Consider the following 420,657-nt stretch of genomic DNA (forward strand, 5'->3'; position numbering starts at 1 on the left):
CTCTGTGAGTTCCAACACAGACTGGACTACATAGCAAGTCCAGGCCAGCCAGAGCTACATAGTGAGACCCTGTCTCAAAACCAATGACAAAAGGCAAACAAAGAAACCCTCACCATCACCGACCACAAAATGTATGAATCCAGTGCAGTGGTGCATTCCTAAAATCCTACTGTTTAGGAGGCTGAGGCAGGGAGGTTGGAGAGTTGAGGCTGCCTGGACTATGCAGCAAGGCCTTATTGAAACAAAAGAGAAAGCAAGCAAGCAAGCAAGCAAGCAAGCAAGCAAGCAAGCAAGAAAGAAAGAAAGAAAGAAAGAAAGAAAGAAAGAAAGAAAGAAAGAAAGAAAGAAAGAAAGAAAGAGGGGGAAGTATGTATAAATGTAATCTTCATCATACATATCCTACTTCCTGTGTGTCAGGCCCCTAATGTGAAGAACCCAACAGAAAGGGAATAAATGAGGTGGAGCTTGTCTTATGGCCTCTCTCACCAATGTGACTCCTCTGTGCCCCTTGGTTATTTCTGTCACATCAGGAACATTTTTTTTTTCTGGCAGGGTCTCACTCCACAGGCCCAGCTCTTCTGAAACTGACTCTATAGCTCTTAAACTCTCAGCAATCCTACTGCTTCAGCCTCCTGAGTTCTAGAATTACAGGCACGAGTCACCTGCCTCAGTGTATTTTTAATTGTAGGAACATGGTGTTGTCTGTCTTTCTCATCCAAGACTCAATGTTGAGACTGAGTGTTGATGCTGAGCAGAAGCTTTGGCGAAAGATGGCAACAAGACGGCCTGGATGTTGGCTACCCTAGACCTTTGCTCCTGCTTAGAAATGGTGGTCAATGTTTTCATTCATTCAAAATTATCCATTGATCACATACAACATGCTCTGCCTGTCGGCTGTTTGGAGTACATCAGTGGATGAGACAAGATTCATCAACAGAGGTGAAAACTCACGTCACTTAAAGCCCAGCTATGGAAACTAAGGAGGTTTGCACAACATCTGAACCAACAGGCAAGCCGATAGATAGGGCAGACTTTGCTGTTCAGGTCCTGGCACTGAATTCCTACCTCCCACGACTCCCAGGATGGTTGACCTATGTATGAACAAAGCAAACTTACTAAAGGCCTCCAGTGTGCGTGTCTTTTAGGAAAGCATTGTGGTCTCTGCCCTAAGGGTGCATTTGTTCTAGAGGAGGTTAGATCTAGAAGAGATAGCATCTCCTTCAAGACACTATTTGAGTGCCAAGCCATAGAGTGGTATAGCCACCTGCCAGGTGCCCATGACCCTGGAAGTAACCCCAATTAAACTGACCGGTTTACTACCTTAAACTTTCATGAAATCATTTCTTCATTCTCATATTACCCTCTCTATCTGGGATGCATAGAAATCAAGTTCCCAGGAAAAGTCACAAGCGGGGAGAATCAAGGGTAAAAACGAAACCCCGAACCTCATGATAGTGGTAAATATTGTCGAGACAATAGTAGACACAGAAGAGGTGTTTAGAATCCATAGCTCCCAGGTGAGTAGGAGAGGGAAGGTTCTGGAACCCAAAGAAGAGGTGGTTCAGGAACCCGGGGGACACTATTCTACACTTTGCAGGTGGCAGGAGGGGAGCCTGTGAGGGGATCTAGAGTTGTATTCTAGAAAAACCACATTGTTGGCAATGTAGAGGAGGAACTGATTACACAGAGCAAAGTGGGACCCAGGAGACCAGAAGAAAAGGCGTGGGAAACTGTGTCTGCTCCCAAGATACGGAAGTAAGATATATATATCACAAAATACATGAGATGACTTGATGGTTTACCGGATGTGCACAGGGGTTGGGAACAGATAGGAAAGGATGACCCCCAGGTGTCTAGATTGAGTGGATGCGATTGGGTTTGGGGTGGTGACATATGGCTGGACACTTTAAATCTGTAAGACATGTAGTAAGTAGTTGGACAGTGAAGTCTGGGTGGAAAGAGACCTAGGCTGGAGGCAGAGGCTTGGGAGAGGACACAGACTAAATGGAGCACAGAGGGCACCACTTACTGTCCTGGGCAGAGAGTCGGAGTATGTGGACTGAGAAGGGAGAGAGTGAGGAAGCTGCCGGGGTGGCCAGGTTTGCAGCAGACACTAGGAGATACCTGATTACAGCGTCGATCTTAGACTTGACCTGAGATCAGCGAGGAGGAGCTGAAGAATATTTGGTGGAAGGTGCCAGGTCAGAAGCAGTGTTTTCAGAACAGCAGGTAGGGGAAGTAGAAGCCAAAGGAATCGGTTGGAGGTGATTGCAATGTGTCCATGAAGCAAGGGCTGGACTGAGTGGTGCTGAGCAGTGTGTACATGTGCAGCCATAGGGTTTTTCATGCTATCATCCCTAGCTCCCCAGAAGCAGCTAAAATCATAAGGTAGAAGAGGCAAACTGTGTTTTGGAAAGATAATAACTCTCCCAACTCAACCCTTTCCCCAATTCCTAAGTGATGAGTGTAAGCTAAACTTGGCTTTGAGAATCGATAGATGTTGGAGGCTGCAACCAAAGAAATGCTAGAAAGTTCTGATTAAAGAAGGGATTTGAGGGCCAGGCCTATAGACCAGTGGTAGACCACTTGCCAAGCATGTGCAAGGCCCGGATTCAATAGCACCACGACCAACCAAAAAACCCAAATCAAGACAAACAGTAAGTTCAAAGGTCAGCTTGGTAAGAGCTTGAGTAACAAAGGGCCAGGGATGTAGCTGAGCTGTAGAGTGCTAGGCCAGCATGTGTACGTATGGATAAGATAATGGGCTTAGTGTGTGTACACACACACACACACACACACACACACACACACACACACACACGCTAGGTCTGTAGGGCTGGGAACTATCAAATCAGAAGAATTACAAATGATGCCAAGGTTTTGAACAGTAATCAAGTGAATCGGACCCTTTACCAAAAGGGCAGAAGCTGAGCCAGTTCTGTTTCGGGGGGAAGGAGGGATGTCAGAGGGGGAAGAGAAAGGAAGCAAAGTGGAGTCCATGGTTAGCTGTGTTGAGTTAACGGTTTTTAAGGGCATTGGAGCTGGCGGACTGGACTTTACTTTTAAAGGGAGGTGATGACATGTATATTAAATTGGGGAAAGAAGATGACTGGACCAGGCTGACAGGCCAGAGCAAAGGAGAAAATTATACTAATACAAGCTTCTTTCTCTTTCAGGAAAAAAATCATGACAGAAGCAAAGTGTATGGCCTCTCATGTGCCTTGGGGTTCTTGGGTGACTGAGTGCTCAGTAGAACTGTGTGGAGGGGACCCTAAAGCCCATGACAACCCCCGATACCTCCTGTGCCAGTGGGCTGAAAGTCAGGAATAAGATAGCATACACCCTTCACAGGCCAAGAGCCACTGTGGACATACCATATGTACACAAGTGTGTGTCCACGACACAACGCATACTCTGTCATCTGCCTTGTGTTTATCCCCAACCACCTTCCACTTGGAACTATGAAAGGCTTCACAATGCCTCTACAGAGCGAGTACAATGTCTTACCTGCCCATCGAACACTGTCTTCCAGTTTCAGGCAAAGCTGTGTAAAATCAAACAGCTTCCCAGAGTCTTGATTAGCTACGCCCTTGTCCCAGGACCTTGTCTTACTCTCGCACACTGAATTACAGCAATTGTCTTTCTCAGCTTCTCCGGGTCAAGGATGCAGGATGAAGAGGAGCATGGCCTTAAGCTCGTGCAAGGTGCAATTCTCTTCTGTGCCCAGGCTGAACTCCATATCTCAACATGAATTGTTTGAGTCTGGTGCTCTGAGGAGGGGAAGTGCTACATCAATTCAAAGATCTCAGACAGCTCTGTTTCCTCCTGTTTCTTCCTTAGGAGGAGCAAAGGGGAGGAGGAAACAGCTCATTGTCGGAGAGTTTACCTTTTCATGGGGTTGGGAAAGGCAAGCACAGAGGGTCACAGGGACGCACACAAATTCGGTCAGGGCTGGAAGACCAAGAGGAATATTCTGACTGAAGGTCGAAAAGCGAGTGATAGAGAAAGCCTGGCCAGTCTGTGGGATGTCAATGGGTAAGCAGATGTCAACGGGTGAGCAGATGTGAACAGCAAGAGGAAGAGCAGGAGCAGGCAGCTGAGACGGGGTGTGAGCAGCTGGCTGGGGTTTGAGAGAGTAGGCAATAAAGCCAGGTTTATTAAAGGAGTGGAAAGGAACTTGGGGTGCCAAGGTGAGGACTTTTTACATAGCTGTTTGGGCACAGAGGAACTAGTGAAGAATTTGGAGCAGGGCAGTCCCAGATTACCCCCTGGATCTAAGAGGCTTGCACTGTGAATTCTTGTCACCTTGACACAACCTTCTTGGGTCATCTGGGAAGAGGGGACTTGGGTTGAGAAAATGCCTTCATTGACTAGGCCTATGGGTATGTCTGTGGGGCATATTCTTGGTTAATGATTGGGGGTAGGGAGACAACCCACCATGGGCAGTGATATCCCTGGGCTGGTGGTCCTGGGTTATATAAGAAGCAGGCTGAGCAAGCCATGGGGAGCAAGCCATGGTCTCTGCTTCAGTTCCTGCCTCCAGGTTCCTGACCTGCTTAAGTTCCTGATTTGATTCCTTCAATGATGGACAGTGATCTGGATGCGTAAGCCAAATAAACCCTTTCCTTCCCAGGTTGCTTTAGGTCATGGTCTTTCTTACAGTGATTGGAAGTAAACTAAAACAAGGTTTAAGTCTGCAGCTGTTCACTGGGAAGAATTCAGAGTGAGGAGAACAAAGAAAGAGAGAAATTTTGTACATGCTGGGCTTAACATGTCGGCACTCACTAAGACTGGGAAGAGGGTCTGGCCTTCAGGAGGAAGATACAGTTATAGTCTATGAAACCCCAGCTTCTCTATCTCAAGGGCAGGGACAAGCACACTTACCTCAGATTGTTTTGGGAACCAGACACAATGCTTTAGAAAACACTAGGCACAGGGTCTGACTCAAGATGGGCACGTAATCTTGAGGTTCAGTAATGATGCTGTGGTTACATCAGAGGCAGTTACACTGTTCCTTCTTCCATGTAGCCCTTCTATTCCTCCAGAATAGAAGGACTACATAGAATGGCCAGGAAACAAAAACACGTGGCAAACACGTGCTGCAGCGGCAGCCACAGCTGCTTTTCCCTGCAAAGACCAAGGCTAAACATTGAAACAACAGTGAACTGCCTCTGTTTTCCTCACACAGCCACACTCCAGATACTTAGCCTCTGGGAAATGAATTCTGATGAATGTCTGTGTGTGTGTGTGTGTGTGTGTGTGTGTGTGTGTGTGTGTGTGTGTGTGTGTTCTTTCTCCAGGCACAGGGCTTCATAAAAGTGATAATCCTGGATTCATTAATGAATGGAGTTAAAATATGTAAAGAATTATGTATTGTTTATGAATACATGGAAACTCTAAGTATATATGTGTGTGTGTGTGTATATATATATATATACAAACTCATACACAGAAAACCTTATATTCCATGTCCCCAAACTGTAAACACAACACACACACACACATACACACACACACACACACACACACACACACACACACACACACTCTTTATGAGAACTCATATCTAATGAAATGGTTCAGTGGGTAAGTAAGGTGCTTGTTACACACAGCTTGAGCTTGATCCCTGGGGCCGGAGTAAAGGTGGAGGAGAGAACTGAACTCCACAGGCTCGTCCTCTGACACATACACACTAATGACAGCAATAAGTAACACTTAAAACACACTGACGTCAATAAACTGGTCACTACCTGTGAGAAAAGTAGGAAGGGAAATAAACGCAGTAATGCTTCACATGGTTTTCTATCCGGGTGCTGAGTGGATGGGTATTATTCTACTGTTTACATAGTTTGTGTGTAGGGAATAATAATAATAATAATTATATATATATATGTATATATATATATATATATATATATATATATATATATGCAATTTTAGATTTTGGAGAGAAAAAAGTCAGGTCCTCTATTTTTGAAATGGTGAGCTCGAATTGGCATCTGGGTTCTGTCAAAGAGGGAAACCAGAGAGGGAAGGATCCTTTGCCGCCTACATCTGATCCAGACAGAAGACAGACTGCCAACCCTCAGAGGAGGAATCCCCACAAGAAAAGAGTGGGATACCGGAAGACAGTCTCCAGTGCCTCCCTGGAGGAAACGCACCACAGAAAATGTGCAGAGGAAGTGGCAGGCGCAGAGGAAAGGCTGGAGGGACAGATGGGTCGCTAAACAAAGACAAGGGAAGTTCGGTTCTGTGGACTTCTGGGGAGAAAAAAAGCACAGACTAGGAAGGGAGAGACATTTGTGGGGGCAGGGAAGAGAGTAAGGTGTCAGCAGAGCGTCTGTGTTGACTCCGTTTGAGCAGTGCAGACAGTGACCGCTATGGAGACTTCCAGATGCAAACGCTCACCAGTAAACAACGACCTGGGGAAAACACAGGGACCAGTCATTTTCATTGGGCAACACACAGCACAGGGACAGAAGTGAGGGACCCGTCCAGTACCCTGGCGCTCTGCCTGGACGTACTTTTCAGACCACAGGGGAAATCCAGGTGGACATAATAGGCTTGCTGAAATTAAGAGGAAAACATCAGCATTTGGAAGGCACAGCGCCGTCACAACCTGTGACCCAAATCAGATCAGTCAACTGTTCCCAATAAGACAGTTAAGAGAGCCAGATTCAAAGTGAGAAGCAAAAGGGGGTATTTATTCAATGTGGCTACATTGACAAGAGGAACAGAAAGATCCAGTAACCCCCCCCCCCCATACCCACCCCCCAGTCCATCTTCTGGTCCTAAGTGAGACCAAGGTATGGCTCCGCCCACCACGGACCCATCATTGTCTGGGCTTCATCTTATCCTGTAAGGTGGGCTGACAAGTTAGAACTCTCTCTGGGAGACAGGTTCCCACTCAGGCTGGTACCGGCTTCTTTTCCCAGCATGAGATTCCTGGGGAAGTTCCCATTTCTCTGGGGTCGATTGTTTTAACAATCTTGTAGTCCGACTGAGAAACCAAGTGTCTCTTTAGAATCTCCCATTCCCGTCAGGCCTGCTCCAGAGGCACTTGTGAGGCAGAGTATGTACTAGAGAAGGGGGAGTGTACTAAGAAGAGCTGCCTTGTGACTAAACAAAGCTTCTCAACGTGCAATCTAGGCGATTGGGCAAAGATACCCCTGGAAGCTGGAAGCGGAACAGTTTCCTGAGCTTGGAAGGCTGCGCAACATTTTAGTTCCAACAAGACAGAATGGGCAGACTTTGCTGGTCTTTGAGAGAACAGAACCCTGTGGCCTTAGGAGAGGCTCTGGAGCAGCCTGCTTACCACATTCTTCTGCAGAGGCGCTAAAGTAACTATGAAGTAAAGGGTGTGGGTACACTTTCTATCCTCGCCCTGTAGTTCTCTGAACCCCAGTCTCGAGGCCTTAAACCCAGAGGGCCATGGAAATGTCTCCTAGAATCCAAGGCTCCTTTCCTGAGACCCAGCAGGAGCTGAGGAAGACATTCTGGACTTGGGAACTGGATTTGAATCATGGCTCTGAGTCTGCTGCTGAGAGACAGTCTAGGCTTGCGTTGTCTGTTGCCTAAGTAAGTAGCCTCCAACCAAACGTGGCCACTGAGCATGTGAAATGTAATTAGCCCAAGTGAATCTTCAATTTAATTAATCAATTAATTTTGATACAGAGATTTTTTTTTCTTTTCTTTGTGTTTCTCTGTGTAGCCCTGGCTGCCCTGGAACTCCCTCTGTAGACCAGGCTGCCCTGGAACTCACAGAGATCTGCCTGCCTCTGCCTCCTGAGTGCTGGGATTAAAGGTGTGCACTACCACTGCCTGGTGATACAGAGATTTTTCTGTATCTTAGATTGTCTTGGAACTCATTACATCACCCAGGGTAGCTTTAAACTCTTTTTTGCTTGTTTGTTTATTTTTGTTTTTCTTTTTTTGTTTTTTGAGACAGGGTTTCTCTGTGTAGTTTGGTTCCTGTCCTGGATCTCGCTCTGTAGACCAGGCTGGCCTCGAACTCATAGAGATCTGCCTGGCTCTGCCTCCTGAGGGCTGGAATCAAAGGCGTGCGCCACCACCGCCACCACCGCCCTGCAGCTTTAAACTCTTGCTTCAACCTTCAAGTACAAGTGTGTATCACCATGCCTGCCTGTAAATTTTATTAAATTTTAGTTATAATTTTTATTATTTATTAATTTGGGATTGGGTGGGGCATGCACATGCCACGTGCACATGTGAAGGCCAGAGGACAGCTTTTAGGAGTGAGTTCTCTCTTGAATTATGGATTTCGGGGGTTGAACTCACAGTGGTGGGATTGGTGCCGAGCTCCTTCACATGCTGAGCCATCTTGCCGACCCTTAAACTCAAATCATTTTCTCATTCATCAGACTGTGGAAAGTGTTAGAAATGGCAGCATGTGCTAGGTACCTGGATAGACTTGGTGTTACATATAAACACACTTTAACTGTCATTAATGACTTGAGTAATGTTTTTACACGTCAGCATAACACTTTAGTATGTTTATCTGAATATTTGATGCAGTATTGCAAGTTATAGGTATATCTGCATAACTCAATTGGTTTAAAAAACTGAAGTATTTTAATTTAAAATATGATATAATAAGTTATGGTACTAGTTAAAAGTAATCATGAAAAATTATAATGTTTAAAATGAAGGACGACTACCTACACAGAAATCAATATGGATGCAAAAGCTAGTAGTGTGTGGGTTGACGTACTGTCAAATCTCATATTGCGGGAGGTGGTTCAGTAGTTAAGAGCGCTTATTGTTCTTCCAGAGGACTCTAGTTCAGTTCCCAGCAACCACATTGGACAACTCACAACCAAGTGTAACTCCAGCTCCAGGGCTTCTGACACCCTCTTCTGGCCTCCAAGGATATCTACAGTCACATGCATATAGCTATACACACATAGACATAATTCAAAAGAAGTCTTTTTTTCTAAGTCATGACAATCGTATTTGATCCCTGGGACTTACATGGAATTCCTGTAATGTGTCTTCTGTCCTCTATACAGAGCACAGTGGTACAAGTGAGGGCACCACCCCCCTAAAAAAATTCATGATGATATTTAATGCTGCAGAGATGGTATTGGGAAGACCTCTGAGACTGTCACAATAGTAAGATAGTTATCTTGTGTGTTGATCTGTTATAAAGGCAAAATGGCTCCTCTCCCTTCTTCCATCCCTCCTCCTAGTCTCTCCCTCTTCCTCTCTCTCTGGAAGAGTCAGACAGTCGAAATCTGTATGGTGGAAGCCATGATTAAATAGAGATATTATCCCCTTACCATGCAAGCTTCTGTCATCCTGTTGCCTGCTCTCACAGAGGAGGAACAGGTGAGGAGGGTCCTGCTGACTGACAGGAGGAGGGTCCTGCTGACTGACAGGGGAGGAGGGTCCTGCTGACTGACAGGAGGAGGGTCCTGCTGACTGACAGGAGGAGGGTCCTGCTGACTGACAGGGGAGGAGGGTCCTGCTGACTGACAGGAGGAGGGTCCTGCTGACTGACAGGGGAGGATGGTCCTGCTGACTGACAGGAGGAGGGTCCTGCTGACTGATGGGGAGGAGGGTCCTGCTGACTGACAGGAGGAGGGTCCTGCTGAATGACAGGGGAGGAGGGTCCTGCTGACTGACAGGGGAGGAGGGTCTGGCTGACTGACAGGAGGAGGGTCCTGCTGACTGACAGGAGGAGGGTCCTGCTGACTGACAGGAGGAGGGTCCTGCTGACTGACAGGGGAGGAGGGTCCTGCTGACTGACAGGGAGGAGGGTCCTGCTGACTGACAGGAGGATGGTCCTGCTGACTGACAGGTGAAAATGGTCCTGCTGACTGACAGGAGGAGGGTCCTGCTGACTGACAGGGGAGGAGGGTCCTGCTGACTGACAGGAGGAGGGTCTTGCTGACTGACAGGTGAAAATGGTCCTGCTGACTGACAGGGGAGGAGGGTCCTGCTGACTGACAGTGACAGGTGAGGAGGGTCCTGCTGACTGACAGGAGGAGGGTCCTGCTGACTGACAGGAGGAGGGTCCTGCTGACTGACAGGGGAGGAGGGTCCTGCTGACTGACAGGGGAGGAGGGTCCTGCTGACTGACAGGGGAGGATGGTCCTGCTGACTGACAGGAGGAGGGTCCTGCTGACTGATGGGGAGGAGGGTCCTGCTGACTGACAGGAGGATGGTCCTGCTGACTGACAGGAGGAGGGTCCTGCTGACTGATGGGGAGGAGGGTCCTGCTGACTGACAGGGAGGAGGGTCCTGCTGACTGACAGGAGGATGGTCCTGCTGACTGACAGGTGAAAATGGTCCTGCTGACTGACAGGGAGGAGGGTCCTGCTGACTGACAGGGAGGAGGGTCCTGCTGACTGACAGGAGGAGGGTCCTGCTGACTGACAGGTGAGGAGGGTCCTGCTGACTGACAGGGAGGAGGGTCCTGCTGACTGACAGGAGGAGGGTCCTGCTGACTGACAGAGGAGGAGGGTCCTGCTGCCTGACAGGGAGGAGGGTCCTGCTGACTGACAGTGACAGGGAGGATGGTCCTGCTGACTGACAGGGAGGAGGGTCCTGCTGACTGACAGGGGAGGAGGGTTCTGCTGACTGACAGGGGAGGAGGGTCCTGCTGACTGACAGGAGGATGGCCCTGCTGACTGACAGGGAGGAGGGTCCTGCTGACTGACAGGGAGGAGGGTCCTGCTGACTGACAGGTGAGGAGGGTCCTGCTGACTGACAGGGGAGGATGGTCCTGCTGACTGACAGGGGAGGAGGGTCCTGCTGACTGACAGGTGAAAATGGTCCTGCTGACTGACAGGTGAGGAGGGTCCTGCTGACTGACAGGGAGGAGGGTCCTGCTGACTGATGGGGAGGAGGGTCCTGCTGACTGACAGGGGAGGAGGGTCCTGCTGACTGACAGGAGGAGGGTCCTGCTGACTACCAGGGGAGGAGGGTCCTGCTGACTGACAGGGGAGGAGGGTCCTGCTGACTGACAGGAGGAGGGTCCTGCTGACTGACAGGGGAGGAGGGTCCTGCTGACTGACAGGAGGATGGTCCTGCTGACTGACAGGGAGGAGGGTCCTGCTGACTGATGGGGAGGAGGGTCCTGCTGACTGACAGGGGGAGGGTCCTGCTGACTGACGGGGAGGAGGGTCCTGCTGACTGACAGGGGAGGAGGGTCCTGCTGACTAACAGAGGAGGGTCCTGCTGACTGACAGGGAGGAGGGTCCTGCTGACTGACAGGGGGAGGGTCCTGCTGACTGACAGGGAGGAGGGTCCTGCTGACTGACAGGGGAGGAGGGTCCTGCTGACTGACAGGGGAGGAGGGTCCTGCTGACTGACAGGGGAGGAGGGTCCTGCTGACTGACAGGAGGAGGGTCCTGCTGACTGACAGTGAGGAGGAGGGTCCTGCTGACTGACAGGGGAGGAGGGTCCTGCTGACTGACAGGAGGAGGGTCCTGCTGACTGACAGGGGAGGAGGGTCCTGCTGACTGACAGAGGAGGAGGGTCCTGCTGACTGACAGAGGAGGGTCCTGCTGACTGACAGGAGGAGGGTCCTGCTGACTGACAGGGAGAAGGGTCCTGCTGACTGACAGGGAGGAGGGTCCTGCTGACTGACAGGGGAGGAGGGTCCTGCTGACTGAAGGGGAGGAGGGTCCCCCTGATATTGTCAACACTCTCTTGTTCACACTGTCTGTCTCACCAGCTAGCTTCCTCTATTCATAAAGCCTTCGCCTGTTATAACACAGCGAGAAAGATATGCTCTTCGATTCCTCAGCTTCCAAAACTATGAGGAAAAATCTTTATAAATTACTTAGTCTGTTGTATTCTGTTATAGCAGAAGCCAAAACCAACTTAGAGTGGGCTAGTGTGCAACTGCAATCCTAGCTCCTGAGTAGCGGAGGCAGGAGGATCAGGAGTGGAGGCCAGCCTGGACTACATGAGACTGAGGAGGATCAGGAGTGGAGGCCAGCCTGGACTACATGAGACTGAGGAGGATCAGGAGTGGAGGCCAGCCTGGACTACATGAGACTGAGGAGGATCAGGAGTGAAGACCAGCCTGGACTACATGAGACTGAGGAGGATCAGGAGTGGAGGCCAGCCTGGACTACATGAGACTGAGGATGATCAGGAGTGGAGGCCAGCCTGGACTACATGAGACTGAGGATGATCAGGAGTGGAGGCCAGCCTGGACTACATGAGACTGAGGATGATCAGGAGTGGAGGCCAGCCTGGACTACATGAGACTGAGGAGGATCAGGAGTGGAGGCCAGCCTGGACTACATGAGATTGAGGAGGATCAGGAGTTGAGGCCAGCCTGGACTACATGAGACTTTCTTAGACACTTCCAGTGAAAAGACAGAAATTTAAAAAATAACCTTTCTCTTAACAGTGATACGAGAATCCGTATTAATTACCTGAAATTGGAATTAAATGTTCAATAAATATTTTTAAACATTCTTACCAGGACCTAGCTCATAATGTTGGCCTGTTAAAATGAGTTGAATTTTCACACCCAAGAGAACCACTTTTAGATGGAGAAGTAGCCAAAGACATTACCATCTTCATCATGGAAATTCTATTGGGAAGGTACAAGCAGAAGATCCGAAGGACGTTTAACAACTAGTATACGCTCAGCACAGTCATTAGGGAAACAGTTTTGGAAGTTCCTCAAAAAAAAAAAAATTGAAAGCAGAACTACCATATGGTCCAACAATCCTACTTCTGGGTATCGATCCAAAGGAGATGAAATCAGTACCTTGAAGAGATATTTAGACTCTACTCATTCCAGCACAGTTTACAATAGCTGAGATACAAAAACAGCCTAAGGCCTGCTGGTGGGTGAATGGATAAAGAAAATGTGAGATAGACAGATATATAAAGATATAAGTTTATATCTATATGATTCAGCCTGATAAAGAAGGAAATCCATTTCCTACAACATGGATAAACCTGGAAGACACCATGCTAAATGAGATAAGCTAGACAGTCTAGAACAAATGCTGTACCATCTCACTTACATGTGGCAGCTCAGGAGTTAAAGTAGCATGGTAGTCCCTAGAGATGGGGAGCCCTGGAAATGGGGAGATGCTGATGGAAGTCCACTGCCTTTTCTTTATAAGATGAAGGTCTAGTTCACAGTGTGGAGATCAGGAGAGCCACTGTGAAAAAAATGATTCTGGGATTGGGGGTTTTCCTCAGTGGTAGAGTGCTTGCCTTGAAAGAGCAATGCCTGGGATTCAGTCCCCAGTCCCCAAAATGATAAAATAAGAATGTATTAATTACTGTTAATGTATAGTGTATTAGATCTTAAGTATTCCCACCACTCTTTAAAGGGTACCTGAGGTGGTGGATGTGAAATACTTGGTTTTATTTGGTAATCATGTCACAGCATTTCTCAAATCTTAAATATGTACAGCTTTTTCCGGAGGGGGAAAAACCAGAAGTTCTTCAATTAATCAACCAAACAATTGCCCTTGAATGCAAAGTCTTCCTAAGAGCATCGAAATATGATCCATTCAAAATCCTGTTTGTTAAGGACTTTCTTCAGTTACGGAGGAAGTCACATGATGTGAGGAGCACAACCAACTGATATTTGGAGTAGATTCATCTCACAGGACTTTCAAAGCTATTTTCTTTAAAGTACTGTCATTATGTAGAATATTGAATTCATTTATATAGACACCTGCGAATTTTACATCTGTCAAAGTCCTTTGCCAGAGAAGACAAGTATAACTTCTGTCACAATGAAGGGCTCTCATGACAGATAAGGACTGGGTTGCCTGTGATGTTTGCTTGCTTGGTTTCAGGGCTCAGGCCAGGACCTCTCACATCCCAGACAAGTGCTTTACACCCCTGGCCCTTGGCTTTTTTTTTTTTCTCCCTAGAGAGTTTCTCTGTGTAGTTTTGGTGCCTGTCCTGGATCTTGCTCTGTAGACCAGGCTGGCCTCAAACTCACAGAGATCCGCCTGCCTCTGCCTCCCGAGTGCTGGGATTAAAGGCTTGCACCACCACTGCCTGGCTTGGCCCTTGGCTTTTGAGGCAGGGTCTCTTCGAGCTTCTCAAGAAGCTAAGTTTATGAAACCTCACAGGCCTCCAACTCTCCTGCCTCTGCCTCGGAGAGATGGGATTGGGGTGTCCCATGAACTGGGGTGTCCTACAGACTGGGGTATCCCATGGAGAGCTGGAGCTGGGGTGTCCCATAGATGGGGGTGTCCCACCATGCCTCCCTGAACTCAGTGCAGTTTCAAAACAAGAAGTTCATCCTTTGCCTGATGCTTTGCTCCTTCTCTTTTATTTGTTTGTTCGTTTTTGAGACAGGGTCTCACTGTGCAGCATGGGCTATCTCAGAACTCACTGTGCAGCCCAGGTTGGCCTAGAACTCACTATGAACACCAGGCTGGCTCAAACTCACAAAAATCCACCTGCCTCTATCTCCTGGGTGCTAAGATTAAAGGTGTGCTCCACTAACACCCTGCTCCTTGTTCCACTTAAACGATGTATTTTGAAGATGCTTCCGAGCGAGCTCGTGGGTGTAGTTCTTAAAGCTATCTTAAAGGTGTGCACATTCTCTGACTCATCCTCTTGTGGAATGTGGAAACAGAAGACAGTTTTCTGTGCTCTCTGCCGACATTCAATGTGTGTGTGTTGGTCATAAATCTAAGGAGGCGATGATGAGGGAGAAGAAGAGGTTTTAAGGGAGGTGGGGATGGAGAGGGTGATGGGAGGCAGGTGACAAGAAGCCAGAGTGGGCACCTACCTGGGGGCAGAAAAGCATTGGCAGAATGGTGGAGAATTTTTGAAAAGATTTCACTTTTAGTTCTTACTTAAAATATTCTTGAAGCAAAATATTCAATAACTGAAGGGTGATTTAAATTTCTTGTTGTGACCCTGTAAGCTAACTTGAGGCTCTGAGCAAAGCAAAGCTTATCTGCGATCTAGCTTGGTAGGCATAAAAATTATGTGGAAATCTGATTTTTTTTTTTTTTGGTTTTTTTTCGAGACAGGGTTTCTCTGTGTAGCTTTGCGCCTTTTCCTGGAACTCACTTGGTAGCCCTGGCTGGCCTCGAACTCACAGAGATCCGCCTGGCTCTGCCTCCCGAGTGCTGGGATTAAAGGCGTGCGCCACCACCGCCCGGCCGGAAATCTGATTTTTTAAACAGTATGAATCAGTCACTTAGTGGGCAGATTTTCATTGTAATCAAGAGTGTTATGCTAATTAATTCTTTAGTTACTAAAGAATATAAAGTAGACATTAGTAATTTTGTTTTATGAAAGACCTTTTTGAATTTTATGTTGATACTGAGTTGACAGGAAGCCAAATCTCTCCTGTTTTCCCGAGTATGTGCCGGGCTGGCTTGTTTTCATTGTCAGCTGGACACGGTTGAGAATCACTTAAGAAGAGTCTCAGTGAGGGATTGTCTAGATCAGGCTGGTCTCTGGGCAGTTCTGTGTGGTCTCAAATGTGTTAACTGGTGTGGAAAGACCCACCTAAGACTGGCAGCCCCATTCCCCGGGGGTTGGGTTCAGGATTATACGTGAGTGGCAGAATCAAGCCAGGCAGTGAGCATGCAAGTGTTCATTTCTCTCTGCTCCTGATTGTGGATGTGACAAGCCAGATGCTTGGGTCCCTGTTGTCATGGCAACCCCTCAGCGATAGACTAGCCTGGAACTGTGAGCTAAGATAAGCCCGGTTAAGTCGCTTTTTGTCAGGGGTTTCATCACAGCGACAGAGACAAAACCAGGACGTGTGGAATCTATATTTAAAATGAGAAATGCACATGAGAGTGTGTTTATATGTGTGTGGGGGTTATAAAACTAGGCAGGTGATGAGGAGAGCGTCCGAAGTAAGGGAAGTGGGGAACAGAGGTTGATGGGAGGCAGAGGGGGCACCCACCTGAGCTAAGAAAAGGAACCAGACAGAGAAGGGAGGGGTCCAGGAAAGGGCAGTGTGGGAGGAAAAGGGGGAAACTAAACATGATAACGTGTATGATAGACTGTAGCCTGGAACGGTGAGCTAAGATAGCCTGCCATCTGTGTGCTAAACTAAAGAAAAAAAAAATACATGAACAATAGTACAGAGACCCACGAAGTTAACAAATCACTTAGACAATTTTGAAATCCATGGGGTTTTACTTTAAAGTCAGTGCTAAAATAAAGCAGCTAGACTGAACACTATGGATGTGGATATTAAGAGAGAAAACTATTTTTGGTACTCACCCTAGAAATTGGAAAACTTTGAAGTGTGTTTGGAATAAATCAGGTATGTGAATACTTTTGCAGCCATAAATTATGTGAAATATAAATACAGATTAAGTATTTTTGTTACAGATTTAGCATTTGAATTGAAATATGCTGTAGGTTTAAAAATATACAGATGAATTTGGAAGAGTTCACATGAAAAAAACAAAGTGAAATGAAAAGTTTTTATACTGATTATATGTTTAAGTGATATTTTTGAGGTATTTGGAGAAAGCAAATATGTTATTAAAATGGATTTTCTCTCAAAATACCAAAAAAATTTTTTCATCTGTTTCTCTTTTTACCACAACTACAAGAGCATGTTCAATTCTGCCTGTGATTTGAATTCTACCTCTGTTGGCAGCTTTGCTTGGAAGGAAGGTCTCTGAGGCAGATGAGTCCAACCCATGAGACACTTCTGATTTACACACAATGGGCACGCTTGGTGTTTTTTGTTTTTGTTTTTGTTTTAGCATCTATATGTTTTATTTATTTATTTTTCTCACCTAGAACTGAGGATAATGATGCTTTTACCTCAAGGGTTGTTTTAAGAATGATTGACTCCCGTCAATACCATACAGAGTGATTACCCTCTGTAACTGGATCATCATCCTCATTATCCTGAGAGGTTCCTTAACCATTGATTGCTTCAGCTGACTAAGACAGGCCCAGTAGCTTGGCGGAGGTAGGTGCCCCATGGCATCTTCCTGAATCTCCCGGGTGTGGTGGGTTCTGACTCTTGCATCCCATGGTGGGTTTGTGATGGAGGCCGCAAGCCGCACACTCCGGACTGCTAAACCTTTTATTTTGTTGTCTCCAGCTGCAAACTCCTTTTGGAGTAACCACTTCAATCACTTGCCTCTCTAACTTCTCTTAAGGTCTAACCTCCAGCCCAGGGCAATATCCTTCCCCCTACATTCCTTAACCATTTCCTGCCTGGTGTGGGTTTTTGGCATTTAGTTCTGTTTTGCCTTGTATTGTTGAGTAACAGAATTGTGTGTGTTTTCTCCCTGGTTATGTCAGAGCTAATGTTTTAAAATTTGCAAAATCCCCAACAGAGAATAAAAAGTGCTTTAAAAATATATTTAGCCAGCAGCAAATCGGAACATTTGGAAAAACTAAAAGAGAGAGGAAAAAAGAATTTGACCTGGAGACCCCAGAATCCCCTACAAGGCACAAAAAGTACCGCTGAAGAGAGCAAGTTTTAGGTACAAGTTTGAGATGAGCATAAAGGACTGAGCAGAGCTGACAGAGACACTAAGGTCAGTAAGCAGGGTTGGCCACCCTGCAGCACAGCCCCACACTCAAGGAGGAGCTCCTTTCCCAAACTACACTCAATTTTAGATCGTGACACAGGTCCCAGTCCAGTCGGTGTGGCTCTCAGGGAGCTCATTTCCAGGTCTCACTCGCTCCCTCTTACCTCCAGAGAGTCTTCTCCTACACCTAGGCGTTTTAAACATTTGGAAAGCCTTCCTTCTATGGGATTCCTTTGCTGACCTCTGCAAGTAAATGAAATCGGGTCCTCTGCTTGCTGGGCTCACTGGCCTCCCCCACCCCAGCATTCTGTCAGCGGAAGACACACCTGGGTCACTGCAGAACTTGTCACCTCCCAACCCAGTGCCTGCTCCAAGGCAGCGCTGAATGAATTATTGTCACAAAGTTGATTCTTGTTTGGGCCACAGGGGAGGAAAAACCCAGCTAACATGGAAAGAAAGAAGCCACTGTTCAACTGTGACTCAGGGCTCAAGGCCCAATACAGGGTTCAGCTTTGTTTTGAACTTTGGTGGCTCCCAATTTATGGTGAATTAGCAAGACAAGAGGGAGCCAGTGTGAGAGAACCCAGAGATGGGATTCAGCTCTTGTCACCAACTGCAGTGTGAGTTTGGGCTAGGTGTGCAAAACGCTGAAGTGACTTCTCACCTTCTAAAGTTAGACTGTTGTTGCTGGGTGTGGGACACTGATGGCGGTCACACTCAGGTGGAGATTTACGCTCACCTTGGGAAAAGGACCACAAATCCCTGGACTTGGGGAGGTGGGGCATAGCTAACATGTCAGGTTAGCCTCCAGGCTCAAGGGCAGAGGACTCACAGAGACTAGTAGTTGGGGAACTCTGTCCTCTGGGCATTGGCATGGCTATTGTGCTTATGAATCGGGGTAGTTATGACTACCATCATGGGACCCTCACCCACAGGACCCTCAGATTGTTAGCATAAAGAAGTGAGAGGAGCATTTCATGAGGTAGCACACACGAGATCCCTTCCCTCCCCAAGGAAATATACGTAGTTAATAATGGCTGGGGTGAAGACAGGCTTTTCCTTGGTGGTGTAGCTGTCTGTAAGTTGTCCAAGTTCCTCTAAGAAGCCCAGTTAAGCCGTAAGCAACTCCAGTTAAACTCACTGGTTCACTAGACTGGAGTGGCATTGTTGCCCTGGTCTGCTGGTACCCTATGGGTGAATGACATCTGCTCATGTCTCCCAGAAGAGTCAGGCACCACCAGCATGCAGAGACCCAGCCAGCTTGACCACGGCCAGGACGGACACCTTCTTTCTTTTGAACTTTATTCTCCGCCCCTATGCCAAAATCTGATTACATAATCAGGCACTCAATAAATAATCTCCAGTGCTGATTTGTAATGAACTGGGACAGTTCCATTTTCTATTTGGAAAGGGATGGATCCATTTAAAAGTTGCTCTGCACCCTACATCTACTGTGCATTAGGAACCAGACGACATTTAAACCCTATTAAATGAAAACAACTTGAACTAGGTAAAAGCTCTCATAGCAGAGATCTATAGCAGTTGACAAGGGAGACTGTGGCATCAGGGTATGGCTATGAAATTAAATCCACTACAGTGGATTTGTCCATTGTCTGTTCATTCACCTCACCTACCTAGACTATTTTAGGCTAATAGCAAGATGATCATGAATATAGTGTTGCGTGCCCAACATTCTCCTGGGGTTTTGGAATGGCAGATAGGAAGGAGTATAAGGGTTTAGATGGGCTAGAACTCAACAGCTCGAAGGTGGAAAGCTTGCCTAGAATACATAAGACCCTGGGTTCACCCCCCAGCACCAGGAAGAAAAGGAAAAAGAAAAGGCAAAGAAGAAAAAGAAAGACTTTGGTAGCATCGTCTAGCCAGTCATTTCAGTCCTCTGGTATCTTTGAAGGACACTTTGGATAAAACTGTAGAGAGTTGTATGTAGGAGCTGCACCAGGCTCATGGTATTCTTCAGTGAAAGCAGAATTGCGCAGCCTTCACGATATTCTTGGCATGTATACTGACTAACCCAAGAGGAAAGAGGACTGTTGGGAGTGGGCAGGGTGAGAGGTGAGAGGGTAGGATTGGGGAGGGTATCACATTCTACACAAAAGCTGCTCTTCCTCCTTACCCTACAGTAGATTCAGACTACTGTTGCGGAATCAGGCGCTGATTTCATCATCTCTCTGACCAAGAACTTTCATCCTAGCCAGACATGTTGGTCCACACCTTGGAATCCTAGCACTTGAGAGGCTGAGGCAGGAGGACTGCTGAGAGTTCCAGGCCAGCCTGGGCCTCTTAGTGAGACCCTTTCCCCCCCCCTGCCCCCCAAATAAAAACAAAACAGAAACTCTGTTCATCCCCAAGATGCCTCTCACTGCATCCTAAGTTTTATGTTCAAATTCAAATGTGAACCTACTTGTATCTTCACCCACTGTAACACCAGACCCTCACAGCCCACAGGGTGCTCTCTCCTCCTAATTCCTCTGCAGTCTCCTCTTCTCAAACATCCTTTCCCCTTTCTTTCACTTTCCATTTTCTATTTGCTTTTGCAGTAACTCAGGTGCTGCCGTCCCTGTCACCCTTTTGAACTTGGCCACTTCCTGTGACCGCTGAGCTTTCTATCAGAATCTTTATTACAGGACACTGTAGGCATCTCTTTGTTTTTCTGTCTCCTTAGCAGTCTGGGGCCAGCAGAAGTCCTTTGAAGGTAAGACTACAAGCCCATGTTGTATTTCAGCAGGTGCCTTTACCATTGCCAGCCTCTTGTAGAAGAAGCTCAATCAATGTTGATGAGTTAACGAAATGACAGAATGACCCCAGTCAAATAGTTTTGGCCACAGGATGCCACTGGTCTCCACTCCAGGCCTTCCCCGGATTCATCCCAGGGCACTCCAAACACACTGTAGTGCTGGGGGCTGGGTCTACATGCAGACTTACTCATCTTCACCTAGACTCAGCTCTTCAGCTCTGAGCTTTGGGCTTCCCTCTTTCAGAATCTTGTTTCTTGTTTAAACTCCCACGGTCCCTCTCTCTCTTCACATCTCTGCAACCTTGTCAGCATCTGAGCTGTATCTTAGGCACGTGTTTCTATGCCTATTTTTTGTTTGTTGGTTTGTGTGTTTTTTTTTTTTTTTTTTTTTTTTTGGTTTTTTTGAGACAGGGTTTCTCTGTGTAGCTTTGCGCCTTTCCTGGAGCTCACTTGGTAGCCCAGGCTGGCCTCGAACTCACAGAGATCCGCCTGGCTCTGCCTCCCGAGTGCTGGGATTAAAGGCGTGCGCCACCAACGCCCGGCATGGTTTGTGTGTTTTTTTGAAACAGGGTTTCTCTGCCTAGCCTTGGCTATCTTGGAACTCTCTATGTAGACCAGGCTGGCCTTGAACTCAGAGATCCACCTGGCTCTGCCTCTCAAGTGCTGGGATTAAAGGTGTGTGCCACCACCTCCTGGTTCTATGCCTATTTTTTGCGTGCAGGAGTGTGTGCCCTGTCTCCTGCACTAAGGCTAAAGTTTTGCAAGCACCCAGGGTTGTCTGCCAGGCCTACCCCAGGGCTGTGTGGCCCTGACTTGTTTGGGAGTAATTCACAGCTACCATCTCCCAGGATACCATTTCAGGGAGAAGGGAGTAGAATTGGAATTTGGCCTTTTGTGGGTTGAGATTCGCTGGAACATTAGGTCTCCCCTGTTGCAAATAGAAACTATTTTAAATATGTCTATAACCCTTGACAGCCATCTGTACGGCAGATGATTTTATGGGTTGTTTATTTGAAAAATTAGACGGTTGGGCTAAATAATTTTCACCCACACCAGTGGACTGCACTTGAGAAATGCCAGCTAAAGTTAGGCGTGTGCCTGTGACCTTGGCCCTACTACCACTAAAGCAACTAGGATGTGGGCCCAGAGGCCTGGCTCCCAGGAGACTCGGCAACAGCTGCCTTGAGAAAGAGCAGGCTACCCTGCAGATGACCAATTATAGGTCCCTGGGGCTTCTGGAGCAGTCTCAACCTGGCCCTGGCTCCTGGCAACCAGCTTCCCCTCTGAAGGGCTTCTCGTTCGAGAATCTTTCCCATTCAGCAGGTGGGAACGAGTCAAGGTAAATAAATGCCATTGTGGTCAGAGGGGATCTGGACTCAGGCACACTTGAGCCTGCATCCTGCAAACTGCCACCCGGTCGCTGTCTCAGTCTGAGCAGATGGTTGAACTTCTCTAAAGAGAGAGGTGACCCCTTTCGTGTGCGCCCTGAGTGGCAGCTCTTCACGCAGGATTAGGAAAGGCTCGAATATGCCGCATTTGAAGTGATTGCAAGACCAGGCTGGCACTGGCTTTCCTCTGGGGCCACCATCCCATGTCACTGCTGCCTTCTCCCAAGGTGACCCTGCGGTGCTGCCAGCTCTGCCCAGAGCTGCCGCGTGAGGTAAGACTCTTGGCCAGTATCTGGCTGCCTGGGCATGACCCCGAGCTGGCAGCTGTGGGGGAGGAGCAGAAGGGACGGGGAGAAATGGAGTGACAGTGGGTGGGCCAGGACTGGGGAGGAAGTGGGTTTGTGGTGGGGGGAGGGGGGAGGAAAGGGAGGGGAGGGGCTGAGCTTGGGAGGGTTTTTTTTAACAGGAAGGAAGACAGTTGAGAAAAAAAAATCTACCTCCATCTCTTTGGCCTCTTGTGTCATTTTGTGAAATGAATGAGAAACAGCCAACAAGTGGTTCCTACAATGCCACCGGAGGCCAGGCCTTTCTCCTTTCCTGTTTGCTTGCGGGATGGAAGGGCGCATCATTGTCCCACTGTCACTCCCAGAAGGGGTGGTGTTTTGTAGAGATGGTCAGACCCTTAGACCAAGATCAAACGTGACTTTTCCACCCTAAAGATCTTGTTACATAACCAGTGTCACTTCCACAGTCAACTGAAGCAATCTCGGGCTTGAAATCCTCATGTGACTATTTTTTTCCTTGTTCGTCAGCCCCATAATTAAATAGTCATGAGAGAAAAACACCACCATCCCCAGTTCTGTGGTGCACGGTCTGGGAGGCCAACCGCGCCCAGTGAGGACACTTAGAGAAGGGACTGAGGGTATCTCAGGCAGCTGGCGGGGGATGGGGGTGGGGGACAGAGCTGGCCCCACCTCCAGGTCAAGGCTGGTCCTCATCCTTCGTCCATAGGTGTCCAGCTGATGGCTGCTGGGTCAGACAAGGACTCACTCCTATGGCACACCAGGATTTGAGCACACCAGGAAGCAAAAGCCACAGGAAAGCATTCTTTCAGAAGCCCAGGGTTCCTCAGGACCCGTGGAGACATGACCCTCCTTACAGTGTCCTCTGTCCATACCTCTCCCTCACCACTCATGACGTTCTATTTTCTCAGACAGAGTTTTGATCTTTAGCCCAGGCTGGGACCTGGGATTCACGACGTAGCCCAGATTGGACTCAAACTTTAAGCAATCCTTGTGCCTCAGCCTCCCGAATGCTGGGTTTCCAGGCCTTCAAGTTCACTACTCCTCTCCTGCCAGCTTCACACAGAGCCACCAGCACAGCCTGCTGAGGTGGCCCCTCTACTCCCTGCAAAGCCAGCCCCTATCCCTGCTCAGCCTGGAGGAAACAGCAGCCCCTCCCTACCGAGGCCATCCTGACCCCAGAGCTTCCTGATTGCATCACTCCTTTGTGCAGAAGCTTCAGCATCACCTAGGGCACAAGGTCCTGGCCTGGCATTCTCCGTTATCCAAGTTCCTCTGTAGGTTGGATGCAGAAGTCCCCAGGCAACCTCCCCTCTCCCCAAGGGCCACTCACACCTACCACTCTCTGGCCCACCCTGCCTGATGAGTGCTTCTCAAGTCTGCACCTTCTGGGATTATAGGGATGCTAACCCAGGAGATGGGAAGAGAGGGAGAGGAAATGGGGTGGAAGAAAGAGAGGAGAGGGAGGGAGGAAGAAGAGAGGATGTAAAAAGACAGGAGAGGAGGGGAGAGAAGAGGCAGGGAAGGAAGGCACAGTTCAGGGAAGAGGGGAGGGAGGGAGGGAGGGAGGGAGGGAGGGAGGGAGGGAGGGAGAGGGAGGGAGGGAGGGAGAGGGAGGGAGGGAGGGAGGGAGGGGGGAGGGAGGGAGGGAGGGGGGAGGGAGGGGGGAAGACACCATGGCCTCCAGGAATCTTTCTCTCTGGACTCCAGCTCCCACAGTACCTCCCCCAAGCCCTTCCACACACTGAAATATAAACAAGCAGAACCAAGCCCTTGGGTTACAGAAACTTCCAGCCTTACACCACCAACCATCTGCTGGTTTCAGCAGCCAGCAGTTTCACCATACTTATTTCTTGTTTCCACACCTTACCCTCCTCCTCTTCTTCCTCCTCCTCCCCGTCTTCCTTTTTTGTTTGTCTTTTTCTTTTATTCTAGTTTTAAATTTGAGACAAGCCCTTACTAAATTGCTTAAGCTATTGAACTTCAGGCTGTTCTTGAATTGTTGATCCTCCTGCCTCAGCTTCCCAAGGAGCTGGTGTGTGCAGTGGTACAGGCCTGTCCCACCGGGGCCTGTCCCTCTGCTTTCCTTTGTTTGTTTGATTATAGTTTTGGAGATTGAAAGTAGAGCCTTGCATCACCTTGGCGTTCCATTTATTTTTGGTTCTGTTCTGTTGTTTCGTGTTTTTTTGTTTTGTTTTGTTTTGTTTTTTGTTTTTGTTTTTTCCTTTTTCTTGAGACAGGATCTCACTGTGTCCCTGACTGGTTCTGGAACTTGCTATGTAGACCAGGCTGACCTCGAACCCATGTAGACCTGCCTGTGTCTGCCTCCTGAGTGCTGATTTAGGAGTGAGTGAGTTCCAGGCCAGCCAGGGCTATACAGTAAAGAGCCTGGAGAGAGAGAGAGAGAGAGAGAGAGAGAGAGAGAGAGAGAGAGAGAGAGAGAGAGAGAGAGACTGCCCATGTTAAGCATCTGCTCCAGCACTGAGTTAAAGCCCAGCCCTCCTTTAACTTCTTTTAACTAGAGTTGTCCCTTTATGTTTTCCTCCACGCCTCTGAGTAAACAAATGCACTGTAAACTGGAGTGAACGCCCATCTAACGTCCCTGCTTCTGGATTGCCTGATTGAGTCCTTGCGTACCATTTTTTACCTACTCATTTCCGCTGCACATCTCGCCTCCCTCCCTCCCTCCCTCCCTCCCTCCCTCCCTCCCTCCCTCCCTCCCTCCCTCCCTCCCGCGTCCACAGCAGTCTGCCGGGCCTTCACTGAGTCACTCAGGTCTGCAGACACCTATCCCAAGGTCCCTCCTGGCAGCCTCTGCATTTCGATCTAACTTTTGTCCATCTATGAATCGCTGCTTCCCAGTGAAAGAACAAGCTCTCAGACAAAGCCTGTCACGTGCCTGCATGTGTGTGGTGAGCGCAAGAACAGCCTTCCATAAACCAAGTCCTCAGCTCACACCTGCTGAATAACACTTGCTGTGCTGTGTTCTAGGGGGAGAACTGGAGAGAGGAGATGGCATCTCACCGTTGTACAGGGCGGGGCTTCTCAGGGCTGCACAGACGTCAGGACCACCTGGGTGGCTCAGTGGTTAGGAGCACTTGCTGCTCTTGCAGAGGACCCAGGTTCAGTTACTAGCATCCAAACAGCAGCTCACAACCATCTATAATTCCAGTTCCGGGGCATCTGACACCCTCTTCTGACTTCCATGGAATTCTGCACTAATTAAAAAATGATTAGGGATGCTGAGATGGCTCAGTGGGTAAGATTGCTTGCCACACAAGCTGGATAAGCTGAGTCTGATACCCAGGGAACCTATGTAAAGGTAGAAGGAGAGAACTGACTCCATGCAGTTGTCCTTTGATATGTACGTGCATGTCATGCCATGTGCACATGCATGCACACACGCACACACACACACAAAATGTTAACACATAAAGTTAAATAAGAAAATGAACATATCAAAAGCTGGCTGTGGTGGCCTACGACTCTAGAATTCCAGCACTCTGGAGACAGAGGCAGGAGCTTCATTGAAAGTTTGAGACTAGCCTGATCTATGTACTGAGTTCCAGGACAGCCAGCACTGAGTCCCAAAATAAAAGGAACAGATTGGAGGGGTGGAGGACACAGTAGTAGAATGTTTGCTTAACAAGCTTGGAACCCGAGGTTCAATCCTAGGACCCCCAGAATTATTTAAATTAATTAATAAAGAAGACTGCCACAGAGTCCAGGCCCTAGAATTGCGTCTAGGGCAGGTCCTGTGAATGTGCATTTCTAGGTTCAAAGCTGCTGCTGTGGGATCCAGGCTTGTGATTGGAGAACTAAAACCAGACATGCACTTTACAGCATCCCACAGCCCAAGGCTGCCCCTCCTGAGAGCTTTCTGAGCATCGGGGAAGGCCTGGCTACCCACCCCTTTGGTGATTTTGAGGGCATGTCCTCCTGGCTGTTAGGGAGCGGACAGTGGGGTAGAGGATGATGAAGTGGCCACCCCTCTAGAGTCTTCAAATCACAGGAGGTTTCCTAGGAGTGATGGGCAGCAGGGCCTTCTCCTAGATGGCCCCAGGAGCCTGGAGCAAGGGTGTAAAGTGTATGCCTGCCGCTTTGCTGGGTGACTAATGCTGTTCCCACCACCATAGGACCGTCACAGGGCAAGACATCACTGAGGCTGTCACTGCCTCTGCTCTGGGAAAGAGAAGATACCACTGGCAGGGTGTAGACAACACAAGAGAATGTGGAAGTCTTTTCTGAGCCTCCTGGAAGGAAGTGACTTCTTGTTTGTTTTGTTTTATTACAGAGTCTCTCCTTGTAGACTTCATTGGCCCATCACTACACTGGTCACAATGTTAGACCAGACTGGCCTCAAACTCTCAAAATCCACCTGCCTCTGCCTCCAGAGTGGACTAATGGTGTGTGCCACAGCACCCAGAGAGATTTGTCTTTTAAAATCTGATTATTTTTCTCAATACTCTCTGTCCTTTTCCTGTCCCAGACTTTCTTCAGTAGATAACTGCTAACTATTCCTTGGCGTTTTCTTCATGGTGGTCCCTGTTGGTTTATGCTGTCTGCCCCTTACTTCACTCCGGGGTCATATTCCTTTCTCTTCTCCCCACTCTTGTATTTGAGCACTCCCTGCACTCCAAGCTTGACTTCCTGTCTTCCCCTCACATACATACTTTCCTTAGCGATGGTGTCTATTTCTGGAGCTTCAGTGTTTGCCCATACGTTCACACCTGCGCACAAATACCCCAGCCCGGCTCTCCCCCTTGACCACTGCCACCTGCCGCCTCCCTGCAGGAGGTCTCACCTGGTGGTCCACAGGTTTGACACTCACTAGCTGATGTCCTCTTCTGCCCCACCCCACCCTTGCCTTCTGCTTCCTCGACACCGCTTGAAGACAGGAAACGCTCTTGATCCTTCTCATCCATCTATACTTGTTCACCAAGCCCCATCTACTACCCATTGTAGGTTCTATTGATTTTTTAATCATCCAGTCTCTCTTTGCTCTCCTCCACCTGCCTTTTTGGACTCAGCTCCGGTCCTCACCACCTCTTCCCTGGGTCATGTACTTCACGGTGAGGAGGGAGCCGCCATGGACTGCCTGCTTTGCCAGCACAGGGGTTCTTATGGGATTTAATTAAAAGCTAGCGGTAGCTGTCCTCACACTGTACAGATGAGGGCATTAAGAATACTAAGTGAGTTAACCAGAAGCCCCAGCTTGCTGACAGTGATATTTGAGAACCTGTATTCTTATTTTTTCTTATATTACGTGCATGAGTGTTTGACTTGTATGTATGTCTGTACCCCCATATGATTCAGAGGACAGAAGAGAGTGTCAGATTCCCTGGGACTGGAGTTACAGATGGGTGTGCACTGCCGTGAGGTTATTGAGAATCAGACTCACTCACATCCTCTGGAAGAGCAGCCAGTGCTCTCAACTGCTGAGCCATCTCTCCTGCCCAAGCCTGTATTCCTAACCACCCAGACACTGATGGGTTCCACACTTGGTTGAGGACTTTTTAGAGCACATTCTCCCAGACTATCTAGATCAAACACATCAAAATACCCCGAGGCTAGGTCTCCTCAGATGATTCTCCTGGGCAGTCAAGGACATCGACCCCTGAGGTATGTCCTGGTCATGGCCACTTTTCCTGCTCCAGCCTGCCCAGCTCTTGCACTTCCTCCAGAACGTGATCCAGTTCTTGTAAGACACCACAGGGATCCTGGTGTGGAGACACATGCCTACGATCCCAGCTCTTGGGAGGGGTCCAGCTACAGAGCCCGTGTGACGGACACCACCATGACCATGCCCGTGTCCTTCGAGACACCCCATTCATTCCGCCCCCTTTGCCTGTATAGACTGACCTTCCAGCCTTCTGCACCCTTATGTCTAAATCTCCCTTCCTGTACTCCCAACCTGGAGCCACACCATGCACCTGAGAGTTCCAGAACATTCACACTTGCTATTTGCTCAGCCTTGGATGGCCTCATGCCCCCCTCTCCCTTCCACTCCACCCAACCCTAACTCTGGCAAATATTTTCTCCTTTTGGGTGTGTGTGTGTGTGCTTGGTTTTGAGATACATTTAAAATGTCACCTCCACGTGTCCCCTTAGTAATGCCTCCTCTTTGTTCTCTTGGTCATTTGCCCAATGACTTGCAGTAATTTATTTATATATTTATCTCCCCCAAAAGACTTTGGATCTTAAGATCTGTGTCTCCTTCATATTTTAACTCCATGATCTAGTCTGAGATAGATACTCAGAGAATGAATGAATGAATGAATGAATGAATGAGGGAAGGAAGGAGCTGAAGAGACCTTGTCCCAGCTGTGCTGCCCACTGTCCCTGCCTCCGTCAGCTGAGGTCAAAGCACTGACTTCAGTATTTACTGTCTCTCTGCAGCTGTCTGTCCATCTCCAGAACTGTGGTAACACCGACCTCACAGAGTGGCCATGAAGGCTGGACGAGATGAACTCGTGGTAGAGGAAGGACCAGCATAGTGTCTGTACATAGCAAGCACCCAAGTATCACCCTGGTATTACAAACAGCTTAGAAAGCAGCCATCTCAGGAATATTTGAGGGCAGCCATCTTAGGAATATTTGAGGTATATGTGTGTGTGGAGGCGGGGTGGGGGTGGGGAGACATGGGAAAATGTTCTCTTGGGTGATAGGGTGAGTTGTTTTTTTTTAAACTTACATTATTTATCTTTTTCTTGCTTGCTTTGATATTTCTCTGTAAATATTGATTTTTTTAATAGACACTTAGTCATTCCAGCTGCCAACACACACACAAACATATATACAAACACTCCAACCCTAATCTGACTATACAAACCTCAGGAAACCACACAGATACCCAGATTCCCTCAGGAGGCAGAAACTCCAGGTGTAACTCAGGGACATTGGAAACATGCTAGTTTAGAGAGAACCCTTAGCCCTCGGGCTATCTCTGGCTCAAAGCCAACAGTCAGGTGGACAGGTACAGTGCCAACTCTGGAACCAGGAAGTAACATTTTTATTCATCCCAGTGCCCAGGGAACACCCAGTGTGGATGTCTGGAAACAGACTCCCTATGAAATGCACACCTGTGGAAGGAGGGAGGGGAGGAGGGAGGGAGGAAGGGAGGGAGGGAGGGAGGGAGAGAGGGCGCTGTTCTCCTTCACTGGGTGGAGGTGAGGAGAGGAAACAGCTCAACACTCAGAATGCTGGAACATTATGTGGGTTCCTGGTGGTTACTGGAAGAAAAGGAGCAGATCCAGTCAGAAACAATCTATTCTGAAGCAGCAAAATGTAGGAACTGTGGGGATGGGGTGGTGGGATGGAGGAAGCTGAACCCTGAACGTGGACTCATTCTTCCATGAGGAGGAAACTGCAGACTTTGGAACTGGCTTTGGTCTTCAAGGATCTATTATCAATGGTGTTATGGTGACCAGCCTATTACATGTTAGAGTGCATTGTGACCAAGAAAAACCAGGCACAAGGACCTCCAGGAATCAAAGATGCCGTCTTATTGAAGGAATCAGGTAGTGCTGAGAAGCATCAGGATAGAGATGAGGTGGACCTCTAGACCTGTGAGCCAGCCTCAAGTCTTGGAGGAGGATCGGGGAAGGTTTTCTGCAAACAGAACAGAGCCCTGTTCATTGTGAGGACCTCACAGGGGAGATGCTGGTGCCTAGTCACTGGTACTCAGACTAGATCAGCAAAGAAAGAGGGAATCCCTTTGACCAAAGAGATAGTGTTCTTAAGAAAGGTTACCTTGTAACTGGGAAAAGCAAATGGACACTCCTAAGACAATTAAGAAAAAAAAAAAAAACTACAATGTTCTAGCTCCTTCTCTCCCAAGTGTTGAAGAAACTCGTGAAATACATACTATCATAGTTTCTTTTCCCGATACTCTGATAAAATACCCTGACAAAGCTGGGCAGCGGTGGTGCACCCCTTTAATCTAGCACAGGGCTACACAGAGCACACTGTGGGTAGGCCCACCTCTGGGCAGATGGTCCTGGGCTATATAAGAACGATAGAGAAGCAGCCATGGAAGCAGGCCAGGAAGCGGAGTGGTCCCTGGTGCAGTCCCTGCCTTGGCTTCCCTTGATGATGGACTGGAAGGCGTAAGCCGAATAAACGCTTTCCCCACCAAGTTACCTTGGTCAGGATTTGATCACAGCAACAGATGCAAACTCGGGCACCAGAGAAGGAGAGCTTGCAGCCGGTGAGGGCAGAACGGACACCGATAGCCAACAGTGCACTGACTGTGGCGTCCCCAGTCGGGTGTTCAGCCCTCTACCACACCAGTGTTGCTTCGTTTGTTTTAAAAACTGGGATAGACCCAGGCCTCACAAAGTGCAGACCTTTAGAGTGTGCATCTCTGAGGCTTTAAGCATCACCTCGAGGTCAGGCACTGTCTTCACCATCTTGTTCCAGAATGTTTCTGTCACTTGAAAAGAAACTCAGTCTCTTCCCACCTGGGCCTCAGACCCTGGCCATTGCTGTCTTTGTCTCTTGCCTGTCCTGCCATTTGATGTGAACGTAACTCCATGGCATTTTGTGTCTGTCTTCACTCTTAGCACAATGTTGCCGGGGGTTCCCATGTTGTAGCATGTGACTGTACTTCCTTCCTCATCCTGAGTATTCCCTAACACCTCCAGATGCCAGGCTCAACTTCTGTCCGCTTTGAGAATTGCTCCCCAGTCTCTATTCTGTCTTCCGGTATTCTCCACACTGGAAATCCGGGTGTCAGTCAGGTGGAGTTCCCAGCAGGCCTCCCTTCCCAGCACTGGGAATGGATTCTACACAAAACCCGGAGATAACGTCTCTCTCCTTTTCTCCTGGTCCTCAGCAAGGCACCAGCCTTTAATCCCATCTTTCTGCCTGACGGCAGAACCACTTTTCATTCCTCATCTCTCCTTCTTCTAACTGCCGAGGCCTGGGTTGGACTGGATCCAGAACCCCAACCCAGCTCTCTTTGGCTAGGTTTTCCCAGAAGTGCACTGGAGACGTTGGTACAAAAGTTGATTACGAGGATGTATTTCCAGGAAGAACCCGACATGAGATGGAAAAGTAGTTCAGGGAATCTGTGGGATCCAAAGAAGGGTGAGGGGTAGAGTCGAGTCCCAGGTAGAGACAAGTCCCACAGAGGGGGCACCATGGTGCAAACCAGACCTCAGTGTGACAGTTATTTTCACACTTGTCAATCACTGGTTAAGGCTGCTCTCTGGGTAGATGACATCCGTTCCTTTTAGCTCTCTGTGGCCCCCGGCAAAAGTGGTCTCTTCCTGAGAGCAGCGGAGGTGGCTGTTAGCAGAGAAGAACAGTTCCTGCTAAGTCATTTCCCCACAGACAGAGGCAGACTCTCCAGCACCATCAGTATAGTGCTGAGCACACAGGCAGACAGACAGACTTCATAGGACACCCAACAATAATTTTGGTTATGGTCATAACAGTCAGTCATATGGGGGAAAGGAATATACCGTATTCCTTTCTGACCATCTGTTTCCTTGTGTATGTATTTGCTTTGAAACAGAGTCTCACTACATGGTAGGTTGGCCTTGAACTCATTTTGTAGAGCTCCAGCTTGTGCCTGGGTCTCCAAACGTTGAGACTCCAGGTGTTTGCCATGCTGACCCAGCTCTAACTCTTCCCATTTGCTGTGCATTTTCACATGTGGGAAAGAAAACAAAGTGAGTCCCCTCACTGTGGTTGATGTAAAGGAAGGAAACAAACACCCAGGGAAATTTGCTTCCTGTCACTTTTGGTGGCGAGCTTGACTGTCAAAGTGGCCCACGTTTGAGAAGCCAGGGATTAGGGTTGTAGAACACACCGGAGGACCCTTTCCTAGGTCTGGAATGAGTCTCGCTCGGTCCTTTGTCATGATTCTCTGATGTGGTCATGTTACCACCACACCTCCTTATTCCTCTGCTTCTTCAGCTGCCCTGCACAATTCCCAAGGTGCAGTAAAAGCGGGAAACAAATGGACATGGAAGGGTTTTAAGAAGCATGGAGTGTTTATAAATATAACAACTACTTGTCAATGATGGTTTCTTAGCTGTATGTTGGGCAACTGAGCAAGAGGGTATAAAGAACAAGGGTCAAGAAGTTCCCACGGGTCCTTAACAAAGTCTGTCCCAGTGTGAGTTCATGGAGACCTGGACCCAGCCTATTCATTCATTAACCCGCCACCAGTGACTAGATTTGACCTTCAGGCAACATCTAATTGATAGAGGTCCAGGAAGACCCCAGCCAAATGGAGAGATCAGGAGAAAAGCCAAAAGGAGAATGTAAGAAGGTTTTGTGTGTGTGTGTGTGTATGTGTGTGTGTGTGTATCTGTGTGTGTGTCTGTGTATCTGTGTCTGTGTGTGTATCTGTGTCTGTATGTCTGTTTGTGTGTCTGTGTGTGTGTCTGTGTCTGTGTGTGTGTCTGTGTATCTGTGTCTGTGTGTGTATCTGTGTCTGTATGTCTGTGTGTGTGTCTGTGTGTGTCTGTGTGTGTGTGTCTGTGTATCTGTGTCTGTGTGTGTATCTGTGTCTGTATGTCTGTGTGTGTGTGTGTGTGTGTGTGTGTGTGTCTGTGTGTGAAGGAGGAGGATAAGTAGAGACAGAGGCAAAGGAGAAAGAGGAGATAAGATGGCCCACTGGAGAGAGAGGATGCCACCGGCAGGTGCTCTTGTAACAGCCACAGTGTCCCCTCCCTGGGCACCCGTTCTGTGGTCGATGCATTGTCCACATTCTCTTCCTCCTCCTGCTTCTCATCACTCAGTTGCCTTTTCAACTTAAGGTGAGAAGGGTCCTATGCAGTCTGACCTTGACTTGTATCCATCTCCTGAAGGCCTTGGGCAGCAGGTGGCAGGACAACCAGGAAGCAGAGCCGGAGCACCCGGCAAACAGAGGTCCCTCAGTGAGCATGGCAGCCTGTAAATTGTTCTTTTGTTTTCCAGGCTTTCCCAACACGGTTTTATTCCACGTGACTGCTATTTCAGGAGCAGTAAATATTGCCGGCGGTCTATTTAAAAAGGCCAATGACCTGAAATGTTGTGGTTTGGTTTTTTTCTTCTTTCTTCTTTTCTTTTCCATTTGAATTGTCTCCAAGAGGCAGCAGGCCTACCCAAGCATCGTGCAGCTTTAACTCACTGTCTTAGCATTCCCTTTTTGTCTTGTCACGCGCTGGACTGGGCTGGCAAACGACAGACAGCAGAGATACAAGGATACGGAGGTGGAAAGCTGACCTAGGCCCAGGGAAAGCGGGGGTGTCCAGGGTGTACCCGGAAGAGGGTAGGGAGTATTCGGCTCCTCTGCTGCCTGTCCTGCTTCCGGAGCTGGTGTTTGACCTATAATTACCATCTCTTTCCTCTGATTTCCTCTGAGAAAATAGCAACATTGGGACTAAGCACAGAGCAGAAAAAGGCATTGCATAAAGGATAGTGGGTTTATAAATACAGTTAAAATTATAGGATTGTTCCCGCACGGCTTAGCTCTCTGAAGAGAGGGCTGGGAAGGGAGGAGAGGGTTCTTCAACTTGACTCGGGTCCTAAAATACCCAGGTGGGATTCTTTAGGGGCCAAGCCAAGCAGCTCCCCCTGCCCCTACCCCCAGCTTGTGAAAATACCGCTTAAAAACGAAGAAGGATGTCCCTGGCTAGGTGTTGTTTCTTAAAATTGTGCGTACCATGTGTGTATGTGTACACAATCTGTGGGAGTTGGTTTTCTCCCTCCATGCTGTGGGTTCAGGAGATCAAACCCAGGTTGTCAGGCTGGACTGCAAGGGCTTTTATTTACCGTCTTACAGGTCTACCTGGCCAGGCTTTTTTATTGTGACTGTTTAAGGTTTCTCACTCACTATCTGATTATTCAGGCTTTTTTCATCAAATTGTCATGGGTGGTGTGGATAATCTTATTTTCACCCAGTACTACCCAGCACCAGGGGTGGAACCTAGGACCTTGCCCACGAGGCCAGCATTCAGTCACTAAGTTATACCCAGCCCTTTTGAAGTTTTGTGTTTTGAGACAGGATCTTCCCTAAATTTCACAGGCTGACCTAGAACTCACTCTGCAGCCCAGTCTTGAACTTGGAATCCTTCTCACAAATCTCATGGGCTAATTCTTTCCCTCTGTGGCCCACACTCACTAACACAGGGCTTCTGGTGTGTGCCATGGAAAGTTTTGACCAACATAAGAGCGAATGCTATTGCTAAAATGTTGACAAATATCAGTACAGCGACTCACACTGGTGGCACACGGCGGTGTGTGTGTGTGTGTGTGTGTGTGTGTGTGTGTGTGTGTGTGTGTGTGAGAGAGAGAGAGAGAGAGAGAAAGAGAGAGAGAGAGAGAGAGAGAGAGAGAGAGAGAGAGAGAGAGAGAGAGAGAGAGAGAGCCTCACTACTGTGCTTTTCAGAAAGGGAAGAAGGATGAAAAGTCTCCAGATGCATGTAAGGCCAGACAGCTGGAGACTACTGGAGAGAAGTCAGGGACCTGGCCTCTGCCTTCCTGTGGGACAAACTTCCCGGAGAGCAGATATGGTTTTGCTTTTTTTTTGTTTGTTTGTTTTGTTTTGTTTTGTTTTTGTTTGTTTGTTTTTTGTTTTTGTTTTTCAAGACGGGGTTTCTCTGTGTAGCTTTGGAACTTGTCCTGGAACTCTCTCTATTGACCAGGCTGGCCTTGAACCCACAGAGATCTGTCTGTCTCTGCCTCCCGAGTGCTGGGATTAAAGACGTGCTCCACCACCACCCGGCTCTGGGGAGCAGATCTGGAAGAGCTGACGGTAACCGTCTTCCATCACTCATCACCTTGTTTTTACTTTCATGGTTGGATCTGAAGCTGTTCAGCCCCTGTTTGCCACTCAGCAGAGCCTCAGGACAGCAAAGGACCATCCTCAGCACATGGCCTTGCTCTCTGCCTAGAGTTGGCATCTCCGTGTGGAGTGGTCCTGACCCTTTCTGTGTGCAGCAGAAGCAAATGGAATGATGTGGCACATGGTGTCAAGTGCCGGGGGCTGGAAACACAGGCATCTGAACTCCAGCCACGTCTCTGCCCGCCCCGTACAGCCCCTATCCAGTGTCCTCATCTGCTATGATTGTTTCTAAAATGCCTCCAGCTCGCGCCTGTTACAACTCCTCTATAGACTAGCAACCTGGAATCACCCACTGCAGTGTGTTTGCTCTCCATCAAAAATATCAGGGAAGTGGGGAAAGAAGATAAGAAAGGTATTTTGTTTTGTAACATCTCAGATCACGTGGCTCTTCTGGTTTAAGGTTTCTTTCTGACAGATCTTTAAAGGTACAGTGGGGTGCAGGAGGGATTGCTCTTGCAGAGCATCAGTTTAATTCCCAGCATCCACATGGGGCTGCTCACAACATCTGTGACTCCAGCTCCAGGAGGACCCAATACTTCTGGCTTCCATAGGCACTTGTACTCACATAACACACACACACACACACACACACACACACACACACACACACACACACTTATACACAGAATTTAAAATAATAAAATAAATCTTTAAAAACCCACCAGGTTAATTGCATTAAAATGTGGTTTAAAAAATCAGAACAAAAATAACTGAAATGACTTTTATCCTTCCTATCAGATATAGTGTCAATTAATAATGAATATAAATTACTTTTTTCTATAAGCATGCTATGGTTTAAAAATGTTCCCTCTAAATTTTACGTGTTGGAAACTTAATCCCAAATCATGTTAATTATATTTGGAAATGGGGCCTTAGAAAGAGAATTAGGATTAGATGAGGTCATGAGGGTGGGGCCCCCACAAGCAGTTAGTGGCTTTATTAGAAGGGGAAGAGACTGAATCCAGCATTACACCTCAGTCTCATCATGTGACAGATACCTTTTGTCATGCTATAACCTAGCAGGAAGGCCAAGTAGACGCTGGCACCACATTGCTGGATGTCCAGAACGATGAACTGAGTAAATCTCTATCAATTATGGGGCCTGTGGGATTCTGTTATAGCAAAAGAAAACAGACCAAGTCAACATTTTTATCCTTATAAACGCATCAGTGTCTCTACACACAAGGGTGGTCAGGTGACAACCGCCAAGAGTTTGTTCTCTCCTTCTACCTTGTGGGTTCTAGAATTCAAATTTGGGTCATCAGACTTGGCGGCAAGCACTTTGCCCACTGAACCATCTTGCTGACCCTGATTTTAATGGCATATAGTAACCTGGTGTTTTAGAGCCTCTGAATTTATTGAACCAATTCCCTATGGCTAGATAGTTGGACAGATTTATCTTTCAGTACTAGCAGGCTTATGTTTACATTTTGTGCAAACGTGTATGTTTTTCAAGGCTCGTGAGCAGAGCCAGCTCAGGGCAGTCATGGAGGCAGAGCCGGCATGCCTTTCATTGTCCATTCATGTGTCAAGCAAGTTCTTCTGGGTTACTGGGAACCATTTGAATCCTCTCTACCATGCACCTCCCCACCACTCCAGTCAGAACTGGATGGATTGGTATCTTCTCAAAGACAGCCATCTGGAAATGTACTGAGAGCCCCTGAGGGGACTCCTGGCCTAGGTGGTGACAGGGCAGGCTGAGCACCACACTAGAGGCCTATCAGCATCTCCCAGACCTTAGACAGGAGCAGGCACAAGGACACGCTGTGGCTTAAAGCCCCTCAAATGAAGTCACCAGGGGGTGTCCTGAAACTGAGAGAGATGTCTTCCAACTTCATTCCCAGAACCACCCTCCCTGGCTCAAAGACATTTAGCCTGAAAGGTGTGTGACTTCCAGGGCTGGTAGGAGGCCTGGCTCTGTCCTGTTTCCCTGACCTGCTCCTGTCACTATCCAATGCCAAGTTTTCCGATCTAAAAGTGAGAATATGGATGCCTGTTCCAAAATGTTGCTGTGAATAATAGGGGGAAAGCCTTTGGAAGAATACCTAGACATACTGTGCTGTGCAATCCTGGATGCATGTAGCCTAGACATACTGTGCTGTGTAATCCTGGATGCACGCAGCCCTGGATAGATATGAATGTGGTCCAACACAAAATAATAAAATCACTTAAAACATTAAATGGCATTTTGTAACTTCATTGCCTGTTTCTCAAATATGAACTTTGTAGATGACAGTGTGGCCCAGAGAAGCAAAAGCCTGGGTGCCCCTGGGAGTATAGGGGAGAGAACACTAACACTAATAAGGCTGGGTCTACCAGAACAACCCCCCCCCCTCACAGGTCATTGACACCTGTCTGGCAAACACTGTTCATCTGGCAAGCTGGTGAACTCCTTGAGGGTCTGAGTGATATCTTAATGTCATTGCGCCCTCTGTGACTAGCACAGGGTGGTACTCCAACTGTGACCAATTCTGCTGACTTGTGAGAGTGTCTTCTCCTTGCAGATCCAGCACAACCAGTTTGGACCAGTGCAGTGAGCAGCTGGGCCAGCTGCTGAGCTCCCCTCCCCCACGGCACTTTTCTCTGAAGAGCCCAGCAGCTGCAAGGGGAACCTTGCTGTCTCCCGCTTCTATGTGCAGGTTAGAAGATGGTCTCCTGGTAGATAACCCAGGGAGCTGTTGTGGACATTAACAGTGCGGATAAAATGTAGAGGTTCACCCTGAGTGACAACCCCTTCCAGGACGCTGGTCTGCTTCCTAGGATGATCCCAAGTCGCACACACTGGCTTTCTCTTCCAATGTACCTGCCGACATACCTATGTCATGAAACATGGGCTTCGCAGTTGCCAAGACACCGTGTGAGTGGAGAGAGGCAGCTGCCCAGGACAACAGAGAGCAGGGAGCTTCCGGGATCTGCCTTATACTCAGAGCCCCAGGTGACAGGGGCAGAGATTCTGGTTTGGTTTCTTTAGCGTTCTCCTGGGTGTGTTTTCTAATCCCATTAACAGCTGGGATTCAGCACAAACCACCTGCTGATCTACCAACACGCATCTTAGCATGTGTTAACTCATGTAACCAAAGTCCACTGCTGTATGTAGCATTGGCCTCCGTATTTTACAGAGCAGGAAACTGAGGCACAGTAATTTGCTCAAGGTTTCATAGCTCCTAATAGACATTCCCAGGTATGCACATAGTTTAGGCAGGAGATGGGAGCTTGTGAATGTCTAATTTCAATGTATTTTATTTTTTGTATGAATCTTTCTGTGTAGTCCTGGTTGTCCTAGAACTCACCATGGAGACTAAGCTGGCCTGACTCCACAGAGATCTGTCTGCCTCTGCTTCCCAAGTGCTGAGATCAAAGGCATGCGCCACCAGATCTGGCTTTATTTATTTATTTTTTAACTTTGGGTGTGCTTTGTGAGTCCGGTTACTCTCACATTTCACTGTTCACGGTAACTGCACGTTAGCTTCCTGTGGTCTTCTTTGGGAGCTGAGACACTGAAGTGTGGGTTAAATACGTTCAGGTCTGATAGTTAACAAATGGGGGGGGGTAACACCCCAGATCTGTCTGGCTCCACCACACCGCAATATGCAAAGTAAACTATAAAACCATGGGCAAACCCTCAGGGGGCTTAGGAAAGGACAAGGCAAGACCACACAGACCGGGAAGGGTGAATCAAGCCAGCTGGTGGCACTCAGGACACAAAGGAAGGAGACCCAGGTGCCCATGCTGATCACCCACCCTCTTGCTACCTCAGGCCGCAGTGATTAGCCAGACTGGGGAGCTGATTGAACTCTGAAGGTGATAAATTTCTAACCACTCTTGAGAGCAGAGCCTTGTCATACTGGAAAACAGCCCTGGATGCAGACAAGGCTCAAATGGGAATATCCCAAAGGTTTTCCAGAGCTCCCTGCTCACTTCCTAGGACATCTCGGGTCTCATTTCTTTGGTTTGTCTTGCTCTCTCCTCCTCCTCCTCCTCCTCCTCCTCCTCCTCCTCCTCCTCCTCTCCCCTTGGGGTTTTCTGCCTAGCTTCACACTGTCTTCAGCTCACATCAGTTATAATTCTAAGGTTGGGAACACGCCAACTCCATGATAAAGGTCTGCCTTGCATGTATGAAGTGCTAAATTCAACCCCAAGTATTGCAAAAGTGAAAAAAATGAAAAAATGGTTGTGATCCAGAATCATAGACCTGGAAGAAGCTTCCTAGAAAGCCCAGAGCCCCTCCGTCTGCTTTACGGCTACACGGAGAAAGCAAGAGTCACCTCCCTTTGCATTCATCAGCTTCTCTCCCTGCCCAGGGAGGTTTGCCGCTGTTGATGGGGCTGAATGAGCAGCTGGGAGCATCAGCACCTTGGCATTCCCCTGGACTCACACAACAGCAGCAGCATAGAGGCTGCCCCCTTAAAGATGGCTTGCCCATCTCATTGGGAGCATCAGAGACTCTGCCCCATCTTTTCCAGAAAGCCTGGGGACATAGCAGGATCTGATTAGGAACACTTGCTGGCAGGTTCCTAGTCATGAGATTGTACTGACAGATACCTGTAAGGAGTCTTTGCTCATAAAAAGCAGAACCGGTCAGTGCCCCAGGGGTCTCAGAAACCTCACCAAGGAGGTGGCTAGGGAGGGACCCGAGGCCCAGAGAAGCTGCAGGCCTGGGAGGCTACACCGAAGGCCAGCCTTGCAGTGGCAACCTGACCACTCTTGGCAGGCTGTGGGATTGTAACCAGTCGCACAGCTTGGCATCTCCAGGCTTCTCTCCATCGGGTAGCTGTCTGGGTGGCTCCCCACATGAAAGAGGAAACAAATGATGGCTGTAAAATGATGACGCTCTGGAATGGTCGTTCTCTCCCTTTGCAGGCCCTGCTTTCTTTCACATTGGGCAAGTGAGGTTTGATTCATCTGGCAGAGACATATACTGAGTTCAGCAACTCCCATCCCATCCCGCCGTGACTGAGTGCTCAGGTGTGGCACTGTGGAGGCCCAGAGTTCCTTGGATGAAGGTTTCGCTGCAACCCCAGCAGGCACTGCAGGACACCAGCAATCCCACACCAGTCATTTCTTAATAGAAGTTAACAGCACACCATAATTAAATGTCCACTAAGTGTCAGGTATGCTGATGAACTCTCTGAGTACATTACCTTCTGAGTCAGGCATGTTATTATCCCCATTGCATAGACCAGGAGATCACACCTAAAAGATTAGGTCACTGACCCAAGGTTCCCCACCAAATGATGAACTCTACAAGACTGTCTGATTACTGATACCTCCCAGGGATCCAAAACAGTGTAAAACACAGGGAAGATATTCAGTAGTTCTTAGCTGGGATGTAGCTCGGTGATGGAGCACTTTCCTGGCATGTGAGAGGCCAGGGCTGGATGAGTGGATGGGTGCTTAAAGGCGAAGCAGGAAAGAGTCCACTCTCTGGAAGGAGAACTACATTTGGGGAAGCAGGGAGGAGTCAGTCGGCAGGTCAGTCAGAGGAGCCAGGGTCATCCACAGTAATGTGAGCCTTCCCTCTCTCTCTGCTTATGTATCCTGCCGAATGTTCTGAATGGGAACTGTCTAGCTACTCCGTGGGTGTATGCACAGTTGCTAATTCTGGAAGACTTGTGAATTCTGGGCAGAATCATGACCAAGGCTGGTGAGTCACACGCCCCCTGTGGAGCTCACAGCACACTGGCTGTCAAGATGAACCAGAAGTCACTCCCTCTGCTCCAATGGGCTTGTTTTGCCTTCTGAAGGGGTAGTGTGAGTTCTTCTGAGGAAGAAGGTCAGGGTCACAGCAGGCCTCTGGATCCCCTGTGCTCTATGAACCTACAGACCACACAGGTTCTTAGTGTGGCCTCTGGAGAGGTTGTCACAGGATGTCACTGGGAGCCTGAAAGTGGTGGGCAGAACCCACAGCTGCCCTCACTTGGTCTCTCTGGACAACTGTACAAAAAGCTGCCACCAGGAAACTAGTTAGCTTCTAACAAAGGATGCACCTCAGCTTGCCCTCAGAGAGAACTTAGATATCCACATGCCCCAGAGAAAGAAAACACACTGAGTTAAAAACCACACAAAGGCACAAAGAGCTGGGGGCAAAGAGAAATCAGAGTTGAAGGGGAATGAAACAGCAGTGGAGTTGCCTGGCCTCCATCATAGACTCCTGGGTATTTAACACACAGCCCACTGACTCCTAATCACACCGTGGGCTACTGAGTTCCTTTAGCTGTCCACGTGAGGTAGCTTACATCTTGCTTCTGCCACTCTCAACTGGGAGCTACACAAAGCCAGGGAGAGAAGAGAAATCCCGACTAGATCACTGTGCCTGGAAAACTCCAGCTAGGTCATTGTGCCTGGTACCAACCATGATGCGTTCTGACAAGCATGGTGATGATGCTGAGTTCAGTAAAGACTCAGTCCTCATAGGGAGGAAGTCACCACTGCTTTGCCTCTTTCACGGAAAGAACAGGAAGCTGAGTGTTTGGGAGAGTGAGGGGATGGATCTACTGGTGAACAGCTCAAGGACATTCTAAACATTTGTAATTCCCAAGCTCCAAGTCCCCCTCAGTTGCATTGCTCTGGACCGAACTGGATAAAACAGGTGTAAAACTAGAGGAACATGCTTAGGAAAGAAAAATAAATACATAACCTCTGAAGGTTGACCAGATGGCTGAGTGGGTAAAAGCATCAAACCTGGCAGCCAGAGTCTGATCTCTAGGTTCGATATACATGATAGGAGAGAACCAGCTTCTGCAAGTTGTCCTCACACACCAAAAATGTAGTAACTTTAAAAAAAAAAAAAGTACTGATTGAATAGACTTCAAATAACCAAGGATTGTGATAGGGAGGGTCTGCTTTGAGCTTCTAACCCAACTGAGAGTAGAATTTGACACAATGGTCTCAAAACAAAAGGGATTTGGACACACTGACAACTTCAAAAAGTGGAGAAAGCAGTTAAGCAAAACATCCCTTTTTCTGCAGTTGGGAGATTCTTTTTGGTTGTTTTTGCTTTTTTCAACTTAAAAAAATCAGTGTGTGTTCACACAAAATGACTTTATAATGACTTTTCCAATCCTATCTTGCGCAGTGACCATAGTCTTCCCCCAGTGTTTGGTTCTGTTTCCAAAGCAGTCCCCTCGTTAATTAGAATGGTTTGGGGACAAAGCCAACTTGCTGCAGAGAGGGAGAGCAAGCACTCACTGTTTGAAGTGAGGCGCCACATTAGCTTCATCGGTCGCTCTAGAGGTCTGGTACAGGCCATACTCTGAGGCCCTGTCCTCATCTACGCCCTAAGACTCTCCTTGGTGACAAACTTCTCAGATTCAACACCCAAGCCCGACAGACAGGTGGCACCAGCCTCTACAACCTTGCAGAATTTTGTCAATGTTTGATGAACCTCCCCCTTGTAAGAAGCCACCCCACTTTCTGCAGAGGGCCCTGCTGCCAAGGAACTGAGGCACACTGGTACAGCTCTCAAGCAGTGGCATGAACAACAGATACTTGTTTTTGTTCTGAAAGGGGTGTCTGGCTAGTTTTGTCAACTTGGCACTAGCTAGAGTCATCTGAGAAGAGGAACTTCAATTGAAAAATTCCTCCATCAGGTGGCCTATAGGCACATCTGTAGGGCATTTTCTTAATTAGTGATTAATGTGGAAGGGCCCACTGTGTGCAGTGCCATCCCTGGGCAGGTGGTCCTGGCTGATATAAGAAAGCAATGCCCTTCATAGCTGTTGCTTCAGTTCCTGCCTCCAGGTTCCTGCCTCCAGGTTCCTGCCTCCAGGTTCCTGCCTCCAGGTTCCTGCTCTGACATCCCTCAACGATGGGCTGTGATGTGGAAGGGGAAGCCAAATAAACCCTTTCCTCTCCAAGCTTCTTTTGGTCAGAACGTTTTAGCACAGCGACATAAAGCAAGCTGAGACAAGGCTCCAGCAGATCCAGTTCTTTTGAAGGGTTTTTCTAATTGGATTATAGGTGGTTAGCTCCTCGAAATGCCTTCACAGGGCTTTCCTCAGTGTTCACCCATGGGGAGTGGCAGAGCAAACTCTGGTCAGCTACTCACACAGGCACCAGTCTGACCACTGGAGCACTGCCTAGACCTCGATGTGAGCCTATTCTTAAATACCATCATGCTTAGGATCAGAACTTTAATTGGTAGTGTGTGTGTGTGTGTGTGTGTGTGTGTGTGTGTGTGTGTGTGTGTGTGTTTGAAACAGGGCCTCCCAGAACCCAGAATGGCCTCAACCCCACTATATAACTGAGGAAGACTTTGAACTCCTGATCCTCCTGCCCCCACCCCCAGCACTGGGATTACAGGCTTGCACCGCCATGCTTGCCTCTGAACTTGGTGTTTTAGGACACACACACATTTGCTCCATAGTGACTATTAAAGTAACAGACTTCAGAGAGTTGATTTTCTAGCCGGTGTTCCTTTCTTCAGACCTTATGTTCTTGGCTAATACAGTTTGAGGACACTAGAATACGCATTTGTCATATGACTTTTACCAAATAAAGATATAAAGAAACATCTGTTTCTATTCACACTACACAAAGGCACCTAGAAGACAATCTGCTGAGGTCCAGCTTGGTGAGCCACTGAGCTTACTCCGGTTACTTACAGAAGCATGGCGACTGAAGGGTAGCTACACCAGTGAGGGCCCTCCCTTCCTCCCTTCTCCCTCCAGGAGGGGATGCTAATGGGTCCAATCTCACCAGGGTCTCCTGGGCTCAGCCCAGCTGCTCTGATTCAATGTGGCAATGGGCATGCCCAGCCCCGAGGGGGCAGCTACACAGTGACTTTATGCAAAGGAAAGCATTTTAATTGTGCTTCTTTATAATCAGTAATACTGTAGTGGTGCAGTGCATTGTCTCTAGGGTCTCTCGATGTGACCATTTCTGAAGTCCTGGGTCCACTCAGGTCAAAGAGTAGCCCACCGAGAAGCCCAAGTAAGGAGGCAGTTTTGATGAGGGGCTCCAGAGTTAGGATGACCTGGGTTAAACATGCTTTTAAGAGCTTTCCTGCCCGTGACATTTCCAAACTTGGTTTCTTCATCTATAGAACGAAGTGGCTGGAGAGATACCTCAACCAGTAAAGCAGTTGCCTCCGAAACACGAGGACCTGAGTTCAAGCCCCAGAACCCATGTTAAGAAGGAATAGAAGGGGGATTGGGGATTTAGCTCAGTGGTAGAGCGCTTGCCTAGCAAGCGCAAGGCCCTGGGTTCGGTCCTCAGCTCTGGAAGAAAAAAAAGACAAAATAACAAAAAAGAAGGAGGAGAAGGAGCAGCAGCCGCCGCTGGGTGTGGTGGTTCACACTTGTAATCTCAGCACTGGGGAGGACTCACTCAGCCAGTCTAGCCTACTTGGTGAGTTGCAGGCCACTGAGAGAACCTTCCTCAAAAATCAAACCCAAACCAAAAGGAGCCGTTTTCAAAGGAATAATACCTCAGGTTGTCCTCTGGCCGTCCCAAATCCGTGCACACACACTTTCACACGACTCCACTCACACATGAACAAACACATAGAAGAAACAATACATGAAAGTCCCTGTCACCCAGGAGACACTGAACAGACAGCAGCTATTACTGTTGCCACAGCTGGCATCTATGGCCATCATTCTTCTGTCGTAGCGTACATGTGTCGGTTCTACCATCAGAAACCTAAACACAGCAGTTAAGCTTCTAAGGCAGGGTTACTGTTTCCATGGTGAAACACCAGGGCCAAAAGCAAGTTGGGGAGGAAAGGGTTTATTTGGCTTACACTTCCACATCATAGTCCATCACTGAAGGAAGTCAGGACAGGAACTCAAACAGGGCAGGAACCTGGAGGCAGGAGCTGATGCAGAGGCCATGGAGCTTACTGGCTTTCTTATAGAACCCAGGATCACCTGACCAAGGATGGTACCACCTACAATGGGCTGGGCCCTCTCCCATCAATTACTAGTTAAGAAAATGCTCTTCAGCCAGATATCACAGAGGCATTTTCTCAATTGAGGTTCCCTCCTTTGTATGACTCTCCTTTGTATCAAGCTGACATAAAACTAGCCAGCACAGCTTCTCTCAACAACAACTTCTCACCTTGAGATGAAAGGATCTCTCCTTAGCCAGCCAGGCATAGGGGTACATGTCACCAATCCCAGCACTCCAGTTGCAGAAGCAGATGGATCTCCATGAGCTTGAAGCCAGCATGATCTACATAGTGAGTTTCAAGTTAGTCAAAGCTGCATAGTGAGACCCTGTCTCAAAACAAAAGTCTCATCCTCATCCTTGAAGTGTCACAGAATGCAGCCAACACCAGGCATAAGAACTACTGAGTCATTTGCCTAGTCACTGACCCAAAGTCATCCCCCAAAGTCCTGAACTCCTGATAAAACCTGCACTGAAAGGGTTTTGAATTTTAGGATGCCGGGAGTCTTCCTCTAGCCTCTAGCCTCCAGTAACCCACCCTAGCAAGCACTTATCTCCATTCAAAGCTTGGGGGTTATCCACTGTCTACTTATCCTGGACCCTATTCCTCAAGTCTGAGAGCACATACACTGTTACTCAGGCTGAAGGATCTGGAGTGTTGTCTACAGGTAGCAACAGCAGCAAGAACTGTACTTGCTCAAGATGTCTTGAGAGTGTGCGTGTATGCTTTCCCCGTCTTGTGCTTTAGTGTTCCACCTGGGTTCAGCCTACTGGATGGTTCCACTCATGTTCAGATTGGTTGTTCCATACCCAGTTCTCTCACACACATCGGTCTCCTCCAGAGATCCTCTCACAGACACACCCAGAAGTATGCTTTACCAATTTTCTAGGGAACCTGCAGTCCAGTGAAGTTGACCACCATACATATCATGCATTGTTCTCCAGAGGTGATCGATCATGCCTTCATTTCTGCTAATTTCCTACACCATTTTTTGAGACAGGGTCTCATGTATCCCAATCCAGCCTTTGACTTGTTGAATGACCTTGAATCTATTTTGTGTAACTCTGGGCATCCTGAAAGTTGCTTTGTAGACCAGGTTGGCTTTGAACTTACCGATCTACACCTGCTTCTGCCTCTGGAATACTGGGATCAAGGGTGTTTGAAGCTTGGTCCTCCCGCCTCCATCTCCTAAATGCTGGGATTGTGGCATGTGCTCCCACACCTGGTATATGCAGCACTGGGATGGAGCACAGGCCTTTGTGCAGGATAGGCAAGCACTCGGCCATCTGAGCCCAGGCCCTCACTTCGGCTTTCATTTCTGCTGTCAACCACCTGCAACTTGAAACAAGCCCAGACTTCCAGGAGTGAGTCACCTGTACTTTCCCAGAATGGAAAGGCATGCCTGTGAAAATCCCCTGACAGGAACGACTTAGGGAGAGGAAAGATTTGTCTTGATCTGTGGTCTCAGAGGCCTCCATCCTTCATGATGAGAAGGCAAGATGGGCAGCTTGGCCTATGACAGTGGGAATGTGTGGTCCAAGCTGCCCACATTGCCATGGGCCAGCAGGGAGAACAAGGCCAGTGTCAGGGACCAGGCTGTGACTTTCAAAGGCCCTCTCCCAGGGACAGCTTCTTCCAGCAAGGCCTTACCCACAGGAACTGCCAGACAGGGACCAAGTACTCAAAACATGAAGGAAGAAGGAGTAGATATTTCAGATTCAAACCATCTTAGCATTATTCCTACCCTGCCTCTGTGGTCCTAACTCCTAGTGACATCAAAACCTGTTGTCTTCTGTGATGTCCATTATTAGTTGCCAACTTGACTACTATTAGGAAGTTTTTTTTTTCAAGATAGGGTTTCTCTGTGTAGCCCTGGCTGTCCTAGAACTTGCACTATAGACCAGGCTGGCCTAGAACTCAGAGATTTACCTGCCTCTGCTTCCTGAGTGATAGGACTAAAGGTGTGTGCCACTGTCAAAATTTTTTTCTTTATAAATATTTGAAGTGGGAAGATCCACTTCTAATCTGGATCTTTGAGGTGGGAAGATAAATCTTAAATCTGGGCCACACCTTCTCCTGGAAGCCTATATAAAGGACGTGGAAGAAGGAAGCTCTTGCTCATTGCCTGCTTGCCCTCACCCTCAGTGGCATTACAGTTTGCTTCTTCATGATCCTGGCATATACTGGGACATCTAGCCTTGTGGACTTAACAACTTCTGAATTCTTGAAACTTTTGTTCATAGGCAGCCATTGTTGGATTAGCTGGACCATAGCCTGCAAGTCATTCTAATCCCCTTTCTATACATAGAGAGAAAGATTTATCCTATAAGTTCTGTTACTCTAGAGAACCCTGAATAATGCATCTCCCATTTAAGGAAGACCCACATCCCTAAAGCCCTCCACCTCATTCCTTTCATCCAGTGTTCTTAAACCTCATGAGCATCTTGCTCTGTTGAGAAAGAAAGGCCTTGGGCCCAGCTCACTTCTAGTCAGTCACTCAATTATATCTTCCAGGAAGCTTCCCAACTCTCTACCGAGCCAAGCAAGATCAGGAAACCCTTTCTTGTATTAAATATGCGCTCTCTCTCTCTCTCTCTCTCTTTCTCTCTCTCTCTCTCTCTCTCTCTCTCTCTCTGTCTCTCTCCTTCTCTCCCTTCCTTCCTCTCAGATTTTGCTGAGTTCCAAGAGGACTGAGGATATGTGTTATTAATTTCTATAACCTTATCACTTAGCACTGTGCCCAAGACATAACAAGTATATTAAAAGAGAAAGGAAGAAAGGAAGGGGAAGAGGTAAGGAAGAAGGAAAGAAAATATTCAAGCATGATAGTGCATGCTGATAATCCCAGGAGACTTGAGTCAAAAAGATTAGGAGTTCAGAGTTATTCTGGGCTATATAACAAAACAATCAAACTACACACACACACACACACACACACACACACACACACACACACACACACACACACACGGTGAGGAATGAGAACCCTGGGGAACAGGATAGAACCGCATGTTGAATCTAGTTCTGTAGCCCTCCCAATGGCTCCGAGAACTGTCTCTCAAATCCATTCTCCCCATTTTGATCTTTCAGCTTCCCCTCCCTAGTATTAATATAAAAATAGAATGCGTTTATATGGACTCGTGAAAATCATTGGCTAAGTCACCGTGATGGCTCCTGGAGCCTGGGCTGTCAGCAAGCTTGTAAATGTCTCTACTGACAGCCAGGCATAAAACCATCACCAAACACAAACACTGGGCTTTTTCCTTGTCACGGAGACACACTCCACTCCACGGCCAAGGTCACTCACTTCTTGTGAACACAAACTCTCCACAGCAGCCAAACATTTCCACACACCTTCAAGGAAGAGAACCAAAAAGTGCTTAGCAATTAATTCCCTGGTAATAATCACTTTATGGTCTTCTCCACAAATGGAGAGGGACAGGAGCCCAGAAAAAACCCACAGAGGAACAGGAAAGCCAGATCGTCAAGCAAGTGTCTGTGCTGTGCACATGTGTGGTGGTAATCTAATTGTATTGAAATATTATTTTGATTTGTACTGAAATATTAATTTGATTGTATGTTAATAAATAAAGTTGTCTGGGGGTCAGAGCTATTAGAGCCATAGCAAGAGTGTGGCGGTGGTGGCACACGCCTTTAATCCCATAGATATCTGTGTGTTCAGGGTCAGAGCTATTAGAGCCATAGCAAGAGTGTGGCGGTGGTGGCACACGCCTTTAATCCCATAAGATCTCTGTGTGTTCAGGGATACAGCCAGCATTGGAGACATATGCCTTTAAGACCTAGGGGGCTGTACATTCAGACAGTGACGAGGCAGTCATGTGTTTGGGTTTACAACCAATGAGAAGGCAGAACAACATACTTTAAAAATACGAACCGAGAGGAAGTAGGTCTCTTTTCGCGAAGCTGGGACAGCAGGAGGAAGGGTGAGATTTTAGCTCTGAGCTCTGACCTCTCAGCTTTCTCTTTTACATTGTTTCTGTGTTTCTTATTTAATAAGACGGTTGGTTACATCTACATCTGGCGCCCAACGTGACAAGAATCCATTAAAAACTGCTTGGCTTGGCGGCAGGTCCGCTTTCCCGCAAGGGCGGCAGGCGGCCCGCGGCGGCGGCGGCAGCGGCGGCACACGGCGGCCGGCGGCGATCGGCTTGTTAGTCCGAGCTGCTGGCGTCCTAGTCCGGGTAGCAACTTCTAGCCCGGGCCTAGGTCTGTGAGCAGCTTGCCTAAAGCCGGTGCTACAAACAACTCAGACCTGCCCTGCCTGTAAAGCCAACGCACGTGGTCGGAGCTTAAGGAAGCCAGACCCAAGCCTTGACTCGGCACAAGAGGGAACACGTGGCTGCATTTAAGCTTTAGCCGGCTACGCTTTCTTGTGCGTTCTCTCTTCTCTCTCTCTCTCTCTCTCTCTCTCTCTCTCTCTCTCTCTCTCTCTGGATTTACACCTGGGACACTAGGTGGCTGCTTTGAAAATCCCCTCGGATTTCTACTGTTCTACGCAGATTTGGTAAGTCATAATATATCAGATATTTTAAAGGAAACTATCTAAAAGAGAATTTTTTTCCACATTAAAAAACAAATGGGTTTTATGTGTACATTGGAAGAAAATTGGTTTTTGTTCGAAATTTTAGGCAGTCTGGCAATGGAACAACTATATAATATTAGTATTGGTGGAATTATGCACCTCATCACTATAATAATCCACATTTTAATATTTAAAAAGATAGTCAATTTAAGTGCCAGGATAACAGCGTTAGAAGAACTTGTTAAACCTGTAAAAATTCAGACAGAAGAAATTAACTGTGAAGTTGTTTCAAGTCGGGATCATAAGGTTGCAGAAAGAAAGCCTGTTTTCACACAGTCACCCTTAATTTATCCTGTAACAGTACAGCAGATGCCTGATCAAATGGCTACACAAAATACTTGGGCTCCAATTGAAATGTTGGATTTAAAAAGGTTTAAGGAGGCAATAGTATCTTATGGCATGCATTCCCCATATGTAAAGCAAATGTTAAACACTTGGTCAACATATAATAGGATAGTACCACAGGACTGGCGGGACCTCGCACAAGGTGTTCTGGAACCCAGCCAGAGACTTCAATTTCTGACTTGGTTTAAGGAGGAGGCTAAAAACATAGAAAAACAGTGGAGGGATAAAGGAGTACAAGTTTGCCAGGATCAGCTTATGGGCGAAGGCCAATATGCTTCAGCACAAGCACAATGTTTATATGATGTCCAAACCCTAATTTTATGTCGAACGGCAGCCTTGAATGCATGGGACAAAGTTGAGGAACCAGGAAAAAAATCTGAGTCATTTACAAAGGTGAAGCAAGGCCCAAAAGAGTCTTTTACAGATTTTTTACAAAGACTGGCTTCAGCAGTAAAGAGAACGGTCTCGGATTCAGAAGCTGGTAAGGCAATAATTGAATCTTTGGCCTTTGAGAATTCGAATGCAGCATGCAAAAGAATAATCAGGCCATTAAGGGCAAGATCTGCACCTATGGAAGATTGGATTAGAGAAACAATTAATGTTGAAGCTGATGAGCATGATGATACATGGGTAGGAGAAGTAATTTCAAAAGGTTTGAGGAGTGTTAGATGTTTTGGATGTGGAAAGCAAGGACATTTGAAAAGGGACTGTAGACAGGTCATTTCCAGAAACAATGTTTCTTCAAGGAACAATGGCAACAGAATGCCCCTTCCTTCTGGAGTATGCAGAAGGTGTGGTAAGGGAAAACACTGGACCAACGAATGTAGATCAACAAAGGACAGACAGGGTAATCCTTTGCCTCAGTCTTCGGGAAACTCCCAGAGGGGCCTCAGGCAGGCCCCCAGTGCAAATCCAGTTCAAACCTTTCCGGCAGCCATAGAGGAAATGCCTGCTCTGGAGAGCGATTAAATAACCAAATGCCTATTGGAATAAATCATGCTGGTCAGAATGATGAAACAGAGAGAATAGAAAATTCAGGAGAAAACATAAAGAAAATTTTTTGGCAAACTTCTATTAATGAACAAAGACCAAAATTAACGATAAAAATAAATGGTGTTTTGTTGTCTGGTCTGGTAGACACAGGTGCGGACGTTACCATAATTGCACCAGAATTTTGGCATCCAACTTGGCCTCTTCAGGAGGTAAACGTTCAACTGTTAGGAATTGGGACATTATCTCAGGTGAAACAGAGTGCAAGATGGCTCGAATGTATAGGTCCAGAAGGACAGAGAGGAAAATTAAAACCATATGTGGCTAACATAACTATGAACCTGTGGGGTCGAGACTTGTTGCAACAATGGAATACTCAGATTAACATCCCTCCAATCTCAGAAACAAATCATAAACTAGCACATGTTACTGAGAGAAATATTAGAAGATATTGTTCTAATGAGTGGTCACCAGCCATCCATATTATACAAGAACAGGGCACAATAACTGATGATCTTCCAAAGACACCAACAGCTCTACCTTTAAAATGGTTAACAGACAAGCCTGTATGGGTCCAGCAATGGCCTTTAACAACAGAGAAACTCCAGGCTTTAGAAGAGCTGGTAGAAGAACAGTTAAATGCTCAGCATATTGAAGAATCAACCAGCCCTTGGAATTCTCCTGTATTTGTTATTAAAAAGAAATCTGGTAAATGGAGAATGGTAACAGACCTTAGGGCAATTAACAAAGTAATTCAGCCAATGGGTTCTCTACAATCTGGGATGCCTTTGCCTACTCTGTTACCAAAAGGATGGCCTCTCATAGTTATTGATTTAAAAGACTGTTTCTTTTCAATACCCTTACAAGAAAAAGACAGAGAAAGATTTGCTTTTACAGTGCCTACTTATAATAATTCTCAACCGGTTAAAAGATTTCAATGGAGGGTCCTCCCACAGGGAATGTTGAATAGCCCAACTCTGTGCCAATATTTTGTACAACAGCCATTGGAAGTGATACGTAAAAAATTTCCTAAATCTATAATTTATCATTATATGGACGATATTTTACTAGCTGACTCAAATGCAGATACTTTAGAAATAATGTTTGAAGAAGTAAAGAAAATTTTGCCTCGCTGGGGATTACAAATTGCTCCTGAAAAGATACAAAGAGGAGATTCTATTAATTATTTAGGATATAAAATAGAGCTACAAAAAATTAGACCCCAAAAGGTGCAAATTCGGAGAGATAGACTACAGACTCTTAATGACTTTCAAAGATTATTTGGAGATATTTCTCATCTACGAACTATTGTTGGGGTAAAAAATGATGAACTGACTAATTTGTTCAAAACCTTAGAAGGTGACAAGGACTTAAATAGTCCAAGAGAATTATCACCTGAAGCTGAGAAAGAATTAGCCTTGGTAGAAAAGAAAGTGCATGAAGGACACGTGAATCGTATTGATCCAAAGCTGGATTGCATTTTGGTTATCTTACCTTCTAGGCGTTCTCCTACTGGAATATTAATGCAGAGGGAAGATATTATATTGGAATGGATATTTTTACCAAATAAACCAAATAAAAAATTAAAAACTTATGTGGAAAAAATCTCTGACTTGATTTACAAAGGAAAATTGAGACTTCGTCAATTAGCAGGCATAGACCCAGCAGAAATTGTCGTACCATTAACTAAGGAGGACATTGAAAAATTATGGACAGAAAGTGAACCTTGGCAAAGAGCTTGCAGTAATTTTTTGGGAGAAATTAACAGCAAATATCCCAAAAGCAATAGAATTGATCTTATAAAGAGAGCTGAATGGATCTTGCCTCGAATTGTACGGCAAAAACCCATATCTGGAGTTCGTACATTTTATACAGATGCCAACAAAGAAGGAAAGGCAGGTTACAAATCAGAAAATTTAAGTAAAGTGGTTCAAAGTCCGTATAATTCAGTGCAAAAATCAGAATTGTATGCTATTCTGTTGGTATTAATGGATTTTTCAGAACCTCTCAACATAGTAACTGACTCTCAGTATGCTGAAAGAGTGGTGTTACATATTGAGACTGCAGAATTTATCCCTGATGCTTCAGAATTAACTTCACTATTTATTCAATTACAAGATACAATCAGGAAAAGGAATCATCCTTTATATATAACTCACATTCGATCCCATACTGGTCTGCCAGGCCCTCTAGCACAAGGCAATGAAGAGATTGATAAATTATTGATAGGAAATGTGCTGGAGGCCTCAGAATTTCATAAAAAACATCACGTTAATAGTAAAGGTTTAAAAAAGGATTTTTCCATAACCTGGCAACAAGCCAAAGAAATAATAAAGAAATGTCCTACTTGTTCCTTCTACAATCAGACGCCATTACCAGCAGGATGTAACCCAAAGGGTACTCAGAGAAATGAAATCTGGCAGATGGACGTGTTTCACTTTGCAGAATTTGGAAAATTGAAATATGTACACCACACTATCGATACTTATTCAGGATTTCAATGGGCAACTGCTTTGAGTTCTGAAAAAGCTGATTCTGTAATCACTCATTTGCTAGAAGTTATGGCCATCATGGGTATACCTGCACAAATCAAAACTGACAATGCTCCATCATATGTCTCTGTTAAAATGAAACAGTTTTTTGCTTATTACAATATAAAGCATATTACAGGCATACCACATAATCCTACAGGTCAAGCAGTTATAGAAAGATCAAACAGAACTCTAAAGGATATGCTAAATAAACAGAAATGGGTAACAAAAACCCCCAGAAATAGACTGCATAATGCTCTTCTAACTTTGAATTTTCTGAATGCCAATGAGAAAGGAACAACAGCTGCAGAGAGACATTGGATAATAGAAAAAACTACAGAATTAAATCAGCCTATATACTTTAAGGATGTGCTGACCTCAGAATGGAAACCAGGGTATGTATTACATTGGGGACGTGGTTTTGCTTTTATTTCTACAGGAGAAGATAAGCTGTGGGTACCATCAAAATTGATAAAGGTTCGATTTGAACAAGAGAGACCTCTTAATTAGAGGAGGTGATAGTTCATCAACCAGCATGAACATCCAATTTAAACTAACTTGTATCAATAACACATGCCTTTTCATTTAATCTGATAATAACTTGTCAAAAGGAAACATCCCCAAAATTAGTCTTGGGGAAAGGTTTTTGTTTTTGTCTTTTAGGAGAATGAAGGTTAAGGAATCTGAAGAACACTGGACAAATGAGACAACTGAAGAAAAGGGACAAATCATCTATCCCAAGAAACAGAGTGAAACGGTGTATGGGTATATATTATCTAAAAAAAATTTTATGTCTTCCTAAATGTTTGTTTCTGCTTTTCTCTAAAGATTTAACACTATTGGTCTTCTAACAGTCCCAGTTCAATTAAAATTTAAAGCTGACTTTGGAGTTGGAGAATGGCTCTCTCCTTCTTTAAAATCAAGCATGTTGTTAAAAGGAAAATGCAAACTCCCTGTATCATGCCAGAATAAGAGCCATCTTCTGCTATGGTACAGGACAAAAGCAAAATTAATTAAGGGACTATTCTAGTACTAATCTCAACTCTTTGATTCTATTCTGATTCTTTAAACTTTTCTCAAAGTATAAATTTTATATCAAAATTTACAAGATTAATATATATATATACATTTTAAACTTTGTTAAGATATGAATGGTCACATAGAGTACTAACTAATTCTAGAAAAAAGGCTAGCTGCATATATATATTTTTGTGTTTGAGTCTCTTATCAGTTTTCTGCAGGAAATCATGGCCAGGCCTAACATCAACTGAAGTCTCCAGAAAGAAGATGGGGCCCCACAACAACAAAAATTCCACGTGGACAATAATAATATCATTAAGCTGACAAACATCATCCATAGATCAGCTTTGAACTACAAGGTGCTCAGAGAAAATTCGAGATGACTAGCTGAGATGATCCAGTCTCAAAGACTACTTGAATAAGGACTTGAGATAAACCCTCAACTTTGGCATTATACACAGACTGGATAATGAAGGATATAGTTACCTCTCTTAGAATTTGACAATTAACCTAAAATTTTTCTTTCAGGATAAAGAAAACTTCGCCCATACCCAGCAGGAAGCAATTTTAAGAATACGACGCCCACATTCCCAAAGAGGTGGTGTGGGGCGGGTGGTTTTTTGGTCTTTTTAATGGGTTCTGGGTCTGGGATAATTTTCAGTATTTAGGGGGGTTGGTTACAAGTTATTGTCAAGGGTTAGGAAAAAGGCTAAGCAAAGGAGATTAGATTTAAAGTTCTTGTTTAAAAAAAAAAAAAAGAAAGAAAGAAAGAAAGAAAAGAGAAAGACAATTACTAGTTTTAAATACTTTACATTGGATTGAATTGTTTTATATTGTACACAAATTTGAAACTGATATTGTTAGAAAATGCTATATGTATATTTCTAATTGTATTTATTCCATCCATTTAACAATGTAATGCAAATTTCTGATCCTTGAATGTTATTATTATCAACTATCAGGATATAAAGAAATGAAAGCTAGTAGTTAGACATTATCATAGAACTTGTAGTCATATTAGATATGTTTTAAAAATTGAGCAGAGATGTTTTAGACAGGTCATCTTCAAACCCTTCAGAGATCTACAGAATATGGCATTTAAAATGTTTTAATAACTTAGAAAATTTTTCTTTTTTGAGACATGTCGGCTCCTGGCAGTACCAATCTACTTTAGAGAAAATATGGGCATTGAAGAAACTGCATATGGAGTCAACTTTCATTCTGGCAAAAGTTAGCCACTGGACAACAAAGTATCCTCGAATCAACAGGACAAAATGGACAGACAGATCACGAAACAAGGGACTACTGATTCTTGCCAAAACAAGTGTGGTTATGGCTTTATCAAAAGGCATCTTCTGAGGCCAGGACAATATGGCCCCATCCCTGAAGTGGCCTTCGCATCCGGAAAAGGTACGGTGCCCTTTTCTTCGAAGGCAGCTTAACAGGCAGAGGGCCGATGGATTCTGTTGTACAATGGAACAGCAGCTGAAAGCTCATGCCTCTCAAAAGTAGACTGGCATTTAATAGAGGGATGTGGAGAAGAAGGGGATGCTGAGATGAAGCCATATATACACAGCCAAGAAGAATGGACAGCTGAATTAAAAAACTGTCAACAATTTCCAGAATTTAAAATCCTGAATCATGACAGGACACTGGTGGAATTCAGGTGTTTCTGGTACGTGGACTGCTCTCACCCAATGTGAGGTTGAACTGTTGACCTTGTGTACATCCTACTTCACAAATTAGTCTGTCAGATACACTAAGCCTATAGGCTGAAGATGATGCCCCAACACTGCGGAGAAACCTCAGGTGACTGTCCAGGCAGCTGGCTGTTTCTGTCAACTCACAAAATTTTTTTGGAAGTTGCTTGCATGCACTTCCTGTTTTTATTTTTGTTAGCTAATATTATTCCCTTCTTGGGTCTCTGAGGGAGTTGAAGATTAGTTAGTTATGGTTGAAGATTAGTTAGTTATAGTTGAAAATTAATTAGGATAGAAAGTACATTAGATACATCTTGGAATTATCAAAATAGGATAGATAATGGAATTATTTTCTCTGATTCGTCAAATACCTGTTTAGGTATTTATTACTTGTATATATTGTATATAGTTATTGTACTTTTGTATATAGTTTTTCTTTTGTTAGTCATAACCTTTTGCTTTTTTTCTTTTTATTAAAATAGAAAAGGGGAAATGTGGTGGTAATCTAATTGTATTGAAATATTATTTTGATTTGTACTGAAATATTAATTTGATTGTATGTTAATAAATAAAGTTGTCTGGGGGTCAGAGCTATTAGAGCCATAGCAAGAGTGTGGCGGTGGTGGCACACGCCTTTAATCCCATAGATATCTGTGTGTTCAGGGTCAGAGCTATTAGAGCCATAGCAAGAGTGTGGCGGTGGTGGCACACGCCTTTAATCCCATAAGATCTCTGTGTGTTCAGGGATACAGCCAGCATTGGAGACATATGCCTTTAAGACCTAGGGGGCTGTACATTCAGACAGTGACGAGGCAGTCATGTGTTTGGGTTTACAACCAATGAGAAGGCAGAACAACATACTTTAAAAATACGAACCGAGAGGAAGTAGGTCTCTTTTCGCGAAGCTGGGACAGCAGGAGGAAGGGTGAGATTTTAGCTCTGAGCTCTGACCTCTCAGCTTTCTCTTTTACATTGTTTCTGTGTTTCTTATTTAATAAGACGGTTGGTTACATCTACACACATGCACAGAACTCCCCAGCAGTGTTTTTCTCAGATTAATAATTAAATGGCTGTGTGTGTTTTGACTAGAAGCCAACACCTGGGCAAGGAGAGGTGATAGGGAAACAGTGACAAGGTTAGTCAGGAATGAGAATCAGCCAGCCTGCCACGCAGATAATCCGGGGCTTCCAGCATGCGTTCCCTCTAGTGTTCCTTTTTCCCCCCTTTCTTTTGAGAAAGGTTCTTTCTTTGTAGTCCAGACTGACCTCAAACCCATGATCCTCCTGCCTCAGCTTACTGAGTGCTGGGATAACAGGGGTGTGTACCGCCATGTTCAGGTAGCTTCTCAAAATGTTTAGCTCATCATTTGATTCTGACCTGAAGGTTGAAGCTGTGTTTTGAGGGAAGTGTCCAAGGCCCTGAGATCTGCTGGAGAGAGTCCTCCCCCGTCAGTGGAGCACACCCGTGTTAGATGGCTCACCCTCCCAACGGGGTGTTTATTTCTCTTGATTCATTTTGTGCTCAGGAATTTCACTCTGTGTGTAGAATTACATGGGAGTCACCTGTTAGGGTGACAGGTGTGCCTGCAGGAAAGACAATGCTGGGCCACTTCCTGTTTAGACAGTCAGATGTCCATCTTGTCTCAGGGACAGAGGTAGAGTATGACAGTTAGCAGAGTCTCAGGGAGCCCAGGTAGGCAATTGGGTGGGAAGGCAGTTTCTACAGTTTACGTTAACTGTCAGCTTGACGAGACCTAGAATCACTGTCATAGTTACTGTTTGTTTGTCTGCTTGTTTGTTTGTTTGACACAGGGTCTCTCTATGCATCCCTGGCTGTCCTGGAACTTACTATGTAGACCAGGCTGACCTCAAACTAACAGACATCCACCTGCCTCTGCTCTAGAGTGCTAGGATTAAAGGTGTGTACCTCACTCAGTGGTGGTGGCACATGCCTTTAATCCCAGCACCCGGGAGGCAGAGGCAGGCAGACCTCTAAGTCTGAGGCCAGCCTGGTCTACAGAGTGAGTTCCAAGACAGTAAGGGATACACAGAGAAAGCCTGTCTCAAAAAAGAAAAAAGTGTACAGCACCAGGCCCACTTTCTGCTGCTATGATTAAGATACCATCACCAAAGGTGACCTATGGAAGGAGAGGGTTTACTTTGGCTTTTAGTTCCAGGGGGCTGAGTCCGTCGTGGTGGGGAGGTATGGCAGCAAGAGGTAGGCATCGGAGCAGGCAGCTGAGAGCTTACATCTTCATTCAAAAACAGGAATCAGAGAAAGCAGACTGGACATAGCTGAGGATTTAAACCCTCAAAGCCTGCCTCTAATGACATACTACCCCAGCAAAGACCACACCTCCTAAACCTCCCCAAGCAGCTCCAGCAGCTGGGGACCAAGTATTTGAATCCTGGAGCCTGCAGGAACATTTCTTATCAAACCACCACAATCACCTGGAGCCAGGCGGTCTGGGTGTGCCTGTGAGGGGTTTCTAGGTCAGCTTACCTGAGGTGGGAGGGTGCACCTGACTGCTGGACTGAATAAACACCCACCTCTGCTTCCTGACTGCCGGTGCAGGTGTGACAGCTGCCCCCCCAAGTGATGGACTCAAGTTCAAGGTGTGAGCCGAAACAGACACTTCTTTCCTAGACTGCTCTTGTCACCTTTTGCCCCAGCATCTTGTCACACAGGGGGAAAAGTGACTGATACGATCGTTTTCCTTTTTTTGTTTTTCTCGAGATAGAGTTTCTCTGTGTAGCTTTGCACCTTTCCTGGAACTCACTTTGTAGACCAGGCTGGCCTCGAACTCACAGAGATCCTCCTGCCTCTGCCTCCTGAGTGCTAGGATTAAAGGCATGCATCCGGCTCAGTTGGTATCCTTGAGTGAACCGCACAGCCCCATCAGGGAATCACCTTCCTCAGAGGGTGGGTGCCTCCTGAGATCAGAGCCCTCCCCTTTATCCCTACCTCTTTCCACCCACATTTAAATTAGTTTTTATTCATTTATGTTTGTTGTTGTTGTTGTTGTTGTTTTGAGGCAGGGTCTCGTGTAACCCAGGCCAACCCCAACCTTTCTACGTAGCAGAGGGTGACCTTGGATTTCTGATCCTCCTGTCTCCATCTCCCAAGTCCTGAGATTTAGGTGGGTGCTGACTTAACTGCCCGTTCTATCCCCTTTTACTGACTACCTTCGAGGTGGGTGCTGTGCACAGGGAAGACATAAAGGACTAGAAGACATGAAGCGGACGGTAGTGAAGCGTTAGCCAACAAGTTCAATGTGCACCTGTGTCACAGGCCCTCAGGGGAGGAGTTGCCGCCAACAGCGCGTGCAGCTAAATCAGGAATCACACAGGCCTCAGGCACATCCACCGCTATGCTCTATAATGACAGAACAGATATATAATGGCTAAATCCAGTGCGAGGATATTGATCGGATTTTCTTGGTGTGTGTTTGAAATAGGCTCTGGCTATTAGCCAATACTAGCCTTGAACTCACTTGGTAGCTGAGGCTGGCTTCAAGCTTGAGATCCTCCTATTTCAGTCTCCAAGTACTCCTATTGCAGATACCATGTCTGGCTTTGACTGGATCTTATTTGGAAAAACAAAACAACCTTTTCAAGGACATTGCTGAAGATTACAGAAATACATCATACAGCCTGAGAACTGGTGAACTTAGGTAGTTGTCAATTCTTTAAAGCATAGTAAAGAAAATACGTAGGAGAATGTCTTCGTTTTCAAGGGATGTGTATTCTTGTGGTTTTTGGTTTTTCAGGTTTTGTTTTTTTTGAGATAGGGTTTCTCTGTGTAGTCCTAGCTGTCCTGGAACTCACTCAATAGACCAGGCTGGCCTCAAACTCAGAGATCCACCTGCCTCTGCCTACCAAGTCCAGGATTAAGTGTGCCACCACTACCCAGCTATATTAATGGGTTTTAATTGATTTCTATATCTTACATTGAAATAGTTCAGAAAAATAGATGTTTAAGATACAATGTAAGCAATCATAGCATCCAAGCAAGGTGTAAGATGTTATTTATACAGTTATTTCTATTGCACATCTGAAATTTTTCATGAGAAAATTTTCTGGGCCTGGTAGCCCACATCTGTAATCCCAGAATTTGAGAGGTTGAGGAATAGAGGATCTCTAGTTCCGGTACAACCTGAGCTACATAGCAAGACTCTCTGCCCCAACAGACAAAACAACAATAACAAAAAACTAGACAAAACCAAAGCGAACCATTCTCTGTTCTTGCAAGCTTTTATACAAAGGCCTTTAATGAATGAAGCTTTCTATGTGTTGATAGGCAGATAAATAATCGCAGATAACGTTTGTCATAGGCCGGGTGATGCTGATGCAAATGTACATTTCCTCCTTCAGTCCCCATGGCAACACTGCCACACGTATGGGCTTTCCTTTCAGAACAGAAACAAGCCCACATTCTCCATTACAAGGTGGAGAAGTTTATCCCAAGTCACACACTGGGAGCTAGCAGGCCAGACCCAGTCGGGTTTGATCTGACTCTGTATTACCTGCTGTTAACTGCTGCCCTCTGTGGCTCAGAAAAACCTTGAAAGTTAATGTCCACTTAAATCCTTGTGACAGAATCCATTGTGGCAAAGGGCAATCTGTCCACCTGTGAATATAAACAACCATTGCAAGAGCCGTTCTGCTGAGACAGGGAGAAGAGATCCCTAGAGGCTTCCAGGGAAGGAAGGGCCTTGGGCGAGTGAGGGAAGAGGCCATGAGGCGGGGAAGGGGCTTTGCCCTGTGGACCCACAGCTGCTCCGAGGCAAATTGAAGCCATGCAGCAGATATTTCTGAGTGCCGTAGGAGACAGACTGGCTGTTCTGTTAGCAGGAGGGTTGCATCTGCCGGGGCTGTTCCCCACCACAGTGTCAGAGCTGAAAGGTGCCGGGGCGTTTCTTCCCACCAGCGGTAGCAGGCACAGAGAGATGGTTCTATGCTGTGACCAGCAGCGGCCTGAGCAGTTCTCTTAATCGTTAGGGAACTCGTCTCAGGTAAAACGGAACCCTTGGTTTCAGTGCAGGGAAGAACTTCAGGATGGGCCAGTGTGACGAAGAGCTGTGAGTTTGTTAAAAGGACACAGACAGTAAGCACGGGCTTAAGAGGACGACAGCATTTGAGGAGAGACTAGGTGCTCCTGAGAGCTCTGAGTCACGCGCCGCTGTCTCCACCATGGCTGTGTATGCTGTTCTTGGTGGCGTTCAAAGCCGTTACCGTCAAAGGGTTGCTAAGCGGGCAGAGGCAGATACACAGGGACGGAAAATGAATGGGACCGAAATGCAGGACACAAACAATAAATAAAAAGAAAGTTGGGGTGGGGGTGGGGGTGCCAAGAAGCCTAAACAAGACCTCAGGGTGGATCCTGAGGGCACCAGGCAGGACTGCAGTAGATAAGGCGAGGGTCACCGGAAGGTAGGCTCTCTCCACTGAAAGTGAAGTCATTAATCCTGTTTGAAATTTCCAGAACATATCTGGGAAAGCAGTGGGGCCTTCCCCAGGGCCTTAAGCCTGATAGTCGTTATTTTCACAAAAACTATCTATCTATGGAAGGACTCTGTCGCTACGTTGGCAACCTTCATAGTAAATCTTGGTAACTATGTGGAAATTCTGGCTTCTAGACTGGTGAGGAGTCAATCAGATTCTCGCTGAGGGAATCCTTTCCCTTCCCACGTCCCCATGATTTTACTTTCTTTTCTTTCCTTCCTTCCTTCCTTCCTTCCTTCCTTCCTTCCTTCCTTCCTTCCTTCCTTCCTTCCTTCCTTTCTTTCTTTCTTTCTTTCTTTTTAAGATAGGGTCTCACTATTTGTCTCTGCCTGACCTGTAGTTTACTATGTGGACCGGGCTGGCCTCGAACTCACAGAAATCCTGCCTCTGCCTCCCAAGTGCTGGGATTTTTTTTTTTACTGTCTTATTAACATTTAAAATATTTATGCTGGGCCGTGGTGGCACTTGGGAGACAGAGGTAGGCGGATCTCTGTGAGTTCGAGGCCAGCCTGGGCTACCAAGTGAGTTCCAGGAAAAGGCGTAAAGCTACACAGAGAAACCCTGTCTCGAAAAACCAATAAATAAATAAATAAATAAATAAATAAATAAATAAATAAATAAATAAATAAATAAATAAATAAATAAAAAATTAAAAATAAAAATAAAAATAAAAAAAAGATTTATTTATTTTTATTTTATATGTACGAGTGTTTGACTACATGGATGTTATGTGTACCACATGCATGCCTGGTGTCTGAGAAGCCTAGAAGCAGTCATTGGGTCCCCTGGAACTGAGTTACAGATAGTTATGAACCACCACGTGGGTGCTGGGAACCAAACCCAGGTCCTCTGTAAGGCAGCACGTGCTCTTAACCACTGAGCTATCTCTCCAGGTCCCTGTTTAAGTGTTCTGTTAGCATATATTAATTATACACACTAATGGCTTCACTGTGACATTCCCATACATGTACATGGTATGTCCGATTATCTTCACCCCCATTATCCCTCTTCCTGCTCTTCCACGTCTCCAGAATTTTCCTTTTTGCTGTGTTGCCTCATTCAAAATGTTGCTTAATCCAGGCCCCTTCATGTCTGAGGTCCCTTTACTGACTCACCATTCAGGACACACAAATGCAATGTAAGCAAGTAGGATGGGCTATGATGAGCTAGCTGTCTGTACCCTTCTCCTGGTCCCCTTCACTACCTGAGTCGAGAGAACAGAGGGCAGGGTGTGCCTAGCCAGCTGGCCTTTATAGGAATTTCATCCAAGACCATGACCTTAGCTGGCCTCTGCTCTGACCTCCTGACTAACCAGCCTCCACACAGGGCAAAGCTCAAGCTCTGGCCCTGGAAGGCTTGTAGTCCCCCAGGGTCAAGCTGTGCTTCACTTTGTGTGTAAGAACTGGAGAACTTGTGTAAGAAGTCAGAAAAATGTGAACACTCCCGGCAAGTCTCCCAGGGCCTGGACATTAGAGCAGAAGCCACCCACCCCTCAGTGGCCTTTTCTGACAGTCCAGCTTCTCCTCCAAGAGCAGTGTTCTCTCACAGACCCTTTGGGAAGTGGGCTGGTCTGTTGGTGAGGTTCCCGGGCATTTGTGCAGCCAGCTGAGGAACCCCTCGTGCGGAATTGGAGGCGTGTTCCTTTGAGCGACCACTCCCATCACCAGATCTCCAGTATTTCCAGAAAACTCACTGGACTGCGACAATTACAGACCTGTCTCTTTGCTGCAGCCTAAGGGGCTCCTTAGGAAGCTGATCTCGGAAGACAAAAAGTTGGGCTGTTTGTGGGGCCTGGTGTTTGTGATCTCGGCACCAGGGAGGCAGAGGCAGAAGCTGGAGGATCAAGTGAGGCCATCTAAGGGCTACATAGATAGACCCTGTCTGAAAACCAAAAAAAACAAAAATCACAGTCAGCTGATGATGCTGACTATGTGGACTCCATCCTGACAGAGATGAAAGGAAACTTCCCTCAACCTCAAAAAGTCGCAGAAATGCCTGTAACCGGACTGAGAAACATCCATCTACAAACGCTGGCATTTTATCAGTCCTAAAAAGGAAAGTGTTTCTGGGGGTGGGGGAGGGGAGTGATGGGAAAGTGTGTTTGGTAAGATAATGGCTTCAAGGGGCATTTTTCATAAGGTCTCCCTAGCTCCAAATGACACTCCCTCCTCAATCTTGCTTATCACTACACGGCTTTGACATGAGCTGCCGCTAACATGTCTGTGTTTAAAAGTCTGTGTCCCTTGTCCCCAGCCAACCCATCCTTCTTCAACTAACTCAAGTAACCTACCATCCTCCCCTAACTAACCCACCATCTTCCCCTAACTAACTCATTATCCTCCCCTAACCCACCCATCACCCTCCCCTAACTAACCCACCATCCTCCCCCAATTAACCCATTACCTTTCTCCAATTAACCCGCCACACTCCTCCCCTCTGGCCTCCCTTCCTCGGTTTCCCTGAGCAGTGAGTGACACCCCTTCTCCCAGTGATCAGTCACTCTGGAAGTCCACTCCTTCCACGCCTCTCTTGCCTACACTCATTCTGGCCTCCTCTCAGCAGGGCGAGATGAAATGCACGCTGAATGCAGCCCACAGGGCCCAGCTGGTCCGTGTCCTCCCCACTTGGCCCAGGCTTATCACTGTCACACCCGTGTGCATCCTTTGTCCCTGTCACCAGACTTCCCTGAACTCTCACCCATCTTATCCCGCGGCATCCGTCCTTGGCCTTTGCTAGCTGTTCCTTCATGTTGGAATCTGTGGTTGCTAATCTTCTTTGTCAACTTGACTGCATTTAGAATCTCCATGGGAACGTGGGTGTGTCTGTGAAGGGTGTTCCTCATTTTCAGAGAGGCTTAACTGAGAAAGGAAGACCTACTCTGAGTGTGGGAGGTGCTATCCGTGAGCGGGGTCCTGGCCTGAAAAGAAAGGGAAAGCAAGGAGGAGAGCATTGTTCTCTCAGCTTCCGGACTGGGGACGGAAATGGCCTTTCCCTTCAAGGGCCTGTCTTGCCCTCCAATACAGGCCTTACCTCGCATAGTAAGCCAAGGCAAACCTTCTTTAAGGCACTTTTGTTAGAGTGGTGAAAAAAGGAGAAGATACAGAGAGCTTCTCTACAGTGCAGTGCGTCCAGAGCTTGCCACCTCCCCACACACCCTCATCATGGCTGCCCGGCCAGCCATACGCAGAGTGATCTCAGTTTTTAGGGGGCTGATCTGCCTCTGTGTGTCTGCTGTCTCACTACCTTGACCTGAAGTGCTCATCATGTTCTTCTCTGTTCCTCACATAGTGCCTAGTACCCAGTAGGTGCTTTATAGTCCAAATCCAACAGCCAGAAAGGCCAGACTCACATTCTGCCTTTCCAAACATCTACTACTTTGGAATCAAGTTGCCCATGAAACTTCTGTCTCACTAGATTAAAATATTTTTCCCCCTAGGGCTTAAAATTTTTTTGCTGAAGTCAATAACTTTTAGCTGCCCTCATCCTCCCTTAGCCTTTGGTGGCCTAGGAGATGCTGACTGATTAATTTGTCATGAATTAGTTATTGATGTCAAAATAATTAAGATATCAACATTATTTGCTCTTAAATTTCTTAGTTTACAGGTGGAAAAATGTAAACCTAAAGAGTTATTCCATTTGTACCCCACTCAGAGGCCTGGAGTCTTTTATAAGATGAACCTGACCCACTTGGGAGATGCAGGGATGTAATGGCCTGTGAATTGAAAGGTGCCCTGGCCACTTCCCTCACTCTCCATTCTTCTGCTTGGCCTCCTCACAGGCCAGGCTCTGTTCTCCCCCGGAAGACTGGAGGATTCAGAGGCCTCCTCACAGGCCAGGCTCCGTTCTACCCGGAAGTCTGGAGGATTCAGAGGCAATCCCCGGCTTTCACACTGGACTCCTCCCAGGACCTCAGGGGGGCCCTGTGGAGTCTGACCCTTTGCTATTGAGTGTGTGATGATCAGTGCTAATTGTCAAAGTGAGACAATAACCAGGGAGATGGGCCTCTGGACGTGCCTGGGGACGGCTGTCTTCAGTTTATTGATATGGGAAGACTATTCCCTGGGCAGGGATCCTGGGATGTGTAAAGTGGAGAAAGCCAGCTGAGCCCAGCGGTTCACTCTGTTCTTGACTGTAGATGTGCTGTGAGGGGCAGTTTCAGGCTCCTGTTGCTCTGATGCCCATGCTGTGAAGGACGGTACCCCTAAACTGTAAGCCGGAATAAACTTTGTTTAGGAAACTGAGAGAGTAGCTTTTCTCAGGGTATCTTGTCACAACAGTAGGGAAGAGACCAAGACACAGTGACACTCATCACTGAGGCCTGTGGATCTAACCTGCTGTGACTTGGTGACCTGAAAGGGAAATATTATCTACATTGGATCTTTCAACATGACATTGGAGAAGCGCGCGCTCACACACACACACACACACACACACACACACACACACACACACACACACACACCCCAGTCAGGGTTTCAGGAATTCTAAAATGCAGAGCCAGGAAAGGAGAAATTCACATAAAAAACTTCCTTAGCCTTGGGCCACCTTCTCCTCGGCTATCTGAAGCATCTATCTACCTGGAGACCATTAGTTAGGAAGGCTGTTTGCCAGGCAGGGTCTGCAGCTCTCAGGCAGAATGGAACATTCAGAATAGCTCTGGGGTCGGACCCACCAGCAAAGCAGCTGGTGCCTTCAACTAGCAACTCTTGCTTCATGTCTTCTAGTCTTAAGACCATCCTTTCACAAACTGTCCCTTAAAGACCTTGGAAGGAGCACAAAAGTTTTGTTCCTAGTAGGAAAGAGGCTGGATTCACCATCATTCTGACATGAATATGGAATGGTCAGTGCTGAGGACATATGGAATGGGCAGTGCTGAGGACAGAGGAATGGGCAGTGCTGAGGACATATGGAATGGTCAGTGCTGAGGACAGAGGAATGGACAGTGCTGGGGGCACATGGAATGGGCAGGGACTGGTTACTGTAGAGATGGATGAGTAGGCACCCTGGAAAGGCCAATGTGATAAAGACACTGCTAAGGTCACCCAAACCCACCTTGGGGTGGTCAAACAGCTAACACCATTTTGGGGTTTCAGCAGCAAGCATTGGTGATCAGGCTGGTGATGTCTGGGCCTGGTGATAGGAGGTGAAATGTCTAATTTTGGAAGAGGAATACGGAGTTATTCTAGACCTGGGCTTGGTCCAAGCAGACTATCGCAAAGCACACTGGGAACCTAGAATTGGGACCTAAAGTCAAACTATACTGAGGAACTGTAGAGGGAAGTTTCTCTGGTCCTGCCCAGCCCACAGACAGGACTAATCTCTCCCACCTGTGTCCCGCAGCCACTTGGTCCAAAATAAACACACAGAGGCTTCTATTATTGACAAACTGTATGGCCTATGGGTCAGACTTCTTGTTAGTCAGCTGTTATAACTTAACTCAACCATTTCTACTAATCCATATGTTGTCACGTGGCCGTGGCATTGCTGGTCTGCTGGCATGTTGTTGCTCCGTGGGCGGTGGACTGGTGTCTCCTCTCTCTCTCCTTTCTTCTCCAGTCTCTTCAGTTTGAATGTCCCGCCTAACCTTATTCTGCCTTGCCATTGGCCAAACAGCTTTGTTTGTCAACCAATCGGAGCAACACATATTCACAGCAGACAGAAAAACATCCTACAGCAAGGAGCTGAAAATTTACCTCAGCTACAGACGTGGATCCAGGGCCTGGTGTAGACTTGGCAGGCCTGTCATTGCAGGTGCTGTGTGAGCACAGTGAGTACAGGGAGGCACATCTGTAGGGTGCAGGCTCACATCTATCAGCTCTCTCCACACAGTGTGCCTGCTCAGGGGAGGTGCTCACTACACACTGAAGGAACTCAGCATCAGCTGTTGCAGGGAGAGGCTCTTCCTTGGAAGAGCAGTCTTGGTCATGCAGGAACTACCTGTCAGCTCTCGGGAGTACGTTCCCCAAGGAGTCTGTGTTGGTCCCTAATCCCTCAGTGTTGCCCTGTTGGGAGATAGGACCCCTTGGTTGGTGTTTGGGCCATGCGGGTAGAGCTCTCACAAAGGTATTAAGACCTTTCTCAGAAGACCTGGTGAACACTCACGGTGGTGAGATGGCGTCTCTCTCTGGCGTGTGCCTGGTTACCCTTGTGCTTCTTGAAAGCCATCCACCCCTGCTGAATATCCTGGCAAGCATGAGGAAGTCATAGCCCCCCACCCCCAGGTGTGGGAAGGAGTCCCTCCTCCTTTGTATATCGTTAAAAGGCAAATGAGACAGGTATTGGTGAAGTATTGTCTTGTAGGACATTCGCCTAGGGCCTCCTGGTTTAACCACCTATGTACAGTGCCAGCTTTGCATGCGTGCGTGCGTGCGTGTGTGTGTCTGTGTGTGTGTGTCTGTGTGTGTGTGTTTGTGTGTGTGTGTCTGTGTGTGTGTGTCTGTGTGTGTGTGTGTCTGTGTGTGTGTGTGTCTGTGTTGCATTGGCCTTTGTGCTCAGCAGGACCTTGTGCTTTGTGGTTGTCTTCTTGAAATTTCTAATCGTTTTTGAGCAAGGGCTTTGGGCTTTTAATTTTGCACTTTTAATCTTGCCTGAGCTGTGCTGTCCATAAGATCCGTCTCAGTTCCTCTTTCTAGCTCTCCCTCTCTTGGCCACAGGAATCCACCTTTTATAATCTTGGTAAATTCTTGACATTCTTAGGAGTTAAGAGAGTGTGGGGGTCAGCTCCAGTTCTTAAGTCTCTTGCTCTAATCTGTTTCTCCTGGAGCTGATTAGGAATCTCTTTTCATAAGTTCTGAGGGCTCAGATACTCACACCACTCCCTTCCCATGCTGATTTCACTCTTAATCTGCAGCTCCCTGGAATTTTAAGGATGTGATAAAGGCTGTGAGGGCGGAGGCAGGCTGTCAGTAAAGAGGGCATGATTTAAAAAGAGCAACCAGGAGCTGGAGAGATGGTTCAGAGGTGAAGAGCACTCACTGTCCTTGCAGAGGACCCAGGTTCAGTTCCCAGCATCCACATGGTGGCTCATGAACATCTACAATTCTTAGTTCCAAGGACCCAACCCCTCTTGTGACCTCCCCAGGCACCAGGCACTCTAGTGCATATACATACATGCAGGCAAAGCACCCACGAAACAATCTAGAAAGAAAGTTTTTAAAGACCATCCACACTTTACAGTAAACAAGACTTGAGAGGCCCGTCATCAGGTAGAGGCTTGCATCTGTACCCTCAGCTCTTCTGAGGCTGGAGCAGCAGCGTTCCTGTAAATTCAAGGTCAATCTGGGTTAATGAGACCCTGTGTCAAAGAGAGAGATCACTAAAGCATGTGTGGAACTTGTTCAGCTCTTTGTCCAAATAAATGAATTACTAAAGGCTATTTTTAGATAATAGGAAAAATTGAATATATGATAGGTTACAAAGGACTTTGAAGAAATCATGTTTTACTTTTCTTGGGTGTGGAAAAGATACTGTGTCTATTGTAGAGATGCATACTGGAGTAGTTAGGAGTTAGGACAGTGTGTAAAGCTTTAAAAAAGAGAAATATAGAGCTGATTGACGTTGACGATGGGAGTCTTGTGCTCTCTACGTGTGTTTGAGTTTTCATAGTAATAATTACAAAGGAGGGGGAGGGGGAGGGAGGGAGAGAGAGACAGAGACAGAGAGAATGAACTTGTTTCTAGACACACACAGAGTAGATGTTAGGCCTCTAAACAAGCTGCCGTACTGATTTGCAATCTTCTCTAGCGCCATTATCTCTAGTGTTTCAGTGAGGGCAGCGATGGCTCTGCTGGACCTCCACTGACTCTCCTGCCCTTCTCTCCTGGGCTTAGCGGCTTGGAGGGCACCATCATAATGGGAGCCACAGAGGATCCCATCATGTCTTGGCCATGGCTCCTCCAACCTCATTGCCTCTAAATCCTCCTCTTCTCCTGGACCCTGTGTGAAGTCTGTAATCCCCCTGGCCTGGCCTGACCCCTGCTTGACCTCCCCTGGCATCAGGGTCAGCATCTGATATTTCATGTTGGATCCAAAGTTGTTCCGGAATTGTTTCGTACAATCAGTGTCATTCTCCAGCAGGTTTCAGCACTGCAAGCCTTACACTCCGAGAGGTTCTACACAGGCCTTTTCCACGATGAGTAATTCCCAAGCTCATTCATGTGTCTGCCACCCCGGATGCCCTCTCCTCTCCCCTGTCTCAGCACCTGTTGTGTGCTGGATCCTGGGAACAAGATAGACTGAGTCTGCTGCATGGCTCTTCATGACAGAGGGAGAGGTGACATGGGACAAATGGTTACGCAAGCTGTTCTTGACATCATTGGGAAGGGCTGGAAAGGCAGCCAGCCACAGGAGATACAGTGTGGAGCTCAGGACACCTGACTGGGAAAATCAGCAAAGGCTCCCTCAGGAAGCGATTTTAGAAGGAGACTTAAAGGAGATGCAATAATCTGCCTTCAAAGGAGATGAGGAGCTTTCCAGGCATAAGCCAGCTCCGAGGGAAAGGTTGGGGGAGGAACCTCACTACCAGTGGAAGTTCTAGACACGATGGCATGTAGAGATGAGGGTTGAACATAGGCATGCCTCCTGAATAGAGATGGATTTTGAGCGTCGTGAGTCCGTGGGAAGCGGGTTGCTCATTCTTGTCTGTACTGCACGGTTTCAGTAACAACCCCCCTGTATATACGTTCCTTTGCAGAGAGATCTCCCTCTACCCAACAAGCAGCAGAATCTGCTTCACTCTCCGTTGAAGCTGGGCATAGCTATCTGACCTCTGACCGAAGGGAAGATAACGCATGTCATAGAGGCAGAGCTGCTGCTGGGGACCCTTCTGCCACTGTGGGAACAAGCCTGTCTCCTTGAGAACAAGAGGCTCCAGCTATATGAGACCCCAGACATGAACGAAGCCACCCTACACCACCTGGTCCCACCCAACCAAACCAGTCCAGACCAGAACCATCCACCTAACCCATAGAATCATGAACTTCAGTAAACTTTGCTGCCAGGGACTGAATGACTGTGTCCACCCTCCCTTCTCCCATCTATGGTGTTGGAATCCCTCCTCCCATGGTGGAACTAAGATCTTTGGGACTTAATTGGATTGGATGAAGTTATAGAATAGACACTCCTGGGAGGGTATCCCAAGCAAGTTTGTTCTTCCCTTCCAGCAGGCAAGGACACATCTATGAAACAGAGAGCCCACACCAGATGTTGAAGCAGATAGCATGTCAGCCCTGGATCACTCAGCTTATAGAAACACCCAGATAATGGCATTTTGTTATAGTAACCTGAGCTTGGTCAATTAGCTATTTCACTTTTAATTTTCAAAGATTTTGTTTCTGATTTATGTGTATGTATGTTTGTCTGTGTGTGATTTATTTTGTTTCTGACTTGTGTGCATGTGTGTATTGTCTGTGTGTGATTTATTTTGATTCTGATTTCTGTGTATGTGTGCTTGTCTGTGTGATTTATTTTGTTTCTGATTTATATGTATGTCTGCCCAGCTGTCTGTCTGTCTGTGTGTCTATGCATGTGTGAGGCCAGAAGACAGTGTTGGATGTGCTGGAGCTGGGGTTACCATGAACCTCCTGGCACAGGTGCCGGGAACAGAAATGTCTGGAAGAGCAGCAAGTGCCCTTGGTGAGGGATCTGCCTCCCTAACCTTGGTTAGCTATTTGAATCAACAAGTTTGGGGGTGAAAAGTGAATTGTGACACTACCCTGGACTCTTATGGACTGCCTCCCACTTACAGACAGGTAAGGCACGTGGTAATGAGTGTCAGTTCATGATTATAGGCCAGCTGGAGGAGCCCTATAGAAAAATGACATGGCTGACTTCAAAATGATAAATTTGGGATTGAGAGATGGCTCCGTGGTTAAAAACACTTGCTGAACTTGTCGAGGACCTGAGTTTGATTCCCAACACCCACATTAAGTGGCTCACAACTGCCTGATTTCAGCAGATCCAATCCCTGTGGCCTCTGTATGCATCTGCATTCATGTGCTCGAACATATGTAGACATACACAGACACACAGACACACATACAATTTAAAATAAAATACGGGCTGGAGAGCTGGCTCAGTGGTGAACTGCACTGGCTGCTCTTCCAGAGGACCTGGGTTCGATTGCCAGCACCCACATTGTGGCTCACAACTGTCTGTAACTTTAGTTCCAGGGATCCAATGTCTTCTTCTGGCCTCCAAGACATGGTCTGTACAAGTGGTGCACAGATATACATGCAGGCAAAAACACCTACACATAAAATAATGTAAAACAAATCTGAAAATGAAATAAATCTTTAACGTTTTTTCAGAAGGAAACCAAGTACTAAAGGTGAAGTGAATGTTACCACAAAGCAAGGGGAGCAGAGAATGTGGAGGGTCAAGGCCGAGAGCCTTTCCTTGGGGCCTGGAGCTTCAATTTGTCTTCAAGGGAAGATAAGGTAATGCTGAGTTGCCGAAGAGGAACAGAGGCAGGACTTCCCACAGGAAGGATGTAAACCGTCTGCAGGAATGTGGCTAGCACTCTGACTGGACCAGAGCAGAGGGCCTGAGGAAGAGAGCAAAGCGGGGTGAAGCTTGAGGGGGGGAGATCATGCCGTAAAAGATGGGGACCTGGAGTTAGAATTGCCAGATTTAGAGACTGGAGAGATGACTCAGTGGTTAACGGCACTTGTTGTCCTTGAGAAGACCTGGGTTTGATTCCCAGCCCCTCCACAATGACTCATAGCCACCTGCAACTCCAGCTCTGGAGAGTCCAACACCTCTTCTGACCTCAACAGGCATATGTGTGGTACATATGCATACATGCAGACAAAACACTTAGAAAAGAAGATAAATCTAGAACTGCCAGATTTAACATGAGATGGAAATATAGACTAATCAGCAACATTTGGAACATACTTATACCTGGAAGTTTTGCTTTCTGAAATTAAAATTTAGGTGTAAGTATTATTGTTTATTTGGTAGCTCTTGCTGGGGTGAAAAACTCAAATGCTACAAGGGACTGGGAGACGGACTATGTGAAAACCAAGAGAGAAGCTGGGACCATTAGGTTTGGGTGTGGAATGTCCCCCACAGGCTCATGTGTTTGAACACTTGGTCTCCAGATGGGGGCGCTGTTTTGGCAGGCTGTAGAACCTTTAGAAAATGGGACCTCACTGGAGGAAGCGGGTTCCGGGAGGGCAGCCCTTGAGGGTTATATACCGACCCTGACGCCCTCTGCTCTTTGCTAACTGACCATCGACCCAATGTCATGACTGCCTCATGCTCCTGTCCCAGCTGCAAGGGCCCAGGCCTTGCTCACCACTAAAGACTCTTGTCCCACACACCATGAGCCCAGGTGAATCCTTCCTCTTTGGGTCCCTTTTTGTTTGTTTGTTTTAAGACAGGGCTTCAGGTAGACCACACTGGCCTCAAAGTTGCTGCATGGTTGAGAATGACCTTGAACTGACCCCCATGCTGCACCCTCCTGAATGAGAGAATGACAGGCATGTGTCATCACGCCCACCTCTTAAGCTGCTTTCTTCCAGGGATCTGGTCACAGCTTTAAGAAAAGGAACCAGACTGTGACAGAACATGCAAAACTTGTTCTGCTTAAAGATAATGGCCCCTGGGCTGGAAACATGGCTCAGCAGCTAAGAATACTGACTGCTTCCAGAGGACCAGGCTTCAGTTCCCCATACCCACATAGTGGCTCACAGCCATCTTCAACTCCAGTCCTAGGGGATCCAAAACCCTGTGGGCCCAGGGCATGCACGTGATGCACAGATGTCCATTCATACAAATCATTCTCACATCTAAAATTTAAAACAAACAATAACAACAACAAAAACCAGACTAACTTTGCTCAGTGGTTAGCAAAATGAAAATGCAGGTGAAATATTTTCAACTTTTCCATTTTCCAAGAGAAACTGGAATTTTGGATTATAGATCCTAATTATCTAATATCACTTGAATATTTCCATATTTTAAACACTGTATAAGCCAAATAAAACCATGTTTGTATTTAGCTTGAAGACTGCTTTCAATCTTTACTTTAGTGGGCAAAAATGCCAGGGTAGAATTTTCAAGTATGCTCGTGCATGTAGAAAATGCAAACAGAGGAACTAAGGTCAGCAAGAAGGCTTTCCTCTTCTTGTGTCCCCTGTATCCTGTCCTTCTCCTGGTTAGGCCATCTGTGTGTGCACACATGCTGAGGATTTTGAAATTTATTCCGTAATCTAGAGGATGGAGCAAATCTCTCATCTGAAAATTCTAGACACTCTAGTGGACTTCATGTGTTTGTGTGCTATGTGTATACAGAAACGCATGTGAGTGTTAGAGTCGGAATATGAAATGTGCCTGGTAGGCATGTGTGCTGAAGGCTTGGCTCTCAGCTGACCATGCTATTTTGGGAGTCAGTGGAAACTTTAGGAGGCAGAGAACCTGGAAAAAGTAGGTCACCCGGGGGTGTGCCTTTGGAGGGCATCTCGTCCTTGGCCCCTCCCTGTCGCTCTCCCTGCTTCTGGCCAGCAGCAGGTGAGCACCCCTGCTCTGGCACACACCCTGCCCAAGCTCTTCTTCATCACAGGCCAGGAACAATGGAGCCACTGAGCCATGAGCTGAAACCCCTCAAAGCAGAAGCCCAGTGAAGCCGTCCACCTGTAAGCTTTCTCTCAGGCGTTTGCCTGACTAACAGAACAAGGGTGGTCATTGCTGTGGAAAATTAGAAACATCTGACACTTGTTTTAAAGCCTGACATGAACTGTGGGATGGTCTCACGACAGAATCCCATCACATGTTAAACTAGGTAAATTCATTACCGAGATTTCAAAATCATCAGGTGAGAACAAAAAACACATAAAACAAAATCTTTGTCTCTAGGGCCAAGCATGGTGATGCATATGTTTAATCCTAGCACCCAGGAGGCAGAGGCAGGAAAATATCTGTGAGTCTGAAGCTAGCCTGATTTACGAAGAGTTCCAGGCCAGCCAGAGCTACATAGTAAGATCTTGTCTCAAAACAACCAATCAATAACAAACCAACCAATAAAAAATCCATTGTCTCGGGTTGGGGATTTAGCTCAGTGGTAGAGCACTTGCCTAGCAAGCACAAGGTCCTGGGTTGGGTCCTCAGCTCCGGGGGCGGGGGTGGGGTGGGGTGGGGGAGCCATTGTCTCTATAACTCACTAACTCAAATATAACATGGACCACAATCCCTGCTTGGCAGGAGTTTGAAGAAAGAGGCTTTGGAGTTCAAGGCTAGCCCAAGCTACACAGGGAGACCCTATCTCAAAAACAAAACAAAAATAAAACAACCACCACTACCACAATGCAATGGGCCAGTAGAAACTAACCCAGCGCTGTTGGTTTCCTGTCTCTGCCATAACAAAATAACACACGGTAGCTTGAAACAGCACGTTATGATCTTGAATTCTTGAGGGCAAAAATCTGCGAATGGCTCGGCAGGGCGACTTTCTAGGAGAACCCTTGCCTTTCCCACATTCAAGAGGCAGCCTGTACTCCTTGGCTCTTGACCAAGACATGGTTTGAATGTCTCCTGAAAGCTTTGTACTAGACACATAATTCCCGGTCCACAGCAATGAGAGGTGGCCCTCTGAGAGGTACTTGAGCCATGAGCGCTCTGCCCTTGTGAACAGGCTGCTGCAGTTGCCTTGGGAGTAGGTTAACTCTTGTGAGAGCTTCCTTTCCTTCAGCCATGTTCTACACATGCTCTTTCTCTCCTGTGACATTCTCCACTGTGGCGATGATACAGCAAGAAACCCCTTGCCAGATGCTCGCCCCCAGGCTTTGGACTTCCCAACCCCCAGAACTGTAAAAATAGATTCCTGCTCGTTATAGATTACCCCGTTATAGCTACAGAAAACGGATGGAGACAGCCACGTCATACCAGCCTCTGCCTCATTGTTACCAACCTCCTACATCATCGTGTCTCCTTGGACTCCGGCCCTAACTAGGACCCTCCAAGGAAGACACCAGGTCCACCCAGGATGACCTCCCCATCTCAAAAGGTCTTGGCTTAATCTCGTCTGCAGAATACCCTTGTCATATAAGACAGTGTTGGCAGAGCAGAACGGCTCACCTGATGGTGGCCACGGAGCTCGGAGAGTAACAGAAAGGGGCGAAGATGTTCTGACGGGTTTGGGAGCACTGTTTGCTCATGGCAGATTTAATATGGAGAGAAGGAGGAAAGTAGAGCAGGAGATAAACAAAGAGAACTTGAACTTTGTCTGGCAGGTTTTATTTCTTAACTTTAGGAACATCCCAAGACAAGTGTGTAAAATTACAATTCTCTGATAAGGAGCAGTAGTGGTAGGTGTTGGTTATATTGTCCGATATACTGTCCTCTGTTAAGATTTTCCCAAAACGTTCAAACAGGAGAAATGGGCTTAGGAGAGAATTTTTTCCCTCCGACTTCCTATCTACACAATGTGTGTTGAACTACTGAGTGGATCTAGAAGAGAGGCCTCGACTTTCATCTCGAGAGAGTGTAGGGCCTTAGTTTTTTAGGTCTGAAGGGACCTTGGAGAACAGCTGGGGGTGTGAATAAATCTTTATATTTAAAAGCAGTAGCGGCTCCTCGGAGTGCCCGCGACAGAGCACATCTGCCCTTTGGCCCGTCTGTTCCCTAATGCTTTCGTCAAGGCGTGCTTTCCTAATTCCTGAGTCTGCTTTGTGTCTGTCTTTTGTTTTACTTTCATATTTATTACATTTCGCTGGAAAGGAAGGGGGTGGGAGTCACACACACACACACACACACACACACACACACACATGACCCCCCAAGGCAGGCTCTGTCCCAGCAGAGCTGTGTAACAAAGGCTGGGCAGCTCTCAGAATCCCCGCCCACAACAGCGGAAACGTGGGGCCTTCATCAAGAGGCACAACTAACCATCGCCGAACGCTCGCTTGGCAAAGTGCTTTGTCATCGCTTCTGGACAGTGTCAGTTAGGAGGCTTTCAAAAAGTTTCTATCATCTCCCATCACTGGGAAAGGGAGGGCGAAGGGAGATAAACACAGAAGGAATGGAGAGGATAAAATAACAGTGAGATGTCTGAAAAGTCATAACTACCCACCTTGAAAAAAAAACCCTACAATATACATAGGTCTGTGCATAAATATTCATATATGTTTTAATGATTTTGTCTCATCTGGGCCAATAACACCCCTCTGAGAGCCAAAGACTATCTAACAAAACCCCGAACCTGGCATGAAAGCCCTCTTCTGAGTTGTTATCACTGCTGTCCAAGGGTCTCCCAAAACATTACAGGTTATTGCTGTTGACCTTGGTTGCCATCCCCCCCCCCCCAGAGGTGGAAGGTAAGTCCTATTGCTGAAGGCACCATACACTTCAGACACAGGGCTCAGAGGCCCCTGAGCAGAGCTGACTGAAAGCCTCCTCCTAAGGACCAGCTTCCATGATAGCAGAAGGGGCCAGGCAAGCTTCCAGAGGAGGAAAGACACCAGCTGTCCTACCCAGCGATGACACCTAGGGATCACAGCAATGGCCAGCATGGCACAGCAACCTTAAGGGTGCAGTGATGGTGCACACACCTTGGGGTACCCAACAGTTCACTCCAGAGTCATGCCTGCTGCTGGGAAGAGAGCCAACCAGAGCTAGTGAAGTCATGGATCTTGAAAGAGAGCCGACAACCACCACTGTACTAGACACTCTAAACATTCATCCTTTTACCCACAGGTAAGGGTGGTCCTCACCCTTCACCAAGGAAACTGCTTTTTGTAACAGATGGAGCCCATTGCAGAAACCCACAACCAATCAAAATGCAGAGTTGTGGAGCCCAGTCCCAATGGATACATCTGCAAAACAACATGTGCACACGAGGTTCAGAGATCACTGTGGAAGAGGGGGTAGAAAGATTGCAAGAGCCAGAAAATCAGGGAATTCGCTGAGTGTGTCATCTAGTAATGTCAGAAGTTACATCCATACAGTGTCACCAACATGCCTGCCCAAATGTGAGCCAAACAAGGACAATAGTAATGACCGAGCAGATGGGAGAAACTCATGAGACCTCCACCCCACACAAAGAACTACAGGTCACTAAGGAATGCTGAGTGGGAAACACAGTCTCCCCAGGGAAGAGCACACCAAATGGTCAGCCTTGAAAATGTACGTACAAGTAACATTCTAAGGACCGAGCAGGTTGCACTTATGTATTTAGGAATATATCTGTGTACACATGTATGTCTCTAGCAACAACTAATAAGAAAGAGGCCATGAATTTTAAAGAGCAAGGAGGGGGGATATGGGAGGGTTTGGAAGGAGGAAAGGGCAGGGAGAGACTACATAATTATATTAATCTCAAAATAAAGAAACTAAAAGACTCCCATCAGTACCCATCAGCTCACTTGATCTCTCTGGGAAGAGAGACATTAGGTCAGTGTCCTTATATCAGTGTGCAGGCTCCAGCACAGGAGAGGAAACCAGGGATAGACCTGTTGGCCTCTTGAAGTGGACATTTGTAGGTAAGTCTTTAAAGACAAGAAAGGAGTCTGTGTATGCTGTTCTGAAGCAAAGACCAGTGTTATAGGGCCCTGTGGCCAGAACTAGCTGGCTCCTGGAGACAGCTGTTGTTAGAAAAATGTCCTTGTGCAAGTCTCCTAGACAGGACCACTCTGCTGCATTCTCAAGAATTCATCCAATGCTTCCTTGCCTCTGTTTCGTGGCCTCCAGGCTCCATTTTATTAGTGATTGATGTTAGCAATTCCCTTCAGATACTGACAACTTTCACAGCCCCCTTCGGGGCTAGAAAGGGATCTGGCATACATTTGAGTCTCCCTTTCAAGCAGATGTGCCTTGAAGAGGACTTTGTAGCAGTGTGCTCTCTAGGTCCCAATGCTCTCAGTAAGACAATGGAAGACTGCATCTGTTGAATCACATATTTCTTTATCTTAAAGCAGTCTTTCTGGGATTCCATGTGGCTTCCTAAGACATAAACACACAGTAAAAAAAAAAAAAATAAATGGCATCATAAGAAACCAAAGCACCATGAGTGAGCATCAACAGAACCAGAAACAGAAGCATTGGATCACAAACAGAGCAGAGCTGCCGACCAGGATACAAAGTGAACACACTTAGTCTTAGCAGAAGAAAAAGGTGAAGAAAGGAAGACACTGAACTTGTAGTCTCTAAAAAGCATGTATTTGTTACATAAATAACATAATGATAGGTACACGTTGTAAAGACACAGGATGCAAAGAACGTAGCGCCAGCCTTGACTATGTGAGGCCCTGTCAGGACAGAAAAGAAACCACTATTTACCACAGTGTAGAACCAGGAGAAGCAATCCTGTTCTCTAGATATGGTAATGGCCCTGCCCAATGGATGCTAACAGCTCCTCTCCCTGCCCTAGAAAAACCAGTTGAGCATTCAATTCAGTATTTCTGATCAGTTCATGTCTTTCCTTCAGGTTCCTGTGAAACACCTGGGACACTGCTGATGAAGCCTTCCTATCTGGTGAGTCTGTGGACACGAGCCTCGCTTAGCAGGTGTCCTAATCGAAAGCCTAATTGAGAAGTACATTTTAGAAGTATTTATTGGTGCTGGGGTTTGAAATTGGGGCCTTGGAGTTGGGGACTTGGCTTGGTTGGTAAAGTGCTTGCCCGGCAAATATGCAGACCAGAATTCTATCCCTAGCACCCATGTAAGATTGAAGCAGCACAGTTTGTAATCCAAGCACTAGGACGGCAACAGGAAGCCCCTGGGGCTCCATGGCCAGCCAATCTAGATAAAGTGCTGAGCCTCAAGTTCCAGTGAAAGACCCTGCCTCAAAAGCAGATGGTTCTCAAGGAACACTTGAAGTTGACCTCTGGCCTCCACACAGGTGCACGAACATACATTCTCAAGCATGCGCGCGCGCGCGCGCACACACACACACACACACACACACTTGTGCACATGCATACTATTCAGGGCTCTAAGGCTGAGCTGCTTCTCACCTCAGGAACACACATTTGTAACAAGTGGCGAGTCCCCGCCAGTTCAACGGTAGCCGAGCTTCAATCAACCACAGGTGGCCAACGGAGTAGGTCAAACTCAAATAAGGGGAGCACTGAGCTGTAACCAGTCAAACTGTCTGTGTACCCCACTTCCTGACTCTGACCACAAAATGTTATCTGACCAGGTTAGCCTGTTCTAGTTCCGAGGACTGCCTGGTTAGTGTTTTTTTTTTTTTTTTTTTTTTGCCTTGGATAAACACTGTTAAGTGGAATTTGTCTAAAGTTTTTCTTTTCTTTTCTTGCTGCCCCCTCCTCTTCCTCCTTCTCCGTCCCCCTCTCTTCCTCCGTTTCTCCCTCCCTTCCCCTCCCCTCTCTTTCCCCTTGAACTCTGACCCTCCTGCCTTTGCCCCCCTTCCCTGCAGGACTGGAAGCTGAATCAGGGCTTTATGTGTGATAGGAGGCATTCTACCAACTGAGATACATCCCAGGCCCTAAAGTTTTTCTTTTAATAACACACATGTAGCTGTGCCGTTGACAACACAACTTGGGAATCCTTAGCACATTTTCATTTTATATCTGTAATGATTTTCCTCTCACCCACAAGATTATCCTGTAACAAGACATAAAATGAAATAGGTTGAAAAGACTCTTTCCTTTTCTTTTTGCCTTGATGATCTGGGAGGGCAAGATGGGGAACAAGACATTACCAAGTTCCTGCTGTCCGTCGGAGGGAGCCTCCCTCTCCCCTGGGCAGAGTCCGTGGACTGCCTGAGGCCTGCTCCCAAGTTGGCATCAGGCCCAACCTTCTGTGGTGCAAGACTGCCTGGGTTCAAATCAGGACTCTGCCTCCCAGATCTGAGTGGTGGGGCCCAGAGGGGTAAAGAGGGTTGGTTGCCCAAAACTTCTGTGCCTGCGGGTCCTCATCTGTAAAACCGAGAAGACTTAGAACTGGGACTATGGAGACTATGAACTGAGGAGCCTGGGACTCAGCTCATCTGCATAACATGCATGAGGCACAGGGTTTGATCCTTAACACCTCCTAACATGGACATAGTGGCACACGTCTGTAATCTCAGTACTTGGGGGAGGGGCAGGCGTGGAGGCAGGAGAAAAAAAGGTCAAAATCAACCATAGCTACACAGCAAGTTCAAGGCCATCCTGGGATAGCTGAGACCTTGTTGGAGAGAGACAGACAAAGACAAAGAGACACACACATATACAGGGGAGAGACAGAGACCTGGACCAGAGACAAGAGGGATTACTTCTGGGTATCTGAGGGCAGAATGTGGGGCATGGGGAGACACTCGCCACACCGTTGGTGAGGCTTCAGAATTCCTTCCGACCTGGCTGTGAATCCTATGTGTGATTTGTAGACTTGATGTTGAAGGCTGCACTATGTATCACATGCTGCAAATTAGGAGTGAATGGACGACATCAAAGAGGCTCCTCCCTCGGCCAGGCGGTAGAGAACACCACTGACACCACCAGTCATCACCGGGCTTTCCTCCCCTCCAAAAACACCACCCAGTTGGGGATGAAATATCTGTTAGGCCAATATGAAGATCCTAAACATCCAAAAAGAGCAATTGGATGTTTTTTTAAAAACGTTTTACTTAAGTGTGCCGCCATACGGCTGTGAAGGTCAGAAGACAATTATGGGAAGCTGGTTTTCTCCTTCTAACACATGAGTCCTGGGTACGAACTCAGGTTGTCAGGCTTGGCAGCAAGCGCCTTTACCCACTGAGCCATCTCATGGGCCACTAAAAAGAACGGTTTACTCTTTAGTAAAAACGTAAGCCAAAGCCGGGGGGTGGTGGCGTGTGCCTTTAATCCCAGCACTTGGGAGGCAAAGCCAGGCGGATCTCTGTGAGTTCGAGGCCAGCCTGGTCTACAAAGTGAATTCCAGGACAGGCACCAAAACTACACAGAGAAACCCTGTCTCAAACAACAACAAAAAAAAAAAAAAAAAAAAAAAAAAAAAAAAAAAAAAAAAACAAAAAAAAAAAAAAAAAAAAACCATAAGCCAGTGAGCCAAACCTGTAACCCCAGAGGCTGAGGAGTCTAAGGCAAGAGGTGAGAAGTTCAAGTTCAGCCTGGGCAATTTAGTGTGACCCTGTCTCCAAATGTAAAGTAAAAAAGGAGCCAGGGTGTAAATCAGCGAAGCATGGAGAGGAGAGGAAGGAGGAAGGGGAGAAGAGAGAGGAGGGAGAGGAGGGGGAGGAGGGAGAGGAGGGGGAGGAAGGAGAGGAGGGAGACTCCGATAGAGGACCTTCTCCACTGCCTGCTCTGCTCACCCAGCTTCCCCACCGCTTGCACCACTAGCCCTCTGTGGTCTGCACACCAATGTCCAGTCACTGGCTCTTCCTGCAGAAAATCCAGCTCTTTGTCATGCTGGGCACAGGGCTGGACAGCTCCACCGCTGCCAGGGACGCTCTCCAGAGCCTGGCATTAATAAAATGAACGCTCCATCCTGACTATCTACGGACCATAGGACACAAACTAGTCCTTATCCCAAGCGTAAAGAAGGCTGTCAAACTCTCCACTGAAATGATGGAGAAACAGGCTCAGGCACAGCCTGCGAAGGACAGGGACACCGTTCCCCGGGAGACCTGTGCAGCTCCACAGCCTACGTCTTTCCCACCACATCGCTTGGCCTCTGGTTATTTTTGGCACCATTCAGATGAATGCTTAATATTCTGGTACACCAGTGCTGTGGGACAGAGGACAAATGAGATTTGTTTGTGACTCTCTTCCAGGAGGGTTTCCCGCTCAGTGTCAAGTCTGGACGCTCACACTTAACAAACTTCCCCACTGGCTCTGAGGTGAGGTTCCAGCAAAGGACCAGGGAGCATCTGCATGCTACCCACATAAACAGGTTCTCAAGTGCCAGCTCTCCAAGCTCTGTGACATCTTGTCTTAGCTCACCCCCCAGAAAGCCCTATCTGGTCAAATTATCTCATTATTCAGCTTTAAAATGAAGAGTCCGAAGCAGAGGGGCCAGAGAGACACTCAGTGCCTAAGACCATCGTCTGCTCTTGCAGAAGACCAAAATCCAGTTCCCAGCACCCATGCAGCAGCTCACGATCCGTCTGCAACTCCAGTTCCAGGGGAATCTGACGCCCTCTTCTGGCCTCCTCAGGCACTGAACGCACGTGGTACATATATGTGTGTGCAAGCAAAGCACACATGCTTCAAATAAAACCAAGTAAATCTTTTTTTTAAAAGAGTCCAAAGCAGAGACTTCAGCCAGCTGTCCAGGGCGGCACAGCTAGAGAGTGGCCAGCCAGGGTGTCGACAGAGCAATGGGGAGCCAGAGAGGGCAGGCCCCGCTGCTTCTCCTTCTGGGCTGCCTCCAGCTTTGTGTTAACAGGGTCTTTGGGAGAAAAGGCCTTCTCGCTGGATTGCCTAGTGGGGCTGGGGTCAATGAGATATTCTGAAACAGATAAACTTCTGGCAATCCCCCCTCTCCTGCCCCCAGTCAGATGACAGAGACCCGATGGCTCCCATGTGGATCTTCATTCCTGCTGACGCTCTGTATCGGTCTCCTCCATCTCTTCTATCTCCGTCTCCTGCTCCCTCCAATCCTCATACAGCTTTTCTCACAGGAGTCTACCACAAGCAGTGGGTGGATGAAAAGGAAAGGCAGAGGAGGAGAAAGAAACAGCCCCTTTACTGGGAAGTGTGGAGACCGTTTTAGATCCTGAGATCCGTCTGCAAATAGATGATGCATCCTGCAGATAACACAGTCTATGTAAACACTGCATACTTGGACATGCCGTGTACCAAACACTATGCATACTGTGAGCATGCTCGACCAGAGCTCAGGGGTTATGAATTAGATGATGAGCCAGACTTGAGTGTTGATGATCCTGGGTTCTGTCTCTCCGAAATGAACATGCCCCAGTCCCTGCCTCAGGGACAGGCTGAAAGAACATGACTCAGCTGGGACCTTTCTCTCCTCTGCCCTCCCCAGCCCTTAGTGATGGCTTACCTCTTCCCTCCCACACAGGAGCACCTGATTTCCGCACTCTCCCTCCTCCAAGGCTTCTCATCTAGAGGGCTCGCCTCCCTCCTCGTACGTGGGGAGCTGTGTTCTTGGCTCTGAGACAGATTTCTTAAATTGTTTTCTGCAGTTGAGAGTGACTCAGCCGTTGCTTAGGGATTTAATTAGCCGGCAATAGGAGGCTTGAAAGAGACAAGCCTCTGGGGACTTCCTTCCTTCCTGGTTGGGTGAGAATGAAGGAACAAGAAACCTTCTAGAACTATCCCATCCCACATGGAAGCTAGCAGCCACATGTGGCAGCTTTGAGCATTTAAAATGTAGCTGCTCATGAAGATGTGCAGAAAGTATAAAACCACACAGACCCCAAAGGTTTACATGAAAGTTAAATATCTCATAACAATATTTATTACATATTTAAATGACAATGTGATTGTTTTATTGGTTTCAACCAATTTTTTTTTTTTTTCCCGAGACAGGGTTTCTCTGTGTAACAGCCTTGGCTGTCCTAGAATTTACTTTATATACCAGGCTGGACTCAAACTCACAGAGATCCGCCTGCCTCTGCTTCCCTAGTGCTGGGATTAAAGGTGTGTGCTACCACTGCCCAACTCAACTGTTTCAAAAATGGGGCTGCTAGGCCATTTAAAATTACCCATGTGCCTCTCAGATGTTCGGGGTTTTTTGTTTGTTTGTTTTGTTTTTGTTTTGTTTTGTTTTGAGACAGGGTCTTACTGTGTAGCTATGACTGTCCTGGAACTCACTATACAGACCAGGCTGGCTTCAAACTCACAGAGATCCACCTACCTCTGCCTCCCGAGGGCTGGGATTAAAGGTGTTAACCCGGCAGATGTGGTTGCTCTAGAGTGCCCACAATTTAATAGTGAATTTAATAGTGACACAATATACTAACAGTTCTGATACTTTTTACGTTTTTTTTTTCCTCATTTATTCTATTTGGAGGAGGGTGCTACATATGTTCCACAGTATGCATGTGGAGGTGAGAGAACAATTTGCTTGAGTTGTGGGTCTCGAGACTCAAACTCAGACCCTCAGCATTGGCAGCAAGCTCCTGTACCTGCTGAGCCATCTTGCTGGCCCAATATATAATTATCCTTTATTTGTATCCAATATTTACTTGCAATTCCTTTACATGATTGGTATTTTTTCTTTTGTACATCCAAGAAAAAAAAATTTAAAATAAAACCTCAATGATCTCGGTGTGGTGGTGCATACCTAGGATGCTCACAACAGGGAGGTGGAGGCAGGAGAATTAGAGATTCAGGATTGTCCTTAGCTACATGGTAAGTCTGAAGCCAGTCTCCAAAGAAAACAAAACCCGTAATAGCAGCAAATGTCCTCCCTTTCCTTGTGAGCACACACACTTCCTTCTGCATTATTCTGCAGGACTCAGCACCAGAAACAGTGATTGGAATGAGAGCAGCCGGGAGGGCTTTGGAGCATCAGGGAAGTTCTGCAGGACAATGGGGATTCGGGTGTGAGCGGCTGCTTCTGCATACTAAACACAACGCTTTGTCTCTTCCACCTCAGTGGAGAAAGCAAAATCTGATTTGATGGGAAAGAAAGAAAGACCATAAATAAAGGGGTGTGCTGGTTCCTGGGGGACAGCCTGCCCAGAAGCATTCCCTGCAGAAGCCTTCTTTGCAGGCTAAATAATGGTACGCCCAGGACCAGATGGATAGAGTTGACTGATGGAGACCAGAGGAGCTTAGGAGAAACCAAAATGAGCCCCAGCCGGCCAGTGGGCTAGACTGCTCAGTGCTGCTGTTGCATAATTTGGTCAGAGCAATTTCAATTGATCTTTAAAAAAAAATTTTTTTTTTTTTTTTGGAGACAAGATTTCTTCATGTAGCCCTGGCTATCCTGGAACTCGCTCTGTACTCACAGAGACCTGCCTGCCTCTACCTTCCCTGTGCTGGGATTAAGGAATGCCCCACCATGCCTGGCCTTAAAAAATTATTTTAACGTGTGTGTGTGTGTGTGTGTGTGTGTGTGTGTGTGTGTGTGTGTATATACATGTCCATGTGCACGTGTGTGTGTGCCCATAAAGGCAAGAAGAGGGTGTTGGATTTCCCAGGAGCTGGAGTTACAGGTGGTTGTGAACTGCCTGATGTGGGTGCTGGGAATTGAACTCAGGTCCTCTGGAAAAGTAGTGTGTGCTCTTAACCACTGAGTCATCTCTCCAGCCTCATGATCATCTTCATACCCACAGATTGGTTATCTCTCAGCTCTCATCAGAGAGGCCTCTGTTCACAGTAGATCGTGATTAATAGGGACCCACAACCGGCCATGGTGGAGAGAAGAGGCTGCAGAATGCTGGGCCCTGAATGGAACACATCACCACACCCCCTCTTCTCAGGGCTCAGGGCTCACTGTGGAAGGGAAGATGGAAAGTGTGTAGGAGCCAGAGGCTATGGATGACTACCAGGAAGTGGTCTTCTGGGCACAGCAGGGCAGCCGCACACATGGACTCACCACAGCTGTGATAGCATGCACAAGGCCTAGGCAAGCTCAAGCCAGACTAGATGCCAACATGAAATCCTGCGCCCACACAAGGAGCTATTGGTGATTGTCAGCTGCTGGGAGAAGGAAAGAAAGTTTCTACAAAAAGTGTAGCCCTGGTGAGTCAACCTGCTCCAGCTGGAAGACCACACATGCATGAATATTTGAGAAGCACAAACTGATTTTTATGGATTAAAACCCCCGACACTAAGTCAGGTGGGTAGAGAAGCAAGGGTGGGTCTAGAGAGAATATGGGGTGCTGAATAGGACCAAACACGTTGAATGAAGTTCCCAGAGAACTAATAAAAATAATCTGAAGAAGAAAGAGAAGGAGGAGACAGAGGAGGAAGAGGAAGAGAAGGAGAAGAAGAGGAGGAGAAGGAAAAGGAGAAGAGGAGGAGGAGAAGAAGAGAAGATGAAGAAGAAGAAGAAGAATCAGAAGAAGAAGAATCAGAAGAATCCTACTTCTGCCAGACATGACCGTACCTGCCTTTAATCCCAGTGCTCTGGAGGTGGAGGCCAACAGATCTCTGTCTGAGGTCAGCCTGGTCTATATAGGAAGACACTTTCTCAAAATGAAAACAGAAAAAGTCCTGCTTCTCAATAAGGCTTTTTTTTTTTTTTTTCTGCAGCTCACAGACATTCCGCTTTTACTATTGGGATTATTCATTTGCTGATATACTTAAGTGAAGCCTTGAACTACTTAGAAGTGTTTTCCATTCATTTGTGTGTGCAGGTGTACTGCTCAGGCATGGAGAAGCCAGAGCTTGTCACCAGGCACCTTCCTCAATCGCTCTGTCTTTTTGTTTGTTTGTTTGTTTGTTTGTTTGTTTGTTTGTTTGTTTTGAGACATGGTCTCTTCCTGAGTTCAATTGGCTGGTCACTGAACTCCAGGGTCCTACCATCTCCACACCCCACCCAGGTACTAGATTAAACACTCATGTTGCTGTGCCTGGCTTAGTGCATTCTTGGTGCACCAAGCACATCTCATTCGGCTTTCTTGAATTGCTTGTTTGTTTGTTTGTTTTTCAAGATGGGATTTCTCTGTGTAACAACCCTAGCTGTCCTGGAACTCGCTCTTGTAGACCAGGTTGGCCTCGAACTCACAGAGATCTGTCGGCCTGAGTGCTGGGATCAATGGTATGAGAGGCACAGCTGCACCAGGCTAAGCACACAGCCTTTGAGAAAGTCTGCTCTAGAGAGCAACCTACTTCCCCTTCCCAGAACGCTGGAGGACTGTTGCTCATTGACTGCTCACCCACTCCCTCCTTGGCCAGACAGGAGCAGCATTGGCCGGTGTTTTTTTCTTTCCTCTCCAGAGGTCTGAGAGAACCCAGGGAACGTCTGTCTTTTGTACAAGGATAAGAATCAGAGGCAGACTGCTTTGTGAGCTACCTAGCGTGGTCTCTGCCAGCACCCACCATTGTCCACATCACTGGGGTTTCTTTGAAAAAGAAACTTCTGGCCATTGATACAGTGGAACAGTTTTTTAAAAAAGTAAAGAAAACTTTGCTCAGCCTCTCTCTGGGTTTGGTGTTTCCCAGGCTTAGGGACTTTTCTTTTCTTTTTTCAATAGATATTCTTACACCCTGCTTATATAGGCCACCAGTTAAATTCAGGTCAGTCCACAAAACAAGCTTTAAAAATAACAGTCTTGATTGAACCACACACTTAAAAATGGTTGGAAAGCTTTATGATGTGTATTTTCCCACAACTACAAATTTTTAAAAGAATATTTAGTCTATGTTTGAAGCCAAACATTGAAATAAGGAAACAGGAGCACATACACTTAGGTAGAAAATGGGCCTCACTCATGAGTAAATGTGGACAACTCCCAGGCTGCAGTCTCCCACGGCAACATGGACTACCAGCCCCCAGGACCCTGAAGAAATAAGTTTTTACAACTCAGGCCTCCCAGTTTATGGGATTTTTCTGTGCCCACGTGAACTATGGCAATCACTACAACATACACACCCTACGCTCACTGAACTCTGACCCGCATAACAATACTAACAACACATAACACATGTCTAGGGAGAGAGTCACCAACCGGTCGGTACTGCCCTTCACTCAAAGGCCCACTCCGTACAGGTCTGTGACCTTCACACAGATGCTCCTGTGTACAACAGCCTCTAAAGGCCGGTGGATGCTATGGTAAAGCCATATAGGCACGCTCAAAAATAATTTTTTTTGAGACAAGGTCTTAGCCCAGGTTGGCTGAGTGCTGGGATTACAGCCATGTTCAACCACACTCAGTTTATACAGCATGAGGTTAAATCCTCAGCTTTAGGTGTTCTATGAAAGCACTCTGCCAACTGAGCTACATCCCTGGCCTATTGTTTTTAAAACAAAAATCATTTTTAGATAGGTTTTAGATTTATAGGAAACTGCACTGGTAGTAGGGCAAGTTCTCGAATACCCATGCCTGGTCATAGCATGTCATCGCCTTAGTGTAGTACATAAGAACTGATGGACCCAGGACGCCTCATACTCATTCGGTTTCCCCACTCTTACCTGATGCCCTTTTGGGTTGCCACGCCTCCTTATGGCCCTCTACACCTCCGCTGCACACTTTCCTTGATTTACACCAACCTGGCAGTTTTGAGTACAGACCAAGTAGACCATCTACACTGATGATGAGAATGCTCTGTGAGAATGTTCTGAAGTTTTCTCCTGATTACTTGGGGACTATAGTTTTCGAGGAGAAGCCAGAGAGGTAAGATCCCATTGTCAAACTATCCGCTCAAGGGCCGGCATCGTCCGATGACTTATCATTGCTGATACTGCCCTTGGTCAAAGACTGAGGCAGTGTGTGCCCTGTTCTTCATCTCAAAGTCTCTCCCTCAACATTTTCTATCCTATACTTAAAAAAAAAGATTTATTTTATTTTATGTAGATGAGTATTTGCCTGGATGCATTTCTGGGCACCATGTGAGTTCCTGGTGTCCACAGAAGCCAGAAGAGGGCATCTGATCCCCTAGAACCAGAGTTACAGACTACTGTGAATTGCCATGTGGGTCCTGGGTTTCAAATCTGGGTCCTCTTCAAGAGCAGCCAGTGCTTTTTAACCTCCAAGTTATTTCCCCAGCCCACACTTGAGCAGGGTTTATGCAATTTTAGACACAAGTTACTTGTGATTCCTCTGCAAGGGAGAATTGCCTGATCACCTTCATTTACTTATTTGCAACCTTTGGGGGCTAGGTCTTCAGTAGATTCTATTTTCTAGAGCGTTACAGATTCACAACAAAATTGAACAAGTAGGATCAGCAAAAGCAAGACAAAACGTCAAATAAACACATTAAATAGGCAAAAGCCTGAATAGATATTCTCAAAACCTGATGAAGGAAAAATAGGCACTCCACACAATCAGGAGAAAAACGTAAGCCAAAGCACAGTGCGGTGCCGCCTCACACCTATCAGCAGACATCTGTTGTCCTAATCTAGATGGTCTTTCAATAAAAAAACAGAGCCAGATATCAGGGTGAAAGATCAGAGAAGCAGAGCAGCAGCCACTAGTTCTTACCTCTACCAAATCCTCAGCCTAAAAGAGTGAGTTCCTGTTCCTCATGCCTTGTACACCTTTCTCTAACCTGCCATATTACTTCCTGGGATTAAAGGCGTGTGTGCTTCCCAAGCAAAGGCATGAGATCTCAAGTGCTGGGATTAAAGGTGTGTGCCACCACTGCCTGGCTCTCCTAGACTGGATCAATCTCATGTAGCCCAGTGTGGCCTTGAACTCACAGAGATCCAGATGGATCTCTGCCTCCCGAGTGCTAGGATTAAAGGTGTGTGCCACCACTGTCTGACCTCTATGTCTAATCTAGTGGCTGCTCTGTCCTCTGATCCTTAGGCAAGTTTATTGGGGTCCACAATATATCACCACAGACACCAAAAAGCCAAGAGATAGCAAATGTTGTCAAGAGTGTGGAGAATAGGGGCCCGGGCAGTGGGCAGTGGTGGCGCACGCCTTTAATCCCTGCACTGGGGAGGCAGAGCCAGGCAGATCTCTGTGAGTTCAAGGCCAGCCTGGTCTACAAAGTGAATCCCAGGACAGGCAACAAAACTACACAGAGAAACCTTGTCTCAGAAAAGAAAAAAAAAGAGTATGGAAAATGTGCACGCTGCTGCAAACATCCATTACACAACCATCATGGAGGGCCGCCTGGACATGTCTCAAGAAGTAAACAACGGAGTAAAGAATGACACATAGTCCCATTCACGGTATATTACATGCACAGGAAGTGGAATGGGTGTGTCAGAGACCTCTGCACGCTCATGGTCACTGAGAATTATTCACAATAGCTGAGATTCAGGAACAACCCTAGTGTCGTCCAGTTTGGATCCCTCATCATCGGGCAGGAAATGACCTGCTTCCTGGCAAAGAAACTCCCACAAACACCTCCCGGTAGGGAAAGAGGACACACATGGGTGGCTCCTGGCTTCCTCTTTTCAACTGGTCCTGGCCGGCTCACTGAGAGGCTTTTGCTAGGACCCAGGTAGGCTCAAGGCCTGGTGCAGCAGAGGAGTAGAGCGGGAATTCAGTCAGCTTCCATTCCGAGTGGAGTTTCCTGGGGCTGGAACCCGTTTCCTGTTTACTCTCTGTCCCTGAGAAACCTCCCAAAGGTTTAACCAGCAAAGCCAGGCTAATGAGCAAATGTCTTTTTGTTTTCTTTATTCAACTGAGGATTGGGGCAGGATGTTGCATCAAGCCAGACATGTCACGGGGATAGAGAGGGACTCGAACATTCTTCTAAGAAGAAAGAACTATATAACATAGAGCCAGCATGCCCCACCTGCAACAAACAAAGCCTTCGGTTCTAACTGGAACTCCCCAGACCTGTCTCGGCATGGAAAAGGCGGCTCAAAGGTCCCAAGCCTGCTCTCTGCAGGCTGGGGTGTAAAAGGGCACGCAGTTAGTGTTCCTTCTGTCCTGCCTGGGACACTCAGAGCCCGCTGTTCTCTAGCAGTGGGGATGGACACCACCACTGCTAATTTTGTGTCATGTTGACTATTATATTTTTTCCTAATATGTCAAATTCTATCAGCCAGTCTAAATTTGAGAGTTTGCCATTGATAGACAAAGTATGGGCATGGCCGCTCCCAGGGATCTCCGCAGGACCCATTCATTCTGCCTGTGAGCTCTTCACCTGGACCAGGAAGGAATCTCGCTGCTCAGGTCTCCTTCCTTCCAGGCCGTGTTCCCAGCTGGCTGTTCTAACCAGCCCGCCTGTGTGTCAGAGAACACTGTCCTGGGGTGTGAAACAGCCTTCCTGTCCTGACATCGGAACAGCTGCCAGTACCCAGCAGAGCCTTCCCAAGAGCAGGCCCTATCAACAGCTCCTCCTAAGAGAACGTGAGAGAATCATCAGACCCTCCCCTGAGACTCCAGCCTTCTGCCCCGACACCCACCCCTGACACACACACACCCATACATATGCACACACACCACACACACATACACATACACACATACACGCACACACCATACACATACACACACATACATATACACACACACATACACATATACACACACACATACATATATACACACACACATACATATATGCACACACACATATTAACATACACACATGCCCCCCACACACACACACCACACACACACACCACACACACACACACACACACACACACACACACATACCACACACACACACACACACACACCACACATACATACACACACACACACACACACACGCACACACACACACACCACACACACACACACACACACACACACACGCTGCCTTGGTCTTGGGGATGCTGGGGAATATATAGGTGGAAGATTGACAGAGAGGGGGCCCCACGGAGGTAGCTCTAGTGATGAGGTTGGCTTCTTAACACAGTGTGTGCTCCTGTAAGTAACTCGCTGATTCGCTAAGATGCCCTTAGCTGGCACCGTTCCCTCGGCCTGCTCTCACCCTCTCTTCTGAGGTGATTAGGATCAGACTCTCCAGGAAAAAGCACCCCACGTTGTGCTGATGTGCTGTAGAACTGGCCTTCCCTCCACCCGACACACATTTTCATAGGGTGAAGCAGACCTCGTCCCTTTCCGTTTCCATGGGAAGACGCTGAGACATGGGCGATTCTTCCACATGGGTGTCACGGGGCCTCTCCCTCTATCCTGACAAGAGTGTTCCTCATGGTTGCTATTGACACACTGACCTAGCGGATGTTCAAAGACAGCCCAGGGGCTGTATCTTCAGGAACTGTGTCCTCTAGGATAACATTCGGGAAGGTTGCCCTGGGAGAGCGTCTGGTGTAGCTGTGACTCACCACGTAATTCCCTTTGTGGCCCTGGAGAACCAGGTGGCCTTTCCCCAGATGAGGGTGGGAGACAGGCAATCCACTGGGCCTGGAGGTATGTGCAGCATGTTTCCTGTGTGTCTCATCTTGTTCCTTCCCTTCCCTGTCTTCTTTGGATTGAACATTAATATTACTGATGTTCTGTACGTGAGCGTTTTGCTTGCATCTACGTCTATGCACCACTTGCCTGGACCCAAGGAGGACAGAAGCGGGCACTGGGTCCCTGGAGCTGAGTTAGAGATGGTTATGAGCCAGGGCAGGGGTCTCTGGAAGTGTAGACGAGCCATCTCTCCAAGGAGGTACTGCTGTCAGCGTCTCACGCCCGCGTCGTCTGTTAACTGAGATGTTCACAGTCACCACCCCAGTCATCCACATCCTTTAAAGGGTTAAAAGCTTGGGGCCAGAAAGATGGCTCCGTAGTTAGGAACACTGTTGCTATGTAGAGGACCAATGTTTGTTTCCCAGCACCCACATGGCAGCTCACAACCTTCTGAATCTTTAGTTCTAGGTGATCCAATTGTAACACGAATCTTAAACGGTCTTATTAATAAAAAACTCAGGAGCCAGATATTGGGGTGAATGCTGAAAGATCAGAGAAACAGAACAAGCCACCTCCAACATCACCTTGCCAACTCAGTTGATCTTGTTTCCTCAGACTGGAAGCCTCTGAGTCCTCACCCAAATGGATCTCAGCTGAACTGCTGCTAAAAACCTAAAAGCTTAAAAAGACTTCTAGTTCCTGGTCCTCATGCCTAATATATCTTTCTGCTTCCTGCCATCACTTCCTGGGATTAAAGGCGTGTGTCTTCCCCAAACAAGACATGAGATCTCAAGTGCTGGGATTAAAGGCGTGTGCCACCATGCCTGGCTTCTATGTCTATCTAGTGGCTGTTCTTTTCTCTGACGCCAGATAAGTTTATTGGGGTGCACAATACATCAACCACGTTTCCCCTTTTTTGTTTAAAATTAAAAGAAATTATAACTAATATAAGAAAAAGTATATACAATAATATATATACTTTATATATAATATATACAATAAAAGTATATACAATATATACACTCAAGAATTATATTAATAATGTCCAATCCATTAACATTTGACAAATTCAGACAAAAAATTTCATTCCTTATCCTATTTAAAACAAGTAGTTCCTTTTTAAGAGTAGATTCAATAATCTTTTATTTTACCATATCCATATTCTCTCTTTTTTCTTTTCTGAGTAGATTCAAAAGTCTACCTTTTATCTTATTATTTCTATATCTTCCCTTTTTTCTTTTCAGAGTAGATTCAATAATCTACCCTTTTATTCTATTATTTCTATCTTTTTTTCAGAGTAGATTCAATAATCTATCTCATCTATATCCTCTTTGTTCTTTTTTTTAAAACAAGAACCCTGAATCTAATCTCCTTTGTTTAGCTTTTTTCCCCTGACCATTAACAATTAACAACTTGTAACCAACCATCATAAACAATGACAATATCCATAACTCAAACGACCAAAAACCACCTATCCCATTGGGAATGTGGGCGTCATTTTCTTAAAATTACTTCCTGCTTTGTGGAGGTGAAAACATATTTAGGGGATCCTGAAAAGAAAATTTTGGGGTTAATTGTCAAGTCCTATATCATTTGTCCAGTCGCTGCATAATGAGAAAGTGCAGGGCTTGTTTCAAGTCCTTGTTCAAGTAGTCTGTCAGGCTGGATCATCTCAGCTAGCCATCTCAAAACTGTCCTGAGCAGTTTGTAGTCCAAAGCTGATCTTTGGGTGGTGTTCAATCAGCTTAATGGCTTTATCATAGTCGGTGTGGAATCATCATTGTGGGATCCCGTCATCTGTTTGGAGACTTCAAAGTCATTGTTAGACGTGGTCATGGTTCCATGCAGAAATTTTTTTTTTTTTTGGGGGGGGGGTCATTTGTACCGCCTCTGTGGTTTGGAGCAATCACAGTCTGATAAATGTCTGCCTCTCAGAACCACGAACGTTCTTCCCTAGAAGAGAAAATCTTCACAGCAATTTCTCCCCGTCATTTGCCTCCCCAAACTTTTCCAAACTGACCTTTGCCGATGCTTTCTTGTAACGCGGTGGTCCTGGCAGTTCTCTGAACCAGCAGCGGTAAACCCTTTGTCGCAGGTAGCGGCATCGCCATCACCACCAACATGATGAGCAGCAGCCGGTGCCGCTTGGAGCAGTAGCCACTGCCTTCATAGTCCCGCCGCCACCACCACCACCATTTGTGGCCTGGTCCGGCCAAAGCTTCTCAGCAAGCCTCCCAGGCTGGCCTCAAACTAAGGATCCTCCTGCTTCTGCTTCCTTCAGCAAATCCTACCAGCGAGCAGCACCAAAACCAGCTGAGTGGAGCTCTGACCTGAGCTGGGGACTGCAAGGCCACAGGCAAGCGGCTTTTTCACGAATTTTTACCCAACAACCCAGATGTAACACGAATCTTAAATGGTTTTATTAATAAAAAAAACCTCAGGAGCCAGATATTGGGGTGAATGCTAAAAGATCAGAGAAACAGAACAAGCTCTTCTGTGAGGTCAGGCATGCATGTGATAAAGATACATACATGCAGGTAAAACACTCACACAAAAAATAAAAACTTTAAGAGAGACTTAAAGCAAGAAATTATAAAGTCAGGGGCTGATGGTGCCTATGGTCCCTTTTCATCCAGGAGTACCCCTTCCCTTTCCTGGTTCTTGTGGGTGCTGCTGACTCATATAAGGGGCACCCGGAGCCACTTTTCCATGGGCCGAGAACGATGCTCCTCCACACCTGGAGTCAGTGGCTGTGTGGGCTCTGAATGCACCAGCCCCTTGACGTGCAGACACACTCCAGGGTGCCTGTGGGACGCTGAAACTCTGAGGGCAGGTTGGGCTGCCTTTGAAACTGCAGTCCTGTTCTGCTGCCTTTTCCTCCCTCTGTTTCAGGGTTCCTCTAGAGCACCCCCAAGTCCTTCCCAAGAATCCTGCCTCCTTAGAGCCTTCAGCTCTGGCCTCTAGGTAACCTCACCTAAGACAGGATATGAACCTTTTGGAGTTTTCCAATTTGCTAATCTCTCTATTAAAGACTATTGGTTATTGTTGTTGTTGTTGTTATTATTATTATTATTATTATTGGAGTGGGGTGCTATGGAGCATTGTGGAATATTAATTATTATTATTACTGGGGGGGTGCCGTGGAGTATGTGTGGACTACTGATTATTATTATTATTATTATTATTATTATTAGGGGTGCCTTGGTGTATGTGTGTGGACAATTGATTATTATTATTATTACTGGGGGGTATGCTGTAGTGTGTGTGGACTATTGATTATTATTATTATTATTATTATTATTATTATTATTATTTGGGGGTGCCGTGGAGTGTGTGTGGACTATTGATTATTATTATTATTATTATTATTATTATTATTATTATTATTATTATTACTATTGGAGGGTGCCATTGTGGTGTGTGTAGATCAGAGGACAACTCTGTGGAGTCTCTTCTCTCCTTCCACCTTCATGGCTCCTGGAGATTGACTCAGTTGTCAGGCCTGTGTGACAAGAACCTTTATCCTCTGAGTCATCTTGTTGACCCCTATCCCTCAATTTTTAAGGAGCAGATATCATCTAAAAATGGTGGCTCCTTTGGTCCTAGCACTTGGGAGGCAGAGGAAGCCTGGTCTACATAGTAATTTCTAGAACAGCCAGAGCTACATTGTGAGACCCTGTCTCAAAAACAAAACAAAACAACAACAAAGAGAAAGGAAGGAAAGAAGGACGGAGGGAGGGAGAGGGGGAGGCGAGGAAAGGGAGGAAGGAAGGACAAGATGTCCACTGAAGAAATTTACCCAGTTATCACGAAGCTTATGACCCCCGGAAGGTGTAGTAGAGGCAGGGGTTGGTTGAAGAAAGACTCGATTTGGAGGTGAAGGACTAGTTGAGGTTTGCTATAGACCGAATGTTTGCACAAACCTTGACCTCACTTGTAGGTTGAACATTAACCCACAGTATGCTGGGATTAGGAAGTAGGGGCCTCCTGGAGGGTGGTTAGGTAATAAGGTGATGCATTCCACTTTCAGGATGATGGTGGAGGCCTTTGGGGGGCTTCTATTTTCTTCCTGCCATGTGAACCAGGAAATGGGCTCTCTCAGGTAGAACCCTGTCTACACAGGATGAGTACTGCACCTTCACTGGTCTGATGGTAACTCAGATGGACTGCTGTCTGCACAGGATGAGTGCTGCACCTTCACGGGTCTGGATGGGTCAAGAGCACATGTCTGTGATTACTTAGGAACTGTGAGGCTGGTGTTGAGTCTGAGCAGGCTGTTTGAGATTACCCGGAAGAACTTGTTCTCTTTCCTCAGCAACAAGGAGAGCCTGAAGGTTAGTTCTCTGGTTTCCCCCCCCCCCCAAAAAAAAACAGCCATTGATCCCAGAGGCCCAGTAGTTTAAGATTTAAATTAAAGATCAGAAATACTAAAGCCAGGGCTAGGAGCAATGGCCTGTAGTTGAAGTTTTCCTGTGTCCACCTAGCTCCTGCAGCCGCTCAGACACAAGTAAACACATAGAGACTTATATTACTTATAAATTGTATGGCTGTGGAAGGCTTCTTGCTATCTAGTTCTTATTGTTAGGATTCTGTACATGTGCAGCTTGGGTCTAACGTCTTACATCTTCAGTGGCACAGGCAACTACTACGTACTGCCACGTGGTCATGCAGCCCCCCCTTAAAAAACTGGACACAGACCCCCACACTCTCTTTCCTGTATTTCCTCTCTCTGTCCCTGCTCTGCTCCTTCCCCCAAAAAGGGGGGCTCTTTTTCTCCCCCCTTTCCCTCTAATAAAGCTCTAAAAACTAACATTGGGTTCTGCCATGTCCTGTGACTTTTCCGCCGACCAACCAGCACCATTCATCCTTTTATTTATATCTTAAATTAACCCATTTCTATTAATCTATAAGTTGCCACATGGTTTGTGGCTTACCAGTACTTTTACATCTCACTTCCTCTGTGTCTGACTAGCAATTCCTGACTCAACCTTTCTGTTCCCAGAATTCTCTCTGTTTATCCCACCTATACTAAACTTCCTGCCTGGCTACTGGCCAATCAGCATTTTATTTATCAATCAATCAGAGCAACACATTCACAGCATACAGAAAGACATCCACAGCAATGACCGAAAGGAAGTAGAGGAAACACAGAGATGAGAGGACAGACACAGAACAGCGAAGGAATTTAGGGTAGTTCAGAGTTTAATCATGACTCACCACATCTTCTCTGGGAAAAGATGGCGAAACGGGAAAGCTGAAGTTTAGCAGTGGACATGCACATGCACGAGCACATGAAGAGGTTGAAGTCTAGAACTGTTAACACATTCCGCCAGACACTGGGGAAACCAGGATCATTTACAAGAAGACAACCCATCTCATCCTGGAATCTTGTCCTGTCTCCATCTTAGCCTGACCCAGAATAGCAATAATTAGGTACACACCTGAATATGGCACCTCTTGGGTGCCCTAAGGGGACTCACTGCAGAGACAACGTGTCCCCTGCACACTGCTGTGTCAGCCTGAGTTATCCTGGGTACAGTGATAACTGATGTCTGCGTAGGATGGTACAGGTTTCAGAATACTGTACTGTTTCTTACCTTCCACTGTTTCGATCCATTCAGAGGCTGGATTGCTTGGAAACAGCAGGACTTGTACACTTCTGAAGACTGGGAGAATTTAGATCAAGACAGTAGACAGGGGCCATGTGCGGCTCATGGTGCCCTTTAGCTGTGTCTTCACAAGGGAGAAGGAACAAGCAAGGTCCCTTGGACGCTTTTATAAAAGCACTCACACCATGCTTGGAGGACAGACAACAAGGCACTGGCCACCAGTGGGCTTCCCAAGCCTGTGCCCCACTCGAGGGGCCCTCCCCCTGCTTGTGGGGAGAGAAGATTAAACCCCACCTTTAATCACATTTAGGGCACAGCTTCCTACTTCCTGGACACAAGTGGCACTTCTTCTTCAGCCAACCTTGCTCCTCCAATGATCCCAGGACAGCTGGCCTCCATGTGGCCCAGAAAGATGTCTGCGTGTGTTGACCCATCCCCAGGCCATGCAATCAATCACCAGGTACATGGGGCCTGGGCAGGGGTGTCTGATCACTGTGGATATGGAGCACAAGGCTCTCTAACCTGCCTGCTGGCTCCCTCTTCCTCTCCCATCTTCAACACCGCTTGGCCAACTTCTCCGGCATGACCCTAGATCAAGTATCGTTAGGTAAACGATCTGCCTAAATCAAACCATGCAACTCACTCCAGACAAGTTAAAATGATTTTTTATAATCTTTCCCTTTGGGTCATCCACACTACCACTGTGTCCCTTCACAGGAGCAAATGAGACCTGACCCAAAAAGAGCCTGGCCAGAAGTTTAGTCAACCTGCAGAGCAGTCAGCAGGCACCACGCTGTAAGGTCATCAGTGATGGCTTTGGGGAGGCCGTGTCCCTTGCCTCAGTGGTGGGAACTTCGGTTTGCCAATTCTGACTCATCACAAAGCATGCTCTGATATGGGGCTAGACCCAGCTCTGCACTGGCCGCTTTCCCGAGGCCGAGTCGCCCAACAGGCCTGGGAAGTTCATTAATCCTCATCAGGGTGTCATCAGCCCAAGCTACAGGCAGCAAGCTCACCTGCCCGCAGAGGTTCCCAGGCTGGGGACGCGGGGCAAGTCCTGTGCAGAGATGGAAACACAGAGGAGCCTCTGGCTTCTGGGTCCTCTCCACTCAGTCCACGGAGGGAAGGACATTGGACTAGGGTGGTGGCAGAGGGCACAGGGACCAGAGTCAGGGTGGGCAGCTTGCCTTGGCCTCAGCAGAGTCGTGTTTAATATTCCTTGGCACCACAGACACAGGTAAAGCATCATGCCCACACCTGCAGGCCTGGTGGCAGCACCAACGTGCCCCTTGAGAGTGACGGGAACAAAAAGAGTCTGTCTTTCCTGGTCACTGACACAGAACCCTGACTCTGGAGAGCTGTCTTGGTCCTATTGGGCTTTTTGATTGTTTTTGTTTTTTTTGTTGGTTTGTTTTCAAGACAGGGTTTCTCTGTGTACTTTGGTGCCTGTCCTGGATCTCGCTCTGTAGACCAGGCTGGCCTCGAACTCACAGAGATCCACCTGCCTCTGCCTCCCAAGTGCTGGAATTAAAGGCGTGTGCCACCACTGCCCGGCAAGGTCCTGCTGGTTTTTGAGGCAGGGTTTTGCCTTGAACTTGAGATTTGCCTTCCTTAGCCTTCCAAGTGCTGTGACTAACAGCCCTCATGACTGCACTCAACTTATCTCTGTAGACAACCACACAAGGCATGGGAAGTGCCACCTCCTAGTGGCTGCTGTAACTCGGGGGACATTCTAGTTGAAGACAAAGACCTGGGAAGGCATTCCAGACACTGAGCAGGTGCTCGCAAGTGGCTTGAGTTCCTAATATTCCACCATTCAAGTTTAGTGGAGGGGACTGGATACATATACCTCAAATCATGTGCAAGCCTCTGATCCTAGCCTTCAGAAGGTATAGACAGGAAGATAACCAATTTAAGGCCAACCTGGGCTACTAATATGACCAAGTCTGAAGAAACCAAAGGCTGAGACACAGATCAATGGTAAAGTGATTGCCTAGCCAGCTCAGATTCTGGCTTTGGTGTGTGTGTGTGTGTGTGTGTGTGTGTGTGTGTGTGTGTGTGTGTAAGAGAGAGAGAGAGAGAGAGGGAGAGAGAGAGAGAGGGAGAGAGGGAGAGAGGGAGAGAGGGAGAGAGGGAGAGAGAGAGAGAGGGAGAGAGGGAGAGATGGGGATGGGGTGGGGGGAGGCAGGGGAAACATGTAGAAAATACATAGAGATGCTAAACCTTAAGAAATGAAGGGACACTGAAGGGATGCTGGCCAGCTCTAGTGTGGCAAACACGGCTCTGCCTTATTTGACCACTTCCTCCTCCCGAGACTGACTACCAAGGTCCAGCAACCAGAAGCCCCCTTTGGCTCACCAGATTAACATGCCAAAATAAATTTAAACCCCTCATCCTAACACAGGGGTTCCCCTTTACCTTTATAAACCGCCATTTTCCTATGTGCCACGTCTGACTCCTCTCTATCCAGAGGCCGTCCTTTGTCCTCCCCGCTGGGACAAATACCCCTGTCCCTTTCCCTGGTTCCTTTCTCTTCTCCCTCGTCCTCTATCTCCTGTCTTTGTCTCTATTCCTGGCCTTCTGTCCCTCTGGGGCAAATAAATCTCCTTTGTGCTGAGAACTTGGTCTTGGGGGTCCCTGAGCCAATACTTTTCCTTTTAGACACCCGGGCCAGTGGTGGCACACACCTGTAATCCCATCACTCAGGAGGCAGAGGCAGGGGCATTCTGTGAGTTTGAGGCTAAGGCTGAAGACAGTGAAGACTGAAAACAGAGGATGACCAGTGAGAAACAGATCAGTTTAGCCAAAAGCTCCCAGAGCTGGTTATGAAGGGGAGACTTTTTTAAAAATGGTATCTTGGGGCCGGAGAGATGGCTCAGCAGTTGACAGCGCTTGTGGCTCCAGCTGAGGACATTGGTTGAATTCCCAGCACCCACACGGTGGCTCCCAGCCATCCATAACTCCAGACTCAGGGGATCTGACATCCTCTGGCTTCCTCGGGTACCAGGCATGAACGTGGCGCACAGACACACCTGCCGACTAACTCCCTACAGCTACGTGGAAAGCAAGAGGCAGGGAAATCTAAAGTTCAAAGCCAGCCTGGGCTAAAGAGTGGGTTCAAGGCCAGCCCAAACTGCTTAGTGAAACCTTATCTTAAAGTAGAGCAGGGCGGACCCTGTCTTGAAAAAACCAAAAAAAAAAAAAAAAAAAAACCAAAAAAAAAAAAAAAGCAAAAACAAAAACAAAAGCTGGGCAGTGGTGGTGGCACACACCTTTAGTCCCAGCACTCAGGAGGCAGAGCCAGGCGGATCTTTGTGAGTGCGAGGCCAGCCTGGTCTATAGAGCGAGATCCAGAAAAGCGCAAAGCTACACAGAGAAACCTTGTCTCGAAAAATCCCCCCCCAAAAAAGTAGAATGGCCTGAGGTGGATGTAGTCAGCAGTAGAGTGTTTATCTCGTATGCTCAAGGCCCCAGGTCCAGTTCCCATACTGAAAGGAAAAGATCACTTAAAAAAAAAAAAAAAAAGAACAAAAAACTGGAGGTTGAAAATTTCTTCTGGGAAAGTGAACTGCCATTGATTCTGTCCAGATGTGAACTTCCTGGAGACTGAAAAGAGGAATCTTGAAAGGACTGGTATGGGTGAATGGTGTGCACAGAGGGTCCAGGACTGGTTCCCACATTATCTGTGGCAAATAGCATACCCTATGACCTGTACTGTGGCCCAAAAGCCCCAGAAGGGCTCATGCCCTGCAAAGACCCAGACAAGAGCCATGTGGGTGGACTGAGAACGTGTCTGTGACCCTCAGTGAATGTCTGAAGGGAAATCATCTGTAAGATAAGCTGAGAAAGAGAGGTAATGTTCTAAACTAATCCAGGGCTGGTGAGGTGACTGCGAGGCCACCAAGCTTGCTACTCTAGAACCCACATAGTAGGAGAACCAGCTCCTTCAAGTTGTCCTCTGACTTCCACACATGCACCATGGCACGCTTGCACACTCACACACAAGCATACATACACACATGCCATAAATAAATAAATTATAATTGAATAAAACGAAATTTTTAAATTTTAGAACTAAACAAATTCAGGCAAGGGCAGGGAGATTTTCTAGAGAAAACCACGCTGTGTCTGTTTGGATCGCAGAGGCAATTTGTATCATGGGTGTGGTGCAGCGCACAGGGAAACACTTTGGTCAGGCCTTCCCGATGCACCAGAGGCAAGCTGGGGGACTTCACCGAGGGACCTGGGGTCTTGCCTGTGCCACTGTTGACCACGACTTGTGAGGTAAGTCGCTGGTCTCTCAGATCCCACAAGGTCTTTGATTCTCAAGTAGGGAGAACCCTGGTTCCTCAGGGTTAGACTGAGAAGGTTAAGGCCGAGGGTTATCTAGGCCTTGACCCTTACTACTTGATGGAGTTTTCTTAGCACTCCTGATATGGGGTTATATGTGTAAAATAATCCCAGAAGGAGAAATACTAGCTAAGATCTCCTGACTGAAGTTTCTAGCACAAGACAGATTTTCATTTTCATTCTTACTTTTCAGGATTATTCGGGAATGTTCTTGGAGGTGAAAATGTCTATTGGAGTGTGAATGTGCCTGACGAGAAGGAAAACCAGACAGGAAGACAGAGCTCCTGCTCCAGCTCTTCCCAAGATCCTGGCCAGAACCTTTAATCTTTTGATTTAATCTTTGAGCCTTGGTGAGCTCATCTGTACAGTGGGAAGACTCATGCCCCTCTCAAAGGCCTGTGGTTAGGATCACACGGACTCAGGAATGTAAAAGCCCAAAATGCACTGGGGCAGGGGAGGTATACAAAGCTGTTCTTTGCATGACAGCTGTTAACTGATGGTCTATTGAAGCAGATATCTACTGGGCTGTCTTCCTGGGCCATCTAATCAGCATTAGGCCTCTGGGCATGCTGCTTCACCTGAGACCATACAATCCCTACAGCAATTTCACTGGTTCACAAGGTCAAAGGGTCTGAGATACTTTGAGCTCACTGTGCCTGGGGCACAAAGTTCCTGAATGGCCAGCAAGAGCTCTTATGAACAATTTGGTGTGAGGAACCTGCCTCTGCTTGCAACAGAGCCTTCCAGGACCAACGCTGCTCCGGAAAAGCATGTGTCTGCTCTTCTTGCCTTTCCCAGTGTGGCAAAGGAAAGACGAGGAAGACCAGGGGACATGGGGAACAAGATGCTGGACGCTGTGGTCTGCAAGTCACCCAGCCACAAACTTTACATCAAACACTTTGGTACAACAAAAGAGAAATGGTACTCTTACCCCCAAATCCTCTCTTTGCTCTTGCACATGTGTGCGCGTGCAGGTGCATGCACACACCCACGTCAAAGCCTGCAGCCATAGGCACGCGGTATGAAAACAGAGTAGGTCTCATTCCCAACTGGTCTGAGGGAAGGACAGTTGACTGACATTCGTTCATCTTGATTTGAGCAAAACACATCTTGTCATGTCAATTTTTCTTCATTAAGGAATTATAACCCAGTGTCTGGAGAGATGGCTCACGGAAGAGCGCTTGCTGCTCTTCTAACTCAGTCTCCAGTACCCACATCAGGTGATGACAACTATTTGTTTGTTTGTTTGTTTGTCTTCTGAGATAGGGTCTCTACTTACCCTGGCCATCCTGGAACTCACAAAGATCCACCTGCCTCTGCCTCCCAAGTGCACCACCACACCTGGCTTCTGGCAACCACTTGTAATTCCAGCTCCAGGGAATCTGACACCACCTTCTGGCCTCCACAGGCACACACGTCCACATAAATATATGCAGACACATACACATGTTAAAAAAAGACTAAAAACCCAACACCCTCTCCATCCCAATGGCCAGTATCACATGATTCCCTGTCTTTGGCACAGGTCATTCAAAGTACCCAGCATGATCTCATGCAGCTTTGAGAGAAGAGACCAGAACCGAGAAGACAGGACACCCATACAACCCAATACTCATGCTTCCAAGGACCAGAACAAGGGTAAGTCTTTGGGAAGCCACCATTCCTCCATGGCAGTGGGATGGGTCCTGTGAGTCTGTATTCATGTGTTAAATCTCTCTCAGCTTCATAGCACTGAGCTTTTCCTCTGGGTCCCCAAGTCGGTGGGCCGAGATGTGAGAAGCCCACTGTGGCCTCTGATGCTCCCTCTGTCTGGAGGGAGGGTCCCCTCCCCTTACCTTCTTCTGTGGTGTGGCTCCGGATTCCTTCTCCAGCATTACCTCCACCCTGTCTCCTTGCATGCTGGATAGCAGAATGCTGGGAGACAAGGGGGCAGACATGGTGCCCTGTGTTGTTACTCCAGCGTCTTCGAGAACCGCGCGTGCAAAGATCATCTTCACCTTCTTAAAGGAAATATAACCCCCCAGCTCTGTCTGCTTCCACCAACTCTGGTCATACATATTCAGTGAGTGCCAGGGAGGCCATGGACCACGCCCTAGCCACAGGGAATCCACAACAATCCTGGAGCTGGTTGACTCACGTGGGAGAAAAAGACCCAAACAAGATTGACAGGTGGGCTCGGGAACCAGGGAGCGGGTCTCTTAATCCCTGTGCCTTCAACAGCTGTGGCCCTAGGAGTTCCCCAGACACCTGCAGCATGAGAGCACGCCTGGGGGGAAGTCACCTGTGTACCCTTTAAATTTCTACCTGAAAACAATGCGCATTTATCACAGCAAAATCTGAACGCAAGAAAAATGATAAAGCAGAAAAAAGAACTACCCACAACTCCACTGATATGTGCACCTGCACACATATGTTAAGCTTTATATACGTGTGTGTGTGTGTGTGTGTGTGTGTGTGTGTGTGTGTGTGTGTGTGTGTAAGGGCTCTCCACGTTAATACTCCCTGTGTTAGTAAATGAAGACACATTTCTACGTGGCCATGCTGTCCTGACACCACAGCCATGGTTCTCGTGTGTTTTCTGCACATTTGTTAATTTTGTGTGTCTCACCAACTTCCCAACAGAACGTAAGCAGCTCCTAAAGGTGGAAATTTCCTTTCTTTTTCGATTTGGTGACAGTAGGGCAGGCTTTGCATAGTCTGTATTCAACATGTCTGGAGGTCACTTTTGAACCATAGAGCTGTCCACTAAAAAAACGAGGGACTGGTTCCTTTCTGTTGTCTGGAGCTCTATTCCACCCCCTTCTCCCAACTCTGTATTCTTACAGGTACATAACATGATTTAATATTTAGTGTACACACACACACACACACACACACACACACACACACACACACACACACAGAGTTATTTAGTAATTTGCTAGATGAGAAAAACAAAATAAAAGAAACAGACAAAAGGCCCTTCTGCTCATACAGATTGCTGCTTACTTAAGAATACATTCTTCCTTCTCCTCCTCCTCTTCCTCCTTCTTTTGTGTGCGAAGGTGTCCATGTGTGTGAGCATGTGTGGCCTGTTTGTCTGTGTATGTGTGTGTGTGTGTGTATGTGGTGTGAGTGAGTGTGTATGAGTGGGTGTTGTGGGTATGATGAGTGTGTTGTGTGTGAGTGTGTGTATGTATGTATGAATGGGTTTGGTGTGTGGTGTGAGTATGTGAGTGTGTGTGAGTGTGTGTGTATGTGGTGTGAGTGTGTATGAGTGGGTGTGGTGGGTGTGATGTGTGTGTTGTGTGTGAGTGTGTGCATGTGTGTGTGTGTAGGTCAGAGGTCAAGCATGGTGTCATTTCTCAGATGCTATTGAATCCCTCCATGCAATATTTTTAGAGGGGGAAACCTGTCATTGACCTGAAGCTTGCTGAGTAAGCTAGCCTGACTGGAAAGCAAGCCCCAGGATCCTCCTATTTCTCCTTCTTTCTTCCTTTCTTTCTTTCTTTCTTCCTTCCTTCCTTCCTTCCTTTCTTTCTTTCTTTCTTTCTTTCTTTCTTTCTTTCTTTCTTTCTTCCTTTCTTTCTTTCTTTCTTCCTTTCTCTCTCTCTCTTTCTTCCTTCCTTCCTTCCTTCCTTCCTTCCTTCCTTCCTTTCTTTTCTTCTCTTTTTTTAAATAAATATTTTATTTTTTTTTGTTTTGTTTTTTGAAACAGGGTTTCTCTGTGTAGTTTTGGTGCCCATCCTGGATCTCACTCTGTAGCCCAGGCTGGCCTCGAACTCACAGAAATCCGCCTGGCTCTGCCTCCTGAGTGCTGGGACTAAAGGTGTGCACCACCACCGCCCAGCCAAGGATCCTCCTATTTCTATTTCTCCAGTGCTGAATTTCAGAGCATGCCCACCATGCCCGGGTTATGAAACGTGGATCCTGGGATTTGAACTCAGCACTTGACTGGACTGACTAAGCCATCTCCCCAGCTCTCTCTTTTTCTTTTGTCCTTTCTTTTTGAGACTGGCTATGCGTCCAAGGCCATCCTTAAAATCACTGTGTATCCTAGGCTGGCCGTGAACCCCGGTTATCATCCTGCCTCGGCCTCCTGATTGCTGGGATCACACGCCTGTGTCACCATGCCTGGCTGAGACCAACATGGAGTACATGTGGACATTTATCTCCATTCAGCCATTCACTACCTTAACAAGCATTGCTGTGTGCCAGGCACTCTACTCAATGCTGAGAACGTTGGCACAGCCTGGCGGAAGAAGACAGGGAGGGTCTGAGAACACTGGGAGGGCCCTTGGGACTGGGAAGGCTTCTGAAGGAGGCAGAGGTTGAAGCAGTTCATTAGCAGGGTCATGCAGCTGAGAGACAGGGAGACTGAGGAAGACAGAGTTGCGTGGTACGGTTACAGCAGATACAGCGCGGTGCGCGGAGACGTTTGTTGCTGGTTTCATGCAGTGGATGGTAGAGAGGAGCAGGGACATCTCGACACAGAGTGATCTCACTGACATTGGCACCCAGCTTTACAAGCTCTGAGACTCTTGCCTCATTAAAGGGAGTCAAGACCTTTGTACGAAATCAGAGTTAGTTTCAGTCTTTTTTACCAATCGGGTTTTTAGGTGATGACTTTTACATTTGATAAACCGTCTAGATTATCACTTGCTACTCCCCAGTGCTGGGATTAAAGGCGTGTGCCACCACTGCCCTTTGTTGCCCTCTTACACCCACATGCAAGCACACATGTGAGCACATACCACACACATATATGTATATATAAAGAATCTAGCCAGACTTCTGGGGGTGAGTCTCAGACAAGCCCACAATCATGGGAAAGTCTCTCAGTCAATCAGGGACAGCCTGGCACAGGAAAATGTTAGTTATTATCATATTTGTTTGGTTTTGTGAGATTCAATATGCAAACCAGGGTGGCCTTGAACTCTCCATTCTTCTGTGGCAGCCTCAGAGATGAGCCATCATACCTGGCTGAAAGTGTTAGATGCAGTCACCTGTAAACTGAAGCCAAGTATTTTTGGAAAGAAATAACAAATACAGTGTCTGAGTTATTATCTTTTTCCCCCACAGTACTTTTTATTTTCTAAATATTTTTAAAAACATGTATTACTTTTGTAATATGAGGAAAAGGGTAAGTCTATCTAGGGATATCTTCAAGCGTGGCTGTTCAAGGAAAGAGAAAGAGTGAGCACGTGAGTGTGTTTTGTACTATTGCCACAGAATACGATAGGCTATGTGATCTCCAGGGTTGGGAATATACTTCTTCCACTTCTGGATCCTGAGAACCCAAGGTCAAGGTGTCTGTCGCATCCTCAGACTGTGGAAATCACAAAGGCAACAGAGAAACTTCTGATTGCACCTCACCCAGTTCTTGGAGAGGAGCCATCAGGGTCGGATCACCCTTAAGCCTGAGCCTCCTCCTCGGGCTACTGCCACACCAGGTTGGCTGCCTCGACACCTGCATGGGCTTTCACTGCCCCTGCCACCACCAGGAGACGCAGGCAAGCAAGCGCACCAGACAACAGGCAAAGGTTAATGCTGTTTCCCTTGCTCGTGTTTTTAGGAAAGAACCTGAAAGGGGCTGAGGGTCACAAGCTGGGGTAACATATGTACGTGTATGTAAGTGTGTGTGTGTGTGTGTGTATGTGTGTGCGTGCGCGCGCACACACGCGCACGCTCGCTCGTGGAAAAAGGGGAGAGACACAGAGGCCGCTTGGGGATTCAGCTTGGACAGGACAGCTTTATTGACTGGGCAGGAAAGAAGCTGGGGTGCAGACATGGCTGAGGAGGAGCGTGACCGGCCGTTGACGTTTCTCACAGAGACTGTGTGCACAGGGTGATACACAAGCCGTCACGGGGCACGAAGGAGGAAGCCCACACACAGCTGCACTGCCAGGTGGCCTCCAGCACCACGGCCCAGCGGATGTCACCTCCGATGCAGCAGATGCATGCATGGTTCTGTCCTGCATGCTGGGGGCTGCACTGATTTGCTTCCCAGGTGAATTCTACTTCTTCTTCTCACAAGTACCGAACTTTCACACTTGCCCACTAAGGTGGGCAAGCCCGGCCTTGGCTTCTTTGTTCAGTTACTTAGGTGTTAATTTATCTGATTTCCAGTGGGTTTCTTAGAACTCCACGGTACCTGCTCAGGAGCGGAGGAGGCTCCATCTCGACTGGGCCCTCTGATACCTGTGCTCTGGTCCCGACAGAGTCATTTTGGGACACAGGGCTTGCCTTGGAGCCTGACTTCCTGACAGCTTTTGACTGGGGGCCAGCATTATCCTTGGTCTGCACAGTGCGCACACACACGCTTCCTCTGCTGCAACTCTGAGCACTTTAATTTACTGGAGGGGAAGCACCTGTAATCCCCGTTTGGAAAAATGTCTGCTTAATGGCAATTCTCCCGGATACGACACACTTGACAATGGCAGGCGCAGTGGGATCGGGTCTCGCTGAAGCCTGTTTCATGTGCAGATATAATCAGGGATTTGGCCAGCTATTTGGAAATGGCTGGTCCCTCCAGATAGCTTAATCACTGGGGTAACAATTCTTTGATTTTTTATCAAGATCTCCATTTGCTGCCATCAGGCCCCTCTCTTGCTTTAATTCAGCATCCTGCCTGATAGCCAGGGCACATCCTTGGGCATCCTGCATAACCATACTCCCCCTTCTTCCTGTCCCACCTGGTTAGCAGATTACTAGCCCTGGGTCCCCCTTCCAAGCACGTGGAACCCCTGTAGGTCTTCATTACTGGCTCCAGTAGGGCCTGTGGGGATCAGTGAGGCAAAGACTCAGTCCTGGCGTTACTGTGGTGATCAGAGGGACAGGAAGACCAGGAATGGCCGGCCCCAGGGTGGACGAGGCACTGGCTCCTGACTGGAGAGGGGTGAGCAAATATATACATATGCTGAGAGTAACAAAAGCAGCAATTCTCTTCCTGTTGGGGTTAGGAAGAGTGAAGAGAGGAGACTGAGACAACTCTGTGGTGCTGGGCTGGGATTGGACAGGTGTGTGTGTGTGTGTGTGTGTGTGTGTGTGTGTGTGTTGTATGAGTGTGTGTGTGTGAGAGAGTATGAGTATTTGTGAATGAATTGTGTGAATGAGTGTGTCTGAGTGAGTGTGTGTATGTGTGAGAATGTGTATGTGAATGTGTGAGAGTGATGTGATTGTGTATGAGTAGAGTGAGTATGAATGTGTATGTGACAGTGTGTATGTGAGTGTGTATGTGAGTGTATGTGTGCTGTGAATCAGTGAGAGAGAGAGAGAGAGAGAGAGAGAGAGAGTGACTGGTTACATAGGACTTAAAGGCCACTGAAAGATCTTTGGGTTTTGCTCTGAATTAAATGGGAAACCACTTTTCGTATTTTGTTTTTTCTTTTTTCAGAGCGGAGGACCAAACCCAGAGCCTTGTGCTTGCTAGGCAAGCACTCTAACACTAAGCTAAATCCCCCAACACCCCCCCATTTTTCGTATTCTTAAGCAAATATTAATTTTAATTAGCTTTGTGACAATACAATTGAAATATGATTTTTGCCAATTGAAGTGTACTCTGTTTTTGGCAAATGTGTAGATGCGTTGGAACACTATCATCTTTTAGGATATTTCCACAGCCTGTTCTGATCCAAGTTGTGGAAAACTGGAAGATGGGGCTGGAGAGATGGCTCAGAGGTTAAGAGCACTGACTGCTGTTCCAGAAGTCCTGAGTTCAATTCCTGGCACCCACATGGTGGCTCATGACCATCTATAATAAAATCTGATGCCCTCTTCTGGTGTGCAGGCAAATATGCAGACAGAACATTGTATACATAATAAATAAATAAATAAATCTTTTTTAAAAAGAAAGAAAAACTGGAGGATGGAAGCTGAGAGATCAGTTGGAAGACAAGAGTCTTGGTGAGAAAAAATGCTGCTAGCTGGGATTGGAAATGTGAGGGTGGAAACATTTTGAATGCATATTGAAAGTAGGGCCAACGTGTTTTTCTGGCAGTTTGGCTATAAACTGTGAAGGAAAAAGTCACATGTGACTCCGAGGTTTGGCCGAAGGGCTAGGATTGTCTCTGACAGGGGTGTGGAGGGAGCGGGCTTGTTGGCAGAATATCATCTCAGATGCCTCCAGCTCAAGATTCTAAGAGATATTTAAGTGTCAAATGGGAGATAAACAACTCTGAAATGTCCAGCTTGTTGGAACAGTCCACCAAGAGATTTCTAAGTGAGGGGATCTAGGAGTATGCACTAGACCCAAAATAAGCTTCATTGTTTCCAATGAAAAGGCATAGTGAGACTCCATGGATTCTCCATGATGAAGATATACAGAGATATTTCTAGGATTTACACTGGGTGGTTACCATGGCCACAGGACCACAGAATATCCCTCACAACATGACCAGCTGTGACCTTGAAATTGCTTTTACTGAGTCCGCACACTTTACCATAACAGGTCAGCGCAGACTTCAGTGATCACGGAGATAGTGACTCCAGAGACACAGAGTCCGGGCTTGAAGACATCAGAGGTCATCCCATTACAAGCTCACACCAACAGTATGGCTGACAATTCTTCAGTCACACCCAAAGGGAAGCCTCTCCCACCTCTTAGGGCACTCTTTCCTGGATAGAACTTTCCTTGAATAGAAAGTTCTGTCTTTGCTGGGCAGTGATAGAGCACACCTTTAATCCCAGCACTCGGGAGGCAGAGGCAGGCGGATCTATGTGAGTTTGAGGCCAGTCTGATCTACAGAACTAGTTCCAGGACAGCCAGGACTACACAAAGAAAGCTTGTCTTGATAAACCAAAAAAAAAAAAAAAAAAAATCAAGAAAGAAAGAAAGAAAGAAAGAAAGTTCTGTCTTGCATGGAGCACAGACCCACTGTCTTAGGGTTTCTATTGCTGTGGAAGAGACACCGTCATCATTACAGGTTGGGGATTTAGCTCAGTGGTAGAGTGCTTGCCTAGCAAGTGCAAGGCCCTGGGTTTGGTTCTCAGCTCCGGAAAAGAAAGAAAGAAAGAAAGAAAGAAAGAAAGAAAGAAAGAAAGAAAGAAAGAAAGAAAGAAAGAAAGAAAGAAAGAAAGAAAGAAAGAAAAGAACATTTATTTCATTGAGTAGCTTACAGTTCAGAGGTTTAGTCCATTATCATCATGTCAGGACATGGTACTGGAAAAGGAGCCAAGAAGTCTGCATATTGATCCAAAGGAAGTAAACTGAGACACTGGGCATGACTTGAGCATATATGAGACCTCAAAGCCTGCTTCCACAGTGACACACTTCCTCCAAGGTCATACCTACTCCAACAAAGCCACACCTCCTAATAGTGCCACTCTCTATGAGCTTATGGGAGCAATTACATTCAAACTACCATGTTCCACATTTCTGACCCCCATAAGTTTGTATCAATATCAAAATGCAGAAATGCGTTTAATTCAACTTCAAAAGTCCCTATAGTCTATCACAGTATCAACAATGTTTAAAAGTCCAAAGTTCAAAGTCTCTTCTGAGATTCATACAATCTCTTAACTATAATACCCTATAAAATAAAAATAAAAAACAGATCGCATACTTCCAGCATATAATGGCACAGGATATACATTACCATTCCAAAACGTAGGGAAGAGAACATAGTGAGGAAATACTGTACCAAAGCAAGACCAGCTGCACAAATTTCAAATTCTACATCTTTATGTCTGATGTCAAAACTCTCTTCAGATCTCCAACTCCTTTCAGCCTTGTTGACTGCAACACATTTCTTTCTCTTGGGCTGGTTCTACTTCCTGTTAGCAGCTCTCCTTGGTAGGTATCCCATGGCTCTGGCATCCCCAACATCTTTGGGGTCTCCAAGGCAATCCAGGCTCCAACTTCAAAGCTTCATGCAATGGCCTCTCTGGGGCTCCTCTATTCAGGGACACCCTGATACATGTCTGGTGGCTTTCCTAGTCATGGAGGAATATTTCATAACCCTCTTCTTCTAGCCTTAAAGCCAGAAGCTGCCGAGTTCTGCTGCTTGCTGGGGCTGGAACCTGGCCCCCTTGTTCAATTACATCTTCACCAGCTTTCTGGTTTTGATGGTTTCCTTGACTGCATAAGATTGGCTGTCCTGAAACTGGATTTGTAGACCAGGCTGGCCTCAAACTCAGAGATCTGCCAGCCTCTGCCTCTGGAGTGCTGAGATTAAAGGCATGCATCACCACACTGGGCTCCAAGATTTTCTTTAATTCCTTTTCACAAGTTGGAAACTTAGCTGGGTGGGATCTTGCCCTGGGGTCACCATTCCCTTTATTCCATTTCTTAATCTGTTTATCTCCTTGAACACAGGACTTGGCTCCATTCTACCTTCTGGTGCCCCTTTTCTCCTCAAATTGTTCATTTTGTATTTTTCCTTTCTTGGTTTGCTCCTTTTCATTATAAATCTTCATTAGAGTTACCACTCATATCCACAGGAGATAGTCTATACTAGGGCTGTTTTGAGATTTCCTCTGCCAATGGAATTAATACAAAACCCCTCACTTTAGCCTCAGGCAGACTCTTCAGACAAAGGCAAAAAGCAGCCACATTCTTCACCAAAATATCACAAGAACAATTTCTAAGCCACATATTAATATTTTCTCCTCTGAGACATCTTGAGCCCGGCCCCCACAGTTCATCAAATCACATTCAGCACCTCTGTCTTCCATGCTCCTATTATTATGGCCCATTAAGCAGCACTTAAAGCATTCAACCACTTCTAATCCACAGTCCCAAGGTCCACATTCCTTCAAACAAAAGCATGGTCAGGCCTATCACAGCAACACCCCAGTCCCTGGTACTAACTTCTATCTTAGGGTTTCTATTGCTATGAAGAGACACCATGACCACAGCAACTTTTATAATGGAAATCATTTAGTTTGGGTGGCTTACAGTTTCAGAGGTTTAGTACATTATCATCATGATGGGACATGTCAGCATGCAGGCAGTCATGGTGTTGAAGGAGCTGAGAATTCTACATCTTAATCCAAAAACAATGGGAGGTAAATTGAGACACTGGGCATGGCTTGAGCATATAGGAGACCTCAAAGCCTGCCTCCACAGTGACACACTTCCTCCAACAAGGCCACACTTAGTGATGCCGCTCTCTATGAGCTTATGGGGGCAATTACATTCAGACTACCACACCTACCTTGCTGTAGTTCTTTTGTTTGCATCTAAGGTCCCTGGGTAAAGGCTGAACGACATTTAGTGAATGAGATACAAAGTGCAAGTTTTGACTTGACCACAAGGCTCTTGGCTCTCATCACTTCATGGGACTTGCCAAATGGTGTAGGTTTGAAAACTTGAACTCTTTTGTGCTTCACTAAACCTTCCCAATCTCTCTGTCAAGAGGTTTCCTGAATGTTGGAAGAGAAAGTAAACCAAGCGGGCGTTTGTTTCTCATCAGTGAAAGCAAAGTGCTTGGGAGAGGTGCACTGCTCTATTTTTGTCCTTATGTAGTGGAGGGTTGCCAAGAACAAGCAGAGGCGTTCTCCTGTAGTCAACAGCAGAGTTCAGAGGTCAGGATTGGTGGTGCTGGGTCTTGATGCTGGAGAAGGAAGGTTTAAGAATAGAATTCAGAATCTGTGAGCTATCAGGATGGTCTTAGATCCACCTTCAAGTTCAGACCCCTTCTCCTTCACATCCCTGAATCTTCTTCTGCCTGAGTGAAGGACTGTGGAGCATTCCTTCTTGTGCTAATAGGAAGTAGACATCAAGCCTTGTGAGGGCCTTACAGTACCTTCATTTCACTGTGTGATGCTCTGACTGCTGATATTCTGAGCCCTAAATGCAGAGGGCAGGCTCCTCTCCACGGCATTCCTTGGGCGGGAAGACATGCTATGCGCTAAGGCACAAAATACCAAAGGGTCAGGTTGACTCAAAGCATCCGGGGACTGTCCTGCATTTAAAGGTTGAAGACAGCTCAGAGGAACACTGACTCCACAGACCCAAAGAGTTCTGGGGTCCAGAACTTTGCGTGTGGGACCAAGGACAGCAGGGATTAAATGAAAGCAATTTGGGGACTAAGCTGCCCTGAGGTCCTGGATTATTTTAGCATTTGTGTTTTTGTTGGTGATCTATCACAAGTGTGAATTCAGAGTGCATTAAAAAAAAAACTAATATTTTTAGTGCAGATTTCAAAAATCCACATAGAATACGGATTTCTCAGTAAGCCTGAGATGACTCAGAAAACTTGAACATTTTTCTAATTGACTGCTGAGCACTTGGGCTTTAAGAGAAGGGATCCTGGGCAGACAGTTGGCTGCTGACATCTAAACACCCTGCATGCCGTTTAGGGACTATATTGACAAGTCTACAAGGAAAACTTAACACTAGGCCCGTCCAATCGTAGTAGATTCCCAGGGCTGCTGAGGGAGTGGATGAGCTGATGTGCGGTGTGCTTAGTAATCACTCAATAAAAGCCCTCTGGTGGTGATTATATATGTACCTGAGCTGTATGTGGCATGGGACATGCAATTGGGTCATCCTCCTACCTGCTAATATTGCCTCTCTTCCCCCAGCAAGCTTCCTACTTGGCCCTATGAGGTACTTTGGGCGTCAGTCTGACTTTCTTGGATTTGCTTTCTATTCTTTTGGCAGGCTCTGGAGCAGGTGTGATTCCTCTTTGTGTTTGTTTAGAAATGCTCTTGACCACTGAGAGGACTCAGGCCTCCCCCAGAGTGGTTTCATTTGCTTCCGTTCCTTTGTGTCTGTGTTTACGCCTGTGTTTATATGGTGTAACTTCTTGGAACTGCAATGTGTATTCTCTGGAGACATGAGCACTGGGTAGACATAATGGCATTCCTTGGATTTGGAGGTCCCCAGAAAGTAGAAATTCTTTCCAGGCACTGGAACTACCCAGAATGGTTAGGATTTTGTTATTAAAACTAGAACAAGGGCCATTGACATGACTCAGCAGGTAAAGGGACTTGCTGCAATCCTGATGTTCTGAGTTCAAGTCCCAGAATCCACATGGTAGAAAAAAAGAACTGATCCTGCAAGCTGTCCTCTGGCCACATGAGTGCTATGGCACACATAGCCCCACCCACAGAAAAGAAATATATATAAAAGCAAACAAACAACAACAACAACAACAAAAAAAAAAAAACAAGCTATAATGAGGATAAAGGCAAAATCTACTCATTCATTTCGCTATTCAGAAAAAAAAAATTTTTTTTTTGAGACAGAGTTTTAGATATCTCAGGCTGGCCTTGAACTTCTGATCCTGCCTCTATATACCAAGTCCTGGGACTATAGGTGTGTCCCACCACGCCTGGTTTATGTGGTGCTAGGGACTGAGACTAGAACTTCACGCATGCTAGACGAGCACTATACCAACTGAGCTATATCCCCAGCCCCTGTGAGAGCATCAGATGCACCAATGCAGGAGAGAATTAAGCAGCCATGCCCAGCCCAGCCACCTCTTCACACTATCTGCTTCACACCATCTGGTGCAACCCAGCCAGCCAAGCGGTTAATCTTCATTGGCAACCTGGTGGAATTTAGAATCCCCATGGAAGCACACCTATGCGTCTTCCCGTGGGGTGTTCCTGGGAAACGCTAACTGGAGAGAGAGGACACAACCTGAGTGTGGCCAGAGCCATTCCTCCGGCTGGGTCCTGAGTGAAAAAGAGAAGGTGAGCAGAGCACACCACTCATCTTCTCTGCCCTCCAACTGTGGACACAGCGGACCAGTTAGTTGCTTTGATCTCTCGGGGCCACGCCTTTCCCACCAGGCCGGGCTGTATGCCTTGGAACTGTGAGCCAATACAAGCCCTTCTTTCTTTAAGTTACCTGTTGTCAGGACTTTGGTCACACAAAGGAGAAGAGCAATTTATACAGCAGGTTGGCCCTCACTTATTTATCTCTCAGTTTTTGAATGCTTAATGTTTATTAGGCTAAGGGGTTGGTGGGTGTGGTGGTTGGAAAGAAAATGGTCCCCACAGGGAGTGGCACTTTTAGGAGGTGTGGCTTTGTTAGGATAGGTATGGCCTTGTTGGAGGAAGTGTGTCACTGTGGAGGTGGGATCAAGCCACACCCAGCGTCTCAGACCACTTCCTGTTGCTTGTGAGTCTAGATATAGAACTCTCAGCTCCCTCTCCAGCACCGTCTGCCTGGAGGCAGCCAGGCTCCCAGCTGCCAGGCTCCCCACTGTGATGATAATGGGCTAAACCTCCAAAATGGAAGCCAGCCACCAAATGAAATGTTTTCCTTTACAAGACTTGCCATGGTCATGGTGTCTCTTCACAGCAACAGAAACTCTAACTAAGACAGAGGGAAAGTCCCTGTCTCAGGAGTTTGCAGTTTGGGAATTCAGCGAGATCAGAAACACAAAACTGTCACGTTTCAAGTTCTGTTTGGAGTGAAGGAAATAGACTACCATGGCTTAAGTGGTGAGGTCAAGATATCACAGACCTGTGCACGTACAAGAGCCTAAGAATTAAATTTACTCCAATGAGTCATCATTCACTGAACGTTTGCTGACTGCTTCCGAAACGCCTGTGGCTGAGCTCGGGACAGAAAAATGCAGTTTGTTTTTTATGGAACAGCCCTCAGGAGAGGGAACTTCAGAGAATGAGAAAACAGATTGCCTCCCGGTCCTGTGCCTGAGCAAACTGCTGACCCTCCCTGGGCCTCGCATTCCTCATCTGGAAATGGAGGGCCAACAAGAGGGCTCAGTGGGTGGATATGGGGGAAAAATTCCATGGGGTTGTTCTCTGACCTCCGCACACACATTCATACACACACACACACACACACACACACACACACACACACACAAACATCATGCACACATACAATACTAATTTTACAAAATTAAAATGGAGAAAATAACGTGTAACACACAGCATCATTGGAATGACTGTTCTATCTTTTCCTAATGTTGTATTTATTATTTTCTTGTGGGAAAGCACACAGCACGGTGTGCACATGGTGGTGAGATGACCACTTTGCAGAGTCAATTCTCTCCACCTTTGCACGGGCTCCAGGGACCAAGCTGAGGTCACCAACCTTGCAAGACAAGTGCCTTCCTTTACTTTACCTGCTGAGCCATCTCTCCAATCCCAGCTCTATCTTTTGGAAGAGCTTCAACTTAGCAGCTTTGATCTATGTACCATCAAGCATCGGTGTGAGTTACAGAGTCTGGCTGCTGCACTGGACTGTGAACTTCCCAAAATAGTGACTGTTGCTCTCAGTTTTTGTCTACAACAGTCACTTGTTGTGACTGTCCCCAGCTCACACTGGGTTTCAGAATCTGTGAACTAGGTGCCCTCGGAGCTGATGTCCCTGATCCCAGTCACATTCCTCGTCCAGGGGCCTCCACTAGGCTGTGTTAGTCCTCACTGTCTGAAGTGGGGCAGGGTGCTGCGGCAGGCCACGCTTGCTCTTCGGCTCCTACAGGCTCCTAAGGAGTTCCTTCACTTTCTGCTCCCACCCACGCCCGGTTCTTGAGCTCGCCTGGCCCCTCCCTCCGCTCTCGCTGTCCAGGTCAGCACTGGTGTGTCTGCCTGTGCTGGCTTCCCGTCTGACTTTACCGACCAAGTCCAAAGCCCCATCTGTTTTGGGGTTTGATGGACGTAGCATTGTCTGTCTTAGAAGGGCTCTAATGCCCCTCTCTCTCACCTGACAGGGGACCTGTCAGCCTCTGCCCAACAGAACTGTGTTCTGGTCCACCCTGACTCACTCAGTATGCACACACTGGGTTCTGAGAGTACACAGGGAATGTGCAGGTGCATGGCATGGCCCCTTCTGTGAGACACTGTCACGTCTTGTCTTCACACAAAAAAACTGGTCCCAGCGGTACGGAGGCAGAAGTGGACTGACCTCTGAGTCTGAGGACAGCCGGGTACATGTGTACTGAGCAGTTTATCTATCCTTGCCCCAAGTTCTCTGCTCGGGAAGGGATTTGACCAAGAGTTTTAAAATCTCAACTGTAGATAGATAAGTTGCAGAATATTCATCCATGGAATATTATATACCTCAATTAAAAGGCAAATCAAATATCCTTTCACAGAGCCTTCGAAACAGTAATTTTCAGCACTGGGAATTTATGATCCACACATGCTCTCCCAGGAGTTCAAAGATGAATGTACAAGGAGGTAGTCTGAGGAAGTGTTTCTACTAGTTAAAAATTAGAAGAAGCAGCTGGACGGTGTCATAAAACCTGCCACCAAATCTGATGACTTGAGTTCAATCCCTGGGTTCCACATTGTGGGAGGAGAGAACCAGTCCCCACAAGTTGTCCTCTGCACTCTACATGTGCACTACACATAAGCACATGTGTATGAGTATACACACTGAAATAAGTCAATAAATGTAACTTTAAAAACAATGCTCTCCATAAAAAGAGGTTTTCTGGCACTTTTTTTTTTTAAATTGTGAGGCACATGGCACTGTGTGTGAGGGAGGTCAGAGAGTGACTTATGGGATCAGTTCTCTAATCTACCTTTATGTGGGTTTCAGGGATCAAATGCACGTCATCAGGGTCACACACCAAGGCCTTCACCCACTGTCTTAGTCACTGTTATGCTACTGTGAAAAGACACCATGGCCAAGGCAACTCCTATAAGAGAAATCATTTAACTGGGAGCCAGCTCACAGTGTCAGAAAGTTAGTCCATGATCATTATGATGGGAAGCAGACAGGCATGGTGCTGGAGCAGTAGCTGAGAGCTTTACATCCTGATCTGCAGACAGAGGGAAAGACTGAGCCTGTCATGGGCTTCTGAAATCTCAAAGCCAAACCCTGAATCCTTTCCAAGCATCTCCTGTAATTGGGGACCAAGCATTCAAACCCATGAGCCTATGGGGGGCCGTTCTCATTCAAACCAGCACGGCCACTGAGCCATCCTGTCATAGTTTTTACGTGAAAAAATGTAATGTCTACCTATTGGTGAAATTATTAAGGCCACTCCACATAGTTAAAAGGGAGGTTTATTTAATGGCATAACTTACAAGTGAAGGGATCGGTAGGTTGCATGGTCTGGGAAAGGTATAGTGCAGTCCGGCGGTGTTCTCTGGAGAACTCTGTTTGGTCTACCTCCAGCATCCAGGGGCCAGGAACCAAGAGAACTGGCACATCTGGATCTCGGGTCTTCAGGGTCCTCTCTGGGCCCCGCCTTATAGGTGTGACAGTTACCGAAGCCTCAATGGGGGTTGGAACTTCCAGATCAAAGCTGGAATGGCTACCCACTACATCTACCTATGTAGAAAGTGATTTCTCCAGTAGACTCTTTTCCTTTTAGAAAAAGAACACATTCTCATAGTTACATATGCACAAATGCCTTTTATATCTTTTTTTTTTTTTTAAATATTTTTTTAAGATTTATTATTATGTATTCAGTGTTCTGCCTGCATGTATGCCTGCAGGCCAGAAGAGGGCACCAGAGCTTATTATCGATGGTCGTGAACCACCATGTGGTTGCTGGGAATTGAACTCAGGACCTCTGGAAGAGCAGTCAGTGCTCTTAACCTCTGAGCCATCTCTCCAGCCCCGCACAAATGCCTTTTAATAAAAATAAAAGCTGCTGTCTGTAAAGGTATCTGGGAAGAGAATGCCATATTATATTAATTTTAGACTCCTCACATGGTTCTGGGATTGGATCCAAGGTCTTGTGTATACTAGGCAAGTGCTCTAACCACTGAGCAACACTTGTAGTCACTAAGTTACTTTTATAATAAAGATATGTATTCATTGCCATACAGCCGCCACAGCAACACATTATAGACTGTGGCTCAAACAACAGAAATCTATTTTCTCCTGGTTCTGGCTGAATATCCCAGATAGGGGTATCAAGATTGTTGGTCCTGTCTTATGGATAGATGACTATGTTTCCTTCAGAGAAAGAGAAAAACAAAACTCTTTATTCTCTCTCTCTTTGTCTTCCTCTTCCCCACCCTCTCTTCTTATGGGCCCCTTATTCAGTGAGATTTCAACCACACCCTCAGAACTTTGTTTAACCTTGAAGACTTCCTAGAGCTCCTACATCTGAATATAGTCACACGTGAACAGGTCTGCATGTGAAATGAAGCGTCACAAACTACAACTCTGATCGGGTCCATGCATCACTTTCACAATAAAGGTGAGGATTTAAAGCTTGAGGGGTAGCTCAGTGTAAGGGGTCTGGCTTGTTCAGGGTCCTGAGTTTAACCCCCAGAACAAGAAGGAAAAGACAAAACAAAACAGAGAAAAGTGAAATTTTGTTGTTGTTTTGTTCTTTTTGTTTTTCAAGGTGGGGTTTCTCTGTGTAGCCCTGGCTGTCCTGCAACTCACTCACTCTGTAGACCAGGCTGGCCTGGAACTCACAGAGATCCGCCTGCCTCTGCCTCCAGAGTGCTGGGATTAAAGGCGTGTATCACCATTACCCTGCTGAAAGTGAAAATTTAAGGACTTGAAAATTTGAGTATACTCAATTTTTATTTATTTTTTCTATTTTTAATTGTGTGTGTGTGTGTGTGTGTGTGTGTGTGTGTGTGTGTGTGTGTGTGCACTAAGTGCCCACAGAGGCCAGAAGGAGCTGGGGTCACATGTAAATGTGAGCTGCTTGATGTGGGTGCTGGGAACGCAACTCTGATTGTCTGAATGAGCTGTGTGTGCTTTTAACTGCTGAATTAGTTACGGGGCTGGAGAGATGGCTCAGCAGTTAAGAGTGTTTTCTGTTCTTCCAGAGAACCTGTCGGGCTTAAATGAGAAAGGCCTCCATAGGTCCATATGTTCGAATGCTCGGTCCCCAGGTGGTAAAACTGTCTGGGAAGGATTAGATGATGTGGCCTTGTTGGAGGAGGTGTGTCATTGGCGTCCGGCTTTGGGGTCTCCAAAGGCTGGAGCCTCCCCAGCGTATCGTCTGTCTCCTGCTTACAGACCAAGATGTGAGCTGTTCCTCTGCTCCGCCATCGTGAACTCTAACCCTCTGCAACTGCAAGCCAAGCCCCCAGTCAATTGCTTTCTTTTGTGAGTTGCCTTGGTCGGGGTATTTAGTTACATCAGTAAAAGAGTAACGAAGACAGAACCCAAGTTCAGTTCCCAGCACCAAGTCACCGGCCTCTAGGGGAGCTGATGCTCTTTTCTGGCTCCCATAGGCACACACAGACACATAGACACAAACAAACATGTACACAAAAATAAATATAAAATAAACATTTTTTTTTCTTTTGGTTTTTCGAGACAGGGTTTCTCTGTGTAGCTTTGTGCCTTTCCTGGAGCTCGCTTTGGAGACCAGGCTGGCCTCGAACTCACAGAGATCTGCCTGCCTCTGCCTCCCAAGTTCTGGGATTAAAGGCGTGCACCACCACTGCCCGGCAAAATAAACATTTTTTAAGCCAAAACTTTCCACTCAGATTGGAAGAAAACAATGTCAAATTTTAGAGAATATTTCCCCCCCCAAAAATAAACATTAATTGAATGGTAAATCCACTCTCGTTTTTTTCTCTTCTGCATTGAAAAAATAAATAAATAAAGCTTTATTCTTTCTGATAAGTTTCTTCCAAGAAGGGAAAGGTTGAATTTCAGGTCACTTGTCCACCCACTTCCTGAGAAAAGGCCACTTCCTTCATCCTCATGGTGGACCTGCCTGAGACCAAGGGAGGGCCTCCTGTGGGCCTGGTGCTCCTGTCAAAGTGCCTCAGAGGGGTCAGATCCGTCTGGAGACCTGTTGATTTCCGTGGTTTTTGTTTTTAAATCCTGAAACTATCTCCCAAGGAAAAGGAGGGGGTAGAGATCCAGGGCTGTGGGACGGAGGGTGGAGGCAGCTGAGCTGCTTCCCTGAGTGACTAGCAGGAAGAATACCTTCAGACTCAGCTCTGTCCAGGCTCTCTGTACTTCAGGACGGCTTCTCTCACGGCAAGGGGCAAGAGAGGGAGAGTCAACAAAGGCAAACGCTGGGCTGAGCTTGTTGGTTTGTTTTGGTTTGGGTTTGGGTTTTGAGATTAAAGTTTTACTGTATAGCCCTGGAACTTGTTATGTAGACCAAGCTGGCCTGGAACTCAGGGGGAGCCCCCTGCCTTTGCTTCAAAAATGCTGGCATTATAGGCATGTGCTGTCATGCCTGGCTTTGGCTGGGATTTTGATACTGGACGGGGGGACACATAGGGCCCTTTCACGTCCCATACTATAAAGACACACTTGTACTCTGTAATGTAAAAAGGAATCGACACATTTGTTGTTCCTACACATTCTCTCTCTAGTGGTCTGTTTGTTCTAAGTTAACTTCCAGATGCCGCTGCAAGAGTACAAGGCGGACACCATCCTAAACTAATGAGACTACATACATTTCAAGAAAGCCTCTGCCGGGCAGTGGTGGCTCACGCCTTTAATCCCAGCACTCGGGAGGCAGAGCCAGGCGAATCTCTGTGAGTTTGAGTCCAGCCTGGTCTCCAAAGTGAGTTCCAGGAAAGGCTCCAGAGCTACACAGAGAAACCCTGTCTCAAAACAAAAACAAAAAAAGAAAAAAGAAAGGAAGCCTCACTAAGACACCCAGAGACTGCAGAGAGAGTACATGGGGTGGTGACAGGAAAGGCATAGACTTCACAAGTTTCAGACTTGTGGCGACCACCTAAGTGAACAGAATGGCTAGAGATGACTCAGATATGGAGGCAGTTCTTTTGTGTGTGTGTGTGTGTGTGTGTGTGTGTGAGAGAGAGAGAGAGAGAGAGAGAGAGAGAGAGAGAGAGAGAGAGAGAGAGAGAAGAGAGAGAGAGAGAGTCTCTCTACATAGTCCTGGCTGTTCTGGAACTCTCTATATAGACCAGGCTAGCCTGGAATTCACAGAGATCCGCATGCCTCTGCCTCCCAGTGCTGGGATCAGAGGTGTGCACTGTGCCCAGCTCTGAGGCCGTTCTTTAAGGATCTGACCTACAGCTTCTCAGACCCCCTACTCTCTGAGTATGGCAGCCCATCCTCCGCTCACTGACTTTTGTGGTGACTGCTATAATGACCATTGGCCTTCTGGTTATGGTTTGGCCAAGCTGTCTGCCTCCAGAGCCTGTGGGACCCCATGAACTGGCTCACCCCATCCCTCAGGCAGAACCCGAACACCCTGCTCCTTTCATCCTTCACCCCACACCCCACTCCACACCCCACCCTCATCCTGCCAGCCTTCTCATGGGAAGCTCGCTTCCAGTCCCATCTCTTTCATGAAAACATCCCTGGGCTTTGATATGATTCTAAAAAAAGAGGGTGGATCTTAAAATGACTTTAAAAGCAATAATGTACATGAGATTATCGCTATTGTCATTGATATAACGGTTGCTCACATTCAAGCCCAGAGACAGCCCAGGAGGAGGCATTGGGGTCTCCCAGCTGCTCTCACAAATTGTGACCTACAACTGAGGCTGGGACACCTGCCACCTGCTGGGCCAAAGTCGAGCCAGTCTGAACCAGCCCCAGGGTAATAGACATGGGCTTTGGTTTGCACATCAAATCCCAAACTATTTTGCTATAAACACGTAAGAGTCACTTCCTGTGGGGAGGTCAGCCTCTCTGCCCCTACCTGCTGTCACCAAAACAATGTTCACAGCTTTGTCGGAGCACAGCAGGTTATGCGGTCTGTGGTCTCAAGGCAGAGCCCAGACGGTCATCTAGTGGGCTCCTGACACCCACACTAACTGTGTTCACATGAAAGTGCAGTGGGCCCCCATGTAACAGGCCAGCCCTGTTGATCTGTAAGCCTAGTTCCTTTCGGGGTGGGAACAGGAGGATTGCAGGGGTTTGCTGGGGTTTTCTAGCCTAGCAGAGAAAGTATGAGTGAGCCCTCAGTTCAGGTAGAGAGTTCCCCTCAGAGGAACGGCAGAGAGTCATAGGGGTACCAAATGCCTTCTTCTGGCCTCCATGTGCACACAGCTGCAATACAAATGTGTGCATACACATAACACACACACACAAAACAACACACAACACATATAACACATATACAAAACAACACACACAACACACATACATAACAACACACACAACAACACACACAACACACATAACAACACACACAACACACACATAACACATACAACAACAAAACACACAATAACACACACAACACCACACACACAACATATACATAACACATACAACAAATAACACACACAACAAAACACACACAACACACACACACCTAACAAAACACACACATACACACTAATAATTTATCTTTAAAAAAAAAAAAGTCAAGAGGTCGTGAGATAAGCCAAGGCCCAGAGAAATTTTAGAACTGATGATGACTACCAACTCTGGTACTTATCAGTATAAAAGAAGGAAGAGAAGGAAGGAGGGAGGAGGAGGGGGGCTGGCTGAGGTGGATCTCCCTCAAGGGTGCGCCCCACTTGGGTACCTTTGCTTTCTCCACTCTTCTCTGTGTACCCCACACCCGTACCCTTGGGTGTGTCTTATCTTTCATTCTGAGCTCCTCTCTTTACCCTCACGCTAAAGATTTATTAAAATATCCGTTCCTAGCTTTTTTCTTCTAAGCCAAGGAGACACGAAAGGTACCCGATTTCTGATCTTGGCTTCATATTTTCATATTTGTGAAATGAAGGATAATAAAATCTGCCCTGTGTGACGACGCTCCATGAGTTGGTGTGGGTCTAGAAGGCAGCTGACTGGGGACGGTCCCAGTGTGTGCAGAGTGTTATTTTGAAGACAGGAATCACTTCCTGGGGCTCCCTGAGTTCAGTCCCACAAACCAGGTGACACAGGACATCAGAAGTGCTGTCACTGTGTGGAGACAGAAGACTGAAACTGTAACTGTTGGGGCCACGCTCCCCCAGAAGTCTCTAGCAAAGGCTCCTTCCTGCTTCCTGCAACTGCTGCTAATACTGGGTGTTGCTTACTTAGCCTATGGTTCTGTGCCTTCCCCTGTGTGTGCTGTTCCTTTCATCAAGACAACAGCCTCTGGGCTTGGTGGGGGGGGCAGTGTAACTCTATTCCCACATGGCCTTAATTCCGTGTCATATGCTCTGGCCATGTTTCTATAGTGCACCCCTAAAGCCCAGCTCCTCAGAACATAAAGTCGTATTCTGAGGAGCTGGGCTTTAGGGGTGAACTATAGCTTTTGAGGGGCACACTCAGAACTCATACTGTCTGGGAAGACACGCACCTGTTGTGACTTTAGGAAGAGCATGTTTTCTTGCCTTCCAAGAAGAAATGCTGAGGCAGAAGTGATGGACTGCGAGGGCAGTGTGCCGGAGGACAAAACACAGCTGGTTAATAAATACATGAACTCCTTGGCTCTCAAGATGGGGCCCTGTGAACTCCAGTGCCAGACTAATGTGAGAGGCAGCTGCAGGCAACATTTGCCGCTGGAGAGCTTGCTCTGGAGTGTGCTGCTTCCCAAGGAGCCACAGGCTCCTAAACGGACCTGTGTGGGCCTGAAGCAACACTGACCTGATGCGGGCTGGGCCTCAGTCTGCCTGCTGCCTGAACATGCTGGATGGGCCCACATTGAAAGGACACCAGGGCGATGTCTTCCCACACAGGCCTCCACTTTCCTTACAGTGGAATCTTCCAGTTTGCATCCTGACTCAAAAGTTAAATGCAGCTGCAATCAGTTCTCCGGAGGACTGGGACAGGACATACATCAGACATTCTTCTCAGAGCTTGGGAAAACTGCCGAAGGGCTATGTCCCCAGAAGCCTATTCTCTGAGGAAGGCAGGGCTAAATCATGGCTTCTGTCAACCCTTGGCACTGCTGCTTTGGTGGGTCTTTCGTTACTTTAAAAAAAAAAAAATTAAGCCAGGGGCTGGAGAGATGGCTCAGTGGTAAAGAGCACTGGCTGCTCTTCCAGAAGACCCGGGGGTTCAATTCCCAGCACCAACATGGCAGCTCACAACTGTCCGTAACTCCTGTTCCAGGGGATCTGACCCCCTCACACAGACATACATGAGGGCAAAACACCAATGTATAAAATACAAATAAAAAAAAAATAAGCCGGGCATGGCCGCACAGGCCTTTAATCTCAGCACTCTGGAGGCAGAGGCAGGAGGATCTCTCTGAGTTTGAGACCAGCCTGGTCTATATAATGAGTTCCAGGATGGCCAGGGCTTCATAGAGGGACTGTGTCTCAAAAAAAAAATCAACCAACCAACAAACAAATAGGAGACTAGGAAGATGATTCAGTGGTTAAGAGCTCTTGTTGCCTGACTCTGAAGACCTGAGTTCAGACCCCACATAACAAGTCAGGCGCACCCTCACACACTCCTATAACCAAGTGCTCTCAGGGACAGAGAGAATGTATACATGCGGCATGTGCATGTGAGGGCAGGTACCAACGGAGGCCAGAAGATGGTGTCAGATTCTCTGGTACCTGAGTTCCATGAGGTTGTGAGCTGCCCACCATGGGTGCTGGGAACTGAACCTGAGTCTTCTACAGTACATGCTTTTAACTCCAGAGCCATCCCCAGCCCCGCTGAGAAAGTTTTAGCAGTTGCACTGGGTCTAGGGAGCATCCTCAGTCATTTTAGACTATCCTCTTGCTGAAGACCTGGTCATAGTAGCCATGGTTCCAGACTAATAGACTCGACCAACCTTTGATAGAAAACATTAGACAAGGAAAGGGTCTGTGCTGCATGTGCAGACGTGTTCTCTTCGTCTTGAATAGGACCCAACATCTATTGACACAGCATCTACCCTGTGCTGTCTGTAACCGGTCTAGAGGTGACTTAGAACACGTGGGAGGATGTGTGCAGGCCGTGTGCAGACACTGTCTCACTGTATGTTATTTGCTGGCACTGCCATGTCCTACACACAGTGAGCACCCGAGGAAGGTTCTGATGAGTACCGGTGGACAGTCATGCTTTTTTTTTTTTTTTTTTTTGAGACAGGGTTCTCTGTGTATCCTTGCCTGTACTGGAACTTACTCTATAGACCAGGATGACCTCAAACTCAGAGATCTTCCTGCATCTGCCTCCTGAGTGCTGGGATTAAAGGTGTGCACCACCACCACCCGTTTTTATGTTTTGTTTTGTTTGCCATCAATCTTTTAGACTTTGCATCTTCTATCCTTAGCTATAGTTTGAATAAAGTTGTCCTCCTCCAAATTTGAGCCTGGGTCTAATCCAGGGCTCTTTGCTTATGGTATTAGAGGGTGAAGACCTCTACTGATTTCTGTCTGCAGAGGCTTCAGGGCTGTGATTATGCTGCTGGGGTGGGGCCCCATATGAACCGTGTTGGCTTTATAAGAAAAAAATCTGACTAGAAAGATCTATATGCATTCCTGCTGTGGTGTGGTGAAGTCTTCACCGTCTGTTGAGACACGTCTTCAGGACTATGAGCACAAACAAACCTCTTGCTTTATTAAGTAGCCTGCCTCAGGTATTGAATTACAGCCATGAAGAGCTGACTAACACATCCTGGCAGCTATTATTTCCCCACACTGTTATGGTGGAAAAGCAGCCATCAACAGTGTATGAGCAAATGGGCGTGACCGTGATCCACTACCACTTACTTTACAAAACAGGAAGTGCACACCTGTAATCCTACACGTGGGAGGCGGAGGCAGAAATATAAGGAGTCCCAGGCCAGCCTGGATCATGTACTAAGATCTCAAAAGAGTAACAAAACAAAGCAGATAGAGAGATTGATCACAGATTTGGCCTGTGGTAATAGCTTACCAAACCCAGATTCAACTAACCCAGTGGTTCTCAACCTTCCTAATGCTGCGACCCTTTAATACAGTTCCTCATGTTGTGGTGACCCCAACCATAAAATTATTTTTGTTGCTACTTCATAACTGTAATTTTGCTACTGTTATGAATCGTAATGTAAATATCTGATATGCAGGATGCCTGATATGTGACCCTGGTGAAAGGGTCATTCAACCCCCAAAGGGGTTATGACCCACAGGTTGAGAACCACTGAACTAACCCACCTTTCACATCCGTATCATATTCTGTCTGGGTGTGTGTGGCACGCTGTGCCTTATGTTTGAGGTCACTAGGCCTCCTAGCACTAATGTCCTCCCTTCATTTCTGGTTCCTTTAAAATAAATTATTGCATTGTGTTTATTTATGGGATGGGGTAGAGTAGAGGTTGGGTGTTCTCTCCTTCTACCATGTGGGCCCCAGGGATTGGATTGAGGATGTTAGGATTGGCAGCATGTGCCTTTACCCACCGAACCATCTCACTGGCTGACTAGCCGCCTTTAAGTGGAGACTCAGAGCTAAAAGAGCCCCTAAGGACTGAGTGAGGGCATTCATTACACATGGTGGTGTGTTGAGGCATTCCTGTATAAGGGCAAGATGTCCCTCTTTTCTCTCAAAAAACACATATGGATGGCACCTTTCTCTGCTTATTCACAAGCCTGCCTGAGAAAATTGTCTCTCTTCTCTAGGTGTAGAGGCTCACACTTGGAATCCTATCACTTAAGCAGTTGAGGCATAAGGATTACAGTGAGTTCCAGGTCAGCCCAGACTACAGAGTGAGGTTCTGTCTCAACACACACACACACACACACACACACACACACACACACACACACACACACACTGCACATATATACACACATACATGCACACACATACACACACAGCACACACACACACATACATACACCACACAGATACACACACATCACACACACACACATACACACAGACTACACACACACACACACACACACATATGTAGCAGGAATCTTAGAAGTTCTTATTAATAAAATCAAACCTGTGAGCCAGGTATTGGGGTGAAGCTGGAAGATCAGAGATACAGAACAAGCCACAGCTTCCTCACCTTGCTGGATCCTCAGCTGGTCTTGTTTCCTCAGACTGGAGGCCTCTGAGTCCTCATCTAGAATGGGTCTCAGCTGAACTGTGCCAGAAGCCTGAATGCTTAACCAGCCAAATGCTTAACCAGTCCAAATGCTTCTAGTTTCTGGTCCTCATGCCTTATAAACCTTTCTGCTTTCTACCACCACTCCCTGGGATTAAAGGCATGAGTCACTATGCCTGGCTGTTTCCAATGTGGCCTTGAATTCACAGAGATCCAGAGGGATTTCTGCCTCTGGAATGCAAGGATTAAAGGCATGAGTGCCACCATTTTCTAGCCTTTGTATCTAGTGGCTGTTCTGTCTCTAACCCCAGATAAGTTTATTAGGGTGCACAATATTTTGGGGAACACAATACCACCACACACATACACACACACACACACACACACACACATACAGACCACACCCCCACACACACATACACATAGGCACAGACACATTCATGTTGCTAGAGTTTTCCTGCCTGGCCCACAGTCAGGACAAATCTGTCACCTGCCAGTCCCACAGCCACTCAGACCCAACCAAGTAAACACAGAGACTTATATTGCTTACAAACTGTATGGCCATGGCAGACTTCTTGCTAACTGTTCTTATATCTTAAATTAATCAATTTCTATAAATCTATACCTTGCCACGTGGCTTGTGGCTTACAAGCATCTTCACATGCTGCTTGTCATGGCGGTGGCTGGCAGTGTCTCTGACTCAGTCTTCCACTTCCCAGAATTCTTCTCCTCTTTGTCCCACCTATACGTCCTCCTGCCTGGCTACTGGCCAATCAGTGTTTTATTTATTAACCAATCAGAGCAACAGATTTGACATACAGAACATCCCACAGCACATTCACACAGACTACACACACACACACATACACACACACACACACACACACACACACACAGACCCCCCCCACATACACATAGATACATAGACACATACACATTCACACAAAACAAAGAGTCTGTTGTCATTTTAGAAATCTCCAATGCTAAGTTCCCGAGGTCCCTCCTGGGTCTCCTTTCTTAGGAAGAATGCCAGCAGATAATCAGTGTAACCCTCAGTTGTGTCAAATAGCTCAACGCGAGGTCTTGGGGTCTTGTTTCACTTATCCAAGCTCAACTAAAAATTATTTTGTGTGGCATATACATGCGTGTATCACCGATAACTGCTTCTCTACCAGGCGGCTGGTTTCCCTATGGCAACCACTACTGACTGAGCTGGCCCGACTCTGGTGTTAGAGGACTGCTCACTTCTCTGGAGTTGCCAACGAGCCTGCCCTCACAGGCGGCTTTGGTCTCTAACGCTCACTTGTGGCCAGTGTATCATGTTCAACAAGTGTACAGTGAGTGCTGAACCTACAAGCAGGCCAGAATCCAGGTACCACAGACAGAGCAAACGAGAGACGCCAGGCGAGGCATCAAGCAGGAGCGCCGATGCTGCCCCCAAACCGGCTTCGCGTGCTCGGCCAGCTCTTCATCAGCAGAGCCACACCGCCAGCCAGAAGCTGAGCTCTTTACCCGCAAAGCGGGAATCCAGATAAGCCCTTCTCTCCCCAAGTCCTGCCCACCAAGCAGGGGCAGCACACGGAAGACGACTCAGGCCGTCTTAGAGAATCAGGCAAGAACTTGACCCTGAGTTTGGACGGAAGGCCAGGGTAAGGGTAGGATAAGGACAGAGGAGGCCCTCCGAGTCTTCGCAGACCTTTTCATTGGCCTGTAGTGGGAATGATAAGGAAAAAGCCCGGGGCTGGAGAGATGGCTCAGAAGTTAAGAGCACCTACTGCTCTTCCAGAGGTCCTGAGTTCAATTCCCAGCAACCACATGGTGACTCAGAACCGTCTGTAATGAGATCTGGTGCCCTCTTCTGGCCTGCAGGGATACATGCAGGCAGAACACTGTATATATAATAAATAAATCTTTTTTAAAAAAAATCCTTTAAAAAAAAAAAAAAAGGAAAAGTCCTTCCCAGGCTGGTCTTGGCTTACTGTTGTCCTGAAGGACTAACAGGCAGGAGAGGGCGGCCTGCTCAGCTGCTAGGGTGGAGAATCTTCCCTCTACCCTGTTTCCCCAGTCTTGGGATTCAGGGAGGAGCCAGGGGTGGGGCATGGGCTTGGCACTGGGAATGAGAGAGATGAGGCTTACAAAGGACACAGTGGAGCGAGCTGGTGGCTCTGGGTGTGACTTTCTATAGTAGGCAGGGGCAGATCTGGGGAAGGTATCCCTGTATAACTCAGCCTGTGACTCAGGCATCACTAGGCAGCCATCATCCATGACATCCATGCTCAGATGTCCTCAGCACGGAACTCAGTGTGGCCATTTACTTCCTGTGGCCTTGGCAAAATCTCCAAAGATCTCAGAGCCTCTGTTTGCCCCTTTATAACATGAAATCAGAAAATGGGGAGGGGGCGGTGATGGGGACAAATGAGAACAAGCAGGCATCACCCCATTCCCAGTTTCTCTGGCTCTGGACAGTAGCCGGCACCCTGGAGCTGTGTTAGGTGGGACCAAGTTGTGGTTTTTTCAGACATGGTTTTCTCATGAAACATCCCTAAAGTGATAGTTCATGGCTGTGTGGCCAAACAGATGAGCAGAGCCCACCCTGGGTTTGTAGTGTGGTCATTATTACTGTGTTCATTTCCTTCTGATTCTAAAAAAATTAAAATGTTTCTGAAGGCCGTAAAACGTCATGAACTCTGTGCTTTACACCTTCTGCACCTAACGGCAGCCTGGACTCTGGTCTCAGGCCACAGCCACCCTGAGCTCAGTTCCTCTCTTCCATTGTTGGTGTTATGATATATCGTGCGGGACGCCAGCTGGCCGGGCCAGGGTATCCCACGTGGGGGGAACATGGCGGGCAGATGCAGTGGTGGTGGGGGGCATGGAACAGTCACTCACACCCAGGCACTGCATCCACGTGGAGAGTTTATTATAATAGGGAGATGACGAGAAAGATAGGAGAGAGGGAGGCAGGAAGAAAGAGAAGGAAGGGAAAGCAGTGGTGCGCACACCTTGCGGAAAATGGAGAGAGGGAGGGAGAGAGGAAGGGGAGGGTTTTTCCTTAAAATGAGGCTTTTATGTCAGGACGCAGGGCAGCCCTAAGGGGCGAGTTTCCAAGGAGCGGGGCAGAATACTAACAGTTGAGTCTTATTGCAAACCAGATGGACTGAGATGATGAATTCATATACCAGGAGGCCTCTGTCCGCCAATGTGTCCACCTGGAGGGGCCGTCTGGAGTGGGTGACTATGGCTTGGTCACGCTGAGTCTTTTCCTGCCTGCATTAGGTACTTTTCTTATTTCTGTAACAAAAACATTTGACAAAAGGTTGCTAAAACTCTTTCCCTAAGGGAGAACCCTCCCTTCTCACAAAATCCACCAAATTTCACCCTGTGGTACCAATGAGTTTACTAGGCTCACTTAGAACATGGATGACCATGACCAGAGAGCAGCCTCATTGGATGGTCTGCACCCAGCATGGATGATGGCTCCCCACCCCCATGGATATGTAGACAGACCTTCTTTTCCTAGGCTTCTCCAGTTTATATACTTCAGCCCCTCCCTGAGACCCCAGGACCTTGTACAACTAGGGCAGGATTGGGTACAATCGCCTGGGAAATGTTGCTGGATACAGAGTGAAGGTCCAAGGACCCTCCCTGCCTTTTTTCTATGAGGGGTGTCAACATTCAAGCATCCCCACTGGGATGATCTGCTGGTAGACACGGCTAGTCCTATGAAGATGATGGGTAATTGCTTAGAGTGGGTAATTAATTCGCTTGGAGGATAGTGCTGAACACCACCAAAGCAACCAAGGGTTTACTCTGGCTCACAGGTTAAGGAGACAGTCCATCTAGTGTGTCTTCTAGATGGCTCTAGATGCTGCTGAGTTGACAGTCAGGATTAACTGTCACAGTACGTGCAGTATTTCTGTGGTTGTTTTGATGCACCTGTATTGCAGGATGTAGCTCTCTTTGGTGGGGGAGGGGCAATGTGAACACTTAAATGATAAAGTTCCCCAAACTTTTATTTTTTACTAACTTTTTTAGTATCTACTACATGCCGAGCACTGTTATAGAACTGTAGATGACAGTGCAGTACCCAGAAGCTGAAGTCTCTGTCGTCAGACAGCTTGCCTTTTGGAGGAAGGAGGCGGACACCTACTGAATCAACCTCTGAGCACCCTGAGAACCACCGCCGGGACAGTTTGAGCCACATAACCATGAACTCTCACCTGGACCACTGGAGCCCCACTGTCATGTCTGCTTCTGGACTCGGCCCTTCCCATCTGTTCCGAGCGAGCAGCCAAGGTGGTCCTGTGAGAGCCGAGTCAGACCATATCACTCCTCTCTCACAGCAGCATCTCTGGTTGCATCTCCTCTGGTGTGCTCAGTGTGGCGACAGAAAGCCATGAAGAGGCGCTGGTGACAGAATAATAGAAAGAATGGACCTGGTGTTTACTGGACTAGGCTTGGGTCTGAAGAGGTCACCAAAGTGTGATGATGAGTAAGTTAATTGGAAATACTACGTTTTTCTGTTTTTGTTTTGTTCTGTCATTCAGATAAAATACCTGATTTAAAAACAAATGAGAAGAAAGGATTTTGTCATGGTGAGGAAGGCCTGATGGAACAGGTCAGGTCACAACATGGTAGCCAGGAAGCAGAGAGGGAGAGGTCTGGAGACGGGAAGTTGCTCCTCCCCTCAGACTTGTCCTTGGGGCCTACTTCCTCCAGCTAGGCCCCACCTCTCACCGTTTCCGGAACCTCCAGAAACAGCACCACCATCCTTCAACAACGACCCTGTGAGGAAATCTTCAGAGTCAAATCATAACAGGTGCTCCTGGTGGCCATCGCAGATGGGGGCTACAGCTAGGATTCTTATCTTTCCATGGGACAGTCTGAGGTTGGGGACCTCCTCAACACCAAGGAAACTCCCTGCAGCTGACCGCACAGCAGAGGGAGCAGCCCAGCTGTGGGCCTCCTGCAGCTAGCACTCATAATTGTTTTAGTCCCTGGGTGTGGGTCTGGATGATTTTCACTACAATCCACAACCATCCCAGGCACCATTCACACCCAGCTCAGTGTCCCACTACAACCCACAACCGTCTCAGGCACTGTTCACACCCAGCTCAGTGTCCCACTACAACCCACAACCGTCTCAGGCACTGTTCACACCCAGCTCACAGTGTCCCACTATAATCCACAACTGTCCCAGGCACCATTCACACCCAGCTCAGTGTCCCACTACAACCCACAACCATCTTAGGCACTGTTCACACCCAGCTCAGTGTCCCACTATAATCCACAACTGTCCCAGGCACCATTCATACCCAGCTCACAGTGGGCAGGCGCCATGTGTATCTTACCCACTTTCCTCCTATAGTAATGCCTTTCAAAACTAGAGTAAATTGCAATGAGGATAAGGTGTACTTGGTACAGTATCCAAGCCCACTCAGGTGGCTCCAGTTCTATCATGAGTCCACTCACAGTCAATGTACACAATATCTCTATCTCCACAAGGTCCCTCTGTTGGCTTCATAGCCACACTTCCTTGCCCTCCCTTACAGGTGTGTCATAAAATGTCATTTCCCAAACATCTGGTGGGGGCTAATGGCATAGCTCAGCGCTCACAGAGCTTGCAAGAGCCCTGGGTCCATCTCTCTCAACACAGGGAAAAGAAAAGCAAGCAGAGGGCTGTTTTTAAATAGAATCATACGTGCATGTCCTCTTTGGAATTGCCTTTTCAGGTTGGCTAAATTTCTCAAAATTCATCCAGTTGTGTTCATCAACAGCATTGGTTGGTAAAAACATGCCAGTGTGTCTCAATTCACCTGCTGAATGACACCTGGGCTGTTTCCAGGTTTGGGACTATTCTGAACAAAGCTCCTCTGAACATTTGTATACAGGTTTTTGTGTGAACATGTCTCTGGGACAAATGCCCAAGAGTACAATTGCTGGTACTTGGTAATTGGATATTAGATTTATTAAAAAGTGCCAAACTGTTCTTCAGAATGGCCACACCACTTAAGTGCCCACCCTTGATGTCTGACTCACTCTCAAGTCTTCACCTGCACGTGCTGATGCTATTTTATCTCATTATGACTTCCGTTTACATCTCCCTCCTGCTGGTACTCAACGCTTTCTGTCCTCAGCACAATGTCTGTCTTAGCTGGGCAGTTTTTAGTGTCAGGCTTTAAGAGTTCTTTGTATACTCTAGGTTCTAGTTCTTTGTTGGATATGTGCTTTGCCAGGTTGTGGCTTTGTGTGTGTGTGTGTGTGTGTGTGTGTGTGTGTGTGTGTGTGTGTGTGTGTGAAGGGGGGGCAGGGTTGGTATTCACACACATGAATGTGGAGCCAGAAATTGATGCCAGGTGTCTTTCTCTGTTCCTCATTTGGAGACAGGGTCTCTCACTGGACCTGGAGCTCACTGATTGACTAGACTGGCCAGTAAACCTTGAGATCCTCCTGTCTCCACCTCGCCCAGTGCTGGAATTGCAGGTGGATGCTGCCACACCTGGCTTTTTTGAGGTGTTGGGATCTGAAGTCACGTCTGTAAGCTTGCACAGCAAACACTTTACCCCCCCCCCCCAACCCTCAGCCCTGCGGACTGCCTTTCACACACAAACCAGGTGTCATTTACAGGTTACATTCATCACCTTTTCCATCTGTGCTTCATATTTTGGTGTCGCCTCTTTGCCTATCCCTAGAGCCCAGAGGTTTTCTCTTCTATTTTTTCTTGTTTAATTTGGTTTTTTGAGACAGGGTCTCTGTGTAACAGCCCTGGTTGTCTTGGAACTCACTTTGTAGATCAGGCTGGCCTTGAACTCACAGAGATCCATCTGCTGGGATTAAAGGCATGCACCACCATACCCAGCTTCCTTTTTTTTTTTTTCTAAATTTTTCATAACTTTACATTTTATCTGTAAGTCCATGATCTAAAAAAAGTGCATGGAATATGTTTTCATTTCAGACCAGATAAGCTTATTTTTCCAGGGTAAAGAATTCTAGTGTCAGCAGGACTAGATAGCTCACACCTTTAATTCCAGCACTTGAGAGGCAGAAGCAGAGGCAGAGGCAAAGGCAGGTGGATCTCTGAGTTCAAGGTCAGCCTGGTACTCAGAACATAGAGCAAGTTCCAGGACAACCTGAGATATACAGGGAAACTCTGCTTCGGGGAAAAAAAAAAAAAAAAAGGAAGCCTAGTGTTATCCTGGGAACCGCTGGGCAAGAGTGTCAGCTTCCGGTAGGTTGGACAGCACAGCTGCAATTGCTGGATGAGTGCTTCTGAGTGGGGCCAGCACCTCTGTGGCCAGTGGGCCAGGAGCCCAGACACCAACTGCTGAGTCCTCCTGTCTGCTTGGTTCCACAGCAGTTGCAATCTTCCCTCTGCCAAGTTCTTGATCGGTGAGCCAAGTCCTTCACCACTATCTGTGACTTTGTTTCCTTTTAAAAAAATTATATCTTTGTATGTGTGTTTGTCTGCACGAGTTTATGTGCACCACATGAATGCAGGAGGCTACGGAAACCAGAAGAGGGCATTGGATTCCCAGGAACTGGAGTTACAGGCAATTGTGAATCATTGTATGGGTGCTGGGAACTGAACCTGGATCCTCTGCAAGGGTAGTCAGTGTTCTTAACCTTTGAGCCATCTCTCTGGACCCCATTTCTTTAACTCCCTGTGATTTCTCTTTCCTGATCAATGAATGATAGGCACATGAGGCTCAGATGTCTCCTCACCCTGTCTTCCAGGGCCACCTTGAAATGGGCTGAATCGGCATCAGTCCACTTGAGAGTCAATCCCATGTGAGGATGTTTCATTCTCCAGCTCTCCCAAGGAGCACTTTTAAGATCCTCAGAGATCATCTTTGTTGCCACAGGTGTCAGCTGAGGGAGAGGTAGTGTAGCTGTGGGTGTCTGGAAGTTTCACAACCTTTTCCACTCTAACCTCAAAGCATCACTGTGTACTCAATGGGTGAAAGCCATGATAAACCATGGTGAAAGGAGAGAATGGAATTCAACTTTGTCTTCAGTGTGGGAGTGCTAGCAGAATGTGGAAGAATACCTGTAATTGGAGGTGCTGAGCCATCTTTGGAAAATACTGTCTGTCACAAGGTCTCTCTACTCTGGTTAGCCAGAACATCAATGCTTCCAGCCAGAGCTGAGTTCTCAGAACTCTTCAGGTTGCTCCTCAGCACTCTGTTTCTTTAGAGGTTGCTTTTTGGCTGTGTGGAGTTTCACCCTGTGCACACACAGATTGGCACTCAACCATATACAATGTTTTACATGGAGCTCCTTCTCCAAGTCATTAACTCCTCTTTGGCATTTTATCTAGTAAATTCCAGATGACCTGATTTCTCTGAACTTCAGTCCCTTGTTTCACAAGCTCAGCAAAACCTTTGATCTGTTTGAGTACTCCATTCTGGTGCTGTTATATGACCATTTCCTCCACAGCTGTGTGCCCACTTCATCTAGCTCCCTTCCCTTGGAGCACAGATCTGTGTCGCCTCTTGTCCAGTATTTGGAGATCAAGGATCTGTTTCCTTGATTCACTTTCCCAGCTGTTTGAGAGCAAGCCTTGTATCCATTATTCCTTTGTCCATAGAAGCAGAGCTGGAATTCTGAAGGGAGACCAGAAGAATTTGATTATGAATCGGTTATGGGCTGTAGAGACATACAATGACCAAGTGTTTGGCCTGAAATTTGGAGGGTGGCATTGCTGTAACCAAGCCAAGATCAGCTTTTTTTTTTTTTTTTTTTTTTTTTTTTTTTTTTTTTAATGCCGAATGCCGTTTATTGAAGGAGGAAGGAGGTCTTAAATACAGGCTTACAGCACAATGGGAGAACCCCGATGTTTTACAATCTTGGATCTAAGCTGTTAATGCCCATTATGCAGGATACACAGACAAGGAACTTCCCTTAAGCATTCAGGAGGGTGGAACCCAACAGGGAATTAGCATAGGGAGGATATCAAGGTCAAGGTCAGCAAGCAAGGCAACAGTTACCCAAAATGGGGGCCAGGGCCCTACGGGTCCCCCTTTTACTAATAAATGAGCTTCTGACTTAGGTTTCGTGGGACATGGGCAGGTCACCTTACCCGTCATGGAGACGCCTGCCCAGGCCACACAGGTATTCTGTCTTAGGTTGGTGAGTGCCCCCAGGCATTACCCGTCTTTGAATACTCATTATTATACAGGCTCAATTGTGTGTGAGCTGCAGTTAACTGCTGCCAAAGAGCAAGATCAGCTTTTTAAGGGTTTAGTTTCAAGCATGTTAAATTTGAGAGGCCTGCTGAATGTCCAGGTGGGCATGCCTACTGCTTAGGAGTATCTAGGAGGGACAGGGACTGAACATTTAACCAGGAGCAAGGTCATTGTCAAGGTCAAGAGAGGACAAAGCCTCCTTGGATGACTTCATCTCATTCGATACTCCAGGGCCAACACTGTCCTGAAGCAAGTTGTTCTTGGTTTTGGCCCTTGGCTTCTGTGAAACTTGAGAATGATAATAGACATCCATTTCCCTCAGTTCCCAGCTTTTTTTTTTTTTAATATAACTTTTTTATTTGTATTTTATATTCATTGTAGCATGTCTGTCTGTGAGGGTATCGGATCCCCTGGAACTGGAATTACAGACAGGTGTGCGCTACCATGTGGATACTGGGAACTGAACCCAGGTCCTCTGGAAGAGCAGCCAGTGCTCTTAACCACTGAGCCATCTCTCCAGCCCAGCTCCCAGCTTTTTTGTTTGTTTGAAATATTTTTTATGTGTATTGGAGTCCTGCCTGCATGTATGTTTCTGTGATGTGTCAGATCCCCAGGAACAGGAGTTAAGAGTTGTGAACTGCCTTGTGGGTGCTGGGAATTGAACCCAAGTCCTTTGGAAGAGTAGCCAGTGCTCCTAACCACTGAACCATCTCTCCAGCTCCCCCACCTTGGTTCCCCCCCCCCCAAGATAGGGTTTCTCTGTGTAGCCCTAGCTGTCCTGGAACTCACTTTGTAGACTAGGCTGGCCTAGAACTCACAGAGATCCCGCCTGCCTCTGCCTCTCAGTGCTGGGATTAAAGTTGTGCCGCCATCATCTGGCAAGCGCCTAGCCTTTTAGCCAAAGACAACAGGGCAACAAAATTGCAGTCATACATGAGTGTCATTCCTAAATTGGCTGCTGGTCCCATTTTGGTGCAGGAAAGGGAAGAGCGGGTGAAGGAGGGAAGCAGAGCCTGCAGCTGGGCTCCCGCTGCCTCAGGGAGTAGGGATGGAGTCTGTGAAGCCAAGGCTTTCTGGGAAGCACTGTTCCCACTGGACACATAACAGGTACACCAAGGCCCGCAGGGGTTTTCAGTACCCCAACTGCTGGTAAGCTATTATAAATCCTATTATGCTGCTCTCCAGTAATTCTTGGAAGTGCTGGAGGTGTAGCTCAGTGGCATGTGCAAGGCCCTGAATCCTTCAATCCCAAGCAATACAGAGAACAAGGGAGAATGAGAACTTCAAATAATCCCTGGAAATTTGTGTTGCTGCATCTTGGAGGAGGTGGGGAGAAGTAAAATTAAGCATGGTGCTGAATGACCATCAGTGACACAGAACATTTGCTAACTCCAAGTCAACGACAAGGCTTGGGAGTCTATTTCATCAACAAGCATTACCTGGCATGCGCTGCTCGAGGAAAGGCTGCTCTGTAGAATTACCTTTAGGCTATAAAAGCAAGCAACACTGTTGACAGGAGGGGAAAAAACTCGGCCCATAACATTTTAATTTGAATCCATGTTTTTGGCACAAATCCTGGAAGGGGTTCAGGCGGCAAGACTGCTGGAAGACAAGAGGATGCCACATTCTGTATGTGCCTGTAAATTGGAAATCCGCACCTTGTGTACATTGGTGGCATGGGTTTGATATGCAGAAGCTAGGTGGAACCATGGCGTTACATTTGTCATGGATAATATTTTGGCACCCATGTGACAATGGTAATAAATTGACTGGCACCAGAAGCAGCCTGGGAAAGGATGTCATTGTGGGGGCAAAGCATTCTGTTTTGCAGGCAGCATGTCAATTTTCTGTGTGGAGTGAAGTAGGTGCTCACACAGCAAGGGGTGCGCTTTGCATTTCCCTTCCTTTACTCTGCTCATTGCCAAGCTCACAACAGCACTAGTGGGAACCAGCTCTGCAGGGCCACTCTGCTGCTTCCTCACAAAAGTGGGTATATCTGCAATAGGGCACAGAGCTGAAGGCCAAGTCAGGAAAGAGACAGTGAGCTGTGTGAGCAGCCTGTGGCTTTGCAGCTGTTCCCATACAGATCTGTAGTTTACAACCTCTTTCAACTGTGGCTGTGGGCAGCATATGTAATCATCTCTGGAATCTTTATGTGAACATGGGGGACAAAGCCAAGACCTCAAGCACCTGGTGGATGGGAGCACATGTCTTTGATATGTACTAGTCAGGATTGTGGAAGGCCTGAGCCCAAGAAAAGCTTCCCAGCTGATTCTGCCTTGTACCCACACCTTTATAGATGGCAACCTCAAGGAAGCAAAAGTTAGAGAAATCAGAGAAATGGGTATAAATAGAACATTTCTGTATCCTTGAAATGCTTTCCTGGCTTAGCAGAGAAGGCAGTGAGCTATGCAATCAAGCAAGCCTCTTTACTAATAGTGCCCTTGGTTGTGTAGATGCTTGCCGTACGTACACTCGGGCACACATGTATACGTTTCCTCATGTGTGTATGCATGTGTGTACAGAAGCACAAGGCTGACATCAGGAGTCTTCCTCAGTCATTATCTAACTTATTCTTTGAGGCAGGGTCTCTTCCATTGAACCCAGAACTCTCTCATTAGACTAGTCTAAGTAGCCAGGTTGCTCTGGGAATCCTATCTCTGCCTTCCTAGAGCTCGATTACTAGCAGGCTGCCACACCCAGCTGGCATTTGCCAACAACCCAGCAATTGTGTGGGTTTTAGGGATCTGAACTCTGCTCCTGATGCTTGAAGCACCTAATTCATTTAACCTACTGAGTCCTCGTTCCAGCCTGGTAAGTTTTTAAAAGTTGAGTCTATCCCCCAGCATTCTTTAGTAACCCCTATACTAGTATGCATTCAAATATTGCTCCACATAAAAGTTGTTTTTTTTTTTTTTTTTTTGCTTGTTTGTCCCCCCCTCTTCCCCCCAGGCAGGGTTTCTCCATGTAGTTTTGGTGCCTGTCCTGGATCTCGCTCTGTAGACCAGGCTGGCCTCGAACTCACAGAGATCTACCTGGATCTGCCTCCTGAGTGCTGGGACTAAAGGCGTGAGCCACCACCGCCCGGCTAAAAAAAGGGTCTTCTATATTTTAGACAACAGAATGGCTACCCTAGTCTTGGCATCAGCACTAGTAGAGCATTCAGTTCACTCCAAGTTCAACAGAAGGTGTTCAGCCTGCCTTTAACTTTTAACCAATATCTAAAGGGCCAGGTAGTTTTCTAGTATTTCAAGATTTAATGGTTAGTATGTGGCACAGGTCCTCTCAAAAATCCTGTGAGCAGCATGAGGTGACTGAACAAGCATCGGCAGGGCCTGCACCGAGCCCTTGAGAACTGCCACGACTTTGGCTTCCTAGTGCATCACCAGTGACTCCCTTCCTATCGATGCTGTGAGAAGTAATTTCCACTGCCTAGTTGTGGCTGATTCTGTGAGACTACTTGGCCTGTGCTTTGTGAACAGTATGAAAGGAAGTCTGACTCTCTTGGGATCAGGAAAAGCACAAAAACAGCCCCAAGAGCATCAGTGTATTTAGATAGGCTCTCAACAAACACGTTGACCAGACATGTGATCTCTTTAAGAATATGGTCATAAGCTTATTTTTTTTCTTAAGAAAAAAATGAGTGTGTGTGTGTGTGTGTGTGTGTGTAGGAAATATGCACACCAAGGAACATATGATGGCTGGAGGACAGTTTGTGGGAAGTGGTTCTCTTTTCACCAGGTGGGTTGGAGGTGAGGAGCCCCATGGTGGGTGCAGACACGGTGGGAGGTAGTCATGGCGGGTGGGAGCTGCAGGGAAAGGCACACCATGCAGGCAGCACTCACATGGAAAGATTTATTAGGAAGGGAAAGGAAGAAAGTGGGCAGGGGCTGAGGAGAGAAGAGAGAGAAGGAGAAAAAGAGAGGATGTGCAGAAAGACCTCATAGGAAGAGAGTAAAGAAAAGAAGGGAGAGGGAAAAAGAGAGATGGGGGAGGGGTTTTCTCTTAAAGGAGACTTTATGTCTGCTTATTGGCCTGGTCCCCAAGGGGTAGACCTGAATGCTAACAGATAGGGATTCAGGTCATCAGGCTCAGTGAGCCATCTCACTGACCCCATAGACCAATTTTGAGCGTACGTATGAGGAGTATTAAAGATTAAAGACAGACAGACAGACAGACACAGACACACATACACACCAGAGTAAATATGCCTACTATCCACAATGTATTCAAAAGTCTAAGCACAGTTCTGATAAGGGATAGGGTACAGGTTGTGGGCTGACCTCTTTTCCAACACAAGGGCAGCTACAGTTTGTCATCAATAATATGTGCAGCCCACAATAAGAGACATTTCAAGAGACTAATTATTAAACACCACAAAAACCTTGAAATAGCCAAAAGAAACAGGGAGGTGGTGGCGTGCACCTCCCACACAACTGGGAGGCAGATGCAAGCGGCTCTGAGTTCCAGGCCAGTCTGGTCTAAAGGGTGAGATCCAGGCCAGACAGCCAGGGCTACACGGAGAAATCCTGCCTTGAAAAACAAAACAAAAAGCCAAAGGAACTAGTATCAACATAGCCACACTGCTTGGAATATATCCAAATGGAAAAGTTTGGGATCAAAGTACTTATTTTGACAAAGAACTACTTTACCCATGCTCCTTTACCAAGTGCTGTAGACACTGTTCTACTGCTGTGAAGAGACACTTTGGCCAAGGCAACTCTTGTAAAAGAAAGCATTTAACTGGGGGCTTGTTTACAGTTTCAGAGGCTTGGTCCTTTATCATCATGGCAGGGCGCACAAGAGCATGGAGCTAGCTGGAGCAGTAGCTGAGAGCAGAGAGCTACTGATCCACAGGCCAGGGTAGGGGGAATGGAGGAGGGGAGAGGGAGACTGGGCCTGGCACAGGCTCTTGAAACCTCAAAGCCCACCCCTAGTAACACACTTCCTCCAGAAAGGCCACACCTCCTAATCCTTTCAAACAGTGCCACTCCCTGGTGACCAACCATTCAAACATCAGACTATGGGGGCCATTCGTAATTCAAAACAGCACACTAAGTAACCGAAGTCATCTAAATATCCAAGGTCTGAGGAAACCGTTTATTAGAACCTCTTTCAGTTTGAATTAGATTATACTTTGTAAACAAACACATTTTACTCCACAAGCAAGCAAAAAGGACTCCAGATTATTACTCCTTTTTGTGTGGATTGCGTCTAGGTCAGTGTAAAAAGCTTGGGAAAGAACATCAGACAAGATAAAAAGGCTTATTATTTAGTGACTCCAAGTCTGATACTAAAATAGGCAGGGATAACTCCTGCCTTGTTACACAGCACCTTTGATACTCATCTGTGGTACCAGACTCCCAAGCAGACAGAGGCCGCAGTTTCTGACAGCACTTCCTCCAGCTTCCCTCACAGTGCTGCCAGATGTGGACACGAATCGCGTGCTTCACTGACTACCACCACTGGCTTTCAAAGCAAGAGATATCAACAATATTGGCAGGCATGCATCATTAAAAATACCCCCTACTGCCTAAGACTCACCAAGCAAACATCACTGCAGATTCCTCAACACTCAGCTAAAGCTGCGATGTGTATGGTTTTTGACTAATCTGACTTCCTTTAATTTTTTTCTTGAATAAAATCAGAGAAAAATCAATGCTTATTCAGTCCTGCTTAACTTATGACCTCAAAGCAATTAAAGTTTCGTCCTCTCCATCCCCCAACAGGGTTTCTGTGTAATAGCCCTGGTTGCCCTTGAACTCAGAGATCCATCCACCTGACTGCCTCTAGTGCTGGGATTAAAGGTGTGCGACACTACCACCCGGCAATCACAATAGAAATAGAGTTTAACCAGCCCTCAGGGATTTGAAAAAACCCTTTCCTAACTGTAAGGGGGCACCTACCCTGACCATAAAGTTTCTTTCCGAGAGCCTCCAAAGGAGGCTATAACGATGCTCATTTCATGAGGACCGACAGGTAGCATTTAAGGGAGAGAAGGGCTAAAGCACTTCACATACTGTTTAGAGTCAGCTGACACACCCTCTTCACTAGCCATTCAGGTCAAGTGCTGGGTTTTGCTTACCAATATACTAGAGAGCTAGAGCCTTTTGTACAAATAAACCAAGCGGTGTTTTTCCAGGTTCTGGATTTTCAGTTCACAGCTAACATCTTTTATAAAAATACCAGTAAGAAATTACTTTATCTCGAAAATCTGATGACATTAGAAGAAGTCACAAACCCCAGAGAACTGAGAACTACACCTAAATGTAAGCCCTAGTTTCAGTGTATAATTACTGACTTTATAAGGCATCTCTTTCAACAAAGTGCTCAACAGCCCCCTACCGCACCCTAAGAGCAATGCTGGTTCGTGATAGAAATCTAGTAAACAAAACAAACAAACAAACAAACAAACAAACAAACAAACTCCATGGGACCTCCACAGCTTTCTGTTGTTTTCTCCCTTAGTTGACATTAATCACTGCATTTAAAATAGGCATGACCTCAGCTCAAGATGCTGTATTTTAACATGGAAACAATAAGAAAGTACTTATGTGAATATCACATTTTACAGTTTGAAAAATACACACACAGAAGTATAGTGAACAGATGATATATTTCACATAAGACCATGCTCGCTTAAGTCATCTTCTTTAGAGGACGTCTTCAGACTTGCCTTCACAGACGGGCCCTGTCCTGGACACACTCCACCATACAGAAGTTTCAGAATAACAAGAGGCGTGCGTGCCTTGCTTTCTGCCTCCATGAGCTGGATGTCATTACCACAGACTGCTAGAAAAGGCTACAGATGACAAACCATCATATGAAATGGAAACAGCATTCACCCCAGGAAGCTGTGTCTACACTAGATAGTGTGACCTGACTAGGTCTGCTAAATTTTCCAAAATGAAAAGATGACCATTTTCTTAAAGACCAGAATTATAAAGTCACTTTTCACCCCCATCTTTGTAGACCCAAGTTCAGTGAACTTTCAGATTAGAATCTATAATTCAGTTGAGTGTTCAGGACTACAGAAGTCATCTTGGGACTTTTTACGAAAGTATGTACAGATCTTCCTCATGGAGCTGGGAGTAATGGTGACCTAGAAGAAAATAGAGAGTTAGAGACTTCCCAAGTTAAAGTTGCAAATTATCTCAGCAAGTGTCTAGGTTATAGCTGCCATTCTCCTGAGCAAATCAGACCCCTCAACTGATAAACCAGCTATCACTTCTACATTGTTTTCCAATAAAGGAACACTTTTCTGATAAAGAAACATTAGTTGTATATGGTGGCACACTCCCATAATCTCAGCACCTGGAAGACTAAGGCAGGAAGGTCCTGAATTCAAAGCCAGTCTGGAATACACAGTGAGAACCTGCAAGTCAATAAAATATAAAAACAAATAAAACAACCAAAACTTAATAATAATAATAATAATAATAATAATAATAATAATAAAAGATTGACACACCATTCTTAGAGCTTTGCGATTTACGTTACTGGTGAAAACGCTTCTCACCTCCCCCCTGGCCATGGGGGTTGGGGAGGAGCCGGGGAGAGGGACACTGGTGACCATGTTTGGCTAGAAGCAGAGTTCTCCTACTTTTCAGGGAAGAGAACAGTTGTTTTAGCTTGTATAGCAAGTAGCTTTTATATATTCCTCGATTCCTTTCCTAGAAGCATGGCCTGGGCTAAGGACATTAAATGGAGCAGGACACTCACCTCACTAGTACTGGCCTAAGGATACCTAACTTCTGCTCCTAATTATGGATTATGTTCCTGTCATCTTCCTCAATTCAGAGTGAGTTTTATTTATTTATTCTGAGTCATAATGGAGCTGAAAGCCCCTCCCCATAACTGCACACTGAATAACAGCAGCACTCTACCCCTCTGTTGGTGTCCATGGTTCACTCAATGCTCAGTTACCTCCACCACTCTAAGTCACACACTCTGCAAGGTTCACTTATTTCTCCCACAACATCTCATTTAAATGTCATGTCAGTCAATGAAAAGTGAATCTTAAAAAGATAAGTAACATTACACTGAATTGCTGAATTTAGGTTAAAAGAGCAAACACAAGGATTCAGAATAATGATGTATGTAAGATAATCACAAACTTGGGAAAAAGCCATAAAAAACAAACCAAGGAATCTGTCATTTAATTACTTTAAAATACCTAAGTTTCATTTTGATCATAAATGCAATTACAAGCTGAAAATCTACTTATGGATATTGGCAAGTTTCCCAAGAATAACAACTTTACTTTAAAAAAAAAAAAAAGAAAAAAGATGCCATACTGTCTCCCAGGAGAGATATTTTTGAGCTGACACCCTAGATGGTGAGAGAAGACTTTACTGAATCAAGCAGTAAGACTGAGGAGTATGAGCAGATGAAAGGTTTAATGGAGTAACAGGGCTGTCAAATAATTAACAAACTTAATCTGAGTCCCAGACAAACTTGAGAACTGCATTTGGTCCCCTTCAAATAGGACATACATCCTCCCACACTGAAGGCTTACCGGTCCTGGTGACGTCTTTCCACTCTGTCTCCTGGAACTGGGTGTCTGGGATGATGGACTTCGTGGAGATGAATTCTCAGCCTTCCGTTTGGCTGCCATGGCCAACAACCAGTTCTTATTCTCTGGGGAGCTATTCTCTTTGCCCACCATTTCAGACCCTTCTCCACAAGGTCTCAAAGGAAGAGGCAGTGTTCCACAGCCTTCTGAAGCATAAGGACTGACTGGAGAAGGAGGCTCTGAGATGCCTGTACCAGCACCTTCAATCTGGCTTGATTTGGGAGGACCTGCAGAGTCCTTGCTAAGGGCTTCCTGGTTGTTGGAAAGGCAGCACAGATCCAAATGAAGACTCTCCACTTGGCCGTCAAGCTCAGTGACACAGTTGCAGCTCTTCACACACTTTTGTTTCACACTCTCCAGACAGCTTGAGTCTAGACGCCTCTTCACTCTATTTCTAGATTCAGAGCAAGCATCTGCTTGTGATGACTTCTGGCTCACAGGAATGAGAGCTTTTCTTGGAGTTGAGATCTTTGTCTCAGAAGCAGGTGGAGTGACGGGTGGTGATGAGGAAGGTGTTCGGGTCACCCAGTTTCTAAGAGACATCTTGAAAGATGAGAGTGGCTTGGGGGACACAGATGAGATGGAGCCTCTTCTGCCGACTGGAGACCGGGTTTTGGCAGGAGTGGTTTTGACTAAGAACGTGGGGGTATTTGAAGGAAGAGGGAGGTCTCCAGCACAGTTTGGAGTACAAGCTGCTGACAACGGAGAGGAAATGGACGGACCGCTCTTGGCTCTGGGGGCTTTGGCAGGAGTACTCTGGCTACTTGATACCATTACTGAAAATGAAGAGGAACATGAAAATCAGAAAGAAAATGATGTAAGTCCTTGAATGCTCCCCAAGGAAAATCATATCCAACATCATCTAAGGGTTTATTTGCCCGTAAGTAAGCACCTAAAATCATTCCATTTCTACCATACCCTCCTAGTATTTTTCCTACCCCCTCTTTAACTGCCTGCTCCCTAAACACCCAAGTAAAACAGATACTTGCAAACCTAGGAAAGAAAACCTTTAAAGCACCAGCAGACCACTTCAAACAGCTTCTGTGTGTGCAAGTGACACATAGCGCACCTCTACCTTGCTATATAAAATGAGATCAGAAGGCACATAGTGTTTCTGTACTTTTTACTATATGAATTTAAGGATAAATGTGATGTTCTGGCACATGTATACACTATAGAATGACTAGATAGATCTATGACATAATCCATCACCTCATAATATGAAGAGCATTTAAAAATCTATACTAATTGTGGTGACCATACTGTATGTTTATCCAGAGCCTTTTTCATGTTCATGTATGTGTACACACAAAATTTTTCATTCTTCAAATAACATCTGACTAGCCCTTCTCACAAGCCCCTGGCAATCACCATCCTATTGTGTGCATCGTTTCCTCAGATAGTATCTTACATGTAGATCAGGCTGGCCTCAAACTAAGATATCTATCCACTTGCCTCTGCCTCCCAAGTGGCGGGATTAAAGGTACACACTACCATACTCAGTTCTCTAAAATTTATGTGTAAGGGTGTTTTTCTTGCATGTATGTTTGTGAACCCCAAGCATGCTTGGTAGCTGTGGAGGCTAGAAAAGGGTGTCAGACCCGCTGGAACTGAAGTTATAGATGGTTGTTATCTACCATGTGGGTACTGGAATTCAAACCCAGGTCCTCTGGTAGAGTAGCCACTACTCTTAACCACTGGGCAATCTCTCCAGCCCTGTTATTGTTGTTTTAGGTTCTCTGAGTTGGACAAACGGCTCAGTGGTTAGGAGTATTTATTGTTCTTGCAGAGGACCCGAGTTTGTTTCCAAATATCTATGTTGAACCCATGCCTGGCAGCTTACTACAACCTGTAACTCCTACTCCAGGGGATCTGACACCTTCTTCTGGCCTGCACAATCACACACATGTGGCATATACTCATGCAGACACATAGATAAACATAAATTTTAAAAACAAAACAAACACAAGCTTCACATCTTTATGACAGATTAAGGGAAAAAAAAAAAAGACAGGGTCTCACATCTCTCAGGATGGCTCTAAACTCTTGATTCTCCTGCCTCTGCCTAACTCCAGTTTCTTTAAATTCAGTGTTTTTGGATTTGACATAGAAGAAATATTCAGCATACTTCCTTTTTGTGCTTGATTTCTCTTTTTTTCCAAGACAGGGTTTCTCTGTATATCAGCTCTGGTTGGCCTCAAACTCAGAGATCCACCTGCCTCTGCCTCCCAAGTGCTGGGATTAAAGGTGTGGGACACCACCTCCTGGCTGTGCTTGGCTCTCTTAATGGCATAACTTATTTTTTTAAAATAAAGGCTCAAGAGTCCAGGTATGATGGAATATACCTGGACTCCAGCACTTGTAGGCTGAGGCAGGAGGATCATGAGTTCAAGACCACCAAGGCTACATAGTAAAACCCTGAATCAAAAATATCTGATCCCTCCCTCCAATCTAGAATTCCTCACCAAGCAGTATTCTACTGCTATATACAAGTTTCTCCATATTAGTGGTTACTCTTATGCCAATTCTGTACTTGGACATTACACATGATCCTCAGTGACTATGTAAGTGCAGATGCCTCTTCCATACACTGACCATCTCCTTTGGTTATACACCCAAAAGCAGGATCGCTGGATCATACGGGAGTTCTATTTTTAATTTTCTGGAAAAACTGCTGTACCATTTTCCTAAAACATTGGAAATAATTTCAGACTGACCTCAAACTAGAGACTTTCTCAGCCTTCTGGGATGACAGGTGTCTAACACTATGCCATTTTGATACTCATCATTCTAAGAAGGGAAGTGACTGTCATTGTGGTTTGAATATATCTCCTTCTGTTTATTGGTGGAATTAATATTTTTCTACACACCTTTTGAAAGGTCTTTTGACAAATGTTTACCAACAGCTTTTGGCTTATTAAAATTTTTCTAATCTTCTAGCTGGGCAGTGGTGGCGCCTGCCTTTAATCCCCAGCACTCTGGAGAGGCAGGCAGATCTCTGTGAATTTGAGGCCAGCCTGGTCTACAGAGGGTGTTCCAGGACAGCCAGGGCTACACAGAGGAACTCTGTCTCAAAAAAAAAAAAAAAAAAAAAAAAAACAACAACAACAACAAAAAATTCTAACCTTCTAAAACATATTAACATGAGATCCTGTCTCAAAAGGAAAAAAGAAGAAAAAGGAAGAAATACAAGCCGCCTCTTACTGTATCACCAGTACATTAACAGACCCCATGGACATTTCTGGCAGGACACTAAGGAGCAGAGGCAATGTAACATTTAACGTGTGCCCCAGTGCACTGCAACAGGAATACAGGTTACTGATACTATTTCAGTCCTAAGGGACATTGCCTTTCCTGTCAACACTCCCGACTAATCTGAAGGTAAAGAAGCCCTCACAGGGTTCTCAAACAGAAACACACAGACCTAAAACTTGGCACAACCACTCAGTATGTGACTTGGGCATAACCATCTCCAACTCATCCTTTCATATCTGTAAAGTGAACAATTTTATCCCTACAAGAAGTGATCCTATTGAGGTTATCAGGCCTCAATGGCTTTCCAGTTTAATTTACGAATGGCGAATGGCCACTAATTTCTACAAGTCAAAGAACCTTCAGAATCCAACTCCTGCTCTGTGTGAAGCCAATCAAGCCTGTGGACATGTCTCCTCTGTGTCCTCATTCCACACACACCAAGTATTTCCTGAAAATTATTACAAATTTTATGCTTCTGCTCTCTCAAATTCTAACAGCCAATACTGTATTTTTTCACTTATCTTTTGAGCTTTCCAAACTAAATAACAAGAAAGAACCACTGACAGAGTCTGGGTCAGTCTTTTTTGTTGTTGTTGTTTCTGAGGAGAGAGGGTTTCTCTGTGCAGCTTTGGAGTCTATCCTAGAACTCACTCTGTAGACCAGGCTGGCCTCAAACTCACAGTGGTCTGCCTGCCTGCCTCTGCCTCTCAAGTGCTGGGATTAAAGGTTTGTGCCACCACAGCCTGGCGGGTCAAACAGTCTTAGTTACTGAATTGCATCTACACAAGTGAATTTAATGGACTGACAGAAAAATGTCATCTAAGCTGGAAAGATGGCTCAGGGTTTGGAGCACTGGCTGCTTTTGTAGAGGACTTGGGTTCAGTTCTGAGCCTCCACACAGCATCTCACAATTGCCTGGAACTCTCAGAGCGCCCCCCTTCTGGCCTCTTCAGGCACTGCATGAGTGTAGTACACATATATACAGGCAAAAATACTCATTTAAAATAAAAATCTTAAAAATAAAAAAAGGAAATGCAATCTCTCTCTAAGCAAGAATAGTTTGCAATCTTAGTTTATTATCTTCTTCACTACTTTAGCAGTCTTGCCTTGAAACAGTTTTTCTTAACTAAAAATAACTTTCTAAATGTTTAATGCATGCATGCAAGAGCGCATGCACACAAGTCAGAGGGCATCTTGTGGGAACTGGTCTCTCCTACCATGTGCACAAACTCGGGTTGTTAGGCTTGATGGAAGGCATCTTTACCCATCAAGGCATCTCAACAGCTCAAGAGAGGAATTTTTTAAAAAATTTATTTATTTGTATTTTATGTACATTGGTGTTTTCCCTGCATGTATGCCTGTGTGAGAGTGTTGAATCCCCTGGAACAGGAGTTATAGACAGTTGTGAACTGCCATGTGGGTGCTGGGAATTGAACCTGGGCCCATCTGGAAGAGCAGCCAGTGCTCCTAACCGCTGAGCCATCTCACCAGCCCCGTCAGGAGAGGAATTTTATAAATACCCCTCCTTCAACTTTTTCCCTTAAGCAAGTGCTTAGACTTTGCTAAAGTGAATTTGTCCTTCCGGTAAAGCCACAGCTGGAAACTTCACTGTCATAATGTGCTTTGACAAACAAGGACTCTGGTCAGAGCCATCACACACCTGCTCCAGAGCTTCAATACAGTCATGGCAGGAAGAAAGAAGCTGTCACTGGCTGTACTGCTCAGTTCAGGTCGTCACTTCCTCCATTTAAACAGCCACGTGTGTATTTGCATAGGACGTCCTAAAACAGCGCATGTCTAGTAACATACCAAGTCACAGTGAGGGTTTGAGGTAAAGGATAGGCAGAGGTAAAGAATAGTTATCTAAGTTTCTGATACTTGCAAGCCACATGCTGCAAGTGTCTACTTAAGGCTAGCAGAATCCTAATGCTGGAAAGCTGGGGAGGGACTGGAAGATGGCCGAGTGGTTAAGAAAGCTGTTTCCTTTTTTTCTTCAGGCTGTTATGGTACTGGGGTCAAAGGACAGAGTGTGTGAACATTAAAGGTTACCAAACTGGGCAAACTACTTCTTTATTTTTAAGTAGTAACTAACTATAAACTACGAAATCCTACAGAAAAGAATCCCAACAGTGTAAAGGAAAAAGAGCCCTCTTCAACATTCTCATTTCATGTGTACTGTGCATGCCACAATTTCCCATGTGTTTATTATTCGCACATGCAAAGATATATGCATAGTAGCTTAAACCCAACCAAGCAGGAATGGATCTCGCTGTCTCCACACCCATGTCCTGCACCTTGTTCTTCTTTCTCTGTAACTGTTTTCAGGACTCAGGCGCACTATCTTCTATGTCACTTGGGAACGTCGGCCTCTGACAACCATGTATGAAGTCTGGTCACGTGTGGACTGAACTGTTGCCCCACAGCCTTTTCTCTCTCCCAGAGCTTCATGTAAACTGGATAAACTAGACAAGGACTCTGTCAATCATGGAGCTGCATCCCTGTCCTGAAAGCAACCCCTCACTGGCTTCTTGAAGGTAGTTCTTTTGAGGAATTCTAGGTGCACTACTCTTCACCCTATAGCTTCTTTCTATTCAAAGGTTAGCCATTCGGTCACCACCTTTTCAGTCTTCCACACACCACTTTAGGGTCATGCAACAGGGGACAACTCACTGCTTTTCTCAACAGGCTGTGCACTATTATACCTCTGTCTCAGTTCATGTGTATTTTTGGCCCCTTCTTTGCTAGTCAAAAACCCCCATGTTTCAAGCATCCGGTAACCGCATGTTCATACTCTTCTCCTAACACAGCTACCCTGTCACAGAAGACACGGTTTCCCAGAGCCTTCCACTAGCATAGCCAGGAGAAATGTTTACAGTAGTTACTATATAGTGAGGTAAACTCCAGCAAGTTGTTTGTTCTACAAGCTCCAAACTGCCAAAGCCAAAGGTTAGCTCATAGGTCTTTTTTTTTTTTTTAAATCCTCTGGTCAAAGTCAACCTGTCATTTTCTTTGTTGACCCTGCTTCCAGGCCTAACACTGCTGGGTCTCCTGCTCAGGCAGTGTCTGTTCAAAGTCTGTGGTACCACCTCCTCCCCGAAAGAAACAATGATGGTGTCCAGTAATTCAGGCCTTTGCTCTATTTGCCTTTCTATCTACAGCTATTTTTACCTATATCATAATTCACCCCAAATTTATCACCCCCATCCTAAATCTCAGAATTAAACACCTAACTGCCTCTGTGACACCTCCCTTTGGATGTAAGATAATGTCATGTTCCATCAAAATCAAACGGTAGCAATTCCTATCTCAGTTAAGACAACTCCATCCTGTAGCCTCAAGTAAAAACCCAGAAATCACCCTTAAAAATTCCCCCTTATAGCATACATGTGATCTTTTGGCATATTCTGTGGACTTTCTTATAAATATACCCAGAATTTAAACAATTTTTAAACTTTGTTAAATATATTCTTTTTTGCTTTATTTTTTGTTTTCTTGAGACACGGTCAGGTTAGCCTCAAACTCCTACTTTTCCTAACTGTTGGGATCACAGGCATGTGCCACTACACAGGCTTTGATGACTTCTGTCACGTATGAACTTCATTTTCTACTCCTTTCCTGCTGTCCCTCACGGGCCTCAGTGCTAGCGCTGGCCTTCTGGAGGCAGAGAAAATATGCCAGGTGTACTCCTGCTGTAGTACCTTAGCCTTGCCATGCTGTCTGCCTGGAGCAGTCTTCCAAATACCCACATGGCTCACCAATTACTTCCCTTCCCTAAGTCAGTGAGACCTCTCTACCATAGAAACATGACAGCACATTTCCAGTCTTCTCTTCTGCTACCATAAGCCCCTCCTGTTACTTGATGTATTTCACTTCTTTAGCTTACTTATTGACACTCATGAGTAAGAGGCTGATATCTGAGACGAGTCTTCTGCAATGCTAAACAAAACTAAGAAGAGCACACAGCACATGACAGTCCATGATATTTGATGACTAAATTCATTACTGTACTGGAGTCCTTTCATACATGGCTAACAAAGTAGTGTTCGGTTAGAGGGCAATTCTCTTTAAGAAATGCCAAGATGATGCTTTTCTTTAAAAATATTACAACACAAGGGCAAATCTAGCCTCCCATATACACAGTAGGACTCAACTAACATAACCAAGAAAACCTTGGAAAATGCATGTTATCCTTACCTAGGCCAGCTTTCGCCTCTTTTTTCTTCTGAGAGGTCCAACCCACTATGGAATGTTTATCGCCTCCTGGTTTCTCCTCTAGACCTCTATTCAAGCGCCAGATTTTTAGTGTATTATCATCAGAGCAGGTAGCAATCTAAGAACCAGGAAAAGAATGATGAAGTTTCAAAGAGTCACAACAAAATCAAAAGGAATTGTGCCCTAAGGGCTCATGAATTATTTTGTCTGCTATAACACAACACAGATTATATCTGAAAGATCATCTACTTTCATTCCTTGTTTTAGAGAATCATTCTAGCTTTACCATGATGCAAACTTCATTTTCTTTTTTAAAATACATTTTCTACTGAGAAACTTATTATCAGTAATTCATTTTTTTTAAAAAAAATTATTATTTGCCTACACACACGTGTGTGCCAGCAGAGAACAGAAAAGGGCATCATATCCTCTGAGAATGAAGGTGGTGTTGTGTGCAGGGCACTGAATCTGGGTCCTCTGAGAGAAGAGCAAAGGACTCTCTCCAGGACACTATCAATAACCTACAGCTTTACAATCACAGGCCCATTTCCTTTCGGTCTCTGAAGAAGCCAGGCAACTCATGTGTTTACACTTTTTATTTAACTATATGTAATTAAGATTCCTTTTTATTCTCTTTCTGTGAAATGATCAATTAGTACATATCACTACTATTCAATTTTTATAATTTTCTTCTAAATTCTGCAAGCTTTTTCTTATTGCTAAAGCAATGAGAACATTCCCAGATCAGACTTAGCCTGTGACTCCAGCAGGCCATGACAAGTACAATAAACCCATTTCTTAAGAGATGCTTTTTCAGATAGGTAAAGGAGTAATCCATGAAAACAAAAGTTCACTAGGCTGAAAGAAGTTAAAAATAACCTTTGCCCCTTTAAAAATATCCGACCATTCCTGATCTTGGTCCCAAGCCTTTTATGGCAGAGAAAGCCCAGCTTGAAGAGCAGGAGGCAAATGGCCACTGATGCCAGAGCTGTTCCCCAGCATTTGTTTATATAATTTCTCTATTTCAGTCACTAAACAGAAAGGAAAAAGAACACATGTTCTTTTAAGTCGTGGCCCCCAAGAGACTGGCAACATTTTCCTTCCCTTACTGGGAGGCCAAAAGAAGACACACACACTTCACTTCTCAGCGAGAACTATGGCCCCCCAAGTGCTGCAGTGACAGCACTCACACTTCTAGGCATCTACTATACACATGGCCCTCCTCCTCCTCCTCCTTCATATCAGCGTCTCTCTCTAACAGTCCTGGCTGTCCTGAAACTCACTCTGGAGACCAGGCTGGCCTTGAACTCAGAGGTCCGCCTGCCTCTGCCTCCAGAGTGCTGGGATTAAAGGTGTGTGTCACTACCATCTGGCTTCCTTTATGTTCTTTATCTTATTTAAAAACCCTTGAAAGCTGGGCACAGTGATAAGCACCTGCAACCCCCGCACCTGGGAGACTAGGGCAGGGCAGGAAGACAGTGAGTTCAAAGCTCTGAGCTGCATGTTCTCTCAAACACAAACAAAAATCCACAAAAGTAAAAACAAAAAACATCCCCCCAAACCTGAACAAACAGAATGCAATGGTGTATCTGATAACCTGTGTAAAAAGCAGGCATTCCAATAGAAATTACATGGAGTTTCAGAAAGAATGTCACCAGGATGTAATTATAGACAACTACAGTAATGAGTTTAAGAAAGGTCTGTATGAGCAAGTAACAATGCTTTTTTTTAGTACATGAAAGTGTCATAATAAAACCTGTTCTTATGCACACTTATAAAAAAGAGCTTTCATGAAGCTAACCAAAGAAATGTAATAGGGAGACATACAAACAAACCCTATGAGAAATTTAGAGCAGTTCTAAAATGCCGTAAGTACGCCAATGCACTAGATAGTTTTTGGAAGATCAGAAAACAGCTAAAGTCAAGAACAAGACAAGCAACAAAACTTCCTACATACAAACATAGCTTCTATTTCTAGCCTTTTCACATTTTAAAAAACATTTTTGCGTTTTAAGATGTGTGGTTTTGGTATGTGCGTGAGCTTATGAGAGCAGGTACATAAGGAGGACAGATGCCCTGCTTCCCCCTGGAGCTGGAGTTACAGGTGGCTGTGAGCTACCTGATGCTGATGTGGATGTTAGGAACCAAACCCGGGTCCTCTTTAAGCTGAGCCACCTCACTTGAGATTTTAAGATGAATCTTAAGTTCAAAATTTCATTCTGTATTTAAGAAAAGAATGGCTTAGTGAACTATAACTCCAACTTTTCTCCTTCAGTATATAATTTCTCATATTGGTGAAAAAAGCAGGGGAAAAACTGCGTATAGTATATATGTAACACACACTTTCTGGATTCTCTCTCTCTCTCTTTTTTTTTTTTTTGGTTTTGAGACAGGGTTTCTCTGTGTAGTTTTGGTGCCCGTCCTGGATCTTACTCTGTAGACCAGGCTGGCCTTGAACTCACAGAAATCCACCTGGCTCTGCTTCCCGAGTGCTGAGACTAAAGGCGTGTGACACCACCGCCCGGCCTGGATAAATGTCTAAACATAAAAGTCTGTATTACCCCGGGGAAAATGTCCAAATCTAGGATCCACTTTTTAAAACCAGTTATGGAGATCCATCCACAAACCTTGGTGAAGTCCGAGGGACACCAGCACACAGACGTGACCTCTTGAGAATGACCCAGGAGCACAGTAGGAGGATGCCAAGGCATGGAAACCTGGCCAAACCAGAGAAAACAAGTCAGCAGAACAGTGTTAGTCCCCACAGAGGTCTGGAACTTCCTTAACTACATCTCAGGGCTCTAGGGTTGTCAACAAAGGTAGAGCTATCTAGTTCAACAGTCAAAGTCAATCAAGACTATTAAACACAGGACAGCTCTTTTTTTTTTTTTTTTTTTGGGTTTTTCGAGACAGGGTTTCTCTGTGTAGCTTTGCGCCTTTCCTGGGACTCACTTGGTAGCCCAGGCTGGCCTCGAACTCACAGAGATCCGCCTGGCTCTGCCTCCCGAGTGCTGGGATTAAAGGCGTGCGCCACCACCGCCCGGCGTCAGGACAGCTCTTATTCCAACTAAAATGTAATGCTGGCACTGTCCCTCAGCCACTGAGCTTTCTGAGCTAGGTTCTGTCCCAGGTACTGCTCTTCAATCCAGTCCTGTTTTTATACTGCATGGACACGTCCAGATCTAGTCAGCTACTTCCAGGAATATTAAATCAATTGAATCCTGAAGGTACCTGAAATGGGCAACCAGCTCTTTTAGAATAAGAGGTCAGTTTCCCCCACCCCAAAGAAAGACATGATAACTATGACCAAAATACAAAGTATCATCCTTTCATTTTGAATGGAATAATCTTCAATTTGGAGAGACATAAGCTATAATTTATACCTTTTCATTCAAACTTTTTAGCTAATTTGTCTGAAGGACAATTTAAAATTTCAAGTAATCTCCCACATTTTAATATTTAATATATTTTTAACATTAAGAGAGGTCAGATTGAAGTACTGTGCACATTACTAAGAATCCTATTTTTCCATCATTGGATGCTTCCAGTGATAGGCACTTGATAGCATTGTACAGCCAATTTGTTCAGAGCTATCAATACCTTTTACAGCACACAGAAACCCCCAGCACAAGGAGTGTAAGCTCACATTGCTATTATTGGTATATGTATTTGAAGAGCAAGGAGCTTGGAGAATACATTCTCTATTTTCCTAAGGCTCTGAATCATGGATCATTTGCATGAAGTGGAGGCACCTTGAGAAAGAATATTTGTGACAGTGACTAAGTCAGCTGAACAGAGTCCTCAAATTAGAGCTAAGGACTTGATATTGATTCATGAGGTTATCTAACTCAATCATTACCACCCTTACCTCTACCTGGCAAATGTGCAATGATAAAATGGCAAAAATTAAGGACAGAACTTGATTTGCCTTGTTAAGTTAAAGTTTAATGTATTAATAGATAAGGTAGGTAGCTTTCCCCTAATCTACATAGATGTCACTGTCTAGTCCTACAATGCCATAGATCTTGAGTCATTCATTCAAAAAAATATACTTTAGAAAGGACTTTTAAAAGATAGTCTCTTACTCTCCCAGCAGTCGGGAATTTTCCTTCCTTTCTGTTTGTGATGACCCTGGTCCATTAGGTTTCTCTTTACTCAAGACTCAAACAGATTAAAGGGAGAGGAAATCCTCACATCCCTGTGAACATCTATGGTAAACATCACTTCTTCCTGCCATCCTGTGACCCTGCCCATTTTTTAGTTTCTGTATCATAGTATCTAGGAGAACCTAACTGTATATACAAAAATATTATAGTCTTATGGCTTGTCTATAAAATAGAATATTCTTCAGCATTTGGAAGGAATGAAGTACTGTGCAACATGCCCGAGCCTGGATAATACACTAAATGAAGGTCAGACACAAAGTGCCATATATTATGTGATACTGTTTATATGAAATGTCTCAAACAGACAAAAATCCAGAGAGGACAATATGGAAATCGTTAGGGGAGCGGCTATGAAGACATATTTACAGGATAATGTGGTTTCCTCCTGGTGTGACATTCAGGAATTAGATAGTGGAGAAGGCTGTACAACAGTGATCATGCTGATTGTACATTTGAAGTACTATTTGGTGATGCTAGGGAATCAAATGCAGGATCTCCCTCATGCTAGGCAAGCACGCTAACACTGTACTGCACTCTCAACTCTTAAGTAGATCTCTGTATTGTCTTGTAAATACAGTCTTGCCCTGCCAGGCTCACCTCAAACTCGAGATTCTCCTGTGTCTAATTCCTAGGTGCTGCGATTACAGGTGTGCACAACTATACCTAACCCCTAAATTCTGTTTTAATAAAAAGGAGAAGGGATAGAAGCCAACTGCTGGTTAAGTTTTTTGTGAACTTTGGCAACAAGGGCTTTGACAGCACAGGACTATCTTAGAAACAATACTTTTACTTCTTTAAATAAGATGATTTTTTTCCTCATAAAACTAAGATGGCTTTAAATTTTTAACATCAATTTATTATAAAAATCATTACTATAATTATTTGATTTAATTTTTAAAAAGCTTCCATTTTGAGTAGGAAGGACATTTTTTTTATTTTTTATTTTTGTTTTTTCAAGACAGGGTTTCTTTGTGTAGCTTTGGAACTCGATCTGCAGACCAGGCTGGCCTTAAACTCACAGAGATCTGCCTGCCTCTACCTCCTGAGTGCTGGGATTAGAGGCCTGTGTCACCGACACCACCACCACCACCGAGCGGAAGGATACCCTTAAAGTTTAAAAAAAAAAAATAACCTAAACATTTTGGGGTGGTCAATACAGAAAACTGTCCTCTTTTATATATTCTACTTTTTATAGAATGTTTAAGACACAGGGACCCCAAAGTTAAAATTAAAAGGCACCTCTTGAAGTAAATGGCTCTAATCTTTAGACCTCATAAAGCATTTTGAGTACTTAAGTGTACAAAAAAATCCATCAGCACTTTTCCTCACAAAATCTCCTTACTCTGCCCAATTGGAAACCAAAGCTAATCTTTATTTTTGCCATGAGATCATTTACACTTCCTAAAGTGTCAGTCTCAGTGTTCCGCCAGTCAGCGGTAGAATGGCTGTGCCAAATCAGTTTATTTATAACGACTTCAGTACTATTCAGGGGCTGATTCAGAAACAGACAGGGAAGGGTGGTGAAATACAGGTGGGACAAGGGGTAGGAAATTAATACATTTCTCTTTTAATGAGAAGGAGTGAGGACTCTACAAAAGGCCATTCTCTTTTACCAGAAGATACAAAACTCCTTTTTTTTTTTGTTCTTTCCTTATGTGAGGGCTTTAGCACACAACAGATTCAATACAAAACCTAATCTAACTCATTAGAGGTGATGCAGAGTTAAAAAGACACCCACCCAGCTTGCATGGAATCCCATTAAAACTTCTCCTCCTTTAATAAATGGAAAAGAGAAACTGAGCCATCTCACTGGGCAAATTCAATTTTAGGAGCAGTAAACTTGCCAAGATCTCAAATATCAGAGCCTGCACACTGAGCTATGTGCAGACAGGCAGAACATCCTGTCTAAACCACGTCATTCAGGGTGACACGGAACTAAGCCTGGAAATTCAGTTAGGGTCACCCATATACTTGGTGGCCATAGATGAGATCTCTAAGAATGGGCTAGAAACACCACCAAACATAAAATTTTAAAAAGATGCTGTGCTAGAGAAACTTAAAGAATTGGCAAAATTTACATGTATATATTTGGTTATATACATAATCATATGTACTTTATGGAATTAGTCATTCTATTATGTTATCTGATATGTCTAAAATTTCAGTTGGTGCTTTCTTTCAAGAAAGAAACCTCAAATGCCACAGACTTGTGGAATGAGTAAAATTCTGTAACTAAGTTGAGAGTTCAAGTAGAGAAATAACAGTAGTAAGACAGCGAGGGAAGAAGAAACAGAAAACCCAAAGAATAAAACTTTGAAACTCAGAATTCTAAATACAAGAGAGAAGTGACAGTCTAAAAACTCCAGAAAGAGTAAAGAAAGCAGGTAAAAGCTATTTTTGTAAGATGGGAGTCTCAAGTATATACCCTTAAGACGATTTCATTGAAAACTCCAATGAAGAAACTTGTACATCAGAGAGGGGCCCAACTTAAGTGCCTTGGCTAGAGCGGCATCTCCATCTTGTGACCACCGAGGAGACTGTCACTAAAACCTGTCAATGGGGAGCATGTTATTTTTGCACCTCCAGGTATTTCATTCTTTTGCATTTTCTCTAGTACTTCTTTCTATTAATGTCATTTAAGGCCGGGCGGTGGTGGCGCACGCCTTTAATCCCAGCACTTGGGAGGCAGAGGCAGGTGGATCTCTGTGAGTTCGAGGCCAGCCTGGTCTACAAAGTGAGTTCCAGGAAAGGTGCAAAGCTACACAGAGAAACCCTGTCTCAAAAAAACCAAAAAAAAAAAAAAAAAAAAACCAAAAAAAAATCAAACAAACAAACAAAAAAAAAAAACCAAAAAAAAAAACAAACAAAAAACAAACAAACAAAAAACAAACAAACAAAAAAATCATTTAAGTTTCTTGGCTTATGGCTTTAGAATATGGATATAAAATGTGGATTTTAAGACTTATGCATTCACTTAATAAACAGAAATGGACAATCTATAAAATAAGAAAATATTAAAAAACACTATTAACTGTCTTAAAATATTTGCTAAAGAAGGAATACAGTTATTATCCCGGAAGTTTTGCATGCAGCTCTGTGGAAGGACTGGCACCTAAGGAAGAGTCTGATACTATGGAGCAGAATGGGCAGTGCCATAATTTAAGAAGCAAGACAGTGTTGAAGGTTCTAATCACCCCCAGAACTCACCATCTCCCAACAATCTGTGAAGCAGGACACAGAATGACACTTTTTTTTATACACGGTATTCATAAAAGGAAGTGCAAAGCAAGGTGTGACCTTGCAAACACTTGGTGCAAAAAGCCAGCAGTGTGTGCTTGTAGCAAGCACACCTCATACTGGACAAATCCTTCTATTTGTGGGGAGCTGACAGCTTACCTTCCAAATGTAGGCAGCCTCATCACTTGAACCACTGATTAAAAACTGGTCATCTGGACTAAGACTTGATTTTACATAAAAGGTCGAGTTCTGGTGTCCACTGAAGACAGCCACTGCCAGAGGAGAAAACCAAGTTATTTGGCTCTTATCATTTCCAGTGTTCCAATGAATGCAAACGACACTCACACACAAATCATACAAGTGCTTTCACTGCTCCAACTTGCTACCAAATAATAGGGAGCTAAGTGCTAAAAACAGAATAAAACAAAACACAACCTAAAAATGAGGCTTCTGTTAGACCCAATCTAGTGAATTCAAAACAATCTATTTGGTATGGAAGTGAACAAATGTCACATAACATTATCAAATGCAGGACGCCTAATCCTATAATAAATGCAGACCATGCCCCTACCCTTATCCTATATGCGGATTTTCTCCATTGGTAACACATTGATCTTATTTCTCCACTGACTGTGAATTGAGGGTACATCTCACTTCTTTCTAGACCTTAGTACTTTAAACAGAATAAGTATTTGTTAATTAAACTCCAAATATTTGCTGCACAAAAAGGTAAAAATGAGTGAAAAGAATTAATTCTGGTTGAGATACAGAGGTTTCTTTTTGTTTTTTGAAATTTAACTCTTTTAACAGGCTGAATGATAAATGGACCTAGAGGGGTACAATGTATGTTCATCTGTAAGCCACTTAGTTTGGGTTAGGTTTCTCCCTATTCATTCAGAAAGAGCAAGTAACCATATCTTGTTCAATGTGCTCTTGAGCCTGCTGGCATCAGAACACCACAGAAAATTTAAAGGAGAAAGCTCAGTTACCAGAGAATTTTAAGATAAAGCAGGGAGAAAAGAAATCGAATGCTTAACAGTGACTTTTGGTTAAAGTGCTCACAGAAATCCATTCTATTTTTAAAATAGACTGGGAAAATAAAACTTTGTATTTACGCCTTTTAAAGAAAAACAAAAACAAAATGGTTTTGCAGGGATGGCTCAAGAATTAAGAGCACTGTTTGCTCTTCCAGAGGACCCAGGTTTAATTCCCAGCACCACCAACAAGGCTCATAATTGTCTAGAATTCTGTGGTGTACACACAGACACAACACTCATACACACTTAAAAATAAAAACCCTAGCTATCAAATATTTTCTACAGCAGAGATTTTTACTATAAAAGTGAAGTTCAGCACAAATCAATTTAGATAGATATATTATAAACTCACTATAACACCTGGGTGTTGGTGGCACATGCCTTTTGCACTCAGGAGGCAGCAGGCAGATCTCTGAGTTTGAGGCCAGCCTGGTCTACAAACAGATTGAGTTCTAGGACAGCCAGGGCTAAACTGTGAAACTCGGTCTCAAAAAACAAAAAACAATAGTAATACCGAAACCAGCAAAACTCTCACTATGATAAAAACCTACATAGTTAAAGAGGTTCCTTCATTCCGAACACTGCTCTGAAACTGAAATTATTCATTGTCTGTGCTGAACTATGAATGGAAAATTATAAATTGAATTTCCTACTAACCCTGTTTTTATTGCCCTCTGCTGGTTTAGGGAAAGCTGGTATGAAGCACATTGCAAATGTTTCAAATATGGTAAAATTTCTCCTAAAATCCTCCAATAGCTTTAATTATAATTAGTTCACTTTGATTTTTTGTTGTTTTGAGGTGGAGACAGAATCTCATTATGTGGCCTTGAACTCCTGGTCCTTCTGCCTTAGTGTCCCAAAAAACTGGGATTATAAGCATTTGCTACTATGCCTGGCTTCAATTTAGTTTTTTCAATGCTAAACTAGGCATAGGATATAGCTATTAGTACAATACAATATTATGAATAAAAAAAAAAAAATCACTCAAACATGAAGTTCCCATTCTTCCCAAAGTCTTGAAAAGGCAAGTAATTACCAGATGCATTTTAGTTACACATTTAATACATTCTCTCTCTCTCACAAATACACACACACTTAACTTTTTCTGAGAGAGTCTCTTTATTATGCACCTCTGCCTGTCCTCAAACTCACAGAGATCTACCTACCTCTACCACCTGAGTGCTGGGACTAAAAACACGTGCCACCACACCTGGCTAGCATCTAAAAAACTAATCTATCCACGAGAACAATTTTAAAAGGGCAGAAAAGGGTTACTAAATTATTAGCAAGTGTTTAATGGGAGAATGGCAAACTGCAGTCAAGACCCTTTTTGTGCTACACTATAGGAAAATACACATAAAAGAGTAGTAGTACACACCTGATAATGAACCAGGATTAGGTTTTATCTCGTGTGTGTATCCCATGTGCTGTATGGACTGACTGTGTGGAGGCCAAGTCAATGATATCTGATGTCTTCTCTTCACCATGACTCCACTCCCACCCCTGGACAAGACTCTCACTGAACCTGGAGCTTACCAATTCGGAGACTAGTCTCAGACTCGATTGTTATTGTCTTTTAAAAATTATTTACTTATTTTCTCTTTATATGTATGAATGTTTTGCCTGCATGTTTGTGTACCTTGAACATGCCTAGTTTCCTACACACAAGCCAGAAGGGGGCATCTCTGATCACTTGGAACTGGAGTTAAGACAAATGTGAGCTACCATGTGTGTACTGGGAATTGAACCTGGGAACTCCACAAAAGCAACAATTGCTCTTAACTACCAAGTCATCTCTTCACCAACCCCGGCCCCCTAATTTTATATTTTTGAGAGAAAAGAAAAAGGTATGTTAGGGAAGAAAACACCTCAGGAGATAAATGGTCTTCACCCAACATTGAAAAGGTGAAAACTATAAGGGAAGTCTGTAAAACTCAATCCTCTAATTTTAACAGGACAAAAAGTTGAGAAGAGTTTTCTTTATTCTGCAAGCTTATTAAACAGAAAATCAAGATAATCTTAGGGGCTGGAGAGATGGCTCAGTGGTTTACAACACTGGTTCTTGCAAAGGACCCAGGTTTGATTCCCAGCACCCATTTGGTGGCTATAACCATGTATAACTTTAGATCTAGGGGATTTGATACCCTCTTCCAACATCCAGACACGAGGCATGTATTGTATAAATACATGCAAGCAAAAACTCATCCATATAAAATAAGTAAACCTTAATGATAACCCTAAACATAGTCCAAAGAGCATGGCTTCAGGAGACTCAGTATCCACCACACAGAGTAGGAGTCTGTTTACTTATGGAATGGTCACAGAAACATACACTCATGAAACACCACAGGAACTAATTAAAGATGGCAGAGTCCTCCCTCATGTGGCTAATGTTTATTTTAGGAAAACAAAACAAAAAATGAAAACCACTACTGAATTTTCATTAGCAAAAGAGCAAGCATTAGTTTCCTGTAAGAGAATTTGAATGACTAATAGCTTACCTGGAGAAGTCTTTAAGCCAGTCATGTTGAACATATAGATGTTGTCATCTGTGCAGTTGGCAAATAAAGTAGAGGCAGTAGAATCTAAAACCAAACTTGAATAACCTGGAAAAAGTTAATAGAATGTCAATGAAGTTAAACTATGGGAACAAAACAGTTCATGCCATAAGATAACTGCTTCTGCCCCCAACTAGATCAGGCCCTCTGGATAAATGAGACAGTTGATTAGCTTGAACTGTTTGGGAGGCATCCAGGCAGTGGGACCAGGACCTGTCCTCAGTGCATGAGCTGGCTGTTTAGAACCTGGGGCTTATGCAGGAACACTTAGCTCAGCCTGGGAGGAGGGGACTGGACCTGCCTGAACTGAATCTACCAGGTTGAACTCAATCCCCAGGGGAGTCTTTGCCCTGGAGGAGATGGGAATGAGGAGTGGGCTGGGAGGAAGGCGCATGGGGCAGGGGGCAGGGGGCAGGGGGCCAAGGGAATCCGTGGCTGATATGTAAAATTAAATTAAATTATAAAATAAAATACAACATTTATAAAAAAGATAACTGCTTCTAAAATATATATAAATCAAAACCATATTGAGATTTTATCTTTACAACCATATACTTTGTCTCTCAAGTCTCTGCTGAAAATTAGCCTGGTATCAAAGCAATTTTTTCTTAATTGAAATTCACATTTTACTCCCAAAATCTTACAGACAAATCAAAGGCTTACCTAGTTTTCGAGTGCTGGTACCTGGGTACAGGAAAGACTTGGATGCTATGGGTTCTTGTCGATAAGTAGTGTAATTCTTGCGTAAATCCCATACCTTGATTATCCTAAAAACCAAGATAAGCATTTTATAAATTGTCTAGACCAGTGGTTCTCAACCTTCCTAATGCTGTGACAGTTCTTCACATTGTGGTGATCCCCCCATCATAAAATGATTTTCGTTGCTACTTCCTGTGATTTTGCTAATGGTATGAACCATAATGTAACTATCTGATATGCAAACAGTCTTAGATGAGCCCCAAAGGGTCAAAGGGCTCACAGGCCACAGGTTGAGAACCTCTGGTCTAGACTTATTCCAACAATTTTACTTATATGAGCGTGAAATGACTTTTAATCTATCTCCTCTGGCACAATACCCAGTTACACTGAGGCTATCTCATTGGGAATTCAATTTAGCTATTTTATACTATTGTTTCCAATGTCAAGCTTACAGTTCACACAAAAACGGAAACAGATGTGATCTGACCCAGTGATGAGTCACTGGCACTTACTCCAAGGTATCGGGAAAAGGAAGATGGAGGTTAGATGCCGATAGTGGATGTTTCATTGTTCTTTTAGAAAAAACAAAACAAAACAAAAAAAAACTTCCTAAGTCTAACTCTCTGCACATATCCCCTGAAATGCAGGGCACATACCCCTATGCTTTATTTCTATACATAACTCCTTAACTAAACACTTTTTCCTGTGGAAGGGGAAAAATATTTTTTTCATTTCACCTAGAGATAATTGTCTTAATCCTTACTTCTACTTTGTGGGTAATCTGAAACTACACACTTGTCATAAAATGGCAGCATCTTTAGAAATAAATGGAGCAAACTTTCATAGTCATTCACAAACAGTAGTAACTTTTCGTTAACTCCCCATTCTTTTTTTTTTTTTAAGATTTATTTATTTATTATGTATACAGTGTTCTGTCTGCATGTATGCCTGCAGGCCAGAAGAGGGCACCAGATCTCATTACAGATGGTTGTGAGCCACCATGTGGTTGCTGGGAATTGAACTCAGGACCTTTGGAAGAGCAAGCAGTGCTCTTAACCTCTGAGCCACCTCTCCAGCCCCCAACTCCCCATTCTTGCTTGAGAACTTGGTTCATATAAGAATTTTACTCCCACAGAAAACAATAGAAATCCTAATTAGTAAGTCATTTTTTAAATAAAAAACTTGAATGAACCAGGTGGCGGTACACACCTTTAATCCCAGCACTCAGGAGACAGAGGCAGGCAGATCTCTCTGAGTTCAAGGCCATCCTGGTCTACAAAGCAAGTGCCAGGACTACATAGGAGAAAACCTGTCTAGAAAAACTAAAACCAAAACCAAAACAACAAAACTCAAATACAATGCATCTGGAAATATAATAGGCAAAAAGGTACATTTTAAAGAATACCTGCACGTAAATAATCTATTTTCTACAATACTTGGTAGAAAAATATATGGATAAGCACCACAGACTTACTTGGCCATCAAAATTTAGATCAATAACAAGTATACAGAAGCATTTAGGCCTTAACTGTACTATTAAAAGGCAAGCAAGTTCCCACCCTGTAGCAGCAAATATTGTTCCTATGTGCTAGAGACATGTGCCAAGCACATGTATTATCTCAATTATTTGAGGAGTTCTGGCTGTTTATTTTCCACTGTAACCTGTAAACTTCTTCCCAGCTACAGCACCCACTATGTGGAATGAGATTAGGTACTACAGTAGCTCTACAAAGGCACTGGGGAAAAAGTAGAAGAAATAAAGTCTTTTACCCATCCACAGCTCCTGCTGAGACTAACGTGTTCTCATCCTGAAAGAGGACCACAGTAACACTCTGTTGGGAATCCTAAGAGCACAACAGAGAAAAAGAAGGAAATTCTGTTTTGGTCATCACAGCCTTTACCAGTAAGAAAACAAGGTACTTAAAACTAGCTTTTCTAAACCTGCTGTGTGATTGTGTCTTCTAGAAATGTCAGGAAGCTTCACAGATGATACCTTAACAATATGGCTGCCTAAACAAGACCCAAAGTACAACACAAATAGACATGCTAACATGGAAAGGGGAAATCTCACAGGGCCCCCCTACACAAAGAACTACAGGCCGGGCGTTGGTGGCACACGCCTTTAATCCCAGCACTCGGGAGGCAGAGGCAGGCGGATCTCTGTGAGTTCGAGGCCAGCCTGGTCTCCAAAGCGAGTTCCAGGAAAGGCGCAAAGCTACACAGAGAAACCTTGTCTCGAAAAACCAAAAAAAAAAAAAAAAAAAAAAAAAAAGAACTACAGGCAATCAAGGAATGCTAAGAGCTGAAAATTGACTTCCCACATGCCTGTAGCTGCCCTGAATGCTGTAAGAAGCATCCACTCACTTTCCGCAAGCATGGCAGTTCCCCCATCCCAACACCATTAGCTACTGAGTAACTATGAGTCACCCTCACCAGGCTATATCCAGGAAATTAGGAAGACCCAGGTATCCCAGAGTAAATAACAGAGCTGCTGGCCACCCTCAAAAAAATGGGGAGAGATCAGACCTACACACTCTGCAGGGAGCAAGAGTGCCATGGGAGACTAAAATGAGGTGTCATATGTATGAGCAGACTAGAGGACTGGTTCTGGGGTATGTGGCTGAAACAATACAATGTTAGTCAGCCCATTTGTTAGTTCTGAAGATCAAAGGTCTCTCTCCTGTTGCGATAAAACATTTTCAAAGTATGACAGTTTATTCACTTTCCTCTGGTTTATTAAGCGCTGATCCTACATTCTTCAAGATTAAGAAAAGATCTTGTAATTACCTAAGATGTTTAAGTGGTTAGTAATGACTCAGTTTTTCTTAACTATTGTTTCAGAGCAGTGGTTCCTAATCTTCCCAATGTTTCGACCCTTTAACACAGCTCCTCATGTTATGGTGACCTCCAACCATAACATTATTTTCGTTGCTACTTCAGAACTGTACTGGGTGAATGCTATGCCACTGAAGCCACGTACCTAGTATTCCAGGCCAGCCTAAGCACACATGGAGAGCTTGTTCAAAAACAAGCAAACACAACAACAAAATCCTATTTATATGTATACTTCTCTAAAACCTTACCACAGAAGGAGCAAGTCCTTTGGAATTTTGTTTCTTCTTTGGTTTGGAAGGGGTTTGCTTGTCTGCAGTATTGTGAGCTCCGCTGATCTGATTCACCTGTCTATAAAATCCATCTGAAAAGTTCCGAGGAAATTGGTTTTAGTGTTTTCTGATTTCAAGTTGAACATAACATTTGAACATTTTTGCATAGGACCTCAAAATTGTGTGATTTTTTTTTTTTTTACCAATAAAATATAAAGTAGTTAATTAAACCATGGAGACAATTAAAAAAAACAAAACATAAACCAGTGGTGGCAAGGCTTAGTGAGGAAGTAGACATGAGCACCAGAGCACAGACTGATTCAGTTTAGGGCAATGAACTACTCTATGTATTACAACGGCAGACACATATCATCTACTTGTTAATATCCACATCATATGTAACAGGAAGAGTAAACACTAATGCAAATTTTGGATTTGGGGCTATCATGTGTCAATGAACATCTACACCCAACTGAATGTAGGGTGCTGACACTGGGAAGGCTGTGTGGGTGGGTGTGGAGCATATATGGGACTCTCTACACTTCACTGCTGCTATGAAATAAAACTGCCCATAAAATACGGTTTATTAATATTTTAAAATCAGTATGTAAATTAGCAGTAAACACATCAGTGACCGCCTGCTTTAACACCATCACAATGCAATACAAGCTTATATTTAATTGAATCCGATTCTTTAAAACTAAAAGGTAGAAATTATTTTTTTTTTTTTAGTGAGGGATGAGGGAGGGGAATATATTCCATGGTGTCAGAGTATTGAGGTTAGAGGACAACTTGAGGGAGTTTGTGCTCTCCTTCTACCATGAGGGACCTGAACCCAGGTAGTCAGGCGGTGATGACACGTACCTTTACTTGATGAGGTGTCTTGTCGGCCCAAAAAAGGAAAATTAAAAACAAATAAAATACCCAAAACAAACCTTTATCCGGTGAACCTATGCATTAGTAGTTTTAATTCTTCCATTAATTTAGGTAAATGGAATTATAATTCAGATACAATATGAGATTAAAAACATAAGTTAATAGCTTTGTAGAATTGAGCAATGAGCAGAAATGTAGGACTGTGAACACAAGTGCCCCCTGCTGGCATCAGATGAAATCACTAACATTTTCAGTATCTTAATTATGTTACTAAGCATAGGGTGATATCACATTGATCAAAATTTGGAGAAAACCAGCTTACCTTTTTTGTTGCACCTGGTGTCCCAGATCATAATGTTGCCATCTCTCCCACCCGTACAGAAGACAGCTGTGGAAAAAGTTCATCGAAATGTTGGCAAAACGAGTCAAAGATATATTTTCCATTTAAATTTCCCAAAGAACACATTCTCCAAAAGTACTGAATTTGGCATTAGAGATTCTAGAAAAATGATAACCAAGCAACTGTTAACACAGAGGAGAACTTACTACCTTAAGAAATATATACCATTCTACATATTTTTCACATTTAGTAGGTATATATTACTCTTCTGTTTTACAGATGAGAAACGAGCAGAGAAAAGATAAGAAACTCGTAAAAATATTCTCAGCAAAACTACTACAGAGATACTCCAATTTGGCAAGTTATGTTGTCTGAGCACAAGAATACGCCATTTCATACCATTTGTAAAAGAACTGTCTCTGGGTATGGAAGGGGGCACCATGATTGAAAAGAACACAGAACTTCCATTTAGTTGTAATGTTTTGTTTTTTTAAGTAAAAATGAAAGCTAGGTACATGGCTTCAGTAGCATAGCATTCACCCAGTACACACAAGGCCCTAGGTATACTGCAAAATGTGTACATAAAAAAATTTTAAAAAGAAATTCTGCTTCTTATATGGAAGAATGAGCATTTAACAAACTGACTCAGCTATAATAGCTATAAATTGAACAAAGTACCAAAACAACTACTTGAGAGCTTTGTGGATACTGAACAAAAATACATGGTTAACTAAATCAAGCAACTAGACCGCAGCAAATGAGTCAAAAGGTAACTGAATGGGAATAGAAAAACATGCCACCTTTCTTTGGAGGTGAGAACCCAGGCAAAGATAGGTGGAGAGGGGTTCTATCACAAGAGCACAGAGTAGAAGTGCTAGAGAGGAAACCTTTACTTCTGTCTCCCAACCCAGCCTCATCTCGGGATGACCAGATTGGGGCTAACAAACTAAATGATAGTCATTGCCCTCCTGTATTAATTATTGCACATGTCATATGGTTTCAACAGTCTACCTGTTGTGCACCACCAGGTCAATGTGGAGCTCTGTGGTGGTACTGTGCTCCCCAAAATATTGTGTACCCTAATAAATTTATCTGGGGTCAGAGAGCAGACAGCCACTAGATACAAAGGCTAGAAAATGGTGGCACTCACACCTTTAATCCTAGCATTCCAAAGATAGAAATCCCTCTGGATCTCTGTGAGTTCAAGGCCACATTGGAAACACCTTTAATCCCAGAAAGCGAGCCTTTAATCCCAGGGAGTGATGGTAGAAAGCAGAAAGGTATATAAGGCGTGAGGACCAGAAACTAGAAGCATTTGGCTGGTTAAGCTTTCAGGCTTTGGAGCAACACAGTTTAGCTGAGATTCATTCTGGATGAGGACTCAGAGGCTTCCAGTCTGAGGAAACAGGACCAGCTGAGGAACTGGTGAGGTGAGATAGCTGTGGCTTGTTCTGTCTCTCTGACCTTCCAGTATTCACCCCCAATAACTGGCCTCGGGTTTGATTTTATCAATAAGAACTTTTAAGATTCATGCTACAGAGCTCAGCCCTCATCAAAGCAGCTTCTATTTGTAGCAGATGGAAACTATTTACAGAGACTCACAGCTGAAATGCAGGTAAGTGATTGTTCTGTGCCCACCCTCAACTGGTACATCTATAACATAACCCTACACACAGGTCTCAGGAACACTACAGGAGCTGGAGTGTTAAAGATCCTAAGGGCCGAAAGAGGACAACACCTGCTTTGAGATGGTGTCTTCTAGATATCACAAGGCTGCTGCACCTTGAAAACCTCAACAATGTGGCTACCTAATCAAGGCCCACAGAATGACAATACCAGCCAACACACCAGCATGTGTAGAGGAAATCTCACAAGGCTTCACCCTTAGATAAAGACTACAGGAAAAAAAATCAATGGTTGTAGAGAGAGAGAAAAGTTAATTTCCTCTATGTACCAGCTGGGAAACTGATTAAGTTTCTAATCCTCAGTGGTCAGCCTTAAATTTATGTACATACAAGCAACACTAAACAGACTCAGTAGATTATAAGTACATACTGTCAGGTCCAAGGGAAACTCCATTTCCCCAAATTCCAACAGGCAGATGGGAGAAACGGCTGTTACCTATTAGCATACTGAAGCCCACGCTTGCTTCAAGCTCCCTCAGTATCACAAGTACCTCTTCTCACCTCCTCCTTACTCTAAACTTCTCCAGCTCCCAGGCTTCCCTTACCCCTACCTACTCATTCACCCCTTCTCTATCTCTGCTCTGCTCCTGCTTTTCTCTCTTGGCCCGGTTGGTCCAGACTGCTGGCCATGTTCAGTCTACTACTTTCTCTGCTCTTGACTCGTCCAGATACCCCTGGCTGTTCTCTCTCATATCTACAATAAACACCTTCCCCTTAACCATGCCATGGAGTGGTCCTATTGTCAGTTTGTACATATATACATGCTAGTGTGGCCCACCTTCCCTGAGCCAACCAAAGCTCAAAATTCACAGAATTTTTCCTTTTGGGTCTTGTCTCCAAACAGCTGTAAGCTTTAGCATACTCTTGATTAATAATGAAGAAATCAAAGACACAAAATTGAGGGAGGTTTGCCCATGATCAAGCAGAAAACAACTGGAAGAACAGCAGTATCCCCACAGCTACAGAAACCTGACACATAAATACATACGTGTGTATGCAAAATTAATTTAAAAGGTCATAAATTTGAAAATGTGGAGTTATATGGGAAGAGTTGGAGGGAAGGGGCAGAAATGATGTAAATGCAGTACTCACGAATGAAATTCTTAAAATAAGTTTAAATTAAAAAAGCTATAAAAAATATTCTTCAAGCTTAGCTGTACACTGGAATCCCTTGATGAGGTTTTAAAAAACAAAAACAAAAAACACCTGGCTCACCTCCCAGAGATTACCATTTAATTAATTAGCATGTTTAAAAAAATCTTTAGAGAGCCAATGTTCACTGGGGTCGAGAACCAGTAACTTAGGGTGAAGGATTGGCTTTAAGCTGAAATGAAGAATGAGAAAGGTTCAAATATGAGATGTAAGCTTTTAGGAGACACAAATAAATTTAATTAATTTTTAATTATCTACCAGAATTCTAATGCTATCTTTTTTCTGGCAAAACAAAGTGTACATGTCTAATTTACAAATCTTCAGAAGGCAGCCATTCAGGGGAGATAAATTTCAGTAGTATCCTCACGTCCAATTATGGTCACTTGTATCCTGTTCATATAGGGTTGAATGACTGTACCAGAGAACTTTTCCACCATGCTACTATAAAACTAAAAAACCATCCATACAAACACTTCATTTATAGTCTCCAGGGTTTAAAAAGTGGGTTCATATCTCACCTCTTTTTATGCTCACAATTATTTTCATGAATAAAATGGTATTGGGCACCAATCCAACTGAATTAAAAAACTAAGTCCCAAGGAGATCAAAATGACAATGCAAAGCCTAAAATAAAATGTAAAGCTGTCTAAAGCCATTCTATGCATGGCTAGGAGGAAGGCAGGCTGAAACCTAATCTGTTTCACCGACCAAACTATGGGACCATGTGGGCAGTTTCCAACTAGGTTAACTAATGTACTACTAGCAGCCAGGTTAAAAGCCCACCAGCTCCCTGTCCACCCAATGCCTTTTCTTTTACATATTAGCATAAGCTTATCCACATGTACACTTTTAAAACTTAAATCTAAGAGTACAACAAATCAGAACACAACACATTCTTAATTTCATATAATACACATGTTAATGACAAGTTATGTGGCAATTGAAACTCATGACATACATTACCTCTTCAGAATTTTAGCTTCACAGCAACTAGAGCAGACTAAAAGTAACACTGTGACCAGGGAATGGTGACACATGCCTGTAACACCAATGTAGCAGGCTGAGGTGGGAGGCTCACAAATTTCTGAGGAGTCTGAGACTCTGTCCCAGAAAAATACCAAAGTTTAACTTTGCCAAAAGCCTAAACCAATTCAATAGCTCAGTTTAATATTCCTGAGTATCTGTGTGAATAAATGATAATATTCTTTCTAAAAACAGTATTCTGCCAAGCACAATAGCATATGCCTTTCTTTAATCGAGGCATGTGGGAGGCAGAAGATGAATCTCAGGGAGTTCCTGGACAGCCTGCTTTACACAGTAAGGTCTACAGGGCTACACAGTGAGACTGTCTCAAAAACTCAAACAGTTAACAATAGTACTATCTTACCATCTTCAAAGCTGGTCATAGAAGAACCAAAATTGCCTTAAGACTATTAAACTTCCCAGGACAAGATGGAGATAATGACCTAAAAATGGACACAAGGGGCTGAGAGACAGCTCAGAAATTAAAGTACTGCTTTTCCATAGGAGCTGGCTTTGACTTTCAGTACTATCAGAGTGGCTCACAACCTTCCTAACTCTAGTCCCAGGAAGAATCCAATGCCCTATTCTGGCACCCACAGGCACAGCATACATGCAGTGCACAGACATACATGCAGGCAAAACACCCATACACATTAAGAAAAAAAAAAATTTAATGGGCCTTAACCAACTTAACTTCATTAAGATTTTCAGTCATCCTGAAATCTCCACCACCTAGTTAGATTAAATAAACAACTTTGACAGAACAAAGGCAAACAATTATGGCATTGTATCTCCCTATCAAGGGCTAAAATGATGAACACCAACGTACCTTTTTGAAACTTGGAAAAAGCTACAGACTTGAGGCTGCACTGATGACCTTTGCATGTTCCCATCAACTCACCAGCTTTCACATCCCAAAATTTGGCTGTTTGATCACCTGCTGCTGTAACCTTTAAAAATAACATAGTTAAATTGAAGAAAGAAACCCTTTTTCTGCATCTACCCAGACCTAATAAAAGTCACTTACAAGTTTAAGTTCACCAGGTACCCAGGCCAGGTCAAAGACAGCATTCCAGTGAGCCATCCACTCTAAACAAAGAAAATGTGAAGTGTGACATATCTAGACTGTGTTCTGTGACAGTCATACCAGCAGAAGTTTAAATTATAAGATGGTGGCTAGTACTCTGCTGCCAACGGCCCTAAGAGCATCATGGAGTCATAGACATCACACATTTCCACGACACATGGGAGAGCTAACATCTAAAGCCAATTGAGGGCTGGGGAGATGGCTCAGTGGGTAAAGTACTTGATGCAGAAGCAAGAGGATCTAAGTTCAGATCCCAACACCCAAATAAATACCAAGTGCAAGTCTAATTAATGAGCTCCAAGTTCAATGAGACCTTGTCTCACAAAGTAAGGCAGAGCACGATAAGGAAAACACATAACACCAACCTTTGGCCTCCACACGCATGTATACATGTATATGCATTTCCCCAAAGTCCCCCTTCCTGAAATAAATAAAATTATCTTCTGAGTATTAAAAGTATTCTCTAAAATAGAATCTTCTCAAAACAGTCTCTAGATCTAAAACCTTCAAATCCTAACAAGGAAATAACTTTAGTCTGACATTCAAGGTCCTGCATGCTTTGACCCCTGTTTCTGCAGAGGAGCTTTTCGCTCACTGTTCTTATTATATACATGATTATGTATCTTATTCCACCCGGGCTGGACCACCATCTTAATACTGTGTCCTATGTTCAGTACACCTGTATTAAATAGTAATTTACCAAAGGCTTTATGAATTAAAAATGTTAAAAATTATTGACTTACCCTTGAAGCATGTCTTTTTGCTAATTTGTGATTCTGTGTTATATAACCTGACGAAGCCTTCTTCATTGGCAACTGCTAAAATATGCTCCATGCCGGGAGCTGAATAGAAAAAAAGAACATACAACAAGTTTCCAAATGAGTACAAAGGTATTAAATGACTCTAAACAGGGTCGGAGAGATGGCTCAGAGGTGAGAGAATTGGGATTTGACTCCCACGCCCACATGACAGGTAAACAACTGTCTCTAACTCCAATTCCCAGGGATCCAAGGCCTTCTTCTGGCCTTTGTGCTGCAAAGATATACAGACACACACATACAAGCAAAACACACACACACACAGACTCAAAACCATCAAAATTGTCTTCAGATATTCTGACTTGAGAAAGGCTAAATCAGAAGAGCAAGACACAGACTACTAGCAGATCAAGCTTGTTGATTTTAAGTTTCCCTTTTATAACCTTTCTTTTATTAACTATAAGACTGGAGATAATACCTATTTCTGTTCACATTTTTAAAATGACTGCAAAAAAAAACCACCCTTCATTTTAAAAACATCTACCTTATAAATCACAGGAGAACAATTAGAATAATTTTAACATCTACCTAAATTACTAATTTAAGGAAGTGTAGTTTTTCTCTTACCTGTACAGAAAGTGCATCCAAATGGAGGAACAGGGACTCCTGTTTCTCCGTAAGATGTGTGCTCATCATTACAGCTGCACTGATAACCACTTAGAAGGGATTGTAGAGGGTAATATGAAGACCATCCTAAAACAAGACAATTCCTTTAAGAATTAAAATGTAAACATGTTTTAGCATTTCTCACAAATCTGGAGATAAGTATCTTTAATTTTGTTGCTTGTCTTGAGGCATGGAAGTTGCAATGATCCTGTTTCTGCCTCCTAAGTGATGGGGATAATCGGTATGAACTATCATACCTGGCTAAATATTTGTTCATACAGAACTTTACATAATTAGCTTAGATCTACTCACTATCTATGGCTCTCCAGAATAAGCTGTTCTTAAGAAGAAATCAAAGCACACTCCCAACATCTGTTGAGGCCATTTAGTTTAATATATATCTATATCTATATATCTATGTATGTATGTATGTATGTTTTTTTGAGACAGAGTCTCACTATGTAGAGCTCTGGCTGTCCTTGAACTCACAGATATCCATCTGCCTCTGACTCCCAAGTGCTGGGATTAAAGGGATGTGCCACTATATACAGTTTGGGTTTTACTATCTTAAATGTAGACAATTAGTGTATTATGATTAGCACCAGTGCCCTTGTACATTAAAAGGAGATCTGACTCTTAGCAAAGAAACAGCCACTAAATCATTAACAATTAAACCGATACTCCCATGACAAGTTCATTTTGGGAGTCTCTAATGAGAAACTCTTAAGTAAACAGCAATCATTACATACAATCAGCATTCAAAAGGTAATTGTATCAACCTGTCTATTGTAGTTAGTACCATATTCACTAATAATTTAACTTCCTTTGCCCTAAGAGTGCTAAAATTCTAGGAGTCTACAATTCTAACAGGAACCCACTCACAGCATCTTAACATACATTCGAATGACTTTAAAGTGGTATGTACCTGCCCCAAGGAGTAAGGTCAGATAGACTTCAGAGCTGAACAACTTAAAAGTAAATTTTCATTTCATTCAGAAAGAAAGCAAATTTCTAATTTGCTTTATATTAAAAAGTAGGTTGGGTTGGTTCATTTTAAATACACAAACGTTGAATATTCTTTTTTTTGTTCTGTTACTAGTTTATTCACATAACTTTTTTTTACTTTTTTTTATTCAGTGTGTCTTTCACATCATGCATCTTGATCCCATTCATTTCTCCATCCCTTTGCCCCTTCATAGCACCCCAAAATAAAACAAAATTTAAGAGAAAAAAGAAAAATATTAAAAATCCCAGAAGCTGCAGTGTGACACAACGAGTCACACAGTAAACCCCTTTGTCCATGTATCTTTACTTGAAAGTGTTCACTGCAGAGCCATTGGTCTGGTTCAAGGCCTCTGGTTTCTACTACACCAACGATGCTGGGCCCTCACTAAGATTCTTCTTGATATCCTGTTGTTGCCCTGTGTTGTGGAGATCCTGCAGCTTTGCGTTCTGCGGATCAGGTCCCTTCATGTGCTTCCATAGATGGGGTGGAGGTTAGGGCGGGTCAATTCATAAAATTGGTTCTGGTGCTGGGTAACTAACTGCAGGGTTGGTCAGCCCGTCAGTTCTCCCGTCCTCATCACCAGGGGGAGCTCTCCAGCACTGCCCTGGCTAACTCACCCTTGCAGCAATGAGCCAGGGGAGGGGCCTGTTCTGCTCTCATGCCCTCAGGGTTGGCTCTGTTGAATATTCTCATCCAAAATACGTGAGGACAAGAAATGTTTCAGATTTGCAAGAATTTTACTGGTTGGGCATCTTGAAGCTTTTGAACATATTAGCAAAACTTTCAGATTTTGTTGTTTTCTCTGTGTAGTCCTCGAACTCAAAGATCCGCCTGCCTGTGCCTCCGGAGTGCTGCTAAGATTAAAGGCGTGTACCACCACCGCCCACTACACTTCAGATTTTTTAGATTAACATGCTCTGCCTCAATAAGAGAAACATTCATCCAACAAGTAATTGATGACTAAGGATCAGTGTACTGCAAACATTAAACAAACTAACATCTTAGAATACTGCCAATTCTCACATTTTTGTTTATTTTAAAATGTGTGATGGACACCTAGAAATTTATAAATCTTGAGACATGCAAAGGGTAAGATGGGGACATGAGAATGCCTTCCTTTTGCAAAGTAGAAGGAAGTAATAAAAGTGATGAGAAAGGGAACCCCTCTGACAGAGAAGACATTTCAGCCCAAAAGAACCTCAGTCAAATCTAGTTTGAGAAGGAATGAGCAGAAAGGAGAAAAGGAACTCAAACTAGACTTAATAATTGCTCCATAATTTTAACATCAAATATCATTGTAAATAATCTGTGAATCTAAAGAAATTAAATGTACACATGTGGTACAGGATTTTTAAGTCTAATGGCTACAACACACAAATCCAAAGGAGAATCCAATAAGTCAAACAGAAGACACAATATGTTCTGGAAAATTTCACAATTAAGCTAATTCCTCAATTCTACCTCTTTACCTGCACTAATATGCAAACTGATAAGCAGTGTTTCAAGGGACTTACTGAGCTTACTTCATTACTTCTGCCGCTCCTCCCACAACACACTTTTGTTGTTGACTGTGCTCGACTATGAACCTGCAGTGTTCCCCAGCCCCCAACACTCATCTGGAAAAGTCCGTTCTTTCCTCAATAGGAAGCTAACAGCCTATCCTCACAAAAATAAGGCTTTTTGTTTTCTGAGGATCAACACCTTGACATTCAACAACTTCCATACAGCATTATTTCCAAAGCTGCTCTCTGAGAGGGTTGAGGGACTTCCTTTCCTATTACCTGTCACTTCCTTCAACTTTTATAAAAGGAAGATATTCTCATATCCGAATCTTACACCTTGCATTGTCGCAAGATAAACTTCTAGGTGTTCATTACATATTTTAAAATAAAAATTAAAAATTAGTGAGGTCTTAATTATGAGACAACTGAGATCATAAGGCACTAGATACCTATATCCATTTCTTTAAAAGATGCATTTTTCAATACAATTTTGTTTTTTGCTTTAATCATAAAACGTTAGCTTCTAACAACTGTCCACTATTAAAATCTATGGTGATAATTCATCCCAAGGGAAACTTTCAGGACTCATGAGTATTAAAACCACAAAAAACAGCACTTTATATGTCTTTTGATGGGAGCATGATAGGGTGATAAGAACTTTTCAAGGATACATTAAATTACAATAGAATAAATTTGGGAGAAAAATAGAAATAAATTCAGAAGAAAATGCAAAAAAAAAAAGAAAGAAAGAAAGAAAGAAAGAAAGAAAAGAAAATGCAACCAAGTAGTTAGAGTCTGCTCACATTTAATAGATAATACCATGACCAAGTTGCTATAGTGTTTATAGTATCAGATGCAGTTAAAGGTTAAGAGCACTTTAAATCTCAAGATGCTAACATTCACAATAAGGCTAGAAGTGACATTTTTTTCATGTGTAAGATTATACTAAAAAACGTTTAGATACCGATTTAAAATACACAAAAGAGTAATCATATTTCCATTTACAGACATCAGTGGAGAAAGGAACTGAAAGCACATTTTGGAGGCTTGTTATAATCCAGAGAGTAAAGTATCAGGGTCCAGTCTAGGGAAACAGAATGGTGAAAATGGAAGAGATTCAGTACGTGGTAAAGAGGCTGAATCAGTGGGGATGAAAGAGATAGTTTCAAGCAAGCTTAAAGGAACGTTTTGAACATATAATAATGAATGGAGTCTTTGAGGCTTTGGCTGGGGATACCAATTTAAAATATCACTCCCCAACCTGTAGGTAACAGGTTTTGGGGAAAAGCCAACTCAGTTTGGGGCATTAGAATTTAAGATGCTTGTATGCCTGACTGTCTGAGTGAAGATCAACCCACACAGCTTTCACAGAAATCTATCTAAAATATAGGGAATGGGGGAGTGCAGGCAGCTGTGAAGTCTCTGCTAAGTGACGGGGTGGGGGTGGGGCACAGCAACACTGCGGGGAAAGGAGATGCACTGATTTCATGAGTAACAGTACATGAATCCCAGCGCCCATCACTGAACGAGTATCTGTAAACACCAGAGAGACCGAAAGGCGGACAAAGTTTGAATAGCCTTCCTTGGCCACATAAAAAGGAGGTGGAATGGAAACTCAGGCGCTTTAACTCTAAAGATAGTTCACAACCATTGTGTGTGTGGGGCAGCCATTCCCAACATGGGAAGAACTTACTTGCGTAGAGTTCTAGGAAGAGAGGCAGTGTCCAAGGAAGAAGTCTGAATACAAAGTTTTAGATGGGAGCAGGACGTTAAGGACCTTTTCATCTTCTCAAGTGTTTTCTTAAGCCTATTCTTCAAAGATTTAGTTCAACGACACATACATCTAATCGCGCCTCTGACTGCTAATGTTCTGTAAGGCTGCCTTAAGAACTGTAGGAAATGAGCTGATATTCTATATGGTAACACGAGAATATGGCCGAATTCCACCGTGAAGTGAAAAAAAAAAAATTCAATCCCATTCCTGGATATACCTCGGGCATCAAAAAACATCTGGAACAATACCCTTCAATCAATAGTGACCCGTGGTCACCTCGGGGGTGTGGCTATGGGCATCTTTTCGAACTTTTCCGACGCCGTAGAGATGGGGGAGGGGGCTTCGGCGCTGGAAAAGCAGATGTCGCGTCTTCTCCGCCTGACTGAGTTCCTCAACTGCAGGCCACGCGCACTGGTGCGGAACAACAAACTTGCAGGGATCACCGCGGTCCTGCAGGGATCGCACGTCGCCGGTCCCGGAGCGCCCCCCACCCCCAACTCCCACAGGCATGCCTTCTCTAGTTAACGCGCGATACTGACGTAAGCAGCAGGGGCCTGGGAGGCCAGTGAGCTCGGCGTCCCAACTTCGGCCTCCGTCCCGACTTAGAAAAGCTCGCCTCCGGTGAACAGCGCCCGGAGGGAAGCCGAGTACGCTTGTCTTCGGCGGCCCTCGCTCACCCGGACCCACTCCGGCCGCGGGGGACCTGGAGGCCCGGAGTCGGCAGCGATCCAAGGTGGGGCGCCTGGGGGAGGCGGTTCCCGCCGCGGCGAGCGGCCGTTAGGACCGTTACTCACCGTTCCGCAGGACGCCCAGCTGGGGCTGGCGGAGCACCGAGTTGAAGAGCATCTGGGCCTGGGGACAGGGCTCCGCGGAGGGAAACGCCGAGAAGATGGCCCCCGAGTTCCACCCGAGCCGCCGCTTGCACCCTCTACACCGCGACCCGCGTTTGCCTCCAACTCCCGCCACTGTAAGCCCCGGCCGCCAAACTCCGCGCCAAACTGACGTCACGCGCTCTGATTGGCTCTCGCCGCAGCGTCCCGGCGCCTCGGAGGCGCTTCCCCCTCCGAGGCCCCGCCCCCTTCGTGCTCGGCCGCGGGAACTCAGGGTTCGGGAGCTCCCTGAGCGCCTGCGCGGGGGGCCCACAGAGGCGCCGGCGAACGGCGGGGCGGCCGGGGCGCATGCGTACACCGCCTGACAGCGCGCGGAGGGAAAAATCCGCGAGACCGCGGCGGGAGAAGATGGCGGTGCTGGGGAAGAGTTTGCAATCTTTGTGACTAGGCGAGTCGGGTAACTGCTCCGGCCATGGCGTCAAACTCTACCAAGTCTTTTCTGGCCGACGCCGGCTATGGCGAACAGGAGCTGGACGCTAACTCTGCTCTTATGGAACTGGACAAAGGTATTGGAAGGAGCGGGCGAAGCGTCTGGGGGGAAGTGGCGCCACCCTGTGGCCGCAGCCGGAGAGGCCAGAAGGCGCATGCGCCGATGCGCGGGGCGGGAAGCGCTTCGGTGCTTGCAGAACGGCTGGATTGGCCTTGCTCCGCTGTACCCGAGGCCGGTGCTAGCAAGGACGCTTTTGACCACCTGGGGGCACAGTCTCCCTATTTCCCAAACAGTGAATGAGATCCTTTCTAAAAGTAATGAATTTTGAGATTATCTTTTAAAACGTTCAGTGGAGATGAGGTCTTCATCAAGAGAGCCAAATGATTTCGTGAGCATTTTACAGCGATGTGTTTTGTGTGACTGCTAACTGCGAGTTCTAAAACAGGTTCCATATGGCTGAGAACATCTGAAAATCATAACTAGGTGCACTCATTCTCTACAGACAAGTTCCACGAGTTACCTTTTCTAATGCAGGTAGCTAGGAGAAGAAACTTGGGGGCTAGGAGTTAAATTCCAATTCTGCTAATGTGATTACGGAAAGCGACTAGCCTCGATTCGTCTGCACAGTGGACACAGTACGTCTGAGTTGCCAGCAGTGTTGCAAATATTAAATGACAATGATATGCAAAAGATGAATTTATTAAATGCTAAAGAGGTACGCCTTTGTTTCTAGACATGGATAAGGGAGGCAGGGGCAGATAGTTATCCATAAAGAACTCAAGTGTTAATGTGAAGCCTAGATAACTCTTTAAAGATCTGCCCTCAAGTCCACCTTAGCCCCTTGACAGCTCTGTGATTTGAACATGCCTGTTGAACCTTTAGGGACTTTGAAAAAAATAGTTATGTTTGTATGGGGCTGCTATAGATAAGAGTTTCTCACATTTTACAACAGGCTCTCATGAAGTCCAGGTTGGCCTGGAACTCTGTATAGCCAAGGATAACCTTCAACTTTTGATCCTCATTCCTCAGCTTCCCAAGTCCTAGATTACAGGTGTTCAACAGCACATCTGGTTTAGTCAGTGCCAAGCACTTTACCAATTGAGCCACATCCCTGGCCCATTCTCAGAGACAGTTTCTCTGTGTAACAGCCCTGGCTGTCCTGGAACTCACTTTGTAGACCAGGCTGACCTCGAACTCACAGAAATCCACTTGCCTCTGCCTCTGCCTCTCAAGCGCTGGGACTAAAGGCATGTGCCAGCCACCACACCCAGCATCATTCTTAGATTCGTAAAGAAAGCCTTTACTTTCTTTTGATATACAGAAAAAGTCACAACATCCGAATTGGGTGTACATACTCTTCAAACAAAAATTGATGTTGAGCTGGGTTTTTGGTTTTTACTCTTACAAAGCTATGGGTCTTTTTGCCTCTAAAATGTAAAGTTATAATAGGAACTTTATTCTTTAAATATTGTATAATAATTTCTTTCTCAAAGCTATTTTCTATCCCTCCAGTGTACCTGATCTTGTCTCATGCTAAGAGTAGATAATGTAGAACAGGGGTCAGGATATGAGGCATGGAGAAAAAAGATATCTAGTGTTACCTCTGAAAAGTATGCAGTTGTGGGCCAGTGAGACAGCTTGCTCTGCAAGCCTGACTACCTGGCTGATCCTTGGAACCCACATGGAAGAGGAGAACTGACTCCTGCAAGTTGTCTTCCCTGTGGTACTCCTGTGCCTACATTCACACACGTGCACATGTGCACACATGCACACAATAATAATAAGATAAGATTTACATTTTTAGAAAGATTGCTGGTGCTGTAGGGATGACTTAGCCTTTAAGAGACCACATTGCTTTTGCAGGGGACCAGAGATCTGTTCTCAGCACTCACACCACAAACCTCACAACGTCCTGTAACTCCAGAGAATCTGATGCTCATGTACCTTCCCCTGCCCCCACATACACATAATTAAAAATAAAAATCTTAAAAAGGAAAGGTTGAAGTTATAAGGAAAAAGTTAATACAACCTTTTTTTTTTTTTTTGGTTTTTCGAGACAGGGTTTCTCTGTGTAGCTTTGCGCCTTTCCTGGGACTCACTTGGTAGTCCAGGCTGGCCTCGAACTCACAGAGATCTGCCTGGCTCTGCCTCCCGAGTGCTGGGATTAAAGGTGTGCACCACCACCGCCTGGCTACAACCTTTTTTATAAGAAGAGTTAAAATAAAATACATACCATGTAAGAAGTGAATGGTGCATGTTTCACAGATAAGCCTCAAGCTCAGAGATACATTGTATGTGTCAGGAACAGAGCAATGTGACACAAATGGGTACTTTTGGGCAGAGGAAGGGGCCATTGCTAAAGGCAAAGTCTTACATGTTACTCAAAAAAGTGTAGCTTTTCCTAATGTAGATTCTTATCAGTCCAAGGATTTTTCCCTCAGTTGATTGGAAGTTGTCCAGATGAAAACAAGCAAGATCTCTTTCACACAGAGAAAGGTTAAATGATGTCACCCAGCCTGTTGGCTTTGGAAAAGATAAAGGTGACCGTGGGGAAGGGAGTGGTGACTCATTCCCTTTCTTGCTGCACATGAGGGGAAGAGAGGGATTGTAGAGGATGGGTTTCCTTCTGGAGAGTCGGTGAACTTCATGCTGTGTGAAAATCCTGATGGAGTGCTAATTGAACTGAGAACTGGGTAAGAGTCAGGACAGAATCCACTTACTAGGATCCCCTAGGATGTTACTCTCCACCCAATTCCACACATTCTCCCTGTGGAAAAGAGTTCTGTTGTACTGCCCATGTTGGCACGAATGTAGTTGGTGTTAGGGTGATCGAGACTGTAACTCCATAGTCCTGACAGAATGTCTTCAGCCACTGAGTGTGTGCCAGGTGACTGACTCCATGTCATAATCAGTAGGTTTACAGTAGTCAGGTGAACAGCCGGGTGTGGTAGTGCACACCTTTAATCCCAACACAGGCAGAGGCAGGAAGATCTCTGTAGCCAGCCTGATCTACAGATGTGTTCTGGGACAGCTGGAGTTGTTACAGAGAAACTCTGTTGGGGCTGGGGGATAGATGGGGGACAGATTCAGATTATTTTCTTGAGAATGTTTACTACCAGACGAAATTTAGTCTACCAGCATTGACAAGTGAATCTTTAAAGTTATGTAGAACTGGGGCAAAGGCTAGGTTCAGCAACTAGTTCACCGCGATGAAGCTGAATTAGGAAGTACTGATTCTGCAGTCTAGCTCTTGACCCTCTGATGGACTAAATCACATAAACTAATAAGAAATCCAAGGCCCCTTTTCAGCACTTACTGAAACCACAGCTTCACAGGCTTATATGACTGATCTGTTTAGTCTCAAAAGTTCTTATTTGTTCTAAACCAGTATTTTCACACATACAGACTGCATTATTATATGTCAGCGTGTTCGTTTTGCAATGGTTTCTGAAGTTTTGGGAAAGGGTATTCAGCAATTATAAGTTGACTGCCATTTCTATTTCTGGTTTCTAACTATGAAGTGCCTTTATTGTTGTCCATTTATTAGGCTGTGGATTGTGGGTTGTCTTCTGTTGTGTGGTTGTACTTGGTTTATTTCTTTGTAGTGCTGAGGGTCTTATTCCTGATGTGCTGCTGCTGCTCTGCCATTGCAATGCATCCTAGCCCTGTGTGGTGATACTTGGGTTTGTATTTTTATTCCCTGTTACAACAACATAAGCACCTTTAAAAAAATGAATGTATTCAGGGCAGTGGTGGCACACACCTTTAATCCCAGCACTCAGGAGACAGAAGCAGGCAGATTTCTGTGAGTTTGAGGCTAGCCTGGTCTATAAAGCGAGTTCCAGGACAATGAGGGATGTTACACAGGAAAACCCTGTCTTGAAAAACAAAAACAAAACATATATATATATGAACATGTTAGTGATTCAGTTTTGAATTATGTTCATCTCAGTTAAAGAAAATGTACACAATGATTTTCTAAAATGTTCTTTCATGGTAATGCTCCATCAGTGATATTTTTAGTGAATGCTAGTTGTATTAGTGGTTACTCAGTATCTCATAAACTTTTTTTCATATGCTTTAAGAGTAACCCATATGAGCCCCCCCCCCCTTTTTTTTTTTTTTTTTTTTGGTTTTTCAAGACAGGGTTTCTCTGTGTAGCTTTGTGCCTTTCCTGGAACTCACTCTGTAGACCAGGCTGGCCTCGAACTCACAGAGATTTGCCTGGCTCTGCCTCCCAAGTGCTGGGATTAAAGGCGTGCACCACCACCACCCAGCCAGCCCCTTTTTATAAAGGTGAAAACAAAAACTCTAGCTTGTGTTTCAAGAGTAGCATCTGACTTCTCAGGCCTGCTGACCAGACACATGACTCTAGTAGCTGGAGATGCAAAGAGAAAGCTCAGGAGTGCTCACAGTTCCTGTGGCTGTGGTGGTAGCAGTGCCAGCTGCATTGGTCCTAAATGACATAACTCACTGTAGCATCTCTTGTTGCTTAGCAACAGCAGGTGCCCTCATCCAGTCAGTTTGGCAGTGTAGTGTTAGGTATTCTTAGAATTTGGTAGTCAAGCCGGGCAGTGGTGGCGCACACCTTTAATCCTGGCACTCAGGAGGCAGAGCCAGGTGGATTTTTGTGAGTTCGAGGCCAGCCTTGTCTACAGAGCGAGATCCAGGACAAGCACCAAAACTACACAGAGAAACCCTATCTTGAAAAAACTTTTAAAAAAAGAAGAAAAAAGAGAGAAGTAGTAGTTTGGTAGTCTTAAATGCCAGGTGTGGTTACATACTCTGACCCCAGGGCTGGGAAGGTAGAGTAAGATAGTCACTCACAGTTTAACATCATCCCTAGTGAGTTCCAGGCCAGCCAGGTCTGCATAGTTATGAGTGCCAGAACAGCCAGGGTTGAAAAGCAAGACTGCCTCAACAATCAAAACCTAAGAAGTTTAGTCTTAAAAATGTTGAAGAGATTAACTGCATAATCAGGTAGCTTTTGCTGATTCCGCTAAGAAATTCCAGCATGTGCTATCTGACATTTATGTTGTTTTGAAAACATTTATGGGGCTGGAAAGATGGCTCAGGAGTCAAGAGTACTGGCTGCTCTTTCAGAAGACCCTGGTTCAGTTCCCAGCACCTACATGGTAGCTCACAACCTTGAGTATCAAGCGATGCCTTCTTTTTTTTTTTTTTTTTTTTTTTAAGATTTATTTGTTTATATATTATGTGTACAGTATTCTGCCTGCATGTGTCCCTCCAGGCCAGAAGAGGGTACCAGATCTCATTACAAATGGTTGTGAGCCACCATGTGGTTACTGGGAATTGAACTCAGGACCTCTGGAAGAGCAGTCAGTGCTCTTAACCACTGAGCCATCTCTCCAGCCCAAGTGATGCCTTCTTGTGGCCTCTTCAGGCACTGTAAACACATGGTACATAAACATACATACTGGCAAACCACCCATATACACAAAATGCAGATAAATAGACTAAAAAAAAAGTTAATAATTGTAGCTCTTACATTTAGGTCTTATGTTTTAGGTTTGTTTAGCATCAGGTTTTTGGGGTTTTTTTGGTTTTTTTGTTTGTTTGTTTGTTTGTTTTTGGTATAGTGGAGGCTAAACTCAAGATTCATTTTCCCCTCTTAGGAGTTTTGAGTCTTTCCAGAATTTTAAAATGGTTGTTCTTTTCACATTGTGTTTAGTCACTGTTCCATGACCAAGGCAACTCTTATAAAAGAAAGCATTTAATTGGAGGCTTGATTACAGTTTTAGAGGGTTAGGCCATTGTCATCATGGCAGGGAGCAGACAGGTATGGATGGCCCTGGAGCAGTAGCTGGGAGCTTTATATCCCGATCCACAGGTAGCAGGCAGAGGGAAAGACTGGGCTTGGTGCAGTCTTTTCAAACCTCAGAGCCCACTTTCTCCAACAAGGCCACACCTCCTAAACCTTCCCAGACAGCTCCACTAACTGGGGACCAAGTTAATAATAATGAGGGTCATTCTTATTCAGACCACCACAGCTATGTTGGTATATTTGTTACATTATAGTTTATTGATTGGAATCTCTTCTTTCCTAACATGAGTATGTAATATTGTAGTTGTTCCTTGAAACGCTACATTAGCCATGACCCACAAACTATTGATTTTCATTCAGTTGAAAATAAATTTCCCTTTTCTCCTTCTGAGTTGTTCTTCCCCTTTGGGTTACTTAGCAGTACATTATTTGATTACCAAATACTTAGAAGATTTCTAGATACTGTTCTTTTTCTGATTGTTAATTCAGTTCCATTGTAATAGAGAGCATAAATTGTGTGTGTGTTTTGCTTGCTTGTTGTATTTTATTTTTTGTAGTACCAGGGATTGAACCCAAGGCTTTGAGAGTGCCCGGCAAGTGCTCTACCTTTGAACTATGGGCTCAGTCCTCCATCCCCCTTTTTGAGGCAGAGTTTTACTAAGATGCTTCAGATGGCCTTGCATATGATCTTTTCCCCATCCTTTAACTGTCATCCTCTGGCCTCAGCCTGGGTATCTAGGACTAGATACCACCAAGCCTATCTGACTGCAGTCCTTTTAAATTCACTGATATTTTATATTCCTGAATAGTCTTGATCAACTTAAAACATTTTAAAAATTATTTCTTTTTCATTGTTGTGTGTCTAAGAGAATCAGTTCAAGAGATGGCTCAGCAGTTAAGCACTTGCTACTCTTCCAGAGGACCCAGGTTGGGAGGCTCAAAATCACCTGTAATTCCAGTCCCAGGGATCCAATATCTTCTTCTGGCCTCTGCGGCCACTCACATGTACTCGGCTTACGTGTACCCATGAAATTAAAAAAAGAGAATGTTAGTTTGTGAAATTACTAAAGTATTTTTTAGCTTGGGGCCATTTTGTTTTGCTTTTGGGGTACTTTTATATTATAGCATTTATTTGTGTTTTGCTTTTTTTTTAATGTCTTATGTAGCCCAGGCTGGCCTCAAACTTGCTATGTAGCTAAGGATGGCCTTGAACTGAGTCTTTTTCCTCTACCTCTCATGATACAGCTATGTGCCACCATGCCCAGCCTCCAAATCACTTTTACATGCCATTTTTGTTGACTTTTATTGTTAACTATTTTATTTTGTTTGAACTGTAATCTTCCTGCCTCAGCCTTCTGAGCGTTGGGGTTATAGGTATGTGCCATATTGCCCAGCCTTCCATTTTCAGTTTGGAACAGGAGTCATAGAGGTGCTTCTCTTAATTATTGAATAACTGTTCTCCTGGAACTGTCCAAGTCAGTGTTTGATGTTTCTGCCCGGAGCTCCAGGTTGGTAATGAGTTCCTCCTGTGCTTCTTCAACAGGTCTGAGGTCTGGCAAACTCGGGGAGCAGTGTGAGGCGGTTGTCCGCTTCCCTCGGCTTTTCCAGAAGTACCCCTTCCCTATTCTCATCAATTCAGCATTCCTAAAGTTAGCTGATGTTTTCAGAGTTGGGTAAGTCTTTGTAATGCCTCAACATGCTAACTGCATACTTAGTACTATCTTTTCTTCTGGCCCATTAGGACTGCTTGCCACTCAGGTGGATGCACATTGCATTGCACCACACTTTGGCATGAGATTTAATGACTTTTAGCAAAAATGAAAAGTAAGGTTCAGAGAGTAATTAATTATTTCTTTAGGGAACAAGATAAATTAAATCAGAACAACCTTATTCTATTACTGTGTGTCTATTTTATAAGAATCTGTAGTTTTCTGTACAGATTGTTTTATGAAATTCCTGATTTCATTTAGTGATTTGTACCATGAGATGCATGTGTGTGCGATTTTGAAACATGTAAGCACTGAGTAAATGCCCATTTCCTCATTTCTGTCCCCACTCTTACCTTCCATATATACGTCAGGTCAGACCTGAGGGAGGAAAGCAGTGATGGGTACTGGGAGCGGAGGGAGGTCACCCTGGGCGTGGCCGTGGTGTGACTGGGCCATCAGGCATCTTCGAGCAGGGCCACAGGTATTGCAGCTGCTTTGGGTTGGGATCCACCACGTACAGCTTAGTGGCTCTTCGTGGTGAGACAGGTCGTGATGGCATGAAAAGCAGTTGCCTCTGCTACTGCTCTAACCATTACATATGCCTCTCCTATAGTGAGCTCGTTTCTTTCCCCACTTTTCCTAGAAACAACTTTCTGAGGCTCTGTGTTCTCAAAGTGACCCAGCAAAGTGAAAAGCACCTGGAGAAGATTCTAAACGTGGATGAATTTGTGAAGAGGGTTTTCTCAGTGATTCACAGTAATGATCCTGTGGCAAGAGCTATCACTCTCCGGTACTGTGTCTCTGTGTGATTCAATACAGACTAGTTAAGCTGTCGTTGTGTACCTAAAAGGACTTGTTTTTCACTAAGACTACACAAAATATGGTAACCATCCTTGTGTGTAAATCCAGGTTAGCATCTGTAATGCTTTCTGGTTGTAAATTGCCTTGCTTGTGTTTCAGACATCCCACTGTGTAGGCACTCTGCTCTAAGAACTAGGTGGATTTCAGTACGGCATCACCTTGCTCTTTTGAACTTTTGAAGTTCCCCAGGCAGGCATTGAACTTGGGACCTTCCTATGTTAGCCTTCCAAGTAGCTTGGATTCCATCTCTATGCCACACCATGCCTGTCTTCATTTTCTTTCAATTCTGCTTGTATAATCACATGTATAATTTGGGGGCAGTTTTTTGAAACTCGGTTAATTAAATTATTGGTTTCCTTTCTAGCTTTCCCTGCCCATACTCTTTTTAACTAGGAGGTCACTACTTTTTTCTGGGTCAAGCACTGGTACTTTCTTATTCAGGAATTCTTATTCAGTTGCTTTGTCATTCTTCTGCCTTTTGATTAACATCATGTGTTTTAAAGTTCTTGGGGCTGGGGGTGCAGCTGACTTGGTAAAAGTGCTTACTTTTACTTACCTGGCACTGCTGAAGCCCTGGGTTCAATTCCCAGCTTCAGGAAACTCCATGAAACTGGGCATGGTGGTACACAGCTGTAATCCCAGCACTTGGGAAGTTGAGGCAGGAGGTTCAGGGTCATTTTGGCTACACAGTAAGTTTAAGACCAGCCTGAGCTATATGAGACCAAAAAATGTTATTGAGTGTTACCTTTAAGAAACAATCCAGCTTGCTGGGCGGTGTTGCATACCTTTAGGCCTAGCACTTGGGAGGTAGAGACTGGGGGATCTATGTGAGTTCAAGGCCAGCTAGTTCTAGGACAGCCAGCTACAAAGAGAAACTGTCTCAAAAGAACAAAAACAGCGGAGCAGTAGTGGCGCACGCCTTTAATCCCGGCACTTGGGAGGCAGAGCCAGGCGGATCTCTGTGAGTTTGAGGCCAGCCTGGTCTACAGAGTGAGATCCAGGACAGGTACCAAAGTATACAAAGAAACCCTGTCTCGAAAAAACTAAAAAACAAACAAAGAACAACAACAAAAACCCAAAAAGCTATCCAGCTTAGCATACTTGAGGCACTAGGTTAAATTCCCAACACCACAAACAGAAAAGGGCTGGGGGGCCAGAGACTATAGCCAATGGGAAACTTAAAATTAAGACACTTAGTTTCAGCACTGGGGAGGCAGAGGCAGGAGGATCTCTGAGTTTGAGGCCAGCCATGGCTACATAGCAAGCTCCAGGCCATCTATCCAAAAAGAAAAAAGTTGCTGTGTGACTGTATGTGAATGATTGTCACATTGTTTTTATAAAATTAAAAGTTGAGGAAGATTCTTTCTTAATTGATAGAATATTGGGTAAAAGAACAGTGTGTTTATACTAACACAGATAGGAAGATCGATAGATAGATAGATAGATAGATAGATAGATAGATAGATAGATAGATAGATAGATAGATAGATAGAGATATAGTGTTAAAGGGATTTTGAGATTTTGTGTGTGCGCGCGCCTGTGTGAATGTCTGTACCACATGCATGCCTGGTACCCTTGAGGTCAGTGGGGAGTGTCCAATCCCCTGTGACTGGTGTTACAGGCATTGTGAGCTGAACCCAGGATCTTTTCAAGAGCAGCAAGGGATGGGATCTACTTTTGCTCCTTCCTGTCAGTGAGTACATCGTCTACAGGTTCAGAAAAGATCTCAAGGAAGACTGTCAACAGTGATTATTTGGGGAGGGGTCACTGAGTCAGGGACTGGAGAGATGTGATGTTGAATTGTTCCCCCAAGTATGCATTATTTTAGTTTTTATCAGAAGCAATGAAGGAGAATAATAGAATTTAAAAGTGAATTTTTTGGAGGTTGAATATTTGACAAGGTTCATTTCATACTTGAGCATCCCACTCTGTGTGTAGCTTGTCCTTCACAGAGTTCCAGCAGTTGGGCCTGTAAGGACTATTGCTGCTAATAAAATTGGCAGTTTCTAGTAAACTTCAAAAGAAATATATTTTAAAGACAAAATATCGCCTTGTAATCTTCACGAGTAACAGTTGAAACACATTTTAAGGAAAAGAAATTGGAGCTGCAGTTTTGTAGTAACCCTCCACCATTTGAAGATTAGCAATGGGAAAGTTCCCGCAGATCCTGTGCTTCTTCCTGAGATGTCTACTCAGTCAGACAGAAAAGCTGCAGCTGTCGGCATCAAGGGTCCTGAAGGGTTTGTAAAGTGAAAAACCAAACACTTTGTCCCCCCAAAGAAAAAGAAAGGTGTGTTTATAGTAGCCCCAACTATATGTGTGGCCAATGGCATCATGATATGAGAGGGTCAAAGTCTCTCTCTAGAGACTATTTAATAGTCTTGGATTTTTTTCCCCACAGATTGATTACCTTATGTCAAATCTAGTTTCCCAGAGGCAGCCACTGTTGTGATTTTACTCTTAGGGAGCCTTGTCTAATGCTCTTACAGCATGGATAACCATTGGTATAAGACTTCTCCCCACTCAGCATTAACCCATGTGTATCAGTAATTTTCCTTGTGGGGTGCTGGCAGGCTGAGACTGGTTCTCCCTATGTAGCCCAGACTGACCCAAACTCCTGATGTGTCTCAGCCTCCCATGGAACTGCACGTGTGCACTGTTAAAGAATCATGCCTTTTTGGTGCTGAGTAGTATAACATTGTATAACTACAAGCTAATTTGGTATTCTTTTTTTTTTTTTTTTTTGGTTTTTCTGTATAGCTTTGCGCCTTTCCTGAATCTCGCTTTGTAGACCAGGCTGGCCTCGAATTCACAAACATCCTCCTGCCTCTGCCTCCCGAGTGCTGGGATTAAAGGCATATGCCACCATTGCCCGGCTTGGTAGTCTGTTTTTTTGAAGAACACCTACATTGTTTGCAATCCATGTTATTATAAAGCTGCCACCAGCATTCCGTTTTTTGTTTTGTTTTGTTTTGTTTATAGACATAACTCATGCATCCCACACTGTCTTCATCTCAAATGAGGCTTTGTAGCCAAAGATTAGCTAGAACTACTGATCCTCCTGCCTCTATCTCCCAAGTGCTGAGATTATAAGTGTGCACAACTATGCTGGATTATGCAGTGCTGGGGGGTCAAACCCAGGGCTTTAGATAGTCTAGGTAATCACTCTGCTACTTGAGCTACATCCCTAGTCCCTTGCCCTTACCCCTTGAGTAAAATCACTAGTTATAGGTCATATTTATTTGTTTGCTTTCTAGCTCTTAGCCATTCTAATAGTGCGTAGTGAATTAAGTGGTGATCTGGAGCACTGGGTCGTGTGCCTTTAGCTATTCATAAAGTGTCTGTTCCTGTCTTTTGTCCACTTTCCTTCATTAGATTGTTTGGATTTTGCGGTGCTACTGTTTTCTTCCTCCTCCTCCTCCTCTTCTTCTTTTTTTGTATCCTGCATACCAGTCCTTTTGTATGACTATTTTACATACCACATAGAAAATAAAGACCTCTTTCAGATCCCAAAAGCTAGGAGCAGAATAATTTTCATTTTTGTGTTTATTAGTTTATATTTCAGCATTACTTTTTTCTTTAAGTATAAATCAAATGTTATATGCTTGAGAATGAGATACTTTGCTTTGGCGATATAGCTCTGAGATCCACCCATTTGTTGGCAGAGGGAACCAATTAACTAAGCTGTGACTGCTTACGACAGTGCACTGCTGTACATAGTCTTTCAGTTTGTATGATACGGTTCTCAGAATGTTGCTTTAAAAAAGGAAAGACTCGGTCCAGCAAGATGGCTCAGTAGGTAAAGGTGCTTGCTGCCAAGCCTGAAGACCTGAGTTCAGTCTCAGGAACCCACATGGTGGGAGATTTGAGAGTTTGCCCTCTGGCCTCCATATATGTGCTGTGGCACACACACATACCAGATAAATAAATGAATAAACCATTTTTAGATAAAAAAGAAGTCATTTTTATAATTTGAAAAAGATGTCCATGTTTTGAACTCCTAATACAGGAGCTATGTTCTGGTCAGCTGGAGAGAGCTTCAGGTGTAAAGAGACTTGTTCCTGTCCCAACACACTGATGAACTGCCATGACACTGTCTTTGATATAAATAACACCATGCACACTTTCGACTTTTGTTTTTGTTTTGTTTTGTTTTGTTGTTTTTGACAGGTCTCACTATGTAGTATTGGCTGACCTGGAACTCATAGAAATCCACCTCTTTCTGCCTCTAGAATGCTGAGATTAAAGGCATGTGCCACCACGCCCTGCCAACTGTTTTCTTTAAAAAAGTGGGGGTAGAATATATATATATATATATTAGCATGTGTGTGTACTGTGTGTGAGTGTGAACTTACACATGCCCGGGTGCATGTGTAGAGGTCAGAGGACAATTCTTATAAATCGGTGCTCTCATTGCACCTTTACATGGGTTCTGAAGATGGTTGCCAGGCTTGTGCCGTCTTGCTTGCTTCCATGGGACTTTTTCATAGAAAAACATTTCAATAGCATTAATAGGAGGATTGTGTTAGGAAGAAACCAAACTCTGCAGAGGATAGATGTTAATGAATGTGTTCTCTCTGAGGATGTCCTTGCAGAAGATTCTGTATTGTGTGGTTATTTGTTTTTGGTTTTTTGACTTTTTGAGACAGGGTTTCTCTGAGTAGCCCTGTTCTGGAACTTGCTCTGTAGACCAGGCCTCAAACTCAGAGATCTGCCTGCTGCAGCCTCCGGAGTGCTGGGAGTAAAGGTATACACTACCACTGCCTGCTTACATTTTTTTATTTAGTGTGCTAACAAAAGACAGATTTCAGGATTCAGTTCTCTTCTTCTACCATGTGGGTCCTAGAGACTGAATTCAGGTTGGCAGGTGTGGTGACAGGTCCCCACTGAGCTGTCCCTGGCCCCTGTGTTTTCTAGACTTGACTTTCCTCACTGTTGCAGATACTGGCTTAAGCTGCAGGGGGCATCCTCCACCTCGGGAAAAATCTACTGATGTGGTAGATTAAAAAAGCATCATGCAGCCGGGCGTTGGTGGCGCACGCCTTTAATCCCAGCACTCGGGAGGCAGAGCCAGGCGGATCTCTGTGAGTTCGAGGCCAGCCTGGGCTACCAAGTGAGCTCCAGGAAAGGCGCAAAGCTACACAGAGAAACCCTGTCTCGAAAAACCAAAAAAAAAAAAAAAAGCATCATGCTGGTATTTATTGATGTGGAATAAAAAATCTAGGATGTCTGTTGTACTTTGTGATTCTGCTTAATAGCAGATATGTTGTATTCCTAATACTTTGTTAAAGTGGACTTCTTTATGCAACACTAGAAAATTGATATTTGGGATGCTTTAATAATTCAAAAGTTCTTTTCTGGGTTCTGATACCTGAGATGTACTTCAGAATGATTTTTTTGGAAATGTAGTTTGTATGTGTCAGAGACAGGGTAAAGAGGGCATGTATTCAGGGGTGGAGCACTTGCCTTGCATGTATAAAGCCCTGAGTTCAATCCCAGGGCCAGGAAGAAAGGAAGGAGAGGAGGTGGGAGAGGAAAAGGAAATTTAGCTTATGCTAGGTAAGCTCTTTTACTATTTCTGATGTACTTCAGCATACAGATATGCTTAGATTTGAGTCATTACTAGATTCCTAAAACTAATAATTTTTAACCTGAAGTTTATAGAATGACCTAAACTTTCTGAGTTAATAATCTAGCTTGGCTTCCTTTTCCTTAACTATATTTGTGATCTTGGGTTTCTCTGTTTCTGTAGGATGTTGGGAAGTCTGGCTTCAATCATCCCTGAGAGGAAGAATGCCCATCACAGTATTCGACAGAGTTTGGATTCCCACGATAACGTAGAAGTTGAAGCTGCTGTTTTTGCAGCCGCGAACTTCTCTGCACAGTCAAAGTAAGCTTAGGCCTTTTGGTAATTTGGCTCCCAGGGGAGTTTTTGAAAAAATAACTAATCAATATCTGTATTATAGAAAGATGTAAATGAGGAGATGTATTCCAAGAAGTCTTAAAACATGTTAGGGGAAGAAAATACAAATGTTGGTCCTACAAAGACAAGGTCCTCATGGCCTGATTTTGGGAAGCTGCTATTGATGTCTATTGAAGAGCACAAACACCTTCATAATCCAAAATTGCTACGTCCGATTCTCTTCTGTTGCTTAGCTGTTTTGCCTTAGACCCTGCACGGTTTGGCAAGGAGAGTAACTTGGAATAAAACTGACTGACATATTCAGGATGTCCTGTGCTACACTGCTATCTTAGAACAGAGTGTGTGTGTGTGTGTGTGTGTGTGTGTGTGTGTGTGTATGTATGTGTTTTGCATGTATGCATGCATGCCTGTACATGTGTGTGGAGACCAGAGGACAACCTCAAGTTTGTCATAGTTCTTAGGTGGTGTTTACCTTTTTGTTTTGAGACAGGGTCACTGGCCTGCAACTTGCCATGCATGCCGGCCAGCATGTTCCAAGGATCTGCCTATGTGCCTCCCCCGACATTTACTGTTTTAGTTGGTGGAGTGAACCTGGGCAAGCAGGGCCTAAAAATGAGGCAGACTAAAGTCTCATGCAATAGCCAACTTTATTCAGAGCATCAGACAGTTTATACACTGAGACTTAACAAGAGTCACCTGAATAAAGTATACAAGCCCAAGGACAAGCCACATGTTGCAAAAACATGATTTTCTATAGAAGCATATAAATAACAACAGCTGAAGTATACTCACTCATATTTGCTACATCTGGGAGGAGCATGAAAACATATTTTAAGAACAATTCTGTGTTTTGAAGAAACTGGGGTCACAAGGCTCTTGTCCTGTTTTCTTGGAGTTTTCTTACAAGCACTCAGAATTCCCCTCATACAGCTCCATTCTTGGTCTGTGTTCCAACACTCTGTACTGAGATTGTAGGCATACCATAACTGGCTGTTTTTCAACACGTCTTTTGGGGGTTGAATTCAGATCCTCAAGCTAGACAGTTACCAGCTGAGCTATCTCCCCAGTTCAGTAGTATTCTTTATTATTTTATTCCTGTGGAGGCAAGAAGAGGGCATCGGATCCCTGGAGCTGAAGTCACAGGTGGTTGTGAGCCTCATGATGTGGGTACCAAGAACTGAACTTGGAGTTTTCTGTAAGAGCAGTAAGTGCTCCTAACCACTGAGTCAGCTCTCCAGCTTCGTAATTTTGTTGTTGTTTTCTGAGACAGAGTCTCACTATGTAGCTCTGACTGTAGTAGCAACTCTGTGTGTAGCCCAGGCTGGCCTTAAACTCACAGAGATCCTCTTGCCTCTGCCTCTGAGTGCTGGGATTAAAGGTGTCAGTCACTATGCACAGCCTAGCCCCATAAATTTACAAGTAGAATGTTGACCATGGTATTACTACCATTTTGGACTTATTTGTTATAAAAAAAATATCCCCTGATTAATAACCAAAACTAACTTTGTTTTCTGAGGACCATTTCTGGTGATGTGTGTGAAAGGCCATAAACATGTGCATCCCTTGGCCAATGAAATTTATTTCTAAGAACTTAGCTAATATGAACAAGGTGCACTGATAAACCTTCAAGGGTGCTGTTGTTTATATGGTAAACGTTTATTTTTATGGATAGACAACTCAGGACATATACCAAAGGTTTGTCCCTATCTGTACTTTTTAAAGTTTGTTCTTGGACAGCTTCATACATGTACACAGTTCCTTTGGAAGCGCAGCAAACACTCTCAGCTGCTGACCAAGCCCCAGCCATCTTTTTTTGTTACTGAGAGTGAGTGAGTGCTGACGCAGTGCGACCTTGTATTGCGTAGGGACTGTGCTGTGAACAGTTATCATCTGATTAATGCCTCCAGGGTAGCTATCCAGTGGCTCCAGAAGCTGTTTTCTAAGTTCAGTCTCTCAGTTTGGATAAATAGATAATTTAGTGATTAAATTTATGTATGAGGATCATTTTTAGGTGAACATTTTTTTGCTCCAGATAGGACACTGGTGACAGACAAAACAATGTTTCACTGAGAGGAGTTTATTGGGGTTACCTATAGGATATGAGTGAGGGATTACTTAGGAGAGCATAGGTGACTCAGCTAGCATCCCCCCAAAAGCCCACCCCAGCATGGGTGATGATTCAGGAAAGCTGCACCCTGGAGTATCCTGTACCCGAGCCAGCAGGAGATCCAGCAAGTTCTGCTTGTATAACCTTGATGCGTACTTACAGATTTTCTGAGTTTCAGGAGCTTCCTGATGCTTGTCAGTTGTGTACCTCCTGAGCTTTTTAAGTTTGGTTTACTTTCTGAGTCTTAGGTGGTCTTAAGTACAGAATGTTTCAGTTTGGAGGAAATTACTATATAACGTTCTCCCCAGTGAGATATACTATATACTCGTGTTTGCATTATGTGATACCAGATTAGTCTAATAGGAAAGCCTGAAGCACTTATGTATCAGTGTAAATTAAGAAAATACATAATTTTTTTATTAAGAAATCTTTATTCATTTTACATACCAACCACAGATCCCCCTCTCCTCCCTCCTTCCACCACCCCCCCCCATCCTCCATTCCCACCTCCTCCAAGGCAAGGTCTCCCATGGGGAGTCAGCAGAGCCTGGTACTTTTAGATCAGTTTTTATCTCTTCTTGAAGAAATAGACTTGAGATCATCTATCCACCAACATGGGTGGCTGTGTACTATTTCTGTCAGTTCTGGGTCTTGTTGAAATCAGAGTAACTGGCCAAATGAAACCTTAATATTTTAATTAGCTGCACATAGAGATGTACACCTTTAATCCAAGACCTCAGGAGGCAGAGGTAAGTGGATCTCTGTGAGTTCCAGGCCAACCTAGTCTACATGGCAAGTTCCAGGCCATCCAGAGCTACAGAGTGAGACCCTGTCTTGAATAGAGGAGGAGGAGTAGGACTTACTTAATCTGTGCTGCTGTAGCTGCATCTCACTTGCTCTAAAAGGGTTAAGATTGTGTGGTAGAGGAGCTTGTCCTGGCCCTGAACGGAGGAACGGGCCAGCTCCAGGTGCTTTTAGGATTGAGTGAGCATAGTCAGAGTGGTGTCCTTTTCCAGTCATTATCTAAAGAGCCTGGCCTCGTCAGAAAGGGACATCTGTCCAGTGGCACAGCCCACTGCTATTATGCAAGGCACCCTGGCTGTCAGACCTGATTTGCGGGGACACCGGTGGGGTGTATAGCTAGGCCAGAATATCAGGTGACTTCCTTTAGTCTCAGCAGTTTCAATACTGACACCGAGAATTTATTATTAGACCAAAAAAGAAAAGTCAGCAGGCTCCTACTCTGCATCTTTTGGGCTCAGAGGGCTTAAACCAGATTTTTAAAGTTTGGAGTGTTATAAAATGTTTAGATGTAGTCACTGTCACTGCTCGAGAAGGGGTGGGACCTGGCAGAGGGAGCTGGTAAATGAGGTGGACTAAGTCTCACCTGAGTAAAGTTCTCATGAGTTCAAGCTGCATACAGCCACAAGGGGAAACCACACTTGGCAAAAGCATGTTTTTCCATAGAGGCATACAAAGGATATTTAAACATTTAATTGAGTAACAATAGAAAGCAATAATGAGTAATTTGAAGTTATCTCAACTCCTACCTGCCACACCTGGGAAGAGCATGAAAACACATTCTAGGAACAATTCCATGTTTTGAAGAAACAGATCACAAAGCCCTTGTCTTGTTTTCTTGAAGTTCTCACAAGCGCTCAGAATTCTCCTCACACAACTCCATTCCTGGACCATGGTCCAGCAATCCACTATATGTAGATATTATTCTAAACACTAGTAACAAATTAAAAAGTCAAAACTCTGTTGGCACAATTAGAATTAACTGGGGCTGTGGCAGTGGCCGCTTGAGCAGCTCTGTTGGTTGAGACCTCTCTGAAGAGGTGGCGAATGGCCTAAGCCGCTTTACCCCGCTGTATTTGCACATGTGTGCCTGGAGCCCACAGAGGGCAGAAGAGGTCACTGGGCGGTGGTTGTAAGCTGCTGGGTAGGTTCAGCATGGACTGAGTTAGGAATCCCAATTCATCTTTTCAGCAACTCCATCTCTAGTATAACCAAAGGCTGAGAAAACAAGTCTTTCCCTTTCAAACCAATGAGTCTCCCTTAAGTATAACAGAAATATTTTGCAGAAACATTTTCTTTTATACGAAGGTATTGTTTAATTATACAAAAAAAAGTTTGAGAAAAAGATTTCAAAGTTTTACCACAAAGCAAGGCAAAGTATACTGCAAGAAGTTTTTCCCTGGTGGGACTAGGCAGCATCTGCCCCTCCTATAAGGTCCCAAAGACAATCCTGAGTTCCATTTCACCAAAGTTTCCCCTGAGGAACCTGGGTGAGGGCTTGACAGGAGTGTGGTGTCCCCAAAGAGACCACACTGAAAAGTCTTCAGTGTGGATGATGGTGTCCCCATACCTGTAGATCTAGTCCCCTTCCCCTAATCTTCTCCCTGCACATACTCTAGCTCCTTCCTGAGACTCCAAGGCCACATGCAGTTAGGACAAAATTGCATGTAACTGTTTGGGAGCAGTGGCTGGATGCTCAGGTAAGGATGCCAGGGCCCTCCCTGTCTCTCCTTTCTATGAGGGAATGGCAGCAGGCACAACTGAATTCATGAAGATGGCAGCTCTTTGGCTTGAGTGATAGTGTTGTGCAACTTGGTATGTTTTTGCATTGACACAGGGAAAGCTTCATGATATCAAAATCTTGATCAATTGATGCATAGCAATGCTCTGCAGGTTAAAATGAGTGGTCTGAGATAATACAAGTATACTTGAAGAATTCAGCACACTGGGTCAATCATGAACATACATTAAACTCATCACCCAAGACATTTCTAGGACTAAGGATGCAGCTTAATGAGCCTTGCTGAGTGTGTGTTAAGTCCTGGATTTGATTTCTAGCACCACAAAATAACAAAGAAAATTCTAGAAAGCAGAAGAAAGCACACATTGCATTAGCTGTCAAGAGATGAAGTCTTCACATTGTCTAGTGTGTGGAGAACTCCACTGTTGATTTGAATTCAGCAGAACATACCTTAGCAGCAGGAAATACTTTATTTAGACTTGCATTTAACTGCAAGCTGTACTTGCAAAACCTGCACATCACTTAGTTGGGCTGCATGAGCCAAGTTTGATTATATTTTCTCCCATATTACATAACATTTTATCCCAAATGCTCCTGGTATTAAGACTTTGATATTGGGTGATATTTCTGTTAGAGTCAAGAATCTGTGTCTTGGAACATAGCTTCTTTTAAGTAGTTTGGTCTTTGAAGAATCTGTCTGTATTTCCTGGTGCGTCTCAGCCCCTTCAGTGCTAAGGACTGCCTGTTTATTACTTATATAGTCAGAGCTTGTATGTTAAGGTATATCTTCACGTGTGGTAGTGGTGACCTCGGTTCTTTCTGATGGGGTTGCTGAGAAGTAGACTGAAGCAGCCTCCACAGGTCTGCGTCTCCTCAGTGCAGGACTGGATGGACTGGCAGAACCTGCAGTCTTAGCTGCCATTTTGGAGTATTGCTTAAGTGATAATTGTGTTCTTTGCACTTATAAAACTTAATTTCACTTAATTTTTTGATTTTTAAATGTTTTTGCCAATTGTTTCAATTTTCTCTTTCTAAAGGGATTTTGCTGTAGGCATATGTAACAAAATCAGTGAAATGATTCAAGGTATGTACATTTTATTTAGTAATATGAAGAGACTTAATAGGAGTCCTGTTAATAATGGTTGTTCATGGTTATTAGGTATTTACTGTGTGCTAGTCATTATTTAAAATAATACTAAGAATCTTCTATATGCCAAAAATGCCCGAGATACTTAGGTATAGAAATAAAGCAAGGCCCTTTCTGTCATGTGTCCTGAGTTCTAGTCAGGAGCTGAGTGAGCAGTGGACAGGTCCAGTAGACGGGATGTATAAAGACTGCAGAAAGAACTGATAAGGAGAGAGTCCCAAGCACAGTGACATGATGGGCGGTAGGAGGACTTCTGCTTTACCTGGTTGATCCCAGAGCCCTAATGAAGTAACCTGAAGGAAGGAAAGGACGCAGCATGCAGAGAGGGATGTCAGTGCCAGCAGAACCCAGAGCCAGGGCTTCTGTCTGATAACATCCCTCCAGGGTTTTGCAACCAAAATCAGGTCCCAATTCTGTATCATGACTTAGTTTCACCTAAAGGATAGTTCATGTGTTAATCCCATATTATCTTTACAGCATTTGTTAAAGGAGCTCTGGCTACAGCATTGTATGTTCTCAGGAGCACTGTTCACTTTGCCTTCTGAGAAGTGGCATTGCTGTGCCATGCAGCTTGGTGATGTATCAGATCTTTCCACACAGAGATCTGTTCAAGGTCACACAACTAAAGAGTATCAAGCCATTTGGTCTTGAGTCTGTTGCTTTTAACCTTTGTGCTGTCTTACCTCTCTAGAGTATGCTCTAGGAAAGCTGTATTTTATTTGTAATTTAAAGGTAGAGAATTTGCTCACTTAAATAATTTTAAAAAGCACTCAGAGAACAAGGTAGAGCTTTAGCCTGTCCCTTTATTCCTTTGTCTTTTCTTCCTCCTTTTTTTTTCTTTCACCAAAACGGTGTTCCTGTGAGGCTAGCTTTGTAACATCAGAAAGAACATCACTCATTCACTGAGCAGGGTTTTGTGTTTTATTTTTTAAATTTTTATTTTGTGTGTAAGGGTGTTATGCCTGCATGTATGTCTGTGCACCACCTGCTTGCCTGGTGCCCATGAAGGCCAGAAGAGGGCATCAGATCCTGTGGAGCTGGAGTTACAGAAGGTTATGAGCCACCATTTGGGTGGTGGGACTCAAACCCAGGTCATCTGGAAGAGCAACCAGTGCTCTTAACAGTTGAGCCATCTCTCCAGCCCCTGAGTAGGTATATAAGAAAGGCCTGCTGTGTTCATATGATCTCTGAAAACAGATGATTCAAGGGGAGTTTCTAGAGGAACCATTTAAGGGCTAGGTAGCTCCTGCTAGTGGCTAATGTGGCCCAAGTCCCAGCAGTTCTTACAGCCTTCTAGGGCCCAGGGGCAGGAACTAAGCAGGAGAAACATCTTGCTGGCCCTACTGTGCCTTTTAAAGGCAGTGTGCCAGGCATGGTGGCACACCGCTTTAATAATCCCAGCACTTAGGAGGCAGAGGCAGAGCTCTATGAGTTCAAGACCAGCCAGTCCATATCGCAAGTTCCAGGCCAGCCAGGGCCACATAGAGACCATGTCTCCAAAGACTAATAAATAAAGCAGTTTCTATTACCATACTTTCTGAAAAACTACTGAACTTACTGATTAGTTCTAGTTAATTATCTTTAATGTTACAACCATTATGATATATTGTGGTAATTGTTTGTTTATTTTTTGAGACAGGGTCTCTCTGTAGCCCTGACTGTCCTGGACCTTACTCTGTAGACCAGGTTGGCCTCGAACTCACAAGTGCTAGGATTAAAGGCGTGTGCCACCACCGCCCAGCTTGTACTAATTGTTTTTAAATGAAACTTAGCTAATTAAATCAGACCTTTCTTATTTTTAGTTTAAAAAAAATTGAGAACTATCATGAAGTTGTGATCAGACACCTGAAGCCATTTGTTGTGTTCAGGCTTAGCCACACCAGTGGACCTGAAGCTGAAGCTGATCCCCATCCTGCAGCACATGCACCACGACGCCATCCTGGCCTCCAGTGCCCGCCAGCTCCTGCAGCAGCTGGTCACGGCCTACCCCTCCACCAAAATGGTCATCGTGTCCTTGCACACTTTTACTCTTCTTGCAGCCTCCTCTTTGGTTGACACACCCAAGCAGGTAATTTCCACTTTCTTTTACTGCTTATCTGTAAATGTACACATTTAGTTTGTGATAAAAAGTAAGAAGCAACCCTACGTTTTAATAATGTTAAGGTCTCTTATAAAGGTCAGTTGAATTTCTCTTTTTTTTTTTTTTGGTTTTTCGAGACAGGGTTTCTCTGTGTAGTTTTGCGCCTTTCCTGGAGCTCACTTGGTAGCCCAGGCTGGCCTCGAACTCACAGCGATCCACCTGGCTCTGCCTCCCGAGTGCTGGGATTAAAGGCGTGCGCCACCACCGCCCGGCTCTCTTTTTTTTAATATTTATATTTACAGCACTATTCTTGTGAGCCCTGTAGGACAAAGAAACACTAGAAAAACTAGGACAAAAAAACACTAGGAAATACGTAGAAGAGTGTGTTGTTGTTAGGAAAGAAAGGATGGCGTATCTTAATGCTAGATCCTATGGTACCATTTGTGTACCAGGAGAAAGAAGTTCAAACCTTAGTCCTTAGCTAATAGGGAGAGCTCTGATCTGAAGGTGTTCTCTCTGTAATGTAAAAGCCTAGGTAGCACTGTCCCCACTGACACCATTCACAGAGTGACTTTGCTGTCTTTGTAGATCCAGCTTCTGTTGCAGTATTTGAAGAATGACCCCAGGAAAGCAGTGAAGAGACTTGCTGTGCAGGATCTGAAGCTACTTGCTAATAAGACACCACACACCTGGAGTAAGGAGAATATTCAGGTACATAGTACTTAAGAAAAAGAAACACTTAAGTTACCTGAACCAGGGTGTACCATGGTCAGATGAAGTTTTTGCCCCAATACTTCAGTGTGGTTTAAATTTCAACAAACCATAGCAAAATCCTTGTACACTTGTGTCTTGCCATGTATATTTTAGTCCCTCTGTCATCAGATAATTGTCTTGCTTATTTGACATCTGAATGTGTGTTCACGTGAGTGCAGATGACGTCTGAGGCCAGAAGGCATCAGATCCTTCTGGAGCTGGACATCCAGGAGGTTGTGAACCACCCTGTAGTGGGTAGCCATCGTAAGATGGTCTTTCAGAATTCCTGCTTCTGAAAATGGTCTGTCAGATACTCTAGGCCTGTAGCCAGTTTGAATGCACCAGCAATGCTGAGAAACATTAGGTGACTGTCCAGGCTGCCAGCTGTCTCGGTCTACTCTTGCAAGATTCCCTAAAGTTGCTTCCATCCATCTTGCATTTCTCAGGTACCATTATATTCCTTCTTAGGTCTTTGATGGGATTGAAGACTAGCAGTTATAGTTACAACTTTGTGTGTGTGTGTGTGTGTGTGTGTGTGTGTGTGTGTGTGTGTAATATCTTAGACAGAACATATTAAGTATTAGATTCAGGTTCTTTAGGATAGGACACCTTTTGGAATGATCTTTGTAACATACATTTACCTATGCTCTATACTTCTCTGGATTTAAGTATGTGTTTCTTGCTTGATATTGTTTGCATTGATTGTAGTTCCATCTTATCTAGGTCATTATCCCTCATTACTCCTGGACAATATTTGATAACCATTCCTTTGTATATAGTCTTGTATTAAGTTAGAACCTTCTTATTTAGACAAAAGGGAGATGTAGTAGGTAGCCATTCCAGCTTTGGTCTGGAAGTTCCAACCTCCATTGAGGCTTTGGTAACTGTCACGCCTACAAGGCAGGGCCAAGAGAGGGCCCTGAAGACCTGAGATCTGGGTCTGCTGCCTTCTCTTGTTTCCTGGACCCTGGACACTAGAGGTAGACCGAGCAGAGTTCTCCAGAGAACATCGCCGGACTGCACTGTGTCTTTCCCAGAACCTGCAACCTACACGGGTATTGGCATTACTATTCATAAGAGTAGCAAAATTACAGTTATGAAGTAACAACAAAAATTTTATGGCTGGGGGTCACCACAGCACAAGCAACTCTATTAAAGGTTCACAGCATTAGGAAGGTTAAGAATCAGTCACTGCTCTAAGATTTTTTGCCTTCCATAAATGGAGTCACCATTAGAATGAGTAAACTGGAATCTCATTTCCTGAAGTGAAGAGTAAGAGTTTGAGATGTTCTGGATATGACATGGCCAGTGTGATCATGAACATACAACAGCCTTGGTTCCCTGCACAAGAGCTGCCCAAATAATAGGACATGAAAGTAGGGAGGGGACAAGTCAGGAAGAAGGTCTGTAGGAGTAGGTGGGGCATAAGAGAGGGTAGCAGGTGACTATTTTCACAGTGTATTGTGTATATGTAGGACATCATCAAACAGTAAAAGAAAGAAAGAAATCTGCATACGTAAGACACTGAGAAAGAAAATAAACAAGAGGCATCCAGTTGGAGAAGTTAAGGACATCTGTGTCTGGAGTTCAGAGAGCAGATACAGCTGATGTCCCAAAATGAGAGTCACCAGGGTGCAGATGGTGTTTAAAGCCTCCAGATTGGATAACTGCTAGTGAAAGAACATGGTAGAAAGGATGTGGATAACAATGAGAGAGACACTTGAGTGCTAAGAGAGATTGTAGAGCTAACAATTTTCCTAGCCTTAACTCTGTCATGGTTTTTTTTTAATGTTTGTTGATGAATAAATGCATAAAAAATAGTGAAAGTGTAAAATCCAATGTGAAGTTCCACAGCTTCAGAATGACTATTCTAACTGAATAGAAGTCATTGAGATGAATGGGCCTTGGATCTGACTAATGCAATGTGGACTACTTTATTTGAAAGTTCATTATTATAATAAATGTTAAATAAATTAGTAGTCATGAGATACTGTTGCTCCTGGCCTATTGGCTGAGAGTCAGAGTGTAGAGTCATACCATACTGCACCTGCATTCTCCCAGAGGACTGCAGCCTGGCTCTGTCTTTACCAACACAAAATGGTTTTGCTGCTGTTGTCAGCTGGGAAGAGGACACCCTGCTTCATACAGATGGAAGTGGCCAGAGAGGAGGCATACAAGGGCAGTGTCCTTGAGTAGATGGGCCTGGAAGGGAGCCAGTGTCCTGGGTGATTTCACACAGGGTCAGGAAGAGAACAGGGTGATGGTGCTAATGTCGGTGGGTGGGTGGGCAAGTGGTACCAACTTATAAAAACAAAACAAAAAGCACCTTGTGATTCTCCTCATTTATTTTCATACTTATTTATCTGTTTGGGAGGATAAGCATGTGTGTGCACATGGAGATCAGAGGACAATGACTTATGGGAGCTGATGTTCTCCTCCATCCACCACGCGGGTTCCAGGGGTTGAACTCCAGTCATCACGCTTGAGGGCAAGTGTCTTTAACCACTGAGCATCTCTCCAGCCCTATTTATTCATTTCAGTTAATTAGGAAAAAATAATGATTGCGTGTGGATGAGAATGAGAGGAAAGAGGTTTGCAGAAGCAGAAACAACGTTACACTTAGAAGCAGAGGATTGCCAGGGAGTTGAGAGATTGAGGGCAGCAGTGTGCTGTGGTGCTGACAAATGTATTTCTTCCTTTCTTTTTTGGTGGCAGTGGCGGGGAGGTGTTTTGAGATAGGGTTCCTCTGTGTAGTGCTGGCTGTCCTGGAACTCACTTTGTAGACCAGACTGGCCTTTAACTCACAGAGATCTGCCTGCCTCTCCTTGAGTGCTGAGATTAAAGGTGTGCCCCACCACCTCCTGGCTATAGACAAATATGTTTCTAAGGCTCTTTGAAAAGCTAAATGATGGGTAAGGTAATTTTGGACCTTTCCTTTTCCTGGACTTCAGTCAATTTTAGAGTTGAGTCTACACAGTCTTATTAAAATGAACTGGGTGCTTTCTCTTTCCACATTCTGTAGCAGCTAGAAACAGTCACGGAGGGCATGGCTACTGTGCCGTAAACTCACCTGAGTCTGAGACTATCCAGGAAACTCTGAGAACATGTCCCGTTACTCTGGTCATCGCTGTGGTGTTTTCTGCCTCCTTGTGAGTCGGTTGCATGGGAGTCACACTCTCCAGCTCATAATGTTTCAGTTTACAGCACACTTACTTTATTCTTAATATTGTCCATCTGTGCATACCCTCTTGTTGCCTCCTTTCTTTCTGGTTGGTTGGTTTTGACAGTGCTGAGGTTGGACTCAGCATGCACACCCAGTGCCCTGTGCTGTGCTCCACGCAGCCTGCACTTTCCAGGAACTTGGCTTTCTTGTGCTTTTCCAGTGTTTTATTTTCATTTTTCTTGCTTAATAATGAAACACTTAAAGCTATTAATTTCCTGTTTCACATATTGACCATATCCCATAAATTATGTTGTGTAATGTCATCATTGCCATTAATTTGAAATGCATTTTTAAAACTTACTGTGGTATAATTTATTTATAGAAAGCTTTCTGGGTCCACAATTTGATGACTTTTTTATATACTTATTCATTCTCTAACCACTGCCACAAACTGAAGAGCAGATCATTGTCCTCACCCAAAGCTTCCTCAGGTTTGTCTAAAGAGCCATTCTGTCTCCAGCTCCTAAGAACACCAATCTGATTTCTGCCCCAGCACATAAAAGCAGTTGTCTTGTAACCCTGACAACCTGAGTTCAATCCCCAGAACTCACGTGAAGGTGGAAGAAGGAGAGAACAGACTGCCAAGGCATGCTCTCACCTTCACCTGTGTGCCGTGACATGCCCATCCTACCTGTCAGTTACATACATATAATACGTACATAATAGTCACAAAGTTAAAACAGTTTTGTCATATAGACTGTATAAATGGGATTACAAGAAATGTAGCCTTTTAAGAATACGCATTTATTTGTTGGGCCAGGGTGGGCGCTCATATGCCTTGGCATGAATGCGGAAGTCGGAGAATAGCTTGTCGGAACTGGGTTACTGCCTTCCGCTGTGTGGGTTCTGGGGAGTGAACGCAGCTTGTCAGGCTTGGCGGCAAGTGCCCCTACTTCTCAAGCAAGCCTTCTCGCCAGCTCTGACGATGATCTGTTTATGATGTTTCTGGAACACGTCCCTGGTGGCCAGTCCCACTCAGGATAGAGAAGAAACCTGTATCTAGAGACCAATGCAAAGAACAGCAGATTCCACACAGGGCCTCGGCTGGAGCAGGGAGTTGAACCAGAATTGAGGGGGTGAATATTTAGACCAGATAATCAGGAGAAAAGCAATAGGTGAGTGAGAGATTCCATTTAAAGAAGTTGTTTGACCCCTCTGTGGATATTACAAGTTATCCTGTGAGAATGATGGGGAATGTCCTTGAACTAGATATTTGAAACCTATTTTGTCATTGAAATGTGACTAATGTGACATCTCTAAGGTACTTTGTGATTTGCTCTGTGAAGCTTTTTTTTTTTTTTTTTTTTCCAATTTGGATCAATGAAGCTTTGAGTCATTTTGTGCATATTGAGACCATGGTTAAGTTTGTGATAATGTGCTCCATAACAGATAAGATGATTATATTGTAAGTAATTTTATCAAAGTTTAATATTTTCTCATGTTTTGCTTAGCTTTTCAAATGGTAGAATTCTTTTTAAAAAATTACATAAAAGCTATAGTTTTAAGTAGTAATCGTTTTTTAAAAGTGTTTCATTTGGACTTCAGAAGCTATATTTGTAAATTACTTCTCTTTTATTTTTTTGCATTTAGATCTGTTTCCCTTTTACTTTTGTTGAGACATTTAAATTAAAAAGACCATCATCAGTGTTGATAATACTAAATCATCTTTTTCTACCTACATCACTTTAGATTTTTAAGGCATTCAACACTGCCAACTGCCCCTTCTCTTTCCTGACACTTACCAGTTATGGCTACATACTCTTCCCATTCTGTGGCGTGTGTTTCCTCTGTACTTATCACCCCCTTATCCACTATGAAGTTCTGTGGTTCTGATGTGTCCCAATACCATTGTGTGGAGCCTCCACCTGTCTGCCCAGTTCACCGAGCTCAGCCTGTGTGTTTTCTGGCATCATCGTTTCTCAGGTTGCAGAACACTGGCTTCAATCCTACAGACATTAGATGTTGCCCTACTTTTATTTTAAATTTTAATTTTCTTTCTTTCTTTCTTTTGTGGTATTCATCCACAGTCGGCAAGTACTCTACCACTGAGCCACATCCCAGCCCTGATTCAGTTTTTTCTAATGTTAATGCACTCATGGAGAATTCCTGAACTGCCGAGGCGTTCAGTGATTGCTTCTGCTGTCCACACAGCTCCTTTACCCAGTGGCCAGTGTCTGATTTCCTGCATTTTTTCACAGATACTTTATGTAAAAACCAACAGTTCTTTATAAATATTTACTCTCATATACAGGTAAAGACTTTGACATTCAAAGATTTCTGTGACTCAAATCACAGATTCAAACAGAAGAACCAGAATTGTGATGTAGTCTAAGTAGGTCTCAGACTCCCAAATGTCTAGTGGCTGCTGCTTCTTGGATTTTGTATCTCCTACCTTCTGTCCATCCTCTAAAACTGGCTTCTCTTCTAATCGATAGAGTGTTAGTCTACATAAATGGACTCAACATCTGGCCACCAGGTTTGAAAATTTTTAATATTAATCGGATCTTTCATGTTCAACCTATTTCCTAATGTAGTCAGTGTAGAGTGCATGTGTGGTCCATGCACAAAGCTGGATTCAATTCCAAGCATCCCCCTCCCAAAAGCCCCAAATACCTCTCATCTCTATCCTGTAATCTACAGTTTAGCCATCTCATTGCCCATCATTGCCCATGTGGGTCACTGCCTAATGTGTAGGTTGTTTGTAAGTTTCAACTCTTTTTTTTTTTTTTAATTTAATTTTATTTTACAATACCATTCAGTTCTACATATCAGCCACAGGTTCCCCTATTCTCCCCCCTCCCACCCCCTCCGCTTACCCCCAGCTTACCCCCCATTCCCACCTCCTCCAGGGCAAATCCTCCCCCGAGGACTGCGATCAACCTGGTAGACTCAGTTCAACTCTCTTCTTTACCATTGCCAGAGTCGTTTTCTCTAGCGCTCTGCCAGCCATTACTCTTCTCAGCAGCTTCCTTCTGTCCTTTCTCATTCTATTGAAATGTCTCTGCCTAACTCTTAGGGCTCTCCACAGTCTGACCCGTCCTCAGTTTACCATATCTCAGGCACAGCGAGCACTCCCCCTTGTGGTGTAATTGTCAGCGTTGTTTGCACACCTTGACTGTCTTCTCCCATTTACAGCGGTCTGCTGACTCTTCCTGGTCCCGGGCTCCTGTTTGCAGCTGCTGCTTTTGATGCAGTTGTTTGAGTAGGTTTTTCTTTTGGTTGAAAATGGATCCATGAGCCGGGCAGTGGTGGTACCCACCTTTAATCCCAGCACTTGGGAGACAGAAGCAGGTGGATCTCTGTGAGTTGGAGGCTAACCTGGTCTACAAAGTGAGTTCCAGGACAACTAGGACTATTACACAGAGAAGCACTGTCTCATAAAATAAAAAAGAAAAGAAAAGGAAGAAAGGAAGGAAAGAGAGAAAAGAAAAAGGAAATAGATCCATGAACATGGTGATTTCCCAGAATTCAAGCTGGACAGTGAGTGAGGCACACAGGTCTTTCTTCTCTTGGTTTCCTCTGCAGAGGTGATGACTGTTCACGAGTAAATGTCTCCCCTGGCTCGCAAGGAGCTGTGCCTGTCTTTCCCACACAGGCGAGAATGTGCTTGCTGTATGTGCACTCTGAAACTTTGCTCACAGCAACAGTCCACCTTAGGGACATTGCTGTTAGCAGACAGTGGTGAGGTCTTCCCAGCTGTACAGTGTCCCTTTGTGTTCCAGCCTCACTGGTAGGAATTAGAATCATTTCTCGTACTCTGACTTTTTGGCATTGGCAAACCTTTGTGAACATGAGTTTCCAAAAGAGGAATTAAAATAATACCTTTAATTTGGAAAGTATGGGTGAGTTTAAATACCTTCAATATTTAAGTGGGTTTTTATAAAGTGTGTCTATACCAATTTCATTGGGTTTTGTTTATTATTAGCAGGAACCTTGTGTGAACTGCCTGGCCTGTTAACTGACCTCATGTGATGTAATTTGTCAATTAGGTTTTTCCATATTGACCTTTTGTGTTGCTTTTTTGTTTTGTTTGTTGGTGGGAGGGGTCACAATAGGATCTCGCATAACCCAGGCTGTCCTAAAAATGACTAGATCTTATCAAGGATGACCTGCACCTCTGATGCTCCTGCCTCCACTGCCCAAGTGCAGGGATTACAGATGCATGCTACCACACCTGGTTAATGTACTGCTAGGGATGGACCCTAGGCCTCATGCATGCTAAGCATGTACCCTACAAACCAAACTGTATCTTCAGCCTACTCTATATTGACTTTCTTTGTTGATTTTATTTTTTGAGGGATCTCTATGTAGCCCTGGTTGGCCTGGAGATCACTGTGTAGACCAGGCTGTCTTGGAACTAGCTCTGCAGACCAGGCTGGTCTTGAACTCACAGAAGATCCACCTGCCTCTGCCTCCTGAGTGCTGGGATTAGAGGCATGTGCCACCACACCTGGCATCACATTGACTCTTAATAATTTTTATAGTTGTATTTTTTTATTAACCATAAGAAAATAATTTAGTTTTATTTTGTCCAGATGATTAACCAGTTGTTCCTTCGAGTTAAGTGATTTATCTGATTTGAAATGTCATTAACATATTTTAAATTCTGGTATGTATTTGCATCTATTTCTTGACAGAAATTTTCTGAATTTAAAAAAAACTTCTTTTCCATGCTGAAGTGGTAGTGTATGCCTTTAATCCTCCCAGCACCCAGAGGCAGGCAGATATCTGTGAATTCAAGGCCAGCCTGAACACCCTGTCTCCAAAAAAAAAAAAATTCCCATGTAATATTTGTAATTAGATGTTCTAAATCACATCCCTCTCCAAATCCTGTTAATGGTTTTATTGGGACCTTACTACATTTATGATTTCCAAAATTTTAAATTTTTCCTTGTAAGTTTTGCTTATTTTCTGAAATTTAGGAATTAGTTTAATTCAACAAGACAGTCATCCTGATACAGGCCTACATTCCCCGGAAGAAGTAGAGTCCTTGTGCTCTGAGCACGTGCTGCTGTTGAGTGCAGTGAAGGACAGGCCCGCACCGTGTTTGTGCTGTGACATTTACTCTGTCAGCAGAGTAATGGCCAAACAACTGGAGCCAGCGCGTTTCACATGTACTCAATTATTGAGAAGGTAGCACCATACCCAGTTCCCCTTTATTGGCAATTCACATTATTAGTGCAGTACGTTTGTTAGGAATGGGCGGGCAGCATGGAGTGGGAGTCAGAACTCAGTAGTAGAACCCTTGTTTAGAATATTCTGGACCCGAGTTTAACCTCAGCACTGGGAAAATGTAACCAGAAAGGAGGAGGAAAAGATAAATAAACTAATGCTAGCAAGTCATCCTGCCACCACACTGTGCTTCCTCTGGGTCTCTGTTTTACCTGTGTCCTTTTTCCTGTTCTAGAGCACCACACTACAGCTGGTCTTCATGTCTTCAGAGGGATGCTAACGAACTTAGATAAGTTTGAGAGTATAGAAATACATATGTGTTGATGTGTTAAATTTTAATGTTCATTTCTCCCTTGCATTTCAGGCCCTCTGTGAATGTGCCCTCCAGACTCCTTATGATAGCTTGAAACTAGGGATGCTGTCTGTTCTTTCCACGCTATCAGGGACCATCGCCATCAAACATTACTTCAGTGTAGTTCCAGGTGAGGCAAAGATAATGTGAGGATTCCTTTACCTGTGTTCCTGTCTCAGGTTCCTCTGGAAAGCTGCGAGCCAGGCAAGGCTTCCCTTTGGGAACCTGCCGTGTGCTGATGATTAATTTGATGCGGCATCTTATCTAGCACCTATTGTAGCAGAAGCGTGTGCCCTGCATCAGAGCTGCCTTGTTAGTACCTAAGGAGAGACTGCCTATCCAGTAGACTCAAGGCTAAAGTGTTTTGTTCTTTCAATGAAAGTTTTGTTGCATCTCTGTTGCTACTTTTTCCAATCAGTTAATTTGAACTGAATTAAATAACTCTAATGTACACTTAATTGTTCCTTTTATGACTATATGACTGCATGGTGTGAGTTTATTGGGTAAAGGGAATTCCTGACATATGTCTTGACAGGAACTAGAAAGCATGATGTTTCTATTGCTCTCATGATGTTCTACATCTCCTTTGCTGTGAGGGTCCATATGTGGTCTGGACAAATGGTTCCCGCAACAAACTGAATTGGGAACTAGTAATAAGTGTAAGTGTTGGAGAATCCATTGTGGTGATAGACAGTGACCATGAGACATATGGTTTCTTGGAGGAACTGCCATGGTGGCTGTATGTCACAGCTGGTCCCTCTGGTATCTGTATAAACTGTGACCTTGAACCAATAATGAGGCCACAGTGTGTCAGTAGATTACATATGGGTTTGGGGCTTTGATCTTAGCTGCTGTTGGCTTCTCTCGATAGTCTAACCTTAGTGTTGCAGTCTGTCTAGCAATCCTGTGAGCTGCTGTTAACCTGTTCTGTATAACAAGGTATTTGAGATTTCGTGGTTTAAAACTATGACTGTTGTCTTTGTTCTTCTTCCATCATTTTCAGCAGTTTTAATTTGATTCCACTAGTAGTTCTGGTGTGTCCAGAGTCACTCGTGGCTGCAGTCCTCTGGAGACTTGACAGAACTGGGTAGTCAAAGGTCACCTCATTAATGGTCTAGACCAGTGGTTATCAACCTTCCTAATGCTGCAACCCTTTAATACAGTTACTCATGTGGTGATTCCCCAACCATAAAATTATTGTTGTTGCTACTTCATAACTGTAATTTTGCTACTGTTATGAATCATAATGTAAATATCTGATATGCAGGATGCCTGATATGTGACCCCGGTGAAAGGGTCATTCAACCCCCAAAGGGGTTGTGACCCACAGGTTGAGAACCACTGGTCTAGAAGGTGCCGGCTTTTAGCTGAGATGCCTGAGGTGTCTCTCTCCTCTGACTCTCAGCTAGTGTGGGCTCGTTCTCAGGATGCTTGATATTGCCAGATAAAAGCCATTCTGTTTCATCTATTGTCTTTATTAGCTAAAGGAAGCCATATGGCAAAGCCTAGCTAGATGTGAAAAAAATAAGTAACCCTTAATAAAAGAAAACAGAAGAAAAAAATCACATAGGTTGGGCAAGATTGCCATAGCTTTCTCTATGAACAGTACAAACAGCTACCCAGCGTGTTTCCATTAAATTATTTGGTTTGGTTTGGTTTGGTTTTTCAAGACAGGGTTTCTCTGTGTAGCCCTGGCTGTCCTGGGACTCACTCTGTTGCCCAGACCGCCCTCGAATTCACAGAGATCTGCCTGCCTCTGCTTCCCAAGTACTGTGATTAAAGGCATGTGCCACCCATGCCCGGCAAATTGTTCTTTTTAAATCAGTTACTCTTAGTTTTTTTAGCTGACAGTTAACATCCTTGCCTCTAGAACCATGTGACTTTGTCTTAGGAGATTATTTCAAATGAGTTTTAATTAAATTTTTTTAAAAAATCACCAGGCATGATGGTGCATGCCTTTAACCCCAGCACTTGGAAGGCAGAGGCAAGGGAATCTCTGTGAGCTCAAGACAGCCAGGGATAAGAAGACTGTTTCCTCTTCCGGGGACGGTGCTTAGAGGCACTCAGAATGGTCCAGCGTTTGACATACCGTCGTAGGCTTCCTTCAACACAGCCTCTGACAAAACTAGGCTGTCTCGGACCCCTGGCAACAGGACTGTAAAGTTTACCTTTATACCAAGAAGGTTGGAAAAGCACCTAAATCCGCATGTGGTGTGTGCCCAGGCAGGCATCGAGGGGTTCGGGCTGTGAGACCGAAAGTCCTTATGAGGTTGTCTAAGACCAAGAAGCATGTCAGCAGGGCCTACGGTGGGTCCCTGTGTGCCAAGTGTGTCCGCGACAGGATCAAGCGGGCTTTCCTTATTGAGGAGCAGAAAATTGTTGTGAAGGTGTTGAAGCACAAGCTTAGAGTCAGAAAGCGAAATAAATATGCAGCTTTTTTAAATAATAAAGGTCAAGGCTTAGTCTGTGACAAAAAAAAAAAAGAAGACTGTTTCAAAAAAACCAATAATAATAAATAAAATAAAAGTTAGAAAACCTTATGCCTTAAAAGCATGATATTGGCCATTGTGTACATATCTGTATGGTGTGTAAAATTCAGTTTGCATTGATGAGCATAAAGGGAAATAAAGTTACACAAGGAATATTCTAAAAAGTCAGCAATAGTTTATGCTGGCTTATGAGATTTGGAGAGATTTCTGTTTCCTCTGGGCTTTTCTACCTCTCTCTCACAGATTTTCTTATAGTAAATTTTAATATTAAGAGGAAAAACATACCAAGTTACAGAACATCACGTGAACAAGAAAAAGAATGGCTATACCCTAGGAGTTCATTTTCCACAATTCTGAAAAAAATTGGCTGTGTAATTTCAGCTTTGTAATATTTTGTCCATCTTAAAATACAAGGGTTTTACCTAGTCTTGTTACATCCAATCAGTAAGTGGTTATATGTTTAACACTGTCTGGAACCGGCTTGGCTCATGCCTGTTGTAATATTCAACAGTGTCAGGAAATAAGGTCCTCTTGCCGAGAGACAGCTGAAGTGGACAGTAGTCATAAGAGGAGCAGAAAAGTCAGATCCGATTCTCCTTGAGGCTCACACACTTAAGACCAAGAGCTTCAGCCTTATAAACTAAAATATCTGCAGTGTAGGACTTACATCAGACTTGGAAATCTGAGTTCTGATACTGTAGAAGAGTGCCACGTGGTTAACTGGTCTCGTGACTGTGATGATGGCTCCTGGAAGTCTTTGAACTGGTCTCTTGTATAAAAATAGAGTTGAGTCACAATCCCGGGTCCTTGACAGCTGTGTGGTCACGGTCACGGATTCTCACGTGAACCTTCTGAGGTAAAACCAGCAAATTGGGGCAAGAAAAAGCAAGCAAAGCATTCTTTGACCTTGCTTTATCTAACAGGAAGATGACAGTGGTGTCATTCATTTGGATGAGAATCCATCAGTTCCTGAAATGCAGCCTGGAGTTGTCTTGGCTTTGTACTGTTTCTCAGTCAATTTTCATTAATGCTTTTATGGGGAAAGGCCTATATTGATTTTAAAATACAGTCATTGAGAAACGGGTGGCATACCCCTACCAAGGAAAAGAAAATGGTAGTGTTGTATTATTAATGGAGTTGAGGTAGAGAAGACTGTTAACTAGAAATTTAACCTCCAAGTGACTGTGTTCTTACACTGCATGAATGAAATGTAATCTGTGTTGTTTTTTTTTCTCCTTTAGGAAATGTAGGTTCTTCTCCCAGATCTTCCGATTTAGTCAAATTAGCTCAAGAGTGCTGTTACCATAGCAACAGGGGCATCGCAGCTCATGGAGTGAGAGTGCTAACTAATATAATCGTGTCTTGTCAAGAGAAAGGTAAGTGCACTCAGAACTAGTTTAAATGGCTACTGAGTACAGCTTGGACAGAGCCCTGTGGTCGGGTTGTTCAGTCCATTATTTTTAGCATGTGTGCACTGATGTGTGGTGTTCTGATGCAAGTGTCTTAGAGCAGCCTGATCTGTGTGAGCGCTTGTGACTGCACTGTGGGGTTGAAGTGTCTTCCAGGGCATTGCCTGTTTCCTCCCTCTGTTCATTGTGGTGTGTGTGGTACTGGGAGCAGGGACAGCCTACATAAGATATATATTCACCTACACAGCAACTGGAAGTTAACTCAGGTTATACAGGTAGCAAGTACTTTCTCTTGGTGGTTGAGCTCTCAGGAACATGATTAAATTTTCATAGAACTCATCTCTAGGTAAATGCAACATTGAGCTGATTTGCACAAACAAGGAGGATATATTTTATTATCTTCCCGACATCTTCTTAACTGTAAGACTAGAAATTTTTTATGCCTGCATTCAAGAATGGCAGGTACATTTTGAACAGTAAATGTGTCTCAGTGCTCATTGACCTTTATGGGGGCCACAAGCTCCTCCTCCTGCCTCAGCACTGTGCACTCCTAGTCCCAGTGTTTCTTCACATTATTTGCCAAGGTCCCACAGTAACTTGGGGAACATTCTCACACTTAGGTTGGTTTGAATACTTGAGTCTGTAAAAGCATTTCTTGCATGTGGTATAGGAAACTACAGGATGTTCTTAGTGACCTGAGTCACTTGTCGTGGTTACAGCCCCAGGGACCTTGAGGCGTTTGGCAGTGCGGTGCTGCAGCTGCAGGATACACCAGGGCTTGCCTCTTAGGGCACCTGCACGGTCTGTCTGATGGGTGTGGGTTTCCGCTCCTAGTGTTTTCCTTAGCTGAACTGGTAGTGAGTGATTTTTCAGTGTCTCTTTATTTATGGCTTCATGACTTTACCTGGTGATTTAATGTGAGTACTTTATAACCTTCAGTAATGTGGAGTTAAAGAGGGTATCTGAAGATAACCTTTATATTTTGGGAACTATTGCATGTGCTTTTATAAAATTATTTTTAAATTTTTCATACAGGGCATTCATGTTTTGATTATTCATTCCCCTTTCCAGCAACGTTACACTTATATCTGTGTCTCCTGTGTTAGACTTGATGTATCTTTCTCTCTGTGTTTGTGTGTGTTAATCCTCTCCTGATTACCCTGAACCTTAACGTTTTCTTCCAGATCTCTTGTCACTGGAGCAGGATGCTGTCTTCGGCCTGGAATCCCTTCTGGTGCTTTGTAGTCAGGATGACAGTCCAGGTGCTCAGTCCACTGTGAAGGTGATGACGACCTCACTTCATAGACGCCCGTTTCCACAGCAGAGGCAGTGTGACAAAATGGGGGGGTGGTGTCACTGCTCTGGTACAAGTGGGACCCAGACTTAACCCATGGCAATAGTTGTCATCCCCTGCCTTAAACATTTGCCTTTGACGTTCACTTTAAAAATTGTCACTATCAGCCTGGTGGCGGTAGCACTCAGGAGGCAGAGGCAAGTGGATCTTGAGGCCAGCCTGCTCTACAAAGCAAGTTCCAAGACAGTCAGAGCTGTTACACAGAGAAACCCTGTCTCAAAAAACAAAAACAAACAAAATTGTCACTATGGCCTGGTAGTGGTACTTGAGAGGCAGAGGCAGGTGGATCTCTAAGTTTGAGGCCAGCCTGGTCTACAGAGTGAGTTCCAGGATAGCCAATGCTACACAGAGAAACCCTATCTTGAAAAAACAAAAACAAGCCGGGCGTTGGTGGCGCACGCCTTTAATCCCAGCACTCGGGAGGCAGAGCCAGGTGGATCTCTGTGAGTTCGAGGCCAGCCTGGACTACCAAGTGAGTCCCAGGAAAGGCGCAAAGCTACACAGAGAAACCCTGTCTCGAAAAACCAAAAAAAAAAAAAAAAAAAAAAACAAAACAAAAAAGCCACTCTGTGGCTCAGGCTGATCTGGAACTTACTATGTATGTAGCCCAGGATTACCTTGAATTTGAAACAGTTCTCCCACCCCTGCCCTCCAGAGTCTTGGAATTACTAACATGTAGTGCCATGCTTAGCTTGAAAACTGGCTGTCTGGTGATATCCCAAAAGGAAGACAAGATAGGAACCTGAGACTTGGTGTGTTTTGTTGTGAGCTGTTTGTGTTCATTAAGTTGCTGTGGACTCCTATGGTAGTCATTGGCAATATAGACAGGCAGAACTCCAGCTCTCTTACAAGTTCTAATCTGAGATAAACCCTGATAAGACCATGAAATAAAAACCAGATGAAATTACTACCCATTAATGTCTAAGTATTTATTAATTTCCAGAGTATAGAAGTTTTAGTACCTTTAAGAATTTTCACCTTTAGGGCCTGGGGAGATGGCTTAGCAGTTAAAGTGTTTGTTGTGCAAGCAAGAAGTTGGATCCCCAGAACTCATCTGAATGCCAGGTGGATGTGGTGGCCACCTGTAATTCCAGATTAGAAGATGGAAATAGAGGATCTCTGTAGCAAGCTGGCAAAGTAGCTGGATCAGTAAGCTCTGGGTTTGATTGAGAGACCCTGCCTCAAAGAGTAGGTGGAAGAGACATTGAGGAAGATCCCTAGTCAGCTTCAGGCACACTTGTACACATATATCCATGAAAAGAAAGGATTTTTTAAAAAAAGAATTTTCATCTTCAGCCTGGCAATTCCAGCACTGTTTGGGGAAGGCAGAGACAGGAGGATTGTTATGAGTTTGTGACAGGCCTATGCTATTGAGTAAGTTCTAAGCCACCCAGACTACATAGTGCAGCTCTGTCTTTATTGTTGTTATTGTTTTTTTTGAGATTATAATATAATTACATTATTCCTCCCTTTCCTCCTCCAAACCCTTCCGTATACCCCTCTTTATTCTCTTTCAAATTTCTGGCCTCTATTTTTCATTCGTTGTTGTTGCATGCATGATCATGTTACTTGTATGTGTCTTTTCAAGACTGATCATTTGGTGTTGGGTAACCAGTTGGTGTGCTCTTCTCTGAGGAAGACTGTTCCTCCCACCCTCAGCCTTCCCTAAGTGCCTGTAATTTTTTGTGTATGGTTGAGGCCTCCTGGGCTTTCCCTGTTCATGTGAACATGTCTGTTCTTGTTGTCCTTGTTCAGGTCATGTTTAGGCAGGCATGTTGGTGAGACTTCCTGGGTGTGGTTTCTGACGTTTTTAAGAGATACCATTCTCATAGCAACTCCTTGATCCTCTGGCACTTAGCTCTTATCCTGCCCTCTTCCACAGTGTCCTCTGAGCTCTAGGTGTGGTAGTTGTAGATGTATCCATTGAGGCTGGGCTCTACCACTCTGCATTTTGATGGGTTTTTTGTTTTGTTTTGTTGTTTTTTCTTTCTGTTAGAGAAGTTAGTAAAGTGGTGGTTATAGGTTCTCCTCCAAAATAGATGACATCACTAGCTCTGGGTAGCTGGCTGGGTTCCAGTGGCGGGCGTGATCTCCTTCTTGTTGAGAGGGTCTCACGTTTAACTAGAGAACCACTGGTACTGAAAAGGTGAGCACACCACTGTTGCACCCTAGGTGTATCGTACACGTTGGTTGTTGCTGTGGTTCATAGGTATCGTAGCTGAGGAGGACTGTTGGTTGCTTCCCTACTTTGGAAGTTTGCCTGGTCCCTTCTGATACCATGAAAGCTGGTCCTCAGGAGAGGAGGCTTTCAGGTCAGCTCCAGCTCAGGGGCCTCTGGGCCCTGTGTCTGAGATGCATGGTGTCTTCAGCAATAGGACTTACCTTCCACCTCCAGGATGCAGCCAAGGTCATTTGGGAGTTTCTTGGACAGCCCTGACCATCAGCTCGAAAGAGGATTTCTTGTACCTGGTGTTGGAGTTTTGTTAGATAGTCTTTGCCTCTTGGAGGCGTATTATCAGCCAAGTTGAGAAATTTTCATTTAAGCTGTGTATATTTATACACACTTACATGTATTATAGGGTTTTTTGTTTCGTTTTATTTTTTTATTTTATTTATTTTTTTTTTTAAAGATTTATTTATTTATTATGTATACAGAAGAGGGTGCCAGATCTCATTACAGATGGTTGTGAGCCACCATGTGGGTGCTGGGAATTGAACTCAGAACCTCTGGAAGAGCAGTCGGTGCTCTTAACCACTGAGCCATCTCTCCAGCCCCCTTGTTTTGTTTTATTTAAGTGTTTTGTTTTATTTATTTTCATTGTTGTTGCATGCATTTATGTGTATACATATATATTCTTAAATATATAAATGTGATCTGCTCCCTTGACATATAGTGTTACTTGTATGTATCTTTTCAGTCCTGGCCATTTGTTACTAGGTAACCAGTTGGTGTGCTTTTCCCCGGGGAGGCTGTTACTTTACCTCTTCTCTCTTCTGTATCTCCCTTCTCTCTGACTAGAGACCCCACCCCCTGTTTTTCCTATTTCAGGATTTCCTGAAATTTCCTATCCTTGATCAGATCACTTGTCCCCTGCTATCTTCTCTATAGTTTCCCCAGAGTATGAACTCATTCTGAAGATTTGGAGCTAGGAGCCTAGGATGAGAGAGAACATGCAGTGTTTGTCTTTATGGGTCTCAGTTACTTCACTTAATATGGTCTTTTCTAGTTCTAGCCATTTACCTGCAGAGTTCAAGATTTCATTATTCTTTACAGCTGAGTAGTACTTTGTAGTGTATATGTACCACATTTTTATTATCCATTCTCAGCTCTTGTGACTAGAGAAGAAATGAATATGGCTGAGAAAATATCCAAGGAGTAGGGTATTGAGTCCTTCAGGCATGGCCAGGGAGTGCTATAACTGAGTCATATGATAGATTTATTTTTAGCTTTTTGAGAGTTTTCCACACCGATTTCAGTGGCTGGACCAGTTTGCAACCCCACCAACAGTGAATGAGGGTCCCCCTTTCCCCACACTATGAATTTGAGGCTGGCCTTACAGACAGAGTAAGTTCTAAGCCAGCTAAACTACATAGTTAGAGTCTGTCTTTTAAAAAAGGTGGTTGTTGTTTTGAGACAAGGTCTTTCTGTATAGTCCTGGCTGTCCTGGAACTCATATGTAGTTCAGGCCAGTCTCAAACATAGTGAGATCTGCTTCTACCTCATGATTGCTGGGATTTAAGGTGTGTGCCATAGTGCCTAGACATTTTCATATTTCTTAAGTAGAGAAACCATTAAAATATATTTAGAGTTCATAAAATGTGAGGTGAGACCACTGTTGAAATCATACATGAAGTATCTGTGATGGTACTAGGCAGTCACTCTGCTAATAGGCTCAGTTGATAGCCAGTGTGTTTTCTCTTTGGTGTGCAGATTGCTCTCAACTGTATGGTGAAGCTGGCCAAGGGCCGGCCCCATTTGAGCCGGTCAGTGGTTGACACTCTGCTGACTCAGCTGCACAGTTCTCAGGACACTGCCCGAATCCTCATGTGCCACTGCCTGGCAGCCATTGCCATGCAGCTACCAGTCCTCGGTGATGGAATGCTTGGTGACCTCGTGGAGCTCTACAAGCTAATTGGACGATCAGCCACAGACAAGCAACAGGAACTTCTGGTAAGGAACTGCTTTTAATGACTAGGAGCCAGTCTGCTGGGAACCTAACAATACCAGCACTACTGTTAAACTTCAGTTGAAAAGCAAATGGCAGGTTAAAGTAGTCACTAGGTCTAGGGAGACAGTACAGTGGTGCAGTGCTTGCCCAGCCTATGGAAGGCCCTGGCTTCCATCACAGACCACAAAAACTATTTACAAATAAAACAGTCCCAGTAGCTCTTGATTGTTTGTTGTTTTCTTTGGAGACAGGGTCTGAATGTAGCGCAGGCAGGCCTTGAACTCATGACAGTTCTCTGGCCTCAAACTCACAAATGCTGGCAGGGATTACAGTTGTGAGTTGCTGGACCCAGCTGCCAGGAGCTTTTTCTACAAGTTGAACCAACCTCCTTGGTTTAGGAATCTAGTACCTGAGCTGCCCAGAAGCCCAAAATGTTTAAGCAGCATGGATCTCTGAGTAAGGACATTCAGTGAGCAAAGTCTATGCTAAAATTCCCAGTATCTGAAGCTCATTTGGTCACAAGCATTTCAAAAAGAGACAATGAGCCTGTACTTTCATTTGCTTTAGAAGCCACATCTAGTTTAGGTTTAAAACAACTTTCTTAGCTGGGCATGGTGGGAACATGCTCAGAATCCTAGCACTTTGGGAGGTGGAGGGTTGGAGTGTTAGGAGTTCAAAGGTAACTTCAACTGCATACAAACAAACAAAAACACCATTGTGAACTTAGAGAATGTTTAAAATTCTATAGTGAACATAAACTCAACCAGATTAGTTTTCCATTCCAGGACCTCTCTAGCTGCTTGTCACTCAATTCAGGCTTTTATGTCTTGATACCAAGATGGAGGAGTTAGGAAGGAACAGAGGCAGTGGCAGTCTCCAAGGCTGAGCATTCATTGTTGTACAGTCCATGAAAAGCTATCAAGTAGGGTGTGGGGGAAGCAGAAGGAACTTACTTACTCAAGCCTCTATGGACATCCACTTCACCATGTGCTGTCACTAATGACTATCCTGAGAACTCAGTGGCAATGGTCATGGGAGTGACATCATACAGTGACCACAACAGGGATCAATGATACAAAGAAGCATTTAGCCAAGTTTGTTTTTGTTTTATTTAAAATAGATTTTTTTTCCCCTCACATAATATATTGTTTGTGTTTTCCCCTCCCTCTACTCTTCCCAGTTCCTTCCCCAACACTGCTCCCACCCAGATCCACTCCCTTTCTGTCTCTCATTAGAAAATAAACAGGCTTCTAAGGGATAATGATGTGATGTGATGTGATGTGATGTGATGTGATGTGATGTGATGTGATGTGATGTGATGTGATGTGATGTGATGTGATGTGATGTGATGTGATGTGATGTGATAAAAACTAACACATTGGAGTTGGACAGGACAGAAAAGTAGAAGCAAAAGAGCCCAAGAGAAGACACAAGAATCAGAGACCCACTTGTTCAAACACTCAGGAATCGCATAAAAACACTAGACTGGAAGCCATGATATATATGATAGAGGACATGTGCAAACCCATGCGGTCCTGTGCATGCTTCCTCAGTCTCTGAGTTCATATGAGCTTTGATCATGCAGATTTAGAAGGCCTTGTTTCCTTGGTGTCCTCCATCCCCTCTGGCTCTTACACTTCTGCCTTCTCTTCTGAGGGTACACTGAGCCTCATGGGGAGGGATTTGAAGGAGACGTCCCATTTAGGGTTGAGTGTTCTAAGGTCTCTCACGCTGCAGAATGCCTTGGCCAATTGTGGGTCCCTCTTCTCAGATGACTTTAGCTTGTGTCAGGTTGACATAAAACCAGCACACATGGGGATTCTGAATAGTCAATTGACAGTTAAAGTCAACTGTCTCATTCCCTATTCAACTCCTCCTCCTCCCAGGGGAAACAACCATCTTTCTTTGTGTGCTGTACTTGGATAACCTCAGTGTGTACCCCTAAGTGATCCATGCTTTGCTTTGCATATCTTAACTCTGGGTAAACCTTATGCTACAATTCAGCTTTCATGGTTTGCCTGTCTTGCTAGTAATTTTTAGTGATCTCTATGCATTTCACTGACATATCTCACTGTGTGATCATATAATTTATTTGTTTTTAGTGGTGAGCATCTTTCTAATTACTTGCTTATAAATAGTGATCTGAGTTAATGGAATAAGTTGCATAATGACTTAAACATGATAAATGAAATAATGTCAACAGAAAACCCATTTTGTTCCTTTTTATCGTGCCTACTCAGTTACTTTGTGTAGGTGTGCACATTGCACGTGGGAGGTCTGAGAGCAGCTCTCAGAAGTCACTTCTTCCCTTCCAGCGTGTAGGTCTGAGGTATTGAACTCAGGGCAGCAGGCATGGCAGCAGGCATGTTTACCTCCTGAGCCATGTCATTGGCCCTAAATTCTATTCTGTTTTGATAATCTCTAATTTTTATCTTTGTCTTTGAATAAAGTTACATGTCTTTCTTACTTGTTTTCTGTTAGGTAAGCTTGGCTACTGTGATTTTTGTAGCCAGCCAGAAAGCACTGTCGGCGGAAGTAAAGGCAGTAATCAAGCAGCAGCTCGAAAGCGTCTCCAGTGGGTGGACGGTATACCGGATTGCCAGGCAGGCTTCCAGAATGGTATGGGCTTCCCTTCTGAATGGTGGTGCTTGGTGGGATGTCACCTTAAATGATGTGGTCATTATCAGTCAGAACCCAAAGTAAGATGTCTTAGTCACCGTTCTACTGCTGTGAAGAGACACCATGACCAAGGCAGCTCTTACAAAAGAAAGCATTCGATTGAGGGCTTGTTGACAGTGTCAGGGAATTCGTTCATTATCATCATTGCAGGAGGTGTGGCTGCAGGCAGAAGGTGCTGGAGAAGTAGCTGAGAGCTTTATATCCTGATCCTCAGGCAGAGACCCTGAGCCTGGCATGACTTTTGAAACCTCAGAGCCCACCCGCAGTAACACATCTACCCAACAACTAACTCTCACAATCTCTTCAAACAGTTTCACTCCCTAGGGACCAAGTGTTCAAACTTATGAGCCCATGGGGCCATTCTCAGGAAGTGCCTGTTACCCATGGGCTCTCAGAATGCCAAAAGAAAGGACCTAACCTAACTTTCCTCATAAGCAGTGGTCTGTTGTATTCAGCTTTTCAGTAAGTCCGTGGCGGTGCACACTGTTTGGAGATTGTTAGACTCACTCTACTTTGCTGTAGGTTGTGGTACCCAGGGCCACTTTCCCTGCTGTTTCTGGCCTTACTTATCAGCACACTTTTTTCTTCCCATTCTTTCTCCAACCTGATCATTGAGGTGTTTTAAGAAATACAAATCGTAGTTGGTCCAGAAACCCAGGGTTGAAAGTGCAGAGAACAGAGTGAGGAGCATGACTCTGGTGGTTGAAGCGGGTACTCTGTTTCTGCCATCTTCCATAGAGAGGACACTTGGCCAGACTGCTCCGTGTAATGGCATGGCGTGTTGGTGCTGACACAGTGGAGTCTTAGGCGTCTCTGCCTCCAAGTCATTGGATGGCATCCCCCTCCACCCTAGAGTTCCCTTCACCTCCCTAAATAGCTCCTGCAAATGGCACACAAGTACTTACATTTTCTGTATTTTAGAGTAACATTCTAGACTTGAGTTACAATTCACTCCATTTATTTTCTCATTGGAACTGTTTTATTTAGTAAAGACTTGAGGCGTTATGTCATAAATAAATATTTAGACTGTCTCGAGGAATTACCTAATCTGAGACGCGATATTCGGGCTTGTTCTGAGTTTTTCTTCTGCTTGATGAAGTAACAGTTTCGAATGTAGAGCCTTACCTCTGGCCGCCTCCTCTCTCAGGGCAACCACGACATGGCCCGCGAGCTCTACCAGAGCCTGCTGACTCAGGTCGCGTCCGAGCACCTCTACTTCTGGCTGAACAGTCTGAAGGAGTTCTCACACGCCGAGCAGTGTCTGACCGGGCTGCAGGAGGAGAGCTTCAGTTCGGCGCTTGGTTGCATTGCTGAGTCTTTGAAATTCTACCACAAAGGGATTGCCTCCTTAACAGTGAGTCCTCCCAGTCGTGGTGAATGCTGTGGGGGCTATCCTGCTTTGGGTTATTCTCTTTTGACAACTGTGAGACCTGGTGGTAATATCAGAATAATACATGTGCACAGAAATAAAACTCTTGCTAGTATTCTTGAGTTGATAAAAGCTTGTGTTTTATTTTTTATGAAGTACTGGGTACCACACATACAGACAATTGCTGAATCCAGGCAGAAGAGTAAGTGGAGTAGGCATAGTCGTCTTCTTCCAGATCCTCGATTGGTGAGATGCCAGCCTGGTCCAGTGCCACCACCAAGCACAGGCCCGTTCTCCTCTCTTGTCTGGCTGCTCACTAAGTAGAGGTTTGCAGGGTGTTTTGAAATGTGAAGGCTTGACCCTGGAGCCTTGTGCATGGTAGATGAATGCTTGGTCATTGTTTATAACAGTGGTTCTCAACCTTCCTAATGCTGTGGCCCTTTAACACAGTTCCTCATGGTGTGGTGACCCCAACCATAAAGTGTTTTCATTGCTACTTCATAACTGTAATTTTGCTACTGTTATGAATCGTAACGTAATTATCTGTGTTTTCCAGTGGTCTTAGGTGACTCTTGTGAAAGGGTCATTCAGTCCCAAAAACGGGGTCATGACCCACAGGCTGAGAACTGCTATTTTATTTTTTTTTATTTTTATTTATTTATTTTTTTAGATTTATTTATTTATCATGTATACAGTGTTCTGTCTGCATATGTCCCTGCAGGCCAGAAGAGGGCACCAGATCTCATTACAGGTGGTTGTGAGCCACCATGTGGTTGCTGGGAATTGAACTCAGGACCTCTGGGAGAGCAGTCGGTGCTCTTAACCACTGAGCCATCTCTCCAGCCCGAGAACTGCTATTTTATAATAAGAAAAAAAGTGTTGAAAATTCTAAGGTGCCACTGTTTTAACCCTCTGTAGTTTCCAAATTAACAATCACCTACAGCTCTTACTCTGTCTGCCAATAAAGGAATGCAGAAAGGAGACCCTTAATTTTTCTTCTTGAAATTTTTACCAGTTTCTTGAAATGAGCTGCATACCTAAATAAGAACTTATTACCTAAAAATAGTACTTTCTGTTGGTCAGTTCTCCCTAAAAGTGAAGAGGTTATGTGTTCAACATTAAACATTTTCAAAGCATTGTGACACAACTTAGAAAATTATATTTATTGAGCTGGGGCCTATTTGCACATCCTCCCCATCCCCACTCGTCCTTCCCTCCCACCCCATCCCCAGCTAAGCCCTGAGCAGCCTCTCCATTTTCAAGGGCAGCACTGACTGGCACTTCCCTCCTGATGCTCTGAGAACGGAAAGGTTGTTATGATTTTATCAGGCTAATTTACCATAGAACATTCAAAGGTGAAATTACTGGTTTGGATCAGTAAAATCATTTGATTTTTCTAGTTTATGTAGAATGGGAGATTATTGACGATTCAGTGGTAAAAAGTGCTGGACGGAGCCGGGCGGTGGTGGCGCACGCCTTTAATCCCAGCACTCGGGAGGCAGAGCCAGGTGGATCTCTGTGAGTTCGAGGCCAGCCTGGGCTACCAAGTGAGCTCCAGGAAAGGCGCAAAGCTACGCAGAGAAACCCTGTCTCGAAAAAAAAAAAAAAAAAAAAAAAAAAGTGCTGGACGGGGCTTGATGTTCAGTGCCCACATAGTGGCTCCCAGCCCTCTGTCATTCTACTTCCAGTGGATCCAGTGCCTTCTTCTGGCTTCTGTAGGCATTAGGTGTGTGTGTGCGCGCGCGCACACACACACACACACACACACACACACAGTGCATAGACATGCATGTGGGCAAAACTTTCACATAAAAATAAAATTATTAAAAAATGAAATCTGCTAGGCAGATAGATTCACATAATAGTGAGGTAGATGTAAATAGTTTTTTGGAAAGTCTTAACTATTTAGCACTCTTGTTTTGTATAATGTCTGTAGTTACTGAGGCTTGCTAGAAATTGAAGATTGGATTTTTATTTAGGAAGAAAGCACTTGACTGACAGATAAGATTTGACTGAGATTTGATTCCCTGTTAGTCCAGTGTGCCTGAGGTAGGGCTCTGGACCTCAGTTCTTCTCCTATTGAATGGAATTACTATATTCAGCACATTACAGAAACTTGCCAAACGCCAACCAGTATTCTTTGAAGATAAAAACAGGAGCTAGGAAGCTGCATGTGCTGGCTCATCCCTGTAATTCCAGCACTTAGGAAGCTGAGGCAAGATAGTTGTCCTATGTATGAGTCTAGCCTGGACTGCCTAGTGAGTTGTTGCAGGCCAGCGTGAGCTACAGTACGAGCTACAGTACGAGACCCTTTTTGAAAAGAAAAGAAGATACACGTACACCACACCAGAAGAAAATAGCAGAAAGAAGAGAGAGAAGTGGAAAGGGTTCAAAACTCTGTGCTCATTACATCCTTATTTAGGTACCATTAGCAATGCAGTATTTAATTCCTATTGTAATGCTTTATAGTAGAGGGATCTTGCTTTGTAGAAATAAAGAATGTCATATGTTAAGGAGATGGGTCTGTGATTCAGTTGGGGAGTATTGCCCGGCAGGTGCACACGGTCCTGGCTCCATCCCCTCATTACAAGGGATGAGGGTGCACATACTCTTAATTCACAGAGATAGAAAGTAAGATGTGGGGTTGGGGATTTAGCTCAGTGGTAGAGCGCTTGCCTAGCAAGCACAAGGCCCTGGGTTTGGTCCTCAGCTCTGGAAAAAAAGAAAGAAAGAAAGCAGGGGAGAGTGTGGGTATGAATACAGAGTTCCAATTCTGCAAGGTAAGAAAGGTTACTCTACTTATATAACCAAACACACTTAAAAGTAGCTAAAATAACAAGTTTGTGTTACTGTTTTCATACATCAACATTCATACCTTTATCAGGTTTCTTTTTTTAGCCTAATTAGATCTGTAACACAAATATAACTTTACAAAAAGCAGAAACAAACAAAAACAGCATGAAAAAAAATAGTGGGGAGGAAATAGCCACTGGAGTGAGTTGGGACTGCTCTGCCAGCTGGTAACCTCGGCCCAGGGTGAAAGGAAGTTTGTTTTTCCTTTTCCTGGGGAGCGTTTGCGGGCAGTTTTGACTTTTCCCAGTGTTTGCTGCATCTGCTGACCTTAAAACCCGGCTCATTTCAGGTTTAGCCCCAGTGTTGAGAAAAGTAAATGATATCCTGTCGTCTCTCTTTGACATTAGTAAGACTCACACAGACATCTCCCATCCTTTAGGCACCGTGACCTGTAATATGCTTTAGCCATGAAGAACACTGCTCTTCGATGTGTTCTTTTCTGTGTGTTCTACATGAACATTGCTTTTCATCCTGTATAAAATAGTAGGTAGGGGTAAGAGAGATGGCTGTTGAGTACTTGCTGCCCTGCTAGAGGACCAAAGTCTCTTTCCCAGCACCCACATCAGGTGACTCACAGCTGCCTGTAATTCTAGCTCCAAGGGATCTGAAGCCCTCTTCTAACCTCCATGGGTACTTACACATACATGACATGCACACATTAATTAAAAATGCTAGTTTTAAAATTTATTTTATGTGTTTTGCCTGCATGTATGTCTGTGGATCACATGCATACTTAAGGAAGCTAAAAGAGGATGTCTGGACCCCTGGAACTGAAGTTACATGTAGTCATGAGCCGCCGTGTGAATGAGTCCTCTGGAAAAGCAGCCAGTGCTGTGAGCCATCTCTCAGATGAGCCCATTAATAAGTCTTTTTAAATTTGCAAGTAGCAGTTAAAGAGGCAGAGGAAATAGAGGATCTCCTTCCATCTTCCTACAAGAACAAATCAAACCTAAGACATTAAAAACAGTTGAAATAGTCTCTTTAGTATCTTAATACAAGTTATAATTGGAACAAAATATTGAAAGGTTGAAAAGGTCAACACAGTCAAATATTTAGGATAGTTATTTCTCCATTGCACACAGTGCCTCAAGGGTCCTTTCCATTGGAGAAGGGTGCAGGCAGATGTGTGCTTCCGTAGAGGATGCAGGAGCAGCTGTACAAGCTCCGTCTGTCATTTGTAAGTTGAGAGCTCCACTGAGGACAGTGTACAGCTCAACCAGACGGAAATACTGTGACTGACTCCTAGAACCCAGCTCAAATTCCCAGCTTTCCTGCTAACAGAATGGTGTGGGATGTAGTATGTACTAAGAAGCCACATCAGTCTGTTTGCAAAAGCCATCTTTAAGAGGATGTACCTACCATTTACTGTTAAATTAGCTCATTTCTAGTGTGTGCCTTGTATTGAAAACACATTGCTGCACTTCCACTAGGACGCTTGCTGAACAGTGGGAGGCTGTGGTAGCTCTCCACCTGTGCAGCTGCTGGGGCTTAGCCACTCCCCACTCTGTGGCTGCTGCTCTGTGCTCTTGCAGACTTCCCTCTTGTGCAGATGTTCCCCCTGAACATCTGTGTGTTCTCTTTACAGTGTCAGCTCAGAACCTCTTTAGTTACTATGGCTAGAAGGCGGCTTTGAGGCAGTGGGGCTATCTAGAAACATTTTACTGCCTTCTTTTCCTCACTGCCTAACTTCTCAGCACACTGGTAATGGTTTGGTGATGGAAGCCGCAGATTGGAAAGGTAGGAGAGTGGTAAGATTGAGGGAGATGAGAATATCTTTAACTTTCAGAGGTGGTGTCTTGGTGATAATTTAGCAAGCTGCGTGTTAAGTGCAGGCAGCGAGGACCCTCTGAATACCAACAGAGTTCTCAGGCGATGCTGCCAACAGTGAGTTTCTCTGATGTTAGATCATTCTCATTGTAGTATAGTTATTTACCCATCAGTGTTATTAGGACTTGTGCATAAACTGACAAATGCAGTCCTCCCATGGCTTCCGGGAAGACGATTCTAAGACACTCAAAAAGCCACAGATGTCCAAATCCTTGGATGCTCAAGTCCCCCATTGAAAAGGTGCAGCTTTTCATGTGCTCCGTGCATGTCCGTGCTCTAACTCATCTTCAGGTTCCTACAATCCCAGCGCAGTGCAGATGCTGTATAAATCAATAACTGTTATGCTGCTGTGCTGCTGTTATTTGGTGCTTTAGGGGGAAAAGACAGGAAACTCTGTTCATGTTCTGTTCAAGCGCATCTTTCTCCTGGGCATTTTTATATTAGGTTTGCTCGAATCTAGAGTAGCAGGCAGGTTACTTTGTACTAAACTTCTTTCTTTATTCCAGGCTGCCAGCACACCACTGAATCCTTTAAGTTTTCAGTGTGAATTTGTAAAACTCAGGATTGACCTTCTCCAGGCCTTCTCGCAACTTATCTGTACTTGTAACAGCCTGAAGACAAGCCCGCCCCCTGCCATCGCCACCACAATCGCCATGACCTTAGGAAACGACCTTCAGAGGTGCGGCCGGATCTCCAATCAGGCATGTCTGAGTTTCTCTCCATTGTGGCTATTATTTAGACTTCAGAGATTTTAGAGGATGAAGGGTTGTACAAATTAAAATCAGTGGTTTGTGCCAAATACTTAACTCATCTGTGTGGCAGAATAAGATGATCTGTTGTTTAAACAGCCCTGGTGCTGTGCATTATACAAAGAGAATGGAATGCCATTAAAAAGTTGGGAATGTCTCTAACAATGTTAGCTACCTTAGTGAAACTTGAAGAAGCCAGGATGCAGTGTCTTGTTTCCAGACATTGTTAGTAAATTATTACACACTGTGAACATTGGTAGCTTCATTCCCGTCTTTGTTGATTCTATGTAATTAAGTTATGAAAATGATAACTCCGTTTTTATTTGAACTGTTATTGATGATGAGCTTTCTATGCTTTAATTTTGATATTTCCCCCCATCTTTGTAGATGAAGCAATCCATGGAAGAATTCCGAAGCCTTGCTTCCCGGTACCGAGATCTCTATCAGGCATCCTTTGATGCCGACTCAGCAACTCTGAGGAACGTAGAACTGTATCCTGTGTTGCTTGGGAGCCCTTGTTCTTGGAAGTGTTCTCTGAAATACAGATTTGATAATCCTTATTTGTTACAGTTAATTAGTGATTTCTTCCTTTGAACTTTAGTAGGGACAAAATAACTGTACTGTAAACTTAAACTGGTCTTTTTAAAAGGTCTGACTTCCTGGTGGCCTTGTCTGCCTTTGGGAAGAACTGCCACAGCCGAGTCATGCCCAGGGCAGTGACACAAGCCTGTTGTCCCCAATACTGAGGAGACTGACGCATGAGGATTGCTTGAGCCGGAGCTGGAAACCAGCTGGCAACTCTGGAAGGCCTTTCTGGAAAAAAGCGAATCAAGCCAGGGTCCCACCAGCCTTGTGCTCACGTGAGCAGCCCCAGCACAGTGCATGGCTTATGGGTGACAGTCCTAGTCCATCCTCTTTGCTATGGTCTCCACCACATCTGTTCCCTCAACCCTCCTGAGGCCATCCATAGTTTCTTAGTAGCAACTCCCAGTCTTATTGGAAAGAGGGGGAAACTGTTGTGAAGTTGTGAGGCTTGTGAGTTTGTAGTTCTTAGAGTTTTGATTGATTAATTGATTGAAGCTTAATGAATGCTCAGGATGCTCTGCCATACAAGTGAGTGCATACAGGCAAGTATTTGTACACACACCCAAGTCTAATACAGTGGGGGTGGCAGACTGCTTGAGTCACAGCTGAGGAACTGTCCAAACAAAATCTACAATTGGCTATCTGTGGCACGAATCTTAAAAGATCTTATTAATAAAAACAAACCCAGAGCCAGGTATTGGGGTGAATGCTGAAATATCAGAGAAGCAGAACAAGCCACAGCCACCTCGCCTTGCCAATTCCTCAGCTGATCCTGTTTCCTCAGACTGAAAGCCTTGGAGTCCTCATCCAGAATGGATCTCAGCTGAACTGCTACTAAAAGCCTAAAAGCTTAACTAACTCTAGTTTCTGGTCCTCACACCTTATGTACCTTTCTGCTTTCTGCCATCATTTCCTGGGATTAAAGGCGTGAGTCACCATGCCTGGCTGTTTCCAGTGTGGCTTTGAACTCACAGAGCTCCAGATGGATCTCTGTCTCCGGAACACTAGGATTAAAGGCGTGTGCTACCACTGCCTAACCTCTATGTTTAATATTATGGCTGTTCTGTTCTCTGACCCCCAGATAAGTTTGTTGGGGTGCACAATATTTTGGGGAACACAATACCACCACAGCTATCCTCACTTCCTTCTCCTTTCCCTTCCTCCTCCTTCTCCTTCCCCTCTCCCCCCTCTCCCTCCTTTCTTTCCTGTGTCAGTGGAGCCTCATTGTTGTTTTAAACTCCCATGAAGTACTGCTTTATCTAAGGGAAAATCAGCAGAGATGCAGTTGGGCATGAAAGGGAGGGCATGCCTGTGGCCCTAGCTGCTTGGGAGGTTGAGGCAGGAGGGTTGTAAGTTCAAGGCCCTCCTAGGCAACTCAGTAAGACCTTGAGGACACCCCCCCCATCCCCACCCCCCACCCCCCCACCCCCACCCCCCGCAAGAAAATGTTTTAAGACAGGGTCTCTGTATCCCTGGCTCTCCTAGTACTTACTGTGTAGATCAGGCAGGCCTCAAGCTCACCAAGGTCCATCTGCTTCTTTTTCCCGAGTATTGGGATCACGGGTGTGTGCCGCCATGACTGGCTGTTTGTGAGAGCAGTTTAAAGGCGGGGGTGGAGGGGTTATTGATTGCTCAGTGGTGGAAGCACACGTGTGTCATGTACAAGGCCCGGGGCTCAGTCCCTTGGGGTAAGGTGCAGTTGCTATGACTGAGGAAGGCGTCTGTGCCCACATTGGGCTCTAAACCACCTGCCTGAAACAGGGTTTAAATTGCTGGTATAACCAGTGTGTGCCCCTTAGAAGGGAAAAGCACCCTCCATCGTGGAGTGGATAATTGTGAAAGTGCAGTGCTCGTGTGACTTAACATGCTCCAGACAGCAGCAGAGCTGCTTGCTCATGTCTCATGCCATAGAAGCCCTGGTTTTGGATCCGGAGTCCGCAAGGTGAGTTGAATGATGCCTGCTTTATCAAATTTCAGTGTCCCTCTTCAAGTTTGTTTAGGACTCAAGAGTCTTGCTTCTTAGCTCTGTCAGAAATGTTTGAGAGGAGGGGCAGGAAGGAATCTGGGTTAGGCTTTCCTAGTGCGCTCTGGCCCAGAACCCCCTGCTCGGTCGGTGCGTTTCACTTCCAGGCTTTATGCTGACACCGTTTCCTCAGCCTTCTGAGTCTGACGGCATTCTAGTGATCTGTTAGCCTGCTCTCGTGTCTGTATTTCTGTCTGTTATTTATATGATGTCATGTAAGTGTGTTCCTTGCTGGCCCCTTCAAGTGTCTTTTTCCCATATGGTGACACATTTAAAGACCTTCATGTGAATAGTTAAGAATTACATCATTTGTAGTCAGATTTAGCTTTAAATTCCAGCTTGTCAGTTAAGAGTTGTGCGACTGTAGCCCATGATTCTTTTCAAGTCTGTTTCCTTGTCTGTAATTGGAGGTAACTTCAGTTTTTAAAAGATGAAGTGAGAATGTGGACCATGTCCAGCCAGTACATGGAGGCACTGAAGGGGTCACTGCTTGGATGGATTAACTGTGCTTGTCTCTGCTTCAGCTTCCAGGAGTATGGATCCACGGGGGCTACCCATGCTGACAGTGAGTATGAGAGAAGAATGATGTCCGTGTACAATCATGTCCTCGAAGAGGTGGAGTCGCTCAACCGAAAATATGCCCCTGTTTCCTACATGGCAAGTGGCATTTGTTTGCTAAGTTTTTTTTTTTGTTGTTTTTTGTTTTTTTGAGACAGGGTTTCTCTGTGTAGCTTTGCGCCTTTCCTGGGACTCACTTGGTAGCCCAGGCTGGCCTCGAACTCACAGAGATCCGCCTGCCTCTGCCTCCCGAGTGCTGGGATTAAAGGCGTGCGCCACCACCGCCCGGCTGTTGGCTAAGTTTTTATCATTGAGGAAGTGGATATTTTTTTAAATACATTTTTGGTACTTTGTTTTAATAAAACTTAATTGTAAAGAACATGCAAATTAAAAATGTCACACAAGGAGATTAGCCAGACTTACATCCAGTGCCTGTCAGTGGACTTCCACGCAGTTAGAATAGCCGTTCTGCAGTCACGGAACTTCGATTTTACACTGTCACTATTGATTGTATTTTATGCACTTATCCACCACAGATATCAGTGATAAAGATTAAACGAACCCGTCCGTGACCGCATTTAACCCATCTCTTGACTGTATGACCACATATCAAATCTCACATGCCCAGGTGCAGGCAACTTTTCTCAAATCTGACTTGCCTAGGTGCAGACAATTTTTTTGTTTTTCTCTTTTTAAACAATCAAATTGAAGTTGTAGTAAGTCTTAACTCTCTCTCCAAACTAGAATCACTTTGGGAGCTTTTTAAAAACTCTATCGGAGGCCGGGCGGTGGTGGCGCACGCCTTTAATCCCAGCACTTGGGAGGCAGAGCCAGGTGGATCTCTGTGAGTTCGAGGCCAGCCTGGGCTACCAAGTTAGCTCCAGGAAAGGCGCAAAGCTACACAGAGAAACCCTGTCTCAAAAAACCAAAAAAAAAAAAAAAAAAAAAACTCTATCGGTATCCAGTCATCCCTTTCTGACCACTCCCCAAGGACAGCTGACTCTAAATCCAGAATGGAGGCCTGGTTCCCTACAGTGGTACCAGGAGTTAGGTGGAGGTCTGGCCCGTGAACAGTGAGTGGTACTAGAGTTAGAGCTTTAAGCCTCACAGAGGTACAGACAGCAAATGTTTCAGAGTGCTCAGCCCATCTCATAGTCAGTAAAGCATTGAGTAAAGGACATGAAATATTCACTGCTTCATTATAAAGCAGGCTTTGTGGTAGATGACTGGTTTTGCCCACATAGTAGTTAAAATAAGTGTCTGGGTACCTTTGAGGTAGACTGACCTAAACTATGTATCATGTTCAGTGTATTTATACGTCTTGAGTGCAACTGGGTTTACAATACTTTCAGCCTCTGGTAGTTTTTCTGCCCCCCCCTTCTGTATTTTTTTTAATACATGTGAGTTCTGTGTCTGCATGGATACCTACATGCCAGAAGAAGGCATCAGATCCCATTATAGATGGTTGTGAGCCACCATGTGGTTGCTGGGAATTGAGCTCAAGACCTCTGGAAAAGCAGCCAGTGCTCTTAACTGCTGAGCCATCTCTCCAGCCCCTCCCTTTTTTTCCCCTTAGGACTAGCTCTGTAGCCCAGGCTGGCCTTGAACTCACAGAGATCTGCCTCCCAAGTGCTGGGATTAAAGGCATGTGCCACCGTGCCCAGCCTGCCTCAGTAGGTTTATTCAGCACATAATCTTGTGCTAAGACAAGGGACAGCACTTTTCAGAAGTATCCATGTGATTCTGTCATGCTGCAGGGGTTGAAAACACAGAAAATAAAAGTAGTAAGTCTGAATTAAAATGAAAAAATAAGGTAGAAATCTATGATTGCAACTCCCTTTTCTAAAATTTTATTTGTGTGTGTGTGTGTGTGTGTGTGTGTGTGTTTGACTGAATGTGTACTACATGTGTGCCTGGTACCTGAGGAATCCAGAGAAGGGTGTCAGATCCCCTGGGTCTGGAATTACAGATGGTTGTGAACTGCCATGTGTGCAGGGAATTGAACCCAGGTCCTCTGGAGAAGCAGTCAGTGCTTTTAACCACTGAGCCATCTCTCCAGCCCACTGATTGCATCTCTCGACACGAATGATTTGAGTTCAACCATGTGTGGTTGTGGATGTTGTACCTTCTTGCTGAATGGTGTGTACTCTGGGAAGCATTTGTGTGAGCGTGTGTTTCCAGCTCTGCCGGGAACGTGCTGTTTGTTGGTAAGTCTGCAGGTTTCTTTTCAGCTGGCTTTCTCTCTCCCACAGCACACAGCATGCCTCTGCAACGCCATCATCGCTTTGCTGAAAGTTCCTCTTTCATTTCAGAGATACTTTTTCCAGAAACTGCAGTCCACCAGCATCAAGGTAAGACAGAAAGAACACTTAAGGCTTAAAAATCTGGCTCAGTGAGGCTGGAGAGATGGTTTTTGATTAATGAATGTCACCTGACCATCTGATATCTGAGCTCAGTCCCCAAGGCCTACACAATAGAAGAGAATGACTCCTGCAAGTTGTCCTCTGACCTCCACATGTGTGCCATGGCACCCACCCCCAACACACACATACAAATGTTGTAAAACTCAGCTAGCTAGCTTCTGAAGATTGAATGGGACATAGCTAAGGTTTAGTATCTTCACTTTGGTGTAGATAAAAATTTAGTTCTAAGACTTTAGTTGTCTGCCTTTCCGCCCTTTATTGGATGATTTGAAGAAGGCAGTGGGGCTTGAAAGTTGCTGTAAGACAGACATTTGGGTAACGGGAGTCCATCGGTCATCTCTTACCTCCAGAAATGAGTTCCTGTAAGTCCATTTCAGTCGCCTTCCAGGGTCTTGAACTGAGTCTGCTGAGAGCAGACCCAGCTTTGCTTGAACCCGGCCCAATGCAACATCACTAGTCCTACTTCCGGGCTCTCTTGCCGTGGAAGGACAAGTTTGGAGAACTAGCCCACAGGGAGGGTTAGTGCGTTGAGAAACTTCAGCCACTCAGAATTCAAAAGCTATTTTTGAATTGTTGGGAAAGAAGGAGATTGTCCCCTGAGAGAGATGCTTGGATTCTGCCTGTCAGTGAACTTTCGCATCCATTTAATGCTTTTGGTTACAAGTAATATTTCAAAAAGACCTTAAATGTTCGGCAAGCTGATTATGGAAGGGAGCAGGCCTGAGGCAAGCTGTCTTCACAGTCGGTGACAGGTTCGGAGGCTCAGTAATGTTCACCTTTAGCCAGACTTGAGCTTTCTACAATTAAGATACATCTGGGATTTAAAGAAAAACTGTAAGTTAAAAATGTTACTCAGACCAGGCAGGCGGATCTCTGTGAGTTTGAGGCCAGCCTGGGTTACAGAGGGAGATCCACAAAACTCTCCAAAGCTACACTCTCTCAAAAACAAAACAAAGCAAAAAAATGTTACTCAGTTAGCATCCTTGCTTGGTGCCTCAGCATCAATCCCTAACACCCCTAATTGTTTTGGGGTTCCTTGTCGAAACTGGCTTTTTTTTAATGCCTATTAACTTCACTATGTGAATTTTCTTAGAATTTTAAGTTTGTTTGCATTTGAATTTAGCTATTTTAAAATACTTAAGAGAATTGCACAAAAAAAATGTTTTTCCTAGAAGCAAAGAGATATCCAGTGGATATGAAAATCTATACATAGCATTTCACTGGAGGAAGTGGTGGTTCATTGCATCCTCCCCACCCCGCAGCAGAAAGCCTGCCCACAAGAACCCTGGCAGATAGCGTCTTCGACTGCTTCCCTCAGACAGCAGGTCTACAGGAAAGCACAGAGCACATTTAAAAGGAGATGAAGGAAGCCTGACTTGGAAGGCCTGTCTGCAGGGTGGTGCCAGCACAGGGAGGTCCTGGGAATACTTACTGCCAGGGACAGTCAGACGAGGACGTCCATCTGTCCCTGTGATGGGGAGCCGGGTTTGTTGAAGGAAGCTTGGTTTGGGTTGTCGCACTTACTTGAGTGTTCCACCCCAGCTTGCTCTGTCGCCATCTCCCCGGAACCCCGCGGAGCCCATTGCTGTTCAGAACAACCAGCAGCTGGCGTTGAAGGTGGAAGGTGTTGTTCAGCATGGGTCTAAACCAGGACTCTTCCGCAGAATTCAGTCTGTGTGTCTGAGCGTCTCTTCCACACTGCAGAGCAAACCTGGCCAAGACTACAAGGTAACTCACATGGGGAAGAACTGTGTGTAGCCTACTGGCCCCAGGTGGGGCTCTCCTCTATTCTGGCAGCTTCCCCTCCACACAGATCAGGAGATCATAACAGAAGCATAACTGAGGCCTGGGGAAACTGTTCGTCTGTTTTCTCTGCTTGAACCAGTTAGTGGGCAAAGCATTCCAGCAGAGATCAAAACATGAATTCTGTGACTCTTAGTGCAGTCTGGAACCTATCTGAGGTCCACACAGCAAGAGTTATGTGACCATGCGCCTCTGATCGGGTTTCCCACCCCGCCTAGTTCCATGCATCTCAGAGAGCTCATCTCCCCATGCCTGCTTCCTTTCCTGAAACCTTGTTCATAAGACCCACCTCCTCTGGTACCATCTCGGCTCTACCTCCTCACAGAAGAGTGCAGCCTGCTGTGGGGCATAATGTCCAAAGGAACCTTGGGAGTTAGCCACCTTGAGATGTCATTAGGTAGGTTAAGTGTTCGCCAGCATCAGTCAGGCTATGTGCTATGTGACCACGTGCTTCTGACCAGGTTTCCCACCAACATCAATCAGCAATTGATGTTGCTATCCAAAACTAGGATATTGCATATGTTCACATCAATACCATTGTCTCTTTGCTGAGACATTTCTTTCCAATTTTGTGGTGATGTAATCCACAGTATGTGCCCAGGTTACTCTGGTATATTTGAACTAAGTCAGTGTAACAAGAAATAAGGTGAAGGTTTAAAAGGCGATCTCTAGGCCAGGGAGGATGCTCAGTGGGTAAAGTGCCCACTCGCAATCATGAGGACCTGAATTTGGATCCCCACAACCCATGTAAAAAGCTAACCCTGAGTGGATGCCAAAAATTCACTCGCCAGCCACCCTGGCCAAATTATGAAAACCAAGTTCCCTGAGACCCTGCCTCAAAGAATAAAGGTGGAGCATGATTGAGGAAAAACACCCAGCATTGACTTCTGGCCTCCACTAAATGTGCTCACGTGCACATGCACATGTACATACATACCCACGCTAGCAAGTATATGATGTGTGTACACACATGTATATGAGCATTTCATCATCATGATTTTAGGCTAAAAAGCTGAGGGAAGGACTGGCGTGGTCACCATTGTCACTTGGTTTTCTTGGATGGCGTCCTCTCACGCAGCACTCTGTCCACTCCCTAAGGCTCAGCCGTCATTCTCTTCCCGTCTTTCTTCTGACTGATGACACAGCATGCTGCCCTTAACCTCTCCATAAGAACTTGGGGAATGCCGCGTGAAGGGCTGTGTGGACTGTGCTCAGATACCTGCTATGGTTGAGTGATCTCAGATGTTCTGGAAATCGTAATGAGAATTCATGTACTTATCCTTAGACAGGGCCTGACTCCTAGAGAACACTGAGTAAGCAGCTCTTGCTGGTATTTAACAATTCCTGTGTTCCAGATTCCCATCGATAGCATGACCAATGAGATGGAGCAGAGGGTTGAGCCACATAATGACTACTTCAGCACCCAGTTTCTGTTGAACTTCACTGTCCTTGGAACACACAGCATTACAGTGGAGTCCTCGGTGAGAGATGCCAATGGCATTGTGTGGAAGACCGGCCCCAGAACTACCATGTTTGTCAAATCCCTGGAGGACCCCTATTCCCAGCAGATTCGCCTACAGCAGCAACAAGCCCAGCAGCCTTTGCAGCCACAGCCACAGCCGCAGCCACGCAGTGCCTACACCCGGTTTTAAGTGTGCTCCAAACATACTGCACAGCCGTCAAAGTGCAAGAAGAGTCTGTCTTCATGTGCATTAAGTGTAAATGTCACAGTGTGAAATCCATCACTCACTAATTTCTGTAGTGTGGCATTCTGGAGATTGTTTAAGAAATCACCTGGCTCTCAGCCAGAAGATTACATCTTTTCATTTCTTAAACCCAGTCTTCTGCCTCACACTTAGCATTTTAATTGTATTGTTCTTTCTGATTGGTGAGCTTTTCTTCCAGGAATAGTCACAGATCATTGGTAGATTTGACTGTGTCTCGACCAGAATTATTGTGCTAACTGGCCCAGACCTGGAGTTCTGAGACAGGCAGTGGGAAGTCCTGTCCAGTGTGTGCCAGGTTCATCCAGGGCTGGAGAATGAGGCCTTCAAAGGGGACTGGAAATTCTGTGGCACCTGCCTTCTAGACTGCGAGCCTGTGGTCCACAGTTACAGCAGCTTCCTGCTGCAGTGGTGCCACCTTTTGTCTGTTTCCTGTGCTGAAGCAATGCCAGCTTATTGTTTTGGTCTTTAATTGACCCCAAATTTAATTTCTGTGTAGCAGCTAGCAGCTATATAGAAAAGTTGGAAATGAATAGTATGTTGTTTTTTCTTCATGTGACTATAATGTAGACGTTTTACATTGTTTGTAGACGTGAAAGTGGCTTGATAGAATGTCTTCACCTTTGATTTAAAAGGGACAGATCCTTCCCTCTGGTTTCTACTGGACGAGTTACAGATGTTTAGACAGCAGTCTCCATGGCTGGGATGCTCAGCTAGGAAGCTCAGGAAGCAGAGATTTATGGTTATCCAGAAAAGCCCCTTTTCTATTTCAGTCCTGGTTGAAAATGATATGACAACATACTTTACCTTTACACCAGGTATGTTGAACTGTCCTTTTGTAAGTGCTCGGTGCTTGGGGACCACAGTTAGTAGACAGCATGACCAGCATTGCCAATAGCGAGTGTGCCGTGGGCGGGCTGCAGTGCAGGGACTGAGGGCATGAGCCTGGAGTCCTATGTCAATAAATCTCTTCATTTCTATGCTTGCGTTTTACTGTCTTCTCTTCAAAGTCATACTGATTCATAAGAAGACTTGAGTTGTGTTTAAATGCTGTTTGAGGTTTTTTGTTTATTTTTTCTTGTCACATTACCTCTGGGGCTGAGAAGTGATTGGCAACTTGGGTTCCCCTGAGGTCACTTTGCTTTATGAGATGTTGCCCCCAAATAGCAAATTCTGCTTATCATAGCATGTACAGGTCTACAGTTTCCACTCTAAGTGATGTCTCCTGGAGCCACCACGTTGCACACAGTGCACAGTCTGCACTTGGTCAGCGTCTGGGGAAAACTTCTAGAGCGTCAGGGAAGACGCTGTGTGGATCCCGCTGTCCTTGGCTGGATGTATAAAGAGCTGAGTCAGTGTTCCACTTCTGGCTCTACAGCGAGTTGCTGTGTCTGTCTGGATAGAGTCAGACTTGGGTCTTTACAAAATGACTGAATTAGGCTAGATTTCTCCAGTCAAATTCAGTGATCAGGTGACTGAAAACATTAGGGAAATGATATCTTTAATGAGAGATTCAGCTAAGGGCCGAGGATCCATCCCCTTATTCTACCACCAGCCTGACTTGGTCCTCAGAAAAAGACTTTTGTTTTATTTTTGTTTTGGCTGTTCTGGAACTTACTCTATAGACCAGGCTGGCCTCAAACTCAGAGATCCACCTGCCTCTGCCTCCTGAGTGCTGGGATTAAAGGCATGCACCACCATGCCCAGGCTCAAAACTTCTTTTAATAACATAAAATTTGGGGAGGTCATGAAGGAAATTGGTGGCCTACTAGTTTTGTTTTCTTTCTGGAGAATTTTACATGTAACAGTGCCTGAGACCTGAAATTCACTCAGTAATACAGGCTACTTAAAAGTAAAAAGGATAGATAGGCTGGGCATAATGGTGCACACCTGTAGCTGGAGTTTTCTCTCTGGTCCCGCCAAACCCCGGCAGTCCCTTGGCCCACTTATAAAATAAACATACAGATGCTTATATTATTTAAACTGCTTGGCCATTAGTTCAGGCCTATCATTGTCTAGCTCTTACTCTTATATTTAGCCCATTTCTATTAATCTATACTTTGCCACGTGGCTCGTGGCTTACTGGTACCTTACATCTTCCTTGTCTTGGCGGCAGCTCCAGCAGTCTCCCCCTCTGCCTTCCTGTTCCCTCAATTCTCTTCTCTGTTAGTCCCACCCATACTTACTATCTGGCTACTGGCCAATCAGTATTTATACAGAGGGATATCCACAGCACACATCTTTAATTGTAATATGGGGGGAGGGGAACAGAGACAAGCAGATCTCTGAGTTCGAGGCCAGCCTGGTCTACAAGAGTGAATTCCAGGACAGCCAGTGCTACACAGAGAAACCCTGTCTGATAATTGTGGTTGTCAACTCTTGGATTTTGTGTACTGGGACCCCATACAAAGTTGGAAAGCAATTAAAATAAAAGCAGGTCCTGATAGTAGAGAGTGCAAAAGTAACTGAAACGGACTAGACTCAGTGTGTCGGATAGACCCAGGAGTGGGATCGCCTGGCTTTATGTTCAGTAGTATGCACTGTGGTTTTTATATCAACTGTTATTCAGGGAGAAGATGTGTTTATAATTTTAACACTAATGAATAAAAAGAATTTAAAAAAAGATGAGCATGCTAGTTAGGAAGTAAGCATGTTTCCCAATTGGCGGTACAGGCACTGAAGAAGGTCCACTGACTCAAAGGGCAGTCCTGCCTTTTCTTAGTCCTTAAGTATTGTGTGGCCTCGTGACTGACTGAGGGCAGTCTTTGCGCCCACACTGCCCACATTCAAACTTGCTTTACCTAAGTTTGTGACCTTAGGAAAGCTAAGTACTCGGTTACTATTGCTGTGATGAAACAGCATGACCAAAAGCAACCGGAGAGGAGAGGGTTGATGGGGTTACTTAGCCTGAATCACAGTGCATTTAGGGAAGTCAAGGTTGTAAAACAGCAGGAGCCTGAAGGCAGGAACTAATGCAGAGGCTGTGGAGGAATGCTGTTACTGGCTTGTTCCTCGTGGCTTGCTCAGCCTGCTTTCTTAGAGAACCACCAGCCAGGGATGACCTCAGCCACGGTGGGCTGGGCCCTCCCCCTCAATCACTAATTAAGAAATGCCCGTAGGCCTGCCTACAGCCCACGCCTGTGAAGATATTTTCTCAGTTGAGGCTCTCTCTGATGACTCTAGCTGTGTCAAGTTGACCTCAAACTAGCCACCATACGCACTGTGGTTCCTGACATGTGAGTAGATGGGAGCCTCGAGGGCCCTTTAGTACTGTTAGGGGAAGCACAGGATATGTCTGCCACATGGCAGGTGCCCTGCTTACCCTCAGCATTATTGCTCCTGTTGTTTCACAGGGTTATGCTTTGTTCTTTTTATTTTTGAGAAGGCTCTCGAGTAGCCCAGGTTGGCCTTAAGCTTTCTCTGTGGCTGAGGCTGAATGTGGATTCTCCCTCCTCACCTATCAAGTGCTGACTTTGCAGACGTGCACTCCCCCTGGCTGGTCAGTTCTTCAATTTCCTACCAACACACTTCAGGCTACACTGAATAATAAGATAAAATGTTTACCTGGTCAAAGTGGGATTTCTTACCAATGCATATTATAAACCATTAAAACATTTAAAAGCAAATATACAAAGAAAATTATACGGAGTGGTTTCTGCCGGCTGCCGTCAGTGGCGATGTGGATGGTGCATTGGCTTGTTATGTTCCAGTGTAAATGAGCTCTCCTGTGTGACCGGTGGAGCTCAGAATGACCTAGGTGGCGGTGATCTGCAACGGTAAGTCATGTCACTCTTTCCAGGCCCTGGATTCCATCCTCTGTACAGAATTCCAGAGGGTTGGGGCTGGGCGGTTCAGTGAAGACAGAACCGACAAACATGGGTAACCAGGGCCCCCAGGAAAGCACTTGATCGTTCTGTGCCATATCTGCCAGCAGACTGGAGAATCGGGTGCCTGCCCATTGGTCTCTAGAACTCGACCAGCCCGGGGTGATGATGGGAATGTTCTGGGTGTGCTGCATCAGCTGCTGGCCACACTAGCTACGCAGTCCTTAAGAACAGCTCATGTGAGGGGACCGCAAGCATTCATTTCCTCTACTTGAGTGTGAAAGGCTGCTATCACTGCAGACTTGCTCAGTGAGGAGTGAGACTGAATGGGGACTCACCCTTGGGATCTAGATGAGTCTGTGGAACCTTGCACACTGGAGACTTGTGTCTGCCCATCATCCAGCAGTTGTGTGCCTTGCTTCTGGTCACTCAACACCGTGTTGCTTAACAAAACCCTGCCCTGTCCACAGTGCTGTCCTTGGGCCTCTGTCAGTCTCACACCTTGACAGAAGTCCAGAGGTGAAGGGCTTAGACCTCCTGCCAGCAGCCCTCCAGCAGTTCACTCTCCTCTTGTTTCCCGCCTGTGAACACAGACCTTTCGAATCAGAGCTGTGTGTTTCATTGTCTCTGACCCAGTTCCCATCCTGTGGTAGCTCAGTCTGAAGTGCGGCAAACAGCTGAGCTTTGACGTTTTTCTCCTCAACACCGAGGCCTGTAATCACTGTTTTCCACAGATGAGTAAAAAATCCTGAGTATTGTGAATTTACTTTTTATAAAACTTGAATACAGCTGGGCTGAAGGGCTTAAGAACACCGGCTGCTCTTGTAAAGGCCCTAGGTTCAGTTCCCAGCACTACATGGTGACGTGTGGCTGTCCATAACCCCAACTCCAGGGTGTCTGACGCCCTCTTCTGGCCGTGTGTGGTTCATATGTATCTGTGCGGCAAAGCACTCACACATACACAGAAAATAAATCTCTTCCAAACTAAAAAACAAAACAAACCTACAGCTACAAAACAGGTTTCAGTCTAGATTTGCCCTTCATCCATCCCTGCCTATCTTCCCCAGAACAATTCTCTTTCATATAGACAAGTTAGTTGTGCAAGAAATAATCGTCCTCTTTATTATTGAATTCTGGGTAAAGACTGACATTAGGTGGAATAAGTTTGAGGGATGTCTTCCTCACAGAGCTTGTCTGCAGGTCGAACTTTGTACACTTTTCTGGCAAACTTAGACTAAAAACACTTCCTTGCTATTTCCAGGTGGGTCTTTTGTGGTAGGGTTGTTGCTACTCTTGTTCTAGTAAAATTATAATACCACGAGTTGGGAAAATCAGGCCCATTAGCCACCCGCCACCCTCTAGAGAGGATGGAGAAGGGTGGTGTGCAGGAGAGAACTGCTCCAACCCTCTTCGCTCTTCTCAATGATTTTGCTTGTGAGTTTGTTGTATTGGTTTGGTTATGGGTTTTATTTTTTGTTTTGTTTTTGAGACATGTAACCCTGGCTGTCCCAGAACTCTATGTAGACCAGGCTGATCTCAAACTCAGATCTGCCTCTGCCTGCCAAATACTGGGATTGAATGGCGTGGCCCTGAGCGTGAGCCACTGTGTTGACTCGTTTTGCTGAAACTTGTTTGGCAGTGTTTACAGTATTAAGAACAAAAGGTGTATGGGGGTCTATATTAGACTGAGATTGTCAAGGGACTCCAGGTGTCTAGGTCTTTGGTTTCCCAGCATCCTAGAAGGTAAAGTGGCCTGCTGTACCTGAGGTGCCTGCCACCCACTGAACTCTGGAGAACAGGCATTGTATCCATCAGCGTCTCCCCAGCAGCATGGGTGGGGGATGGGGGCTGAGCGGTGAGAGTGGCGTGCTAGAGCCTAGGTCCCTCCTCCCTGTCTCTTCCTGCCCTCACCTACCAGCAAGGGCAGACACTGGGTGATGAGGATCATTGAAGAAGCTGGGGCTGGAAGAATGTTCAAGGCCTATTGTTAGAGAATGAATAACAGTGGTTATTTTGCTAGAGAATGTGGAAAGGGTGCAAAAGTGTCATTTCTGCAACTTTTTATTATTTCATGTGTAGCACAGAGGCCCAAAGAGGGCATTGGGATCCCCTAGAAATGGAATTACAGGGGGTAATGGGCCTCTGTGTGGTACTGGGAATTGAGCTCAGGTCTTTTGGAAGAGCAGTCAGCTCCTAACCATGGAGCCATCTCTCCAGCACCTGTTTCTGAAGTCTTAACAGTGTCCTGTGTGACACAGGAAATGATCATGCATCATTAGGAAACTGGCCACGCTGACATTCCCTCCTTTTGCAGCACTTGGAAAGCATCTCAGAAACAGCTGAGAGCCCCTCTCCCGATGCAAGACGTCTGCTGCTCTTGCCAGGCTGCTGGGTGATTTGAGTTCTTCAATGTCACACCGCAAGAAGACTGTAATCGGGGTCACGTGGGCATCATCAGATCTATCAGTGTTACTGTGTCCCTGGGATGCTCAGGAGTATATTGCCCTGGCTAAGACTGCACTGTCAGGGAAGAAACGCATCTGGGCTCCTGTTGTGTGGAAGAGTCTGCCCTCAACACTGCCCCACCTGCACGCCTCGGTGACTGATGGAAGCAGCTTTGTCCAAGCAAAAGTTTTGAACTCAGCTAGTTCCCAGATTATGCCCAAAGCTTGGCCAACAAGACCACCGTTTTGAATTCATTAACTACTGAGCGTGTACCAAGTAACGGGTGCTGGAAGTACAGTGGTGGACAAGTTCCTTGTGTTCAGGGCCATGCCCTTTCCTGTTTCTCGCCCAGGGTGTGAGCCAGCTGTTAATGAGAAGCCTCCTCTGGCCTTGACGGCTGGATAAACCAGCCTCCTCAGAACTGGACTGATTTCTCCTTGAGAGGGCAAAGGGTCTGAATGGGCATCTCCAAGTAGCTGCTGACCGCTGTGGTGAAGTGTAGCCTCTAGGAAGCCGCACTCAGCCCGTGCCTGTCCTTCAGTGTTGCTCAGGTTTCCTTTCGGTCCAATCGAAGTCATTCATGGCAGTCTTAGCACACCTCAGGTCGCTGTTTAGGGGAGATGGGGAACTCCTACAAAGCCTGGGCTCTCCCTGTCTCCAGCTGTCCCACAGTGACACTCCCACTGGCCTCTCTAGACTCCCAGGAATACCCTCAGCCAAATCTTCCGGACAAGCTCTCTTGTGTTCCTCTGTGACCAGTAATCTACCCAGAATTGTGTATAATTAGCTGCTCAAGAGTTGGCTTGAACATGAAGTCTCGGATATATGGTGGCACATGTCACTGATATCCTCTGATGTCCTGTGCCCCACAGCAGCCCCTGGCACATCTTGGAGTCTCCCTTCTCACACCTGACTCATGGTGTTATCTGTCCTGTGGAGCTAGTAATAACCCTGCCATACAGCACTGTGAAGACTCATGCTAGATACCATGCGGGATCCTGGTGTCTGGCTAGTCTTCTCCTGGAGCCACCCTCCCCATGTGGCCTGGTGGCCCAGGAGGTTTCATGGAAAGAAACATTAGTTGCATTAAATTATGGTCTTGGGGGGCAGCTCTTCCTCCTGAGAAGAATGTGCTGGGCCATTTGAGGGCCCAGGTTAGAGAGGAATGTATTCTCTTGGGAGGAAGCTGTTTCCATCCCTCAGGCTTAACTGTGGCCACAGCCCTGGGCAGGGCCAGGAGCAGTAGATGCTTCCTCAGCATAGCCAGCTAACTTGGGCCTCTCTGAGTCTGAGGTATTTACAAAGGCATAAGCTTATAACCAAGGCTAATTCGTCATCACACCACGGTCATGGCTCAGTAGATCCTGCATTGCTAACATCATAACAGCTCCATTCTCATAACGTTTTGGAGAGATAGCTAGCCCCTCCAAACAGCATGAAAGGAGGAGACAGTTTCTGCAAACATTGTTGAGGGTGAGGAACAGTTTGGGGGGCAGGGGGCTGTGAAGATGACCTGTACTAAAGAGCATGAGTTCCTGAATTGCTGTAGGACAGGTCTGCCCAGCTACCAAGGGAGTTTCCCAAGGACCCTCTGGAGGCAGAGGGATAAACTATATGACCTTGGTTTCATACCTTCACATGGAGGCTTTGGCTTCTGGCCCAGGACTGCCTGGGAGATTGAGTATGGTCTCCCCACCAAGCACCTGCCCTCCAGAGGGTTCTGGCCTACAGATAGAGATAGAAATAACCCGAGAGACTGCCCGTCCTTAGAGCAAGTGGCTGGGGTGTGGCACAGAAGGGAAGGAGGGACCTGGAGAAGATGCACAGAGCAGCCCTGAGGGTGGGGTGGGGTGGGGTGGGGTAGGGTGGGGTGAGGTAGGTGGAGCAGAGTAGGGAAGGCCCCTGACTGCTGAGGGGAGTAAGGGCAAGAAGGCTGTTCCTCACTTGGTGCAAGTTTCTGAGATGTACCCTGACAGGGACTGGACTACTTGTGGACAGAAGGGGCTGTCCACAGCACATACACACACACACACACACACACACACACACACACCTGGTCCTAGCCCCTGAGCTCCCAGCACACACACACACACACACATACATACACACACACACACACACACACACACACACACACACACACACACACACACACAGGCCTAGCTCCCCCGAGCTCCCAGCCTCACACTTTCCTGGAGCGCTGCCTTTGCTTATTTCCGCCAATGACTTTCTGTTTCATCCCAATTCGTTCCAATTTGGGGTTGGGGGAGTCTTCCCACTGGGTTCCTGACGTAGTCTAAGATAAGTCTTTGAATACCCTGCGCACTTAGGCACCAGCATGTCAGGAGCTCTTGACACCCTCCGTGTATAACCCACACTGCAGAAAATAGCATCCTAGCCAAGCAGTGGTGGTGCACGCTTTTAATCCCAGCACTCGGGAGGCAGAGCCAGGCGGATCTCTGAGTTTGAGGCCAGCCTGGGCTACAGAACAAGATCCAGGACAGGCACCAAAATCTACACAGAGAAACCCTGTCTTGGAAAAACAAAACAAAAAGAAAGGAAATGGCATCCTGGACATTGCATGAGCATGCATGTATTTGTTCAACCCTTCTCCAGCCCGGAAAAGCCAGGTTGTCTATCCATGTGATTTCTCCATGTTCCTCCACAGCCTACTTCGTTTACTCTTGCCCAAACTAGTCAAGCCACCTGGGCTCTGAGGTTGGCCTCACTGGACAGAGTGGTGGCTAATTTAGTATTTCTTATTACTAAGAACAGACTGGCTCTCCACGCCCCTTCCCACCTCCATCCCTCACACTGGCTGTTCAGTCCTGAGTGAGCTGTCTGCTACTCCCCTCACAGTCAGAGGTAGAGAGACGGACTTGCTGTGTGTTCTTGACACCACACAGTGTGAAGATGAGTGCATGGCCCACAAATACCGGAGAGGCCAGTGCAGTCCTTGTGTACCAAGGCGCTGATCGGAGTCTGGAATGGGAAGAAGTGCAGCAGTACTAAAGCCAATGCCCACAAGACCCTCTTTTCCTTTAACCCAGATGTGACAGTGCACATCTGTATGCAGCACTCTGCAGATGCAGGGTTGTGAAGCCAGCCTAGGTTACATAATGAGGCCTTGTCAAAAGCAAGGAGCAGAAGAGGTGGAAAGGGGGGAAATAGCACAATCGATAAGTGCTTGACACACAAGCACTAAGGGCCTGAGTTCAGATCCCCAGCATCCACAAAAAACCTGAGTCTACCAAAAATAACAGTAGTCACAACACCATGGAGGTGGAGTCAGGAGGAGCCCTGGGGCTTGCTAGCCAGCCTTTCTAGACAGTTGTTGAAAACCAGTTTCCTTGAGAGACCCTGTGCTGGGAATGTCTTTCTGTAAGCTGTGAATATGTGTTACTCTGATTGATTGATAAATAAAACGCTGATTGGCCAGTAGCCAGGCAGGAAGTATAGTATAGGCAGGATAAGCAGAGAGGAGAATTCTGGGAAGTGGAAGGCTGAGTCAGGAGACACTGCCAGCCGCCACCATGAGAAGTAAGATGTAAAGTACCGGTAAGCCACAAGCCACATGGCAACTTATAGATTAATAGAAATGCCTTAATTTAAGATATAAGAACTAGATAGCAAGAAGCCTGCCATGGCCATACAGTTTATAAGTAATATAAGTCTATGTGTGTTTACTTGGGTCTGAGTGGCTGCAGGCTGGAGTGGGACTGGAGAAAACTCCAAATCCTGTCTTTAAAAATACCTGTGTGAGTGACTAAGGAAGTAAATTGACATTGACCTTTGACCTGCACAACCACACACATGTGCACAACACATGCACACATACAACCACGCCCAAGAGAAGCGGCAAGCACTGAAGCTTGTTGATCATCTCCCTAATGGCCCTCCAGCAATGTAGTCTTTGGAAGTCAGTCACGTTCTCATGAATTGACCAAGGCCCTTGTGAAAAGAGGTGACACATTCAGAGTCCCTCAGGACACTCCTGACACCAGGAGAATCTGTTCATTCTTGGTGCTGAGGTCTGTGAGGCATGAGAAGGTCACCATCAACCAAGAAGGCAAATACACTGCCTCTCAGAAGATCCTGTGGCAGATGGAGAAGACAAAAGAAAATGACTATGTTGTGGGCTATTTTAATTGCACTCTGACAATAAAGTTTACTTTGAATCAGAGGGCAGAACTAGCTACTAGTTGATCAAAATTAACCATAGAGGTTTTGGAGGACCGAGGACATATAGAGAGACACAGGAAGTTGTAGGGAGGGACTGAGAGAAAAGCTCGGCCCCTTTGGATAGAGGAAGGAGAGAGGAGGTCACTCGGTTGCTTCTCCATCATTTCTCTGATCAATCAGGTTCTTACCCTGATATCTGACTCCCAAGTTTTTATTGATAAAGAATAATTAGATAAGCAGTTCATAGCAAGGACAAGAAAGGAGAGGAAGTCAAACAGTATTTGCCGCATCGCTGTAAGCCAGGCCCGTGAGAACTGATGAGAGACATCAAGATTCCTAGGCGTGACGCTGCTGCTTACCAAGTTACTGCTCTCCCCTCAGACCCCTAGCCCACCTGCTTTCACCTGAAGCCCCTGCAAAGGATTTTGGCTCTCAGAACCTCTCTCTGGGGAACTAGCCCAGTAGTGGGGAGCCTTGCCAGTGCCCCCGCTCCTGTTCTGTCTGTAGTGACAGAAGGCAGTCCAGCCTCGTTCCTGCCCAAGGCTTCCCGAATAGCCTGGTGTGGCAGGGGCAGCACTCCACGCCAGATCTTCCCAGTCTGAGGGATGCCTGGGGGAAAGTGGATGGTAAAGCAACAAGGCGAAGAAGGAAAACAGCAGCCCGCACCTCAACATCCCGACACTGAGAAATGCCAGGAATAGATGAAGGCTGTGGTAGGAAGGCAGTGGCTGACCATGGCCACTTGTGACATATCGACTCTCAGTTCATTCCCAGAATCCCAGGACAGGGCACTTGGGTCTCAGTGTGCAGGGACATCTCCCTCCAGCTCTTCCCAGCACAGTGTGGCAATCTTCTCTTTACCAAAGCCAAAGTCCTTTCCAGAAGCCATGCCCAGTGCCTCCAGAGCTGGTGCTGCCAACTCCCATCCCTCCTGGACACTTCCCGGTGTCCTTTCCTAGACTATGACCCACAGAGGGGTTGGGAGCACTTCTTTATATTTCTGGGGTCTAATATGGTGTCTGGCATAGACCAGGGCTGCTGCTGATAGTTAATTACTTAGAAGTCAGACTCAAATGGCCTCATGTAGTTTTTGCCACGCCAGGCCCCTGACAACTGACTATAAATGTGAGAGCTGTTATTGCCCAACCGTCTTCTGGTTTTGCTCTCTTCAGTCTTCAAGTCAACAGCAGCTGATCCTAAGCGGGACCACAAAGGCACATCGACCCCTACTGTGGGCCTGGCAGTCTGGGGCTGTGCAGGCTGCTCCTAGGGGAACAGCTGGACTGGGGCTTGTCTCCTTTGTGACCGAGGAGTAGCTCTGTCCCTGCCTCTAGGCTTCAGTGTCTCCTCTGTCCTGAGGTTGAGTCTTAATTAGAAAGCTCTCAGAATCCCTGAAAGGACTTGCATTGTGCTGTGGGACAAAGGGCATTATGTCAGAGTGGTAGAGTGAGGCAATTAATGTGAACGAGGAAATAATAAGGGCTGATTCCCAGAAGCACATTGATTTAAACCACAAAAGCTCCTTGGAATGAGGCTTGAGAATTGTAAAAGTCTGAGCAGTCAGCAACCTCAAGGGAGGGGAGCCACACCAGGCCTGCCTGAGAGTTCGCTCTGTTCCTGGAGGCTGGGTTGTCCCCCGGGTGTTCTCAGTGGTGCCGGCGCTGCAGTGCTCCTGAGAGGACAGCTGTGACTTCCACCCTTTTTATTTTTTCTAGAAGCAGCAAAGCATTGGCTATCCCACAGCTCGATTCATTTTCCATTCTCTGCAGGATGAAAACACCTCTGGGTAGAGGACGCTCTGCCGCCATGTTTGTCTCTGAAATCTGCAAAGTAGACATGAGTTCCCATGCTGCTGGGCATCTGGAGAGCCACCGGGTGCTCCGTGTCTATGTGAGTAAAATCCACTTTAACAGTCACATCCCCCGGACTGCACACACGGAACTGCACACACGGGACCACACACATGTCTTCAAGCATGGCTCTCACAGCAGGTAGGGCAGAACTTGTAAGAAAAGGAATAAAACTTCTAAATGGCAAAAAATCACCCCAACCAGCCAGGCGGTGGTGGCGCACGCCTTTAATCCAGCACTTGAGAGGCAGGGACAGGCGGATCTCTGTAAGTTCAAGGCCAGCTTGGCCTACATAATGAGCTCCAGACAGCCAGGGCTACGTAGAGAAATCATGACTCAAAAAACAAAACATCAACAACAACAAACTAACTGGAAACAACATATAGTTTTGTTTGTATGTTTGGTTGGTTGGTTGTTTTTGTTTTTGTTTTTGTTTTTTTAAGTCAGGGTCTGGATATGTAGCCCTGACTAGACTGGAGCTCACTATGTAGAGTCTAGCTCAAACTCAAGTCGTCCTGCCTCAGCCTTGAAGGCTGGAATCACAGACATGTACCACTACAGCTGGCTTCATATCTTCAAAGCTTTCTCTTTTCAAGTATAGGGATGTAAGGAGGAGAGTGGAAGGTCTGTGAATAGTGATGTGGCCAAGCCGCACTTACTGCTCTTCTAGAAGTCCCAGGTTCTATTCCCAACCCATACAGTTGCTCACAACCATTTGTAACTCCAGTTCCAGGGGCTCTGATGCCCTCTTCTGGCCTTAGCAGGCACCAGACACACATGTGGTACACAGACATACATTCAGGCAAAACACACATACACTTTAAATTTTTAAATGTGGATCACAGTGGCACATGTCTTTAATCCCAGCACTCAGGAGGCAAAGTCATACAGATCTCTGAGTCTGAAGCCAGTCTGATCGACATAGTGAGTTCTATAACAGCCAGGGATATGTAGAGATCCTGTCTCAACAAATAAATAAATAAAATTTAAAAAATAATAAACTTTTAAAAATAATAATGTAACCCTTAATGGTACATATATTACTTAAGTAAAGGAAACATTCAGAAGATTTAATTTTTAATAGGCCTGCAGTAAGAAATGGATTCACTTCAACTGTTTACTTCATGAGATATGCCACAGGGATGGAAAAAGCATGTGTGTGTATTTCTTATCACAAACACCCTGAAACATAAATGGAAGCCCACAGCATGCCAGGGCCCTTTACATGTAGATGGGCCCTTAGCAGAGCACACAGGCCAAAAGAGGCTTGCAGATAAATGTGTCTAGGGCTTCCCCTTCTCCTTGGTCCAGCCTCTTTCTGGGATGATTGATGCCTGTGGGGAAGGCACCGGAAGCCCATCCTCAGCCACACCTCTGTCAACACCTCCCAGCTGTCTTCTGGATCAGGCAGCTGAGAGGATGGACAGGAGAGCTATGCTGAGGGGTGGAGGGCTCCGCTGAGCTGCACTGACTGTGGAGGACACAGCCCGGCTGCTCTGAGCACGGGAGTCTTGATTAGGCCTTTCCTTCTCTCCAAATCCATCCCCCAGACCTTCGTGAGTGCTGTTAGGGACAAACAGAGTCACCAATGGATCCCCCAAGAAAAGCCTCATGGACAGAAACTGCTTAGAGCTAAACAGTCCCTGAAGAGCTCTACGGATGGCCTGTGGGCTGGGGGCCATCCCACAAGCTCACCACTGTGCGCTGGGTCATATGGCCCCACTGGTTCCTGTCTCCTCTTCCCTGACCTTTGGTACTCTCCATGTGCTCCTGAGGTCCTTTCTGGTGCTTGGTGTAGTTGCTGGGACTCTGATGGACATCTACTCCATGATGAGGTGTCTAAAGAAACAACCGTGGGCTCCCCTCAGCAACCTCTCCAAACGGTGTCATTCTAAGACAGCCCTGGAAGTGTCCATTGTCAGGGAGGCTCTTCGATTGGGCACTGCCCCGAGATGGAGAAGAGTGGCATCACCTCTCCATCCTCCTCCCTCTTTCATTTCCTTGTTCTGGTGCTGGGGACAGAACCAGGACCTCAGACAGCTAGGCCCTGGCACTGCCATTGGGCTACACCCTAGTCCTTTCTTCACTTAATAAAACCAAAAAACTGCCAGGCGGTGGTGGTGCACTCCTTTAATCCCAGCACTCGGGAGGCAGAGCCAGGCGGATCTCTGTGAGTTCGAGGCCAGCCTGGTCTACAGAGTGAGATCCAGGACAGGCACCAAAACTACACAGAGAAACACTGTCTGGGAAACAACAACATCAACAACAAAACAAAACAAAAAAACCAAAAAACCCCAAACCAGAAACAGAATGAAGCTGGAGAGTTGGTTCAGTGGTTAAGAGCATCTATGTTCTTCCAGAGGACTTGAATGTGGTTCCCAGCACCCACATCAGGCACCTCACAACCACCATAACTCCAGCTCTAAGGGATCCAACTCCTTCTTCTGGCCTACACACACACACACACACACACACACACACACACACACACACACACACATACACACACACACACACACACACACAGGCACTCACGCACGCATGCACGCTCACTCACTCACTCACTCACTCACTCACTCACTCACACATCACACTCACATACTCATACATAAAAACAGAGAAGAAACACAGGATCTGGGGTAGAGCTTAGTGGTAGAGTACCTGTCTGGCATGCACAAAGGTCTGGGTTTGACCCCCAGTGCTGATAGACTGGAGTGATGGCTCAGGCCAGTAAGAAGGTACTGAGAGATACAGACAGGAAGTCAGGAGTTCAGGGTCATTCTTAATGAATTTGAGGCCAGTCTGGGCTACAGAAGACCCTATCTCAAAAATAAAACTAGCTAGCTAACTAACTGGCTAACTAACTAACGAACTAACTAACTAACTAACTAGCACAGGCCTTTACCTAATGCCGGTTTTCTAACTTATAGCGGTGTGTGGGTTCGAAGAAGGATGAGTGATGTGGGATACCATCTGCTGTGTTTACTCAGCACTCTGAGCATGTGCCAGGCTAGTCATTCCAACTTAAGCAGTACCCCAGTGCGGGGAGAGCCAGCCACGAGGGAGCCTCTGGAAAACCAGCACTGAGGAAGGCATCACTCGCAGACATCAGACGCTGACAAATGGCCTCCATGTCCCAGCTCAGTGATGGAGCAATGAAGCCAGAGAGGTCAGATGGAGACAAACAGGGGTCAGCTTCCCCAGCCAGCAAAATCCGTACAGCGGCTCCCAAGCCTAAGATGCCATGACTTTATACTCTTTGTTTACTGAATTCACACTGAGGGTATGAGTTTCCTTCCTTGATGGCATTTTCTTCCTTATTTCTTCCCTTCCTTCCTTCTTTCCTCCCTTTCTTCTTCCTTCCTTTCTTTTTTCTCTCTTTCGTTCTTTTCTTCCTTCTTTCCTTCTTTCATTTGTTTTGTTTTGTTTTTTCAGACAGGGTTTCTGTGTAGCTCTGGTTGTCCTGGATCTCACTCTGTAGAGCAGGCCAGCCTTGAACTCAGAGATCCTCCTGCCTCTGCCTCTTGAGTGCCCTGATAGTATTTTCTAATTGGAAATCACATCCAGGAAACCAGTCCTGACACCAGCCACAGCTGGGCCGGGCCTGCGTCACATCTTCGGACCACCTGCCAGACACAGGGCAGGAAACAGCGTGAAAGTGAACCAGGCAGAGGTCAGAGGGGTGAGGAGCATGGACTGTGTGCAGGAGCTCAGGGCAGCATGCACCTTCCCAGCAGCACACACGAAGGGGAGGCAGCTGGTGAGGAGGGACAATGGATACAGAAGGCCTGGTGCCAGCAGGAAAGAGATGAGTGCCCCCCTGCAGGACCCGCCCATTCCTACCCGAATCAGTCAGCACTGAATGGTGGGAGCAGAACCTGTGTGCCAGTCAGGTGTTGGGAAGTAGGAGTTTAGTACAAGAAGTAGAAGCCAGGGATGCAAAGGTCTGAAAAGGGAGGCAAAGAGTCACAGATATCATGAGTCATCATGCTCGGCCTGGCCTGGATGAACATTTCCCAACAGCAAGGCGGGGCGGCCGGCCCTCCTGGGCTCCTTGGGATGGGCGTGCCCTGCTGCTACAGGGGGCTCGGAAAGGCATTGGGGGGCTGTGAGGTCACTGCTAAAGAGTAGGAGGGTGGTCGAGATGAAGGTCTCTCACCATGTCTCACCTAGTAACCCAGGCATGCCGCGCCTAGTTCCTACTGCTTCCCACACCACATGCCCCTCCATCCTCAGACAGCTGTAACCACAGCCTCACACTGGGCAGTTCCAGATAGTGGGGTCTAACACAACTAAGTGACAGAGAACAAACCGTGCTGATCAAGGGAAGACAGGAACAGAGACAATTTTTAGACATAAAGAGCCCGAAGGGTTGTTTGTTCGGTTTGGGTTTTTGTTTGTTTTTTTCTGACGCCTTTTTAGTCAAGTATAACGTATAGAGAGGGGCTGTTGGGGAGTTTCTGTTCATTAGACCTCTAGTCGGGGCTGGAGAGCTGGCTCAGCGTTAGGAGAACTGGCTGTTCTTCCAGAGGACCTGGGTTCAATTCCCAGCACCCACATGGCAGTTCACAGCTGTCTGTAACTGTTCAGGAGATCTGAGACCTTCATACAGACATATATGCAAGCAAAACACCAATGCACATAAAATAAATAAATCATTAAAAATATATTTTAAAAAAAGACTCTAGGTTGGTAGGAAGACTAAAATCAGGACAGTGGGGAGAAAGAGACGGGCAGGCAGGCGGGTGACTTCTGGGAATTCTGGAGTAGCTCAAAGAAAGAGGGGTTGGTGGGAAGTCACGGATGGTCGAGACACGCGTGCCTGGCACACAAACCCTTCCGCCGTCCGCATTTGTCTCTTGCTGTTGTTTCCTTTTCTTTTCTATTTCCTTTTCTCTTAAGATGATGTTTCATTATGTAGCCCAGGCTGACCTCCAATTTACAGCAATCCTCCTGCCTCAGCCTCCAGAGTGCTGGGACTTACAGAAGAGCCACACCAGCTCAGTAGCTCATTTCTTCTTTCCTCCAGGCAGTGCCTTCCCCTCTCAGGGTCTCACGAGTGGCTCTTTGTGGTCAAATTCATACAGCTACTTGACACCAAAGTAAAGAATGTTTTCCCACAAGCTTTGCTGAGAACAAAATCCTTGGCTCCCGCCCCCCCCCCACACACACACACTTTGGCATTGACCTTTGGCTGAATTCCTAGGCCAATCATCACTGATCAGGTGAGCAGGATGTTATCATGGTTATCGTGGATGCCCTTCCTACACACCCCAGAAGGAAGGGACCAGGAACTTTGATCAGCAGCCTCCTCAGCACTTTTCAGGTAACACTCAATTGCTAGCCGACAGAGCTGTCAAAAGAGAAGGAAAATTCCTTGTAGGTGGTGATATGAGAGGCCTGAGTCTCTTAGAGACCTGGAGAGATTTGTTCTGGGCCACTCAATTATTAAGAAGGAAGACCAGTACTCTCCAAGATTATCCCCATGGAATAAATTAATAGTCTGGCTCATGACCACTCCGGAGATTTGAGGTATTATCCATCTGTCTTCCTGGGCACAAGTGGACTGTTTTCCTGGAGCAGAAAGAACAGACTGGAACCAGGGAGATTTCTCAGAGGTTACAAGATAAAAGACATGCCTTGGAATCTAACAAAACCCCAGCAACAGGGAGTAACATGTCTCTGAGGATTGGTTTGACCTTGGACCAGCAGCTTTTGAGGGGCCTTGGATGGGTAGGCAATTTGATTTGCCTCAATCCTCTACTTCTGTCCCATTTTTTTTTTCCTGGACAGATTTTCTCTCCAGTTTCCCACCACTCCACGGTCACTGGTGCCCTAAGTGAACGTACCACCACCATCGGCCTTGCCAGCCGGGCCACAGAAGCTGAGAATTGAGTGCAAAGAGACCCAAACTCATAAGAACTGGTCAGAAAAACCAAAGTCCCCACAAAGGCAGCCCAGGGCAGAATGCGCCGGCTGGATCACGTTCAGACCTGGAAGATGGGCTAGTCTCTCTCCCAGCTGCAGAACAGCATTGTGTGAGCAAGGACCAGGCGGGGGCCACTCAGCTTTCCCGCTCCAAAGGCCATTCCTTCTTTCCAACATTGGAGGCACAGCAAGCCTCTGAATACCCAGGCTGAGCTCAGCCAGGTGCACGGAATGAGTATCAAAAAAGTGTTCAGTGAGGTAGAGGGGAGGCTTGGGGAGGAGAGAGGAGGATGAAGAAACTCTCTTCAAGCCCAAGATGGTAGATGTATTAGTCAGGGTTTTTATTGCTGTGAAGAGACACCATGATCATGGCAACTCTTATAAAGAAAACATTTAATTGGGGTGGCTGGCTTACAGTTTCAGAGGTTTAATCCCTTATCATCACGATGGGGAGTATGGTGGTGTGCAGGCAGATGTGGTACTGGAGGAATAGCTGAGAGTCCTACATCTTGCAGGCAACATGCAATCCACTGAGGGAAGCTTGAGCAAGAGACCTCAACACCCGCCCACACAGTGACACACCTCCTCCAACAAGGCCACACCTCCTCCAACAAGGCCACACCTCCCACTAGTGCCACTCCCTTTGGGGGCCATTTTCTTCCACACCCCCACAGTAGGAAAGATCCCAAGAGGCTATGCTATCAATTCAATCCAAGACAAGGCCACTGTGGTCAGTCCCCTAGAAAACACTCATGGAAATTGAGTGCAGGAAGTGTTAGGCATGCCCTTGGGACTGTTACAAAGGACTAGAGGGACAGGGGAGGGATTGAGTTCCACTGAGAGGCAACAAAGGTCTCAGGTGAATCTCATAAGACAGTTCTTTGGAAGTGTCCCACCAGAGGCCAGGGGGCTGAGTCCTGGAAGTCCTCCTCAGGCAGAGACTGCCCACACTTTACCTCCTGGAGATGACAGAAAGGGAGGCATTTCTCCTGTGATTGTCAGCGGCCAGCACCTCCAAACAGGTGCACAAATGACGGCTTCAGTGTTGATGAAGGGGGCATCATGTCAGCACACCACAGCAGCAGACATCCCCGCAAGATGATTAGTGCCAGAGATTCCCAAACGTCTACCAGAGGACTCCAGAGCCTCAGCATCCTTGGAAGTTGGTCCAGGATTTGACAGAGCTGTCAATATGCATAAGGAGAAATGGAAGTTAGATTCTGGGTGCCCAGCCTATCATCAGAACCACACAGGAGACAGAAGACAGGTTCTGGCCTGTTTCAGCGATTTACTACTTGAGGGTCTGAAGCCAAGCCCTGAAAATTGGCTCTTATGCAAGGATCTAGGTATCCATATGTGGCCATTCTTCAGCCTGTGGCATCTAGTGACCAGGATGACAGACCACCGTGCAGACTGTGAAACAGGTGTGGCAGCATTCAGATGTAATCATAGCACTTGGAAAGCTGAGGCAGGGTGATCATGTGTCTGAAGTCAACTTTGGTGATATAGAAGATCTCAAGTAGATCCCCAGTGATGCTCACTCCTAAGTTACTACTGTCCAAACTTTTATCTATTGATAACATTGATAAAACATATATCCCCTGAAGGTAATCCCCAGAGTGAAAAGAGGGATACTACTTGAGATATTCAACAATTTCAGCATCCTTGGTGTTGTACAAAGGGTCTCACTACATAGCCTAGGCTGGCCTCAAACTTGAAATCCTCCTATATCATCCCACAGAGTGCTAGGATTATAGGAATGTACCATTATGCCTGGCTAGATTGATATTCATTGACAATGAAAGTTGTTTATGGCTTTAAAAATATTTTAAAATTTATCTTATGTGTATGGGTATTTTGCTGTCATGTATGTCTGAGTACCATGTGCATTCAGTGCCCACAGAGGCCAGAAGAGGGCACTGAGTCCCCCAGAACTGGCATCACAGAGGGTTGTGAGCTGCCATGTGGATGCTGGGAACTGAATCTGGGACCTCTGTAAGAACAGCCATCTCTCCAGCCTGTGTATGGTCTCCTAAAAAGTCAGCAGAGAGTCACTGGGGTGTTGTGGATTAGAACATAGATTCTAGATTCTAATGAACCACCTACATCAAAATCCTTTCCCATCACTCACGTACCACATGACCTGGTGAAATTACTCACTTCCCTACATCTTAGGTTCTTCGTCTGTAAACTGAAGGGGCTGGTATACAATCAAAGTAAAATGTTATTCAAGTTAAAACACACTTTGAAAGTTATAGCATGCCAAACACATACTAAGCTCTGTATAAACATTCTGTGGGTTGTTTTGTGGTTGTTGTAAAAACTCCCTTCAAACTTAACAGTCTAAAATGTGACGACTCTCATGGTTCTTGTATTCATCGCATCGTTTGGTATTAACTGTGCCCTGGGGCAGCTGGCAGGTCCCAAGGGTCCTCATGTGCAGGGTTGATGCTTGTGGCTGGTCACCTATGTGTGCTCAGCTGACTGCCCGTCTAGCTTGAGTCCTCCATGTGGTACCCTATGTGGCTGCAGACCTCATCATGTGATGACTGGGCTTCATGAAGAGATCCATGGCTATATCCACTCTCTTCTGTGGAGCCAAACGGGCTTCAGACCTCGCCCAGATAAAACTGGGGTGGAAGTATGCCCCACTTTCCGTTGACAGGGGTGTAAAGCGTATCTACCACAACTTAACACTACTCTTGTAAAAGTGTATGTAGTAGTGTGTCTACATGAAGAAAATGTTTGATAGAATATACACTATAACTGAGTAAGTAATACATCCATAACAAGAAAAATAGGTAACTTTTCCTTCCTTCTTCTTTTCCTCTTTATTTTGTTTGCTTGTTTATTTTTTTTAGCTGAAGTACCTGTAAGTAGCCCTGGGTGCCTTAGAACTTGCTACATAGACCTGACTGGTCTTGAATTTGCAGTTATCCTCCTGTCTCTGTTTCCTGAGGGTCCACACTCAGCCTACTAATTTTCTTATTTTGAAAATTACACAAAAATTAAAAACTCTTGGGAGGCAGAGGCAGGTGGATTTCTGTGTGTTTGAAGCCACCCTGGTCTATAGAGTGAGTTCTAGAACAGCCAGGGCTACACAGAGAAACCCTCTCAAAAAAACAAAAACCAAAACAACAACAACAAAAATGTTTTTTTTAAAACTTACGTGATACTCCTAGAGAGAGAGAGAGAGAGAGAGAGAGAGAGAGAGAGAGAGAGAGAGAGAGAGAGAGAGAGAGAGAGGCCATACATTAATAAAGTTGTGGGTCTGGCTGGGCATAGTGGTGCATGCCTTTAATCCCAGCACTCAGGAGGCAGAGGCAGATGGATCTCTGTGAATTCGAGGCTAGCCTGGTCTACAGAGTGAGTTCCAGGATAGCCAGGGTTACACAGAGAAACCCTGTCTTGAAAAAGCCTCCCCCCCCAAAAAAAAGTTGTGGGTCTGAAGAGACAGCTCAGTGGTCAAGAGCATTTCCTGTTCCTGCAGAAGACCCAGGCTGGTTCCAGCACCTGCATCGAGTCACAACCACCTGGAACTCTGGCTCCAAGGGGGTCTGATGCCCTCTTCTGGGCTCCAAGGACTCCTGCAAGCGTATAGTGCACATAAACTCACGCGGGTGTGTATACACCCAAAACACATGCATGCACACACACATGTAAACATAATAAATAAACGAACCTAAGAAGAACACAGTTGTAGTCTTAGCTCTGAGAGAAGGGGGAAAACGATGACTGTCCTGCAGCTGCCTGCTCACTTCAGACCACACCACCTGCTGAGAGTCACAAAGGTGACAGGACACAGCGAGGCATGAGCAGGCTCAAAGGGGTCTGTAAACTCTTTCCCGTGGAGAAGGCTCCAAGGACAACTGAGACAAAGGCTTGTTACGATGCATAAGCTCCTCGTTCCATCAGGAGGGGCTGCCGTGGGAGACAGGCATGGGTTCCACTGAACGGCAGCAACATGGCAGGGGAGAGTGTCTGAGATTCCTCATACAAAGAAATTACAAATTATAAATTATAAACCAAAGCTGGAATGTGCTTCCCTGAGAGGCCACAGCTTGCAAGTCACCAGGAGACCCATGTCTCAGAGATCTGGGAGAGCAGGACCCCACCCTGAGGAGGTCACTGGCCCAGATGGCATGCCAAGTTCCTTCCAAAGCCCAGGATATATCACCTTGGCTTATGTGGGGGTAGAAACAAAACACACGGTCATTTGCTTGAAGATCCTCCGCCTTTGCCTGGTTTAAGGCAGTGACCTGAGCTAAATGAGTTCCTCATATTCCTTTGATGATTCTACGTGTGGATATCGCCCTTCCTGTGAAGACCTAATAAGTTACAAAAGTCCTTGGAGAGCTCTAGCTACACAGTGATATCCGGGGTGTTCACAGCCTTACAGTTTGAGCGCACAGATATATCCTCACCATATGGATGTGTCCTAGTTAGCTTTGCCGACTTGCCACAGCCTCCAGTCATCTGACAAGAGAGCCATGGTTGAGGAATTGCTAAAATCAGACTGGCCTATGGGCACGTATGGGGGAGATTACCTTAACTGTTAATTATGCAGGAGGGCCCAGCCCACCGTGGGCAGCACCATCCATAGGCAGGTGGTCTTAAGCTGTGTCAGAACGTTAGTTGAGCATGAGCCTGGGACCGAGCTAGAGAGTGAGCCAGCAAGCAGCATTCCTCCATGGCTCCTGCCCTGACTTCCCTCAGTGGTGGACTGTGACCTGAAAATGTAAGCAGGTAAGCCTTCTCTTCTCCTAAGTTGCTTTTAGTCATAGTGTTTCATCACAACAGAAGGGAAATTAGAACGAGACATAACCTTCCTAGAGCTAGTCATTACCATGGATGGGTGCCTGTGGACGTGGCAAGGCCCCAAAGAGTACACAACAGATTCCTGACAGCAGAGAATAGCTTGGGAAGGAAGTGGGAGTGTGAGTTTCAGATTTTCAGAGATCAGAAATGGAAGGGATGGGAGGGAGGGGTCGCTCCACACCCTGTGACAGTGCGCAGCTTGTCTGGGGAATGAGAGCTACATGCCAGTCTTACGAGTTGAGCTTTCATGAAAATAAGTCATATATTGTATCTTTATTGATGACTGTAATGATTGTAATATCTCTACACACGAAGAACTTCCTGATCTATATGTTGATTTGTCAGCTTACGTACCAGCCAGCACAGCAGTGACTTCTCTCCCGGGACCAGGGTCCAAAGATAGGAAGAGCTGTGGCTGGGGTCTCCTGTGGTGCCTTATCCCTGCCCCTTGCCCACAGTGGTAGCTCCTGGCAGCCACCTGTTCAGCATGACCCCTGTTCTCTTGCCCTCAACTGAGTCAGAGATCACACATGAAATTGTGTTCAAAGAGAGTCCTAGGCTTTCCACAGCACGGGAGCTGTAATGTGGAAACAGTGGGTGGCCTAGTCTGCTGTGGTGTGACAGAGGGGGCAGAGGGAAGGAAGAAAAGCAGATGCCCGGAGAGAAGCTGAGATTGAGAGAGGCTGGGACTGGTGAGCTGCCCACTTCCCCGGTTTTCATTGTTTCTGGAATCTGACACCTTCCTGCCCCCTGGCATTAAGAGGCAGTCCTGTATCTTTACATCAGTGGCTCTTTGACTGAGGGGAGCCTGTGTGACTGGATTGTAACGAAATTCTCACTGACAGTGTCTGGCCCCTGTTCACTAAGGAGAGGCTTCTAATGTGTTTCTGAAAAGACCAGCTCAGGGCCCTCAGCTCCTCCCTGTCTGCCCTGTGGCAGCTTTGGGGACTTGTCCCCAAGGGAGGTGTGGTGGAAGCCGCTCTCTTTGCCTCTTCAGACCCAGCACTCTGCTGAAGGTGTGCTGGGATTCGCTTGTGGAGTCCAGCAGCCCTCCATTACCTCTCCTCCATAGGAAGGTGGGTGGGCGCCTCCCAAAAGCTGTCCACAGAAGGCGTCCTTGGACGGCCAGGGCTCAGACTCTGGCAGCGACCCCAGTACTGCCTTCTACTCCTTCAGTCCCCATTTCTGCTCAGCACAGGCCCAGCCGTCAGTCACCTAGCCATCCCCTCTACAGCTCCTCTTGACCTCTGGCCACAGATTCTCCAGCTGGCTAGTGTCACCAAGAACCTTGTACCAATGTCTGGGCGAGTCCTCGTGTTGCAGTCCGACGTTCATTTGCTTAGATGCCTAATTCCATGGCTATCTGAGAGTCTGGAGTCCTGTGTCCTCCTTGGTTTTGTGTCTCTGGTCCCTACTATAGTGGATACCATGGTTGTTCCTAATAAACATTTATGGAATGCTTCACTGAGCAAACACATGAATGATTAAGCGAATTCATTTCCTTCCCAGCTCTATTTCCCTTACTGTCTTTCCACTCTGACACAGTGAAGATGCTGGTTTTCTTTAGTACTTTGTGGGGAAAGAGTGTATGCATGTGTGTGCATGTGCGGGTGCAGGCGCACAGACTGTGGACATGCATGTGTGTGCATGTGCGGGTGCAGGTGCACAGACTGTGGACATGCATGTATGTGCATGTGCGGGTGCAGGTGCACAGACTGTGGACACGCATGTGGAGACCAGAGGGGCTGTCTTACCCCATGCTTCTCAGTTTTTGAAGCAGAGCCTCTCACTGAGCCTGGAGCTCACAGTTTGGGCAGATTTTGGGTCAGTGAGCCTGCAGGATCCACTTGCCTCTGTCCCCAGCCCCAGAATTACAGCTGCGTGGTTGCCAAGCTCAGCTTTCACAGGGGTGCTGGAGAGCTGAATCCAGGTGCTCTGATCTGTGCAGCAAGCACTTTGGCCACTGGGCCATCTCTCAGCCCCTGGGATTTTCCATCATTAAATTTTTAAATTTTAGCCGGGCGTTGGTGGCGCACGCCTTTAATCCCAGCACTCGGGAGGCGGAGGCAGGCGGATCTCTGTGAGTTCGAGGCCAGCCTGGGCTACCAAGTGAGCGCCAGGAAAGGCGCAAAGCTACACAGAGAAACCCTGTCTCGAAAAACAAAACAAAACAAAACAAAACAAAACAAAACAAATTTTTAAATTTTATTTGTCATGTGTTTGTGTGATGTGGGGGCAAGGTGCACAGCACACGGCAAGCTGTGGAGGTCAGAGGATGCCTCCTGTTTCTCCCTCTCTCTGTGTGGCTGGGCTCAGACTCCTCAGCTATCGTGGCAAGTGCCTCTATCGGTTTACCATCTCCCCAGTGCTTCTTTTAATGGCAGTTATCTTTTGCCTTCCTGATCTGAAAGACTATGAAACAAAGGCCTTTCTTTTCAAACCCACTAGCACCAGGCTGCACACACCGGGCAGCCGTTCTTAGGTGTGTGTGAGAGTGTGTGAGAATGTGCATGTATGCATATATATGTATGTGTGACACTGGACATGAGTGAGTGTGTGTACATTGGTGTCTGTGTGTGTGAGTGAGAAAGAGAAAGAAAGAGAGATTTGTTTTGGTTTTACAAAGCTTTAAATAAAAACCCTCCTTGCATTCCTTCTCTGGCAGGGAATTTCTCAAAAGGGAATTACTTTTCTGCCCTGTCCTTGTCTCCTGTGGCCTGTGGTCAGCATCTCTATCACTGACACAGTTCAACACTGGCTTTAGATTTGACTCAAATGACCTTTGGCATGGACAGTCCAGAAAGGAATTTACTCAAATATCAGAGAGAGGCAGCTATTTATCTGTCCGGGCTGCACGTAGGAAGTCCTCCAGGACACATTCCTGCACTTGGCACTTGCCGAGAGGAGCAAACAAGGACTGAAGAGGCTGCTGGGAGCTCACCAGTGTCCTGGCCAGTGAGGCAACAGGTGCACCTGGTGCTGTAGTGACCTCCCAGGGGACATTTGCCCTGCCATTGCTGTGTCTCCAAGGTTACAGGCTGCTTTTCCTTCCCACAGGGCAGTGCGGCAGTGCTCTGGCTCCAACACAAGGCTGTGGAGGACAGAGGGAGAAGAGAGGAGAGTTGGATAGAACAGGCCATAGAGAGAATCCCTCTGCAGGGTTATGCAACCCTGCAGACCACAATCTCACAGCACTCAGGGATCTCCCAGAAATGCCATCCATCATGTTGGGAGGCACACCCATAGTAAGGTGTTTTCGGACCCCTGGGCTCTCTGGGTAGCAACAGCTCTGCCTGCCATCCTGGACCACACCACCTTCTTCAGGTGAGTCAGGATGGTTCCTGGAGAGGAACAAATACACAGAAAGGGAATTGACAGGGAGGGGAGTTACATCTAAGTGTCTGTGTTATGAGAAGAGTCTGTCTTTCTTCCCTCCTGCCCCCTCTTCTCTTCTTCCTGCCCATCAACAAGCGTAACTAAGAAACTTCATATATTCTAAATTAGTAAGAATCCTCCTCAAACAACCTCCTTTTCTCACGTCTGGTTTGCTGAGGATTGTTTAGACTCTCAATTCCCCACCCATTCAGCAAGATGTGAAATTGATGGAATATTATTCAGACTTTAAAAAGGAGGAAATTGGCAGGGTGTGATGGTACACACCTTTAGCCTAGCACTCAGGAGACAGGTAGATCTCTGTGAGTTCAAGGTCAGCCTGTCCTACATAGTGAATTCTAGGACAGCCAGGGCTATAGAGAAAAACCTTGTGTATGTGTGTGTGTGTGTGTGTGAGAGAGAGAGAGAGAGAGAGAGAGAGAGAGAGAGAGAGAGAGAGAGAGAGGAAAGAAAGAAAGAAAGAAAGAAAGAAAGAAAGAAAGAAAGAAAGAAAGAAAGAGAAAGAAAGGAAGGAAGGAAGGAAGGAAGGAAGGAAGGAAGAAAGAAAGAAAGAAAGACAGAAAGAGAAAGAAAGGAAGGAAGGAAGGAAGGAAGGAAGGAAGAAAGAAAGAAAGAAAGAAAGAAAGAAAGAAAGAAAGAAAGAAAGAAAGAAAGAAAGAAAGAAAGAAAAATTCAAATGAAAAATAAACAAAACAGAGGAAACCCTGTCATTCGCAATAGCACCTACCAAGTGAAACATGCCCAAGTGCAGGAAGGCTAATTCTCTACATGGCTTCTCTTACATGTAGAATTTAAAACAATGAAAAAGTAAAACTCACAGAAACAGTAGAAGGTGGATACTGGGAGCTAGAGTCAGGAAGAGCAGGTGATGCCCAAAGGGTGCTGGCTTACTACACGATGACTAAGTTGTAGATGTGATGTATAGCATGTGATTATGGGAGATGTCAGTCATACTTGAGATTCTCAAAGGAAGTGGTTCAGGCTTTTCGAGGCAGGGTTTCTCTGTGTAACAACCCCGGCTGTCCTGGAACTCACTCTGTAGACCAAGCTGGTCTTGAACCCAGAGATCTGCCTGCCTCTGTATCCTGAGTGCTGGGTTAGAGGCATGCACCACCACTGCCTGGCAGTAGCTCAGTATTGTTCACACACACACACACACACACACACACACACACACACACACACACGTAGAGATAGAGAGGGAGAGCTAGCAAGAGAGAGGGAGCAGTGGAAATGAGCTCTACGTGAGAAGATAATTGTGTTAAGTATCGGGCTGTGATAAACATGTCCTGATGTAGACACAGACCGAAAGCCCTCTGTGTCTGTCACTGTGCTGTGCTGTGTCCTGCCCCCTCCCCATGCTCCTGTTGCCAGACCAGCCTGCTCCCTGCTTTCCCCGTCACAGACCATAACTCATAGAATGAAACCCCCTCCTTTAAAATAGACAGTTAAAACATATCTAATTCTTACTTGTCAATTACACCTCTATAAAGCCTTGAAAACACCGATTGTGGTGGCACATAACAGTGGTCCCAGCTCTTGAGAGGCTAAGGCAGGGGACTGGGGACTGGAGACCAGTCTCACCTACACGCTGAGTTTGAGGACAACCTGAGGTGCATATGCCCTTGCCATATATATATATATATATATATATATATATATATATATATATATATATATATATATGCAATAAACCCCCTCCCCCTGTACATTGACTCAGTGGATAATAAACACATAGACAATACAGAAAATTTAAAATAAAAATAAACACATTGGTTTAATCATTTAAAAGTATGTGAAGTTGCTTACATCTTTATAGCTAAAACTCATGACAGGATTCTTCTGTTATATTTCTGGTCTTCTATCCATCTCTGAGCTTTTGATGAGAAACAGAGTCTCACCCTGTTCTCAGAACTGAAGAGGAAATTGAAACATGATACTGGAAAGCTGGGGGTAAATAGGACCTGGGGGCCCAGGTCTATAATCCTGGCTACCGGGGAGGCTGGGGAGGAAGATCACAAGGCCAACCTAGTGGGACCCTGTCTCAAAATAAAGAGTAAACAGCTTGGGGTGTGGCTCAGGCGCAGAGCACTCGCCCAGCAGGCACACAGCTGTGTCCGACCCCCAGCACTGCAGTCACCAATAAAAAGACATTGGGGGGTAACAGAGCTCTGATTGACCCATCACATCCCCCTTCCCTGATGGCTGGGCAGGTGAACTCCCGACTGACCCATCACATCCCCCCTCCCTACAGTTAGATATGGCTGGACAGGTGAACCTCCACTTAGGGAATGTGCACTGATGTGAATGTTACCTCTTGGCTACATCTTCCTGCCTGTGTCTCCGCAGTCTTCTTCCCCTTCCCACACACTGGGACTCAGCCATGGAGGTGACTCAGCCTTGACTGATCATGGAGGAACCACAAGATGGAAGAACTATGGCTCCTTCTGTAAGGAGGTATGACAAGGCACTTCAAGGCCTGGAGGGCTTACCTTGGATAACCCCATAAGAAAGAAGTGGAGTTCTTAAGATGTGAAACTGTTGATGGGACTCTGTCAAAGCACTCAGACTTAGTCTTATGATTATGGGAAATGACACAGAAATGCTATTGCTGTTGAAAGGCCTACAGTATGTGACATTGTCTCAACAGCTGGGAGACGAGAAAATTGGTGTTGTTTACTGGAAAGTTGGTGGCATTTTTCTGTGGCAAAAACATTTGGCAAGGAAGTCACTTGCAAATAATTGAAGGACATCCCACATGCCTATTAAGCTCTTAGCTCTACAGGAAGCATTTGCATAAAAACCACATTGTTAATGTGTGCTAGCTGCTCCTTCCAGCATTTTTTTGGCCAAAGTATCACAGAAAGAGTACAGGGTAGAACTGGCCAGACTGCAGTGTTCACAGATAATGCATTCAGGATGCAGGTCTCTACAGAGTTGACAAGTCAGTTGCTTCTATGTCCTAACCAAGAAATCAACCAGGGTTGCCCAGAGCATTTTCCAAAGGCTACTGAAGCTTCCCAGCCAAATTAAGAGACACACTTAAGAAAGGTGAGACTCAAGGTCTGAGGATTTGTACTGAAGCCTGAAATTTCAGACAGACTCCAGGCAACCCACTCTATGGGAGGTTGCTTGAGAGAAGGAAGCAGCTTAAGAACTGGGTCTATGAGAGACCTGGGGAGTTGACTGGCTCATGGAGCTGACTGAAGACTTTCAAGAGAATTATACTGTCAAAGAAATTATAAGTCTCATCAGTTTGAAAAAGTCTGTACATGTTTAAGGCTTAAAGCGTCTGGGGGACCTTCCTGTTATCTCCAGACAGCAGTGTGAAGCCTTCACACCTCCTGGGGCATGGCCCAAAGCTGGCTTTACACCATGCAAGAGGGGACAGTGGCACAGAACCACCAGAAGGCAAACTATCAGCCAGGAAAGACAACAGACACACCTCTTCCATATTCCCCAGATCCACAGTTCCATGACCACCTCAATTGGCCATGCCATTACATGTCATTGCTGGTCATTCGTATTCACTGCAAGAAAGGCCCCAGGGCTCTGACTATTGTTGGATGACTTCTCAGTGCACACGTGTGCACATTTCCCTGGGTCTGTTCTGCTGAATGTAATAATGAATCATGAGATACTTCATTCAAAATGCCAACCTCACTCTATGTCCCAGTTTCTCTTTTTCTTATGGTGTATCTGTGAACCTTGGCTTCAGTCTTGTCTGTATTATCTCTGGATGTTTTGGTTTTTCCAGTCTGTGACTGGCCACTGGTACACAGCTGGAATTGAATTTACATCAGATTACCAATTGAGCCAAATATCTTTTCATGTTGCCTACTGGCCACTTAAATGTTCTCTTTTGTGTCATTCAAAGCTTTTGGAGAGAGCTGAGTTGCATCACATGTATCACTTTCTTTGCTGTGGCTTGTCTTCCCACTGTCTGGTCTCTGGGAAGGGTGCGATCACGTAATCTGATTAGCCCTATAAATAGTTTCATCAAAACCCTCAGTCTTAAGCCCTTCCTGTCAGCAGTTCACACATGGCCTGTGAAAGTGCATCCTATTGGTTTCCCAGACACAGTATAGGGACAATGTAGTTGGGTAATATTCTCATTTCAGAGCGTTTTCGAGGTCAGGGTCACCTACAGACATCTGCAGTAGGGTAAATGTCAGACTGGCCCTATTGACTATGATTAAGATTGTCATAAAAAAACAAATGGGGGCAAGAGAAATCAGACAAAGAAGATGATACCCAAACCAAGAGGCAGCACTCTTAGATAAAGAGAGTATGGTACATACACAAAATTGGATGCTATTGAGCCTTTACGCAGAAGGAAAATCTGCCATTTGTGACAGCACAAATAAATCTGGAAGCCATGTGAATGACAGCAGAAGGCAGAAAGAAAACTGGACCGTGGTCTCATCTAGATGTGGAATTTAAACAAGTTAAACTCACAGAAACGGAGGAAGTGGCGGTTATCAGACCTGAGGTAGGACTGGGGTCATGCTGGTCACACAACACATTCCAGGCAGGAGGAACACGTTCAAGCAGCCTACTCTACTGCACGAGACTATGATTCATGAAACTATATTGCATAAAACGTCAGGAGGAGAAGCGGGGACAGGAAAAAGACAGGAGGAGGCGAGGGAGGGAAGAAGGAACACATCAAGCAGGTGGGGGGAGGGATGGAGAAAATGTGTATTCACTGACAGCAAAGCTCTTAATCTACATCCAGGATGGAGTCCAATCAGCAGAAACTGCTGGGCAATGGCATCATCCCTTCTACGTCATTCCATTCTGGGATGACGTTTTTCATCTCAAGTATTTGGAAACTAAATACTTAACAGCAATAACCCACCCTACATGTAAATCAATTTATTGATTAAGGTAATTACAAAGTTATCACCATGAGGTAATAAACTTCAAACTCCATGCATCTTGAGATCATTCTAATTGCTACCTAAAAGGTGGCAGTCCAAAGTCTGGAGAAAGGAATGTTAAGATGTACCAAGGTTCACCAAGAGTCCCTGAGAACTGGTGTAGCAGATGTGAGCATTCCTGTCACTCCAGGAAGCTGTTTCCAGCTGGACACAAGAACTTCCACCCTGACTAGAGGCCTGGAACTGGAATGAACAGGAGCAGATGGGGACACCTGTTGAGAACTGTTAGCAGAGACACTCCACAAGGGAAAGCCAGAGAACCAGGAAAGAACTGTACCAGAACCATGGGCTCATCAACCCGCGTGTGCCAGTCTCTGCGGTAGAGGCAGAACTGAAGATACTAGAGAGAAAATGGGCTCTCAGGTCTTTTGGCCCGTGTAAATGGTAGGGCAGCAGTGGGAAGGCCTTGGGAATGAATCACTTCAGTGGGTTCTTGTAGCCTGAAGTTCCTCCGGGCTTGCCCAGCTCACAGTCCGGGTGAATCTCTCCCACCCACAGACCGGCAGCCACTTATAAAATAATCACTTAGAGGCTTACTATTAATTACAAACTGTATGGCCTATTGCTCAAGCTTCTTGTTAGCTAGCTCTTATAACTTAACCCATTTCTATTAATCTATGTATCGCCATGTGTTCTGTGGCTTTACCTGTGTCCATTACGTGTTGCTCCTTGGACAGTGGGCTAGCGTCTCCCCAACTCTGCCTTTCTTCTCTCTGTATCTCTGCTTGGATTTCCTGACTGCCTCTAAGCTGCCTTGCTATAGGCCAAAGCTGCTTTATTTTTTAGCCAATGTGAGCAGCACATATATTCACAGCGTACAGAAAGACATCCATGTGTGTTGGTCTCATCTTTAGGCTGGTTTCTGTCATTGTGCCCTAAGAGCTCCTCTGGACACCAGTATTTACAAAAGACAATAGATATCTTTTATCTGTTGTAGGAATTCGATCTGCCAATGACTTTGGGGTATCTGGCCCAATAGAGGTGTGGTTTTTTTCTGGGTATGTAACTGCTTAAAACTGAGGAGGGGTGCCTGTTCGCTCTCTCTTGGGGTGATTGGCGACTGGACGGCTGGTTCCAACGGAGGAAGATGACAATGGCTGTTTACTTTACTCTGTATCTGTGAGTGTACTTCACCCAATTTTATATCTTAATAAATCCTTGACAACTTTTAACAGACTCTCGTGGATTCGCTTAACATTTATTTAAAAATATCTAGTCATTTCTGCCTTGCATAACTCTGATCCAAACTGGATGCTGTAGTTTGGAAGTATTTTGTCCCCCAAGAATTTCTATTTAGGAGGTGGTGGTAAGAGTCGTAGAGCCTAGTGGTTAGAGCCTAATGCAAGATTGTTAAGGTTACTGGGGACATCATCTCAGGAAGGAATTGTCATAGTTCTTATAGGACTCTGACTATTAGGAAAAAGAAAAGACAGTGATGTGGTGATAATACACCTATTTTCCTAGTACTTGGGAGGAAGAAGCAGGAGGATCAGGAGTTCAAGGCCAGCTTGGGCTACATGAGACCTTGTCTCAAAACAAAACAAAACAAAATCAAAAGGACAATGGTTCAGCGGATAAAGTGCTTGATGTGCAAATACAAGGACCTGAGTTCAGATCCCTGGCACCCTTGTAAAAAGCTGGGTATGGCTGGGCCCATTTACAACACCTACGGGACCAAGTTGCTGGACTATGGACAGATGGATTTGGTTTTCTGTTTGTTTGTTTGGTTGGCTTTTGGTTTTTCAAGACAGGGTTTCTTGTGTAGCCCCAGCTGTCCTGGAACTCCCTCTGTAGACCAGACCTCTGCCTCCCGAGTGCTAGGATTAAAGACAAGCGCCAACAGATGGAGTTTTGAGAGACATGGATATTGAAGTGCATCCCAGGCTAAGGGAACAATATGAGCCTTCACTGTGACCCAGGGCACAGCACCACCCAGCAAGGACAGTGAGGACTTTGAAGACAGTGTGGACAGCGTGGACAGCGGCAATTTAGGAGAGGAAAGAACTGAATTAGATTTAGTAATGCTAAAACATCCATGTGAAAATATCTGGGGAAAGCAGAGAGGACTGGGAAGGAGCTGCTGGGGCTGTCAGCATAAAAGACAGACAGCCGCTTGTTAAATGCTATACATGGGCCGAGTCAAGCACTTTCCTTACACTGTTCCTTTATGTCTTCAGAATCTTCCAGAGAAACTCCTTTTGTTTTGTTTGAGACAGAATCTCTATAGCCTCAAACTTGCTACTTAGCTGAGGGTGGCTTTGAACTCCTCATCATCTTGCCTCCACTTCCCAGGTGCTAGGATGCTAGGTGTGTGCTGGTGAGCACTACTGTGGTATCAATATTTCCATCACAATTTTATTAAAATGCAAATAGATACACAAAAAGTTATTTACCAAGCCTTCCAGCCAATAAGTAGGATTCAAACCTGGTACTCTAGAGCCTAGATGCTGGAGAGACGGGCATGGGTAAGCTGGTTCAGGAATAGAGGAAGCCAATCCCCAGTCATTAGCTCCAAAATGCAGCAGTCCTCAATCTATGTGACTGCTCCGACTGTATATTTGATCAACAACTGTTTGCTGTATAGAGCCTTTCTTCTTACGTCATCTGGGCTCCTTTTGGCTACAAGTACTGGAAACACTGACTCGGCAGGCTAAAGCCATACTACAAAATGCCACCATGTAACAGGAGTGCGGACGTGTGCATCTCTGGAGTTAATCCCGTGGCTCCAGGCTACCGAGAACTCCGTCACCCCATCTACTCTGCATCCTCAGTGGTTACTCCTTGAAGCTGTTCTCCTGATGGACAAAAAACAGCTGCCAGAGTTGAAGTTCCTGTCAACCCACAGTGGACAGGCAACACCCACGGGAAATGGGTGGCCATCTCTGTCGTGTCCTTCTTTTATTCATGAAGAAACCTAGAAGGTCTGCCTTCATATCTTGCTGCCTGTAACCGTGTTACACGCCCATCCATAACCGGTCACTAGCAAAACTACCAGCAAAAGGAATGGATTGCCGGACTGGTTTGGTGAAGTTCATGGCCGTGTGGAAGACAACAGATCGACACAGTCAGGGCCCTCTCGGGAAGGAGAAGGCCAGGATGGAGTGAGGACGGAGCAGGCCAGGGCAGTGGGGTGGGAGACGAGAGGTGTGGTGCTGAGATCACCCTGTCTTGGCCATCCGTGTGCTGGCTCCCGTTTGCTGTGTTCTCTGCTGCAGTGGGAGAGGATTTCCTCTCTGTGTGTTTGGTGGTTTGAATAAGAATGGCCTCATAGGCTCATGTATTTGAATGCTTACTCACCAGAGAATGGCACTTTTTGAAAGGACTAGGAAATATGGCCCTTATTGGAGTGGGTGTGGCCTTGTTGGAGGAAGTGTGTCACTGGGGTGGGCTTTGAGGTTCCCAAAGTCCAAGCCAGGCCCAGTGTCTCTCTCTCTTTCAGCCTGCTGACTAGGATGCAGCTCTAGGCGCACTGCCATGTTCCCTGCCATGATGATGATGATGAACTAAAATTTCGACTCTCTAAAACCATAAGCAAGGCCCCAATGAAATGCCTTGGTCATGGTGTCTCTTCATAGCAATAGAACAGTATCTAAACAATGTGTAAAACACAAATACATATGAGTCTGTGAACAAAATCGCAGTATATCTGTAGTGTTAACATTTCATAGGATGACTGGAGAGATGGCTTAGTGGCTAAGAGCACTGATTGCTCTTCTAAAGGACTGGGGTTCAATTCCCAGCACCCACATGACAGCTCACAGCTGTCTGTAACTCCAGTTTCAGGGGACCTGACACTCATGGCAAAACACCAATGCACATTAAATAAAAATAAATAAATTTTAAACCACTTTCCAATGAAAAAATTTAAAATTTATTTAACACTACAGGGAGTCAGGAGTGCTAACGGGAAAAACTAAACTGACATACACACACGCATTTCTTTCAGGTAGTGGGGGCACCAAGCAAACGTGACCTGCACAGCAGAGAGCCGGGCTGTGCTCAGGGCAGCATCGGAAGGACGCATACAAACCACGCTCTGACTCCCTCTCTGTTCTGCCTCCGTATGGTTCCGAACAGAGTAGCTCATGTTCATTCAATGTCTGTCTCTGTCATTCACCTGCTGAGTGTACAGCAGGCACTAACTGCTAACTCTTCACTCTGCACAGGATTCAATGATTGTCTTTCTTAGGTGATTCTTGTAGGCAAAGGGTTGAATGGAACATAGGAAAAAAAAAACACTAGTATTGAGAATTTCAATGATGGGAGTCTTCACTTTCCACGGGAGAACAACATTGTAAAGATGGCTGGAGCCAGCCATGCTAAAACCAAAAATATGATCCATAGCCGCGATCCATAGGACGCACCGCTTTTTAACCCTTCATTTTTCTTTTTGCCCAAAAAGTAAGCATTCTTGCTGGGCGGCGGTGGCTCATGCCTTTAATCCCAGCACTTGGGAGGCAGAGCCAGGCGGATCTCTGTGAGTTTGAGGCCAGCCTGGTCTACAGAGCAAGATCCAGGACAGGCACCAAAACTACACAGAGAAACCTTGTCTCAAAAAAACAAACAAATAAAAACAAAAAACAAACAAACAAAGAGCAAGCATTCTTTAGAGCTGGTTGTAAATATATAGGGGACAAAAACCGACAGCTCCAAAGCGAGTACTAACTTAATTCCTTATAGTTTAAAACATACAAAATACAAACAAAAACTCCTCCAAAGCAGTTAGAACAGTACGGTCCTGTTAGTCCCAGGGAGAGTGTTTTTCCATCCTCACACTCCTGAGTTTGGAAATATCTCATCCTTGCACTTGGGGCACTGTGAATGATCACCAGGGAGGCCTGTGGTGTGAGGTTTCACTTTGCTATCCTTTCTCTGGGAACAAAACTGCTTTCCCTGTTAGGTCAGTGTGTTGCCTCCCCTGAGCTCCTAAGCTCAGAGGGGAGTCTCAGCCGAGGGGAACCCTGCATTCCCACAGCCATTTATGCCTGGCTAATTTCATGCCCAAGGTCACACTTTTCCTGGCTTCAGCACGCTGTCGTTTTCACACTGATTCCCCCTTCTAGGTTATCTGTTCCTGTCAAATGTCTCGTGGATTCATCTTGAGGAGACTAAGCAGGTTTGCTGGGTGTGAACTAACGGACGGTGTGAGAGGTGATGTGGCTGCCGCTGACAGTGGTGTGTATCTGGTATTCACCAGTGACCTGTACACACAGGAGCCACTTGTTCCTGGTGCAGTCAGTTGCTACAGAGGCTGAAAGGGTGACCCAGACCGTGTCAGTGTTAACTACACCACGGGGACAGAATCCGTGCATTCTAAAGCCATGCAAACTGAGGGGCGCTGGTATAGAAACAGGCAAATTAGTGTAAGAACCACAGGAGCCCCACCTGTGCCCAGCATCCCGCTTCAACCCTCCCGTGCTCAGCCAGTCGTGCCCACACGGCTGCACCTGCTCCACCCTCCCAGCACTCTAAGTCACTCCCGGTGCCTCTGTGTAAACACATCCATTCCCAGTTAAAACCCGTGGATTAACTCAGCTGTCAAACTTCAGTCAGAGACAGAAACGTTGTGTCCGCAGCCAGTCGGGAGTCGTGGCAAGGGGCACTGGTGACAAGGTGCACTGATGGTGACAAGGTGCACTGACGGTGACAAGGTGCACTGACGGTGACAAGGTGCACTGATGGTGACAGGTTGCACTGGTGAGTCTTTGCTCTATTCCGACAACCCTGTCAATTATGATTGACTCTTGAGACAACTGAGGCACAGACAGGGCTCAGAGGTTTAATGATGATCAATTACAGGAAAATGAGTGTTCGCAGCGTCAGACTCAGATCTAGATTCCACATCCGGTCTCTGCTGTAAACGTCACCGCACAAAAGGGCCTCCTGCCCACTGCTGACTCTCCTGTGCCTGCGCTCTCGGCACTGTAGATCCGCCCTTCTCTTCACCTCCAGCCTCACTAGACGGAACACACTTGAAAATGAGAGGGAACGCAACCAAACAGGGACTCCCGCAGAGCCTTGCCCAAGTCTTTCCTCTGCTTTCCCGTGGGTATTGTGGTTCCCAGGGCCCCGCGTGTGTCCGGGCGGCCCTGCAGCCTGCAGAGGAGGGTGCAGAGGAGTCCACGCTGCTGCAAACCCGCCCCAGAAGGCCTTCTCTGCCACCCGCTCACAAGCTCCAGAGAGCAGATCATTGCCTCGAACCCTGCTAGGCCTCCAGTTTGGCCCGAGCTGCACCTAGGCTACACTGTTCTGTCCCTGCTCCAAACACCCTCTCTGGACAGCGGCCTCCAGGGGCGGAACATCTGGCCTGAGAAGGAATGTTGCCTGTGGAGCCTGGATACTGTGAAGACAGCAGAAGAGTGTGCAGGTGGTCGGGGGTGCGAGAGAGGAGGAGGAAGGTCCAGCCTTCCTTCTGTGGGATTCCCTCTGCGTGGCTAGCAATTCTAATGGCTGCGGATTCTTCAAGCATTGGTAGAGAAGGTCTTATGATGGCTTCTCCGTGTCCTTTTTCTCTTTTCTACCAAAGCTGACTTCCCTGTAAGTCTTTCTTCTATCAGAACAAAACACATACTCTCCCCTTTCCCTAAAGGAGTCAGTCACCAAGTGGGGTCCTTTCTGCCCCTTGGACTGGAGTTTCAGAAGTGACTCTGGGCGTCCCTGGGACACAGACACTCAAGGGAGGAGGTCAAATGCCCCGAGGACAGTGGGACTGGAGGCTGTGGAAAGAAGGAGGGAAAGGTGACCCAGTTTGCTGTTGACTTAGGCCCCAAGCATCCAGCCTTGTACCCAACATGGGCCAAAAAGACAGTACTGATTTGTGTGCCCGAGCTTACCTCCACTCTCAAATACCTATTCTGTGATAGCATTCACATACTCTTTCCTTTGAGGAATTTCCTTACTCCATCTAAATGACTCCAGGGCAACAGCCAATCATGAAACCCTTCTGCCCTCACAGTGGTGGGCATGCAACCCAGAGCTGGCCAATCAGATCCTTCTCCTTGGCATTGTCTCTATGGATACCAGAAAAGAGACGCCGCCTTTCCCTCAGGTTGCTAACCGAAGTTAAACTATTTGCAAGAACTGCCACCCCTTGTATAGAGGTTGCCCATTGGCTGTGAGAGATAAGGAAGCGTGCGCGTGCGTGCGTGTCTGTCTGTCTTGTCTGTCTGTCTGCCTGTCTGTTTTGTCTGACTGTCTGCCTGGTCTGTCTGCCTGTCTGTCTTGTCTGTCTGACTGACTGTCTGCCTGGACCTGGCCCCTTTATTTATCTTTTGGATTGTCATAATGTTTGTTAGAAAGAAAGCTTATTTACGTTGAATTCTCAACACTTCGAATCCTCATGGACTCCTTCCGTCCTCCCGACAATCCTGTGGGGCAGCCGAGGCACAGACTGACCCAGACAGCGTAGAGGAGCGAGGGTTCCCAGTAGAGCCCTGATCCTCAGGTTCTGCAGCAGGTCCGTCCCTGTTGCCAGCTGCCCCTCTCAGACGGGCAGCTCTGGTCTACCCCGGAAGCACGGCTGGCAGGGGTACCTGGAGCTCCGTAGTTGACAGCAGCACATCGCTGCCACGGATACAAGCACGGTTCAGCAAGCTCCACCGGGGAGAATTATTTCACCCCAAACTGTCCCTTCTTCACCCCACCCCAGTTTGGGAGATTACTGTTTCCTGAATGCCAAAGGAAACCCCAAAGTGACTAGTCCTCCAAAGGCACTTCAGGCTGTTAGGGACACTGGCCATTGTACAGCAACCTTCAGCAGAAAGAGCTGCATCCTCCAGCCCCCTCCTACAGAGCCCAGTGTCGTCTGCTCCTGCTTGCAGTTTCCCTGGAAACTTGGCTCCCCAAAGCAACTGCCTCAGCCCTGTCTAGTCCCAGTCACTGCTCTCCCTGTTCACTGGATCCCGTTGCTTCCTGCTACGGCTGCAGCGAGCCCGCAGCTGAGTGGGACCTGGAAAACGTAAATAGGTATTTTTATCACCCAAACATCTGCTGAGAGAAATTAATTTGCACTTGTCACTTGCAAGCCATTTGCAAAGGTGTGCAACACACTCACTCTGTTGTTTAATCTTGGTTTTCAACCATTTCTTTTTCTTATTCTTCCACTGCTTTCAAGTTGGGCAAAATAACTGAGTGGGCCTACCCCTCCCTTTCTTATGAAAAGTGGACAAATTACTGAAAATTACTATCAAGGGACCTGTATAAATTGTATTTGGCAAGATCAGGTGTGCATGTGCCATAGCCATCAAATCATACATGACTATGATCCTGCTGCAGTGCATAATTGTCTATACAACTACAAGAAAGTTACAAAGCCAAGCATGATGGTGCACACCTCCCCGCACTGGGGAGAGGCAGGCCCACCAGCCTGGGCTACACATAGCAACCCTGTCAGGAAAAACAAAAAAAGGAAATGAATACAAACAAGGAAGGTACATGTTCAACACACACCACTGGTCGCAGATTTCAACTACCTTGCCGCAGTGGAGCTAAACTAGCAGTGAGTCATGGCTGACAGCGAGAACAGCTGCAATCGGAGGGCCTGGCCCACTCGGGACATGTGATGAGGAAGCACTCGTCCTGCTAATGCAGAAACCAGTTGGGCTGCTGTGGTGATGTGTGTCAGACTTCCTGGAAGAATGCTAAACCAGAATCTTCAAAATTTGGTCCACCTTGAATTTTGCTTATGGATTTCACTTAGCAAGTTGTCATTAAATAGGTCTTAGAGGTACATAAAGTGAAGATGTTACAGTCTGGATTTAGACTGTCTTCCAAAGACTCAAATGCTCGCTCCCCAGTGAGGCCATGTTCAGTTGGGGAGGTTTAGGGGAAGTGATTGGTTCTTGAGAGCTCTGACTTCATTCATGGAATCATCTACTGATGGGTTCGTAGTGTGGTGGGCTCTTAGGAGGTGGGACCTTGTTTAAGGGAGTCAGGTTTGGGGGGTCCTATCCTGTCCTCTGCACTTACCACAGACGCAGCACCAATGGAGCCCACACAACCACAGACCGTGACTTGTGGAAATGTGAGCAGAATCCATCCTTGCTCCCGTAAGCGGCTCTGCTCTTCCGTCTTTTGTCACAGTGCTGAAGAACTGAGTAGCATATAGGGCATACGGTTTGCCATCAGTTTAGCTCAAAAGAGTACAGGTGTGATTTGCTTTTTCTGAGTCAGTTTCTAGGTCACATGGACCTGAGGTAGAAGGTGCTGGAACACAGCTAAATCATTCTTAGGAATTTTAGACAAGACACAAGACTGAGAACCAGAGATGTCTGTCACTGGCTTTCCACTCTAAGAGTTAGAGTGGAACACTCAGGCACTGACTAAGCATTCCAGCCAGATGGGTTATTGCATAGGTTAGTTTGTCTTGGAAGGTTCTCGTACTTGCTAATTTAAAACAAACAAACAACAATGACCAGAAAAAAAAAAAAGCGTTTTAGAGCAATGAACATTGAGACTGGCAACTCACAAAAGACTGGAAATATTTTAATTGTACCTTAAAAATTAACTGAAGAAAGATCAGGGAGTAGTCTGGCAGACACCCACAACCCTGGCCTCTAAGGGCATTGTACCTGGGCATTTCTACCTTAGAAAACAACACTTGCCATCGTATAACACTTCAGCTCACACATCTGCATGTGCTCCTGTCTCCAGAGAGCTGGTGTCATTTCTGAGGTGACCTGAGGTAATCCGCATCTCTCTGGCCTCGTTTTCCTTCTTCCTCCAACCCTCTCCTCTGCAGCCTTGGGTTTGGATTCCTCCTAACATTTTCCTTTCTCTCTTGTTCATTTTGCTCTTTCTCGGTTTCTGCTTTAACAGTTCTCTTAGCTTTTGCTCAGCCTCAGATAGATCTTTTTAGGGTTAACCAGAGTCCAAGATGTGGCACATCCTGTTCTACTCCAACCTAGACTTGTGGAGTCTGTTCTGTTATTTTGATAAATATCAAAATATTTATCTTTCCGAGTGAGTTAGGCAGACCTTCCATGGAAAGCCCTTTGTTTCTAGACAGATTCTCGAATCGTGAGTGGGTTTGTGCATTAAAAGCCACTGGTGCATGGGGTGGGTCATCTACCTGTCTAGCCTGGATGAGTCAGCTAGCACAAGCTGCGAAATCTAAAGTTCAAGGTCACGGAGGTTTCTTAGGGCTTCATTGTGCCCCACCTCTCCAGATTCACAGTGGAAGTCCTGACTACCTCAGAATAGGACCACACTCGGAGACATGACCTTAGAAGAGGCAAACAAGTTACACAACATTAAAATGAAGTTTAAAATGAAGTCGTACAAGCCCTAATCTAAATGATGGGTCTCTTTCTATACAGGGGAGGTCAAGGACAGCTACACAGAGAGGGAAGATCGGCCACAGGAAGACAGCAGGGAAGAATGGCTACCTGCCAGCCAAGGGAGGAGGCCTGGAGCAGATCTTGACCTCAGAGCTCTCAGGAGGATTCTATCTACATTCTGATCTCTGACTCCTGGCCTTCAAGCCCGAAGGAAAATGTATTCTGTTATAAGTGGCACAGCTTATCGTACAGCATAACAGCCCTAGAAAGCTAGTGGAGGAGCATCAGGGCTCAGCAGACCCAGTGTCCCACTCTGTCATAGAGTTGTCTTAAGGCCGGGCGGTGGTGGCGCACGCCTTTAATCCCAGCACTCGGGAGGCAGAGCCAGGCGGATCTCTGTGAGTTCGAGGCCAGCCTGGGCTACCAAGTGAGTTCCAGGAAAGGCGCAAAGCTACACAGAGAAACCCTGTCTCGAAAAACCAAAAAAAAAAAAAAAAAAAAAAAAAAAGAATGAAATGGTCTAAGAGAAAGAACAAACTTCAGAAATAAGGCTGTGATGAAGAGGAAAGAGACTGGTGCTTGTTTCCGAAGAACTCGGTGTATAAGAGCCACCGGAAAAGGAAGGCTCCAAGACTCTAAAGACAGGCAGACAAGCCCGAGGCTGCACAGAATGCATGCAGCAGAGACTTACGGATGGAAGTGTATCTTGAGCAGCAGCAAAACAGCAGGGTCCCCATAGCTCAAGAAGGAAGAAGGGACTTACATGCTAAGCCGGACAGAGGTGGACTGTGACCAATTGGAATGTGCCACGCCTTTCCTGGGTCTGTATGTAGCATGAAAATACTTGGCTCTGTCAATGACTGTGTTTATCCCACAGAGTTTGGAATATGTGCCAGCATCACCTGATGCCCCAAATGGTAGTCATGGCTGGCAAGATGAGTTAGTGGGTGAAGGCACTTGCACCACACCTGACAGGCTGAGCTCAATCTCCAGGACTCACATGGTAGAAAGAAAGAAGTGACTCCCTAAAATTGACCTCTCAACTCCACATGGGTGCCATGCCATGCATGTGCATGCATACACACTCATCACCACATAAATAAATTAGAAATGTAATTTTGAAATGGCAACCAAAACCAAGATGTGTATGGTTGGCTCAAGCTAGGTGCATACTGTGCTCACAGAGTGCTCTTTGATGCCATACTCAAAGTTCCTGCATTTAAAATGGCTTCTCTTCAGGTGTGCCCGAATCCCTTTCCACAGCTTGTTCCTTCTCTCCACAGCATTGATCGTCTTCTAATGGTCTCTGCTGTTGGTTATTTGTCTCTTTCTACTAGGAGGGAAGAAGCTCAGTGAGGTCAAGGCTTGGGGTTTTTCATAGCTGTCTCCTCAGCACTTGCCGGCCCAGGAGGGTCCTCATTGGCTGGTCCATGCTGAGTCCATGTTTCATTTCTTCTTTCTTCCTTCTCACTTCTTCAGGCCACACTTACCGATCCTCTGGAACCTAGGCCTGCATATAAACATACAGAGAGATAGGATTGTGGCATGGTGTATAACGTGTACTCTGAGAGCTAGTAGTTAAGAATGGAATCAAAGAACCTGTATTTGCCAATGGCCAGCTATCATTTGGTAAATTGCAGCCAATGAGACCAATGGAGGTGAAGTTTTTTCTTATTCTGAGAAGAAATAGAAAGATACAAATGTGTCACACTTTCTCCTCCCAAGAATGTGCTTCCTTTACATCCAATATGAACGTGGGACATCTTCTCATCTTTACCATGCAAAACACCCACAGGATACACAAGGAACACACAATGTGTGCAGTCTAGGGAACTAACTTGCACACTGTTTCCTGGAGATATATACATCTTCTCCCAAAGGACCCTCCCAGGCCTCTCTGCCCTAGTTCAGACCTCCTCTTCCATTCTTCTACAAGAACATTCCCATCACTCTACTGAGCACACTGCATTTCCATAGTGCTTGTTTTCTCTCCGGCTTCTCTCTTGTTTTCTCTCTCATCTCCCCTTCCTCCTTCCCTCCCTCCCTTCCATCTTTCCTCTCTCTCTTCCTTCTTTTTCTTTGTGATATTGGAGACTGAACCCAGGGCCTCACAAATGCTAGACAAGTGACCTACACCTCCAGCCCCTGTTTTTCTTCACTATAACAAAATACCTGAGGCTGGGTAATTCTATAAAGAAAAAGATGCCTGTTTATCTCAGAGTACTGGAGACTCAAGAGCATGGTGCCCACATCAGCTCGGCTCTGTAAGGTCCTCAGCAGGAATGCATCACAACAGTGAGTGGGTGGTGGAAGAAACAGATCATAGGATAAGGCATGAAGCCAGAGAATGTTCCAGGGTCAAGTTTGGACTTTCATAAGAACTCTCTCTGGCAAGAAAGCTACTAACTAAATGGACTCCACAAGAAACAGCAATCCCTTCAGGAAGCATAACCCCAATGACTTCAGGACTAGGCTCCACCTCTTGAAGGTCTCACAACTTCTTACACTATTACATGGGTACCAAGCTTTAAACATACACTCCTTTGATGGACAAACCACAGCAACCAGTAACTAGGGAGCAAGTGAAGGGCATGGATCAAACGTGGCTCACTGTGTGGTACCGACTCTATTATGTAGGTCCAGCCCAAGAGCTGAAATAGCCAACAATGAGTATGTTAAAGGAAGGCTTACTGCAGGTCCTTGGAACAGAACAGTGGACCAACTTGATGTGATATCAATAAATCAGATGTGCAGAGATGTGCAAAGCCTCTTTACAGATGAAAATGAAGGTCTCCTGGACATGCAAAGTGGGATTGTCACCTGATGCATATGTGAACACCTAGGACTGTGATGTGGCATGGCAACTGTCAATTCAAAACCTTGGTAGGAAATGGGGGACTAAGACCCTCAGAATGCAAAGTGGCTGGACTTGGGGCACAGGTATCAGACCTTCCTGGGAACAGGCTGATGGCAATGAAACCCCAAAGGTGGGGGAAAAGTGCTATGAGGCAGGTAATATGGATGTGGAGTTCAAATACAATAGATGGAGTCAGCCTGAGCCTTTCTCTGCCCCCTGAGGCATGATGGTGTTTACGTTTTAAAGAGAAAAAAAGTACAGGAGAGACAAAGCTGTGGATGTCTTTCTTCTGAGGGAAGAAGTAAGGCTCTCTAGTTGATGCTCCCCATGTGGAAAGAATGAGGACAGGCTCTGCTTGCTGGCCGGAGCAACAAGCCTGTGGTTTCACAATCCTGGGTGGGTGAGGGGCAACATCCTGCCTGTTCATTCACTCATTCATTGAGACGTTTCTGAGCCAAACACTAGATTCTGAAGATACAAAAGTAAATGTTCACAGTCAATCCAACTAAAACCGTCACATCCTGGATCTGTGTAACCCATAATGCAGTTGGAAAAGGTGCTCTCTGGCAGCCTCCCTGGGCAGGAAGTGGTTAGGGAAGACACCTCGCACAGCCATGGCAAAGCTGGCCAAGCCGAACTGAAGACAAGGAAGAGGGTAGAACTCCCTTGGGACAGTCTGGAACTACAATAACAGGGTTCTTGCTGGGAATGTTGACAAAGACTATTAGAGCAGAAAAATGGCCCCAATTAGGCTACAGGTACAGCCATAGTAATCAGTTGGCTGAAGTTGTCATTGAGATACACAAGGGAAGTCTTCATTAGACACCTGAGATACCTGCAAGAGCATGAGATTTGCCGCCTGGGTGCTTAGACCACACCTCTCCGGATTATGGATGACTGTCCTCCAGAAGCAGAAAGATGAGCCCAGCCTGAGTCACACCACCTGGTTTTAAAAATACAAAGTATACTAGCCAGGCACAGTGGCACACGCCTTTAATCTCAGCACTTGGGAGGCAGAGGCAGGCAGACCTCTGTGAGTTTGAGGCCAGCCAGGGCTACAGAGTAAGTTCTAGGATAGCCAGAGCTACTGAGAAACCTTGTCTCTGATAAACAAACAAAAGTGTATCTCTCTAGGAAACAGTGTGCAAGTTAGTTCCCTAGACTGCACACATTTTGTGTTCCTTATGTATCCTGTGGGTGTTTTGCATGGTAAAGATTGAGAAGATGTCCCACATTTATATTGGATGTGAAGGAAGCACATTCTTGGGAGGAGAAATTATGACACATTTGTATCTTTCTATTGTTCACAGAATAAGAAAGAACTTCACCTCCATTGTCTCATTGGCTGCAGTTTACCAAATGATAGCTGGCCATTGGCAAATACAGGTTCTTTGATCCCACTCTTAACTACTAGCCCTTAGAGTACACGTTATACATCATGCCACAATCCTATCTCTCTGTATGTTTATATGCAGGTCATAGAATGGCTACCAGAGGCTTAAAGAAGCTACAGTAGAGGTCAGGTTCAAGAGGCCTTCCTGGCAGAGCAGAAAGCTGGTACAGGTGCTGAGTTACTGCAGGGTGCAGGTGAGAGAGTGGGAAGCCAGCTGCTGGAGGGTCTCAGAGCTGAGCTGAGCTGCAAAGGCTCAGCTCCTGTGGTGGCAAGGTACAGGACCAAGTGTGGACAAACGGATGGTAATCTGAGTGGACTGCATCAAGCAATGGGGACAAAACAGACTTGAAGCCTAGGGGACAATCAGGAATTCTTTGTTCATCCCTTCACACACGCGCACACACACACACACACACACACACACACACACACACGCACGCACGCATGCATGCACACGCACGCATGCATGCACATGCATACACACACGCACCAGGTGGTCAGATGACAGTTTGAAAGAACTATCATCATTACAGCACTAGGTGTCTTTCTTCTCTTGGGGCCCAGAGGAGGGTGCTGGGCCCTTCACTGCTCTGCTGTGTCTGATAGGTTCTTGGGCCTGTATTCTCATCTGGTTTTAATATACCCATGTGTTCATGTGTCCCAAGTCTATTTTGATAAATTTATAGTTGGCTCTGTTCTACTTTTATACATCAGTTATTTATTAGTCAGTGCTCATGCGTGTGTGGTACAGGACAGGTAGTGGTATCTCCATGCATATCTACACTCAAAATGGAATCAAATGCTGCTCATAAAATGGAGTCTGCCAGGACAAAGTGCAGCCTGAAAGCATTGTTTCACCAACAAGAAATAAGCCAGAGTAAGTCACTGCCTGATCTGTACAAAGGCATCCAGCTTGGTCCAAGCTGTTGTATGTTTTCTACTCATTAGAAGTTTGTCGTGGGGCCCTCTGTCCAGCACTGTGTAGCAAGTCTCTGTCCTGCCAGCCAGCTCCCAAATAACAACACAGAAACTCATTATTAATTATGAAAGCTTGGCCCATAGCTTAGGCTTGTTTCTAACTAGCTCTTATAACTTAAATTAACCCATTTTTATTAATTTATTTCTGCCTTGTGGCTTTATTACCCCATCTCTGTAGTGCCTATCCTGTTTGCTCTTCGTCTCTTGGCCTCTCCACCCTTCTTCTTCCAAGCATCCTTTGTGCCTGGAAATCCTATCTAGCTATTGGCCATTCAGCTTTTTATTAAACCAATCAGAATGATACATCTTCACAGTGTACAAAAAGATTATTCCACAACAGCACTGTGCTGGGTTCCAGGGTGACAGAGCAAGATAAAAAGCAAGGGCAGGTAACAGAGAACACTACAGCTGGCCCTGTTTAGGCTTTCTGTCTGGTAGAAGTGTTGAAGGTTAGGATCTCCTGATCTGAGAAGATGGCTGGAGACAAGAAGTCCCCCCTCCCCCACACCCAACAGTGGTCTTAAAACCAGCACTTGTGTGGAACTGAGGGAAGATGGGCTAGGCAGAGAGGGAGGTTGAACTGTGATGCATGAAGTTCTCAACAGTGCCTATGGGCCACTGTGAAGCTGAGATGGCCTGAGTAATACATTTTTGTACTTGTTACCTTTTAAAATATTTTTATTTATTTTTTTGAGAATTTCTTACATAGATACAGAATATTTTTTATCATATCTCCCCACTCCCTCCATTTCCTTCCTTCAATTCCCTCTGAACATGCCCCTATACAGCCCCTTTTAATTTCATTTCCTTTTAAATTTATTCATATTTTTATATATCACACTGAGTCCAATCAGTGCTTTTCATGTATTTGTGGATGTGGTAGAGCCATCCACTGGAACATGGGCAAGCTTCCTGTGGCCATACCCACACACACACAAAAAGATTCTCCCTTCCCCAATAAATGCTCATAGCCTCAGCTAGGGTAGGACTACATGATCCCCTCACCCATCCACTGTAGACTGTTAACTGGCCTGATCCTGTGGTGGTCTTGTCCTGGGAAGCCAAGTGCTGTGAGTCCACCAGTACAAGATCCATGCATGTCCAGAAGACAGCACTGAGGCATCCCCGCCCCCCTCCTCCTGAGCTCACATTTTGTACTTCTCTTCTGCAATGTTCCGAGTCCTGAGGGGTGGGAGTTGATACACAGATATTCCATTTAGGGTTGAGCCCTCAACAGACACTTATTCTCACAACTCTGATGGTTTATGAGTCTCTGAATCAACTGCAAGAAGAAGCTTCTCTGACCAAGAAAGAAAGCAGCACAGGTCTATAACGTGTATAAACACCAACAAGGTATTTGATAACATGATCACTTAGCAAAATAATAATAGTGGGTTCCATCCTAGGGCCTATGATCGTCTCAGGCCTGCCTCCTCTCCTGCGGACAGGCCTCAGGTCTGTCTGGAGGTGGTTGGACAGCTTCCTACTGCACTAGTGGGCACATCATGCCTGGCAGGTAGGTACTGCAATATGCAGGTACTGCAACATGCACAATCCATCCGAGTCCAAACCATCCATGTCTTTTCTTCCCTGGTGGCCTCTATAGCACGCTCGGGCACTCCAAATGCTAGCCAGCAGGGACGAAGTTTCTCACTCAGTTTGAGATTGATTTCGCTATGTCCTGCCACCAAAGTGTGTGGTGTCTTCACCAGGATTTTAGTTGTAGGTATAGTGGGTAACCAAAAACAATGCCAATAACCTGTGTTGTTCTGGGGACTTCTGAGACCTCCTTGACCAACATCTCATAAAGAGGTATCCTAGGATTGGCACTGAGATTTTTCATTCACTAAGCCATGCCTTCTAGAAGCAACATTGTCCACCCATGCAAAGTACCTTCATTTAAACTCAATTTTATTTTATTTTATTTTATTTTATTTTATTTTATTTTTATTTTTATTTTTTTTTTGGTTTTTCGAGACAGGGTTTCTCTGTGTAGCTTTGCGCCTTTTCCTGGAGCTCACTTGGTAGCCCAGGCTGGCCTCGAACTCACGGAGATCCGCCTGGCTCTGCCTCCCGAGTGCTGGGATTAAAGGCGTGCGCCACCACCGCCCGGCTCAATTTTATTTTTTAAGACTAATTTTACCTACCTACTTACCTACCTACCTACTGTCTGTCTGTCTGTCTACCTACCTACCTACCTACCTATTGGGACAGGGTCCCTTTACATAGCCCTGGCTGTCCTAGAACTATGTAGACAAAGCTGGCCTGGAACTCACAGAGATCTGTCTGCCTCTGCCTCCTGAGTGCTGTGATTAAAGGTGAGTGCCACCATACACAGCTGCCAAACTTATTTTTTATTATATTTTTAATTAGCTTACAAATTATTAAGTCCCCATAGGCTTTATTAAAAAAATACATCCTTAGTTTTGATTAACCCACTCCTTCCCATTTTCCTCCTTCATCAACCTCATCCCCACTCAAACCTAGAACCTCCAGTTTTCTCCCTTTCTTTCATATCATGCTCCACTCTCCCCTCCATGTGTGTAAGTTTGTGTGTGTATATATATATATATATGTATATATATGTGTGTATATATATGTGCATATACATACACATAGGTTTTATTTTATTTTATGTTTATGTGTACTGATGTTTAACCTCCTGCATGAATGTCTGTGGAGGCCAGAGGAGGGCATCAGATGCCCTGGGTCTGGAGTTGACAGACAATTGTGAGCCACCACTGAGTGTTGAGAATTGAAACTATGTCCTCTGGAAGAGCAGCAAGTGCTCTTAACCACTGAGCTGTCTCTCCAGTCCCCAGTTATATTTTTAATTGAGCCCTACGATAGAAGGTTTCCATATGCTTCTCATATACCTTCCATTTTGGTTATCCCTACTGTGGTAGATCTGAGTAAGAGCGGTCCCCATAGGCTCAGATGTTTGAATGCTTAGTCATCAGAGAGTGGCACAACTTAAGAAGGGTTAGGAGGTGTGGCCTTATTGGAGGAAGTGTGTCACAGGGGTGGGGTGTGTGTGGGGGTAGAGCTTTGAGGTTTCAAAAGCCGAAGCCAAGTCCGTTGTTGCTCTCTCTTTCTGCTGCCTGCAGTTCCCAATGCATAGCTCTCAACAACTTCTCCAGTACCATGTCTAGTCTGCATGCTGCCATGCTTCTCACCATGATGACAATAGATTAAACCTCAGAAACTATATGCAAGCCAAATCCTTTCTCTTCTAAGAGTTCCCATGGTTATGGTGTCTCTTCACAGCAACAGAACAGCTACTAAGACACCTATCTTTAACCCTTGTTTCATCCATCCTTCACCCATCCCTGCTAAACCTTTCCACCCTCTCAGTCAGTCTTCTCCCTCCTGGCTTTTTTAAAATGTATGTTCTAGGCCGGGCAGTGGTGGTGCACGCCTTTAATCCCAGCACTTGGGAGGCAGAGGCAGGCAGATCTTTGTGAGTTCGAGGCCAGCCTGGTCTACAGAGAGAGAGATCCAGGAAAGGCGCAAAGCTACACAGAGAAACCCTGTTTCGAAAAACCAAAAATAAATAAATAAATAAATAAAAATAATAAAAAAAAATAAAATGTATGTTCTATTCTCTCCCTCCCTTTACTCCCACAATGTATCCTTTCTAGTTTTCTGTCTTTCTCAGGTGCTCCAAGTTAAAAGCACGAAACAAAGGCTAACATCCACATTTGAGAGAGAACAGGTGGTATTTGTCTTTCTGAGCCTGGGTTACCCCACTCACAATAATTTGTTTTTCTAGTTTCATCTACTTTCCTACAAATTTGCTTTCAATTTTCTTTACAGCTAAATAAAACTACACTGTGTATATATTATCATATTTTCCTTATCCATCCCTCAGTTGATGGGCATCAAGGTTGATTCCCCTGTTGTAAATAGAGCAGCAATGAACATGGGTGTGCAAGTGTGTAAGTGTCTGTAGAAGGACATAAAGACCCTTGGGTATGGGCAGGAATGTGATAGGTGGGTTGTGGTTCCATTTCTAGCTTTTTGAGAATTTTTCAGACTGATTTCCCAGTGGTCACACCATGTTTACACTCCCACCAACAGTGTATAGTCTCCCTCGTCTCTCACACCCACACCAGCATTTTTTGTCACTTGTATCCTTGGTGAATATCCTGTGTGAGGTGAGACAAATTCTAAATGTATGTAGTTTTAATCTATATTTCTGTGGTAGCTCAGGATATTAAATACCTTTTATTAAAAAGGTTTACTAGCCATTTGTATTTCTTCCTTTGAGAATTTTCTCTTCAGTTCCATTACTCATTTTATTCATTTATTTATTATTTAGTTTTTGTTTTTTGAGATAGGGTCTCTCTGTGTAGAACTCAATGTGTAAACCAGAGTGGTCTTGGACTCACAGAGATTCCCTTGCTTCTGAGCTCATTTTTAAATTGGGTGTTTGTTTTCCTGGTGTTTAGTTTTTTTAGCTCTTTATTATATTCTAGACACTAATCCTCTAATCCTCTGTTGGATGTTGTCTTAGGGTTTTTATGCTGTGAAGAGACTCCGTGATGAGAGCAACTCTTATGAAGGAAAACATTTAATTGGGGAGCTTACAGTTTCAGAATTTTAGTTCATTATTACCGTGGGGGGAGGGGCAGGTGGAATGCAGGTAGACATGGTGCTAGAGCTGGAGCTGAGGCAACAGGAAGTGAACTGTGTCACTGGGTATAGCTTGAGCATAGGAAACCTCAAAGGCCCCCCACCACTCAACAGTGGCACACTTCCTCCAACAAGACCATACCCATTCCCACAAAGCCACTCCTCCTCATGATGTCACTTCCTATTAGCCTATGGGGTCAATTACATTCAAACTACCACAGATGCACAGCTGGTAAAGATTGTCTCCTATTCTGTGACCTGCCTCTTTACTTGATTAACAGCATGAGATCCCATCTGTTAATTGTTCGTCTTATTTCCTATGCCACTGGAGTCCTTTAGAAAATCTGCCTGTGCTGGTAAGTTGAAGCATGTTCCTTACTTTTTGCTCTAGCAGTTTCAGGGTATCAGGTCTCATCTGAGGTCTTTGATCCATTTGGAGTTGAGTTTTGTGCAGGGTGGGAAATAAAGATCTAGTCTCATTTTTCTGCATGTTGAAATTCTGATTTCTCAGCAACATTTGTTATCGAGGTTGTCTTTTCTTCAATGTGTATTTTGGTGTCTTTGTTTTAAAAAAATCAGTTAGCTGTAGTTTCACGGACTTATATCTGGGTTTTCTGTTCCATTTATCTACATGTCTGTATTTGAGCCAATGCCATGCTGTTTTTATTACTGTGGCTCTGTAGTACAGTTTGGAATCAGGTCAGGTAAGGTGATATCTCCCACAATACTCTTTGTCTTCAGGATTGCTTTGGCTTCCTTTGATCTTTTGTCTTTCTCTATATATATATTGACATTGTTATTTTTTCATGTCTGTGAAGAATTACATTCAAGTTTTGATGACTATTTCCTTGAATCTGTAGGTTGCTTTTTGTAGGGTGGCCATTTTCACAGGATTATTCTGATCCATGAGCATGGGAGTTCTTTCTATCTTCTGGTGTCTCCTTCAGTTTCTTGTTGCAGTGTCTTAATGTTTTCATTGTAGTGGTCTTTAAATTCCCTGGTTAAATTTATATCTGTGTAGTGTAGTGTAGTGTGTGTGTGTGTGTGTGTGTGTGTGTGTGTGTGTTGTGAATTGAATTGTTTCCCTGATTTCTTTCCCAGTCTGTCTATCATCAGTATATAGGAATATTCCTAATATTTGTGTTTTAATTTTATATCCTTCTACTGTGCTGGAAAAATGTGTATCAGCTTTAACAGGTTTTTGCTGGAGTCCTTAGGGCCTCATATACACAGAATCATGTCATCTGAAAATAGATGTGCTTTGACTTCTTTTCTTATTTATCCTCCCCCACTTCTTTTGTCTCTAGCTACGACTTCAAGCAATACTGAAGAGAAGTGGAGAGTGAACACCCTCATCTTGTTCTCAATTCGGCATGATGATGGCTATGGGTTTATTGTATTTCATGTTGAGGTTCCTTCTATCCCAGTCTTTCCATGACTTTTATCATGAAAGGTTTCTGGATTTCATTCAAGGGCCTTTTCTGAATTTATTGAGACAATTATGTTATTTCTATCTCTGAGTCCATTCATGTGATCAGTTACACTTATTGATTATGTATGTGTATTGTACATCTCTGGAATGAAGCTAATTTGGTCATGATAGATGATCTTTTTCATATGATCTTAAATTAGATTTACAATGGTTTTGCTGAGAATTTTTGTATCTGTGCTCATTAGGAAATCGGTCTGTTAATGTGGGATACAGAAGTATGGGACCAGGTCAGGTTTATTAAAGAATGAAAATCAATACAACACACTTACAAATATAGAATGACGTTGTGCCGCTGCCTCTTCGTTTCCAAGGGACAGCTGGAGACCAAACTGCAAGACACACTTCTCTGCTGCTTGCTGCCTGCTCCAATCAGCCCAAGAGAATGCCTGACCCTCCCCCCCCCCCCGTTCTTAATGAGTCACGTGTCTTTAGAGAAGACCCCATCCATTGGGCCAAACCACTCCATTCAATTGGCCATTGGACTGAATGGCAGAATTCCCAATACTTCCCCCTTTTGATCTAAAATGAAAAGGAAGGTTTTAATCCTAACATAATAAAAACTATATACATTAAGAACAAGTAACAAGTAAGAAATACATCCTAGACATTGGAAAGTGGCTACTGGGTATTTGGGAGTTGCTGGCGGAACAGAAACTTCCACCTCCGTCTACAGTCTGTAATTTCTTTTTTGTTGTATCTTTATCTGGTTTAGGTATGACAGTAACACTGGATTCATAAAAAGAATTTGGAGGCCTTCCCCTCTTTTCTATTTTATGGGATAATTTGAAGGGTATTGATTGGTGTTAGTTTTCCTTTGAAGTTCTGGTAGAATTTTTCAGTCAATCCTTCTAGTGTTGGATTTAAAAAAAAATAAGGGGGGGGGCCTTGTATTATTGCTTCAATCTCATTGTTGGTTATAAATGTTTAAATTATTTATTTCATCTGGTTTAATTTGTATACCCTTTATTATATGTGACAGGGTTGGGTTCAAGACCTGATCATCACTCTTTTGGCTCAGCTTCTTAGTTGTGGTCCCACCTCTTGTCATCATTCCATACCAGTCCTATGTCATACCCCTTGCTAGGTTCCCTGCCCCCAAGGAGATGTTCAGACACACTGAGTTACTAACCCAGCACAAGAAACCAGAACTTCATTAGAGGACACTGTTTCTGTTGGTCAAAGTGCAAATATTCTCTTGGAGAAGGAATGAATTTAGAGAGAAGCTCCTGGAGGACAGTATATGGTAGCTGCCCAATTTATTCAAGATATAATGTCTCTCCTGTCCTAGGAGCCTGGCATGCTACAAAGTATCAAGAATAAATGTCCAAGAGGTAGTGATCCAGCTCAGTGGTAAAGTGCTTGTTCAGCATGCATAAAGCCCTAGGTTCAATCCTTAGTAACCACCCCACATACACACACAATGAATAAGAGTCCAACATGCTGTACTTTCCCAGAGTAACCCTACTCCTGTTTCCTTGTGCTGATGGCAGCAGCTGACTCCAGGAAAGCCCATTCCATCAGTTTCTGCTCCCATCCTACATTGGGACCACAGATCCAGCCAAGATACTTCCTTCCTTACTAAGTGAGCATTGTTCCCTGAGGAGAGAGGACATCTATTCATCTTCTCCATTGAACCAACTCCCATCCCAAAGTACACAGCAGGATCCAACCAATTTCTTATGGTCCAGGGCCTCTTTGGATAGTTGTGTCCCCCCTTAGATCTTTCTAGTTGATGTTTTCCCAAAAGTGTTTGGATTTGAGCACAAACTGGCCAGAGTCAGACTTGTCTGGCATTGCTTTCCACATGTGTCTATATCATTCTTGCAGAAGGCGAAAGTGAGATGCTGATGATGGTTGCTTTTGAGGGAATTCAATATTGACTTTTTGTATCTCTGAATGTGATTCTCCATCAACATGCTGTTAATAATTAATACAGCAATATCCCATAAATATCTATAATTGCTACCATACAAGGTTGCAGTGAGATCTAAAGATAATGTGTATCAAGTCCCTGACACATCAGTGATATTTATGAAATAGTAATTATTATTGATGCTATGAATTTTCTCCAACTTTGGAGTCAGACAGCCTGGAGTTGAAGTTGTAGCCCTGGGTGAAAGATTGAGTAACTCAGGTAAATTACAAGTTCTCAATGTCCTCATTTATAAATGGTAGAAAATGGTTCCCACCTCACATTGCAGTGAAGATGAGCTGTGATAACGCTGAGTGTTATCACTTGGCATTGTGCTCATCATAGTGGATGGTGAATAGGCTTTAGGATCACATTATTCTGGGTCCCTTACCATTATGCTGGTCCTGGATGTTACAAACTGTCTTCTTGCTAATGTTCTACACATCCTTTTCTCCCTTTTGAGATATGTACACTTTTGAAATTAAGAAATCTAGTTGGAAGAATTCCATTGGATTCATACCCTCTGAACCTCAGCACATCTATTTTGATTGATTTTCATTTCCCTTAAGTTCTCTAGGTCATGGTCTTTGCCATTATTCTAATTCAGGGCATTCTTGCTACAAGCCTATTACACAGATGAAGCACATTCAGTGACTTGGAAGCTCTTTGTTCAATAATAGCCATGTCCTTGATTATGGTAATGATACTTGATTCACATCTGCGGTTGTTTTTTTTCTAGGAGTCCATTCCCTGCTCTTGAGCCACCGTTGGTGTCAGGGACAGCGTATCTTCTTTTACACTCTCTCACTAGCACCCTTCCAGGGTCCTTGGTCTCCTCTCGTGTGCCCTGTCTTGTCTCTGTTGCCCAAGGGTTCTTTCTTCTGCTCATGTTCCTCCCCTTTCTTTGTAGTTTCCCCTTATTTTTGAAGCTGTAATAACATGATTTAAATTTTGTACTATTTCTCACTCTCCAGTTTCTAAAATAAGACTATACTAGCTAGCAGAAATATCTAAGTATATTATTTATATATAAATATACAATTATGTTTTTATAGCCCAGAGTTTGATCCTCCCCCCACCCCCATTTTGCTTTGTTTTTGTTGTTGCTTTACAGACAGGGACTCAATTTTTAGGTCAGGCTGACCTTGAACTTGTGGTCCCTCTGTCTCCTGGTACTGGGATTACAAGCATGCCCAGTTTAGTTTTCAGAAGTTATAGTTTGCTTCAAATATGCCAGGAGAGTTAACTATTTCCCATCGTAAATCCCTTCGAAAAAGATACTTGATCATTAGTTTATGCTGATGTATAAAAGCATGAGAATGTTGATGTATCCAATTTATAAGCCACTTGGAATTCTCTCTCTAGGAAGGGTTTATGAAGATTAGAACTACAGACTCAAAAGTAGAAAGAAATGAAAGAACTTCCAGGTTTCTGGTCTGCTGGTCAGTTTTTAAAATGGCAATGTAGGGGTTATGGGTGGAGCTTAAGTAGGAGAGTGCTTGCTTAGCATGTGTGAGATTCTAGGTTTGATCTCCAGCACCACACACCACACCATACACTGTAAAATGCATAGGTGAAAATACAAGGGGCTGGAGAGAGGGCTCAGTAGTTGAGAACATTGACTGCTCTCCCAGAGGATCCAGGTTCAATTCCCAGCACCCATATGAGGCAGCTCACAACTGTCTGTAACTCCCTAACCTCAGATACATGCACGTATACAGACATGCACATAAATAAATAATAATAAAATATTTTTTAAAAAAGAAAATATAGGTGACCTTGAGTTTGGTAAAGAATTTTTAGGCACAACATCAAAGCCATAATTTATTAAATAAATGATTGACAAGATGAGCTTTACTAAAATTAAAAACATTTGCTTTCATAAAAATGTTATAAAATGAGAAGACATTTGCAGAAAATATCTGTAGAATTCATTTTTGACTAATGAGTTCTCTATATAGTTGTTCAAAGCATAGAAGGAATCTTCCAATAAGAAAGTAACCCTGATTAGCAACAGAGCAGACTTCTGTGAATGTGATGGGCACAATCCTTACTCACAAGAAGAGCGACCACAGTCAGCACTGTTGTAGCCACACTGCAGCCACCATGGGAAACATCATACCAGTACATGCGTTCTGGATTTACTAGGTATTACAAAGGAAATAACATTTACCTTTAGTGGGTTTTAGTTAATGCCTCCCTCAAAGATTTCTTTGAAGCTATTGATAGTAAGTATAAAAGATTATACCTTAATTTGGTTAGTTATTTATACATAGTATCATCTTGTGAAAAGCAATGTTATTAAATAATAACTATCAAGTAAATAATTAAGTAATAAAGAGGAAAAAGAGCAGAAGACCTGGTGTCAACCTTATCCAAGAGGATATACATATAGAAAGTATGCATACAAAATTTTTATTAGGCAACTAGAAATTCACACTCTAGTTTCAGAATGACCATTCTCCCAAACACTGACAACACCAAATACATGGGAATGTGAAGTAACAGGAACTTATTACTGAGGGAGTACAAAGAAATATTCATATTAGAAGATAACCTGGCCATTTCTTATGAAACAAAACATAAACCTTACTATAAAATCCAGCAAATAAACTCCTTGGTATTAACTAAAGTAATTCAAAGTTTATGCCTCCACAAAAAACTGCAGCCTTATTCATAATTACCAAGACTTGAAATCAACCAAGTTGTCCTTCAATAGGTGAATAAATAAATTGTGATATATTTAGACAATGAAATATTATTCATCACTGAAAAGAAATGAGATATTGAGCCATGATAGCACACATCATGTAGATGTAGAATTTAAGACATTATTATGTTTTAAAAAGAAAAAATAAGTAAACGCTCCTAGTGTGTAGGTCTCACACTAGAGTGCCACATTTGTTACCACAGGTGAGCCTACACCTGCACATCATTATCACCCAAATCCTTAATTTACATTAGACTCCATTCTCTGTGTCATACATTCTAAGTTTGGACATGTATAATGGCATGTGGCCATTTTGATAGAAAGAAAATCTGTACAGGCTACACATTATATAATTCTTACTACAACATTGCCATGCTGTTTTTATTACTGTGGCTCTGTAGTACAGTTTAGAATCAGGTCAGGTAAGGTGATATCTCCCACAATACTCTTTGTCTTCAGGATTGCTTTGGCTTCCTTTGATCTTTTGTCTTTCTCTCTATATATATTGACATTGTTATTTTTTCATGTCTGTGAAGAATTACATTCAAGTTTTGATGACGATTTCCTTGAATCTGTAGGTTGCTTTTTGTAGGGTGGCCATTTTCACAGGATTATTCTGATCCATGAGCACGGGAGTTCTTTCTATCTTCTGGTGTCTCCTTCAGTTTCTTTTTGCAGTGTCTTAATGTTTTCATTGTAGTGGTCTTTAAATTCCTTGGTTAAATTTATATCCATATAGGGGAAATTGTGCCCAATGAATGATCAAACATACTGTTCTAGGAATGGAAAAGCTCCAATAGCACACGAGAAATTCGAAGCAGGAAATGGCTAATATTCAAAAGCCGACATCACCAAGACTCCTTAAGACTTTGCTTTATCCTCTGGAAGGCCCTTGGCTTCTTCCAGGTATAGCTTTGTCATAGTCAGCTGAATTCCTACTTCATATTTCTATGTCCCACGCACTTGGTATCAAGGAAGACATTTGATTCTGTTTACTCGTCTATAGAATGGCAGAAACAGAAGGTCTTCTTCAGCTGTTGTGAGAGTACACATAGCATAGGGGCAGGAAGTGAGCTGGAATTCAGTGAGTGGTAGCTTCTATGAATGGACAAATAAATGAATGTATGATGAGAGAACTGTATAGTCTGTCATGTAGTGGGTACACCAAGACAGTGGCTAGAACCTTTTTATGAAAATGTAAATAATAAAGTAAATCCTCAATTATAGTTCATGGATATTTTTAAGTATAGGACAAAAACTGGTGAGCCATTTCAAGTACCAATGCCAAAGGAAGCTTATGTATCTCTGTAAAAATGTTGCAAGAAGCAAGTCACCTTGTCTCTGCTAACTTTGAAATACCATCAACAGTATTTGGCTGGATTTATGTTATGATATGTTTCACAGATGGATGTCATGGGGTCAGTGGTCTAAATGTCACAGCAGCTGTGGCTAGTAGGTGATCACCTTCTGAAACACATAAGCAGTGTAAGCAGCAGGAGGGTAGGTGACCTCACAGACTAGCACACAACCAGATAGTTCCCGAGAATTCTGAGACCTCACAGATCACCAAGTGTCTAGTCCAAAATTTCTCAAAGTAGTCAAGTATTTCCTAAAGTGTGGATAGGAATTCAAGGACAGTCTGACTCTAGGGCCACACTCTTGGCATGATGGCACTGAACCTCTCTAGGAAACTGTATGCTAATATGACTGGCTTTGGTTATCATAAACTGCCATGCTGCTTAGCTCATAAAATCCATCTTGAGCTACATATTAAGGAAGGAGGTAGTAGGGCAGCAGATCCAATGTGCATTGTAATAGGGGTGGGATCTCCCTGCTAATCCTTTTCCTGGTGATAGCGTCTTAGCTCTGTGATGAAAATAAGGCTACCACCTGTCTTTCCCTCCTGAGCTCTACTATGATTTTGTTTGTTTTTACATTTATTTGTATTTTATGTGCATGAGTGTTTGTATTGCATGTATGTCTATGTACCACATGCACATGCCTGGTGTTTGCAGAAATCAGAACAGGGCATTGGATCCCTGACACTGGAGTTATATATGGTTGTGAGCCTCCATGTGGATGCTGGATAGAGCCTGCATCCTCTGTAAGAGCAACCAGTGCCCTCAACTGCAGAGCCATCTCTTCAGCACCTCGACCACGATTTTCCCCATCACAGACCTCTTGATCCTCTTTAGCCTGCAGGACCAAGCTGGGTGACATTTGGATGTACTTTTACCCAAGAGAACCCTACCCTGAGCACCAGAAGGTCATCTCTCAGAGGTGGAATGCCACAGTGTTTTAAATGAGGAAAAGAACTGTTGTAGATGAAATTCTAAACAGTCTTAGTAAATAAGAAACACAGAGCCAAATACAGGGGTAATAGCTGAAGAGATCAGAGAATTAGTGAAGAGCCACTGACTACTCTTTAGCTTACCACCAAGCTGTAGTTTCCCACATGAGAGAGCTTATTCCTGCCTAACCTGCACTTTTATTGCTTTCCTGTTCTGCCTTCTCATTGGCTCTAAGCCCAGCCACATGACTTCCTCGTCACTGCCTGTCTATACAGACCTCCAGGTCTCTATGATTGGTACTGGGATTGGTACTGGTACGTGCATGTCACCACACTTGGCTGTGTCCTTGACCACACGGAGACTTTGTCTGCCATGTGATCGGATTAAGGGTGTGGGCTACCACCGCCTGACTTCTGTTCCTGGCTCGCTATGACCTCTGATCTCTAGGCAAATGTTATTTATTAACATAAAAATAAAATCACACTTCAGCACAATTAAAATATCACCACATTTCCCCTTTTTATTCTAATAAAAAGAAAAAAGTTATAATTAATATAAGAAAAACTATATACATTAAGTACAATAACTATACACAATATATATAAGCAATAAATACCTCAACAATGTCTAGTCCATTTGTATTTGACAGACTCAGAGAAAATATTCCATTATCTATCCTACTTTGGTAAGTAATGTACCTGGATTACTTTCTATCCTAACTTATATTACTAACAGAGAACTATCTTATAATGTTTTTCAAATTTATACGCTTACATCTCTTTAGTGAGTTTCTTTTCTGAAATTCTTAACAATGAAAACTGTAACTATCTAACCTTCAACTAACTATAACTATAACTATCTAATCTTCAACTCCCTCAGAGACCCAAGAAGGAAATAATATTACCTAATAAAACAGGAAGTGCAAACAAGCGACTTCCAAAAAAATGTGAGTTGACAGAAACAGCCAGGTGCCTGGACAGTCACCTAAGGTTTCTCTTCAGTGTTGGGGCATCGTCTTCAGCCTATAAGCTTAGCATATCTGACAGACTCATTTGTGAAGTAGAATTTAAACAAGGCCTATAGTTCGACCTCACATTCAGTGAGAGTAGTCCATGTACCAAATAAACCTGAATTCTACCAATGTCCTGTCATGATTCAGGATTTTAAATTCCGGAAATTGTTGGTGTTTTTGGAATTCAGCTGTCCTTTCTTCTTGGCTTGTAGGTGGCTTCATTTCCTTTATTAAATGCCAGTCTACCATTGAGAGGTTAGACTCCGTCAGCCTATTTAGTCTTTCAAGAATAACTGTTTCAGCTGCTGTTCCACTGCACATCAGAAGCCATTGGTCCACTGCCTATTCAGCTGCCTTTGAAGAAAGGGGCACTGTACCTTTTCTGGGTTGCAAAGGCCACTTCAGTGATAGTGCCATATTGTCCTGGCCTCAGAGGATGCCTGTTGCTAAAGCCACAACCACACTTGTCTAGGCAAGAATCAGTAGTCCTTTGTTTAGTATCCTGTCTGTCCATTTTGTCCTGTTTGTCAGCAGTCGATTCGAGGACACTTTGTTATCCAGTGGCTAACTTTTGCCATAATGAAAGTTAACTCCATATGCAGTTTCTTCAATGCCCATATCTTCTCTGAAGTAGATTGGTGCTGCCAGGAGCCGACATGTCTCATAGTAAAAAAAGAAAAAAATTCTAAGTTATTAAAACATTTTAAATGCCATATTCTGTAGATCTCTGAAAGGTTTGAAGATGACCTATCTAAAATATATCTGCTCAACCTTGAAAACATACCTAATATGACTACAAGTTCTACTATAATGTCTAACTACTAACTTTCTGCTGTGGATGATTGATTGATAAATAAAGGGCTGATTGGCCAGTAGCCAGGAAGGAAGTATAGGTGGGACAAGGAGAGAGGAGAATTTTGGGAAGTGGGAGGCTAAGGCAGAGAGACGCTGCCAACCGCCACAATGAGAAGCAGATGTTAAGATACTGGTAAGCCACGAGCCACATGGCAACTTATAGATTAATAGAAATGGGTTAATTTAAGATATAAGAACAGATAGCAAGAAGCCTGCCATGGCCATACAGTTTATAAGTAATATAAGTCTCTGTGTGTTTACTTGGTTGGGTCTGAGCGGCTGTGGGACTGGCGGGTGAGAGAGATTTGTCCTGACCATGGGCCAAGCAGGACCAGGAAAACTCGAGCTATAACTTTCATTTCTTTATATCCTAATAGTTGGTAATAATAACATTCAAGGATTAGCAAATTGCATTACATTGTTAAGTGAACTGTATAAGTACAATATCTCGAACAAGATTAGAAATATATGTATAGCATTTTCTAACAATCTCAATCTCAATGTATATAATTTGTATACAATATACAAAAATCCAATCCAATGTAAAGTATTTAAAACTAGCAATTGTCTTTTAAAAGCAGATTCAATAATCTATCTTTTTATCTATATCGTATCTATATCTTCTCTTTACTTTTCAGAGTAGAGTCAATAATCTACCCTCTATTCTATCATTTCTATTGGTGAAATTATTAAGGCTACTCCACATAGTTAAAAGGGAGGTTTATTTCGTGGGGTAACTTACAAGTGAAGGGATAGGCTCCAGGGTCTGGGAAAGGTGTAGCGCATTCCAGCGGTGTTCTCTGGAGAACTCTGCTTGGTCTACCTCCAGCGTCCAGGTTCTAGGAACCTGGAATCCAGGTATCTGGATCTCAGGTCTTCAGGGTCCTCTCTTGGCCTTGCCTTATAGGCATGACAATTACCGAAGCCTCAATAGGGGTTGGAACTTCCAGATCAAAGCTGGAATGGCTACCCACTACACATTTCTATATATCTTTTTTTTTTCTTTCAAACAAAAACCTTAAATCTAATCTCCATTGCTTAGCCCTTTTCCTAACCATTAACAACTTATGACCAACCCTCCTAAACAATAAAAATTATCCCAAACCCAAAACCCATTGAAAGACCAAAAACCACCTGCTCCACACTACCTCTTTGGGAATGTGGGTGTCATGTTCTTAAAATTGCTTCCTGCTGGTTGTGGGCAAAGGTATCTTTATTCTGAAAAGAAAATTTTTGGGTTAACTGTCAAGTTCTAGGAAAGGTAGTTTTATCATTTGTTGTCCGGTCTGTGCATAATGCCAAAGTTCAGGGCTCATCTCAAGTCCTTGTTCAAGTAGTCTGTGAAACTGGATTATCTTAGCTAGCCATCTCAAAATTGTTCTGAGCAGTTTGCAGTCCAAAGCTGATCTGTGGGTGATGTTTGTCAGCTTAGTGGTATTATTATTGTCCACGTGGAATCGTAGGGCCCCACCATCTTTCTGGAGATTTCAAATTCGATGTTAGGCCTGGTCATGATTCCCTGCAGAAAACTGATAGAGACTCTAACACAAAAACATGTATAGGCAGCTAATTGAAGCCTTTTTTTCTAGAATTGATTAGTACTCTATATGACCGCTAATATCATAACAAAAGTTTAAAATGTGTATATATATATATATATATTCTTATAAATTTTGATATAAAATTCATACCTTAAGAAAAGTTTAAAGAATCAAAATAGAATCAAAGAATTGAGATTAGTAGCAATAAACTGTCCCTGATAAAAACAAGGAAATTACTTGACTGCAGTTAAGGCATTGCCTTAAGGTACAGCTCAGCCAGTCCTGCCTGAAATGCTACTCTTCTGAGGCATCTGCAGAGACAGCCAGTCCACAGCAGTCAGCCTAAAGCAGTAGCTCACTGAACCCTCAACAGTAACCCTGTGAAGTAAGCTAGGGAGGCATTTGTCTCACTAATTAGTCTCTACTGTGATTTTATTTGTTGTCTATTTTTACATTTATTTTTTATGTGCATGAGTGTGTGTCTTGCATGTATGCCTGTACACTGTGTACATGCCTGGTGCCTGCAGAAACCAAGAGAGCACTGGATTTCCTGCAAATGGAGTTATAGAAGGTTGTGAGCTGGGACAGAGCTGGGCTGATTTCTTCCAGTTTCCAAAGTCAAGATCTTTCCTTGAGAGGCTGCCTTCTGCCTGAAGCACATGAACACTGAGTGGCAGAACTGTAGAACTGTAATCTGTGTTTACACCAACTGCTAAGTGCACGATTGAAATAAAAAGTAAAAATATATTTTCGTTTATATCTAGTTGAGAGGTAATGTAAAAAATTAGCAAACCTGTGCATTAAGCAAATGTTCTAAACCCTTGCTCTTTCTCAGCCCTAGGACTCAGGGGATTCAGATTTCTAATGAGAGTAGTGAACAGCTTTCAGCAAGAAACTGCACCATTCTGAAAGGGCCACCTCTAGTGCAGCCCCGCGCACGCCCCCACCACCCCTAGTGCAGCTCCGCGCACGCCCCCACCACCCCTAGTGCAGCCCCGCGCACGCCCCCACCACCCCTAGTGCAGCTCCACGCACGTCCCCACCACCCCTAGTGCAGCTCCGCACACGCCCCCCCCACCGCTAGTGCAGCTCCGTACACGCCCCCACCACCCCTAGTGCAGCTCCGCACACGCCCCCCCCCACCCCTAGTGCAGCTCCGCACACGCCCCCACCACCCCTAGTGCAGCTCCGCACATGCCCCCCACCCCTAGTGCAGCTCTGCACATGCCCCCCCACCCCTAGTGCAGCTCTGCGCATGCCCCCCCACCCCTAGTGCAGCTCCGCGCACGCCCTCCCCCACCCCTAGTGCAGCTCCGCACATGCCCCCCCCCACCCCTAGTGCAGCTCTGCGCATGCCCCCACCACCCTGGGGCAGTTGTCATCATTCTTTTTTTTTTTTTTTTTTTGTTTTTGTTTTTCGAGACAGGGTTTCTCTGTGTAGCTTTGTGCCTTTCCTGGAACTCGCTTTGGAGACCAGGCTGGCCTCGAACTCACAGAGATCCGCCTGCCTCTGCCTCCCGAGTGCTGGGATTAAAGGCGTGCGCCACCACCGCCCGGCCAGTTGTCATCATTTTTAAGAACCTTCAGGGTACATGTAACATGATTTGACATACAGAATAGCCCAAGAGAACTTATAGCTGAGTTCAGCAAAGTTGGAGCATAAATGATTAAAATTTTAAAAATCAATTATAAATAAAACTGGTAAACAATTATATTAACAATAGCATTAAAATAAAATATTTAGAAATCACTGTCGTGGCACAGTGCCTTTAATTTCAGTACTTAAGAAGCAAAGCAGGCAGATTTCTGAGTTTGAGGCCAGCCTGGTCTACAGTGAGTTCCAGGACAGCCAGGGCTACACAGAGAAACCTTGTCTCAATTTAAAAAAATAATGAATACACACACACACACACACACACACACACACACACACATTGAATAAAAAACGTACAGAAGCTTTTCTCTGAATACATAAAATACTACCATTCTAACCTTAATCATAATTTCATCTGGCTTTTTTGCAAAAACTGATAATCTGATTATAAAATACATATGAGAATTCAAGGCATTAAGAATAGCTAAAATAATCTTGATAAAATAAAATTGGAGACAAAGAACACTGGCTGCCCTTTCAGAGGACCCAAAGTCAATTCCTAGTGCCCACATGGCAGTTCACAACTGTCTGTAACTCCAGTTCCAAGGGATCTGACACCTTTACATAGACATACACAAAGCCAAAACACCAATGCACATAAAATAAAAACAACTCATTCAAAAAAAATATGATTGGAAGATGCATATGTTCTACTAGTAAACATACTGCAAAGCAACAATATTCAAAGCAGCACAGCGCTGGCACAGGAAAGACACAACCAATGGACAGATTCAGGGTTTAGACTTCTCCTCATAGCTGTGATCCCTTGGTTGAGCAACTTGCTAAGACTATACAATAGGAAAAGAATATGTGTTAGCTGAGTGTGTGGCACATGCCTTTAATCCTAGAACTTGGGAGGCAGAGACAGGTGGATCTCCATGAGTTCCAGGCCAGCCTGGTCTACATAGTGAGTTCTAGGATAGCCAGGGCTACATAGTGAGATCCTGTCTCAAACAAACAAACAAACAAACAAAAAAAAAGGAGAGAAAGAAAGAAAAAAGAGGAAAGAATATTTGCTTAACACATGATTCTGGGGAAGCTGGATAACTATATATAAATTAATATAGTTGTAGCAAATTTAAAAATTAACTCAAAAGTAGTGCTAAACTTTAAACTCCAAGAAGAAAACATGGCCAGAAATGAATGAAAATGAGGATATAATCGCTCCTACTTATGGTTGAGGAGAAGGTTTTTATTGTAGATATGAGGGAGCACACAGCCAGAGGCATCTGGAAGAGTCCAGGCTGAGTCCAGGCTGAACATAGACAACAGAATAGACAGGGCCATGAGAGGAAGAGGGAGAGAGGATCAGGAGAGGAGCCAAGAACCAAGAGGCCAAGACAGCGAGTGCTCAGAATGGGTGGGTTATCCAGGAGAGAAGCTGGGCAAAGGGAAGGGATGCTCAGGGGCTGGGGAGGTTTAGAGTGCAGGGGAGGTGGGGAGGGCTGAGAGGAGCCAGGACTCTGCAACAGGTACTTGCAACAGCTGAAAGACCTGGCAGCCAGCATCAGCTCTGATGTTAATAGGCACTACAATTAGCCATTTGTCCTGAGTTTCTATGTGACCTAAAAACAAATCTTTGCATTTTTAGAGTAGACAATATTTCTTAGATGTGGCAACAAAAGCATAAGCAACAACGGAAAAAATATATAAGTTGGATATAAAAATATTTTTGTGATATACCATCAAAAAATGAAAAATGGGTAAATGTTTGTAATATGTAGCTGATAAAAGGGTTGCATTTAAAATATATAAAATATTATAATTCAACAATGAAAAGAACCTAAAGACAGAAAAAAATTCTGAATGGATTTTCTCCAAAGAAAATAGGCCAATTCTCAATGGGCACATCAAAAGATTCTCATCATTAACCATGAGAGGAATGCAAATCACAAGGATCTACTATTACTGCACACCACTAGGAAGGTGCATCAGTTCTTTTGTATCACTGTAACAAAACAACTTTCTTTCCATTCATGGTTCCAGAGAAAGCATGGTTGAATAACTTATGTCACAGTGAACAGAAAAGGGGATTTTTGAAGGGTCCCTGGGAAGATATAGCCCAAGGATACTTCCCTAAGTGATCTACTTCCTACAACTAGGCCCCGCCTCCTACTGTAACTACCTCCCCCAAATGCCACCATATTCTGAAACTCTCCCTGGGTTAACTCAATGATTAGTTTAGTACCCTTGTGATATAACATCTCTGGAAATGCCCACCTGATGAGGTGGATTGCACTATTCCCTTAGGCTTGTCTTAATCCAATCAAGTTGACAATTGAAAGTATCCATCCCAGATGCCTGTGATAAGAGCAAGGACATAAGAGTGTGGAGAATTCAAACCACCACACTTTGCTGGGGGGGTGGAGGGGGTTTAAAGAGTTTAACACACTGTCTTGAAAAATACTCTCAGTAGGTTAAACACAGAGTTAACCACAACTTCACACCTAAGTACACATTTAAAAGTACTGAAGACATGGGACCACACAACACTAGTTCATTGATGTCCAGAGTAATGTTTTCCTAACAGCTACAAGGTTGACACAGTCCAAACATGTATCAGCTGATGAGCTGACTAACACAATGTTATACACCCAGACAGTGGACTATTTAGCAGTACAAACGGGTGATATTCCAGTGCCTCTTACAACACAGGTAAACTGTGAATAAATAGAAAGTGACAGGAGCCAAACAGAAAAGGCTGTAAATTCTATGATTCAATTTATTTGACATGTCTAGAATAGATCGATCTTTAGAGACAGAAAATAGCAACTTTCCTACAGCTGGGGAATTCAAGGAAAGATAATGAATGATTGCTAATGGACTCAGGTCTTGTTGGTTTGATAAAAATACTTTTAAAACAGATTGTGGTGATAGTTGCATAACTCTGTGAATGTACTAAAAGAATCATGCCCTACCATACCTAGCTATTTAATGGGTTTTATTCAGAAACACAAATTGTTTAATGTATCTTGAGAAATATGAACTATATAAATTCTCTCGTTGATGAGAAGCATATAAAGATGGATGCAAAGAGATTCTACTTGGAGTTAGGAAGACTGGGGTTTAAAGAACAGGTGCTGATCAATCCATACATTAAAACTACAATTTGGGTAAAAAATACACCTACTACACTTCACCTACAGAATACAGAAGCTTTAGCAATACAATAGTCTGTGGTTGACCAGGGGTGCAGTGACTGCCCAGCATCAAGAGCATCATACTGCCTATCACTTATCTAGGAAAAACTGGACTCAGAACTGGAAGCAGTTTCCACCTACCTCACATCCCTTTGTTGTGGATAAAAAGACGCTTCCTTCAGCATCCCAGTGGAACATTCCTGAAGCAATGGTCTTGTGCTCTAGACAGAAGAATTCACACCTGGACACAAGTAGAGTGAGTAAGTAGTGAAGGTTTATTCCAAGCAGTCAAGTAAGCAAAAGCTAAGTCATCCACCCAGTGAAAAGGACAGGTCAAGTCAAGACAGTGGCTTGGTCTGCCTCTAGTGTCTAGTCTTACAAGGCTTGCTCTACCATTTCTCTTCCTGTTGTCTACCTTCAGGCAACTAGGGTGGTCTTCTTCCTGGAGTAGGCACAGGCTTTCTCAGAAAGTGTCCTTACACACAATTCAGTCTGTGACAATTAGATACATTAGATGCAAGAACATGTATAAATGTGTAGTTGCCCATAAAGTTGAGAAGTTTTCCAAGGGAAAGGGCAACTATACCTCGAAGGTGCTCTTGGGAGGGACTTCATAGGAGTGGGCCAGAGCTTACCCAACCTGGTTTGTTATTTTTCCTAGAGCCTTGCCCCTCCTCCTAACTGGTCATTGTGGCTATCTTCACAACCAGCTACACACCTTTTTATTTATCTTCTTTGACATTCCTGCTGTTTTAATCCTGATTTTTTTTTTAGCCATAGCAACTTCTGCAACACCATAAAATTTTAAGCTAAATCATCATAAGTTGGGGGTGTCAAAAAGATATTAAATTTGACATGAGCTACATGGAGTGAAAAGCTGGTCAGAGAGCTATAAAAGGATTCCCAAGTGACTCAGAGTGATGGTTGAGCCTGGAGGCTATGATGTATGGTGTAATATATCTATATCACACTGTGAGACATTCTCAGTTTGACCCAAGAGCTTCATGTTGGTATGTCGATTCTGCAGGCGAGGAGGTACAATGAAAGAAGCAAGAAGAGGGCACTGCATTGTGGGGGACAATAAGATTGATTAAAGTGCTAAGAGAGCTAAGAGAAGCCCAGGGGAAGTGAAGGGTAGAAGAAAAGGAAGCAAGAGTTCAAAGCAGCAGATGTGAGGGAGTGAGGTGGAAGAGAAGGAAGCTGTGCTCAGAGGCTGGTAACAGCTGGACCTCATGATCAAAGCAGTAATGGGAGCAAGCAGCTCCAAGATGACTCTAAGAGTGGGTTGTGGTTCGTGGGAACTACACACCCCTAAATCTGCTTCCTTGGAGCTTCTAGACATTGAGGCAGCATTTAGGGTGTTTTGTTGTTTGTCTGTTTGTTCGTTTTTACTAAATCAATTATCCCCAGGAAAAGAAGCAGTATTTATTGCTACCTTTAAACAGTGGAGAAACTGGGTGCAGTGGCACACCCCTGCAATTCCACAACTAGGGAGGTAGAGGCAGGAGGATTATGTGTGGGGAGCCTGGTCTGCATAGTGAAAGTCTGTCAAAGATAACTAAACCTAGGACACAGGCAGAGAGCACAGGCCTGCACACCCCGCTTCTCAGGTATGCATCTGACTCCCAGTCACCTGAACTTACCCTAGTCAAATCCAGGCTTTTCTGTACTTCACTGTAGTATTTTATAATGAAATCAATGAATTCAGGTTAAAAACACTAAATGCTGGGTTTCATAAACACAACATCTTTTAAGTATGTCATATATTTTTATCACATTTACACCCCTAGACCTGACCTTTCTCCCTCCCTTTTTTTTCCCTCCCCCCTTGTACTTTATCGCTAGTCTGCTTGTAATTTATTGGTCAAAAACAAAACAAAAAACATTGAAAATTCCTGAAAGTTTATTAGAGACTTTAGATTAAATATAACGGAGAAAGACAAAGCACAAAGGGATTACATGTTTCTTTTGATTTTTTTTTCCAAGACAGGGTTTCTCTATGTAGCCCTGGTTGTCCTAGAATTCACTCAGTAGACCAGGCTAGCCTCAAACTCAGAGCTCTGCCTGCTTCTACCTCCCAAGAGCTGGATCTAAAGATGTGAGCCACTATGCCTGGTTCACCTTTTGATTTTATAATATCATTTTTAACATTATTTGCTTTACTCATAACTCTAACCTCTTACTTCTAAAGCCACACATTACTTTTATGGTACATAAGAATACATAGCAATTGAAAAGTAACATGTACTGTTTGTTATATATGTTATATATGTCTTAGCTAGAGTTCCTATTGCTGTGAAGAGATACCATGACCATGGCAACTCTTATAAAGGAAAATGTTTAACTGGGGCTGGCTTACAGTTTCAGAGGTTTAATCTGTTATACTTATGGTGAGAAGCAAGACAGCATGCAGGCAGACATGGTGCTGAAGGAGCTGAGAGTTTTACATCTTGATATGCAGGCTACAGGAAGTGTTCTGTCTCACTGGATGTGGCTTAAGCATATATGAGACCTCAAATCCCGCCTCCATAGTGACATACTTCCTCCAAAAAGGCCATATCTCCTAATAGTGCCTGTAGATGTAACCAACCGTCTTATTAAATAAGAAACACAGAACCAATGTAAAAGAGAAAGCCAAAAGGTCAGAGCTCAGAGCTAAAAATCTTACCCTTACTCCTGTGGTGCTCCTACCTCTCTGAAAGAGAGCTACTTCCTGTGTGTTTGTCTTTAATATAGTTTTTCTGTTCTGCCTTCTCATTGGTTGTAAACCCAAACACATGACTGTCTCGTCACTGCCTGTAAGTACAGCCCTCCAGGTCTTAAAGGTGTATGTCTTCAATGCTGGCTGTATCCCTGAACACACAGAGATCTATGGGATTAAAGGTGTGCGCCACCACTGCCACGCTCTTTTTATGGCTCTAATAGCTCTGATCCCCGGGCAACTTTATTTATTAACATACAATTAAAATCACGGTTTAGTACAAATAAAATACCACCAAGTGCCATTTCCTTTGCGGGCCATTTTCTTTCAAACTACCACACTTAACTAAGAAAATATATTGTCTTACAAAGGAGGTTAAAATGATCACAAACAACGGTGACAATCCTAAGTAGGCAGTAATTTCCTTAACTATGTTCAACACATGAGTTCTAAAGCATGACAGAAACAAGCAATTAGTTTGAAGCATAGTTCTCACAATAAGACTTAGGTGAGTAACTCATAGGAACCACTGAAGAACCCTCTAGTGGGAGGACTGACACTGGAGTGGATCCAGGTGAGAGAGTTCTTGGCCTTGTTTCCCATGAGTCTGCTTGGGTAGGTGTGGGGTCAGGCTATAAAGATCATTTTCTTTCTGGGACACACTGATCTGAGGTGGTTTCAATGACCCTTGCCCACAGCAGCCGTTAGACAGCCATAATTATTTCCTTTGTGGCCTTTGACTCTTAAGCCTGGGTACTAAGATAGTTTATGATTTGCCTGGAATCTACCCTTGTGTTTTGATGATCACAATATATACAGAGTAGCCCTGTGGTGAGTGCAAACTTCATTCTCATGCTTCACTTACTCCGTGTGTCCTTGGAAGTGGTTTTTCCAACCTCTTATCATGTCCTGCCCAATTTTACCTCCTAATCTCAGCTCCACTGTCCCCATCCCAGCATGAGCTACCATGTTCTCTCATTCTCTCAGCTGGATGCTCCTAGAAAACCTAACCAGTCTTATGTCTTATTAGTTGCACTAGTGCCTTCATACTATTAGTTTTTTACACAGCTGTGGGGAAGGGGATAACAGGAACAGAGAGAAGGACAGCAGAGTGATGGGACAGACCTGCAAATGTGGCAACAGACACAGTTAGAATCTCAGCACTCTGAATTTGAGCATGACCGTTAGCTTGAGGCTAGCACTGGTTCCACAGCAAGATGTTGACTACTCTAGGATTTTGCTCAAAGCCTGCCTAAAGTTCTCTATCATGCTTGGAATACAACCCTTGGTCTCTTGGCCTTCAGGGTATGCCTTTTGCCTACCCCTCCAGGCTCTTCTTGTTCTCACAACTCTGGTCTATCCTAGTGGAAGAAATGTACATTCTGTCTCCCTTCACTTACTTAACTCAGCTTCATCCTCTGTGAGCTGGCTTCATTCTACCTCAGTATATTAGATTCCTGATAGAGCTTCTCAGAACATACTGCCCTTTCTCTTAAGGGCATTTATTCAATTTGTCATTACATAATTACTCATCAATAGTTTCATATCTAAACCAAGTGTCTTGGTTAGGATTTCTATTACTGTGACAAAATGTCATGACCAAAAGCAACTTGGGGAGGAAAGGGTTTATTTCATCTAGCTGATAGTCCAGGGAAGTCAGGGCAGGAATTCAAGGCAGGAACCTGGAGTGAGGAGTATTGCTTATTTTCACTTGCTCCTCAGGGCTTGCTCAGCCTGCTCTTACAGCATTCAGGACTAACAGTCCAGGGGTGACACTGTCCACAGCCATCTGGGCCCTCCCAAAACAATCATCAATCAAGAAAATGCACCACAAGCCAATATGGTGGGGACATTTTCTCAGTGAGGTTTCCTCTTCTCAAATGACTCTAACTTGTATCAAGTTGACATAAAACTAGCCAGCACACCAGGCCATGAACTCTACATGACTTTTTTGTATGACACCATTTAGCAACACTTCCATCCCATGTCAATTCAGTGGAAGAACCATTCATGATCTTGTTTATCATTGTGTATTTAAATCCTAGAAGATGCCTGGTGTACAAGGGGATAAATAAACATCTATGTTGGTTCTACTTCAAATGCCATAGTCAGACTTGAGATTTTTGAAGACTTTCCTGATTCTAGTCTATTCATTTTCCAAACCATAATAGTCACTACTGCCATGACAGTCTTTCAGATATGAACACCTTCCCTGAACATAGCTGGCACTGTGTTCTAAATTGATCTTCTGATCTGTCCCTTTGCATAATCAAGGCAGATTACTGAGAGTGTACTGTGCACCAGCACTGTGTGGATACTGCATATAAACAACAGTGCTCACTCCTCACTTGTTCCATGAGAGGAGACAAGGATTTAGTGAGATTAATAATGCACTAGGACTGTAGGGCTTGTAGAAGATAGGCCCAGGGTGCTTGTTAGCTTTTGATACTGAACCCAGGTAAATTAATTTACAGAGAGGAAAAGTTGGTTTCACTTTGCAGTTCTGCAGATCTCGGCCCACGGTTTTGTTACCGTGGTAAAATCATGACAGAAGCTGAAGGTGGGAAAAGCTACTCAGTGCACACCCAGGATAGGACACTTTAGACAAGAAATGGAAAGAGCACGCCCAGTGATTCAAGGGCCTCCTAGTAGGCTGTACCACTTCCCCCATAATGCTACAGATTAGGGGCCTTTGGGGAATGTGTACTATAAACTATAGCACTATCTAATGACATGTTTTATTAGTTTGAATTATGTTTGCCTGCGCATGCCAGAAAAGCCCAAAATACAGCAATAATGACTTAAGTAAATGACATATCGTTCACGGTCTCTCTCACTTTTAAGGCCAGAAAGTAGTGCCTGGAGTTAGGTAACTGGTCATTGGGGACAAGACATGTATAATTTTCTTCCTTAGTTTGTAACTTCCACCTTGAGGTCTGAGATGCCTACCTGGATCCAATAATTCTCTCCGTGTCAGCCATGGCCATACCATTTTGTAAAGCTCCCCTGTGTTGGCTAAACAATGACAATTCTGAAACTAAAGCAACTTGTTTTTCTAGATTGTTGCCCTCCTGCCCTATTGATCCCCTGTAATAGCTGGCCACAAGAGATGTTTATCAGCCACCTGACATTCTCACCTATCACTTTCCTAACTACACCTAGCAATGGCCAAGCACAGGCCCAGAAGGGAAATTTTTAGTAGCTTTCTCACATGTGGTGATATTTTAATTGTACTGAAATGTGACTTTATTTTTATGTTAATAAATAAAGTTGCCTGGGGGTCAGAGCTAATAGCAAGCCATAGCAGAAGCTGGGTGGTGGTGGTGCATGACTTTAATCCCAGCTCTTGGGAGGCAGAGCTAGGCGGATCTCTGTGTGTTTAAGGATACAGCCAGCATGGATACACAGGCCTTTAATCTCAATATCAACCATAGAAAACCTGGAGGTCTGTACAGATAGGCAGTGACGAGGAGGTCATGTGGTTGGGTTTACAACCAATGAGAAGGCAGAATAGAAAGTCAATAAAAAGCACAAACACACAGGAAGTAGGTCTCTTGCGGAGAGGTAGGACAGCAGCGGCAGTGACGGGTAAGGTTTTTAATCTCAGCTCTTAGCTATTGCTCTGACCTCTTGGCTTTCATCTCTGAATCGGCTCTGTGTTTCTTATTTAAAAAGATGGTTACATCTACACTCACACCCACCTTTCTTCACTCGAACTACACCAAACTATAAGTGGTTCCAGAACTGGAGAGCCCTTCTTCAGGCCTTCTCCTGACTTAAGCCTGTGAGGTCATGAATAGTTTGTCCCTTTGTCTTGCCTTCTCACCGACCTTACAGTTCCTGCTTCATTAACAGGAAGGAAAGGTGTAAGGAAAGGCATGCCTCCCTGCTTTAAAACTACTTTAGAGAAGTCACAGCTGATCTGCTTATAGCTCACTGTCAGGACACTGTCACATGATTCCACCTCACCTCCAAAGAGGGTGGGAAATGTAGTCTATTTTGTTTTGTTTTAATTTTTTGTTGATGATTCCTTTTTATTTTTTATGTGCATTGGTATTTTGCTTGCATGTATGTCTGTGTGAAGGTGTTGGATCCCCTGGAAATGGAGTTATAGACAGTTGTGAGCTGCCATGTGGTTGCTGGGAATTGAACCCAGGTCCTCCAGAAGAGCAGCTAGTGTTCTTAACCTCTGAGCCATCTCTGCAGCCTGAAGTCTGTGTTTTTGTCAGCTATGAGCCCAACAAGAAACAAAAAAGAAGAAAGGATGTTGGTGAAAATAATCAGTATTTGCTAACCCTCATCAAGCCTCTATTACTGTACATTGGACTTTTCTGCCAAGTGCAGAAACCTGACTTTCAAAACTATTTACAGCTCAGCTATATCCTGCATAACCTTCGAGTTGCCCAGCCCTGTTCACCTTTAACCTTTGCCACACTGGGGCCTTTATCACTCTCTCTCTCTCAGACAAATCAAGATCATTCCTTCTCCTCCACAGAGGCTCCTTTGACTGTTGCAGTTAGCTTCTTCCTTGAAATCCAGCTGTAGGCCACACCTGGTGAACACACCTTTAATCCAGCTGCAAACTCCAGACAGCCCCAGACATAGGGACATTTCATTAGCCCCTATGTTAGCTTTCTTTCCCCCACGGGAATGGGAGAAGTGAAGTCTAGACACACAGCAAACACCTACTAAGTGCTTACTGGCCACTGTGTAAAGCAGACCTGTCTCTCCTACTGCTCGTCCATCTGTTTGTTCAGAAGACTCTGTCAACACAAGTTAGTTCACACTGCGGGGGCCTCTCCACTCCCTCTCTTATGAAAATACACTCATCTAACAATATTTATGGAGTGCTTGTTACAAGCTCCACAAAGAGACTTCCTCTAGGTTAGCTACCCACCTCCCACTTGGCTCCAGTTTGTAAACTGACAACCTTAGGCACACTAGGATCATTTGGGAATCTTATTAAACTGCAGGCCCTGGCCCAGTACAGCCACAAGTTCTACATTTCCAAGCTCCCCAGGTGACTTCATGACAGAAGACAAAAGTAGCAATGCCACAATCACCCACCTTTAATCACAGGAAGTCACTTCTAGAAACCAAAGCTACCAGCCTGTCCTTGGCCCTCAGAATCAGAACCTCTCAAATGGGGTACCAGTATTAAGGCTTAAAAGGTGTTCCCAGATACCCACATAAACACAAAGTCTGAGTTTTGAAAGAACCACAAGTGATTCCTATAATATGATATGTCTAAGAACCAGACACAGGGTACTTGAATTTTGGGGAAATCTTCTAACAGAAGATAGAGAAACTGAAATTATCAACACTTGATACAAGAACCTAAACTATAATAATCTAACCAGAATGGTTCTAAGCTTTAAAAATCCCTTCCTTGGGGCTGCAAAAACGCTCAGGGGTTAAGAGTATCTACTGCTCATTTGGTGCTCAGCATCCACAATAGGTGACTCACAACCAAATGCAATTCCAGCTCCAGGGAATCCTCTGGCCTCTGAGGGCACATCACACACACACACACACACACCTTTAAAAAATATATTCTAGCACTCAGGAAGCAGAGGCAAGTGAATCTCTGAGTCGAGGCCAGCCTGGTCTACATAGTGAGGTATTTTCTCAACAAACAAATCTTAAAAAAAAAAAAAAAAAAACCCTCATACTTGAACTTGATACTTTTAACATCTCTCTTTTACCCAGAGCTTTAGTTCTTAGCATTTAAAATAGGAGCTGACCCAGGGCCCCCCAATTCCAATTGGTGGCTTCTCAAGCTTGTTGGGCTGCCAATGACTGATATAAATTATTTAGATCTCTACTTTAGTTGGCGCTTTGAAGAGAAAGTTTAAGAGAAATAAAGTATTTGAAAGTATGTTTCCTAAACTATTTCCAGAAGATATTTCAAGAGCAAACCACTTCTATAGAATTATCTCTCTTTACCTTTCTTCTTTTCACAGTAAACACCTACCAATCTGGGGAGGTGCTATTAGCATCCAACACAAGTGTATGTGTGTGAAAGAGACTTGCTGTCTGCCAAGCTCTGGAGAAATGCAATGTGACGTGATGTCCATGTGACAGCAACAGCTCAACAGGCGCAGTCCCAGCATGATAGACTCACAGAGTTAAACAGAGTTCGGGCAGGACCAGAAGGGGAAGTTCTGCCCACCGATGAGAACCTCAGAAGAAGCCACAGTACACTGCAGAAGGCTTGGATAGGAGACAAATGTAACCCAGACAGGGACAAGTAATAGCTCCAGAGGAGACATTAAACACCACTATCAGCCCCAAGTTGCTTGTTAGCAGTGGGTGTATCAGATCATCAGACAGCAGATGCAGTGTGGGAGAGGGGAGGAGTATAGAGAGAGGCTGGACTTCTAAAACCTGGCTAAGGAACTGCACAAACAACGGAAGAATCAGGTGGCCATGTGCTGGATAGTTTATGTCAACTTGACACAAGCTGGGGTCATCTGAGAAGAGGGAACCTAAACTAAGAAAATGCCTCCATATGATCTGACTCTAAGGTATTTTCTCAATCAGCGATTGATGGGGGAGGGCCCAGCCCATTATGGATAGTGCCATCCTTGGGCTGGTTGTCCTGGGTTCTATAAGAAAGCAGGCTGACAGAGGAATCAAGGACACCACAAGAAAACCTACAGAATCATGTAACCTGGGCTCATGGGGGCTCACAGAGACTGAACGGACAACCAGGGAGCCTGCATGGGACTGACCTAGGCACTCTGCATATATGTTACAGTTGTGTAGCTTGGTCCTCTTGTGGGCAGCCTAACAGTGGGAACAGGGCCTGTCTCTGACTCTTTTACTGGCTTTTGGGACCCTACTCCTCAAACTGGGTCTCCTTGCCAATCTTAATACATGGGGAGGTGCTTAGTCTTACTGCAACTTGATATGCCATGTTTTGTTGATAGTCATGGGAGACCTGTTCTTTCATGAACAGAAATGGTAGAGGAGTGGATTAGAGGGTGGGAACAGAGTGGAGATGGGGAGACAGGGAATGGGAGGAGAGGAGGGAGGGGAAACTGCGGCCAGGATGCAAATAAAAAAGAAAGAAAGAACACAGGCTGAGCAAGCCATGAGGGACAAATCAGTATGCAGCACCCCACCACTACTGCCACCATGGCCTCTGTATCAGCTCCTGCCTACAGATTCCTTTGATGAATGAATTCCTGCCTCACTGCTTTTGATGAACTGTGAGCTTTCGATATGGAACTGTGCATGAAATAAACCCTTTGCTCCCCAAGTTGTTTTTGGTCATGGTGTCTCATCCCAGCAATAGTCACCCTAACTAAGACAGGCCATATGAGGTCAACATTACCTGGATTTGGGACTTTCAATGCTAAAACTGTAAAAGGCAAGAGTAAAGTAGGATGTGTTGGTCACTTTAAGACCATATGGTCCAATTTTGATACATTCTGTGATGATCTAGTCCCTAACTGCTCCACACCTGAATTCCCCATTCATAAATGGAATTATTACATAAACCAGGTATGGTAACAGACTTGTCATCCTAGTAGTAGAGAGGCTGAGGCGGAAGATCGTGAGTTCCAGACCAGCTGGGCATGGTGGCAAATGCCTTTAATCCTAGCACTCAGTGGGCAGAAGTAGGTGTGTGAGTTCCAGGCCAGCCTGGGTTACATAGAGAGACCCTGGACCCCTGCTAAACTGAAACTACTCTGTGTGTTCCTTTAGTTTAGAATTTATTTCTATCCTTAAATATCACCAAATACCAACAACTGAATTCCAGAATAAAAGTGGTCCAGGATATTTATTTATTTATTTATTTATTTATTTATTTATTTTTGTGATAAACTTGGAGACACAGGATTAACTAAAAATAAAGGGCTCCAGAAGCTGGAGTTTGCCTATGCTAGGATTTGCTGCTGTGAGAGGAAACTTGAGATGTGACATTTTGGGATCTTGGGGGGCAGTCGAAGTAAGGGGAATAAGGAGGGCATAAATTAGTTCAAATCCAGTCAAGGAACTATTTATAGAAAGAAGTCTGCTTTGCAAACTTCTGTGGCCAGAGTTCAGGGACATTGCCAAGTTGGAATTTAGGTGACTCTGAGCAAACTCAAGAGAGCCCAGGAATTTGACAAGAGTCAGCTTTCCCGGGGGGTAGAGAGACGGGGCTAGAGGTGGCTTTAAGTAGGAAGGTAGAGTATAGGATAGAAGAGTAGAGTGACCAGATGGATCAAGGCACTGAAGAGCCAGTAGATAGAGAGGCCAGATGGGGAAAAGAAAAGGCAAAAAAGTAATCTGACCATGAGCCAAGATGGAGACTATGTGGAGGAGGATGCACACCAGCAAGGGAGCTGGAGAGGAAGGAGAGAGCTGAGGCAGGGAGCAAACTGAAAAGAAGTATAAAATGGCACATATGTTTTAGAAAACCTTAAGAAACCCAGTGTTTTGTATGCCAACTTAAAGTTTTTAATGAAAAAAAGTGAATTTTCTGGCTAGGCCCAAAAGATGGCTCAGAGGGCAAGGGTGCATGCCATTAAGTGTGATGACTGGAGCTGCCTCCTTCAAACCCTGCTGACTCCTCTAGATGTCCTCTGACCTACACATGCACGTAAGATAAATACATAAAAGACAAATGGAGAACATATGAGGGAGCTGAGCCAGATGTGGTGGAGCGCACTTGTAACCCCCAGTACTGGGGAACCAAAGACAGAAAGACTGTCGCATGTTAGAGGCAGTCTGGACAACACAGTGAGTTCTCAAGTCAGTTGAGCTTATATAGTAAAGTCCTGTCTTACAAAATCCAAAACAAAGATGGGGAAAGTGGAATCTGCAGTATGAGTGCAGAGCTGTGAAGCTATGTGTCCTGCTTGGCTTTCTGTCAACTTGAATAAGCTAGACTTACCTGGAAGAGGATGCTCAATTGAGAAAATGCCTCCATCCAGATTGCCTATAGGCAAGTCTATGGGGGCTTTTCCTGATTAATGATTGATGGTTGGGCAGCCTACTATGTGTGGTGCTATGCCTAAGCATGTGGTCCTGGGTGCTATAACAAAACAGCTGAGAAAGCCAGTAAGGATCATTCCTTCATGGTCTCTGTCTCAGTTATTGTCTCTAGGTTCCTGCCTTGGGTTCCTGCAATGACTTCCCTTCATGAAATCCCTTTCTTCCCCAAGTTGCTTTTGGCCATTGTCTTAGGGTTTCTATTGCTCAGAAGAGACATGGTGACCATGGCAACTCTTATAAAGGAAAACATTTCACTGGGGCTGGCTTATAGTTTCAGAGGTTTAGTCCATTATCATCATGGCAAGAAGCATGGCGGAGTGTAGGAGACATGGTGCTGGAGAAGGAGCTGAGAGTTCTACATCTGGATCTGCAGGCAGCAGCAGGAGACTAAGACACACTAGGGCCAGCTTGAGCATATGAGACCTCAAAGCCTGCCTCCACAGTGACACACTTCCTCCAGCAAGGCCACACCTCCTAACAGTGCCACTCCCTATAGACCAATCATTCAAACACATGAGTTTATGGGGGCCGTTCCTATCCAAACCACCACTGCCATGTGTTTTTCACAGCAACAGACACCCTAACTCAGACTTTGTGCACTTGGAATGTAGGGTTACAGGTGACAAGTTTGTTGTAGCTGTAAGCTACAAGAAACATGCAGAAGAAATGTGTGAAGAAGAATAGGACCAAGGGAAAACTATGCTACTTCATAACTGTAATTTTGCTACTGTTATGGATCATAATGTAAATATCTGATACGGGACCTCTGTGGGGGTCATGACCCACAGGCTGAGAACCACGACCATACAAACTACTGAAGTAGCTGGGAAAACAACAGCAAAAGAACAACAGTGAAAGAGGCAGGTGCTCTGGAATCCTCACAGAGAAGCTCAAGTGGGAAGCACCCACCCAGGCTTTCCCAATGTCCTCAGCAGAGTGACAAAAGCTCAGACCCACAGGAAGAGGCAGTGAACTCTGAGTGAGATGTGCATGTGGAGATGGTGCTGTGACTTTTTAGCTGGACCATGAGGATCAGAGCCAGAGGCCAGCAGGAGAAAAGATGAGACGAGACAAGGCTGGGGCTGGAGAGATGGCACAAGGGTAAAGTGTTCGCTGTGCAAACATAAGTGCTCACATAAACAGCTGGATGTGGGGGGGACATATTTGTAACCCCAAGTTAGGGTGGAGACAGGTGTATCCCAGTGCTCATCAGCCAGCCGAAAGAAATACATCTTGCTATCACTCTCTGGCCTCCATAAGTGCCCATGCTGGTAAACATACTCATATACATTCATACTACACACATACACACACACACACACACACACACACACACACACACACACACACACACACACACGTTATCCCAGTACTGGAAGGTGGAGATGGGAAAATACCTGAGCCTATAAACCAGCTAGCCTAGCTTCTTGACCAGGCCCAAATCAATTAGAGACCACCAGATATTGTTGTCCTCTGACCTCTACACACACACACACACACACACACACACACACACACACACACACACACGAGTGTGAACGAGAGAGGGGGTATTCCTGCCAGCAGTCCCCAGAGAAGCACTGCAGCTTGTGGTCAGGAGCACAGCCTTGGAGGCAGGGAACTAAGAGTTCAGTTTGGACTCCTCCACTTGCTAAGTGACCTAGGGCCCATTGCTTAATCTTCCCATTTGTAAAATGTGAGTAACAATAAACCTCACAAAGTTGTTTTGAGGATCAGAAGAGTGGATGCAGGGTGTGGTGATGTACACTCACTACATAGTGAGAAGTTACCGCAACAGAAATAGATAACCAAGGAAACAAATATTGAAAGAATGAGAGCCAGTGAAATGGCTCAGTGGATAAAGATGCTTAGTGGGCAAGCCTGAGCTTAATCCCTGGAACCGTCTTAAGGTGGGAGGAAAGAACCAACTCCACAAAGTTGTCCTCCGACATTCACACATGCACTATGGCCTTTAGGCCCTCACCCCCATCATGTATACAACAGTAAATTAAATATATGGAAAGAAGGAATACACACATAGCACTAAGAATGTGACCAGGAACGTCTGCTGAGTATGTTCAGTCAATGCTGGGGTGATTTTGATTAGTCAACACATTGTTCTTTTGTTTCTGGCCTCAGGAAAATACAATTTTAAATCCGCATTTGTCTTATTCACAGGTATACTGTGTGATTTTTGTGGGTTCTGGAGGAGAAAGATCTCGCTGAAATTTTTTTTTCTAGAACATCTTACGTGCTGTAGCCCCTAAGAAGGCACAGGAGAAATGGGCTGCTGCTTTGGGATTGTAGGAGGCCTTTAGAAAATGTTAATGCTGTAGGAATAGGGAACACTTTCACAACCAGAAGCTATGTGTTGATATACCTCAGAAGGCAGGACAGAGAGGGTGTGGCTGGGAAAATGCAACCCTGGGCAGAAGATTCTAATTTAAGGTACTGTCTTGGTGGGACTGTTGTCTTAGGTGGAGTCTCCAGGGCCCTTGAGATAGTTTAAGCCTGAGAAGAAAAGGGAAACCAGATGGACCGGAAAGGAGCCCAGAGAAGACAACCTTGTTTATGTCATATTGTTTAGGGTCAACCCTGTTAAGAATAGGTGCTGAAATGTTGCAGTCAAGTCTTGAGGGGCTGCCCCACCTTGTCTAGAGGACTGTAAGGTGATGACCCAGTAGGTTTTATGTGAAATGACTGCGGATATCGTTCCGTCCAGCCTGAGGTTAAAGCTGACAGTAATTGGAATGTCAGATTCTCTGGGGCCGCCGACTTCTAGGTTGCCGCCGTTTCCTAGCAATCCAGGGCCTGTGCCAAGTCACTGCACAGGCACAAAACTGCTGGTGGGTTCCCCCCGAGAGGAAATAGTTCATTGGAGCCTCACTGTAGAAACCAGCACGGGTAGGTAAAATGTTTTTATAATTGCCACTAGGAAAAAGAGAGGGCCCAGGGGGACTCTTCTGCCCAAGAGACCCTCTCTAGTTATAACCTAATTTGTTGTGCGTATGTGGATCATGTGGGTGGAATTTATCCTTCTGAGGTATTAGGTTAGATTGTTTTCAAATTGTGTGGGGCTCTAAGAAATGGAAGTTATCGCATTATCCCACCATGCTCTGTGGTTCAAATATGAGGTTTTGGGATAGAAACTGATACCTGTCACTATATGGTAGGGCCTGTTTCCTCTTTTCCCTATTGGGATTATTCATGAAGCCTCTGCAGTTCTGGAATTGAGGTTTGTGTTTTGGTAAGGACAGTTCTATGGTGGAAGAACAGGGAACTGGAAGCTAGTTGTCACTGAAGAAGCTTCTACAGCCATTCTGATCTACAATCATTCTGGAATTTATGTTCATTTGCATGTGGTAGAGCAGTGCAAATAAACCACAGAAAAAAAACCTCAGCAAGTTACCCATAGTGGTAAAAAGTGGCAAGGCAAAAGAGTTTTCTGGCAAGAAGAAGGTATTATATGCAAGGTGAAAAAGATGAATCCAACATGTATAACTAAAATGAACTTTGAAATACAGGAACTAGGTATAAATACCATTTGCAATAGTTTCCTGAAGGAGTCACACCAAATGCTATTTTTCATGATTTATAGGGGTTTAATTGTCTTAACTGAATGCAATTCTGCGGTCAGAAAGCTAAATAAGCCCCTTCCATACATCCTTGGCATATTTGTACCTGCAGTATGGTGTGTTGCATGGTTTGCTGAATTTCAAGAGACGTTTAAGGGCAGGCTAAGGGTATAGCTAGAACTGTGAAGTGCCTGCTTAGCCATCTTGAGGCCCTGGGTTCAAATCCAGCAACTCCCCTCACTAAACAACAAACAAATAAACAAACAAATCATCCTGAGGTTAAAGCTAGTTAATAGAAATGTCTGAAATGAACAAGGAGATTGGGGGGCTTCTGGGTCCTTTGCACGAGGAGCTAGCAAAATGACAATTTCTGCAGTGTAAGGAATAGGATGATATGGCTCAACAAGCACCCCCAAAAAAAGGCATACCCTGAAACTCAATTCCTGCTTCCTCAGAATGCAAATAGACCTAGGGCCTTTAAATAGACAACTGTTTTGAAATGCAGCCATTAGTGTGGGCTCCAATCCAATCAGACTGGTTATCTCACAAGAAGTTTGGCTGGGTGTGGTGGTGCATGCCTCTAATCTCAGCATTTGGAAGGATAGTCTGGGCCAAATTATGAGTTGAAGGCTGGCCTGCTGGGTTACCAATGGAGACCCTGTGTCTTAACATTGTCAAACAACAGTAACAGAAGAGATCTGGACAGAGCTAGAGAGAGGACGTAGATGCATGCCCAGACTGTGTGAGACTAGGTAAGAGGGTGACATCTGCAAGGCAAGGAGGTAGGTCAGAAGAAACCACACCTGTCCACACTATGGTCTTTGGCTTTAGCCTCCAGAAGTTGATGAAAACTAGTGTCTGTTATTTAGGCAGCAGTCTGGCATTTTGTGTGGCCACCGTTGTGGACTAATACAGACAGAACAGATGTCATCCAATAATGACCTGCAATTAAAAGGGTCTAGAAAAGATTGTGATCATCTCAGGGTACTTCTAAGATTCAGGTTTCTTAGAGTCTATAAACTATCAACCTCAGAATCTCTTGTAATAGGTTTTTGTTTGTTTGGTTGGTTGGTTAGTTGGTTTTTGAGACTGGGTCTCTCTCTGTATCTACATAGCCTTGGCTGTCTTGGAACTCACTACGTAGTCCAGGTTGGCCTCTAACTCACAGAGATCCTCCAGCCTCTGCCTCTGAATACTAGGATTAGAGGTGTGCTCCACCATGCCCAACATTCCTATAATACTTTGGAAAATGCAAGTTCCCAGGATCTACTGTTACAATGTTCTTCTATTTTCTGGGCTCTTATTGTGGTAAAATGTCCCAAATGATGCTTTTGAAAACTAAAGCTTGAGCTCCACTGCTTGGCTCTCGAGCACTAATTATCTCAAGTGCTAGAGTAGACAGTGTTCAGGCAGATGTTCTACCATCTAGGAAACAGATGTAAATCTTACTGTTAGTTATCAGTGTCAGTGGGTACCACAGCATGTGGGAAAGCTGAATGGGGTGGAACAAATGGAATCCTTGACAGAATTTACATTTGATTCTGGAAATATGATCCTCACCTATCTTCATTAAGGATACAATGGCACAATTTGAACAGTCATCTTCAATACATGTGATTACACTTCTCTCTTTAGGTTTATATTTAAAGGTCCAATGTCTTGGTGTCTAAATAGACAAAGGGAGAACAGGAATTGAATCAGCATATCTAACTTTTCTATTGCTAGTCAGTTCTTTTTTTTCCATTGTTGTTGTTGTTGTTCTTCTTCTTCTCCTCCTCCTTCCTCTTCCTCTTCTTCTTTTTTGTTGTATTTCAATACATGGTTTCTCTGCGTAGCCCTGGTTGTTCTGGAACTCACTCTGTAAACCAGGCTGGCCTCTGCCTTTCAAGTGCTGGGATTAAAGGTGTGTGCTACCACCACCAGGTTGTTGTTTTAATCATACCCTGGGCCTTGAAAATGCAAGTGAGCTACATCCCCAGCATGCCCTGTACTGTAAAATATATTTGTGAAATAGAGAAATGATAATAGTAGCTATAAAGGCTAGACATACATGGAAAGGATAAATATTCCACATGGGTTCTGTGCAGAATGGAAATTAAAAAAAATATTTCCTTGTGGCATAAGGCAAGGCTTTTCTTACTTTCGTTTCTGGATCAAAGAGGGAGAGAGAAGACAAGGAGGGTTGATGAAGCATGAACTTTTTTTTTTTTTTTTTTTTTGGTTTTGTTTTTTTAGGACAAGGTCTGACTCTGTGACCCTGGCTGGCACAGGACTCCTGCTTCTCCTGCTGTAGCCTCCCTAGTACCAGGATTATAGATGTGTATGTACCACACTGGGCTTGTACACTGTCAAAGTAGGCAAAGTAAGTGATACTCCTTCAACTATGGCAGTGCCTTAGAGACATTCAAAAATGGCCATGCTAGCTGAGCATTGTGGTTCAAACCTGTACTCCCAACACTGGGGACACTGAGGCAGGAAGATTGCTGTGTGCTGTGCGAGGCCTGCCTGAGCTATGTTATGAGCTCCAGATTAGCCTGGACACAGAAAGTAATGTCTGGTCTTAAGAAGAAACAAACCGCTGCCCTATTCACAAGGCTTTATTTATTTATAGACAGGGCCTCACTCTGTAACCTACAGTGTACCAGAACTTGTGTAGGAACTCATTCTGTATCCCAGGCTAGCTCAAGCTCACGGCAAACCTCCTGCCTCTGCTCCTCAAGTGCTGAGATTACAGACATGAGCTGCCACACCCAACAAGGGTCACCTGGTCTGTAAGAACTCTTGGTTTTGGTGGTTTGTTTTGTTTTAAAACAGAACTTTAGGCATGACATCTGTTTGTTTTCCTTATGGTGCCCAGCTTTTAAGCCCAACTCAGCTAATGTCCTAGTAGTTACCAGGCCTGGTTAGGAGTTCCTATGGCCATTGTATTCAGTATCAGGCACATGGCTAATTGTTTTTTCTTCCTAGATTAACCCATTTTAGTGTCTCTGTGCAGACCACTGGGTTCTCACTGGGTCCTGTCTCCCACCGTGTGTGTGTGTGTGTGTGTGTGTGTGTGTGTGTGTGTGTGTGTGTGTATAAAATCTTGTCATTCAGGTTCCAGGTGCTTTCCAGAAACAAGAATTCTGGCACTTAGAAGAATTGATTTAAAAACGCTAGACCGTAATACCTTGGGGAGGATCCGAAGAAAAGCCCTGAGCGCAAGCGGGTTTCTTTAGGAATGAAAAGGAGAAAGCGTGCCAGCCTGGGCAGCCAAGGAGCCTCAACAATGCAGCGCGGTCCTTTCGGCTGAAAGGGGTCCAAGCGGGCCCGGTGCGCGTGGAGGGCCGGCCTTCTCTCCAGACCTTCCCGTGCCGCGTTCTGCCCCCGACTCGGGGCTCGGCGAGGTCCGGGCCTAGGCCGGGCGGCCCGGGCGCCCTGAACGGCGGCCCGGGGGGTCCGTGGAGCGGGCGGCGCCGCGCCTTCGTTAGAGGGCGCTCCGGGGCGCCGCCGCTTCCTCCCGCCACCCCTCCCGCCAGCCGGGAGCCCTGGGGACCGAGTCTGCACGCCGCGCGGGACCCGGAGCGGGGAGGGCCGCGCCGCCGCCGCCGCCTCCTTCCGCTGGCCATGCATTCTTCCGGCTCCCGCAGCCCGGGCCCGGCCCCGGCCTGCCCGAGGTAACCTGGGGCGCGGCGGGCCGGGCCCGGGAGGCGCTGGGGGCGGGGAAGGGTGCCGTTGGTCGCGTGGCCTGCGAAGGAGGCGGCGGCGTCCCGAGGGCCGAGGGCGCGGTAGGCCCCGGGGAGGAGGCGGGGGCGCCCGGGCATCGCCCGCCTCCCCGGGACCCGCCCCGGTGACAGGTCCGGCCTCTGAGTCCCCACCGCGCCTCTGTCCGCAGGCAGCCGCGAGGGGACTAGGGCGCCCGCGCGCCCGCTCGCGCCGCGCCTCGGGCCGCCTGGGCCGCCGCAGCCGCGTCCATGACCGCGACCCCCGGGCCGGGGACTCCCGCCGCCGCCGCCGCTGCCGCCGGCCCTCGGCCCTGTCGCCGCTCGCCGCCCGCGCCCATTGAGGTGAGCTCGCTCGCTGGAGAGACTCGGCTGAGGGGAGCGGGCTGGGGGGAGCGGGTTGGGGGGAGCCGGCTGGGGGGACCCGGCTGGGGGGACCCGGCTGAGGGGACCCGGCTGGGGGGAGCGGGCTGAGGGGACCCGGCTGGGGGGAGCGGGCTGAGGGGACCCGGCTGGGGGGAGCGGGCTGAGGGGACCCGGCTGGGGGGAGCGGGCTGAGGGGACCCGGCTGGGGGGAGCGGGCTGGGGGGACCCGGCTGGGGGGAGCGGGTTGGGGGGACCCGGCTGGGGGGACCCGGCTGAGGGGAGCGGGTTGGGGGGACCCGGCTGGGGGGACCCGGCTGAGGGGAGCGGGCTGGGGGGAGCGGGCTGGGGGGACCCGGCTGAGGGGAGCGGGCTGGGGGGACCCGGCTGGGGGGAGCGGGTTTGAGGGGACCCGGCTGGGGGGACCCGGCTGGGGGGAGAGGGCTGGGGGGACCCGGCTGAGGGGAGCGGGCTGCGGCGACCCCGAGGCCGCCCCCCTCCTCACCTGGGGAAACCGCTGCCTGAGCCTCCGCCGGGCGCCGCGGGCTCCGCATCCCTCGCCCCTCGCTCGGCTCCAGCCCCTGGGTCCCGCTCCCCTCCCCCTCCGCGGCTTCCTCTCACCTTCATCCTCCTTCCTGGGCCCCTCTCCTTTCCTTCCCCCTCAGAGACCAGGGGAAGCAACCCCCCCGCTGCTGCGGACCGGCCCGTGGGGAGCCCCGGGAAGGGCATGGCCGGGTGCGCAGGGCGGCGCTGGCGGGACCCCGGGCTCCGTCCCGCAGGTCCGGGTCCCCGAGACAGCCAGGCTGTCTGGCGGAAGCCGGGCGACCGCAGTGGGACGCGGTGCTGCCGCCGGGTAGCGGGACAGCTTTATCGTTGGCTAAATATACTCCGCCGTGGCCCATGCCCCGCGGAACGGCTCCCTTGACCTTGTGCGGCGCCTCCCTCCTCTCTGTCCCCCCTCTGGAATTTGACCTCGAGATCGCCGAGCGTCGCACCAGGAGAGCTCAGACCCTCGCGTTTCCTCCTCTTTCTGTGCCGCTGACTGCTTTAAAGGTGTTGCATCCATTTTCCTTTTGAAATGATTTCTCCTTTCATCCCCAGAAAGACAGGACCGACGCCAATGTGAGAATGGCTGTGACCGTGGAAGAAGCTCCGTGGCTGGGCTGGATCGTAGCGAAAGCCCTGATGAGATTTGCCTTCATGGTCGCCAACAACCTGGTTGCTATCCCATCCTACATCTGCTATGTAATTATACTGCAGCCCCTCCGAGTGCTGGACAGCAAGCGCTTCTGGTATATCGAGGGACTCATGTACAAATGGCTTTTAGGAATGGTGGCTTCTTGGGGATGGTATGCAGGATACACAGGTAAGAGCACTTTAATTCATTTGAACCAATTTGCAATGCATAAGTCAGGAGCCATGACTGAGTATATATTATGCTTTGGGTTGAGAATGCTTTGGCTATTGGGGAAAAAGTCTTTGTTGGATTTCTCATCAGAACCTCAGCCAGGAAGCCTGATGTTATCAGAAATATAATTTTATAATTAAATATTGTTGGTAGATTCCTTAAATAGTGTATTTTTAATGTGCTTGTCATTGACCTATTAAAAATGCTTTGTAAAAGCTGTCATAGAGGAATAGGAATGCATTATGTAGGACTTTAAGGGCTTACAAAGTGAACATCTAAGATACTGGTCCATAAACATTGAAATTTAGAAAAGCCATGGAGCCATATTTCTGCTAAGACAGTTTAGTAAGTTTTTTCATGCAACATGATACTGCGCTGTGTTAATGTTTTAAGTCAAGCCCCCTCATTTCTGTTAAGTATATTTCTTTTGTTTTCTAGAATTTATATTTTATCTCATAAATCTGACATTATTAAAAATTTTGAAATTGTTATGTGTCTTAATTTGCCCTGGGTGTCTTTAAATGGATTTCTGTTTTTGCTTTTAAACTGCACTGGGGAGAAGGAGTAATCCATGCTGAAGTGGAGTGCTCATGAGAAGTGGTGTTCATTTTCTGCTCTGAACATTACCTATTTTGAGAGCTTCCATTTCTGCCCAAATGCTGTCTCCTTTCCTCCCCTTTGATTGTTTCTTTCCTTGACTCTTGCTTCTTTAAGATTAAAACAATGCATAAAGAGGTGAGGCTCCTGGCACTTGTGACATGTGGAAACTTTTCTATGGAAATGGAGAACTGTCGGCCAGGTGCCTCGGCAACTCTGTTGCATAGTTCATAGCTAAGAAGAGTAGAGGGTACTGTAAGGGTCGAGATGCAAACCAGTTCTCCATTTTAAGTTCTCTCTTCCTCTTGCCTGCACAGCCGGTATCTGCAGATTTTATCCATACACCCCAGAAAGACTGAGGGCGCACAGGGGTCTGGCAGGCTTCTGCTGTGTGAGAGAATGTTCTCTGTTGCCCCAGATGAAGGCTTTTCCCCTTCCATCTGATATCCATTATTCTGTGAGCCCAGGAGATAGTATATGCATTGCTTCTTTGTAATGAGCTGCTGAGATTCCAGTGCTTTTGGGGGGTGCAGTGGGGAGCACCTCATCCTTTTCAGTGACTGGTAGCAATAGCCGTGGTAGACAGAAAGATGAGGCTCCTGCCTGTGATGCTGACTCTCATCTTCATTGCATTGCTGTCTTAAGAATGGCTGAATGTAGCTGGCTTTCCCAAATATGCTGTGTAATAACTGGCGGATTTTAAATCAGCTTATAGGCTTTCAGAAACAGCTGTTTTTATACTTGAAAACAATGAAATAACTGAAATACTTGTACTTGTATGTAATACATATTTATGGGTTTCAGCCTGATGAAGAAATTAGTCATTGACCTTGAGATTATGAGAAACATAGTAAGTACTGCTGCCTGAAGTTAATCACCTATGGTCACAGCTTGGTAGCAGTGTCCTTTTTTGTTTTTCTTGAGACACGATTTTTGTGTGTGTATCCTAGGCCACCCCTAAACTCACACAGTAACCCAGACTGGCACTGAACTCAGATCAGAGCATTTCTCCTGCCTCAGCTTTCCAAGTGCTGGGATTTCTGTGCCTGCCTCCAGTGTGTTTTTAAGCAAAGATTCTTGAGGCATCTTCTTTACTGACTACAGATCTATGAGGATTTTTTGTGTTCAGCTCAGTGGTCATGGTGTGAGCTCTATATTTCAGTGTCTTTGAAACATTTGCTCTTCTTGAGGCTACTGAATGTTGGCAATTTGATTAGTTCTCATCAGATTTTAGTTTGCATATTTTCATTGAGTTTTTTTTTATGAGCAGAACACTTGATTATGGAAATCTGGTCACAGTCTGATCATAACAGAACAATTAAGAAGTCAAACAAAGTAGGAATGACTGTTGTTGAAAGCCTGAGGAAAGTTTAAAGAGGCTAACCTACATAGAAGTGAAGGAGCTCCTTTCTTTGCATTATGTATCTCATTGCTTTCCTTTCTATCAAGAGGACAGGAGGCATTTTGTTTTCCTTTCTCTATAAGTTTTACAGATGGAAAATTGAACAGTGTCAAAGGAATTCTCGGAAGATCTGCTCAGTAGCTTGGTATTAGAATACTTACCTAACATGCACAAATTTCTGGTACCACAGACAAACAAACAAACAAACAAGGTTCCTTGTTATTGTAAAGGCAGATTTATTGAAACTCCATGAAGAGACAAACATCACAAACACAAATCCTTCAAACATAAGTGATTCTTGCCCCATAAGCCCATGAACCTTTCTTTGTTTTTCTTTTGGAGACCTTTGGTTAGTGTGCCTGCTCATCAGCTCCTGTGTAGGTTGACACCTGACTGGTGTCACAGAAGTCATTCCTATACTGTTTGCTGTCCTGACTGTCCTGTTAGGAACATACCAGCAAGTCTAGTGTGTTCATGTTTCAGAATAAAAACTGCCAACATTTTGTTGAAAATCCACTTAAAAGGAATTTTTAAATATCAGTTAGAAAGCTGAAAAGTGAACACTGGTTTATAATGACAAATTTTCAAATTGTGGTATTTCATTGTAAGGCATGATGACTGCTCAGCTGAGGACTATGGTGATCCTTTAACCTACCCTGGTCTATATGGTAGCAATTAGCTGCGTATGAATTAGTTAAAACACCATAAAATTGAAATTCAGTTTGGTTACACCTACATATCAGCACACAGTATTGGGTGGCTTAGGGGCTCCTGAACTGACAAGTACAAACAGATACAGACAGTCTGTCGTCATAGAAAATTCCACTGGACAGAGCCAGTAAATAAATAGTCCTTATGGCTTCTTTCTTCTTCTTAGGAAAATTGTATTTTCTTTTTTATCAGGAGAACATCTTTTTCTTTTTTAAATTTTTATTTTATAATTAATTTAATTTTACATATCAGCCACGGATTCCCCTGTCCTCCCTCCTCCCACCCGAGAACATCTTTTTCTTGATCTAACAAATTTCTGGGCTGGGGATACAGCTTAGTGATAGAATACTTGCTGCATATGTAAATAAATAAACAGGTTCCTTTGGGATATATGGGAAGATTTATTAAAGTTCTGTGAAAAGGCAAACCAAATGAGTCCTTCAAACACACCTATGATTCTTGGATGAGAAATGATAAGACCCATAAGCCCAAGAACCATTTTTGTTATTATTGTTTTTTGAGACAGGTGTCATTATATTGATATGTAATCCTGGAACTCAGTGTGTGTGTGTGTGTGTGTGTGTGTGTGTGTGTGTGTGTGTGTGTGTGTGTGTGTGTATGGCCCAGGCTGGCCTTGAAATCATGGTGATCCTCTAGCTTCAACCTTTCACATGCAAGCTGGATTACAAGCATAAGCCACCATGCCTGGCTTCCCAGAATTTTGTGTTTAGTTTTGTCTTCTCGGAGATGAAGAAGTACCTATAGACACAAAAGATAGAAAGGAGATTTTGTGGTCTGTCTACCTTTTCTGACTTTGTCTTGTCAGATGAACACATTTCTTGAAAGGACCCTAAAGGCCTGGGGTTTGTGCAGGCTCACTTGGTAATAGGGAGGGAAATGACAACCTCTAGCTCTTCAGTGGCAAGTGATGGACAGACATTTCATACTGGAACAAGCTGTATCCTGTTTGCCCTAATACTGTGAAGGCAGTCTGAAAACTAGCTTAGCCATTGGTCTACGTCTGTATGCATTACTTGGACCTGTAAGTCAGCTTATCTCTCCTCCTATTTAAGTGAAGACTGGCAAATTTCAGAGAGAGCACATATATAAAACAAAATGTGCTTATTTAAGGTAGTTTTAACTTTCGTTCATTTATTTTGGTAAAGTCATCATTATTCAAACACATTTAATTAAAGTCTCAGTACATTAAACAGTTTAAAGATATTCATTGTAAGTGGAAGCTCCAGAATTTCTACAAAGGACTGAGAGTCTGGGCCAGAGTCTGTCTGGCAGGAGCTTGGGGGCTTGCTGCCGAGCTGGCTTTGCCTGGCAAAAGCTGTTTTCCTTAGATAGATACTTACCTGTGTTAGCTTCAGGGAAAGCTGATGCCGATTAGGCTGTTTCCTCCTGAGCCCAGGCTTCAGTGGCTCCATATGTTCAACTTTGTGGGTTGTTTGACTATTTGGTAGTGTATGTCTGCTGAGCTGTGCTGAAGAATGTGTGGGATATTTTGTTCTTATTTAATTTAATTTAATTCTTTACTGTAAGTGAAGGTAGTATCTGAAAAGTATTATTCTGATGGGAATGCAGCTTGGAACTCTTGAGTCAGTGATAATGATCCATCTTACCTCACTAGTGAGTATGCTTGCCTGTGACCTACAAGATCTTCTTTATAATTCTAGAGACTGATTGATTGTCTGATGTTTGTAGGGTGCTTGGTAAGTGTGTTTACATGTATATTTGAGATAGAGTCTCATGTTCCAGGCTAGCCCAATTCACTGTGTAGGTAAAGCTGGCCTTAAACTTAAACTTCTGACTGTACTGTTTCTACCTTCCAACTGCTAAAATTACAGATTTATGCCACTCCATGAGGTCTGGTTTTTGTTTTCTTTTTCTTTTTTTTTTTCAGGAGATGGAAGCTAGGGCCACATACATGTGGTTTGAAGCCCTCTACCCTAGAGTCCAACTTTCTCTTTCTTCTTGAGTAACCTCTTTCCTGTTTTGTTTTTTTTTTAAGAAAAAAATTTTTTTCATTCACTGATTGCCTTCCTGATGTAAAGGTGGCTACAGGCTACAAAATATGAACCCCAAACCAGATCATATGAAATTAGTGTTTTTCATTTAATGTGTTTATTTACTTTTAAACAGTATCTTACTATGTAGTTTTGCCTGGCCTGAACTTACCATGTAGATCTGCCTAACTCTGCTTCTCAAGTGTTTGGCATTAAAGGTGTACACCACCATGGCAGCCCTTCCTCATTTAATGTTTTTATTGAGCTTGTACCTGTGTGTAGGAACAGGTGCCCTGGAAGTATTTAGATGCATAAGACATAATTCCTAGCAGCACCGGTGGGGAGACAGTGAGAGTGAGACAGTGTACCAAAGAGGTCATGGACTGAATGGTGCGCTCCAGTGGAGATGGTCTACTGCCTGATGAATGGCACAAGTAGTAGGCGGTGAGAGAGACTGATTTCCTGGTTTGGGGGCTTTCCACTGCCCCATTAGGGAAATCTTTCTCTGTAGGGTTACCCCCTAATTCTGTCATCAGCACTTACAATAAATTTAAATGTCTGAATAATTTGTCAGTTTGAAATTTGTTATCTTTGTGGCAAGGATATTAGTTAACACTGAACCATAAGCTGAGTAGTTCTTTGCACTTCCGTTTAATGAGTTTGCCGTTTTATTTCATCACTTCCCTATTTACGTCATTTTGTACTTAGAGCAGTTGTATTATACTATTATTATCCCCTCGCCTTTTGTTATTGATGTTGAAATAGAAATAAAGGTTTTACAGTTACTTCCCCGTAAGCATCAACTGAATTGATGTTTGCCACAGTTTATTTTTGTATTCAAAGAGCCAATATTGATCTTTAGATCATGTTCCTAGAGTGTTTCTTCGTTTACTCTCCTCTGTGCCCTTGAATTCAGAGGTGTGAGCTCTATGAATTAAGTCTAACATCTGAAAGCGAAGTCACAACTGTGGATTTCTGTAAAAAGCCAAAATATTGCTACTTTATAAAGTATTAGAAATTTATAAAATCACACTTCCTCTGTTTTATGCTTTCATTCATATATATATATACATATATATATATAAAACTTGGGTCTTTAATTGTGTTGCCTCTTCTTTGATTTTTGTTGCTGTTCAGATATTTAAGAAGCTTTGTATTTTTATCTTACTTCTTTATATCATATTCTTAGTTCTCTATTTAATAACCCTAATGAAGAAAGGTAAAATTCTTTTTAATCCTCCTTTCTTCCTCTTTCCCATCTCCTGTCACTCGATTTTAGTCATTTCCCCCCTAAATCTCATTGTATATATTTAAATATTTAAAAAACAAAAACAATAAACTGAACTCTTTTTTTGTTTGTTCATTTTTTGTTTTTCAAGACAGGGTTTCTCTGTGTAGCTTTGTGCCTTTCCTGGAACTCACTCTGTAGCCCAGGCTAGCCTCGAACTCACAGAGATCCACCTGCCTCTCCTTCCCAAGTGCTGGGATCAAAGGTGTGTGCCACCACAGCCCAGCTAAACTGAACTCTTAACTACTTCTGGCTCCAGGCATTTCCAGTAGGTTGTGATAAACCTGTTATTTCTCAATGAGGGATCATGGGAACAAATTGAGAATATTTTCTTATAACATTTCCAGAACTTCCTTTATGTTGCTTTACCCTTAAAGGACATCTCTACCAGGTTATAAAATTCCTGGCTTACAATTTGACATAGTATCTTGTACAAATGTTGTACAAATGCCTTCTGCCATTAAATGGTACTGCAGAGATGTTGGACACTAACTTGAATTTTCTCTCATTGTTAGTGATTTGTTCGTTTTGGTTTATATGCCCAATGGATTCTCCATTTATCTCTGATATGTAGTAACTTTACAAGAATATGTTGCTGTGGTTGTTGAACTCTGTTTTTCCTAATACAAGTGTGATCTTTATAGATTCTTTTTTCCCCCCTGAGACAGGGTCTCACTATGTAGCTCTGGCTGGCCTGAAACTTACTCTGTAGACCAGAAACTCACTCTGTAGACCAGACTGCCTCAAACTCAGAGATCCTTCTGCCTCTGCCTCTCAAGTGCTGGAATTAAAGGCGTGTGCCACTATGCCCAGCTAGAGACAAATTTTTATTTCAAATTTATATCTTTAAATGTTTATTGCATTTCATTGTTTTGGTTTTCTGCAAGCTCTCTTTGTATGTCCTTTATATTAATTATTTTCTATTTAATTATCTTTAATTTTTTATTATATTTGTGTGTGCATACATGTGTGTACCATAGTGTATGTGCAGAGGTCAGAAAACAGTCTGAAGGAATTGATTCTCTCCTTTACTACATAGGTCCTGGAGATCAAACTCAGGCTGTCAGGCTTGGTAGCAAGTGTCTTTACCCATTGTGCCATTTTCCAAGTCCTTTTCCTCTATTTCTTTTTCTGTTGTTATTATTTGAGACAGAGCTTATGTATATGCTGTATATAGATCTGAGAATGACCCTGAACTCCTGATTCTTACAAGTGCTGAGATTATAAGTGTATCACACATCACAACCAACTTTCCTCTTTGATTTGACTTCTTTTGTTTATTTCTATCTCTAATGTCTGTTTTCTGTAATGTCTTTTCTTTGTTCTCCTTTATATATTTCTTCTTCATTTCTATGATTTAAATTTTTTTCTATGTCTTCCTTGAATTCTGCCAGCCCATATTTCCCTTATTCTTGTAATCTGGACATTCTCCCTTGAGTTCTTGTTGTTTTTTTGTTTTGTTTTGTTGGACTGTTTTTCTGTAGTCTTATTCATAGTAGTAGTTTCTTTAATTGATTCTTGCAAATTTATGCAAGAATATTTAGTTACAAGTTTTACTTTCTCCATTATAATTATCCTGATGAATATTCTTTGATAGTTCTATTTTGTTGCTCATTTCTGTAGTATAACTCAGTTAGTGCTATGACAGGTACTTTTTTATTCCTTGCAATGTAATTGCTTGGATTTTCTGGAGTTGCTATTATAGAAGGTTTGGATGAGGCCGGATAGAGTTCTAAATTTCTTCTTCATGTTGCACATACAGCACCTGGATGTGTTTGTACTACCATAAGGCTTATTTCTTTCTACGTCGGATTGAGTCTGGGAAGCCTTATATGGCCAATTCTGGATTTCACACTCATTCCCTTGCAGCTGTGACTGGATTGACATGGCCCATGCAGAACAGAGTCAACCCTCCTTCCTTGGGAAGTGTATTGCTGCTGTTGCTTTCTTTCACATACATTACATTCATTGGTGTTTTGCCTGCGTATATACTGGAGTTACAAATAGGTGTGAGCTGCTGTGTGGGTGTTGAGAATTGAACCCAGGTCCTCTGGAAAAGCAGCCAGTGCCCTTAACCACTGAACCAACTCTCCAGCTTGCTACTGTAGCAAGAGTTGTGATCAGTTTTCAAGCCATGTGTCATATCACCAAATGTCATATTCAATAGATCTTTGAAATGTTTGAAGATTACTTATCTATATGAAACATATCTTTGTATACCTAGAAAACCTAACTAACATGACTATAAGTTTGATTACATAGACTCTTAATCTATATTCTTATTTAATTCTTAATTAATCTGTATTTCTTAATTATATATTACATTTTTTTTTTGTTTGTTTGTTTTTTGAGACAGGGTTTCTCTGTGTAGCTTTGCGCCTTTCCTGGAACTCACTTGGTAGCCCAGGCTGGCCTTGAACTCACAAAGATTCGCCTGGCTCTGCCTCCCGAGTGCTGGTATTAAAGGCATGTGCCACCACCGCCCGGCTATATATTACATTTTTAAATGAGCTATATAAGCACAATACCCCAAAGAAGAGTAGAAACATACATATAGCATAACAGAAATAACTTTAAATTTGTATTAATAAATTAAAATCCATACCAATGTAAAATATTTTGAGATTAACAGTTGGTTTTTGAATTAAAGTAGATTCAGTAATCTACCCTCCCCACCTCCCATTGTTTCTATATCAGCTTATATTATCTGCAGGAGCCTGTCTGAAATACTGGGAGGTATTCCATGCCTGGTTCTGGGATTTCTGTTTAATAATGAGTGGTTTCTAGAAGCAGCATTATCTACCCATGCAGAATACCTCCAAATTCATTTTTTAAAAATTGTATTTTTTAAAATTAGTTTATAAACTAGTGGCTTTCCATACAGCTTTAAAAATACATTGTTAGTTCTTCTCTCTTTCTGTTTGTTTGCTTGCTTGATTTTGTTTTTAAGCAGGGTCTCGCTATGTATCTCTATCTCATGCTGTGCAGACCAGGTTTACCTCAAACTCATAATGACCCTCCTGCCTCTGTCTCCCAGTTTGAGTTCTGGGATTCAAGGTATGCGCTGCCACGATGGGCCTCCTTAGTGTTTTTTGTTTAGTTTAATTTTGTTACTGAGGTAGAGTCTTGCTTTATATATTCTTTGGTTGGCCTGTTACTTATTGTGTAGCCCAGATAGCCTCAAACCTGAAGCAGTCCCCCTGCCTCAGACTCCTCAGTGATAGGATCATAGGCTAGCATGTCTATTTCATACTTTAAAATATGAAGAACAAAGCAAGCCTGGTGATTTGCTTCTCATTTTAAATTATAATAATTAAAAATTATACTAAAATGTTAGGAAGTGGTTGGAGAGATGGTTCAGTGTAAGAGCACTTAGTGTTCTTGCAAAGGACTGGAGTTGAGTTCCCAGCATCCTTTGCAGCTACAACTGTCTTTAACTCCAGTTGTCAGGACGTCCAACACTCTCTTCTGGCCTCTGTGGGCACAAGGCATGTATGCAGTGCACATACATACATGAAGGTAAACACTTATATACCTCAAATAAAAAATAATAAACATTTTTAAAAAAAATGGATTGGGGCTAGTCAGATAGTTTGGTGGATAAAAGCAGTTCCATTCCAAGCCTGACCTCAGTTTACTCCTTGGAACCCATGGTGGAGGGGCCTGACTCCTACAAGTTTTCTCTGATCCTGTTCATGTGCTGTAGCATGTATGCATGCCTTCCTCAACAACGGCAGTTAAAAAAATTCATAACTAGCCGGGCGTTGGTGGCGCACGCCTTTAATCCCAGCACTCGGGAGGCAGAGCCAGGCGGATCTCTGTGAGTTCGAGGCCAGCCTGGGCTACCAAGTGAGTCCCAGGAAAGGCGCAAAGCTACACAGAGAAACCCTGTCTCGCAAAAACCAAAAAAAAAAAAAAAAATTCATAACTACAAGGTTAGTTAGGTTAAATTTCCCATCAAGGTTTAGTAGATTTGATAAGGTTTTGTTATCAAATACTTTCCCAAACTTTAAAAACTTTATTAACCACTAAAAATCTAATGAAGGGGCCTGGGGAGATGATTCAGTGAGAAAAGCACTCCCCCACAAGCAAGGACATGGATGCAGAGGGTTCCCTGAATGAGCTAGTTAGTTAACCACATTAGCCAAAAGGTGAGCTTGGGCCTCAGTGAGAGATCCTGCCTCAATATATAAGGAGGAACATGATCAAGGAAGCCTTGGGCTACACGTGTGCATGTGTACCCACATACAGGTGTTCTCACATGTGCAAACATACATATATCTCACACACATGCAAAAAAAAAAACCCTTTGAATCATGCATGTAATAGCATGCTATTAGAAGTTTGCTATTGCTGTAAGTAGAAGCTTGTGTTATTTGATAGTTAGGGGACAAAATATTTGTAATTAAAATATATCAAGATGTTTCTAGGAGGGTAATATTCAGGAGGTGAAGACAGGAGGGTTATGAGTTTGAGACAAGACTGGGCTATGTAGTGAGACCCTCTCACAAATCAAGGTGTTTCTGACTCCAAAGACAAAAAAATACATCAAGTGTAGTGTTGGTGTTAAACATATATAAATATTGTAAATTAGAGTATAACTCACATGCCATAAAATTCACCATTTTAAAAGGTATAATTGAGTGGTATGGTGGTTTGAATGAGAATGGCCCCCATAGGCTCATATGTTTGAATGTTTGGTTCCCTGCTGGTGGACAGTTTAGGAAGGATAAGGAGGTGTGGCCTTGTTGAACAGTCCCAGTCTCATTCTCACTTGCCTCTGCCTCCATCTCGGATCAGATTTGAGCTCTCAGCTACTGCAACCTGCTACCATGTTCCCTGCCATGATGATGATAATGGACTCACCCTCTGAAACTGTGAGCAAGCCCCCAGTTAAATGCTTTGTTCTATGAGTTGCCTTGGTCATGGTGTCTCTTCACAGCAATAGAACAGTAACTAAGACAAGTGGCGTCAGTATAATCACATGGTTACTTATTCATAACCACTGTCTAACTCCAGAACATTTCATTACTCACAAAGAAAAATTCCAAACCCATTAGCTCTCACTCACCATTCCTTCCTCCTTTTAGCAGCCGCTCATCTATGTTGTGTCTCTATGGATTATTCTATTTGGAACACTTCATAAATAGAATCATATGGTATGTGATCTTTTTCATCTAGCTTCTTATACTTAACATAGTGTTCCCATGTCCACCTATATGATAACATGTGCCAGTCCTTATGCCTTTGTATAGCTGAGTGATAGTCTAGTGTACAAATGGGCCAGATTTTGTTTATATATTTACTAGGTGATAAATGTTTGACTTGCTTCTATTGTTTGGTTATTCCGAGTAATGCTGCTGTGAACATGTGTGAGTTTTGTATTGACATATGCTTTCAATTCCCTTGGACCTAGGAGTCAAATTTCTGGGTCATATGATAATCCTATTTAACTTTTAAGGAACTGCCAAACTGTTTTTCATAACAGCTCCATTGTATATTTTCATCAGCAATGTAGAGGTTCCAGTTTCTTTCCTCCTTGCATATACTTATTTTCTGGAATTTCGTTGTTTGTTTTGGTTTTAATTCTCGTCATTCAGGTGGATATGAAATGAAGGTCTCTCTGTGGTTTAGAATTGCATTTCTTACTGCCTAGTGGTATTTCCATGTACTGGGGTGCCATTTGCCTTTCTTCTCTGGAGAAATCTCCCTTCCTATCTCTGTCTGTTTTTTAAGTTAGATTGCTTATCTTTTAAAGGTAAAGTCATGCTATAGTTTGGCTGTTGTTTGGGAGCCTGGGCCCCAGAGTTGGTGTTGGAGGCCGTGTGGTGCAGTGTGGGAGCCGAGGGGGCCCCTGAGTAAGTCTGGGCAAGCCCTCAAAAGAAGTTGATATTTATTGTGAAACTGACCATTCTCTTAAACGGATTATTTTGAAAGCCTGAGGCTGGGTCCACCAGTGTCTCTCACATTCCTGTTTGCTGAGGTGATTGCTTGGTCCTGCTGTTGCATTCTGACGTGAGGTAGCACAGGGAAGGTGGAAAGACTTGCCTGGACAATGCCATTTGGATCTTCAGCCTCCAAAATGGTGAACATTTTCTTTATAAAGTTAGCCTGCCTCAGGCATTTTGTTATATTAATACAAAACTAACAAATACAAATTATAAGAATTCTTGGGCCAGGCATAGTGGCCACATCCCTTTAATTCTAGCAGGTGGGAGGCAGAAGCATACAGATCTCTGTGAGCCAGCCTGGTCTACATATCAAGTTCCAGGCCAGAGAGACACAATGAGACCCTGTCTCAAAAAAGAAAAAATATATATATTTGGATACTTTATCTGTTTTTACATTGCTTTATTGTGCTTTTAGTTTTGTGACCAAATCTAAGGTCATGAAAACTCATACTAATTTTTTTCTGAATTTTTAAAAGAATTTATAGCTTTTACATTTAGTTCTGTGATCCATTTTGAGTTAATTTTTCTATATGCAATGAGGTAAGGGAACTTTTTAAATGTCTATCTTACTATATATATGTGATATGCGTGCATATGTGTATGTGTGTTTGCATGTGGGGATGCTTATGCAGGTCAGAGGTTGACTTCAGGTATCTTCTTGGTTGTTTTTTACTTTATTTACTGAAGTAGACTCAGCTCTTGAACCTGGAATTCAATGATTCAATGAGTCTGGCTATCCAGCTTGTTCCCGGGATTCTCTACCTCTCAAGAGTGCTAGAAATACAGGTGGGCCACCACACCTACCTACCTTTTATGTGGGTGCTGGGTTGCCTGAACTCCTGTCTTCATGCTTGCATGGCAACTCCCCAAACCTCATTATTTATCTGGTTGTCCTCTCAGCGTTTTCTGAAAAGACAGGGTTTTCCCGCCTAGAATGAATGATCTTGGTGTCTTATGAAAAATGAGTTGGCCATAGGAGTATGATTTACTTTTGGATCCTCAGTTATGTTCTGTGGTTCTGCACTTCATATATGCCACTCGGCTATGGTTGCTGTAGCTGTGTAGGTTAAGTTTGTTAAATAGGTTTTGTTGTTGGCTTTTTTTTGTTGTTGTTGTTGTTGGTTTGGTTTGGTTTGGTTTTTAAAACAGGGTCTTACTATGGGTATCCACTAAATAAGACTACTTGGACAGGGGTTAAAGCCAGTAGAAAGTCTTTGTTAGCTGGCCGGTGAGGACTGGGTGCTCAGGATCCCAGTGTAGTCTACAAGCCTTTCTCAGGATGAGCTTTTAAGCACAAAAACCATGTTCTGGGTTAGCATACTTCAGTTAACGAGAACAGTTAGCCAGAAACAGAGTTGCAGAAGCTCTTGAGTTTACACATTAGTGTGGGAGACATCAGCAGTTAAAATAACCAGTTAATCACAGCTATGAAAAGCACTCTAAAGAAAAGTAGAGTATCTTTGAGCGTGTCACAGAGGACATAATTGGAGACTTAGTGGTGTCAAAAGGAATGCTTTCTTGAGAAAGTAACATTGAGACCCTCGTCTGGATTGAGTCATAGCTCTATTAGTGAGAGAGAATTTGTGTGGAATAAGTAAGAGTAAGTAGATGCTGGCCCATTGAAGCCAGGAGGAAGGGTGTGTGCAAAGGCAGAGAGGTGTGTGTTGGAGGACACAGGAGGCCGGACTGCTCCGCTATGGAGGAGTGTGAGAGGGCAGCAGAGGCTGGAGAGCTGGAGAAGCCAAGTTCTCAGAGGCCTTGAAGTGCCTGCAAGTTTGGATATTTCTCAGAAGGATTTTAAGGAAATGATGAAGTGGATTCTTACTTGTAATACTGTAGTATGCTGCTTTGTAGGAATGGATTAGAGAAATGCGAGAGTGTGGGAGGATGCAGGACTCTCCAAAAGATTTTTGCCATGTCCAAATGAAGTGATAGTTGCTTGGTGAGGGCCATGGAGTTGGAAACTAGTGACCTAACTGGGGAGTTTTATAGGAAGGAAATGTCAGAACACAGAGATCTGGACAGGGAGGACGAGGTAGAGGGATAGGTAACAGGGAGCCTGTGAGGTTTCTAGTGGGAGAAGCTATGTAGATGGGGAAGCCCAGAGAAGATTAACAATATAGTCAAAGCATAGATGAAGTACATCTCGTGGAGCAGTGGGTAGATGTGGGTGTGCACTTTGGTACTGCAAAGGAAATCTGAGCCAGTTGGGGAAGTCTGGAGACTTATCCGTGGTATTTCAAGTTGTGGAGGAGGATCAGGGGACCTAGGGCAGTGGTTCCCAACCTTCCTAATACTGTGACCCTTAGTGCAGGTCCTCATGTTGTAGTGACCCCCAACCATGAAATCATTTTCCTAGCTACTTCATAACTGCAATTTTGCTACTGTTATGAATTGTAATGTAAATATCTGATTTGTGACCCCTGAAAAGGGGGTCATGACCCACAGGTTGAGAACCACTGACCTAGAGAAATTTCAGTGCTAAGGGAGGAAGGGCCTGAGATGTGTCAGTGCCTAGAGCAGCAGTAGAGGGAATGAGAATACAGGGCCACAGTCAGCAGTACAGGGGTGGTGTGGGGAGAGCTGCTGAATGCATCTGCAGTTTCTGTTTGTAAGATGAGCCCTAACATCTTTTATTGCATTTGGCAAGAACAGTTTCATTGAGGTGGTAGAATTGGACTGTGTTGGAGATGAGTGAGGAATGGGAAGGGATAAAATGGAAACAAGAAGTTTGGCTGTGAAGACATCAGTGGTGATACTCAGGGTCAAGAAAAGGCTCCGTGAGCTGCTTTCTTTCTTTCCCCCCTCATTTTTAGAATGGAAAATTCTCCATTCCAACCCACTTTGGATTATAGCTGATAGAACAAGGGTCGTTTACTGATACAGCTATGTACTAAGACACTAACCTTGATGAAGGAAGGTTGACTGAGAGAATGCCTGTCAGTGCTCAGTACGTGGAGAGCATGTAAAGGCTGGGTCTTGGTGGCAGAGACAGAGCTGTCTGGAGCTCTGTGATGTGGTCCTGCTCCAAACTGCAAGGTGGCAAAGCTCCTCTCCCACAGCACTCTGCACCCTGTGTCCTCACATACGGTCTCCCTCTACCTACTGTGTTCTCTGGTTTCTCTGAAAATTTCCACTTGCCTCCAGCCATACCACACTCTTCCCCTTTCCCAGCTCCCACCATCACCTGCTTTCTGGACATCGTGGGCATCTTCTCTGTAACTGTGGTTCCTGACTGTTGGGCTGAGTCTCTGCAGTACACAGAGGGTCAGGACTCTGTACCCACAGTCAGCATCCCCACAGACAAAAGAGGAATGACTTTGTAAATGTGTGTTAATGTTTCCTTGATATGTGTAGTGCCTTTTTAAAGAAATCTTTTAGGGCTGGAAAGATGGCTCAGCGGTTAAGAGCACTTCCAGAGGACTAGGGTTCAATCCCCAGCACCCACTGTCTGTAACTCAGTTCCAGGGACTCTAACACCCTCTGCTAGGGTCTCAGGCACACATGTGATACATAGACATACAGGCAAAATGCCCATACACATAAAAAAGAAATAAAAATTGAAAAAAATTATTTTTTTTCTTTTCCTTTTTTGGTTTTTCAAGACAGGGTTCCTCTATGTAGTCCTGGCTGTCCTGGAACTCATCTCTGTAGACCAGGCTGGCCTTGAACTCACAGAGATCCACCTCTGCCTCTGCCTCCTGAGTGCTAGGATCAAAGGAGTGTGCCACCCTCCCCCACCTTAAAAGATTATTTTAGAGCGTTATAGACTGAAGTTGTGTGTGTGTGTGTGTGTGTGTGTGTGTGTGTGTGTGTGTGTGTGTGTGTGTTTCTTTTCTGTACTGAAACTCTAACCTAGGACATTTAGGGCGCATATTCTACCATCAAGCTAGGTTCCTAGCCCTCGTTATGTGCATTTTCATTTAGTGAGAGAAGAACTACTGAATACAGGTTTGTGTATATGTTTGTGTGATGTTTGTGTGTGTGTGTGTGTGTTTCTGTGCATGTGCTCATATGTTTTCATATGTGTGCAAGTGCCTGTGCAGGTGTAAGTGTGTGCACATGGAGCCCAGAGGCCACCTTTGTATTTTCCTTGATTCCTCTTCATCTTATTTTTGAGACAGGGTCTCTCACTGAACTTGGAGTTTGTCAATTCAGCTAGACTGTCCAATCAGGGAGTCCACAGATTTGTCTGCCTCTGCTCCCCTAAAGCTAAAGTTATATATGTAGCCTTTGCTTTTATTGGGTACTGGAAATCTAACTCAGGTCCTAATGCTTCTGCAGGAAGGCATTTTACAAGCTGCCATCTCTAGACCTAATATTTTTGGCATTAGAAAGGATGTTCATGCTTGGCAATGTTAGGAGTAACTCTTGTACTATCTACATGCTCTGCCTCTTACTCTGTCTCTTTAAGACTTGTCAGTTGCTTCAAGGCCGAGATTTGTGGTTCTTTCTTTTACCTGAGAGCTGGGGTTGGAAGCCTGTGGCCCGTGGTCTAAATCCAGCTCACTGTTTTTTAAGCCCCCTCCAGCTAAGAAATTTTACAGCTGAACATCTGTAATCAATCTGATAATTCAAAAACACTTTAAAGTATAATTAAGTACAATGTTCTTGCCCAAGAAAGAAGAATTCAATTCTTCTCATTAGTGGAATTGAATCACAAAGGGTTGGGTTCAGTTATGTTTATATTTTAAGTTTTGCCAATAAAAATTCTGCAGAAATATTTTTTAAATGTTAGGTAAGTACCTATGTAGTACCTTCAGGCTTGCCAGCTCTGCTTTATTAGTGGAGATTCACAGATATTCTTTGTATTAGTTACTTTTCTATTGCTGTGACAAAACACCAAGACCAAGGCAACTTATAAAAGAAATCGTTTATGGGCTTACGATTTCAGAGGCTTAGATGTAGATGAACAGTCTTATTAAATAAGGAACACAGAGCCAATTGCAGAGTTAAAAGAGAATATAGATATGAGGTAGATCATTGAGTCTACTCTGAGAAAAAAGATAAAGAAATAAGATAAATGGGTAGATAATTGAATCTACTCTAAAAAGAAAAGGGGGAAGATATAAAAATGACAAAAGGTAGATTATTGAATCTATTATGAAAAGAAAAAGAGAGAATATGGATATGATAAGATAAAAAGGTCAATTATTGAATATACTTTTAAAAAGGAACTTCTTGTTTTAAATAGGATAAGTAATGAAATTTTCTTTTTGTCTGAGTTTATCAAATGTTACTGGACTGGACATTGTTAATATATATAATGGGGTTTTTATCTGAATCTGTCAAATGTTAATGGACTAGACATCGTTAATGTAATCTTGACTGTGTATATTGTATATACTTATTGATATAATTTTTCTTGTATTAGTTATAAGCTTTTTTAAATTTTAGACAAAAAAAGGGGAAATGTGGTGGTTGTGTTCCCCAAAATATTGTGCACGCTAATAAATTTATCTGGGGTCAGAGAACAGGACAGCCACAATATTAAACATAGAAGATAGGCACACACCTTTAATCCTAGCATTCCAGAGGCAGAAATCCCTCTGGATCTCTGTGAGTTCAAGGCCACCTTGGAAACAGCCAGGCATGGTGACACACGCCTTTAATCCCAAGAAGTGAGCCTTTAATCCCAGGGAGTGATGGTAGAAAGCAGAAAGGTATATAAGGCGTGAAGACCAGGAACTAGAAGCATTTGGCTGGTTAAGCTTTCAGGCTTTCAAGCAGCAGTTCAGCTGAGATTCATTCTGGATGAGGCATCCAGTCTGAGTAAACAGGATCAGCTGAGGAATTGGCAAAGTGAGGTAGCTGTGGCTTGTTCTGCTTCTCTGATCTTCTAGCATTCACCCCAATAACTGGCCTCAGGTTTGATTTTATTAATAAGACCTTCTAAGATTCCTGCTACACTTAGAGTCCATGATAGAGGAGAGGCATGGCAGCAGAAACAGCTGAGCACTCACACCTTGTTTCACTAATTCTATCAGTTTCCTGTGACTGGCTGCTCTAATCCATTGCTGCAGAACTGGGAAACAACAGACATTTATTCTCTCGAAGTTGTGGAGAGCAGAAGTTCAAATAAAGGCTCAGCATGGCCAAATACTGCAAATGCTCCTCCACTTCCTACCCCAGATCTCTTGTCTTCTTCAGCTTTCAGCTGCATTCCTGGGCTATTCCTGCGCCCACCCTCTTCTTTCAGTGTTACATTGTCATCTCCTCTTGTCTGTCTGTCTGTCTCTCTCTCTCTCTCTCTTCCTTTCTTCCTTTCTTTAAATGCATGTGTGTAGGCTCACATATTGTGTGTGTGTGTGTGTGTGTGTGTGTGTGTGTGTGTGTGTGTGTGTGTATGGGTATTGTTCTTTAGACACTGCCCCCCCACCCTGCTTCAGGGTCTCTTACTGGCTAGAGCTCATCATTTAGGATAGACAAGCTGGCCAACAAGGCCCAGGAACCTTGTTTTCTCCACCTCCCCAGCATGGGGTTTACAAGCATGTATCAACCTACTGGTATTTTTATGTGGCTTCTAGGGATCAAATTCGGGTTTGTGCTGTGAGGCAAGCACTTTATTCACTAAAGTATCTCCCTAGCCCTCTCCTCATTCTTCTTTCTCTTTTTTTAAAGGATATTTTTGTTTTGTTTTTGCTTTTTGAGACAGGGTCTCTCTACATGGACCTGGCTGGCCTCTAACTCATAGATCCACCTGCCTCTGGCTCCCAAGTGCTGGGATTTAAAGGTGTGCACCACCACACCCTGCTTTCTTATCTCTTCCCCCCCCACGCCCCTACCCCCTGACAGGGTTTCTCTGTGGCTGTCTTGGAACTTGCTTTATAGACCAGGCTGACCTCGAACTCACAGAAATCCTCCTGCCTCTGCCTCCAAGTGCTGGGATTAAAGGCGTGTGCTATCATGTCCAGCTTGATTTTTTTATTTCTTAAAATGACAAGTGTAACTGGATTTAAGTCTATCTGGATAATCCAGAATAAACCCCTTTTTTAAAAAATGATTTATTTACTTTTATTTTGTGTGCACTGGTGTTTTGCTTGCATGTATGTTTATGCGAGGCATAGGGTCCTCAGAACTGAAATAACAGACAGCTGTGAGCTGCCATGTGGGTGCTGGGAATTGAACCCACAACCTCTGGAAGAGCAGCCAGTGCTCTTAACCACTGAGCCATCTCTCCAGTCCCATAAACCCTTCTTTTAATTTAATTTTATTTAATAAACTTTTTTTTCATTTACTTTACATACCAACCACAGTTTCCCCTCCCCTCCTCTCCTCTCGTCCCCATCATTTACCCTCCTCCCCATGTATTCCTCCTCTGTCTCCATTCAGAAAGGGGCAGGCCTCCCATGGGCTTGAACAAAGCATGATGGTACATCAACTTGAGATAGGACTGACCTCCTCACCCTGCATCAAGGATGGGCAAAGTAATCCAGCATGGAGAACAGGTTCCCAAAAGCCAGCTAAGCGCCAGGGTCAGGTCCTGATCTCCCTGCTAGGAGCCTTACCAACAGACCAAACTATACAACTGTCACATGCAGAAGAAGGTCTAGGTTGTTCCCATGCAGACACCCTAATTGTTGGTCCAGAGTCCATGTGCTCCCACAAGCTCAGGTCAGCTGTCTCTGTGGGTTCCTCTGTCATAACCTTGATCCTTCTGGCTCATACAATACCTCCTCCTTTTTTTTAGGAGACTTCTCGAGCTTGGCACAGTGCTTGACTGTGGATCTCTACATCTGCTTCTGTCAGTTAGTGGATGAAGGTTCTGTTATGACAATTAGGGTATTCACCAATCTGATTACAGGAGATAGCCAGTTCAGGCACCTTCTCCACTATTGCTAGGAATCTTAGCTGGGATCATCCTTGTGGTTTCCTAGGAGTTTCCCTGGCACCAGGTTTCTCCCTAACCCTGAAATCTCCGCCCCCCCCCAAGATGTCTCTTCCGTTACTCTCACCTTCTGGCTGTCCCCAACCCACCTCCTCACCCAGCCTGCCCAACCCTTAAGTTCCCATCCCCCACCCCACCCCCAGTTTACCTAGGAAATCTCTTCTATTTCCCCTTCTCAGGGGAATCCATGCATCCCTCTTTGGGCGCTCTTTGTTATTTAGCCTCTCTGGGGCTATGGATTGTAGATTGGTTCAGGATAAACCCTTCTTTAAGACCCTTGACTTAATCACATTTTAAGCCATGTAAGGTAGCATCCATAGATTTCAGGAATTAACCTGGACAGGAGAAAGAGGGGTAACTTCCTACAGAACCTGTTCATACACTCACTGTTTTACAGTTTACAGGGGCCACACGTCTGTCTTTGAGGTCCTCGTACATATCCCATGGGATCTAGGTTTGTGCAGTGGTATGCCTGTGGTAGTTTTAGTTATGTGATCTCCTTAGTCTCGCTTGTCTCTGTCGTATGCATACATTCTTCATCCTCTTAGAGTTAGTCTTGAAAAGACACTTTTCTTCAGTTTATAGTCTGCTCTCTGCATTACTTTCTGATATGTTAGGAACTGGTAGTCTTCTGTTCAGACTTTTCTTCCACCTGCAGTTAGGTGAGTAACTTCAATGGTAAATGACTGGTAATAGTTCCAGTGAGAGAAGAAACCTACTGTGATTGAGTGCTTGGTGTGCCCAGCCTTTTAGCAAGTGCTTACATTGGCTTCTTACTTATTATTGAGAAGAATTCTGAGAAGAAGTCACATTATCTCTATTATAAACCGAGCAATGAGGAGGTTAAATAACATACTCAGTGGGGTGGTAGAGTTCAAAGGGTTGGAGCTGGTTTTTGAATGAGGCCTGTTATACCCTAAGCACACAGCATACTTCAGCTTTAGTTAAATGGTTAGTAGTCTAATTACATGAGCAACTTTGCTTTGGTTTGAGAGGTCAATAGACCTGAGTTTTAGTCAGATTTGTGATGCTTATTTGTGCTATTAACTGTAGGAATACCGTGTCTGATCCTTAGGTGTAAATAAGATTAATATGTGACTTGTATGTCTTTTAGGACTGTTTTAGATGTTGAGAGAATATGGATGGAAGCCGTTCCAAATAGGAAAGTTTTGCTAATATGTATTAGAACATAGTTTTTCATTTAGTCCTGGCCTGGAGCTTGATATGCAGATTAGGGTGGCCTTGAACTCATAGAGCTCCATCTCCTCTGCCTCCTAGGTACTGGATTTAAAGGCCTGTACCACCATGCTTTATTTGGTCATATTCTTACTATATTCTTTTCCTTTCCTATATTTCAAATTTTGGGAATGTGGCCAAAGCCTCAAACCAGAAACTGCATTAACCCCAACTATGAATTTCTTAGGGTCTCTTGGGTATTTAGCTGTTGTGACTGCTCACATTTTGCTTTCTGCTCTTTAGTTTTCATGGGCTTACCTAACTTGTCTGATTCAGAAATTCTATTCTCTCTTGTACCCACCACCTTCATTTCATCTCTCCTATTGTTTCTTTTATCTGTGGCTTTCGGTAGTTGATAAATTAACATTGAGAACTTTCATGCCTGCTCCCAGCCCTGTCCTTGGTTTGGCTGTCCTTCACTTTGTGCTGCTGTAGTGTGAAATATCTCTTCTGTCAGAGCCAGTTCCTTTGTCTAGACTCCATTCCTACCTGTTTGCTCAGGAGCCTTCCTTTGTCATTAGTCCCTTTTAATTTTTATAAAAATCTGAAATTTCTAATAATAATTATGGGTTGCTTATTGATGAAAACTTTTTTTGAAATTTTTAAAAATTTTATTCACATTCAAGCCAGGCGGTGGTGCCACACGCCTTTAATCCCAGCACTCATGAGGCAGAGCCAGGTGGATCTCTGTGAGTTTGAGGCTAGCCTGGGCTAGAGAGTGAGTTCCAGGAAAGGCTCCAAAGCTGCACAGACACCCCCCCCCAAAAAAAAATTACTGACATTCATGTGTTATTTATTAAGTTTTTAAAAACTCAAAAATAAAAAACTATGTGCATTGGTGTTTTGCCTGTGTAAGGGTGTCAGGTCCCCTAGAACTATAGTTACAGACAGTTACAGTTGTGAGCTGCCATGTGGATGCTGGGAATCGTAATGTAAATATTTTTGGAGAAAGAAGCTTGCCAAAGGGGTTGTGACCCACAGGTTGAGAACCACTGACCTTCCATCATATATATGACCCATGATTGGCTGAAACATCATTATACAAAACAAAACAACTTTGTGCATGCTTATGTTTGCTTGCCTGTGTATGCACCACATGTGTGCAGGTGCCTGTGGAAGCCAGAAGAGAATGCCAGATTCCCTGAAACTGGAGATACAAATGGTTGTGAGCTACCTGGTGCGGGAGCTGGGAATTAAACTCAGGTCCTCTGCAAGAGCAGCCAGTGCTCTTAACCACCATAGTGTACTCTTAAAGAATTGGCGGGAGGACACCTGAACTGAGCTACAGTCCAGATAGAAACTTTTGGGCATTTCCAGCCCTGTACCCTGGGTCTTAATAACCAGGAATACAGCTGTGGACAGCACTAGGAGCTAGAAAAAGCACTAGGAGCTAGAAAACACTTCAAAACAGAGCCATACCTAGACCTCAAAGCCAGAAAAGTCCTGGCTGCCAGAGTTGACCTGAAGGAGGAGCAAGGTGAGACCCCTGCACCGTTCTATCCCACACAACAGCCTGTCTTGTTTTCCACAGTCCCACTGCTGCCAGCCACAGAGCTGGCTGTCTAGGTTCATAATCAATCCTTCAGAGTCCTCTACCAGCAGTGAGCACAATTGCTGACTCTGCCACCCAGTTGGTTGCCTCATGGGACCACTCCAGTCTGTCATCCCCTTGCCTTCCCCTGGCTGTACTGAACTCACCAAAATGTTGGAGGCCCTCCGGAGACTCTGGGTCACTGATTCAGCACCCCAGTACCAGTACAGCTGGCACTGGATAGAAATGATGTGGCTGTTTTTGTCTTTGCAGATGTCTGTATTCATTTTTTCAGCTTTCTTAATAAAAGTACTAAACACTGGAAAAAAAGAAAAGAAATGATGTGGCTGATGACAAATCGGGCTGAGAGTTTCTGAGTCTGTAGCTTGGGACTCTGTAGACCCGACAGGCTAACACTCCACAGGGGCCCAGCTCACGGATTTCTGCCTCATGTCTAAGCAGATGATCCTTCTGTCCACAAGAGATAGTAATTATAACCCTGAGAGGTTACCTGTACTCCAGGCTAGCCATTTACTCAGTATGTAGTAGAGGGTGATCCTGATCCTCCTGAATCCACTTCCCAAGGGCTTGACTTCAGGTTTGTTTGTTTTAATAATTTAGTTAAATCTATTTTATGTGCATTGGTGTGAAGGTGTCAGATCCCCTGGAACTGGAGTTACAGACAGTTGTGAGCTGCCATGTGGGTGCTGGGAGTTAAACCTGGGTCCTCTGGAAGAGCAGCCAGTGCTCTTAACCGCTGAGCCATCTCTCCAGCCCCTTAACTACAGGTTTATACCACAAAACCAAATTTCTCTTATACAGGGTTTCACTATGTAGCCCAGGCTGGGCTGGAACTTGGAGAGTCCATCTTTTCTCAGCCTCCCTGATGCTGAGATTGACTGGCTTGCACTGCTAGCCTTGTGACATTTCTTTATCTTTCATTTTGTGCCTGTAGGTGTTTTGTTTGATTTGATTTTTTTGTTTTTCTGTCTGCTAGTGCTTTTCAAATTGTTTCTTAGGGACCTGTTTTAGGTTTTAGATCTCAGAGTAGCAGATTTATAATAAAATTAAATTATTGGTAGATGCTAGAAAAATTTTTTAAAAAATTGGAGGCTATGGTAGTCTGGGTCTGCATTCCCAAGAAACTAGAAGCCTCTGAGTCCTCATCCAAATGGATCTCAGCTGTACTGCTGCTAAAAGTCTAAAAGCTTAAAAAAAAAAAAAAAAAAAAAACTCCAGTTCCTGGTTCTCGCACCTTATATACCTTTCTGCTTCCTGTCATCACTTCCTGGGATTAAAGGCGTGTGTCACCGTGCCTGTTTCCAGTGTGGCTTTGAACTTCCAGAGATCCAGATGGATCTCTACTTCCAGAATGCTAGAATTAAAGGTGTGTGTGCCACCATTTGTTTCTGGCTTCTATGTCTATCTAGTGACTGTTCTGTTCTCTGACCCCAGATAAGTTTACTAGGGTGCACAATATATTGGGGGACACAATACCACCACAGACTAAGCATTCAAATATATGCGCCTATGGGGGCCATTCTTACTCAGACCACCACATGAGAGTGTCTTTTTCTTTTAAAGAGTACCAAGCTGGGGAGATGGTTCAGTGGATAAAGCACTTCCTGATCAAGCAGGAAAACTAGAATTAAGATCTCTAGAATCCATATAAAAAGCCAGACAGATGTAATTGCTCCAGTAATCCCAGAACTCAGCAAGCAAAGGAGTCCCTGGGACAAGATGGCTAGTTAGACTAGCTGGAATTAGAGAGCTCCAGATTCAGGGAGAGACCTTACCTCAGTAATTAAAGTAGGAAATGATCAAGGATGACACCCAATGAATGTGTGCATGTATGTGCTCGCGTGCACACGTGTCTTCCTTGATCACACACACCAGACATGCACACACATGTGCACTTAAGTGTACACATCCATACAAATAACATGCACCCACATCTACTTCCCCCAGCAATGTATCAGCTATTGACTATGAGTAAAGGAACATGTCACCTGGGTTGAGTTGGGAACTATAGTGCTACTGCAGTCTGCAAGAGGCTGGGCTCTCTGGGGTTCTGCCTCTCTCCCTAAGGGACAATGGCATCATCTCATGATGAAGCTTCTATAGAGCATTAATTTAAAGTTTTTAAATAAAAACATTTAATCGTAGACACTAGGCTATTTTTATATGTATGATAGCATCTGATGGAATAATTGTAACATCTTAATTCAATGAGTACCACAGCTTGGTATATGTTTACTCTGTTGGAAATGTCTTTAGCATGGAGTTTTAAGTTTGCTAATATAAAAGGAAAGATGCCTTGCTTGACTGGTTTCAATAGGAGAAAAAAATCAATAGCCCCCTTTCCTCAAATGAACCCATATGAAGAAGCCCATCATACTATAAGAAGCTCTAGTGTACTGGGGTAACAGTAAGGGGTGAGAAAAAGAGAGGGAATGCCTCAGGCCTCCTCACCCTGTGTCATCCAGATACTGTGCCCCACTGCAGAGTGAGGTCCTGGGATGAAGACAGGGTGAAAGTGACCAGTCAGTCCCTGGCAGTTTACAGCAAGCATTTGAGGAGCATAGAAGCTTCTCTGTACAGTCCTGACGCTTAAAAACTGGTGCTCAGCTGCATTTCTTTCTGTGAACCACTCTTCCTTGGAATATACAAGTAGTTTTTGATGCAGTGGTTTTCCACCCAGATGTTTTAAACTAATTTTTCTTCCTTAAAAATGAAAATATATAGTTTTGAAATATTCAGATAGTTTCTGGTACAGTAAAAAAATGAAAGAGTCTAGGAATCATCCAATGATAACTGGTGTTAGTAAGTCTGGAATCAATGTGTTAAGTAACACACAATTTTGTTCCTGAAACTCAAGGAACTGGGGGATGTAGCTCAGTGATAAAGTACTCCCTAACATACAGAAAGCCTGGGGTCCATTTCCAGAGCCATAAAAAGCATCTCCAGCTTAGTTTTTCCTACTGTATTCTTTTAACACTAATCATCTTTAATGCCTGATGGGTGGTTTGTTTGTTTTTTCCTTTCATACACTAAACAAGAAAGCAGTCTTCGATGGAAGCCAGCTAGGTGTTCCCTAATTCAAATTCCAATGGCCTCTACTTGGAGATAGCGTCAAATCTTATGGGTCAAGGGATCAGTTAATCCCCAAGATTGCCTACCCCCACAGGCCCCTGTCATATAACCTGTGTCTCTGACTGGTTTCTCTAAATTAGAGTCCCACAACTGTCTTCGGGGTCAGTTAATTTGCTCAAGAGACTCACAGAACTAAGGAAAACATATTTGCCAGTTTATTATAGAGGATATTAAAAAGGGTGCAGATGAAAAGAGACACTGGGCAAGGTCTGGAGGAAAGAGCATAGAGCCTCTGAGAACATCCCCATGTCCAGCCGTCAGAGCTGAGTCCTTTTGTGACTCCAAAGAGACGTTATTGCATACCAGATGTTAGCAAGATGGATAGTAAAACCTGGCGAGGTTTGTCTGTGCACATTCCTTCCCCTAGATATGTGCCAAGACTTCTTCTGAAGTGCCTTATTGTCTACCAGACAAGGAAGGCCAGAGAGAGGTGGGGAAGTTCGTGTTTCCATGACCAGCCACAAGAATGACACGTCTTAGTCTCTGCCACCTGCCTTAGAGACGCAGGTTCTGAGCGAGAGACCTTACAGAGTAGCTAAAATGGATGCACCATAATAAAAGTCGGTAGTATGCTTAGGAGGATTTTTAGGTAAAAATACTCTGAATTTTTCCATGAATGTTTATCTTATCATAATTTTCTTTTCTATTTTCTTTCTTTTTTCTACTTCTTTCTTTTTCTTTTCTTTTCTTTTCTCCCTACCTTCCTTTCTTTTCTTTTCTTTTTTTTTTCAAGGCAAGGTTTCTCTGTGAAGCTCTGGCTGTCCTGGATGGAAGCAGAGTGGCTTTCAACTCACAGAGATCCACCTGCCTCTGCCTCCCAAGTGCTGGGATTAAAGGTGTGCGCCAACAATGAGGGCTTATCATAATTTTCTTACCTATTTTTTCTGCTGGTGAACATCTAAGTTGTAATAAACATCTTCTATACCTATAATTTTAACTATTTGGATAATGTAGGATAAATAAAAATATTATCATTTTATATTCTAATGGATATTTTGGGACTCTTAAAATGTTGTCAACATTGTGACTTTTATAGGAAATAAACCTAGTTCCAAACTTTCAAAAGACATCATTAATTTTTCGTCTACCATTTTTCCTAATAAAAGGTTTTTATTCACATGAAAATCTTGAAAATGACACTTTGAAATGTTATATTCTTACAGTGATGGAATGGGGGGAAGATATTAAAGCAATCTCTAATGATGAAGCAGTGATGTTGGTGAACCACCAGGCAACTGGAGATGTGTGTACATTGATGATGTGCCTACAGGACAAAGGACCGGTAAGCATCTCTGGTGCCTCAGGCAGATAGCCTGCAGGGATGAACTTAGAAGCATTGATTCAAGTGTCTCATTGTTGTTTAAAACAAAAAATGTAGATTTAATATGAAAAAATATAGTTTTCAGTCACCAGGGAATTTAAAGACTTTGAAATATTTTTAAAAATAATTAGGATAGTATCTAGTGTTGATAAACCAGTGTTTGAACTATTGATTTCATATTACTTACATTAATAATTAAAAATAACAAACAAACCAAGTACATTTAAAATATGTTTGGACTGTATCATTAAAAGAATTATTACCTGAGATGTTAAATAAGTTATATTCCTAGAAAACTAAATTAATAGTGTATAAATTATTGGAGTTTGTATTTGACCCTAAACTAAGTAAGCCAAATAATAGATGTTCGTTGACTGCTTAATAGTCATGATGAGTGACTATAAAAAGTAAAGACTCGACAGTTGTGGTGGCACACGCCTTTAGTCCCCCAGCACTAGGGAGGCAGAGGCAGGTGGATCTCTGTGATGAGTTTGAGGCCAGCCTGGTCTACAAAGTGAGTTCCAGGGCAGCCAGGTTTATGTAGAGAGATGCTGTCTCAAAAAACAAAACAACAAAGAAGTAAAGACTCCATCTCTCTCTCCAAGAGCCAGCAGTCCATTCCCAGGTGAGAGATGAGATCATAACAATGTGTAATTGCAGAATGAAAGCCTGTGTTTGAGGGTGAACTCACCATGTGCCTGGTGGACACAGGACACTGCAGACAAGAGAGCACATTTTCTTGGCCTTCAGGGTTAGGGTAGAATTTAGTTAGGCCGCCTCTAGTGAAATGGTTTTGGCAAAACCTGAGGTAAGGTAAGAATCAGCATAAGGTTTAAAGAGTTTTGAATCACCAGATAAAGTCAGAAAATGAGGTGAAATTAAAAGAAAGTATGTTTAGTTATTGCATAATCTGTTTTTCTTATCTGAAAAGCAGGGGTGTAACCTTTGCTGGGATGTGAAATAAATTTAATCCTTCCTTATAATCAGAATCTCAAATTGTTAAAGAAAAACTGCTCCTGAGTAGATGTATTTGTTCCTACAGTAAAATGTATTGTTTGTCCCTTAAATTCATAGTGTAAAATTGTGGGTGGGGGGGAACCCTATTTAAAGGCAAATATCTAATTAGCCAACATTTTTTAGTCTCACTGATGATGGTAATTACATTTATGACAATTATTTTGAAAGCTTATAATGTGCTTAAGTGGTCATAAGTCTCAAAGAATGACTCAAATGATCAGTATAAAATATGCCTGTGTTCTAATGCCACTTTGTTGAGAATGATAACTGAATTGTTTAGATTTAATTGCCTGTCCTAAGTAATTTTTTACATTTGTTTTATTTGCACATTTATGTGTTTGTGTGAATGTATGTCACATGTGTATGGGTGTCTGTGGATGCCAGAAGAGGGTGTTTGATCCCCTGAAGCTAGAGTGACTGATAGCCATGAGTCATCTGATGAGGGTGCTGGGAATCCACTAGGGTACTCTACAAGAGCAGCAAGTACTCTTAACCACTGAGCCATCTCTAGCATGCCCTGAGTAATTTTGTATAATTCTCTGATATTATCAAATAATTTGAATTCTAGACACATTTTAAAACTAATTTCATAAGATATCATTTTTCTACTTTTTTTTTTTTTTTTTTTTTTGGTTTTCCAAGACAGGGTTTCCCTGTGTAAATAATTTATTTATTTTTATTTCTGTGCATTGATGTTTTGCCTGCATATATGTCTGCATAAAGGTGTCAGATCCCAGTTGTGAGCTGCCTTGTGGGTGCTAGGAATTGAACCCCGGTCCCCTGGAAGAACAGCCAGTGCTCTTAACCACTGAGCCATCTCTCCAGCCCTCATTTCTCTACTCTTATAGTTTTAAATTTATTTCCTCTTGCTTTATAAGCATGAATCAATATTAGTTTATATTGTCAAGAAATATTTATTTGATTGATTACTTCATATTCATTCAAAGGTAGAAGGCTCTTGTCAAATTGTATACCAGTTTAAAAATACCTCTTTGGGGCTGATGAGATGGTTCAGTGAGTAAAGACATTTGCTGCAGACCTGAAATCTTAGCAGGGTTCTATTGCTGTGAAGAGACACTATGACCATGGCAAGTTTTATGAAGGAAAATATTTAACAGGGGCTGGCTTCTAGTTTAGAGGCGGCATGCTGGCAGACATGGTGCTGGAGAAAGAGCTAAGAGCTCTATATTTTGATCTACAGGCAGCAGAAGCAACTGTGTGTCACATTGAGTGTAGCTTGAGCATAGGAGATGTCAAAGACCACCCCCACAGTGACACACTTCCTCCAACAAGGCCACACCTCCTAATGGTGCCACTCCCTTTAGGGGGGCCATTTTCTTTCAGCCCACCACCCCTGATGACCTGAGTTCAATCCCCAGAACCCACATGACAGAAGGAGAACTGACACCTAAAAATTGTCCTCTGACCTCCACACATGTGCATGCACGTGTGTGCGCCACACATACAGAAGAGGTTGATATGAACTATCTTCTTCATTTACCCTCCACTTTACTTTGTGAGACAGGGTCTCTCACTGAACCTGGAGTTCACAAATTTGACCAGCCCAGCCCCAGGGATCCTCTTATCTGCACAAACACCCTCCACACCTGACTTTTACATAAGTGCTTAAGAACCAAGTCTTCATGCTTGCATGGAGTCTTAGTCATTGCTGTAAAGAGACACCACAACCAAGGCAACTTTTATAAGAGATAGCATTTAACTGGGGACTTGCTTACACTTCCAGAGGCTTGGTCCATTGTCATCATTGGGGTGGAGCATGGTGGCATGCAGGCAGGTGCTGTAGCTGTAGCTGAGAGTTGTATCCTGAACCATGAGCAGAGAGACACTAGGCCTGGCATGGGTTTTTGAAACCTCAAAGCCCACCCCTAGTGACATACTCCCTCCAACAAGGCCACACCTCTTATTTCTTCTAATCCTTTCAAACAGTTCCACTCCCTGATGACTAAGCATTCAAATATATGAGCCTATGGAGGCCATTCTTATTCAGACCACCACATATGGCAGGTACTTTATGAACTGAGCCGTCTCCTCAGTTCCTATGCTTTATGTGTGTGTGTGTGTGACACACACACACATACTTTTTACTTTTTTAAGCAGTTCAGTCTAGTAAAGGTGATAGTTATTTCACTGAAAAATAAAGGCAGGAGCTATAATGTTTCTTTTGGACCTTTATATTGCCTTGTTTTGTTTTTTGAGACAGGGTTTCTCTGTGTAGCTCTGCACCTTTCCTGGACCTCACTCGGTAGCCCATGCTGGCCTCGAACTCACAGAGATCTGCCTGGCTCTGCCTCCCGAGTGCTGGGATTAAAGGCGTGTGCTGCTGCCACCCGACTGTAGCAAATTTCTTGTCTCCAACACTGAATTAGCCATATCTTGCATTAAAATATTTCAGGTTGTTGCTCAGATGATGTGGCTGATGGATCATATTTTCAAGTACACAAACTTTGGAATTGTTTCTCTGATTCATGGGGACTTCTTTATAAGACAGGTGAGTGATAACCTTGCTCTTTCAGTGTTCAGTCATTGGAACTGAGTGTCAGTTATGACAAAGCAACATGACAAATTAGTTGGGTTAAGTGGATCCTGTTCTCAGGTCCTGGGGGCTCTTCCTCTGAGTCTTCATTCTGTAAACATTTATTTCAGTTTCATTTGGATATGCATGATCAAGCACCTGCCACTCCCCTGCTCTTCAGATTTTTAGCTAAGTGTTCACATGAAAACAATAGACAGTCTCCCTCAAATAGCCATGGGGGTTAAGTGAGTTAAACATGTAAAGCATTCAGAACAGTGCCTACTGCTTCCACCAGCATTTTCCATGAGCAACTGTCATTATCTAACTTCTGCTATTACTGTTATTTGTGATAGATACCCTGTGTGGGCAGAGGTTTCTGTGTCTGGCCAGCAATTGCCAAATACCCTGCAGTCATTTCCCAAATAATTGACTCAGAGACTTAATATTACGTATAAATACTCAGCCATTAGCTCAGGTTTATTACTGACTTAAATTAACCCATAATTCTTATCTATGTTTAGCCATGAGTTGCTTGGTACCTTTTCTCAGTCCAGCATTCTTATCCTGCTTCCTCTGCATCTGGCTGGCAACTCCTGACTCCACCCTTCCTCTTCCCAGCCTTCTTAGTGTGGTCACCCCGCCTATACTTCCTGCCTGGCAACTGGCCAGTCAGCATTTTATTAAACCAATTCGAGTGACAAATCTTTACAGTGTACAGTGAATTATTCCACAGCAACCCTGTTGCGTGGTACCTGAGATATCTGAACTATCAGTAGGGAGATTTTTTTTTCAATACTGGGTTTCTCTGTGTAACAGCTCTGGCTGTCCTGGAACTCACTCTGTAGACCAGACCTGCCTCTGCCTCCTGAGTGCTAGGATTAAAGAAAGGCATGTGCCACCACCTCCTGGCTGGAGATTATTAATAAGTAAATATAATAATAATAATAATAGCAGTAGTAGTAGTAGTAGTAGGAAATGTTGAGGGAACTCATAGTAAGACAAGTGAGTCCATCAGATTTCTGTAATCTGGAAAATGTTTAGAGGAAAATATACTATTTGGCATATGTATTGAATGAATAGAGGTGAAGTGGAAGGGTTGTGAGCTCAAGGAATAGTTTGATGTAGGCCAGAGAGTTCTGACCTCTTCCCCAGGCAGCATGCTATGCATTGCAGTGTTCTCCTCATCCACACTAGCATCGCACACTCATTTCTTCCAAAGCAGGGAAATAGCATATGGAAGCATGTCTATAGATAGCAAGGTCATGTTCCTTGGTGTTTGTGTGCTTTACAACTTTACTTTTGATTATATGGTCCTGTGCACATAAGTACTTAATGAATACCTGATAGATAAAATAAATGCTGTTCTGAGGAACCAGAAATTAAGACATAAGCCAGGAGTAAGTAGAAAGCACAGAAACAAGCAACAGAGAGCTCAGCAGCCTATGGAGGGTCCGGTGGAAATCTAGCCAATCCCCTTACACCGTGAAGTCTGAGGAAGTGACTGACTAAGGAGTATGTAACAATTGATGTGAACGGTGAGCCTCAAACATCAAAGTCTGAGGTTGCAGTGTGCTCTGAGGGTATAAAAACGAGTGAGTATGTCCTCAAAAATCTTTCCATTGAATGGCAAAGTTTTAAATCCATAAGGACTATTTCAGAGTAAATGAAAATTAATTTCTAAAAGAACAACATTTTCCCCTAGGAGGTTAGTAGTAAAGTTCTGTAACATGGGAATGAATGGTATAGAAAAGATGTTAGTGTAGTGAAATGTGTTGGTGCATGTCTGTGATCCCAGCACCTAGAGATGGAGGTGGAAGGATAGGGAATTCAAGGCCAGCCTGGGACACGTGAAACCCTCCCTCAAAAGAAAAAAAGTTGTTAATTTTCTTTTTTGCTTGGGACTTTGCTACTAGGCCACTTTTAACAAAACCTTGTAAGAATAGCAAATATATATGTAGATATAAAAGTTTTTTATATGTACACAGTATTGAAAATATAAAAGCTATTTTAATTATAATCTTAATTCAATAAGCCAGTTTTAAGAGTCTCTCTTTTTGAATTTGTGATACATTTACTCGTTACTGTAGGAACTTTGTATCTATGCCTGCTGGACCACACTGAGAAGAGGAGCCTTCTGATACTGGTTGGAGGTTGGAGCCTTCCAGCAGATTTGTCTGACTGTTGGTTTTCAGCCTCCAGGCCATTCTTTCTCTTCTCTCATTGTCCTGCTGTCTGCTTCCAGGGATTTCCTCATGAGTACACTGTAACTTACCTAATGTGGTCAGGCTCTCTCTGTTGGCTATTGAAGTAGTTCCCCAACCTACCTCCAGTGGTCTTTTTTTTAACCACACAAACCAGTAGAACTTGGCTGCTGTATAAATAAGAGTTGGGCTTACTTGTTATATCAATAAGATGATGACATTTGCTTGCTCAAAACTCCGGTGATTCTGCATTTAAAGCTTATCACTGTGGTGGTTGGAGAGAAAGTTGAGCAAGTAAGAGAGAGACCTTACTGCTGCTGCAGAGGACCTGGACTGGTTCCCAGAACTCAAATCAAGCAGCTCACAACCACCTGTAATTCCAGTTGCTGGAGATCCAACACCCTCCAGCCTCCTGAGCATTTGTAGGCAAGTGGTATACATAAGCTCGCTCTCTCTCTCTCTCTCTCTCTCTCTCTCTCTCTCTCTCTCTCTCTCTTTCTCTCTCTCTCTCTCTCACACACACACACACACACACACACACTTTTTTTAAATTTTTTAAATTTTAAATTTTGTTTAAAAAACAAAAAGCAGTAAAACCCACTACCATGCATGACACCTTTCTGTGTGGTCTCCTGATTTGGTCACCCACCACTGTGGTCTCCTCCACGTTGGCTAGGGCACTGCTCTTCCTTGTTTGTTTGTTTTTGTTTTTTTTTTTTTTTTTTTTTTTTGGTTTTTCGAGACAGGGTTTCTCTGTGTAGCTTTGCGCCTTTCCTGGAGCTCACTTGGTAGCCCAGGCTGGCCTCGAACTCACAGAGATCCGCCTGGCTCTGCCTCCCGAGTGCTGGGATTAAAGGCGTGCGCCACCACCGCCCGGCTCCTTGTTTGTTTTTAAGGCATGGTCTCATGTAGTCCTGGTTTAAAACTCACTAGGTAAACCAGGATAGTCTTGAACTCATAGAGATCCATCTGCCTCTGCCTGCCAGTGCTGGGATTAAAGATGTGTGCCCCTACACCAGGCCCCAACATGTCAAGCGTGTTCCCACCTTGAGCCTCTGTCACTTGGAGTATTCTGCCTTTCGTCTTGTGTGGCGTATTCCCTCTTATTACCTGTTAGTTTCTTGTTTGCACCGGCTCCCCTTGCTTCTCCCGATCCTTTCTATCCTTCTTATTCTTTTCTTCCTAAAACATGACACTCCACACTCAGCACTTTCCATGTGATCTCCTGTTGACTCCCGTGTCTGGTGTTGAGACTGTAGTTGGCAAAAAGTAGACATTTATTTACTGTATGGCCTCCAAACTGGTGAGTTGCTTTTTCTCTAGAAAGAAGTTCTGTTTGATAACTCTGAGTAGTCCCTTCCCCTTTACCACTACAATCAAAAAGAGAAATAACTGGAGAAACGACTGTTCTATCCTATGCTTGGATTTCAGTTTTGAAGTAGTTGTTTCTATTTAATCTTGAGGTGTTTTAATTTCAACTGTACCTGTCCTTATTATGTGTGTGTATCTTCTAGGGAAGATCCTATCGTGACCAACAGTTACTGGTTCTCAAGAAGCACCTAGAACATAATTATAGGAGCAGAGATCGAAAATGGATTGTTTTGTTTCCTGAAGGGGGCTTTCTCAGGAAGAGGAGAGAAACAAGCCAGGCATTTGCCAAGAAAAATAACTTGCCATTTCTTACACATGTCACTTTGCCAAGGTTTGGGGCAACAAACATTATACTGAATGCACTTGTAGCACGGCAGGAAAATGGAAGCCCAGCAGGAGGAGACGCTAGAGGGTTAGGTAGGTATCTTAGCCTTTCTTGCCTTGTTTAACTGAAGTGTTCTTCTGGAGTTCCAACTATTTTTTTTGTTTTTGTTTTGGGTTTTTGTTTGGTTGGTTGGTTTTTGAGACAGGGCCTCTTGAGCTATCTTGAAACTCTGTAGACCAGGCTGGTCTCAGATACAGAGATCCACCTGCTTCTGCCTTTTGAGTGCTAGGATTAAAATCCTGCACCACCATGCCTGGACCAATTCTTTTTAAATAACTTTTGACAATTAGAATTAACAGTCGGGACAGGATGAAGTTATAATCTCTTTATATTTCTCTTTAAAGTAGTTGATGCTCATAATAAGGCACTAAAATAATTACAAGTGTGTAGTCAAAGATGTCTTTCCTGCCTGCCTGTTGTTACACAGGATGATTTCTACCACTAATGATGCAATTTACTTTTTAGTTACTAAATTTAGAAGGTTTTGTTTGCTTTTAATAGACAACAAAGTTAATGTAACTTGTCAGTATTTAAGACCCTGAAGGTATTAATAAATGATTCAGTCACCCTACTACATAATTATCAAAAGGAAACGATCTAAGTCAGGCGTGTTGGCTCATGCCAGTAGTTCCAGCACTGGTGAGTCTGAGGAGAAGGAGAAAGATCGCCTTGAATTCTAGGCTAGTCTAAGCTACATAGTAAATTCTAGGTCAGCCTAGGTTGCAAAGTGAGACTTTGTGTCAAAAAGAAATAATTATAATCTGAATATAGGTAATGAAGACTTGTCACAGGTTTATTTATAATAAACCAGCCAGAGGGAGAATGGGTAAGCAAATTCCCACGTGTCCATATAACATAGCCACACAAATGGTGCATATGGACAGTTTGGATTGCCTGGCAAAGTACTTATTCTATGTTGGGGGGGGGGCAGCATACAAGTCTTGTGAAAATAATGTGAGCTCCAGACTAAAGTGTCAGACAGCAGGAAATGAGTGACAGGATTGTCCCATGAGCTGTAACAGTGTGGCTCATTCTCCAGAGTTTTAAAATAGTGAACACATACTGTTTTAATAGCCAAGAAAGAGTAAGCAGCACTCAGTGATGCAGCTCCCTAGGAACAGGCCAGCGAGCTGTGAAATCTCACAGAAGCTGTTTTTGCAGTAAGCAAGAGCAGCTTCATCCAAACCACTTCTACTACAAAAGCTTTCGATAAACAGTTCAAAGAGACTCCCAAGGCCAGTTTCTTTAGTAGCATTTTTTAATTCTTTTAGTATTATTTAAATAAATGTTGAAATGATTGGCTCTCAGAAACATTTCGGATTCTGTACAGAGCAGATGTAGAGATAATGCCCATGAAATTGCACTGCATTTCTCCTTTCCTTTGCTTTTGTCAACCAGCTACTTGGCAGTCAGCTTTCTTAATCTTTCATCATCTATTAAAAAGGCAAATTGAAAGAGTCTTTTAATAGAAAAGGAAAGTTCAGAGTAGCTTCGCTGCTGGAGAGACAGTGTGACAATGTCAGGCAGGCCAAAAAAGCTGGAAGCAAAGGTCTTCCCAACAGGACTGGTCCCACTGAAAAGACTGCTGTTTGCACAGTCCACAGGCAGTGCCCAGTGGTGGTCGAGATCTCAAAGGAAAGACACTTGTGTTAACAGTTGCCTAGTAATGAAAAAGGAGACTCCTCTTTTAGATAGCCACAATTTCTATTTATAAGAAAGGAGTTTATTTATCCTTAGTTAGTATATTTAATTCTTAAGTCATCAGAATACCTGAAAAGTATTTCACTATTTTCTTGTTTTGTTATTTTCCATGGTTTTCTTTGGTGTTCATATTCATTAGTATTTTATCCTCTGCGAACATAAACCCTACCTTTATTTAATGTATGCACCAGGCACACGTCAGAATTCTTTTCTGCCTGATTACCTTAAAAGTATCTGGATCTTCTGCTGGTTTATTATATGATAACTCACCCTGAACTGAACTCTGCTGGGCTTTTTACACGTCCTTCATCATGAAACTTTCTAAACATTAAGTTCAAAGAATTTATAGTAACTGTCCATGAGCTGCCAACTGTACTCTGAATTTTTACCACATTTGCCCTGCCACATCTCCTTCTACCCTTCCTTCTCTGTCCGTTTGTTCATTTTGTTTGGATTGGTTTTGGCTTTGCTTTGGTTTGATTTGGTTTTTGAGGCAAAGTTATGTAACCCAGTTAGCCTTGAACGGCTCACCCTCCTGCCCTGGCACAGTTATAGGCATGTGTCACTGTGCTCAGAGAAAAATTGTTCATTCTTACAAATTATCCCTCCTTCAGAATGTTGCTCTAAAATCTTAAGGATTTACATCTGGTTTTAATTTCTAAGAAGGAAAAGTAATATATTACTGTCTCGTAATATGATTTAGACTTAAGCTAGAAGATGCTCTAATACTTCACTAATGGAACAGATAATTGCACTTTAAAACCCTGAGAGCCAGTGCTCTCTGTGAGAATCCCTCCTTTCTTGCTCAGCTTTGTTTTCATTGATGAGAACAAACAGTGTGTGAAGGACCAGATGAAGCAGAACTTTCACATCTCCTCTCCCAACTGTGGCTACTGATCATTCTTTCTGAAGGACTTAGTTTTTACATAACTCTTGCTAAAATTGAGGAAGCTTTTTTTCCTCAGATAAGAAGAGTAACCAATAATAATGTATGTTTAAAATGCTTGATTTCATTTCCATTTTTCTGTATTTGTTAATGTCCCTTAAGATTGACATTATAAATCATGACTTTTGTTTACATTTATTGATTTGGTTTTGAAGTCCGCTTTTCATTTTTATGATGTATGCTTTACCTTCTGACCTTTTGTAGACTGTTTTGTGTAGGAGTGATAATATGTAAGACCTTGCTAGTGCATAATTTACTTGAGTTGAATAAAGTATGTTTAATACATAATAGTGTTCTATTATTTGTCTTGAAGTAATCTGCTTTATAGTAAGAGCGCCTTAATTGTATGCTAAGTGCACTGTAGAAGAGCAGGAACAAATCCACCTTCTATCTCAAAGCAAAGGCACTTTAGGAAGCTCCAGCTGCTTAGTGAGTTCTGCACTGCAGGTACAGAAAGCCTCACCCGACTCAAGCCATTCTTCTTTTATTTTCAGAATGCAAATCAAGAGGCCTCCAATGGATAATAGACACAACCATAGCTTATCCCAAAGCTGAACCAATAGATATTCAGACCTGGATCCTTGGATACAGGAAACCAACAGTCACTCATGTTCATTACAGGTCAGTATTGTAACTCAGTGTGTGTCTAACAGAACTACCTCAGGACACTTTGAGTGTTTAACTTAACCAAACCGTGGAGATATTGACATGGTTCATGTTTTTTTGTTTTGTTTTGTTTTGTTTTTTTTTTTTGTTTTTTTTTTTAGACAGGGTTTCTCTGTGTAGTTTTGGTGCCTGTCCTGGATCTTGCTCTGCAGACCAGGCTGGCCTCGAACTCAAAGAGATCCACCTGGCCTCTGCCTTCCGAGTGCTGGGATTAAAGGTGTGCACCACCACTGCCCAGCATGACATAGTTCATGTTTATAAGAAATGAAAATTCATTTAAAGTAGTTTTTTTCAATGATGATAAAGATTTCTAAAACTAGTGTTCCTTGGCACTGTGATTATTCAGTTGCCTGACACTCTTGAGTAACAATACTATGAAGAATAAGCATCAAGGATAAATGTACTCACAGGGACTGGATAGACATAGATCAATAGAAACAAAATTTTTTCCAAAATCATTAATCTTTGTAGTATTTCTGAATGTTTTTCTTGATAACTTAGGTATATTGCACCTATAATTTTTTATTTGTTTTTAAATTTTTTGTGTTTGTTTGTTTTTCCCATGCCTAGCAAGTGTTGTATATTTTATTTAGGTAGTGAATGCTTACTATATACACAGGAAGAGGCTCTGTCAACCATAGCCTGACTGTGCTTCATTGTAGGGCAGTAAGGTACTTTTGAGGATAAAGAACAGCTGTTTTAGTTTAGGTTTTTCATTCATTTGGTTATTTTTTTTTTTAATTTAAACAAGGGTGAGATATTTCCGATTAGAATCAAAGTTTCAAAATGCAACGTGTGTGTGTGTGTGTGTGTGTGTGTGTGTGTGTGTGTGTGTGTGTGTGTGTTATAAACTGATGGAGTTAGACCTCTTTTCTCTTCTATAATGTGAAGAAATTACAAGGGAAACTAAGCCCCCCAAAGGGTAAGATGTCTGGAAGTTATAAAGTCATATAGTTTTTGCCTCTGCCTCTGGAGTGCTGGGATTAAATATATGTGCCACCACACCTGGTAACATGATTAAATTTTAATTGCTGAGTCGAATGTTCACAAGAATAAAAGCAAAAATAACCCCTGTACTTGATATAAATAAAGGCCTGCTTTATTCCAAAATGGGAGATTGTGTTAGAGATGATGATCCTTTTGTTCAGAATTAGCTTACATTTTAATTGTTTAAATCTTGAGAAAAACTGAAACTTTAAGCATAATGGCATGAGTGATAGTGAAGGCTGAGGTGTAGCACAAATCCTAATTGGTCTTAATAATAAAAACCTGGAGTCAGATATCAGGGTGAAAGCTGAAAGATCAGAGAAGCAGAGCAGCCAGCCACTAGAGAGACTTCTTACCTCTAGGAATCCTCAGACTGAGAGGGAGCTGAGTTCCTGTCTCCTCCCACCTTATATTCCTCTCTCCGTTCAGCCATATCACTTCCTCTCTCCACCTCCCTAGTGCTGGGATTAAAGGTGTGAGATCCCAAGGGCTGGGATTAAAGGTGGGTGCCACCACTGCCTGGTCTCTATGGCTAACTAGTGGCTTAGCTCCCCACTCTGACCTTCAGCTAAGCTTTATTTGTTAAATTACAAACAAAATATTACCACACTGAGGCATTGCTGGAGATGGAAGGCAGGCCAGAGGCACTCTCCACCAAGGTCCATCTCTAGCTCCAGGCATTGCTTTCATGTCTGGTTTGATTAGAGCATTGGCTTCTTTGGAGAAGACATTTTATTTGATAGCTTGGCCAAGAATTTAATTTTAGTTTTTGTTGTTGCTGTTTTGAAGGAGAACTCATTTAGAAAGAAATACTTAATACTTTAAAATAAATATGTAGGCGCTGTATGGTGGCACATGCCTTTAATCCCATGACTTAGGAGGCAGAGACAAATGGATCAGTATAGCAATCTAGTCTACAGTCTACATTGCAAGTTCCAGATAGTCAGGGTTTCATAGAGAGACCCTGTTTCAAAAAGCCAAAAAAAAAACTCCTGCTACTTAGCAAAAGCATATAGATCTTAGCATTTGACTTATTCACTTTAGGTCTTGTTTAGCTAACGAAAAGAAATGATAGGCCAGTCAAGTTAGTAAGGTTCCAAAACTCAGAGATGATGGCTTTGATCTTAAAACAGAATATTGTATTTAGTAATTGTATTGCTAAATTACTAAATAATTAATGTATTATTAAATATAACCAAAAGAGTTTTTAAAAATCAGTGAGGTTAGCCAGGTGGTGGTGGCACACGCCTTTAATCCCAGCACTCAGGAGGCAGAGGCAGCCTGGTCTGCAGAGCGAGATCCAGGACAGGCACCAAAACTACACGGGGAAACCCTGTCTTGAAAGACCAAAAAAAAAAAAATCAGTGAGGCTATAGGGAAATTAACACACAAGTCCTTGCATCCAATTTGAAGAGCAATGTGTCATTACTCTTAAAACCTCTAGGGTACAACTGCTTTACTTGGGGTGGCAGATTCCAGACAAAGACAAGGTATTAATTTTGGATGACTCTATCTGGTGGCTGGCATAGCTGCACTAGTATACCAGTAGTCATCTCTACCACCCAATTGTGGCCTTCCCTAAATACCTACATGTCATCCTCCCGCCTGCTGCCAGTGCAGTGCCCACCCTTCCAGTTTCCAGGTAAGAAACCTCAGAGATGCTGGGATATGGCCAGTGGTAGCCGTTGCCATTCAAGCGTTTGGACTAGAGTTGAGACTCCCCAGCACATGGGTAAAAGCCAGGTGTGGCAGCTCACATGTAATCCAAGAAGAGGGAGATGGGATCCACAGTGCAAGCTGGCTGGCCTGATTTATGATATCATTGCGCTGTGGGTTCTGGTGAAAGACCCTGCCTCAGTGAACAAGTTGGAGAGTGATTGAGGAAGACCTCTGACATCAACTTTAGGCCTCCACATGCACACACATGCACCCTTACACATACGTGTCCACATACATGCATACACACATACACATGAGGGGGAACAAAAGAAGTCTTAGAGTCTTCCTTGGTTCCTCTCTCCCACATCTCATATCCATTCAGTCAGGGAATCTTTTTGATTCTAAATTCAGATATGCATCTTGAATCTGGCTGTTTCTTTTCACTCTGACACCAGCCACCATCACCTCTAGCCTTTTTCTAGATAACTATTCTTCATGGCTCACCTGGTTTTCACCTTTGCCCCACCCCACCCCCAGTAGGCTCATTTATTTATGTGCTTTGGTGGAGGAGGTGTAACCTTGAGGAGGTGTGTCACTGGAGGTACCCTAGGCCCAGTGTCTCACTCTGCCTGTGGATCACAACATAGAGCTCTCAGCTCCAGCTCCAGCGCCATGTCTGTCTGCTCTCTGCTGTGATCATGGACTAACTCTCTGAAACTGTGAGCAAGCCCCCAATTAAGTGCTTTGTTTTGTAAGAGTTGCCTTGGTCATGGTGTCTCTTCACAGCAATAGAACAGTGACTAAGACAGTCTTGTAGTGTGCATTTCCAATCTAATATCCAGAGTTATTCCAATCAAATATCTTTTTGAAATCTAGATCATATCAACTTGTAGCTGAGATCACGTGATGTCCCATTTAAACATGGAAGTTGTACAGTGTTTGACCTGCTTCTTCCCTCAGACCTCATCGCCTAATGCTTCTTCTCCCACTCCTTGGCTATTTGAGCTTCTTGCTGTTACTATACATTGCCAGACATGTTCGAATCTCAGGCCTTTCTGCAGGCTGCTTCCTCTTACAGAGTCTCCCAGAAATCTGCATGATGAATTTACTTCCTTCAAGTCTATCCCAAATTTAAAACTGTAGCTGCCCTGCAGCCAGTATGCATAACAGTGGATTTAGAATGATTCTCTAATTGTACTTGTTATATTTGAGAATTATAAATACCAAAATTAAATTCTGAAAACCATACAATAAGTGAAAAATTATATACCCCATTTCATAAATATGATGCATATTTTTTCATATTAACATTTCTAAAACTGAACAGTATCCTGAAAGCCAACATAATAAAACATTGTTTATAGTTTGATTGGCAGGCAGCACAAGGAGCACCACACAGATGCTGTTCAGCAGAGAGGCTCTTACTTGTAATTAAATTACTAAGGTTCTTTTTACAATATGCATATATCCTTTCATTTAAAACCACTAATTGAAAAAAGAATCTACCCACAAAATTAGGAATTTGGGTTTAATGATTATTTGATAATTGCAGCAAAAGTTCTTTGATTATTGTAAAAAATTAGTAAGTTCATTTTTAGATGCATATCATTTAGTAAATGCTAAATAGACCTTTTTGAATGAAGGATATTGACATCCTGAAATTATATAGTCTTTATTTTCATGTTATGGTGTTTTCCTCTGTAATTTAAAAGTGAGCTTACATTTTCATGACAACACTCTGAGATAAGTGTCTGACTAGAATTAACATGATAAGAGTCAGTTCTTCTAGCCAAGTGTGGTGGAGCACGCTTTTAATCTCAGCAGTTGGGAGGCAGAGGCAGGTGGATCTTCAAGTTCAAAGCCAGCCTGGTCTACAGAGTGAATTCCAGAACAGCAGGGCCCCACAAAGAAACCTTGTCTCAAAAAAAAAAAGTTCTCTAGAGAAACAGAACTAATAGAATACATACAACTATATAAAGAAATTGGCTCAATTGATTATGGATGCTAAGAAGGCCCAGAGTCTTGTGAGCTACAAGCTAGAGACCCAGAAAAGCCAGTAGAGTAGTTCCAGCCCAAATCCAAAGGCTGACCATAGAAGCCCTAATCTAAGCCTGAAAGCCTTACACCATGGGCCAGATAGTGTAAGCAAGCCCTGGTGCCAATATGAAGGCATGAGAACCAGTTGTGTAGTCCTGATCTGAGTCTAAAGCTTGAGGAAACTCAGAAATTAACCACACACAGTAAAGAACCATAGTTACAGCCAGTAAAGCTAATTTACTGCAGTATTAATATGCACCTCTAGACATCATATACTTTGCAGAAGATTATAGTCTGTTTAGTGACTAGGTGTAAACAGTGGAAATGAACTGTGTCCTCCACTTGTCTCTCTGGGGCTTTCCAGGTGTCTTCATTAGGGTCTCTATGCTGTGAAGAGACACTATGACCACAGCAACTCTTATAAAGAAAACATTTAATTGGAGTTCACTTACAGTTTCAGAGGTTCAGTCTATTGTCATCATGGTGGGAGCATGGTGAGCAGACAGACATGGTGCTGGCTACATCTTTAAGGCAACAGGAAGTTGACTGAGACACTGGGAAGTATCCTGAGCATAGGAAACCTTAAAACCCACCCCCACAGTGACACATTTCCTCTATAAGGCCGTATCCACCCCAACAAAGTTATACCTCCTAATAGTGCCACTCCCTATGAGCTTATGGGAACCAAATACATTCAAACTACCACATCAGGTATTTTCCACATGAAGGAGGAGTGAGATACAGGGTCTCACTATGTGACCCTGACTGGGCTGGAACTTGCTTTGTAAACTGGCTGGCCTTTAACTCACAGATATCCAACTGTCTCTGCACCCTGAATGTAATTGGAATTAAAGGCTTGCACCACCATGCCAGGCTTTTCCACTTTTAAGTCCCTTTAAAGTCTAACAAAGTGTTATTGCTATTCAGTTTTTTTCTTTGTGCTTTGAGGCAGGATCTTGTTATGTAACCCTGGCTAGACTGGAACTCACTTTGTAGACCAGGCTAGCCTCTAACTCACAGAGACCCATCTGCCTCTAGCTCCCTAGTGCTGTAGTTAAAGGTGTGCATCACCATACCTGGCAGTATCCAAAATTTTTGTTGTTAGCACCTATTAATTATACATAATAATGGGTTTCATTGTGACGTTTTCATGTATGTGTATCTTTTGATCATATTCCCCTTCCGATACCTTCTCTTGTTCTCTCACTCCCACTGATCCTCCTTCCTCTTCCCGACCATCACCGCTTCTACTTTCATGTCTTTATTTTTATTTTCATTTCATTTTGTATGTGTTTGAGTTACAGGAGCATAGAGTAAAGGTGTGTATATAGGAGCACTGAAGAGAATGTCTCTCCTTTCCCATCAACCATTAACTGTGTATAAATTCTCAAGAAGAGTGGGACCTTATGAGCTTAATTTAGTTTTATTGAAGATAGTATACCTGAAATATAAAAAGTCTTAGGGCTTATGTTTTAGTTGATTATTGGTTGAGCATAGCTCTCATTAATAGTCGCTATTTAATCTGAGCCAGCATGGACACAGGGCCTATAATCTCAGCACTTAAGAGATAGAGGCAGAAGGACCAGGAATTCAAGACTAGTCTGAGCTCCTGTGCTACCAAGTGAGAGCTTGTCTTTAAAAACAAAAAAAAAAATAAATAAAAAAACAAGCCAACAACTATTGTGAGATGCTGTCTCAAAACATGGATTTGTTTTATGTATATGAGTATTTTGACTGCATGTATGTGTGTGTGTACCATGTGTGTGCCTGGAACCTATAGAAATCAGAAAAGGGTGTTCTAGAACTGGAGTTATGGATGATTGTGAGCCACCATGTGCTACTCAGGTCTTTTGTCTAAATTTTTAATTTACCTTATTCTTAAATAATTAAGGAAAAACTAAAATCTATATCAGAAGAGATAGCTGTCTATATGTAGCACTCATCAAGTTTTTCACTGACGTATTATTGTCAGTTCAACTCAGCAGACCTATTTTTTGACACTGCACTGTATTCTATGTTACAGCACAGTTGGAAAAATGGAAAAGACATCAATAGGCTGTAAACCAATAAGTGTGATCCTAGACTGTATAAAAGAGAAGAGGAAATGGTGTAAGATGGCCAGGTCCTTAGTCTCAAGGGAAGCAGAGTAATCTAGAAATGACAGTTTTCACACACTTTAAATAATATCTAAATGACAGTGAAAGAAACATTTGGGAGAGACTGTGTCTGAAAGCAGGGTCTGGGGAGGGAAGGGATTGTCGTTGTCTGCCTTACAATTGCTTTAACTTTTGAAAACTAAGCGTGTGGTGCTTAGAACTTTTTTAAAATTCTGAGTCTTGTTCCTCTAGACAGTCCTCAAGTGGTAGCTGCTCTTCCATGTCTTTTGCATGAGCAAATGTTCATTCCTCATTTAAACTCAGCCAACATTCTTCCAAGTAAAATGCTTACATATTTGGCTGGCTTGCTTTTCCCATCCCTCTGCTAGATAATTAGCTTCATAAAGTTAGGAGGGACTGTTTATCTCAGAGCCTCTCTCTCTGATTAGTTTCTTCCATGTAGTTGGCACAACTGAATGAGGAGTGAATTATGTGGTTTGTTGGCTCACGTTTTATAGTCTTCATGGCTTAAAAATTCAAATATACTAACTTGGATGTAGAGAGTGCCATCTATTAAGCAAAACATTGTTCTATGTCTTTATTATTTGTTTGTTTTTAATTGCAGAGTTTTTCTTTATTTTTATTTTATGTGCATTGGTGTTTTGCCATGGGTGTCAGGTCCCCTAGAACTGGAGTTACAGACAGCTGTGAGCTGTCATGTGGATGCTGGGAATTGAATACAGTTCCTCTGGAAGAGCAGCCAATGCTCTTAACTAGTGAGCCATCTCTCCAGCCTCGTTCTATGTCTATTTTTAAAGTGTAATTTGTAAGTGCTCTAAGATAGAATTTTATGTATTAGGGGGAAATACTTTTTATTTAAAAGTACATTCTAGATTACTGATAATAAGAATTTTTATTGCTTAAAAATGAGGCACTTGTTTCTCATTTGGGTAGCTATTGGAACTGTAAAGGCTTCTATTTCATAGGTATAAGAACTCCCCTTATTTGGCTCAAGAGAACTGGTACTCAGTGCATTTGATCCCTTGCCATATTAGAGGATTACTCATTTTAATATTTTAATCCTGTGGTAACCTAACAACCACAATAAAGAAGTAGACTGCTCTTGAGAGTGGGTATTTGGTCTGCCCTCCTAGCTGTGTTTTAGTCAGGTGACTGTCCAGGCGGCTCTGGGCAGAGGTGGGATCAAGTCTCAGTCCTCACACTACCCTCCATGTTGCTCCCCACTTTAAGTGCAGAGATAACACAACAATTACACTGTTCTGTCAGGAATTCATTTGTTAAACCCAAACTTCCACTGTTCAGTTCAGTCTTATATTTAATGTTTGCTCTCACCACATACAGATATTGGTGAAATTATTAAGGCTACTCCACGTAGTTAAAAGGGAGGTTTATTTTGTGGGGTAACTTACAAGTGAAGGGATAGGTAACAGGGTCTGGGAAAGGTGTGGCACAGTCTGGTGGTGTTCTCTGGAGAACTCTGCTCGGTCTACCTCCAATGTTCAGGGTCCAGGAAACAAGAGAGACCGTATCTGGATCTCGGGTCTTCAGGGTCCTCTCTCGGCCCTGCCTTGTAGGCGTGACAGTTACTGAAGCCTCAATGGGGGTTGGAACTTCCAGATCAAAGCTGGAATGGCTACCCACTACATACAGACATCAAGACCACTTAAGATCTTCTTTGATTTTATGGTTCCTGCTAAATTATCCCTAAGTTAATTAGGCCTGGTTTTAAATGAACACAAATTAAATTAATCTGACATAATATAGTACATACTACAAATGTTAACTGGTGTGAGTCAACAAGGTTTTTTTTTATTTCTTTTCCAAAGAATATTTATTATGTGATAATCACCGGATGTATGGCCTTCTTAGAACCGAAGACACTTTATAATTGATTTGTGCTGGGTCTTAAGGACAATGGGTAGAATTTAGATAGGAAGAGATGGAAAGAGTAGGTGATGGCATCTTGTATAGTAGTGATTGTGAGAGTAGCAGGATTGTGAAATAGAGCACACATAGCAAGCATTAAGTAATCCATAACGGAACACAAATGGAAGTTGTAAGAAATAAAATCAGACAGTTGAAATAAGATATTGGTGTACCCAGAGCTGTCTGGACATTCTCATAACTAGAACACAGCCAGGAGAGCAGACCAAATGCCTACTCTCAAGAGCAATCTACTTCTTTATTCTGGTTGTTTGGTTACCATGAGGTTAAACTACTGAGTTCCTTTCTGTTGCTGTAATAAAACATTCTGGCCAAAAGCATTTTGAAGAGCAAAGTTTTTTTTGTTTGTTTGTTTGTTTGTTTTTTCAGCTTCCACTTCCAGGTCATGTTTTATCATTGAGGGAAATCAGGACAGGAACCCAAGGCAGGAACCTGAGACAGGACTGCTTGCTATTTCGTATAACATTACCTTGAACCAGGGGATAAACTCATAGCCAAGGAAGCTGCTTGCTAGCTGGCTCACTCTCTGGATCATACTCTTCTGGCTTTCTTATAGATTCTAGGCCCAGCTGCCTTAGGAATGATGCTGCCCACAGTGGGCACCCTTCTCCCCACAGCATCAGTCATCAGTCAAGACAGTCTTCACGGACACGCCACAGGCTAGTCTGATGTAGGCAGTTCCTCAGTTGAGGTTCCCTCTTCCCTGGTGACTCTATGCTGTGTCAGGTTGACAGTAAAGACTAACCAGCACATTTACCTTAAAAGTTAGGCCACATATTTATGTCTCTAGGTAATGAAAAGCCTGGTTCAAACAGAATTCTCTTCTAATAATCGGGGAATCAGCTCACATAACTGACATCCAAATAGATCAAGCTTTGTGATCCAGTTAACCTCACAGCTCAGGCTTCCTGTGCCAGTGCTGCCCTTCACGTATTGGTCTCATCCTTACCAGCTGGCCCAGAGATCCAAGAGCTTGTACTTCTATGAAAGATAACAAGTGAAAAAGTACGTTATTTTTCCAAGAAGCTCTCTGAAGCTTCTCCTTACTCTAGCTCCCATTTCCACCTTCTCAGTCCTGCTCTGAGCCCACTGTGCCCGGGAGAGCAGCGTGGAGGCAGGCTCCTGGGGTTCATGACAGGGGTGCTGGGGCTGGGGGGCTGGACAGCAGCACATTTGCAGCCTTTGCTTTGAGTGGCTTTTTTCCCCCTTAGAGAATCCTTTTCTATTATACAAAATTTTGAGGGCAAACAAGGTAGAAATAGTGTTTTTTAGAGATCAGAAAGTAATGTAAATATTTAGCTGCTATTGCAAGATAGAAGTGAACATTTTAAAAAGTAGTACTAATGCTGCAGAATCGTTTCAAGAAGTATTACATCATCTGAAAGCTAAACCTCAGAAATGTATAGCACCCTTCACTTAAAGGTAAAACCTGATTTTCAGTTTTAATTTTTGGTTTTAAGGCGTACCTTAGTAAATGGGCATTGTAAGGGCATTTAAATGGGAGAAAGGAGACAGAAACAAATAACTGAATTTCCTGTGCCCAGAGCTGTGCTGGCAAGAATCACAGGCTTTATTTTGCTTGGAGTCTGCCCCGTTCACACAGAGGTGTGGTGGGGTTTGTATTCAAGCTGTGGCTCCCCCTCTGCTATTCTCCTTTCAGGATTCCTCACTGTGCTGCAGTTAACCATGTCTTCTAGTTATTCAGCTAACAACACACTTCTGTGTAGGTTCACCCTCTGTATGATGTTAGCTGAGAACTGTTCTCGGGTGAAAAGCTGTAAAGGAGAAAACATCCCATGCTCCTGGAGGGGAGCTCCTGCTTTTAGTCCCTCCTTAGTGCCATCTTCTAACTATGTTTTGTGCAGAATTGATCACCGTGAACCACTCTGCCTTTATAAAAAGTCAATATAAAAGCCACAGGGAAGTTCATGGCTAAGTCTTGAACTTAAGTATACTTTTCTCTGAAGTGTGCTCTGTTCCCTTCTCCAGTCTTTTACTTTTATGGTAGTAAAATGCTACTACAGTGATTGCAATGCAAAAATCAGAATCATAGACTATCACTCAATTATGATTGTCATTATTCTGAATATTGTGCTAAGATGAGTGTTAAATAAAAGCACAAGATTGCTAAACACCCAGAGGACTCAAGGATGGATCCCCAGGAACTACTGTGGCTAGTTGGGAAGCACCACTGACCACACCACACTAAATGGTAGTCTTCTGGTTTGTTTATAGAGTCCCTGCAGTCTGCACTGATCTGGACCTCACTGTGTTACCTAGGCTGCCTCAGTTTCTGGAGTGCTGGGATTACAGGCATGAGCCACCATGCCTAGCTAACTGAGAGCCTTCTGGGTCGCTATTTTCTACTTTAAAAAATCTCTTTGGTCAGCCGAGCGGTGGTGGCACACGCCTTTAATCCCAGCCCTTGGGAGGCACAGTCAGGTGGATCTCTATGAGTTCAAGGCCAGGCTAGTCCACAGAGCTAGTTCCAGGACAGCCCGGACTACAAAGAGAAACCCTGTCTCAAAAGACTGAACAGACATACAAAAATTATTTTGATCAGGTCAAAGAATATATAGCTCAGGAGTAGAGTGATGACCTAGCACATTGAAGGCCTTGGGTTTGATCCCCAGTATCATAGAAAATGAGGAGGCTGGAGAGCTGGCTCATCAGTTAATAGCACTTGTTCTTGCAGAGGACCCAGGTTTGATATCCAGCACTCACATGATAGCTTACAACTGTCCATAATTCCAATTCCAGGGGACCCAGTGCCCTCTGCTGACCTCCCCAGGCACCAGGCATTCACATGATACACAGACATGTGAACGAAACACTCATACACATAAAATAAAATAAATAACTCATTTTTTAAATTTCTCTGTTTATAAAGCCAGTATTGATATACTTAGTGAAAAGCCATCAGTTTTGGCACATTTTATCTAGTTCTCACTTTCTCGTGAAGCAACATTGCTAAGGTACATTCTGTGCCTAGCATTTAAATCTTTTTGTGTGTATGTGACTCATTAATAAAGCTAAGTTAGGGTTCTGAGTGATTTTCATTTCTTAATTAAAGTAATTCTTTTTATTTTTCTAAATCTTAATAGGATTTTTCCAATTAAAGATGTGCCCTTGGAGACTGATGACCTCGCCAGTTGGCTCTATCAACGGTTTATTGAAAAGGAGGACCTCTTGTCACATTTTTACAAAACAGGTACACAGTATCCTCCTTATACATATTTCTGAAGTTACCAAAGATGCTAAATATGTGCTTTAGAGGACAAACATTTCCCAATTATTTATTTTTGTCTTCAAAATATTTAATTTTATTATTCTAGTTATATGTAAGGGGTGTGTGTGTCTACATGTGGTTATATGCACACAAATACAGGTGCTGGAGGAGGCCAGAGGCTTCAGAATCCCTGGAGCTGGAGCTACAGATGATGTGAGCCACGTGCTGTGGGTGCTAGGAACCAAACTCAGGTCCTCTGAGTAGCATCAGAAGCTCTTAACCTCTGAGCTGTCTGTCCAGCTCCTTTTCAGTTGTTTGATTAGAAATCAAAGTCATTCTGTATATAAGAATTTCAACTTAGAATTTTTGGAAAGAAAATTTACTCCATCAGCCCAGGCACAGAATGGAGTGATAAGCACGTCACACACAGGGACTCAAGGACACAGGAATGCAGACAACTTCAGGCAAATGTGTAGCTATTGGAGGTTACAGGGAGGCTAAATAACAGTCCTGTTCTGACATTGTAGTCATTGGAGGTCATGTGAACTGTATTTCTACTTGCTTTTACCTCCCTTCCACGGAGACATTCATCCTGCTGCATGGTTTTAGCTCACGGTCACTTGGCCTCGTTGCTTTGGGCCTGTGTCAAAGCAGAAAGTGGTTGCAGCGAATGTCCTTTTCTCAACAGGAAGCAGGAGAGTCAGGATTCCTTTTTTTTTTTTTTACAAGAAAGAATATAGTTTACTATTTTCAGGGTTCAAAGTTGTTATTTCTCCTTGGGAGGGAAAGGAATCTATTCTTACCTCTTTTATATTAAGAACTACAGTGAAGCTGGTTCTGGTAGCACAGGCCTGGGAGATTGAGGCAGAAGTATCCCAAGTTCAAAGCCTTCCTCGTTAACTTTCTGAGATTTTGTCTCTGAATAAAAACTAAAACTCAGGCTGGAAGTGTGGCTCAGTGGTAGAGTACTTGCCCAGTATGTGTGAGGCTCTAAATTGAGTCCCAAGCACCAAAACACAAAACAAACAATATAAAGAGAAAAACATTAGAGAAGGAAGAAGAAAGGAAGTTGGAAAGAAAATTAACATTGGTTGGCACAGCCAACATGCTTTCACAAGTTGCTGTGTTATAGCCTGAAACAACAGGACAGGCGGGGCAGGGTTAATTCAAGGCTGAGCAGGCAGCTCAGGTGATCAGAGAATAGACCATAACCCCCACCCCTTAGTCTCTTGCCTTCTGATAGTGCCTAAGTTGTAGCAACAGTGGTGAGCCTCTTGAAAAAGGCCACCTGCATACCAGGCCTAGAGACTGGGAAATGCCCCTGTGAATTGCTTGTGAGCAGCAAATCCCTTTATGAGCCAGCTTACCCGGGAGATTTTCAGCAAGGACAAAGACTGGAATGCAAGAGTGGTAGATGATCTCCATAGCACTGTACCAAAGCCATCTAGCTTTTCTTTCCAGAAAAAAAAATTTAGATATGTTTTTCTTTGTATTCTCTTTCTTGTTATGAAAATATATTTTGTAAACCTTATTGTATTTTGAGAATATCAGTGTTATGTAACCACTTTTATGGCAAAAAAAATATGCTATTTCAGAAATTATTAGATGTCAATTTCAGAGATCCTGTATCTGACCACTGGAGAAATGTAGCTGTCCAGTGGGGAGCAGGCAACCTGAGTGCCTGTTCTCACAAATTGACTCCAGTAGAGACAGACAGTCGGCAAACCCAGAGAAGGAAAGCAGATAGACCATTGCAGACTGGAAGAGGGAACAGAGGCCAGAGGGTGGCATTGTTTCTGATCTGGGGTGGATGCTGATGACTGAGTCATTCACCCAGTGAGTAGAAGAGTGCTTGGCAAAGGCTAGGTAACTTAAAAATTATGTGTCAGAGGAAATCTCTGCAAAGTAGGGCAACTCACAGAAAAACCTAACTGTGGGTGAGCACTCAGCTTTATTTCAGGAGACCTGTTCTGCGGGGAAATGCATCACTTTCTGTCTTGTCTTCTAGGGGCCTTTCCTCCTCTCCAGGGCCAGAAGGAAGCTGTTTCCAGGGAGATGACCCTCAGCAACATGTGGATATTCCTCATTCAGTCCTTTGCATTTTTGTCAGGCTACCTGTGGTACCACATCATTCAGTATTTTTACCATTGCCTATTTTAGGAACTGACTTGGACTTGCCACATAGGAGTTCAGACTTCATACATGTGCATTATTTTACATGTGCAAATCTAAATATACAAATCAACATATATAAAAAGCAAAGGAAATTCAAATGGATGGATTAATGTTTATCCCCCTTTGGGATATTTTAAAACTCGACTACAATGAGGATCAGTAATACAATGATGTGCTAATATATTTTAAGAACTTTTCGTGTTTTAAAGAGATACACTCTACCATATGTTTATGCAAGCATCACACTGGGAGAAGAGGAAATCATAAAATCATCCTTAGAAGACTCCAAAAGAAACTGTTGCCACCAGATGCCCTTGGTCATGCCCCTGTTCAGAAGCTGTGCCCCTCTTTATTAGGGCAGAGCTTCACAACATTAATGTGTCCAGCCATCATGCTGAGGTACTGGTAGCCTGGAGAGCTGGTGGGTAAGTCCTGAGGACTGGTCTGCTTATCTAACAAGCTGCAGTCCTCAACCCTGGCTGAGGTACAGCGTTGGCCTTCTGTGGGGAGCAGTGTCACTGTGCACCTGACCACTGTGTCCCCAGAAAGGCTAGCTCAGCCCAGCCCCGTGTTTACATGTGCTAGTGTTCCCTGCTGTCGGGAGAGGGAGCACCCACTTTCTCTTTGTATAGAAGGCACATCATAGAATGAATATTGTATTTTACAAAATGCACTTTTATCAGATGCAAATACAGCGAAGGATAGTAACCCAGCCTGACACAAAGGGAAGCCTCACCTGTGAGCAGGCTCCCAGGAGGCTTTTCTGTCTGCGTGCTTGCCCGTGATACGCTCCAGCACCATCTTCATTGGTCACCTCCCTGACCCCATTCCCCTGTTGGTAGCTGGATCCCCCCACCCCCAATTTTGACATAGTAGCACCAAATGTATTTGGGGGCATTTAAAGCAAATTAACGTAAAACATTTAAATGACCAGTTTAAGGGAAATAGACTAGCTTATTAGGAAATAAAAGATAGAACCAGACATTGGCTTGCAGTATTGACAGGACCTCCTGTGGCCCCCAGAGTCTGTGCAGACATCAGTGTGTTCTGTCATTAGCGTCAAGCAGGTGCCCCTCTCAGGGCGGCAGGACCAGGGCACAGCAGCTCAGTACACTTCCCAGCCTCTTCCAACTGTCCTTGAAGAGGGCAGAGTCCAGAAAAGGTTTTAAGTTTGTCATTGTGTTCATGTGGTTTACCTCCTAGGAGAACTGAACTTTGCAAAAAGTGCAGGCACTGCATCAGCACTGAGACAGAGGGTTGCTTTGGGGTGATGAAGTCCGAAGCTTGAAAGTCAGCAGTATTCTGTGCATGAACACTGTCGGTTCCCCCACTGTGACTTACAACACAAGTAACAGTTCTGACAAATAGGCTGCAAAACAAAAATACAGACTAATGTTTTCTGTTCTCAAATAAACCAAAAGGAAAAACGAAAGAGGAAAAGATGCGAATATTCCCCAGTTGTATGGGAAAGACTGACCGACACCAAATAAAAGCCCATAGCAGCTTCATCTTTAGCAAACCCAGAGCCCGTGTGGAGGAGAATGACGTGTTCCTGACTTACCTCACTAGTGCCACACCACCACTGTTGCAGTGCAGGAGACAGTGGGTTTGGTTGTTAGAAAGCATTTCACTCTGACTTTCAGTGACATTGCAGAGGTCAAGAAAGCAGCCCTAATCTGGAAATGATGGGCAGCCAGAGAGAAGCTACTCGGGGCCTCTAGTTGAGGCCCAGGGACAAGTGTTCATTTGCTGGATGAATTGAGTTGAGACAGTAGTTGGCCATCTGGGGGAGAAGTCCACTGTCAAGTATAGCATGCAGTCCTAGCTAGCAGACCATTTCCCCATGGCAAAGCAAGCCACAGACCATGGTGGCCAGTTCCTGCATGGGTCTGTATATCCATACGTGCAGACAGAAGTGCGGCTCTGGCCTACTTCTACCACTACTATGCTCCAAAAGGAACGTGATCATTGAGTATAGTGTACATGTTAAACCCACTCCCCTAAGATGCATTACTTTCCAATGCAGTTTCATTTCCACAGTCTCTAGAGTGACAAGTAACTATAGATTTGTGACTAACTTTTGATAATAGACATGAGCTGTAAATAGATATGTATTTGATTTGTCCTACACCTCTTCGGTTCTTTCTACATGTCTTCTGTGTGCAAAACACATTTGAGAGTATTGATAGTGCTTCCTTATCAGTAACTGGAGTCCACCTGCTAATACTGGGGAATGTGAAGAGAGAATAGCTGTTCTTAGGGTAGTCTGGGGAAGCCGCAATATGCCACTGAAGAGAATTGAATAAAATTCCCCATTTGTACTTAGTGTGTAAAGAAAGCTAATGTCTTAAGTCAGGGGAAAGTGAGTAAAGCCACTTCAGTTTACAGAGGCATCCTTTATAGTTGTAGCTCTTTGCCCTCAGCTGGACTGCCTGGCTTCCTGCAGACGGGCTGGGGGATTCACAGGCAAGACCAAGCAACAGCTCACCTCACCCAGTTCAGAAATACACATATGATAGAGAAGCCTGTAAGCAGTGGGAGCAAAGAGAAACCAGAATGGAATGAAGCTTGAATGGATAAACAAGTTAGATGAGAATTTAATAAAGTATGAAAATGGTTATCTGTGGGTTCCAATCTGTCATGTGTTAGTTTTTGGTATTACAACTCATAAATTCCTACAGCAAAAAACTAGGGATGCTGATTAAGTAGTCAATTACAGGGTAGTTAATCCAGTATTAAGTCATAGGAAGCCAAAAATTAAATTCTATGTAGGAATTTCAGACAACCAGCACAGACAAAGCACCGAAGCCAGCATAGCCGTGGGCTGAAAAGGCATCCCTGAACAAGACAGGGATTGGCACAGCTGAAATTGTTCCAGAGATGGAGTTTTAAGTCACCCATTGTGGCCCTCAGATGTGATCCTAATGTTGCTGTCTGGATCAATGTTGGGAATGCTGCTTCATTCATGGCCATGTGTGTGGCTCCCTTCTCATTAATTTGTGTGTTTTGACAATCGGTAAAGACTAAAGACTCTTAGCAACTTGGTCCTGGTTATAGTCACAGAAAGTAGTCTTTGATCATAGGTAGTCTTCTGTATCCCGTTTATGTTTTGTTTGCACTACTGAACAGGGGGAGTTAACTGATGTTTTTGTTTCATCCTTTTTCTTTGAAGTCACTGCACAATAGTGAACACAGGATTTTGCTCCAGAGTTATCATTACAAAAAATGTATTCAGCTCTGGTCCACAAAGGATGGATGATAATGGTGTCTTCTGTGGGATTTTTGCCCTGCGAGTGCCGTGAGCCTTCTATCTGCAGACAGGACAGTCAAAGGAGCTCTGGGTCACAGGTGTGCTAGTTCATGTCATGATGGGTAGAGACTATGTGTTTGGGACCAAAACCACCTAAGTTGGAAGTTTCTGGATCACAAAGGAGCCTGGTGTACTCTGCAGCAGTCGCTGGTTGGTGACGTCTGGTGGTCGTTTTGCACCAGCCCTCAGTAATTACAGAGTGGGCTCTGAGAATATGCTGCAGGCTCTTTCTTAACTGTTGGGGGAGAGTGGCCATAGTCATGTGAAAGACACAATCTGGCGCTTTTTGCAGAAATTCCATCTGAGGATTTTTACATTTAATATTTTTTTAAAACAGTCTAAAGAGCAAAAAATTTTATGTGTATTATAGTTGCAAAGTATGCAAACTCTTTGAATGATTTTATTTTTATTGTGTAAAACTGTTGAACACGACTGTGGTGCACAAATTCTTTACATGTAAGGAGTCTATGCATTTTACAGTAACATCTTAGGATTGGGTAATGAGACAGTTATACATTCAGCTGCCATTGTTTTTATTAAGTGCTTTCATTTTCTTTACAATCATCACAACGTTGTATTTATTTTCTACAGGTGGATTTTTGTTTTCATGATGCTGTAATGTTTACTTGAGCTTGTTGAGCTTTCCTTGTGATCCTCATGTCACAGTGTGTGTTTTAAGAATGACTGTGAAGGCCATGGCAACTGTAATTCACTTTTGTAAAGGGCTGGTCACATGTGGATCTGGTTTCTGAATGCATTGGGATGATTTTACCAGATCACCTTTTCAGAAATTTAGATATTGTGAATACCAAAAGAAGAAGCATTTTCTCAGCAAAAATTAATAGCTGGTTCTATTTTTTTTAATGTAGAGAAAATAAAGTTGACTTTTTTTCCCAAAACAATGCTTTTAATTCTTAATAGTGGGGTTGGGTGTCTGTGCTGTCCTGGAGCTCCTCAACACTGACTGCTGCAGCATGTGCCTGGAGCTCAGCATTCAATGGCCAGTGGAAAAACTACCCCGTCCCTTACGGGACTTAAAAGATTTGCCCTTCCCCCAGTCTGCTCATTTGGTGTGTGCTGGTAAATGTTTAGCAGTCCTCTCTCTTGGAAAAAATTATGTATGTAAGTGTACATACATGTGTAATAAATGTTTCTGTTAGCAGATATTTAATGCAGTTAGCAAGTAATAAAATATAAATAATTGATTTTTATAATATAATTGTCATTGCTGAACCCTCAGAGCCAACCTGTGACTGAATATCAACCTTGATTTGATTGATGGCATTATGTTCTGATATACTAACCATCTCCACATAAACTGTCATCCAATCTCGTGTTCGACTGACTACTAGACTCTTACCTGTGAACAGAACCTCCTTTTAGCTTCAGCATTAATTAGGAGTTTAGATCATTTATTTTTAATTATATTAAAACCCTAAAATTAAATGATCAGAAGCCAGGCGGTGTTGGCACATGCCTTTAATGCCAGCACTCAGGAGGTAGAAGCAGGCAGATCTCTAAGTTCAAGGCCAGCCTGGTCAACATTGTGAGTTCCCAAGATAGCTAGGGCTACACAGAGAAACCCTGTTTCAAAAAACCAAAACCAAAAACAAATGATCAGCTCTTGGAGGCAAGTCAGAGCTACCTTCATCACACCACTTTCCTCTTTTGTGTTTTGATATGATTTAATTATTAGCATTGAATAAAGTTCTCAGAATTGATTTACTCACTAGTCCAAGAAAAATCCTGTCATTGACCCTTGCAGCTTTTAAAGTGTGGGAAAAGCACTGAAATCGATATGACCAAGTAAGCTTTCGATTGTGGGGAGTCTGATGATGGCAAGCTTTTCAGGAAGCACAGTGGCCAGCACACTTCATTTCTCAGAGCTGAGTAAATGTGGTACGCCTATCACTAAGGTTTGTTTTTTTGTTTTTGTTTTTGTTTTTTTTTAACATTAAAAACATTAATGGTTTAGTTACTTGTTTGTAAAATGTGTTTACCCCATTGAAAACTTTTAATGTATTAAAATATCTCGCACAGTCCTACCAAATAAGTTAAATAGTTAGAGTTCAGTCTACCTCTTTTTTTTCTGGCTGGATTTAGGCTGCTGGTTGGTTGAAGCTGCAGTTTTATTTCCCCTCTGAAGCACTTTGTGTGGAAGACAGCAGATTGGGGGCTGAGGCCTGAAAGCAGATTTGAGGCTCTTCAAGATCTGTTGCTGACTAGCCCTATTCCCCATGAGTTGGGGAAGCCATTGTTTTTAATTCCCACTTAATATGAAAATGTTTGTTTTAAAAAATGTTTCTTGCTGGTGAAAAATGTATTTTTAAAAGGAAAAACCAAATCCTCTTTTGTTCTGAGGAGTCAGCTGTATGAGCAGGTGTGACCGTATCATAACATGCTGATGTCATAGAAATCAATAAATTTTTACCTCTCAGGAGTCGGGTGACCTTATTCTTGACTCTTAAGGGCTGGAAAACAGACTAGAGATGCCCACAGTTCAGGATGCACAGAAGCAGACACACAGATGTAACATGGGGGTGGGGAGGTGACCACCAGAGCTAAGATGGCCCCTTTCATAGTCAGAAGAATACTCCTCGATGGGTATGAGTAAGCCGGTGTCCAAAGAAGAAACTGAAACACTTGTTTTCTCTTGGTAACCAAGGAGCATCCTTGGTTCCCACACCCCGGGTTAGCTGCAGGGTAGAGATAGGCACTTGTTTGGCTGAAGCAGGGGAATTATTTTTTATGTATATGAGTGTTTGGGCCTGTGTGTATGACTGTGTGCCATGTTCGTGCTTGGTGGCCCCTGAGGCCAGAGTAGGCATCTGGTCGACTGGGACTGGAGATACAGACAATTTTAAGTTGCCATATTGGTGCTGGGAATTGAACCTCTGTCATTTGGAAGAGAAGCAATCACTCTTACCACTGAGCCAGTTCTCCAGCCTTACTTGGTGTTAGTGAGAAGATGTGAAAGTGAGTAAAAGAACCTAAAGATACCAGTTACTGGTTTAATGTTTCTCTATTTCACTTTGGGCCCAAAAACTACCAAGGCTTATCTGCAATTTTCCATCAGTTGATACTGTATTGGGACCAATTGGTGGTCGGTTGGGAGTAAATAAAATAGGTACTCAAAAGGGGAGTGATCAGAAGAACTGGGGTGCTGAGAAGAGGAACCCAAGATACTGAGTGATAAAGGGAAGGCCAGGTGTTGCTGTCCACAGCAGGTGTGCATATTCCAGATGCACAGACTCTGCAATGAAGGTTAGTACTAGAAAGTCAACTTTCATATCAACTGTGTCCTAAAGACTGCCTGCCATTCATGTATACCTACCTCCCATTTCAGGTGACTCTCCCTTGAACAGGAGAAAGGCAAACCTAAGTCATTAGGAATCTCTGTTAGGAGGCCCAGCAAAGGAACAGTTCACAATGCTGATGACTCAAGCCCTTCCTATTACCAAGGCACCTAAATCCACAATAAAGCTTTTTGTCTACCCTGGTATGTAGATAGTCCAGTAAAGACAAAGGGTGGCACCAGTCTTGGATATCTTGGATTCTGATGTGGGACAATGGGCTTCCAAAAGTGCAAATAGAAGCCAATAAGACTTCGTAAAAGGGCTGGAGAGATGGCTCAGAGGTTAAGAGCACGGTTGCTCTTCCAGAGGTCCTGAGTTCAATTCCCAGCATCACATGGTGGCTCACAGACATCTATAATGAGATCTGGTGCTCTCTTCTGGTGTGCAGGCAAACATGCAAGCAGAATACTGTACACTAAATAAATAAATAAATAAATAAATAAATAAATAAATAAATAAAAATAACCTTTTTAAAAAAAAAAAAAAAAAGACTGTAGAATACAGCCCAGGAACAGAGTTACTTTCACACTATATTTGGTTAAATTATAAGTTCAGGATGAGAGAGTCTAAAAATCTACCTTCCCATACTGAACTTGTATGTCCTGGAAGAGGAATCAGAAGTCATCTTTGAAGATGAGCTATAGAGTATATCTACCATTCCTCAGATATTTAAATAAAGAATATTAGTTAGGTCTAGAAGAGTTCTCATGCTTGGCAAATTTGCCAGCAGTATCAGTTGGAAATGCTTTGACTTCACAAATATTTAAAGGAGGGTTAAATCTGTCATACTGTCATTCATTTGTATAAGTCATGTTCATCAAATGAATGAACACCTAGCAAAAAAAGTTTTGGCTCATGCCTAGAATACACCAGGACCTGGGTTCAATCCTCAGAACCACAGAAATAAAAAGATTGTTTTCGCCAAACATTGTGGGGCATAATGTAATCCTAGCAACTCGGGAGGTGGCTGAAGCTAGAAGATGGAAAGTTCAAGGCTAGACTGGACTACCTACTGGTGAGTTGGAGACCAGCCTAGGCCAGAGTAAGACTCAACTCTCAAAAGAGAGATCTGGTTGGAGAGCAGTCTACATGGTTTGTGGCAAACCAGCACACAGCTCATTGGCCTTTGAGGTTCCAGAGTTAGTGGGAACTTTGGCATTTCCTTCTTTAGGGATGGTGGGTTTCCTTGTGAAATTTCAACCTGTTGCCAATAGAGTCGGACAGCTGCTTAGAGAATTGAGGACCTAACAGCCTCTCGGTCCCCAAATCGGATGGTGGCTTCTGTGGGTGTCTCTGGTTTTCATAAAATAAATAAATAAATAAATAAAAATGTCAGAAATGGAGAAATGGCTCAGCAGTTAAGAGCACCTACTGTTCTTACAGAGGACCCCAGTTCAATTCCCAGCACCCTTGTTGGGCAGCTCACAACCACCTGTATCTCCCAGGCCAGGGGATTAGATACATTCTTCTGAAGCCTGTATCACCTACACTCACTGACATTATTTTAATTAGTCTCTTTTATACAGAGTGCTGAGGATTAAGTATACATGTTGAATGGCTGGTGGATTTCAAAGTTCTACTGGTTCATTTTCCTCAATTTTGAAGTAAACATGAGAGCCCTAAACTCTAAAGGATGATTTCTTAGACTGTCCCCCTGAGCTCTGGCAGAGACACCATTAACCACTGAAAAAAGTTTGAAGTCTATGGCTTTATCTTTTTCCATGCGGAGGTGATGTGTTTTGCTCCGTTCAGTGGGAGAGGGAGAGAATGCCTTCATTCCACACTGGAGGGAAGAGAGTCCGACCCCATAGTGCTTCTGTTCTTTCTGAATTCTAGGTCTGAAACTGGCACCTGATGCCATGTGTCCTTCCATCACAGCCAGGACACAGAGGAGGACCAGGATCTGGAGGTTTTTCAACTTCACTCCTTGTGTATCAAATAGGAAACTGTCAAGGAATGATTTTCAGTATTAAATGAGACATTGTACATGAGGCACAGAGGATGTGCTTTGTATTGAAGGCTCGAGAGTGTTTTTCTGCCCCAGTTAGGCTAGTGGAGGGTGTGAACTTTCTGTCCTGTATGTACCTTCACTCTAGATGTCCCATCTTGTGCACAAGACTGTATCATCACCACAAAGGCTATCGATGCCCACCAGCATATTTTCCAGAGCCTCAGGTTCTTTGAGTTTCTAACAGACAAACCCAGTGAGCATGGCCCTGCTGCTGACTATCCAATGCCCCTAGACAGCAGCAGGAAAGAGCTTTGAGGTTGGAGAAGCAATTAGGAAGGCAGGGAGACAGGATCTGCTAGACAGAAGACGTTACTCTTAATAGAGACCTATTTTTGCTTCTGAGACGTGATGTCACCTGTGGTATGGACCTTGAACTAATTATCATAAGGGAGAGAAATATAATTTCTGGTGTCTGGAAGCTGTTCTCTAGCCGTGGTCCTCCCTGCGTGGGTCTTAGAATGGTAAGCATGGCATTGAAAGCCCCTAAAGCTTCAGGGAGATCAGCGTAGTCCTGAAAACCTTTCTCCTGTCTAGTTCCGCAAGTCCCTGAGCTTGCCTTGAAATTTGACACTTTCCACTCTTAAGTGTTGTGCTGGGTGCTCAGTTCTTAGGAACTGGGTACCACAGGATGTAAGCAGTGCAGGTGTAGCTCTCACTGATGCTTACTAGGGCATCAGTGTAGACTGCAAAAGGAACCGGAGGGTGCACTGGGGCAGCATGATGAAGAGCTGGCCTCTAACTGCTCTCGCAAGTTGAACAGATGTAGAGCCCATGTTTTGGTTGACCTGTTCCCTCCTGTGTAGGGCTGTGGTAAACACCACACGGTTCCCGAAGCTCCTGTGCCCTTGCTTACCTGCCGTTTCCACAGCCAGCTCGGCCCTCTTCCTCCCGTGACTGACATTGCTGGCTGTTTGAAGCAACTGTTGTTGCTTCTGCTTTGTGTGTAGTTTCTGCATTTATTTCCTTGGGCAACTGTGGAGGGAGGCTCTGGGGTCCATCATGGTTCTTCCACCTTTAAGCAGATGTCTACACATATGTGAAAAATCCACTTTGGCTCCTACTGTCTTAGGAGATCTGAGAAAAAGACACTCCACTACCCACAGCTTGAGGGTGGGGGAAGGGTTGAGCGCAAGGAAGCAGAAGTGACCTCCAGATGAGGTGAGAAGGCCGGGCTGGCTACAGAGAGGAGAAGGCTGCTCTGGCAGGTTGGCTGGTTTTCCGTGAGATGCCCACCATGCTGCATAGAGGAGGGAACACAGGGCGATCACTAGAGTGGAGTCCACGGGAACAGGCACTCCCTGTCACTGGAAGATGTCACACAGAGGCCGGGCAAGTTGGTGCCAGGGTGAGCATGGGTGGGAGACTCCAGCTGGGGGGATGGGGTGGGAAGAGCTGAACCTATTCCCTGCCCCTCCCCCGTGCCCACATCCCCCATGTCCCCTTGTCACAGGGAGCCTGATCAAAGCCTCCACTGTGCTGGCTTTTCTGTTGCTCTCAGGGGAGGGAGGAGCCGCGAGCTCAGCCAGCCCTTGCTTATCACTGTAGAGGCCTCTTCAGCTTAACCCACCAGGAACAACCATCATTGGCATGACCCGTGCAAAGTGCAATCACCGAGGTCCCGGTTCAGAGCGTTAAGAATTGTGACAATGTTCGGAACACTAAAGCAAAGGGAGGTCACACTCTCAAAACGTCAGCCCTCAGGGTACCAGCATTGAAAGCTAATGTGGACACAGGGTCCCACCCCAACCCAGAAGCTATGTGCAGCTGATGCCTTCTAGCAAAGAGGAAATCAGTTTTCTCCAATGGAGTGTCACTGGGTATATGAACCACACTCCAGGGCAGACCCCATATCCAGTAGCTGGTCAACACAAAACAAACTCAACATCGTTAGGGTTGGGGGGGCTTTTTGTTTCATTTTGTCATTTTTTTGTCCTGTTGGGGTTTTTGCTTTGATTTTCATTATTTAATTTTATTTATTTGAGAAAGAAAACATGAAGTTGGGTAGTAGGGAGATGGAGCGGATCTGGGGATAGGGGAGAGGAAAACATGATCAAAATATATTGTATGAAAAAAATTAATTAAAAAGAATACAGATATATAGACGTCAGCCCTGCCATAAGGACCACCAAGGGGGAAATCTGGTCCCGGGGTGAGGAGTCAGACCCCTGAAGCGGGGAGCCCAGCCTCCAGGGAGGCAAGAGAAGGATGCGGCGATCTCTTGAGGAGGCTGAAGTGCTTGCTCTCTGATGCTCCTCCCATGCAATGAATAAGGTGCCCCTGGACCGTAGCGCAAGAACAAAGGACTCCACCGGAAAGGCCCCAGAACTGCCCCAAGACACAGGGCACCCAGCCAGCTCTGACTGCCCCCCAGATGGGTACAAAATATTCTCCCGGCAGAAGCTTCAAGGTCCAAAGCACATATGCCTGAGGTGGGAAGCTGCCCAAAGTGAGTCCCTGGGGACTTCACCTGAGAGCCCAGGGAATATGGCAACACCAAGACGCCTATACCAGGGCCTCTGGGTATCATGGGTATAGCCTCCCAACAGAACGTGGCCAAAGATCACGAGAGCTGTGGTTCCTCCCCCACCCCTGCCTTCCAAGGACCAAACAGAAGCAGAAGAGTGGATGGGACCAATGAACTGTTGTGTGCCTAGAATGTTTACTGAAAAGAGACAAAAAAGCGACAGGCTATGTCACCATTACAGCTGCTGAGGACAGCACAGATGACCCAAGTCACTATCTAGGGATCTTTGTAGGGTTCATTTTCTCTGCTAATTAAAGGATCAAAAGGCAGGAAAAACCTCATACATGGCAGGTAGCAACAAGTAACGAACTGTCACAGATGAAGAAGTTTGCACTCTTGTGCGTGTGCGCGCTCACAGCACCAAGTGCACAGAAACACTCCACCAAGCAGAGGGGATGAGTTCTGTCTCCCCGTGGAAGGCTGGGGTGTTTGGGGTGGCTTGGGACTTCCCCAATGTTGGTCAGTCGCTGATGTGTCCACAGCTCCTTGTAAAGGTGTTTAGGGCTAGCCTTGAACAAGCTGACCAGCCTGGATCAGTTAGCTGGACCGCACTCGGGCGCGGGGTGGGGGGATGGGGGTGGGGGGGTGGGTGGGCAGGGACAACGACCAACGACCAACACTGCTGATGGGAGGAAAGCCTGCCAGGCCTTTGTCTCAGGTCAGGAGGAAGAGGAAGCCAGAAATATGTCATCTTTTTTCTTTGTCTGCTTGTTTGTTTGTTTTGTTTTTTGAGACAAGGTTTCTCTATGTAGCCCTGGCTGTCCTGGAACTCACTCTGTAGACCAGGCTAGCCTCAAACATCAGAAGAGATCCCCTTGCCTCTTCCACCCAAGTGCTGGAATTCAAGGCGTGTGCCATCACCGCCCAGCACCACCTTTTTATCTCCATTTATCTCGCTCCTAATCAAGCCCTGACAGGGACTTAGGGCTCGGGGAGGGGGTCACCCTTAGAGGCTTCCTAAAGAGAGGAACTGCAGGAAAGGATTCAGAGTTTCAGGTTGGCAGAAGATCAACTCTTCTAACCCATTCTTCCCCTCAGGCTCCTCGGTGCCTGGCCTGCACTCAGCAGCCTGCTTCCACAGCAAGTGCCAAGCTCTCCCTCCTCAAGGCTTTCTCCTGGCCACATTTCCTAGAAAACACTTCCTACACCCTGCTTGCTTCTGGCCTTGTTCTGAGGAACTGGTGGGCAGGTTGCCCAGCCCAGAGCTGAGCAGCCAGCAGAGGAGCAAGCCTGTGAGCATCAGTATCTGTGAGGAAAGGACCAGAGCTAAGGAAACAGGCACTCTAGGCTACAACCCTGAGACAGCCAACTTCCGCATTTGCAGGTTCGCTTCATGGATGAAGCGATATCTGTGAGAGGAGCATCCGCAGTGAAATAAATTTGAAGTGCAGACCCCCACTTCTTTGCCTCATTAGCGGGCTCTCCTCCTGGCACACCCACACTTTGTTTCTCAGAGCTTGTTAGATTGGCAAACTATCTGGAATCTGAACTGCTGGGACAAGCTGATCCCGAGTCACAGCCAGGAGTTCTCCTTCCAGGTCCACATGGTAGGAGCTCCAAGTCCTGGGGAAGATGCTTGGGTTTTTCTGAACTTGTGACTTATTTGCAGAAGGGATTATTATGCCTGCTGTCTGCCTGCTGGTCATCTAGGCGAGAATGTGTATACACAAGGGTGAGTTCAGTGGTCACCAGTAACATAAGATACTCATTAGAAAGATAGGCTTTCTCTCTGGGTGTGGCACCATCTATCCATTCACCAGGCCTGGTGTTGGCTTGGAGCTAAGATGAGGAGATCCTGAGATGTTTGCTAGGACATCTGAGAGCCAGAGAATGCTTAGCCAGGTGACCCGGTAGGGAAGACCCCACCACCATAACCAGTCTGCACACTGGAGAATCCATCCCAATTAACAATGTGAGGAGCTGGGGTCTGTGATGGGGTCAGGAGGCTGCTGCCCTTGAAAGGGGTTGGTCACAGGGCTTAGTCACGGTGGGAGTGGGTACCTGAAAAAGTTGAGCCTCTTTCCTCTTGCTCTTGTGTGTGTGTTTGTTACGAAACACCTGGCTGTAGCAGAGGCTAGCCTAGAACTCATTATGGACCCTAGGCTGGCCTTGAGCTGTGGAGGAGGAGCTCCACAGGCCAGCCTTGTTCTAGGAATCTGATGGGAATCCAGCTTCTCCCAAGTAGTCTGCAACCCCCAAGACCAGACTTGGCATTAATCACCTAAACTTCGAGGCACCTGCTTTATGTTCTGATTATTATATTATTATATTATATTATATTATATTATATTATATTATATTATATTATATTATATTATATTATATTATTTCTCCAATGTAAGATTTTTGCTACTGAGGCTGTACGTCTAGTGAGGAGACCAAAGCTGTGGCTGGTCCAAGGACCTGGACTAGAGATGGTGGCCTTTCAGATCCTGTTGTGACAGGAGCAAGGACAGCAGGGTGACATCCCATTGCACTAGCAGTAGCCATGCCCAGGAAGTCAGGACAGGGTGGTCAGTGCACTGACTGCGCCCACTTGGTCTTGGACTCAAATCTTGAAGTGCGCTTGCTCTGAAAGTGCAGAAGAGGAGCCGGCACACACAACACTCCCAGCATGCTTGGGACAGTGGCCAGCATAGAGACAAGGGCTCCATACACAGTAGCTGCAGCAGGTACGGAGCTCTGGATGACGTCAGCGGTGTGTTCACTGAGGACCTCAGGACTTCAGAGCACACCTGCACAGAGGAGGGGTGACCGGTGCTCCAACTCCCACACTGTGATTTCGCTGTTTCAAATGCCTCCCCAGCGATCCCGTGGGGAGGGGTGAGCCTAACATTCCTAAGTTCAGAACATAATCAGGACAGATGGGTCCTGGCTCAAGGTTCGTTCCATGTCATTGCTGTGCTGCTTATAATGGCATCTTACCCAATAAATCCATCGCCTGGGGCTGCCATAATCAATTGATCCAAACAGGGCTGCTTCAAACAATGTATTAACATGAACTGGCATACCAGAAGTCCTGCATCATGGTGTTAGTGAGGCCAGCTCCTCTCCCTTTGCCTCCGGTGACTCACGGGGGTCCTGATGTACCACTCTCTACTTCACCTTTCCGAGTCCCTCTGTACCCTCTCTTCTTAGCACAAGGTCATTGGACTAAGAGTCCTGAACACAGATGGCTTCATCTGAAGATCCTGGGAGAGTCGTATCTTCAGAGGCAACCAACCAACCATGGTGGCACAAGCCTGCCATCCCAGCCCTTGGGAAGTGGAGGCGGGAGGACCAGAAGGTCATAGTTATCCTCAGCTATGTAGTGAGTTCAAGGCCAGCTTGGGCTATATTGAGAAACTGGTTTTTTGTTGTTATTGTTGTTTTGTTTTGTTTTAAAAAAAAAAAAAAAAAAAGAGTTTACCCTGATTAGTTAGCCTTAACTGTCAACTTGACAAAACCTAGAATTATCTGGACCGAGAATTTCAGTCAAGAAATTGCCTCTCAGAATGTGGACATGTCTGAGGGCAGATATTGTCTTGATTGCTAATGGAGGTAGAGGGGCCCAGCCTACTGTGGGTGGCACACTCCCCAGGCTGGTGGTCCTAAGCTGTCTAAGAAAGGCAGCTGAGTATAAGCCTGACTGCCAGCCAGAAGCTCCTCCGCGGTTCCTGTTGTCACGTTGTCTGTGAAGGGGCTTTCACTGGTGAGAGATGATGTGTGGAAGAGCAAACAGGCCTTTCTTCAGATTCCTTCCTTGAGTTCCTACCTTGACGTCCCTCCATGAGGGACTGTAACCTGGATGTGTAACCCACATAAACCCTTTCTTCCCCAAAGTTGCTTGGGCCAGGATAGTTTGTCACAGCAACAGAAATGGTGCTCCCATTGCCCAGATCCCAGCTGCTCTTATTCCTCCTCCTGTATACCGTCTAAACCCAGCTCCAACCCAGCGCCTCCAGAAGACCTCCCTCACCAGCTGATGTTTCCTTGGCTGCTCACGTACCTGGGCACATCTCTGCTGTACCCTGTAGCAGCCATGCCAGAGACTACTGGTCTGTGTCCCTCAGGACGCAGAGGTGAGTACCTGCTGCCTTGTTCCCCTGGCAGGATTATGGCACTCTTGGCCCAGAGAAGGTGTGCACCAGCTTTTGATGAACGATGGGCTCACAGTTTCCCTCCCGCGGGGTGCCACCAGTTGAGGCCATGGACAGTGGGAGATGGGGAAGCCAGCTGTGCAGCTGGTGACTTTCCAGTGGCTTCTCCCAGGAGGGCAGGACAGAAGTATAGCGGTGACTGGAGGAGCAGAGGGACTTGCCTCAAGAATCCAAAGCCTGGGTGTGTTTTAAGAGAGCAGAGCGTGTGGAGAGAGAAGGGGTAAAGGGCAAGAGAACCCAGATTGTGGGACAGGCAGGCAGGAGCCCATAGGAGAAAAAGCCACAGGAAGTACCAACAGCAGCCCCTGTGTAGACAGACACAGTGGGAGGGGCACCACGCTTCACCATCCTGCACCCCCTGAGCTGGTGGGCCGGCTACACAGGCCACTCTATCCACAGCTCCCAGGCTTCTGGTTTCTTCTGTTTGCTAATCCTCCACCTCTCCCCAGTGGAACTCATTGCAGGCTTATTCCGCCTTCCAGGTCATTGGCCTTCAGCTAGGTTGGCTCTCCCAGGGTGCTGGCCAGAGTCCAAGGCAAGCTTTGAGATCGTTCTGATTGTTACTGGTAAACAACCCAGGAGATAGGGTTACCTCAGGATAATGTTCACTCCGTTGTTCAGGGCCATGTGATGCCGCAGCAGGAGAAGCAGGGGTATGAATTATTGAGGAAATCTCAGGTTCTCACCAATTCACTAGTGATTCTGATACACCCAGAAACAGGAGAGGACTTGACCGTTGGATGGTATGGCTGGGATTGAGACCCAGAGTCTAGAGGTTCATCGCAGCCCAGTGAGGAAAACCCTGTCCAGGGGTTCCCAAAAGATCTGCAGAGAAGAAGGAATGACCCATAGAAACCCAGCTGAGAAATTACTCTAGCTCCAGCTCTAAAAAGATATTTGGTCTGCTGTGGGAGGCCTGATCCTGCCCTCGGGGAGCTCCTGGCCAGACAGAACACACACACACACACACACACACACACACACACACACACACACACACACACCACACAGAGGGAGAGAGAGAGAGGCATCCACACACATATCCTGTCACTGTAATTGATAGTGATGATAACAAGGTCCAGGCAGGACAGAAACACTAAGCAGGAAGCTGCTACAGGGACCTGGCCTACGGCTAGTGTCCAGGTTGCCCCACTCCCTGAGGCCTCCCTATACTCCAGTGCAGAGCTTTGCAAAGCATTCTAGGAACTAACTTGATGCCTGCTAGGTAGCCTCAGTGCACCCTGAGGTTGCTGTGAAAACCAATGGCTACAAGGGTCTTGCTTGCCTATGTCCTTAAGTCCTGGGCTACTGTCTGGAAGAGAGGAGGGAGGAGAGATGAGCGCAGCTCCGTGTTGCTCTCCCAGGTTCCCTTGACTTTGCTTATCTGGAGGCAACTCACATATTTGCTCAGGCTTCCAGCCACCTGCCCTTTGACTCACACTATTACAGACAGCTATGTTGCAAAAGTGTGTGTGTGTGTGTGTGTGTGTGTGTGTGTTCAAGTGTACCTACCAGGTCCGAGGTGCAATTGTACAAGCCTGGTACTTGCTCATTTGTACATCTGCAGGGGCATGGCCACCTTGATAACTCCTGTGTTTGCCCAGGAGGTCCCTGCACATATGACGTGGAGTTGTGCTCATACTCTGGACTCTAGCAAACACACTGAAAGTTGACTCTCCAAGTTTAAAGTTCACAGCTTGATAATATCAGCTTAGTACACTGGTCACTGGACAGAGTGTAACCACCTCCCTGGCTTTGTCCAGAGCTGATGAACATATCCTGCTGTCCAAATTCCCCTCTTTCCTTATTAGTAGGCCATGTATCACTAAAGAGTTTTGTGTGTGTGTGTGTGTGTGTGTGTGTGTGTGTGTGTGTGTGTGTGATCTTTTCACATATAGGATTGCATGTTCATACATGTAGAGGCCAGAGGCCAGCCAAGAAATACCATCTACTTTGGTTGTTGTTGTTGTTGAGATACAGTCTCTCATTGGCCTGGAGTTCGCCCAATAGGTTGGGCTGGCTGGCCAGAGAGCTGCAGGGATCCACTGTCTCCACCTCCCCGCGCGGGAGTTATATCAGTGTGCACCACACCTCGCTTTCATCCCTTTCAACTTTTGCATGATGTGCCAAAGTCTTTCCCAGCAGGGCTGAGAGTGACTTCTCTTCTGCTTGTTCATCCTCAGACCAGCCACGGGTCTCCCAAACCACCGTGGGTTAAGAACCAGCGATGAGGAGGCATGACTTCTGTCTTCACGAAATGCACACCTGCCGTGGAGAAAGGCCTAGGCTCTGCTCAGCTGCTCAAGGCAGACTCTGAGAAACCACAGGGCACAGCAAAAGAGGGCAGCATTCCCTCCAGGGCCCTGCTCGGCCTTCTTTGACGTCACTCTTCTGCCTCCAAAACTAGGAGAGAAACTAGGCCTGTTTCTCTGGCCACCAAGTGTGTGGAAATTTGTCCCAGTGGCTACAGGAGACCAATGTGACAATGCACAACCCAGTGTTTACAAAAGTTCAAGTACAATTCAGTACACAAGGCTGAGGGCAAACAGGGAGAGGCAGCAGACACATGTGCAGATAAATACACACTCGTCCACAGCTTTTGACATATACAAAATGAACGCGAATGGGTCAAAACCGAAGCATAATCAGAGCAGTGGCACTCGCCTGTGACCCTGCCACTCAGGAGGCAGAGGCAGGAGGAGCATGAATTCAAGGCCAGCTGTGGGCTACATCGCTAGCCCCTGTCTCACACAAACAAACACACTCAAAAAAAGGGGAAAATATTGAACAAAGTCAAAGCTGTGGCTGGGCCTGGAGGTGGATACCTGTAACCCAGGCACTGAGGCAGTTAAAGCAGAATTACAGAGTTCAAGGCCAGCATGGGCTACAAAGTGAATACCATGTCAGCCATGGTGCAAACAAACAAGAAAAAAGCAAAACAAAAGGCTAAGTATAAAAACAAAGCCATGAGCCTGGAGGTGGTAGCACACGCCTTTAATCCCAAAACTCAGGAGGCAGAGGCAGGCGGATCTCTGTGAGTTTGAGGCCAGCCTGGTCTACAAAGCAAGTTACAGACAGCCAAGCTGCACAGAGAAACCCTGTCTCAAAAAACCGAAAACAAAAAACAAACAAAAAAAGTCACAAAAATATCTTGCAGAATTGCTGGTGGCCATGTCAGAGGAGCAGCAGGTGGTAACTGACTTCAGGGGATGGGCCCATCGGTCTACCCAGCACTGATGGGTAAACCTCCCATGGCAAGGCTCCGAGAGCCTCAGCGCCAGAATGCCTCTTGCTAATGTGCCTTTTCATGGCCACCGGCAAGAAAAGCCTGTTCCCTCCTGTTAAGCCAGGATTTCTTAGTTGTGATGCCAAAGCATGAGCCACACAATTTAAAACTTTAATAACTTGACTTCTTAAAATAAAAAGTTTCTATTTGGGGGAGGAAGAATTGTAGGAGCCAGAAGGGTCAAGGACACCACAAGAAACCCCACAAACCAACTAACATGGGCTCATAGGGGCTCACGGAGACTGAACCAACAACCAGGGAGCTGCATGGGACTGATGTAGGCCCTCTGCATATACGTGACAGTTGTGTAGCTTGATCCTCTTGTGGGACTCCTAACAGTGGGAGCAGGGGCTGTCTCTGACTCTTTGACTGGTTTGGGGGAACCTAGTCCTCAGACTGGGTTGCTTTGCCCAGCCCCAACACAAGGGGAGGTACTTAGCCTTACTGCAACTCGATATGCCATGTTTTGTTGATATCCGTGAGAGACCCATCCCTTTTCTGAACAGAAATGGAGGAGTGGATGGGGCGGGTAGAGGGGAACTGTAGGGGAGGGAACAGGAGGAGGGAAGGGAAATTGTAGTTGGGATGTAAAATAAATAAATAAATTTATTTTTTTTTTGAAAGTCTGTTTTTTATGAGTCACTGCTGAGAGAATGAAAATGCAATTCACAGATGAAGAGATGGGAATGAAGAAGTTATATTCTGATTATATTTCAAAAGCCTCTCAGGCTCAATAATAAATAGTTAACTTTTTAAAGTCAGCAAAAAGATTTTATTTTATTTTTAAATGTGGTTGTTGTTTATGTATTTATTTACTTGAGACAGGGGCTCACTATGTTGCCCTAGCTGACCTCAATTTCACAGAGATCCTCCTGTCTCCACCTCCCAAGTGATGAGATTAAAGGCAGGCACCACCTTGTCTAGTTATTTTTTAATATGTACATATGTGTATGATTGGGAGTGCACACATGAGTACAGCGTCCAAGGAAGCCAGAAGAAGGTGTCAGATCCCCTAGAGCTGGAGTTAATGGGGATTGTGAGCTGCTAGATATGGGTGCTGAGGTCCAAACTTGGGTCCGGACTCTGCAAGAGATACAAGAGCTTGTAACAGCTGAGCCATAGGTTTAGCCCCAGGCAAATAGATTTTAACAACCTCTTCACTAAATAAGACAAGCCACAGAAAGCTGTACAGAAGCTCAAGCTGTCAGGGAAATGCAAATCCAAACCACAGGTGCTAATACACCCTGATTACAACATCCACGTCTAAGCCAGCGATGCTGAGGCTGGGAGAGGCACAGAGCACCTACATCTCTTAAAGCCAGTGACTTTTGACCTCATTCCCCACCCCTCTCTCCCACCCCACCCATGAAAGCAATTCTTCACATACAGCACATGGGAAAAACAACTCCATCTCAAGAAAGAAATTTCTCTCGGCAGTGAGCACAGGAAACTTGCTTGAGAGACACTTTAATGGAGGAAGTTTAGACCCTCAGTCAGTCTACCCTGTGTATAGAGGTGTGGACACCCGTGCCACAGAGGAAATGCTGTGGATGCGGCCCAACACACTTGTAGAGTAGACATCATTGTGCAATGTCAGAAGGCTGGGCATCCTCACCGGAGGAATAAGACAAAGGACAAAGCAGAGTGGGGGCCCGTGAGGACAGAAAAACCCCAAGGAAGACCAGATGAAGCCAGTCTGCGCAGCTGTCTCCGGCATCGTGGCGGCTCATATAGCTTGTCAGTGTGACTACATCTGGAGTCAACGAAAATCCAAGCTGCTGGTGAGGGCTTTTCTTAACTAGATTGTTTGAAACAGCAAGACCCACACCTTCTGGAGCAGCCCAGGAAAAAGGACATGGGAGGCTTGGCTTTGAACCTGCTTCCCTCACTGTGGATGGCAAGTTCATCTGTCCTGGGCTGTGACCAGTGATAAACCCAATTTCTTCAGGATTCCAGTGCAAACCAGCTCTTCAGGAATCCTTCAGGACTCCAGCTCAAGACACCCAGCCTTGCGGACTGAAGAGCCACCAGACTCTCAGCTTTCTGGCAAACCACAGCCATTGTTGGGCTATCCAGACGATATCCTCTGAGCCAGGCTTATAAATCCCATAGGTAAATTATATATATATATATATATATATATATATATATATATATATATATATATATATATATATATATATAAAGTCTATGGATGGTCTTTGAGCTACTAACCCCATCCCCAGGAATGGAAGAGGTTTACACCTGCCTTGAGGCAGATATAGACAAGGGTAGAAAGTTCAGCTGGGGCCGGGCAGTGGTGGTGCACACCTTTAATCCCAGCATTCAGGAGGCAGAGCCAGGCAGATCTCTGTGGGTTCGAGGCCAGCCTGGTCTACAGAGCAAGATCCAGGACAGGCACCAAAACTACACAGAGAAACTCTGTCTCAAAACAAACAAACAAACAAAAAGTTCAGCTGAACTGTCTTCAATATTTAAGGACCAAAATATCACACCTACCAGATGGCCCAGCTATTGCACACCAAGGGGTTGCCCCTGGGAAATGAGCCCATGGCCATTCAAAGACTCGGACACAAACACTCAGAGAGGCTTTACCCAGGATGGCACCAAACACAACCAGCCTGCACGTCCACCTTCATGAGTGGACAAGCTATGGCCTGCTAACACAGTGGGATAATATGCAGACAAACCTTGCTTGGATGAATCTCAGAATAATCACGCCAGCCAAAAAAAGGGGGGGGGGAGGACTATCCCGTATCACTGCTTACACGCGGCATTCTATGGAATGAGTCTCTGGTATTGAAGGCGGATCAGTTGCTTGAGTCAGGACTGAGGGGGAGGGAAGGGTCACAGAGCGGCCAGGGAGGGAGGTGCACAGCACAGATCCTGTCAAGTGCCAGCTTCACGTGTTCAGAGATCAAGACTTCTCACAGCACGTGTTTTAAATATGTGTTGCTTATCTCACATCAGTCACTCCCCAACAAAGTCACAAAAGATGAAAGCCGATGGCTTCCGTGTCCCCAGCATGGGTGTGGTGGCCCTGCACCCTGGTAGAGATGGGTGGACCTGGGACCAGTGAGCTTCTGGTCCTCAGTCCCAGTCAGCCCTGGAACCCCCATCTGCACCCACCCTGAGGCCCGGTTGGACCCCTCCCATCCCCACTTGTGGCTCTGCTTCTTCCTCGGGATTGTTGGCTGCATTCCCGAGGGTGGATAGGGCAGAAGCAGGGAACAGAGTTCAGACCGCCGTGATATGATGGAGACAGCCCTCCGGGAGACAGACTTCAGTGAATCAGCTCAGCTTTATCCCAGAGTATGGGGAATATATGGGACTGGGGAGCCTGGGGATAAGCCCTAATTTGCATTAAGTGCCACACTCCTATCATAAGGCTTCATATGTGGCAGCAGGGTCCTATAGCAAAGCTCCTAGTACAAGTCCTAGTTACCTTATGTGCAGCAGGGGAGGCTTCTAGCAGGAAACTGTGCCAAGGGTCACCCTAGAGATAGATGAGGCGTCCAGGCTTAGAGGCAGCTTTCAGATAAGGTCAGTCCTCTGGGCCCAGGGATATTCTCCAGACAAGAGCAGGTACGGAGCTGGAAGTTTTGCTGGGGAGTGGGGGTGAGGGGAGTCCTGTGTTGTCAATCTTTGGAAAAAGCTGCCAAGCCGTGATAGACTGCAACCTTGGACTAGCCAGCCAGGCCTCCCAACACCCACCTGCTCTCTGCCCCTTGGTGTGTAGGCTCCTCACCCTCTGGAGGAAGCGCTGGGCTTGCCTTCTAGGCATCTGTGAAGGGATTGTTAGGAATATAGCTGCAGAGTCTCCTGAAAATACAACAACAACAACAAAACAGATTCTCAACACAAATGGCAGAGAACATAAGGTCCAGAGGACCTATGGCCCCCTCAAAACAGTCTCCTTCCCTTGTGTTTTAGGGTCTCTATCGCTGTGATAAAATACCACCAATAAAGGCAATTTGGGGGAGAAAAGGGTTCATGTCAGCCTACAGCTTTCAAGTCACACTCCATCACTGGGGGCAGTCAGGGCAGGAACTAAGGTAAGAACTGAGGCAGAGGCCATGGCGGGTGCTGCTCACTGGCTTGCTCTTGTGACTTGTTCAGTTTGCTTTCTTATACAACTCAGGACCACCTAACCAGGGGTGGCACCGCCCACAGTGATCTGGCAGTACCCCACAGACTTGCCTACAGCCCAGTCTCACAGAGACATTTCTCAAGAGTCCCTCTTCCTAGATATCTAGGTTTGTGTCAAGTTCATAAAATAAACCAGGAAACTTGACCCCTTGTCAATTTGACACACAAACACATACTTATTACATGATGACCCTTCCTTCTTGTTCATCCCCAAGATAGCATATTAATATCAATATCACAATTACAAAATCATTCCAACTTCTTTAAGTCCCGTAGTCTTTAAAATTTCAAACACTTTAAAAATTCAGTATCTTTAAAACAGCTAAAGTCTCTCTAAAATTCCAAAGTCTCATAATCTGGGCTCCTCGAGATCAAAAATAAGTTACATGCATTCTTACTCCAAGAGGGAAGAACCAGGACCCAGGTACTTTCAAAGCAGAGAAAAACCAGAGCCCAACACTGTAAGACTATGTATCAGACTCAGTCTTCTAGGCTCCAAAGAGCTTGCCACAGCACTCACAGCACGTCTCTAGACTCAGGCCAGCTCTACTCCACAGCTGTGGCGGTCCTTTGACAATCATCCCATGGTATTTCCAAAACTCTAGGGTCTGCACTGCAATCGGGCTGTATCTTTACCAACAGCCACTTGTGGGCTCTCTTCAGGGACTCTACCACTCCCACACCACCTGGAAGACTCTCCCACAGGAACAAATCCCAAAAGCCTATCACAATTGCACCCCTTTCTGATCTGCACATGAAACACATTAACAACCCATTCTCGTGCGCCGCCATCTGACCCATAGAATTCTCACCGTGTTCCTGTGGGGAGACTTTAATGATTTCTGTTTTATAGATGAGAAGGAAAAAGAGGGGGTTATGAGAGTGGGGGTTCCTGGTCCCACATCTCATACACAAGGCAAGTGCTCCACCATGCAGCTACAGTCAGTCCTTTCAAAAAAAAATCTTGCTTCTGGAAAAAAAAAAGTGTAATATCTAATTTGTTCGCCTAACAACTCTTGGTGTGGAGTGAACAGTGCCAAGTGTATCCACTCTATTGTGAATCCAAAATGCAACCCTTTTTCATCTTCCAGTTCGGAAACTCTACCCACAGTGGTCTCCATCCCTCACCTCTCTGCTCTGGCAATCACCTTTCTAATCTATTTCCATGAATTTGACAAATCTAGATACCTCCTATGAGTGACAACCTATGTTTATCTTTTTTTTTACCCAGGGCCTTACATACCCCAGTTTGGTCTTGAACTTGCTGTATAGCCAAAGATGACCTTGAACTCCTACTCCTCCACCTTGTGAGTGTTGGGGTTACAGACTAGCACAACCACACTTGGTATATGCTGTGCTGAGGGTTAAATCTAGGTTCTGCGCATGCTAGACAAACACTCTGAAAGGTTAGCTACATCTCTCATCTGCCTTTTGGGTCTGGCTTATTTTACACAATTCTTTGAGGTTCATGCTTATCTATTGGGGTGTATGTTAGCATTTCCCAGAGTTCCCTTTTTGCAAAACACCTACAGACAAGTGCCTCATACAGTGTTGTGAATGTACTTTGTGCCTCTAAAATGCACACCTGTAATCCTTGCTCTTAGAAGGGCTGAGGCAGGAGGATTGTGAATTCAAGGCCAGCCTGGGCTACATAGTTGTAACCTTTTCTCAAAAAATTCCCTACAAGGGGCTGGAGAGATGGCTCAGTGGTTCAGAGCACTGGCTGCTCTTCCAGAGGTCCTGAGTTCAATTCCCAGCACCCACATGGTGGCTCACAACCATCTGTAATGAGATCTGGTGCCCTCTTCTGTCATGCAGGTGAATGTGCAGGCAGAACACTGTATACATAATAAATAAATATTAAAAAAAAAATTCCCTACAAGATCTCCCAGAACCAACCAAACATAAACATAAAAGAGATCCCCCCCCAAGCACCTAGAGTAAGTGAAGGCAGACTTAAGCCTATGAAGTGGGCACCTGGACTGATTAAACATTGTTGTGGAATATTAGTTTAAGATGTGTTGCATTTGTTTATGCTATGGAATTTTTGCTTAATGATACAAAGATGTGCTGCATTCTTTTATGTTGCATTTTTTTAACTCTGTGAAGCTGTGTTACTCTGCTTGTCTAAAACGCCTGATTGGTCTAATAAAGAGCTGAACGGCCAATAGAAAAAAGGATGGGTGGGGCTACCAGGCAGAGAGAATAAATAAGAAGGAGGAGGAGGATTGAGAGGAGAGGAGGACACAAGGAGCCAGCCACACAGCCACACAGCCACACAGCCACACAGCCACACAGACAGCCACGGAGAAAGAAGAAAAGAAAGACATATAGAATAAAGAAAGGTAAAAAGCCCAGAGGCAAAACACAGTTAAAGAGAAACAAGATAATTTAAGTTAGAAAAGCAGGCTAGAAATAAGCCAAGCTAAGGCCAGGCATTCATAAGTCTCTGTGTATTTATTTGGGAGCTGGGTGGCAGGCCCCCAAAGAGTAAAAAAAAAAAAAAAAACAAAGAGCATTGCTCTGATGTCTGATGTGATGGGCTCTCCATACCCAAAGATCAGTCAACCCTACACAGAGTCTCTTTTTAACGTGTTACACGTTGATATGTACTATATGTTTACAACTGACCAGCTTCTTTCTTATGATTGCTCCCTGGACATGAACAGAGATTTACACTGCACAGGCATTGTAAGTAGTCTACAGAAGGTTAACATATGCAGGAAGTGTGTAGGTAATGTGCAAATACATTAAATGTGCCAATTTATGTGAGGGACTCAGGGCTCGGTGTGGCAGTCCTGGACCGGGTCCCCTGCGGATAATAAGGGATTTACTCCGTGGCACTCCTTTATGACATCCCACAGGGGTCAGCATGGCTGCAGTTGTATGTGCAGTCCACACATGCCTGGCTTTCCATGGGAGAGAGGGACACATGCTGGGGGATGCTTGTGGGAAGGAAGGGAGGGAGAGGAAGCCACAGTGGGGCAGGGGAGGCTGGGTGCCTAGAAGCCTGGGAGCAACTGGGGGGTAAGAGTTGGGGACCTGCGGAAGGTGTCAGAAGCTGTGTGAGGTGGAGCAACAAGGGCCCCTGACCAAGAGGGACTGGCTTCCTAAGGTGAGGCTCTCCCGTCCTTCCCCTCTGTGGTGCAGGGAGAAAGAGCTCTGCCCGGGTGCCATATGATCCTCTTCCAAACAGGTATAGCAGGTGTTTCTGGAGCTGCACATACAGGCTGACATATCACCAACACCCTCAACTTCCCATGAGTCTTAGCTATGACTGGGTCATGGCAGGGGAGTAACTTCCTCCACACAATCACAGTTCACACCCCACCTCTTCAAGATACAGGCCAGACTATCGTTCAAGAAGTCTGCCTTCTTCATAAGAGCTTTAGGTGGCTTTCAAGAATGCAGACAAGTGGAATAAGTCGGAATAACGAGGGAACATTTGTAGCTGACTGAAAGTTCCACAAGAATGGACGTTCCTTCCCCTCTTCTTGGCACACCTCTTGTTGGGATGCCAGCTTCTTACTCATGTGGGGAACCCTAGGCAGGAAGTCAGATGAGCATTCTAGGGAATATGCCGGAAGCCCTGTCGGTTATCTGTGTAGAGGAAGGGTCCAGAGCTCACTGCACAGGGGAACCTGTCTGAACCCAACCAGGAAAGTGTTCTGGGGATGCACTTAGGCCCGGGACCTAAGGAAGACCACTCCATCCCTTCTTGCCCAGAGCCTTCTCCTAGATTGCAGGGTCCACACAGGCCTGTGTCTCTCCCTGTGGGAAAGCTTGGCTCTAAACACCATGGGCCAGTGACTCAGCCACCTCTGTGCAGGGGGGCAGGGCAGGGATATATATTCTTGGAAGGAGGTGAGGAAACCCTGCTTGTATATTCTCTGTGAAGGTTGTGTAGGAAGAGACTGCACTTCCCACTCCCTACCCCCACCCCCGACCCCGGAAGTCCTAATGACAGGGAGGTTCCCTCCAGTATCAACCCCTGAAAGAGGAGTTGATCAGGACGCACAAGTTCTGGAAGTGAGCTCATTGGGTCTGCAGGTCTCCCTTGGCCTGTCTGACCTGCTAGGGCAGTTTGTCTCCAGCAGTGGCAGAGCTGATTCAAGCTCATTGGCTTCATTGCGGTTAAAGAAATCTTTTATTTGGACAGATAAGGAGCTGGGATGCTTCTAAAGGGACCGCAGTCGGACAACAGAGGCATTCAGATTACATTCACACTGTTCATGCTTCTCTTCCACAGGCACCTGTGGTCACGTCACCCTTGGATTCCTTCTCCTCCCACCTTGTCCACCCATGCCCTTCCTTCCTTGTTCAGATCAGGCAGAACAATGATGTTCCTAGCATCTGGTGGCCGATTGCCTATGCAACTTAACTCACAGGCTGCTGCTTCTAGACCAAGTTGAAGTCCCAATTCCTGACAACCTTTGTCCCATAAACCCTCACGCCCAGAAAGCTGGGAGCCAGGGAGTGTTTGGCCTCACAAATTCTGCTCCATGTGCAAAGCATCATTTACCCAGAAGACTTAAGCTCTGGAGTGCCTGATGCTGTAGATAGGCAGGGTGGTCACTCATAAAAACAAACAAACAAACAAAAAAAAAAACTGTAACTAGCTCGTGTCTGTGGTTCTTGCTCCAGGGTTGCAGCACTTGACATGTATTACCAAATGTCATCCCCACAATTATTTGGAGTCATTACTGAGATTTGAGACCCCCTTTATTAAAGAGAACCAAGCCTCAGTAAGCCAGAGGCTAATTCTCAAACATGTCTGCTTGTCCCCCAACTGGTACTTCTGACTGCTAATGTCCTCAGCCCCCAGGGTCTCCCTCCTCCCTAGAAGAGAATGCAGAAATTGAACACTGGACCAGGCCCCAGAGTTCCTGACTCAGTAGATCTGGGTGTGGTCAGAGCCTGTAACTCTTAGAAGCTCTTGCACAGCTGCTGTTCCAGGGCACAGCCCCGAGTACACTACCCACACAGTACACAGGACCCCAAACCTTCAGCAGACTGCCTGGGTCTCTCACTCCTCGGCTATGGTCATTTCTTGGCTTGATCCCAGGAAATCAAGCCAGGACAGTCAGGGAACCCTCCATAGGAGGCAGACATTGATACCCACAGTCACATTCAATAAACGGCTTCCAGGACAACACACACTTAACAGCATGTAAAGTCACTCTAGGCTTAACTTGAGCCAAGCTGGCCTCACTGGGCACAGTTTCCAAGCACACTGGGGTCAGGGCTCAGCAGGAAATATGACTGATGGTCTTGTACCTTTACCCAACGTGGCAGCTCTCATCCCCACATGGTTTTTACTCTGTTTTCAGCTATGTTAATGACTAGATGGCCTCTGTTCCCACCCCCGAACCAGACTCTTCCTTGTCTGTTTCAGTCCTCCACTGTGTGCCTAACACCTAGAACAGTGGCCAGCGTGCATGATGGAGACAGAAAAACAAACGGACCTAGGGAGGGATCGATAGAGAAGTATGAGCAGCTGGGCGTGGTGGTGCTCACCTTCAATCCCAGCACTCGGGAGGCAGAGGCAGGCAGATTTCTCTGAGTTCTAGGCCAGCCTGGTCTACAGAGTGAGTTCCAGGACAGCCTGTAAAACCCTGTCTCGGGGGGGGGGGGGGGGGGGGAACAAAAACAAAAAGGAGGAGGAGGAAGAGGAGCTGACTGGGAAGAGATGAAGGAGACTGGTTCAAAGCTGAGATACCTGGTGGTAGGTCCCAGGACACCCTGAGGATGACTTGGGGGTGGCTCCCAGGACACCCTGAGGATGACTTGGGGGTGGCTCCTGGGAAACTCTGCCTCCCTTCCTTACATTCTAAAAACCAGCCCCTCTGAGCAGGTGAAAGGTGTGACCTGTGGGTCCCAACCCCAAGCTCATCTGTACAAGGGGTGTGTGTGTGTGAGTGAGTGTGTGTGTGTGCAGGGTGTGTGGTGTGTGTGTGTGTGTGTGTGTGTGTGTGTGTGTGTGTGTGTGCTGCATTCATCTGTTGCTAGGGTTACTCTAACAACTTGCAGATGTGGGTGGGGTGAGGCGGTTTATATGACAGAAAAGTGGCTTCAAAGTCAGAGGCTCAGGGCCCGCAAGGTTGACAAGGACAGTGAGGGAGAACTCTAGACTTCTGCTGGCCATCTCTGGAGTAATGGGAAATATTGACTATCAACTTGCAGAATCTTGTATCACTCAGGAGACAAACCTCCCAGGCATGTCTGAGAAAGAGTTTCTAGACTGGCCTAATTGAGGAGGGAAGACTCGGCCTGAATGCGGGCATTGTGGGCAGAGGTCCTGGACTGAACAAAAGGTAAAAGCAAGCTGAGCGTTCATCTTTCTCTTTGTGTCTGACTGCAGAGGCAGAGCGACAGTTGCCCCGCTCTCCTGCTAACACGCCTTCCCCACCGAGGTGGCTGTCCTCCCAAACCGGGAGCCAGACAAACCCTTCCACACTTAAGGTCGGTTTTCTCAGGCAGTTTTTGACAGCACAGAAAAAATTCACACTTCTGGCCTGTGGCTACGTCATCCCCATCTCGTATTCTTCCTGTGTGTTCCTTCTCCATGGGGCTGTTTCTGAAAGGCAGCAGCCACTGGATGAGAGCCCATCAAGCGACCTTATCTGACTAAACACCTGCAGTCGCCCTGTTCTAGTCAGGACACGCACTAAGGTCCCGGGGTCAGGACTCCAGTGCGTCTTTCTCTATTGAGGAGGAAGATGTATTGGAAGCCGGTGAGAGGAGGACCTGGGGAGATCTCCAGAGACTGTGGTACCTCAGACTGAGGAAGAAAGGGGTCAGGTGTCCCGGGCAGTGGGCTTCCATACCCTGGGATCCTTGAGGCTGGGAGAGAAAAGCCGAGGGCCAGTGGGGCTGGAGTGAAGCCCCCAGGCTGATGCCACCGGTGGGACGCCCAGTTCTCCCGGGGGGTGGGTGGGATGGGGGTGGAGGAGATGACCCAGGACGATGATGACGATGACGACGACGACGACGACGACGACGACAACGACGAAGACTGTATCCAAGGTCCCCGAATGCTGCACCCCTGGCAAGAGCAAAAGCTGCCAGGGAAAGAAGTCATGCTCAACTTTCAGACTTCCCCTTCTGGAACTTTCCATTGTGGGTAAGATTCCAACACTCCTGCTACCTCCTTCCTGAGACACAGGGAGTAAAGAAGGTCGTGCTGGGGAAGGTCTCCCTGAGCCGGCAATTGTCGTCACTCCAGCCTCGGGTAAGTTCCTGGGCTTCGTCTTCCTTCATCTTTACTTCTTTCTGTTCAACGCGAGGGCTTGCTTATCTGTTTATTCTGTGTGTCTGAGCGTCCTGCCCGCATGTAGGTACGTGTACCACGTGCCTGTGATGCCTGCAGAGACCAGAGAGGGTGTCGGATCCACTGAAACTGAAGTTTCAGGGGGTCGTGAGCCGGCTTCTGTGTCTGGGACCTGAGTCCGGGTCCTCTACGGGAGCAGCCAGCGCTATTAACTCCTGGCTCGTTTCTCCAGCACTGGCTTCACTTTTCAAGGATGCTTGTGAGTTTTTATTTTGTTTTTGTTTTGAGACGAGGTCTATGTATCCCATCTGGCCTCCAATTCACTATATGACCTTAAATAGTTGATCCTCCAGCTCCACCTCCCAAGTCCCAGAATTTCAGATCTGTGCCACCATGCCTGGCTTGTGTGATGCTGGAGATGAAACCCAGGGCTTTGTGCATGCCAGGCAAAGCACACTGCCAACAGCCAGGAACTTTTATTTGAAGTTTTTTCTCAACACATCCTTCCTTCCAAGGCCATCTCTGGAGGTGGGTTGTCTCTAACCCCCATCTAGACCTTTCAGTCCTACACAGTGACCTCATGGAAGGGATCAGAAAGCTCTGTACGTAGGAGGAAACACTTGAACCTGACACCTGCCTGCCTGCGCCCTCAGCCTGCCTCACGTTGGGGTCTTAGCAGAGGAGTAGGGTGAAGGTTCTGGTCTGTCACCCCATCCTGTCCGTGGCTCTCTTCCATCTACCTCAATGTGATCACACCCTTGAGAGTGAGCCAGAGAGCCTGGGTCAGTCCCCTGAGATCTGTGAACTGCCCTAGCAGCCCGTGGAAGGAAGCCCAGTCACTACACCTGGACTTCTCAGAGCATCCAAAGGGCACCTTGGACACAAGGCTGAAAAAAAGAAACCTGCCACCCATGGGATTTGAAAATTTCCAACCCTGCCACAGTCCCTGAGCCCTGAGGTCACAAAACAGGCAACTGATTCATCTCCCACCTGCTTTTTTTTTAATCAAAATAAAACAAACAAACAAACAAACAAACAAACAAACAATTTTTACAGTCTAGCGAAGCCAGGCCCTCCCCACTCCCCAGTCTCACTACAGAAACTGATTCTCAGGCCCAGCATTCTCCTTCTGTGCCCTCAGACACTGAGCCACAGGGTTGGGGAACTTGGCTCTCAGACCAGTGAAGCCTGCTCTTGCCATTTTGGGATCAAACTGGGTCTATTCCTTTATTTTCCTCCCCTGACTTGCTTTGTACAACTCCTACTTGACCTCAAAACCTAACTGAAGGCTCACCTCCCAGGACGCCTTCCCTGACTGCTGAGTCAGGTAGGAGCTGCTGACTGCTCCCTCGGCACGCATCCTTAACTCTATCCAAGCACTGGGTCGAACGAGCTATCACTACTGTCCTGCGACGGTTCCAAATGGGAAGACCCATGTCCTTCTCATCTCCTGAACCAGCTGGTCCCCTGCCACGGTGACAAAAGCAGGAAGTCCTGGCCAAATGTGGCCCCTGGCCTTGTCCCCCAGTCTCCAGAACTGTGAGCAAAGGAACTGTTGTTTGTACAGACTGTGGCATTCTGTTACAGCCTCAGAAAGTGGACTAAGGTAAACCATTACTTAAACAGGAGATCTGGTAGACTTTATTTAATATCTGTGTGTAAATGGATGCGTGTCGGGGGTCTTATTCCACGGTGCATGTGTGGAGGCCGGAGGAGAACTAGCCTGTGTTCAGCTCTCTTTCCACCCCGTGGATCCCGGGGACTGAACTCAGCTCAGCAGGCTTAGCTACAGTGTCTACTCACTGAACCAACTGCCTCACAGGCATGGATCTGCTACATTTGATAATTAAGGATGACATTAAAATTTCTGCTAAAAAAAGAAACAAGCCAGCTGGGTTTCATTCTACTTCATAGGGTGAGACAAATATGCAAAGGTCCCACAGTGACAGTCAGGTGGGATCTGGTACATGGCCGTCACATTCCCCAGAGATGGGCCCATTGCTTTTTGGGGGGTACCTGGCTTCTCCATCTAGGGAGAAGACAAAGAGGCCTTTCCCAACTTTGACCTGACTCAGGATCCTGATGAGAGTGGCCTGTGGGGTTCTCTGTCAGGGCATGTGATGTGCAGTGAGCTCGGACACACACTCCTCAGAAAACGATAGCTTTGTGACGCTGGGGGGTGTCACAGAGGTCAGCGGGGCCAACTCACAGCACCTGGAAAGAACTGAAGTCAGAGAAGGGCAGGGATCCTGGCTGAGGAGGAGCTCATGGCTGTCCCCACTCTGTCAGCCGGTGACTTCCCTGAGCTGTCTGCCTTCTTTAGGGGCACCTCCTTCCATCTGAAGTGATGTGGGGTCACTGCTAGGCCCTCTCTAAGCTCTGGTAAAGCCCCTAAGGGCACACTGAGGAACGCTCTATCTGCAGTGTGTCTGAGGGGACCTGCAAGCATGGCCCGTGGGCTCCAGCTTCGCCTTTATGGGCTCATCTCAGAGTCATGGTGGGGGAGGGGAAGAAAGAGGCCAGCACTCAGTACACACCCTCCAGCTTATCCAGCCTCCAGGTCCCAAAGCCCCTTCTGGGACATCCCTGTCCACAAGCAGCAGCGTTCGCTGGCTGTTCCAGAAATGGGGTCAGCCTTTCTATATTCAGACCCTGAGCGGCCTCCGAGCCTCCTGAGGGCTTTTCCCTCTGCAGGCTTTCATAATCCATAATCTCCCTCCTCAAGCATGCACACACACACACACACACACACACACACACACACACGGTGCGTCAGTGCACTGAAAGATCCCTGAACCGTGTCTGGTTTCCTCCTTCAGTGCCTAGAAGATGACCCCCCCCCCCCCCCGCCCCATGTGATCACACAGAAAGCCAGTTGGGCTGACCAGGGTCACCAGGTCCTCTCCTCTACTGATGGTCTTGTCCCTGGATATTCATCAGACCCACCCAAGGGGGTCTCCCCAAATTACAGAAGCCCAGACATCACCATTGGCTCCAAATGAGGAGGAGGCTGACATAGCCCAGGCTTTTCCTCCCCCTAATCTAAGCTTCAGGGTATCACCAGAGTGGAGGTGAGCTGTTGAAAATAACTTCTTTTGAGGGGTTGGGGTTCAAGAGGGTCTCTCTGTGTAGCCCTAGCTGTCCTGGAACTCACTTTACAGGCCAAGTTGGCCTCGAACTCAGAGATCCACCTGCCTCTGCCTCCTGAGTTGCTGGGATTCAAGGTGTGCGCCATCCACGCCCGGCAAAAATAACTTCTTGATAATAATGCTGCAGCTGCAGCACCTGCCAACCGTTCGTCTCTTTAGCTCGGGCTCTGAGCAGGTTTAAGGTGTGCCTAACGTCCTTATCTGAGATCCTTCCCTGGTACTCTCATCGAGGAAGGACCATGTGGCAGCTTCCCTTGGTGCTCTTCAAACCCGCTACCCCCAGAGCCTTCCTCACAAACCAGGCTGGCGTCTGCTCACAGCCGGGACAGCATCCAACTGGCCTTCCCAAACACCAAATGTTAAAGAGGGGTGAGTTTGAGAGAAAGGAGGTTTGTTTTGGCTCACAGTTTTGGGCCAAGCTGAAGGAGCTGCATCTGGTGGCAGCCTTCTCTCTGGCAGAGTCCCAAGGCAGGCAGGGCATTACAAGGCCAAGCTGAAGGAGAAACTCCCTTAGAAGTGTGTCTCCAAGAGAAGATGGTGTCCACATTGGGTACCTTGGCAGGAAGCCATCCCTCCAGAGTGACAGCCTAGTAGGGGATTCCCCAGGCCCATGCTGAGGGCCAGACTTTGGTGGAGGCCGGCCAGGGCAGGCCTGAGCTGCCTTTCTGACAGGGGCTCGGAAACATTGGCACTGCTGAGGGAGTGAAACGCCATCTGCCCTCAGACCTGCCAGCTTGAGATGCTGGCCACCTCGGGCTGAAGCTCTTGGACAACTCCACTCACAGAAAGGCCTGGCTGGGCTGTTCTTTCTGCATGCAGGGAGCCATGACTGTCCCGGTGGGAAGCTCACTGCTGGAGCCAGCCCGGGAGGGGACAGCCTGGGAGGGGACAGCCCGGGAGGTAGCTCCTCTCCCACCCAGTCACACCCTCCACTGAGCGCCCAGGACTCCCTGGGAAGTGCTGGCCCTAGCTCTGGACTCTGTTGTCCTGTTCCTCTTCTTTGTTGTTAAGGTTTATTTTTATTTCTGGGTATGTGCGTGCATAAATGCTTCCCACTTGTGCCTGTGCAGGTCGGATGGAGGAGGATGCCGGATCTCTTGGAACTGGAGTTATAGGCAGTTGTGAACTTCCTGATGTGAATGTTGGAAAGAGAATTCCAGTCCTCTGGAAGGGCAGTGTGTGCTCTTACACACTGAGCCATTTCTCTGGCCCTTCATACCACCTTTTAACACAATCTGCCATCTGTGGTGGAACCAATAAAGCCTTCTGTTTGACCATGTTTCTGGTTTTCATTCACTTTGAAGGATCTCCATGCATTTAAAAATGTGTGTTTTATGTATATAAATGTTTTGCCTGCATCCAAACTGGAGTTATGGATAGCTGTAAGTCACCATGTGGATGCTAAGAACCAAACCCAGTTTCTCTGCAAGAGCAAAAAGTGCTCTTAACTGCTGAGCCATCTCTCTGGGCCCCCCCTCACATGTATTAATACAGGTATTTCTCTTGCTAATCTGTTGTGTGTCAGTTTGGGTCCTTGGCCCAGCTCAAGATCCTAAGAACAACAGAGCTTGTGTGGTGTGTGCTCTGGTCATCTCAGCTACTCCAGGTTGAGGCAGGAGGAGACTGAGTTCAAGGCCAGCCTGAACACTATAGCAAGACTCTGTCTGGAAACCAAGAGTCAAATGGAGCACTGGGGGAGTCTTAAAGGGTTATTTGGCTCCCAGTTCTGATATAAGGTTAAAGATCATCATCCGGGGATTTCACTTTGCTTCCAGAATTCCAAGGCAGGGCAGGGTATCATGTGGGGGAAAAATAGATTGTGTGTGTGTGTGTGTGTGTGTGTGTGTGTGTGTGTGTGTGTGTGTGTGTGAATGCTCACGTGGAAGCCTATGCATGAACATGTGTCATCTGGTCAGTCTGTCCACCTTGATGTCCTTACTAAATCTTGGTCATCACCCAAATCATTGCTGTCCTAGAAAACACTGGATCAATTTTCACCCTCTGTAAATACTTTGTACCTTGAGTTCAGTTAACTTTTCAGAGGGGACAAAGTATATTCAGGTCCCAGAAAGGGCAGGGGTGGGCAGGTGCGATTGTTAGCCTTCTCTGCCTGCTCTCCCAGGACCACACGGGAGGGCTGCCACAGGTCACTGACCAGCGAAGCTCTGCTGTGACAGGGTCGGGAGCTGTCACAGCAGAGCCTCTTTTTGCCTGGGCCTCAGGGGTTTCCTGGAATTTGAACTTCTGGTGTGGCAACATGGAACAGCCCCAGGGAAAGCAGAACCCAGTGAGGTGACATCTTGAAAGCTTCAAGGGTGCGTCTGAGGGACAAGTGTTCCAGCTCTGTCTGGAGAAAGGGCTTTCAAAGCACCCAGGGCTCTGTGGACTAATTCAAGGTTGACGAAAGTGGGGTTTTCGTCAGAGCACTGTCATCTGAATGGGAAGAAAGGGGATCTGAGAACGGTCTGAAGACAGGGTGTGGGGAAGGCTTCCCACACGAGCAGGCTTTGGGATTCCACCCGAGTTTTCAGACCGTTAGAGTCCTGCTCCAGTGTGTGCAGCCTGCTCTAGTACTTACATTGCACACCTACATCTGTTTGTGGCAGCTTCCTTCTCCTTTTCCTCCTCCTCACTCTTTTTCTTCCCCTGCTGGTAATGGAAGGCAGGACCTCACTGCAGCCAGGCAGGTGCTGATCACTGCCCCCCACCCCCAGTGCTTCTGTATCACTTTATTTCCGAGACAATCGCTCTAGGCCAGCACTCAGGTTGCCCCAGCCTTCCTGCCCAGGTGGTCTGTCCAGATGTTACACAGTGCCATGGTCTAAGGGCCTCTCTTGGTCATCACTGCCCTGAGATGGGGTTGTCCTATCTCCACCCTGTGCATGCTGTGGGTACAAGTACAACAGGTCAGCGAGCTTTCCAGCTACCCCATGAGGGCACATCACATCAGAAACGGCACACACTCCTTGGAGTGCAGCCACACTCTAGCCCACTCTGGTTTGATTCTGGGAACTTGGGAGTCGTAGGTTTCCCAAGTAGGCAGGATCCCAGGATGCTGTAATAAATTGTATCCCTGGGGGCGGAGCCCAAGGAAGCTTTTGACCTATAACCTGATGGAAATAAGTGCGCCTTCATTTCATTGGCAGAGAGTTGAGCTTTTCGGTCTGGGAGAGCTGAGTTCCAGCCCCGCTCCCCATTTCTAGCACTCCACTCTGGCCTGTTGGGTGTCCTCGCTGCAGATGCTGAACCCGGACCAGCCCAGCCTGCAGGAGGAAGGCGGCCCGGCTGAAGTCCTGCAGGCCATCCTGCATGGGAACTAGTCACAAACTCACTGCCAGCCATTGGAGGCTCCCGCGACAGCTGCTACTTGAAAAGTCATGTCAGAGCTGTTCGGTCTTGAGCTCACGAAGTTTGCAGAGGTTGTGGCTGGGCCTCTCCACTTCCCCGCCCCATTATGGACTTGTCTGTTGTTTAGTTTGGGTGTTCAGCATTGAAGCCAGGGTCCCATGCGTGCTGTTACCACTTAGCTGCACCCCCAGCCCCCCGTGCTTCGTTTAATTCCCCCCCCCCCCCCCCCCCGTGATGTTGTGTAAAGTTTGAGTGCATGCCACCATGCCTGTGTGGAAGCTACAGGATAGTTCTGCGGAGCTCAGTTCTCTTCCTCCACCTTTCCATGGGTTCCGGGGATCAAACTCAGGCTGCCAGGCTTGAGAGGCAGGGCTTTACCCACAGAGCCATCTGGCAAGCACCCCCCCCCCCCCCCCGAAAGCTTTGTTTTTGAGTTTTACATTTATCAAAAAGTTGTGAAGAGACCAGAGAGAGTTTCCCTTTCTCTAGGTGAGTCCTGCCTGGCTTCCTGCTGGGCGGGGCCTGCTACAGTCCATCAGTTTGTTTTTGGTCTGGCTTCCCTTTTTCAGTGGTAAACCGTCAAGCTGAGAGCAGGTTGCCGTCTTCACCTGCATCCCTTCCCGTGTGCCCCCTCACAGACCCATCTGCAGCCTCTGACGGACCTCACCCACTGAGCAGGGCTTCCTCAGAGCCGAAGGAGCCAAGAGAAGACTTGGCGTTCATGTGTGTGCTTTCTGTTTCATTTGAGAGGTACTATCGGCCTGAAGCACGGGACTTCACCACTTCCAGCTTGGTTTTCTTTCCTGGCAAATGGGAACAAGCAATTCTTCAGCCATGGCCCTGATAAGTGGTGGGGACTCCATGTGCTGCTCTTGCCACCTAGCTGTGCAGGCCACACTGCCACGTCCCGAGTGCCTGTGGACTCAGCCCTCTGGGCTCCTCAGCCCCCCGGCTGCCCAGTCCAGAGAGGCCTGAATCTTATGTTCGACAGTCACCGTCCAGTTTCTTTATACACTAAAATACCTCACAAAAACAAAGGGGCAAGGAGCTTAAAAAATTTTAACTCTTATCACTTCCTAAATTTTACTTTATGTTTATGTGCATCTCTGTTGTGACTGTGTGTATATGTCATGTGCACATGGGTGCCACAGAGTTCAGAAGACGTTAACAGATCCCTTGGAGTTGGAGCCCCCCCCCCCCCCATGTAGGTTTTAGGAGCCAACCTTGGATCCCTGTGAAGAACAGCAAGCTCTCTTAATTCTCCAGCCCCTAAAAACACATTTTTAGCCTGCTGTGGTGTTGCACATCTGTAATTGCTAAACTTGCAAGGCTGAAGCAGCAGGATCATGAGCAAGAAGCCAGCTTGGACTCCATAGTGAGTTCAAGGCCAGCCTGGGCTCCA

At 44.9% G+C, this 420,657-nt stretch overlaps 4 protein-coding genes, 3 long non-coding RNA genes and 1 pseudogene across 14 annotated transcripts; 6 read left to right on the forward strand and 2 right to left on the reverse strand.

The window, feature by feature from the left end:
- Positions 1–102,301: 102,301 nt before the first annotated feature.
- Positions 102,302–107,604, forward strand: LOC143267741 (uncharacterized). Its single transcript, XR_013043173.1, has 3 exons — positions 102,302–103,383; positions 103,689–103,801; positions 107,401–107,604. It is a non-coding gene; the product is annotated as an uncharacterized LOC143267741 (long non-coding RNA).
- A 35,566-nt stretch (positions 107,605–143,170) lies between these two features.
- Dtl (denticleless E3 ubiquitin protein ligase adapter) lies at positions 143,171–181,810 on the reverse strand. 4 transcript variants are annotated; one of them, XM_042258861.2, is made up of 15 exons: positions 181,596–181,810; positions 176,481–176,606; positions 175,839–175,937; positions 175,036–175,097; positions 174,838–174,958; positions 170,131–170,196; positions 168,912–169,024; positions 167,599–167,672; positions 165,793–165,896; positions 165,073–165,177; positions 161,694–161,806; positions 156,759–156,848; positions 154,114–154,249; positions 146,608–147,440; positions 143,171–145,191 (listed from the first exon to the last, which is right to left on the reverse strand). In XM_042258861.2, exons 1-15 carry the CDS (start codon positions 181,645–181,647, stop codon positions 145,093–145,095), a joined length of 2,193 nt encoding a protein of 730 aa, XP_042114795.2. In that variant the 5' UTR covers positions 181,648–181,810; the 3' UTR covers positions 143,171–145,092. The 4 variants fall into 4 exon arrangements, with proteins under 4 accessions (XP_042114795.2, XP_042114797.2, XP_042114798.2 ...); XM_042258863.2 differs by having other exon boundaries at positions 181,341–181,612; XM_042258864.2 differs by lacking the exon at positions 181,596–181,810 and adding an exon at positions 180,721–181,579.
- A 73-nt stretch (positions 181,811–181,883) lies between these two features.
- Ints7 (integrator complex subunit 7) lies at positions 181,884–242,769 on the forward strand. Of its 2 annotated transcripts, none has more exons than XM_006972103.4 (20): positions 181,884–182,197; positions 189,450–189,579; positions 190,259–190,405; positions 196,229–196,366; positions 202,086–202,132; positions 204,064–204,263; positions 204,864–204,986; positions 213,788–213,905; positions 217,506–217,640; positions 218,858–218,955; positions 222,959–223,198; positions 225,678–225,815; positions 227,023–227,229; positions 232,431–232,625; positions 233,061–233,164; positions 235,132–235,200; positions 235,806–235,938; positions 238,092–238,190; positions 239,805–239,990; positions 241,421–242,769. In XM_006972103.4, exons 1-20 carry the CDS (start codon positions 182,104–182,106, stop codon positions 241,715–241,717), a joined length of 2,898 nt encoding a protein of 965 aa, XP_006972165.1. In that variant the 5' UTR covers positions 181,884–182,103; the 3' UTR covers positions 241,718–242,769. The 2 variants fall into 2 exon arrangements, with proteins under 2 accessions (XP_006972165.1, XP_076404339.1); XM_076548224.1 differs by lacking the exon at positions 181,884–182,197 and adding an exon at positions 182,290–182,836.
- Positions 215,829–216,309, forward strand: LOC107402988 (large ribosomal subunit protein eL34 pseudogene; annotated as a pseudogene).
- Positions 242,770–259,479: 16,710 nt separating the features above from the next.
- On the reverse strand, positions 259,480–329,874 carry LOC143267748 (uncharacterized). The gene is made up of 4 exons (XM_076547166.1): positions 329,753–329,874; positions 328,353–329,663; positions 310,061–310,160; positions 259,480–261,202 (listed from the first exon to the last, which is right to left on the reverse strand). Exons 1-4 carry the CDS (start codon positions 329,872–329,874, stop codon positions 261,017–261,019), a joined length of 1,719 nt encoding a protein of 572 aa, XP_076403281.1. The 3' UTR covers positions 259,480–261,016.
- On the forward strand, positions 293,362–305,872 carry LOC143267870 (uncharacterized). 2 transcript variants are annotated; one of them, XR_013043512.1, is made up of 3 exons: positions 293,362–293,668; positions 302,367–302,402; positions 305,653–305,872. It is a non-coding gene; the product is annotated as an uncharacterized LOC143267870 (long non-coding RNA). The 2 variants fall into 2 exon arrangements; XR_013043511.1 differs by having other exon boundaries at positions 302,367–305,872.
- On the forward strand, positions 328,749–388,463 carry Lpgat1 (lysophosphatidylglycerol acyltransferase 1). Of its 3 annotated transcripts, none has more exons than XM_076548226.1 (8): positions 328,749–328,839; positions 330,349–330,613; positions 357,588–357,706; positions 361,176–361,271; positions 365,011–365,284; positions 368,394–368,520; positions 380,414–380,520; positions 382,547–388,463. In XM_076548226.1, the coding sequence occupies exons 2-8, from the start codon at positions 330,376–330,378 to the stop codon at positions 382,696–382,698; spliced, it is 1,113 nt and encodes a 370-aa protein (XP_076404341.1). In that variant the 5' UTR covers positions 328,749–328,839; positions 330,349–330,375; the 3' UTR covers positions 382,699–388,463. The 3 variants fall into 3 exon arrangements, with proteins under 3 accessions (XP_076404341.1, XP_076404342.1, XP_076404340.1); XM_076548227.1 differs by lacking the exon at positions 328,749–328,839 and adding an exon at positions 329,087–329,229 and having other exon boundaries at positions 330,353–330,613; XM_076548225.1 differs by lacking the exon at positions 328,749–328,839 and adding an exon at positions 329,090–329,229.
- Positions 388,464–412,440: 23,977 nt separating this feature from the next.
- On the forward strand, positions 412,441–414,644 carry LOC121821407 (uncharacterized). Its single transcript, XR_006062227.2, has 2 exons — positions 412,441–412,719; positions 414,060–414,644. It is a non-coding gene; the product is annotated as an uncharacterized LOC121821407 (long non-coding RNA).
- The last annotated feature ends 6,013 nt before the right edge of the window (positions 414,645–420,657 follow it).

Source organism: Peromyscus maniculatus, chromosome 11 (genome assembly GCF_049852395.1).
Source record: "Peromyscus maniculatus bairdii isolate BWxNUB_F1_BW_parent chromosome 11, HU_Pman_BW_mat_3.1, whole genome shotgun sequence".
Taxonomy (NCBI): Eukaryota; Metazoa; Chordata; class Mammalia; order Rodentia; family Cricetidae; genus Peromyscus; species Peromyscus maniculatus.

What these genes read in the sequence shown, in the direction of transcription:
- Dtl (XM_042258861.2), bottom strand. Translation starts at nt 181,647, where the DNA reads ATGCTCTTCAACTCGGTGCTCCGCCAGCCCCAGCTGGGCGTCCTGCGG. An exon ending in TTTTTCCAAGTTTCAAAAAG is followed by an intron (nt 170,197 to 174,837) that starts GTACGTTGGTGT and finishes CTTTTTCCACAG; the next exon opens with CTGTCTTCTGTACGGGTGGG. An exon ending in AGAGGCGAAAGCTGGCCTAG is followed by an intron (nt 147,441 to 154,113) that starts GTAAGGATAACA and finishes CTTCATTTTCAG; the next exon opens with TAATGGTATCAAGTAGCCAG.
- Lpgat1 (XM_076548225.1), top strand. Translation starts at nt 329,137, where the DNA reads ATGACCGCGACCCCCGGGCCGGGGACTCCCGCCGCCGCCGCCGCTGCC. An exon ending in GCCTACAGGACAAAGGACCG is followed by an intron (nt 357,707 to 361,175) that starts GTAAGCATCTCT and finishes AAAATATTTCAG; the next exon opens with GTTGTTGCTCAGATGATGTG. An exon ending in GTCACTCATGTTCATTACAG is followed by an intron (nt 368,521 to 380,413) that starts GTCAGTATTGTA and finishes AAATCTTAATAG; the next exon opens with GATTTTTCCAATTAAAGATG.
- LOC143267748 (XM_076547166.1), bottom strand. Translation starts at nt 329,874, where the DNA reads ATGAAGGTGAGAGGAAGCCGCGGAGGGGGAGGGGAGCGGGACCCAGGG. An exon ending in TCAGGCAGCGGTTTCCCCAG is followed by an intron (nt 329,664 to 329,752) that starts GTGAGGAGGGGG and finishes GGGTCCCCCCAG; the next exon opens with CCGGGTCCCCTCAAACCCGC. An exon ending in CCACAACAAAGGGATGTGAG is followed by an intron (nt 261,203 to 310,060) that starts GTAGGTGGAAAC and finishes GCATATTGACAG; the next exon opens with CTCTGTCAAATCCTGGACCA.
- Ints7 (XM_006972103.4), top strand. Translation starts at nt 182,104, where the DNA reads ATGGCGTCAAACTCTACCAAGTCTTTTCTGGCCGACGCCGGCTATGGC. An exon ending in TCTTATGGAACTGGACAAAG is followed by an intron (nt 182,198 to 189,449) that starts GTATTGGAAGGA and finishes CTTCTTCAACAG; the next exon opens with GTCTGAGGTCTGGCAAACTC. An exon ending in TTGGATCCGGAGTCCGCAAG is followed by an intron (nt 235,201 to 235,805) that starts GTGAGTTGAATG and finishes TCTCTGCTTCAG; the next exon opens with CTTCCAGGAGTATGGATCCA.